Below are 472,895 nucleotides of genomic sequence, written 5' to 3'. Positions count from 1 at the left end.
ATAATTTTTCTTTCATACGTGGCAACATTTTTACGTGTTTGAATCAACAATTCACTTAGCTTCTAATTTATGGATATATGTTGTTAATTCAAGCACATTTTAATATATAAAACGTTCATTGTCAATTTAAACATAGTTCAATTGATTGTATAAACTTTTAGTTAAAAAGTAAAAAATTGGGAACATAAATCAACGGTCAAGTTTGACTTTTACGATCTAAATTGATTTTTAAATTTTTTTTCTCAATCATTAAATGGAATCTAAATAGCTTTCGATACAAGGCATTTAAAATTGTTGCCGAAAAGGAACAAACAACCTTCAAATGATTGAGTTGTTTAGCTTTAGTAATAAGTGATGTCTTTGTAAGAATGTTGGATTATGATTCATTTAATTATAAGAGTCGACTTCCTAAAAACTCGATAAATTTATAAAAATTTTATTTTTTTATTTTTATTTTTTTAAAATTTAATAGTATCCGGTTCGAACTTGAAATATATTTGATAAAAATATGTCTTGATTAATCTAATTAAATTAATAGAATGAATTGAACTATGTTCCGGTTGACTTTTTAGTGCATAAATTTCCATATATGAGGGAACCAAGGCATGCAAGGCACGTGCCATCTCCTACTTTATGAATCTCGGAATGCGTCAAGTAATAACATAAGGAAAAGAAATCCAAAACCCTATAGAAAACATTTTCTTCCTTTTTTAACAAAAATAAATTAAAGAGACAATTTTTGTTCCCATGATTCTCTCTAAAACTCAACATTGGTGAACTTGCACACGTGGCGTTCAATTACTGGTTGTATTTCCTCTAAGTCCTGTATCTACTTTCCACGTTTGAGAGAAACACCTTATTACTGTGTTCCGAATACACCTGATTGGTCGTCCTTAAAGTACAGTGGGGAGCCTATTAAAACGCACCACGTGTAAATTGATTTTGAAGCCAGATCGTGGGGCTGCGATATGATACATTACCATATACAGAGCCTTCAAATATGGTATACAGTATCAGGCTCGATTTCCCGTACGAATTTTACCAGAACGTACGTAAGCCTTATGAAATGGAGAGCCATTCGGTTCTGCTGTACACGTGTACGGTAGATTACAAGGTTGTAAAGTGATATAGTAGAACCGCGTCGTATAGGATCATTCGCTATAGTAAAAATACCAAAGCTCAGATTCTGTCGCTATCCAGTAGTCCCTCGGAAGTCCCTTTCTATTTCTTCTCACCCAGAGGAACATCGCGTGTTCCAACCTCCCCGGCAATTTCTCCGGCGAAGGTCAGCTCACTGAGAATCTATGATAGTTGTGAAATTTCGGAGGTTTCAGTCTCTCATTGTTGGTTTCTTTGATTTTGATCGGTATTGAATTGCTTGTGCATTTCTGAATCTTCTTTTGTGTTTTTCGGAATTTATTTTGATCGTGATTAGCTCTGATCGGCGTTCGATTTTCGGTTGCTCTATGAGTTTTGATTTTTGGTTGTTTGTGTGCAGATTGATTTTCGAAATCTTTGAGGTTTGCGCTTTCCGTGGTTCTTTGTTGTGTTTTTCATCGGTAACTTGAGTTGTGTCGTCTTCTAAATCTGACACTGGGCGTGGAGTTGGGTTCGAGTGTGTGTGGCGTGGAAGGAGTTGGCGTTATCGCGCGGAGGTTGAGTTTCAGAGCTTGGAGAAGCGAATTTGAAGTTTTGGGGTTTTTGCTTGGAAAAAAATGGTACGTTTGAATCGGGAATTTTGCATACTCTTCCACCTATGAATGTTGCTTTGTGTAAACTTATTATTGTAAAAGGTTAATTTTCCCTTTCTACTTGATAATCGGTGCTTGCTAATACTGATTTCTTGCTACCATTTCTTTTTTCTCAAAATGCGGGCATCGAAATTTGTTAATCTGTGCTTGCATACTCAGATCATCATATTTGCCTCTAGTTAAAGTATTTCCTTATGGTGATCCCAAACGTTGGTTAATTTACCCTGTGTCAATCATTGCGAGTACGAGGATAGAAGCCTCGGATTATGCGTTGGATGCTTTCAGTTCTCATGACTTTAAGCTTTTGTTTCGACTAGTAGTGGAATTGAAGAACACCTGATTGGAAAATATGTTCTACCCTTCAGATTAATTCCCCTTGTTTCAAAGAATTCTGATTCATTCAATATTTAGCCGGTGTAAGAAGTTGTTTGATTGATTTTAGGCATTGGTTGATTGAAATCAAGGGCTCTCAAACAACTTTCCTGCAAGGCCAATCCTCGACAAACTTCAAAGCCCTTACTAAAAAACTTACCAGGAAGTTTTAATGGTTCCATTAGTTTGAAAGATGTATGAATGTCGGTTTCGTTTATTGATTTTGGATGAATCGATGGCTACAATATTTTATTCAAAAGTGATGATGACAACTTTCAATATGTTATATTGTTTGAAGTGTATTTAGATGGAGATGTTAGTTAACAGAATCTTGACGGGGATGTCGACTTGTTTAGTAGTTGTATGGATATGCAAGAGAGATTAAACAGTTATGCAAGGAAGCTTAAACTTTCATAATGCTCGATCCAATACTATTTCGCCAAGATATCAAGTAAGAGGTTTATTTGTGAATGCGATAGCTGGACAAGATTTTAAACTCGAGGAAATGACATTTAGTGAGGGAAGTAAATGATTGTACACTTTATTGATCACAATTTTTTTAGCATGACATTGGATTTTGTAATCAGACCTGATAAGCTTGTAGCGTACCTTTAAATTTGTTTCTGATTATTACATTATTTTCTGCTTGTGTAAGATACAACTTTAAGCCAGAGTTTTTATTGGTTCTGATCAAATGTACTTTATGTTTTTCATTTAGTTTTCAGTTCTCATGATTTGGAATCTTTCTGAAAATGGGTTCATGAAAAGAAGCTCATGAGTGTTTATGTTCACATGCCTCATTGTTCTGGAATATCATCTGGCTGATATAATTGAGTTATTTTTAAATGCATGAATCATTTATGTGGTTCTGTAAGGCCTTTCTTTAAGCATTTTTCTTGTATCTTCTTTCTTTCTGTAATGCGAAGAGATTAAAGCCTAACTTAATTTATAAATGTGGTTGTATGTTGCAGAGCCAGAACGTCAGGTGCCCGAAAAAGGAAAAAAGAAATAACAACTGTGTTTCTAGTGTTTAGTCTTTTCCCTTATTGTTTTGAAGGCAAACTGTGAACTTACATATTATCTTTTGCACTTGTTTTTTTTAACTTCTCATTTGGGCTGTTTTGGGTTAAGTATTTGGGAAAGCCTCTCAAGTATTTGTTTTCTGGCAGTCTTTCCAGCATAAAAGCTTTTGGATACCAAGGGATGCTGGATGTTTAACTGATGGAGAGATGAACTATGATAGCTCCTCCAGAATCGAAGCCAAACGTGGCCATCAATGGTTCATGGATGGCAGTGCACCAGAGCTATTCAGTAGCAAGAAGCAAGCAATAGAAACTGTAAATACTAGACCTGTTCCAGGAGTTCCACACATGAATGTTTCTCCCTGGGAAAACACTTCAAGTTTTCAGTCAGTTCCTGGGCACTTCACTGATCGTCTTTTCGGCTCTGAGCCAGTACGAACTGTCAACTTGGTCGATAGAGGCATCACTGTTGGAAATGCAAATATGGACATGGGAAGAAAGGAGTATGAGAATCATTTTGCAAACAACCCATCCGTTGGCTTGTCCATGTCCCAATCCATTGAGGATTCCTCATCATGCCTCAATTTTGGTGGAATTAGAAAAGTTAAAGTCAATCAAGTCAGGGATCCTGACATTGGCATGTCTGCCTCTTTGGGACATGCCTATAGTAGGGGTGATAATGGTACAATTTCAATGGGTACAACATTTAACAAAAACCACGAGCACGCCATTTCATTGGGCCATACATATAATAGTCGAGATGAGAATGCCATCTCGGTTGGCCCTGCATATCACAAGACAGACGACAGTTTCATTTCCATGGGTCATGCTTTCAGCAAGGGTGATGAGAATTTTATTACAATTGGTCCTAACTATAGCAAGGGAGATAATAGCATCCTATCGATGAGCCAGCCTTTTGACAAAGGGGATGACTCTTTTATTTCAATGGGTCAATCTTATGAGAAGGCAGAAGGTAATATCATTTCTTTTGGTGCCTCCTACAATAAAGGGCATGAAAATTTTATCTCAATGGGGCCAACCTATAGTAAGGCAGGTGATACTTTCATTTCAATGGCGCCCTCCTATAATAAGGGAAATGATGATAACTTGTCCATGGGTCCAACCTTTGACAAGGTAAACTCGGACGTTGTACATGTCGGTCCTAAATTTGACAAAGCCGATTCTGGTTCGGTGTCAATGACTCACAACTATCATAAAGGTGAGACTAATACCATATCTTTTGGAGGCTTTGATGATGAGAATGGGACAGGTAATCTTTCTGGTGGGATCATTAGCAGTTATGACTTGTTAATGGCGAATCAGGCTTCTGCCCAAGCATCAGAAGTATCAACCATGAGAGATTCAGTTCATCCCAATGTGGAAGTGAACATTAACAATGTCATAAAAGTTGATGCTAAAATCGACACAAGTTCCAAGATTAGAGAGCCGAGGACGACTAAGAAGGTGTCACCCAATAGCTTCCCTTCAAATGTTAAAAGCTTGCTCTCAACTGGTATGCTTGATGGGGTTCCTGTGAAATATGTTTCTTGGTCACGGGAGGTATAATTATTCTTTTCTTATACATAATTTTCATTTTAATTTGAAAATCTGGAGAATGCTATGAAACTAATTAGTCTTTTCTGCCACCTGTTTCAAATATTTATACTGGGAAGAAAAATCTGAAAGGAACAATAAAAGGAACTGGATACTTGTGCAGCTGTGACAACTGCAGTCATTCAAAGGTAATTTGTGAAGTTCAAGATTCTATTTTTTTTTTTTTTTTGTAAAAGTCAACGAAGGAACATACAGCTCTAATTATATTATTAAGGTTGCTAAGTGAGTTTGAGTTGCATTGCACAGGCTCTCAATGCTTATGAGTTTGAGAGGCACGCTGGCTGCAAAACCAAACATCCAAATAACCACATTTACTTTGAGAATGGTAAAACTATCTATGCTGTTGTTCAAGAGCTAAAGAACACCCCTCAGGAGATGTTATTTGATGCAATTCACAATGTGACTGGCTCTCCCATTAATCAGAAGAACTTTCGTATTTGGAAAGGTGATTCGTATCATTCCACAAAATATTTACGTGAGTACATCAGTAAAAATATGAAGGATTTATGTTGAATTTTCTCACTTTTTCTTTCATTCATACTACACAGCATCTTATCAAGCTGCCACTCTTGAACTCCAGCGTATTTATGGAAAAGATGAAGTAACAATGCCTTCTTGAGATGGGGATTTACCTTTTTAAATTTTGAGGTAGGTTGTGCTTAGCATTGTTCAGATTTGACCTAGGATAAATGATATCAAGTGCGAAACATCTCGTGGACTTGTCGCTCCAAGGTTTGATGTGTATGCTGGTGGTGTTCCATCTATTCATGATATGTCTTCCCATACTTGTTTTATTTTGTTTATTTATTAATTTATTTTGCTGATACGTGTATTATACGACTTGTAGACCTCAAAGCTATACCCACCTGGTATCTAATCACATGATGGATTTTGTAAGCAAGCCAGTAGTTGCATGCAAAGATGATATGGATGAGTGGCGATTGGTGAAGGCACGATTCGGTCGAGTCAGCTACCTGCCGACTTATGAAGACATCATTCTGATCACAAGTGTACAATGCAATGCTGAGAATGCCTTCTGCTTTTGCTTTCATGTTGCATTTTGTTCCTTATATTATCCCTTCTTGGCAGATTTGTGTATTGAAACATTTTAGCACAATAGAATAGTATGCAACAACCATCTGGCCCTTTGAAGCTCAAAAACCAGTGTCAGAGCTTTGGTTCCGACAAAAACAGAAACTATTATTATATAGTTACAAATACATTTTGGGAAATGAAAATGCAGGGTACTTTAAACACATTCAATTGCTTCATATATTAACAGATACCAGGACTAGAAGTTGTCATCATTTTGTGTCCTCTTTGCCAACATCAAGCGCCGTGAACTCTTGACTCGATTGAACGGACTTCGAGCCCTCCTCACCTGTTGTTGCAGTCATTTGTTGCTTACCAGATGATATCTTATCAGATTCTGGTTTAACTAAAAGCTGATCCTTGCTTTTGCCCCACAAAACCAGGTACAACCCTGTGATTATCACCACTGCTCCAACAATCCTGCAAAAGAGTTGAAATGAATTCTCTTATATTGCATTGTTCTTTCAGTTTTGTTCAATGGAATTTTGGAATAATGAATTTTCTTCTTACCTTCCCAGGAACATGATCTCAGACAAGATGAAGGAGCTCAAGATTGCAACAAGAATCAAGCTCAGAGGATTGAATGCAGTGACAAAAACAGGCCCTTTTATTTTCATCACTACTCCTTGAATATAATAAGTTACCCCTGAACACATTACTCCCTGCATCAAAACATAACTTTTCATTCTCATTCCCATGGAATCAACAACAAACATAGATACTTACAGCATAAACCACTGCCAGAAGCTGTCTATCAAAGTGCACAGCCCAAGCAGAAGGGTTCCCCCTCTCCATGACCAAAGCCACCCCACAGCCACCAATGGTACCCACCAAGCAAATCAACGCTGTAAGAGACAGCTCGGCCGGGTACGATTTCAATGTAATCATCTAACACCATTCAACATCTGAGTTAGTAATTTCCATAACAAAATAAGAGTTTCTTTTTGAAGAACTCTAATTATTTACCTGAAGAATGATGAAAGCTGACCAGGAAATGTCACCAATGGCAATCATAAGGGAGCCCTTGATTGGGCTTTGGTGATTTGCAGAACCAGCTGAAGAAGAAGATGAAGAAGCAGAGGGGTGGTAGGGCTTTGTCCATGGCAGATTCAACATGGGTCCTGTTATGAAGGTCATAATCATGGCTCCTCCTACTGTCACCATGGTTCCTATGATTTTTGCTTGGCTTCCCCTTTTCAAAATATTCACTTTCTCAAGCCTGCCATTATAAACATTCATATCTCATTCATTCAATCAATCTTATGCATCATTTGTTCTTGATTCATGTTCATTAAACTCTTGCTCTGGAGTGCATCAATAACAGACCACAAAATTCTTTGTGGGTCGAATGTTTGAACCCCACCCTCATGATTCCAGTGCTATAATTTCAAAAAGGTAAAAGTTTGATGCTTTTCTTTCATGGAGTTAAGAGGTCTCTTGATGATGGGATCTTTAAAGCAACTACTAGGCTTGTTTGGTTCAATTCTCACAAATGATTTCTCTTCTTTTTAAAAAGTTATTTTGGACATGTCTGGGATTCGAACCCACTGAAAAAGATTTCCATTTTAAAGTCATATATTTGTGAAATGGTCCCTATCTTCTTTAGAACAAAGATTGAATTATGTAATTCAATCATATAATTTACATAAAATAGTTCCTATCCTATTAAAACTATGTATATTCATCATGTATTTATTAAAATTTATATAAAAATGTTAACCATATAACCTGACCAATAAGAAATTCTCAAGTCTGTATACTGGTGAGAGGAGAGATTTTCACATCCTTACAAATAATGTTTGGTTCCCTTTTCCAACCAATGTGGAATCTCACAATCTACCCTATTGGGGGCCAGCATCCTCGCTAGCACACAGCTCGATTTCTGACTTTGATACCATTTGTAACAGTCAAAGTCTACCGCTAGCGAATATTGTAATCTTTCGTTAGATGCACGAAACTGTTCTCATTATTGTTAAGTTGAGCATTGCTCAACTCATTAAGATATGTTACTCTCAGTTCAGAGGTTCGGAATTTGTTACATATTAAGCTCAAAAACGAAACGGGAAAAGATTTAAAGCCGTTTGAAAGTACCTGCAAGCCCAAGCCATGAGGAAAGCAAAAGCTGGTAGAACATTGCACATGGCGACTGCAAAGGTTGCTGTTGTGAACTTCATACCAGTAAAGTACAAGTTCAGATCAATCACCGGCCTAACATTCATAAACCCCTTATTCAGCTCGAGAGTATGAATAAAAGATTAAATTCTTTATAATTTTATTCTCAGATCGATTAATAACTTAAGCTTTTAAGATTAGTAGTAGTTTAATATTAAGGGCGATGAACGATGCGCGTTCTTACTCTAATAAACCGAGCATCACAATCTTGAAGAACAACGGAAGGGTCATCTTAGTCCTCACTTTCCTGCATGAAAAGAATAAAAACTTGAAAGTGGTTGACTTTTTATAACCATAACATTAAAACACAAAACCAACCAATAAGGTTAAGAGGAAGTTAAGGTATCAGTCAGAAACATTATGGTTTGAGACAGAACAAAAGGACCTGTCAAAGACAATGGCAAAAGGAGCAAAGACGATAGTAGCAACAGCCATTCGATAGAACACAAACACATATTGGCTCATCCCTTTGTTGAGAGCCGACTTCGCAATGATCGCCATTCCAGCCGACCCGAACTGCACAAAAACGACCCCTAAATATGGCTTTGCAGACACCAAAAGCCTCAAAAAACCCTCCATTGCTTTCTTTCCCCTCTCTCTCGTGTGCGTTGTTTGGGTAATTGATAACGTGGTTTTATAACCAAAGCTTGGGGACCAATTTGGCTTACACAAACTTGATGGTTACAAGAGAAGATGGTTTCCACGTATGTAAAGTGAAGTGCCACCAAATTGGATTTGTTTCATCTATACATTGTGAGTGGGATGAAGTTGAAGCGCAACAACAAGAGGGTTGCGTTTATATTATTCTTAAAAAGTTACTTAAGATAGTCTTAATCATCTACAAATATCTCAAACTAGTGTAGAAGTTGTGTTATCTTTGTAGCTCGAATACTTCGAGCTTCTAAATTTTGGAAATCGTAATGGAATCTCGTGAATGCTGAGATGACCTAGCAATAAGCTATATGACTGTGCCGTGACACAATTGCACTCTTGCTACAATAGGGCAACGATTGTGCGACACTTGTTCTAACCTAGTGAATAAGTTAGTCGTGAGAAATTCGGACTTTGGGGACAACGTTAGTGTATGCTTGAGTCTCAAGTCACGTTTGAGAGAAATGTTTTTGAAAAACGTCAGTGAGAAAATACATCATATGTGGGTAGGAAGCGATTAGATAACAACGATAGGTTTGACAATATATAACCTGGGTAGGAAGAAGTGAGGACTAGTCATATCTCCCTAAAGTACATTTTGGAGCATTTTAGTCGAGTGTAAACATGATTTTGGTAAGCAGTCGTACACTCCTGTATTGACACAACATGAAATAGTAAAGGTCTATTTAAGACAAAAACATGTAAAATGGATTTGGAACGGGTATGTGGCCATGGACAACACGTCTTGGACAAACATGATTGAGACATCTGCTATGTAGCCATAAACAACACGGTTTGGACAAACTTGATCATGACACGCGGCCGACAAGCATAAGATGCATAATAAAAGACTAAAAGAAAAAGGAGGCCCTTTTTTTTAAAAAAAAAAAAAAAAAAACTAAAAATGGGTATTAAAAACACATACGGGTGACCTAGTTGATTAATAAAATTTAGAAAGAATGGTATTGGATGCATAATAAAAGAATTTTGAATAATGAAAATTTAAAAGAAAAAGGATTTGACTAATAAAAATTTAAAAATAAAAAAGCAAAAATTCTAAAAATTCTAAAAATTCTAAAAATTAAATCTTTATTTTGTGTGACTGCGCATTTGTTATTTACTTGGAAATTTTTATTTCTTTATTTTATTTTATTTTATTTATTTATTTATTTGTGGAGTGCTTTAAAAAGTGTCTAAAGACTTATTATTATTATTTAAAAATTGTGTCTAAAGATAAACTCCATTAAAAAAAATTATTTTTCACCTTTAAATGTTTGAGAATAAATACCTTTAGTCCTACATTATTAAATAAATATGACCATTTTCTAAAAAATTGGACAAATTTGACCCTCTATCACAATGATAATTTATTTTTCACCTCTAAACGTTTAAGAATAAATACCTTTAGTCCTAAATTATTAAAAAAATACGACCATCTTCCAAAAAAATTGGACAAATTTGACCCTCTATGATATATATATATATATATATTATTTTTTCTCTCTCCTTTTTCTCCCTCTATATATATATATAGATATATACATATAGAGAGAGAAGAGAGAGAGGCAGCAAAGGAACGCCCTTTTAGTTATTTTCCTTTTCCTTTTTGAAAACCTGAAGAAAAAGGGAAAAGAAAAAAGAAGAAAGGGAAGGAGACCAAACACCAAGAAAAAATAAAGGCCGATGGGACGCCGGCGGCGGCGGCGGCGGCGGCGGCGGCGGATGGGAGGAGCCGGAAAGAAACACACACACAAAAAAAAAAAAAAAAAAAGATTACAATTTTAGTGATTAAATTTTGTATTTCAATACTTTATAATAATTTAGTTCATAAACTTTAACGTGTCATTCATTTTTTTTCCTATAATTTTGATTAAATTTTTATTATACATCAATTAAATTATTAAATATCAAGTTTATTTATTAATAATTATAAAATTAAAAGTATAAGTATGTTACAAATTAATTTGTTATTTTCATTGAAGGTGAGAGACCATAATAAAAAAAATAAGATAATTAAAAATATTTTTATTTTGAAATATCTTTTAAAAATACAAATTTTAATAATAAAAAAAATATCCTATTAGCTCTTAATTTAAAAGACTAAAATGCTGAATTTAAAAATTTGGAACTAAAATTGATGACATATAATTCTCTTCCTTCATAATTATAAAACTATATTTTAACAGTTTCTATTAAATATTTAATAGGGACTGACAATTTTTAAATAATAATAATAAATATTAAAAAAACCTAATTATAAAGAATTTTAATTTTAATTAATTAAAAAATAAAAGTATTTTTAACTCATAAAATATATGATTTTTAATATTTTTAGTATTTGAGTTTAAATTTTAGAAGTTTGCCAAGTACATGTCGCTTTCCATTAACTACTGACATAAAACGTCACACTTTATTTTCTTTATAAAAAGTTAATATTATAATTTTTAAACATTTTTTTTATTTGCTCTCGAAATCGATGGAGGAGAAAGAAAGTTTGACCAAGAAAAAAGTGTTTATTATTATTATTATTATTATTATTACATAAAATTAATTTTTATTTTATAATATTTTATGTTTATCTTTTAGATATTGTTTTATACCACATGTTTTTAATCAAACTTAAATGTTAAAAGTACAAATTTTTTCGAACAAAAAAGTTCGATGGTCAAAAAAAAATTTGAACGTTTATTATCGAAACCTGATTGTTTATAAAGAAAAATAAAAAGTTAGAAACTTTATGGGACATACATAATATTGGTCTCATCATAATTGAAAAAATCCAAAATTTGGAGTCGAATCATTTAAAGCATATACAGAAATATAAATATAAATATTCATCTTCCTTTTTCTTTTTCTTTTTCTTCTTCTTTTTTTCATTTTGGGATAACAAATCAATAATCCAATGTATGAAACTCTTCACAAATTCCGATCCTACACGCAACATTTCATTTTTTTTTGTAGTTAGAATCATTATACCTACTTTAATTCTCTTCAATTGCGTCGTGACACTTGTCTGTTTCAGCCTTTATGTAGCTAGATAGATGGCACTTAAGATAGTATGTAGCTAGATAGATGGCACTTGAAGATAGTCATCTTGTATGTCGGCTTGCTCACCTTTCTTAAACTAGTCATAGTCTTCGATCCAACAAAACCAATCATGAACTCCCAATCAAATACCAATCATCAACTTCAAAGAAATATGTTAAATTATTTTAAAACCATACCATAATTAAACCTTATATCAATGTTGTAACATTCTAATATTTATTGTGTATAGGAATATTTAAATTTTATAATGAGACTTTTCGGTTTAAGATAGCACACTTTAAGAGATGAAAGAGAATTGTCTGCTTTGGCTCGTTACAACCTAATCCCACTGCTAGCAGATATTGTCTGCTTTAGCTCGTTACGTATCGCCATCAGACTCACACTTTTAAAACGCGTCTACTAGAAAGAGGTTTTCACAAAATGCTTCATTTCCCTCTATAACTAACGTGGGATCTCACAATCCACCCCCTTGGGGGCCAGCGTTTTCATTGGCACACCGCCTAGTGTCTGGCTCTAATAGCATTTGTAACAGTCCAAACTCACCGCTAGTAGATATTGTCCACTTTTGCCCGTTACGTATCGGCGTCAATCTCACAGTTTTAAAACACATATGTTAGGAGGCGTTTTCACACTCATACAAGAAATGCTTCGTTCTACTCTTTAACCAACTTGGGATCGGACAGATATAGTATATATATATATATATATATATATATATATATATATAGTTTGAAATGGGGTGTAAGATTTCCTTTATTGTAAATATTTTAAAAGCTAAACTAGATGAGCAGCGTGCATTGGCAAGAAAGCCTTATGCTTTTCCTTCCATCTTACATTTTGGTTCCAACAAAAGACAGAAATGTAACAAAACCTCGTACAAATCCAACAGCCTTCATCAATTACTTCCCTCTTTGCCAACATCAATCCCCACGAACTCTTGACTTGATCCACCCATTTGTTGCTGCTCACAACATGTCATCTTAGCTGAAGCCTGATCTTTGGCTTTGCCCCACAAAACCATGTACAACCCAATCATTATGGCCACTGCTCCAATAATCCTGTCAAAATGTCACTAACCAGGTTACCCATATGGCTACTCAAATGGATAATTTTGGAACAATGGACTCTGTTCTTGCCTGCCCAGGAACATGATCTCACACAAGATGAAGGAGCTCATGATTGCTACAAGAATCAAGCTCAGAGGATTGAATGCGCTCACAAAAACAGGCCCTTTTGTTTGCATCACCACTCCTTGAATGTAATAAGCTATTCCTGAGCAAATTACTCCCTGCATCAAAAACACTTTTAAGCACTAATTTTAAGTGCACTTACAAACATACATTACATTACATTACTTTACTTTACTTTACTTTACTTTACTTTACTTTACTTACACCATAAACCACAGCCAGAAGCTGTGTGTCTAAGTGCAAAGCCCAAGCAGAAGGGCTCCCCCTCTCCATCACCAAAGCCACCCCTGTGTCTCCAATGCTGCCCACCAAGCATATCAATGCTGTAAGCGACAGCTCGGCTGGGTACCATTTCAATGTAATTGCTTGAAGAATGATGAAGGCTGACCAGCTAATGCAGCCAATGGCAATCATGAGGGAGCCCTTGATTGGGCTTTGGTGATTTGTAGAATCAGCTGAAGGAGAAGAAACAGAGGGCTGGTAGGGCTTTGTCCATGGCAGATTCAACATGGGTCCCGTTATGAAGGTCATAATCATGGCTCCTCCTACTGTCACTATGGTTCCTATGATTTTTGCTTGGCTTCCCCTTTTCAAAATGTTCACTTTCTCAAGCCTGCCATACAAATATTCATATGTCTTTCATTCAAACTCTTGGTTACCATCATTTTTTTTTCTTCATTCATTTTCTCTAACCTCGTGTTTGAGCTTTTTCCCTATTCATAACCGGCTAAGTCCACTGCAAATAGATATTGTCTTTTTTAAACTTGACCTTTCGAGCTTCCCCACAAGATTTTTAAAACACGTTTGCTAAGGAGGTTGAGCCCTGAAATGGGGTGGACACGAGGCGGTGCGCCAACAAGGACGTTAGGTCCCAAGGGGAGGTGGATTGAGGAGACCCACATCGATTGAAGAAGGGTACAAGTGCCAGTAAGGACGCTGAGCCCCGAAGGGGGTGGATGGTGAGATCCCACATCGGTTGAAGAGAACAACGAAACATTGTTTATAAGGGAGACGTATTTTAAAAACCTTGAAGGGAAGCTCGAAATGAAAAGTCCAAAGAAGACAATATCTACTAGCGGTATGCATGAGCTATTACACACATCAATCAAGAACGTCACAAATTTTTCTTGATTCATGTTCTATGTTTCTTTTTGTTGGGGGTTAAAAGGTGTGGGGGAACAAAGATTACAATTTGATGGAAGGTTTTAAAGCAACTACTAGGGTTGCTTGATTCTACTCAATCATTTCTTTTCCTTTTAAAAAGTTTTTTGTTTGATAGCCTTGGGATTTGAACCCACTATCAAATTTCATTCACTTTAAACATACATTTTTGTGTATATGAATGAATTGAAGGTACCTACCTGCAAGCCCAAGCCATGAGGAACGCAAAAGCTGGAAGAACATTGCACAACGCAGCTGCAAAGGTTGCTGTTGTGAGCTTCATACCAGCATAGAACAAGTTCTGATCCACTACCGGCCTACCATTAATCGTAGATTAAATTTTACGTTCCATATTTTGAATCAAAGATTGAATTAATATTAATCGTAACGAAATAAAATCGTCACATGTTTCTTACTCTAATAAACCGAGCATCACAATCTTGAAGAACAACGAAAACGTCATTTTTGTCCTCACTTTCCTGCATACAAAACTAAAAACTCAATTCAATATTGTTTTGTTGACTTTTTATGTCGATCCATACATTGAAAAATCATTTAAACAAACAAAAACCCTTTTAACCTGTCGAAATCAAGACAACAACAAAGACAATAATTATTCCACATTGTTGGTTCGTTGGTTTGTTCGATTAAACGTAGAAACTCGAGAGAAAGAAGGGATAAAAGAACCTGTCAAAGATGATAGCAAAAGGAACAAAGACAATGGTAGCAACAATTTGACGATAAGCCACAAAAACATATTGGCTCATCCCTTTGTCCAAAGCTGTCTTAGCAAGAATGGTCATTCCAGCATAGCCAAGCTGCACAAAAACCACTCCCAAATATGGCTTTGACTTTGAGGGATGCAAAAACCCTACAAACCTCTTCATTTCTCTTGTGAATAAACAATCCCATTGAGGCCTCAAATGTAATGTGGTTTTATAGAACCCTTTTTCATGCATGAACTCAACAGAGAAGAGATAGGGATTGGTTAATGCTTTCCCTCATAAACACAGCTTCAAAAGAAGATGGTCTCCATATGTGTAAAGTGAAGTGCCACCCATTTTGCCTTTTTCTTTCGTTTTTGTGCTTACCGAGGTGCATATCCGATCATGGACCTATTAGATATAAAATTGAGCATATTTGAACGAATTATAATACAAATTAGGGGAAAGAGGATCTCGTGACGTAAACTTTGAGAAGGCTTGACCTCTCCTTTTTGGGTCTTATTAGTGATGAAGGAAAACGAAACAATAGACATACCATATGATAAGCTCAACAAAATTTGGGATTGAACCCAAATGCTATAATAAAACCTCTCGATGAAAAATTATTTGACTTTGTCGTACGTCTTATTCGTAAACGTTCTTAAACTTGTTTTCTATCCACATAGCTTATCTCGCACCTCACCCCGAGGCTCGAGAGCTCATTTTTCAAATGTTGCCATCACTTCTATTTCTTCTTTGAAAAAAGAAAAAGTTGGAGCATTCATTATAACAAAACTCATATAATTGAATAAATCCAAAATTTTGAGTCAAATCCAATTTAAAGGAGATACACAATTGAACAAGCATTACAAATATTTTAATATTTTAAACAAAGGAATTTTATAAATACACGTTTTGAATTAAGGAAAAGATGTTAACATTTAATAACACCCTAAATCTATCACTATTAAATATTATCTGCTTTAGACTATTATATATAGTTGTCAATCTCACAATTTTAGAACGCGTCGTCTTCACCTTTATAATAAATATTTTGTTCCTCTCTCTAATCGATATGAAATCTCACACTTTTATTCATAATAAAAACGATAGTCTGAATAATCTAATTAAAATTTTAATTTTTATGAATACTTTGTAAAGCGAGACAAGATGAAAAGGAGAGAAAAGTTAAGATTACTTTAATATAGATTATGACACCTCCTTCGTATCATCATTTTAACTTTTTGGTTCAATAATTTGTTAGAGAAGCTTTATTTTGTAGCCTTAAAGTGGTTGTGAATAATTAAACCTATGGTTGTTCAAGATTAGTATACCAAAAACAAAAACAAAACAAAATTAATAATTCTATTTTTGTTCCCAAATGCTATCCATCTCACTAATCACAACCCTTCACCATTTTCAAAACTAATATCCAATTCTATTACGACACTTCATACTATACTATGTTATTACCCATTTGTTAATTTGCTTAAGAAATTGAAGATTTATACCAGTCTCTCAACTCTTTTAAAATATAATTATTTTGATTTTGACTAATACTTGTTGTTACCTAATGTCGGGTCAACCAGTGGTCACCTTAGTCGACTTGCTTTTGTGTAAATGATCCTATGTTTCTATTGGTTTCATTTGTATTCTATTTGGAAGCTTATATGCTCCTTGTGATCGAGTCGTTCATATATTTTGAATCTATAAGTCACGTTAAGAAATCTTAAAATAAAAAATAGATGGCAAAATTGGTAAATTAGGATTGAGTAATTGTTTGAAATTGAGTGGGCAGCTGAAGTGATGTGTCTCAGCATTACTTTTCAATAGATATTGTTGTGTATTCGAGGAGTTTCCTTTTAAAAGAAGGAGAAAAAAAAAAAACAGATTCTTATCTTAATAATTGGTTTTTCCACTATACCTGAAATCACCTTATTTAGAAAAGTGGTCAAACAATATCACTTAAAAAAACATAAGAAGATATATGAAGATGATGTTCGTCTTTTTTCCTCCAATCATGCATACGACTGCAAAATAATTTATTACTACACAGTCCATCCATCGACGACCTTTAACATGTCAATTCATTACTACACAGTCCATCGACCTTTAAGATGTCAATTCATGTCTTATTTATTTCTTTATACTTGAATTGACATTGTAAACGTCGATCCAAATATTAAAAGGAGGATGATACACGGGTTTAATAGCCACCGAATTCGCCTTGCCAAACATAGCAATTCAACGATCAACAAAGTAAATGAGAATAAGAAGAATTTCATTTCATAGACACAAGGCAATCAAATTAATATTTGAAAGACTTTGGAGATCAAGGTTTGAGATCATATCGTCCATGAGCTTGACTGCTCACAGATCTAAAATTATTGAACGCCGTATACATCAAACCACAAAAAACTATCATTGGCGTACCAATTATCAACATCAAAAAGAAAATCTCAGTTCAAAATTGGTCTTAGTGGATGACGCTCGCATCACATTGCATGCAAAAATTAAGGGGGTGCGTATTCAGACCACTTACGCTCTGTGAACCTCAGCCTCAGAAGACGTTCTTGATAACCTCAGGCTGCAATGCTTTCTTCACAAGCTCGGTTTGTTCCTTAACATGAACTGAATAGAATCCAGTAGCAGTAGAAGCTGATGGAGCCCGACCGACGTACTTAATATCTTCTGACGTGCCTCTTCCAAGAGCCCTCATGGCTGTGGCAAGACGAGGAGAAATGTAGGTGAATGCACCCATATTCATTGGTTCCTCCTGGCACCAAACGACCTCGGCATCTTGAAAAGCAAAAAGAACACGTTATTTCTGGTCTCAAAAGTAAAGGGAAAAGAAAAGAGAAGATTATGGGAAATTTTCTTATAAGAAGTTTTGGTAGAAGCCTAGAACAATGTGGTATCATGTTGTTACGAACATTTGAATAATTGAATTACATACTTGGATATCGCTTCAGCTCTCGCTGGATGAGGTCATAAGGAAAGGGGCAAAGTTGTTCCACCCTACATATTGCAACGTCCTTTCCGTCTGTCTTGGTTCGCTCATCATCAAGCTCATAGTAAATCTGGAAACAATGCAAGCATACAATATTTCAGCAATTAATAAAACCTTGGAAGTGAAACACAAACCCAATTTCTGGGGAATGAATGGAAAGATTACATAGACCAGTCAATAATGAATATGAAATATATAACCAAATTTGAACTACATAACAAAGGCAAACGGTAACTCATTTATCCAAGAAATTCCAGGAAGGAAAAAAATTATTCCAGGCTTCATGAATTTAGAGAAAATTGAGTACCAGAAAAGGAATAATGGATACTAACCTTTCCAGAGCAAAGAATTAGCCGTCTAATACCCTCTTCATGATCAGAGTGATTGTTCTGGTCCTTTATAAGGCGCTTAAATCTGGTTCCCTGCTTGTCAAAGCCTGGATGACCTTGGACATCATCAAACTCGGACAAATTAGATTTACAATCCTTGTGTCTAAGCAGATTCTTAGGGGCCATCACAACTAGGGGCTTACGGAACTCCCTGTGTATCTGCAGATAAAATAGATACAAGAGAAAAATAGGATATTAACGACGTTATAATTGATTGGAAAGCAGTTCCAAAATCAAATTACTTTGAGGGCTTGAGAATTGCAGATCTTACTGTAGAACCAAACTTACCTCAGTAACAAACAAGCGCTTGTTGAGTTTCTCCCATTATGATCCTCTTTGGTTTCTTTAATAAAAAATGTAGTTTTCACAATAAATGTTGAGACTCTTAAAGTTTTTCTCAAATATGATTTCCATTGTAGTCCTTGGAAACCTATCTCGAAAGATTTCATTTTTTTGTTTGAAAGTTTGTTAGATGGATCCAATTTTCATTTCTAGGAGGGTTCTTGACCTGGTCTGTCCGTAAGTCTCCAAACATTCAAAGAGAAGTGGGTCGGTACTTTCTTAATAAGGTCGTTTGGAAATGAAGTTTGGAGAACTCAAGTCAGAAGCTGTTTTCAGCTTGTGAATTTCTCTATTTTGGTAAATGGAAGGCCTAGGTAGAGGCTCTGGTCAAAGAATGTTAATCTTATGATTCTATTATCACTTCTGCTCCATATAGAATAGTGGGGAAGTTTATAATATTTTTTTTAGTTCAAGGATGCCTCCATCCGCCTCTTATTCTTCATCTTAAAATTTTCTTATTTTGTGTTAAAATAACAATAATAATAAAAGCAACTAAAATCATCAACCAAAAACGTGCACTGACCTGTCTCCGCAGAACATGGAAATAGTTGGCGGGAGTGGTAACATTCACAACTTGCAAGTTGCATTCCTGAATTTGCTTTCTAAGGGTAGAATCCATCTCCGGAATAACAAAAGGGTTGTCGTCACTCATCTGCCATAAATTATGAATATTTATATTATTCAAGAATCCCAACTGAATTCTACTACGTTACACCAGTACAAACATTCTCATCCAAGATTCCAACTATAGTTAATCATAGTTGAGCAAAACCAGCTACTGCAAGTATGAAGTTCCTGACATCCTGGCAGAAAAAGCTTAGAAGGGCGAAATACATACAGGCACATTTTTCTTCAATGGTAGTTTGTTAAGTTCTAATCCACAGCTAGCAAAATTAATTACACAAAGCAGTGTCACGTCAAGCTCCTCAAAACTATTTATTATACCCATGGAACTTTTTAAAATCTAAACAGGAATATAATTTCTTTACAAAAAACCTCACAATTTCAAGTTCATGTTGCCAAGTCTTAACTACTTAAAGATGAACCTCACTATTGTGAGCAGCGCCACTTTTTTTCCAAACGGAACTAAGAAACATTTATCTATACTATCTCCTACAAAATCTCTCATTTAAAATTTCCCATTATCTAATGACTTGTGATACTACAATTTCTCTTCAATAAATTAACTTTTGTACACTAACAAGAAAACCTTTGATTTTCTATGCACTTCACCCTTAAGCCCGAGATGGCACTGCGCTTGTTCTTTAAAAAATACTACACAATATATAACAAGATAGAAATAAAATGTTTCAACATTTCTCTAAACTAGCTTCTTGCAGTGAGAAATGATTTCTTTACAGAAAACCAATCAAGCAGGGAGAAATGACTGACTTAGACATTAAAAAAGAGAGCATCAGGCCAAGCCTTAGGAAAGACACTGAAAACAGGAGTAACAAAAAAAAAAAAAAAAATCTTCTTTTTTAACAAAAAAGGAGTAAGACGAAGAAGGTCGTCGACGGATACCTGAAGGAAACGCTCCATCCTTGCACTCGAGTGTTCAGGGCCCTGACCATCATAGCCATGGGGAAGCAGCAAAACAAGCCCTGTCTGCCGCAGCCACTTCGCTTCACCACTGCTCAAGAATTGATCAAAGATAACTTGAGCGCCATTTGAAAAATCACCAAATTGAGCTTCCCAGATTACCAATGAATTAGGATTTTCCATCGAGTAACCCAACTCAAATCCAAGAACTCCAAACTCTGAAAGAGAGCTGTTGGACAAGAAAAAAGAGAGCTTGTAAGAGAGACTACTTCAATAAAGTACGTTGTACAACTCAAAAAAGATGTTCAATACTCAGATTCCCTCGATTACAAAGCTCACATCAGAGTAAACAGGTGATACACTGACAAATTAACAACACCAGCACTGCGGCATGATATCAAGAGAGTCATCTGGATCAAACCCAAACTAATATGCTTCCACTATTCTTCATGCAGAACTTGAAGATGCAGATTACTCATCTCATTGGGTAACAACTCTAACATAGGCAGGTAGCCCTAATAACTATTCTATACAAACTACCAAAAGGAAACTTGTTGGAATACATAGGCAAAAAGGGATTATAATCAACTTTACCTGTTGCTTACAGTGAACATCTCCTCATTCTGATTCATGATAACATGGTCCAAAGGACAGTAGATAGCCCCTGTTTCTTGATCATGCACAACAGAATGCCGATGACTAAAGGTGCCTCTCTCAACATCTTGGCCACTCAATCTGACGTGATTGCCTTCCACAAGCAAAGTGGCAAAAGCAAGGGCTTCACCAAGTGCCCAGTCAATGCCTTCTCCTGTTTCAATCATCTGTGCTCTTTGTTCGTAAACTTTTTTGACTGCTCTGTGAGGCTTGAAATTATCTGGAAATACAGTAATAGCTTTTCCAACATTCTTTAGTATCTCTGGTTTAACTCTGCAGAATTGATCAAAGTATAAATTCCATTGCTAAAGTATCACATATGAAGTAGTAATAGAAGAAAAAATCAGATAATAAAATTTACCGTACCCAGTGTTCCGAACTCTTGAGAGCTGTTCGGGTGACTTGAAACCAGACCAATATGCTGAAAGCCAGTCTCTTCTTTTCGGGACGTAATCTTTGCTCGCCAAAAATTCTTCATTGAGGATTTTATTAACCTTATCACGTATTTGATTGATATCCTCCTGGCTCACCTGCCCAGATTCTAAAAGTTTTTTCTGGTAGATCTCAAGAGATGAAGGATGATTCCTTATAACCTGTTCTCAATCAGTTCAGTGGTCAGTAACAGATAATAAGAGTATATGAGCTAATAACATGAATACATGAACCAAGCATGATGAAACAAGTTGGAAAGAAACATCAATACAGTTTTGAGAATTAGTCCAACTAACTGAAGCTGGAGAAAGAAGAAAACTCCACAATATTCATATCCAAAAACATTATTAAAAAATGGAAGTACAAACCTGATACATTTTAGGTTGTGTGAAGGATGGCTCATCAATCTCATTGTGTCCAAACCGACGATAGCAAACCAAATCAACAACAACATCTGAATGAAAGGTTTGGCGCCACTCTGCAGCAAGCTCACAAACATGGACAACAGCTTCCATGTCATCACCATTTACATGGAAAATGGGGGCATCCAAAGCTTTGGCAACATCAGTGCAATATTGTGATGATCTTCCTGCCCTAGGATCGGTAGTAAAAGCAACTTGATTATTCACAACAATGTGGATCGTTCCTCCAGTGGTGTAGTTGGGAAGAGCACTAAGATGTAGAGTTTCATAAACTACACCTTGTCCAGCAAAGCTACCATCACCATGAATCAAAATGCCCATATTCTTGATCCTTTCAGTGTCATTGGAGTAATATTGCTTTGCTCTAGTTTTCCCAACGACAACTGGATCAACAGCTTCCAAGTGACTCGGATTTGCAACCAAAGAAAGATGAATATGTTTTCCACCTCTAGTTGGTCGATCATAGGAAGTACCCAGGTGATATTTGACATCACCAGTTCCTGTGTAAAGTCCAACTTCATCCACAGGCTTTGTACCACCACTAAACTCGCTAAAGATCTGCCTAAGAGGCTTCCGAACAACATTACCCAAAACATTTAGTCTTCCTCGGTGAGGCATTCCAATAACAATGCTCTCAACTCCAAGATCTGCAGCCCTATCAAACATCTCCTTCATCCCTGGAATCAAAGTCTCGCCACCTTCAAGCCCAAATCTTTTTGCTGTAGTCCACTTAGTGGCTAAGAAGTTTTCAAACTGTGTGCTCCATATAAGACGATCAAGAATCACCTCTCGGCGCTGTCGATTGTACTGCATTGGTGTTGGGGTCTCAATCTTGTCTCTCAACCAGTTACATTTATTACGATCTGCAATGTGCATATATTCATATCCCACACTCCCACAGTATGCTTGCTCAAGGCGGGTCAATATTGATCTGAGAGTCTGCACTGGACGATTTTCTGATAAAAAGCCAGCCATCCTCCACACGCCAAGGAAGAACTCCCTATCAAGATCAGCACCGGTAAATCCATAGAAGGCAGGGTCCAGATCATCTGGGATTTCTCTTTCTTCCAAATTCAATGGATCCAACTTGGCTTTCATATGACCATTAACCTGGTAAGCCCTGACAAGCAACAACAAACGCATGCTCTCTTGAATTGTCTGGCCTGAAATACCAGGAGACGTTGCAGCCTGACCCACGAAATTCCTAAAGAAATTATCCCAGGACTCATCAACACTGTTGGGATCAGCCTCCCAAGCCCTTTGAAGCTCCTCCAAATACACACTGCTCGTGCCATCAAGGAAGCTATCAGTTAGCTTCGAAAGAGGCACAGGGCGAGGCACTGGTGCAGATTGTGCCTTAGACTTAAAAACCGTAGTGTGAAAATATCGATTCTGAGAGGAAACAATACGTGATCTCGCAGCATATGATCCTCCCCCATGTGCCAAAGTTCTCCTAATGGCAATCTTTGCCAAGGCAGAACCAGCTCTAAACAATCCCATTCTTACCGATCAAAACTCCCAAAATCAAAGTAGGACAAAAAGAAAACTGTTCCAAGTCAATATTTCTCAGACTTTATACCCAATGACATACATCTGCAGCTTCCACAAGACAGATATGTAACAAATCAGATCGAGACAAAGAACGAAGAACAGAAACAATGATAAAATAAAAAATAAAAAATTATAAGATTAGAAATGGAGTTAATACAGAGCATGCACATACCGAAATGGCGAAGAAATTGGAAACCCTGAAATCGGCGAAAAGCGATACTGCGTTCGCTTCAGACCGAACGACCCAGCTGCGCCTTTTATTCCACTTTCTTTATTTTATTTTTGTTAATTTTATTTCACAATTTATTTTCTTCTCCGGCGTGCCGTTGAGTTATTTATTTATTTATTATTATTATTATTTATTAAAATTTTAGTCTTCTTCCATAATGCGTGGGTGTGGGTCCCACCTCCTATTTTCTGGCGGTGGCCGAATGTAAAATTTAGAAGATTTTCCTTTTTCTTTTTTCTTTTTTCTTTTACAATTCACCAATTATTTTAATAAAAAAAAAAATTGGATAATCTAATTACAAGGGGAGATTCATTGGTCATACTTTAATATATATTAATTATTAAATTGTTTTACTTACGTAGATATTCAAACTTAACCCTCATAATCCTTTTGAGTTACTATTTATTTCTAAAACTAAAAACTAAATAGTTATAGAAACTGTTTTTTAAATAATATTTTATTTTTTAAAATTGATTTTTAAAAAATCAAATAGAGAAAAACGAAACAATTATATTTTTGGTAATCCTAATTTTCAAATGGAAATAAGAGCAAGGGAAGGATTCGCCCTCAATTCAAATATAAATTAGGACAAATATTTGAATTTGGTAAGTTTGTTAATTTAAGGGACAAACTTTAATCATCTTTCCATTTTCAAATTTGTAGAATCCATAAGGAATTAACTACACACTATAATTTAATTTAATTTTAAGTATATATATATATATATATATATATATAAATATGTATGTATATGAGAAAAAAAAAAAAGAGAGAAAGGAGGTAATAAAATTTCATTCCATTCTCCTATCTCTTTCGACAACACCATTTAAATACATGAGATTCAAAAATAATTCTATTCTTCTTCTGAAGTTGCTATATTATTCAAATAAAAATGTGTTGAACAAAAATTGAGACACAAAATAGTGTAACAATCATCGGAACAAAAAAAAAAAAAAAAAAAACTAGAACATGAAAACATCTCTGACGTCTCTTGTCAAATGTAACCACATTGTCTCCACCAAACATAATGGAGTTAAATTGCTAGTGAAGAACAAATAGATGAATGAGAAGGGTGACAGTATCGTCGAGGATGCTAAATGAGATTAGATATATGAGGAAGAAGAAGAGCATTGACAATCCAGAAAAGTGGCAAGAGGTTTGGTGGCCTACCATAATAATTTTAAGCTTCAAATATGAGCAAACCAATTTGCCTGTCTAGAAAATCCGATCGCTAACAACATCATACAAAATACAACTTAAAACGGATAGTGGATACTAACTTCAGAGTAACAAATGTTAGATTTTAGAAACCATAGTTTCACATCATCTACCATGTCTTGGGGACGCATCGGCAGAGCGGGATCGAGACCCCGAAGGTGATCTTGATGGTCTATCAGGAGAAGGCCTCCAATTAGCTCGTGCATCCTCCCCTTCAAATGTAGGCTTGCTAAAGCAGAGAAAAGGGATTGACGAATAAATACGACACAACAGAACACATTTCTAAACAAGCTTAGTAAACAAAGATGATAAGCTTAAGATTAAACAAAATGAAAGAGAGGATTCTCAACCATAAGACTAACTTACTCATGATATCCATTTCCATTTCCATCGACATCAGGACCATCAGCATTATCATAACCTGGAGAATATACTTGTCGACTCCTCTCTCCATCTCGCTCACGAGCAGCACCTCTCGGCGATCTGGGGTAATCGGCATGCCTTCTACTAGGGGAAACAGAATAGTCGCCTCGCCATCTTGGAGCAGGAGAATAGGATCTGACAATTCCATATGGCATATTTACTACGCATATTTACTACTACCTAAAGCATTCACAAAACATGAGCCATGTGTTTTAAATAGATTACCTTGATCGGTGTCTACTTCTTGAACCTGAAGGATGACGGGGGGAGCGTGATCTGGACACTGAACGAGATCTAGAACGCCCTATATTGTCCAAAAAATTATTCAAGTGATCAATTACTGTCTGAAACCATGTTGAACATTGAATACAGTAGTCCAACATGGACTTATTTTGTCTAGTAAAACAGTTAATGATTGATTTGATTCCAAACTTTAGTATGTGCTTGAAATTTGGGAACAAATTGCAACCAATAATTCCACGAACACAAATGATCAGAGGAGGAACAAATTGAAACCCATTTAAGGGGATATTATAAGACCACTTAACTTAGGCTTAGAGCTATAATAAGCTAATTGAATTTGAATATAAGAGATATTCTTACTTTTTTTTGTTGGGGTTTTTACTTAACTATAAGATTATATAAAAGGTGCATAAAATTTGAAAAGAGATTACTTGTACCCATACCATAATAAGAACGGCGTCCACCATAGTCTGATGGTCCCCTACAAAAAGGAAAAAAAGAACAGTAAAACACATGTAACTTGCAACTAAATAGACATCATAAACGGCTGTTAGCCATTGAACACAGTGAATGGAAAGAGCAAGAGATTTCAATTGCCTTCCAACCCCTGATAAGGTAGATTGCTTGCTACCAGGTCAGTTACAATGCAGAAAAATGTGAGATTTGTTTTCCAGATGAACAAGAATCTATATACTTCAAGAAAACAAGCATGCAACTTAAACTTGGAAGTAGATACAAGGGAGTCTACATTGTAAATATGCAGTCCCTTGAAACCATTATGAAAGAGAGGAACAAGGGAACAAACAGACTACCTTCTACTCCTTTGGCGCATCTGTTCTGGCCTCTTCCTTGATTCTGCAGCAAGGACCACAGCAATCTCCCTACCAGCAAATTTCTTCCCATTCATATGGTACTGAGCTTCAGAAGCCTCGTAAGGATCAACAAACTCCACAAATGCAAATCCTCGAGGCTGACTACAAGGAATTCAAAAAAAAAAAGTGATCAAAGTACGAAACCCATTCTGGACAAAAATATTAGGTCACTAGATAGAATGTTACATTAATATACTTTATCAACGCCAAAAGGATTCGGGATGCCACAAACTAAATAGCTTTCTTTTCATTTCCAATATTAACTTCAGACTGGTTTCTTCAAAGCTGAGGCTGGAGTTATATAAAGCACAGCTAATGTCAAAGTTCAGTAGCTAACCTTATCTTTACAATCAAGCATGAAAGAGGCAAGTGACTTGAAAAATCTTCATATTCTTGTAACTATAAGCACTTCAATTCAATGTAACTTGACTTGAAAAATCTTCAAATTTCTTGATATAAGTAACCAACAATTCATGGGTTGAAGATTCTTCACATACTCGGAACACATGAAGCACTTGAACAAACATTTCACAACCTTAAACCTTCACCTTGTAGGCTTCAATTGCTCAATAGGCTACCTTCTTCCTCATCAAATTCACATTTCTTGATATAAGTACTTGAAACTACCAATTCATGAGTAGAAAATTCTTCAAACACTTGGAACATGAAGCACTTCAACAAACATTCCACAACCGTAAAACCTTCACCTTGTTGGCTTCAATTGCTCAAGAATCTACCATCCTCCTCATCAACTTCTATTGATGGGTGTCATAATCTAATATTTCCTCAGCGAGAGACACCCTCATTTCAATATTATACCTTACATTCTTGATGAGCTATATGTTAGGCAGAGAAAAGTAGTAGACCCTCATTTATAGGGGCTTGGGCTTGTTTTAACTTCAAAGTTCAAACCAAAATGCCCCCTGACAAAGCAGTTCAAATTTTAACACACTATGGAATGGGAATAAGATCTATCCAGAAAAAGTACGGTCCGGTGAAATTTCATTCGACATTTTTCATCCTCTTCAGCCCCTAACTATCAAACTCAACCGCACGTTCCATATGATCTAAATATTGTCTCTAACAAATTAGAACTCAGTGCACGAATATACACCCTCAAGAATTGATCGAGTTCAAAAATAGTTGGAAAAAAGTCGCCCGAAATTTGCTTAAGAGTTTATTTCATCTTACATATGTAGACACATAAAAAACCAAAGGAAGAAAAAAAAAGTTAGACATTGTTCGGAAAATAGAATCTTAAAATGAAAATAAGAAAAGCTTTACATGTGCTCTGTATATTTAGACTATGATCATGATTGGTCTAAATAAGAAGCTTAGCACACATGGCTGAGAGCATCAATCAAGAGAAAGAAATCGGGCTCAATTTCTGATGCAAAAGGCTTGGCTTAATGCTTAACCAGTAAACATCAAATTACCAGCCGAACCCTGTTTGAGGTCAACTTGATTAAATCCAAGAGTCCAGACAATAACCATATAAAGACATGTCATTATCAAACTAACTCACAAGAAATATAAAAGTAAACATTTAGGAAACAGGCTGAATAACAGCTTAATAAAACCAATCATATACCATGGTTGGAGTGGTGTGAAAAATAAATAAGAATAATAAGCACAAGACACTTACCCTGTGTAATAGTCCTTTGGAATATACACATCGCGAACAAGTCCAAACCTCTCAAATGGCGCTCTAAGCTCCTCTGGCCTAAAAGTACAAATACAACCAGAAGCCAAGTTCTTAAAATGCAGCGACAGAAAACAAAAAATCCATAAATTAGAATAGTAGAACTGAAACCTAAATTGGACAAAGCAATATGGAAGCTGAAAAAACGTGGCCAAATCCTGACCTGCAATCCATAGGAATATTTCTAACCAAAAGGCTACCATGAGGCTGTTCCCTTCGTCTTCCATACCCACCACCACCACCACCACCACCACCATAACCCCTTCCTGGGGGGCTTCTTCCACGACCACCATATCCTCTTCTTGGAGGGCTATGATATGGTGGACTGTATCTTCTCATGTTTCGACCTGGCCAAAACAATTATCAGGCGAGGACTGCAATTAAGATGCATATTGTCGAAACTTCCTATCTATTCAAACTAATTACTATCTAATAGAAAAATAATAAAACTAGAAATGGTAGTTAATCCAATTAACCCACACATCATCCTAAACTGAAAACGGGCTTCTGACTGATAAACCCTAAACTACACTTCACAGGCTTAGGATTCCCGATTCGACTGTTAAACCTCTCAAGTGCCCGTCCAGATGCATATTAATATGTTGAAGATCATAAACCCACACGAGAATAGGCAAAAGAAAGTAACCTAGTAAATTAAAAGGGAATCGAAAGGGTTCGACGAAAAGCCTCCTCTTCAGTTCTCCCAAATTTTTACTTGATGAAACGCAAACAGATAACTCAAACCAAGAGTAAAACTAAACAGCTAATTCCGAATGATCAAAACAAAGAGAGTGGCGATGAACAACTATAGGCAGACTTCGTGCGGGTTTGGATTCGATCGAGAAATAATCATAAGTTTTCATCAATACATCGATTACAAAAAAGTGAAACCAGAAATCGAAAGTGTAAAATTACCTGAAGAAAAGAGCGGGAAGACAAGAAAATGCGCAGAGAGAAATTTCCCTCGATCTGATTCCTGATACTCCTGAGCAAGAAAACTACTGCGGTAGGGTTTAGATTTTTATAACTGTATTTCGTTCAAATGCGAGTTTTTTACAATAAAGTTTTGTCCTAAAAAAATGTTATTGGTTGTATTAAAAATATATATATACATCCTTCAGCTTTTAAAAAAATATGTGTCAAATTTTTAGAACCTCATATTGAATTATTCAATATTTTTGGAAATTCATGAATTTAAAGTTTATAATTTTATTAACTTATTTTTTTAAAAAAAATTCAATAATCATAAATTTTAAATATATATTGACTGAACACATAATTGAAAGTAAAATTTCATTCATTTAAAAAAGAAAACTTAATAGGCATAAAATTCTAAATGTATATTTAGTTATCAATTAATTTTTAAATACTTTGAAGGTTAAATTATATATATATATATATATATATATATGAAAAACATAAATTTTGACATTTACTTAAAAATACTTATTTTGACAATATTTCAAAACTATCATTCATATTCTAAGCCAACGATAATATTACTTTTGAAAGAACGAGTATTTTTTTTTTTTTTTTTTTTGTTAAAACAAACAACAATGCTTGGGGGTTAAAATTTAGCCTACTTTCGATATGTCAAAACATAATAATCTCGTCATCATTCAGACATTGTAACGCTCGCTCGTTTTCTTGTTTCAGTTTCCAAAATGTAGCTATAAATAAATCATCCCAAGCTCAGTATCAGTCCATGGGAAAATAAAAACAACTCTAAATTGACATCTTATTGAACCAAAATATATTCTATGAATAAACAGGGAGTAAATAACAAGTTCAAAAAGGAAATATGCAATGAAATCATTTACCAAGCAGAATTCCAGGCAGTGGATAAGCAGGTAAACATGTGCCTCTTTCAGATTTGTCGCGCTCTTTCTTAGAGACTACTGATTTAGATTTAGAAGCCAAGCCACCATTGGTATTACCCCTAATAGATTACCTTCATAAGTGCACCATCCGGACCTGGATATGCTGCCTGCCTCCATTCTTCATATCCATCTCTATCAAGCTTCCTTGAGGTGCCTTCGCCCCACAAAAAAAATTGGTTCTTCCAGCCTTTAGGTGTATAGAGAAGGATCGGGTCGGGTGTATGCAACATAGCAAACGGCTGGGAACTTTTACATCAACATGCAACAGCTACAGCTGATTCAGACTGGCTACTGTCCGTGTCGGCGAGCAAAGGGTTCTTTTGAAATTGGTTTCTTAGCTGACCACAAGCTGCATTCGCATCCAAGCCTCGGGTTTGACGAACGCTTACAGTGATTTTGTGAGACTCTAGAGCAGCTACAAAAGCCATCACCTGAAAATAGAAGAAAAGAGTATGGATCAGTGAGGACATGAATATATACATTTTCTTATTGATATATGATGGAAAATAGCGCATTGGTCGAGAACATACTGCTTTCTTGTATGGACGCTGATACTCGGAGCCTTCTATGGGATTGAAAGGTATCAGGTTCACGTGATAGCCACCTCCCCATTCACGAAGAAGCTTTGCAAGTTCTACAGCATGCTCTACTGCATCATTGACTCCAGCTGTTCAAATGATAAGCAACCAAAAAATTGGGGGGAGACAATTTGTCAGATGTACACGATGCCAGAATCTACGATGAGGAACACAATGAACGAAGTGGTTCCAGTACCTAAAAGGGCATACTCGAAGGATACTCTCCGACTAGTTTGGACGAAATAATCACGACAATCTTTCATAATTGCTTCTAGAGGATATGCTTTTGCACTGGGCACAATAGTCTCCCGAAGCTTCTGGTTTGGTGCATGTAAGCTACAATGAAGAGTTAATCAAAGTAGAATTAAAACGAGAAACGAAGGACCTCGTCCTACAAATGCCCATGGATCATCTCTTCAAAGCAACCTAACACTTCGTGGATAAACACTATAAGCTAACCTTTGGAACTTATGGATTGGGAGGGGAAAGAACTTTGAGATGCTAGATAAAACTCTACAAGAACGGGCTGCCTAATATAATTTCTTAATGATTCTATAGCCGTTCTGTGGTTATAATTCATACCAATTGGAACAGCTTGAAGGGATGACAACGTATAACCAGCCAATAAAGATTGACTGGAGAAAAGAAAAAAAATCCTACACTTCTAAAACGTACATATTATTATCTATCACGAGTATATGCCATATGGAAACAGGCAAACTTTTCCCTTGGAAAATATCACTGGCAATAGTTCTCTCTTTAAAAAAAAAAAAACAAGAATACTTTTCCTGCAGAATATATGTTACCTGACGGCCAATGTTGACTGAAGTTTGTGAGACGCCAGCCTTTTAATTGTGTTAGGAACGCCCACAGTAGAAATTGTAATCATTCTTTGTCCAATTTGAACATCCTTGGAAAAATATAAAAAATTCATGAGAAATTGCACACTCAGCAACGTAAAAAATAGCATGTAATAAAGCTGGTGGAACTTTAAAGCCAGCCCTCCCAAGTTCCCACCCACAACAGTTGGATGTGATCAAATTTTATAATCAATAAAGAATATGGCATAAGAAACCTATAACTCAAAGTGGACATGCAGGACACTGATAGAGCCTCAAAACTCTAGGGGATTGCTTGGGAATGATTTAAGAGAAAGTATTATGCTTACGTGCACTAAACAAAAGGCTTTGGAAGTATGGATACAAAAGGTCGAGATAGGTTTACGCTTGGTCTCTCCTCCTGGGCAGTGAATAATTGGGATAAAAGCCAAGCTATGCCTCCTAATGTCTCCGGATGACTCAAATAGAATACATGTATCTTGCAATCCAATTGAATCTAAGAATTCTTCTTCAAAAAATCCATCCTTTTGTTGTGTCATCTAGCTCTTTCGATTGGTCGCTTCTAGATAAGTGAAGCACAAACACCCTTTCAAAAGAAAATTAAATATCCTGTGCTTCAATGCTATTAGAATTTTTTATGAGGCATTGGTTAGAAAGGAGTAAAAAACTGTTTCATGGGGTGCCAGGTGAATAAATTTTCAGGGAAGTTCTTGAAGAATGTTGTTTTTCTTCACCTCTAAAGTTCTCTCGTGAGGTTTCTCATAATTACATACGACTTTTACCAATTGAGAGGATTCTTGTAATGCAGTGTGCTCTAGAGATACTTCCCCTGAATATTTCACTCTCAATGAAAGTTTTTACTAGAGTGTGAAGACGCAGGCCTCCGAGTCCTCTCCAGCTTCCCAGATTTACTTCTCTTAATAGTCTGGACTATTAAAACAACCTAATCGAATTTTACCCTTCCAAGTCCTCTCTTGCAATATATGTAACGGGGTAAAGAGAAAATAAAGAAGAAAAGTTAAGGAAAAAATCAAATAGCAAACAAAAAATTATCCTAGAGTATTAGGACAAGATGAATCTAATAAAATAAACCTTGTTCAAGCATCGATGCGCTTCAAGCACTGATTTCATGTTCAACATCGGTTCGCCCATTCCCATGAATACTACATTTGTCACCCTATGGTTGAAAATTTCCTCAATTGCAAATACCTGTGCAGATAGGATGCAACTAATCACAAAGGGGAGGATTAATTATATGACATAAATGCATTTTTTTTTTCAAATTTCGGAAACAACAAGATATCAGAACAGTAACAGTTCGTAATGGGACATAAAGACAGCGTTTGAGAGAGACAAAATACCTGCTCGACAATTTCATGTCTTTGAAGATTCCTAGAAAATCCTCCTTTTCCAGTGGCACAAAAAGAACAGCGCAGTGGGCAGCCAACCTTAATGTTTGAGAGTCAGTAGAGAAAGACTACTTGCCCAAATTATAAAAGAAGATATGCTGACGAACATGTAAATCACAAAATTCATGTCTTTGAATGACCAGATATGAATATTACCTGTGATGAGATGCAAGCAGTAAGGCGAACTGACCCTTTACTGTTTTTGTCTTCCACAGGTATGCCGACTGTTTCAATCAGCCTGTTGTCATCCAACTTAAGCAATAACTGCAAAATTTTGAAAAAAATTTTATGCTTAAAGTCAGAAGAACATGCAATAAAAACATTCAACCATTACTTAACCTGATAAAATTTGAACAATTCAACAAGAATGCAATCAAAAAATTGTATATATCAAACTACCTTCACGGTCCCATCAGACGCAGTAACAGACTGGTAAACAGGCGAACGGCCGACTCTCCATCCAGCTTCCTGAAGACCATTCCTGAATGCCAGTGGCACTGCAATCAACCCGAATCACTATGATAAGATAATGAGCAAACCGGCGAAATCAAGCAAATAAGAAGAAAGAACACTGACAGTTGGTAAACTCTTCGACTTCCTTGACCTTCCTCTTGTAAATAAGCTGGTGGAGCTGCTTCCCTCTATACTTCTCCTAATCCATCTCAAACAGAAAATTTTAACGATACAAAGGAAAAAACCTCCATCAAATGCAAGCAATTCACAACAGGCGTTTAGAGTGTAACATAGTGAATTTTGTTTGTTACCTGGCCCAAGTCTACGGCCAGCTGTTGGAGCTGCTCCTCCGACAAGCCAATGAGCACCTTTGGAGATTCGGGAGAAGCTCGTGCGGGAGGGGATATGAAGGTGGAGGACTTCCGAGAGGGCACGGCAGCGACGCAGCGAGGGCGTAATGCACGTGCGACGGACGGCGAGCAGACTTGGTGAATGAGCGTCATTGAAATGGCGATCATCGTTGAGAAGAAGCTCTTGAGATTGCTTGGAGACCAGAGGCTAAAACCCTATCCGGAACTGTTCTTTTTTCCGGAGGGTTTTTTGTTTCTCACTTCAATTTGGCATTTGGTACTCTTTTTCTATCGGTTTTTAGGCTAAATTAATAAATAATAATAACAAAAATCCTTTTAACTTAAAATATTTGTTAATACCTTAAATTTAAAAATAATAATAATAATAATAACGTTAATTAATATCGGAATAATATTAAATTTTAGTTTTATTTTTCATTAAAATATTTTAGAAATTTGGAAAAAATAAAATTTTTTAAAAAAGTTTGTAAATATATTTAAAAATAATAATGTTATAAATTAGCAAGCAAATAAATAACAATCATGACTTTGACGGCGTATAACCCAAGAATTGACAACTAGTCACTTCCGAACCATATATTTTAAGGCATTTTAACATCAATAAATGTTATTTAATGCACCTCTAAATTCACATAACAAAAATATTAAATACCTAACAAACATGAAAACGAGTAAAAATGTTTTAAAACGAACGTGCAATCATAAATAGCACGTATCGAATAAATATGACCGTGACATCCAACACGCGACCACAAAGAACGAAAGGAATATTATCATTTTTTTTTAGTTCAATAGCAGGTGTGCATTACTAAATTAAAATAAAAAATAAATAAAAAGTTGTTCCTAAATTTTTTATTTTATTTTAATAATTAATGAATTAAAAAAATGTGATCCCACAAACACATAAAATGGTAGGATTTAACTTTACAATTTGACCTTAAAAATGTCGAAAACAGACAAAAAAAAAAAATCATTATCGTGAACCAATTTTTATTATCCGCAGCTTTTTAATCCTTCTAATCAAATCGTGACTTGTAGTTTACTTCAAGTATATTTTTATGGTAGTTTTTTAAGCATTATTCCCTAAATCTTCATGAAATTGTAGTTTCTATAAAAAATTTACGAGAATTAATTTAAAACTTATAAACACATTTAGTCTCTAAAAAATTAATTAATTGATAATATAAAAAAAATATTAATTAATAACGTTAAGAACGATAAATAAGATAAAAAATATATAATGTGGAAGATAATAAAACATCAGTTATTATTTAAAAAGAAAAGAAACAAAAAAGAAAAACCTGCCCTCCCGGTATCCTGTCGCTACGTATTTACGGCGCAACATGAGCTGTTATTTTTTTTCCCCCAATCCCACTACAGTCCAAAAAAAAACACGACGGTTCAATTCCCATTCACACACTAACTCACGCGTATAAGGAGGGGTAAATCCGTAAAACCAACTCATTCCTTCCGGGCCGCCGGGAAATTCCGGTTCAGCCTCTGCGTCCTGCCCACATTTTTTGACATTTCATCATTAAACTTATTTCTCCATCAAAATATATCATTAATAAATCGTTTATTATTTATGTAATAATTAATAATTACATTTATAATCTTTAAAATTAGTCGTAACCATTGTTGTTATAAATTAAAACTTTAATTAATTTCTATTGTCAAAGGCAAAACATGATTTACCTAAAATAATAATCAAGGCTAAAATTCCGCTCAGCCATGAGGAGGAAAGCCAAAAAGAAAAAGGTACGGCCGTTATCTTCGGATCTTACCCTCACCCGCGGTCATCTTTTTTTACTCAACACCATCAATTTTCCACCTCAGATTTAATGACCTGGCAATATCTCATTGGTCCGTCTTGTCAAGCCTGACAACCACTGGTTACCACCACCACCTTCGTAACGCTTTCTCTTTTTCCGTGTTCGTATCGCTGTATAAATATTCTCCACTTTCCGCTGTTTCAGAATCGGTCTCAGTAATCCTCTCTTCTCTCCACTCCCATTAATCCACCCTCGTCCCACCATGTCCGCCGCCGCATTCCACCGTCTCTTCGCGGCGCTTCTTATCCTTCTCCAAATCTCCACCGCCGCCGTCGCCATCGGTGTCAACTACGGCACTTTGGCAAACAACCTCCGGCCGCCGGCGGAGGTAGTGAACTTCATCAAAACAAAAACCAAAATCGACCGCGTGAAGATCTTCGATACGAATCCGGATATCCTGCGAGCCTTCGCCGGCTCCGGCATTCTGGTGACGGTGACAGTCGGAAACGGCGAGATCCCCGGCCTGACGGATCTGGCCACCGCTCGCCAGTGGGTCGCTGCCCATATTCGGCCGTTTCATCCTCAGACGCGGATTCATTACATTGCAGTGGGGAATGAAATCATCCACACTAACGACAAGCCCCTGATCGCTCGTCTTGTTCCCGCCATGAAATCGCTCCACCGAGCTCTGGTTCTCGCCGGAATTACGGACATTAAGGTAATAATGCTTATTTATTATACCTCATTTTCTTTTAAGCCGGTGAGAAAAAAAAATAAATAAATAAATAAAGCCGTTTTAAAGCTGTTAGGTTATGATTTTTTTTTTTTTTTTTTTTTGGTGATTTTAATTCTTAAATTAATTTTAACTATGGATTTTAAATGACTTTTTATTTTCTTTTGCGAATATTTAAAATTTTAATTACATTTCTTTCACATATTCCTAATTCTAAATTAGGCATGCTAACTCTAAAAATCGTAAGTAATCAGAGCATAAGTTAATAATTAACATACATTTCAAATTTGGTAGGTATTATAGACTTTTCACTTTTTTTTAAAATGCCATTACATTTGACTTGATTTTAATTATATTATTTTCTAAAATTATCAAAACTATTTAAAACTTTGATAAACAATTATTTTTTAAAAAAGTAATAACAATGATAAAGCAAGAATTGAAATAATTATATAAAAAAAACAAATGAAAATATTTAAAAGAGGTAAAGAAATATAAATGCGTTGTCAAATTATAAAACGGCGTCGTTTGGAACTTTTGTAGGTGACATCCCCACATTCGTTAGCCATCCTCTCAATCTCGGAGCCACCAAGCATGGGGCGGTTTAGGCGAGGGTACGACCGAGCCATCTTCGGACCAATGCTCCAATTCCTGCGAGAAACCAAGGCCCCATTCATGGTTAACCCATATCCCTACTTTGGCTACTCACCCAACATGGCTAATTACGCCTTATTCGGACCAAACCGTGGCGTTTACGACAAGTACACTAAAATCACCTACACCAACATGTTCGACGCCATGATGGACGCACTCTATTCCGCCATGAAGAACATCGGCTACTCCGACGTCGAGATGGTCATCGGTGAAACCGGGTGGCCTACCAATTGCGACTATGTTGCTTGCAGCACCAACAACGCTGCTACTTTCCACAGGAACTTGGTTTGGCATGTCAATTCCGGGAAAGGAACTCCGTTGATGCCCAACAGGAAATTCGAGACCTATTTGTTTGCTCTGTTCAATGAAAATCTTAAACCCGGTCCGACCGCTGAGCGGAATTGGGGTCTGTTTTACCCGGATTTTACTCCGGTTTATGATGTTCCCAACATCATGATCGGTGGACGGGTTAGTCTCTATACTTCCATTTCATTTTAAATTACAACATAACTACTACTAATCAGATCGGATTGTAAATTACAGAACCGTGGTGGTCGGGGAGGTGGACCCAAACCGGTGGCGCCGTCGGGGAAGAAATGGTGCGTCCCCAAATCCGACGCATCCGTCCAAGCCTTACAGAAGAACATCGACTACGTTTGCAGCTCGAACATCGACTGCCGTCCAATCCAAGCCGGCGGCGCGTGTTTTCTACCGAATGATATCCGATCCCACGCCTCTTTCGCCATGAATTCCTATTATCAGACCTCCGGTCGCAACGATTTCAACTGCGATTTCAGTCACACCGGCGTTATAACCACCGTCAATCCAAGTAACTGCGCTTCCTAATTTTCTTCCGATTACAGTTTCTAATCCAATTAACTGTGCTAACAGCGGTGGTTATCTGATGCAGGTCACGGCGGCTGTGTGTACATTTCTTGAGTGATCGAGCCCTAGAGGCGGACGAGGGGTTTCGGTTGCATACGGGGCGGACGTATGAGAGGAATCTATGAGACCACATAAAGTTGCATACACTTTTTTTTTTTTTCTTCTTCTTTATTTATTTTCTCTTTATTGTAATTAATTGTATTCTTATGAAAACTAAGTATCAATCTCGTTCTATGTGTTCATCTTAATATATTGTTGGATTCTAATCTTTAAATTTTTCGTCGAAGAATGTGATATGGTGAGCAAGAAAGAGAACAAAATTATAAAAAAAAAAAAAAAAAAAAAAAAAAAAAAAAAAAATTAAGAGCATCATTCAAAATAATAATTGATACGGAGTATATTGGTTAGTTAAACTATATTAAATGACTAACTCGAAAACAATTATATATACAAGTTATTAGATACTAAAAGATACCCATGATTTAAGCATATTGATTATATAATAATATCCAGTACATAAAAAAAAAATATATATATATATATATATTATTATTATTGCGAAATATAAATTTGTCCTAACATTTCAATTATTATTATTTTGTAAATATTTTTCTACTCCTGCTATTTTTAAATTTACCTATTTACTTTCAATTAAGTATTTAATTGAGTTTGAAGTTATTTTATCCTTTTATAATTAAAAATAATTTAAAAGTTAAAGATATATTTTAAAATCTATTTATTTGATATTATTATTATATAATTATCTGCAGACAGAGGCGGTTTTGTTTTGACCCCAAATATTGTAAACAAAAGAAAAGGCCTTAACCAAAACCAAAAGCCACCGACAAATCAAACGAAGAAAAAAGAAATGGAAGATCGAGAGAAGAAGAACAATAACAAGAAGCAAAAGCACCACCACCAACCCGGCGCCGCCACCGCCAATCCACCACTTTCAGATTTCTCCTTCAAGCCTTCCGCTGCCGTCAAAGGCCTCCGATTCGGCGGTCAATTCGTCGTTAAATCCTTCACAATCCGGCGAGCTTGGACTATAGAATTTCTCCAACTCCTCTCTCTACCACCGCACCACGACAGCAACCGTCTTCCATTCAATTCCACCGCCGCGTTCCTCCCGACGAATTTCACTATTTTAGCGCACCACGCTTGGCATACTCTGACTCTCGGCCTCGGCACCAAGAAATCGAAGGTGATTCTGTTCGTTTTCGCAACGGAGGCTCTAAAAGTCGCCGCTGGCCGTCTGTGGCCGGTGGAAATCCCACTTGGCGAGGCGAATCGGCGGCTGATTCGGGGTCTCAGCGGCTGCGAGATGGCTAGATTTAAATATAGAAAAGGATGCCTAACTTTTTATATCTATGCGGTCCGCGAAAAAGGCTGCTTCGGATTCTCCGCCGCCGATGATTTAAACACAATTTTGCAGGCGGTTACTGCGCTCAATGATTTCTTGGACCACACCGCTATGCTTGCCTTGCCGAATCAGAGAAACATTAGTTATGACGGCGGCGGCAGCGGCGGCGGCAGCAGCAACAACAACTTTACAACGCCGCCGGTGGCCGTTGTTCATTGAATTCCTCCAAAATTGATATTCTATTTAATTTTAAAGTTTAATTTCTTGTTTGAGATTCAATTCCTGCAACTTTCCCCCCTTCCTTTTGATGAATTAGATTGGATTCTAATCTTTTACCTGGAAAATGATACACTTAACAATGTTCGTAGTTATGATTTTCGTATCAATGGTCATTTTCCCGGGAAAGAATGCAATTAAATCATCAATTAAAGTGGAGTTTTCGTTCTTCCATTCGTTCACATTTTGATCGAAAATATACGTATAGTTATTTTATGTTTGAGTCAACGAGTTCATACTATTATCACGTCATTATATTTATTATATTTCTTAAGTGTGTTTATCCATTCTCATTTGATCAGGGCGGGGAGCAAGTAAAAATAGAAAAACTCACATTGAGTTGAGGGGTTAGAAATTCGAATCCCAAATATTCTATTTATCTATTAAATTTAAATTATTTAACCTAAATAAAGTTATTTAACCTAAATAAAAATCATATAAATAAAGTTATTTAACCTAAATAAAAATAAATTATTTTAGTGGTTATATTTGAATTTAATTTGGGTATGATTTTGGTAGTGTGTAAAAATTTGAACTTGGTGTATTTGAGAAATAGGCATTTATGTTGTGCCAATTATGTAAATACTTCTTTTTAAGGGGGGTAGACAGCAATAAATAAGCAAGATTTTAATTTTTAGGTATTTATTTATTTTGTTAAATTATGAGGAATCTCCAATTCCATATTAAAATAATAATAATAATAATAATAATAATAATAATAATAATAATAATAATAATAACTGAACAACTTTCAGAACATTGAGACAAATATTTTAAAATGTGTTTATAATTTCAAGGAAATCACTTTAATTTTGAGACCCGTGTTGCGCAGCTTCCAGTTTCTGTTTCTGTAAAATAAAATAAATTATTTATTTGTTTTGGAATAATCTCACATGGTTATTATTATTTAATTATTTACATTAATATTATATAACTATTTAAAAAATATCCCTTCCAATTATGGAAAATGATTTATTAAAAATAAAAAAATTTACAAAATTATCAGAATTTTACGTTTTTTTTTCATTGTCTTATAAGGATATGTTTGGTTGGCTGTAACAATAAAATTAATTGAGTTTGCATCATTGGATGTATCGATAGGATGATTATCTAATTGAGATATATATGTCGTTTGAGATTTAAGTCTCCACTTTCAAATATTGATCTAAAAAAATGTTAATATGAAAACAATTCAACTCGTTATTAATATCTTCAATTTATAAAAAGAATACTATTCATGACATTTTTTAGGGGTTTAAAAAATGCTAAAAATTATTAGAATTTTAAATGAAATTTGAATCCTTGAACATGTGTGGTGGTGACGTAGGATCGTGCGACAATGTTCGAGTCTCAATTTTTATTTAGGTCGTCATCTTATTTTAGGCTTCATTTTCATCCCAATGTTTTATAGATTCATATTACAACAAAAGTTTTAAAACATTTTGAACCTTAAAACTAAAAGTACCATTATAAAAGTTAGATTTTTTTTTTTTTTAATTTAGTTAATAAAATAACAAAACTACTATTATTATTATTCTTATTTTGTAAATAGAGGGATAAATAACAAAAATTTTAGTATAAATAGCAAAATAAAAAAGATAAAAATAATACGCCCACCGTGGGGCTCGAACCCATGACCACAAGGTTAAGAGCCTTGCGCTCTACCAACTGAGCTAGACGGGCTTTGTTGTTAACACTCTATGTTTTTTTATATTTAATATTTAAATTGTGCATATTATTCATTTAGCAACACGGTACCGGCAGGCACCAAACGACGCCTTTGGGAGGAGGGGAACTCTGAGAGCAACGATGGCGTCTCTGTGGTCTTTGATGGAGGTTCTCATCTATCTCTTTCTCGTTGCAGCTTGTGGATTACTCTCCGCTATTATTTTCGAAGCTAACAGAAGAAGGCTTAACCACTCGTACGTTCAATTTCCATTTCCTCATCCTTAAATCTCATCTGGTTTACGATTCCGCATTTTGATTTCTTTCTCCCGTTTCCTTGCATTCATCTGATCTTCCGTCGTTCAATTTCTTGGTTCTGTATCTGATTGGATTTTTCTCCATCGGAATCTTAATAGCCACGTTGAAGCTCCTGCGGTCTTTGAGGATCCCAATACGTCGACGCAGGTATTTCCAGTCTCTGATACCAATTATTAGTGATTCGATCGCATGTTTTGTTAACGTTCTGTATGTATCATTTGAGATCTACTGCAGGAAGTTGATAATGTATGCGATTTGTTATGTTGTCAGTCTGATTGAAATCCGGAATGAGGTATTCTGGAATTGATATTTCTGTTGTTTTATGTAGGTTTCTTGTCCTTCCATCTTTGATCCGGCTGAGAAGTATATATCTTTGGTTATTCCAGCATATAATGAAGAGCAGAGGCTTCCCGGTGCTCTGCAAGAAACCATTGAGTAAGTTGAATGGGAACTGTGTGTGAATTTCACCCCCTCCCCCTCGAGCATTAGCTGATTTATGCCATTTGGATCATATTCATGAACCTTTTTTTCAGAGACGATTATGACATATCAAAAGAACAATCTTGTTTACTTATCAAGGCATATTTGAATCTCTCGGATTTCTTTTGCTTTTAGTTGGAAAGTTTCAAAAAAATTCATCAAAACTTCAAATAATTGGAAGCTGCTTTACATTTTTAGTCTATACGTTGGCCATAATCGTCCGCACCAATATTGGTGCCTCAAATCTAGAAAGATTATTAACCATTTCTGAATAAAATTTATCTTCATAAATCAGTATCACATACTCGATCTCTTGTTGAATCTTCTTTAGACCTTAATCATATAATTTTTTAGCAGATAAGGTAGGCAATTTCTCAGAGAGGTGCACTTGGTTACTATTAGATTATTGTTCTTGAAGGACTTAAAAAAGGTTGCACAATTTATGCACAATATTATTGCCGTGTTTGTTTTGTAGTTATCTTCAAGAACGTGCAGCAAAGGATAAATCATTCTCATACGAGGTACAGATCATCTCTTAATCTTCTGCATTGATTTAATGTTGTGCATTGCTTCTTGAAGAATAAAATAATTGTTTGAATCTGAATCTTGTGGAACGTGTTGCTGATCTTATAAAACTATTAAAATTGTCTTTTCTAATTTTGTGCCTCGAGACATAGTCTTTCCCCTTCCAGTTTGGTGAGAGTCCTTGTCAGGAATTGGGAGTGAGCTTCTTTCTGTTAGGTAGTTCACGTTCATGGTACTGGAAATAATTTGTTTTCCATGACAAAAAATATTTCCCATTTTTAGAACTATGGTCTAGTGCCTTTCTTGATATGTATGGGAAAAAATAATTAAATAAGCTGTGGCTCATGTTAATGTCCTCTCTCCTGCCTGAATACCTTTCTCAAGTAAGAACAAACATCATGAGATCGATGTGTTTAATATGGCAGAATACATTTAACTTGTCTATCTATTAAGGCTTATTTCTTAGTATGTATTATCACATTGATGAAATTTTGATAGAACTCTCTGATCTTTCTTTAAAAAGGCTATTGCTAAATATGAAACAAATAGTATGCAAGTGACACTGAACCCTCCCCATCCAACTTCTTTAACAAATTGGCATTACTTTCCACTCCGGATCTCATTTTGGTTCAGTTAATTTCATCTCCACCCAATTCCCAAGGTGGCCAATGATGTCCTCTCACTCCTTCAGCAGTGCTTAGCTACCCGGTTCAATACCCAGTTGAATGTGGACCTCTCTTTTTTTTTTTTTCCTTCCCATCATTCAGCTCAGTTAACTGGTTTTATTGGCTTCTTTCTCCTATTATAGAAGAATACCGAGGATTTATCATGCTCTTTCTAACCTAATGACAGAGTCATTTCAGAATGTAGAATATATTTGGTCTACTCTCCGATTCTGTAATTTTGAAATTGATGAAAACTTGATCAGGTGGTCATTGTTGATGATGGAAGCATAGATGGGACAAAAAGAGTTGGTCGGGAATTTTCCAAGAAGTTCTCAGTTGACAATGTGAGGGTTATCCTTCTTGGAAGAAATCATGGAAAGGGAGAAGCGATTAGAAAAGTGAGTCCATTCTAAGCAGGTTATTTGTTATCAGTTTCTGATGTTACATTCTCTGGCAACAATCCATTGAAATCTCTAGTCTCTGCGGAAGCATTGTTAAACAGGGGATGTTGCATTCACGTGGTGAATTACTTTTAATGTTGGACGCTGATGGAGCAACCAAAGTTAATGACCTAGAAAAACTTGAAAATCAGGTTATCTTCATTCTTATTTTTAAGCTGTTGATATTTTACTGGACTGTTATTCTTAAAGTTTTGCCTTGGGCGCACAAGACTTCCAATATTAGCTATTGAGGACTACTTTATGACATTCCAGATTCATGCCTTTGCCAAAAAGGAATCTAGTGGTTCTAGTTTTAGAGTTTCTGATGTCCCGGTTGCTGCTTTTGGTTCTCGTGCTCATTTGGAGGAAAAGGCTCTAGCTACAGTTAAGTATTTTATTTAGGCCAAATCAAAGGAATAATTATTGTTCGTTGTACTGTTTCTCTTTCATTCATCTTAATGAAAACATGGTTTCTCATCCATATACGTACAGCATGTACATAATGTTATTATTTTGAATTTGCTTAGGATTGTCTAGGCTGAGACGGTGCATGTATATATAATGTTACTTTTTTGGGGTTCGCAAAGGATTGTCCAGGCTGAGCCATCTCATCATTCCTCCTTGCTTTAATCTGAACTATTTCCCATATTTTTCAGAGAAAGATGTACCGTAACTTCTTGATGAAAGGTTTCCATCTTGTGGTTCTTTTAACTGCCGGTCCTGGAATACGTGATACCCAGGTGATTTGTGCTTCCCTGCAGATATTAATCATTTACTGGTTCTAGTTTGACATGGATACCATATATTACAATAGATACTATTTTCTCAAGTGAAGATAATTGATTTTAGTTAGTGATCTTCTCGGTGATAACTGATTGATTCACGTTTTACAGTGTGGTTTCAAGATGTTTACAAGATCTGCAGCAAGAAAGCTTTTCACAAATATTCGTTTGAAAAGGTAGATGAATCCTGCACGACCTAATTTGTGTCCATGCTCCTCAATTTCAAAATCCAGATTCTAATAGCGCATTGCTGAACTGATATTGTTCTGATTTTGTGTCTGCTATTTATGATAACTTGGTAACTTTGAGATAGCATCCATCATTTCAGGGCTTTGTCTTCTCTCTCTTTTTGCGTTTTGTTATTTTGTTATTTTTTTTCCTTTTCGATGAGGAGGAGGTAAAGTGTTGTCCTTCTTGACTCTATTATTACAGAATCTTAGACCGTACATTTGAGCTTTGAAGGAAAAGACCTAAATGACGTAAAAATTTGGACGACAAAGCAAGCCATCACATTGACAGAAAAATAATGCTTATTTCTCCATTGCCCTTGCATACTAATTTATTGTGGTCTCTGTCTAGACTGGTGTCTATGATGAAACTTTGATGCTCATTTTTCCTCCACTTGTTTCATTACTGTATGTGGTCATTGAATACTGTTAAGAAGACAAATTCAAGTCATTTGTCTGTGCATGCTTTATATTTTGCATATCTTGTTCATGGAACTGACTTTGTTGTGCACTTTTTACAGATGGTGCTTCGATGTCGAGATTGTTTATCTCTGCAAACGATTTCACATTCCGATGGTTGAAATATCTGTGAACTGGTCCGAAATCCCTGGATCGAAGGTAAATCCATTGAGCATACCCAACATGCTTTGGGAGCTGGCTCTCATGTCTATGGGATATAGGACAGGTATGTGGAGAGTTCATACATAACCTTTTCGATTGTCCGATAAGGCAATAACCACAGTAATCTCGGTGATCAATGATTTCATTTAGGACCAAATACGAGCACACGAAATGTTAGTTGAGCAATATTTCATACTGTGTCAGCTTGCTTAGGCAAGCCACAGCCTGACCTTTTCATTTATGTAGAATTATTGGGATGTTAAAAACTTTTACTCATACTTTCATACAGGCTTATGAATCTGATGTCAAAGTTCTAAAGAAATATTGATTTAATTTCCCAAGTTGTCAAATCCAATTTTGTTTGCTATGTTTTATCTTTTTATAATCTTCAGAGCATGGGGAAACCCAAAAATCTTCCCTAAAATTTTTTACGATGGAAATAAGAAATCCCTTTTTAGAGTTTTTACTTCTTTATTTTAAAAATTAAAAAATGAAGAGTTTACTGAAGAACTGATATCAAGCAATGAATAATTGACGCCAAAAGTAACTGCAAGAATCAAAACCTTCTTTTTATTTGTTTAATTATTTATTATTAATATGTATATACATAAGAAGCCACAGAACTTACCATATGAAATATAGAATTGGAAATATACTATTCTAATAATTTTTGAGAAATTAATCTGTAGGCAATATTTAATTTTAGGGTTTTTTTTTTAATCTATGTCAAGAAAATAAATTTTAAATTTTTATTTAGATATTTGAAATTTAGCTATAAATTTAATTGTTTTTTAAAAATTAAAGTTAAATAGTAAAAAACTGTGAGAATAAGCCTAATTTTTTAAATTAAAAACTGAATTGTTGTTATTATTATTATTATTATTTTATGTCTAATAAATAAATAGGCTGAATGAATTTATTTCCGACTAGATTTTAAAATAAAGTTGGGCGGAGTGGATAAATTTCAATTAGCAAAAGGGTAAGTACGAAGAACATTAATACATGACCAAAAGAATCAACAAAGTCCATCAAGAGGTTCTTAAAGAATAAAAAATAAGTGTCATAAATAATATTTTATCAAGTACTACTCGATAAAATTATATATTACATACATAATTGGTTCAGAAAAAAATAAAATAAAAAGAAAATCATCATAAACTTCATATTTTGTAGACATTAAATCAGTAAAAACAAAACCCACATAAATCTAAAACCCCTCTAAAGCCCTATCCCTTCAAAGATTGAGAGATAAATCTTGAGGGAAAATAATTGTAAAAAAAAAAAAGTTGACAGAATTATTGAAAGAATTTGAAGTATTTTATGAATCAAAAGTGCAGGGCCTTCTCAAAATTTGAATAATTGAAGGAATAAACAACGCTAAAGCCAAAGAGAGGAGGGGCTAAAACAAGCTTCCTTTCCGTATCAGAACACACCTCTTCCACCAATGAATCTTCCTATTCTTCTTCCTTTAGAAGCATTTCCTGTGCACAATCGACGGTCCGGATTCATCGTACTCTGCCTTGGCAATCCACATCTGCAATCCAAAAGGGGTTAAAAAAAAATGTTTGTAGTTGGCAAGTTTGGCTTGTAAATGAGCATCATGCTTGAGTATAAAAAAACCAACCTGTTGGAAGGTGCTAAGGGATGCCAAGATGGATCCTCCAATCCAGACACTGTACTTCCTCTCCGGTGGCGCCACCACCTTTATTTTCATGCTGCTAGGGGCAAGGGCGGAGATTTCCTTGCTCATTCTATCTGCAATGCCCGTGAACATGGTGGAACCACCAGATAGGACAATGTTGCCATACAGGTCCTTCCTGATATCCACATCACACTTCATGATAGAGTTGTATGTTGTCTCATGTATGCCTGCTGCTTCCATCCCGATCATGGAGGGTTGGAAAAGAACTTCGGGACATCTGAATCTCTCTGCGCCGATGGTGATCACCTGTCCATCAGGCAGTTCATAGCTCTTTTCGACCGATGAGCTGGTCTTGGATGTCTCCATCTCCTGTTCATAATCAAGGGCAATATATGCCAGCTTTTCTTTCATATCTCTCACAATTTCCCGCTCTGCAGTTGTGGTGAAGGAGTACCCACGCTCAGTGAGGATTTTCATCAGGTTATCTGTGAGATCACGGCCTGCAAGGTCAAGACGAAGGATGGCGTGTGGGAGGGCATACCCTTCGTATATAGGAACAGTATGACTGACACCATCACCAGAGTCCATCACAATACCTTCAAAAACAAACGCAGGGACCCTGTTAGACCAAGATCACATGCATACAAATGACTCAAATGGGTACACTTCTTACCAGTTGTACGACCACTTGCATACAAGGACAGAACAGCTTGAATGGCAACATACATGGCCGGAGTATTGAATGTCTCAAACATGATTTGAGTCATCTTCTCACGATTGGCCTTCGGGTTAAGAGGAGCCTCGGTTAGGAGAACTGGGTGCTCCTCTGGGGCAACACGAAGCTCATTATAGAAAGTATGATGCCAAATCTTTTCCATGTCGTCCCAATTGCTAACAATACCATGCTCAATTGGATATTTCAAAGTCAAAATACCACGCTTGGATTGAGCCTCATCACCAACATAAGCATCTTTCTGGCCCATGCCAACCATCACCCCTGTATGGCGAGGACGGCCTACAATACTAGGAAACACAGCTCTTGGAGCATCATCTCCAGCAAACCCAGCCTAGAGAGTAGCACAAAAAACAGCATTGAGTTCACGGCCAATTAAAGAATGGCTGCAGATAATGTGTTAAGAAATGTATAATTTGTTACTCTGTACCTTAACCATTCCCGTTCCATTATCACATACGAGAGGCTGAATGTCCTCAGAATCTGCCATCTTCTAATACCTGCTAGAAGAAAATGCAAGTACCAATAATAAACTTAGAAAGGAAAATTAAAGATCAAATACATCCTTCATATGTATGTATATATGTATCCATGAGCATTTAGGCCAATTTGTGAAGACTTGCAACTATTCTTATAGGCCAACCACCGCTCGACATTTAACATTTGATTGCCAAGGTAACTCACTCAGAATTGTTGACTCCTACATTTATCTACTTAATTAAGCAAGTCGAGTTATCTAATTGGTTATACTTGGATATAAAAGATACCCTATCCCTTCAAATTGCAATAAAAAGAAACATCTGCATAAGACTATCCCATCCCATGGATCTTTTGTCAATACTCACGCAAACAGTAACATACATTCTAGAAGGGCTTAATAATATACATATTCCACTTGTTAGCGATTTTCAAGAGGATCAATGGACAAATGATCCGCCAGACGAACCATTACACAGAATTAATGTAAAGAAGACGATCAAGAGATCAAGGTGTCAATACGCTTGGACGATCAACCAAAATCTAAAAACACAGGCATCTTCAAGTCCAAAAACAGAAATAAATCAAAATCCCCCACATTGTCATTCCTCCTCCCATTTTCGTTCATTCTTCATCAGACGTGTACGAAACAAAACAAAATCATCAAAATGCACAACAAACAAACAAACAAACAAACAAAACAAGGCAACGGATAAAGAAGAACCGAACCTTCTGGGAATGCAATGCGAGAGAATGGAGAAATGAAGGGGGGGGGGGGGGGGGAAAGAAAGCGAGGGAAAGAGAGAAGCATTTAAAGAGGGAAACGGAGAAGACGGAATGGAAGAAGGAAAGGAGATTGAATGTGGACCGTTGGATCTTTAATGAAAGGCAACACAGACCGGTTCCACGAGAACGCGTCCCCTGTGCCTCTTGGCCACACCACCTTCCGGTTTTCTAGTCATCTTTCTTTAAATTGCCTTTTGCCCCCTCCACTATTTTTATTTTGCTTCATTTTCATGTCTCTTTTCACATATTACCATTTTCGTCCCTATTACTTCAAAATTACTAATTTCGCCTCCCACGAATCCGATATAACTCATATTCGTATATGGAGATAACTTACCTGATAATCCTCAATCAAAATATCAACTTTTTACTAATAATCCTTTCGTAATATTAACAAATGGAGAATTTCAAATACATTAGAGATAAAGTCGAAAACTTTACCAAACCCAACATTAAAAATTTGATTTTAAGATATTTCGAACGAGATATATAATATGTTTTTTTTTTTTTTTTGTCGTTTCTCCAAGTTACAAAGGAATGGTACCCAAAAAAAAAAAAAAAATGATAAAAATGAGGTAGAAAGGCATAGGGAAAAGCCTTATATTGTGTTGAATGATTCAAAATGGAAGTAAAGAGAGTGACAAAAACAAGACAAAGAATCAGACAGAATCCGAGGAATTTTTATGCTTTTTTACTCAGCTTTGACCATGTGCTCACCTCTCTCTCTCTCTCTCTCTCTCTCTCTCTCTCTCGTTTTACACTCCCACTTCAACTTCAACTTCAACTTCAACTTCAACTTCAACTTCAGTACTCTTTGCATGGTTTTGAGTGGAATTTTGTTGCCTTTTTCTTTTTTTTTGTCAATTTTCTTATAATTTCATAATCATTCATCTCTCTCCTTCTTTTCACCTCATACTTCATAACTCTTCTTATAAACTTCTAACACATCATCATCAATAATGGGTAAACCGTCAAATTTTGAATAGCTTCTCGGGTTTTTATTATTGAAGTTTCGTTTGATCGTCATTTGGTTTTTCAAAACGAAAGTTTATGAACATTGCATCTCACCAATAGTTTTCTTTGTTATGTTAGTACGAGTATTTTTCCAAAATGCACACTAATTGTTGAAAACTAGACAAAAAAAATATGCTTCGACGAAGACTCATAGGAAAGAAATCAAATAGTTACGAAATGGAGCCTAAACAAATAAGAAAATGTTTACTTTTGTCAACTGAGTATATGATTCAAATGATTTAGCTTCGATTAAGAAGCTCAAATTTGAATTCTCGAACTCCACGTGCTATTATTGTTGAACTCGAAAAAAGTTACCAACTTTATTCATTAGTGTAGCACATCAATTATGAGTATGTGGTCTCTTACTTAGAGCTTTTAACCAGAAAGAAAGTTTACCTTCATAAAGCAAAGGAATCTAAGTATGGGCACACAATCCAACACCTTTTAGTTTATACCATTCATATCACAAACTCCCTCCCCCATAATCTCTATAATACAATACTACACTTTATTTAGAACGAACGATTTGAACCTCTAACCTTATGATCACGAACATATACCATTAATCAGCTAAGCTATGTCCAAATTGGTAATTAGAGAACACATACGGACAATATGAAGCATAAAATCAAAAACTCATACCACCAATTCAAGTACAATAACCATAACCCTAATGTTATAACATTAAACATGATAATATGTAAATATATATATAGGTCATTGTTGTAAATATACTGTCACCCCTAACTTACAAAAGACTACCTTCCCAATGATATACATATAAGAGAAACCTATAGTAATTAATAAACCACACCATCCAAATTCTAAAATTGAAAAAGAAAGAGAACCCTTTAGAAAGCCTGAAACCCTAGACTGGTCCATCAATATTTTCTCTTTTTTTCTTTTTGATCATCACTTTCTTTGGTCTCTTTTGAGTCACATTTCAGCATTGGAAACCCTTTAATGTGATATCATTGGTTTCAATTCTTTCCTTTTCTTGTTCATAGTGAGAATTTTAATGAAAAAAAAAAACAAGAATTTGGAAAGGATTGAGAAAATTTACTGTCTCAATGAGGTGAAGCCATGAAGATCGCCACCGCCGCCGCCTCCGCCACCGCTGCCACTCCATGCACTAACATCGCTACCACCGCCGCCACCACCGACCCAGAACTGAAAATTCTTCCCCAAGTTCATCCCTTTACTCTCCTCCACCTTCACCGCCTCGGCTTCTGTTGTCATTCCGATGTCGTTTTCGATCCCTAATCTTGAGAACAAGCCGAGATTATAGCGAGTTGCGGTGGCTTCTGGTGGCTCGAAAGTGTAAAGCAAATTTGGTTGTTGATCATTAGGCAAGAGAGGGAATTGTTGTGGTTGTGGTGGTTGTAATCTCCAATGGTCAGCTTGGAATTCATGAACATCTGCTCCTCCGGTGGTGGAGCCACCACTTGTTGGAGGAGGTTGTGGCGGAATTATACCCAAATTAAGGCCGTAATTGGTGAAATTATGCAAAGAAGATAAAAAGGGCAAATGGGTTGGAGTTGAAAGTGAAACCCCAGCAGTGGAATTAGCTGATCCAGCTAATAATTGACGTTCACCACCCGCCGGAGACTTGGACCGATTCCGGGATTTGGTCCTCTTATTCCTCCGGCAACCACCACCAACCGGAACATTCCTCAGTGCACCACCACGTGTCCAGTACCGACGACAAGCCTTACAAAAGTGACGAGGCTGAGAAAGATTATAGTTATTGAAGTAACAAAACTTAGTGTTGGCAGATTCACATCTAGGGCATTTAAGGCCAGCCTCCGGCTGCGGTATCTTCGCCAACCGAGCTCGATCAGTCATCGAGACAGGTCTGATCGACCCAACACCACTTCCACCACCATCACCATCACCATCACCACCACCACCGCCGCCGCCGCCTGGAGGCGGTGGAGGTAACAAAACCTGGCTAGAATCGCGCGTAGTGTCATTTCCTCCCGGTTGTTGATTCGTCAACTAGAAACAAAAATCGAGAAAAAAGATTAAACACGAAGTATATTCAAGAAAAGATCGAAAAAGGGTCGGAATATTTTTCGAAAAAGAATTAAGAAAACGGAAGCTTTTTAATTTTCGGTTCGAATTGGGGCGCTTACCGGTTGCCAGTTGGGAGGATCCAAATAGGAAGGGAAAGAAGGAAAAACCATAGTGTTGTTATAATTGTTGTGAAGAGGTTTCTCTTTTGTGCAAAAGTGTGTCGATGGTGGAGAATCACATCAACAGGAAACACTTTGCTCGGAGATGAGAGAAAGAAAGATGATAGGAAAAGAGATAAAGGGGAAGTAGGGTTTCTCTCTCTCTAACCCCATGCATGCCCAAACACAGTGTTAATGAAACTTCAAGATTAAGAAATTAGGAGAGAGAAAGAAGAGAGATAAGGAATATTTTATTTTATTTTATTTTATTTTATTATTTTAAAAAATGAATTAAAAAATAAAAAGAAGAAAAAGAAAAAGTTGATGGGTGGGGGAATACTGTGGGTGGAAGTGTCGCAATCGAATGTACCTTTGTTTCTGCGTCCTGTTTCCACTATTCCTATTGTTATTGTTTTGTTTTCTTCTTAATTATTTTCACCTATTTTCCCTTTTTCTTTTTTCTTATCATATTAATTACAGTGTCTCCAGATCAAAAATATTTCAGATCATCAACCATACTCAGACTTAGACACCATCTGAACTCCCATGTGGAGCCAGTAGTGAGGAATCTTAGACAATAGGCAAAAGCACGATTTAAGAATATCGCGTGAGTAAAGAAAGGTAATGCCGCTCGTATAGCTCTTTCGTCGAGTATGTGATCATGACATAATTCAAGGAAGAAGCTGAAGAAGCTATGGCTAATGTCGTTCAAATCGGTTATAATTTTAATTAATTTATGTATTAGGAAAGTCAAAAGATATTTATAATAATAATCCAATTACGTGAATAAACCTAAAGTGTAAAATGAATAAACAATTGTTAGTGGTAACAAATTCATTTTTTAATTATTGTTTGAAAAGTTAAATCTAAAAGCAACTATTAAACCAAATTAATACTAGGATTTAACTTTAATTAGTACGCCCGCTTTAAGGAAGTCTAACGCATTGCTTGTGTAACAAATATAATTATTCTCCTAATCAAGTTAGGTGAGCCTTCAATTTATCTAAATTCAAAATTAAAACAATTAATTATCTTTTACTTTTTTTTTTTTTTTTAATTCACACGTTGTATTAAAATTTATGGGTCAAGGTGGTGGTGGTGCGGCGGAGGCAGCCACCGTCGTGGCCAAGTGAGGGCGGAGATAAGGGGTGGGGCCGCTCACTTGAAACATTATTATACCAAGATTTTAGCCTCAAGTTTTAATCATTTAATTGTGAATGGTTGGTAATTGAATTAATCATTATAATCCAATTTAATTACCAACATCCACGCATTAATTCTCTCGATTATCATTTCATTTTTAGCCGTAGAAATTCCAACTTAATCATATTTTTAAAAGTTGAACTAATGTCCACAAATCATTTGGGTTTTTTTTTAGCTCGATTTCAGCCCATGGGCTTCATGGGTAATATTGACCTAATCACATAATTAAATAAATATATTATTTAAAATTTTAATTAATTAAATAATAGTAAAATATTGACTTTTTAATTGGGAATAATGAAATGGGAAAATTTGGTCATAGATAGTGATATGCATGGGGCCTCGTGACTCATGAGTGGATATCTCTAATTTAAATAGATGCTTTTAATTAAAGCTGAAATTTAGTCCAAATCAATTATTACATTCCTTCAATTTTTTTAAATAAATTTTTTATTTCATTGGTAATTATAAATATATTAAACCCGAGTCATTTTTAGATTATTCTTTAAAAAAAAAAATTGAAATAATCTATTTTTTAGTATTAAAATTCGAAAACAGAACAGTTACATTTATAAAAAAAACACGTATCAAGTTTGTTCATTGAATCAAAATTCGAAATTATTAGATTTGAAAAACATTTATCAAATTCATTGAACCAAATTAAAAAAATCGGACAAATATTTGTGTGAAATAAAACATGTTAATTGTCATTTATCAATGACTCCAATAGAATATATTGACTTTTTTTTAACTTCCCTTCACTTTCACGGCTGCACTGAAATGCATATATAATTCCAAATTATTAATTAACAAATTTTTATTTAATTAAATATTTTATTATTTTGTGGGTTTAATTTTTATTTTTTTTTATTATATGTTATTTGTTATTAATTAAAATATAAAATTGGGAATTGTTTTAGTATTATTATAAAAATAAAAGAAATAAAAAAATATATTCATACCTGTCAAAGAGGAGTTCTCCTTTGGGAAGCGAGAAAGAAGATAATGGAATCCAAATCTCGAATCAGATTCCACGTTGATTTTGAAGACGGAATATTTGTAACTTTTTTCTTATTAAATTATTCATAGCCAAATTACACTTTTACCCCTATCATTTATTTATTTATTTTTGGTAGCATTTTAATTATCCACATCAAATTTACTTTTCTTAAATATTACTGACACTTTATTTTTGTATATTTTAAAAAATTACTTATAAATACAATTTATGTAGTCTTTCACCCACATGTGTGTTAGGACCCACCGACCCATCAAATTGATCAAGTTGTCCAATAGACCCTGACTTGCCCTTCGACAACTTGATTGACCTTGATTTTTCTGTTTTAGCAGTCAAAGACCTACATTGACACGAGCTTATGGGCTAACACAGAGTCTTTTTTTATTTAGATTCGTAGGCACAACAGACTTGAAATGGATCTAACAATGAAAGATGGCATTAAAATTATTTATTTCATTTATTTTTACATGCCACTTGCAATATCAATTTTATTGAATTAAAATTGTTAACGTCATAATTATAAATACCATTTTTGTTTAGGCTATTAAATCACCCTATGAATGTTTATATTTTTTAGGGAAATCCAAATTGGGCCTTCTGAAATTTGGGCCTTCAACAGTTCACACACTCCATCAAACCTACACACGCTTCATCAAAGCACGCCACAAAGTAAAGATGGTAACCTTCAATAATTTATTATTATTATTATTATTTTTGATCAAATAATCATTCGGGCTTCATAAACTCCAACACCATATTAGATAAACATGAGGTTCCATCTCAAAATCACGAAGATCGTGAGGTTTTTCTATTTTTTTTTACAACTATAGACGATATTTTCGGTCTAACTTGACGGTGGATTTAAAATTTGGTTTAATAATCTATTTCATACACATCTTTATGAATTCATTTCACCTATTACATCAATTCCAATAATTCAATTCAAATCTAAATATATATATTAATTCAAATCTAAATATATATATATATATATATATATATTCTCCACCAATATGTGTTGTATTAAAAAATAATAATTAACAAAGAACATAGGAAACGTATGCTCTTAAATTATAATTTAAAAGTTGTTTCAATTAAACAACAAAGGGCATTTGGTCTAGTGGTATGATTCTCGCTTAGGGTGTGAGAGGTCCCGAGTTCAATTCTCGGAATGCCCCTTTTCCTTTTTAAAATATATGACTATTTTAGTTTCCATTTTTCTTTTATTTTATATAAACGCACTTTTTTTTCCCGCCGAAAAAAGAACTTTGGGCCCTACCTATAACGGTCGGACCAATAAAAAATCGTGGGCTTCCATTATTTTTGTCCATCTGAAATAGTATTAAAACTCTTATATTTTCAATTCTCACCATTTTTGGCTTTTTAAATAAGGATATTTATTTATATCGCGACTATGATTTATTATTATTATTATTATTATAGCGTTATAAAGTTGTAGAATATGATTATATCTCAAATTTAAAAATATTAAATTCATTATATATATATATATATATATATGTATGTATAGTTTTTTTTTTTTTTTTTTTAAACTTAAACGATCAACTTAATCGATTAGAATTTTGAATCTTTCGCATCAATTACAAAATTGTAACCTTTAGAATTTAGAACAAGAAAATGGTATTTACATCATCCTAAATAAAAAAAATTATCGATTGAAGCTTACCGCGAGAAAAAAATCAATTTAGATAGTTCTTTGTGGCTCCGCTGGCGATTAGATCAACGCGTTATGGCTTCAAAAGAAGCTCCTATCGAAATTCACTATGAATCTTTGGGTACCCATTATGGAGGAGAATAGTTAAAAAAAAAATTAAAAAATAAACTCCTATAATTAATTTTATAAGTAACACTTTAAACCATTTAAATTTGAGTTTGATATCAATTAATTTACAAATTTTATAAATTTATCATAAGTATATTAAATACTTTAAAAAACGGAGACACATACAAAACGCGTTTATTAAATTACTATTTAAGAAAATTCCAATTTATGATTCTCTCTCTTTTAATTTAATTGAAAATTTTCAACCAACATCCAAATTTTATTATTGTCGAATCGATCAAATTAAAATATATATAATGACAACATGACAAAAATTGAAATGCCGAAAAACATTGAAGATGTCGGCTACGTAATTATAATTACGGTTTATATTTTATGAACTTTCCTTCTTTTTTTTTCTTTAATTCGAATAGTTTATGTTGTAACTCATAGACAAAATGTATATCCATATTGATATTTCATTTTCAGATTTATTTTAGGGCCATTTTATGATTTCCATATGAATAAAAGTTTAAAATTCAAAATTATTACTAAATTAGGTAATGAAATTTTTTTTTGTAAAAAAAAAAAAGACTTAAAAGAGACAAAATTATGAACATTTTGTCTTATGTTTTTTAGGGCACTTTTCATGTTATATTGACTTTTGTGTTCAATATTTTATCATGTTGTTGACCAAATACACCCATCTACTCTTATTTCACACTTTTTAAATTTTATAATTTCACTATTTATTTTTTTAAAAAAGAAAACATAACTGTTGCAGTTAAACTTATAGATGTGATTAATTTGATGATAAGGTTTCAATTTTAAACTGTTAAACTTAGATAAATGTCGCACTTTTTTATCCTTTAATAAATTTTTGTTTTAAATTTGATATAAGAAAGTATACTTGTTTGTTATGATATAAAATTGTCATATTTCAAAGAAAAATTATAATAGAGCCAAACATTCAAATTATTCAACCAATAAATTATGTTTTTTGAAATTAATTTTTTGAAATGATAATTGATGTGTTATCTATGAGAATATATTTAGATCGTTAATAATTAGTTTGTGTGTTCATCCAAGATCGATATCCTCGATAGTATAATTTTAAAGATCTTTATATTATACATTTTATTAAAATCAGTAAATTAATTTTTACGAATTGTAGAGTCATGTAAAAATTGATAAACTCATCCATTTTAAAAATAATAATTAAATTGTTATAGACAATACCTCTAATCGAACGCGCTTCCTTGACTGTTAGCTTACTTTCTTTCCTTAACCATATCATGTTTAGCTTCCATTCACACATATTCATCCCCATAATTCAGCAATTATTTTGTGTTAATAATTTCAACCACTTAATTTGAGTGTGAAGAATATTTGTTAGGTGAGTTATAATCATTTGAAAAAAAAAGAGAGGCACTTTTGATTAAATCAATTAACATTTTTCTAAATATTATACTTTTTTTAAAAAATTAAATCAATCAAAAACTTCACCATGAAAATTTTTAGAAATGAAATATAACAGATCCTTCCGACACTAAAATAGAATTAAATTGGATATTACGGCGCTAAAAAAAGAAAGAGAAGTTATTTATTAGTACACAATTAATTTCTTTTATAAGATTAGAAAAAAAAAAAAAAAAAGAAAAAAAAGAAAAAAACTTATCCTAACGAAGGGAGGGGGCAGGCCAGAGAGAGAAGAAAACCCAAAAATTTAAAAGCAAATTTCTCCATCACTTTCCAGTACTCCATCACTGTCCTCAGAGCCCCTCTCTCTCTTCAGTTCTCTGTTAGCCGCTTTGAATAATTTCCCACTCATTTTTTCACACAAGCCTCTCTTCTAATGGAACCCTTGCCCTCGCCCGTGACTCCACCGCCACCTCCCATCTTACCTTCATCTCTCTAATCCAAAATCCTAATCCTCTGTTTTTCTCTCTCTTTTACAGCTCAAAAGGGAAAACAGGAAATCCAAACCTTACCTTATATTCCTCCTCTGTTTGCAACAATCAATTTCACCCCCATTTCATGTATGACCTACTACTCTACCTGTAGCAAACTGCGACGGCGACGGCGACCATGCGATCCCCTCAGTCACTCCGTAACGGCGGCGGCACACCATCGCCTCACGCTCGAATCCCTACTCCTCACCATCACTTTCACTCGACCGTCTCTGTTCAGAAACTGAAGCGCTTCAACTCTCTCATCCTCGTCTTCCGTTTGTCTACCTTCTGCTTCTCCCTTGCCTCTGCTGTTTTCATGATTACTAACTCTCGTGGCTCTGGATCCGATTCCCCTCGCTGGTACGATTTCGACGCCTTCAGGTACGCCGTTTGCCCTATTTTCCGATTCTTCGCATTCGAGGTATTTCTCCTGAAAATCAAATACAACAGACGAGATTTTCGAATTAGAATCACGAGTAGTTCCGCACACATGGAAACGCACATTTCCTTACTAAAAAACTCACTCTATTACCGAACTAACGCTTTCCTGACCAGGTACGTCTTCGCGGCAAACGCCATAGTTGCAGTGTACTCACTGTTCGAAATGATTGCCTCCGTGTGGGAAATCTCGAGAGAAGTGACGCTCTTCCCTGAGATTTTACAAGTCTGGTTCGACTTCGGCCATGACCAGGTCAAAACCCTAACCCTTTGCCTTTTTTCTCTTTTCTCTATCTTCTGGTCTAAATCGGAAATTAGGGCTCTGATTCCATAGGCGTTCGCGTACCTTCTTCTCTCTGCGGGCTCCGCAGGGACGGCTCTCTTGATAACTCTGAGGGGAACCGACACGTGTAGGGCTACCAGCGCCTTTTGTGTTCAATCCACGATCTCGATTGCATTGGGATTCGCCGGTTTCCTGTTTCTCGGGTTATCCTCGCTGCTTTCGGGTTTTCGGGTCGTCTGTTTCGTAATCAACGGCTCTCGTTTTCATTTATAACCCTTCCCTCCTTGAAGAGGACCTCCACCGCTGAATTTTTTGGTGCGTCATGTCGTTTGATTTGCCTAATTATATCTAATGGTCCTTCATCTTTTTCTTTTTCTCCATTTGGTCCTTAATTTATCTCAAATTAACAACTCTCAATTATATCTAATTAGTTTAAACATTAAATTAAATTTTAAATAATATATAATAACTACTAAATTTTTAAAATTTTAATTTTCTATGTAATTGTATTTGGTATTGAAATTTAAAAAAAAAAAAATTAATAAATTTTTAATTTTCAATTTTGTGGTCTATTTTTTTTTAAATTAATATAAATATAAATTTTATTATAATTAAATCTTAAATTTTCCATTGGTTTATTATATACAAAATAAAAATTTAGGCACATTTTTAGAACATGAAATTAAAAGTGTGTTTATTAAAATTATCAAGAGAAATTAAGAATTTTAAATATTTAAGGATCAAATTGGAAAAATTAGTTTGAAAAGATTTTGGACCATTTGATATGTTGCTTTGTTCTTGTTTTGTAAGGTGTATTATTGTGTTGTTCTTTACTCTCCCACGTCGACATGTCGGTAAGGTGTATTATTGTGTTGTTCTTTACTCTCCCACGTCGACATGTCGTCTCTGGCTTCATTTTTAATATTTGGGTAATTCTTTTTGTGTATAGTCAGTCATAGTATTGGTAGCTCCCCTATGTATGATTTTAATTCTTTTGTGGTTATATAGAATAAAGTTTTATTATTTATTGAAGGATTTTATTATTATGGAAAATTATGATTGTTAAAAGTATCCAGCTCTCCAGCCACTTTATTAATTATAATTAAATCATTTTATTATGGAAAATTATGATTGTTAAAATTATATGGCTGCTGGGATTCGAATCCCAAGTCTCCACGGCCACAACGTGGAGTTCTCACCACTAAACTACAACCACCTTGTCAATTATAATTATTAAATATAGATAAAAATTTTAAAAATATTAAAAAACTTGAAAATATAGACCTTAAAAAGATATTAAAAAACTTGAAAACATAGACCCGTGTTAAAAAAAAAAAAAAAAAATTAACTTACGATAATTCTTGTAATTTTAAGACCATATATAATTTAAAAATTTAAAAATAAGAGAAATAAATATCTTTGAGAATTAAAAAATAATAGTGGTTATTGAGATTTAAGCCGGGATCTCCACTCTTACGTGGAATTATCGCCAGTCAACTAATAAATTATATTTTAAGATTTTTTTTATTTTATAAAATTAGAAAAATAAATGTGACGGTTAGAATTTGAGTCTAGATCTTCATGCCACAATATGAAATTCTCATCCTTAAACAGCCGTAACATGATGTTAAATGGATCTATTATTAAACAAATTACCAAAATAAAGAAATTAAATCTCTTAAATTATTTTGCATGTTAATTTAATATATATATTTGTATTTACTATAATTTTATTGATTTCTATAATTAATTTTCAACATTTAATATTTAATAACTCTTAAAAATAAAATTTTAAACGTTTGAGAATTTATTTTTCGAAATAAATATTAAAATTAAGTTTAAACATAAAATTTTGAATCCACAATTGAAATAAACCCAACGTTTATTTCTCTTTCATTTTTTTTTTTATGGTTGAATCTATAATTTAATAAAAATTACTTGAAGAAAAAAATACAAAAATAACAAAATAGTTATTCACAAAAATTTTAACATGTAAATATTAAAAACATTATTATAAATTTCAAACCATGCATAGACTCGGAAGCTTGAGGGAAAGCATTACGTAGCAAAATCTTGATGTTTGATTGCCACATACAACATGGGATTGGTGAGATATTAGTGAGATTTGTGCTTATATCTTCGTTCACTTACTTCCGTGTCTATTCATTTAGATCTTTAAACTTTAAAAAGTGTTTGAAAAATACATATGAGTTAAAAAAATTCACTAATATATTCTATCTTTTAAAAAAAAAAATATATTCATAAAAAAAAAAAATTGATAATCATCTATATATAAATAAAAATTGTCTATATATATCTCATAGATTATCTTCTTCTTACCAGAGGTATTAACACAAAACTATTATAGATATTTATTAATTATCTCAATTGAATAATTAAAAGACAAAATGAAATGTAATAATTAATTAAACAACAGAGGAAACAAAATCGTGATTAAGAACAAATGGACAAATGCTCGATCAAGATTAATTCGACAAAATTTCGGTTTATTTTTAATAATGGGAGGACGGGTAAATATTATGTTTTTTTTTTGTTTTTAGATTCCAATTTTCAAAATTAAAAAGAATTATGTTATAAAAGGTACAATAATTACATTAAAAAGTAAGATAACATCAAACGTAATTATACATTTAGAAAAAGAAAAATATTATCGAACAAAAGTATGTATTATATAAAAGAAAAAGAAAACAAAAATACTTTAGAAAATAAAATTATTTATTTATATTTACTTACCGCAAAATCGAGTTTAGTCGATAAAATATAATTATTATTTTAAAATGTAATTTAGGGAAGCGCATGCTTGCCAGCTAATAGGCCTCATAAAATTCGCCAATATGGACAGCTAATTCCACTCTCGCGAATTTTAAGATTCTTTTTTTTTTTTTTTTTTTTTTTTTTTTTTTTTTTTAACTAGAAATTCTTTGGGATTTAATATTTATTTATTTATTTAATATATTCCAAATCCCATTTTTTATTTCTTTTTTAGAAAATGTTAATTTTCGTCTTCCTCCCTCCCATCCACTCTCTCCGTCTCTTGTCTGAAACTTTCTCACAGGCAGCGAGGCCTCAAGCAGTTTCCTTCTGATTCTGTATCAAATGTAGAAGAAAACACTTCCGACCACGAGCTCTCAAGAACTTCAATTCACTCCTTCAGCTTCTTCTTCTTCTTCTTCTTATTGTTTCGTTTTTTTTTTTTTTTTTTTTTTTTTTTTTGTGGGTGGAATTTTGTGGTCTTATGTCTTCTACCTTCAGTCCTTCTCGGAGTCCGGGGAGTTCTCGGCTCCAACTGTTGGGACCCCTGTCTGGAGTCTCTCGCTTGAGATCTTCATCGCTCAAGAAGCCTCCTGAACCGTTAAGAAGGGCCGTCGCTGATTGCCTCTCTTCCTCCGCTGCTTATTCGCATCATGGAGGTCCCTCTGCTTCCGTCCTCGTTGCCGAAGCTTCCAGGACCCTCCGGGTGAGTGATTACGGGGTTTTTGCTTTTCGTTCCGTTTGGATCTTGCAATTCTGCTTGGATTACTATAGAGTCTACATTTTTTGATTCGGTTATTTAGTTATTTTATTGGAACTTTTTGTTCGTTTGACTTGGGCTGCGTGGGTTGAGGGAATTTCGTCGGGTCTGAGCTTAATTTTTTGCCTGGTTGTGGGCTGGGATTTATAACCATGTCTCGCTTCTTATGCCCATGAATGTTTCTTTCGCTTTTGCGATTGAATTGTGCCGATATCAATCTGTCTTTTTTTTTTTTTTCTTTCGTTTTCTAATGTCGAATGTTTCGGAATTGGACATTGGAAGTGTCGTTTGTGCTTTTTGTAGCTTATCGGTGACATTACAGCGTCCAAGTGGAAGTATAATTATCGCAATTTACTTCTTTTAGGTGAATGCGTTCTCGTCAATCATTTTTTTTTTTTTTTAAAAAAAAATAAATCACAACTAAAGAAGACCGTTCAAATACTCATGTCCAATTGAACTATATGAAACTTGTGCTGATTTCTATTGGGGTACATTTGCATCATGGGATAATTCTCAGTGAATCGGTATTATCTTCATCCTCTTTAATTTACTATTTTTTTTTTGTTTAATTTATGCGTTTGTATATCTGCATAATGTTGTGCTTTCTGTTTAATGTCCACGTAAAATATAGAACTGTAATGAATATAGCGATGGTTTAATAGTACATAGCTGGCTACTCAACAAAGAAAAAATTTGCGTATCAAGGTTCTTGTTTGAATACTTATTAGCTGCAAGTTATCAGAAAATCGAACTGGTTGAGGCATGACTTCCATACCACAATTCTGATCTTCAAAAACACCTTTTAAAATTTGAAATTCTGTCACCATTGAATCACTGTGATAAGAGAAAGCTAGGTCTAGCTGGAACAAGGTTTTTTTAGGGGCATTGTCAACTCAATTGTCCCTCATCAATCAGTTATACAAAGCCTCCTATGTCGGAAAAGATAGCAATCCTTAAGGTTGTCTTCAAGTATTGCCCAACTAACACTCATCTTATGGCACAAAGTCATTACGAGTTGGAAGTTCCACAACGTTTCAAGTGGGTTGCAGATGGTAGGGCCAAAGAGCCTAATAAAAATCTCTGGAAAGCAATGACCTTTGGCTTCCCATCTTTTTCCTCGTTTGTTAAATTCTGTATTGGGAAGAGCTTGAGTTTTTATTTTTTGAAAAATTGGTGGGTGGGTAATAAACCTCTTCGTGAGTTGTTCCCACGTTGTCTCATCTTTCAAATGAGAAGTTTCATTTTGTGGCTTCTATGTTACTGGGGGTTTGATCCTTCGGCCTTTTTGTCGTTAGGTTTGTCATGTGATTCTTTTGGCAGAGGGACATTAGATTTTGCGGGTGTTCTTTCTATTCTTTAGGATCGACACATGTTTCAAGGGAGAAGGGAATCTAGGCTTTAGGATCTCGATTCTTCTAGGGGGTGCTCTTCCAGTGATTTCTTTCGTCTGTTGGTCGTCCATTCCCCTCCCCAATTTGCCTTTGCTGTCTCCTCCATCTGGAAGGTTAAAATCTCTACAAAGTTTAATTTTTTTGTATGGTAGATTTTACATGGGAAAGCCAACATGAAGGATCGTGTCGAGAGATGCTCTTCCATTGTGTTGTACTTGCAGTGGTTTGTTCTTTGTTGGTGTCAAACTGAGGGCTTGCATCACTTGTTGTGGGGTTGTTACTTGTTCAGTCTCTCAGGTTTTGTTGGTTGGTGCTTTTGACTTACGTTTGGTGTGGAATAGCGATGGTTACACTATTATTGAGGAGGTGCTCCTAGGCTTGCCTTTTTGGGAAAGACATCTATTGTGGCAAACTAGCTTATTTGCTATTTTGCAGGGAGTTTCGCTTGAGAGAACAATCGGATTTTTAGACAGGTGGAGTAATCATTTGATGGGTTTGGAAAGTGGTGAGGTTCAATGCCTCCTTGTGGACCTTGGTTACTAGGCCTTTTTGTTACTATGATCTTAGGTTGATTTTGTTGGATCAGATTCCCATTTAATGGTTGATCTGAGTCTCTCTTTCTTTTTGGACTTTTCTTTTTGTATGACCTTAAACAATTTTTCATTTCTCTAAACGGAAGCTTGATTTCTTGCACAAAAAAAAAAGAAAAAAAAAAAAAGAAAAAAAAAAACAGAAACAAAACACCAGTCTTATGTCTGCCTTGTCAAAAATACATATAAGAAAGTTTGGTCTCGGATCTAATTGAATCTTAGTCAAGTTATTTGTGATGCTTTTATTGAGCAAGTTCCATGGCTTACCTTTTCTTTGCAAAAACACACACAATTCAACATTTTTAATTGGTGCACTCAAATATTTGGGACCATGCTCCTGTGTTTTCTAATGTTGGATTTCACTTTTACATCTGCTTAGGTGATGATTGCCCAAAACTATCATGATTCAGTGCTCTTAAAAATAAGAGGCCTTCATCCATACAAAGTAAAAACATCTTGGATAACAGGTTTAACTTATCCCTTATTCAATGCTTTAGAAGATTGCTTGAAACGTTCAATATTGGTTTGAACCCAAATAGAGATGCACAACATGGAGAAGGTGGTTGTTTATCCTCCCTTTCAAAGCAATGGGTCTGATTCTTTAGCAGGCAGCTTTCTTAAGTACAGCTCCATTTTGGGTGACTCTTGAACTTCAAAACTCTCTTCAGTCTCTACTATCTTCTGCGAGATTGGAGTAGCTTGTTACCCTCAGTCTCATTTAATGAAATTGCATATTTTTTGCAAGCATGGGAATCTTAATAAGGAAGATTATTGGGAGCATGAAGTAGAGATAGACGCAAATTCTATGGTGAGTATGAACAGCGTTGACTTGGAGTCAACTTTCTAATCGTCTTGGAGCAATATTAAGATCTCATCTGAAGAGTCTATTGAAGGGGTCCTTCAAAGAGTTTGCTTGAAGATAGTCTCTTTTTCTTCCTTCATAAAGGGTTCTGGCCTCGAGGTTTATGGGATTAAGGCCTAGGATCCTTCCTCTGTTTGTGGCTTTCTTTGAAGGCTGGTTGAGTTCTGCTGGTTCTTTTGTGGCCGAAGTTCTTTTGTTGACTTTTCCTGCTTGCGTCCTTTTGGCTCAAAGTGTTTTCAGTCGTGAGGCAGCTCCTTTCTTCTTTTTGGGTCTGCTGAAAGCTTTTGGAATGGCTGGATTGTTGTTTTTGTCTGCTTTGCTCTGGCCGCTGGGGAGTAGTCACTGATGGTTATTTTCTTTTGGTTTCATCATATTGTTCATTTTCTTTGGTTCTTTGTTTTCGGTCTTAGGTCAGGTTCTTTTTTGTTGGTTAGTTTCTTTATTCTGTTGCGTTCTTAAAGGTGTTAGTCTTTCCTGGTGGCTCTCATTTTTGCCGTTTTGGTTGGGTAATTATTTGATTTGTTAGTTCTATATTTTCTCCTATTGGAAGGTTGTTTCCTTGAACTTTCAGAATCTTTTCATATATCAACGAAATGTTGTTTCTTGTTTAATAAAAAAGGCATATTTATTAATTATTACGAAGTAATCATTGCATTAGAATTTAACTCTAACGTCAAAAGTTTTATCAATATGATAGGACTATTTGGCCGCACCTGCAACAACAGACCTAGCATATTGTGTGATCTTGGAACACACAATTGCAGAGAGGGAACGAAGGTAACCAAACTTTTTAATGATGTTGGTTTAAATAGACTCAGGAACTATCTTTTTCGCTTAAGATGGTGAACCCTAATGTTTGCTTTTATTTTCACATTCTGCCAAAGAAGATGATTCTATTTTCATATCCTGTTAAGTTATCAGCAGATGTACATAGACATCAGGATATTTTTTCTAAAACTAGGTTTTGACAATTACAATTTTTTAATTACTTTGGTTCATAGAGTAACCAACTTTCAACTATTTCTTTGGGATGTCATTGGGTTCAACGGACAACGAATATTATTATACATGGATACATGTACGTTCAACATTTTTGTATGATCACATGTTAGAACCACAAAGAGTTCTTACTCAAAATGAGGGAGGGAGAGTTATTTGATAAGCTAAAGGAAAGAACCCCAAAGAATTGCCTCAACCTAGGTGAATCCTAGAGCCCCTGTATCTCTCTCGTTACAGCTGGCTGATACTGAGATCTTAGAGAAACTGGTTTAATTTAATGGTCGCTAGAGGCAGATCATTTGTATTTGGCTAAGTTGAACTACTGGGCAAATCATGTGTGGCCTCAATAGTGTGTCCTTTATGGTGACAGGAAGAGGAACTTACCATTTACTTTGAGATTGTGGTTTTGCCACCTCTTTATGGAACATGTTCTTTAGGACCTTTGAGTTTGTGCTTGCTGGTAACAGAGGTTGTGTTTGAGAAGGTTCTCTTGAATCTTCCTTTTCGTTTTTTTTTTTTGCTTTGTTTTGGGGCGTTCAACTTCAGAGAAATAGTAGAACTTTTTATGGAGTGGAGCCGTTTGAGGGGGATCTTTGGGATATGATTAGGTTTAATTCCACTTTATGGGCGTTTGTTAATACGGTTTTTTTCTTTTAATTATCAGTTTATCATTATTCTTTTGGATTGGTGGTCGTTTCTGTAATTGGGTGTGAAGGTTGTTTTGTGTACCTTTGTATATACTTTCATCTATTTCAGTGAAAGCTTGGTTTTTTACTTTAGAAAAATACTTAGAAATTAGAGAACTGAAATTTGTTTCTGTTTTATGCTTATGTTCTGAGAAAGAGCTATATCAATATCCTTCATACTTGTTTTGAATAATTGTAGGTGTTAAATGCTATCCTTGCTCATTTGACTAGTCTCACAAAACAATTGCATGACCCTATAATCTTGACATCAGAAATTGGTAACATATGACATGTTATTTAGGTTTCTACAAGGATTGAACCATAACCTGAAAACCATTTGGGTTGTAAATTCTCTTTGTTCATTCACCAATCCATTGACTATTATTATTCTATGTGCTTGGATACCCTCTAATAATTTATGGACAGAAAAAGTTATTTTTATTATGCACGCACAATTATGTTTAATTTTTCTTGTCTCCAGCTTTTTCTTTGAGCATATATATTCTTCATTTCCAGTGCTGCTGTTTTACAACTCATTTGGCTTTTTGTGCATCCAGCCCAGCTGTAGTTGCAAGGTCTGTGGCACTTTTGAAACGCTACCTTCTTAGGTATGTTAATCAAATCATCTTATATTTCAGTTATACCTCAATACTTGTTGAACTGGGTTGAATGTCCTCGTGAACCTTACATATATATACATAATTCTTTGACAAGAAACAAGATTCTCCATTCGGCAGAGTTCTTTTTTCCTGTTTTTTTTTCCACATTAAATGATTCTACTGCTCCTGAACTTTTCTTCATCCTCAAATGCCTTTCCCGACTGCACGTTCATCGGAGGAGCATCTCTGCTGTTCTTTGATACAAAATTGTGTTATCCTTTGTTTTTGCAGATACAAACCCTCTGAAGAAACACTAATGCAGATAGACCGGTTTTGCTTAAACACAATTCGTGAGTGTAGTTTTAGTCCAAACCGAAGGTCAGCACCATGGTCTCAATCTTTGACTCAACCATCTACTGCACCTACAACCTCTTCTACATTTTCTCATTTGCCCGTATCAAGTATTGCGTCTGGAGCACTTATAAAATCACTGAAATATGTTCGCTCCTTGGTGGGACAACATATACCAAGGAGATCATTTCAACCAGCTGCTTTTGCTGGTGCACCTTCTATGTCAAGACAGTCGCTACCTGCACTGTCATCTATGCTGAGTAGATCCTTCAATTCACAATTAAATGCTGCAAATAGTGGAGAGTCTTCAGAGCATAAAGAACCTACAGTTTTATCTATATCAAATTTATCTAATATTGAAGAAGTTGATGGTACGGTCAACCTTGAATACATTTCACTTGATGTCTTGAAATGGCGATGGCTTGGGGATCAACGGCCATCTCTTTTCCAAAGAGATAGGTAATTAGATTTTTAAATAACCTTCATTTTCTTTATGCCTTTTGTGCATGCTGTAGTATAAGTTAGTTTGCTTATTCTCCATCCGTTAAATTAAATGCTGGATCTGTTTTATGGTACAGTGATAATTTTGCTAATACTCAAGACTTGAGAACACGTAATCTTCTAGAAGTAGGTGCAGCAGCACTTTTAGTGGGAGGTACAGAAGCCAAAATGAAGGATCAACCTTGGAAATCTTTTGGAATAGCCGATATGCCATATTTTGATCAACTATCGCAGCCTTTGCCTGTAGCAACTATAACCAATTCTTCATCTGCCCGTCTCCACTTGAGGGCTATAACTGCATTAAAGCGCACAAAATCAGGCTTGCATCAGATCTGGTATAGGTTTTTTGTCTTAAGTTTATTCTTGCTTTCATTTATTATTACTTAGCTTCCTCATGCTTGCTAGTGTTTACTTAAAAGATACACTAGACATTGGTTAAACTGAACTTTTGGTCTCCCTACTACTACTAGAGGGTGTCAATGGTGTCTAAACTTTGTCTCTCTCCCCCTTTTTGATCTTTGTTCCCTTTCTAACTACTATTTTTTTGCATTTCGGTCCTTGCTGTTGTGTCCTTTGGCAACAAAAATTGTGGTATGTAGTAGAAATGACCTAGTTGTTGTGACTAAATGTTATACCAAGGATTTATTTAAATTGTTGGATGAAGAACTAATCGGGGACAAATTATGGTTATATGGTTAATCTGTATAATATGCTGTAGTTTAGGAACCTAAGTTATCATTAACTAAATTATTAAAACATGTTACCTTTTTCTCCTAGTGATAGGAGACTAGTAAATACGAAGAACCCTGGACAAGTGTTTTCATAAAAAAAATGTTCACAAACCAAACTTTGGTCTCTGTTGAGATGTAAGAATTGTATCTAGTAATCAAATGGTCAGGTGGGAAATATAATGCACTTCAACCAGAAGGATTTCCATTCTGTTGGTTCTAATTTCTGCTTTCTCCATATGAGGGGTGTTGGATAGAATACAATCTAACATAGCGAATTTGTTGGAAGGAATACAAACTAAAATAATTTAATTTAGATCCCACCCCTAACAAAACAAAGTGGTAGTAAAAAGTATATAGATGAGCTATCAATCTTCTTATTCTTATAAAAATGGCAGGGCTTAGGCTGCATTCATTATTAGGAGCTTGAAAAAAAAAAAGTCATTTTTATTAACTATAGATGTCCATAATAGATATCAACCGAATTATTTCTCCAAATACTAAAAGAAAGGTTAACTTTTTTAAATCTGCCTCCTGATGATCTTAATAATGTCATGTAGGGAAGATTTTCCTGGGAGTACATTTCGACCAAAGGCTCGACCACTCTTCCAATACCGTTACTACAGGTACAAATGGTAGATTTTGACATGAAACTCTGTAAGTTCAAAAGATATAGAAATTCATTACGCTAGTACTTATTCCAATTTGTGAAGCCACAGAGTGCCAATTGGAGAGTACTTTCCATTTAAAACCATGAAATTTATCATTACTTAAATGTATTTGCTTATGAATGTTGGTCTTGCTGTTATGAAAATTTGTGAAATTAGTGGTCTTGTCTTCATGCAATATTTGAAACTTACATGCATTGAATGTTTACATTAAGGTTTTCCCTTTCTGTTGAATCTGTCTTCTAGGCTTTTAATGCCTGATTGTATGATGTTATTGAAGAGGTAGGCTGGGTGTTATCATATCTTAGTTACCGTTTTATGCAATTATTGTTTTTTCTCTTTATCAAGGTTGAATTAATATGAGGGTCTGGCATGTAATATTGATTTAAGATATTTGTTAATATGAGCTCTTTAACATGGCCATGACTAGTTATGACATATGCCCTCGATTAAGAGGTTAGAGGTTTGAATCTCCTACTCTCACATGCTATTGAACTCTCTAACCTGGAAGTTTAAAAGAAAAAAACTAGAGAAATCTTTATTAATCACTGTTCGTAATATCTTGTGGTTGCATATGTACCTCACAAAATTCACTTCATGGCCATCAGTGAACAGCAGCCTCTGAGACTGAATCCTGCCGAGGTGTGCGAGGTTATTGCTGCAGTTTGCTCTGAAATGTCTTCACCCATCGCTAATCCTCTTACAGTAACATCTAGGTTAAGTACAAATAGTGGCAAGCCATCGATGGATGTGGCCGTGAGTGTTCTCGTAAAGCTCATTATTGACATGTATGTTTTTGTCCTTTTAGATGCTTTATTGCAGCTTTCATATACTATTCATTACTCCATTTGCTTCATCTTGCATGGTTGGAAGCTTTTCTTTTTGGTAACCTCTCTTTTTCTGTATGCCCTTATATTCTTTCATTTTTACTCAATGAAAGTGTGGTTGTTCATAAAAAAAATGTTTTTGGCACTATGTACCAAACCATCTTGTGTGTTGCAGATCTACCTAATAGTCATGTTCTATCAATTAGGATAAACACTCAATATGGTTTGCTTATGTTAGGAGGAAGAGGGAAGAGCCCTGTTTGTTTCATTGGAGTTGGTGTCCGCGTTTTGCCATGGATAAAAATTATCCATGTTTATTTCGTGGGTTTTGGAATTTTAGAACCAAGGTATTAATTGTTGGTGGTAAAAAATGTTCCTTGAATCATGAAATTTTTTTAGCCTTCTAAAAGATGAGACATTTTTCCATGAGATATTTTATAAGGAGAGTGAGTTAAAAAGTGGGCATGTATAGAGTAAAAAAACTTGATTTGATGCCTTTTATTCGATATGTTTACTATGTATATATTTTTTTTATTAGGAGAGAGAGTTAAAGAGTGGGCATGATATTTTTTATGGCTTTGGTATGTTTATAATGTAATTAAAATTTAAAAATATATTAAGATTTATTTGTTTATTTTACCTCTATCCCAAAAAGATAATTGTAAACTTCTATTAATAATTAAATGAAAAATATAGAGTGAAATTTATATGTTGATTTTAAATAGTTAGGTATAAGTTTAATGCTCATTGATAAAACCAAAAGGCAAGGATAAAAGAGGAAGAAAGTTAGGCAGAAAATTGGTACTCTTATTTTTAATTATGATTGAATTTAATACTTTTATTTGTACACGATGCAAGTAATGATGGTCTAATTTTTATTTTATTTGGTTAAAAAAAAAAAAACTTCCACTCAAATAAGATTTTGACACTCTAGCTATTTTTTTCTTTAAAATTTTGGTTAGCTTTTAAAACATGTAATGTCAAGTGTGGTTGTGCCCCAAAGTAAGTGATCGAGGACGATGGCTAGTTTAAGTGGGGGAGAATGTCACAACCTAGCCATGAAGAGAGTAGGTTGTGACCCTCACGTTGCGACAAGAGAAGCGGCGACCTTCAAGTGGCGCCCAGAATAGAACCTGCAAAACAAACACAGACATTTAATTCTTGGACATTAATTATCTTGCATATCGAAATACATACATCTATTATGACATTTTTGTGGGTCCATGGTCTTGCCAAATGAAATATCATGTATCTTGGCATCAATTTTTGTGGGATCTTCCTTTCCATGGAGTGAAAAAGACTTTCTGGCAGGCCATGATTGAGTTTTCTTCTAGTATGTTTAGTGTGATTGTATGCACGAATTTTTAGGGATACCTTTACAACCTTTGATTGTCTTTTAGATTTGATTTTATTTCATGCTTTCTATTGGTGTTAACATAAACACCCTTTTAGTGATTATAGTCTTTCTTCTATGATTTCCGATTGACGAGCTTTTTAGTAATTCATCTCTAGGTGTTGGGAGTCCTTTAAGCTCCATTTATTTCATTCATCGATTAAATCTATTTATCTTCTAAAAAAACATAAATTTTGATTTTCTTCTTCTTCTTCTTCTTCTTCTTTTTCTTCTCTCTCTTTCTCTTATATTTATTTTTAAGTTGTAATGATTCTTAGTGACTAGAAGGTTATTCTCTGTTAGTTTTACTGGGAGGGGGTTGCCTCTTTCCCTTGCCCTCTGGGTTGTTTCTACATTTTGTGTTCTTTATATATCTTTGGGTTTTTTATTAGAAAAAAATGTGTGCTGAGATATTGAAGCACATCTGAATCTATTTTCCGTCTTTATTCATGAATTATTTTCTTCATTTATTCGGATCTAATTTCTTTGGTATAGCAATGTGAACCATTCTCTTATATTGAGATGACCTTATTCAAGATATAAACAATCTGATAGATCAGATATCATCTATCTTTGAGGAATGTAATGATAACCTTAGTCCAAGTTTGTCTGTATTTCTTAAGTTCAAGGCTTCATAAATAATTTTTATTGAGCCCATTGATGTTTCAATATATTTGCCTTTTGTATATTTTTAGTTTTATACTTGTCAAGCATGAATGAAGTTATTCAATAATTTTTCTTACAGGTATGTTTTAGATTCTGGGATTGCTGCTCCTCTTACTTTATTCATGCTTGAGGTGATGTATCAGTTCTGGATTGATTTATCATTTTAAAGTTATTCAATTAGCTTACTTTCCACCGGTTAAGGTCTTTCTAACATTATCTTTATATTTTTTTCCTCAAAGGAAATGCTTAGTTCTCAAAGATCAACATGCAAAGTTCGTGCATTTGATTTAATCTTGAACCTTGGTGTTCATGCTCACCTATTGGAACCAATCATGCTCAATGACAACTCTACAATTGAAGAAGAGTATTCTCAGGAATCATATCTTGCAGAAGAAGCCCAATTTAATTCACAGGGGAAGACAAATCTTGATTCTCCTAGAAATATCAGTACAACTTCATCTATTAACAAATTCGAATGTTGGATTCTGAACATCTTGTATGAGACACTGCTTCTTCTTGTCCAGGTATGTATGATCTTTCACGCTTTTGCAAAAAAATTTACTTTTCTTCAATTAGGATAGCTCAGTCCAAAAGATTGATTTTGAGCATCAGCTTCTTTGAAACAGTTTGGTAAAGATTATTTCTGAATTTTGCAATGCTCAGGATTTCCAAGAAAAATGCCTAGGTGCTTTGTTAGATGCAATACTATCCGCTCTTTTGGGAAATTTAGCTTGAACGAAATAACAGAAGTTTCAATGGGAATGGGGAGGATAGGAGCGTATGGATTTTATGGGAGAAAATGCTTATTGATTCTTCTTGTTGGAGCTCTTTAATAAACTGAGTAAAAGACGGGAAATCCAAAGGAAATAACCTTCGAGGGATTTTTGATAAGGCCCTAGACCCACAATTTGCAACTCACTTAAGAGGATGAGGGTCATGCCTACTCACAATCACCCTATTCCACAGTGTGTCAGGCTTTATGAGGAAACCCCACCACCCTTTTTCCAGGAAAGTCTCATTATATAATCTCATGCTCTTAGTTACTACTTCTGGTTTCATGGTCTTCAACACCACCTCTTGCTTGACCAGGTGCGACCCTCGCCCTCATCAACCCGTTTCCACAACAAAATCTTCATCACTCCCTCAATAATCTTATTCACGGATATCTGAATTCTAAAAATCAACCAGAAGTAATTGGAAATCTCACTCCAGACTCACTGAATAAGACTGGCCTCTCCATTAAGAGAAAAATAAACTTTTACAGGTAGACAACTGACTTTTGAATCTTATACATGACATGATTCTAGGAAGCTTGACTCTTCCAATTATGTCCCTAACTGATTCCAAGCCCATCCACTCGACACATTGGTCTTCCCATAGTCTCCTAATAAAAGCGTGGCAATACTTATCTTGTTTAGTCTCCAAAAGAATGGAAATATCTAGACGCTCCCACAGTAACAACTCCTTGACTAACCTCCTTTTCCCCGTCCTCTTAGCCAACCAACACTTCCATTAGGAAGCCATATTTTCTCTTCCCCTTGTAGTTGACGGTACACTAAAGATTCCTCAAACTCTTCTTCATATTTTTTCTTCTTCCCATTCCCTTTAGTAGGCCCTCCCCCTCATCGGAAAGGGCTGGGACATTCCCATTGGCTCTATATGCATCCCCACATTTGCCTCCTTTTTTGTGGGGCTCTCTTTCTGCCTGCTCTTATATTCTTTCATCTCTTCTTTAGCAAGAAATCTAGCCAAACCACTCTCTCATCGACTTCTACTGAAAAGAACATTCCGAAGAACTAAACAATGGGGCTAGATTACCCACCAGCCCTCCCTGCTCACTGAAAGGACCCTGTCACAAAAGCCAACACTCAGCAGCAAAGGAAAAGCAGTATTCTCCAGCCCACTACCCCTATTTGAGAAGTTACGGTTGTAGTCAGCACTTGCTGAGCTTTGGCAATGACAGATCAAAGAGGTCTTTGTACTAGCGTAAGGGTATATTTAGTAGCAAACCACCCTGAGTTATCCCCTCTTATGACAAAACAACTCCTTTAAGGTGCAATAAGTGCAATGAGAATCTAGCCAAACGTTATGGTGCACCAAGATATTAGTGCAATTGACCAATTATGATTTTGATCACAATATCTACAACTTCTTAAGGAACAAAATGCCTAATTCTACCTCAATTACCTACAGTTCCATTTTTTTGAATTGTTAATCCCACGACTTCTCTTATTATACAAGTGATCCTGGATGTTGCACTACGCTCTTGGCATGGGAGATGCATATTTGTAGTTTCCTCAAATGGGCTAGAGCACAGCTTGAATGAGATTACAAATTTAGATGATGACTAGTCACAAGTAATTAAATCAATAACTTGAATGGACTTAAACGTCAACTCAGCGCATGACTTGATTGGAAGGGAATGCTTTGGGAAATTTGTGTGAAGGTTACTTCTTAGAAAGGACTGTGATTGTAAGAAGACCACAAATAAGGGCATGGCACAAAATTATGGTGGAAGATGTGTAACTAAAATAGCTCATATGGATGGCCATTATTTTGTAAATTTCTAAAACATCCATTTTGTGATTGCAGATTGAAGAAATGGAAGAATCTGTCTGGACGTCTGCTTTGAGCTGTTTACTCTATTTTGTTTGTGATCGAGGTAGACTCAGGAGAAGCCGATTAAAGGGCCTTGACATAAGGGTGAGTTGTTTGTTAACTTGCCTCAATGATAGTAAACAATAAACACGAGGGGGGGGGGGGGGGGGGGGGGGTTATATCTGAATTCCTGACTCACTTATTTGTCTGTTAAAGGACTCCTTTGCTCTAACAATGGAGAACGACTGTGCAGTCTGAATTTCAACCTTTGGGCTTCTTGTTATGCACAAAAAGACCCAAGGAATTACAATATAGCTCCTCCGTTCATTCTCTGAAATGTTTTGCCTCTCTTTCTTTAGGAAAAAAAAAATATTAATTTTATTTTTTCACAAGTTCTTTATTATTATTATTTTCCAGGGGGTTGGGAAGAATGATATCGATTTTCCTTTAGAATATATTGATTTTGATGAAACTATATTTTCTAAAGTATATATATTTGGTTCTTATGAAAAAGGCTTAGCAGATGTGTAAGCCATGTAGTTCTCGTGTAAATCATACCTTTTCCTGTGGCAAAGACATCGGGCCCTCCCTCTACTTTCTTGTGATCTTGAAATCAGTTATGCCCATTTGGCCTGTTGGCAATAGGGAAATATACATTGTAGTAAAGCTATTGTTCAACTAATTTTCTTATGCTATTTTTCGATTAGCTACTTTATTTATAATGGGGTATGATGCTTTATTTTCTTATTCTTTATTTCCTTTCAGGTTGTTAAAGCATTCCTACAGACTAGCAGAAGAAATTCTTGGGCTGAAATAGTTCATTGCAGGCTTATTTGCCTGTTAACAAATATGTTTTATGAAGTCCCGGAGGATTCCACAGAGGATGCTTCAAGCCCCATATTTCTTGTAGACCAGGTGGATCTGGTTGGAGGAACTAAGTTTATTTTCCTTGAGGTATGCTAATTTTTTTACAGTTCAACTGCACGGGTTAAGGAGACCGACCTGTTTCAGCCATTGTTAATTGCAAGAAATCTCATTACTACATCCATTTTTGTCCATGGGAATCTTATTATTTAGGGTTAATTGCACTTTTGGTTCCGAAGGTAAGGTTTTAGATTTATTTCAAATTAGTCCTTTCAAAATTGAACAATTAAGTCCCCAACATTTGAAAAATGTTTGATTTTGATCCCTAGTTAATTTTGTTAACTCCATGCTGATGTAGCAATGGTCAAGATTATAATAATAACTAAAATTACAATAATACTTGAAAAAAACAAATAAGTAATTTTTAAAAATATCTCTCCTCTCCACCCTTCCCCTTCCCCTTCACCCCTCCTCCGGCAAGCCACCATTGACAGTCCACCTTCACTATATTCTTCATTTTATTCAGTCATAAGAAGGTAAAAAAAAAAAAAAAAAAAAAAAACCACCTCCCCATCTTCTTCTTCAAAACCCACCCACTCTCCCACATCTCCTCCCTTCTTTCTCTCCCCTTCTCTGGCAGCTACCATCGTGCCATTTCTCCTCAAAATGGTCATCGGTGCCACCTCGCTCTCGATATGTCTGAAATGAAGCCGTTCTTAGATCTATATGTAAGTAGAGAGAGAGAGGGAGAGACCTTTATCTCTGAGTTTTTTTTCCCTTTCGGTTGTTGCTTACAACTTTTCTGGATCTGTAGTGGTTTGTTTTATTCGATCAACCGTGGAGGCCTTTTTTCTGAAAATTTTCGTGGGTCTTCTATGGGGTTTCGTAGGTCTTTTGAGCGGGGGGAGGGTAACTGGAAGGGGACGGAGGAAGGAAGCGGGATGGGTCTTCAATTTTTTTTTTTTTTTTTTTTTTTTTTTTTTTTTTTTTTTTTAAGTAATAGTGTTATGATTATGATTATTATTATTTTGTTTTAGTTAATATAATTTTAAACATTGTCATGTCAACATGGAGTTAACTGTTAATTGAGGGACCAAAATCAAGCATTTTTCAAATATTGGGGACTTGATTGTTCAGTTTCGGAATCTAGGGGACCAATTTGACACAAATCTCAAAGTTCGGGACCAAAGTGTAATTACCAATACCTAAGTGATTCTCCATGTGAAATCCTTAATTTTCTAGTTGTAACTTTGTGGCAAGTTGAATTGTTTGGCTTACATGTTGGCGGTCTAGTTTATTTAGAATTTTCTCAAGATTAAAAGTGACGTTCATTCCTTTCTTTGTCCGAGGAGAATTGATGATAACTGATAGAAAAATGACTTAAAACTATATCTAACTTTTCTAATATTTTAGTACTTTTCTAATGCAGTATTCTCTAGCAAACTCAAGAGAAGAACGGAGAAATCTCTTTCTGGTGCTTTTTGATTATGTTTTGCATCAAATAAATGAATCTTGCATCGCAACAGGAGTTATGGAATTTGGTGATGATGAGATACAACCCCTTGCAGCCCTATTCACTCTCGCCAATGCACCTGAGGCTTTTTACATCTCAGTTAAGCTTGGAGTGGAAGGTGTTGGGGAGATCTTGAGAGCGTCTATCTCATCAGCATTGTGTAGATATCCTAATAGTGAACGACTAAATACGGTATGGGCTCTTCTAAATTTGCCAATGTAGGGTGTCAACTTGCTTGGTCTAAAAAACAGTTTCTATTGAGATGGAGTAGTAAAATTTTCTGGAACCATAGTGGCAGCTTGGCATGCTTATCCTTGGGAACTTCTAGTGCCCCTCAAGTATCTCTTTCTACCCACAATTCTTTTAAATAGTTTTTACTAGATGAAAATATTATATTAAATGTTTATTCTAACCCTTTCATCCACTTCTTTTTACTTCTTTCTCCATCTGACAATCTCCATCACCCATTTATTGACATCAGCTCCCTCTCTTATTTCTCTTTCCTTGTCTCTCTGAAAGCAAGGAACCTTGTGCACTTTCTTAGTTAAGGAAGAAGGGAAGTCCAATAGGGGAAAAAGGGGAAGAGTTGGAAGATGGTGACCTGTTAGTTTGATATCTTGTAGTGTAAAGTGTCTAGATCTCAATGATTTGAGATGAGATGGATGAGGGAGGGACATTTTAGAAATGTCCCATCCTTATCTTAAATTAATTTTGTTAAAAATTATGAACAATTATGATGGGGACAGTAAAGAATAAAAAACCAAAGCAAATATTTATTAATCTTGTTTAGTAGTAACTATTTAGAAGGGCATATCTCATATGCAACATGGACGATTAAGCTAGAAACCTACTTAAGCATTTTTTTTATTATGTTAGGCCTCCTACTGTGAACATGTACTCTAGTATCGGTAAAATGGAAAGCAAGGTACTGAGAGTTAGTGGTGCGCGTTCCTTGTAATGTCAAAGGGGACAAAGGAAGGTATTGGTTATTTCGGAAGGAGTACCCTCTTGGGAGAGTTCTCAGCCCTCTCAAATTGACTCGAGGTCTTGTAGGGTGATCTTCACCCCTTACTCTTTTACTAAAAAAAAAAAAAAAAGAATTATACTATCCAGTACCTATGAGACCACTCTGTCATATTGTTGTTAACTTGTTAACTGGAAGCCTTGTTGCAAATTTCGTGGCTTTAAGGTTTACAAACTATTCTTGTAAGGCTGAGATCAAATGTATTTTTCTCTTAATTTTATCTAGAACTTGATACCAACATTTGATTGTTCATCTTCTTTTGCAGCTCTTGGAGAACGTAATGGAAAATTTTAATACAATAATCAAATCATTTACGCATTTGGACAATGAGTTCTCTTATATGATACAGATAACCAAATCTCTCAAACTTTTTGAAAGTATTCAAGGTTCTGGATTAAGAAATGGTGTTAGCATGAAATCCAAACTATCATGGGCCACTCTGCATTCTCTTCTTCATTCCGAGAGAATTGCTTATCGTCAAAATGGTCACGTTTGGCTGGGGGATCTTCTATTTGAAGAAATAACTGGTGAAAGGGATGAGAGTATGTGGACAAATGTGAAAAGATTACAGCAGAGAATTGCATACGCTGGTGTAAATGATTATTCAGCTGCTTCAGACGTACCCCTTTCCATCTGGCTAATGTGTGGACTTTTAAAGTCGAAACACAACATCATTAGATGGGGCTTTTTATTTGTAGTAGAAAGACTTCTTATGCGATGCAAATTTTTGTTGAATGAGAACGAAATGCGAAATTCTGGCAGCAATGATCTTGACCAGGCATCCAAAGATAGCCGTCTGGAGATAGCTAATGCAGTGATAGACATTATGTGCAGTTCTCTTTTCTTGGTCTTTCAGATCAACGAAACAGATCGCATCAATATTTTAAAGGTACTTAAGTGTCATCTACATATTGCTCTTTGTTCTACCTATTTGTTAAATCACCAATGAACCCAAAAGCTAATGGGTTACATTATATTTTAGACGTACTTAAATATCATCTACATATGCTCTGTGTTTTCCTGAACAGATGTGTGACATACTTTTCTCTCAATTATGCCTGAGAGTACCACAAGCTTCTGAACTACCAATTGGAGATGATATGCCCCACGGCAGAGTTTTAGATTACTCAGGTGCAAGTAAAACGACAGGGGCTATTGAATCTGAAGCTAAACTGGATGGTAATTACTTTGGAGAGCTAAAGGAGGAGAAAAGCAGATATAGTAAAACTTATAACAATCCTCTTGGTCATGATACAGCCTCCATGGCAGCATTACTGCTTCAAGGGCAGACTATTGTCCCCATGCAGTTGATTTCACATGTTCCTGCTGCTCTGTTCTACTGGCCATTGATTCAACTTGCTGGGGCAGCAACAGACAACATTGCTTTGGGTGTTGCTGTTGGAAGCCAAGCAAGAGGGAACCACCCAGGTGCCGCCTCTGACATACGGGCAGCGCTGCTCTTACTCCTAATTGCTAAGTGCAGTTCTGATTCATTGGCTTTCCAAGAAGTGGATGGGGAACAATTTTTCAGGTCCACTCATAGTTCCCCTTCTCCTTTCCTGAATTTTCCTTCTATGTGTGGATACGTTAAAAGTGTTGCTTTGTTGGGATTTTACAGAGAGCTTCTAGATGATACAGATTCAAGGGTGGCCTATTACTCTTCAGCGTTTCTTTTGAAGGCAAGAAAATTCCTTTCCACCATGAAATATATTTTTTATGAAATTTCAATTTTATTTTTCCTTTTGTAATGAATAAAATTTTTTGGTTTTCAGCGTATGATGACAGAGAAACCTGAAAAGTACCAATACATGCTTCAGAATCTTGTAATTAAAGCTCAGCAGGTGATGTTATCACGTTTGTTGTGAAGTACATATTCTGATTTGATTAATGTATCTGCAGAACTTTTTAAATTTATTTGTATTAGGCATTTACATTATCTCTACTAGTGTTACCGTGCACCAACAAAGTTTATTTTTCTTTTTTTGTTTCCTTTTGGGTAAAAAACTGAACTTTCATTGGAAAAGAATGAAAGGCTTACAAAAAGTCCAAAAACAAGGACCTCGACAAAAAAACAAAGCGCAAGAGGGAGCCCAAAAGGAATAAACAAAGTTTAGTTTGATTTACCAAATGAGTGAGGGGAAAAAGAAAAGAAAGAAGTCAGGGTTTTACACTAGAAATGCCCTTTAGTTAGCCCTTTTCTAATGAAAGCAAAAACATTCAAATAATTGTTGTATTTTGAAAAGTTAGGGTTCATAGACATTTTAAGTCAGCTTTCCTCGCACTGGACGTCACCTGGAGGCTGTGGGGCATTTGTAAAAGCAGATTCTATGATTTGACTGCTCGCTTCTTGTCTCTTTTCCATGTGCAGTCTTTATTTTTAAGGATAAGCAATACTTGTATTGAATTAGAAAGAGCTCATAAGAAAAGGGGGAGAGAAAGAAGAACTTAAATTTGTATGTAATAATTTTTTTATGAATTTAATTCAACTCTATTATTAATTAGTTTATAACAAATATAGCTTGATTTTAGATAATAAATGAATGGAAATCTACATCTCATGTTATAAAATTTATTCCCATATACTTTACATGTTTGTCTTACTCTTTGGTTTTACATCCCAATTCACGCATGTCAAAAACAGACCTTAAAGTCTCTCGCGGTATTGCTAGAATTAATTTAACCAAGATGTTCTCTTCGTTTGATAATTGAGCTGAAAGTGCTAACATGCTTGCTTGCTTTCTGCTCGCACCATGCAGAGCAATAATGAGAAGCTGTTGGAAAATCCATACCTTCAGATGCGTGGTATACTTAAACTGGCAAACGATATGGGCATCGAGTTGTGATTTACTCCGATTTTCTGGAAGCATTCTGTTTTTGACATGAATGCATCACATTCGGCCGTGTGCAGAAAAAGTTTTGATACACATGGTGTTCGTTCACTTACTTTATTTTCCATCTTTGGAGCATATGAAGAAATGCGCTTGACTAAGTGTACATGACAGAGCTCGTCTACTCATATGGAAACTTAATTTATATCACGCTAGGAGAATGACTATCCATTGAGAAAGGAATAGTGATACAACGGGATGATCTTGTTTATTCATAGTTATATCCTGCCACTGTACAGTTGGTTCTTTGCTAAGCACGCACGAAGATGGTGAGCTGATTTGATGACTGGCCCTGCAGATTAGCTATTGTAGAGATCCTTCCTTGGCTATGTCTATTAACTTTTCTTTTCAACATACGTCAAGGAGATAGTGACTAAGGCATTCGGGAAAGCCTATTGGATTACCCCCATCGATTGATTTGTCTGCCTGTTCTGCCACAAATCATTGGAAATGGAAATTTTTTGATACTTTCATCAGGTACTTCCCTATTATCTTCTCAAACTTGAAGTATAATCTCCATGCTTGACTTATTTTCTTTCCATTTCCCAGATGAATACTCTGTTCTTTTTGTGTTGCAACTTGGAATATTCTTTGAGAAACCTATAAGGCTATAACTTATTTTCAATAGTTGCACTGACACGTCTTCTTTGTCGTGGAAACAGCTGTATGTTGTTTATCATAATTTCGGGCGACTTGCAAGTGAAACTTAAGAAGATTCATTTCATTTGTACAGAAACCACATTACCTCCAAGCCTTCGTCTGTTTTTGTCATTCCTGAAGGCAGTCTTTTAACCATGTTCTTTATCTTCTTCGCTTGTGCAAGTCTGTAAAGTCAGCTTAACTGATGGAGAAAAATATCATCAAAATAATGTATCTCATTTTTCAGAGCATTGCAGGTGTCCGATATTTTTAGGACATTTAACTGCCTGCCTGCCTTGTATGGGTTTTTTTCTGGAAGCGTTCATTGTGTAATCATTACTATTTAATCTTCTTGTGCTCATTTTTCCCACAGCCACAGAGCATTTGGCAGTCTGAAGTGTCCATTTTGCTCTGTTTTTACTGTATTGATACCTGAAACTGTAGTGTTTTGCTTCTGAAAATTGTAAATTTGGGCGGTATCATATCAATCATATTAGTTAAAATTGCTCCGTTCGAGTACCATGTCTTTTGTTTCTTGAATTTGGTGAACAATTCAGATGCTTTCTTCATGAAAGATAAATGAAAACTGGCTCTTTTTTGCAAGTTTCTTTCTTTGTTAGTCTTCATTGTAAACAAGTCTTTCTTCCTTGACTCGCCCCTCTTTTAAATGTATTTTTCTCTCTAAAATGAAGTATTCGCCTTCTAACAGCGCTTCTTACAATTAAGGTTTAGGTATAGGCCATTGGCAGGGTTGGTCGATCATAACATTTTAAACATAAAATTAAAATCATTAGATCATTGTATTTAATAGTCGTTTTTTTATACTACTTCGACATTTGTAGAAGTATTTTTAAGTGTCATGGGAACCGATTAAACTTATGCACTTACTCTCTTGAGAAAATGTAACCAAACATTATTTTAATCTAAACGGTTATTTTCTTTAAAAAAAAATGTATTTTTGAAAAACTTTTTCACAAGTCATTTAAACGTACCCACAAATATAATTTACGGTGTTGGGGCATATTTTTCTCGGAATGCTATTACTTATATTTTAATAAACTAACAAATAAAAAATAAAGAAAAAACTAAAGTCAAATTATTGAAAAATTAGGACATATGCAAAAGAAATACAAAATCTTTAAAAATTGTTTTAAACCTTAAAGAGAAAAAAAAAATTAATTACTTGAATTTATTATTATTTATTATTATTATTATTATTTTGGAGTGACAAAGTTACGAATTGCAAAGTTTCTATGAACCTATGGGTAAATTTATTATTTAATTATAAGAGATGGAAGTGCTCATTTTTCGGTTTTTTTTTTTTTTTTTTTTTTTTGGCACTTAATTAATGTAAATGGAAATAAATAAATTAGAAAAAAAAAAAAAAGTAGGATCGAGTGTAGCCGAGTGTAGGATTGGAAACACTGAGCACATTTCCTAGAAGGAAAAAGCGCTTTTCGTATACACGCGTCTCGGCGCAGTCGTTCGGTCCCAATCGGCCAATCTCCGCGCGAAATCAGAGTATCTGTTTTCATTTCTCCCTCTCTCTCTCTCTCTCTCTCCACGCTCGATGTCGCCGACGACTTGCTAAGCTTCGTTAAGGTAATATCGCCTCTTCTCTCTCTGTGTTTGATCTTTTGACGGAGGTATCGGTTCGATTTCATTGAGTCGTTGTTTGTGTCCGCCCCCTTTTTCTGGGTCGCAGGTGGGAATAAAATTTCGTTGAAAGATACTGGAAACCGATGGCTGCACCACCGGCAAGGGCTCGTGCTGATTACGATTACCTCATTAAGCTTTTGCTTATTGGCGATAGCGGTATGTTCCCAAATCCTTGGTTTTGTTGCGAGTTTTAAGTTATTGTGTTTGCTTTTTTTTATGTTTGGGTACGAAGCAAATGATGGAAATGGGAGGTGCTCTTAGAGATCTAATGAATGGGTCATGTGTATTGTGGTGTGGGATTTGTTTTCATCAATGTGATTTCGGGTTTTCTCGTTTTGGTGGGAGTGAATTCGTTGCATGTTTTCGTTTTGTGTTTGGGCCTTTTGATTTGAAATGGTTGATTCTTGTTGATCTCTCCCTCTATTTGGGAACCTCTTTGGGGTCAAGTATGGCATTCTCGACATATTATTGTTTACATTTCATTCTCTTGTGGAATACGCCGTAGTTCTGTGTGCAACAACGACGTATACCTGGTAAAAGTGGCCGTGATCTTTTGACGCCCAACATGGAGAACGTGACCTTTTTGTGTTCGAGAATATTAATTTATGCTTAAATGTCTGTTGGAATCGAGGTGAAATTTCCTGTTAATTGACTGATGTTTTTGTTTGTGGTTCCGCATGTGCTTAGTATGATGCATTGTAGGTGTAACGTTTGGCCTCTCTGCCACTTACTAATTTAAGTGCTTTAATTGTTAGAGCTAGTTGGCCTCTAGCAAAAGGAAAGTTCATTTTTCATTAAAGAATAGTAAGTTTATTTATGGGAATCTCATGAAAATTTTGTGATAGACTTGTGAGCCTATCAGTTTCTCATACCAATAGTGTTCACTTAAGCTTTTTCGGTTTCAATTGTTTTACAGGTGTGGGAAAGAGTTGTCTGCTTCTGCGTTTTTCTGATGGTTCTTTTACAACCAGTTTTATCACCACAATTGGGTTTGTAGCCTGTGTACCCTTGAAGCTTGCATGTTGAAATGTTTTAGTACTGTTTCAATTCAAAAAAAAAAAAAAAAAAAAAAAAAAAATAAGAATCCAAAGGCTTCGTAATGGTCATAGACTCGTAGTTGGGACTATTAACTGAAATGAGGTAGTAGGTACTAAAGTGGTTTGAAACAATCATTTTATCAAATAGCTGGTTTTTACATTTTTTATGTACTGGTAATCTTGTGTATGATATTAATTGATCTGCATAAAAAATTCTATATGTTTTCTAAGTACGAGTAGCTTGGAAGCATCTCTTTAATATCAGCTAATATGCATCTCATGGCAGTATTGATTTTAAGATAAGAACCATTGAGCTTGATGGGAAGAGAATCAAATTGCAAATCTGGGATACAGCTGGTCAGGAGCGTTTCCGGACAATCACAACAGGCATGTATCTGATATCTAATATTATTTCTCCCAGATATTATTTAGGATAGATGCTTCCTCTAGGAAAGTGGGGCATTCATCTGTATGATCAAATTTTTGTACTATTTGAATGTAGATAGGAAATCAGGGATAATGCTGATCTTTAATGTATCTGGGTTGGCCCTCCAAAATTCTGACCATTCAACCTTGTCTGTTTTAGCCCATTGGAAAATGTTTTGGAATAAAGCTTGAAAGTGAAGGCTTGAGATTTCAAAAAACAGTTCGAGTCATTTAAGTTTATGAGCTTATTTTATTATTTAATTTGACATCGAACATTTCAATTCTTTTGATTTAGGAATGAAAAGAATTAGTCCTGAAGTATCAATGTCTGATTTGAGACCAAAGTGCTTCTAGTTCTTTTATTTTTATTTGTAGGAAACGGTAGAAATATGGAATAAGTTTATTTCATGAAATTGCCTCTAATTCCTGTCATGTGGCATGGAGAGAGAAGTGGTAATGAAGTAACTCCCTTCGTCAATTCCCTAAAACCCATTCTTATTCCAGTGATAGTGAAGTGAAAACTTTATTGTCTGTAATATGATGATTATAGTTTGAATGTTGGTGTAATTTTGTTTTTCACACTGTAGCTTACTATCGAGGAGCCATGGGAATTTTGCTGGTCTACGATGTCACTGACGAGTCATCTTTTAACAGTGAGTTATTTTATTGCCTCTTTTGGATGCACGGATTTGCGATTGCTACGCTTATCTTTTATAACGATTGCCTCTTTTGGATGCACTGACTTGATGGGCTCACGATTCATTCTGTCTACCATTTCATTCAAGATTTTTCTAACATGTGAAATTAGTTTATGTAACCATAAATTTTCATCAAGGTGGGAAAGTTCTACTCTTGTAGAGCTTTAGTTAGGGGTATAAGTGGGTTGGATTTTTTTGCCCCGATGTCAAATTAACCTATAGTGTTAAAAAATGACTCTTTGAACTAAAATGACCCATCACCAAATGGATTAAAATTAGGCTGAACCAACCACAACTGACCATCTATAATAACGGAACAAACCAACTGACCTTGTTTGTGTATCAAACTGAACTGATTGAAACATATTGTTACACCTGAAACCAAGTAAGAGTGTTTGGCTTAGCTACTCAAGTGATTTTGGATGACTAAAAGCATTTTTCTTAAATTTGTATAGTTTGGTAACAAATAAAATCATTTAAAAAAAATCTGATTGCTTTAAAACATTTAAAAAGAATTACCTTAACGTTCCAAAAAGGTTATAGTAATTGACTAAGGATCAATTTTTCAAATTACTTTTAGCTATTTAGTATTCGTACAGTCACCTTTTGGATGCAGTGACCAAACACACTTTTGATTTTATGTACTCTTAGGAAAATGTAACTAAACATATAAGTATTCTAATTAAAATCACTTTTATTAAAAGTGTTATATTTTTCTAAAAAAATGTTTAAACTAAAAAGTATGAGTCAAGCTCACCCTCCAACTCATGTTAGTGGGATATCTTGGGGGTATTTTTGGATTTTTGGGTTCAAATGGCTCCCCCTAACTTCGGTTTCTAATCGCTTCTACAATTTTCTTATTTCTTTCTGTTATGAAGTTTATTCTTTTCTTATTCAGACATTAGGAATTGGATTCGCAACATTGAACAGCATGCATCTGATAATGTGAACAAGATACTGGTAGGAAACAAAGCTGATATGGATGAAAGTAAAAGGGTAAGCATTTTGTATTGCTAGATTGCTCCCAACCTGTCTTTCTTATTGCTTGGCACCAAAGAATTACAGGTCCAAGAACTTAAAATGCAACTCCATTTTAAAGTTCATACTTGGCCTTCTAATGTAACAAAGTAGGAGTTAGTTTCAATATTTCGCAATTGATGTTTCCTTTGTTTACTCTGTATCTTTCTTTTTTAATCTTGTCACAGGCTGTGCCTACTTCTAAAGGTCAAGCTCTCGCTGATGAATATGGAATCAAATTCTTTGAAACGGTAAGTTAGAAATGCTTCAAGACCACGTAAAGTTAGAATATTTGTAGTAAATATTTATTTGTGCTTCTTTGTTCTTGCATTTAACATATTCTGCAGAGTGCAAAGACAAACCTGAATGTCGAGGAGGTTTTCTTTTCAATTGCTAGGGACATTAAGCAAAGGCTTGCAGACACTGATTCGAAGGCAGAGGTATGTACTTTGTTTTCAATCCTGGATTGCTTTGAATTTTCTTAAGGATTGTATGAAGAAATTGTTGTCACCAAGTAAAACCTTGATGTGAATGATATCCGTTTGTAATCCAGCCTCAAACAATCAAAATAAACAAGCCAGACGCAGCAGACGGGGGTGGTCAAGTGGCCCAAAAGTCATCTTGCTGCGGCACGTAAAATGGTACAAGAAGATCAAATCAATTGAAAGAGCGAAAAAAAACGCTCTTCTTGGTTGCGGTGGTGTGCCTTCTGGGAACGAAATCAAAGCCTGATGAGATTGTGGTGGGCTTGTTCCTCTATCCCGGTCGTGGCTTCTGTGAATCATCATCAGTTTGTGTTGAATGTTTCTGTTTTGTTCCTCTATTTTGGCAAAAGACAGTCTGATTTTCCCTTTTCTTCTTTCTTTTATATATTTGAGGTTGGGATTTAGGACTCTTCAATTATTCTCTCACATGTGTTGATGTAGATAGATTATCAGGATTATTAAAGCATGTTCTTCCATGAGGAGCAAGAAAGAATGGTCTCTGACTCTCTGCATCGGTTGCTTTGTAATTGGGATTATAAGACCTTAACACCCAACTCTAATTGGAATGATTGAATGTTAACTCTTGCAGCCATGGTGAAGCTCTGCAATTAATTTAGCTTGCTATGGCTTTTGTCGGACCATTCTACTTTCAGGGCGTGCTTGGTGATGTTTAGTATTAGAGTCATTTTGTTGTTACATTATGAGATGGGCAAAGTAAATGAAAGATTAATTTTGTTTGTGTTCGGTATTGCAATAGAGAAAGCTAAATCGGAAAGCTGACGCCAATTCTCTTTTCTTTGTTTAGTTTTTCATTCTTGAAATTACTTCTTGAAGTTTTGTTCTTTTTTCCTACATCAGGTTTTTCTAGTTTCTTTCTTGTTTCTATTTTTAATAACTACGATCTTCATTGGATTCACAGGGCGTCGCTCTATCTATCACCATCTTTTTATTGTTCTTGCTTGTATTTTAGCTAAGATCAAACATTCAAACCATCATGTCTGATCGACACTAAAGGCAAGAGAGAATACAAGAATCTATTCATTTTCATGTAGGTCCTATTTTTGAGAACTGGGTTTGTGTTCGTAGAGGTTTAAATTGATGTGTGAAAATCCTTGAAACATAAACTTAATCAACCGTGTAAATTAGTATATGAATGGAGTTTTCCTTTTGTTTATCATATAATGTTATGGATACTTCAACAGTTGCAAGAACTCGATGGTTAAAACGAACAGAGACCAAAAAAGTTTAAAGAACTAAATTACAAAGACTAGAATATATTTTAACCTTCCTTTTCTTTATGGTCCCTCCAAGAAAAAGTACCTCCAGAGTAGAAACCAAATGGGTCTGAAACCACACATGACAAAGTATGAAACCTTATTTTGGTCTGAACAACCATTAACATGAAGAAGTCTGGCTTTAATCAGACACAGTTGTAATTTCTGAAGAAATGTAAAGAAAAAGAACCAAATCATCCCAATAATTTAAACTGAGAGTTCAACAACAATGGCTATCCAAGCTATTCATAAAATTGCTCAGAAGCTCTTATATTATTGAAACATGAATAAGATAGAAATTATCACTCAGTCTCTAGACTGGACATTACATGTAGGTTACAAATTGCCCCTCGGATCAAAGACGACAAAGTATAATATGTTTTCAGAGCAAATTAAATAGTAAGATCAGTAAATGATAATAGGTAAACAAGTCTGCATTATCAATAATTGATACAGAACACATACAGTGACATGACTTATTGGCTCATAGTCCTCCATCTCCTGGTTATGTCTTCTAGTTGCAAGGAAGAGAACTTCATCTCCACGCCCATGTTTTGATTTTCTGTAAAGAAATATCAGATGACTCCATACGAGCATGCTGACCGAAAGAACGTGTTGCGTTTTATTTCAAGGCAATGTTGTTGGTTCAATCATCATGGCTGCTGCAGCAGTTCAATAAATCTAATGTTATTTACAGAATGATGCAAACCAGGAGCCAAGCAAATTACTTTCAGAAAACCAATGTAGGAGTAGCAATTGCTTGAAAAGGATTCAGGCTGACATAACGAGTTCTAATCTGCATTTTTGTTCTTATTTCCAGTCAAAAAAATCCAGTATATTTTAGCAACCACAAAATTGAATACCAACCTTCAGGGTGTTTCCCTTTTCTAGTTGTTTTTATTCAGCTTGTCCAGTAAGAATTTTACTCCCTCTCGCAACGTTGCTTTCCTTTCCTCTTGGTAGTTCCATAGCTCCGATATTATATACCGTCCACTGGGATTGTATTCGTTTATCTCCATTAAAGCCGACGCCACAGCCTTGTATACTTCCTCGCCATAATCCTTTTTCAGACCTTCCAGTTTCTCATCTTCATCATTCAAAATTTCAATTTCCTAAGACAGCATAATGACAAATGGTTAAACATAAACATCAAAAGGGCCTCTGCAGGTAAGGAGAATCTACGTAGCTCGAGAACGCCCACAAAGAAAAGAATGAAGAAAACTAGCATATTTGGTGATTTTCTTCTACACAGCATATTGAATCATACATGAGTATTGAATCGTCCAAGTGAACCAAAAATGAAAATACAAATTCAAGAATAACCTTATCTTTTCCTTCGGCGGTATCTTTCCCTTCGACCTTAATTACTTTGAAAGGATGCCAATCTGGGTCCTTGAGATATTCTGCCCACAATGAGCACAGCTCTGAAGCTCTCTCATCTGCTTCATCCTCGTTATATATTTTCTTCATTGCTTCATGGAATGGTTTTGTATCTAATTCACCCATTCTCTTGACACGCAAGTGAGAACGACCAGGCAAATCTTTAAAAGCCTACGAAATGAGAGAATTAAACTGTATTAGGAGTTCGAATTTTTAAATTTACAAACAGGAAAAACAGAAGTACCCATTTAGCAACATGAACAAAAAATTAGTTGACAAAATATTCTTACATTAATTATCTCTTTACGAGCTTCTTGGAGCTCGTCATTACTCTTGCGCTGCTTTACTATCAATGTTTGGTTAAGTTCATCAAGTTCTTCGAGTTCTCCTTCCTTTTCACTCAAATCTTTTAGAATTGACTCTGCCTTTTGGAGGACTTCCACATCCTCATCATCTTCCATGTGCTTCATAACATTCAATGTCCCACGAAGACGCTCAATTTCCAACTCTAGTGCTTGTTTGGCATCCAGTTGTTTTTCCAGTCGGATTATTCTATTGTGGAGGTCCTCTTTTTGTTTCTGAATCATTAGAAATAAATGTGAATCCCTGTTATGATCTAATTTGGACAAGGAAATATTCTGATGATTGATAGAGCACACCCGCCACAAACCTTTTGATCATCTGCCAGCTTCATAAAATCTTCATCAGCCTTCTGTTGCTCTAATTCAGCCAATTGAAGAGAACTATTTCTCACCTCATACTGAAAATAAAAAGAACATGAGTTTAATGGTCAAGAATCTCTCCATGCCCACAAGAAAAAAAAAAAAAAAAAACACGCGCATGCACACAACAAAAGCATGATACCAAATCACACGCTCACTAAGTCATAGACTGCAGCGTTCATATGTATCCCATGGATGTCGGTTCAGACATTACAGAAAGCAACAAATCAGAAAATCCTAATCAATAAGTAATATAAATCCGTTTCTGAACAAGACGGAAACCACCATGTTTGTCACACTAGCAAGTTGATATGTCAAAGGAAAACTGCACAATTCTGTGCCTTCTTTGTGTGTGTAGATATGCAGGGATGGATCTATAGGTAGAGTTGAAGAAGTCAAACATAAATTCAATAAGTTATCATAAAATAAATTTAATTAACAAATTAATAAATTGAGGAATGCAATGAAGTCTCCTAACATATGTCTGACATTCAGATTCGACTAACTTCTTGTCATAACTACCGGAAAAGATTGGTGAAAGATGACACCCAGTTTCCCCTTCACCTCTGCAAATCATGAACCCAAGAACAGTCGTCGAGAGAATCGACCACTATGAACGTACCTTCTCTTTTTGTAATTGGTTAACAATTTAATGCATAAATGATTTCCTGTGAACATTTTTTTTTCTTCCTAAATGTGTACCTTTTCAATTTCTTCAGCCAGATACTTGCTCTCATTTTCATTTTGTGCTTCACGCTTTTCCAGTTCTCTTCCTCTTAACTCGAACTCTTTTTTCTGAGAATCCAGTTGCAACTTTAGTTTTTCATGATCATTGAAGATCTTCTTAAGGTGATCTCTGGCACCCAGTTGGATTTTTTTGATCTCTGCAGATGTGACAAACATTACATGAGTTCAGTGATGCAACTTGGAATCTCCATGAAAGAAAAAGCAATATGTAAGAACATGGAATGAATGTCCTGCTTTGAAAATTTTAAAGATTTATATAAGAAACCTTCGTTATAGGCTTGAAGTAATGTCTCTCTCTCCCCCATTAAATTGTTAAGGGTGGTGGCAGTTTCACTACATCTTTTCTCCATCTCTTTCAAGTGTTTGTTCTTGAGCTCAATGATACTTGTAAGATTGGACACGAGCCTATCTTGCTTCCGTGCTTCCTCCTGAATAATTTCAGATATGGTTTTAAGGTCTCCAATCTTACGTAAATGTTCCCCAATTATATTATTTGCGTTGTAATCATCAGCACGGGCAACCCAAGCATAAAGTCCTAGTTTCTCAGTACCTTTAGCCAGCCAATCCTTTTTCCCATGATGATCTGCCTCGTAAGCCCTCTCGAACGAAATAGCATTGTGCAAACCAGGCCAATCTTTATTAAATTCCACAATAGCACAACCTGAGTGGCCCCGGTAATTCCACAATGGAATAACCCTTGTGGGATTAAATCCTCTTTCTTTCAACTCATCTCTAAACTTTGATCCACTTCCTCCCACATATCGTCCATCGTCTGTACGCCTAGTTGGAATGTTTACCACAATTCCTCTCCAAGGCCACACAAACTTTTCATCATGATTGCAATCCATAACAGGATCATTGTTGCTAGCAGGTTTTGATGGACCAACAGCATCAGCTAGATCTTTTTCCAAATATTTCAATAGAGCTAAATGATTAGCTTTCTCTTTGGCATTCCGTTTATTGGAAGAACTTTTGCCTACACCAGAAGCATGCTGCAGGAGATCCTTGTATAAGAAATCCCTCTTTCTCTTTCTCGTACAATAGGGGCAAGTAAATGTCTCGTGCGAGAGTTTCACGATGTGATTTCCATTTTTCAGTTCTTCATATGACCTGCTTTCCCGCTCTTCCAATTCAGATTCACTGATATCAGTGTCCACATCAGAATCATCTGTGGAACTTCCCATCCAACTTGATGAACAGCACCTAGAGAAAAAATCTCTCAAGTTAAATTCATATTTAAATATAATTTTGTCTGTGACATTTGAATCTAGTGGAATCAAAGACAGTAGATGACACAATGGATGCTTCAAAGATTATTAGGATAACATTGTCCAGTAGAGACAGACAGACACAGCGACAATTTTAATTGCTGACTCACATCGTTCAATCAAACATTGAGGTTTAACCATGTTATGCTTATCATAAAGTAAGGAAATTTTCTCTACAGAGCGTTCGGGACAACCACAAACCCCTAACCCATGAAAGACATCCTAAACCCCAAGATCATGTGTAAAATTAAAAAAAAAATAAAAAAATAAAGAAAGAGATCTAGAAAATGTTAGCTAAATCACACTTCCACGTGAAAGGAGGTAAAGGAACTCCATTAATGGCAGCTAAACCTGGACAGTAAAACCAGATCAGTAAATAAGAACAAGAAGGATGATCCAAACCAAATGTCGAACATAGGGATATGCAAGAATCTCAAATACCCAGCTCAAAGAGCAATACATCGCAATTTTATTCATAAAACAGAAGCAAATCCATGCATGAAATGGGCAAGGTAATTGTGAACTCCCTAATCCACCCCAATTCAGATAGAAGCATACACAAAATCCAGAAAAGTGAAAAGAGAACAAAATCTTCACAAAGCAGAAACAGAACATAGATCACCTGACGACAATCGGAGAATCGAGAGGCGTCTGGCGCAGAAAAACAAGCGAGTGGTGGTTCTCTGAGCTGGGAGAGAAAAGGGGAATTGAATTCGCGAATTGAGAGCGAATCCAAGAACTGGGGTTGGAGTGAGGACCGAGTTTGGACAGTAGAAAAAGCTGAGACACGGGGAAATGCGACAAAGTCGAACTGGGGCCTGCGCGGGGTCCGCGATTTGGTACGCTAAGGCTAAGAGCAAAAGATGATGAATATCGTACGCGCGCATGTGAGCGCGTTTAGGGAATCGTCACAGGCTCACACACACTCCAAAAGCGTCAATCTCCATGGCCGAGGCCGAATCCTGTTAGCTTTGACCAACAAAATTTTGCTTATTGACTTCTGAGCGTTCTGACGTGGCAGCATTTTACTGGATTTACGCCAGCGCCTACGAATATCGCGAAATTACTTTTGAGGGTTGCCCGCAATTTAATAACTACAATAATTGTCCTTATCTTAGGGTTTTATTTTATTTTATTTTATTTTATTTATTTATTTATATATTTAATCATACATATCTCTCAAAATAAATTTTAAAAATAAATGTCATATAAAAATGTAATTATTTTTTGTTAGTTAAACACATTTATTTTAAAAATAAAATTCTTATATTTTCAATTTTGCATCATTATACTAAAAAAATACTGAAATAATTTATTGCGTCAAATTTCACTCTTTTTTATTTTGTTTGAAAACTGTTCAATTTTTAATTAATCCCAAATTTATTATTATATATTTTAATTACTTACTTAATTTAGATTTGAATTTTAAAATAATTATATACCAAAAAAATTTGGAAGTTAACCAAATACGAATCAAATAATATTAATGATTTTTTATTTGAAACAAAAAACAGAAAAAACAGGATCAGCTGCCCTCCGTCTTACCTCTCCATTCGGCAAGCCGCTCAGTCTCTTCAATAAACACAGCGCAATGGCGCGGCAATAGAACTCGTTCTTCAATTCATCTCAACCCACCGGAATTTACTGCCATCACCGGCCAAAATCTCAATCGAGATTCTTGATCTTGAACCAGTTTCCGTTTCTCTTCGAAACTTCTTATTTCAGAAGCTGGAATCGAGTCTAGAATGTTCACTCAATTTGGATCAACCTCCGACACGCTGAGCAAGGCTTCCACCATGGTGTCTCGGATCGGCACAGACGCCCACCTCTACGACGATCCCGTGGACGTGAACATTGGTCCCTTGCTCGACAGCAGGTTTGACTCCGAAAAATGCGAGGCACTCAAGCGCTTACTTGCTCTCATTGCTCAGGGTTGTGACGTTTCCAACTTCTTCCCTCAGGTGATGTTTAATGAAGCACAAGTTTTTTTTTTTTTTCTCCTTGTAATTATTTGTTGTACTCACGCTCTATTGCTTGAAATTCGGCGTCATTTAATTCGTTGAGCTTTGGAGGTCTCAGTGGTTACATGTTCTGATTTTAATTTGAATGGAACTTCAGGTTGTTAAGAATGTTGCATCGCAGACGTTGGAGGTGAAGAAGCTTGTATACTTGTACCTGTTGCATTATGCTGAAAAGTATGGTATATTTCGCCTTTTAGTTTCTGGTCATAAATATCTTTCCTTGCTCTTTCATCTAGAGTAATGGTTGTGTTGTGGTTGATCGCGGCTTTAAATTCCGTAATCTTAGCGTCGTGACATCGGCTATGTTCGATCATCATGAGCTGCTCCTGAGTTATGGTTTGTTGTCCATTGGTGAATGTTTGAGGTGTGACAATGTATGTTACATTTATGGTATGTTTTGCACTTTAGGCGTCCAAATGAAGCATTGCTGTCTATCAATTGTTTCCAGAAGGATTTGGTGGATACGAATCCTCTTGTGAGGGCGTGGGCAATGCGGACCATGGCAGGAATTCGTCTGCATGACATTGCACCTCTCGCTCTTGTGGCAGCGAGGAAATGTGCCAGGGACCCGTCAGTGTATGTCAGAAAATGTGCAGCCAATGCTCTTCCAAAGCTTCATGATTTGCGACTGGAAGAAAATGCCACGGCTATTAAAGAGGTTTGCTTGATTCATGGCTTGACGAGTAAATGTGTCGTTACTAGACCATGGATGTTTATTGGAAGGTCAAAGAGAGGGGGAAATGTGTATTACGTTTAGTCTGTTGGCTCATTCTTTGCTTGCTCAACCCTTATATTCAGTGTTCCTACTCCATAGAAGGTCATTATGTTTGCTGAGTGCTACCGCACTTTTAATTAAGTTGGCAATATTTTGCAGATTATTCTGATACTGTTGGGCGATTCCTCCCCTGGTGTCATTGGTGCTGCCGCTGCTGCATTTGCTTCTATCTGTCCAAATGATCTGACTTTGATTGGAAGAAATTATCGAAGGTTATGTGAGGTCTTACCTGATGTTGAGGAATGGGGTCAAATAATCTTAATCGGAGTTATTTTACGCTATGTCGTAGCAAGTATTGGGCTTGTTAGGGAATCTATTATGCATTCTCTGCAATCTGTAGGGAATTCTGGTTCAGAAAAGAATGGCTTTGCAAACAATTTTACATCAGCCAGTGAAGAAAGTGAGATGAATGGATTTAATGATACCGCATTAACAAATATGATATCTAGATGTTATACTGAAGGACCAGATGAATATCTATCACGACTAAGTTATTCGAATGAAGTTTTCCCAAAATTGGATGATGGACATTTTGTGTCTAGTAAAGAGAATGATGATATCAGGATCTTATTGGAGTGTACGTCACCTTTGTTATGGAGCAACAACAGTGCAGTGGTTCTTGCTGCTGCCAGCGTACACTGGATTATGGCTCCAAGGGAGAACATAAAAAGAATTGTTAAACCATTAGTGTTTCTACTCGGATCATGTGATGCTACAAAATATGTGGTATTTTGCTTATTCTTGATATTTTTAATCTTATCGTATTTTTCAATTGGGAGGCCGCATATTATTAAATGCCTTCCTTACTTATTATAAATGGCTTCCACTAGGAGCAACTCAGACAATCCTCCAATAAGCGAGATCATTTTCATCTCAATTGACCATGCGAAAGGGATTTGGAAAGATAGTAGGGAGGCTTTTGCATATTTTAGCCTGACACACACATTGAATTTTTTTTTTTAAAGTTCAACAAGGTGTGGAGATGAAAATTTGAACCTGTGATTTCTTAGTCGAGGATATAACCCTTGATAAATTGAGTGCTCATGTTGGCTATTCTCTTATTGAGGTTTCAAGCTCAAGTTCGTCCAAGATTATACAATTTTTAAAATTTTCACTCTTGAAAGCTAAGAGGTGAACGGCTGTTAGTTGAGATTGTGTGCTTCTTAGCCCATCATAAGAATTTTGAACTTCTCACAGTTTAAAACTAAGAGTTGAAGTAATGCCCATATCTCTGCACACATGCATATATACATACTTTTTGTTTAATTGCTATTTTATCATCCAGCGGTTTTCTCTTGACAGATTGTAATAAATATCAATTGACCTCCACAGGTTCTCTGTAATATTCAAGTGTTTGCTAAGGCAATGCCTTCTCTATTTGCTCCACACTATGAAGACTTCTTCATCTGCTCTTCGGATTCGTATCAAGTTAAAGCATTGAAGCTTGAGATACTATCATCCATTGCTACTGGTTCATTTATTTTACCAATCCTTGATGAGTTTCAGGTAATATTTATGCATTTCCTACCTTTTTTACTCTCGATTTTATTTTGTGTTGTCATGTGGCGATTGTAAAATTAGTTTACTTCCTATACCTTCGTATGATATAAAGAAAAGAATACAGAGGACATATAAGAATCCACGTCCTCAATACCTCTAAGAAACAAAAAGGTCTCCATTTTGTTTGCATATAAGAAAATGAAATTTAAACCTCGTGAAAACACCACATAGAAGCTAGAAATAGAACAGGATGAAAATATCATCAGATATGAACGTAAATGTGGTTCCTCGGGCCTCTCACAAGTATATCACTGTTTTCAGATCTATCTGGGGGTAAATCCCTTGGTTAAGCCCTCTCTTTGAAAGGCACTTTGAGATGAAAAATACCCCAAAGAAAATGATTTTCTTATGGGAGCTCTTACTGGGAAGCTTAAATGCCGAAGATTAGTGATAGAGATGCATGACCTCCATATTACATATGTTAAGTTTGGCAAGCAATAATTAGTTGGGGGTTAGCGAAGTAAATCGGAATATCTTGTTAGTTTGTACCTCTTGAATGGGTAATATTCATTTTTCATCTTCTCTGCTTCATTATCATTGAACCTAATGATTTTTTAGTTGATTATATCGAATGCTATTTTTTTTTTGGTTGCATCAGACTTCAAGCCTTTGATGTTAGCAAACCTTTCCTTTTTGTTTCTAGGATTACATTAGAAACCCAAACAGAAGGTTTGCAGCTGATACGGTTGCTGCAATTGGCTTATGTGCAGGGCGGCTCCCAAAAATAGCCAAAATGTGTTTGGATAGGCTATTGTCTTTAATTAAACAGGGTATGCGCTTCGTGTTTTTTTTTTTTTTTTTTTTTTTTTTTTTTTTTTTTTTTTTTTTTTTTTGAAGTTTTTAATTTTTTAATTTTTGTTCAACTCTAAAATAAAAAATTGCAGAAACTTCCACTTGTGACAATGGGGCCATGGATGGAGAGGCAGCTGTACTGATTCAGGCAATTGCATCCATCAAGTTAATTGTAAAGGAAGATCCAGCCAGCCATGAGAAGGCATTCTTATCTATCTCTTTTGAGCTCTAACCTTTCCTCATCCCTGTCTTTATTTTAATCTTAGTAGCTATACCGCCTCATACTATGGAATTAAATTGTTGAGCTTATGCATGTTTCTTTTTTATATATAAAGGCTTTCATTTGTATGGTTTCCTCATAATAGTAATATCCATGATAGTCATATGCTGATATTTATGTTTTTTAAACCGTCTGCAAGTTAAAGATTGTGATTCTTGCAGCATGGATACTTTCTACGGAAACATGCAATAATGTAATGATCATTTTTGTTGGGTTGTGTTACTGTGAGAGTACTAGTAAGGGATATATTGGAAATATTAGTAGGATAGTAGTATGGGCATAGTGGTAATTAACTAGTGGTGCTTGGTTATAAATATTCATGGTTATCAATATTTTATCGATATCTCTGTAAAATTGAAATTCCTATATCGCTATCGACGTCAATATTTGAATCTTTGGTGGTAAGACATATTTACCTTCCTTGTAATGCATAATTATCATTCAAAATCTTGTTTTCAAGTTCTTCTTTACACTTTTTACAGGTAATTATTCAGTTGATTCGTGGCTTGGATTCGGTCAAGATTCCTGCAGCCCGTGCCATGATTATTTGGATGGTAGGGGAGTATAGCACTTTGGGGGATATTATTCCAAGGATGTTGGTTATCGTGGCTAAGTATCTTGCAAGATCGTTTATTTCAGAAGCACTGGAAACGAAGCTTCAGATACTGAATACAATGGTTAAGGTGTTTTGAAAAACTGCATTTAGCAATTCGGATCTGCCACTCCTTATATTTTGAGTTCATTTAATTCAAGTGGTGTGTGAGAATAAGATGAATGAAGTTGTTATATAACTATTTCTGGTCTACTGTTAATTAATCAATTTCAATTAGGTAATACTAATTACTCGATATCCTTTTTTTAATTGATTCTGCTTTTTCTGTAGGTCTTATTGCGAGCAAAAGAGGAAGATATGCTAACATGTAAAGTAATTTTAGGCTATATGCTCGAAGTGGGACAATGTGATTTAAATTATGACATTCGTGATCGTGCTTCCTTTATTCAGAAGCTCCTGTCATCCCATTTGGATATGGAAGTTCCTGAAGAGAGTCGATCCAAACCCAGAGATCGGTCATGGGAACTTGCAGATCGCATTTTTGGAGGACAACTAAAAGCAAAACAACCCGAACCTATCAATTATCGATTTTATCTTCCGGGATCTCTTTCACAAATAGTTTTTCATGCAGCGCCAGGTTATGAACCTCTTCCAAAACCATGCACCTTGGATGAAGCTGCAAGTACGTCAAGAGATGGAGCACTTGAGAGTGATTCATATGAGACAGATAATACAGAGTCATCATCAGGATCCTTGGATGAGGATAGTGCTTCAGGTTATAATTCTCAGCATTCTTTCAGTGGTTCTAGTGGCAGGGATGAAAGTAATGGGGCAAATCATCCGCAGGAAAATGATGGTGCTGATCCTTTGATCGAACTTTCTGATCATGCCAATTCTCACAACATTCAGAATGGAGCCTCTCCCTCTGGTTCTTCAGAGTTGGATGAATTGATGTCAAAGAACGCCCTAGAATCATGGCTGAATGAACAGCCAAATTTAGCAACTGTAAGTACCTCAGAGAAGGCTGAAGTTCGAAGTTCCTCTGCTAGAATATCTATAGGTGATCTTGGGAAACATGTGACACGCAAAAGCTATCAACTCCTGGATTCTGCTAAAGGAGATGGCTTGAAGGTGGAGTACTCATTTTCATCCCAGACTTCAAATATATCTCCTCTTCATGTTTGTATTGAAGCATCCTTCAAAAACTGTTCTACTGAGTCTATGACTGAAATTATGTTGACCCACGAGGAATCTGACGAAGTTGTAGATTCAAAAGACGAAGTTCGGGTCGGAAGTGAAAGGTGAGATTTAGTTTTGCACGTTCTTTGTTCATATCATCGAGCATGGATAGATCTAGACGTATATTAAGGTTTTCATGCATGCCTTATAGTGCCTAACTTCTTTAAAATTTGTTAATTCAGCTCCTCTACATCTATTAACACTGTAATGACGCCAGTTTCCATGGAAAAAATTACCTCTTTGGGACCTGATCAGACTATCAAGAGAACTCTTGAGGCTCAATTCAATCACCACCTCTTGCCTATGAAGTTAAATTTGTACTGTAATGGCAAGATGTATCCTGTTAAGCTGCACCCTGACATTGGATATTTTGTGAGGCCACTTCCGATGGACAATGAAGCCTTCACAGCTAAGGAGTCTCGGCTACCAGGAATGTTTGAGTACATGAGGAGGTTAGTAGATCCAACCACCGTTCTTTTCACTATAATTTAGTATGATATCCCAGGCTGGAGAGAGGAATAAAATATTCTTTATAAGGGTGTGGAAACCTTTCCCTAGCAGACACGTTTTAAAACCTTGAGGGGAAGCTTGGCTATTACATTTAGGATATTTAATTTTTGTACATATTATAAGTACGTGCATGAACAAATGATATCATCCTTCAGCTGGATTTTTTGGATCCATCTTTCCCCTTCTTGGCATAGTTTTTCCAAGAAAGCCCTTTTTCTTTTTATTTGTATACTTTTATGTTCTAGATTATTTCCCGTGCGCTTAAACTTCATACAACTTTGAATCCCCCACCCCGAAGAAGTATTCATGCATCCAATTAGACGTAGACGAAAGAACTTAAATCGGTAATTTAATTCTATAGCGAATGGAAGTTATCCAGAATGAGTAGACGATTTAGACGACAAAAAACTCCCTCATCTTTGCTGGTCTAACTCGGCTGTATTGTGTCCTTTAGATGCACATTCACTGACCACCTTGGGAAGCTTAACGATGAAAAGAGTGAGAGACCAATAGAAGAAGATAAATTTCTTCGCATATGCAAGAGCTTGGCATTGAAGATGCTCGGCAATGCAAACGTTTTCCTAGTATCCATGGAACTCCCAGTTGCTAACTTTCTCGACGACGCATCCGGTTTGTGCCTACGGTTCAGCGCCGAGATTCTGAGCAACTCATTCCCGTGCTTGGTTTCGCTGACTGTTGAAGGAAAATGCTTAGAACCCCTACATGTAACTGTGAAAGTAAACTGTGAAGAAACTGTATTTGGGTTGAATTTGTTGAACAGGATAGTGAAATTCTTAGGCAACCCCTCTGTCCCCAACAACAACCAGTAAAAGGTAACTGTCAGTTCTTTGTTTATCAAATTTTGTACTGTTTCATGTTCATGTTTCATGTTTTGATTCTTAGAAAGATAAATCTTTAGTCTTCATTCATTATTTGTAAAATTTTGTTAATATACATTGATTTTTAGAATTTTATAATGATATATGGGTTTGTATGCAAATTTCTTTCTTTTTCTTTTTTTAATTACAATTACTTATATTTCGTAATGTTTTTGTTGTGTATTTATTTAAATTAACAAAATTTAAAATATTTTTCTGTACCATTAAGATAAATCACTGTTTGAAATACAGCTTTGGATAAAAAAAAAAAAAAAAAAAAAAAACAACAACCCTTTAAAATACTACTTTTATGAAGAAATTAAAAGAAAAATTATGTTTTTGTTCAAATTTGTTTGACCATCTTTTCAAATTTTAAAATAAAAATGCATTTTTCTTTAAAAAATTATATAATTAATAATTTACTGTTATTATTATATTATTTTAATTTTCACAGTAAGCTAGACACATTATTATTGGTATTTATATTGATATTTAAGCGATGACTTTTTTTTATAAATATTTTTGGGTATTGTTCGATATATAAATGTATCAACATATCGATAAAATACTTTAATCTTTGTATATTAAACACTTCTTAAGAGAAATTTATTTTTTAAAAATTAAAATTTTATCAAAATTAATTTAGAATTTAAGAATAAATCAAACAAAACAAAGAGAGATGGACCTGTCGTTCAGCGATACCGTTAAAATAAGAACGAGTCCAATCCAAGTAGTTCGACATGTCGTCATATCATAAGTGAATCAAAAGAGAAGGAAGCCCTAGCACGAGCCCAAAACTCCCCTATTTAATCTCAGTTTCGCCGCTTCTCTAAACCTAAATCAGTTCCTCCATTGTGAAGCGCCAAAAATTTGACAGAGACCAGAAAGCATTCGATCTTCATCTCTTCTTCCCCCCTCGGAATCGCATTCTCCTATAATTTCATTCACTAATCGCCCAGTATTCGAGTTCACCTTCTCTCTTTGTTTTTAAAGGCGTGGGCTATGATCATAAAGAGAGAAGCTGGATTGGGATTCGAATTGTTAACTCTGATCTATTTCTTTCCGAGAAAAGGGATCGATAGAGGAAAAGATTGATTCAAGGTGCCGCCGTCTTCTAATGATGGCTCTGGTATCTTCTGAACTTTCTTCGATCTTCTTTCGCTCCTGTTTTCTTGCGATTTTTTTGGATTAGGGTTTTCTCTCACAGTGACGGGTTCTTCAGATGTTCTATGCACTTGATATGAGCGTTCAGCGTTCTGTGTTTGAATTCTTGGCATTCGTTGTGATTTATATGAGATAACGAGCTTTTCTTCGTGGGTTTTCTCATTGAACAACGGATGCTACAATGAAAGCCTGATCGCTCTCTCTCTCTCTCTTGATTTTCTCGGGGAAATAAATTTTTCCGGGAAAGGATAAGGGGTTTGGGCAATCAGGCAGCGGCCAGACAACCGTAGGGATGGTATCCACAGATTATGGGTTTATTTTATCCCATTTGTCTACTGATTCCATCTCATATTTCCCTCCCTCATTCATTTTGACGTTTTTCCCTCTTTTGTTGTGTGTATGGTTGAAATATTACTCTGAAATTTCATGACGGGAAAGATAAAAGAAGTTTTTTTTTTTTTAAAAAAAATCCCACTAAAATATTTGTTTTAGTGATTAACATGAATCTATTAAAAATTTAGGGACTAAGATGTGCCGTTTGAAGTTTTAAGAACTCAAAATTTTTGTGGGCTAGTTTAAGGAATAAGGAATCCATAATGCAAATGATGCCCTGATTATAAACTTCAACCCTACACCACCCCAAAATTAGAGAATTGGGCTAATTTAAGGAATAAGGAATGTTTCATGAGTATGTTTATGAATTTATAACGAAAAAATACTACCTAATTGATATGAGGCTTTTTGGGAAAGCTTAAAGTAGAGGAATGAGCTGTTGATACTTCTCTCTTTCAAAATTTCTCTATTTAGGTTATATATTGTGAGCGGTTGATACTTCTCTCTTTCAAAATTTCTCTTTTGAAATTTTTTTTCTGCCCTTGTTTTCAAACTTAATCTGAGGCCTACGTCGATCGGTGATGTAAGAACGAATTGACTTAGCTTACTTTCTGTTAGCTTACTTTCTGTCGTTGGATAGTGAATGTCTCACAATCACAAGTCCATTGTCATCAAGAGTGTGATTGTGAGACAATATTATGTCATTGTAGAGAGTTGTGGTCATCTAATAGAGAGCTTTCCATTTCTCTATCACATATTTCATTTCTCTATCACAGAATTTCGAAGTTCAAAAAGATTCATAGGTTTTCGATGAAGTGAAGTGTTATCTTCGTTTTGAAGATTCAACGTTGTTCCGAACAGAGTTTGAAGTGTCTCAAATGCTTACAATTATCCCTTAGTCAGAGGGCCAAGTTGATTTGCCAAGTGTGCAAGCTTAATTTGTTCCACAAATGATGCACTGTTTCCATGTCACCAAATACCAAAACTCCTCCGGTAACCTCTTCTTTTATTATTTTCAACAAACTATTAACATCTTTTTCATCTCTCATTTCTCTCTCCTTTATCAAACCCTATTAACTAACTTTAACTAATTTTCTCACATTTTACTCTTTTTGATATCTTTAATTCCTTATTTAATCACTAATAAAAAATGAAAATTTGTTGATCATAATAAATTTATTTTTTATTTTTAAAATTTTTAAAGGTTATTTTGAAATAAAACACTATATATGATAAAACAAACGTATATTTAAACTTAGTATTATGATGGGTATCTGAGTTCATAAGTCAACAATGTGTGGATCTAATTGTAATATATAAATTAAGGTTTAAAATAGACCGAGTCCATACCTTCCTCTTCTTTCATAAAAAATACCCCAACTCTTTTATTCTTCCTACAGTATCACTTGGTATCATTTCCATCTTCCCAAAACAAAAACTTCCCTCCCAAAACTACGCTCACTAACACAACCCTATTCCCCCATATTTGAATGAAAAGAATCAAATTCCATTGTCAAAATTAGACGCTGAAATTGTCACCGGAGAACGTCTGCCCAAACTGCCAGTTAGAGGGGACGACGTTCCAGGACGTGACGGTGTGACGGTCGCTGGTTGTGACTCTAAAGGACAGCGACTGACCAACCAAGACAGTGTCGGGTTGCCAGTTCTGGCCCCAGTTGCGTCTCATGCTCATCCATTTGGTGTTGCTGCTGCCTTTCACGCTCACCTCCACCACGTCCCCTGCGCCTCCCACGTTTGAGATGAGCACCAAGTTGAAGTACTGGAAGCCGTTCATACTGAATCTTATTCCTCCTTTTTTCACGCAACCCACCCTGTCCACCCACAAAATCAATGTTTCAGTGCTCACAAACACTACATATTTATAAATTCAAACGTACTAATAGAAGTTCCCAAGCTAATACCATTTCTAATTTTCTTTCCTATAATTGAGCTACGTTGTCATGGACCCATTGCCCCTTAGGTACAGTGAAACTATATATTTTAAGATTAATTTAGCTTGATTTAGCTCAATCTAGTTTTTCAAAACTAATAAACTAACATAATTCATGAAATTTTCATTTGTTTTAGGTCTAATTAAACTCTGGATTGATAGTAAATTAGTAATATATCCCAAGAGGAAAGAAAAGGGCGTTTTTGTTTTGACCTGCGATAAGTGACGGGAATAATTCCGGCTTTGTACTGGGCGAGCTTGAGGAACATAGGCATGGAGAGGTCGAAATGAGGACGGGGAGGGTTGCACCACCCTCCATTGTCGCTCGGAATCGCGAAGTTCGGAGGGCAAAAGTTCGTGGCCGTTATGATAATTGACGGATTCCCGGGATGGCACCACTGTGGATCGTCAACGCACTTAATCTCGAAACAAGCTCCGCAGCTCAAACCGTTGTTGAACAGAGCAGTGCTCAGCGCCGCCGTGTTCACACCGTAGCCATCGTCGAACAAGTTTCCATAACCGCAAGCACCTCCTGAATCAATCAATCGAGCACACAATTCTTTCTCACATCAATTCAACCGTTTGTTCATAATTAGGCAAACGCAAGATTTGAATCAAATACACAAATACTCTCGTAATCAATTCAATTCAAACGATCATTCTTCACATCTAGGTATCTCAGACAAAGTCCGATTGAAAAAATCAAACACACACAATTCTCGATTAACCAGCGATCATTCGCAGATTCAGAACTAGCTAGGTTTCTCGATAAAATTCCACTGAAGAGATATGAGAAGATTTTCCTTCCAATCAGAAATTCGAATCAACAATTCAATGCGGTAGATTAAAGACAAAGGAGTATGAAGGAAGAAGGTACCCATAGTTCCAGAGCCGTCACTGTCGCCGTAAAAAGTAGCATGAGCATTCTGCCACTGAGCGTCGGAGTAAGAAGGTCCGAGAGAAAGCAGGGAGAGGAGAAGAGCAAGAAGAGTAAACGCAAGGGCAGGCATTGTTGTGTGGTTATGGGAATTTGAATGTGAACATGAAGATTGTGAAGAACAGAGGGTCGGTATTTATGGAGGGAAAACACAGAGAGAGGAAGTGAAACGGACGAAATCATCACCGTTGATTCAGTTGCCGTTTGGTCTGCGCCCTTACATTACTCTCTCTACAATATCTTATCTTAATTATTTCTTTTTATTTCTTTTTATTTTTTAAATTGAATATTAAATATTTCAAAATTCACCAAATCAAACAAAATCTCAGAAATTAATATTACTTTCTGTAACTTTTTTTTTTTTTTTTTTTTAACTTGAATTTTATACCGAATTTATCCTCCCATTATTCTAAAATTGGAAATACTCACAAATAACAGTAAATTTTATTACTTTGCCTCATTAATCATTTAACAACATTTTATATGACACAACTACTACATTCGGAATGTATTGTGTTGCTCGGGTTAAAAGTTCGATCTCCCTTCTCTATCATAATAATTAGACAGTCTTTGGTGAAGTTGACATAATATAAGTAATAATTGGAAAGACTAAGAAACATATCTAATCTATTACATATTTATCCCATGAAGTTGATATACTCATGTAAGCACAATTTAGATATATCAGTGATGTCGTGATTATAACTCAACTGGTCTTTCTCCTTTTAAGGTTAAAAGATTCAAGTCTGCCACGACCGCATGTTCAACTGGTCTTTCTCCTTTTAAGGTTAAAAGATTCAAGTCTGCCACGACCGCATGTTGAGTTTAGATATGTTCACAGGGATCCGTGGGAAATTTCCTTTTCATTAATTTGTGGGAATTGCTTTTAAGGTTAAAAGATTCAAGTCTGCCACGACCTGAATTTAGAGATGTTCACAGGGATCCGTGGGAAATTTCCTTTTCATTAATTTGTGGGAATTGGGTTCCCACGTATAATTTTTCTCTGTTTATTATTTTTTCAAAAAAAAAATATATTGTTAGTCTAAAATTTTCATTGAAAACTTATAAAAAAATACATCCTAATAAATTGATATTTTCATATAAAAAAAACATATTATACCAACATAATTTTTAAAAATTTAAAATTTAATATTACTGTAATAATTAAAGAAAAACACACCATATAGTCTTAAATAAATGTTACCTGAATTTCAAAATTAACTCATTTTTTTAATATAACCAAAGAAGCACTCGTGTGTATTGAAAATATACTTATATTAAATGAAGCAGGGACGGAAAATATAATCCCGTCCCTTATTAGAGGATATTCCTTTTAATTTTCTCCCCTGGCACGTGGGGGAGGAGTTGTGCACCTCTTCTTAAATAAAAAATAAAAAAAAAAAGAAAATAATGATTAAATGAAGTATCTGAAATTGGGCCTTTTAAGTTAGTTAGTATAAAAAAGAGGAAATAAAAGAGTTTAAAATGATTGGGCCTACCCAACAAATTTGTGTTCCCTTCCATCCATATCCATTACAGCTGTGTGTACAAAGTTTAATTATCCTCTTAATATCCTCTTAATTACTATTAAAAACATAATTTGAATGAACTTTATACTAAATTAACCCATAATTAGGTGACATACTAAACTCATGTGAATTTTAAAATACTTACCAATTGTACTGACTACTGATTAGTTTTAATTAATTAATTAATTAATTAATTAACTTTACCAATTAAGTAAAGAAGTGGTTAACCAACTCAAATCCCAAAAACTAATCTATCTATATTCACATTGCAAATAGCTACTCATGCTTCTCCTTTCAAAATCAACTCATTCGGCGTTTTTTTTTTTTTTTTAAAGTCTTAGTACCCGATATTATTAAAAGTCTATTAACATTTTTTGTATAGCTATAGTAGAGTATGAAGGTATAGAATTCTATTGCGAGATCCTATAATAGTTGAAGAGAGGAACATAACATTTCTGCTTGTATATGTAACGGGTCAAAGCAAACAATATTTGCTTGTATTGGATTTTGGCTGTCATAATAATCGTGCGTTTAAATTTATTTAAGTTATTTGATGATGACGAAATGTATAAGAAAAGCGAGAAATTTGAGTGATGATGATGCAAGGAAGGTGTGGAAATGGGTTGAGTGTAAAAGGTGTTCTTTTGGTTATTGATTGTGGGGATGATCAAGTTGTTGAAGGGTTTTCTCTTTTTAATATATTCTCTTTGAAATATTTGATTTCTTTTAACACAAGTTAGGAAAACAAAATTCATGATATACTTTCCAATTCTCTATTCCACGTTAAAATGAGTATCGTTCAATATAAATCTAAGAACCGGTTAAATAGGATTGAATCATGTTGGACTTGTAAATATAGTTGCAGCTCGACTCGCACTTGTGTTTTCCAACAATGATTTCACAATTTTTGTACAACGTTTGCTTAGACAAACCAACGACGGTGGCTGCAATGAAAATTTCAAGGTGAAAGAGGCCACTAGAACATTGAAAGGAAATAAAGAGGAGGTTTTTTTTTTTATAATAATATTATCCTAGTTTTTTACTAACCTATGGTCGCTATCATATGCATGACGTAACATTTAATGTGGAAATATTTATATAAAATATGCATGTAGTTTTCTAGAAATTACAAATTATAAAGTTGGAAGTAGGTTGCTCAACCGCATCCATCTTAGCTTCAATTTAAAAATTTTAAATATTTTGTAATACACCTTTTGATAAAGTAATTAATTTTAGATTAAAAAGTAATGATTATGGACAATGGTAAGTGGTAATTTGTATAATTCTAAATATAAAATTCTCTCTGACTTTAATTAAAAAAATAATTATAATGATCAGTTTTAGGGTTTTTTTTTTTTTTAATATAAAATATATGCAACCGACAAATCTCATGGATGGATCTTGTAATTAATCATTAATTTATTTAATACTCGCACCACTCTTTTTTTAATCTTTTAATTTTCAAACAATTGCATCCCAACCGTCCATTCTGAAAGATCTTAATTTTATTCCTCAAACTTTTTTAAACTACAGTAAATTGATGCGATAATTAATAGATAAAAATAGATTATTTATATATTTTAAGATAAAATAAAGGGTAATAATAAGTCTGTCAATTTTTATAATTAAAGGGTAATTTTATAATTTGATTCCAATTACATACATGTTTAAATAGGTCATATAAGACAAGTTTGAAATAATAAAAGTTACCAAAAGGGATCCATAACTCAATAATTGTGATTTTTTTTTTTTTTTTTTTTTTTTTTTGGGGGAATTTGGTATTGTTTTGAGTTGGAGTATTGGACAGGCAACCACCCCACCTTTTTTTTTTTTTTTTTTTTTTGTGCAGCTGTTTTTAAAAATTTTAATTTATATAATTATAATTTTAAATAATAATAAAATAAAAATAAATAAAAAAAAAGGTTAGGTGTATAACTGTATTCACAAGCAATCACATGCACTTTAACCCCATCCATCTTCTTCCCCCTTTTTAAATATTTCTCTTTTTTTCCCCTTTGGATCTCTCTCATGTCTTTCACATCTCCATATTCCCATTTTCCCTTTTTATTTTTTCACATTCCCTCTTCCCCCTCTCTCTCCTCCTTTCTCTCTCTTTCAAGCAACCATGTGGAACAACATCATAGATGTTATCTCTATTTATCTGAGGTCTTTTCAAGAAACCAAAAATAAATCTACGAGAATTTATAAACACTTCATTTTGTTTTCGATCCCGTTATTCATTTCCTTCTTCTTTCATCCGATGGTCTTTTTAGCATAAAAAATAATACTGAATCAAAGCAGTCCAGAAACAAATTAGTCATGCAATCTTGTAAACTTGAATCTCCTACCTCATTTTTTTTTATTAAAGACAGAGATTTGTTTTGATATAACTACAATTACTGTAATGGGTTATGGGTTATGAATGTCTTAATCAGTTAAGTTATGCTCATGATAATATCAATAAAGTTAGTTCGTCGATATTTCTTTTGGTATTGAAAAATTATGGTCACGACATCAATATATTTATTTTGAAAATAATTATCGAACTAAATTTAAGTGGATTGTTGACACGTTGAAACTTAAATTAGTTTGAGGTTAAAAGTAACGTGATATTAATGGTTGTAACATAGTGTGTATATAGTTTGATATGACTTGTCAAAAATCAATAAGACAATTTGAAGATTTGTTGTTTTTATGTTGTTTTGACAACTAACGTTGTTGATGCTACCCCGTTTCTTTTTCTCGTGTTCTATCTTAATACATCTTGATTTTACTTATTTCAAAAAGAAATTATTTTAATTATTTATAAAATATTAATATTTTCAGATTTTCAATTTTATTCTAGATTTTTAACTTTTATAATTAAAATATTTTAAAATTTAGTCACGATCAAATTAAATTAAATTAAATTAAATTAAATTATTGTATTGCATTTAATAGATATCTTAGGTATTTCATACTAAAAACTAGATACATGTGGCTCAAACTAGAACTCCACATGCCATCTTTTTTTTATAATAATAATAATAAAAAAAAAAAAAAAAAAAAAAACTTTTTGTTAAATGTAGGGTTGAAATTAAATAATATACCTAAAATACCCTTTTTAAGCAAAATTCAAAGATTTTAATGTCATATTGGAGGGGTTGAAGCATACAAGTTTAAGGCTCTAAACAAATAATTAATAAGATACACTACAAAATATTTTTTAATACAAGATTCTTTACCCATTCAAATTCAATTATTGGGCCAATCATAGATCATAAGCCGTAACATGGTTTATCGGTAATGTTAAAGATTAAAATATTATTTTGATTCCTATATTTTTAAATTCATTTTATTTTATTTTATATGGTTTCAATTATTTCATTTTTATCTAATTTTAATTTATTCATTAAAGTTAATTTTTGTCAATAATAATAATTTTCATATAAAAAAGACACCCAATATAGTTATAAAATTTATATCAATCAAAATTAATTAATGAGATATTTAGAGTCCTATATTAATGAAAATGACCTAAAAGTACTACTCTATCATAAATACACACTTTTATCCATTATTTTTAAGTTTTTTTTAATAATTAATTTAACCTTTTAAATTCTAACCATGGTGATGTTAACTAAAATGTCAATGTCAATTTAAGAAACATTAATGTCATTCAATATTTATTGTCTTTTTTTAATTAAAAAAAGTAAGTTATATATAAGAAAAAAAGGGTAAAGTAAGCATTTGAAACTCTTTTTCAATAAATTTGAAGTGTTCACGTTATTAGAATTTTTCTTAAAACAAATATATAGTCATAAACAATTAAATATAAAATATTGTTGAATAAATGTATAAATTTTATATAATAATTATTATTTATGTGTTTCTACCTTTTTAGTATTTTTTTTTTTTAAAAATGAAAATATGAAACTTAAAAACGCAACCTTCAAAATTTTGACCCACAAAAAGAAGATAAGATTGAAAATATATTCCAAATTGTGTGGAAACCCGACCCGTATAATAACCGGGTGGATGAGAATTGCAGGTGGGGACCACAAGAACACGTGGAGAGAGACTAAGGGTGTAATCCAATAAAATAAGAATTGGCGTATAGTAAAGCGCGCTTTATCTATCCACCTGTCTGGACGAGACGTGTCCCACACGGATAATGCAAATTCCTTTTTTTTTTTTTTTTTTAATTTAATTTTTCAACCTTTATTTATTTATTTATTTATTTATTAAGTTTAAGAAAATTAATGGGATATCCGCAAACCACTTTGGTCCACTCGATTCTCCATACTCTTATGCCCTCTCCCTTCACCACATAATTTTCAAATTTTCTTAAATTATCTCTCTTTTTATTTTATTTTATTTATTCACTTATTCTAATTTTCCCCTAAAATAAAATTATGAACATAAATTATCATTTAAATATTAGGTCCACCAAATTCCACACTCAACCTTGAATGTGACAAGAGAATGCACATCTTCTAATCAATCTTATTATTTTCGTACGTAATCCCTCTAATTACTCGTACTTTGTTTCTTTAATTATATATTTAAAAACCCGATTAATATAACGAACAAAATTATCAAATTTAATTTTATCATGAAAAAAATTGGATTTTGATTGTAAAATATTTAAATGTTTAATTAATTATTTTGGTTGGGGAAAAGTTTTTTAAGGAAGTTGCGTATAGGGAAAGGAGGGTGCCACATGTCAAAAGGTAATTGGAGGAAGTGGGAGTTATTACGTTAAGAAGCAGCCTCACGGGGAAAAGAAAAGAATAGAAAAGAAAAGAAAAGGGTTTTGGTGGGTTTAACTGGATATAGCCGGTAAGGACGAGGGATGGGCACCGGATGTTCCGGTTTCGTGGTCAAACATTTGAGGATATATGCTGTAAGAGGTTTTAGAGAGAGTTTATGTTCCTGGTTTATTTTTTTTTATTTTTTATTTTGAACAATTAAGAAACGGGGTTTTGCTCCTCTACAATTTTTTTACCCGCTGAAATCATTTCTCGTTTTCATCTTTGAATTTTCTTCTTCGGAATTTCATGGATCTCTTTCCTTCTTCCCGCAATGGATTCTGGATCTCCTCTTTCAATTTCCTCTAATTTTGCTGCATTCTTCTTCTTACCTTCTTCTTACCTTCTTTTTTGAAATCTGAGCTCCAACTTGGATCTTGGGTTGGAATTAATTATTTGGATCCTCCTTCTACCGGTGAGTTTTTTTTTTTCTTTTCCGGTTTGCACAGAGAATTTTGGAGTTTAGATTTTGTTTTTTGGTTCGTGTTCTTCGGGTTGTTCGGTTCTCGCAAAATATGGGAACCTGTATGAATTCTGATATTTTTGTTGGATGGGTTTTGTTCTGTGTCATTTCTGTTGGATTTATGAACAATTGGTTCTTCAGAAATCGTCCGAAGTTGGGAAGCTATGATGGGTTTAAGATCGGATCCTGTGGATTTGACTTTCTTCTCGAAGTTGAATTCTTTGAAATTGGTTTAATTTGGGTTGATCCGATGCTCTCTGTTTGGTTTTATGTTGTTGAAGCAAGCAACTTATGAATCGGATGTTTTCATTTCGTGGTTTTGGAGTGGGTTTTGATTCCGAATTCTGAATTTTGCTTATTGGTTTCATTTCTTTAATCTCTGTTTGAAATTTCGATCTCTTTGCTCCAGATTTCCAGTTCTATAAGTTTGTGACATTGAAATTTTGAATGTTCTTTGATTTCTAAATCTGTTTTATTTTTTTCTTGCTGTCGTTATGAATTGAAGTGCAACATTTTCGTCCCAATCCGAAGTTTTTGCTGAATCTGGAATTTCAAATTTGAATGATTTTGGTCTGTTGTTTTGATGATTGACAGTGAAACTGGCGAATCTCTGTGTGTTTGATGAGTTTTTATCACAATGAATGCCTAAGACATGGTGATGAAGAAGAGACTGGATAACAGATTCAGTAGCTTTTCGGACTGGACCGTCCCGAGAGGTCCGAGATCTCTTAGGGTGAGTAAAATTGCATCTTCAGATCTCTTTCTATAACTCTCTGATTTGTTGAATTGTCACTTAAATCTTGTCCTCCTTGATTCTAGAAGAGGGTTCATCGAAAGAACGATTTCGAGGATGGCCAGATCTGCGCAATTGAACTGCTGGCTTCTTTAGCAGGGAAGCTTCTGCAGGATGGCGAGAGCACAGCATGTAGTAATACGTCTGATGGAGATCACTCGGTGATCGGCACAAACGTCGTCAAGGAAGAACAGTCGAACAAGGAGAGAGCTTTCAAGGTGGAATGCTGTGATGGTGGTAGCAGTCAAAGCTGTGATCTTGGTTTAGAAAACACTGATCAGAAACAAAATCTGAAGAAACTCCAATATGTAGATAATGATACTGTTTTGGATTGTACTTCAGTTGTCGTAAATTCTAATAGCTCAGACGAGGCCTGTGGCGATGTTAAGCCTGTGATTCGCAAGACGGAGTTCGAAGATTATCGCGCTAAACCAGAGGAAGGCTCCCCTGAGTTTGTAGAATCAACTGAAACTGGTATGAAGATTGTAAATGAAGAAGCACATGAGGCTAAGGGATTTGGAGTTGGGTTTCCAAATATGGCTGATTCCCACAATTCTAAGGATTTGAACAAGTCCCATAGGAAATCACCAACTACAGCCAATTCAAGCTTCAAAACTAAATTGCCCTTGTCGACCGATGCCATTCGTAGTTCGTTTTCCAGATATAGGAATTACTTTAAGTTAGCAAGTAGAGATGAAGATGAAAAATTTAGGTCCAATAAATCTAGCATCCACTCAAACTCGTTTAGACCTCCATCACGAATTGCAGGCCGACGAATAAGGAAATTACTGAATTCCAAACACTGGAAAGCAGCTCCAAAGCTGAAGGACTGTGAGGTTCCTAGATCTGGTGAGTTCATTTTCTGAGTTTTCGTCGTAGTTTGCTTGTTATGAAATCTGTTTGTAACTTTTGATTCGCTTTCGTATCAGAATCTATAGACGAAGAAGCACGAAACCCCTTTCGCAAGAGGAAGCTGTATTTCAACAGTGAGAGATACCAGGGTGATAGTCTTTACAAAAGGAGAAGATTTGTCTACCGAAGCTCCATAGTGAATTCTGATGGAGGAATGAGCAGTGAAAGCGTAACCAACTCTCCCGAAAAGAGCGTCAACGTCGATAAGTCTGGATTAGCTGCAATATTGCACGGAGGTCCATAGCTAACTTGTTGCTTGAATTTAGAGTCCATTTAGGACCAGTATAACTACATTTCTGTGCCCCAGTAATCTCAATAAATTTCCTCTACATGTGCAGCAAGTGTTTCAACACCATCAGGTCAACAAGCATCCTTCCACTCCAAAGATGCTCATGGTATGAACGATCCCTTGCATCTTAACATCATTTGGTAACTTGGTTTCTCATCATATGCTCTGCTTGATTGTTCAACAGTAAAATTTAGCATTAGATCATTCAAGGTGCCAGAGCTATTCATTGATATCCCAGAAAACGCAACTGTTGGGTCGCTGAAGGTAAAATAAAGTGCAGTTCACCTGATCTCTTTTGGACTTATAAACACAATGTAACAACTTTCTGCCAATGAAAGTGCCAAGAAGCCATCCATTTGTATATCAAACTAATATAAGTTCTGTAACTTTCTCCAGAAGATAGTACTTGAGGCAGTAACTGCTATTCTCAAGGATGGATTACGTGTTGGGGTTCTCGTTCACGGGAATAAGGTTAGAGATGACAACAGAACCCTGTTGCAGACAGGACTTTCTTGTAAAGATAACTTGGATACCGTTGGTTTCACTCTGGAGCCAAATCTTGTGCATAATATTACTCTGCCTTTGTGTTCTGAGGATCCCCCTCAGATATTAGCATGTGACATGACTGAACTTCTACCCAGGTATTACCATTACATTCAAACATACAACTAGGTTATTGTTTCGTTCCATCTTGAGATTTCGGAGTACCTAAAATTTTTCGTGCTGTGTCAATTTCTTTACAGCTCACCTGTAAATCCTTCGAGCTCGGGAATACTAGATGCCGCCTTACCTAATACTATATTGACCAACCCTCAAAACCAAGATGAAAATAGACATGGACTGATTACTACCAGCATTGACCAGTTACCTGACAATTCTTTACAAGATTGCAAAGCTTTGGTTCCTGTTCCAGACATGACTATGGAAGCATTAGCTGTAGTTCCCTTGAATCCAAAATCCAAGCGTTCAGAAGCTGTACAGCGTCGAACGAGGAGACCCTTCTCCGTTTCAGAAGTAGAAGCGCTGGTTCAGGCCATTGAGGAGCTAGGAACTGGAAGGTTTGCCAATGCTTTCTAACAACACAATCAACCTCACCGCAAGGCATGAGTTTAAACCAATTCAAACTGTGTTTCCTTTTTGCAGGTGGCGGGATGTTAAATTCCGAGCATTTGAAAATGCAGATCACCGAACTTACGTAGATTTGAAGGTGGGGTTCCATCTCCTAAACATGTGTTAGTGTGATCCATTACTACTGTTGAAATAAAATTTTAACCTGATGAGGATGTGTTGCAGGATAAATGGAAAACCTTGGTTCACACGGCAAAAATATCACCTCAGCAGAGAAGGGGCGAGCCTGTCCCACAAGAACTCCTGGATCGAGTGCTGGCTGCACATGCTTACTGGTCGCAACATCAGGCAAAGCAACACAGCGGCAAGCTTCATCAAGCTGGAGTCGTGAAGGCCATTGAGGGCTCCAGCAGTTAGGCTTGCCGTCTAAAAGAAATTTGCCATATAATGTAAAAAGGAATAGTAGCTACATTTGACACTTTGCTGTAATCAATCAAGGAAGACAAATTGTAAGCATGATTTTAATTTCTTGTATTTCACACTTTGATTCATTGTTTAGCTTTCCCATTTGGGAAGAGTTGTCATTTGTAAATATGATTCTTGTAATAATAAAATTCTAACAGAATTCTTTGTGTGTTTATTAGACATTCAATGTATTCAGTTTTATTGTAGTCTATCAGTATCATTAAATTCCTATACTTGAAGTTTTGTAGCTAAATATGAAAATGCTTTGATGAAGGGAGTTTAACTTGCACAATTAGTGAAGTACCAAGAGTGGAAAATGAAACGTTCACCTAAAAATTAAAAATAAATACACGGCTGATGGAAGTCCAGGTAATTTGCAAAGGATATGGATTGATTATCGACATTATATGCAAAGCATGTCAGATCATGGGGTAGGAAGTAGTATACATCTACTAAACATGGATTGTCAAGGATACAGCAGCCATCAACTTACTTAAACTTAACTAAAGTGAGTACCGTAATTGGTATCTGCGAAGCCAATCCTCGCCCTTCTCATAATAATCCATCCTACTGAAAGTCTGTGTTGTGAATTGTGAAGCAGCAGCATAAACAGAAGCCCCCCGCCATGCATCGAGAACTGGATCCAATGCTCTGACCACCCTAATAGGCGACCCGCATGGCCTGATCATCCGAATTCCAGCTTCTAAGCGTTCCCTCATGCCAGGAAAAAGGCAACTTCCTCCTGTAATAAGTACTGAATTGGTTAATCTTTCTGCAATATCATCACTGTACGATGGCAATCTCCGTAATGAGACACCAGTCATTTCATCTAATCCTGTCTGGTCAACTCCAATCCAGTTGGGATGAAATAGAATTTCAGGGCATCGAAACCTTTCAACCCCCATAACAATCTGGAAGTCTTCCTTGGTAAGTGGACGAAATTTTGGCACTTCAGTTGGTTGAACATCTGACTTCAGAACAAAAGTGGGATCTATGTCCTGATTACAGTAGAAAGGCATTAGACTTAATATCTCAGCAACTAAAGACCAAGGTCTTGAAATCAGTAAATAGGTAAAGCAGACTAAGTTGGGACTGACCTGGAGCCTAGAGGATAAACGAACCAATTCAGCTTCATCCTCATCTGGGCCTTCATCGTCATCATCATTGTTATCTTTGCTCATAAGTTTATAAAGCTGCCAGTCTTCATCTCTTGCACCAAAGGTGTCCTCGCCCTTCCCACGATCAAAGGCTGCTGTCGTTAAAAGTCGCATCCTCTCCCTCTGGGCAGCATTCAGTCTCTCACCACGTCCTACTCCTCCAGATAAATTATTCCCATTTGTAGGGCCTCCATTAGTCTTGATTCGTTTTCGCTGCTCCACTTTTTCAGACAGCTCCTTGTATTTGACATACAGTTCCTCTAAATAAAGCTCAGGGTTCTCCCTACAAAGGAAGAAATAGAAAGGGGAAAACAAGCATATTAAAAAATCAATTCATAGAAATCCAGTATAATGAACCATTCAAATGAACAATGGTAACTTCCACCCTTGTGCATTCTTTCATTTCTCTAATTTCTCTAAATAAAAGCTCAGTTTCATACAATATATATGTATATATATAATGGATAACTTCCAGCAAGCAAGGTAGGAAGAGATTGTGTGTATACATTCTTCTTTCTTCATCCAGCTGGCTTCTCCTTTCTCTTTCTAACTCTTCTTCATAACGTTTCTGCTTGGCGCGCTGCCGCCCTTCAGATGTGGTTTTGAGAAACAATTGCCTTCTTTTCTCTTTGATCTGCCAAGAAACTCAAACTGCATGAATTTCAATAATTATAAAAGAGAAGCATTTATGAAGAATGCACTAATATCATTTGGATCCTCGTAACGATCATATTTAGACAATGTATGGCAGCGCTGAACAACAAAAAAGAATCAATGTTTAAAACATTCAGGTGTTTATCATGCATATACAGCCTTATTTTACCTGTTCAGGTGACAACATGTCATCAGGGACATTGATAAGATGAAACTTTTCATTTGTAGCATCTGTATGATCCTCAGTTTCCGCTTGATCATCCTTGCGTTCACCCTTTGCTTTCCGCAAAGATTGTGTTGTTTTGGTCAGAGCAGATTCAATTTCCTGCTTAGAGACGTACCCAGTCTCTGACAAGAAGGATGGAATATCAACCTCGGACACTTGCACAAGCTGATGCAAAAGAAACTCCAAACCACGCACTTCATTTTCAAGCTCATTGATCCTTGAAGATCTTTTTGCTTCAGCCATTTCTCTCAATCGTTGACCTTGTTTCTCCTTAATTGCGGCCTTTCTTGCGATCTCCTCTTCTGAAGGAGGCTCTTCAGTAGGTGGTGGAATCCATGGGAGTTGCCAACACCTAGTTTTCTCTTCTACTTCCTTGGTCCCTTTCTGTTCATAGATATAGGATTCAAACTGAATGAAGGGACGGATACACACGATGATGATAACGATAATAATAAAGCCAAGAAGGCTACCTGAAACAATTGAGCCTCAGATGCATAATCTGAAGCTATATAGCAATGCTCCATCTTCAGATCTTCAACCTTCTCCCACGTGAACTGGGTCCTTTTGCATGAACTAAAATTATGAATTTTTTTCTTTTTTGCCAACTTCGCACACACTAAATATGTGAAATGAATTCTACTTACATGTGATGAGGATATTTGAGTGAAAGAAGTTGCTTCAGAGAATCAGTCACATGATATCCACCAATATTGGTTCTGCAGCATCCTTTATAAAGGGGCTCCCCATCGATGAACTGATAATAAAGATCACGTTTACAACTATCATAGACTCTCCATTAAAATCAAGTGTGCTAGATGCAGTTCACTCAATAGTCAATTATAAAATATATACATGAATAGTACAACTAGAAACATCAAAGTTTGGAGCTTCAAACACTCAACCTCAAATTGACAAAATTATAACAATGCATAAACGTTGAAGAAAAGAAAATTCAAAAAACAAAAAGCTTTATGAACACCAACTCAAACACTGATATAGACGGAAAGACCAACAGCAGTACACACTTGCATCATAAGCAAGAAAGTTCATATTTACTAAAAACGATATTGATACCAACTCAAACATTGATAAGTCAGAAAGATCAATAGCTTGATGCATCACAAGCAAGAGACCTCATACACAGTGACGGCCAACATATTTGACCCTTGTTGATCCTGAGGAGGGGGGTGCGGGTTAATTTACAAGAACAATACAACAATGAATTGATAAGCTCTATGAAATAGTAAGAGGATGAAAGACTAAAGCAAACCGGAATAACATGGCTAGCAGTAAATCCAGGGCAAATAGCAAGGCCATCTTTATCGCATATCCCAAGTTGTTGGTTGTACATATAGCTGAATGCCGCATCGACACCATATGCTGTAATAAAGTTACAAGGGGAAAGGAAAAAATAATGTCAAAGAAGTAGAACCAAACACTATAAGTAAATTAAATTATAGGTTATGTTTAGAGGTACAAGCCAAACATAAAATATAAGTCTTAATCTGTAACCCAGCGGAAAAGGACTGCCACAGAAAAGAGCTTGAAAACATTACTTCGGCAAAATTATGGTGACCGATCATTAGAGAACATAGTAAATTCAACAACATGAACAAGAACCATACCTATTGAAGGAACTCCATAGGTCTCAAACAAAAGCTCTGCCATTTTACTACGAGATTGAACTGGATTGCAGACACATTCTGTAATCAGGATAGGGTGATCAATCTGTTCTGCACTCAAAGGAACATAATTAAATTAAGAACTTTGTTTAACAAAAAGGTGGGGGGAAAGTAAAGTGGCATTATTTGAAACCGTATGAAAAAAAGTTCTTCAAATTAGAAAAAGAAAGGAAAAAAAAGATTTTGAGAGTTAAACAAGTAGTAACAAACAAGAATAACAGCTGTTCAATTATAAATACTACCAGCATCACCAAGTCTAAGTCGTATTCTACACTATCATTAATGTCTAAACTATACGTAATTATACATCCAAATAAGAATATGAATCACAACATTCATTCACCACATATGACATCTGAAGCTGCTATAAGGAGCCCCATTGTTGTTGGTAATTGCAAAAATAAATAATATAATTTCCGAAAGGAAATTTCGAATTATGCACCCAAAGAGAGGAGATATGCTAAACTACACCAAACCTCAAATCCCTTCCCACGAAGCAAGTCCTATCTAAACCCAACGTTTTTTCCTCTTTTTTTTCCAATCAAATATTCCAAAGCGCACAAAACCAATGTGCCGTAACAAACAGTCTTTTCCTGAAGCGGAGGACCCAGGATAGCTTACTCCATCATCATATATGTTCAAGGTAGGAACTGAAGATATGCCAAGAGTCTACCAAAATAGTAGGATTATGCGAGACAGCAAGCATTACAAACAAGAAACGGAGAGAGAAGGCAATGAGGAACGACAGAACAAGGTACCAAAAAAAGGTTGCAACTTAATGTTCGCACAATTACCTCTGGTCCAGTTGCTCCAAGCCGATCAAATCCAAAGTCAAGAACCTAATATATGCAAGGAATTATTAACAAGCTACAACTTTATATTCTCCAAGTTCGTATAAGTACACATAGGCATGCAGCGACACCTATATGCATTCTTCTAATATACATGCGTTACCTTTGTTGCCCACATATGATTATCTCCGAGTTTCAGTAAAATTAAGTTCAGACAATGTTTTTAGTTCACATGTGTAGGTCCAAATTGAAAGTGGCAAAAGATAAAACAATAATTCAACTTACGTATTCCATATTTTCAAACTGATAAACAACGTTGCCATCAAAAGCAGAGCGAGGACCTGAACGTGTGCAATCAAAATATTTCATCAAAGACGGATCGTGGTCTCCAACTATAGTAACCGTTTCACCTGAATTACAATAAGAAGAACAACAGATTACGCTTCAATTAATAATCTTACAAAGCATAAAGAACAAGATAATTTCCGCAGAAGCGGAGGGTCACAATTTTTCAGAGAACTCGAGTGGATGCAAAACTAAGCCACAATTGTTAATATCCATCAACAATTCTTTCTTTATTCTACTTCGCAAGTGTGAATTTTTCAAAGAAAGAAGCTACAACCAAAGAAACCAACAGATTAACTGACGAAAAGTAGGGATACCAGTGGCTTTGTGGCGAGGTCTCTGGACAATATTCCTGAAAATAACGCGAGGGTCGGACTCTCCTGCCCATCTGGAAGAATCAAACACAGCAAAGAGAACTAAATTCAAGGAAAAAACAGAACACAGTTTATATGAACGTAAAAATAAAAGAAAGTTCGTTCTCGTGCTGCTTATTCGAAGAGTTGAAGCCAGAAAAATGGAGATACCCAATGCGAAAAGAGGAGGCGCCATTGTCGATAACGATGGGAGTGGTGGAGGGAAAGTGATTGAAATCAGATTGTCGCTGTATTTCCGATACAAACGGCATGTCTACGAGTCCAGAAGCTGAAACAGAAAATACTGGGAGTGGGGGAAGCTTGCTTCTTCTTTGCCCTAACTTGCAGCGAGCTGGAGAAGAACACAGACGACGCTGAATGCTCTTTTGGTTGTTGGAAAGCAAGCTGAAGGCGCGGCAGCACGGGCAAGATGGAGTGGAAACGGGCAGTTTAGTTGAACCGGTCTGTTGAACCGGTCTGTTGAGCCGATATGAAAACTAAAAATTATGGAATCAATTATATTAACTTTCGCTAATTAATGGTTTAATTTGGTACAGTATCAAATTTGGACCGATATGAAGGCACTTATAAATCGCTTCCAAGCATAAATCACCTTTCGTGGGGAGTACTTTTAATCACGAGCAAATAGCTAAAAGGCCATTCACATTGGGCCATTTTGCTGGGCTTAAATATAAACTTCCCACCGGAAGAAGACAAGGCCCATTAAGGTTTTTTTGTTTTTTTGTTTTTTTGTTTTTTTTTTTTTAATAACACGTGGAATAATAAATAGGCGTGAAAATTTAAATATATGATTTTATAGTTGAGATTATTATGCCCTAAACTCCATTTAGAGTTAATTTTATTTTACAGACGTTAAATGTATTTGTATTGTATTATATTTTTAAAGATTATTTTAAAATGTACAGTAATCTTTTTTATTATTATTAAGTAAACAATATGCAGGTTAAGAGATTCGAATCGACATTTTCTTAGTCAAAATCGTGTCTTAACTAATGAACTCAAGGTGTTAAATTTTTATCGACATGTCAACATTTTCATCGATATTTTCACACATCTAATAGATTCGATAAGAACACTAGGGATGAATCGACATTTCTATTCTATTATTTAAAAAATTGAAAAAAATCAGTTGTTAGATGTTTATTTATTAATTTTATACAAAATTTCCAAAAAAAATATACATTTGCGTCTTATCCATATTTGTATCTACAAAAAAAAAAAAAAAAAAAAAAAAAAAAAAAAAAAAAAAAAACATGTAATCCAAATCCTTCGAATCGTTGTGGTTCTGTTTGTCGGAATTTGACTGAAATTTGGAAGTTTCCGGCGACGGTTGAAAGTCAAAAAAAAAACATAACGTGGCGAACCACATGGGAGCATGTGTGAGGAGAAAAACACAATCTTCACAGTTACCATTTCATTCCACCGCTCTCTCCTTTTCGAGCTCTATTACAATATGTTTGCCAATATTTGTATGTATAAAACATAAACGATGATCCATCATTTGATCACATTTTCCTTTCTAGTTTATTTATTTTTAATAATAATTAAATTGTTAATAATTAATCACAAATTCACATTCACCCATTATTAGAAGATATAGTTGTGATGGCTTCATTAGAATATATATATATATATATTTATTTATTTATTTATTTTGTCTGGTTTGATTTTGTCGAATTTGTTCATGTGTTTTTGTCTCAATGTTGTGAATGCTCAAAACTCAACATGAAAGAGTGAGAGAATGTGAGGACGTTATGGGCATCGGTTATTTTTTTATAATCCGTGTTTCAATTCAACCCTAAAATTATATTATTATTTTTCTTTTTTTCTTTTTCAATAATGTCAATACATATGGTCCTTCCATTTTTATTTTGATTCTATGTTTCCTTATCGAAATAATTTAAGAGAATCGCGGAACGAAAGTTAATATTTTACGATAACAATATTTGTTTTTGATAAGAAAGTATATTTGCTTCCTTCTTTTTGTGATGTATTATTATTATTATTATTGATTTGGTAAGCGGAGAATAAATCATAAAAAAATAATAATGAAATTAAATATAAAAAAAATACATATATATCAATACATCATTATACCAATTTTGATAAAAATTAACAATAATATTTAATTTTATTAAACTATTATTTTAATCAAACTATTATTAACAATACTATAAAAAAAAAAAAATCTTATTATCAATACTATAAAATTATATTTAAAAAACATAAAATTTTAGGCCCACAAACCCCTTTTCTCCATTGTTGCATGTCTTTATGGCCATCCATCAATCTTTTTTTAAAAAAATATTTTATGTCCAACTTGCATTATTGTCTCTGAAATAAAAACATGAAATAAATGAAAGAAAATAAAGCTGCACAACAAAGATAAACAAATATATAATGTTTTCATTCATTTGTTTTGAGAGCACTGTTGTTCCCCAACCTATGAACATGCCATAATCTGTGGATTTTTTTAGTTCATTTGTTATAAGACCTTATGAAAATTAATGAGTTTAATTAAATTATTATTTATTCCCCCATTAAAAAAAAAAAAAAAAAAAGACAAATCATTTGAATTTTCTTATGATAGTTGGTGAGATCATCATTAATGCATGATTGAATTTGAGTCCTTTATTTTTTTCAAAACTTCTTAAAAAGATTATCATAATCTTTACAAATCTTTTTTTATTTATTTTTCTTATATATATATATATTTATAGATTAATTAATTGGTCATATTGTATTTAGTTAGATAGATAAAGTTTATCCCAAAGATTTTAAATAATCTATATCTATATCTTTTAGATTAAATTGCGTTTTCTAAATATATAATTGAAAATTATTATCGTTCGATTTAATTTTATATCTAATAAATCAATAAATTTTAAAGGGATTAAGGGGAGAGAGTGATTTGTATAATGATAATTAGGGAGAGAGGAATAATTAGGAGATGAATGCTGTTAGAATGAGACATAATTTTGGGCGGCACTCAAAATCTTCTTTCGGGATATTCTTGTGTTTTTTTTTTTTTTTTTTTTTTTTTTTAATAAATTAATTAAGTTTTTTTAAATTATAGAATCTGCCCTCAAGAGAAAGCAACCGAAAAAACAACCGAAAAAGCAAGTACTTTTCATCACGTAGTCATAGTCAAACGGCTTAATAAATTTGAAAATTACTTTTTAAACAAAATAAATCAATTTAGCGCTTTGTTTCTGCAATATTTTTTTTTTTTAAAATTAATGAATTTTTTAAATTATTTTTATATTATTTTCGAAGTTTATTCACTCATGCATGAACGGTGTATACTTAAAAAAAATGGAAAGCAGGTTCCACCAATCATAAAACATGTTGTACGTAATTGTTTTAATGGCTCCATTTATGAATGATTTTGACACTTGATGATGCCATGAAATAAAGTTACCGTAGATAGCTTTCCTGCTTTTACAACGTTAAGGTAGTTTAACTGCACAACAACGTTTGAACTTCGATAGTAAACAGTAAATGTTTTTCTTTTTATATCTTAATGATTGTATGGTAATTTAGTAACACAATCACCTTTATAAACTTTGATAGAGAGTAATTTTCTTTCTTATTTCAATAATCTTTTTACCAAATTTGCAAAGTTTAGGAAGATTTAAGTCCATATAAATTTTTAAGATGAAATGTTTTAAATATTTTTTTTCGTATATAATAGTTATAACATGAACGTCAAACAATTTTTTTTTTAAAAAAAAAGTAAGGTTGGTACAGTAAAGTTGGTACAGTGTCAAATATAACAAATAAAGTGAACATAACTTAACTGTAATTGATACGAACTATCTCTTATCTCTTCCTTGAATTAGAGGTTGGATTTTTTTTTTTTTTTTTTTTTTTTTTTTTTTTTTTTTTAACGGTATAAAAGTGTATTTAAGAAATTAAAAAGGGCTAAACTGAAATGAAGCAATTATTGAGAGTCGAAAAAAATTAGAATTTAGACTTCAGGCCTAAATATTTCACGAACCCGAACTCCACAAATTTCTCTGGCTCGGACCGCAGTGATGTTCTTAAGTTTGTTTGGAATTCTAATTAGGTAAGCGAAGGACCAAGAGAATCATGAGATGAGGGGAAGTGGGATTCATGCATCTGAATTCAACGAACAATTTGGGCATTGGTTAAGGGCTGTGTTGCTACTTACACTTTCAGTGCTTTCGTTTCTCCGTTCATTGAAGAAGGGCAGTAGTTCGGGATTTGAGGTTTGAGCAGGAAGAAACATGTCTTTTTGGGGGAAAGTGAAAGCTTGGAGGCCCAAGTAACCGACCATTGTTTTAATTAGGAATCCACGATTCGGGTCCTCGAACAATGATCAGAATCAATCATTTGCGGGGGTCAAACAGAAGGTGTCCTCAAGGTGTTCGATGAAATGCCTATAAGACAATCGAAGGGACAACAATATCTTCTGCTTGTTGGGGAAGTTGTCTGGTGAGGTTAGTAGTACCAAACAACTCCTTTTTAAACCTTTTCTTTTTTGTTTTTCCATTCAACCATCGTTTATGGCTAAAATGTTTGGATAATATTTGTTTGTCGACTATATGCATTTAACCCAAGATGAACCCAGAAAACTAGTAAATTACACATGTTTTGAGATTGAGAAACCCCATGGAAATGGGAACTGTTGGGAATTTGATTACTCTGTTTTAGTACATTGGTTTGCTCTGTATTAAACCCATCTCATTAGTTTCTTTTAGCTTTGTTTCTTAGCTCTGATGGGGTGAAGTTGATGGCCTTTTAGCTGATTTCGTTTCTACCCGAGAATCTTGTGTTCTGAGATTGTGACCAATTTTTCCCTGCTTATGTCAGTGGGATTTCTGAAATTAGTTGGGTTGGTAATCTTGTAGATCAATTTAAGGTTTAGATTAAATTTACATACACACATGGGATCATGTGCTCTTGCTTTTGGCAGCCAGAGAGAGAAAGGTTTGACTTGACCCCATGGGGAATAAAATCCTTGTTTCTATAATCTGAACTTAAATTAAAATCCTAACATTTTCTCATTAAAATTATTGTTGGCCATGCATGCATATGCAAAATGTACTAATTTAGTTATTTTATTCTTATTAACATTCATGTAATGTACAGAGAAAAGTGTTAGGTATCAGTTATGGTGTATAATGAATTGGGTCACTAAAACGAGGACTTTTTTTTTTTTTTAATAAGTATCACATTTTTTTAGAAGTTTGTTGGATTGAATTAAAGTAATATGACAATTGCTATATGAATCCTCTGGTGTTTACAATGTTTGCTATGTCTAAATCTCTCACATCTGAAGTCCTAAATGAAACCAAAACATTTTGTTTGCAAGGATTGCGAAATTAAACAAACCCAATTAGCTCTAACCTTCAATAACCTCCTAATAATTGCTCTTTCAATTCTTTAATTATTTAGTTGCTTTTAACTCTTCATGCAGAGAATGAGCCAGAAGTATACGTTTTTTTCTCTCTCTCTCTCTCTTTCTGCTAGAAGTTGCAAGCGTTTCTTTTTGCAGCTGGAAATGCTTCAAATGGTTAGTCAAAGATTCCTTGTTTATCCAATGAGCAAAAGAGGGGAACAGAAAGCAAAGAGAGACTACTGATCATTTTCATGCTTATCCCCTTTTCTTATATTTTAATCATATACTCAAAATCTCTGTTTTTCTGTCATAATGTAAGAAATTAATGTCAGCCATTCTCGTGACATGTATATTCGTGTCTTAATATATAGTTTCTTCAAAGTCTAATTATCTTTTAGTTGTCAATTGTTTTGAAGAGGACATTTTCATTTTGATAAAAAAGATTTCCACTATTATGAAGTATACTCTACTTTCATTTTTCATTTTTTCATTTTTCTTATGCAATTTTCAATACATTGCCAACACGTGAACTATCCCTCAGTCAAATAATAGGCACTCACACTCACACTCACACTCCTCCATCATGGCCGCATGGACATGAAAGAGACTTGGATACAAAATTCAATACATCCCGATAAGCTTGAACATTTTTTTTTTTTTCCAACTATTCCCTTGATCAAGTTCAACATTCTCTAAGATTTATCTAGTTCACGTGAATGAGAAGTCTTTAACTTTTTTATCTTGAGATTGCAAAGTTCTAAAATTTTGAAATCTTTGCTTGGATTTAGGATGAGGTTAGAAGTATGAGTTCATCAAACTTAGCTTATGTTTAGTTATAGATTTATGGTTTGTGTGAACTGGTGTTTGGTTTACCTTCGAACAAGAAGTCTAACTTACAGAGAGATAAAATGTGGGAAGGTATCAAAGTGGATAGAGAAGAAGAATGAGAATGAGGGGGTAGCAGAGAGATTGGGAATGGGAAGATGTTGCGTAGGATGGACCAAAGAGACTTGACATATCACATCAGGGGTTGTTGTGTTTGATGAATATGTGCATAGGCAAAGGCATGATAGAGAAAAAAAAAAAAAAGAGAAAGAAGTGAAAAATCATGATGGTGAATCCTCAGGCTCATTACCCCCTCCTCTCTGGTTCTGTGGTTCTCCACTTGTACAGAAAAAGCTCAAAATGCCAAATCTTTTTCGATTCATCATTCGAACCTCTGATATGTCACTCTTCATCAATTCCCCCTCTTTACTTTTCTTATTCTGATTGATCAGCCCCCACCACCATGCCTGTCTGACCCCACCAGCCCCTCTCTGACCTCCCTCTCTTACTTACTGGACTCAAACACCACCCTTTTCATTTCAGTTTCTCTCCTAAAAATTTCACTTGGGATTGCCATAAGATTGATCTTATGGACATCTTTCAAATCTCTGTGTTGAAATGTATTAGCTAATTTGGGTCTTTGGATTTGAGGGAAGAGGAAATATTATAATCAAAGAATATTATAATGGCGTATCTCTGGTTGGGGAAGGGAAAGAAAACCAGGTGTGATACCCACTGCCACGCCCCCCCTTCTTTTAACCTGTTTTGTGGCCCCTTCCCCTTATAAATACCGCTGCAGCCTCTCCTTCAACTAAATAAATCCACTTTCTTTCTTCAAACCGCTCTTATTCTCCCTCTACAACCTTCCATTTTTGCGAAGCTCAAACCTTTCCTTAACCCCACTTCACACTTCACTGAAAAATGGCTTCTATTTCCTCATCTGCTGCCGCCGCCGTTCCGCCGCCGTTTTACATGGAGGAGAAATGGAAGCTGCCCAAGAAGGGAGCTCCGGCGAGAAGCCGATCTTCTTCCTCCTCGTGTCCTCTGATGAGAAATTCTTCTGAAAGGAGATGTTCTTTTACAAGAAAATGTGCAAAATTGGTGAAGGAACAGAGGGCTCGATTTTACATCATGAGGCGCTGTGTTACCATGCTCATTTGTTGGCATAACTACAGCGATTCCTGATACCATCGGGAGTTTTCTGTTTCCCTTTTTAAGAGAAAGATCAGAATCAGAATCAAAACCAGAACCAGAACGCGGATCAGATCAAATCATTTGGGTCCTTTTTTTTTTTTTTTTTTTTGGAGAAAAGTGCAATGTTCTATCTCCTCTGTGTTTTGGGACCTGAAAATGGGGCCGTTGTGGCCAAAACCCAGATGGGGTTTTCCAGAAACATTGCAAATCCGGATCTTAGTGAGAGAAAGAGAGATTAGTGAGGGATCTTCATATACTTGTAAATAGTTACATGATGTAGTATCGAAATCTCTGAGGTTCTTTTTTCTTTTGGAATTTAAATTTTGTTCCTTGTTTCAATCTGATGGGTAATCTTACTGGGTTCTTTCTGACAAGCATTAATCTTTGTAACTACTTCCATTATTTTTCTCTAATCAAATGCAATTTCTTTATCATCATCTTCTTCTTCATCCTTCATATCTCTCTGGATCTTATGGTTTTCTTCACCTTTTGCTCTGTTTTTGGTTCTGGGTCATTCTCAGAGTTCTTCTCTCTATGATTCTAGAGACAGAGAGAGAGATTGTGTTGGTTGAATCACACAAAAACAGGGCCAGCTTAGGCAGCTGAAGCTGAAGAGGGATCTGTTTCTGGGTTTCATTCTAAAAACTCGAATTTAGAGAGAAAAAAAAAAAAAAAAGGAAGTATTGAAATTCGTCAAATTTGACAAAGTTCAAGGCAAAGGAAAAACAGGCTCTGCATTAATTAAAGTTGTATAAGAAATTCATTAGTCCCAATTTCTTAAAACAAGTTACCCCAAAATCATTTGGATTAGATCAAACGCAAATATTGCTGAAAAAAAGAAAAGAAAAAAGAAAGTAAAAGGTGGGCTTTAATTGAGATTGACCAAATAAATGGCTGGAGAAATAAATAAAGGGTGGAGAACATGAATTGGATTCCATTGTATCTCTCCTAATCCCCTATATGCCTCTAAAACCCTCCTCTATACACCACATTTTCACCTCTTCCTTCTGCACCTATAATGCTCAAAAACACTCACCCAAACCCAAAAATGAGCATTTTTCACTTTTCTGGTTATAAATTTAAATTTGGTATGTATTTAGAAATTATGTGGTTGGGTTACCTTAGAATTCCATATAACGTCTAGAATCATCTCCCTTTTTAAATATATTTCAACACGTCAACGTGATCACCTAATAGTATAGTTTAGTGCGTCAAACAATATAGTTAAATAAGAGAATTTATTGGATACAATTAAAAGTTCTATAACCTTTCTACAACTTATATGGATTAAATAGATAAGTTTGGTAAGTTTAAATACTAAATTTTAAACTAAATGGACTAAATTTGCAAGTTTTTTTTTAGAAAAAAAATCAATTTTTACTCTAAACTTTCAGTTTCATTAATTTATATCTTAAGTTTATGCGTAGCAATCGCAGTCTTAAACTTATTAAAACTTATTAGAAGTGATAGAATTTTTATGATTGAATTGATCTTGTTCGCTTGCTCGGGATTGATTGAAAGAACAAAAGAAATCAAATGATTTCAAATAAATCGAATATATGACCATCGGGTAAAAATCTCATGTCTAGTTTTATCGAGAGTGACTTATTTGTTAAATTTTTCATCACCACCTTAAAGAAACTAAACCCTACATTAATCTAATGAACATATTCAATCAATAATCAACCAATGTATTTGATGTCACTGATGTCAATATTGATTTTGTCAGAGATGATAGGCTATATTATTAAAAAAAAAAAATGCTCCTATAACGAGTATGATGATGACGTGGAGTAGTGTGGTGATATTCAGGTCCTAATTTATGTTTTCATTGTCTAGAAATCCTTCCAAGATCTAATTTTGTCCAAAATCCTTCTTGCAACTTTTATTTTAAAGAATAAAGATATTTTTTAAACAAAATGGAATGTTCCGTGATAATTTTATAATTAACTATATGATAAATAACAATAGACTATTTTATTTATTTTATAAATTTGAGTTGAGGTGTGAATTAATTACTCAAATATATGTATTTACTTTTAGTTCGAAAAGTAAATTTTAATTACTTTTCTAGCATATGCTCTAAATACTACCAAGACTTTTCTAGCCTATAAAATCATGACCACTAATTTTCTATATAGGTTTAGAAAGGGAATATTTACCAACATTTGTAGTAATGGGTAAATTCATATTAAGAATTATTTGTTAAAAAAAGACAATAAATTATTCGATTATTATAAATGAGGAAACATTACGATGATTTGATTAGGTTTCCTCAAAAGTCAATCGATACATAATTAAAAAAAAAAAAAAAAAACATAAATGCATTATTATCATTGAAAGCAAAAGATTTCTAACGAATCCAACTAGTCAATTTCATTTCCAATGTTTTTTAAAAAAACTAAAAAGAAATTTCATAAAATCTTTAGTTTTTCAAAAGTCAAGTAAAAATCTACCTTTATTAGACATGATGGATCATCTTTATCTCTCAATCTAAAAAAAAAAAAAAAAAAAAAAAAAAAAAAAATTGAGCAAATAATTAAAAACTCTAAAGTGGTATAAATAATTGGAAAATCTCCTTGGCATGCTTAAGTAGGACCGATCTCAAAAAAAGAAAAAAGGAACTGTTGATGCATGATTTTAGAGTGTGCTTGACTGAATGATTGAAGAAGACAAACGTTTAATTATATATATATATATATAGCCTACAAATCCCTAAACCTCCTTTTGCATTCCCATTTTGTTTTCACATTTTACATCAATCCCACCTTTCATTCCTTTATTTCTCTACTCACATCTTACCCAATTTGGAGATTTTAAGGCTTCTAACTCTTCCCTTTTTTCTTTTTACTCTCTTATATTTCCAGAAACTAACTAAATTATGAACATCTAAATTTTATTTGTTGTTGTGAACATAATTGAGAATCTAATATTACATAAAAGGAGTAATAATTCTTGGGTTGTTCAACTTCATGGATCCAGCTAAGCCCAAACAAATTAACCTTCCTTATCATTAAAATTCCAGGGCCCCACACTTTCTTTTTCTTTACAAAACAAATACAACATTTCCATTCACATCAGCCCTATCAAATCTAATCCTAATAAACCCCATATGGGCTTTTTCCCCCTACCACTGGCCCATTATGGGCCCATCTCGGAACTTGAACCACCAATTTTTTGTAACGCCGTTTTCCCAATTGCCTACTGCGCCTCCAAATCGTTGACTCCAACACATCGCGTGGCAGAACCTGGTTGGACTCTCAGATTTTCCGTTCCTGAACTCTATTGTTTCTAATTGGACCCCGCCGTTCCGGGTTTTGGCGTTGTTTGACACGTGGAATCCACTGGTAGAGTTGCTGGTTCTCCAGATTTTGGAAGGTTCCATTTTTTATGAAAATACCAATCAATATTGATGTCTGAGTACGTTTGAAAAAATATTTAAAATATCATGAAATTATGGTTCACTTGAATCTATCGTGATGGAAGTCGACTAATTTTGAGATTGAGTCACTCCCATTGGTTCCACGGATTGTTTTGATAACAATGTAAGTCTTTTCTGTATTACTCTCTCTATATCTAAATCAAAACCAAAAACATTCATATATTCATTCAAATCACCAATGGGGAATGTGCATGACAATATGGATAAAAACATTGATGTATTCGTTCTATTTATCGGAACAACTTGTGGAAATGGAATGAATACAAAATGTTACAAAAAATTTCAAAATCCCAGTTTCTGCTATTTCTCTTGCACATTCATGTTTTGCAGCATGATTTCAATGTCAATCCACAATCAAAATATGATGCAAATCCCTGTACTCAGAAAAGCGCATAAAAGAGTGATGGGCACTGCTTAACAGCAAGCTGAACACAAACGCCAATGAAGCAGCAGCAAAATTTATTTCTAGAGATAAAACATATCATTACAAGCAAAGATGTGCAGAACAATAGTGACGCAATTAACTAAGCCGATGCAGTATTCATCCCATGCCTCCAAACTGTTCACATATTCTTTCAAATTATGGAATCATATCAAGAAAAAAAACTGAGCCTAACAACATATTTAAGTAGTTTACCCTTGGAACTTGCAGCTGCTCTGCCTCCACCGCTTTCTAACAGACTATATTATTAACGGGATCCTGCACCTTGCTCTACAAAACAACCTTACCTTCAAGCTTTTAAACGTAGTAAACCTTATATTTTCCATCATTTTCTAATATGCAGTAGGAGCTACCTTCTTTTTTTCTTTTTTTCTGCGAAGGAAAAGACTGCATTTATTTCCCAGATTTCTTGCAATATCCCTTATCCAATTAACCCAAAAAGAGAGGGGAAAAAGAAAACTCTTGCCTTAGCTCGAGAAACCTTCTTACTTTTATGAATATAAAGCTCGGATAACCGCCCCATTCCCACCTGAAATTCAAATTGTGCTATTTACAGCAATTAATAAGCCTGTCCCATATATAACTTCTTCACGCAATTAGCCTTGCTAACAACCACCACATCCCCAAATCACCAGCTGATTGTCCCACTGTTAACCTCCATAGACCATGTGCGCCGTCGCCTTGGCTCGGTAGTGAAATGTGGGAGTGGTCTACTACTCCTTGAAGAACTAGAATCGATGGTGGAATTTGAAGTAGACGAAATAGACCTCATTGATCCCCTGAAGCAAGCAAACATACTGCGAATAATTCGGCTCCATCCGCCTCTTTCCCTTCCTCTGCCTCTTGAAGCAAATGATATCCTTCTAGGGATGCCACCATTGGTGAAACCACCATCCACCTCAGTGTAAACAACCGGGAGTTCTCTCTCCCCACCTCTCCTGCCCCCATTAAACCGCCCTACCGCAAACCCCCCGCCAGGTAACCTCCAAATGGTTAAGCCCACATTCTCTTCACCATTTGAGGCCACCGACCCCTCATTTTCACCACTTTCTGCAGCATCCGGAGAGTTCTGATTATCCGAAGGCAATTCGTGACGACATACTGGACAAGAGTTTCGAATCGAAAGCCAAGGTAGAATGCAATCGTAATGGTAAATATGCTTACAGGGCATCTCCCGTGCTTCGGTCCCCAATTCGAATGCTTCTTTGCAAACAGCACAGTGTGACTCAGTTTCCAAATGATTTTCACAGATCTCAATCGTGGGCATTGACTCAATTGCAGCCTTGGACGCCGGTGGGCTCTCAAACCGCCCAATACCGTTCATTTCAATCTGAGAAAGTTGCTCCAGAAGCCTATCAAACCCAGACCCCAACAAAAACTCGGACATGCTCGGTGGCAGCGGTCTCAGGCCAGAACCACCGCCATCATCGTAATAAAGCTCAAACCGACGACTTTCTCCACCTTCACTCCCATCAGACGGCCCCCGAAGAACAATCACAGGATTAAAGGGCGAGCGATCCCCACCATTCCTCCGAGGTCTCCGAATCCCAGATCCCAAATTCTGTCCCGAATTCGACCGGTGGCCAATCATATACATTGCCGCAGCCGGAAACCTCCTCCGCGGAGCCGATTCCACGTCCACCAACCGCGAAGGATGCTCGATCTGTTCGATAAACCCACTATTACAATCGGGGCACACAACAGAGTCTTGATTGAAAACCCTAACAAAGCGACTGCATCGGTAGCACCAGTAGGAAGACGCCGCCGCCATCGACGACATCAACGAAGCTTAATCCAATCAATCACCAAACCCCCCCTAATTGAAGAACCCCACAAAATTTCAATCCTCCCAAGACCAGAAAACAACACAAACGATCAAACCCAGAAACAAAAAACTAAAAAACAAAATCCCCCACGATCAAAATGTCGGCTTCGAACCTAAAAAACTAAAAAAAAAAAGAAAAAAACAAAAGCAACGAAAAAGAAAAAAGGTGGGATCAATCAGGGGAGTGCAATTTGGGAAATGGGGGATTGAATTAAAGAACCCTAGAAACCGAGGGGCCGACGAAATTAGGATTTGATTTAGGGAATTTTGTAGAGAAAAGAGGAAATAGAATGAACTGATTACAAGGGGGGAAAAAAGGCTTTAAACGGTAAAACCGCGTCGTCTCCGTTAGCGTCTTACCAACGCCTTTCCAGTTTGGGACAAGTGGTTCCATCCTGTTCGTTCAACTTTAACAGCGTTAAGATGTGCAGATGCTGTGTACTTTGCCGACTGACGTGTCGTTTGCCGCTTCTAAATTTTAACGTTTCCACGCGTGGAGGAGAGGAATTGAATATTGCTGAAATTTATAAAAAATAATTTTGTTATTTAAAAAAAATATATCTCAAATTACATAATTAGCCCTTAAACATATAGTTTTAAATTTATTAGACAAACAAATATTTAAAATATTCATTACCATAAAATAAAATTCTCTTACGGTTTAATTTGCTCTAATTTATTCAATCATTTTAACGAAAAAGTAATGCAAAAATCTTCATAAACTCTCTCATTTCAAATCAAAATTTAATTAACCATTGAATACCTTTATCAAGTTTTTAATAGAAATTTAGTTCTAAACATGTTTTTCTTTCAAATTTTATCCATTTTGTTAAATATATATATATATATATATATATATATATATATATATATATATATATATATTACAATTTACACATATGAGAATACTTTTAAAATTTTTAAATTTAATGTTCAAATTACAACATTTTAAATGCAGTTGAAAGTGGAATGGGAAAACTGATCAAGTTTATGGTTGCTATATTAGTTTCATGGTTTTATTTTATTTTATAATTTTTGGATTCCAGACTTATTATTTATTGGATATTAATAGAAACAGTGCATTTTTGCAACATTTTCTATTTTTAATTTATATCCTAATTTTCCATATTTTTAGTTTATCCCCATCCTACAAGAATGGTACATAAATGGGAAAAAAATAGAAAATAATATATAGGATGATTTGGAAGCTTTTCTTTATTTGGAGGTATTAAAAAAAACACTATAAATATAATTCAATATAATTAAAAAAAAATTATAATCTTTAAAAATATTGAACTAAAATGAATATAAGGAAGTTAGTAGCATAGAGGTGTAGAAAATAATAATAAAAAAAAAAAAAAAAAAAAAAGTAAGATGCAAAATTATATTATGTTATTATTTATTCTTACATTTCAACAAAATTGAAAACAAATTAATCCAAATTCCATTTAAAAAAAGAGAGAAACAAATTTGCAATAAAACCACTAAAACTAATTAAGAAACTAAAGCAGAGCAAAGCAATCTGAACCCTGGGTTGCTAAATGAGGTGAATAAAGGGCTTGAATTTGGCGACCAGCTTCTTGAGCTGATCAACCAAGGAGACATACGACACCGTTCCGTCGTTCCCAGCCAACACTCTATACTTATCCTTCCTCGTAAAATTGGTGCATTCAAACCCCAAACTCGCCGCCAAAATCCTCTGCACGTGATTTGCCACCTCGTGCGGGTTTTTCCCGGCCGAGCAGGTCGCCTCCACCGGCAACTGGTTCAGAAACGTTACCTCGTAAACCGGCCGCGGGTTCATGAAGAAGAACACCGGGTCCAGTCCTTTCCAACCCCGAGCCGTAGTCGCATGAAAAAAACCAACCCGGTAATTCATCGCCACCGGTACAATCCTGTCTGTCAGTTCCGCGAACAGCGCGCTGAATCTCAGGAGAAACGGCTCCCGACATGTCGTCCCTTCAGGGCACACCACCAAGTCGCCTTTGGATAACTCTCGTTTGATTTTCTCCGCGTCGACATGTCGGATTCGGGTTAATCGCACGGTGGGGATTGGGGACAGGATTTCAGTTAGGCGGGAGATGGAGTAGGTGACGGCGGGGACTTTCCGGCGAAGTACGGTGGCGAGAACGACTGGGTCCATTAAGGTGCGGTGTGTGCACACGAAGAGTACTCCAGAGGTAGCCGCGTTGGGGCCGCTAGAGAGCGGCGGCGGGGGGTGGCCTCTGACGATGACTTTCCCGCCGAAGAGGCGGGTGGCGTAGGGGATGGCCCACATGGGTAAAATTAAGCCGATGGAGATTCGGAGGAGGGCGAGGATTATACCGATTGGGACCCATAGAAGGATTATAAGAGCGGTGGCTGGTGTTGGGCGGTTGACGAGCCGGCCGTCGTGGAAAATGACCGGTGATGGTCGAAGATTTTGGTGGGGTGGAATGTGATCTTGGATTTGAGCGGCGGTTAATGGTGGGTGCATTTGTTCCTGAAACATTAATCACGACGAAATCTCGAAATAAGGTTATTTTTAAAAAATTGAAAAAAAAAAAAAAAAAAACATGAAAATGTAAAATAACTTACCTCACAAAGACCTAAAAAGGAAGAGCTAGATGAAGGTCGCCCCATGCCCATAGTAGGCCTTCTACCACCATTACCCAATTCAAAAAGCCGAGAAATCTCTTCAACAACAGAACCCAATCCTCCCTTCACGAGCCCGGTTGCGAACCCGAATCGATTAAACCCGAGTTCACACCCGACGACCTCATCCGCTCGTAAATGCTCCTTTACAAACATCTCTACCATAACCCTAGGCATCTTAGTCACCACCACTCGTCTCCTAAACCTACTTGTCACTCTCCAAACATCCATATTCAAATCATCCATAAAAAACTTGGGCAAAACCGCCCTTGAAACCGACTCGATCTCGGCCTTTCGAACTCCAAACGTGGCCACAAACGTGGCCAGCTTCAGCCCCAGCTCCGCCATCCCGGCTGCATCGAGGAGGCGTACGAGTGGCCATGAGAAGAGCAAGAGGGTGAAGCGGATCAAACCGGAGGCCTCGAAGGCCATCAACATGAAGTAGGAGAACACATCGGAGCTCTTCAACAGGGTGCCTTCTAGCTCTGCAATGACAGATTCCATTTTTCCTGAATTGGGTTGTTGGGGATTGGAAGTGAAAGAAGAAGGGGTTATAATAAAATGGGATAGGCGTGTTGTGTTTGACTGGTTTGTTCTTATTTTTGTTGCCAGTGGGAATTTTGGCAGTTTATCAGTTCTACAACTACCAACTCTCCTTTTTATGCTATTTCTTTACCAATCCCACCAATATTTCTCTTCTCTTTTTTTTTTTTTTTTCTTTCTTTCTTTCTCCAACCAAAAGTTATTCAAATTCCACAAAATAATTTAAAAAATTATCTTAAAATCCTATAGCATAAATGGTGAGCCACCATGGAATACTTTATAATTTCCGATATTTAGAACAAACAAAATGACAATACGCCACGGAAAATATACATAATTAACGTTGGATCACTAAACCCCAACAACCTGGACGAGTTGGATTGTACAGATTTTTGTTGTCCACGTGTAAGCATGTAAATGGATGAGCTGGCGTGAGACTCTAGGTTTACTTAACTACGGATTACCGGAACCCCAGATACGTAGGTATACGTGGAAATTGTGTCGAAACCCACCATGTCTTATCTATTTATTTATTTATGGACAAATTGAATGTTTCAAATGTTATGAAAAAAAAAATGTCCTTTTTATTCCACGAAAGTTGTTCATCTAGCCACAATATTTTTGTTCTTTTGACCTTTTCCTTTGACTGTTTGATAATGAAATTAGAGTATTCTACAAGTGTTTTTTTTTTTTTTTTTTTGGTTAGCTAATTTTTACTTTATGAGAAAGAAACAAATTTTCTCCATCCCGACTTATCAGAGAGACAAGTTTTTGAGACGTGTAAAGTACATTACATGTCATTAACTATATCAAATGTGCTAGTTGATTTAATAAGCCTACCATTTTGAAGTCTTTATCAATCAGCAAAATGAGAGTTTAAGTTCAAGTTCATAAAATTCATTTATTTTTATTTACAAAAAAATATCAAGTGTCAAAAATATAACAATCTTTTAAAAGATATGGTATTAGCCATCGCTCATTTTTATCGTTGTTTACACGAAACTTTCATCGAAGATTTTTGCAAGATGAAAAGTCAAAATTTTTATAATTTTTTTTTTAATATCCAATAAGAAATAACATTTCACTGGGATCGTAAAATGTAATTGCAAATGAAAATGACACAACCAAAGTCAAAAGCTGTATCCAACTTTCATGGAAAGTGGAAGAATTATATATATATATATATACATACAAAATTGACCATTGAATAACTACTAGCATAGTTTTTGTTTGGATCTTATCCATTTTTTTGGTTCTAAATATATACTTTATAATTCATTGAATGTAAACGAGACAATTTTTTTTAAACGGTTTCTCAGACGAAAGGGTTTGGCATTGTAAAAAAATTTTAAAGTCTAAATTGCTATACGATTTTGGTATGAAACCCTCTGAAAATAAAAATAAAATTCAGGATGTTATGATGGTTAATAATGAAACCATGGTTGATTGTGAAAGGTAGGTGGATAATTTGAGAAACTTGCAAGAAACCCACACCATTAAAGATTTGAATAGCTTTTACTAATTTTCTTGGTTATATATATATATATATATATATATATATATATATATATATATATATATATATATATATTACATTATATGAAAGCTTGAAAGGTTTCCCTAAATTAGGTGAAGTTGTTAGACAAAACCAAGCTATCTCTTATTTTCCCTATCATCTTATCTTCATCTTCCTAACAATTGTTGGGCCAAGCTCACTAAATCATGCAAAACCCGATAGCTTATTTGGGGCGGTCTAAGCCCATTTGTACTCCAACAATTTAAATATTTTATTTTATGGAATATGGCACACATGGACTTATTAAAATCTAATACCTACAACTAAAATCAATTATTTATGAAAAATTGAAGATAATATTACAAATTTGAAAGGGATAAAAATGAGGGCAGTAGGGGGAGAGTGGGGACCCAAAGGGTAAGTGAGGAGTAGGTTGGAGAATTGGCATTAAAATCTGTGGAAACAAATTATTAATTATTATTATTATTAACTCATTTTAAAAAATTTAATTAAATGTGTAGGGTTTTTCTATAATTCACACCCACCAATTCCTTCACATTTTTAGGCTTTTTCTTTTATTCCAATTTATAATATTTAGCTCATAATTTAAAATTGGATTTCAAATACAATAAAAGTATTACTATAAAAACAAAATTCATAAAAACATTTTGAGGAAAATAAAAGCATTACCAAATAAACCGTAATTAGAAAGTAAGAGGAAAATTCAGAAAAATAAATAAAAAAAAGAAAAGGATAAATTAGAGGAGAGAGAAGTGAGGGGAGGTGAAACCCAGAAGTTCACATGGGTGAATAATGGGTGTCATCCTGAATGCCACCAAAATTTAAAAAGTCAATGCATGATCATAAATGAAGATAGCTATGCGTGTTCGTGTGCATAATAAACTATTATTTCTCATTTTATATATTTCATATTTTCTTCTTTTAAAACCTTCCATTCTCTTTATATTTGTTTTAAATTTATAATTCATATCATCGTTTTATAAAATTTTAAATAACTTTAATCTAAATTTCTTGCTTAAATTTTTAGTATATTAATACCACCGTTGACTGTGATATAATTTATAAAAGTTTAAGTTCATTGCTAATAAATATTGTTTGTGTTTGTCCGTTACGTATCATCATTAGCCTCACAGTTTTAAAACTCATTTTTTAGAGATAAATTTTTACAGGTTTGTACAAAATGTTTCATTACCCTCCAAGTTAAAAGAAAGTACGACAAAAAACTATAAGAAAAAACGAGTCAAATATCCCAACATTAAAAAAATTGTGTGCTAAATTATTAAAAAAAATGTTTTTTTTTTTTTTTGGAAGTTTACATTATTATTTGACCTTTTTGTTTTAAACATGAATTTTGTTGTTTTTACGTCTAGTCAATATCATATTTACAAAACAATAAATGATATTATTGACTTTTATAAATACTACCCTAAATTTTAACTATGCCCATAAATGGAACTTGTTTTTTTTTTTTTTTTTTTTTTTTTAATATCGAGGCAAGTATATTTTATTACCAAGTTAGGTTAAATATTCTAAAAGATGCATTGTTTAGATAGTAAAATTTGATTTAAAAATATCTGTGACCTATTTTCAAATGGGATTACCATTTTTTTTTTTTTTTGTTGAAATTAACCGATAAAATTTGATAAGAGGCATGAGGATATGGAAGTTCATTCATAGCCAGATCACGTCTCACATTATCATGAACGATTTGGTAGTAAGAGAATAATTGAGCTATTAATTAGATTATCTAAACCCTAATAAATCTAATCATCGTGAAATACTCAAATGAACTAGATTCCATTACATCAATAATTTACGGATGCTTAAAAGAGCTAGGCAAGGTAACCCATTGAGTTAAGTTATGTGAATCTAAGGATTGAGATAAGTTAAGAGACACTAGAAGGCGTAAAATTATCTATTGGGTTAGGTCTTATGACACCAATGAGTAAGAGAAGCTCAAAGGGGACATATGTTATGTATACGGAGTGTGTAACCCTAATTTGTGCGCAAGAGAGCTTAGCGAGAATAGGTGTAAGATACTAAGCTCTGAGGAGTTGAACGAGTCTTAACTTTATCATGCGCACTAGATTATCGTGTAGCTAGCCTATGAGAGAATTAAGTTAGTATGCGCGTTAGGTTGGATAAAATTGTTTGATGCATGAATAACACATACCATATGACCCTTATTTGTGTGTAATTATTTATGTCATGATTTTTAAATGAATTATGTGATGCATGTACTTTCTTTTATGTTTGATTATGACCATGTTTATGCCTTACAAGACACCATAACGTACCCTTACAAGACACCATAATATACCATGTATGAGAAACATGAATGAAATACCATGAATATGGATGCACATCTCTTAAGAAATTTATATATCGGTAAGTATGAAAGTGTCATGTGCACCATCTCATTAAATAATGTTTTTTTTTAATTCTAGACCTCATGCAAGTTGTGTATGATCATGGATTATTTCTCCGACATGTTATGCATGAACGTGTACACTATAATATTTTATGATTTTTTTTTTCTTCAATAGTGTGAGCATGCACTAGCTAATCCAAATCTATGGGGGTACATTTACAAGCTCGCAGTGCCTACGTGAATCATATAGAGAATGATTATGCATCTAACTTTACCGGAGCGCAATAATAAAAATTATGCATTATATATAAATACATTTTTAAATACTTATCCTATTATTAATACCTAAAAAAATGACCCATCTATAGATGACAACCTCTATTGAACTAATCCATAGACCGTTTATTTTGCATTTTAATAAATTCATAGACAATTTATTTTACATTTTAGTCATGTTTTCATCGTTGAGGTAGTATAATAATTTTTTTTTTTTAGTTTTGAACTATTTTAAATATTAATTTTCGGTCTCTAAATAATTAAATCTCTGACAAATTTTTGAGACAAAATGTTCACAAATAGTAAAAAAAAAAAAAAGAATTGTTCAAATATATTTTACATATTTAAGTTACAAGAGGTATTATACAAATTAGTTATTGATATAATTGAAAAAAATGGGATGCCATAAATAACATGTTATTTTTATTATTTTATTTTGATAATTAACTTTGTATTACCATTATTTTTTCAATAAAATAAAAAAAAGAAAACTTTCCAAAAAATAATTTCTCCAATAAAAGTGATGCAGCATCCATGATTACTTGCCTCACATTTTCACAGCCCACTTGCTCGGATGCTATATGCTCCATAATCAAATTGATATTTTGTTTAAAAAAAAAAACAAAAGTTAAAAAGTAAATATAATCAATATTATATTTTTTTGAAATTTAATTTTCAATCATTTAAAAACATTTATTTTAATTCATGAATTAAAATCATTCATTTTGATCATTATTTAAATACCATTCCTTAATATTCAGTGTTACCAAATTCTTCACTTCAGTTTAGGTAACTTTGATACATTTTAGTGAGACAATTAATATAAAGTAATATTGAAAATCAAAACAATTAGTTTTATTTTTTTAAAAATATTTGAACATTTTAAAATAAAACATAAATATGTTAAAATTTTATAGAATTAGAAATTAAAATAAAACAATTCTAGAATTTGAATAAAACAAATTGTAAGAAAAATATTTTCAGTTTTTACTTCACTGCCCTTCTGTTAGCGGTCCAAAAAGCGTGAACATGGGGCCCACTTCCATTTTTTCAGTTTTAAAAAACTTTGGTTCCCTCCGCACTGGATTACTCCCCTTTAACGTAACACTTGGCGCTATTACAGTGGATGTCCCCTCAAACTCGGATCTGCTTTTGTTCTCGTGCTGACGTGGGATTTTTTTTTCATTTAAAAAAAAAGAAAATTCTTTTTCCTAAAAAAATCCTGTCTATAGATATTTTTCATTTCATAAATCTTTATTAAAAAAAAAAAAAAAAAACAAGTAAAACTCATATAATTATTCTTTTTTTTTTTTTAAAAAAATGTTTATTTGTTTGAATTACATTTTTTTTTGTTACTTGTGGTTCTTTTTTGATTTTTTAATTTTATTATTTCATAGTATTGAATTAAAAAAAAGGAAGTAAAAATTTGATGAATTTTAGAAATTTAGATTATGATATTTTAAAGATTTTAGAAACAAAAAATAAAAATAAATTCCAAATTTAGAAAATGGAAAAAATCCTATTTTCTCAAATGTAATAAATATAAACAAATTCCAAGAAATTCTAACAAATTAGACATATTCGGCAATTTTCTCTCCTTCCATCTAATTCGTATCATTTATGTCCAAAATTTCCATTTTCTTTTCCCTAAAAAAAAGAAGAATTCCAAAACTGGTAAAATATTTTATATTAATCGCTCAAATAAAACCCTAAAAAAAAGTATATCTGGTAAGAACATATCTACTAGAATCCATCCTCACCCTCCATTTGTCTCTTCAACGGCCCAGATCTTTCCACCACTCGTGCTTATCATACCCCTTCCTTACTCTACTGTCTCCTTTCTCTTTGCATTCTTCTTCTCTGAGAAAAGAGAGCAAAAAAAATGGCTAAGCCCTTCTTCTTTCATCATCTTTTCGTTTTACACACAATCTGGTGCTCATAATCTAAACACTAATCAATAACTAAAGGAAACCCCAAGTTTTGACGAACAGAGCTATTTCGTTTTTTTTTCCAGTTTTTTCTTCCTCTCCGTTTGGATTCTTGTTTTGATATTATGGGGTTGTAATTTTTTGGGCTGGAAATTGGTTGTTTGAGACCTTTAAACGAAAACCCACTTGTATTGTTTCGATTTTGAGCTGGTTTTTAGCTCAAAGTTGGGAGCTTTTTTACGCAGTTCTGTCTTTTTTTTTTTTTTTTTTTTTTTTCATTATCATTTTTTTTTGATTTTGGGGGTAGTTATGGTTACCGATGCTTATTCGAAATTTGGGACTGATATTTCACTGCGATCGGCGCTGAAAAGTGGCGATTATGGTGAGGATTTGGGGATGTTGATACGGCAACAGAGGCAACAGCACGAAGCTGTGAATGACAGAGAGAAGGAACTCAGCCTTTGTCGGAGTGGCTCTGCGCCGCCGACCGTCGACGGCTCTTTAACCGCCGTCGGAGGTATGTTTAATGCTTCCGACTTATTGGGATTCAACAAAACTGCTGGAAAAGGTTTCATTTCTGATGAAGAGCTTCGTTCTGATCCCACTTATGTTAACTATTATTATTCCAATGTGAATCTGAACCCTCGCCTTCCGCCACCGCTTCTCTCTAAGGAGGATTGGCGGTTTGCACAGCGGTTGCACGGCGGAGGCGCCGTGGGTTTGGGGGGAATTGGAGATAGGAGGGAAGGTTGTAGAGGCGGTGATGAAGGGGTAAATGGGAATGGATCACTTTTCATGTTGCAGCCTGGAGTTGGAGCCAACGAGGATTCCGGTATCGAATCGAGGCGGGTCGCTGGAGATTGGGCCGGCGATGGCCTTATCGGGCTGCCGGGGTTGGGAGTCGGCAGTAGGAAGAAAAGCATTGCAGAGATCCTTCAGGTGATGATGCTTCTGGTAGTTTAATATGAGGCTCTGGTTTTGTTTGTGTATTGTTTTCTTCATACAATCCTTGAACTTGATAAAGTTTTGACTTTCTTTTCTCTGTGCCACAACTCTGAAGATCCAAACATACCCAATTATAATTCTTTTTGGATTAAGTTTCATTCTTACGATTACTGTTACTAAAAGATGTATTTTTCTAACCTGTAAGGAAGAATCACATGAATGTTCTTAAAAGATGTTTTTTTTTTCTTTTAATAAGAATTTTCTTCTGTTGAGTTACTGTTACATAGGTTGCCTTGTTTTTCCCCATGACAGGATGATTTAAGCAACGGAATAACTATCTCCCGACATCCTTCTCGTCCGACTAGCCGCAATGCATTTGACGAAACTCTGGAAGCTTCAGAAAGCCAATTTGCTTACTTACATCAAGATATGGCAACAATTGGTGGGAACAAACAGGGGATATCTGCAGTCCAAGGAGCTGGTGCCTCTACCCCTCATACATATGCATCAGCTGTAGGAGCCTCTTTGTCGAGAACTGCGACTCCCGACCCTCAAATCATAGCGAGAGCTCCGAGTCCTCGTATTCCTCAAGTTGGTGGGAGGGTATCTAGCACTGTGGATAAAAGAAGTGCTTGTGGTCCAAATTCTTTCAATGGGGTTTTGCTGCAGCCGAGTGATTCTGCAGACCTGGTGTCTTCGTTTTCTGGCATGAATTTGTCAACAAATGGTATTCTAGATGACGAGTGCCACTTGCGGTCGGATATTCAGCAGGAGATCGATGATCGTCATAACTTTTTCAATCTGCAAAGTGATCAAAATGATATGAAAATGTTTCTTAGTTTAAAGAACTCAGAGTCTGGGAAGTTTCATCTGCATTCATCTCCTCATTCAGCTAGAGGATCTCATCAAATTAATTCTCTTGCAACAGGAATTGATCAAGCAGACTTCAACAAACAAGCTGTTTCTTCCCCTACTTCATATATGAAGGGGCCATATAAACAAACGCTTAATAATGCACGAGGTTCACCATCTCGCAATCAGAATCTTGAAAATGCGAATTCTTCGTTCTTGAATTATGGATTCAGTGGCTATACATCTAATCCTCCAGTTTCGTCCATCGTTGGGACTCATCTCGGCACTGGTAATTTACCACCGCTGTATGAGAATGCTGCTGCTGCATCAGCAATGGGAATGAATGGCATGAATAATAGAACATTCAATGGATTAGCTTTAGGATCAAGCATGTTGGAAACATCAGGCGAATTTCAAAATAACAACAGGTCGGAAAATCATAGTGCAATGAGCGCTATGCAGTTACCTGCATTGGACCCGTCTTACATTCAATATTTGGGGTCAAATGAATACGCTGCTGCACAGGTGAACGGCGTTAATGACCCTCCGTTGGATGGCGAAAGTTTGATGGGTAATGGATATATGGATTTATTGGGAGTCCAGAAAGCCTACCTGGGAGCATTGCTTTCACCTCAAAACTCACAATTTGTTCTACCTTACTTTGGTAAATCTGGTAGTCTAAATCATAATTACTATGGCAATCCAGGCTATGGTCTCGGAATGTCGTATCCTGGAAGTCCATTAGCTGGATCCCTTCTTCCTGGCTCTCCTGCTGGGTCGGGTAATGGCATCAACCACACCAGTAAGCCCGTGCGCTTCTCGTCGGGAATGAGAAATTTTACTGGAGGTGGCATTGGAGGTTGGCATTCTGAAGCTGGTGGCAATATGAATGGAAGTTTTGTGTCTTCTTTGCTGGATGAGTTCAAAAGCAATAAAAGCAAATGTTTTGAACTTTCAGAAATCGCTGGCCATGTTTTCGAGTTCAGGTATTTTCCGTTGGACGACTTGTACTTCTATGCTGATACTAAATGCATCCTTCCCTGAATGTAAATGTTTCTTCCTTCTTAACAGCTCTGATCAATACGGAAGTCGTTTCATTCAGCAGAAACTCGAAAATGCCTCTTTTGAAGAGAAAGACATGGTTTTCCATGAAATTATGCCACAAGCTCTTTCCTTAATGACCGATGTTTTTGGTAATTATGTTGTTCAGAAGGTATTGTTTTACATTTAACTTCTGTTTGGACTTGCTTTTCTATAAGTAAACGAGATCATACTAATAATTTGTTTTGGATTTAATTACGAGCATCGAGTTTGTTAACGTCTTTTGGAATTCAGTTTTTTGAGCACGGAACTGCATCTCAAATAAGGGAACTAGCTGATCAACTCAACGGACATGTCCTAGCACTCAGTCTTCAAATGTACGGCTGCCGAGTGATTCAGAAGGTCTGTGTTGCCTGTGTGTCTTCCTTTTGGAAAATCTCCATATTCCTTTGATACTCAATTCCCTTTTCGTCTTTGACGAATCACTGCCTGTTTTCTTTTCACTGTGACTGAAACTTCATGGTCTCTGAAACATCATTTCAGGCAATTGAAATGGTTGATGTCGACCAGCAAACTAACATGGTTAAAGAATTAGATGGTCATATCATGCGTTGTGTACGTGACCAAAACGGGAACCACGTTGTACAGAAGTGCATTGAGTGCATTCCTGAGGATGCGATTCAGTTCATTGTTTCGACATTTTATGATCAAGTGGTTACACTGTCCACTCATCCTTATGGCTGTCGTGTTATACAGGTAAAGGAAAACGCAGCGTATAATGATGGATGAAATTTGTGTTATTATATGAAGCTTACTATATAGTGATTACATTTATTGGTTGGAATGATAAAATCATATAACAATTTTCTCTCAGCGAGTCCTTGAGCACTGCCATAGCCTGAAAACGCAGCATATAATGATGGATGAAATTTTGCAGTCTGTCTGCACTTTGGCTCAAGATCAGTATGGAAATTATGTTGTACAGGTTTGTCGCTGCTCGAGGCACTCTTTCTAATTAGCTTTTGTTGCTAAAGCACGTTCATGTACTAATTTAACCTTGCTCTTACAGCATGTATTGGAACACGGGAAGCCACACGAACGTTCTGCTATCATAAAGAAACTAACTGGGCAGATAGTTCAAATGAGTCAACAGAAGTTCGCCTCCAATGTCATCGAGAAATGTCTAACTTTTGGAAGTTCTTCTGAACGCCAGGCCTTGGTGAACGAGATGCTCGGTACCACTGATGAAAATGAACCCCTTCAGGTGCTTGTCGACATTCCACCTGCATTTTTTTCCCTCAATAATAGGATCAAGAAGTTTTCCCACCAAAAAATGAAAGCTAATAATAGGAAAAAATCTCTACTGCATGATTTTGTTCAGAGCATGAAATTTTATTGTCTTTGGATCTGTAGTTGTTGTCCTATAGATCCCAATCCTTCCTAGAAAATGGGAATTTTCAACTTTAGAAACTTCTTTCAATGGAACTTGTTGTTCCCATGGATATGATTCATATAAATGTATCTTCATTTTCTTCGCCTACGTTTCGAATGGTTGAATGGAGTATTTTCTTATCAGAAAAGAGGAAAACCTGACAAATATCATAACTTTCTTTACTCTGTTGTTGAATCCAGGTTATGATGAAGGATCAGTTTGCAAACTACGTTGTACAGAAAGTGCTGGAAACTTGTGATGACCAGCAACTTGAACTAATTCTTAATAGGATAAAAGTTCATCTAAATGCTCTCAAGAAGTACACCTATGGTAAGCACATAGTCGCTCGTGTGGAGAAACTCGTCGCTGCTGGAGGTATGATCTCTCCATTGAACAATTATTTTGCCGTTTCGTTTTTGTTTACTATCCCTTAGAGCTTCAATCTATTCAAAAAACTTTGCTGCACAATGATGTTCCTTAGAATCACAAATGAGAATAAAAGAGGATAGGTAGTAAAGCTAGTGAGTTTGTTTGTTTTTTCGATACAGCTGAATCTTGATTGATACTATACCATTTTTCAACGTGAGGTATCTAAAATGAACTTAAACTGTATGACAGAGAGGAGGATAAGCATTTTGACTCCGAAGCCAGCACAGATGGTTGGTTAGGGAAACAGGGAAGAAAGTTGTACAGCTAGCCGAGGATAGCACAAAGCGCGGTGTCTCTTTCCGCTTCCGTTTAAGATCTGTCTAGTAAGTAATAGCTGCTGTATTTATAATGATGATTCAGATAGAAGCTGACTTGAAATAAGAAAAAAAAGTACAAAAAAGTAAAAAAAAAAAAGAAAAAAGAAAAAAAAAAGAAAAAAAAGAAGGAACTGTTGGCTGTACATTTTATAATCTGAGAGAGTATAGAGAAAGTGAAGAAGGTAGATGAAGAGATTGAGGGACAGATGAACAAAGCTGATGGCTCTGCCCCTAAAGAGAAAGAGATAAGAAAGTTTAGTATTTGAGTTTTGTTTTAAGGCTGTAAAAAGTGGGGAGGAGAAGAGCAGGTAGACACTGTTTAATGGGTTGATGATGATGAATTATCAGATCATGGTTTGTACAAATATTAGCTGGTGGAGTTGTTTTTTTTGTTTTTTTTTTTTTTTTTTTTGTTTTTTGTTTTTAGGTTTTGTTTCTTCTGATGATGTATGAGATTTTGGTTCATCTTTGTTATTTCATCAACTTTTTTCGTTCTTGAAGTTTGAGCTGGCTGCTGGTTATAGTTGATAACGATTTCATTTTTAGTTATGTTTTTATACGATGATTTGGATTCATTAAGAAAGTAGAACTAGAACTGATTGAAGGAAGGTAAGAGTGATTGGAAGCATAAAGTTCAGAAGCAAAACATAGATTTTGCCCATTGAATGACTTAAGGACAAAGCAAATTGATACACAAAGTCACTGAATGAGAAACAATTTTGATATGAGATTTTGGTTCCACAAATGAAGAAAGAACAAAAAGGCCTGCAATTATAGAGTAGATCAGGCAAATCCCATAATCAGCACTGCCTTCCCCACGAACAAAAGCTTAGTTTAGAAAGCTCCTCTGGTAATGGCATCTTCATTGGCATTGCCAAGAGCAGCTTCATTCAAATACTTGTCAGCCAATTGCACCCTCTTCACATTCTCTTGTTCTTGAACCAACATGTTACCATACTCCAGCAGCTTTTCCAGTGTCATTGCTGGCTGCTCGAACTTTGGCGGTGGGTCTTTCGAGTTCACCAGCTTCTTCCCTACGTCCTGGACTCCAACTCCAATGATCCACTTCCTTACTTCGTCATCGTACACTCTCGCCCTCAGTGCCCCGAAGAAATCTGTCCAACAAAACAGGAAAATGGGTTAAGTATGCCTACTTGTAGTTGAGCTTTGTATTTTTAAGTTTAGAAACTGACCGATGGATTGGCCTGGGAAGGTGTCGACCAACTTGACAATGTCCTCATCGGCGACTTTGTCGGTGCGGAAGATACCTTTGCAGACACCGATACGGTCCTCTCTAGTAGGAGCCCAGTAGAATTTCTCCATACGACCATCACGAATGAGAGGAGCGTAGAGAGTGGAGAAATCGTTACCAGTGACGATGATTGGGACTCGAGGGTTATCCTCCTTGTTGTACATTCCAGGGAGCTGGACGTTGGTTGGGTTGTCAGCGATGTTCATGAGGGTGGCGTTAACCATCTGATTGTTGACAGTGTACTGAGTGGTGCCACCAAGACGACCTGCACCAGCGTCCAGATCATTGATGAAGAGGCAAGACATTTTTCCCTTCTTGATTATGTCAGCCGCCTCACGGTACCTTTGACGGATCAACTTAGCCGGCTCTCCGGCGTTGCCACTTTCCAGCTCTCCGGCGCTCATCATGATTGGGCTGTGGCAACAAAATAACGAGCAAGTCTTCGAAAAGCAGACCAATTTTATATATAAAACTGTGAAACTTGGAGTTCTAAATACGATTTTGGACTCACTTGATTCCCATCTTGTTGAATACAAGCTCACATTGGAAGGATTTTCCTTGTCCTTTGCCTCCCCACAGTCCCAGAATCAGAGGAACCTGCACCCAGAAATCTTGAGCTTATAATCTTTCAATTTTCAACATTTTAGGAGCAAAAATTAGAACTTTCTTATTCAATTTGGAATGACTTTTAAAAGGGTATAGATTCATATAATTAAACTTTGAAAACCTTGATGTTTGGAAGGGACAAGAAGTTCTTGGTGATGTGAACAACCAACTTGTCCATGAAAGCAGGAGCAATGTACAAACCATCCAATACGTTGTCCAATCCCTCGTACCTACGAATAATTCAACACCAAAACAGAAATACTCATAAGTCCCACAAAAAAAAAAAAAAGAACAAGACCAGCTAAAAAATACACAAATTTTGAACTGTCTCTTACGATTTAAGTCCTGTACTGAGATACTCATAAGAGCTCATAACAGCGTAATGGGTTCCAGATTGCATGGGGGCTTGGAACAGAGTGTCCACCAGTCCCTTTCCTCTTGTGATGTCCTGTTGGTCATCGGATATGTCATAGGCAAGCCCTCTCCACCTGTCTTTTGATGTCTGCTTGTCGAGATCCTCGTCGGTGTTCGATGCCGCCTTGTCGGAGTCTGATGCCATCACCTTGAAGCTGCTTGACGACACCTTGGGGTAGGCGATCCTCGAGTTCACCACTTTCTTCAAACTGCTCCCGAAGAGCATCGATCTCGAAGCTGAAGTTGGTGAACTAGAGCCATTCAAACTCAGCTGAAATTTAATGTAATTCGTCAGCTTATAGTATAAAACTTAACTTTTTAGCATAATTCAACATGGTATGAAAGCAAAGAAATCTAATGATGTGATATCATCTTAAAGAGTTAAAAATATACGCACCGGTGCACGGTTGACGACTCCGACAGAGGCAGCAGAGGCAGCCATCGGAACTGGAGAGTAAAGGATCGACAGAGGAAGCTAAACTTGGGGGGAAGTATGGAGGATAAACAGCAGTGGGCAGTGAGGAGGACTATATAGAAGCAAGGATGGAGCTTTTGAGTCCATTCAAAAACGATATCCTAACCATAAGTTTCAGGATTCCTCAACGACCACAAAGTTAAGATTAGCTGAGAGGACACGTGGCAGAAGGACAAGGCTTGTGTATTGATCCTCGAAGACCTTAGTGGTTGGCTTTAAAGGAGCCTTCTTATCCATTAAATGTTTGGCCAACCACAAGAACCTAAGTTAATTCAAGCTCACCCATTGCTCCATTTCTCCTCCCAAACAAAGTAACACAATTCCTTGGTGGGTCATATTCTAAACCGCCTTAAGTCCACCGCTAGCGGATGTTGTTCGCTTTAGCCCGTTACATATCATCGTCAATCTCACGATTTTAAAACATATATGTTAGGCAAAGGTTTCCACACCTTATAAGAAATGTCTCGTTTTTCTTTTCAACAGACGTGGGATCTCACAATTCACTCCCCTTGGGAGATCTAGTATCTTGGCTGCCATATATAATAGTCCAATTACAAAAGAGCTATCAATTCCCATTGTCCGCTCTCCCTTGAGCTCAATACAAATTCAAGCCTGAAGATTGGACTCGTACGAACAAATTATAGCTACTAATTTAGCTCTAAAAAGCATAAGCAAGAGGATTAAGTAGGAAAAATTAATGCTTAAATAAGTAGTAAACATAAAGTAGGGTTTATTTGTGTTAACTTAAAGTGGAATTTGGATCACAAGTTGATGGGAGGCCCATTTGTGCATCTACCTTTTTCAACCAAATGAGAGGTGAAGAAGGAAGGATAAGGATAGGTTCATTTTCAGCCTTTCTTCTTCTTCTTCATAACCATACCCCCATTCCATCTCATTTCCTTCCTACTATCTACTATTTTGTATTGTTTGGGTCCCATGATGGGGTCCATCAATCACACCAGCTACACCCGACTTTTATCTATTATAAAAATAAATATGTTAGTGTATTAATTTATCATTAACGTCTTTTAATCTCGTAAGTAATATACATTGTTTAATCTAATGTCAATCTATCTATGGTATAAAATAGAAATTTGTTAGCTTCTCATTCAAACTGGGTTGATGTATAAATGATTAGCCAGAGGTTTCAAATTGAATGGTATGAGTGAGAGAAAATTAAGACATGTGAGAGTAGAGATGAACATTTAACGTGCACAAAATCTTTGTTTAAAATAAAAATGGAAGAGAACATAGAGAGATTTCTTCTCAATAACTAAATGGAAACGAGGATAATGATTATATTCTCCATTTCAGTCCTCACCCAAATTCGCGCCTCACCCCATATATCTTTATTTCTTTATTTACTTGTTAGTAAATTTACATATATTATGTTTCAACATAAGATTAAAATTTAAATTTCGAAAAATTATATTTTTATTTATAAAATATTTTACCCATAAATATTATTATTATTATTATTTACCAATTAAAACCCTAATATACATATTAACCTTAACATAACGAGCTATAATCCACTCTAATCTTTCACATTTTTCTTGTCTCTTTCAACATGTTTGAAGAAAATTGTTAACATACTCACTGGAACATTCCGATACAAATATTTTAAAACTAGAAAGATTAAATCGATCCTAGCTAATTATGTATTCAAATAGTAGTTAACTTGAATATAATTTTTTAATTGAGATATTATCATTAAAGTTGTTTATGAATGGAATTGGGTTGGATTAAAATATTTTTTAGACCTAACTCCATCGTTGAAGTTGTAATCTTTTTAACTTTAACGGTATATATTAAGTGATTAACACAACCCAACACAAAGTATTTAGGTTAGACCGATTCATATTGTTAATGCCATTTAATCAAAATTTAATTTTTTTTAATATATAATTGGATGTCACAATATTATTTGGATAAAATCAAGAGTTGCTAGTATGTGTTACTTGTGTTGATCAACAGCCTACATTTGAAATATAATTAGAAAGAATATAGAGCAGTATGGACCCGTTGCTAAATGTGGCCGCCTGACCAAACATATCCATTAATAATTAAAAAGTAATTTCATCGTTAAACTCGAAGACCCAATACGCCAATCTCCACCGCCCTCTAAATATTTCTCATATAACTTTAATTTTTTAATTTAAAGTTTATATTTTATTCATCTTTTGTTTATAATCAATCAATTTTTTTTTTTAATTTTATTAATCTTACTTACACTAGAATATAAAATTTAGGGTTTTTTTAATAGAGTAATTATTTTTTAAAAAAATTTAAATTTGTGAGAGACTTACTAAAAAAATTTATTAGATACAATAGAAGGAATCTCGAGTTTAGACACACACCCTGATGACGTAATTCTCGATATGCATGTTTCTAGAAAGAAAAAGTTGATGATTTTATAGGAAGTGGTGTAATTAGTAGAAGAAAGTAAGTGGTTTATTTAAGGGAAAATAATGTAGTTTTACCGGTAACACCAATAATAATAATGATGAAGTGGGCAACAGCCAAACCCCATTAGTTTTTTTAGATTAAAATATGAAACCATAATGTATATAGCTTAATTATAAAAGTGTAATAATTAAGGATAATAATAGAGAATTAAGTAAAACATGCAGACAAATAACTACCCATGACTCATGCAAATCTATGTCCAAACCCTACGCATGTTTTATTCATTTATTTACTTTTTGCACAAAAAAACGATACAATTTGTCTTCTCATCTTTTATTTTTATTATTATTTTTTAGCCGAAATGCATCTACCCATCTCTTCATTTTCACACAAGAGCATTATAATAACTACATGGGGCTTCTCAATTTTAATTTTTGCAGAAAGGGGCTTCTTTTTTAATGTATTTATTCTAATGGCTACAATCAACCATGAAAATATAATTCTATTTCAAAATTTGAAAATATATAAAAATATTTTTTTTCTTCAAAATTTAGTCCAGCAAATACATTGGGAAAAATCATACTTTGAAGCTGAGTTGGAATGAGAATATTTGTCCCTATTACTTGACCTCAACCACTAACCTTTAATTTTATTTTTCATTTTCACATGAAAATATATTTTTAAATTATTATATTAATTTATTCCAAGCAAATCATGAAATTGGATTATCACATAAGAATGATTCTTATAATCGAAATATGTTGTTGTAAAAAAGAGCACACATCTTATGAGTATTTGCAGCGAGCGGGGAGAAAAGAGGAAGAATGTTTTGAAAAAATAGGGTGTTTGAAGGCACAAAATGGGAAAGCCCTTACCCCGATGTGAGGGTGACAGTGTAGCCCACAAAGGAGACCCTAAAAAGGAAAGCACATACTCATAACTTTAGCTCAAAAAAGATGGTATGCCTTTTGGATAGAACAAAAAGAAGGGTACTACAGGAGAATGGGGCAAAAAATAATAATGCAAATGATGGGTTATAAAGACCTCAAACTTGTTCATTCTTTTGTACTTAAAACTCATCATATTGTTGACCCAATGACTGTACTTAACTCTTATGATTCTTCTTCTTCTTCTTCTTCTTCTTCCTCTTCCTCTTCCTCTTCCTCTTCCTCTTCTTGTGGCGCCTGCAAGTTTCTAAGGCGAAAATGCAGCGATCAATGTGTATTTGCTCCTTTGTTCAGCTATGATGAAGCCACTTCCCATTTTGCAGCTGTTCATAAAGTGTTTGGAGCTAGTAATGTGTCCAAGCTTCTGTTGCATCTCCCCATGCATGTGCGCAGCCAGGCTGCTATTACCGTCACTTATGAAGCTCTTGAGCGCATGCGAGATCCCGCCAATGGCTGCGTCTTGCATATCTTCGCGTTGCAGCAAGAGGTTGTTTTCGATCCTCTAAACATTTAGACACCTCATGGGTTTTTAAAAATGTTTTTAAATGTTTCTGTTGCAGGTGGCCAGCTTGCAGGAGGAGATACAAATTCTGGGGACCCAAATAGCCAACTTCCTCACCACCGGCGCTGCCATTTCAGCAGTGGAGAATCCATTTATAGAGATGAATAATTATGATTTTGGGATGAACTCAAACCATTCTCAAAATCAGCTGCTTCCCTACCAAACTTCTGATGGTGTCCAAAAGGATGATCAAATGATATCTCCATTGCTTTGTTTGTTGGAAAGAGGGATAGTGAAAGAGATAGGAATAGATGAGAATAGATAGAAGCTGCAGTGCTTTATTAATGTCTACTGACTTGATGCTTAGAGGGTTACACAATTCCCGTATTTATAGCTAATACAGTGGACCAGAAATAGTAAATCATAGAAATCTAGATAAACTCAAATCTAATAACAATCTCCTAAAATCTTGTTAGTTTGAATATTTGAATCATATCTAACTACTCTAAATCATATCTTGATTTTGAATACTTTGAATCATATCTCAACACTCCCCCATGATTCAAAGTTGCAGATGTAAGTACAGAGCTTTTCTTCTGACAAGACCTTCGTAAGTATGTCTGCTTTAACCCGTACATTGTCTGTCTCAGCTTGTATACCTTTGTTTCTTTGTCTTCCTTTATGAATCCCTCTGGCGGTCTTACATAAACCTCTTCTTGTAAATCTCCATAAAACTTTTCGTTTGGTAGGTAAACCATATCCCATGTTTCATCTTTCTTAAAGGACTGCATCTCTACTGTCATGGCTTTCTTCCCGTCTTCAGTTGCTTCTTCATAATTCATAGGGTCTGAAACAGTAAGAGCAAATTGACATGATGCATATATGTCAGCTAAAGATTTATACTTCCTTGGAGGTGTCTCATCTGAAAGTTCTTCAAGAGAGGAATTGCTGTTAAGTGATTCTGAAGATGATGAATTTGACACACTTTGTGTTGCAGTGGATGCACTGGGAGATGCACTGGAGTTGACCCTTGTCTCTTCATTTGGGGAAACTTCAACTGTAATCTTTTGCTGCTCCTGTTCTTTACTCCAATCCCAACTCACGTTTTCATTAAATATTACATCCCTTCTAACTAAAATCTTTTCACTAACGGGGTTGTATAGTTTATATGCCTTTGATTGAGTACAATAGCCAATGAAAATGCATTTTTCAGATTTTTCATCAAGCTTTTGACGAGTTTGAGGATGTTTCAAAGCATAAGCAACACAACCAAAGATTCGTAAATGACTTACAGATGGTTTCCTTCCATGCCATGCTTCATAAGGAGTTCGATTCATAACCGCCTTTGTTGGTGAGATGTTTAATAGATAAACAGATGTTGCTACGGCTTCGGCCCAAAATTGGTTTGGAAGTCTCCTTGCTTGTAACATACTTCTTGCCATCTCCACAATAGTTCGATTTTTTCGTTCAGCGATTCCATTCTGTTCTGGAGTGTAGGGAGCTGTTAATTCCCTTTGGATGCCCTCTTCTTCACAAAAGAGATTGAAATCTTTAGATACGAACTCGCCACCTCTGTCTGTGCGAAGAACTTTAATGTGACAGCCACTTTGGTTCTCTACCATAGCTTTAAAAATCTGGAACTTCTGAAAAGTTTCTGACTTATGTTGTAGGAAGTAAACCCAGCTCATGCGACTATAGTCATCAACGAATAGTAAAAAGTATATACTTCCACCCAAGGACTTCGTTTGCATTGGCCCACATAAATCAGCATGAATTAGTTCTAGATAATGTGAAGCTCTTTTAGCTTTTCCAACAGGAAAGAACTTCCTAGTCTGCTTGCCATAAATGCATCCTTCACATAAATTAGTTGAGTCAATTCTTGGTAATCCGAAAACCATACCTTTATCCCTGAGTATTTTCAGGCCGTTCATATGAAGATGTCCATATCTGAGATGCCATAATGTTGAATCATCTTTCATGCTAGCAGTAAGAGCAAAATCCTCCATGTTAGAAACATCAAGTGGAAACATCTTATTTGAAGTCATGGCAATTTCAACTTTATGGCCTGATTTCTTATCTGTGATGACACATGTGTTATCATCAAATAGAACTGAGTGTCCTCTGGTCATCAATTGTCCAACACTCAATAAATTGTACCCTAAATCAGGTACAAATTGAACATTATCTAATTGTTTTATCTTACCGTGACTGGTTTCGACTTTCACTGTACCTTTTCCTTCAACTTGCATCTCTTTTGTATTTCCAAGTTGCACCTTAATCTTTTGCGTCTCATCAAGCTCTTTGAATAAGGATTTGGTGCCTGTCATATGGTTCGAGCATCCGCTATCAACAAACCATAAGTTACCTTTTTCTGGATTAGTATCCATGCACGCCACAAACAACTTTTCTTCTTCTTCTTCATTCTCTGCTGCAAAATTCATTCGTTGATTTTTATACCAACAATCAGATTTTGTGTGACCATACCTTCTACAATGGTAACATTGTATGACATTCCTTTGTTCATTAAATTGTCTCTGTCCATCACTTCTCCACCTGTTATCACGACCACCATGGAAGTTGCGAAATCCTCCTCTTCCACGACTTCTACCTGCTAAATGAATATTTTCTCTTTCATTATTGGTTGTCTCCTTCACTTGTAGTGCCTTTTCTTCGTTTCTTTCTGATGCTCTATTGATTCTTGCCTCATGAGCCTGAAGCGAGCCCATCAGTTCATCAACGGAGAGTATGGATAGATCCTTAGCTTCTTCTATGGCGGCCACCACATGGTCAAACTTTGGAGTCAAGCTTCTCAACACCTTTGCAACAATTGTTTCGTTTGAAATTTTCTCTCCATAGGTACGCATCTGACTGACTATTGCCATTGATCTTGACAAAAAATCAGCAATTGATTCGCCATTCGTCATGAGTAGAGTTTCAAAATCACGTCTTAGAGATTGCAATTTCACTGTCATGACCTTTGAGTCTCCTAGAAACTCCTTCTGTAGAATTGACCATGCCTGCTTTGATGTGGTTGCTGCTGCAATTCGTGAAAAAATAGTCTCATGAACTGCTTGCTGAATAATGAATAGAGCCTTGACATCGTTTTTCTTGGTTTCTCTTAGTCTCTCCTTTTCTTCTATTGTGGGTTCTAATACATCAGCAAACCCGTGCTCCACCAAGTCCCATAGCTCCTGCGATCTGAGCAAGGTCTTCATCTTGATGCTCCACCACTCGTATTTCTCACCATTAAATATTGGTAACAACGGTGCAGAGGAAGAAAAACCAGCTACTGCCATTTTTGTTTTGTGAAAGAAAATAATCACTCGCCCTCGTGTCGAACGAACCTGGCTCTGATACCAAAATTGTTGGAAAGAGGGATAGTGAAAGAGATAGGAATAGATGAGAATAGATAGAAGCTGCAGTGCTTTATTAATGTCTACTGACTTGATGCTTAGAGGGTTACACAATTCCCGTATTTATAGCTAATACAGTGGACCAGAAATAGTAAATCATAGAAATCTAGATAAACTCAAATCTAATAACAATCTCCTAAAATCTTGTTAGTTTGAATATTTGAATCATATCTAACTACTCTAAATCATATCTTGATTTTGAATACTTTGAATCATATCTCAACATTGTTTAGGGGAAAAAGATGGAGGCTTTGGGTTCTGCCACTCGAATCATGTTGTTCAGAGATCAGGCTTTGATGTTTCAGTTCAGGAGAATTTTGGTGGCTATCCATGGATACTTGGATGATGATGATGATGATGAAGTTTTGTAGTTGCCCTTTTGCATGGAATAATAATATTCGTCTTTCTTTTCAAAATAATTATGTCAATTTTTTTTTTTTTTTTTTTTTTTTTTTTTTTTTTTTTTTTTATATCTATCTTGTTTGATTTTGAGCAATGTTTAGTTCACAAAGGTTTATGAAGTTAAATATCTATCCACCGTTGACGTCCATAATTTTTTTTTTTTTGTAAAAACCTAGACTCACCATTAATAGATATTGTTCGCTTTATCCCGTTACGAATCATCATCGTAATTTCAAAACGCGTTCGAGAGGTTTCTACACTCTTATAAGGAATGTTTAGTTTCTTTTTCCAACCGTTGTGAGATCTCACAATTTATACCCCTTGGAAGTTTGGCATCTTCGTTGACACGTGGCCCGTTGTCTAACTCTATTACCATTTGTAAAAACTAAGCCCACTGCTAGCAAATATTGTCCATTTTAGCTTCACTATTAGCCTCACAATTTTAAAACTCACTCATACGCTCCCAATTTAAATTTCTTAACACTTGGTTATAATTAAATAGACACCAAATCTTTGACAGCTAAGTTTAGATGGGCTTATTTAGCATGATGATCAGCGCTATGATGAAGGCCCACCTCCCATTCCAAGGGGATAAGAAAGAGCATGCACCCATTTTCCCACAAAGCCAGCATGTGTCAATCAGTGGCTCTCCCTTTGATTTATTTATTGCTCAAAAGGGCTCCACTGCAAGTTACTTGACTTCATAAACCCTCTTGCCTTTCCCTTACCACTCCCATAGGAAAGCTTCTATTTTATAAGTTCTGATGCCTTTTTCACCCACTATTTTGATCTTCTGCTGCCATTTCATACTTTGTAGTATCGTATACAAACATAGCTAAATGCTACTAGATGCAACTATTGATTGATAATACTGCTAGCAGCGTCGAAAGAATTATTCCAAAGTTGATTCGAGTAGGAAGAAAAATAGGACAAAACTCCTCCATGACAGCTCCATAGCCTCACCTACACGTCTAAGGACCTCGATATTACGAACCCTTTTCCTGTTCGGGTTTAAAAGCTCGATGGTTACGTAAGTTTTTTGTTTCCAGTTTATGATCGAAGATGAACAGCTTCCCAAACTTGAGCAATGGTTGGTGCAAGAACTCATCAATTACAAAGTACACATTTTTAATAGAGCTCTATCAAAATCGTTCGCCTAATCTCGACTTCAAATCATGTCACTTTTAACATTCCACAACGTTCTATATAGTGAAAATTCAATTAGTTTGAAACACCAAAATTAGAATTAGAACTAGGCTCAATCAATCCATCCAGTTAAGGCAACCATTGTAAAGTAAATCTCTATGGGTTTTGTTGAATTCAAAGTTCATCACCGCAAGAAACGTCTAAAATTTCAAGTCAAAAGATAACTTCAACGGCAAAAAAGAAAAAATTATAGCCATCTATGGTCATACTTTTCAGCCCTAGAACCATCTAAGAACTTATTCCTAGCACGGATGCCAACCTCCATTGACTAACAGCAATTTCAAAAAGAAATGCAAACATTGACAAACATGCAATTTTAAGATGATAAAATGAATTTAAACTGTTAAATGTCACAAGATGATTCGACACACCGCATCGTCTACGAAACAAACACCGAATCAAAAGAAAATGTAAAAATCTCGACACGTCGCCAAAGAGAGAACTCACTGATTATGCATATTAAGATTCCATGTTAGACTAAGTCTGCTTGAAATATATCTATTTTTGTACATAAACTATTGTGTCATAGCTAGAGTATACACATACCGTTTTAATCGTTTTATACGACGCTAAAGATTCTTCTTATTAACGTTGACAAAGCATTCAATCAGACACCAAATCAACCATAGGAAGTGTTCATCAACAAGGGAGAGATACTTTAAGCAAACAAAAGGGTAGAAAGGCATAGGATTATCAACAGTGATTAAACAGTAGGAGTGACTAACTAATGAGTTAAACAGCGATTTAAAGAGATCAGCACAAAGAATTATGTTTAAGCAAGTGGGTGATAGTGGTTGAAAAAAAAAATTCAACACTCATCTGGATAACCCATCATAGATAACCAAATCAAACCAATCAATTTGGTCACTTTCCAGACATGTTTTACCTAAAACTCTTATCAACTTTACCATTAAAACCGAACGATGACCCAAAGCTCGGCGAGGCTTCCTTTGTCTATTGGGGGCGTTTGTTTCACAAGTTCTTAATGGTTAGACGTGTATAAACGATGTGTCTATGTCGATGAAGATATCCTAACAATGCAGCATATTTCAATGGCATAAAAACATACTCATCAACTATAGTGTTCAAACTAGCAAGACAAACGCCCCTCAAGGGATTTTGATAAATGTTGCTCAAAACTGTCATAATATGCATATTGGAAAAGGAATGATCATAGAAATAGTTGTGAAAGGGAGACAAGCATGTACCTGATCGATGGATATTGGGGCTCCGAACTCATACTTCCACTTGTTCACCTACAACGCTATAGATTCACTGATTCTGACAAAGATGAGAATTAGAAAGAAGAATCCTCATATGATAATACTTAATTCCACCACATAACACAACATTACAAAATAGAAATGAGTTTCAACAAGAAAAGAAGGGAAAAGCAAAATATAAACAAACAAAATCCTACCAGCTCAACTTGATCAAGTTCTCAAAGTTCAAACAAAACTAGCACCTACTTGTCTCTCTCACTCTATTATATCTCTCTTAAAATGGTGGTGGGGCTCTAGGAGGACTCCAAAACACATCATGTGAAGAAACCTGACCATTTGGCACCAAATTTGAAGCCATATTGTAAACGCCCATTGAAGGCTGCTGTTGATCCCCCATGCTCTGAGAAGTTGAATTGTTCTGGCTTGTTCCAGATTTGTCTCCAGCAGCTGCCTCCTCCTCCTCGAGTGGTAGCCGTTCGAATGTAGCGTTGGTGAAAGTGGCAGCGATAACGATGACTGGACCTGTTGCAACGAGGGCACCGACAACAATGCCACCAACAACTTGCCCCTGCCCGCCAGCCAAGTAGACAGTTAACCCAGTAGCTCCCGGTGGAGCTGGGGCAGGCAAAAATGCACCAGAGAGCGACAGTATGTCGAATCGTCCCTGTAGCGTAATAACACCGCTAGGGGCTGCCGGATGCCGGAGAGTGACATTGGCGACGACCCCATTTCCACTGAGAACCGAAACTCCTCGCTGCCGGCGTTGGGCGAAGTTTGAGATGCTTTCGACGATATCGCTGCCGCTGCCGATTTCTAAAACGTGGCTCCGGAGAGCATCGGGGCTCTCTTTCGTGACCACCACTGGCGGCTTCGGCTTGTTTTTGGATCCCGGTGGCCGACCACGTGGACGGCGCGTGCTAGAGCTGGTGCCTGGTTCGGCTCTCTCATGGCTGCCGGAGTTATTCTCTTCATCGACAGCTTCTATGCTTTGCTTTAATGGAGTCGAATAAGGGTTGCTGGTGCTGCTGTCCGTGGTGGTGGGTATGTTTTCAGCCCACCATCGATTAGCCATTTCTTCTTCTATATTTCCTCCTCTTCAAGATTATTAAACACTCTAAAAGAAAACCCAATACAAATTTATACACCGAGGGAATCCAATGGTGGCAAAAGAAGTTTCTATCTTTTTTTCCCCTTTATTCCCCCTTCCCCCACATACACACACACACTCTCTCTCTCTCTCTCTAAATGAATAACGACAAGAGAAAAAACTAGGTAACCCCTTAACGCTGCCTCAGCTTCTTTCTTCTTTCCAACTTGAACAGAACAAAACCCAGATCGGTAACTGCAATAAAATGACCTAGAATCACAACCACTTTACTCGAAGAAACCCTAATCAGATCCAACAGTCGCAAAAAGTAAAGAGACAAAAAACATAAAAACAGAGAGAAGCCCAAATCGGTGAGGGGGGGAAATCAGAGCAGGAAATGGAGAAATTGAAGGGGTGTTGGAAAAGGCATGTTTGTTTTAAGAAGAAGAAGAAGAAGAAGAAGAAAAGGCATCATTTTCAGGATTCAAATGAGGGGGTGCAGACAAAAGGAAAGAAAGCGGGGGGGGTGGGTCTGGAATAAGGGTATAAATACAAAAGAGGGGTGGCCCAGAAATTGTACCTATCTTTAATGTACTCAAAAGGGTCAGAAAAAAATAGTACAAAGATCCCAGGAGGTTCCACTTCTGCTCTCTCAGTGCTGCGGCCGAAGAAGAAGAGGAGGAAGACGAGCGATGGCGTGAGAAGGAGGGGGAGGGGGAGGGGGAGGGGGGGCCGGGTGGGTTTATTGAAGCTTTCAACTTGTACGATAAGATTTTTGACAGAAGTCACTGTTGAATCAGTGCCTGTGAAAGCGGTTTAGCAGAGATGGTTTTTTCCTGTCTCCCACTTGCTGCTGCACTGCTCTGCTCTCCTTACACTCAAGTTGGTTGAATGAAACTAAGGGGCACTCTGTTTCATTTGCTTTTGGGTTTGTGGTTCAGTTCTTGGGCGGCAAGTTAATGGGGGATGGATCTAGGGAGGTAAAGGGTACGTGTAGGGCTGTGATTTGGAGCAGAAGGGGAGGAGGAGGAAGAGGAGGAGGAGGAGGGGGTTGCTTAGGGGAAGCGTGGGCATCGAGGAGCTTACACAGTGTGAGCGTACCGACAAAGGTATTGAAAGAGGCAAAAGGCTCAAGTTTTGGATTGGGGATTGGGGATTATTGGTAAGGGAAGATCACCGCCAAAGACCACAGCTTTTTAACCCGAACAGTCCCCCACCATCACCACCACCACCACCATTCCCCCCTTCCCTCATTTTCGGCCATTTGCCTCTTTCTGGAATGTTTCAGGTTCCACATCATCATCATCATATCTTCTGCGAGACAGAATCTAGGGAATACTTCCCTTCAATTACAAGTATGCCCCCCCCCCCCCCCCCCCCCCCCCCCCCCCCTTCTTGGATAGGATATAGTTTTTATGATTTTATTAGGGGATTCAATTTCTTTTTTCCTTTTTTGTTCTTTGTGTTCTAAGAAATTCAATTGGATACCTATACAAAAAACATGAGAGAGAGAGAAAATTGTAAAATAATTAATAAAAAAATTGTCGATATGGAAAGAAAATTGTTAAAGGTTAAGATAGAGTATAAGGATAATTAGAAGTACAAGAACTGGAATTACTGACCCCACCATCCATTTATGTGGGACTAATTGTTGGGTCAAAACTTTTCTTACTCCTATCAATGGTGTCATCGACCCCATGAAGCATGCTGTTAACAATTTAATTATGGAGAGGATGGAAAAGGGCCAGAAATTACATGTAACCTTCCAAAACCTCACTCATCTTAGACTCAACTCTCTTGAAAGACAGACAAAAGCTTACTTCAACTTCCCGGCGAGATCGGAAATCGGAAGTTGCAGAGGCTGAGCCAAATCATGATGGACGGGAAACGGATGAGAAATCGTTGGGTAAAGTGCAGTCACCAGAATTCTCCCCGTGGTGGCTAAAGTAATTGCCGACGACGACAGTATGCCCCGCTTAATTCTTCATGTTTTTCTTAAGGGAAAATTGGGGGGAAATGAAGAACATCAATTTATCTACTTTCTTGTGATAGGTCATTTTTCCACCCACGTTAATGAATCTCTATTTTAAAAAAAGATAATGCCATTATTTTATAAACTTGGTTCCTATGATTGCTAAGGGAGAGCCGTATTTTGCATTAATATATTTGTCTAATCATATGCATGTGAAAAAAATTGATATGTTTTTTTTTTCTAGTTACAAATGTAACGATGATAATGTTGAGGGAGACAATAAAGAGGTACAATGTCTATTCTCGACTAGTTTATATAGATACATCCACTAGATTCTATTTATCATATATAATTGATGTTAATAACCATTATCTTATCTCAAACAATACTTTTACAACTAAAAGAATGTTCAATGCTCATAGTTTCATTTAATAAGTTAAAGAATGTTTCAAGATAACCGTGGAAGATAGTTACTGCACAAGATATTAAATATTGACTAATCAAATAATTTAACAATTCTTTTATCAATCGTTAGCAAGATATTAAATATTGACTAATCAAAAATTTATATAGTTTTCGAACGTGAAGATTTCATTTTAAACAATTCTAGTGTTAATATTTAATAGAATCAAGTATGATCTACCAATTCAACTAATTTGCAAAATAATTCAGCATATTTGGATGCTGATGCATTCCCGTAGCTTAGGAATGTGAAATTCCAACAAAATGGAAGATGTAATATGGAAATCTGAATTCCTACCTCCTTGATGAACAAGGTTGGATAAAAATAAACCCGAACTTATTCTAACGCCATAAAAATAAAATGTTGACGAAAACGTTCTTTTACCCCACAATTTAAAGTGACAATATCGATGGATAAAAATACGATTTTCTACTCAAAACTTTTTGTTTTTGCTAAGTTATCATCTCTTTTTTTGTTTTTGCTAAGTTATCATCTCTTTGTCCTCCAATGCTGCAAACTTCATCATGCCAAACATAAAACACAATGATCTGATAAAGAAAGTCAATAATGAATAATGATGGTTCCTCCTCATCCATCATATTTTCCTCCTCAATACAACTTATGCCATTTGAAAAAATACCTGAAGTAGCATACTATGTATAACATACCAAGTGGGTACTACTAGCAAACATTTTAATTCTGTACATTACTCAGCAAGGTAATACAAAACATAATAAGTACATGATTCATTCGAGGATGAATGATGATAATACGCCTCCAGAATTCGGAATGTCGACGAAAGAAAAGACAGAAGATTGAAACTTATGGCTATGGTACGTATAACAACACTAACAAACAGCATGGTTTAGAAATGAGCCAATTTAACTCTGGGAACCCTCGATCAGGAATTGCAAAGAGAAGAAACGCCTTTCCAAAAAAGAAGAAAGCCTGGAAGCTGGAAGCTGGAAGTTCATTAAGCGTACCTGGAGGATCTGGAACACGCATTCACTTCATAACCTGCCTCTGATTACAAAGCAAGCTCCAAGTATAGATATGAAGTGAGTGCCCTATCATCCGCTCTGTAAATTTAAGATTATCTGGGTGGATATAGACTAATTCTAGACAAAATTTTTAATCCTGACGGTCAAGTATATGCACAGCGACATCACTTGCAGAAAGAAGCTGAGATTTCCAACTGAACAAACCTACCCTCCAGTTCCAGCACTGTCCGCTGCTACCTTCTCAGCTGAAGAAACAGAGTTTGCTTCACTGGAAGTTGGGCCACCTTTTTCACCCTGACCAAGTAAGCGGTTGGAATCTTGATCGGGGAAAACTTCCGATTGCAACGAGGGAGAAATGTTATTTACATGCAGCCATGTGAGTTCCCACAAGCTATCTCCACCTAGCGCACTCCTCTGAACTAGCACTCCCTTAGTTTTCATAACAAGCACTGTGTTCTTCAGGAGTTCAGGCACTAGCTCCTGAAGCTTCTCGCTTCTTTTTCCCTTGACTTTAGCTTTTGCATACTTTTCCATTCGGCTAAGAACACCAAGCCATAGTTTGCAGAAGGTTGTTAACTGAGAAAGATCCTGGAGCAATAGTAAAAACACTTTGGACAAGAGTTTCATGGCAAGGATCAGCGTCCCTTCCATGTTTCTGTAATCTTTCTGAGAGTGTCCTTGTGCAATTTCCAATAAATCATCAAGCATTGTGAAGATCACAAGATCGAAACACTGTAACCACAAGCCATGTGGAAGGTGGATTTCATCAACGCCTGTCAAGCACTTTTGCAATGACAGCAGAGCCTGGTTTCTAACCTCCTCCCTCTGATCCAAGCAAACTTTTCTCAACCCTTGCACAAGCCTCAGCCACATGTCTCCAATATCTTGCGACATTTTAATGACTTCCTCCTCCCTTGCAGCTTCCTTTCCCTCCCTAGCCCACCGTGCTAAACAATCAACAGATCCAGCCATGAGATCCAATGCACGCAAAGAACGTTCAGCTTGTCCAACACGAGACTCGGAAAATTGCCTTGAAGCATCAATGCAGAGGGTATAATTTGCTGGCAACAGGTGGGCACCGTCAGACACAATGAATAGTAGAGCATCAAATCCTGCCTCAGAGGCCTCTGGATGGCGAGCTGTAATGGAAAGTAGGGATGTTATTGTTCGCCATCCCGATGGAGATCTAATATGAGAAGCATTTGCTTTTACTAGACGGCTGACTTCCTGTGTAATTTGCTCACAGTATGCATCGGCTACCCGAGCATCTAGCTTCAAGACAAGTTGCAGAGACCTCAAAAGTTCATCAGCAAGGTTCTCTTTATAAGGCAGCAAGCGCTGGCAGATCCGGAGAAGTCCAAAAACAGCTTTCTCCACCAGGGCACAAGGCATGACAGTTGACTGCACAATGTTAGATATATGATCATAAACACCCGGCCAAAGAAGCACAATTCTATCTCGGTTATTTAGGGTAATGGCAATCAACAATTCCAGACAGAAGACTGCTGTATCTTCATCCTCTGGAGAACTGTTTCCTTTCTGAGGCCGTCCTGCTGCCCATATGAGTGCTTGTGCCAGCTGTAATAAAGATTCAGCCTGAAGAAACTTGCTCTCCGTAAAAATGCTGTCAATATTGCACTTTTGAATAGTCTGAAGGGTGCGCTGATGAGCAGCAAGCTGTTGTTCGGTAGGCTGTGACCTTGGCTCCTCATTGTCAAGAGATAAGAGCTGACTGAACCGGCCCATCAATCCAGAGGATCTCTTGGGAGTACCAACTGACTGAATATGAGCAGCAGATAAAGAACTTGTAAGAGGCTTTCCATGTCCAGTGTCAGAAGAAAGTTCTGATTCATCAGCTGCATCACTCGCCACACGAGCTGGCAAAAGACCAAGCTTGTGCAATCGTAAGATGCAATCAAGGATATTTCTCCAGCCTGAACGAATGAAGTCACCATACATGTTGGCGATGTTGAAAACTGTCATGGTAGCCATCCTAGCCTTTGTATCATCACCAAAGGCCAGCACAGGCTCCTCAACAGATGATGGGTTCATGAGGGTTGTGAACTTGCAGAGGGACACAACAAGATCGTCAAGTACATCTTCAAGGTGATGACATGCGGAGATTTTTGCAACTGCTAAGAATCCATCAATACATTTTTGATAGACTTCTTCATGTTCTGCATGATCAAATACCACAGATATAGCCGCAATTGTTGACCCTGACATTATAGCAAACATATCACGGTCAAGGTAGGCTTTAGAATCAGACACGATGAATGGAGAGGATTTCTTGGATTTATTCATCAAATCGATCCATCGGCTTGGGGTCATTTCAGGAAAACCATTGCCTTGCTCCGGAATAGTACGAATCTCATTCTTACAGATTGAGTGATACAACTCGGAGAGGAAATCTCTTGGAAGATCATTGCCTCCATTTATGTGCCTGCTGTTCCGAATGAAATCTTCTTCCGTCATCTTCTTTTTCACTTGAACATTGTGCTGATCTGTATTCAGCATTATAAGTGAATAAGAAAGTAGAAGAGCAGCATCCTTATTCACAAGAATTTGAGGTGACTGTTCATAATATCTCTCAGAGAACGCCTCAAGCACCCTTTGTATCTTCTGTGATTCTCCCGGGAGTCTGAAAGTTTCCAAAAATAGCCGCAATGCAGTATCCAAATTCATGTCCTGAAAATCAAAAGTCCCAGCAAATTCATGAAGAACCTGGACGCAAAACTCATCATGATTTCCAAGGAAGTCCCCAACCAGATTTTTATCCAAACCAGCAGTGAACCTGAAAAAGCAGGCTACACTTTTGGGATCAAGTTTATCAGGCAAGAGGTGGGTTCCTTGAAGAAACTCCAGTCCTTTCTTGGGATCACGGTTAAAGTGATCAGCTCCAATCATCAAACGTCTCTTGATGTACTTTTTCCTTCTCACAAATGGAACCCATTGATTAGGATCATTATAGTTTTCACACTTTACCATCCAGAAAGGAGTATATTCCTCAAGGTTCACAGGAGTATTTTCTATGCCAGTTCCATGACCTATCCTCTCTGCCATTCCCTGAATAACGGCAATAAGACCATCCAAAGCAAGGATATGCATTGAAGACAAAGGACAATTAACTGGAAAAGCACTCTTAGACAGAAGATTAGCAAGATCTTCAAAGACATTACTGCAAGTTATGTCACAATCTAAGTTCACATACATCTCCACCATAAATGTTTTCTGCCTGCAGAAATCTACAAGAGCCTCCATGGCAACCTCCTGCTGCTGGTATGAAGCCCCATACCTGGTTTGGACAAGTCTCAAAATCACACATGAAAAGAAGGCCTCAATCTGCAACTTCAGCTCAGTTCGCAGATGGTGGTATAGATTGAGAACAATGCTACAGACCATTGAAAGGATTAGCGAGCTTGTTGACAAACCAAATTGCATAAGGTTTTGAAACAATTCATCTTGGATTAAACTCAATAACCTAGGGTGATGGCGGAAGGACGGGCCACCTAGCTCTATTGCTGAGTTTAGCAATCCCAAGGCAAAAAGAGGAACATCTTCATCAAAAGCCATGGTATTTGATCTACCTCCCAACTCCATATGCTCAACTAGATTTAGCAATGAACAGAGGAAACGAAAAATTTCTACCATGCAGGGGACCCCATAAGGTTCATTCATAAGATGAAGGTCAAATGGAACCGTATCCTTCACATTACCATCCTCAAGTAAATTTTCATCCATCCCAGTTGCCAACGGAGCTGATGAAGAATTAGAGTCAAAATTGTTGGATGACGATTGACCATCAAATTCATGGCCCAAGTTTCCATTCTCCAACAGTCTGCTTCCAAGCACATAGTCATCATTAGACCCCCTACCAGCCTGAACAAGAGAACATGTTTCATGAATCAATTTAACAATTTTGTGCGAATTTTTGCCGAAGAGCAACTTAACAATTTCAATATAACATAATATGAAAACCAATATATATAAACACACAAACGTGTTTGAAAACATGTTTTAAAAGGCTAAAGGTGCTGTCCAGGCTTTATATCTAAAAGAAGTGATCAGCCTCATTCTAAACATAAAATATATTAATAAAAACATAAAAAAAGATGCAAAACCATGTATTGTGGACAAAATGATGATTGTTATATCAACTAAAAAAAAAAAAAAAAAAAAAAAATATGTATCCATCAACTTTCACTTCTTAGACTAAAATTCTAAGGCTCATTCTCCACAAGCATCATCATCAGTGTGACTAATAGGATTAACATACTCTTTAACATTTGCCTCCAATGTTTTTTAGTTACAGTGACAGGTGGAGTTTCTATTTTGAAGAATAGGCAATAGACTGATTTTATTGTTCTACATATTCCATGAGGTATAAGCACTTTAAACCTTAGTGTGTTCTCATGGAGGTATAAGCCGATTGGATACTTGAGCTGAGATAAAAAAAAATTGAGCTTGATTGTGAACCAAGAAATACAGAAGAAATGTAGCTATCAAAAAATACAGAGAAGAAATTAGTACCTCCTGCTTGCTGGAACTATTGCCATTGACCAATGCGTGTTCTGTGGTACTGATTTCTGACAGATGTGAAAAGGTACACCTGACAAGCTCATAAACTGTGTGGCGAGCTATCCGCTGCAATAGCTCACCCTTTGTGGCTGCCTGATGCACTATGCGGAAACAAGTATTAACAATGGTGCAGACATGCTGATTGCTCAACATAATGGATGCCTTATTTTTCATACAAGCAAGAAGAACCTGAAGTATTTTCATCAGGACCATTTCTTCTGATGCAGGATCTGTTAACTCAAATCTACAACAGCTAACAGCATCAACTATCAAGTGAACAGAATCTCCAGCGTTAACAGTATTTTGATCAATCATGTCAAGAGTTAAAATCTTGTACACAGAAGATAAAGCAACCCCAGTAATAGGTGCTCCAGTTTCATCCGATCGAATTACATCTAAAAATGGTTGAAGATACACAGCAGGGTTGATTGTATGCCATGGATGCTGCCATGTATATATCTGCTTTCTTAGTGACTTCAGTGATTGAATTAAGGAGTGTTCCAATTGATCATCACCTGACATATATCGACCTCCCCATCTTACATTTCTTCTCATAACTGCCAATACAGCACCAATTTCAGAATTAATCATGCAAGCTAAAGCAGTTTTATTCGTATACGTGACATCACACTCCTCAGGTTCTTCCTCGATTGCATTGATTCCAGTTTGCAGCTTCAGGCGCCCCATCTTTGGAAACGTTCCCTTCACAGTACTAACGTTTACTAAGTACTGTGAGAAGATTGAACAGAAACCTTGCTAATGTGCACAATCACTGCTTACATGGAGAAGAGAAACATATTTATTAGCAATTGTAAATTCAATGAGCTCGACGGCTAAAAGTTGGCATGAGAATTCTAGCTAAAACTTTACCAAAAAGAAAGGTGCACTAGCACAGTTCCAAATAGAAAATTTCCCTAATCAATTTTAATAATGAAAAAAAAAGCTAGATAACCCTCCAACGGTAAATTCTAGGTTCCACTAATTGAATGAATAATAGATACCGTGGATTTTGTAAGTTCATTATAATGAGGAATTCATCCCGCAAACCACATCCCACGAAGACTCATGGGAGCAATCATGCTAGGGGACAGCTCATTCCAAGGAAGTAGTTGTCTAAAACTGTTTTTTGTTGTTTATATCAGGAATTTCATTATTTTACCTATTTTTTTAGGTAAAAAACTGAGCTTTCATTGAGAGAAATGAAAGAATTTACAAAGGAACTAAACAAAAAGCCTGCAAAAGGAATTCTCAACTAGTTACAAGAACGAACTCTAATCCAAAAGAATTATACCAAGCTTATAATTTTACAAGAAGACCAGCTAACAGATGCCATAAAGACGCTCTAAACCTCACAACCTCACACACCTCCTCTCGAGACCTCTCCAAATCTCTAAAAATTCTACTATTCCTCTCAAGCCACATGCCCCATAAAATAGCTAAAGATATATTGCAGGAAAGGTTCAAAGCATGAAGGAATATTCTGGCCCCAATTTTTTTTTTTTTTTTTTTCTAGGAATAAGAGAAGGTATAAAAGCATTGAAAATGCCTTGCCCATCAACTTATCAGTGGATTAGCAAGCTCCACACACCTGAAGACATTGTAGAAGTAATATATTTACATAGGCCATCCAAACTATTTAATAAGGAATATTTCTCTCTGTGTGCCATTCGTGGAGATTGAAGCAAGCAAGGGGATGAGCCAGAGTGGGGATGAGAAGATTGCAAAGAAATGTTACTAAAGAAATAGGCAACAAAAGCTACTTATTTCATCGGAAACTTCACTGAAAAAATTATCATTTACACTAGTACAAAGTGCATTGGTTCCAATAACTGCTACACTGTCGTTTACCGTAATTGTAGTCCTCTAGTCCATGGCTGGATAAAACTTTGAAATACGAACCTTCGTTTTCGCTCTCCAATATTCATATTTCAAATTCAGAACGGGAACAGTTTATAGAGTACGAATCTCGTTTCTACAACGAGGAAAAGGGTACTCAATCTTGTATTTGGATCCAAATTCCCCACAATTTCGAGAAACCCAACAAATGCTACCTAAAGCGCACTGAATTATATCTCGTCAAAGAGAAAACATCAAATTACATCCGCGTCGATTGGGGGCGGGGCGTAGTTCTAAATAAAATACAGTACGTTATAGTAACTTCCTAATCAACCAAACAAACGGTATAAGGGAAAAAATGTAAATCCAACTCGTTCACTCTAGGGACATAGATATGCAAGAAAATGCGTATATACAAATGAAACACAAAAATGGTGGCCGAAGATCTAAAAAGCAATGAATTACCTGAGATGCGAAGAGGAGCAAAGCCGGTCAACATAGGCAGGAGCAAAACCAGAGATCTAGGGAGAGATTAAAGAGCTTCATTTTTTGGGAGTGCGCACTCGATCTGCCATCCATGGCCTTGGTGCAAATCACAACGAAAAATGCCTAGTAAACAAGAAATCTTGCATAAACTACGAATCATCAAACTGAAAACGGATCCACGGGAAACTAGAATTACCTAGATCAGAACAAATTCGAAAACAAAATGATAAAGAGGCGGCGTCGGAATAGGCAGGGCCAGAACGGCGGTCCGTTTTAGCGCCTACGACAGTGCAACTGGAGGAGGGAGGGGGAATTGTGAAGAAGGAAAGAGAGATTTTGAGAGAGAAAGGAAAGTGTAGTACTTGGAATATGAATTTACATTTTATTTTTATTTTTGCATTGAATTTACTCCTTCAATATTTTTAAAAGTCTTTATTATATATTATTATTATAACTTGTAACTAGGTAAAAATAAATAAATAAATAAAATAGTTCATCCTATTATCAATTTTTTTATGCAATAAAAATTTATTGACGGAATTCTCCTTGTAATGGTTTTAAATAGTTTTAACATTTTTTATCTTATTTTATTTTGTTTCCTTCCAATTTCTATACGGTAGTTTTTCATATTTTTTAAATACGAGTTTTTAATTAAATTCTAAAAATAAAAATAATGGTAACAAAACAAAAAAAATTTATGGTTGGGAGTAATGTATTAACTTAATTTTCAATATTCTAAAATTTCAACTAATTTAATAATACTTAGTAGACGATTGAGTTGTGATGATTGATGGCATGCATAGTCGAGTCTCCAAATTAAATTATTGGTAATTTTGAGGTGTGGTTTTCACTTATTTATTTTAATATTTTTTAAGATTCAAGCAAGTATAATTAAGTCAGTGATTCAAACGAAATTATAGAGTATTTGTATCTCACAAGTCATAAAAAATGAATATTGTAATAAAGCAGATCGAGAGGATATTATCTAGACTGTCTCAATATTCAAAATCGTACCACCAAAGCTGAAAATCGTACAACCAAAGCTGAGTATCCAAAGGAACGTCTATCACATTATTGTTTGGATGTATAGAACTATCTTTGAATGAATTATTTTATATTAGTGTTTTGTGATTTTTAGTTTAAATTTCTTAAAATAAGGTGTGAATTAAATTATATATGATTTGGGTTGAGTTTATTTTTAATTTTATATTTTTTAAACCTATGCTCCCACAAAGGAAAAGAAAGCGAAGAATATGTTCCTGAAAATCAATACAGCATTGACAAATAAATGGGAGATAAATTCGTCTTGGGATTTACAATTTGTGATTGGAAACAGCAAGATTTAGAGCTAATCCAAATTCAAAGATGGCGGAGGCAGGCGTCAGTTCCGGAAATGCCCGATGGTCTCTCAAGGGCTTCACAGCGCTCGTCACCGGCGGCACTCGTGGAATCGGGTCTGCTAAATTTCTAACTCTATTTCCTCTGAAATCCTCTTTCTGAGTTTGAATTTGGATTCTCTTCTGCTCTGTGTGCGATTTTGTGTGTGTTTTATAGTCGCGCTGTGGTGGAGGAACTAGCCGGTTTAGGCGCGTCGGTCCACACCTGTTCCCGGAACGAACTGGAGCTCAACCAGTGCTTGAAGGAATGGGAGGGCAAAGGCTTTGTGGTCAGTGGTTCGGTTTGCGATGCTTCTTCGAGAACGCAGAGAGAGAGGCTCGTACAGGAAGTGGCGTCTGCTTTCAATGGCACCCTCAATATTCTGGTCAGTAATAGTATGCTTCTGCCCATTTTGATTTTAGAGAAGCCATTTGCTAACAGTGTTGAAATTGGGTGTTGTTTGGTGCATGGCTTTGGGTTGGGAATTGAAGCCCTTATATCACTTACATTTTTACATTTCAATGCCATTCTAATTCTGCATGTACGTTAGTTTGGACGCTATGAAAGAAAACACAGATCTAATATATTAATATGTTGATGGCTTGAACTCCATGAAAGATAACAAAAATGGCAGCAAAGTGAGACAAACTTTAGACCTTGACCGAAATGATGAATTGAAACCACTGAAAAGTGATATAAAGTAAGTCATTATAGGCAGGTGCTATAATTTTTCCATACTTGACGTCCACGAAATATTCAGTGCATTGCAATCAAACAATTGAAACTAGGAACAAGAAAGCCTTCTATTGACCTCAAGTGATTCAAACCCTCCATTTTGAAAGCAAGAACATCTCGTTGTTGGCTCCACAATGAAAAACATAATTCTAAGGAAGTTGCCTTCCAGGAATTCTAAACCTACTAGATATTGTTCTCTTTGGACTTTCCTTTTTAGATTTCGCTTCAAGGTTTTTAAAACGCATATGCTAGGGAGAGGTTTCCACACCCTTATAAAGAATGTTTTGTTCTCCTTTCCAACCGACGGGGGATCTTACCGTATTTTAGTGTAGGTAAATAATGTGGGAACAAACATCAGGAAGCCAAGTATTGAGTACAGTCTGGAAGAATTTTCGACATTGATGACTACGAACTTTGAATCAGTATTTCATCTATCCCAACTTGCTCATCCTCTTTTAAAAGCTTCTGGAAATGGAAGTATTGTGTTTGTTTCTTCGGTTGGTGGTCTCGTGAGCATTGGAAGTGGATCCATCTATGCAGCCTCTAAATGTGAGTTGCTATTGTAGAATTGTAGCTTATTTTCCTTCGTACGTTCTGAGAAGCTCAAAACTGTTCTTCTTTTTTATTTTCTACTCTCAGCTGCAATGAATCAACTGACCAAAAATCTTGCTTGTGAATGGGCCAAGGACAATATCAGGAGCAACACTGTTGCACCCTGGTATACCAATACCCCCCTTGTAGAAAAGGTAATATTTTCAACAACTCCTGCCAGATAATTCACTCATATTAGTTTATTTTTTGCTCTCGTATCCTCTTTCTGTCTCCTCGTTTGATTCCTTCTTGTCATTAGACTGACTGACCAAGGCATGAGGCGCTCTGTCATTAATCTCAGTATCTGGGATGCTTTTAATCTGATGCATCTTTCTGTGAAATCTCTATGAATGTCAAATTGATTAATTGAGTCACCTCGGCAAAATATGACTTGGTAACTGTTGTTCAAGCTTGAAAACATATGGTTAATTAATGGCATTATTCTTTCTGTCTTTCTTGTTTATCACGCTTCTGTTTTTGTGCCTTTTTTTTTCCTGATTGAAGGCTGCCCATGTAAAAAAAAAAAAAAAAACATGCCCTTTCGAGCGGGTATGAGGATATGAATCTTAGTGTGCACAAACACGCAATTCCATATTTTTAATAGTGTACATTTTGATCCTCAAATTTATTTGTACCAACATCTAGTGACGTAACATTTTGCAATTCTATATCTTTGAGTCCAACATCTTTCCATCTTTAGAACTGAAGAACACTGTTGTACAATCTATAGAACAAATTCTGTTCAAATAACCTGGTCTGAGATTGTCCATCTTTGTTGCATGTTTTTGTTTTTTCAGTTCAACCCCAAAACCTGTTGAATGTTAACTAATAACAATGGTTATTATCATTGTAGTTGCTTGATAATAAGACGTTCGTGGACAAGGTAGTCTCTCGAACTCCACTTGGGCGAATAGGGGAATCAAATGAAGTGTCCTCGTTGGTGGCATTCCTTTGCATGCCTGCTGCATCTTACATCACTGGACAGATTATTTCTGTTGATGGAGGGTTCACTGCCAATGGATTTGAGTCTGGTATGAGACTAGACAGCTTGTGAAACATGCTTCTGCTTCTTACATCACTGGGCAGACTAATTCCATAATAATCTTTTATGCTTATCATGTTTTTCTCAACTCTTTCAAGTTTTATGTAAACTCTATGTAATAATTCTAAATAATTTAATGTGCACAATATTGAACTAAAAAAATAATTTTAAAAGTTTTATTTTAGGGTCTTATGCACCATGTAAATATACTCTAAAAATTTATTGAGAAAATGTTAATACATGCTATATATATATATATTTTTTTTTTTATAAAAAATTAACAATAAACAATCGATAGGGACTTAAGATTTGATATAATTACAAATACTAAAATTTGATATTTTAAAGTACAAAAAGTACACAAGAACGGACTAAATTGACATTTTAACCTAAACAAATTATAACGGGAAAACATGAGAAATGTACTACAAAAAAAATTATTAAAAAAGATTGAATGAGGATTGAATGTGTTTCTGATGCTTGACTTGGTGTATGATCAATTGTTTACAATCTATAGTTCGTTCTCCAATTTGCAGTCAAGCTGCAGTGATGCTATGCCATCTACCTTCTTCTAAACTTCAAAAACAACCCACTATGGCACCAAATCTACGCTTTCATATGCTGTACCATCTGACGGCGCCAACCAAATGAAGACCAGCGGTTGTGTGCCAAAGCATACATTAATTTGATGCTTTCTTCATCTCTGTAGGTGGGAAATTAGCCTGTGTTTACTCTCCACTTGCTTCTCATTTTCAGTAATGAGCTAAAGGACTTGTACTTAACTCAGCACATCCTGCAATTTTCGCGTACGAATCGGGCGTTTTTCACCAACCAGTATCCTATAGCTCGCATGAGGCCCCTCAGATGTATGACGCAGGGCAACATGCCAACCCATTGCCTTTCCGATGGCTTGAAGCTCATCCATGACAGCAATAGTATCACGAATGTATACATGGCCCCCAGGCCTTAAGATCCGTTCCATCTCGAGCATGATTGTTGACATATTGCATCTGATATCAGTAATTAAAGAGAGAAGGAAGTAAGCAACAGAGTATAAAATGCGAGGAATCACGTCGGCTATGGCACCGATCTATACCCATAAGGTGTACCTTTTCATTTCGGATGAAAAAAGACCAGCTGCATGCAATAGATCATATGTTCTTGGGTATGTATCGAAAGGTTCGCACCTGATAGATACATCACAGAGAAGCTGTCAAACAGCTTGCATTCATTTTCCTATCTATATCTCGGATTAACATACAGGAAGATTTATGTAATTCATTTATCTAAATTGACTTGACCATCAAACTACCACTCTGTTAATGTAGTTTGAGAGTCTCCTATGGTAAATATATAGAATATTGTTTGAGCAGTTTTACCAATCATGAAGAACTCCGAGAAGTCCACGGTCATATATAACGGGTAAGGTGTTCGGTCCACTCACGGGGACGACATTCATCACCCACGAATCCAGTTTATTATCAATTAAAGCTGCAGCAAACCTGCCAAATGACAAAAATAAAGAGTAAATAATGGGAAGATAGAAGGATCCAGCTAGATGTTTGTATACTAACCCTCCAAATCCAGCTCTCATGTCCATTACATTCCTTAGTCTTATCTTCTTCCAATGTAATACACGCACATAGCTTTCTATAATTTCATTCCAATATTTAGATTCGGCCCTGAAGAGCTCATTTCTAGAAATATAGGCATCATATTGAATGCTCTGAAGCCTATCTGGAGGAGAATGTAAGCGTGCAGGCCATGTCGTGACGTTTCTTCCAAAACCATTTTCTGGCAGTCTGGTAATGCAAGGCTTCAGATCCACATACCTTAACATGACCAAATGTAGAAAATCCAACAATTAGAAACAAAGTTGTAAGAAAAGTCTTGAACTGTTCTTTTACCCGCTTGTTCAGAACTTACTTGACATACAATATAAATTAAGCATACAAGTGCACTGAGAACTGATCATTTGAGACTTTTTTATGGGTTTGTTTCAAACAAAACGCAACGTTTCTCGAAAAAGAAGTATACAGTTTGAAAAGAAAGCAGCAAACTGGATTTCTAATAAACTGGGCTGCACTTTCTATTTAGTGAAGAAAAATAAATGTATATTCACCCACGCAACTACCGTATCATCAAAACAAATGAGAATAAAGTATGCATACCAAACTTTATCTGGATCATCATCTACATCACAAAGTGGAGGCTTAACTCCTGAATCACGGCTAAGATAGCAGCTGTTATTCATTGGCTTTTTCCATATTGCTATATACCCATCCTTTTTCACAAACTCCCAGCAGAGACGAGTGGTGAGGTTAATCATCTCTGGTAAGATAAAAAATGAGAGTTGTATTTAATATGGAAAGTTTTGAAGACAAAATCATAAGACCTATAATACTTATAGACCAGAATATGATAGCCATTAAATAGATGGTGGAACAGAGATGTCAAATATAACTACCCAAGCGAACTGCTAGCAAATATTGTCATCTTTGGGTTTTCCCTCAATGTTTTTAAAATGCATCTGCTAAGGAGAGGTTTCCACACCCTTATAAGAAATGTTTCGTTATCCTCTCGAATCCAACCAATGTGGGATCTCACAATCTACCCCCTTGGGGCCAGCGTCCTCGCTAACACACCACCCGATCTCTGGCTCTAATACTATTTATAACAGTCCAAACCCACTGCTAGCAAATATTGTCCTCTTTGGGCTTTCTCTTCTCGACTTCCCCTCAAGATTTTTAAAACGTGTCTGCTAGAGAGAGGTATCCACACCCTTAAGAGAGGTATCCACACCCTTATAAAGAATGCTTCGTTCTCCTCTCCAACCAATGTGGGATCTCACATCAAATCACCTTACCAACTATCTATATTTCTTATATTGTCATACCAATTTTCTGGAGTTCAGTAGATAGAAACACAAAACAATAATTGAGAGCCAGATTAAACAAACTAGCCAATTACTTTGATGAAGACGAACGGAAAGAGATAAATCGGCTGCAAACGAGGATATAAAAAGACTTCACAAAGTCATTGCAGAACTTGACGACTCTGACTAACCAAAGGCATTAAGTTGGAAGAAATAGCCAACGGATACTAAAGAGCCATAGACAGACCTTCCCACTGCCGCTCCAAGGCTTCTTCATGCTTGTAAACAGGCTGTGCTGCCCAAGCAAAGTATCCTCCCGCCCTTAGCATTCTGTCAACCTCCAGCAACAGAACTCCATCTTAAAGCCAGAAGATTTAAAGAAAAGTTGACAATCAGAAGACCTTACAAACAAGAATTCTTCATTGAAAGATGTAACTATACTATTTAATAGATTGGATCAATAAATCTTCAATAGAAAACATAACATGAATAAACAGACGTTGATAAAGAGGAGTGATGAGAGGATCATACCATCACGAGTCCAATTAATTCTACATCTAGAGCAATGTATCAAGTCAAAAGCTTGACTTGGATACAGTAAACGGCGAGTAGAAAATGCTGCAACCATTGCAGGAACACCACGTTCAAGAGCAAATTGAATCTGGTTCTCATGAACATCTTTGGGAGCAATGGACATTGTTACTACATTCCGTGATAGCAGGTAGGCACCAAAACTCGCAACACCGCACCCAATATCCAAAACCACTCGTGTATGGCTACCAAAAGCAACATCAGGAACAATCTATACAACAGACAAGAAGTTAATCATTAGAAAAGAAAAATAACCCAAGAGCTACGTTCAAAGTGCAGCAATTGTCTATTGATTTACCTTAGAGATATGATCCAAGTACTCAGTTGCCCCATGAATGAATTGTGTACCACCTCCAGGGAACCTAAATTTATCTTTGTCCCGGGAAATCCAGTTTTGACCGCCTTTGTCTTCAACCAAACGGGTATGAGGAACATTGCGGAACCACACCTACAACATAGTAAGTTCCAGCTATTAAAACCTTGGGAGACAGTACTATTAAAAGTGACTTGAAATCTTCTACTCTCCACTTCAAGAAAAAAAGAAGTGAAACATAGAATCTGGGTATCAAAGAAACTGTGCAAAAATGAAAATTATAAACTCAAGGTTCTTTAAACAAACCAGTCAACGTTTATGAGCATAAACTATTAAAACTGATGGAAGATCATAAAATAAAATAATATAGCAATTAATAGGAAGCATGAAATACAGCCTGCAGGGATACCAGAACATCATTTTTAATAATATAACAGCAGAGCAGCTTACCAATTCAACTAGAATAATGTCGCTCAATGACACAAGTCATTTTAATATGAGAATAAGCTTCAAGTTATAATACAGATTAGATGAAATCTATGTACTGCACAAAACAATACCTCATCACGACTCCTGGGCCAGGGAATGGGTGTCCGGTATCCTTTCGGTGCTGGAACTAAGCAGTTCAATCCCTCACCAACACCAGGGCAATGGCGCTCGAACTTTTCCCCCTTTTCCGTCGACTTCAGCTTCTTAATGGCAGCCACATTATCCAAGCAAGGTATGTACTCCCCCATGTTCTGCGGGCAAAAAGCAAACTTCTTGATCGTAATCTTGATAGGGCCACTATTATCCGTCCCATTCTCGATCTCATTCTCCCAATTCTCCGTAAACTCGAGATCTAAATTTCCCACCTCAAACTCGTCAGCCATAGTTCCATTCTCGTTCACGATACCAAATCTGTGCAATGAATTAGATGGCCGAGGTGGCGGAGGTGGCGGAGAAGGAAGCGGCGGCGGAGGAGGAGGGGATGAACTGAGAATCGGAGATGGGGTCGGGGCCGGGGCCGGGGCAGAAGAAAGGGCTTTCTCCGGAGCTGCACGGGTTAGATTCTGCTCGATCAGAGAAGAAACATTGAAGGGGTTGTCGTGATTAGGCGACATTGACACTGAAGGAGGAGAATATCGAGTTTCAGTGAAGAAGATGAGCTGTGGGTACCCATCAGACCAATGCTTGCCCAGATAAAAGAAAGAGAGCGATAATAGAATGAAGGCAGAGATCTTGAAGATCGATGGGTTCTTCAGTGAATCGAAATTAGAGAAAGGATTCATTCTCGTTCACACACCCAAATGGGCAAACGAGAACGTGAACGGAAAACAGAAAACTGAAGAGATGGGGTTCTCCTTATTCACTGAAACAACCGGAATTACAGAGCTACAGACTCTCCTTTCACCGGCCAACAGTTGCAAGCTTCCGACCGGCAAGGCTTTCGCGGAAAGAAAGAAAGGGCGCTGAGAATTACCCGCCACAACTCTGAGGGTTGCAAAGAAATTGAAGATGGTTAGAAGAAAAAGCTTCAAGAGTGAAAACGGCGACTTTGGCCGATCGTGACTCGGATCCCAACCGTGTTTTATTCAGCTATCTCAGTAGGTAATTGACAGAAATAGCACAAAATATTTGATTTTATATAAAGATCACATTTTTAAGAAATTTGTTCTCATAAATTCTAAAATATTTTGTACAATTCCTTACCAATTGTCCCATCCCAATGCCCTTCCTTTTCCTTTTTCTCTTTCTATTTTTTAATACTCAACTAAGAAAAAGTTTTTGATCATTGAATTACATATAAAATAATTAAAATTTTATATTTTTCTTTTCGTTTCTTTTTAAAAATTTTAACTTAAATTATAAAATTTGTTTAGAAGTTTAAGCAATGCATATTGGTTGCCTTCATACTCACTTCAAAATATTTTCATCCAACATCCAAATATTATCAACAAGTGATAATTATATGGTACAACATCAAGGTTCTTCAAGTCACCGGTTGAAGTTATCTATCACTTTTGAACAGAAATACACCATTTTTAAGAGCCTAAAACAGTTGAATCCTAGAGAAAGTGGAGCTCTTTCTTCTAGTTCTAAATTATGAACAGATATCAGTATTTATAGTATAGGATTTCTTCCTAATACCCTCCAACCATTAAAGAATGAATGAGTAGATACATGAATGTACATGCATATGGATGAAAGCTATTGTCTATGCATTTACAAATGAACCTACCATTTTGAAAGGAGCAGCAGCAGCAGCTAAATAACAAAATTTAGCAGAGGCCACGAATTTATGTGGGCGATTCAGCCAAAAGAAGGGTGTGCCACCATCCACAGGAAACGTTTTTCGGAGTGCAATTCTCCATCGGGACTTCAACGGGAATGTTACGGTCGATTACGTCGCCCAAACCTAGCTGCATTGTGTAAATGGAGACTTCTAAGATCCTCAATACCAGATCTGATCTTGGCGAACAACTTATAAACATGCATTTAGACAGAAACCACAAAATATACCTGGCCATACTTGTTCCATCCCCAGCAGAACACTTTCCCATCCTCTAGAGATTGGAGAAACAAGAATGTCGGAACGAATATCGCATAAAAATGTGTATCAACCAATCAAATGTATTCAATATAGTGCACAAAGTTGAGGACAGTCCAAATATATCATATTTCTTTAGTAGTTCTTGGCCAATGAAAAAGCAAATATCGTACTCTTTGGGTTTCCCTGTTGGGCTTCCATTCAAGATTTTAAAACACGTTTGCTAAGAAGAGATTTCCACACCCTTATAAACAATGTTTAGTTCCCCTCTCCAATAGACGTGGGACCCCCCCAATCCACCTCCTTTAGGGTTCAGCCTCCTCGCTGGCATGTCGCCCGGTGTCTGGCTCTGATACCATTTGTAACAGCCCAAGCTCACCGCTAGCAAATATTGTCCTCTTTAGACTTTCCCTTTCGGGCTTCCCCTTAAGGTTTTCAGAACGTGTCTGCTAGGGAGAGATTTTCACACCCTTATAAAAAATGCTTACCCTCTCCAACCCCAACCGATGTGGGATCTCACATATATTTTCCTTTTTTTACCTTTCTTTTTACTAGAATATTTGTCGATGACCACTTTTTAGTTTTCGTCTCGGCCTAAATCTTAGCTTTGAACTCTGATACCATCATTCTTCATGATTTGTCTCATTTATACTTAAGAGTACAGACAATTGAACTTTTTCATCTCTGTAAATTGAAGGCTGGATCTTGTGAATCAGAAAAATGGAAGCCATGTGTAAGAAGATAATGAAGTACCTGATACTATAGCACTATGACGAGCCCCACATGATACAACCTTTGCATTTACATTTTCCACACTTGGTGCGTCTACAAGTCTTGGAAGTGTCTGCATATATGATTGAAAACATCAATTACTTTTTTCTACTTAAGATCGCATACTATCGTAGTACTATAATCAATTATGATATGGCATGTTAAGGCAAGCATCGACTACGAAAGCATATACCTCAGATTGACCACCACCCGTTCCTAACTGCCCGAATTGATTACCGCCAAATGAATATACATCACCGTTGGAGGATATACAGACCGTATGCCACAGTCCAGCAGCGACACTCTTGATCTGGATACCGAGTAATGAGGATACACATGTTGGACTTAACTCATCATCTGTACATCCTTGCCCACACTGTAAGACATAGATTAAGCCAAGAATATAGCAGCAGCACAAGAAATAGAGATAAAGTATGGGAAAAGGAACAGAAAGATTTATCTCTTTTTGATTGAACTTGATCTTGATCTACATCTACATATCTTTTTCTCCACCATTTTCTACTTTACCTACAGATTGGTTCTGAAGATTGGTCAATTGTCAATATAGTAACTTCAAATCATGTTGGGTTGTAGGAAGGATCAAACTGTTTAACTCAAATTTGTTGGCCTCACATCATACATACAACGAAGCAATAGGAGCTTTCAGTTAAATGGATTATCTTCCAACCAATTTGTTCTAAATCAAACGTTCCAATATCACAGGAATGCATGTTTCGTCATTCAACGGGGTTAATCAGAAGAGGGGGAAGAATAAGATGACACAAAAAGCATTTAGATGGAAAAGGAAAAATATTCCAAGAATATATTCATTGAGGTCCACCATCACTTGAAAACGATTGGATGGTGAACAACCAGCACAAGAAAGATGCCCAAGTGTTGACTAATTGCAGATTCCTGGTGAAAACCATTAACAAACGAATGCAATAAAAGGTATGCAAAAAATGATAACAAGTAAGAAAATGGAATGTGTTAGAACGTTGGGGAAGAGATACTTAGAATGAACGAAAATGAAGCACGTGTTAAAATGACACGATAAATTCACCTGTCCGTACAGTCCCCAACCAAATGTTAGCAGTGCCCCCGCATCTGTGTCGTAAAAGATGAGAGGAATATCAAATATGTGAAGTCTATAACTTCAAGTGGACACAACATGAAAAACACAGAGGTATAGACTAATCAAACACCAATATTTCATTACAATACGGAAATTGATGCATAAAACATGATCTCTGAGGTCTAGAAAAACATTATCTCAATGTTCTAAAGGTGCAAGTTCTTGCAGTCGAAATTACAAGTACAGATTAAAGTTTATGCACCCACTATTATATTAGGAGAACAAACATCACAAACCTGTAACTGCTGCACTATGACGCCCTCCACAAGCAATTCCCTTCACATAGCTTCCAGGAATTCTACTACCCTGACCCTCTAAGCTTGCACTTCCTCGAGCGAGAGCTGTAGGTCTATCTTTGCCAAAAGAAGACGACTCAATGCAAGGTATAGGATGTGGAGAGGAAACCATACGTATGTGGGAGCCCAAACCTAGCTGTCCTTCTCCACCATAGCCCCACCCCCAGACTTGTCCCATATCTGAAACTTTGAAGACATTAGGGTGCATTATATGTTATATCAAACTGACCAGCCAAGTCTTGCAAAGGCAATAGGCTAGAAATCTCAAAATTGGGAACAAGTGGGCAATATCAATACTTTATATATCAGAATTACCTGACAATGCGAGTGTATGACGGCCTCCTGCAGAAACAGAGGCTATTCTTACACCAGGATTAAGAGTTACCAGACAGGGAAGTGCAGAGAGAGTGTCATCACTTGCTGACGAACTTTCATCTGCAAGTTTTGCTGATGAAACCCTTCTCCTCTTTGAACTTTCTGTGCCACCACCTCTAGCTTCAATATTGGAAAAAACAGCACCAGTAGATCGTGAAGCTTGTAAGTGAGAGCTCACTGACACAAAGAACATGAAAAGTCAGAGAGAAAAACTTTGAAAACCCTCTTATCATATTTAAATTCGTGCAGTACATTGATCTATCACGGACGCTGACTGCCTCTCTAATACATCCCTTTCATAGCCAATCCCAACAGACAGATCACCAAAGATCTTCCCAGAAGGAACACATTCTTTCCATCCCCATGTGAAGACTTCTCCTCTGTCTGCACATAAACCAGATTAATTGGCATTACAATATTCCTAGTGTATCTCACTCTTCAAAAATCTCTGATTAAGCAAAAAGACTCAAAAGAGAAGAAATGGTTTACCTGTAATGGCAGCACAATGGGCCCAACCTGCGGCTGCTTTTACTATAGAAGTTTCGGTTGGAAGAGGAAAAGGCTCTGGAGTTTCCTTGAGAAGAAAATTGAAATATGGCGACAGGTGAGTTCATTAAGAAATGAAAGTAAAATCATTGTAATTCAATGAACATTGTGTATGGCTTATACCCCATGCTTCCCAGACGTCACATAGCTTTGACCAAGATCATCTGTTGAGCCCCATGTTATGAGTTTTCCAGATGCTGGGTAAATGAGGAAAACATAAGACTAAATATCAAATAAAAGAAAGAATTGCATTGGAGAAACTATATAATCCAATATCAGCAATCATTGAAGACAATAAACATTAGGATCATTAGTTAAATGAAATGTTGAGTAAATAATAAAACCCAAAATGTAATCAATAGAACTAAAAAGATCAAGTACTGAAAAGACATTCAGAGGTACGGTTTTCAAACTTTTTTTTATTTAAAGAAAAAAAACCTCCCTAGAACTAACATCCACTTCCTCGCTCCATTAAACAAATTTTCAGCCAGAAAAAAAGCACACCCCATAACATAATAGACTTGCATTCACCAAATCAACAAAATCCAGTTATGCAAGAATTCAAGAACCCACAAACTTCCAACTGAAAACATCAAAACCAGGATACAAACCCAGAAGAAGAGCAAAAAACAAACCCATAAAAGAATCACAAAACAAGTTCCAAAGAAAAATCACCAGAAATGGCCACGGCGAACCCGCAACCTCCACCGCAAACATCCTTCCAAGCGTGCCCATCAGTGCCATCCTTACCTGGAAGCCGAACTGCCACAGGAGACAGCAACGGAGACCTCTGCGGCAAAGCTCCAGGAAGATACCCCCACATATACACAAGCTTCTGCTCCTTGACATCCTCTTCCATTTGCACGATCTCTTCTTCGCCTCTGTTCCCCTCGCCATTCATATCGATTTACCGTCCAAAGAAGGAAAATTTAAAAAGACCCACCAAAGAACAGGCGCTAATTTCTTTCGGAGTCTCAGATTTTCGTGCGGTTTCTATGCAAACAGAGATTAATTCCAACTAGTGTTTGGTGGACTTGGGAAGTGATACGGAAGAAGGGAAAAAAAATGCCCTAAGGTTCAGACATTAAAAAAAGGGCAACGTATCATTTTCAGGGGAATGGGGAGTGCCACGTTGGATGCTTACGTGACACTTTGACATGTGGCAATATCTGAGCCATCAGATCCCTGGACGATTTCTAGCCAGGAGTTACCAGGAAGTTTCTGGAAGGACGACGTTTTAAAGCCCCTTTCTTTTTTCTCCAACTTTCATAGGCTACGTTTTGGGCTGTGACGTGGCAGGTTCTCACCCTTCCACGTGTTGAAAATGTGCTCGAAGTCCAATCATTAAACCAGACCCCTTTTGAGTACCTACACACGTCATCTGTGGTCCCCTGCCCGTCAGCCTGAGTTGGTTGCCATGTGGGGTCCTGTCTATTTGTAACAATTGCTGAGACTGTAAATGTCACAATATTAATTTTAAATTTTAAAAAAGTTATTGTGATGTTTACGAGTTTTCATTTGAAAATTGATTAAAGCAGTATTTTTTTAAATTGGAAAATTAGTTAGTATGAAATTGAAAGTGCATCTTTCTATTAAGTGAATTGAATAATTTATGAAATCCAAACTAGTACGTGGACTCGAAACCTAGTGGAAGCTATGAACCTCAATATCACATCACTCCTTATCAACATCCTCCATTTTGATTTCACAAAATCATAAATATCAAAACACACCTTGCAATCAATAATTTAAGGGTGACGTCAAAGTATGCAACCAACTATATAATTTTGAATTATTTTATATATAATGAGAAAATTCATTAACTGTATTAATATAACTATCTTTTCTTTAAATTTCGTTTAAAATCAACTCAAAATTATCTAGATAAAAGTATTTTATTCTATTCAATAAACTCATTCTTATATTTATCAAGTTAGTTTTTATTTTCAAAGAAAAAATTCGTATGAACAAAAAGCTCCTTATATTGTATAGTTGAAAGAGTCGTATAAGTCGTATAGACTACAACAGTTTTACTTCATACTTCATACACTTTTATAAAGACTATTTTAGATAAACCAATATGTTTTTGTTAAATAATATTTATTAAAAAAATTTAAAAGTTTAAGCATCCAAAAATATTGTGGAGTTAAAATCTTCAGTTTCGTATTTTATATTTAATTAAAAGGAAAGAAAGAGGCTTGAACGTGGCAGAAGACCAAAAAGAAAAGAATTCCATAACAACGTAGGATGGAATCTCAGCCGATAAAATTAGTGGTATTTTAAAAATCGAGAAAAAAAAAAGGAAATAAAGTTAGTGGTGAATTAATGGATAGGGCTTGTAAAGCCACGAGTTTCGGGCTGTAGACGCTCCTCAATTATGGGCCTCAAATTATGGGCCAGCTCAATAAAAAAAATTGGGCCCTATTTTTAATGATTAATCAATCAAATGATTAGGTAAGGTCGGTCCCAGAGGAAGATCGGATAGGCATTCAATCATTCCCGTACGGACATTAATCGAGTGGTAGCATAAGCCTCGACGAATGCTCAACTCTTGAGCGGCTGAGATTCGCTTGCACGAAAAACACGCGGTAGGCCGAATGTACAGGACCCTGGCCCCATCTAAATTATTATACCGTCATAAGATCCTGGCTCCATCTGGCTAATAATTGTAGATTATTTTTTGAAAAAATAATTAAGAATCTTCTTTTAGTTTAACTATGACACTGAGATGAAAAAAATAATTAAGAATCTTCTTTTAGTTTAACTATGACACTGAGATGAAATCTTTAAATAGTAAGTATTCTTGATAACAATTTAAATTGAGGAAATTGAAAAAAATAAGTGAAAACCAAAAAAAGTATACATATGTCTGAGCCCGGGTTCGAACCGGGGACATCTAGTGTGTGAGACTAGCGTGATAACCAACTACACCACCCAGACCTACATATTACAATGATTTTATTATTTTTATAAGTACAGATTATATATATTATTTTTTCGTTGTTTTTGGTGTTTTTTTTTTTAAATATATAAACTGAAATAAAAGAATTTGAAAACAATAATCAAATTTTGAATGGTGCATGAATTCAAATATAAGAATTTAATAACACATTTTTTTTTATTATATATATATATTAAAAAAAGTTTTCTTTCCTTCGCCCGGTGAAACGCTTTTTCTACCAATCGCATCTCAGCAGCCACTACGCTACTCACAATCCCACGAGGCCCACTTGTTCTTCATCCCCTTCTTACCCCATCTCTCTGCGCGCCCTCTTGCGCGTTTGATCCGCACTCTCCGTGCCCAACTCCTTATTCCTCACCAGGGTATTACGTTACCGCCGGTTCTTGGTTGGCTTCCGACGCCGGCAAGTGAGTCGACGGAGAGAGAGTGTGTGTTGGGTTTTATCGGGTATGGGTGGGTGTGGGGTCTGTCTTTGATGAAGGAGTTGATTGAGAATCCTGAATTTCTGATAGAGTCGGAGCCGCCGTCGAGTTACGAGGAGAGGCTGGTGACAAAACTTCTGTTTGTTCGAATACGCGGCGGCGGCGGTGATGTTTCAGGGATTGGGGAGGCTTTGAGGCTTAGGTGTGTGCCGATAATAATTTCGGACCGTCCGATTCAGGACCTGCCATTGATAGACACATTACGGTGGCAGGTGATGGCGGTGTTCGTCAACGGCGGTGGCGGAATTGAAGGTGTAAAGGAGGCATTGAGGCGCGTGGATGGGGAGGATCAGCAAACATTCTCAAATAGAGATCTTGTAAAATTTGTAGAACCATATAAACCAAATTCAATATTTAACATAATTTCTTAAAATATAATACCAAAATCTATTTCCTATCTTTAAAAGCAAACATTCTCAAATACAAATCCTGTAAAACCACCCCTCATCAAAATATTATCAACATCCAAATCTGGAGCAACTTCGGAAAGTTATTGGGAGCGTTCGCTACACCTTTAGATCATAGTAGATCTAACGTTTTATTTTTTCTCTCATGCATCCAACGGTTATGAATAAAAGTGAGAACCACAAATACCAACAACATTCAATTTCTCGAATTGAAGTGTAGAGTCATAGCTCGAAAAGAAAATCAGAAGTAGGGAGCAATATAGAGTGAGTGATCAATAAACCAAGAGAACTCTAAGGTTTCTTAGATAGATGAAAAATCTTAGTGCTATATTCTACAATCATACTCCAGATATAGACAGACATAAAAGAAAAATATGAAACGATAAAATGAAACAGAAGAATTTGATCCATCCAAAGCATTTGGCCTGTCCCCTTCACTCATAAACATCTTTGTCCAATTTCAGGATAGGCCCCAACTCTCAGCATACATATATCTATCCTCCTTGAATTGCAGAAAGTTTAGAAGCTGAGCAACTTTATTTGCAGTCAGTTCCCTCAGTTGAACAGGTAAGGTAAAGAGGCCTGCGTGTAAACTTCATGCATTATATCTTTCAAGTTCCCAAGCTGCTTACACAGACAGCTCAAACAACCAGCTTAATTCAATACGTCCAGCAAACCAAACAAAAGGGCCAACAAAAATGTGCAGAGCAGAGCCTTCACCAAACCAAACAAGAAAGCCCTCCCATCCAAACCAGAATAATGCAAAGCACGAGGAAAAAAAATGATAGAATATACTTGGATTACGCCTATTGTGTTCTTAAATGGCATAGATTCAGATAGAAAATTCTGGCATGCACACGTACGCAAAGACGTGTATGTAAAAATTCATTGATGCCTGTAAAGTAATATACCAGTACATGATATGGAGTACCCAAGGAAGTTATCAAATGAAACAATAGGAAAAGTTTACCTTAGTTAAGACCAGGACAAAATGCATTCTGCCATCACGTTCTTGCAGGCATTATGATTTTATTACCCTTTTTCTCAGATGGTTTAAGAATCTGGAAAGAGCACATCAATTCTTCATCAACACTCATTAGTGCACCGGCATTATCGAATTCACCACAGTAGTTGGGGGCCGAAAATATCGTGACAAGTTGTCTTTCGTTAAAGAATTCATATCCATCCTCCACAACCTAAGCCAACAAGAAATTTATCTCAGAACATAGAGAAGAGAAATCAATGAGAAACATGAGAGGTGGGAAAAAAAAAAAAAAAATGTTAGCTTATTCTACCTGATGGGCACGACAGATAAGATCCAAGTCATGTGTTGCTAAGAACTCTTGCAACTTATCAGGGCCAAAGGTGTATGAGACTCCTCTATCATTCATTCCCCAACCTTTGACCTCTTTACTGGGATCTGACCAAAGCAAATCACAAAGCAGGCCAGTGTCGGGAATGACTGTCGGACGAGACAAGTTTCTTATTTGATCCAAGTTTGTCAAATCAGGGGAGAGACCACCATGCATACATAATATTTTGTCATCAATTAGAGCAGCTACAGGGAGGCAGTTAAAGCAGTCAGTAAATGCCTTCCATAGTCTCACATTAAAGCGCCGCTTACATTCATCATAAAACCCATAAATCCTATTGATAGAAGCACATTCGTGATTTCCTCTGAGAAGGAAAAAGTTTTCAGGATACTTGATCTTGTAGGCAAGCAAAAGACATATGGTTTCTAGACTCTGCTTGCCACGATCAACATAGTCTCCAAGGAACAAATAATTGGCACTAGGTGGAAACCCCCCGTATTCAAAAAGCCTTAATAAATCGGTGAACTGGCCATGAATATCACCTGAAAATGCAAAAGAAAAATGAAAGGCATATAGTCAGAAAGGCTAATCCACATGCCTCAGGCCATTACAAATTGAATATCACCCATTCTTTATGCAAGAAAATAAAATTCAGCCATGATATGAATCCTCATGCTATTCATTGCATTCTGACGTCCTCAGGAGTCGGTTGGGACCAAATTGATATTGGGGTTTTCGAGTTAATATTGTGAGGGTCTGAATATCAAAATAGCTTTCAAGTTTATTCGTGGAGGCTTCATATCAACAATGCTCGTCAAGGAGGCTGGCCAATCGAAAGTTTCGTCATCTTATATACGACATCACAGAACATTCAGAAAGAAAACAAATACGTATCCCAATTCTCCCTTCATCGTCTAGTCAAAGATTCGAACTTTAAACCGGCATCCAGAACAATTAAGAAAAAAGAAACAACAAAGAAAAAGAAAAGGAAAAATCATACGACCCATGAAACATATCTCATATTTCACACGACTAAATAATCGTTCCAAGACCAAATCTCCGGTAAATTAGATAAGAAATCGAACACATTAATCCAACTGCTCCTAAAAAACAAAAGGGTCAGAGACATTATGCAATGCAACGAAGAATCAATTCTTGGATGGGAAGAAAAACAAAAAAAAAAAACAGAAGGGGGAGATTAGAGCGCACCGCAAATCTTAATGGGTGCTTCCAGCTCGAGCAAATTGGGTTGTTGGACGAAAATCTCTCTGGAGGAAGCACAGAGAAGCTTGATCTCGTTCTCGGAAAGCTGGACCTGTTTACCTGGCCTCGCTAATCGGACCTCGGTGAGGCGTCTGATAATGTCGTCCAATAAAGCAGGGTCCATTCCTCCCTGCCCTTGCGAGGCCATTCTATTCAATCTACGAATTCGAACCTTTTCTGTTCTCTTTTTCCCCTTTGTTCCACAGTCAGAGCTTCAAAGGAAAACCTAGAAATCTTATTGAATTCAAGGAAGGGGGCTTTTTTTTCCTTTTTTTCTGTTTTCTTTTTTTTGATATTTTTATTCTATTTCTTAATAAAGCCTATAAATGACCCAACTTATCGATTCAAATTTTGAAAATAGCTCGTCATTGTGTTATAATTGTTTATAACTTTTGAATTTTGACCCTTTCCCCCGAAAAAAGACAAAAATATCCTTAAATTTTTGTTAAAAAATAAAAATATCGAAGGGGCAAGAATTGAAACTACTAATATCTATTAGAAAAAATTTATTGCAAGAATTGAAACTACTAATATCTATTAGAAAAAATTTATAATGAATATCACTTATAGACATTAATGATATCACGAAACTTGTTCATTTAATAAATACTTCTATTTGTCTCATTAAACTATTCTCCTCGAATAAGATTGCATTAAAATCTCCTTCAATAATCTAAGATAGGAGATAATGGTTACTTTATCTTTTAAGAATCGTTTGTGATTCCAATCCTTTTTCACGTCAGTTACCATAACATTTTGTATACCTCCATACATCTTTAAGCTTTTAATGATAACATGGACCTACCAAACAAAATAAGTACTATTTTAAGAATGATGGGAGATCAAACAAAAAAAAAATATTACAAAAAAAAAAAAATGAAAATTTTCTCTATCTTGACCCATTCAAATATAGACTTTGTGCTAACAAATATTTGTATAAGGTGACTGCAACTTTTATTTGGATTTAAAAATATAGAAAACATGTAAATATGTTTTAAAACATATATTTTTATTCCCTAATTATTATTATTTTTACATCAGGCTTTATATATTAACATCCATTTGGAATTTATTCTAGCACCATATATTCCTTCTATATATATTCAACTAGTTTTTATCGTCCACCCATAATCCACGATTCTTGTTTCGTTTTTTATAACCACTCGTTAATTTATTATATTTTTTAATCACATTATTAAAAATAAATTTTGTAAGCTATACTTTTTACTTGTCGAAATCGAGCTGGATGATCTCAAACTTTGTTTTTGTTTAGTGCGATGGACTACTACGTATTCAAATATTCATCTTATATTAAAAATATAATGAAAAATTATAAAGGTATATATTAGGGAATATTTAATATAAAGTTTTAATAAATAAATATATATATATATATATATATATATATATATATATATATATATATGAATTAAAACAATATTCACATTTTTTCTTGCCCTAAAATTGAAGTCACCAGTTACTTTTATTTCCGACCACATTCCTAAACTAATTAAATTTCTAAATTATTAAAATCGGGAGGGATTAAATCAAAACTTAATTTCAATCCAATATCTAAATAATTTGAGTTATATTCAAGTAAATAATTTGTAATAGGTATCTTAATTAACCTTTTAGTTTTGAATATATGCATCGAATTAGGTTCGAGATGACAATAGTATATTATTTTTTTTTCTTTGTGTTTTTTGTGGTGGATATCTTGACTAACCTCTTGATTCCGAATATACGTATAAATCATTTTAGTTATGTTTGAGTTGACGATAATATATTATTTAATTATTTTTGTGGTGGATATCTTAAGATATACATAAATCACTATATATATTATTTGACTTTAATTTGATCGGAAGAAAATATATTTACACAAACTAAAAATGCAAATTAAATGGTTTGGATTGAGTTCTATAAAATACTTTTTAATTTTAAAATTAGAAAAGTTTTAGTTTTTGAAATTTATTCTAGAAAACACTATTCATATTGGAAATTAATGTAGGGAGCAATATGTTAAAAATTAAAAAATATTCCTGATGTGATAATTAATGTGTAAAAAATAGTTACATAAATATTAACTAATCTGGTAAATAATAATAAAAAAAAAATCAACATCTCATCTAGACAGTTAGCACATTAATTTCTGTATAATTTTTTAACATTTTTTTTTTTGGAATAATTTCAAAATTCAATTGTATTTTTTGAAAGAATTTTTTTTTAAGAGTATTTAAAACATGTCTTTCAAAACGGCTAGATACTTTTTTTCACCGGCCTATTAATCTCATAAGAAATAAAAATAAAACCCAAAAGCACTAGAATCAAATATCAAATGCTTTTTTTTTTTTTTTTTTTTTCTTTGACCAAGTTTCACTTTTATCCTGTCTTTTATAATGTTTTTTATGATAAAATAATTGTATTTTTTTTTTTTTTTTTAATTTCTTAGTATTCGTCATGTTTGCCATTCATTTTTTTTAAAGTTTGTTCGACATTGATTTCTTGCAATTAAACACTGGCCCGTTAATTATGTTATAATACTAATTTTAACTATAAAAAAATTAATTAAAGATGTATTTTGGATAAAAAAAAAAACTATTTACAATTAACTTGAAAGTTGGGAAACCCGTCCAATATAAACAAAGTATATCTCTCTCTTTTTCTTTGTATCAGATAAATTGGATTAAATAAGGTAAAAATGTACAAAAGAAGAATAGATGCATGTGGTGAAGCATATAATTATAATTTTAAATAATTTGATGATTAAAGTGGATTCTCTGTGTTGTTTATGTTAGAGGGAATACTGCCATATACATAAATAGATATCCTAGTCTGTAAAGTCATTGGAAATAAAGCATAATTTTTTGGGATTGTTTTTTAAAATTAGAACAATTCTATGTTAGATGATTTTGCATAATTTTTTTAGTGAAAATAAAACATCCTAAAATTACTCGCATTGGTTTAATAAGCACCCTATCCTAAATAAGCACGAGAATGTCGAAGTTATTAAGTGTCAAGTATGAATCGTGAACCCCGTTATAAGGTGACTTCAAAAAATGGTTTTGATTTGTTTTTATTAGGGCTTAGAGAAAGTGTTTATTGATTTTTTTTTTTACTATAGCTATATTCCCCAGAGTTTTTTTTGAAAAAAAAAAAAAAAAAAACCCTTTATCTAAAATATAGGCTCTAAATTTATTAAATAAACCACTTTGGATAGAGACTTTCAAGCTGTTGCCGACCAATAAATTGGAACTTGAACCCTTAAACCATGAGACAAATTAAAAGACACAGCTTTATAACTAACTTTTTATTTTATTTATGTGTTAATTGTTCAGCTTTTTTGATTGTTCACCAGAATTAAGCAAACCCATTTGTTTGTTTAATCAAAGTTTCCATCTTTTTTTGCTTTTTCTCGAGAATTTGAGAGAGAAAAAAGGTATGTTTGTTTGAATGTGGCAGATGCCAGATGGGGATGCAGAGACAAAGCAAAAAAAAGATGGTTTTTAGGGTTCCTAGAAGTACCAATTCCTGAATATTGTGCCTGAAAGTGACACAGAAGCTTCTTTACATGCCATGCAAATCTTATAATTTTTTTTGTTTTTTTGTTTATTGATAATTATATGTTTCCTATCAAATAAATAAACATTTCCAATTCATTGCTTGTCCTGGAAAAGACATTTTAGAAAGAAAGAAAAAAAAAAAAATCAATATTTTTAGTATTTTTTGAGGTGAGTTTTTTTTTCAAAATATATTTATTCATGGTTTGTGGTTTAAAAAGAAAAACACGTTTAAGAATGTTGTAAAACTTGTAAAATAAAAAATACATCACTTGATTATGTATCAAACGTTGAAAAGGAAGTATGCGTCTTCATTGTATCTTGTTTAAAAGATAATATTTCTTTATTTTTTTTTTTTTGAAAGAAAAAGAGATTACTTTTAAACCATTGACAAAACAATACACTTTTGAAATAGATCACAAAGAAAACGGTTGGATTGGACGCTATATTCATTATATAGCACACATTTTATTTTATTTTGTTTTTCAAAATAAGCATTTGAACAGTTTTGAGAGCGTGGGATTAGAAAGATGAAGAGTTTAAGTATTTTTTGACAATTTAACCGAAAAAGAAAAGAAAAGGAAAAAAAAAAAATGGAGGAATATCCTGATAGCATGTCAACGAGTTCCCTGTGCTCACGGCGGGAGTTTTAGTTTAGGCCATTGTAAAACACAAATCAATTGAAGCTGTTTAAGGGAAACAGGGAATGGAAGGAAGAAATGGGATGGGAAAAAACTTGGGCTCTTTCTGTAAAAAACTTAGCCTCCGACACTTCCTAAAAGATGGCTTTTATGCTCATTTGATGATTCTGAGCCCTTCTTCCACCGTTGCTTTATTGATCTCCGCCTCAGCAGATTCCCTTCCTACTTTTCTCTTCATTGCTTTCCCAAGCCAAGAATCTCTCATCACTTCCTTTCCCTCTTACAGATTCTCTTCTTTCCCTCCCTCCCTCTTTCTCTCTACTGCTTTTAACGATGCCCAATTCATTGTTCTTCAACCCCTTTTCTTCCAACCCCTTCTTTCCCCTTCTCTCTTTCTGCCTCCTTTTGGACTTCACATCCCCTTATCGTCCGGGCCATATTCCACCGATTGATATACGATCCAAATTTCTTTATCGGTTTCCATGCCTCCCTCTGGTGTCAATCATCTGTCTCAGCCTTGCATTTCTGGTATCTCTACCCTTGTCCTCGTTTTTCTTTATCAACTAATTACAATCTCCCTTACCCTTCGTTTTGATTTTCCGTTTGTGCTAAAATGAATCCGCAGCATTTGGGGATGTTGGGTTCTTTTTCTTCTGTTCGGATTTTTCCTTATCGACTTCTTCTTCTTCTTCTTCTTCTTCTTGGGTGTCGTCTTTGTTGACGAACAGGGGATTCTTCTTCCTCTTACGCAGACAAAAAATCCGGGTGGATGAAATGGTTGAGCAAAATTTTCCGGTCAGGAGGCAACAGGGGAGGCAGCGGCGGGGGCAGCCGTCATCCACATCAGCATCTTGGTGATCAAGAGAACGTGCTCTGGCGAGCTCCGGCGAGATCATCGGTGAACTTCTGTTTTCCTTTTCCCCCTTCTTCAGTTTGATCTTCTTTGGTTAGCTTATCTTTTAACTATTCAACTTTTGTAATGAGGGTTGATGTAACAGGTTGATGTTAGTTGACTTTTTCACTCTTCTGAGTGGTTTGGGATAATAGTTCGTTTGCTCTTTACTCATATAGCTTATTGGAAGTACTTGAAACCCCCTTTTTCTTTTTTCCTTTTTGGAGAGAATTAAAGTTATTGTAGTTGATTATGTCGGTTCAATAATGTTTTATTTGGTTTGTACGGACTTGAACACAAACCAAGTTGATTATTGATCAATCAGTGGTATGTTCATTCAGTTTCTAAACCACTTGGTACTTTAACTATCTTTGAACACTGATTTTCCTTCTGTGATTGTATTGTAAATAGCCAAGGGAGCATGTTTAAGCAAGCCCATCATGGTGTAAAACAGGGCTAATAAGCAAATGTTTTCATTTGAATGATGTTGGGGAAGAATTTATTTCATTCAATACGGTCTTTTTTATTGAATTGTTATTTAAACAGGAAGATCCTTCCAAAGCTCATAAGGAGAAAGAAGAACTAGACCGTGCAATTGCACTCTCTTTAGCTGAAGATTTGAAAAGACGAAATCGTATGATCTCCTAAACTGCACTTGGATTTTAAATGTTTCACTCTATCACTCTTCTCTCTAAAAGAACTCATTAAGATTGATTTGTTCTTCTTTTCGTTCATCAGGGCATCGTTGGCGTACAGAAAATGATGAAGCAATTGCTAGAGAAATGCAGGACAAGATGAATTTATCTCCATATCCTTCTGTTGCACCTCCTCAGTTCCATCCCGGTGACATTAGGTATAATGTTATGTTAGACTTCAACTTAACTACTCAACAAATTCCCTTTCAAGCATCGGATTCTGGGATTAGTTCATAAAAATGGTTTAATCGATATATGCGTAATCATGTCTCGAAGTCGCAGATATTGTGGTGGCTGCAAGCGTGCAATCAGCTATGGCAATTATTTGGGATGCATGGGCACCTACTTCCATCCTGGGTGCTTTTGTTGTCGTTCTTGCGGTTATCCCATTACCGAGCATGAGGTATTCTAATATCCCTACCCTTCCTTTGATCACAAGATCCTAGCTGTGATTTTTCTTCTCCTGGTTATGCTTCCCACTCTGTTTCCTTTTCCCACTCATTCAAGTTCTCTTTTCTGTGGATTCAAGTTTTCGTTGTCAGGGAAAGATCCATATCACAAGTCTTGTTTCAAAGAGTTGACACATCCAAAGTGTGAAGTCTGCCACCAATTTGTAAGAATTTCATTGTTGTCTTCATCGGACATTACTTCCTATTATCATGTTATGTTACTGGTGGATTGTGAGGAACATCAACACATTTGTTAGACCTCATTGGTATCTCTCATTAGCTAGTATGAAGAATTTGATTCTTCCATTCTCAAATTTCAGATCCCTACAAATCGAGCCGGTTTGATCGAGTATAGATGTCATCCTTTTTGGTCTCAGAAGTATTGTCCATCCCATGAACATGACAACACAGCCCGTTGTTGTAGCTGTGAACGTTTGGAGGTATCAATGAAAACAATTGAGCTTGCATGAGGTTGAGGCTTCTCCCTCTACTGCTAACTACAATTCCACATGGTTTTACAGTCTTGGAATGCAAGATACATTTCTTTGGGAGATGGACGGAGCCTATGCCTAGAATGCATGGAGTCTGCTATCATGGACACGGGAGACTGCCAACCACTCTACCACTCCATTCGAGACTATTACGAAGGGATGAACATGAGAATAGATCAGCAAATTCCCATGCTTCTGGTTGAAAGACAGGCACTCAATGAAGCTATTGTTGGGGAGAAGCATGTAATAAACTATCTTTTATGCCTTCCTTCTGACCTGTGTAGAAATTCCTCTGATCAGCACCTTTTCTTTACAGGGCTTCCATCACATGCCTGAGACTCGAGGTTTATGTCTTTCTGAAGAGCAGACTGTCACCAGTGTATGTTTTCTTAGAGTTGTTTTTTTTTTTTCCAAAATTGTAGAGTAGCGATCAGGGTTTTTATAGGTATTGAACTTGTTCTCGTTAATCATGTTCAGATTCTCAAGAGGCCAAGAATCGGAGGGCATCGACTCATCGGAATGAGAACTCAACTGCAGAAGCTGACTCGTAGATGCGAAGTTACAGCCATTCTTGTTCTTTATGGTCTTCCAAGGTAGGCATTCTTGATTTTATACTTTCAAATTTATTGAAGATTCTAAGGTTTGTATGATTATGTCTAAAATGGAAACAAATGGAAGTTGGAACTACTTTTAAACTTCATGGTGTTTGAGCTTTCTAAGAAGATCAATGGTTAAATGATTATATTTTCTAATACTCGAGCATATCTCGCTCTTCTGTAACACAATCTTCTGTCGAGTTTACATCGTCCACCATTTTTATACTTTTAGCTTTCACAGATTACTAACAGGGGCTATTCTTGCTCATGAGTTGATGCACGGCTGGTTACGGCTAAAAGGTAAAGCTCCATCTTCTTCCCTTTCCACTTTTTTCGGATCTTGATCCGTGTGCTTACCTCGAAAACTGATACTACTTGAAATTATGGTAGGATATCGCAACCTTAACCCGGAGGTAGAAGAAGGTATCTGTCAAGTGCTTTCCTACATGTGGCTTGAATCCGAAGTAATGCCGGGGTCTAAATCGGGACCTTCGACATCCACTGCATCCTCATCTTCTTCTTCTTCCTCGTCCTACTACTCTTCATCATCAAAGAAAGGCGGTAAATCTTCGGCCGAAAACAAACTGGGTGAATTTTTCATGCACCAAATAGCGAACGATGCCTCGGCAGCTTATGGGGAAGGTTTCAGAGCTGCTAATGCAGCTGTGAATAAATATGGGCTGCGTCGGACACTGGACCATATTAGCATGACAGGAAGTTTCCCAGTGTAATAAAAAACATGTGTTTGTGGTTAGTTTGATGTGGGGAGACATTGTTTTTGTTACCAGATTGATGTGGAACTGCAGCTTCTTTTGGCTCTGGTTTAAGACAGCATCAGGTCAGGTTCAAAAGGAGTCTCATTTGGAATAACATGTATTTCTTCTTCTTCCTAACTTTCCTTTTCTTTTGTTGCCTGCTTTCCCTCCCCCTTCTTGCCTTCTTTGCTCAACAATGTAGCTGCTGTTCTTCCTACTGTTTCTCTCATCTTTGGGAAAACAAAACAAATAACCAAAAGGAGCAAAAGTAATGGAGATGAACGAAGGAAACCCAAAACCTGAAACATATGAATATCTATATATTTGGTTTAAATATGGATATCGATTAAAACTTTATTCAGGAACTAATTTGCATTTTTTTTTTTTTAAATTTAAGAACTAAATCAACATGTTCAATATTTATGGGAAGGCTTATATGAATTTTTCTTTATATTATTATTTTTAATGTCATATTAGATGTGAGGGTTCATATGTAATCGAGTTAATGTGATTAAAAGTAAGTTTTTCGCCTTTGGAATACTTTAGACGTTTTTAACTTTGATGGGTATAGAAGTAATTGTAGCTGAATATTTTTGTTTTGATTCTATTTTACCATTTAAATGCTTTTGGAATTTTTAAAATTTTATTTTAATAAAAAAAAAACAACTATTTTAGTCAACTTCTGTACTTATTATTCTAATTATAAAAAAAGCTTAAAACTTTAAATACAGCTTCCATTTGTTTATTTTAATACTTTTACTTTTTCACTTATCCTTTTATAAAAGCAATAGGTCACTAGTACAAATCAAGAGATTAAAAACTTACTAGTGACCTTTTAAACATTAATGACCAAATAAATATAAATCTGAATGACTGAACAAGATAAATCTTTCCTGCAAGCAAACACATGGGTATTCACTACCCAGTCAGGTAAAGCACAGTAAATGAGAGAAAGAAATGGTCAATCCAAATAATTTGCTCATCTTCAAGGTCAAAACTACCTCCCCTCCCATTGTGCCAATGCCTGGATTTTTCAAACAAAAAGGAAAAAGGAAAAACCCTGTTATATCTATACATGGAAAAATGTTATATCTTACAATCCCAAGTACAAAACTATTGAGGGTTCCCTCCATCCAACAAATTCGCCTTTTCTTTCTTATTTGCCACAAAATTCCATTTCCATCCACAACTCCTCTTCATAATCTGGCATTTGTATCTGCTAATAGGCTCTTCAGCGTCTCGTACGTCATGAAGCAAATGCCCACTCCAGGTACAACCTTATAGTATTCAGGTAGAATCCCTCGGTAGAAACCGCTGAACCCTTCTGTCCTCAATATGTGCTTGAATACACCCAGAAGCCCTGTGGTATATACCCGAGCTCGCCCACCAGCTCCTTCCAACTGCTTTCGCCTCCTCACCAGATCCAAGGGGAAGGTCGCTGCAAATTGTAGCAGGTAACATAATATAAACTGAGCTGTACAGTTAATCAGATAGAGACGACCTTCCATTTCACTTCACATGAAAGGATTAGACATCAGTAGGGGCAAACTGCTTCTTCACCAAATATCACACGACAGAGAAAAGCAGCTGGAAAGCACATTGGGGTATGCAAACATGAAAGCCACAGGTACTTAGAAATTCCCCAAGTTGTTGAAGGAACTACAATTCTAACTCACCCATCTTTAAACGTTTTAATACAAAACAAAAGGTTGAAAACTATTTTAATCTCTGTAGCTCAGTAGTTTTATCGTTTCGATATGCTCAATTTTAATTTTTATACTTCAAACAAACAGTCCTATGCACAGAGCACTAAACAAGAGTCAACCACGTTGGTTTAAATAGAAATCAAGCAAAATGCACAATGATGCTGCACGTTTGCATCAGCACTAAGTTTCCACAAGATAACTCAAGCACAGTCAGAACTGGTCTAGCCTCATACACATACTAATAGACCATGACAAAGTCCTCAAAGAGACACACGATGAACTACTGAGACTTCAAGGATTGACAGATCCATTTAACAAATGTAAAAGGGAGCCCAAGTGAGAAGCATACCTCAGATGGGGCACCTCTCACACCTGAAAATGATATTCTAGTATATGTATATGATTAATCGTGCCAAGCTCCATTAATCCCCACCACAATGCTTGGGGAGACTGCTTCTAAAACCAATCTTACGCAACATTTTTATGAGTGATAAAACAAAATTAAGTTGGTAATATGAATTTTTTTAATCAACTTCCTTACTAAAATTTTCATAATGCGAAACAAAATATAACTCCAGTCTGGTCTCTGTCTCTAGGGTCAGTCTGGTTAAATACTTTGGTGCAGAACCTGCACCACAGCCTGTTTCTCTGCATCAAAAGCATGGCAGACAGTGCTATGTATTAACCTCTTTTTTGCACTGACATTTTCACCAACAAAACAATGAAAGCGGTTGAATTAAAACTTAATTAGTTCCAGAGTTATGACTAGCATCACAATTGTAGGTTAGTTGATGGTAATGCAGCACGTAAAAAGAAATATTAAAAATGAAGGGCAGGGATTTCCAGCGAGAAAAATTTTCAGATTCAAGAAACCACTTATATCCGTGAAATACTAAGATAGATACAAAGCATATTTGAACCCCATAGAAATAGAATCTCTCTGAAAATTAACCCATCAGAGATCACTCACCTGTAGAGGATGCAATGCCTGATAGACTGCCACAGGTCAGGCTAACCAAAATCGTAGAATCATGAGGCCTGAAATATATTTAATACAGTTTTTAGGACTACATGAGGAAGCACATGTAGACAACTCCAAACAGTTTGCATCAAATCCAAAATTTATTCGATGAACTCATTTGAAAATCCTTACCTACGAGACTGCCAGAAAGACCTCAAGCTTTCATAAACTGAAAAACTGATAGCTATGTTGGGACCAACACCCTGCTCCGAAAGACAGAAATGGTGAGCTATATTTTCAAAACATGGTTTGTGCTCCTAATATAACAACTCGGAAAGTAATAAAATGCATACCAGTATTGTCGCTCCAAGTCCCTTGTAAAGACCTAGAAAACCCTCATCTCTACAAATTGTTCCCAGAGTATGCCAAATACCTTTGTAATAGACCACTTTTGTCTACAAACCATAAATCTATAAAGTTAATGCAAAAACAAGTGCCAATGCTAACCATGGTTCAAAATTGTGTCAACCAACTGAAAAGACGCTTTAATAAAAGATGAATAAATCAAGAAAAACCAGAAAGGAATATACAAAGACCACCAATGCTATCCCAACTGAGCCTATCTAGTGTCTAATAAGACGAAATGGAAAGACCACTCACTGCCAAGCCTATGAATTTTAAGATCAGTCTAATAACCATCAAAATCACTTCCCAAGGTTAACCACCGAGGAAGTCAAGTTTTTTCCAATTTTTTGGATGAGAAAACAAGCTATAAAGCATAAATTAAAAGAATACAAAGAACCCATGGGCATACAGAAAACAGCCCACACCCAAGGAGCTAAACAACTAACATACAAGGCAGTCAAGTTAAGTGAACAGTCAACTGTTTACAAGAAGTTGGCAACAACAAGATCTCACCTGAGCAGCAAGGCGAGTCCTTACAAGATCTAATGGATATGTAGTTGATGCTGCTGTAATTCCTGCCAAGCCACCACCCAGGAAGTGAACTAAAAGGTCTGCACTCATGCGATCCCTACGATGTTCAAGACCTGGGACCATGTGAAGTAACTACATAACATACAAGCAATCAATTAAGATCAAGGCAACTAAAAGTAAGAAATACAAAAATAAATTATCCCCAGATATAAAACTCTACGATGGTGTTTATTCATAAAATTAAAAAAAAAAATACAAAACCTTTTTGAAGTGTTCATATGCATAGAAATTAATAGAGGAATAAGGCAGACGATGAGCAATTGTAACAAGATTTCCTTTCCAGAAAGCTCTTATTCCTTCCTCATGAACAATTCGTGAAGCCTCATGCCATATACTGGCTTTCTTCAGCAATGCAGCATCAGAGTGCATCCCTTGCACCTGTGATGATAACAAGAAACATGACAGTTATAAATCCATCAATAACGAATGATATAGCAAAGGTCATACAAACTCATTATACATCACACAGGAAGTCTTCAGCCCAAAATACCAACAGAGACATGGAACATAGCAAAATTGACAGGCCAAATACCATTTTTTAAGAAATCAGGGCACAGGCACAATTAAGGACATGTTACTACAACATCCTGCCTTTTTATGTTTTTAATTATGATATTTGCATTAAAAAAATATTCTCATTTTCTTTTCTTAACATATCATTTCTTTAATAGTCTGAAATGTGTTGAAAGAGAAAAACTTTATAAAATATTTGACATTCTTTAAGAAAATGAAAAGAGACTAATGCTCAAAGATACAAACTTCATTGAGGAGTGAAGCGAATAGGAAAGCAATCAAAAGAGATAAAGCATGCAATTAAGGCACATATCCTGTACAGACAATTCAGCAAAAGTTTTTGAGAGACAACACCAAGAAGATGACTTTATATGTGCTGATTCATATCTGTCAAACCAAGAAAGATGTTGGCTTATGTAACCGCCCAAGCCCACCCCTAGCAAATGTTGTCCTCTCTTTGAGTCTCCCTTCAAGGGCTTCCCCTCAAGGTTTTAAAAATGCGTCAGTTAGGGAAAGCTTTCCACACCTTTATAAGGAATGTTTTGTTCTCTTTCCAACCAATGTAGGATCTCACAATGGTAAGAAAAATTCCTTATAAGGGTGTGGAAACCTCTCGCTAGTAGACACGTTTTAAAATCTTGAGGGGAATCCCTTGAAGGAAAAACCCAAAGAGGGCAATATCGGTTAGCGGTGAGGCTTGGGCTGTTATAGCTTACTCCTCTCCAACCACAATTCTGAATAGCTTTAACAGCATTAACCCATAAGAGATTTGCCTTTGGATTCAATAAAGGGACCAATAAGTATTTGAGAAACATTTTCCTTTTGAAAACCCACCGGATGTTGAATATCAGAAAAATAAAAATAATAAAAAAAAAAACCCGAAAACATGATCCTTGATCTCCTAATAAGAATCAAATTAAAATACTACAGCTTCTCAATCAACTTCCTGAATGGTGCCAAAGAAGAAGGAAATAATAAAGCATAAACTAAAGCACCTAAATAGATAAAGAATTTGAAAATCAGATAGAAAACGGTCGATAATTCATATGCAAAAGAATTCAATAAATGCATTCAATTGTAATCATACATTCCTATTCACATCATAAAACATCATTGCTTGGAAATGAAATCTTCGACCTGTGTTACCAAAGTATATATTTCTCACCTTACTTGGTTATAATGCAAAAGTCGTCAATATTACTCCAGTATAGAACCCAAAAACTGTATTCCGAAGCTATCTAGCTTCAGGAAAACGTTTTGCGAAAGAGGGAAAAACTGGAGAGGGATAAAAAGAGAACAGTGATTATCCAGAATTTCCATTTCCAAAAGCCTAACTTCAAACCGAAAGTAACCCACGTTACAAAAAAAGAGAACAGAGCGAACCAAGCCTACAACTAAAGCGTCGATAGGATAGCAATTAGGAAATTAAGTTCATCACTGACATTCACGAAGCAAAAGCAGCAAGATTAGTAGATAGAAAACAAAGTAAAGGAACCTGAAAGAGAATTGTAAGTCGTGCGAGTGGTGCTGTGCAGGTCTTACTAAAAGCACCAGCAACGCCTCCAGAGAGAAGCTGCGACACCGTCCCAATCTGCGATTGCTGAAGCGACTGTTGCTTTTTGGGAGCGAAATTTCTGGCACCTCCCTCGACAGAAACCACTCCTCCATGACCAGAGCTGAGAGCTCTCTGCCCTCCTTCCATCATCACACTAACCCTCGCCTCCGTTTGCATGTCAAATTAAACCTATCCTTCTTTACCCCTCTCCTCTCTTAACAAAAATCTCAAATCCGGTTAAGATCGTCAAAAGCAGAGAACAGGATTTGTAATCAAAGAACAGAAGAGAGAAAGATCAGAGTACTTGAACCACTACCAACAACTGGAAGTCGCAGACAGCGAATAAGACAAAAAAAAAAAAAAAAAAAAAAAACCTCCCCCTTGTTTGTTCTAGGCTTTGAACCTCATTGCTTAAAAACTCTGCGTTAAATAAATTGAAAGAAGAATCTACAGAGAAAGGAAGAAGATGAAGAAGGCGGTAGATACGACGTCGTTTATGTCCAGAATGAGAGTCCCAAAACGAAATTGTTTTGGTCACCGACCTCATGATTCATTGAATTCCCCAATCCACTTTATTATTTCTGGTTGTAATAGTGTTAAAATACAATCGGGTGCAGTCGATATATGCTCTGCTTGGAATATGTGATTCGTTTGTTTTGGAATATTCTTGTAGGTGGTAACGGTGAGAAAGATAGCGTACGGGTGGAGCTCCATTAATTTTGTGTTCATCACATTAATAATTAAATAAACGAATTTCAATTTTCTTTGATTTCTTTTTAAATAAAATGCCTAAGTTATCTTTCTCTTAATTTAAAAAAAAAAAAGAAAAAAAAAAAAAAAAAGAAAACCATTTGAAACTAGAAAGGATATAAAATGTTTTATTCTTCCACTTTCTATTTTTTTTTAATATCTTTTATCATTAGAATACAAGCTCAAAAAAGGCAACACAGAGTATAATCTCTCTCTTAATTAATTCCCATGCTATTTTATTTTCCACCCATAAAAACAATCTATTATACTCTTAATTTCTTTTTAATATATAATAAACGTTCCATGAAATGAAAAAAAAAAAAAAAAAATTGAGACCGACCACTTTACCTAATTGTTTTAAAGTATTTCTAAGAGCGAATATCATCCTCACAACTAACATGATTATTTAACTATGTTTTGTCCTTACTTACATTTTTTCTATAAAATTTTTTAGGAGATCACCTAATATAAGATTGTTTCAAATTAACCACGCTTAACTTGAGAGTTATTATAATTAAAAAATTGAAAAGAAATTTTTTTTTTTGTTTTTTTTTTATAGAAATAGTAACTATCAAATTTTAAACCTTTTTTAACTATTATACTTTCATTCAAAGATCTCATTTTTCATTCATATAGTTCAAGTTATCACATAATAATAATATAAATAGCCACATATATATATATATATATATATATATATATATATATATATATATATATATATATTAATTTGATTCATAATAATGATCTCGATTATGGATCTATGGTAATACAACTTGCATTAATTAAATTTAATTAAGGGGTCAACTCCCCAAAATAATAAATAATATTCAATCCGTAAATAATTAATGAATTAAATAACCAAGTTTTGGATTTTGAATCCATCGTGTTTTATTTATTTATTTTATTATTTTTTTTTTCTTCTCTCTTTATGTTTTTTAATCCCTTCACGAGCTACGTGCTTAATAAATTATTATTAAGCTATCAACTTTGTAATAAAAAAAAAGAAACCAAAGTTTGTATAAGAGGGCCTTTAATATCTTAGCCTAAGCTATCATATATATTTGTTTCTTTTAATATGGCAATGGCAAGAAGAAAGTCTTCTCTAGTCTTCAACTTCATCTTCCTTAATCTTTTCAGTTGTCTGCTGGTTTCTAGCTCTCATTCGGACAGTGATGGTCGGAAGGTAAGACATATTCAGTTTGTTTTCGACTCCTTGAGATATATTTTTGTTTTGTTTTCTTGTGTGTTCTTTTTAATTTTATTGTTTGTGTAGACTTATATTGTGTACATGGGGAGCAAACCAGAAGATATCAGCTCTACTTCTTTGCATCATAGGACAATGTTGGAACAAGTTGTTGGTAGGTTCGTATTAAGTCTGTATCTAAAATTTCAAAATTACAAACATTAGATCGATAGTGTAATGTATTAATAAGTTGAACTAGATTACTTAAGTTTTGATATGCTGTTTTTTTAGCTCCTTCTCCCCGAAACATTTGCTCTATAGCTACAAGAGAAGCTTCAATGGATTTGCAGTAAGACTCACTAAAGAAGAAGCTCAGAAGATTGCTCGTATGTAATATTCAACTCAACGCATTTTAATTCGTCCTAGCTAGAGTATCATTATGAGTGATTTTATCTATTAGAAGATGTTTTAAAATAATTTTAGTTGTCAAACGTTATTTTCCAAATTACTAAGATTATTATTTTAGTGGAGGAGGGTGTGGTCTCTGTGTTTCCAAATGAAAAGAAACATGTCCATACAACAAGATCATGGGATTTCATGGGTTTTACACAAAGGGTTCCTCGGGTAAACCAAGTTGAAAGCAACATAGTTGTTGGAGTACTAGACACCGGAATTTGGCCGGAGTCCCCCAGTTTCAATGACGAAGGTGTCGACCCTCCACCAAAAGAATGGAAGGGCACATGCCAGATCTCACCTGACTTTCAATGCAACAGGTGAATACCCAATTGAATTATAATATGAACTAATAATTGTATGAATTGAAAATTATTAATTTTGAATTTTAATGGTTTTGGAACATCAAAGCATAGATATTTTTTTGTAGTCATTTTGTGATTTAGCCAAAGGGTAATTAGAGAATGGTTGTATGTATTTTGTGATTTAGCGAAAGGGTAATTAGAAAATGGTTGTATGTAATAGAAAAATCATTGGAGCTCGAGCATATCGTAGCGAGAACCTTCCCAAAGGAGAAGTTGTAAACCCAAGAGATTCAAAAGGCCATGGCACACACACAGCGTCCATAGTGGCCGGCGGTCTCGTGAGAAAGGCAAGTCTATACGGTCTAGGCTTTGGCACGGCGAGGGGCGGGGTTCCTTCTGCGCGCATTGCTGTGTATAAGATATGTTGGTCTGATGGGTGCTACGACGCCGATATTCTTGCGGCATTCGACGATGCAATCGCAGACGGTGTCGATATCATATCTCTTTCAGTTGGAGGGAGTAAACCCAAATCTTACTTCAATGATTCAATTGCCATTGGAGCTTTCCACGCCATGAAACATGGAATATTGACCTCCAATTCAGCCGGAAACAGAGGTCCCAATTACTTCACCACCTCAAACGTCTCTCCATGGTCTCTCTCTGTGGCTGCAAGCACTATGGATAGAAAGTTCGTGTCAAATGTGCAATTTGGAAATGGAACTCTCCATCAGGGAGTTGCAATCAATACATTCGATCTTCTAGAAAAACAATATCCTATGATCCATGGTGGAGATGCTCCCAACAAAGCCAGAGGTTTCAATGCCTCCACCTCCAGGTAATTACCCTCATTTTATTCCCTTTTATTAGCATAATATAATCACTTCATAAATCATTAATTTTTTCATTGAAACAACAGATTTTGCGTCGAAAACTCTGTAGACCTCAGCTTGGTGAGGGGAAAAATCCTTGTTTGCGACTCCCTATTGAGGGCTGCAACAATGCCATCCTTCACAGGCGCAGTGGGGATTATAATGCAAGGCACCCGCGAGAAGGATTACGCTAGCTCTTATCCCTTACCTGCTACCTGTGTTGAGATGTGATTCAAAATGAAGATATGATTCAAAATGAATATATGATTCAGAGCAGTAGAGATATGATTCAAATATTCAAACTATGAGATTTTTAGGAGATTGTTAGTAGATTTAAATTCTTTCTAGATTTCGATGATTTACTATTTCTGGTCCAGTGTATAAGCTATAAATACTTGAATTGTGTAAGCCTCTAAGCATTGAGTCAGTAGACAATAATAAGGCATGGCAGCATTCATCTATTTTTATCTCTTTCACTATCCCTCTTTCCAACACTACCTATCTCCGCATTGCAGCCGCCAATGACATTCAACTCTCTTCACCTACGTATGTTCAATGCACATTCTCTTCAACTAAAATCAAACCTTCAAATAATAATGAAGCCATTTAATTATTTTAGATCACTGACTTAAAAAATTAAATCTTTTGATCCACAGAGAATCGACTGCAACCATTTTACAGAGTAACGCAGTGAAGGATGCCTCTGCTCCTTCTGTTGTCTCCTTCTCCTCCAGGGGGCCCAATCTTGTAACCCTCGACATCCTCAAGGTTAAATTTAGCTTGCTAATTTGTTGTTGAATGAAAATTTCTGGGGTTGGTTGTTAAAATCATTATACGTTTCGATGCAGCCAGATCTGACTGCACCGGGAGTTGAAATTCTAGCAGCATGGTCTCCAATCGCCCCTGTTTCTGGAGTTGTAGGGGATTCGAGGAGTGTGGTTTATAACATAATCTCAGGAACGTCGATGTCTTGTCCACATGCCACAGCAATGGCTGTGTACGTGAAAACATTTCATCCTACGTGGTCTCCTGCGGCCATAAAATCAGCTCTCATGACAACAGGTAAAATAACAAATGATTCATGTGATGAAATTCCAAAACTTTTCACTCACTCCTAATGATTCAATAATCTGCAGCTTTTACCATGAATTCCAAACTCAATACACAAGCAGAGTTTGCATATGGTGCAGGCCATGTCAACCCACTCAAGGCAATAAATCCAGGGTTGGTTTACAATGCAAGTGAAAGCGACTACATTGATATGTTGTGTGGCCAAGGTTACACCACTGCCATGGTTCGACTTATTACCCACGACAGCAGTGCTTGTACATCCACCAACACTGGAAGAGTTTGGGATCTAAACTATCCTTCTTTTGCACTTTCCACAACTCCTTCAGAATCCATCATTCAATTCTTTACTAGAACTCTCACAAACGTTGAACTAAGAGCATCCATATATACTGCTACGGTTTTTGCCCCACCAAGCTTGAGGATCACAGTGGATCCTGCCGTTCTTTCATTCAATGGAATTGGAGAGACCAAATCTTTCAGGTTAACCGTTCAAGGAACGGTGAGCCAAGCCATAGTGTCGGCTTCTCTGGTTTGGAGTGATGGTATGCATGATGTAAGAAGTCCTATTATAGTCTATGTTATTAACAAACCTTAGATCAATTGAACCTTGAGAAGAGATGTTTCTAAAGTTCAAATGAATTTTTAAAATCGGGTATGAAATGAAACATATTATTACTTGTTAGAGAAACACGACTCTCCACAATGGTATGATATTGTCCAGTTTGAGCATAAGTTCGCATGGCTTTGTTTTGTGTTTCCCAAAAGGCCTCGAACCAATGAAGTTAGTATTACTCACTTATGAACACATGATCATTCCCTAAATTAGCGGATGCGGACGTGGGACTTCATCATCCAACCTTAGTAACCATGGAATTAATTCAATGATTATTTAGAACTCAAAAGCATGGTAGTCTTAAAATTAAGACTTGGGTGCTAGTTCCTGCGTCTAGCTTTTGTAGCCCCATTGACCCAATAATATGGTGCCACTTGTCCACTTGTCCTTTTTTCCCTTTCCATTTAAACAATAACATTTTACACGTTTATATTCTAAAATTACCTACTTTTTTCTATTTTTTTTTTTAAACATAATCTTTGATATTATCACTTCGAGATATTTTTCTCCCATCATTATTTTAAATTCTCAATTTTAAATGGATTAGTTGAAAATAAATGAATTTAATTATACGAAAATATATATTATAAAATAAAAAAAAATTATTAAATAAAAGAAAAGTTAGGTATTTTAAATTATGAAATGTATTTCTGAACTTATCATCTATAATTAAACAGTATTGTGAGGATGAAAATAAAAAATAAATTAATTGTGAAACGGCCCTTTTTAAGTGTGAAACATTCTCACATTATAATTTTAAACTTTTAATTTAATTAAAAAATAGTAGGTTAAAATTGAAAATTGTGACACGTAGGATTAGCCACCACGTGAATGGATTCCAATCAATAATGGAAGTTTTGTCCTATTAGAGAAGTAATTTTAAGACATACAATCCTCATTTTAAATTTAAAATTTATGTTAAAAAAAAAAAAAAAACAATATAATTTTAAAATAAGTGGTGGGATTAATTCCGTGTAGCTTTTGGTGACACAGTACGATGTCGTGTGTTTCTTAAACAACTATTTCTCTGTAAAAACGTTTTTTAAATTCTGAATTTTTAGTTGGTTTGTCTTTTATCAAACAATACTCATCTTTTCAAATTTGGAAACACAAAAAGCCAAAATATCGTTTTAATTATAAGACTTCTACAAATGAAAAAAAAAAAAAAAAGAAAAGAAAAAAGAGCAATTTAAAATTTTGGAAATAATTTTGTATGAAACCATTAGAAATTTTCATAGACAAATATAATTTAAAGAGAGATGTCGTGGGGAAAAAAAAGTAGGGATTTTTAAATTTTTTATTTACAGTTGAAAAAAATATTACAAAAGTTTTAAAACTAAAAGTTGAATATGTGATGAAACAACCCTCCGTGTATTCTTCCCAAGAACACTCACAAACGTTGAAGCTACAGTGTCCACATACAGAGCTACGGTTTATTCTCCTCCAGGACTCAACGTCCAATTCAAAGTGGATCCTCCTGCTTTGACATTCCATGGCATTGGAGATACCAAATCATTCACGCTGGGTGTCCAAGGATGGCTGTCCGCAACCGATCCCACAACAGTTTCTGCATCTTTGGTGTGGAGCAATGGTGTTCGTGAAGTTAGGAGCCCTATAGTATTGTTTTAATTCACCCAATAATAATCTTAAACCTTAGTTTGGGCCCCTGTTTATTTAAAGCTTGAATAAAGGAAATGAAAGTGTGGGGAGCTGGGAGACTGTTCTTTGCTTCCCATCACTTTCATTTTGGATTGTCTGTCATCGTCCTCTAAATTGTGTTCATCTCTAAATAAAATTGAATGTTAGCAACTGCTATTCAAGTGAACTACAACACTTAATCCATGGAATATCTCTAGAAAGAGTTCGGGACAGGCACCTCTCGCACCTTCTTCTCGTTTCCAGGTTGCTTCTTTATAACGTTTGTTACACAATGACACTTTTACCAAGGGAATCACTTGGTTGTCCAAGTGCCTAGTGTCACTACCTAAAATTTTGACAGGTTTCTTCTCGTAAGTCAAATCTTTCAAAAGAAAAATGTTTCATGTCCTATCGCATGAGTAGAGTCTGGCGTGTACTTTCAACATGGATATGTGAAACACATTGTGCACAACAGCAAAGTCCGGTGGTAAGCTATACTATAACTTGCCCTTATTCCCAAATCTTAACATCCCTTTAATAGGTGCCACTTTCAAGAAAAACATGACCCCACTTGGAACTCAAGGTCTCTACTATGCGAATATGCATAGCTCTTCTATTGGTGCGAATATGCATAGCTCTTCTATTGGTTATGTGCGGTGAGTAGTTTCAGTCATTGTTGCGTGCCTATCTCTCCCCAAAATAACAGCGTCTGGCACCTATGCTCATAAAATGTCTCAAATTGGGCCATTTGAATGGTTGCCTATGTTGTTGCCGACAAATTCTAAGAGGTAGATGTTGGTCCAGCAACCAGAGAAATCCATGACATAGGCTTGCAACATATCATTTAGGATCTTATTCAATCTTTCAGTCTGTCCATTTGTCTGGAGGTGGAAAGATGTGGAAATCTTAGTCGCTTTTCCAGCGCCTTTTTGAAGACTTTAAAATTGCGAGGTGAACCTGGTGTTCCAAACTGACACAGTACGAACTAACGCTCCATGCAGGTATACTATCTCTCTGGCATATAACTGCGTCCATCAATCTACTCGATATGTGGTCTCCCCGAAATGGAGTGAGCTATCTTGGTTGGTCTATCCCTAACTACCCCGTTCACGTTAAAACCTTGCTTGGTCTCTGGCAAACTCGATATAAAATCCATACATGTTGCCTCCCATTTTCACTTAGGAACATTCAAGCACGGTAGCAATCCTATTGGGTGTTGTTTAAGGGTATTCACCTGCTCGCAGTCAAACATCGGCTTACGAAATTCGCTATGTCTCTCTTCTTCTCTGGCTACCAACAACATGCTTTCAGATCCTGATACATGTTGCCTCACATGTTTGATAAAGTCTAGAGATATGTGGTTAGAGTGACAACTCAATAAGTATAGACCTAACTTTTCTCTAAGAGCTTAAAAAACTACCACGGCACACGAACCACCTCTAGAGTACCCTTAGACTACTTGTGTGTGTGAATGGTGTTATAGCTTCGTGGGGGACCAGCGAGTTCCTGATCAGGACTCGACTGCTCGATAGCCGTTTTAGTATGGAAAGAGGGAGACCCACCCACGCTGTAACTGATCATTTAGCTGGATGGGATAGGGGAGGTAGTAGAAGGGGGCTACCATGGGACTTGAGGCTCTTATGTGAATACTTGCATTAATGTAGCCGCGTTTTCAAGGCAAACACGGTCGCAGCTAAGAAATGGAACTCTCTATCACGGAGATGCTCCCAACAAAGCCGGAGGTTTCATTGCCTTCACCTCCAGGTAATTACTCTCATTTTATTCCCTTTTATTAGCATAATATAATCACTTCATAAATCATTAATTTTTTGATTGAAACAACAGATTTTGCGTCGAAGACTCGGTAGATCTGAGCTTGGTGAGGGGAAAGACCCTATTGAGGGCTGCAACAATGGCATCCTTCACAGGCGCAGTGGGGATTATAATGCAAGGCACCCTTGCCTGCTACCTATCTCCACATTGCAGCCGCCAATGCCATAATTAACAGTTCAAGGAACGGTAAGCCAAACCCTAGTCTCGGCTTCTCTGGTTTGGAGTGATGGTATGCATTATGAAATGAAACATATTATTACTAACCATGGAATTAATTCAATGATTATTTAGAACTCAAAAGCATGTTAGTCTTAGAGTGAGACTTGGGTGCTAGTTCCTGCGTCTAGCTTTTGTAGCCCCATTGACCCAATAGTATGGTGCCACTTGTCCTCTCTTTTTTCTATTTTTATCCTTTCCCTTTCTTCCCTTTCCATTTAAACAATAACATTTTACACGTTTATATTCTAAAATTACCTACTTTTTTCTATTTTTTTAAAAAACAGAATCTTTGACATTATCACTTTGAAATTTTTTTCTCCCATCATTTTTAAAAATGGATTAGTTGAATAATAAATGAATTTTGGTAGACGAAAAGAATTATATTATAAAATAAAAAATAAATTGATATTCTAAAAAAACTTAGGTATTTTAAATTATGACATGTATTTCTGAACTTATCATCTTTAATTAATTAAATAGTATTGTGTGGATGAGAAAAGAAATTAAAAGGATACATAAAAATTATGAAATAAAAAATAAAATGAATTATGAAACCCTTCTCACATTGTAATTTAATTAAAAAGCAAATAGTATATTAAAATTAAAAATTGTGACACGTACAATTAATCAAGTGAATGAACTCTAATCAATAATGGAAATTTTGTCCCGTTAGAGAAATGTAATTTTAATACATAGCATCCTCATTTTAAATAATTTTAAAATTTATCTTAAAACAATATAATTTAAAAATAAGTAGTGGGATTAATTCCGTGTAGCTTTCGATGACATATAGTGAAGTGCCGTGTGTTTCTTAAACAATTGGTTTCTCTGTAAAAATGTTTTTTAAATTTTAAATATTAAATTGATTTGTTTTATCAAACAATCCTTTATCTTTTGAAATTTGGAAACAAAAAAACAAGAACATCTTTTTTTATTATAAAACTTCTACAAATGAAAAAAAAAAAGAGCAATTTAAAATTCTGGAAATAATCTTGTAATAAGAAAAAAGAATTGAAAACATTAGAAATTTTTCATAGATAAATTTAATTTAAAGAGAGCATAAATTGTATACATAAAAAAAGTTTGTTTTATTTTATTAAAGGCTACCCATGATGTCATTTAATTTTTATAGCATTTTGGTTAAAAGGTGGAGACTAAAATGTAATTATAAAATCTAGAACTAATTTAACTTTATAATGCATTAATTTTTTTTTGTTAAATGTATAAATTTAATCCTTCATTTGAACACATCTGTCTATTTTGCTGTCTTAAAAAAAAAAAATTTAACATTTTTTTTTTGGCAGAAAATAATGCTTTCACAATTACGAATAAATTATTTAAGGTTGAATTAATACAAAGGAATTAAAAAGAAAAAAAAAAGTGTTTATTATTAGTATAGGAATGAAAATCATATGTTTATACCACATCACATCCTCCATTTTCTCACTTCAATTATAATTTATAATGTTATACTTTTACATTTTTTCATATTTTTACTCTCTTTTCAATATGCCCTTTTAATCTCCTTGTTCCATTCTTTAATCCTTAAAAATTAAACAAAAGAGTTGAATTGCACGAAAATTGGAGAAGAGAAAATAGACATTTCACATTAAACTTGTCTTGACTATGAATATTTTGGTGTAGGGTAAGGTCAGTTCTCCCAATGCCCATAATGATCGTCGAGAGTTGCTCTTCTCCGGATGATTTTTCAATGTTGGGAGATGTGGATATTAGGATAAACATAATTTATTATACCAATAGTTTTAGCCATTGAATTATAGGCGAGGGGAATAAATGCAAATTGACGAAAAAGGATGAAAAATAAAATAAAATGAAAGCGTTAAGCCGTAAATTGATGTCGAAGTGAGATAAAAAATGGAAAAGGGAGATGATTAAGTGTAGATAAATGATTTTTATCTATAATATTAACTATTCAAATGATAAAAGAGTATTTCTTATTATGGGGAAGTTTGAAGCATTATTAAAACAAAGCATAAATTTATGTATATTTTCTATTAATTGAAGAATAAAAACAATTAGAATGAAGGAAAATAAAAATTGAGAGAGATTAAAACTAAAAGTTGAATATGTAATGAAACAACCTTATTTCTAAAATAAAAAATAAAAAATAAAAATGGTTTATCTTTTCAAACATCCTAATTATTTTATTTATAAGTACAATTTTTTTTTTTCTCAAAATTTAACTATTACAAACCAAACCTTTGACCTTATAAATAATAATTGATACTTCTGTTGATTACAAATAATAATTGATACTTCTATTCAACTATGGTTTCAATTAGTCGAGTAAGATATTAATTTTTAAGAGCTTAAGCTCAATGCTACCGTATCCTACCATTTTGGATAAATTTTTAACACTTTAAATTTTAAAAATCAATTTAAAAATACTCTAAACAATTGGATTTGAATTAGATTTAAATAAAAATTATTAATAGTTTGAACTCTGAAGTAAAATTAATTTTTATTAAGATGTATTTGATAATCATTTGTCTTTTTAATTTTAAAAAAATTAAATTTAGAAACAAGATTACACCCACTTATTAGTTGTTGTATCTGGAATTGGAGAGGGTTATTTTGAAAATTCAAACAAAAATTTTAAAGTTAAAATAATAGTTCCGGAAAATTTAGATTTTATTTTTGAAACCTACTAAAAGGATAAGAAAAAAATTAAAAAAAATGTGAGAAAAAAAAAACCAGTTGAAAAAAAAAAAAATCATCCTACAATATTTATTGTTAAAAAAAAAAAAATAATAATAAAAACTTTGTAGATGATCCCACGGTAGGTGGTCTCTATAAAAGGGCGTTCATGGTGTGGTTCTGAGAACAACATCACAAACAGCATCATGTGTTGTTTAGCTTTGAGGGTCGTGTTTCTCAACCTCGTTTGCACTTTGCTCATCTCTGCCTCTGCTTCCAATGGCGATGGTAGAAAGGTATTAGAACCAGTTTTGTTTTTCTTTTTTGTTTGTTGAAATACAAAACTGACATTTTGTTTCTTCTTCTAAATCCTGGTAGATTTACATCGTGTACATGGGGAGCAAGCCAAAGGACTCATCTCAACCTCATTTGCACCATCGGGCAATGTTGGAAGAAGTGGTTGGAAGGTGGATATTTATATTTTATTATGCATGCTGAATGCACAAAGCATTGTTATTAATTATATGTTTACCTTTTTTTGTTTGTGTTTTTGGGATCAGTGCTTTCTCTGCAGAATCTATAGTGTACAGTTACAAAAGAAGTTTCAACGGATTCGCAGTGAAACTCACAGAAGAAGAAGCTCAAAGGATGGCTGGTACGTAGTACCAATATAATGAACACCCTTTTCATTATTATTATTTATTATTATTTGTTTGAAACTGATTGGGACATGTGATTTCAGATAAGGAAGGTGTGGTGTCTGTGTTTCCAAGTAAAAATTACAAACTGCAAACCACAAGATCATGGGATTTCATAAATTTTCCGCGAGATGTTCCTCGATTACCTCTACAGGAAAGCAACATCATCGTCGGAGTTCTTGACACCGGAATTTGGCCGGACAGTTTAAGCTTCGACGACCAAGGTCTTGGTCCTCCACCGCCCAAATGGAAGGGTATTTGTGAAGCCTCCGCCAACTTCCGTTGCAACAGGTAAACTTTATATAAATATGCATATAAAAAAACAAATAATGCTGTTTGATTGAAAAAGAGTTGGAATGATTTAGAAAAATCATCGGAGCTCGAGCATACCGAGCAGAGGGCCCTCCGCCCCCTACTCAGGCTTGGGGACCCATCGATACAAGCGGGCATGGGACGCACGTTGCATCGACGGTGGCTGGTAGTCTGGTCGATAATGCAAGCTTATACGGGTTTGGGGTGGGGTTGGCGAGAGGAGGGGTTCCCTCTGCCCGCATTGCTGTGTACAAAGTATGCTGGGAAAGAGGGTGCAGTGACGCTAATATTCTTGCGGCATTCGACGATGCAATAGCCGACGGTGTTGATATTTTATCCATTTCAATTGGCGGCGGTCGAGTGAGGCCTTTCTTTGAGAATGGCATTGCCATTGGAGCTTTCCAGGCCATGAGAAATGGAATACTGGTTTCCAACTCCGCCGGCAATAGCGGTCCCAATTGGTCTACCACTGGAAGTTTGGCCCCATGGATGCTCTCTGTCGCTGCTAACACCATTGACAGGAACTTCGCAGCACATGTACAACTGGGAAATGGAAATGTGTACCAGGTCCTCTCACCTTCATTTCTTAATTACATTTAAATTTCGTTTTTACTCTGTTTTTTTCACTTTTCCATCAAGTTTATTATTATTATTTATATGGAAATGTGCAGGGAGTTGCAATCAACTTATTTGATCTTGGGGGAAAGCAATATCCGTTAGTTTATGCTGGAGATGTGCCCAATATCGCTGGAGGATTCAATAGCAGCATCTCCAGGTAATCCCGAACTCACTATTTTCAGTTAGGTGAAGAAACAGATTTTGAGAGAGTGACTGTATGAAACAGATTATGTGGTGTGAACTCGGTGGATCGGAATTTGGTTAGGGGAAAAATTGTTTTGTGTGATTCTTCGGCTGTAAGTTTCCCTTCTCTAAATGGCGCAGTGGGCGTGGTGATGGAAAGCACCGCATCCTGGCATTTGATTGGAACCTTTCCCTTGCCTGCTTCCCACTTCAACCCACCAAGCGCCAACCCGATTAGGCTCTATATCACTTCAAACCCGTACGTAATTTCAAGTTTCGCCAAACTATTGCTATTTGTATTTCTAATTTTAGTGTATTAAGTTCTAATGATTGATCTGTTGAGTTCCGTAGAGCTCCCACTGCCACCATTTTCAGGAGTGTGAATGTGAACGACACGAATGCTCCTGTTGCAGCTGACTTCTCCTCTAGGGGACCCAATGCCATATCCCCCAACATTCTCAAGGTCACTTAATTTGTGTTTCTATCGTCTTTTCTTCAACACTTCCTTAATTAACATCATCTTATGTACTACTGTATGCAGCCGGATTTGAGTGCTCCTGGAGTTAATATTCTAGCTGCATGGCCTCAAAATGTGCCCATCTCTCATGGACATCCATTGTCGTCGCCTTATAATTTTTTGTCAGGCACATCCATGTCTTGTCCTCACGCTACTGCAATTGCTGTATATGTAAAAACTTTCAGTCCCTGGTGGTCACCAGCTGCCATAAAGTCAGCTCTAATGACAACCGGTAATGCTAATACCTAAACTCTAAACAAAAAATGGAAGATTGCAACCAAATATTGGTGTTTAAGCTTTGATAAATTCAATTCATTTTGTACAGCTTCTCCCATGGATGCCAAAGTCAATACACAAGCAGAGTTTTCATATGGTTCAGGCCAAATCAACCCACTCAAGGCAGTAAATCCAGGGTTGGTCTACAATGCAAGTGAAAGCGACTACGTGGAATACTTGTGTGGGATACCGGGCATCACCCGCGCCCAGCTCCGACTGATCACTGGTGAAGATATTATTTGTACTGATATCAACACTGGACGTGACGTGGATCTAAACTATCCTTCTTTTGCTCTGTTCATGGGGCGTGGTCAATCCCTCCGTGTATTCTTCCCAAGAACACTCACAAACGTTGAAGCTACAGTGTCCACATACAGAGCTACGGTTTATTCTCCTCCAGGACTCAACGTCCAATTCAAAGTGGATCCTCCTGCTTTGACATTCCATGGCATTGGAGATACCAAATCATTCACGCTGGGTGTCCAAGGATGGCTGTCCGCAACCGATCCCACAACAGTTTCTGCATCTTTGGTGTGGAGCAATGGTGTTCGTGAAGTTAGGAGCCCTATAGTACTGTTTTAATTCACCCAATAATAATAATAATAATAATAATAATTGTAATAATCTTAAACCTTAGTGTGGGCTCCTGTTTGTTTTAAGTTTGAATAAAGAAAATGAAAAGTGTGGGGAGGTGGGACACTGTTCTTTGCTTCCTATCACTTTCATTTTGGCTTGTCTCTCATCCTCCTCTAAATTGGGCTTCCCTCTAAATAAAATGCATTATTAAATAGTGAAAGGCAAATGTCTCATATATATATGGATGAGGACGTGAATTGAGGAGGAGTCATAGAATCTAGTCGTATTAGCTAGTTCTTCTGCGTTTGAGTTGTAGACTCTTATGTTATGATAGAATAATAGCAATTAATTCTACAACTTTGTTAGGAGACATGATGTTTCGAATTTTATGCACATTTAAATCCAAGTAAAATGTTTTGGATGATTTCTCACACATAGTAGTAGTCTTGGTAGTTGAGTGAAGGAAGAGAACATCATTTATTCATATTTGGGATAGAACACACCATATTACCTTACTTCATAGGCCCTCACCACCTTAACTAGACCTCAACGGGAAGTGGAGATTGTAATAGGGCTTCGGACGGAATGAACACCATCACTCCACACCAAAGAAGCAGAGACTAACCTACGACTCACTGTTCCACCAACTGTCAAATTGAAGGATTTCCTTTCCCCAATGCGATTAAATGATAGAACAGAGGGATTGACTGTGATGCGAAGGCCTTTTGGGGCAGAAATGGCAGCTCTATATGTGGATCCACTGGATGCCACATTTGTGAGAGTTCTAGTGAAGTACTGATTGAGGGCTTTCGAACCGGCCGCTACCGAAAGTGCAAAAGAAGGAAGGTTTAGATCCCATACTCTTCCAATGTTGCCAGAAGTGCAAGCAGTATTATCGGCAGTGATACGTCGAACCATGGCCGTGTCGTAACCTTGACCACACAAGAATTTCACATACTCATTTTCATCTGCATCGTACACCAACCCTGGATTTACAGCCTTCAGTGGGTTGACATGGCCTGCGCCATACGCAAACTCCGCCTGTGAGTGGAGGCTAGCATTCATGGGCGAAGCTGTAGAAAGAGAGAGGAGTGAGTGAAAAGCACACAAAATTTAGAAAAACAGAGCAGTTAGTAATAATTACCGGTTGTCATGAGTGCTGATTTTATAGCAGCGGGAGACAAGGTTGGATTTAATGTTTTAACATACACTGCGACTCCCGTGATATGTGAGCAAGACATGGAGGTCCCTGAGATTATATTGTAAAGCGAACTCCTGGAGTCTTTAACTTCAGCTATTGGCATCTTGTCGGCTGACGAGGGCAGCAGGCAGGGGATTGGAACTTGCATTATCCCTTGTACCAGATTGCATTATGACGCCATTTATGGCACCCAACGAAGAGAATAGAGAAGGAGGAACTATAGCTTCACAAACAAGTACCTTCCCCCTCACCTTCTCCGCTTCTCCGGATTCACTGAATTTTTCCGACAGTATCTGTTTCAACAAAGTTCATAACAAATCAAACAAATTTATACAACTCACATTTAACTTAGATTAGTTTAATTTTAGATTTTAACCTAATGTTGTAACTAAAATAAAATAGTTATTAAATGAGACATTAATTACCTAGAGATAGAGCGTTTGAAACCTCGATTGGGGACGTCACCACCATAAACTAAGGGATATTGATAAACCATAAACTCCCTGCACTTTCATCAAAACATTACAATTTTATATGTTATATATATAATAACATATATAAAACCAGTCATAGCATATCAGGGGACAAAAAAAATAATAATAATAATGTTACCTGGAAGAATCTTCCATCGCCAAGCCTTACTCGAGTGACAAATTTTCTGTCCATGGTGGTTGCAGCGACCGAAAGAAGCCATGGAGACAAGCTTGTGGTGGTGGAGTCCTTGGGACCTTCATTTCCGGCGGAATTGGAGGTCAATATTCCTTTCTTGATTGCATGGAAAGATCCAATAGCAATGGGATCGCTGAAATAAGGGCGCGGTTTACTGGAGCCAATATATATCTTGGGAATGGGAGGTGGATGCTACCACACTGCAGAACAAGGCAAGGAAGAGGAGATTAAGGAGCAGAGGAGAACTCATATCACTGCCTTTTCTTATCATTGGGATATGATTTCAGAAAGGAACGCTCATATCTGCATTATATAGCAACAACTTGGTACATACTTCCCAACTTTTTCTTAATTTTGAAGTAAAATTTAATAAATTGTTAGATTAAAAGTAAACCCTCTTCCACTGTGGAGAGTCGAGAGTCGTGTTCACCTAACATGCACAACAACCAAACCCTCTTCCACCATGATCATGGATGTAAGTAAAAAATAAACCACATACTTTTGTCTTGAGCTTAAAAAAAAGTGTCATTGAAAATTGAACTTTTTCTATTAACATTTTATATTACAAAATGGCGAAGAAAATGATATTTTGTGAAGTTACTTTTTTCAATAATTTGAACAAATATATAATTTTTTTTTATAAAGGTAATGGACTCTTGTATTATCTACTCTAAACATAAAAGTAGAGAAAATAAAAATGTGGGTGCGTCTCCATGGGTTTGAAGACGGGATGGCTGACTTGGAAATGTCGCAGAAAATAGCATCTGCTCAGTTTTCAACCCTAACTGCAAGTGTGGATGCGCGTCCAAGCAAATTGACTTGTGTCAAGCGGCTGGCACACTACTCTATCTGAAGGCACGTGAGCCCACACATAGCACGGGCGAGATAGGTGCGTGGCGGTGGGATTTTGCTTTTTGTTTGACTATTTTTTGTCCAGATTTTAATACACAACTCATTGTAACTGGATAGTTCAAACCTAAAAATTTCAAAGTTTTCATGGCACCTAATAAGTGGACAAACAATTTCAAAAAACAGCACACATAGCTAACCACTGGAGCATACTAACATGCGAGCATTAACTACTACTTTAGATAGTTAATTTAAATAAGAAAACTATATATCTAAATCTTTGTATAACTATTCAACTCAGTGCATAAGAGTTGTATTAGGAGGACGTGTGTGCTACATTTGATTTTGTGCGATTACTCATTTGTTTACATGCAAATTGTACTGATAGCTTTGTGTTCTATTTTTTTTTTTATACCATTCGTTTGTGTGTGAGAATTGTACTAATAGCTCATATATGTGATGAAAATTGTTCTACTACTAAAAATGTTTTTGGGTCTTTAAATTTCTAATATGCTTTTGTTCTATATATTTATGCATATCTAACCTTGATAAGTTCGAAAAGTCAAATTGTTACATTGACTACCAAAGTCTAATTTGGATTCGATTTGTTACGGTGGTTACTAGATTATACTAAACTTTCATTTGTATTGTATGATGTGGTTACGATATATTTGACTCGTCTGTGTAAAAAATGTAAAGAGGATGTTGGGGCATTAATTTTTAGATATGATTAACTAAGGTGGTCAATCTACTGGAGGTGTCGTGACCTAGGTCATCGTCTAGCCAACCTAACTGTAACATGGGAGGCTCTACAATTAATATGTAGAATACAACACACCGTTGACTTATTTCATAGGCCTTCACCATCTTAACAGAATAGTGAAGGAGGAGGAGGAGGAGGAGGAGAGAATACTACTTCCCTCACAACTTTCATTATTTCTTTATTATTCACCTTTTTATTTCACACCCACAAACTAATTAAGCTATACTTTTAGTGAGAGCAACCACAGTGATCGGGCTTCTCACGGAGTGAACACCATCACTCCACTCCAAAGAAGCAGAGGATATGGACTGACTCACTGTTCCTCCAACTGTGAGCCTGAACGATTTCCTATCTCCAATTCCATTGAATGATAGAGCAGTAGGATTCACTGTGATGGAAAGCCCTTGTGGGGCAGAAATCTTGGCTCTATATGTGGATCCTCCCCGCGCAACGTTTGTGAGAGTTCTTGTGAAGTACTGATTCACGGTTCGCGTACCGCTTATCGAAACAGCAAAAGAAGGATAGTTTAGATCCCATACTCTTCCGATGTTGCCAGAAGTGCAAGCGCTATTATCGCCGGTGATGCGTCGAACCATGGAGGTGCTGTAACCTTGACCGCACAAGAAGCTCACGTAGTCGCTTTCATTCGCATCGTACACCAACCCAGGATTTATAGCCTTTAGTGGGTTGACATGCCCTGCGCCATACGCGAACTCCGCCTGTGAATGTTGCCTAGCACTCATGGGCGAAGCTGTAGAAACAGAGGAGTGAGTGAAAAGCACACAAAATTTACAAAAACAGAGCAGTTACTAATAATTACCAGTTGTCATGAGTGCTGATTTTATAGCAGCAGGAGACAAGGTTGGATTGAATGTTTTGACGTAGACTGCAACTCCAGTGAGATGTGGACAGGACATTGAGGTCCCTGAGATTATGTTGTAAAGCGAACTCCTAGAATCTTTAACTCCAGCTATTGGCGCAACTGGAGGCCATGCTGCTAGAATTTCAACCCCTGGACCACTCAAATCTGGCTGCATTTGTGCATATTCATGAAACTAATGAATAATTGAACCTTTATTTTATTTTTTTTTTTTATAATTTGGATTGAATAAAATTTAACCTTGAGAATGTCGTTGGTTAGAGCATTGGGTCCACGAGATGAGAAGGAAACTACAAGAGGAGCGGATGAATCTTGTCCAGCGACACTCTTGAAGATGGTTGCAGTGGGAATGCTGTGGATCAAAATATTAAAGTATTGAATGATGGTTCCATGACGGAATTGGAAGGGTAATTTTAATTGAAAAAAGTGAAACATACATTGTTGAGCGAATGTAACGATAAACGGCAATGCCATCATTTGGATGGAGGACGGCGGCAGGTGCGGGATAGGATCTTGCATTATCCCTCGTATAGGCTTGCATTAGGATGCCGGCTATGGCACCGAAGGAAGAGAATATAGAAGAAGGAATTACAGAATCACAAAGAAGGATCTTCCCTGCCGCCAAACTCGGATTCACTGAATTTTTTTCACAGTATCTACAATAAAGTAGAACAGGTTTTACATAAGTTTACTTTTTCAAAAATTAAAATAAAATACTTATTAAACTCACACATTAATTAAATTACCTAGAGGTGGAGCCATTGAAACCTAGGTTGGGTATATCACCAGCATAAACTAAGGGATATTGTAAATTCATATCAAATGTGTTGATGGAAATTCCTTGCACTTTCATCAAAATATTATATCATAATCATACTATATACATGCATCAGATTAAAGTTGGAAACTTTAATATCTTATCCAATTAAACTAGGTATTAAAAAAAAAAAAAAAAAAAAAAAAAAAAAAAAAAAAAATCGAAGCTTGCTATTAATTATATCTAAAAAGAAATTTTGGGTAATGGAAAAAATAACTCTTTGGGATAATTTCAAAATCAAAGCTGAAATTTTTGAGAGAGAAGAAAAATAATGTTACCTCATAGATATTTCCATTGCCAAGCTGTACTCGGGTGACAAATTTTCTATCCATGCCGCTTGCAGCGACAGAAAGAAGCCATGGAGACAAGCTTGTGGTGGTGAAGTCCTTGGGACCTTCATTTCCAGCCGAATTGGAGGTTAATATTCCATTTTTGATTGCATGGAAAGATCCAATAGCTATGGGATCGTTGAAATAAGGCCGGGGTTCACTCGACCCAACCGAAAGAGATACGATATCGACCCCATCAGCAATTGCATCGTCGAATGCTGCAAGAATGTCGGCGTCCGAGCACCCGTCTTTCCAACATACTTTGTAGGCAGCAATCCGCGCAGAGGGAACCCCTCCTCTTGCGGTGCCAATGCCGAGACCATACAGACTTGCCTGGCTCACGAGACCGCCAGCCACCGTGGATGCAGTGTGCGTGCCATGGCCGTCGGTATCTCTTGGACTACCAACATCGCCGGGGAGAATGGGTCTGCCGATGCGATAGGCTCGACCTCCGATAAGTTTTCTAACAAAGTTCCAAGGATTTGCATGTTTAATTAGTAATTAGCAAGGGAGAAAGGAAAGGAGGGTAGGTTTTAAGAAGTAATGCCAAAGTAAGTTAGTTAATTTGAATCCTAGAAGCTGTGGTTTGTTAATTTGGAGTTCTCTGATGATCATTTCTTAAATTAGTGGAGGCGGGACTTTGATTCAAAATGGTTTACCTATTGCAACGGAAATTGGAGACTTGGCAACTGCCCCTCCACTTGGATGGTGGAGAACCAAAACCGTCATCGTTGAAACTGGGAGACTCGGGCCAGATTCCGCTGTCCAAAACTCCAACAACTATGTTGCTTTCCAGTTGTGGTACGCGACCAACATTTTGTGGAAACCCCAAAAAATCCCATGATCTTGTGGTGTGGAGATGGTTGTTTTGATTGAGGAACACGGAGACCACACCCTCCTTACCTGAAAAACATTTCAAATTTTATACTCAATTTAAAAAATAACTCATTAAATAAAAATAAAAGATATACTTACTGGCAATCTCTTGAGCTTCTTCTTCAGTGAGTCTCACCACGAATCCGTTGAAACTTCTAGTGTAGGTGTATAACACAGATTGTGGATCAAAAGTGCTGAAACAACATACAAAAAAAAATTTCAAATAATTGTTCAAATAATTTGTTCAAATAATTTGTTCAAATAATTGTTGATGAAGAGTGTGTATATATAAACCTGCCAACCACTTGCTCCAACATTGCTCGGTGATGTAAATGAGCGGAAGAAGGGTCCTCTAGCTTGCTCCCCATGTACACAATATATATCTTCCTATCATCGCCGTGGGAATGGGAGGTGGATGCCAGCACACTGCGAAAGAGGGCAAGGAAGAGGAGATTAAAGAGCAGAGAAGAACACATAGTAATGCCTTTTCTTGTCATCACCTAGATTATCTTAGGATATGTGATTTGAGAAAGGAAGAATAATATGTGCATTTTATAGGAACAACTTACCACATACTTCCAAACTTCCATCGTAACTCACATTCCATTATAAGCTTAAAACACTAAAATTAAAAGAAAAGTATTCATTTTTTTAAAACTCCCCTCGTTTTTTCAAAAATTGCAATTTTACTATCCATTTTTTTCTTAAATATTTTAATTTTTTTTTTTTTATATAAAATTTATTAGATTGTTGGTTCTAAAAAATAGTTATAAAATAATTAATTCAGTTTTAACCCTTTTATTTAAGAATATTTTTTTCCTTCTAAATGTAAATCCGAAACCCTAAACGAAAAGGAGGTAATGGAAGCCGATAAAGAATTGATGTAAAGTACGTATTCTCACTATTTGCGCCTGCTTTTGTATGGCAATCCATTGTTTTGTAGTTGATTGTTGTGTGTGTTGTTTAAGACAATTCATTGTTGTTTACTTATTTTTCACTACGTTTCCTAATATTTATCTAAAAATATTTGATTTCTATTTTATTTTGATTGTTGTTTAATTAATACAATTTGCTGCTATGTGGCCACCATTACTAAACTAAACTTGAAGGGGTTACCACTATCACTACAAATCGACCATGTGCAACAACAAAATACGCCTCTGCAAATATTGAGACTCCCAAATGCATATTCTACACACAACTCAAACCCGACCAGCCATTCTTGCCATGGCAACGGCAGAAACAAAGCATTCGGTCACAGCTACGATCGAACCGATCATACAAAGAGGAAATGAAATCAAGGAACGAATTGTTAGGAATCACGACTCTCCACAATTGTATGATATTGTCTACTTTGAGCATAAGCTCTCATGGCTTTGCTTTGGCTTTCCCAAAAAGAACTCATTACAATGGAGATAGTATTCCTCGTTTATAAACCCATGATTTTCCACTAAATTAACCAATGTGGGACTCACTCCCAATAATCCTCAACACGAATGAGATTGAAAGTCGAGGAAGGAGATCGAGTGTAACAGTTAAAGCCTACCACCAGTAGATATTGTCCGCTGTAGTCTGTTACGTATCGTCGTCATCCTCACGGTTTTAATAAGCGTATATTAGGGAGAGGTTTCCACATGTTTATAAAGAATGCTCCGTTTCCCTCTCCGACCAATGTGAGGTCGAGAATTAAAAACATATTATTTTAAAGAATTATTCCTTGGTTGAACCGCTTTCTTCTGTTATCACAATTATTGTACTGTCCTCTTAGGTTGGATTGAAGCTTTGGAGGTTAAAATACAAAAAGGAGAGAATTGAAGCCGATAATTAGATGTTGAGAAGGAAGACAAGAATTAATGTTCACTGTATTTCCTCACTATTTTTGCCTGCTTTTTTATGACCAGCCATTGTCTTTTAGTTGAATTGTCGTGTGTCTTTTGTATAGCAATTCATTGTTATGTAGTTCTTTTTCACCATGTTTCCTAATATTATCTTCACCTTAACGTTCATTTGTCGTTAAACTAAAAAATTCTTGATTTGTCGTTTATTTCAATTTTTTTTTTCTCTCTCAACCAAGTAGAAATCTTAAACCCTAATATTTTGTCGATTGCTTAAATTTTGAATTACAAACCAATATTTCAATCAAGTGATTCAATTGAATGTGTTGAATGAATTTTTATCTTTAAATTTGATATGAAATTTAATAGTCAATGGCAGGGGATGATAGCATACGAGTATGGTGTAATATATGTTAGTTGGTGAACCCTACCCAGAGGACCATCTAGTCACCCGAGGTTGGGGGAGTGATCCCCTATGCTTGTTAGCTACTACGGTTACACGCGTAATCCTATGCCCTCTCTCAAGACAAATCTGCTATGCAAAGTAGTCCATCTAAACTACCGATCACACTACCCTAACCGGCATGTGCCTAGTTCGATGGTATTGATATCGAAGTGTTAAAAATCATCACTAGCTAATTAGATTTAGCTCAATAATTGTACGAGTCAATTGTCTATATATTTTAGGAAAATGATTTAGGAATTTTAGAAACAAAGAGATTCAAATATCTTAGGAAAATGATCGAAGTGTTCTAGGAATAAATTGTTTAACATCTACTATAAATACCCTTCAATTCTACAACAGAGTGTAGTAGTTTCAACCTAGTGTCTTGTAATCTCGTTTTTATTAGTTTTAATAAAGAGTACGAAGAGGTCTTTTGCAGTAAAAGAAAGATGGTCTCTTTTCTCAAAAAAGAGCAACAGTCAAGGGGAATCTCGAGCCTGCTCTAACAAAATAGTGTAGCAAAGAGGTTAAACCAAACCAATATGGACTGAGGTTGGTGCCTACTTTCAAATGCGTTGCTGCCGGAGAGATTTTGGGTTAAGGCTGCATCATTCACAGTGTACACTATCAATAGATGCCCCCATTTTTCAACTAATGTTCATCTACCCCTTAATTCATTTAATAACCCCAAAATGACTTCAAGCATGTGATCATACACTTACTTTTACGACTATTTGAACACAAATACTAATGAAAATATACTCAACTTATCAAGAAAAGAAAAGAAAAGAAAAGAAAAGAAAAGGTATATATGTTTGGATTAACATAAAGATTTAAGTAATGATGGGAGAAAACAATGTTAAAGCGCTTGGTTGCACATAAAACAAAGACACTGTTCTGATACTTCAAGGTCTTATTTTGACAACTTCCATGTATAATATATATGTTTGGTGTTGGAGTTGACCAAATTACATTGTTGTTCTGCCGGCCGCCCAAAGTGGCTGTAATTTGATGAGTTTGAGAAACCCCAAGTAATCAATTAGTTTGTTTGTATGTATATATATATAAAACCAAAACCCTCAACAGTAATATCATCACAGATTAGGGCTCTCAGCTTTTAAACAATGGAACAATTGCATGGATTCTCTTTCAATGGCAGGCTTTTGCTAGTGGCTTTTGCCGCCACTTTGCTTCTCACCTCCCTAGCAGCTGATGATAGAAAGGCATTTCATTCTCAAATTTTCATTTCCCAATTTCATTTTTATTTTATTTTTATTTTTCTGTTTTTAAAATCACTTTAGTAACGTGTGTATCAACTCCATAACCCTAAGTAACATTATTTATATACATATAGTATGGGTAATTAATATCTACATTTTTAAAATTCAAGAGGTATGATTAGAAAGATTATATTTTGGAGAGGTTGATGAAGTTTGCGTTTGAATGAGCATGCAGGTGTATATTGTGTACATGGGCAAACCATCTGAAGGAGGTTTCTCAGCTGTGTCTCAACGACACACCAACATGCTTCAACAAGTTCTTACCGATAGGTTATGTTTTTTTTTTTAATTGGTTCAATTAAAAATAATATCTCTAAACTTTTTCAAATATTTCAATCATATTCTTAAACTACTTTCAACCCTACTCTTGAATTTTTTAGAGGGTTTCAAAAATACCACTCGACTATAAAAAAAATTCATTAATACCCTCTAATTCTTTTAAAAAGTTCAAAAATACTTTTATCCATAGTTACATGGTTAAAAAATATCCATAAAATTTTAAAAATAACATTAACACATTTTAGGGTTATAAAAAAATATTTGAAAAATCGTCTGTCCACCCATCATGGCTTATCTACAACCCTTTTAATGTTATTTTAGAAAGCTCTTATAATTTTTGAAATATAGGTAAAAGTATTTTTGAACTTTTTTTAAAAAAAATTAAAAGTTGAAAGATATTTTTGAAAAGTTTAGAAATATTATTAAAAAATTTGGTAGATGTATTTTTGGGATAAAAGTATAAATTTTAAAAAGTGTTTTTATTAATTTAGCACTTATTTTAATTTAACAATTGTAAGATTGTGAGCTCTTACGTGTTATTGGTTGAGTTATAGTTGGATTTAATACACATTTGGATTTATTTCTCTAACCATTCTTGAAGCTAAAGAATTTGCCATATTTTTGTAATTAAATAGAAACAACTTTGAATCTTCTAGGGTTTAACTTTTCAAACTAACTATGATCTCAGTGATGCATCAAAATCTCTGGTATATAGCTACCACCGGAGCTTCAACGGCTTTGCAGCCTGGCTCAACCAGGAGGAGGCTCGAAAATTCGCCAGTGGGTTCTTCTCTAAACACAAAAAGAAACAGTTTTGTTTGTTTAGGGTTTTCTGAATTTTGATGGGATTTTGGTTTTTCAGAGATGGATGAAGTTGTTTCCGTGTTTCCGAGTGAAAAGAAACAGCTTCATACGACAAGATCATGGGATTTTATGGGTTTCTTCCAACAAGCTCGAAGATCGAGCTTGGAGACCGATTTGGTCATCGGAATGTTGGATACTGGGATTTGGCCGGAATCTGAAAGCTTTTCCGATGAAGGGTTTGGTCCACCGCCGCCAAAATGGAAAGGCGAATGCCAACCCGCTTCTAACTTCACCTGCAACAAGTAACGCTATTTTCACCTTCATTTAAGGGTTTCTTTAATTTTAGCTATAGATTAAATAAGTAATTCCATTATAATTTAGTTTTTTTTTTTTTTTTCTATTTGAATTTAAATAATTCTACATTTTTTCTAGGGAAGAAAAATAGTATAATCTATTATTATTCAATGTTTTTAAATCCATAGATTAAACGAGTGTCAACTGTTTTTCCCTAAACCCTAAAGATGTGATTGAAAATTTTTGAAGTAAAATAATCGGAGCTCGATTCTTCCGGAGCGAGCCTCTCGGCGAAGGCGATATTCTTTCTCCCAGGGATACAGAAGGCCATGGAACCCACACCTCATCTACTGCCGGCGGCAATTTGGTCTCCGGCGCCAGCCTCTTCGGCCTTGGTCTCGGCACCGCACGGGGTGGCACTCCCTCTGCCCGCATCGCCGTCTACAAGATCTGCTGGTCCGATGGTTGCTTCGACGCCGATATCCTCGCGGCTTTCGACAATGCAATCGCCGATGGCGTGGATATCATCTCTCTTTCCGTCGGAGGCTTTATTGCCAAGGATTACTTCAACGATTCAATTGCGATTGGGGCTTTTCACGCCATGAAGAATGGGATTCTGACTTCAAATTCCGGTGGGAACTCTGGCCCTAGCCTTGGCAGTATCACGAATGTTTCTCCATGGTCGCTATCGGTGGCTGCTAGTACCATCGATAGGAAGTTTGTGACCAATGTGAAATTGGGTAATGGAGAATCTTCTCAGGTGAGCCCTGAATTGCTTTATCCTTTCATGAACGTGTTCTGTTCTGCAACGTTCGAGCCCTTCATTATTTTGCGCGCCATCTATTTGTCAGGGGATCTCTGTGAACACCTTCCAACTTGGAGATAAGTTGATTCCACTTATATATGCTGGTGATGCTCCTAATACAACTGCCGGTTTCAATGAATCATTATCAAGGTAATTGAAGCTACAAGATTGCTAATTTTATGATAAATCTAAACGTACGTGCTCTGTTTTTGCCAAGTTGAAGACAAGTGTTGGGTTTAGAGGAATTGAATTTGGATGTAAAAATGCAGGTTCTGCTTCCCAGGGTCTTTGGACGTGAACCAAGTTGAGGGAAAGATTGTTCTTTGCGATGAGATTGGTGATGGGGAGGGAGCTCTGAGTAGCGGTGCGGTTGGTACAATAATGCAAGATGGTGGTCTCCAAGATGCCGCCTTTCTTTTTCCCCTGCCCGCTTCCGTGTTAGACTTGAACGCTGGAAACAATGTTTTCCAGTACCTGAGATCAACCAGGTAATAATAATGGCACATACCTCAATGCTTACCTAATATTTGGACGTTTAGAATCCAAAACATTCATGTTTTTACTTTGATAGCAATCCGGAAGCCACCATAGAAAAGAGTACCACGATTGAGGATATGTCAGCTCCATCTGTTGTTTCCTTCTCATCAAGGGGTCCTAACCTAATTACACTAGACATTCTCAAGGTATTAATTCATCTTACTTACTTTCCTAATCACTTGATGAAGCCAAGTCCTCACTGAATTTTATCTTGTAGCCTGATTTGGCAGCACCAGGAGTAGATATAGTAGCATCTTGGTCTGAAGGTACAACAATTGGAGGATTAGAAGGGGATAACCGAGTATCTCCATTTAACATAATCTCTGGCACATCCATGGCTTGCCCACATGCGACAGGAGCCGCTGCCTATGTCAAATCATTCCACCCAACTTGGTCTCCAGCTGCTATTAAGTCTGCACTTATGACAACAGGTAATAGTTTGAGCTTAATTGTTTAGTACCACTAGTTTAGCCTAACCTTAATCTTTAATCTCTTACAGCTTTTCCCATGGCTCCAAAGTTAAACACGGATGCTGAGTTTGCATATGGAGCAGGTCACATAAACCCAGTGAATGCCATAAACCCCGGTTTAGTGTATGATGCAGAGGAGATTGATTACATAAAGTTCTTATGTGGGCAAGGATATAGTACTCAAAATCTTCGCCTTGTTACCGGAGACGAAAGCAACTGCTCAGATGTTACAAAAACAGCTGCATCAGATCTAAATTATCCGTCTTTTGGACTATTAATGAAGTCCCAAAAATTGAATACTCGTGTCTACCACAGGACTGTCACAAACGTGGGGGTGCCAGTGTCGACATATAAAGCAGTTATTCGAGCTCCGCCTGGGCTGGAAGTTACAGTACGTCCTGCTACTCTTTCTTTCCGTTCTCTTGGACAAAAGATGTCGTTCACTGTGAGGGTTAAAGCAAAGACTGGTGGGAATATTCTTTCTGGTAGCTTAAGCTGGGAGGATGGAGTGCATCTGGTGAGGAGCCCCATTGTTGCATTTGCTATTCCATCATGAGACCTTCATGTGCTTATTTACTATTGTTGGGAAAGCCCCTTAATTTCCTTCTGCTTTAGGTGCTTTGATGATTCCATCAATAAAAAATGTTCATTATGTTTTCAATGAATTTGCAAATAGGCCTGCATAGCTGCTTTCACAAAAGAGGCCTCCATAGTGGGCGTAGAAATTTGAAATTTTTTATACCAATTGTATTAAAGTTGTCCTTTATTGTTATTTTCTTTTCGTTTTTATTACTTTATTTACTTTATAAAAAGAAGAAATTAATAAAAAGTGATTCTCAATTATAGTTTCCAATCTCGATATTTGAGAATAGAGAATGCATAATTCTTGTGTTTTGTTTGAATTTTAGCTTTCCATGTATCAATATTGGGCTTTATTATTTGTTTTCAACTATGACGCTTTTAAATGAATGAGACTGATTCTAAAGATAAGACTAGTCGAGGCTTGTTTGCGTGGATGCTTCTCCGACAAGTTTCAGCAATAGCATTGAGAGGAAAATGGAGGTTTAAGGTGGCGCTTTCTCCTCACTTGAACCCACTGTTGTTCTGCAGTTTTAGATGCCTTATTGAGCAAGATCCTTGCTGCGTTTCAGATTAGGATTCAAAGGCTTTAAAGGTTCTGTCTCGTCACTTTATTTCTGTGTGTTGTCTCTTTCTTTGAAACTGCTCCATTTCCAAGCACCATCAACACTCCCTTTGAAAACACCACCAATTGGAGGGATCCAAGACAAGTGTCCCTCCATCTTTTAAAGTTGCATTATTATTTGTAGATCAAATTTTGGGCTTTGAACTAAATTCTTTTTTTTTTTTTCCTTTCTTTTTAATCAAATAATCAATTAAAAGGGAATGATATGAACTAAAACAGGTTCTTAATACAAAAATATTGTTCGACATCTATCATATACTAGGACATATACTTACCAATAATGACATTGAATTCCATTACCACTTTTGAACAATAGCGTAGGACACCCTCCTAAACTTTAATCAAAGAAGGAGAATAATGTAAAAACTTGAACCCATACAATAATATGCATACTTTGATGGGTGAGTGGTATCAAAAATAGGGAAGTGGTGATCTAGGCACATGGGCGAGGATTGTTATGTCTATGAATTATTAGGCAAAATTTGTTGAAATCAACACCAGAAAATATGTCCATAGAGGGAGGCAAGTGGGAAGCAAAGAGATGCATATTGGGGTTTGTTTTGAAGGGGGTGTTTTTGATGCCTCCCGTTTTCGGCCACTGGGGGAAGACACAAATTGCAAGAAGAACAAATGAGGAACCAACCAACCTCCCATTCATTAAGATTATGTGGAATATTTTTTAGGTTGGGAACCCATTTTGAGTGGCTATCATCTTTTTAGGGGCATTTCCCATATATATATATATATATATATATATATATATATATATATATATATATATATATATATATATATATATATATATATATATATATATATATATATTTTTTTTTTTTTTTTTTTTTTTTTTTTGGTATTTTGCTCAACTTGTGTAACCCATCATTCCCAATAAATATATATATACATATCACTCGATGTTGGGCATGTGAGACTTTTGTAGTGGGTATACAATTCCATCAAAATCTGCAAAAATAGCCTCTTTTTTGGAACTATGATCAAACATGTCCCTTCTTAAACCCTACCCCATGTTTAGGGTTTATCATGTGTATTCTGTGGAAAATAACACTTGGTTAGTGAGTGAGTATGTTTATAGCTTAAGTTTGAAATCAAATAAATGTTTATCGTTTTTCATTAATATAAGACATTTCGATAAATAAGACAGTCATTTGTTAGGAAAGTACTCGACGGTAGTATTGTTTTATTGAGAGAAAATGTAACCTATAAAAAATATATATATATATATATATATTTTCTCCGTCCCGCTAGTTTAGCTATTAGAAATAAATTTTTTTACGCTCTACTTGTCAAACCATAGATTGGGTCTCCAATCAAGAAACTTTTTTAATAAATAGAATTTTAAATATTAAAAATTAGTTTAAATTTTTTGAAAATATAAGATAAGGACAAAAAAAAATAATAAGAAAAAACACGAGTGTAAAATCCTCAAAGAATACAGTTGAATTATTGGGATTTGTAAAAGCAACCGAAACCACAGCTTGCGGATTAGATCCGAATGTCATTCAACTCTGAAACTATAATATTAAAACATTTTTCTTTTTAAATTCCATTTTAATATATTCTCTTCAATTTGTTTTCATTTCATGTGCTACTATAATTTAATTTTCCCTTATATTCAAATTCTAATAATACAAAATTGTGGGGGTTTTTTTTTTTTTTTTTAAATAATACTTTTTTAATAGAATTTGAAATTATTATTTGAATTTTGAAGGATAGGTCACTTTTCAATTAAAATTAAAAGTTAAAATTTAATATTGGAAACTCATAATTTCACAGGATCTGGACATTGATCTGATGATTAATAAGCTGGTTGGAGGGTCCCCACAGTTTCGTTTTCGCTTTAAAGTTGAATTTCGGAACATCATATGAATTTTGAAACTACACTCAAGATTCAAAGCCAATATCATCTCCGTTGCAACTCGTACGCAATCAACGGCTGTGATTTCTCATCTGTTATGGGTCCCACAGGATCACTTTATAGCCAAAAAAAAAAAAAAAAAAACGACTCTGGAATGATAAAATATACACGTTGGATTACAAATTTACTCTCCACCCTTGTATTTAATTATGAATGAGGTTTTGGTTGCCGGTAGTTGATTAATATGTTTTATTAAAGTGAAAAGAAAGTGGTGTGTGGTTGTGGAAAGGGGGAAGAATTGGATGTTGTGGGTCTTACAAAATAAGACTGTGTTTTTGTGTTGAATTTAAATGTAAATGTTAGATTGAATTTGGAATGGAATTTTAATATAGAATTTGTAAAATTGATCCAATTATGGGTACATTCAAGCATGAAAGTATTTAGAGGAATTTAATCAAAAACAATCCCATTGATTTGATGCTAATTCCAAAGTGATTGAATATAATTCAAAATAACCAACTTGGATTCCATAAATATTATTTTCTTTACTAATTTCAGCCGTGATTTGCAATTTGGCCACCCACCAATCTTGACTTTTGATTTTTCCTTTTTTATTAGTGGATTTATTTATTTATTATAATTATTATTTTGTACATTTAAATATTAGTTTGAATTGTGATTAAATAAAGAAGTGGGAAAATTATAAATAAATAAATAAATAATTGGTTTAAAGTGTAGGGGAATGTGTTGTGAGAGACCCTTAAGACACGGTACCAAATAAATAAACAAAAGAGGAGAAAATAAAATCGTGATTGCACGCGCACGTAAACCCAAGCATTTCTTTTTCCTCTGTTACAAAATTAAAATATTTATTTTATTTTAAAATAGCGTTTAAAATTATAAACGTAATCAATTTTAACCATAAGTTGTGGTTAATTCTCGTCTTAATTTCTACACTATTTCAATGGAAAAAAAAAAAAAAAGCACTATTTTCTTGAACAAATTTTAAAATTAAAGATAAAAAAAAATAAAATTTAAACTTTTTTTTATTTATTGTTAAAGTAATGGTAGATGTTTTAATATTTGATTTAATTAATAAAACAAAAATTGTGGTGGGGGGAACAGATGAACACAGGTCGCCATTTGGAGCTTCTTTTTGAGCTATGTGTCTTCATTAATTTCCAAAAATACCAAATTTATTCTGTTCTGTTCTCTGACATGAACATTAATTTCTGTATTTAAATAATGTTTTGTTTTTTCATCCTGTTGGCGGGAAACTTATTATCTGTAATTAATAGAATGATTGAAGTCCGGGCAATGAAGGGGGAAAGTAATAGAGACGGCGTCTAGTAGTTGATGACAGTTAAGCTACCGAATCTGTACGGTGGAGATTCTGTTCTGTCTGAGACGGAAACATTAACTGCGCTCTCAAACATTTCACGGGTTTTCTGTGACGCCTACATCCTCTGCTTTTAAAAACCTCCACTCTTTTTTCTTTCTTCTATTTTTTAAACAATAAATTATTTTTAGTATATTATATATATATCCACAATTATTGTGTAAGTTTCTATGTTTCTTTTTTTAATTTTATATTTAAATTGATTCCTGCTTACTTTCATTTTATATTTTTTTAAATATTTTTAGTTGACTTTTGAATTTCCTATTTGTTAATTTGGTTTTATAGGTTTTGACCATCTGTCCCGTGATTAGGAATAAAATTATAGATCATCTAGTCTGTGATCGTGAATGTATAAATAACTCATATCACTTAGTACATGCAAGAGGTTCAACCAGATTGTAGAGCAAATACATGTATATATATCTAACAATATAAAAAATTATCCAATTAAAAGTTTTCTTACCTTAATCCAACTAGAGATGAACAATCTGCTTCATTCCAAATTCCATTTTAGCTAGATACTTAGTCAACTCCTAATACAACCTAAATGAGTTGTATGTAAAGTAAGTTTAGCTTAATCTAATCTTAAAATCAAACCAATAAGGGGAAAATGGATTGAAAATAAAAATTATTAAATAAAGTGTTGGCTATGGCTACACCAACCATGAGGGGGAAGAAATGGGATTGATATAGATTCAGATCATATTCCCACGATAAATAACCCAAATTTATTCGTGGAGTGGATAAGGAGATGATTTCGGCCAAATCATTTCTAATTATTAAACTTAATCATTCTTATATGTGTTTTCTTTATTAATAAAATAATTCTTAACAGGAAAAAATAAATTATCATGTGGCAAAAAAGATGTGTAAGAGAGAGAGAGAATTAAAATGATTGTGTCTATAACTTTAATTAGTGACACAAAGATGAATAATTAAAGGCTAGGTTCCCTCAACATTTGACCCTAATTAAAGTTTTGGATTTCACTGCCCAATCTCATACAAATATAAACATAATATTTTCACTTTTTTTTTTTTAAATTTTTATACTCTATATAATATAAACTTTGATACTAGTATAATAAAAATTTAAGAAAATATTCATTATTTTTAAACATTTAATCTCGAAAGAAAGAGTATATGTATTTGTAACAATTACATGTCAATCATCACAAGCATTATTATTACACTAGTGTCTCCTCATTAATCAAAGTAAGGGGTGGATAGAAGTACTAATATCACGTTTAAAAAAAGAGATGGGAAAACAGAGAAATGGCAGATAAGTTTGATGAAAAGACAAATATTTGAGGTTAGGAGCGTTGAATGATTCGAGTTGTTTGGAATTGGAATTGGAATTGGAATTGGAATTGGAGAGTGGAAATCCTGTGTTCTCTTCATTTCTCCCTCATGGTTTGAACTGTCTCAAAGTAACCCTGAAACCTTAAACAAAAAGCAAACACTGTCATCAACATTCTCTTTCCCTCTCTTCTTTTGTTGGGTCCCTCTTCTCCTTCTTCTTCTTCTCCTTCTTCTTCTTCTCCTCCTTCAAATCCCAATTATTAAATCCCCCCCCTCCCCTTCTTCTTCACTCCAAAATTCCCAATTCCCCGTTTCTCCCTTTCTCTCTCCAACCATGGCCTCTGCTTCCAACTTCTCCCTCCCTCCCCACTTTTTATCCGACCACCATAACCTCCCCACCGACTTCCCTTATCACTTCAACTCCTCCCCTGTTCATTCCCCCCTCGGATCTGTTCTTGGCGATGACGACAACGACGACGACGGCGACTTTCTTGCTGCGTTGACGCACCGCCTTACTCACACCACTCTTCGTGATTCCCTGAAACCTGCTTCTGTCCACAAACCCCAAGTACCCATCTTTTGATTTTTCTTTAATTCACTCGATTTTTGACTCTTCAATGGGTTTTTCATTTACCGGCGACTCTGTTTTTTTTTTTTTTTTTTCTTCAGGCTAAGACGGCCATGGCTAGTTCTCCTCAGTCTACTCTTAGTGGGTTTGGGAGTTGGTCGGCTTGGAGCTCGGTGTCGAGCGACGGAAGCCCAAACGGGCCGTCTCAGGCGCCGTCTCCTCCGACCACTCCCTTCGGCGGCGATGAAGACACTTGGGATCTTATCTATGCTGCTGCAGGGCAAGTTGCGAGACTCAAAATGAACACTCAAAGAGATGGGATTATTGGTCCTTCTCAAAGTTCTTCAAAGCTTGCTTCTTCCATGAGAAACGCTGGATTTTACTCCCACCCTTCACAGGTGAAGTTAAATTAGCCTCGTTTTTTCACTCCCTCGTTCTCTGTTTTTGATCTGTAATCGTTTAACTCTGTTTTCTCCTCTGTTTTCTTCTCTGTTTTCAGTTCGGAACAGAGTCTCCGATTAATAAACAGGAAAGCTGTTTAAACTGGGGGAGACAAGTGACGGTTGAAAATCAACAGATCTATTGCCGAAGGGGAGATGTTCACCATGAACATGGGAATTTTGTTCGTGCTGTGGATTTTCCTCAATCCGCTTGGCCTTCTCTGCATCCCCATCACCGGAGAAACCCTTCTCAGCCTAGTACTCCCGCTGTATCTGCCGCCTACCACGGCAGCGGATCGGCCCCCAAAAAGGAGTGCACAGGTACTGGCGTCTTCTTGCCTCGCCGATACGACAACAACCCACCACAATCTCGCAAAAGAGCAGGTACTTTTGTTTCTTCTTTTACCAAATTGGAAATCTCGGATTCTCGAATTTGAACTTGATTCTTAACTTTTGCTCTGTTTCTTCAGACTGTGGCTCGATTGCTCTGCTTCCAGGGAAGAACGTTCAGGACTTCAACCGATCTGTTCCCCAGATGACGTCAAATCGCCGCCTTCCACCGAGCTACGGTGAGTATGTTGAAACAATTCAAACATCTTGAGATCTGTTAAATAGTAATATGCTAATGAGCTTTTTTTATTTTTATTTTTATTTTCTTCAGAAGCTTTAATGGCTCAAAGAAACGCCATTTTCGCGCAGCAGAGGCTGAGTTATTCCCGGCCGGCAGAAAGAGGCCAAAGCCATGAGTTTCTTCTTCCTCAGGAGTGGACATACTAAAGCAAACAAAACTACTGGAAGTTGAAAAAAAAAAGTGCTTTTTCATTGGGAAGATTGAAGTGTTCTTTCTTTTAGAATAGGGAACAATAAAGATATGAATTAAGGGTTGTAACTTAAAGATGGAAAAAGGATTTGTTTGCAGGTTTGTAGTTACCAGTTAGGTTTCATTAGATGGAGAACAGAGTAAAAATGCAGCGTTCATTCATCAGAAAGGGGGGAAACAGAGAAAAAGAGAGTAATTTATAGGAAAGTGGGGACTTGGGGACAGAGAGATATTGTAATAATTTTTGTGGGTTTCTTAATTGAAACATATAGCTATAGTATATAGCTATAGACCCTTCTAATATAAATAAACTATTTGTTGATTTATGTGTAGAAGCAAGAGCTTCTTATTTGTTGATAAACATTGGTTAGTATTAAAGTTTGAATCTTTAACTTTGTGATTTAATATATGTTCTTTTTCCCTCCAAAAAAAATAGACAATCTTATTGGGAGCATGGCCATTCCCATGCCATGCGACCACGCCGACCGTACGTTTCTATGAATAGTTTTATGTTGGAGCAATGGGGCTGTCCTCTGTACTCGACATGAATGGCATCCACTTCAATCTGGATCTTGGATTTTGTTTCAACTTTGTTAGCATAGATCTAAATTAATCAATAACTAACATTCATTATAATAATGGCTTCAGATTATTCAACAAACATCAAATCCACATTATAGAAACAAGACATTATCACATGTTAGCATTATATTATCTTATCTTCTGCTGCTGCTGCTCTTGATAGAGGCTCCACTCTAACTGGTGCAGCAACTCAACCAAAAGTGTGAAATTCTTGCATTTCATGTTCAAATCCATCTTATCTAACTACAGTCCACTTTTCTTTATGCATAATTCTAGCAGTGATTTGATCAAAAGCTTGTCCAGTCTTGATGCTTCAGAATGAAGATTTAAAGCTTGATGTGAAATTTACTCAACCTTCACTCTACCTTTTCTACTGTTTTCATAAGTAGGCAAAAGCAAAAGATGTGCAAATTTTATGTGATTTGATAAACGGGTCGTTTAAGTATAAAAGAGAAATCTTACTCATATCTTACAGTGTTTGTGTTATGTCTGTTTGTAGTGTTCTAAGATCTTCAAAGAGAGCAGGGGAGGAAAAATTAGACTGCGATGCCACGGGGAACTCTTCTGATGCTATCTTCATCTGGGTTTGCGCCTATTGTGTTATGACCCTTGCTTACCATCCACTTTGCCACCCTCGTCAAGCCAAGCCACTACAATTCATGAAAGTGATATCAATAGGTGAAAGAAAAGGCCTCAAGCTATCAGTTTTCTTGTGGATGGGAAAAAAAGGCAACTATCCATTATTGTATACAGAAACGATCATAAGCATTCATAATCCCAAGCCTCACAACTGAAAAGGAAGGACTTGAAGCAATTGACTTTGATCTAACTTTTCTTGTTAGTCAGAGAGGATCTTTGCACACGTCAAAACTTGAAGTAACTTGCACGTCCAACACTGAGGCTTCCAACGCCATAAAGCAATTTGGTGTTCTTGTTCGAGATACATTTTTCTCGAAGACAAGAGCTCACTGTTGTGTTCATCATTCACAATTCTGGAACCAACAACCATCAGTTCTCTGTCCAGAAGATTCCAGAAAAGGTTTAAGACTTGAGGTTTCTTTGTGGGCCTTGAATTATGAACGGAAAAAACAAGACAGTGATTTTGTGGTAATAATTAAAGCCTGAATTGTAGGAATGATTGAGAAATGAACCAATACAATAGGCTAAGCTAGATTTCAGAAAAGATTCAAGCTGGAAGCATTTTAAGTCTATTTGTGTGGGGTTTGGTTAGGATATTAGGTGTGGAATTTGTTAAGCGATCACCAACCATCCCATAGTCATATCATCCTTCAAAATACCTAATTCTAAGTCTACCATCACTACAAACACTTTTGCCGTGCCACCTTTCGCCAGTCATGTCTAATTCCAATAATGAGGTCCAACTCATGCTTGACTAAACAGAACTTTCTTCTCCCAAAGATTAAGACTAATGACTTTGCTCCTACTTTGAAGAATGTAATGGAGGATCATGTGTCCATTAAAGATGGTGGACAAATGTAGGAGACGACCAAAACAGGTTTGCCTAACACATGGCTACTTGGGTTACATTCCAATTGCATTCTCAATAGAAAAGAAACAAAAAATATGCTAAGCGGGTGGAAATGACCTCTTTATGCGTCTCCTCCAAAGCAATCGAATATCGTTGATCATTCGCTCCAAATCACGGAAGGACGATCCACCTTCTTCCACGCTTGTCTTAGCCAATTTTGCAGTCTCAATAACAGAACCCATCAATTCATTTCTCCTGTTTTCCATCACATCATTCACCATCTGAGCCACTATCTCTCTGTCGCAAACATCCTTCATGTCCACCCCAATTCTCCAAACCTCGCTCACGTATCGGCTGTTCGTCAGCTGGTCTGCAAATTGAGGCCAACAGATCATTGGCACGCTGCCCACTATTCCCTCTAATGTCGAATTCCACCCACAGTGAGTCAGAAACCCTCCAATGGCTTCATGTCGCAACACTTCCTCTTGCGGAGCCCAACCCACCATACACCCCCTTTCCTTCGTCCCTTCCACCAACTCCGCTGGAATCCCATTATCCCCATCTTTTCCGCCCACCAAATTGGGCCGCACAACCCACAGAAACCGCCTCCCACTATCCACCAATCCGTGCCAAAACTCCCTAAATTGGCGATCCCCCATGACCGTAACGCTTCCAAAGCTAACGTAGACGACAGATTTCGAAGGCTGAGCGTCGAGCCATGCCAGGCAGCTCCGATCCACCTCCCAATAGCCGTTCGAAGACTCCGGTTCCGGCCGAGTTATTTCACCGGAAAGTCTTGATTTCAGGTGGGCATGAAGAGGTCCGATTGCGTAGACATTTGGGCATCGGCTCCGTAGACGAGATAGAATGGGGCCTTCCAAGTCCTCAAATGTGTTCAATATCAGAGAGTGAGCTTTAGAGCTTTGTATGGTTTGGTTCACGCTGTATTGAAGGATCGGATCCGTGCGGTCCCCCACTCGGCTGAAGCTTGGAAGATCTCTGCATCGGAGAATATTTTCCATTCCAGCCACGCCTACGATCATTCTGTCCATGTCCTCTTCCCCTGCATTTCAATGGAAATCCATTAAGTCGATCAACAGCAAGCAGAATGGGAAAATTGGAAAATCGATTGTCGATTGATTACCTTTCACAGGCAGCTGACCATCTTCGATGAGACTGGGAATGGATGAATAAGCCCAAAAAGAACAAGCACTGACAGTACGAAAACAGAAAACGGGGATTTTAGGCTCAGCGTCAACATCAACCATGAAACTGAAAAACCCATCAAGAATTATGCAGGTCGGAATGGGACCCAGTTGACTAGAGACCAGCATCTGTCTGAGAAGGGGCTTGGTTACGGCTTCCATGCTGTGAGTCAATTCAGAGAGCTTGGTCAAGCCGCCGGTGTAGTTAGGGGGAAGGCCGTCGGTGATGGTTTGGAATCTGAATTTGGGAAAGCGAGAGAAACGAGATTGGAGGTTTGTGTGAAGAACGAGGGTTTGGTGGATACGGTGGATGTTGAGGAAGGTGATTCGGAGGCCGGAGAGGGAAAGGAGTTGGGCGAGTTTGAGCATTGGGTTGACATGCCCCAAGGCTGGAAAGGGAAACATCAGAATATGGGGCTCTGCTTCTTCCTGCTCCATGCTTAATTCTGTGTCTGCAGCTTCCTCCGCGACCGGCTTCTCCTTCTGGTTTGCTTGTTTTTTGTGGTGTGTGTGTGTGTGTGTGTGAATGTATGCGTTTTTCTTCTTGATAAGAATCTTGACAAGAATCTAGAAGCTTGATTATTGGTTGATAGTTTCCGTGCAATACTCGGTTCTTTCTTCAAAGTAAAACCCTGTTTTAGTGAGTGCCAACTCAAAGGCTAGCCAATTCACTCAACCCTCTACATATATAATAACATTCAACAAAAACATAAATATTTTTTTAGTGAGAAAAAAGCTATTTTTCTTTAAAATAAATATTAGATAAAACATTGTGACAATTCATAATTTGTAACATAAATATTAGATAAAACATTGTGACAATTCATAATTTGTAACATAAATATTAGATAAAACATTGTGACAATTCATAATTTGTAACATAAATATTAGACATATTGCATCTTTAATATAAATTGGGGTCTGAATTCATACATAAAAAGTTCATGAAGTAGATTATTTTAAAAATCCAACTCCACAATCTAACTAAAATTTCAAAATAAAACAAATCACACAGACAATCAAACAAACTACAAAGCTGTAATTGCCCATTTGTTGAAAGTGTAGGGTAAATTTGAAGTTATGGAATTGAAAGTGGTTTAAATTGGTAAAAATTCAAAGTCTTCCACTTTTCCAAAACCCAAGTAATGGCTTATTTAAGAAATGTGAGCTATAAATTGAGTTGATGGGGAGGGAAATAGCGCAGTAGACCTTAAGTAGAAACCCATGGAGCAAGAAGGAGAAGTGCCTCACGTTTTGATCTTCCCCTTCCCGGCTCAAGGCCATGTCAACTCCATGCTCAAACTCGCCGAGCTTCTTTCCCTCTCCGGCCTCCGTATCACCTTCCTTAACATACACCGTATTCACCAAAAACTTACCCTTCACTCTGACATCCTATCTCGTTTCTCTCGCTTTCCCAATTTCCAATTTCGAACCATAACCGACGGCCTAACACCCCAAAATCGCACCCTCGGCATGTTCGCCGACTTGATCCGTCGTTTGAATTCCATCACCAAGCCACTTCTCACCCAGATGCTGCTTTCCGGTGAACTGGGTCCGAACCCCACCTGCATAATTCTTGACGGCCTTTTCAATTTCATCGTTGACGTTGACGCTGAACCTAAGATCCCGGTATTTAGTTTTCGGACCATTAGCGCTTGTTCTTTCTGGGCTTATTCATTTGTTCCCATGCTCATTGAAGATGGTCAGCTTCCAATTAAAGGTGATCGACCATCCATTTTCCACTTCCCCCCAATTTGTTTGCTGTTACGTGAATTGATTGATTGATTTCCCTTGAAATTCAGGAGAAGAAGACATGGATAGAATGATCGACGGCGTGACTGGAATGGAAAACGTTCTCCGATGCAGAGATCTCCCAAGCTTCTGCCGACTCAAAGACCCATCTGATCCAGCTCTTCAACACGGCGTCACCCAAACCATACAGAGCTTAAAGGCCCACTCTCTGATATTCAACACGTTTGAGGACTTGGAAGGACCCATTTTGTCATGTCTTCGAAGGCGGTGCCCAAATGTCTACGCGATCGGACCTCTCCACAGTCTCCTAAAATCCAGGCTTTCCGGTGAAGAATCTCCATTGGGATCGGAGTCTTTCAACAACCTTTGGGAGGTGGATCGGAGCTGCCTGGCGTGGCTGGACGCTCAACCTCCGAAATCTGTCATCTACGTTAGCTTTGGTAGCGTTGTAGTCATGGGGGATGGTCAATTCAGAGAGTTTTGGCACGGATTGGTGAATAGCGGTAGACGGTTTCTGTGGGTTGTGCGGCCCAATTTGGTGGCCGGAGAAGATGGGGAAAACGGGATTCCGGAGGAATTGGAGAAGGGGACGAAGGAGAGGGGTTGTATGGTGGAGTGGGCGCCGCAAGAGGAAGTGCTGGCCCATGAAGCCATTGGAGGGTTTTTGACTCACTGTGGATGGAATTCGACTTTAGAGAGCATAGTCGCCGGTGTGCCAATGATCTGTTGGCCTCAGTTTGCGGACCAGCAGACGAACAGCCGATACGTGAGCGAGGTTTGGAGGATTGGAGTGGACATGAAGGATGTTTGCGACAGAGAGATAGTGACTCAGATGGTGAATGATGTGATGGAAAACAAGAGAAATGAATTGATGGGTTCTGTTATTGAGACTGCAAAATTGGCTAATACAAGTGTGGAAGAAGGTGGATCATCCTTCCGCGATTTGGAGCGGATGATTACCGATATTCGATTGCTTTACCGACGACAGAGAGAAGCCATTCACTGAGCATTTCATTTTCATGTATGTTGTAAGCTTTGAATAATATTGTGACCCAAATTAGCTATGCAACCACAATTAATAAAAGAGCTTTCTTTTCGTTACATGAGTGGGAGAAGGGGGAAACCCAAGTCGAGTTTCCAGACACATTGAACAAAACTTATAAACAAACACAGAACTGAGCAATAAATAAAGTTAAGCAGAGATTTCAATGGACTTGATTTCAGGCTTCTTCGCTTCCACTTTCGGTACTGTCACAGTAAGAACTCCGTTCTCCATTCTGGCCTTCACCTCCTCAACTTTGGCATCTTCTGGGAGCCTAAATCTCCTCATGAACTTCCCACTGCTCCGCTCAATTCTATGCCATTTCTCATTCTTCTCCACCTGTTCTTTGCTTCTCTCTCCACTGATCTGCAAAACTCTGCCTTCTTCAACCTCAACTTTGAGTTGGTCTTTGTTGATCCCAGGGAGATCGGCTGTGAAGATATGGGCTTGCGGGGTCTCCTTCCAGTCGATGCGAGTGTTGGCAAAAGCAGAGGTCTCCCGGGCGGAGGAAGGCACGTTAGCCAGTGAGCTTGAAAATGGGAAGCCTTGAAAAGGATCGCAAGCGTCCAATGAAAAGGGGTCGAAGATGTTGCTCCGGCGGCCACCGAAAATGCTTGGAATCAGAGCCATGGTCTTGTTGATATTGATAGCTTTGTGAAAAGAGTGCTAAAGATGTGGATGTTTGAATGAGTTTATACTTGAAACAGACTTCTACAAAACGTAGAAAATGTAGAAACTTCCGGAATCTTCTCCAACCTTCACGATCTATTTGGAATTGGAATTGGAATTGGAATTGGGATTTCCATTTTTATTTTTTGTTTATCGATTTTTCTGATTACATATTTATGGTTAAATTCAATTACTTGATTGTACTTCTTGTACGATGACGGATTGGGCCTCAAGTATTGCGCAGAATGGGTCCAAATCCATGGAGAAAGTTGTAGAAGCTTATGGAAACCAGAAAAGCTGAAGGGGATAATGCGAGAAAGCCCACGAAAGCTCTCACATCTTCTGCTGCATCCTATTTAAATGGCTGAAGCCCAAGGGCGGAAGAGCACATCGAAAGCAGTGATACAAAGTTTCCAAGTCTACCACTCTGCGTTTCGAAAATCATCATCCATGGCTCTGATTCCAAGCATTTTTGGTGGCCGCCGAAGCAACATCTTCGACCCCTTTTCATTGGATGTTTGGGATCCTTTTGAAGGCTTCCCATTTTCAACCTCATTGGCCAACGCCCCTTCCTCTGCCAGGGAGACCTCTGCTTTTGCCAACACTCGCCTCGACTGGAAAGAGACCCCAGAAGCCCACATCTTCAAGGCAGATCTTCCGGGGATCAAGAAGGAGGAAGTAAAAGTAGAAGTGGAAGAAGGCAGAGTTCTGCAGATCAGTGGAGAAAGGAGCAAAGAGCAGGAGGAGAAGAATGATAAATGGCATAGAGTGGAACGAAGCAGTGGGAAGTTCATGAGAAGATTCAGGCTGCCTGAGAACGCGAAGGTTGAGGAGGTGAAGGCGAGCATGGAGAACGGGGTTCTAACAGTGAGAGTGCCAAAGATGGAAGAGAAGAAGCCAGAAGTTAAGTCGATTGACATCTCTGGGTAGACGATCTTCATCCTGACAGGCTGCCCATGTTAGGATCAATTCGTATATGGATGAAGTTCAATAAATTATTCATCTATCTTGTGTTCTGCAATGTGCATTGGCTTTGTAATCGAACATGAAAAAGGTTTGTTTGGGTGTGTCCGATGAAAATGAAAATAATGTAAGTTGTTTGTAGGTCTTGTTTGGTAAGTAGAGGCAACTAAAAGCTTGAACTTTCCGTTCTCCTCTTCATTTTCGCTTCCAATGAATTCTAGTTGGCCTCAAAATGCTCCCTTAATTGGTCTCAAAATTAACACGTAAAACCTAACTCCACAATATACATTGTAGCTAGTAACCTAAATCCACAACAATATACATTATAACATTCAATTATGTTGTAGCGAGTAACCTAAATCCACAATATACATTATAAAAATCACATTATAAAAAAGTATTGAATTATACATGAATGATACATAATGTATGAAGTTATTATTCCTCAAAAAAAGTATTGAATTGAATTATACATGAATGATACATAATGTATGAAGTTATTGTTTTATCTTCAACTATTTTTACAGCAAGAGCTTTAGAAATTCTTATCAAAATTAAATGGAGCTTTAGAAATTCTTATCAAAATTAAATGGAACTTCAAAAATTCTTAGAACTCCATTTTACTTCTTCAATGTTGTTCAATGTTGAAATGGAAAAGAACATTGAAGAAGTAAAATGTACTTTACTAAGAAAGTGAAATATTGAAATGGAAAAGAAAGACATATATTGGTGTTGGATGAACCATATTCACCGATTCAAAATTTCCACACTTGTTTTAACACACTTTCAAAGTATAAATAAACATAAACATGATTACATTCCATTACTTAGATGATTACATCCATCATTTTTCATCTTTTCACACTCGCAAAATACATAAAAACTCAATTTTGACGATTTATTTAACAACATTCATACAAACTCCTCACCAACATGGGCAGATGCACAACACTCGCCCTCCTTCTAACCAGAGATTTCAATGCTCTTCATTTCTGGCTTCTTCACCTCCATTTTCGGCACTGTCACCGTCAGCACTCCATTCTCCATGTTGGCCTTCACCTCTTCTACTTTCGCATTCTCAGGCAGCCTGAATCTCCTCATGAACTTCCCACTGCTTCGTTCAATTCTATGCCACTTGTCGTTCTTCTCCTCCTGCTCTTTGCTTCTCTCTCCGCTGATCTGCAGAACTCCCCCTTCCTCAATTTCAACCTTCACTTCCTCCTTTTTGATCCCTGGAAGATCCGCCTTGAACACGTGGGCTTCTGGGGTCTCCTTCCAGTCGATGCGGGTGTTGGCAAAAGCAGAGGCCTCGCGAGCAGAGGAGGAAACGTTGGCCAGAGAGCTTGAAAATGGGAAGCCTTCGAAAGGATCCCAAACGTCTAAGGAGAAGGGATCGAAGACATTGCTCCGGCGCCCACCAAAAATGCTTGGAATCAACGCCATCGTCGTTGTTGGTGAATTAGATAGTAGAATTGCTGAAACTGATACCTGAGATTGATAGAATTGGAATTTCGTTTGCTGTGTTTGTCGATGCTCTTCCACCGCCGGGATCAAGGCATTTAAATAGGAAGCAACAGAGCATGCGAGTGGTGTCGTGGCTTTTCTAGTATCTTCTCCCCTCTTCCTTTCCTGGATTGTCCACAAGCTTCTACCATGTTCTCGATGGATTTGGACCAACTCTGCACAGTAATTCCGATCCAATCCATAGTTTCATTGGGCCTCAACTATGGGCTTATTTGCTCGTTCAAAATTATGGGCTTCTTTTGTTCCAAAATTTAGTTCTTAATCCAATTACCAATTGGTCCCGAAGAGCATGGAGTTTTGTACGGCTTCCGTTGGAGCACCAATTTTGAACCAAAAGTCAAAAAAAGAAAAAAGAAATGGCTCCTCCTTCGGTCATGATACATGGAACAACGATGATAGCTACAATGACGAACGAAGGGTCATCGATGTTAATGCGATACATCAACAGGACACTCTCTTCCTCGCGACTCTGAAATGAGCGGTGTATCTCGACTGAAGTGACCAGACGAGTTACGGAAATTCCAGGAGAAGCGTGGTTGGCTACCAGCAACGATCATGGTTTTGATCAGTGTCCACAATAGCCTTCAAACGACATTTTGAGGCCCGTTTGGCATCAGTAGCAACCCGGTTAACTCTGACCTCGAATGCCCACTCTGTTCCGACATTGGACCCACAAGATTTAGCAAATTTTGTCACTGCCCTATATAGATAATCAAGCTCACGAGGTGAGTTCGTTTCATGTGAAGGATTCATAATGTTCTCCATGGTTCTTGGAGTTTTTTAATTACAGAATTGAACCCCTTTGGAGTAAAGACTCATTCTTATCATTTTATAACTCATTTAAAGTGTTGTAAATTGGAGTGTGGCCTATCAAATTTTGTTATGCTTAGATTTGAATTCTGGTTAGAGGTTTAGACGCTATTTCAGGCTAAATAACAACTTATAAATTATTTAAAGCTTTTAGAGTAAATTTAGTCATAAATATTAGTATTATTTAAATGAATAATAAATATTTTTTGAACTTTTTTAATTTATTAGATATCGATACATGTTATTGATATGTGAATTTATGTTGATGTGCATTACTAAAACATACTTTAAAATTGTGATGAGACCTACCTGTTTATGAATCTCTGCCAATATAATTAGTCACAAAGGTTATCAAAAAAGTCACACATAAGGTATGCCAGTGGGATCGGAGTTTTAATTTTGGTCATAATGTGACTATATGGCAGGAGATGTAGATGTAGAGATTAGGAGTCGAATTCAAATCTCAAATCATAGTTTAAACTGTAAGCATAAGACAGAGTGTTCTAGCTTGATTATGTTTGTTTTTTTCTAACCTCTTCTCCCAATAGAATGCAATTCTAAAGAACTTTTGAGTGCCCATAAAAATTCACCATCATATTAAGAATAATTTGATAGAGTTAGTGTATGAAGTATTGGTTGTAAGAACTCCTACTATTCCAAAACAAAAACAAGAAGCATAAGGTGAAGTGTATTGTAGCAAAAAGAGGGTATAGAATTCGAAAGTAAGGTGGTGATAGTGAATAGTAGAGGGTGTGTGAGTGTGCTACAAATGTTGTCCATATGTCCTTCCACTGTCCATCACCAACCCACCCAACATCCCATCTTTTCGTCTTGTCTTCGAATTAAAGTTCATTTGGAATGACTAAATTTACAAATATGAAAGAAAGTTTTGTAATAATAAGGGGCAGAATGATGGGGAAATGGGGCCTCCCATGCTCCTCCTCACTAAAGGGACACACTTTGCTCCTCCCAGAAACATTATCAATTCCAGTCTAACTAACACCCACACATGCACCAAATTAATTGGTCACACCCACACTATCAACTATCAATTAATAATAATAATTTTGAACATATTCTCATGATCATAACAGGGTTGGATATAATTAAAGAACCACGACACAATGAGATTAACGGTCAACAATTTGTATACTTTTTTCCAGAGGTGAAATGAATATGTTTTGGAAGCTTTTAATCATCAAAATCTTCTTTACTTTAAACTAAATTGTTTTGGAAGATTTGATTTCATTTCCAAAGTTACAAGCCTTCCATCATGCTGTCCATGAACATCATCAATACCATAATCTTTCTTCCTTTCTTTACCCACAAAAAATAATAATTAAATAAGCCCAACATGTTATGTAACCCTAAAGATAAAGGAAATCTAAAAAGAATTTTAGTCAAATTCAACAAGTTTGTAAAACTCTTTTTTTAAGTCCAATTTTAGTTTAGTTTATAAAATTATCGAAAAAAGGTGAATAACAAAGCAAAGAAAGAGTACCAACACTTCCTTAGAAAAATTACAAAAATATTTCAAAATGGATATTCATATATGGTATAGCTAAACCTAATATTTATAATGGGCAAATATAAATAAAAATTAAAAAAAAAAAAAATAATTTTCCTTTTTTCCTATAATTTAACATTTGGTGGAGAGATCAGATCTAGAGGTGTAAGAAAAAAGTGTGTTCATCCAATTAAAACCGAACAAAACAAATGCATAAAGTGGTCGTAATTGAGTAGTTTAAAGGGGAAAACGTACTTGAGATGCAGAAGCCTTGCCGGAAAGTTTGAGATGGGGAGCGGCGGAGGGGGGCGGAGGAGTGGAGGGATTAGTAGCTAAAGGAGGCATCCGAAGGGATAGCATGATCCAAAATTACGTAGAAGAAATTTAAGGATATAGATAAGTTGGGATCAATGCGATCCCTTTGGATGCTTCCTGTAGTTCCACACAATAGCCTTTCTTCATCTTCATCCTCTAACTCGGTTCCTAGGGGAACACTTCAATATAAAAAGACCCACTTTAGTGCTTAACCTTCCCTCCCCCCTTTTTTCATTTTTTTTTTTTTATTCTCTCCCTTTTAATTATAATAAATGTTCCCAAAAAAAAAAAAAAATAATTAATTTTCACTCTAAACTTATTCTAACCACAAATTTCCAATTTCATTACCTTTAATAAGTTTAAAAAATAAATATATTCAATAGTTAATTTGTGCCTCGGTTAAAATTATCACCATACTAAACTATATTTTATTAATTTTAACTACCTTTAAAGATTTTTATTAGTGTGCATGTTAGTGAAAATTAAGTCAGAGGGTAAAAATTACTCGCACTTATTTAAGATTTATCTAAGTTGATATAATTTTTTTAAATTAATTTTTGCTAATAAAAATTATATATAAATTTTATCCTTAAACTTGGTTTGTCATGCGTACTTTTGTTCTAATACGGTAAATTTTAAATTTAATTTTAAAATATTCTCTTTTAGTCACTAAACTTTTTTATTGACATTAATTTTATATACATCATTTAATAAAAAACCAGAAGTGACAGATTTAAAGACTTAACTAAAAATATATAATAAACCAGAAGTGACATATTTAAAGACTTAACTAAAAATATATAATGCCAAGTCAGAAATTATATAATAATCTTAAAAAAAAAAAAAAAAAAAAAAAAAGAAAGAAAAGAAGTTAATTGTAATGAGAATATATTTTGAGGTTTCCCCGTTTTTGTGTACAAGTTGTTGGTGGAATTTAATGGGTTTGAAAAACATTCCAATTTTGGGAAAATTAAGTTTGGTTATTCCCAATGCTTTATTTTAGTTTGGGATGTTTGTTATTGTGTTTAAAATCCATGTGATTATGTTTGATTTATTTTAGTATCATCTGGAACACACATAGTTGTAAGTCTCATCATTGTTAACAAATGAATGTTTTGTTTGTGTGTTGCAGGGCATTCAGATGGGCATAAATAGTGGAATTTATTTAGAGAACTTTTGAGTAGAGAAAAGAAAGTGACAAAAATGGTGGTGTGATGGGCTTTTGAAAACTTCCTCCATAATGCACAATGGTGGGTACCTTATAAATGGTGCACATGGAAAGGTAAGACTCTCATCCCCTCCCCTCCCCTCCCCTTATTGCATCTTAATTTAATCTCAGAAACACTCTATTTTTAATGACACATAACTAACACCTTCTTTCTTCTTCTTCTTCTTCTTCTAATTTGTTATTCCACTTGGGTTTCAGTTTCTGTTTTCTCTTATTCATAGATCATCATGTATGGTGCTAGATTTTGTCCACACTACTGAAGCACAATGGACCACCAACCCAGAGTGCAGGCTTTTGCTTACAAATGGGTGCTATCAAGACCCCACACCCACCATACTAATAATAATAATAATAATAATAATAATAATAATAATAATAATAATAATAATAATAATAATAATAATAATAATAATAATAATAATAATAATAATGCATCAAAACAAGAAAGGAAAGAAGAAAACCAACCCTTTTCTGCCTGCCTTATACTGCCTGCTCTCATGACACAAATCAAAGCTAGCCTTTGCTTTCTGCTCTCATTATTGCTCCATTCATGTTCCTCATTTTTCGGACATAATTCTTATTTCTTCTCAGGCCTTGTAACCCAGTTGGTGGTGCATAAAGGACCATCAATATTTCAACCTCCCACTGCTTTTTTTTTTCTTTTTATTTTTTTTTTTCCTTTCTTTCATTTTATCTTTTATTTAAAATCATATCACAGAATTCCTAGCCATCTGTGCATACTAGTTACCATTTCAAAGATTGATAAACCCAATACCCTCACTCGAGTTGAAGTCAAATATGGATAAACGTATGATTAAGTGATTGAATAATTGACGATTTAGTGGTCCAATGTAATGTACAAAGATAAAGGCAATGAATTGAATTCCACTGGTAAGCCCTTTAATATTTGGAAGTAAGACATCTGGACCACAAATTATATTGGTTGGAGGCATCCTCTTGAACATTTCTTGGAGTTTGTTAATATAGATTTCTTGGTAAGCTACGATGCCCCAAAATTCATAACTTTCAGTCAGACCCATTGTCCTATTTTGTTGCTGCAACTCTAGGAAAGGCAACCCAGTTTTGGTTGTCTTTTACATCATTACAAACAACAGACGCTATTAATTGCATTAAACTATGAAACATTTTAAGCGTCCCCTGATGTAATTTTACTAGAAGGATGATCCCAAGACCTGGTAGATAAGTGAACTTTCCCCCATAACATTTCACATATTGAATTGAGTAATTATAGGGTATGATTTGAGTTGATAGCTAAATGTGTATTTCCATAATCAATGGGTAGAATTCAATCCTCTCACAAAAAGGGTTTGTTTTGGTATGGTATATATTAGAAAAAATGATATGATCATTTGAAATCCTTATAACCAAATCATATAATTTAATTTAGAGAAACCCATCAAGAATATATGCGGATCCGAGTCATCTGAAAATTGGAGATCTGTTTTGATGGGCATCAAGAAAGCGTAAGCGGGACATTTGGTGGCAGCCCTGTTACTCAAAAGTCTCCATTATTGTCCCTCTCAGGTTATCTCCACCAACTTTGATATGGTGCTCCTTATTTAGGGTTGCAGACACTCAAAAGGAAAAGGAAAGAAGAAAACAAAAACACGAAAGGTTGTCCATAAACTTTGGCTGCTTGGAAAGCTTGCAAATTTCCTTTTGGTGCTGTCATCCCCATATCTCTTAAACACAAAACCTGACATTGTCTTCCCCATTTCGGCCTAGTTTTGATGATGAATTATAGTTCAGTTATGGAAGGATGAAAATTTATTAGCTCAAGTTCCTAGATTCGTCCATGCTTCACCATATGTAATATGGTATTACAACAAGAAATCTTACCAAATTATTTTCATTAAAATCTTAAAATATAAACCTTTTTAGTTATAAACGTGCTTAAGTCCTTTCAAGGGAGCTAATTCGACCCTTGCTTTTCCAGACAACCAAATATTCTCTGTTTTTTGTTGGGTTAGTTTAGATTATATTATATGAAAAAGGGCACGACACTATCTTTATTAATTAGAATAAAAAGTATAAGCACGTGCATATGTGCACGGCCCCGCCAGGGGACTAGCCAATTCGGAATGCTCTGAGATCCAAAAAAGAAAGCCCAAATAATTGGACTGGATTTAAAGCCCACGTAGGGAAGCCCACCTCATTACATGAACTGGGTCAGTTGCCTCACCTTCGAGCTTTGAACCTCGACATTCATTTAGTCGATAATATCACTCATAACAATAATTTAAAAGGAGTTCAAGCCAATTGCTTTTATGTTTAACATCCTTTTCTTTATAGCACGGGTCAGACACATGAACACAAAAACAATCGAAGGGTTGAAACACAAGATGTATGTATATTAGTAGGCTGATACTATTGTTCGCTTATTTGCTTATATTACATTTTACACTAATTTTCATACACGCACCCAACAACTTCAAACCTTAACATTAACACATCGCAGTACTTAAGACACAAACAAAGGCCAACACAAACAAATGTCTACCCTGAGATTTCAATGGATCTCATTTCAGGCTTCTTCTCTTTCGTCTTGGGCACCCTCACAGTGAGAACTCCATTTTCGATGCTGGCCTTCACCTCTTCAACTTTAGCATTCTCCGGCAGCCTGAATCTCCTCACGAACTTCCCGCTGCTTCGTTCAACTCTATGCCATTTATCATTCTTCTCCTCCTTCTCTTTGCTTCTTTCTCCACTGATCTGCAGGACTCTGTCTTCTTCTACTTCTACTTTCACTTCCTCCTTCTTCATCCCCGGAAGATCGGCCTTGAAGATGTGGCCTTCTGGGGTCTCCTTCCAGTCGATGCGGGTGTTGGCCATAGCAGATGTCTCCCGATCAAATGGATCCCAAACATCCAATGACAATAACATGGGGTCCGAGTTGTTGCTCCCACGCCCACCAAAAAATCTTGGAATTAGCGACGTCATTTCTCACTTCTGCTTACTTCAAAGCTTCTAAAAGACTACAAAGAACTCTGCGTTGAGATATTTTTATTTTTCTTTTCTTGTTGGTGATGCCGAAATTAAGGCGCACTTCGGGGTTTAAATAGGACGTGGCATACAAATTTTGAGATATTTCGTGGGTCTTCTGGTGTCTTCGTTTCCCTTTTTGACTTTTGGTTCAAAATTGATGCGTACAAAATTCCAAAATCTTCTGGACCAATTGGGTAAGTTCATTGTTCTGTTTTTTTGAACGAGCAAATAAGCCCATAGTTGAGGCCCAATGAAACTATGGATTGGATCGGAATTACTGTGCAGAGTTGGTCCAAATCCATCGAGAACATGGTAGAAGCTTGTGGACAATCCAGGAAAGGAAGAGGGGAGAAGATACTAGAAAAGCCACGACACCACTCGCATGCTCTGTTGCTTCCTATTTAAATGCCTTGATCCCGGCGGTGGAAGAGCATCGACAAACACAGCAAACGAAATTCCAATTCTATCAATCTCAAGTATCAGTTTCAGCAATTCTACTATCTAATTCACCAACAACGACGATGGCGTTGATTCCAAGCATTTTTGGTGGGCGCCGGAGCAACGTCTTCGATCCCTTCTCCTTAGACGTTTGGGATCCTTTCGAAGGCTTCCCATTTTCAAGCTCTCTGGCCAACGTCCCCTCCTCTGCTCGCGAGACCTCTGCTTTTGCCAACACCCGCATCGACTGGAAGGAGACCCCAGAAGCCCACGTGTTCAAGGCGGATCTTCCGGGGATAAAAAAGGAGGAAGTGAAGGTTGAAATTGAAGAAGGGGGAGTTCTGCAGATCAGCGGAGAGAGAAGCAAAGAGCAGGAGGAGAAGAACGACAAGTGGCATAGAATTGAAAGAAGCAGTGGGAAGTTCATGAGGAGATTCAGGCTGCCTGAGAATGCGAAAGTAGAAGAGGTGAAGGCCAACATGGAGAATGGAGTGCTGACGGTGACGGTGCCCAAAATGGAAGTGAAGAAGCCAGAAGTCAAGAGCATTGACATCTCTGGTTAAACACGGTTGGTTCTTCTGCTCCTTCCTGATCTGCCCATGTGTTGATCACACATGGGCAAAAGTAAGTTGTTGAAATGGTGGGTTTCTGATTTTGGTGTTTTCTACAATGTTTTTGAATGTGAAAAAGATGAAGAAGAGGGTTTGTAATTTCCGGTCTCTTTGTGGGCTGTTTGGGTTTTGTTTATGATCTATGAAAAAGAAAGCGTGAAAGGAGATATGTGTAAAAGAAAATATATGGTAATTAAATAAATCTGTTTGGTACTAGACAATTTATAGTATCTTTGATAATTTGATGTGTTTTTTAATTTTAAAATTTACTTCGTTTAACGTTGTTTTTATTTTTGATAAGTGAGATCATTGAAAATTATTAATTTAGCTTTAACGGGTGGATCTAGGATTTGAGTTTATTTATAAAATATAGGATTTGAGTTTATTTATAAAATATAGTATAATATGGGTGAATTAATTATATTAATTTAGTAACTATATAATTGAAAAAAAAAAGATGAAAGCTTAAAATAATAATAATAATAATAATAATAATATGCTATTGAGAAAATTTTAAAAATCGACAATAAATAAATAAAAACCCATAAAACTGGAAAAAGACGGAAAATCGGGAAAAAAAAACTAGAAGGAACAAATAATACAAAATAGAAATAACAATAAAATAAAAAAAATCATATGTAAACAAACAACGAAGAGAACGAAGATAAATAAAAGAAGAAGAAAATAATATAATAAAATAAAATAAGAATTAAAAATGAAAGAAAATAACAAAAAATTAAAAACGAAAGAAAATTAAAAAAAAAATTAAAAAAGAAATAAAATAGAGAAAAATAAATTATTGGAGGAAGAAATAATATAAAATAACGAAAAATTCTTTCTTCAAATGTGTTTACAAAATCCTCCATTTTTTTTCTTCTTCTTCTTTCGTGAGACTTGAGACTTAAGACTTTAAGAATAGATTCTTAAATACTAGCTCTTTAATTATGTTTCTAATTGTGCTGGAAATCAAGAATTATATTCCATTATACTTCGATGCTCTTAAATTCTTCAATCATAAATTCTTCAACCATATTAAAAGAATTGGTCTCTAATTGTGCTGGAAATCAAGAATTATATTCCATTATACTTCGATGCTCTTAAATTCTTCAATCATAAATTCTTCAACCATATTAAAAGAATTGGTCTGATCACTTCTTCTTATCAGTCAAGTGGGCTCTAATGAATTCGTATTCACTGGTATGGTGTGAATCCGATTCAAGCCGGATCTTGGTTTATATTGAAACTACTTACGGTGGGATAACTTGCATTGTTTTCATTTTCAAACAAACCTTTTTCATGTTTGATTACGAAGTCGATGCACATTGCAAACACAATGTGCATCACAATTCTTTGCTTTATTATGTAATACCACTTAAAAATTCATTTTGCACATTACAAAAGCGGGAATAAATTATGTATAACATCCTATTTATAAAGCCTTGGAGGTGTACAACCAGTTATCAAGAAACAAACTATAAACTCCTTCTTTACCACTCTTCTCTTACGTCTGATGATTTAGAGATTCAATTTTCTCAAATAGAAGTGAATAAATAAAATAAAGAAATTTCTTATGTCTTGATGAATTAAATTAAGATCAAAATTTTAGATGTCCAATTCAATTTTTTTTGTCGTTTTTTATTAGAGACGAAGAGAACTGGATATTCATATCTTATACATCAACGACTAAATATGAGATACTGTGTCTAGTACACGACCAGACCGACCAGACCGACCAGACTCCTTTTCGACTTTCCAATGTAACAAACTACTACTAAATTACATGTTTTTATTTAACCCTTCACTCATCACAATAACCAAAACACAACATCAGCCAGAGATGTCAATGGTCTTGATTTCCGGCTTCTTCACTTCCATCTTAGGCACTGTCACCGTCAGCACTCCATTCTCCATGCTCGCCTTCACCTCTCCTGCTTTTGCGTTCTCCGGCAGCCTGAACCTCCTCAGGAACTTCCCACTGCTTCGTTCAATTCTATGCCATTTGTCGTTCTTCTCCTCCTGCTCTTTGCTTCTCTCTCCACTGATCTGCAGCACTCCCCCCTCTTCAACTTCAACTTTCACCTCCTCCTTTTTGATCCCTGGAAGATCAGCCTTGAAGATGTGGGCTTCCGGGGTCTCCTTCCAGTCGATGCGGGTGTTGGCAAAAGCAGAGGTCTCACGAGCAGAGGAGGGGACGTTGGCCAGCGAGCTTGAAAATGGGAAGCCTTCGAAAGGATCCCAAACGTCTAAGGAGAAGGGATCGAAGACGTTGCTCCGGCGCCCACCAAAAATGCTTGGAATCAACGCCATCGTCGTTGTTGGTGAATTAGATAGTAGAATTGCTAAAACTGATAGTTGAGAATGATAGAATTGGAATTTTGTTTGCTGTGTTTGTCGATGCTCTTCCACCGCTGGGATCAAGGCATTTAAATAGGAAGCAACAGAGCATGCGAGTGGTGTCGTGGCTTTTCTAGTATCTTCTCCCCTCTTCCTTTCCTGGATTGTCCACAAGCTTCTACCATGTTCTCGATGGATTTGGATCAACTCTGCACAGTAATTCCGATCCAATCCATAGTTTCATTGGGCCTCAACTATGGGCTTATTTGCTTGTTCAAAAAACAGAACAATGAACTTACCCGATTGGTCCAGAAGATTTTGGAATTTTGTACGCATCAATTTTGAACCAAAAGTCAAAAAGGGAAACGAAAACACCAGAACACCCACGAAATATCTCAAAATTTGTATGCCACGTCCTATTTAAACCCCGAAGTGCGCCTCGATTTCGGCATCAGCAACAAACAAGAAGATATTCAGATTATTGCACTCTTTAAGAAAGCTTTGAAGTAAGCAGAAGTGAGAAATGACGTCGCTGATTCCAAGCATTTTCGGTGGGCGTAGGAGCAACAACTCGGACCCCATGTCATTGTCTTTGTCATTGGATGTTTGGGATCCATTTGGTGGGGAGACCTCTGCTATGGCCAACACTCGCATCGACTGGAAAGAGACCCCAGAAGCCCACATCTTCAAGGCCGATCTTCCGGGGATGAAGAAGGAGGAAGTGAAAGTAGAAGTGGAAGAAGGCAGAGTTCTGCAGATCAGTGGAGAAAGGAGCAAAGAAAAGGAGGAGAAGAATGATAAATGGCACAGAGTTGAACGAAGCAGTGGGAAGTTCATGAGGAGATTTAGGCTGCCGGAGAACGCTAAAGTTGAAGAGGTGAAGGCCAGCATCGAAAATGGAGTTCTCACTGTGAGGGTGCCTAAGACGAAAGGGAAGAAGCCTGAAATCAGATCCATTGAAATCTCAGGCTAAACATTTGTTTCTGTTGGTCTTTGTTTGTGTGCAAGTGCTGCAATGTGTGTGTGTGAGTCTTCAGGTTTGAAATTGTTGGGTGTGTGTATGAAAATTGGTGTAAAATGGAATATAAGTAAATAAGAAAACAATAATATCAGGATACTAATGTACATATATTTTGAGTTCCAACCCTTTGGCTATAAAGAAAAGGAGGGTAAATATAAAAGCAATTGCCTTCGTGACAGAAATTATCAACTAAACCAATGTCTCAAATCTATAAGAGATTTAAAGCTGAAGGGTTTAAAGTTCATGTAATGACCCAAGAAATTAAATGGGAGAACGATGAGTTGCACATCTAGGAAAATCAGATAACGGTGAAGCTTACCTATGAGGATAGCTGTTAAAGTCGAAGTGGCTAATCCCATAGAGGTTAGCTGTGAGTTACCTTTGATCCTGAAGGGGTAGTCAAAGCTGAGTGATGACTCCATGGAGACCAAACGAGGTTGAAGTGTTGTACCCCATTTGAGGTAACTTAGGCCCAAGTTGTGTCAGTTTAGAAATTGTTTCTTTTGAACGAGAAGCGCCAAAGAGCAAGAGAAGAAGAAGGACAAATGGCGTAGAATTGAGCAGAGCATGCGCCTGAAATCAAGTCCATCGACATTTCTGGTTAAAGTTCAATAATGTCGAAGAGAGTAACACTTAAAAATTTAGTGAGGGTAAGGTGTGATCTTCCTGTTGCAACAAGCAAAGCAGCGAGCGATTCTTGAGAGCCTCAATGAGTGCTATGATATAACCAAAGAAGACGATGTGTCATCAATACACTACACAAAATGGCATTGAAGAGAAGTTGAGGCAAGCAAGATAGGGACCTTGAGTAGTTTGGAAAGTCACATATAGGCTTGTTGAAGAGTGAGTAGGGCCTCGTATCTTAACTTTGAAAGTCGAGATTTCAAGGAAATTTTTACACCCGGTTCTGAAATCGAGTCAGTCCATGTGAAATATGAAAGCTTGCCAAATTTGGTGTCAACTGGACACTAGATGGGCTCTCTACGACACCACATGTCAGCCAAAGCTATGTTTAAATGTACCTTATAGAAAGACATGGTGTTGTCTCTCCACCACCTTTGGTTCTTGTGGCCTAATCGAACTACCATGTAGCACATACATGTGTCATAGCGAGAGTGAGCATTGCGAGACGAGTGCTTCAAGCGACTTCCTATAAAATGGGTTTTTCAAGGATAGTACAGGGTGGCACGAGTGTGTCGATATTGCACCCCAACCCATATGTCGGAGGTTGGATCATACACCCACTATCCCGTACGAAGCTATAAATGACACGACATGGGCATGAGAGGATCCAATGCCTCAATAGAACCTAGATGGAAGGATGTTCGAGATATTTCAATATTATAAATCAACTGGGGCATGTTCTCAAGATCGAGTAAGTTGTGATGGCCGACGAAACCCTATAACTTGGGATGAAATCTAGGCCATGTTAATTGGGAATCAAGATAATGGTATGTGCCGTTGCATTAAAGACCTCGGCACCAAATAAGAACTAGGTAAAGTTGAATGAACTTGGTCTAGTGTAAAGGTAACTTGATTGTATCGCAGACGAATGAACATGCACGTATAGATAGTGGTCACAAACTTGAATGTTATATAAGTGATGTTTAATAATAGATAGTGGTCACAAACTTGAATGTTATATAAGTGATGTTTAATAATCTCACCTAAAGTTGGATGAAGGTACAAGTGGAACACATAGAGCTCAAATTTCTTTTCTTCCAAAATTGATAGCAAACGTGACAGGCCGCACCATTAAAAGAAGTATATGATCTTTTAACACACCACAAATATTCATTGTACAAAGATTTTTATCAAACAAAGAAGTCAGTTTGAGATTCATTGTGATCTCAAAATTAGAAGCTAGTTCTTAACAATTTGAGATAAAAGGTGAGTTAAGACACTATCTTGAAGAAGAGCGAGTTGAGTTGCATGCTTAATCACTTTCTAGACTGAGTTGAAACAGATACAGTTTAACCTAGGCTGTGGAGTAAGTTGTTTGGAGTTGGTTTTCATTCAGGTGCGTTTGGACACTTTATGAGAAGTTGTTTTAGATCTTTCTTGTTTTAGATCTTTCTTTATTGTTTTAGATTTTTCTTTATTGTTTTAGATTTTTCTTTAGCAGGCACCACTTTTTAAGCTGGTTTGAGCAACATGTACTTCACATACACCGTAATGACATTGCTATCAGCTTACTGAATTACATTGGTTAACTGTACTACAAAACAATTACTATTCACTAACTCAAGAGACTTCGCTACTTAAAAACCTTCTTTTTATTCCATCATTTCAACTTAAAAACCTTCTTTTTATTCCATCATTTCAACATTCACAAACAACATTCACAAACAACATTCACAAACAACATTCACAAACACTGTAGAAGACACCAAAACAGATACCCACTTAATCCAACAACTTACTTAACACCATGCCTACAATCCGATCAAAACATGGGCAGATCAGGCGGAAGAACCGACACTGTCTAACCAGAGATGTCGATGGCCTTGATTTCTGGCTTCTTCACTTCCATCTTGGGCACCGTCACCGTCAGCACCCCATTCTCCATGTTGGCCTTCACCTCTTCTACTTTCGCATTCTCAGGCAGCCTGAATCTCCTCATGAACTTCCCACTGCTTCGTTCAATTCTATGCCACTTGTCGTTCTTCTCCTCCTGTTCTTTGCTTCTCTCTCCGCTGATCTGCAGAACTCCCCCTTCTTCAATTTCAACCTTCACTTCCTCCTTTTTGATCCCCGGAAGATCCGCCTTGAACACGTGGGCTTCTGGGGTCTCCTTCCAGTCGATTCGAGTGTTGGCAAAAGCAGAGGTCTCACGAGCAGAGGAAGGGGCGTTGGCCAGTGAGCTTGAAAATGGGAAGCCCTCGAAAGGATCCCAGACGTCCAAGGAGAAGGGATCGTAGACGTTGCTCCGGCGCCCACCGAAAATGCTTGGAATCAGCGACATTGATGTTGGTGAATTAGAGAGTAGAATTGTTGAAACTGCGAAATAATACTGATAGAATTGGAATTTTGTTTGCTGTGTTTATCGATGCCCTTCCACAGTTGGCATCAAAGCGTTTAAATAGGAAGCAACAGAACATGCAAGTGGTTTCGTGGCTTTTCTGGTATCTTCTCTTCTCTCCTCTTCCTTTCCCGGCTTTTCCATAAGCTTCTACCACCTTCTCCACGGATTTGGACCAACTCTGCACAATAATTTCTGCCCAATCCATAGTTTGTTGGGCCTCTACTATGGGGTCGAGATGATACGTTGATTTGGGCCTAGCCTACCGGTCCGCCATTGATGGGTCGGAGTTAAAAGGCTTAAAGCCCAACAATATAGTATGGCCCATCAACAAAGCCCACAAACGCGGTGCTATAAATTTTGAGAATTAGGGTTTTAGTAGGGAGTGAAACGCAGTTCGCCGGCCGTCCGAACCCTGTAGCTGAAGGATAAACCAGACGCCGAAGATGGTGAAAGGAAGCCAAGGAGAGAGAGTCAGGTCTGTAATCTCAACCTAGCGAAGATCTCCTTTAGAAGTCCTCTTTCGATGATTCTAACCCTAAAATTGTTTCATTTGTCGTTCGCTTATGTTTCTTGTTGGAATCAGACTTTACACCCGGGGAACAATTCTCGGCTACAAGAGGTAATCAAGCACTACTGCCTATTAACTCTGGCATTCGCATTTTCTCGCTTTCTGTAAAATCGACAAAGTAATATTAAAGTTGTGTGTTTCTCGACTGTGTTTTATTATTTTTTCCTCGACTTTATTGTAAAATTAAACTATATCACTTGTTTACTACCCAAATTGTTATTGGGGAATAGTTTGTCATTTGTTCGAAAGCTAAAGATGGTTGGTATATTGGTCAGGTCGAAGTCGAACCAGTACCCAAACACTTCTTTACTTCAGATTGAGGGTGTTAATTCCAAGGATGAGGTTTCCTGGTACCAAGGAAAGCGATTGGCATATATCTACAAGGCTAAAGTGAAGAAGAACGGATCCCACTATCGTTGCATTTGGGGCAAGGTCGCAAGGCCTCATGGTAACAGTGGCATCGTTAGAGCGAAGTTCAAGTCTAATCTGCCACCGAAGTCCATGGTATAGAGTTACAGTAAAAAAAGACTACCTTTTGTGTTTAAGGCCTCTCTTTGTTTTGGTTTTAACGACTGTATCTTGAAATTCACTGCAGGGTGACAGGGTCAGAGTATTCATGTACCCCAGCAACATTTGAGGTGACTAGTTTCTCAATGTGCTGGAAATTTCTAGATTTTGATAATTTTCTCTTTATTTTTTGTCCTTTGTATGCTTAGATGCTGCTCATTATTGCTTGGCTTGTCTTTGGCCTCAAAGTGCACTAGTTTTGTTTGCTAACTTTGTACGTAGTGGGTAATTGAGCTGCAATGTTCATTCATAACCATATTGTTCACCAATGTGGGATGACTGTATTTCTTCTCCGATATGCATTTTCAGTAGGAGGCCTGCTTGTATTCAATTGATATATTTCTATACAAGTCTGGGTTTAGAGATTTTGATGCAGTAGACTGTTTGTTTGAACCAAGTTGAAGAATGTAGCTTTTGTTGAGTAGTTGATGGAATTTGACAGAAGATATTTGGATTGACAGCCTGTTTCCTGTGCTTTCGATATGCATAGTGTATTAATGTTTTGGCCAATTCATCAATTTTAACTTGTCGCCTCGGTATGGGCAATTCCATAATTTTAGAAAGACAGATTTTAAATTTACTCAATCGAGATAGTGGCAAGTTAATTTGTGGGTGAAGTGCAAACATTTAAAAGGATGTGGGAATTTGTTCACCACATCACACGTGGACCTTACTATGATGGCCTATTTTTTTGTTTCACTGTTGCTTATTAGATATCTTAGTTTCTGTTTATTTACCGTTGCTTTCTGTCCTTGCAGTCATGGAGAACCTTGATGAAACGAGTGGTTGTTACATGAAGGGATTTATATTTTTATCATGTTTTGTGAGCTAAGGTAGAATCATTTTCTGTTTCTGTACTGGGTCATTTTTGCTGTCTAGGCCAAGTAGTTGAACAAAATTATAGAACCACTTGTCTTGAGCATTTTTCATGCGATGTAGTTGCACTTTTCTCAAGTGGTTTTCCCGTATACGAAGCCTTTACATACTTGCGCTTTCAGCTATAATATGAACGTGGATTGCACATCTTTTCGTTGATTCTCTTTATTCCCGTTTCCCTCCACTTTATTACTTAATAATCGGGTGTCAAAACATATACATTGTTAATACATCAACCGGGTTGATATATTTGTGGATTAGTTTGAACGAGTTATAAAAATGGCTCAAATTAGAGTCATGAGTCACAGGCTGTTTACGTAATTATTGGGTATTGATAAATTTGGGAACTATTTTGTTTTAATGTATTGAAAAGTTGAGTCTCACATTGTGTGTGCAACTGAATAGAATGGATGAATGTTTGACACTAAAAAGTCTAACATAGGTAGGTTCATTAGATAGTTATCTTTATTTAATTTGACTAGAGGTGATATACTTTTAGATCTAAGCAGCTTGATGAATTTGTGTTGCAGTAAAGGTTCCACATGTGCAACCATTCTTGTTGATTGAGTTTTGAAAATGAAATTACAGGGATACTTCCTATTTCTATCAATTCTAACAAGGAGAGTTGGCAATTTGAATGCATCTCCAACATTCTTCTTTTTGTTTGGGTTCGTTAGTGTTATCCTCAAAGCCATTTGGTTGATAAGGAACTTGCTATGCTTCTAATAAGGCAATCTTCTAATACAATTTTTGGAAGGAAATACAGTTTTGTGCGTTTCAACGCTATGTGCAAGAGAAATTATTGCATTAATGACAATTCTAAATGCACGGACGAAAGTTAGGCCTAAAGAGTGGATCCCATGCCTTCCTTTGAATTAGTCTAAGAAGCTCAATTATCGGAGAAAACTAGAGGAGTTTGACCAAATGCCTCTCCAAAATGCTTTAGCAAATCAGCTGCACATCTGGCGCGAATTCAATTTGAGTAACAAAGACATTAAATAAACCGCAAAATAAGGTATCTCCATGGTTGGAGACCCACTTTCATTTGCAAATAATCAATAACTTTATAGCATCTATAAATCTGTGCCTCTTCTTTAATGGATTTTAAAAAATAATTAAATGTATTAAGATTGGGTAAGAAAATATAAAGGGAGGGCAGAGCGTTTATCTTTTACAAATACCTAAAAAAGGAATCAGCCGGAATTGCCGTACAAAGCCTTGAGATTGAAATTCCGGTGGAATCAGCCGGCAACCGACGCAAAGCCGTCCGGTCCGCGTAGGACGTGGGTCCCACTTCCTCCATTTCATTCTCCAACTTCCACTTTTTTCTCTCTTTCTTTTAAATATATATTTTAAAAGCTGTTTTCTTTTGAAAATAATAATATAATTAATAATGTCTTAAAATGAGGCGCGTTTGGACTCCGTAGTTTCCTAACGCGTTGAAAAATTCTCTTCGGTGGCTCAGTTCCCGATTCAACACGTTGGTTTAGATATTTATTTTTTAGTTATTATTATTATTTAAATTAAATGTGCTTGAGATTTTCTTTACCTAAAAAGAAAATTAATCAAGATTTCATTTAAGTTTTTTTTTTTTTTTACAAAAATACTTTGCTTAAAAGCTATAGGCCCCAATATTAATTCAAATACCATGAAAGGTGAAAAATAATTTATAATGTATTAAATATCAACGACGAAATGAAATTTCATAAAAAAAATAAATTAAATTTTGTTTCCTAATTCAAATCTTAATAAAGAATTATCAAAATTTTAACATTGAACTAAATTGAAATGTCTTTGGTGCTGTAGATATTATTTAATTAACAGGATTCCTTACTACCACTCATCTACTTGTAAACCATGAATTATTCATGAATTTTGGTCAAATTTTAGTTTTAAAAAACATTTCTATTTTTTAAAATTCCACAACACTTTTTTATATTCTCAAAATTGTTAATTTAACTTTCAAAGAGCCTTAGAAAACAATGTCTTAAAAATAAAATAAATTCAAGTCACGACTTCAAAATGTTGTTTAAAAAATATGTATTTGAGTTAATTGAAAAATAAAAACTAAAAAATATTTGGAAAGAGAATAAAATAATAATAATAATAATAATAATAATAATAATATTGATAAATGGAAGAAATGAAGGTGGAGGAATCGTTCCTCCTTGTGCGTTTACCACCTCCTCTGCTTCAAATCTCTCTCTCATCTATCTCTCTTTTCATCAGACCCAATTTGTCGTCGGTCATCCTCAAAACTCGACGCTCTTCCCATTTGACGAAGACCCATTTCTTCAAATTTTCTCTTTTTTCCTTTCTCTTTCAACTCTCTACTCGTTTCCCTCGCTTCAATTTTCTTGCACGCCCAATTCCTCCCATGGACTTCTGTTCTCAGATCCATGGAAACCCCACCTTCATTCCTCTGTAATGTGTATGTTTCTTGCTTCATTCTTGTAGATTTTACTTGCAGATCCATGTGCTAGTGTCCCCAATCGGAGCTCCAACCGACGCCTTTGAGAAATCGCCGCCCTCGATCCAGACCGACAGCCGAAATGAAGGGTTCCAGTCGTTTTTTCACGATCGGGCTTGTGACTTCCTGGTATTCCTCCAACATTGGTGTCCTTTTGTTGAACAAATATTTGCTGAGCAACTATGGGTTCAAGTACCCGATCTTCTTGACCATGTGCCACATGACTGCTTGCTCTCTGCTTAGCTACGTTGCGATTGCTTGGTTGAAGATGGTTCCGATGCAGGCGATTCGATCTCGGATTCAATTTATGAAGATTTCGGCGCTTAGCTTTGTGTTCTGTATTTCTGTTGTCTTTGGTAACATTTCTCTTAGGTATTTGCCGGTCTCGTTCAACCAGGCTGTTGGGGCCACCACACCTTTCTTTACGGCGGTGTTTGCTTACCTTATGACGCTGAAGAGGGAAGCTTGGCTCACTTACATTACTCTCGTCCCCGTTGTTACTGGGGTCATTATTGCCAGTGGGGTAAGAAGAACCAACACCTTCTACTTTTTTCCAATCCTAATTGCTGTGATCTTTGAGAAGGTTATTTACTTGATTCCTGTAGTTGCTTGGTAATTCGGATTGGAATGCCACGTGTTTTGGTATTTGCTAATTGTTTGAGCAACTTTTTCAGCGAATTTTGTCATTTTAGTTTTAGTTTCCTTTTTTGCCATGATTGAACAGAATTCGCTTATGTAAGTGCCTGATCTAAGGTCAGAAAGTTCGTAGAATATTTCTGACTAGATGACCAATATGGTTTGAGGCATTGTGATTCTGTTAGATGTTCTTTGGGAGTATTCCCATTGACTAGTACCTTGATGCTTTTTAGAATAAAAATCCTGCAAAAAAAACAAGCGTTTTCTTTTTGCTTATTTTCACTTGTTCTCTGTTTTCGAAATGAAGTTATTTTCCTTCTTATAACCATGAAATTATGAACAGTCATTTTAAGTATACGTCAACTTTACCTATAGAAAACTTGTTCTAGAGTGCATCCCGGACAGCCCACATAAGTTTTTTTCTTCACATCTTTTCAAATGTGTAGTTTGTACATATTTTAAAACTTGTATAAGACTGAGGAAGGCAAGCCCGTCTCTACTGGCTTGACTGTGGATGGCTTCCAAATATTCCGTGAAAATTTGGAGGCAATTATGACCAACCTAACTGTTGTTGTAAACTGCAAAGATCTTTTCTCATATCCTTTCTTTCATTTGGTGTTGGGGGGAGGATGAGTAGATAATTGAGGTAGACAATAATTGTTGCCTTTGGAAAATTGTTTGTCATAATAAATGCTGTTTCTCTACTTTCCATCTTTGTGTTGCTGATTCTTTGTTGTGTGAATTGACATCAGGGTGAACCGAGTTTCCATCTGTTTGGATTTATAATATGTGTTGCAGCTACGGCTGCAAGGGCACTCAAATCAGTCCTGCAAGGAATTTTGCTTTCTTCTGAAGGGTAAGGGGCTTGTTGTTGTTCTTTACTAGTGATTTAGTCTTCATTCGGAGAATAATGAACAATTTTAATTGATTTTAAACTGCAAATGAGAGCTCCGACACTTATCTTTCTCAGAGAGAAGCTGAATTCCATGAATCTTCTTCTGTACATGGCTCCTATAGCCGTTGTCTTTCTGCTGCCTGCATCACTTTTCATGGAAGAAAATGTGGTCGGTATCACTCTGGCTCTTGCTCGAGATGATAAAAAGATCATCTGGTATCTGCTATTCAACTCTGCACTTGCGTATTTTGTAAACCTGACGAATTTTTTGGTTACCAAACACACCAGTGCATTGACACTTCAGGTATGCCTACTTTCTTCATTGATGCTTATGTTTGTCCTCTTTTTATAACCACGTTTTGTTTTTCTGTTTCTGTTTGAACGTTCAAAAAGATTACTATTAACATGATCATCACACACCCTTGGAAGAGTTATATAATCCATGTATACTTTCTACAACCCAAGTTTTGGTTGTTATCTTTTCTTTTGAAGCGCCCCAACAAATATTTGTTTTTTGAGGGTTGAAACATTGGCATAAACAAATTGGTATTGTTATTCGAGGATTTGTTGAAAATTCTAATAATATTTGACCACGGACTCGCTCCCTTTCTATACATCTCCAAGACCAATGCACAAACACACTTTCATAATGTTGGCTACATATTACTTCAAAAAAACTACTGCATTCTGTGTCTTTAGTACGAGGAGTTTCTTTGTTGCTTCTGTGCTTAGGAATCATGCATCATCTTCTCTCTTAAAGCCCAAAGTCTGTCAGATAATTCATGAGCTATGGCTTCTTTCAGGTGCTCGGCAATGCCAAGGGTGCTGTTGCTGTGGTGATTTCAATTTTAATCTTCAGAAATCCAGTCTCAGTCACTGGAATGCTTGGTTACGCGCTCACAGTTATTGGGGTTATCCTCTACAGTGAATCCAAGAAAAGAAGCAAATGAGAACAATTTAAGTGAAGCGCATTTTCCTACTTTCGTTTTTTGCATGGTGGCAGCAGTCGTCAAATACTGGAGGCAGCAGGTGTAGACCGGCCTGTTATAACTGCTCTTAACTATATAGCCTTCAAATTCTTTTTCCCCTCGAAAAGCTTTATTAGCTTAGGCATTGGTTTATATTTGTATCATCCTCACAAGATCTGTCACAAAATAGGAATTTAATAAGGAAGAATTATGGGGTAAAGTTTTACTTCTTTAGAAAGGATTAATAGAATTGTTTATTACATAAAGGTCGGCTGTTATAGACACTCCTTGATCATCAATTAAGGGGGAAAAAACAACCTTATCTTTTAACATTTTGGCACACTATTTTGTTAATTCCGAGTTACTCTGAACTTTGTTGGAGGGTAATATTTCTTGTTTGGAAGAAAATATAGAAACAGATAAATTTGTCATTTGAATTTCTCCTTCCATGCTCAGGATTTGTATGGAATGGAACCAATCCCGACTCTTCAATCTTTACTACTGATTTAGGTTCTGCTTTTGTTGTATGCTTGTTGGGGGCTCAGGTCTGCTAATCGCTTCTGGTGCAGCTTCATCTTCTTCGATCTTAGGAGTCGAGTAGTATCCTATATAACCCATCTCTTCAGTTCTGTGTTCAACCACCATAGGAAGATCTTAAGACAATGCTAATCGTCACCTGGTTTGCTAGAGGGTTGCCTTGTAAGAGTTGAGGTACACCTCATGGCAAAGGTTAAGCTAACTGGTCCTTCCACCCCTATTATAACAGCTTCTTCAGGCTGTAACCTTTCAAGAAGCCATTAAAAACTTTTTTTTTATTTAAATTATTAAAAACTTAGCTTATAATTTGCAATTACAATCTCAAAGAATGATGGTTCAATCTCCACACTACCATTGTTGAACTAAAAATACAAAAAATGAACGATTGGTTTTGTTAATGGCTTCCCATATGTAGATTGATCGAAGAAAAAATAATTGGTTTTTACCATTCTTCATGGAGCAAGGTAGCTCAGTCCTCCAGTATTCACATCGACGCCCAGAAGAACATCTAAAAGATAGTAATGAAGCCTACGATTTGTGTCATTTCCAACTGATATCAAGATGAAAGAAAGTGAAACTCTTTTCTAGACCAATTGAAGTACTGGTCAACATGAAACTAAGAATAATTCAGCAGGTTACAGAATGACTCCATATCTATTTTGTACTAACCCAAAACTAACAGTTGCAAAATGCTTTCATAAAGTTTAGGCAAATCATTACCACTTTCAAATGCGAAGTTCCATGAATCAAGCAAATAAACAATTTGGCTCAGCATGACGAGCTGGAGACCCATGCAAGTTTCTCTTTTGTTTCCCATCACGAAACCGTGAGGAACAAAGTAGAACACACTGGGTGGGGAAGGGGGAAAGCAGAGGGAAAATGGACTCAACAAAACCACAAATTGGAAGTTTACAACTCGACCATTGAAGTGTCTGGATCAGAGGTTGCTACTTGCGGCTTCATCAATGCAGATTTGATCAGATGGTTATAGCTTCCCTTTTCCTTGAAAAGCTGTGAAAAGTGGTGTTTGCAGTACAAAATTCCATCAAGTGCAGCATAGTTTGATGGAGATAAAGAACAGCCACCATGGGAGCATTTAAAACACGACTTATGATAGGCTTGACTCTCAACTGTCACCTGCAAACAAGCAATGCCCGGCAGATAAAATAACAGCAGCACTGATGCATACAAAGTGCCAATACCAACAAAAGTACTTCAAAATTGAGATGGAACCATTTCTACGTCAGCAGGAATTACTATAGATAAACAAAACTAAGAACATGTAACTTCCACAGTTCCTCAAAGCTTATATATCATCAGTTCTCTAATTGGCTCAAACAAGAGCCACATTCAAGCCATTCAGAAAACCAACTCATTTAGATGCAGTAGCTTTAAAGAATATCCCTTTCTTATAGAGGTCGATATGTTCATGTTGAAACAATGGTATGCAAAACAAATTCAAACGACTGCAAGAAGATAATTCGGTTCATCATATATATGCACAGACAGTTCAAATAGAGAGTGAAAATTGACTATTGATGTGATTAAGAGGGTTTTAAATATTTGAATATCTTTTTAATGTCTTTTAAACTAACCTTCTCCAGTGGATATGCAGTTTTTCCACATGTAGCACACTTTTCTTGTGTCCCAGAAAACATGCTGGCCGCTTTGCTTGGTGTCCTAGTCTGGAACCAACAAGAGGCTACGGTATGAGCAGGCTGTTTATAAATTCAATCACTATTAATTGCAGCATTGGGTTTAAATTTACCAGCTCTGGAGTTGGCTTCTCGGAGGACTTTGCAGCTGTAGAAAAAGAGAAGTACAGAAAATGTTAGTAGAAAGCGATAGCTACAAGATCCATGATGTAGAGTGTCTTCTAAATTCGACAAAGTTCGGAACATACTAGATAGAAAGTTCTTGCTGAAGTTCCCAGCTTCCTTAAAGAGCTGCTCAAAATGAGGCTTACAGTACAGAACACCTTCCATTGAAGAATAATTACTCAGCTGAAAGCATTTAACAAATCATTTTAGAAAAGTTCTCACATTCTGACCCATAAAAGTGCTCAGTAATCATGTACATCGAAGCTTAAGTGACGTACCTTAAGTGTTCCATTGCAGTGGCTACATTTGAAACATGACTTGTGGAAAGCAACCCCATCAGCAGATAACTGATCTACAGGGTACACAGTCTTCTCACAAGCTTTGCATTTCTGTTGGGTGCCAATAAACGACATGGCTAAAAGCCTTAAGAGTAGATCCGACTATTCTCAACCAACCAGAATCTCCTCCAATTCAAAGCCACCAAGCTATCCCAATCCAACAACCTCCTTTCTCCTGATGTCATTTCATCAAACACAACCAATACGCAAAAACCCAGATCAAATTCAGAAGACAAAACAAGAAGCTGCAGGCAAATAATCTGAGAATCTCAGAAAATTAAATCGATGAGCTTAAACTAAAACACTTGAAAATCTAGTGGAGAATAGGATCAAACCCAAAATGCTGAACGAAGAAGATCTTGATCAGAGTTGACATGCAATCGAAACTGAAGATGGGTGCCTCAAATGATAGAAGGAACAAAATGCAGAGAATGTATTTGGTTACAGCAAGTGGAGCGGAGAAGAAAAAGATAATGAAGTGAAAGATAAAGCGAAAGCCAGAAACAAATAATTTATGATACATTATTCACAGCGTCGATTCTTTATAGAGAGAGAGAGAAAAAGTGAAAATATCTTTGCCGGAAAGACACACATTGCTTGCTTCAACTTTACTCCGTCCCGGTGCTACTTTCTTCTTCAACTTTTTCAGTACTACTGAAACTCCACCGTCGGCATCCTGCAGAGTAACGACGTGTCGTTTTGTCTCTTTGTATTTCTAATTTAGCCTTCACCCTTCTCTCGTCTAGGCATGGATCGTATTTGGATGATTTTGTATAAACTCTCAATTAGTTCATAATTATGGTGACAAACTCTTCAGTTAAACACAAAATTAAATTCAAGAACATATCATACCAATTTGAACACAAATTTTTTAGGATTGTAATTTAAATCGAATAATTATTTTGAGACTAAACATGAAATGAACATAAATCAGACACCTAATAAATAGTCAGTATCTCTATTTTTTTGAATAAAAAATTAAATATATAGATTTGAATTACTGAATTTAAAAAGGTGATTTTAAGTTGGATTAAACTAAATATGAAAATGAGAAGTGTGTACCGGCGAGGATTTTCTGTGGAAGTAGCTCGCTGTGAACAGTTAATTTCAGGCTAGGAGGAGCCGATTCCAACTGGAAACAAAGATGTCAGACTCGCTTCAAGTTATCCGCGATCTCTGCATTCAGTAAGTCCCTCTTGTGCACTTTCTGTCGAACTTCTTGAATGTAATTTGATCTTTTTGGTGATTTTAGGTTTTCTGAACCAATCATCCAATCTCTTCCGAAATTCTGCGATGAACCTTCAGAGGGGTCGAATGTCTCTGTTAAAGCCATTCTCGAATCCCTTCTGCCTCGAAAAACCTCACTCCCAATCACTCCTACTGAGGAGGATATTTACTCCTCCATCAAAGACTTCGCACTAGCATGTGCTTTAATATCGTCTTCCCGTTCCTCGACCTTTGACCTTCTTTCATGGATCCCCGAAGACCTCTCACTTGCTGCCGAGTCAGCGTTTCGAATGCTCTCTAAGGCATATGTCTCTGCTTTCTGCGATGGGTTTTCGAAGGACATTGAGGAGCTGGGTTTAGATTTTAGTTTGATACCGGAGGAGAAAAGATTGGTGGTGGAAATTATTCCTAAGGTGCTACCGTTGTTGAAGGAGAATATTAAGGAGAGCTCGATAGATAAATCTGACGAGGTTGACGAGGTCTCCGCTGCATCAGCCAGAGTGCCTGTGGGGTTTGCTATTGTTGCGGCTCATCAACTTGCATGGTTCATTACCCAGGTCTGAGGTTTTGTTCTTGTTCAATATACTGCAGTTCTGTCTGTGTTGCCTGGTATTTTGGTTTGATATGGGGTTTGTTTTCCTATAAATTCTTGCAGATTGATTATCCACATTTGGGGAAGTTGTGTAATTTGGTGATTCCTTGTGCACTGACTGCCCTTGATCACTGGTCACCGGAAGTGAAAGTAAGCATTCTGATTTCCTGTTTTCAATCTCTGATACTTGCCAACTCTGTTGGATATCATCATGCTTTTTCATGCTGAAAATGGAACTTAGTATTTTGATTAAAATTTATGCTGTGTGAACGAGAAGCTTATCTCTTGATTTCATTGTTCGCACTTGTTTATGATACTGAATAAAAGGCCTTACTTTCTTTGCCTACTTTCAGGGGCAGGGCATGGTTAGCTTTATACATCTTGTAAAAAATGTCAATGCTGCAGAGCTAGGTTGGTATGAAGATGTGATTCTTGATGCGTGCTGCTCAAATGTCCCTTCAAGTGATGAGATATGGCCTTATGTTGTTGAAATGTCGGTTCTTCTTGTAACTAGCATTCACAAAATGAATCCTCGTAGCTCATGGTAAACTTTTTGTTGTAATGCATTCTCTCTTTTTCAACATTTGGTTATAAGAGGTAACAATGCTAGAATTTATTCTTATCTGACCTAACTTGTCCTTGGTTTCTTGTCAAATATATATGCTTTTCCATTTATATACTTGCATAGGATTGAAAGGATGGTTAATGAGATGTTGGGTCACTTGGAGCGACAGCCAAGGAACAAGGAACGCCGTATTGCATGGCTTCAACACATTGAGCCTCTTTTCAACTGTATGGGTCTGGTGCTGCTGGCTCATACAAGGCGCATATTTCCACTTTTCTTCCAGTGGATGAATGCTGAAGATGATGAGACCACTTTACTAGTAAGAGATATATGATTTGTCATTTAAAATATACTGGATAATGCTTTATGATGAATAATACTTCCTGATCACTTATATTGATTGCCATATATTTTTGACAACTAGAAGAGAAGAATGGAGAAGAGGAGTGCGAGAAGAGAGATCTTTATTTTTTTTTTTATTTCAAAACAATAAATAATTGTTAAATTTTTTATGGTGTTTAGTAGGTAGATAAAATATTATCCATATTATATCTATTCTCTGAATTCTTTAGACGTTAAGACTCTTCTATTTCTGTTAGGAAGAAAACGTTCTTGTTTGAGAATCAGAGGATTTTAAAGTTAACATTCTTGTGTGGATTCCTATAAAAATAAATAAATAAATAAATAAAATAAAAAATCTTGTGTCGACTTCCTGATTCAGTCCTTCAGTTCAAGCATCAAAGGAATACATTTTGTTTAGACTATAACTTCATTTTGAAATGCAAGGGCAGGGACCTTAAATTTCTTACAAATGTTCTCGTTAGGAAAGAACAGTCCAATTTCTCCTTCGACCTTCTATTTTCTGTATTTTTACAGGTATTTGGTTGGGATCCATATCGACTATACTTTTAAACGGTAAATATTCAAAGAAACGTTCATGTTTATCTTGAATTTTTGTGAACTCACCTTTTCTCTGTCAGAGAAGAGATTACTTCGTCGACCCCTAAACAGTGTAACTCTCAACTGAAAACTAATTTCCTGATCAAACAAGTTTTCGAGTCTTGACACTGCTCTGCGTTTGAATTCTATAATAAATCTTTTTGTAACATGCCCACTGGTTTTGCTGTGATTATAACAACTTGTCTTGGTGTCGTTTCTTGAAAGTGAGAGCTTTTTGGTTTAATGATGTTTGTCAGCATCTACTTGTAAAAATAAATTATATTTGTGATTTAAGTCCCTCGGCAGTTGGGCTGATGAGCATCGGGGTTTCACACATTGGCAAGAGTTTCACAGTGTCCACTTCTGAAGACATCTCTCAATGTGAACTTGTTGCCTTTTTCTGCCGAACACGATTGCATCAGTTCAGTCCATTTTGTGTGTACTACCTGGATTTATTAATTATACTAATCTTATTACCATTGGGCAGGTTCTACAGAGAATACAAACAGTTGTGAGGTTAACATGGATAAGGAAGACGCCATATGTTGAAAGGTTATTTAAGTTTTATGTTTCACGTTTCTTAAATTTGATGATATCTCAATTTTTTTCTCGTACAACTTATTTGTCTGCAACATAGTTTGTGTTGGTAATTTTCGCAATTTCATTCCCTTCAGATTCTATTGTGCTTTCACACTTACTTTCACCCGTTTTCAAGTGCTTAATCAAGCTATCCTAGTTCGAATTAAGCAATTGTTCTGATAGACCAACTCCACCTGCTTGATCCTATAGTGCCAAATGTAATAGGATGAAGCAGTAGTTCTATAGGATTAGTCCCATACCCATGTTTATTTAAGAAGAGAATATAGGAGAAGATGTGTGTGGGGATATAGGCAAATGCCATGGGGACCTCAGTTATTAAAACTAGTTAGCACACAGGAAAGAGACCAGAAAGTGGTAGGGAATAAAGGAAGTCAGATTGTACAGAGCCCCATATCTGAATTCGAAAAGTATTGGAAAGGACTGGAGGCCTCCCACATTTTCTGCTTTCCAATTGTTTGATGAAGTTCAACTTAACCACAGAGTTCTTCCAGGATCATTATACAGTTACTGTCACTCTGCATTACTGTTGTGCCATGATATTTAGACGGATTAGTTTCTAGTGTCCATGACTCTCTCCACAAACAACGAGATATAGCTATCAACAATAATAACAGAACAGTACTAACTTCTCACACCATTTTAATGGCCATCTTCGTATTTGTGCAACTCAAATGGTTGTATATTGGTGGCAGATTGGTGGATGAGCTTGCACTGTTATACGAAAAGGCTGCATCAAGAAGTTCTCGTGATGCAATCAGAAAGCATGTTGTTGATGCACTTATCCTTCTCCAGGAGTAAGAATTTCTTATCATTTCTGCTGTGCTGATTGAATCTTGAGGTTCTGATTTTGGTTATTTTCAGGAGCAAAGGTCAGCAGTTTAAAGCAGCATGGAACAAGCACAAGGATGATCAAAACTTGGTTTGGCTTACTACATCTTTAACTGGAATGAACATCAACAGTTAAGTGTTAGCTTATTAGAGCTAACAATGTAACTGGGAAGTGGAACTCGATAATCTGAAGACTGATTGCAAATTCTTCGCATAAATCCAGAGCTGGTCGATCTGCTTCGCCACCAATTTGTTTGTATATAAACTCGTACAGAGAGAAGACCTGCGGTATTTATTCATTAATTTTAAGCTAAATGTATCAAATTAGTGCTTAAAGTTTGATACTTTGCATTGGGTTATCAACTTTTGAGTTTTGTGTCTACTTTTTCTTTTAACCTTTTAAAAACTCCTGTTAGATCCTTCAACCTTCTAAAATTTTAAACTTTTAATTTGAATCTGTTGCTTTGAATTTTTAATTTTGTATATTGAATAATTTTTTTGAATTTTATGTCTAATTTAGAAGTCATGTATTAAAAAAGTTGAATATACTAAATTGTGTATTTTTTTTTTTAATTTTTCATTTGGTGTTTGTTCTTTTAAAATTTTCAATTTTCAATATATTAATAATTCTTAAATAGATTATCTCATTAAAAAAATTGTTAATATATATATATATATATATATATATATAATTCATAAGTCATAATTTAATTAGTTAAAATATTATAAAGAAAAAAAAAAGAATATTAGAGGATTAAAATTGAAAATATTAAAGAAAAAATGACTAAATTAATAATAATAAAATTATTTCGGGTTGTAAAAATTATGGGAGGAGTCTGTAAGTTGCAACGGAAATTCCCGCCGAATCTCACTCACTCACAGTAACAGTGAAGCACTGCACACTGCACACATTCTCCAATCTTTAACTGCCAAACCGCCGCCGAACTGATCTCTCTCCGGCCATCTTCAGCCATGTTGCCCCGGTCAATATTCCTCACCATTTCCCTCTCTCTCTTCTTTCTCTTACTTCCCCATCCATCTAACTCCCTTACTACCATCGGCGTCACCTTCTCCGCCTCCACTGCCAACTCCAGCCCCCACCCCCAGCCACTCGACTCAGTGGCCAAAGCCATAGGTTCCCTCAAACTCACTGCCGTGAGACTCGAAGATGCCGATCCCAACATAGTCCGAGCCTTCGCCTACACCAACATCACCCTCATCCTCACAGTCCCTAATTTCATGGTCGCCCCCATCGCCTCCAATCGCTCCGTAGCTCTCCAGTGGCTCTACGCCCACGTCATCCCTTTCTACCCTCGGTCGATCATCACCACCATCTCCGTCGGCAACAACTTTCTCGAAGCTTCCCCTGAATTCGCGACGGTTCTTTTGCCCGCAATCAGAAATGTATACACGGCGCTTCGAAATTTGGGGATTCGTCAAATTTCAGTTTCCACTACGTTTTCGTTCATCAGTATAATGGCGAATCCGTTCCCTCCTTCGGCGGCTAGGTTTCAAGATCCCGTTTCCGAAACTGTGATTGGGCCTTTGCTTCAGTTTCTAAGAGACACCAATTCGTCGTTCTTGATCAATATTTACCCTTACAATTTGTACCGAATGAACTCCGAAATCCCAATAGGGTATGCTCTGTTTCAGAAGCACCCTTTCAATTTCAGGGATGATGTGACTACCGGTGTCCGGTACCGGAATCTTTTTGACTCCATGGTAGATGCGGTGATTTGTGCAATGGCAGTGGCTGGACATGCGAATATTCCGGTGATTGTGACGGAGACTGGGTGGCCAAGCTTTGGCACGGACTCTGGCGAGGTCGAAGCAAATCAAGCTTACGCCGAAATGTACCTCAAGGGACTGGTTGCACACCTGAAATCAGATTTCGGAACACCATTGAGGAGGGAAGGGGTGACAGAAACTTACATATATCAGCTGTTTGATGGGGAAGAAGTTCAGGGAGCTCGACCTGTGCGAAAATGGGGGCTTCTGTATCCCAATATGACTAAGAAGTATGATGTGGTCTTCTCCAAGTCCGCCGGAAATGCAGAGCAACGAGCTTTTCTGACTATTGCAGCCTGGTATTTTGGGATTTTTGTTCTGACGAAGTTGTGGTAGCATCTTACATATTTCGTTTTCATAATCTTCATTTAGGTTCTGAATTAGCTTCCGTGCTAATTCCTGGTGAGTTCAACCTGCGTTTTGTGAAGAATTATTCTCTTACTGAGATTGTTGAGCTTTCTGTTGCTGGTTCTTGTTATGGCAGCTTCCCTCCTTAGCAGAGATTGCGTTTATCGTTTGTTTAGATGTTAATGGCTGCAGATTTCCATTTCTGAATTTGTGTTCAGATGGGTTAGAATCTTACATAGAATATCAAATGAAGTTTGATTCTTGTTTTCCACAGAGATTGCCTCTTCTTGTTTATAGTTTTTGATGAATCATCTGGGTACGTTGTTTGATAATTGGTAGTAAGTTGGCTAACTCATCTTTAACATTGTTATAAAGTATTTCATATGGATTAGGAATCGTAGATGCATATTATTATTTTCCATTCTTGAGAGAAATAGTAGATGAACAGATGCATATTATTGAATTTATAATTGAAAGAAAACAAAAGTGAAACGCAGGTCTTGAGAGAAAGAGCACTCAGGAAAGGAAAAAAACAAAAGGTGTCAAACAAAGGCCTTCAATTTGAATAACAGAAAAGGTCAATCAAAGAAATTGTTGAAATGGTATGAACATGGAGAAGAAGAGGAAAAAATATAGCACATAATGTTGTACAGTTGCTGCTGCTGCTGGATGTTGAGCTCAGATGAAGAGCTGCTGGCGCCTGCACGTCGGTGTTGATGCTGAGAAATGTAGGATCGGAATGAAATGTGTTACTTGCAATGTCTCTCCCATCATTGTGATTGAATGGCATGAACATGATAATCCATAGCAACTTCTCCCACTGTATGAGCTTTCTCTTCACTATTTTACACAAGATAACTTGTGAGAACCTCAACCAGCTGTAGAGATCACTATCTAAATTTGTGTTTACTCAATTTTTTATGGTTGATGTTGAAACTTATGGGGTTTGGAAGCTTATAAATACGAGTTCCTACGGATGGCACTGATAAGGCATCCATGTAGCTGCTCATCACCCCTACAATGCGGAATCCCTCGTTCCGCAGTGCTGCTTGTTGCTGACTGAAATATTCCCGATGACTGATCTGCATTTTGCCATCCATTCTGCAAGATTTTTCTAACAAAATGTTCTTAAATATGCATAATTGCCAGAGGACAGAAGGATTTCAATAACATCCTATCAGAAGGTATACTACTTTTATTGTAAGGCATCCCAATCAAATGGAAATATAGAAGATACCTCATAATCAAGTGGAGCCAACCTTCATAGCCGGCAGAAGTAAGATGTTGAATAGTGGCATTCCTATGAACTTCTGACTTTCTTGATATTAAGGTTACAGGCCATCTGCAAGATCTGAGTTTCTTGTACAGTTTTAGAAGAAAGTTTTGCTTCAATCTCTTCGCCTCATCCACACAACTACTGCACCCATAATTAAATTCATAATTATCCATGGCAGAGCACTAAGAAGAACACTACATAGATATCAGGGAACCACCTGGATATTAACAGATCGTCGTAATCATGGTTAGCGAAAAGAAGGTCGTCTAAGTCCATCAGCACGATTTCTCGATGGTTGTCTACTTTGGCAGCACTACAGAAATAATTGTGGACCAGCTGCAGTGTAGAATCCAAATCTCTTTCATATTGACCATGTCTAATGTATTGAATGGCAAAGTCCTTGCAAAATGAAGGTATCCCATCTGTTTCCAAGCTGTTTAGCTCCAAATGCATAGATAGAGCTTTGCAATAGTCATAATCAAAACTTAGTTTCTGAATCTCAACAACTCCTCCACTTCTGTTTTGACAATATTGCAACATTACAGTCAATGAGACCAGTAAAGTGATAAGTAACACTCCGACAGTAACTAGAGCACCAATGAAAATTGCCGCTGTCAAAGGTGTCATGTAGAATCCCGAATCTATGATATAGTTGCTTCCCATATCTGCCTCATTAAAAGGATAACAACAATCACTCTGAGTTGAAATGAATCGAAAAAGTGAAATACCATATACTTTGTGCTTATCAACTCTCTTTCAGTAAACTGATTCATCATCATAAAAGAAGATCATAAGGGAAAGAGAAGGATCAAGGATGTATTGAATTCCACACCTGAATTGTCTGAACTTCCTCCAGTAGAATGACTCGGAGTAGAAAACTGGTGCTCCATTTCATTCCCATAAGCAGACATTGTTCAAACAAATTCCAATTGTTACCACTGTCTCAGAAGAAGAAAAAAATTCAGTCAAAAATCAGTTTCGAAAACCTAGAAAACAAAAATATATCAGGATTCAGAAGCAATTTCTAAGCAAAGGGGAAGTTCCAAGAAAAGTATGAACATCCCTGAATTTTTTATTTCTTCAAATTGCATAAGTAAGCTTTACATTTCTAGATTACTCAGCGGCAGAAACCTCTTCGATCAATCTGTGAAACGAAACCCATCTACGATTAGAGCAGAAGTAAGCAGATAGCAAAGGATTCATGATTGAATATGAACATCAAGCCAATAATTTTGGTCAATAAGCAAACAGATACCAACTTGAACATAGTTTTGATGGTGGGTCACAAGCTATCAATTGCTGGGCTAAGAGACGAGTCTTTCTTTTTTATGGGTTTTGTCCCCGAGGTGGAAAAGCTCCAAAAACATGAGAAAAGTAATGCCAAAATGAAAGCGAAAGGGAAATTATATGTCCTGTTTCCGCGGACTGGGTGTCTCTGCAAGATTCCGAGAATGATCAAGAAATCAGGAGAATGGGCATACTGATTTTCTTCGACCTTCCTGGGTAACATAAATCAACAAAAAGCAGGGATAAGATTAAACTACGAAGCTATTATTATTATTATTATTCGACCATTGCACCATCAAACTAGGGAAAATTGTACGAATTGCTGTTTGATTCACTTAGGTGAAATTATCGAATTGGAATCTCTACCTCCTTTCTCATCAATTTAAATTATGTTTATGTATATTTAATTAAATTCTAATATTATTCTTGAAAATTTTTCATTCACTTTTTATGTAGCTTTAAAACATTGTTATCATACACTTCCATTGGTATTCAAAGATTGGTTGCATGAAATTCACTAACGTGAAAGTTGTCAGTAAAACTCGAATGAAAGTCGAGAGCCAGTGCCAAGAGGAAGTATAAGTATTAGTAGCACGGACAATAAACTTGAGCAAGAGTCAAGAACTAGTAGTAGAAACGTCTATTGGCAGCACAAGCTAAATAATTTAGCTAGAATCAAAATGAGGAGCGTGAGAGAATGAAGCAAGAGCGATGAGAATAACATTTCTCCTGTTGAACTTATTTTTTTTACTCTTGTTCAAGGATGGACAGTAAATATTTATTCATTTGATATGGTGGTATGAGATGACAATGAGGAGGTATTATAGCGGAGGTCGATTGAAAGAGATTGTCACATCACACACGTTGAACGCAGAGTGAACTCCGAACGACCTGGAAAGGGTTCAGGTCATGTTCAATTTCTCCTTGTTCATGAAGATTATCAAAAGAAACTGTACGATAGATGTTCAATTTCCCCTCACAAACTTCATGCATTTATTAAGTCGCACAAATTTTATCTGGAATGTTTCTCAACAAATGTTCTACATTTGTGACACTGAAATTTGTAAATACTTCAAAAATGTTACCTTGTCAAATCAATGCCCTCTTCGAGTTTAAAAAGTGCTCTTCTCCGTTCACAAGATTCAAGGCCATGTCTATATCCCTGGCCAGTTCAACCGCTGCTCCAACATAGCTATGAGGAGTTAGATTCAACAGATTTTTCTTAGCTTCATTAGGCAATTCCAACCCTTCAATAAATCTCCTTATACTTTCCTTAGTAACTGATTTTCCTCTGGTTAATTCCTTTAGCTTCTCATAAGGCTCCGGAACACCATATCGTCGCATGACCTTCAAGAAATAGAGAATAGATGATTACACAAATATATGCCAGTTGTTGACAATCGATATGAAAGTTCGTTAACCAAATAGATCTCTCTATCTTATCCAATCTGACTACTACCGTGCTAATGAACTAAACAAAGTGATACTAAATGGGGGCGATGTAATCAAATGACCACCAATCTTAGGAGAGTTCATATAATGACATTTGCAGGGGAGGAGAAATGAAAGAAAATGCTTAGCAAGATATATACCGTCTGTATTGGTTCAGCAAGGACCTCCCATGATTGATCCAAATCGTCGAAGATGCGAGTTTCATTCACCTACAATGCAATAATAAAAGTTTAAGAAATGCTCCGAATACAATATAAGGGCAGGATAAAACATGAGGAAGAAACTCCTTAAAACAAATAAAAGTTAAGCAGAGAAGAAATAGTAGTAGCCCAGTATTTTATAAATCACCCAGAACCAAGATGGAGACGATTATTTGTGCTTTCGAGTAGCCAGTATTTATAAGCCTCTTCAGAAAATCTGTAGTCATTCTTTCATTTGGATAAGTTAATTACAGACTTCAAGTTTCATTCGTACCAATCAATAGATGAAAATTAGGAGTTATCTTAACCACAATCGAGTGTCAAAATTCTATTGAATCTCTCTCTCTCTCTCTCTCTCTCTCTCTCTCTCTCTCTCTCTCTCTCTCTCTCTCTCTCTCTCTCTCATTACTGTTGAACGTTCATCACTATTTTTTTTTTCCCCTCATTAACTTTGTTCTCCTATTACCCACCAGCAAACTTGAGTGGTCATGAATGATAACCCACCCAAAAAGAGGAAGATGCCTATATTTACATGCCATCAGACAGAACTCCGATCTTTCACAAAAAGGTAATGATGATTAATGATTATGATGATCTAAGTACCTGGAGCTTCGCTATCCCCTGAAGTGTGCTTTTGTAAGCAAGAAGAGAGTGTCCAAGTCCAACTCCCATATTCCTTAAAACAGTTGAATCAGTCAAGTCACGCTGCAAAAGAGAATAAGTTTTCTCATCAAAATCCTCCAAGTTAAATATAATCACTGAAGTAACCTACATGAAATGAAAACTTTGGTGATTTGGTGTAAGATGTTCCACTGAGACTAACGAATACAGTTTTACATTATGAAATAGATTTTTGTGTTATTTAGCGAACTGTATGAAAAATAAAATACCTTGGCCCAAAAACTTTAGAAAACATGATTATGTAAACATTATAGCCTATAATCACATTGTCACATCTCACACATCAATTACCAAGTACCAACTCAAAGAATTGAAGAAATTATCAAATGTTGCGGTGTACCTGCCACCGAGATATGGGTAACTTCTCACTTAATTGGGCCAATGCTCCATTAGCCACACCAAGATTACCTTCGCTATTTTCAAAATCAATAGGATTTACTTTGTGAGGCATTGTTGAAGAACCAATTTCACCTGCCTTTGTTATCTGCCCAAAATAGTAAACAATCATATAATCTATCTTTTCTTTCATAAATAATAATGATGAGATACACTAAAATGCTCACCTGTTTAAAATAGCCCAAAGATATATAACCCCAAATATCTCTGTCGAAATCAATCAAGATATTATTGTATCGTACAACGATAAAAAAGAGTTTTGCCATGTAGTCATGAGTTTCAATCTGAAAAAAGTAGAATTATACAGTTAGCAAATTAGGATAATAATCAAATCATTCTATTTGTGATTCTGAAAGCTTATTCATCTAACGTCCAATATATGTCTCTAAGATAGCCTTGGAAGACAAGCATCACACCCTTGTATACTATAACAAATTTACATGCTTATCCTTCAAAGTCGAGGAAAACTCACAAACAACATCCTATATTAGCTAATATACATTTAGCCACGAAGGAAGAGCAAAGAATGAAACATCAAAGGAAAAACTGTACATTAAATTACAATAAATAGTTGAATAAATGTCCAAACTTAGGCAAATTAATAATCTAAACAAAAATTTTCATCGAAAGTAAGTCAAAGACCAATATAAAAACAATACCTGAGTTACGTAGGGATTGAAACTCAAACCCAAGGAGTTAACAAACTCTTCAGCCACTTTAGGCCAGTTAACATTTGGATATGCAACAAGATGTGCATTATAATTTCCAACTGCACCAGCAAACTTTCCCATTATCTTGACCTTGGAAACTTCCAGCCTTTCTCTACTTAGTCTGACTGCAAAAATTGCCATTTCCTTCCCCAGGGTTGAAGGTGATGCTGGCTACAAAAATAAGAAGAAAAAAAAGGTTTTTCTCATAAGAGAAACAAAATTTTAAGTCACTGAAAATCACAAAACAGTTTAGGGTCTAAACAGTCAAAAAGACGAATTCATCATATATCTTGTCAGCCTAAAACCTGTCCATGGGTGCGGCAAAGCATTGGAATGTGAGCGTTATCTTTAGCCATGGTGCTTATTGAATTTATCAGCTTGTCCATAGAAGGAAGCATAACATCTTCCAATGATTCTTTCAGCATGAGTGCATGGGCAAGATTGTTAATGTCCTCGGATGTGCAAGAGAAATGAAAAAACTCGAGCACCTGAAATGCAAAAGAGAATAGTTAAATGATCCTTTAGTGTTCTACTAACATAAGAAAAACAATTTTTTAACAAACGGGAAAGTGCAAGGTAAATTCCACCTTAGAAATCTCAGGATGTGATTGACACCTCTGTTTTAAGAAATATTCAACAGCTTTCACATCGTGATTCGTCACTTTCTCAATGTTTTTGATCTCCAAAGCATCATCCTCACAGAAATTGTCAACAAGTCCTTGTAAAAAAGAAGAAGCATCTTCACTGAATCTTGGGACTTCTATGATTTCAGGTATTTCCGATAGCTTCAACAGCCATTTGATCTAAAGCAGAGTAGAATATAATCAAAATAAAACTTAACTTTAAGAAACACGAACACCTTTCCTTCGCTGCAAGGAGAGGATCAAATTTATATAAGAACTAGAATTTACTTGAGCAATCAACGAAATTCAAAAAATACCTCAACCAAAACCCTGAAGAAGATTAACCCATATTCGCTCAGATAGGGGGCCAAGTCCTTGACCTTACCCCAATAACGACCATCTAAGGGGGACAGAGCCACCAAACTTGAAAGCTCGTGTGCAACACTGATTTTCTTCTGAGTAAAAGAAAAATAAAACAAAATCACAAACCAACATAAAAGAAACAGAAACAATTCATCTACCGTCCAAACATCCAAAGAAAAAGAACTAAAACACAACCCTAAAATTAATAAAAACCATAAAGTTCAGCTTAATGAGCAAAGAACGACAACCTTTTCCATCGGTACTTGGAGATTGTTGTGAACGGCTTTGAAATCGAAATTTCGGAGGGGCTTATAGAAGGAACCATGTCGAAAAACACTCGAGGGTTCTTTAGGATTTTGAAAACCCTTAGCTGCGCAAAAGATTCGGGGCTGGCCCAAAACTCTACTGTATGCTCCGACCTCCATGGACGCAGAAGAGTAGTGAGCTAAAACCCTTAATTCTCCCCGCCTTTTTTCACCCGTGGGTCGACCCTTCACCCTTCAGGAGAAGGCGAACAAAATGGACCCGCGCACGTGTGCAGCCACGTGATTGTTTGGTTTTTTCTTTTATTTTATTTTCTCAATTTGTTGGTTTTCTAATTGGCAACGGTTCGGTTTTCTGAGGTTAACATGGTTAGAGTATTCCAAAACTTTGAATTATTTATAAATTGTGGATGAAATCTATATAAATTGAATTTGAGTTCTGTGTTGTCGTGTTGTGGTGTTACATTTACTTGCTAGTAATTCATCCAATCTTAACAAATAATTGTCAAGAAAACAACGTAAGTTACTTGGATTAAATTCCCTCATCAGAAAGCCGCAAGTGAAAATTTCGGCGCGGCTGTAAGAAAAGGAAGTGCCGCCACGTGCCAATCGCAATCCAAACGTTGAACTCTACGAAAAAAGTTCAAAGGCAATTCACGAGTGACGGACCATATCTGTTTTCAGGACAATCGGAGAGCCACAAATGAACGAGTGATCCAAATTAGCTTCACCCCATGTCCACCCACTACTTGATCATCCTTTCAAGTAACCATAACCCACGCGGCATAAACTCTATCACCCCCTTATCCACTCTCTTCCCTGCAACTCTGCACCTCCATTTCCACCTTCCATGTCCAATTAGCAGCAGGTTGAGAGAATCACAGTCCTCTACTTGGGTCGCCTATGGAGACTGGAATTGCTTGCTGCGCCCGCGGGGCTCTTCTTCCCAACCTTTCTTCTAACCATTCAACTGCTCTCCTGTCTCCTTCTTTCGCCTCCAAGGTATGTACAAACCAAACCCATCTCTCTGTTTTACAAGATTTTGGAAATGTGTAGCTGAAGTTTGATCGAATTGCATTATAGAATCTGAAAACGAGCTCCCTATTTGGGGAGTCATTAAGGCAAGTTCCCAAGTCATCAGTGAAGCTGGTGACGTCAAGGTCAAAGACCATTCCCCTCAAAACCAGATGTGAGATTGGGGATAGTTTGGTGAGTGTTTTTGTGTGATATTGCCTGCAAGGTATTTGTGAAATTGCTTGTTTGAAATTGAAAAGGAGTTTGTGATTGTAGGAAGAGTTTCTCACCAAAGCAACCCCTGATAAGGGATTGATCAGACTGCTGACATGCATGGGAGAAGCTTTGAGGACCATTTCCTTCAAAGTCAGGACGGCTTCTTGTGGAGGAACTGCATGTGTCAACTCCTTTGGAGACGAACAGCTTGCTGTCGATATGCTTGCTGACAAGCTTCTATTCGAGGTCGGCCTTCGATTAGTCTTGAATGATATTTTCTAATGAACTGTGGAAGAAAAAGTGTAGCTGATTTATGTTGAATCAGCACATGTTTGCATATAGAGTTTTGATTCGGATAATGGTCTCTAAGGAGATCGTTCTAACAACTATAGTTTATCTGAATCTATTTCTCAAAACCTGCTCTTAAGATAGTGTACTAATTTTGGTTTTTGATGAATAGGCCTTGAGATACTCACACTTCTGCAAATATGCTTGCTCTGAAGAAGTGCCAGAGCTTCAAGACATGGGAGGCCCTGTTGAAGGTCACACTTTTCAAATTATAAGCAAACAACTCGATGGTAATTCTTTGATTGCTAACACATTTTATTAAAATATAAGCAGGAGGATTCAGTGTTGCATTCGACCCGCTCGATGGTTCAAGTATTGTGGACACAAACTTCAGTGTCGGCACCATCTTTGGAGTGTGGCCAGGTGATAAGTTGACTGGAGTGAAGGGAAGTGATCAAGCTGCCGCTGCCATGGGAGTTTACGGTCCCCGCACGACATATGTTCTTGCTCTGAAAGACTTCCCTGGCACTCATGAGTTCCTTCTTCTTGACGAAGGTCACTCTTGATAACTAAACTGAATTAAAAGCTTTTTCTTATTGAGAAAATGGCTGGAAGATCTCAATCCAAAACCTTATTTCTGTGCTTTACTGATAGGAAAATGGCAACATGTTAAAGAGACAACAGAGATTGGGGAAGGAAAACTGTTCTCTCCTGGAAATTTGAGGGCCACATTTGATAATCCTGACTATGATAAGGTTTCTTTCTATTCTTGAGAAGAGTATTAGCATTCCTTTTCATATACCTCATCACAGTAAAACGTAAAGCCTTCGCTTACTACTTTTTTGTGTGTTTCAATTCAACAGCTGATCAACTACTATGTGAAGGAAAAATACACATTGAGATACACCGGTGGAATGGTTCCTGATGTCAACCAGGTTTATTACCTTTCTGATAATTTTTCAATGGAATTGGTTCATTAAAATGATTGAAAAGTAGGAATACCTTTCTGAAAAGATGGTTTTGTTTAAATCCATAGATTATTGTGAAAGAGAAGGGGATTTTCACAAACGTGATATCTCCCTCAACCAAAGCTAAGCTGAGGCTGTTATTTGAGGTAGCTCCCTTAGGATTCTTAGTGGAGAAAGCAGGAGGTTACAGCAGCGATGGCCGTCAGTCTGTGCTTGACAAGGTGATCGAGAATCTCGATGAAAGAACCCAAGTTGCTTATGGATCTAAAGAAGAGATCATTCGTTTTGAAGAAACTCTCTATGGATCGTCCAGGCTTAACTCAGGGGTGCCTGTTGGTGCTGCAGCTTAAGCAGTGAAACAACATTTCCCCGCATTTTTTTCTTACCTTTGCTTGTTCTAAACATAATTTCATCTGTCAGTAGAAGCTTGTATGACTTGTATGATAGAAATGAATATGTTCAAGCTATTTTGAAGCTTTGCACCATAAAATTTTCTTATAAACACCTACCAATAATGAAGCATGGTGAGATTTGTGGCTGTCATATCCCTCAAGGAACGTATATTTGATAAAGAACAGAATCTTTTGGCTCTTTCTGCAAATACAAAAGTATTGTAAATCTCAAAGATGGTGACCTTGGATTTATCTCCTGTAAGGCTCCTGCCTCTCTTGTTCAATTACCTGCCAAAATTAGCTTTATGCTTTCTATGATTTGTACCAAGAAATTATAGTTTCTGATGAGCTCCTCTATAACATTTCTGCTTGTACATGATCGGTTTGCTATCTGAGATAATTTGGAGGACAAGCACAGGCATGAACATGGTGAGTTGAAAACTTCTTTGTTTATATTTTCCCCTTGAAACTTTGGTTTTGGGTTTGTTTGTATTTTGCAAGTGCTGCTGATGCAGGCATATCAGGGAAAGAATGGGAAATGGGAAGGATCAGTAGGGGGTTTAGTTGATGCTCCTGTGGACAAAGTATGGCCCTTGGTCACTCAATCCAAAAGGCTGCAGGAGTGGATGCCAATGGTCGAGAGATGCACCGACATAACCGGAGACGAAGGCATCCCAGGCTACGTACGGGTCGTGTCGGGTTTCATGTTCCCACAGAAAGACGGAGAAAGATCATGGATCAAAGAGAAGTTGCTTTCCATGGACTCATCAGCTCATAGTTACAGTTACAAAATGGAAGCAAGCAATGTGGGATTAGATGGATCCATCAACACATTAAAGCTTGTGGACTATGGAGAAGATTCAACATTGATTGAATGGAAGTTTGAGATAAATCCTTTGGAAGGTGTTTGTGAAGAGAGCATCATTGATTATCTGGGATTTCTCTACAAATCTTGCATCAACAGAATTGAAGGTGCGATTGAAGTAGCTGCACATTCTAAAAAAGTTTGATATCAACTTTGCTTTGTGATGACTTATGAATGCATTTTAAAAACAATGCTGGATAGCATTTTAGCCATGGTTGATACCTCATTAATATATTCTACACATTTTTAAATTTTATAATTTAAATAAACAAAATTTTAGAAGTTCAAACACATTAAACCGTTTTTAAATTCATCAACCAAATAACACAAATCTAACCTGAAAGTATGGATTTAGTTCTTATACTTTTGATCTTATAACAATTTAATCTCTTTGACTTTAAATATAACACTTTCGTCTCTCTACATTCAAATAATGTGTGTCGTAGATTTAATGAAACTTTTATATAGCACACTAAATATTGTTTATAAATCACGAATACTAAGTTATTACTAACAAAAATTAAAACTCAATTTTGATAAACTTTTGACGATAGACTACATTGTTATAAATCTTTAGGTACGAAACTAAATTGATACAAATTTATTAATATAAATATTAAATTGTTACATATAGTTGAAGAATTAAATTGTTAATTACAGTCAAAGTGATGAGATTTTTCACGGATTAGATCATTAGAATAGATGAGATATCTTTAATGAATAACGAATGTTTAAAATAACCGTAAATAAAAAAGAAATAAAACAAAAACAAAATAACGCGCCAGGTAGGGGTCGAACCTACGACTTTCTGCTTAGGAAACAGACGCTCTATCCACTGAGCTACAGGCGCTTTTTTGTTTAATAGGTGACATAATTTTAAAAATTAACTCTAATGATTTATTAAATACTTTTAAAATTAATTAGAGACTAACTTTATTTATAAATGAAGAACAATATATGGCTAATAATAAAAGCCAACTCTTACTACTTCAATTATCCTACTTTTTTTTCTTTTAAAATAAAACTGTTATTTCACGAGCAAGCAAAAATTATCTAAAGTTTCATTTTAACTTAACCGACGTTATTGTAGATAGGTCATTTACCTTTGTCCGGAGAAAATGATAAACATAGGATAAGTATTTAAAAATACTTAGTAAGTGATACACGGTTACAGTCGAAAAATGCATATACATAAAATATATATCATGACTAATTTCATGATTGTTTCTCATACTCTTTTTTTTTTTTTTTTTTTTCGCGTAGAGTTGGACGCATAATATTTCTCCACACACAATTCACGGACGTGCACATGAATCTACTAGGCAGACTTATTAACGTACTTTCTAGGTTTGACTATAGGCTAGCGCATACTCACATTGCCGAAAACCAATGAAAATGAAAGGAACACAAATAATATTGTGGTGTATATGTTTATACACAACATATTAGAGAAGTAATCCATGGTCATATGACATATAACATGCATAAAGTCCCAAATTAAAATCATGATTTAGTGAGGTGATGCACATAAAACGTTTCTAATTATCATGACTTAACAAAACATAAACATAATCATATCAATATAGCATCATAATTGAATGTAAATGAAGTTACATCACATAATTCATTCGAATAACATCACATTAATGAACACGCATAAAAGTTTTATATCATATAACAAAAAAATCATTCATGATTTAGTCAGATGATTGCACATAATACTTTGCTAATTATCGTGACTTAATTTCCACGTCTATATTCATCATATTTCATTCATGGTTATCATACATGGTACATCATGGTGTACCACAGAACATGATCGTATCAACATAGCATCATAATCAAACATAAAAGAGGTTACATCACATAATTCATTCGAGTCACAATAAACCCACATAAAAAAAATAAAAAAAAAAAAACAAGAGGAAAGTATCGCGCCAGGTAGGGGTCGAACCTACGACTTTCTGCTTAGGAAACAAACGCTCTATCCATTGAGCTACAAGCGCTTGGTGGCAAGGGCTGAATGCTTTAAACTTCATAGAGTATTTAATGTTCATAAACCAAATGAAAATTTATAAACGATTTTTAAATTATATACTAAATAGTTCTAAATGTCTTTTAATTTTGTAATAATTTAATTTCTATATAAATATGTAACGATTTAGATGTAATGAAACTTAATTATTACTAATAAAAAACTAAAGACATAATATATTTAAATACCTAGAAGATTAAGTGATTACTACAAAAATTTAAGAACCCTATAAATATTAAATTGTTATTAAAGCTTTAAGAGACTGATATTAAAGCTTTAAGAGACTGATGAATAGCTATATTTTATAATATAATTTTGGAGGTCGAAGAATAATAGCATTCTTAAAACAATATAAGTTTAAGAAAATATAAGTGAGAGATGGGGTGGATAGGTTGAGCCAATATTTTTTCAAATAAACATATAAATAAGTAAATAGTAAGGTTGTTTTTTTAGTCAAATAAATGAGATATCGTCATTAATAATGAATTTTAAAATAAAACGTAAATATAAACAGAGAAAACGCGCCAGGTAGGGGTCGAACCTACGACTTTCTGCTTAGGAAACAGACGCTCTATCCACTGAGCTACAGGCGCCTTTTGTTTAGTAGTTAAATATAAATAGTATATGTTAACAAAATTTATAACAATTTGTTAAAATGTGTAACGCTCAAGTTCATATTATTAAGATTTAATAAAAGTTACATGCAAACCAATATATTGATTGAAGTCTAAATAAGTTCATAAGCCTCTCATTAATTTTGATAAATTACTCACGATATAGATTACATTGGTACATGTTTTAATGTACGAAACTAAATTGTTATTGTAACGACTCTTTTTTCGTTAAAAATATATAATCATTACTACGTACGTGTCCCGATGAGTTCAAGTAGAAAATATCTAAAAAATATATATTTTTTTTACTTGAAAATTATCATATATTTTAATATTCATATATAATGTAAACACGATAAAAATATAGTAAAAAAATAAGGTTTAACAATCTCCAAAGCATAATCTAAAAGCTAAAACATAATAATGTTATCCTATGAGTAGAAATGTATTAAATGAAATTATCTATCGTTGTTTGTTTTAAGGAGTAGTTTTGTGGGTAATGTGTGGTGTTGAAGACTCCATTTCTATAATCTTCTCTGCTCCAGAATAGACCCTTTAGTTTTACTTGAAAAAAAAAAGCATTAAATATAAAATGAATATTTAAAAATATTTAGTTAGTGACTCCCTTATTGGGGTCGACAAATACTCACTTACAATATGTATTATGACGGGTGAAACATAATTTTTATGATTGTTCCTTGAGATCTATTTTATTTTTTGGGTAGAATTGGCTGTATAATACTTCTCTACACATAGTTTACATATGTGTGACAAGCTCTTTGAAGTCCCCTATACTTGACTATGGACTAGCGTATACTCACTTTATTGAAAATCAATAAAAAGGAAATGAACATGAACAATACTGTTGTATACGTGTTCATACGCAACACAATGAAGAATTAATCCATGATCATCTGATATATATCATGCATGAGGTTTCGCATTAAAAATTATGGTTCAGTGAGTTGATGTACATAATACTTTTCTAATTATGATGATTTAACTTTCTTACCTGACGCGCATCCATATTCATGGTATTTCATATGGAATTTCATTTATGCTTTATTATATATGTACATCACGATGTCTTGCACATCACATGATTATATTAACATAGCATCATAATCAAACGTAAAGGTACCTACACCACATAACTCATTCAAATAACATATTCAAATAACATGCATTACACAATATCAATTTGGTGTCATAAAAAAATGGATAAATTCACATTAACATCACATTAATAGTCATTTTAAATAAAACAAGAAAATGTAAAAATAAATAAATGAAATACGACGTCATACTAAAATAGATAAGGATAAAAATAAGAAAACGCGCCAGGTAGGGGTCGAACCTACGACTTTCTGCTTAGGAAACAGACGCTCTATCCACTGAGCTACAGGCGCCTTTCGTTTAGCAAGTGAATAAAATTAGTATTTTCTATTTTTTTATCAACTTCAGTATATATGAAGATATGAGAGCGCGCTAATCTTACACTTAATTACCAAGTTGGTCAATTTCTCCTCGAAAATATCATGGTCCTTCCATTTAATTATTTTTATTTTTGTCGTTATTATGTCTGGAATGATTTATTTTGAAAATGTAAATTAATATACCAACAACAACATATATGTTATTGAAACAAGACAACATGCATTAGGTATAGGGCAGGTATTGAGTTGTACATATGACGTTGATTGTTTCTTAAAAAAAAAAAATATCTAATGTAATAAAACAAGTTTAATGTTTATAGTCGTATAATTTATGCAAAATATATATCTATATAAAAGAGATCTCGACTCTTTTATCTACTCGTCTAAAATATATCTTCTTCAAAATTTTCTTCGTTTTAAAAGAAATAATAATGATACTCTGAACTCTTGAGTAAAGGTTTGTAAGCTTTATAATACAAAGGTTTATAATAAACGATGGGTAGAACCTTGACTTATGAGAACCTCTACTTCCATAATACTAGAGCCTCAAGATCAAACCCTTATACTTCTTTTATTGTGTCTATGGATCTCTGATTTGTATGCTCTATTTTGTTCTCGATTTTAAGCAAAGACTTGTTTCTTAATCTTCTTGTTAGATATCGTAGATGTATCTATATCGTATCAAGTCTTTGTTTGAGATTCTAGTTAACTTAGAGCACTTTGTGGAGGCTCCTTGGCCCACAAGATAAAACTCGTGTTCTTCAATGTTCATCACTGTTCCCAAATTTGCACCATGAGAGCAAAGCAGAAGTTGTTTTAGCTCACCTTTCGGCTCCCAACTTGGCTTCTCCCCTACAAAAAAAGCAGAAGCAAATGAACAGTAACCGAATTATTTCCTGCCTTTTCATCACCCCCCTTCGATATTCTCGAACTCCTTCGTCATCTTCTTCCACTCTTTCGGCCACTGCATTTTTGTATTCACTTTCTTGCTCTCAATTTGGTTGGTGGGTTTCAATCTCTGAGTTGAAATCACCCCCAATGCACTCTTGATTTCCACTGAACAAACCAGGGGAAAACAAAAGGATTAGTTTTTTCTCCATAATTCTTTTCGATTCCCAAAAGTCGGTTGCTCTCCTTTTTTAAGATTCTTTACCCATTTGTGAAAGCAAATTCTTGATTCCCTCGTAATGATTCCGATTTAAACGCACCCTTTTGAAAATCATCCAAAAAGCTTCAATGTCTCTTGGACTCTACCCTCTGTATTCCTCCTATTCTCCCCCTTCCCCTTTCCCCTTTATTTTTAACTTCCATCAAAACCCTTTTTCGAAATGGACTACTTATAAATCAGCTTCTGAGCTGCACGCCTCACCAAAATTAGCTCCTCACTGCCACAGCAATGAAAACTCTGTATCCATCTTCACACCTTTCCAGCTCTGCCTGGTTCCTGCTTCATAATCCAACCACAAAGTGGACTAAGGAAGAGAACAAGAGGTTTGAGAGTGCCCTCGCTATATTTGATAAGGAAACGCCTGACCGATGGTTCAAAGTGGCCGCTATGATTCCTGGAAAGACCGTGGATGATGTGATTAAGCAATATAGGGAGCTTGAAGAAGATGTTTATGAAATAGAAGCTGGGAGATTCCCAATCCCAGGTTATGATCTCGCCTCTTCTTTTTCGTTTCAGTTCGTTGATGGTCGAAGGAAATCTTCCGTTGGTAGGGGCTCTGATCATGAAAGGAAGAAGGGGGTTCCTTGGACAGAGGAAGAACACATGTGAGTTTTCATTTGGGGACTTTTTTCTGATATCATACTTTACTGTTTGGATTAAGTTTTGGTTGATGGGTATGTTTGGTTTTGAAGCTAAAACATTTCTACCTGTTCTGTTGTTTTATTGTCGTGTTGGTTGATGTTTAGGGTGCTATTGTATTGAATTGAATTGAATTGAATTGAATTGAAATTTATGTATAGGAAATTTCTGAGGGGACTACTGAAGTATGGAAAAGGGGATTGGAGAAACATCTCAAGAAACTTTGTGAACTCCAAGACTCCTACTCAAGTGGCAAGCCATGCCCAAAAGTACTTCATGAGGCAGCTTTCAGGGGGGAAAGACAAAAGAAGGCCAAGCATCCATGACATCACTACTCTCAACCTCACAGACGCCACAGCATCAGAGAATCAGAACTTGTCTTCTTCAATGGATCAGCTTTCCAACCTTCCTTCACTGCAGAGGTCACCCTGCTATCAAAATCTTCTGTTCGATTGGAACCAATCGACCGATACGGAGCTGCTCGGTTTAGGACCTAACTATGGCGATCCTCTCGTGTCGTTCTCATCTGGGATTGCTGCAAATGGAATAAAGAATGACCAAGATCGAGAACTGAGCAGTGCATATTATGGAACTTACTCCACCCCTCACAAATCCATATTTCAATTTGAATCCTCAAGACGTCAAGTTTTTGGATGAGGAGGATGGATGTTGGTGTACATTGCTGGGTTGTTTAAAACGCCAAGGCGAATAAGGTTCAATAGACACTCTTGAATGGCAATACTTTTTACTTAGTGATGTTGTGTTTATGAAGATCTAAAGGTTCATATACCTGTTCTTGATCATCAAAGACATGTGTGCCATATGAAATGAAAAGAAAAAAAAAAAAAAAAAAAAACTCTTCCTGATTAAAACTCAAAACACTTTTACAACCATAGATTACATCAACTATACGACGATCGCAAAATCCCTCCCGAACACGACATTGTTTGTTGACGATTTGGGTTATGCATTACTCTTGGTTGATGCTCACTTGATGATGCAGACTGCATCATAAACTGCCGGTTTGAGATCTGCAGAAAGAGAGTGATGATGAGTTTGAAGAATGTTGATGAGTAGATATTTGATTTAATTGCTGTTTTTACTTTAGGTGCATACCAGAGGCCATGTCAGGAAGTGATGTGGCTAAACTTGCTGACTCATGAAGCACTTTTGACATTCCACAGAGGAGCAGCCATTTTTGTTTGCTTCTTAAAATCTTTATATATATATATATATATATATGTATGTATGGGCAAGTTGACTGAGGCTGATCAAATCACTTAGTTGGAGCTGAGTTTGAACCCACTTGATTTTAGGGCATAATAGGCTGCATCGTGGCCACCAATCATATTATAAGTTTATTCCATTATGAATTAGCCTTCCAAGTTCGTTCATAAAATATCTCATACGTCTTCCAATTTATAATTTTGTTCCAACTTATGGTTGAACTTGCCAAGCTACACTCGGACAAAGATACCATCGCTAGCACTCTACCACGAATCTTGATTATACCTACACCTCCAAGACTCACGAAGACACGTTTGAGACTCACATGAGAATTTTATTGACATGACTCTGATACCACTTATATAACAACAACGAACCTCCATAATCATATTATATTGTCTACTTTAAGAATAAATTCTCACGGTCTTGTTTTTTGGTTATCCAAAAGTTCTCGTGTTAATGAAGATAGTGTCTCCCACTTATATCTCTGGACCTCTTAATTGGCGAAAGTGGGACTCCAACACTTGTACGTTGTTGTTTATTTATTTATTTATTTACTATGTCAATAACACCCTAAACATGATTTCAATATATTGTCTCTAAAAAAACTATTAAATGCAAAAGAAACCGTACAATATTAATTATGAAATGCAAGAGGGGGGGATAAAGATGAAACACTATATGATAAAGAAACTTAGAGCAAATCCACAAAATGTCAAATGAAATAAAGTAATCATACAATATTAATTATAATATATGGTGTTTAATTTGATGCTTACAAAAGCTTTTGGACCCATATGTCACACCATTGAACATTTTGTTTTATTTTTCAACCACATACAAAGCATTTCTTTTTTTTTTTCTTTTTGTTCCTCCAAAGTTGAATGAGCAGCATGAATATTCTTTTTTACTTTTTGGGTGGTAAATGAAATAATTATCAACTTTTAAATTCCTTGGCCTTTTTCTTATTGTATTATTATTTTTGTGTGATTTCTAGGTGATTAGATACCAAATGATATTGATTCTTATAAGATAAGGTGAGTTTTGAAGATAAATATTCATCTTTGGAGGTTGAAATTAAGTCCAACCGAATTAATCATTTAGGTAACGTAATACAACAATTAGTAATTAATTATATTGCATTCACCAAAAAAAATTATTATGAAACCATGGGATTGTGGCAAAAATATTAGAAGATAGGACAATTTTGTATCATAAAGGTTTATAATATACCAAAATAATTATAAATAAAAAATTAATTCGACTTTAATATGATTTATCATCCACTTTCTAGACTCTTCAATATTGTTCAATTTTAAATAATAATTAAGAGAATATAGATCAGTGTAGAAAAAGCAAAGGCTAGAATAGGTATATCTGATAAAGTTTAGAGAAATAGTAAAAAGGTGGGAAATTAACTATTTTTGTGAATAATTTAGAAAAAAAAAGTTTAAATATTCTTAAAACTTGCTGAGTTATATATATATATATATATAAATTAATGTTGCCGACAGCTTGTGTCAAAATAATGGAATTTAAACCCGTTTCTTTTGATATAAAAAAAGAGACCCCTTGGCTCAATCCTCCCCTTAAAAGCTACTTCCTGTGAGTGTGACAATGATCCTGAACCAATGAGAAACACTTAGTAGCCTTCCATTAAAGAACGTGAAATTTGTATGAGCGAAGCTGCCTGTGCTGCTAATGGTATAAACTTCAGTGAAACACTTTCAATTTGTAACTCCCACATGATATGGAAAGTGTTTGAAGATTTGTGAAGGTAAAAGGCTCTTTCATTTATTCACAACTGATACAACAAACCATTCTCCAACTGACGTTTTTTAGGAAGGATTCGACTCAGAAACAACAAAAAAAGAAACACAGCCTTCTTCTTCGAAATGGGCGAAAGGAAAAGGGAAAAGTCTGCGCATAAACTGTTTTAAGAACAAAAAACACAGCCTTATTATTACAACACTAAAACCGTCTTTCTCTGTCTTCTCTGTCTGTCTGTCTGTCTGTCTGTCTTTCTTTCTTTCTTTCTTTCTTGCCAATATAATACAACCACCCACAACAAAATGACATTACAAACACATTCCTAACCGCAATTTGTAACGTATTAACAGGACGTGGAAAAATGAAGAAAGGAGAGATTATCGTTGTCGATGTTGATGTTGATGTTGATGATGTTGACGTTGTTGTTGTATGTACAACAGCCCATATGCTCTACGCAGCGATTAAGGACGACGAATCCAACGGCACAACGCTGTCTGGAAAATCAGTTCTTGGTCCTGCTAGGGAATAGTATGCAAGTATATGTGCAGGGTGATCAGCGACCACCATATCCCCAACTTCATCGGACACCACAACTTGTCTCAACGGAATCAATTCGATGTTCCAGAACGGGCGTGCCATTGCCAGAAGATCGCGGCCTGAGGAGGACCTTCTGTAGCCTTGAACCCACAGATACCTGAGGGAAGTGAGTTGCATGACGGAGGCTGCCAATGCATGCTCGCTAAAGCAACACCCTCTCATCTCAAGCTTCTGCAGGCTGGGGCAGCCGCGAGAGAATTCCAACAGCCCAGCATCAGACTCCCCCACATAACCGAGAAGCATCCATCTCACATTTGGGCTGTACCTCCCTATGTAACCAAGACCAACGTCCGTCAATCCACCAGGCCGAAGATACAAAGCAAATCTTTTCAGCTTCTCAGAACACCCTCTCAACAGAGCTTGAACTCCATTGTCAAGTGGCAGATCCGTTATGCTCACTTCTCGATCCAGCAGGACCAGGCGAAAATCGCAGAGATTTTTCGAGTAAGTGCCAATGCACTCGAGAGAGGAATTCGTGATATCGGAAACATACACAGCTAAGTATTCCAGTTCCAGACAGCCCTGAGCCAAAGCAATCAATCCTCTTTGTGAAACAAGACCTTCCTCGTCCTCCAATCCCTGCTCATCCGCACCTCGCTCAATTCTAAGCCTTTTCAGCTTCTTGCAATGACCAGCAAGTACTTCTAATCCTCTATCCCCAATCACGTTTCTAGTCTGCTCAGCCAAACACAATACAATATTAACCATGAACATCTTTCCTAAGTAAGCAAAACTTGGGTTTGAAAGATGAATTGAATAGTTTTCAAATGAATTTTGAAAGCACTCCTTTAACAATATGGAAAATGAATGAATTTGATAAGCAAACCTCAAGCACTTCTAAGTTGGGGCATCTCTGAATCAAAGTGCAATGGTCTTCCGTACGAAGCAGGGCATACAAGAGGTCCAACTTCTTGAGCATGTTTGCAAAAGGGAAAACTATTGGCATTTCATTCCTTCCCATGTATGTAAGACCCAAACTGCGGAGATTCTGGGGCAAGGCTACAGCGGCATACCTCTCTGGTTGATCATTGAAGGAACCTCCGCAAAATTCCTCCAAAACACCAGCAGCTCGAAAGAAGCCCACCAGATCCAGGATTTCACAATCACTAATTTTAACAGAAATTAAGGAACGGCAGTTTCTGGCTATGAGCTCAAGATCTTGAAATCTGACTTGGGCAAGATCTGTCATGTAAAAATTTAACGTCTCAAGGACGGTGTTGTTCGTAGCAAGTTCATGTAGCCATTCCCCGTCGTTCTCTGTAATTAAGCTCTCCTCCAAAAACAACGTTCTTAAATTCCTGAAACACCACAATAAAAACAACAACGAGAGTGATGAGAATATCCCGGAGGAAATCAGAATTTAATCAAAAAATTAACCAACCAACATATTCAGAACTCACTTTTCATTAATTCAACTTAATTTCTACACGGGAAACATGCTATTATTAGTTCAAGGATGTACTCGAATGCAATCTGACATCATTGCTGAATTTGCACTATCAATCCAAATTAAGGTTCATTTAAGATGAGTTAGAACAGTTGCCTTCTTTACCCACCAGCTCCCCCAAAATGTCTTTCTTCAACAAGCTTGTAAGGCATCAAAATATCATATGAACGACCCAGAAAAAGTAAAAACTAGAAACCTAATAAAACTCCCAAAAATGACAATAATGATAAAAGAAATAACAATAGTAAGTAACCCAGAAAATGGAAAACCAAAACATTAATAGAAAGGATCGGGGGGGGGGGGGGGGGGGGGGGTTTCAGCTTTCATTCGTCATCGCTCATCGGGAACAAACAATTAATAGAAAGGATCCTCTGAATCTCACAAGTTTCCGATGGCCAGAAATTTCAGCTTTTTAAGCAAAACAACGACAAAACCTCAAAAGACCAATCCAAGTAGGTAGAAAAATATGAAAGAAAATCTCCTTAGCACAGTGAAATCTCGATTTAAAAAAAAAAAAAAAAAAAAAAAAAAAAAACAATATAGTTTTGAAATCAGATACCGGCAAGAGCGTCCGATATGGAATAGCCCATCGGTAGAGAATCCAGAACATTTATCGAGTTTGAGCGACTGAAGAACACGGCCCCGTGCACGCGCGAGAAGCTCCAGATCCGAATCCACGACAATCATACGCCGGAAGTGGAGAGACCTCAAGCAATTGAAAGAATCAGCAATCTCCCTTACCCAGGGGGTTACGTACCCTCCCCAATCCTCGGGTATCAAATTAAACATCGCGGCTCTGGGTTTGCCCTTCAATTTCAGGGATTCGAGATGAATAAACCGCCGCCGTAGCCGTTCCGGCGTGGTGGTGTAGCAAAGAGCGATGGTAATGTGCTTGCGAGTGAGCGCATCGAGCTCGTACCATCTCCTGCAAACCTGAGAGACAGCGTCGCGATCTTTCGGGTCATGAATATAGGGCATTACACAGCCAAGAACCTCATCTGACATCCCCATATTAATTCTACTAGCGTCCCGTTCTTCCATAACTCGGATTAAACTCGAACAACACAATGTTCCAGTCCCAATCTTCACTTTCCGAACTCCAACTCCAAGTCGAATCACAAATCCAAAACCGCCAAGCTCTTACTCAATTAAACATCCATCTCAAACTTAAATTCTCACAAAAGTCGGTCGGATAAATAGCTCTTCAACACACAATAAAATGCCCCTCCCAAAAAAAAAGAGAACAAGCTACGTGTAAAACAGAACTCCCTAAATCGACAGTTACGAACACAAGACAGTTGAAATTCGTTAGGAACTAAATCAATCTAGAAAACTCCCAGGTCAATCGAGCCCGAGATGCAAAGAACTGCAACGAACACGATCCGCGACCGATAATTCAAGGAATCAGAGAAGTCCAGGAAGAAGGAGGGGGTCATCGGATCGAGGAAGAATCAGCGAACCAAGGAATCGGGAAGCGACGGATCATGGAGGCGGCGGGGGCGGCGTAGGGTCTAAACTTAGAGAGAGGGCGGCGAAGAAGATGGAAAGAGTTGCGGAAGGTGAAAGGGACGGCGGCTAAGGACAGTGGGAAGCATCGAGTACGGAGAGAAATGGAGAATTTTGTGGAGTGGGGGATTGGATCAAACCTAGAAGCTAAAACTCGTAGACTTAACTAATATGCGCCTCAGAAATTAAAAAGAAAAAAAAAATGTAGGAAAGAAGAAGAAGGAAGAAAAAGAAAAAGAAAAAAAAAAAAAAAAAAAAGGAGAATGGTCACGACAAGATAATACAGACCAATAAGATTTCAGCGTTGGAAAGCTGAGGATGGGTTAGATGCCGATCACTGGCTCTTTCCTTATGACGTGGCAGATTCCCATTGTTTGTTTACTGTACCCCTCTCTGCACCTAATTATTGCCCTTACTACTACTTCTTCTGCTGCCTGTTTTGTTAAAAACAAGAATTTATTATTCTTTTTCTCTCTCTCTCTCCTTTTTTTTTTTTAATTATGATATCATGCTACATTTATTTATTTATATAATATAATTTATTATGTTAGTAAAATTTTAATTTATTTATTTCTTATTTTTCTACTTTTTAAAATATATGTTAGTGAGTTTATCGAAATTAGTTGATGATAAATTTATTACACATGTTAGGTGAAATTTGAGAATTTAAGAAAAGAAAATATTTCTATTATTTAAAAAAAAAAAACATATGATTTGTTGCCCTATTTTAATTGTCTAATCTTTCATCTAAATTTTTAGTACTTTAGTAAACAATTGCGAAAAAAAATATACATATAATTACAAATATTGAAATATACCCTTTATTTAAAATTTTAAAAAATTGAAAGATTTAGTTACTATTAGAATGGATTTCCCTAGATCTCTTATTCCTTCAAATTGGAAGTATTGATCCAATTCAATAAAATTATGTTTAGTAATTTCATAATCCAATTTTTTTAATTTCAAACTTTTTTTTTTTATACAGATAAGGAGAATTTATATTTTTTTTCTCGAATCTTTCATCAAAAAGAAAGGATTAAATGCTTTTAAGAAAAAAGTTTTTTATCGGAATATTAATAATCCCGAAGAATCCCTTAGTTATTAAGGATTAGTTGAACGTATAGAACCTTTTACCACTAAACTTAGACAACTATGTATGAAAATTAAAATAGAATCAAACTGATAGTCCCACCAACCAAACCAATATCTTAATCTTTCAAAATAAATAATGATACGAAATTTTTAATCTTTTGTTTCTATTTCATTATTTCATTCAAAGTTAATATTTGTATTTGTTTTTCAATTACAAAACAACTCAACCGGTTCGGTTCAAATCAAAAGGAAAAACCAAAAGAAATTTGGTCCAGCTCTAATAACTCCAATAAAGTGACTTCAAACCTTACTACATTCTTCTTATTATTATATAATATTATATATATTTCCAAGTGTGAACCATACGTTCTAACTTTAAAAGTTAGTTTTTAAACCTAGGAAAAACAAATGATAATTTTTGTGGAATAAGAATTGAAATATTTTTCCATCTCCATCTATCCATTTACTTTTGTGACGTCTGTAATTTAAATATTTTGTTTGTTTCTCTAAGTTTCTTTAAATGAATTTATATGAATATAACTAAACCATCAAAAATATGCAAATTTGTTATTAATGAAAATGTGTTGATTTTTTTCTTACAATATATTGAAACTTCATCTCTTATGTCGAGGTAGAACTTATATACATGTGAACATATTTAACAAAATATATATATATATATAATATAATAAGTTTAGTTGATAAAGTCTCGAGTTTCTATTTATTTATGCCATGAATTTTAAAATTCATCACGTATTATTTCATTTTTAATGTATTTAATAGGTCACTCAATTATTAAACGTATTTTAAAATTTATAAATATTATTAAACGTTTTTTGATAGGCATAATATGTAATTTTAAAGTTAATTTTTAAAAAATTAAAAAAAAAAGGAAAAAATTGGAGAAAAGTTATAAAAAAAAATGGAGATTTATCAGTAAATTTATAAATTTATAATTTTTAATTTATAGAGATAGACAGTATATGTTATTTCCTTATATAATGAATTTATAAAAACAATTAAATTTGGATAAATATTTGATTGGGATGGTGACAACATGTGAATTTTGGAAATAGATCCACATGGATTAGAGATCTGTGATTGTAGTTAAGCCACGTAATGTACATATATTTGAAACATATGTACAAACCAACGAAACGCATGGTACCACACGATCTTCCTTTAATTTTTCTTTCGTTTGAATATGGATGTCAATAAAAATTTGTAAAAAAAAAAACAAAAATATATTTAAATAAAAAAACATTTCACCTTTTCCAAATAAGTTTACATTTTTAAGAATGGATATTAGATTAATGATTACTTTACTATATTTCTTCGATTTATTTTATAATATAATAAAACATTTCTTATATTCACGCCAAATTCATAGATATATCAAAATATTGACGTGTTGACAAACATTTAAAATTTTAAGTCATTAAAGTTAAAACTTAAATGTATAATAAAAGAGAAAAAATCACGGTAAAGAATTAATTAAAAAAAGAAATACCATTTTTAAAAAGAAAATATAAAAAATGAAATAGTTTGCAAAATGGTCCCCAAATAAATTTGCAAAGTTTGCAAAATGGTCCCGAGAGCAATTACAAAGTGTACCTTATATTAGGTTGCAAAGGGGTCCCCCAAAGCAATTACAAATTGTACCACTTAGGAATATGACAAATCCTTATAAATTTTTGTCATTATAATTTGGAGTGTAGCATGTGACTACAAATAAACCAATAACCCTAACATACCATTATTGAAATTAATTCACTCACAATGGGGTTCTTTAAAATTTTAATTATTATTATTTCTTTCTATATATATACACACAAAATAAACCAAGCTTGTCTTTTTTTTTTAATTATTAAATTTATTGGAGATAATTATTAAGATTTGTTACTCAATAGATTAAAAAACTTAAAATTTAATTAATTAACATTATTTTAATAATTTTACTTCATAAAAATAAAAGAGTTAACTCACTGTTAATTATCTAAAATTAAATAACATAATAAATTTTATAAAGTGTATGGATTTTCAGACATTTTTTTTATATCAAATATTATAAACAAAACCTTAATCGAAATGGCATTTACATGCATAAAGTTTTATTCCGGGTAAGAAAAATAGATTATACGTTGTTGTTGTTTTTTTTTTTTGTCCTTAAAAAGTTATTATTTTATCTATCTACTTTTACATACTTTATTTAAAGTTTTTAATTTTTCTAAATATAAAGAAAAGTTGATGCGACTTTGTTAAATGGGACAATTTTGATATGAGAATTTCTTATAGAGAAAATATATAAACCACATACCCTTAATTAAAATTACTATGTAGGTTGTAATAAAATCATAAACATTCATCTTCTTAGTATGTTGTAATTTTTTTAAAATAAATATATACGTCACAAACTTATTTATTACACATAGAATTAAAGGTTATAGAACTTTTCCTCTTTATTTTCAGGTGTCCGTAATCTGTTGGTTGAAGTGGAAGAGAGTTCGACGGTTCTGTGGTCACAGAAAAAGTCCGAACTTTATCTTTGTGTTTGAGTCTTTTGCATTTCATTTTGCAATTATATCTCAAATCCAATTTTTTTCCTTTTTGTAATAAATTCAAACAATCTCCTCTTATATTTAGATTCTATTTTATATTTAATTTTGTCTTCCTCTCTTTAGTTACGATCCCATATTTAAAGTATCAAAAATATTAATATCATGTTATACATAAAATTGTAAAGATGAAATAAACACAAAATTAAATACTTTTAGTTAAATATGTTTTAAAAAATGAATTGAGAGGCAGAAAATGAAATTGAGATTCTCAAAGAATCAATTCTTTCTCGCCTTTAATCGTGTCTCTTGGGATCCAGTAAAGTATAATTTAATAAAAGGCACCAGGAATATAAATTAACTATTTTATTTTATTTTTTTAGCACACCAGAAATATTAATTAATTAATATTTTAAGAAAGATTAATTATTTAAAGTACTGTGTTATTTTAATTTCATTTTTTTTATCTACATTTTTAGAAATTCAATCATGTATATAGAATATATTTTTCATCAATAACTAAATTTTATTATTTAAATTTTATTATCTCAACATATTTCTAAAAAGAATTATAATAAATAGATAATAAAAATATAAAATCTCTCTCTCCCTCCCTTCCTTTTCATTCTCTTTTATCTAATATACCATTTTTCTCATATTTATCAATTAAATAAACATGGAATTGAAAAAAAAAATTAAAACGCTATAATAAATTTTCTGCTTTTATTTTACAATTTTGATTTAATGTTATTGCATTTTTTTCTTTTAAAAATTGGGATAACATGTAGTGTTTTATAGATAAAAACATATATATATTTTAAACTCGTTTAATCTAAATTATCAAGATCGAACGTTGTTCGAACAAATTAGATTCATCATGTTATTAAGAGTCTGGAATGAAGTAATTGTAGAAAAGAATTGATTTGAAATGAAGTGGAGATAAATTGCATATTGCCAACCTGCCGAAAGTGCCCGATGATTAATTTATACGCATTCCAAAAGTAATGTTCTCTTTTGGACTTTTAGCCGAGGGTGAGACCATTTTCTTATAAGAGTGCTAACATGCATTATTAGTCATTACTACATTACCTATTTGTTATGAATTAATTCTAAGAGCAAAAACTATTCTTACAAACCAACCCGGGTTATTTCGACATGTTTTGTCTTTATGCACATGCTTATTACAAAAATTTTAAAATTTCTGCAATTGAGACACGGAAAAGAAATAAGCATATTGTTGGTATAGGTAAAAAAATATTCCTCTAAAAGTATATACCGCTAAGAACAAGGGGCCCAACAAAACGATGTTCTTTTGTGTGGAAAACCATATTTATGATTACTCAAAAAATTATTGGAAATCTGTGTGTCGTTTTCATCTAATAGTTATGCTAATTATTAGTTTCTATAAATACAAATGAATTGTTCATATCATTTTTCAAAAGTTCATATGATTTGAACCATTTTGTCTGAAACTTCTTGTTTGTTTCGCCAAAGTCTTCAGATGCTAATACTTTTGCATCCAAAATATAAGTTTGTTTGGTATTGGTGGGGTTCTTTTCTTTTCTTCTGTACTCAAAAATTGATTTTTAAACAAAGACTAAGACACTCGTGTTGCAACGCCCACCGCATTTAGATTTAAAAATAGAAATGAGATTCTCGACATAAGCATAAGCATATTTGAAAAAATATGACCAATCAAATATTGTTTGACCCTATTTCAAAAATCCCATTTTCTGTTCCAATTTCTGATTTTATAACAAACATATTTGCGTGATAATTCTTGTTTTTTATTTCTAAAATAATTGAAACTTTGGAAGAAAATGAAGCAGGAAAGAGACGACGCATCGCTATCAGCATCATTTACATCATTTATGAGCAAGTGACGATAGAAGAGTGTTCATGTGAAGTGATTCTGTGGATGAACAGAACACACTTTCACATGCCTCTGGTGGCTGGAATACAACAATGTTCTAAAAGGTTCATCAATATCAAACCCTATGATATGATAACATACTATATCGTTCAAGCAGTACGAAGATTTGAACCTCTAATCCCGGACGAAAACAACACAGTATGTGTCAATTGATTCTGTTCTAAAACTATACAAAAAGAGATGTTCAGAGACAGTGTTCAAACTTTGGAAAGGCTATACTACTAATGAAGGAAAATATAATTGAGTGTGCTAGAAATGAAAATTGAAAGACCCCCAGAAGAAATCAGCTGCTCTTCTTCGGTCCTCTTGAATAATCATCGATCAAAGCTTCGACATCTTTCCAGAAGAACCCCTCAACCAAAACTCCATCCTTAGTAAACCTGGAAGAGGGTATAATTTTCAGAAAAGAGTAATTGGATTCCAGAATGCAGTGGAGAGAAAGAAAGAGACCAGCGAGTGACACTCTTGGTAAGTTGAACTGATTCATTAGCGCAGATTGATTTGGGTTCTGAACTAGATATGGTTAGAGTATAGAGATGAGAGAATCTGGGAAATTTTGAACACACTACCAATCCAGTGCTGCTCAAGGAGCCCTGTACATACAACAATTCAATTACAATCATATATATAATCATGATGATAATGCTTTCTTTAATCATCATAACCAACATATATGACTGTAACAATCTTACTGCAGGAGGATGGGTGCAAAAAATTGTGTTCTTCTCCTTGGTGTAAACAATAAGCAGCAAGATCCCAATAAAGACTATATACTTGCCAGAGTCAAAGAAAACAGCAAATGATTTGCATTAATTTCATTAAAGAAACCAGGGGGTCTGGTGAACGAAGAAAATGGCGGAACATTCGGAGTATCCAATCTCTCGACTAAAGATCTAAAAGAAAGAACGCAAATGAAAGAAAAAGGATATAAAATAACGCAGGCGGCCAAGAAATCGCGATTCTCAGGGAACTTATTTTTGTAAAACTGAGCCACCAAAGCTATGAATATGATGATATACCCCATAACCAATTTAAAAGTATTCAAACTCACGTCTGGGATATACCCGCGACTCATCACAACCTGCAACCAAACGCACAAACAACGGAAGATTTTAGAGAGAAACAAACAAACCTAGACTCATAAATTGAAGAAAGAAACATAGATTCAATAACCTCAAAAACAGATTCATCGATAAGGTGTCCGACGGAGACATGATTCAACAGATTCGCCTTTTTGCCATTTTCTGTCGCCATTTTTTTTTATATCTTTTGGTTTCACTTCCCTCCGCCGTCCCTCAACTGGAAATTGGGTTCGTCTGAAAGAGAGAGGACACCGACTCTTCGATCTTTCTTCTTCAATCTTTCTTTTTCGAGAAGATTTTTTATTTATTTATTTATTTATTTATTTATTTTATTTTTTTTTAGTTTTAAAAGCATTTAAAAACAAAAAGGTTTTATATTTTCAAAATTCTTTAAATTATGCGACTAAATTGTCACATATTAAAATAATGTCGGAGTTTCGTATCAAAACCTATATTTCACATATGTCTAACTTTTGTTTCAGCTCTAGCTTGACTCAAGGGACGAGACTGTTTCAACAGTGAAGTTCAACTCGAGGGAAAAAAAGTAGTGTTCAAATAGATTATATGAGTAAGATCAAATTAGAAACAAAACTGTAACTATTTTTATATTTATTCCTTAAAAAAAAGTTCGAATTTGGGGTATATAATGAAAGGGTTATTATCCATCAATTGAGTTATACTCGAATGATTAAAGCATTGGAATCATACACATATTAATATGAGAGTAACTGTATAATAATATGTAAAGACAATAAAATCTTACATGTGCCGTTCCAGTTTATGACTATGAATTGAGTGTTCCTGCTGTTATATTTTAAACAACAATTTCCAGCACAAATCTTATGCCTATTTTTCTAGGACACAAATTTCCTATTAATTTCTTCAAATAAGAATACTACAGTAGGATGATGATGAATAATAATTAAAATTATAGACATAAATTGAGGCTTGGATAACTTCTTATTAACCTGTAATGGAGTGAGTCACTGAGGCTTTGGTTTTACTCTGCCAACGGCACTCTTGGTGAGAAGGAATCGAGCACTCCGGACAAGTTCTTCCTTAACCATGAACAACACAGCAGCAGCCAGAACACTCTGCACGATCTTCGTGCCCATTCCTTTGTAAAACCCGTATACTCCTTCGTATCGGATCATTTTGATGATGGCATCAAATGTGCCTGGATCAAAAATGAATGAACATCGGTGATGGTGGAATATACTATGATCATAAAAACTTGGATTTTTCCTAAGAATCCGAACCTTTATACTGATGTCTTTTGTCCCCAGCTACGACTTGTTTTGCTTGAAGCCTAGACTGCAATGAAAATAACTTGGATGAGATAGTTTACACTAATGCATCCTAGAAAAATAAACAAGAGCTCAGAAACAACATTTGTAAGAATGGAGCAAACGCATATAAACTTTTTTTTTTTCAGGAAAGTAAAGAAATCCCATTTTCTTCATAAAGCTTTTGTTTCTACGAGGTTATAAATTTTACCTTCACAACTAGAAGGGGATAGGTTACTACAGTAGCTCCAAGTTTTGCCAATGCACCAAGAAAAAATATCTGCACAAGTAGCCAAATGTGTTAGCTTGTCATGGAACGCTAAAAAAACAAATTATGAGTGGACAAATAAATCTGGACATGGTCAAAATGTGGTCACTTTGAGAATTATACGGTCCGGGTAAAGATTACCTCTAGTGCAGTAACTCCATTGCCATTTTTCCGTAAGGCACGTCGTTTCTTCAATTTGTTCAACATTGTTTCATACAGCATGTACTGTATAGAAGGGTTGCTAACCTGTGATAAGAAAGGAATATCTTATCTAGTAGTGTTTCATCATGTATCAACTCGAAAGTTTCTTTCCCACACGTACCATGATCATCGTTGGGATTACCCCTTTCCAGAAACCCCTGATTCCAGCTTCCTCATAAAGTTCCTGAATCTGAAGATTGAACCACGTTTTCCAAACAAAAATCTTAGTCAAATATCAAGAGTGAGATCTGTTAATCATGATGAAAGGAAAAGAGGGCTTCAATGGGAGAAAAAACATATGTAAACTAATACGATAGAGCTGAAAGATATAAAAGTAAAAAATGGGATAACTGGCTGACTAAATTTCTTAATATCCATACTTCTTTTGTGACATTCTTTCCCAAATCAGACCAAACAAAGATAAAACGAGTACTGCTTTAGGTTTGGGCTCTTATCTGTCAGTCCCTTCAATCTTGAGCAATCGGTTTACTTCATAAGGACAACTGCTATACGTTCTTATTTTTCAGCCATTCTGAGCGAACCATTAAGATGTCAGTAAAAAATTGTTCGCTAAATGTAGAAAAGAGAACTCAAATGAAATGTAAACTATAGATTTTATATAACTGCCCGGTACGGCAAAGGGGGGAGTTGTATGTTCTTTTAAATATTAGTTTTTATAAGCTAACTACGAAGACTGATTAACCAAGGTGGATAATAGAGACAGACTATGGATCTCCAGATCCAAATCCAATTCTGGCAGACTGAACACGAGAAAAGATAATCTAATTACCAAGAAATCGTTGAAACTAAGAAATTGTGGCAGCAGTCCAGAAAAAACATGTCTGCCTTCATTCATGCAACAAAGAGTTCATGGCTACTACGGGAACTAGTACATGGGCGTTTGTTACTTACAGCATGAGTGGTTCCGTATGAAGGAGGACCGACTGCTGTGGGAATTGTTTCATCTAGTGGAGTCAATGGTGCTCCACCGGGAAGAGACGGCTTTGAGACTTTTCTATGTGTCTGGAAAATGATAACACAAATCTTGTCATTTAAAAATTTTCAAATTCCATGAAATCATTTACAACATGAAACTGCTTCCTACTGGAGTTTAGTTTACAGTGCTCTTTAAGGAAAGTCAACATCAATAAGTGTTAAATAAAGTAAATAGCTCCTGAATTCTGGATATACACAGATAAAAAGGAAAGGCTTTAAGATTGTTAGGAGAAAAAATGTTTAGACCCCCAAGAGAGAGATAAAATTCTCTCTTCCATCTTTTTCTTTAAACCAGATTTCATTAAATAAATCATAGAACCTGAATGACTAAGACATCAAAAAACGCGAACGCAAAAGCAGGGACTAAAAGAAGAAGAAAAAGAAGCAGAATAAAAACCAATTTTTGGAAATAAAAAGAAAATAAAGGCAAGGCTATCATCAAGTCACTGAGTTGAATCCAAAAATGCTTAGATATTATGCTCAACCCTTAAGGGTGACATCCTAAAATAATCTCCTTGTACACTGGTTTAATTAAATTTAATTATTTTAAATGAAGCATAAATAAAACAATAAAAGTTCCGTGATATATTATTACCTGCATCCGAGTAACAACCACCCATATGGGATTTGTCAACAGTACATTGACACACCTAAAGAATGAAAATATTTTTTAGATAAATTAGAGGGGAAATAATAAAGAACTGAATAATGCAGATGGTTTGGCAGTAGCTCTGATAAGTGATCTATTTTAATTGCATATGAAAAAGATTAAACTGTCTGAAGTAGATATTTAAACAAAATAGAAATAATGCATTGGACGCAAGACCTGCATGCATAGGATGCAACCCAACATATCCATGTTTAATCTCAAGAAAAGAAACGAAATGATGAGAACTCTTTCGTATTTTTGTTTGAATTTTTTAAAACTAAACGTTTACTCTATGCCAATCCTTTTGGAGAAAAAAGGATAGAATTAAAGCCCTTCCTCCACTTTCTTGTAACCCTTATCCCTTTTCATTTGTTTGAAATGAAGGAATTTCTTATGAAAATGCAAATAATAAGAAACTAAAATAAAAAAAACAATCTGCAAACAAACCCAGATATAGCAGCCACCAGAAGCGAGGAAAGCATCCCAACGGACCCGTCTCCAATCCCTGCCTTCATCTGTTCAAGAGCAGCAGCTTCAGCCTTGCTCCTGAATATTTGGTAGAAATAATAGTAAACACCCTGTACCAAGAACGAAATTTTGTTCAAATGTAAGATACCATGAATCTATATTTTTTAAAAAAACATACAAACTTATGCAGAATAAAGTGGAGACATTAGAAAATCTAAACTGATCCACAGGAAAACGGTTTCTTTTTATTTTTTGAAAAGAATGAAGTGGAGACATTAGAAAATCTAAACATATATCACTTTCGTTTTACCTTGCTAGAATCAGTAACAAGCCACGAAAGTTGACGTTCTGCCATTTCTATGTAACTCATAACTACCAATGGACTATTGAGGATCCCATGAAGAGACCTCACAATCATTACAAGATACATGGATACTCCTCTTGTCGCTAATTGGTTTTAAGATGGAACCTCATGTTTATCTAATATAGATCAAAACCCACAAAGCCGAAACCAGTATTCAGTCCAAGAAATTGGGATCTGACCTAAGAATGGTGGACCCAAAGAGGCACCATTTTGAGGGGACATGTTGAGGATCCCAGGTCAGAAAGATGAAGAGATTTCATAATCTCTATAAGATCATGGGTTACTCCTCTCATTGTCAATTGGATGTGTTTACTTCCGTTATTACCTTCTATATATATACAAACCAGATTGTAAGTTCTCTTTCTCTAATTCTTTATCCTTGAGCTCAGATACTTTCTATATACATATCTAGTGAAAGGAAGAAAGCGAATTGCATTTTCTAATTTTAACAAAGATCAGATATTAACCAGCCTCACTCTCGCAGTAACACCGAAGCTAAGACAAATTTGACATCGAAATTTGAAAGCGTGATATAATAATATCAACTAAACCGAGTTCAAATGGGGGTCTCACCTGAGATGCAGCCGTACCAACCAGAGACGGCCCCAAGCCACCGTAGAGCCGGTCCCATCCTTCATGTTTTACAACCTATTCACGAATCAACCAAAGAGGTCATTTCCCTATCCATCAGGCAAACATTTAATTTCGGAAATAAGCCGCGCAAAGTTTTCCAACAAGAACAGAATCCCAAAAATTGTAGGAAATTAGGTTTTGAAGAACAAAATTGAGAGCACCTGACACATCTGTTGAAACGTTCCAGGTTTCCTATTTTCCTTCTTCACGCCGCGCTCTGTTTGCTGACGAGTATTCACCTGCAGAACAAACCAAACACCTCTCGAATTGAAGAAACTCAGCGAATTTCAGCACAATAAACCCGGAAATTCAGTCGAAGAATTTACAGTCTAAAGAGGGTATGTGATGAGCTGAGCAATGATTCCTCCTCCAGCTCCGGCCAATCCATTGATCAACGCGTCCGACATACTTTCCCACTAAAACCCAAAAAGAGAAATTGAAGTTAGAAATTGAAGCAAAAGCCCTGTTAGTTTGCCGGGAAACTGCACCGGAGCATCGAACCCAAATGATACATTTCGATGACGTTCGCTATCTGGAAAACCCTGACGACTTGAAGAGTGAGAAATTACGCAACATTTTCTACAAATTTTAGTTCATGTAATTTTATTTTCCTAATTCTATTTTTATTTCTATACAATAGCACCTATGAAATTTTGTTATTAAAAAAAAAAAATTAATCTCAATAATAAATCAATTCAACCTATTAAAACATTATATTGTGAGTCTCATTTGCACGTGTTGAGATCAAAGATAAAAAGATAAATTCATTTGATTGTTCATAGCAGAATTCTTAATTTGTTATTGTAAAATGTAATTTAGATATTAAAATAGTATTTAGAAAATGGGGATTTTACACGAAGACTTGAGGGTATATAAGTAAATAAGAAATTAACAATTTTTTTTCTTTTTATATGTTTAATACATCGTTGTTTAAGTCTCGAGGCCAAAGAAAAAGAGAAATATAATATTTTAAAGTTTGGTTTTGATCATAAATAAAATACGAGATAAAATTAATTAAATTATTATTCCTTTCTATTTTTTATTTTAAAATTAATCACAATATTGCACAACAATATCCTATTTGCCACCCTTCTATCGATAGAGATGGAAGGAAGTGGGGTTGACAACCAAGGCTCTAGAATTGTTTTTCACACAATGAATATTCATCATTTTTGTATGATTTATTTGTTTGTTAAATAAGGAGATATTTTATTTATATTCCAAGCTCAATCCAATACCATTAAAAACTTAGCTTAAAATTATCTAATTAAATCAATATTCTTATTATGGATATTTAAAACCCAATTATTTTGTGATTTAAAAAACAAGTTCCAATTCTATTTTTGTAATATAATTAGGTCGGGAAGTTAATATTTATTTTATGCATTAGATGGAGAAATTAGAATTAACTTTTTCTACTCCTTAAAATTTCCAAAATTTTAAATAATTTAGTTTATATCTTTTAAATTTATAACAATTTAATATCAACTATACTTATTTTATATTTAAAAATATAAAAAATAAAATTTAGATATTAAAGTTGAAGGATTAAATGGTAATATTAAAATAAGAAACAAAATGTTTTTTTTTTTTTTTTTTTAAAGCATTTAGTTTATCCGTGAAAAAATATTTGATAAAAGGAACGGGAATAGAAGATTCTACATATTAAAGCGACAGAATAAGATTTCAAAATACAAAATTCGAAAATTACAATACAAAAGCCAAAAGGGAAAACAGCCAAATATATAAAGATGCGAATTTTGTTTCGGGCATCGGACGGCTGTGATTGATTTATCATGATTTGATGAGATTTCACTTGGACTTGAAGGGGATGGCTCGGATCACAACTTGGTGGTACAGAGCAGCTAGAGCAGCGCCAATGAATGGTCCCACCCAGAAAATCCACTGCAATTAACCAAACAATCAGGTTAAGGATTAAGATTAAGACTAAGATTATGAAATTAAGATTAACAAACTCACGTGGTCATCCCAGGCTTTCTCGTTGTTGTAGATGATGGCGGCTCCCAAACTCCGGGCAGGGTTAATGCCGGTGCCGGTGATCGGAATGGTGGCCAAGTGGACTAGGAACACTGCGAACCCAATTGGTAGGGGTGCCAAAATCTGTTCATAAACATTTCGGTTTAGTTCTTATAAATGGTTAAGAACAGAGTGTTTTAATTTTGTTCACTTACTGGAACATGAGAGTCTCTGGCGCTTCGTTTGGCGTCAGTGGCGGAGAAGACGGTGTAAACAAGGATAAATGTGCCCACAATCTCAGCGCCAAGGCCGTCGCCTTTGGTGTACCCCTTGCTCACCATGTTAGCTCCGCCGCCGACCCTGTTGTAGGGATTGGGTTGGAATCCCTTCACCACACCGGCCCCGCAGATGGCGCCTAGACACTGCATCACCATGTAGAAAATCGCTCTTGTCAACGACAGCTTCCTTGCCAGAAACAGCCCGAAAGTCACCGCCGGGTTAATGTGCCCACCGGAGATTCCAGCGGTACAGTAAACCAGAGCAAAAATCATACCGCCGAAAGCCCAAGCGATCCCCTGGATCCCGACGGTCTTACAAGTGTTGCCGTTGGCTTCATTGGACCGGACGACACCCATGACGGTCAAAACAGTGATGTAGAGGAAGAGGAAAGTGGCGAAAAACTCGGCGATTCCGGCTCTGTAAAAGGACCATGAAGTGAGCTCGTCCGGCTCGAAAAGCGGCGCCGGCGGTGGCTCTTGGTAGTCCTTGGCGTCGTCTTGACTCTGTGCCGCGGTTCCGATCGGCTGTCTCTCGTTGAACTTGTTGGCTCCAAGTCTTACATCTTCTTCCTTCCCTTCCATTTCAGTAAACTCCTCTGTTTCTCACGGCGGCGGACAGCGGAGGACAGTGGCTCTTTTTAAGTTAATGATAGTAGACATAAATGAGGAGCTAGTTTATATAGCAACGAAAGTGAATTTAGTGAGAAATTAAATGGGACCCACCCAGTTTTAAAAAAAAAATAAAAGTTATTATTATTATTATTATTAAAAATGAATAGAATTGTTATTTTCACAACCGACCATTTTCTGTAAAATAGGTGGAAAATGATAGAAGGAGTGGTTGGTCGGTTTGGCAGATAAGGATTGGTCCACGTGGCAAAAGATCAGCCACAAGGAGCCATAGAGTGGAGAATTGGGCATAAGACGGCCACATGTGATGCAATGATATGATAAGGTCATGATTGTAATTCGGCATGCTTGATGGGGACAATTGTGGAAATTGAGGGGTTGGAGACCCACGTGGAGGTTACGTGATAGGTTTGGCTGAAGCTAATTGTGGACAAAATAATGTCGAGCCCGTGGTTGGAAATTAAAGGAATTTTGATGCATTAATGTTTACTTTCAGGGCTACGAAAATTGGAAAACAAGATGATTCTAGACAACCATTGGTAGTTTCATTATTTAATTTCATGTCAGTTTGACTTTATTCTGAAAAAATCGTTTCAAGCTCATCACATAAATGTGACCTATACATCGCCTAAGATAATATTGGCTCTAAGTCCATTTAATGAACGCTCAATAATATTTACTTACACATTCATGACTAATTAAGTTTGAATTTGTCTCTATATCTCTTTGAATTTTCGATTTAAGTTTTTAATAACATGGTGTGTTTTTACTTTCTTTTCTTGTTTTTAAAATATTTTGATACATTACTCTCTGAATGTCGAACCATTTTTACTCATACAAATTTTTTTAACCCTACTATACAAAAAGAGTTTTAACCCAATTCCTCATACAAAAGATAAGTGATTTTAACTATTTTCAAATGATATCCTTTGTATGGACATCGTAATCACCCGAGGTATTTCAATTTCTTGTGCCGCCCAAGTCCCCACCATGAACGGTCGGTCACCGGAAGCCGCATTATTGTCTATAGACTGCACGTACAGAAAGAGACCCCAGTCCTGTTGTATAAAATTAACGTCATTAATTTTTTTTGCCACGTGGAAGAATCCTATTTCCCCGCCCAAACCGACCTGGACCCATTATTTTAACCTCCACGTTTTATAAAATCCCCAAAACATTTAGTCGGCGACAAATTATAAAACAAAATAGTAAATAATTAAACCCCTTGGGTATATAACTTCGCGCTCGCTTCTCTGTAATTACCATCTTCGGTTTTCAAATTGCATTAGAAACAGAGAGTTTAAAGAAGTAATCTCAATAATAATGGAGGGAAAGGAGGAAGATGTCCGATTGGGAGCCAACAGGTTCACTGAGAGGCAGCCGATTGGGACAGCAGCACAGAGCCAAGACGACGGCAAGGACTACCAAGAGCCTCCACCGGCGCCTCTGTTCGAGCCGGACGAGCTCACTTCATGGTCCTTCTATAGAACCGGAATTGCCGAGTTTTTTGCTACTTTCCTCTTCCTTTACATCACTGTTTTGACCGTCATGGGCGTCGTCCGCTCCAACGAAATCAACGGCAATACCTGTAAGACTGTCGGGATTCAGGGGATTGCTTGGGCTTTTGGTGGTATGATATTTGCTCTGGTTTACTGTACTGCTGGAATCTCCGGTGGCCACATTAACCCGGCGGTGACTTTCGGGCTGTTTCTGGCGAGGAAGCTATCCTTGACCAGGGCGATTTTCTACATGGTGATGCAGTGTCTAGGCGCCATCTGCGGTGCCGGCGTGGTAAAGGGGTTCCAACCCAAGCCGTACGACAGGCTCGGCGGTGGAGCTAACGTGGTGAGCAAGGGTTATACCAAAGGGGACGGCCTTGGCGCTGAGATTGTGGGCACGTTTATCCTTGTTTACACCGTCTTCTCCGCCACTGACGCCAAACGTAGCGCCAGAGACTCTCATGTTCCAGTAAGTGAACAAAATTAAAACACTCTGTACTTCACCATTTATATGAACTAAACCGAAATGTTTATGAACAGATTTTGGCGCCGCTACCAATTGGGTTCGCAGTGTTCCTAGTCCACTTGGCCACCATCCCGATCACCGGCACCGGCATCAACCCAGCCCGGAGTTTGGGAGCCGCCATCATCTACAACAACGAGAAAGCCTGGGATGACCACGTGAGTCTTTTTTTTTTAATAAATCTTTTTAACTCCATTTTGAATCAGCTAATTTTATGGTAACTAATCTGAATCTGTAATTGGTGGTTGGTGTTACAGTGGATTTTCTGGGTGGGACCCTTCATCGGAGCAGCATTGGCAGCTTTATACCATCAAGTGGTGATCAGAGCCATTCCCTTCAAATCCAAGTGAACATCTTCACACTATAATTAATGCTCGTGTTCTATTCAGTATTCATCGTGAGAAAAAACAAAATTCAAATCCCTATTATCCAATTTCATATCCGACCAACAGTTCCAATCTTAAATATGCCTACCTCTCTACGCTCTCATTATATTGTTGCCTCTTTTGTATCAAATTAAGTGTTAATGTAATGAATTAAGTGTCCATACATTTATATGTGATGGGCGATGTAAAAATTTTCATCCAAGAAATGGATTTTTTTTCTCCCTCTTTTATAACGATAGATTATAAACATGTTAAACAGAAGTATAAAAGGAAAAAAATAAAAAACAAAACAAAACAATTTGATGGTTAATAATTTCATGCCACATCCATGGCTGCAATTAGGTTGTCTCCCATTCTTGTCTCCGCCCCTTTGTTGGGAGAGGTGATCGTGTGTGCTAGGGGTTTCGGAGGCCCACAACTTACGCTTTTGTGTGACGTTGGCCTAAGGTCGTCTTTCGCTGTGGAAAATTCCTTTGTCTCATCATTTGCCTAGCATCTGCTAGATAGTTCCTCTATGATAACTCTTGAGATGACATCTCAATTGTGCCTCAATGCCATGAAACACTCTTGATACAAGTTGTGGGCATAACCAATTAAGGATTGGGTTTCTCACCGACGGTTTATGCTACGATATCTATACAATATAACGTATCAACATAATTATAAAAAAGAAAATTAATATTACAACATTTTCCTAAAGAAAAAAAAAATAGTCTACAATTCTTTAGGGTGTAATATAATAAATGATAATATTTATAAGAAATCTCAAATTTCATTTTTTTCACTTATGAGCAAAATATTTATATATATATAATGAATTGAAACCAAACAATATTATTTGTAAAAAGTGATGAAAATATAATTGTAAGACAAAACAAAATTTAAAAAGTTGATTTATATTTATTTTCATTATTATATGAAACTAAGTGGGGATGGGGTGGAAAATTGGCGGGGATAGAGATGGGGACGAGAATAGAGAGGTAGGCATTAAATATATTATTTTTAATATTGATAGCTCACAACCTACTTCAAAATAATAATAATAATAAAATATTGCATGTAATTAATTAATTAATTAATTAACTATGAATATTAATAATAAAGACGCCACTACCCCATCACCTTGATTATTATACTAAATGCGTTGCTTGTGGTGGATAACATAAGTTATCATCGGCCGACCATCCTGTTTTATAATCAAACACAATTCAAGTAATCCTCTTTCAACAAATAAAAAAAAAAAATAAAAAAAAAACCGATTTATGTTGAACTACCCATTTTCTTTATGATTTTAAAGCCAATATTTAATTTATCTTATTCTCCAATATTTAAAGGATCATAAATCTTGTTGTGCATCTATTAATGGCTTCACAAATAACCCAAACAGATAAAAGTCTAGAATTCGGTAGAACATCATGCTTTATCCGTTATTAAACAACCATTAAATTTTGAAAAAATAATTAGAAGAATAGACTAATTCTTAAAATAAAATTATATAAAAAAAATTACTGCCGCTGTAGGCAATAATTGCAGGTTTTTAATATTTTTGCAGTATTTATTAGGAAAAAAAAGGGAGTAAAAAGAAAAAAGGTCATAACTTGGCCCTTTTTTTGGTGCCTTCTTATTGTTGTTTTATAGTTCTGTTCATCATGTATACTATCATCATCATAAAACAGAAATAAAAAGGAAAAGACAACCCATTTTATTAAAGATCGAAGAAATTTATACATCACCCATCTAAAAAAACAAACTACGAACACTCACTCCATTGAATTAACACTTGATTTCATACAAATGATGCATACAGATTCATCAAATTCAAACATTGGATTCCAAATTATTGGATGTTCACTTGGACTTGAAGGGAATGGCCCTGATCACCACTTGATGGTATAAAGCTGCCAATGCTGCTCCGATGAAGGGTCCCACCCAGAAAATCCACTGTAACACCAACCACCAATTACAGATTCAGATTAGTTACCATAAAATTAGCTGATTCAAAATGGAGTTAAAAAGATTTATTAAAAAAAAAAAAGACTCACGTGGTCATCCCAGGCTTTCTCGTTGTTGTAGATGATGGCGGCTCCCAAACTCCGAGCTGGGTTGATGCCGGTGCCGGTGATCGGGATGGTGGCCAAGTGGACTAGGAACACTGCGAACCCAATTGGTAGCGGCGCCAAAATCTGTTCATAAACATTTCGGTTTAGTTCATATAAATGGTTAAGAACAGAGTGTTTTAAGTTTGTTCACTTACTGGAACATGAGAGTCTCTGGCGCTTCGTTTGGCGTCAGTGGCGGAGAAGACGGTGTAAACAAGGATAAATGTGCCCACAATCTCAGCGCCAAGCCCGTCCCCTTTGGTGTACCCCTTGCTCACCATGTTAGCTCCACCGCCGAGCCTGTCGTACGGCTTGGGTTGGAACCCCTTTACCACGCCGGCACCGCAGATGGCGCCGAGACACTGCATCACTATGTAGAAAATCGCCCTGGTCAAGGATAGCTTCCTCGCCAGAAACAGCCCGAAAGTCACCGCCGGGTTAATGTGGCCACCAGAGATTCCAGCGGTACAGTAAACCAGAGCAAAAATCATACCACCAAAAGCCCAAGCAATCCCCTGAATCCCGACAGTCTTACAGGTATTGCCGTTGATTTCGTTGGAGCGGACGACGCCCATGACGGTCAAAACAGTGATGTAGAGGAAGAGGAAAGTGGCGAAAAACTCGGCGATTCCGGCTCTGTAGAAGGACCATGAAGTGAGCTCCCCTGGCTCAAACAGAGGTGCCGGCGGAGGCTCCTTATAGTCCTTGCCGTCGTCTTGGCTCTGCGCCGCTGTCCCAATCGGCTGCCTCTCAGTGAACTTGTTTGCTCCCAATCGGACATCCTCCTCCTTTCCCTCCATTTCAACTCCTTCTTCTCTTACGTCTCTGTTTCTTCTGCGATTGAAGACGATGGTACAGATCGGGGAGGGGTGGGGCTATATATATAGAGTGCAATGTAAATTATTTGGTTTCTGAAAACGGTAGCTGGAAATGGGAAGAATATGGTGGGGCCGAGGAGGGGTTTTTTAGTAATCTCGATTATATTTAGCCATTTATAAAATGTGGAAGGTTAAAAAAAACATAAAAATAAATCATGGGCGGTTTGGGCGGGAAGAAGGATTGGGACACGTGGCAGGATGATATAAGCCAGTAGTACTGGGGACTGTAAAGTTTATAATGCCGCTTCCGGTGACCGACCGTTTTTGGTGGGGGAGGCGGATGAAATCCCTCCTTTGATTTTCATGTCTGTTGACAATGACAAAGAAGCTTGGAGAAACACAAACTTCGTCAACTCATAATTATCTCTTAAATACATATTTACTTTCAATTACAAATTTAATTCCTCGTGCATACAAATAACACACGTCACTCTAATAAATTTCCACTAAAATAAAAATCATCTCATAATACGAGCTTCCTGACATCTCCAATTTAACACGTTTACTATTGACTATTGTAACTAAAATCCACCACAGAAATAAATTTTAAATTAAAATAAACAATAAAATATAATGTCACCTATATTTATTTTAAAAAGAAATACAGTATTTTGAGCGCAATGCATGATTGCAATCTACTTCGGAAAAAAAAAAAACAGCCCGTAATTTTGGTGTGATGCGCTGGCCGTGGTATAGCCACCTGTCGGAATATACGCATGTCTACGCACCATTCGGACTCTTCTTTAAATTATTATTGACAACTGTGCCCTCAAATTTCCTCGTCAGCTTCTGCATCCCTACTCTTCTCAAAATTCAATCATGGATGCAGTTAATTCAATTTTAAATTTTAGAAACTAAACCTATATTTTATAGTATTAAATACCTTGTAAGCAACAAATTTTTCTGAATTTTTTAATTAATTCTCTAATAATGCATCAAAAAATAAAGAAAAAGAACAATTGTTTATGGATTAGTGAATGATTGGATAAGTTAGATTAATTAATATATATTAAAGAAATAGTGAATTCGTTACAAAATCATTTTCAAGTGATTAAAATTAAAACAATAGTTTAGAGATAAAAGATTCGAAATTCAGTATGCGACAACCTTACTTTTTTACGTTCCAACCGCCTCTCTTCTTTCAGCCATGTATTTGATTAAAAGATTACCTGGCAATCACATGATGGTGGGACCTGTGGGTCCCATCCATGGTCCCACCATCCTTTCTTAAATCACATTATCATTCGGTACATAGGAAGTCTATTTAAATATTTTCTTTTCAGTATTTGGATAAATTAGTGAGCTTATTAGAGAACAATATTACATTTTAATATTCAGTCGTGTCTTTTAATTATCATAATTTTTAAAAATTAAATATTTTGATAGTGTGCCCCTCGTGTATTAAACTAGCACTATGTAGAAAGCAGAGTACGCATGAGATTACCTGGTTAGAAGTGAGTTTATTTTTAAAATAACTGTTTTTTACGACTAAAATGTAAGATGTACATAAATTGGGTTGGGTTGAGTTGGATTAACATGTTTTTTTTTTTAACCAAGCCAAAAGTTCAGGTTAGTTGAATGGGTAATCCAACCCAACCTTCTATTTTTTTTTGTTAGGTTCGAATTGTTCTAAAAAAAATATATTTTATTTTCACATCTTTTGCATGTTAAAACAGACGACTATTCAATGCAGAAGGAATACCTTTTGGTTGGACAGACTTCATATCATTTTCATTGGTAACAATAATAACACTAACTAAATTCTATATATAAAATCACATTTTATGAATGGGGTATTTATTTATTTTAATCATTTATTAATTATATTTTAATATTAAAAATTACTTTTTGCTATTTTAAAAAATGCAACATTAAATTTTCTCGTCAACCCAAACCAATTTCGGTTTGTTTGTAGGAAGATTTGTATCTGATTTGGAGGCCCAAATTAAAGCCCAAATTAAAGCCCAATAAAACTGCGCGGTGTTAGAATTTGGGCCGACATTCCACTTCTAAATCTATTTTTTTTTCACAAATATTGCACTTTCTAATTTTTTTTCTTTTAATTTTATATTTGCTTACCAATTACTCTCCAGAAAAATAAATATTTGGCAAGCCAGTCATAAGTGTTTTAAAAAGTCTCAAAAAATAAAATGATAATGGAATATAGATTAAATTACATAATTTTTTCTATAAAAATGCAATGATTAATAAACTAATAATAATAATATCAATCGGAGTTTATCCACCCTATTTAACATAATTTAAAATCTAGAATATAAATAAATAATTTGTCATCTCAAAAAGAGAATAAAAAAATAAAATGAAAATATTAATATTAGAATATTTGAATTAATGTTAAAAAGGGATCGAATATTTGTATTATATAATCTTCCACCATTATACCGTAGCAATTGCAATTACAATTACAATTACATTTTACGTCCACTTTTTCATTTCCGCAATACAATTCCACACTCGCTCTTCATTCAGTTTCGCCTCATCGGATTTTCGATCGAAATCGGCGAACGGCTGCCGGAACGCCGGAAGTATCGGAGTTGAGTTTCGCCGGAATGAGAGGGAGCTCTTTACGACGTCCGGTTATGATCCAGTGGCTCCGGCAAATCGCCGTCACGATCAAGATCAAGCATCTTCTGTGTTGTTGCATTGTACTCGCTTTTGTCCTCTTCGCCACTCGCGCCTCCAATCTCATGGGATGGACCTCCGACGACGGCGCTACGGCGCTCCGTTACTCTACGCCGCGGTTTGAATTTTCTTATTTTTGTTTTTTCTTTCTCCCGCCATTTTAATTATGTTCATTTTTCGGTCATGAATTTTTTGCCTCTTTGTTATGTCGTTACGTGAAGTAGTTATGATTTCTTGATCTTGGTGCGTTTGTGTATGTTTGTATGAAAATCAAGATTCTCAAAATCAAATTAGTTGTCGGTTACGGTAATCCTCTAGATTTTTAAAATTGTTCTTGTTTTCAGTCAACTTTTTTCAAAGATTTTTGTTCCTTTTAGTGTTATTTATGGAGCATACTTAAAACTTATTATTAAAATGATTAAATGATTCCAAGATCCTTTTAATTTTCAGAGACATTTGAAAAGATTTAAAATAAATTTAATGTTTCATTTCATACTAGTCGCTATTTTATATCAATGAAATTAATTTACTAACGATTGAAGGCATATTGAATCCAACAAAAATGAAATTTACTCTCTAAACATACCTTAAATTGGAACTATGGTTCTCCATACAAATTTAATGTTTGATTGTGTAGTGTTGAACAATTTGTAGACATGGATTTGCAATGAGTTATTGTGTGAACATGGAATTGTAGGAAACGTTATGCGATTTTAATGAACACATGGAAGCGGCATGATCTTCTGAAGCAGTCCATATCTCACTACACGACTTGTATGGGAGTTGAGTCGATACATATTGTATGGAGTGAACCCGATCCTCCTCCTGATTCCTTAGTAGCGTTTCTGCAGAGGACGGTGAAGGAGAATTCTCGAAACGATCGAGAGATTGAGTTGAGATTTGAAATGAATAAAGAGGACAGCCTGAACAATAGGTTTAAGGAAATAAAGGATTTAAACACAGACGCCATTTTTTCTGTGGATGATGATGTTATATTTGCTTGTTCTACTCTGGAGTTTGCCTTTACTGTTTGGCAAAGCGCGTCTGAGACTATGGTCGGCTTTGTGCCCCGCATGCATTGGATTGATCAGGCGGTATGTTAATTCCATCTTGCTGCATCATGTTCTTGATGTTTTTAGGTGTAAATGTTGGTGGGTAAAGCGAATGAAGTATGCAGAAATAATTAATAAGTATGAAACAGGATTAAAAAGTTGAAATGTTTTGGTTAATGTTGTTGATTGGTAATGCAGCAGGAAGAAGTGGGGAAATACATATATGGGGGATGGTGGTCAGTATGGTGGACTGGTACATACAGTATGGTGCTTTCAAAAGCTGCCTTTTTCCACTCGAAGTATTTGGGTATTTACACTCACCACATGCCTGCTTCAATCAGAAATTATGTTACCAAAAACAGGTTCCTTTTCCTCTATTCCTTTAAATGCATTTTCCACTTTCTTTTGTCAAAATTGTCATTCACAGGCTTGAATTTGTATGTTGCAGGAACTGTGAAGACATTGCAATGTCTTTTGTTGTTGCTAATGTGAGTGGCGCACCTCCTGTATGGGTCAAAGGTATGAATGAAATCATCACATTTTAATTAATATAGTCGCAGGTTTTGTGATTTTATTGGGTGGATCTGGCTGCAGGCAGGATTTATGAAATAGGTTCGGGTGGAATTAGTAGCTTAGGAGGTCATACTGAAAGAAGAAGCAAATGCGTGAACACGTTTGTTGAAGAATATGGAGGAATGATGCCTTTGGTACCTTCAACTGTCAAGGCTGTTGATAGTCGTCACCTTTGGTTTTGGTAAAATCATCCATCCCTCCCAATATGCAATTCATAACATACGTCTACTTCGTAATTCGATTCTAGTAGTTTTAATCCATCTCATTTTTTGGCAATAATATAGCTCCACTGATACCCAAAGGCAATAATATAGCTCCTACCTTCTCTTCAACGGACAATTTTATCATTTTGTGTCATCAACTCAACGACATATTTCATTAATTTTAGGTTTCGATATAGTTCTAGTTAAATTAATAAATATAAATCATCGACAAATTGAAACGTCTAATATCAACATAAGAAAGGGATAAGAAAAATAATAATAATAAAGAACGAAAACCATAAAAAATCTCAAAATTTAAGCAAATCCATTGACGAAAACCTAAAATAATTCAGCTGAAAAATACAACTCCGAAGAACATAATGGAAACTCGAATCTGTGAGTCTAAGAGATGCAAAACACAAAAGCTACTATATCTCTAACGTACAGATTAATCAAACAAGCTGAAACCCATGTCATCATCAGACTCTTCTGCTGGCTCGTCCTTCTTCTCCTCCACAGCTGCAGCAGCAGCAGCAGGGGCAGCGCCAGAATCAGCAGCAGACACGGCCACAGCGACAGCAAACTTACTAGGATCCTGTACAAGTACAAAGAATAGCAATTGGTGATTTTGTCATTTGCATTTTAAACCAAACCAAAAGAGTAGTGATTTTGTCATTTGCATTTTTAACATACCTCGAGATACTCTTTAACTTTCTCAGCCTGAGGGAAGGAGTAGTCAGTAGCAACTGCAACAGCAAGAAGATTTTTGTATGCATTGATGAGCATGTGTGGTGCAGCAGCCAGAGTTGGGTATGAAACGGCCAATGACAACGATGTGACCATGGAAACACCCATTGCAAACTTCTCAAGGAGATCATCCTCAGTCAGATCAAGCACCTCAGGGCTGAATACTGATCCGTTGTCATAAACAGAGAGCACAACAAGACCGTACGAGAATGGCCTAATTCCGAGCTTGGCAAGGAGAGCAGCCTCAGAAGATCCAACCTTCTCACCCTTCTTAATAAGCTCCACAGGAGTGATAATTTCAACAGTACCCTTGTTAATCTTAGTTGGGATATTAAGAACCTGCAAGGAGAAGAACTCAAAATCTCAGAGTCCATTCAAAGAAAAAGATTACTAAGTAATCAAATTCACAAACCTGGAAGAAAGAGGTCTGAGATGGATCAAGCCCTGTGTTGCCTGGTGGGACGATGACATCAATGGGAGCAACCAAACCAACACGAGCAGGGGCTCCAACCTGCACAAGTACAGAAAACATAAGAATGAAAAACCCCAATACTGGAAACAAGATTACCATTCCTAGATCATTGAAGATAAAAAAAAATGCAAGCTGATGACAATCGTTGGTCTATGAAATGTTAGTACAAACCGGAACCTAAAACATTACAAGAAAGATATCTCCAATACAAAAACTGCAACTTCTGCTACACTAACAACCTAATAAAACGACACAAGACAGAAGAATGACAGTAAACTTCAAAAATAGAATATGTTCGCAACTACCAAATTCATAATTCCGACATGTCATTGTTTACAAAACAACGAAGCATGAATATAAACATGAACGCTCACAAACAGGGTAACATGTCATTGTTTTAAAACTGCGATATGGACAGGACAAGAACACATATGTCAAATATAAATTTTTTTTAACAATATATACTATTTTCAAACCATATAGACATTAAAAATAAATAAGGCAAGGATTTATAAAGATAAAAAGATCAAGTTCGATGTATTTTACGCTTAAAATATGTATCATTTGACAGAAAGAGCATGAAAGTGCGAACAAAATTCATAACAAAACTGATAATCGATGAACTCATGATAGGAAACATTCATTATGTTAGATTTTCATACAACAGTTAAAAAAAAAATGATACTCAAAATCTCAGAACTAAATTTTTGTTCTAGTAGACTACAGACCTTGTATTTGGCAACCTCTTCACTGACTTCCTTCAAATCACCCTTGGTGAAGATCAAACCAACGTTTCCCTATTACAACAAACAAAGGTACTATGTCAAAAGCTTCATTTGCGAAGATAATTAGCAGGCAGGGCCTAGAGCAAAACGATAACAACAAAGTATTGGAAACTCAGACCACAATATAATACCCATTGCAACACTTACCACAAGAAGAGGAAGAAGATTGAGGTAAGCCTTGTTTCCAGTGTTCTCAGCGTGGATCCTCACAGAACGCTTCATCATGGTATTTTTTCCCATGAGCACAACAGAGTCACCACGAAGACCCTTCCTAATGTTCTGGAGCTGGTTAGATCCAACATTGTCAGCGGCCACAATCAAGACCTGACTGTACTCGTCGAGGAGCTGGCAAAGCTTGGAGTCGTAAGCGACCTTCTTTTCAGCCTTGGTGGGTTTCACAGCCATTGAAATGGGTTTGTGATGAAAATCTAAGATACAACAAAAAGGTCTATAAAAGAAAGAAGAGAAGCAAAACCGAGGGCCAAGAAGAAGCTAGTGGCTCTGTCAAGGCGGACAGCGAAGCTATGCCGTCTCTTTAACCTCTGTAGTGCTTAGAAGTATTTCTAGGGTTTTGGACAACTCCTGGGGAGCTTAGCAGGCTGATGGAAGATGGATGTGGGCGCTGGTTCGCTTTATATACGTGAATTGGAGGTTAGGGTTTTGATTTAACCTAGATCCGACGGTCAATGTTTATTGTTGGAGGCTTTAATGTTTTGGGTCGCGACGCTTAATGGGCTTCTTCATTTTGTACAAAAGCCCACTAAAAGTGGCTTATACTTAAAAGCCCATTAGTAGTGTTATACCTTGAAGGTTGTCGGCGGAAGATTCATTTGGGCTTTGTACAAAAAGGTTTAGGTTTTAGAGATCGGCCCAAGCCCATTACATTCACCCACCGTCGTCGTTGGCCAGCGAATGTCCAAAGCAGCACCGATCAAGGTGTGTGATGCGTTGCGACAGGTATGTCTAACTAAAGAACGTTCATCAATTTCAATCCCATGCCTTGATTTTCCAGTAGCACTGGCAACGGCGACGGCATCGGCAAATGGCTTCCGTATATCGTGATCGGACGTCGGAGTTTCGGTCACTGTCGGAGACGCTGAAGAAGATCGGCGGAGCCACAGCCGCCGTCAATTTAGCTCAAAATGAACCATCGGTGTCCACGCCCTCCAGATCGCCGGCTATTTTACGATCGGAATTCAGCAAGAAGGCCTCGCGTATTGGATTGGGAATCCAAGAAACCTCTCAGAAGATTGTGAGGCTTGCTCAGTGTATGCATTTTTCGTTACCCCTTTCGAACTACGATTATAATTACCACCCTTTGCTGCGAGTATCTTTTCCAGATCTGTTTGGTTCCTGGAATATTTATTAAATGGTTCAGGTATTGATGGTTTTCGGGTTGAATTTTTTGTTACTTAGCAATTGGGTACTTTGTATTGATCCTCCATAAGTGGTGAAATATTTTCGATACGTTTGTTAGTCTGAAATCTTGCTGTCTATATAATGAACATTTAAACTCGAGTACTTTGTATTGATCAAATTATTGTTTTCGCCGAATTTCATTTTTGTTTTGTGAGCAATATCCTCAATTACACTGATTTTCTCTTTTGCCTCTTTTCATGTGATCTTATTTAGCTGTAGAGTGAATACTGGTTGAATTAATAAGTGGTTCTTACGACTAATGATGGCCCTTTTTTTATCACTCTGAACTTTGCAGTGGCAAAAAGATCATCAATGTTTGATGATCCAATCAGGGAAATTCAGGAAATGACTGCTTTGATTAAGAATGATATTACATCCTTGAATGTAGCTATCACAGATTTGCAAACAATCCAGAACATGGAGATAGCAGAGGGGAATTATTCAGAGGATAGAGTTGTTCATTCAACAGCTGTCTGTGATGACCTGAAGAGCAGACTTATGGGAGCTACAAAACGGCTTCAAGATGTGCTAACTACAAGAACAGAGGTCTGTCTGAAACAAATCGATATAACATGTCCCATGCATGCTCAACTTTAGCTTCCTAAATATTTAAGTTTATAATGCTAAGTTCTAATTACAATTTTTTTAAATTACAGAATATCAAGGCCAATGAGAGCCGGAGACAAATATTTTCTGCAAATGCAACCAGAGAAAGTCCTTTTCAAAATCAAGCCAAAACTGTAACGCAACCTCCACCTTGGTTAAGTAACACATCTGGAAGTGCCCAATCATCTTTGTGAGTATTCATTGAAGTGACATGCAAATATTGCTTCTAATTCAAGAGACGGAATAATTTTTTCTTTTTCTGTTTTCTGATACCTTAGGTTCTTGTGCTTTGTTTTCTTATCAGAATATCATCAAATGGAGCTCAAGCTGGGGGTCAATTGAGGTTTGTTTCATTGCCACTAAGCATGCCCTGTGTTTTTCTTGTTCTTGACGAGCTGGAAAGTCACATACATGGTTGAAATTAGTATTTCAGTCATATATCCATGCAGTTGGTGTTCTTTTTATCTATACATTTGATGCGTAGTAATGATTGGTAAGAAAGTCGCAGGGTTACCACCTTCACCAATATAATACATGCGAGGGATTTTGTCATATTGCTGTACCCAAATATGTTTGCCATCTTAACCTGTATACCAATCATAGACATGATCTTCAAATGGTTTCTTATTGCACGTCTTTTTAACTTTTTGCAATTTGTTTATCCTGATGTTGGTTTCCTTTTTGAAAACTGGATCTGGTTGCTTGGTTAATTTTAATTGAAACAGTACAGTAGGTGCAGTGCAGTAGATTAATCTGCTTGTCCATAACTATTTGTATTGTGCCTTGTTAAGTCAGACGAAGGTTAGCTGTTGAGAACACCCCATCACAGCAAATGGAGTTGTCAATGTTACAGCAGGTGGTTCCTAGGCAGGAAAATTATTCCCAAAGTCGTGCCGTTGCTCTCCATAATGTGGAATCCACCATTTCAGAACTCAGTGGAATTTTTACACATCTTGCCACAATGGTAGCACATCAAGGAGAACTTGCTATCAGGTATTATGTCCTTGCTTAGCTGTTTCTTGTGGGGAAAACAAAAACCGAATGTTTCTCTGCTTGCTTGGGTATCCGATCTTCACGCCATCGATTACTTCTCATTTAATTGCTAGTCTTCAATCTTGTGCATGTGAAGCCTAACTGAAATTTCCATACTCTGAATTAAGTTTGGTTGTTGGTTCATCATCAGGATTGATGACAATATGGATGAATCATTGGCAAACGTAGAAGGTGCTCGGAGTGCTCTTTTAAGGCATCTTAACCAGATATCATCAAATAGATGGCTTCTTATAAAACTATTTGCCATTTTGATAATCTTCTTGATGCTCTTTATTTTCTTGGCATAAAACATCAGCTCCAAAACCCTACTTCTAACACTTTTGCTGACGGTATTGCGTGGCTTTCTCCATCTCCATCTAAGTATACGCTTATCATGAGTTTGATTGTGCTATTAGTTGGCCCCCATCTTCTGTAGATTCAAGGCCATTCCTTTTCTTTATGGGGTTCTATAAAGTTGACCGTGTACAAGAACGCAGCAATTTGTTTATATTTTCACACAAAGAAACATATATACTGTATCGTGAGAGCTTGGATTTGGCATGGTATATCAAATTACTGCTTGGGATTATAAACTCAATCTCTTTGGCCTTATTTTGGATTTGTTTGTGCACATATCAGAATCTAAATTCATAACACCTGGATTCTCCTGAGCCTGATATCTTGAGAAACATAACACTGGGCATGCCTATTCTAAAGCAATGTAAGCTCTTCTTAAATGCTGAACAATGGGAAGCATATGATGAGCAGTAGTGATGCTCTTCTAACTATATGTTACATATCCTTGAAAGGATAAATTAAATTTAACTTCTTTTTAGAACTTTTAAATTTTGTGATTCAAACAGGAAAAATTCTAATAACAGAATTTTTATGCTTGGAAACTGAAATTTCAAATTGCACAGCTATAAAAACATTTTTTTTTTTAGTAAACGTATTTCATTTTTGTCAAAATTAAAATATGTATAACATGATATATATTATATATCATATAATATTGTAAATATTAATGGTTTACCAAATGCAACCAAATATTTAGCTTCGAAAACTACAAATACCTTTACTACTTATAAATATAATATCAACTGCATTTTGAAACACTTGGGAAGCAGAAGATTGTGTTTTCAAACTTCGATCTGTTTTTATTTTTTATTTTTTACTAAAATTTAAAAATAAAATAAAAAGAAATTTTGTAAGTTTATGCAAACAATTTCTGGAAATACTCCATGGCCAAGAGAGCAAAATAAAGAAAAGTGTCCACGGCGAAAACAAAAAGAAAAACGAATTTTCAAAAAAAGGGCCCAACCGGGTTCGAACCGGTGACCTCTTGATCTGCAGTCAAATGCTCTACCACTGAGCTATGGACCCATTTTTGATATGAAACTTAAATATTAACTATATATTTTAAATAAAACTACAAATACCACTTTATTTAACAATGGTCTTTTCCAACTCGAGTACTAAGCGTGGTATGATAACACGTATTTAATAATGTTACTATTAATAACATTGGAATGACATGTTCAAATGTCTAAATACGTTATAAAAATAATTTAATGATAAATAATTTTTTATGTATAAGGATAAAGTTGAAAACTTTTAAAGATTCAAGCTAAATTTAAGAATCGAATAAAGGATCATCAGGCATCAACGAGAAAATTTTAAAAAATAATAATAATAATGTTAAAACATGTAGAACATCCTTTGTAGTATTGTGTTCATAGTGTATTAATATTACAACACAACTTATTTTAGGAGACACAATTTATTCAATAAATCTCAGCCCAGCATGAACACACAAGCATCATCATCATCATCATCATTAGAATTCAAGTTCAAAACCAAAACCAGAAGGTTTTTAGGGTTTGCAGAAGTTACAATTGGGTATATACATATACAGAAATCAAACATCTTCGCCCTCCTCGCTTCCACCTGCATCTGCTTCATGGCTCACCCACAACCTGCTTTCATCAGCTCCCACAACCTTGACCCTGTTCAAACTATAATTATGTCTCAAATTCCTAAAAGAAAGTGCCAAATGAATTCTCTGGGTACTCACCTCTCAAGTACAAATTTCCCCTCCTTGTATTTCTGGCTCTTTTCATGGGCAGTCTCCTGAAAGAAAGCATAGGAATGAATGAATGAGTGAATAGATGAGAAGTAAGAAGCAAAAACAGTTTGATGTTCTTACATATTTCCATCCCACTATTGATCCACACCCCACACAGAATAGATCAGCTACTGTATGCATCCCTGTCATCATCAATCTCTCTTCTATCTTCCCCAACCACACATTTACCCTGCCATAAACTTTCACAATCACAACCTAGTCTTGTCACAATTGGGGAAGGATTCATTCATTGATATAGTTTTTGTAATTACAGAATGGATGGAATTCCAGTAAAACCACTTTCCTAAGTAATCCCATGGAACCCATGAGTTCTGTTATGAAACATTAACCTCTGTATGCAACATAGATAAAGCCCGTGGATCAATGACAGAAGCAGTAATACAGACACCCCTCTTAGAAATCAAATGTTTGGTAACCAGAGCTATGAGTTTGCTACCCCCCTTATAAAATTCTGATCAATCCAATCCAATCCAAGCATATGAAAAGTACCTTTTGTATTATTATATACTGAGTTTTACATGTTATAAACCTACAACCCAGACATGGGGTACACAAAGGCAGTTGGGGGAGGGGATTTGTTAATCACTTCCAATCTCTAAAATGAAGAAGGACTTACACCTTGTTGAAGAGGTAAGCTTTCCCATGCCTGCAGTGGAAGGACTGAATAGAACAACATAAACAGTACATGAAGTCAGAATAGCAAAATATCCGAATCCAGAAGAACAAGTAATAGAAACTTAAATGTAAGCTCAAAACAAATCAAGGCAGGTAAAAAGAACACAGGTAAACCTTGGAAATGATATCGTGGTAAAGAGCAAGATGGGTCCGGCAATACTTGCAGCTATAGATCTGCCCTTCCAGATTCACCACAAACAATCTCCCCATAGCTCTAAAGCCTAAGCTTCCCACAGATTATGTGGGAAAGCAATCAAAGCAGAACCCAGAATGAGAAATCGAAAAAGATTAAGCAGAAGGGTCACCAGAGGACTGAAGAATCAATGGTAGCTTCTGGATCTTCTTTCTGGGTTTTGTGTTCTTGTGTACTCGATTCCAATGGAAAAGGGGGTTTCGTGGATTGTGAAGAAGGAGATGATTTTGTAACACTATATTCCAAAAACATCCAATCCTATCACTATAAATAACCTATTTTGGAATATATATACACATATATATATATTTATTTATGTTTTATCATATAAATTCAATCTAGTGTTAAAAATATAAAGCTTTTTTGAATGTGTATTAGCAAGAATAATGAATGTGAATGTTTTCAAAAAAATGTTGGTTTTAGAAAATATAAATGGGCCACAATTTGATTGGGCTTGTTGGGCTAAATAAAAGAACAGTGATTAAATTTTATTATTTAAATTATTTGCACATATATTATTACAAATATCAAATACATCGCTATTATTGAAACATAGAGAAAGAGAGAGAGGGATGGATGATTGGGAAAAGTTATATAAATAAAATTAAAAATTAAAAATAAATTTAAAAAAGGTGAAAACCCCATCATGTCCACATGTTTCCATCTCAATCCCTTTGTCCTCTTAAAGACAGAAAGTGATGGTCATGTGGCTTCCAACATCACATATTATATTATATTATATTATATTATAGTATATATATATACATATATATTTGATTAATCTTCCATTTCCTCCCAACTTCCCCCTTAATCCCAACATAATCCCCTTTCTAATTCCCCTTTTATATCTCTCTCCAAATCTTAAATTATGTTTTATGTTTTCTGTTCACAAACCAATCCAAACATCCATTATATTACACAATATTAGATTAGGGTTTTTGTGTGTCTGCTTAACCCGCTAATTAATCAAAATTTGTCGACCAACTTTAAATCTCATCATTTTCTATTTGTTTAAACATGTTAAATTTATTTCAATGATCTTTCACATCGTGTTGTGTTAGTTTACATTGTACATTCAACTTCAAAACACACGTTATATGAAAATGAATGATTTTGTCAATAATGTTGGGAAGAAAAAGAGTGGTGTGCAGTTTATGACATGATTTTTTTTTCATTAAACATTTGAGGCGATATTAGTGATGTATTATTTTTTGATAAAATAAAGAAAAGAAGGTAAAATATAGGATGTGGATGACGTAAGAAATAAAGAATTAAAAGCGGAAGAAAATAAAAAAAGATAAAAATAAAAGGGGAGTGGGGGGAGGGGGCACACGTGCAGTGCAGGTGTGACAGGAGTGAAGAAAGAGGGGAGGGCATTGGAAAGTGTTAAATACGAAAGGAAAGACATAAACATACGCATGTTGGTAAAATATTGAATGACGTTGATGTGTATCGCTGAAACCTTATTCAGTTACACACGTGTGCTTCACACCTCCTGTCTCCTACCCTCTCCACTTTTATTATTATTATTATTATTATTATTATTATTCTATTTAAAATAGAATTTAATTACATAATTACCTAAAATGGAAGAAGGGGTGTGTGATAATAATAAATTAGATGGGAAAGAATAAATAATTTTGGTCCCATTTACAGAGGGAATAAATGTTTTTGCCACAAGATTTTATGAAAGATTTTGTGGTCCTTTTTTATTTATTTATTTATTTATTTATTTATTTATTTATTTTGTTTATCAATTCTACCTTTACACCACACACTACAACTTCTAACCATCTCTAACTCCATAAATTCCATTTTTTCCTTTTAGCCACCATTTTTACTTTAAATTTTTATTTATTGTACTAAAAAACGAAAAAAATAATAAAATTAAAATAATTATTAAGTGTATTAAAACGAGAATATTTTTGTGTCGGCAAGATGTAACATACAATTGAATTATGAGTGTCCCACGTGAGCGAAAGGAAAGGTAGTGTAAGAGCTACCTATCTAATTGTCCTCCTACTTTATATTATAATTTTGATATCAAGTTCATCATTTTAATCATCTTATTTTTGGGTTCAATTTTTGTTATTTATTTATGTATTTATTTTTATAACAATAATAATACAAACAAACAAAATGTTTGGAAATTTCTCAAATTTATGAAAACGTTGAGTATTAGCTTATGGAGAGAGATAGTTTTGGGTGAACTAATATTTCTGAAATAATTGTATTGCAAAATCAAATATTTATATATTTATATATTTATCATATTCCCAACCACCTTAGCTAATCTTTTGAGATTGACCCTACTTCATTATTGTTATATTTTTTTTTTAGTTGGGAATAATTAAATGATGAATATCTAGGAATATGCAAACAAATAGTTCTAAAATAAAACCTATAATTTCCACCTACTTATATACATAAAAAAAAAAAAAAAAGCTTCTAAATCAGGATATGCATAATTTAATCCTATTTTTTCTTCAAATTATTCTACTAAAAAAATTAAAAATTAAATGAGGATAAAAGGGTACTTTTATTATTATTATTTATATAAAATTCTTTAATTTAAAAATTAAATGAGGAAAAATAGATGAAAAACTTCAAAAAAATTAATTTTTATATGCGCCTACAATTCATCCGTTGACTTGGAAACTCACCGCAAGATATTCGAGTTGGTAGAGGGACTTTGATATTAGAATGTGAAAATTTTAAAAGGATGACAACTATCTTGTTCGATCATGAACAAAACTTTTTTTTTTCTTGGAAGAATGGTAGAATTTAAGGAGGTAATTTATATTGACTTTGGAATATTAAAAAAAAAAAAAAAAAAAATATATATATATATATATATATATATATATATCTTTGAGAGAGAGAGAGACGGTAGGGCATGTACCCTAAGGTAGAAGACAATGTGACTCCCATAAGAGCACGGACCCGTACCAACCAATATATTGGTAAGGATTGGTGGGTCAATTTTTATGGGGTTTTCGTTTTAATGCCTCAAACTTTTTTTTATGTCAATTTGATGAATTATTGAATATGGTTGCAGTTCACTATCAATGTATATGTCACCATACCAAACCCTTTACCAATTTAACCATCTTTTTTAACCTCTAATAAATTTAAACACAATAACTTACCATTCACTACTAGGCCGTAAGTAATTCTAGTCTTATCAAAATAACATCATCAACATAATGGACCAACCTAGTACCTATTGTCAAAATCGTTGGCCGAACCTATTTAATTACTTAATTCATTTTTCTTTTTAATAATAAACCCTTTATTCCTTTATCAATTTGAGGCATTCTTCACATATATAATATTGCCTTCAATTTTGCATTCGTTTTCATTCAAAAATTCAAAAGATGTAAAGTAAAAATGTGGGAATAATTTTCACTCTTATAAACAAAAAGTAAGTAATGTGATCATGTCGTAAGGGATATAAAGAAATGTCGGAGCACACTGATGTTGAATTCGAATTCTAAATCTTAGACCTAAGTCGTTACGGTCTCATACTCTTCTGCTGTGAAGGCAAAACAAAATTTGGTGAGTAAAATAAGTGGATGGAAATGCATTGAATATGTATGGAGAGAGTATTTTGAAAGGCGATAATGATGATGAAGAAGAAACGAAGAATGCCAAAAGAATGCTCCAATGGAGGTATAACAGAGGGCAGAGAGAGGATATAAGGTCTGTCAAAATGGAGCAGAATCTGTATTGATGAAGTTTGTTTGTAGGCTTCACAATAGGCTTCCCCCATTAGGCCTGCACATTCCTCTAAACCATACAAACAGAATTACAATAAACAAGGATGATCCTCAAAAGAAGTGTTTGAATACAGAGCATCACCTACCACTAAATACATGCATAAACATGTGATCATAATAAATTAATCAACCCTTTCATTCCTTCATTTATTTATTTCTTTCTTTCTTTCTTTTGTTTGGGTGAGAAGAAAGAAAGTTTGATGTTTCTCCAATTGGGGGAAACCATGTGATTGAACATGACATAAATCAACCTCTATCATTGCATCCCACTCCTCTTCTTCTAACTTTTTCTTTTCATCTTCAAACTTCACCCAAATCCCATTAATCAACTCGAAGATAGCCCAATTGATTAATGAAATTAGACAAGAGAATAAAAGAAATAAAAAAAAAAAAGTAGACAAAAGGGTGTCAGATAAAAAAGAAAATCCGACATTCATTTTCTCTCTGGAAGGAAAAAAAAAGAAGCTTTTTTTGCTTTCTCTCTTCTTTTTCTTCCTTATTTCTTACTCCTCTGTTTATCAGTAATACCACCCGTGTGCCTCTGTCTCATCCCCCATTTCCCCCCCCCCCCCCCCTTTGAAAACAACAATTCTCTCTCTTCCCTCTTTCTCTCTCTAAAAAGCCCCCTTTTTTATTTATACCCCTCCATGTCTCCCAATTTCCTCTAAACCCCATTTCCCCCAATTCTATTTCAGTTCAGTCCCCATGGCCTTTTTCTTTTTTCTCCTCTTCTTTTCCTCTGTTTTCGCCTCTTCTCTCTTTCTCTTTCTCTTTCTCCGCCCGGCGAGATTCCGGCGTGTCAGGCTGCCACCGGGGACACTCGGCCTCCCCTTCATCGGTGAGTCTCTTCAACTCATCTCCGCTTACAAGACCGAGAACCCCGAACCCTTCATCGACGAGCGTGTCCGACGATTCGGACCGGTTTTTACAACCCACGTGTTTGGAGAGCCGACGGTTTTCTCCGCGGATTGGGAGACGAACCGGTTCATTCTCCAGAATGAGGAGAAGCTTTTCGAGTGCAGCTACCCGGGTTCGATTTCCAACCTGCTTGGGAAGCACTCTTTGTTGGTGATGAAAGGAAGTTTACATAAGAGAATGCATTCTTTGACTATGAGCTTCGGGAATTCTTCCATTATTAGGGATCATCTTTTGGTCGATGTGGACCGGTTGATTCGCCTCAATTTGGAGTCTTGGACCGGCCGGATCTTCCTCATGGAGGAGGCTAAGAAGGTACCCACAAAACCACTTCACTCTCTCAAATTCCATTTTTTTATTTTATTAAAAAAAAAAGAAAAAAAAAATTATGGTTATTAAAACGAGAACCAACTCCAAAACATAACAGGTCAGTTCACGTTAGCAGATTCATTCCTTTGGTCTGCTCATTCGTCGGGGGCCTCCCAAGAAATTCCATGGCGCACGTTAGCAACAAACACAAAAAAGAAAAAGAAATAAAAATAAAATTTTGCAGTACAGATCATGCAAACTTTTTTAATTATTGTTTCGGCCGTTGTTTTAATTATTATGTTTTTGTTGTTGTAAATTAAAAATAATATATTTTATTTTATTTTATTTTATTTTTTAAAAATTCAGATAACGTTTGAGTTAGCAGTGAAGCAATTGATGAGCTTTGATCGGTGTGAATGGACTCAAAATCTGATGAAAGAATACCTTCTTGTCATCGAAGGCTTTTTTACCGTCCCTTTCCCTCTCTTCTCCTCTACTTACCGTCGAGCCATCCAGGTAAATCTTTTTCACCTTTTTCAAATTTACCCACTCTTTTAACTAAATAAATAAATAAATAATGTAAAACTTACAAAATTTGGAGGGTTAGGCACGTGAGAAAGTGGCGGAGCAATTGGGGACGGTGGTGCGGCAGCGGAGGAAAGAGACCAAGGAGGGAGAGAGGAAGAAGGACATGCTTGGAGCGCTCCTCGCCGGAGAAGACGCCCTCTCCGACGACCAAATAGTCGATTTCTTATTGGCTCTACTGGTCGCTGGATATGAAACCACGTCAACCACCATGACCCTCGCCGTCAAGTTTCTCACGGAGACGCCGCTGGCTTTGGCCCAATTACAGGTACTTTCCGGCCACCATTTTTTTTTTTTTTTTAATTTTCGTTTCGTTTCTTTAGGAAAAGTAATAATCCGATTGTGGGGCTGAAAACTGCAAAATCAATCGTTTTTTTTTTTTCTTTTCTTTCTCTCACTCTCAACCTCATATCCATTATCGCAAATTCCCATCTTTTTTCTTTTTTTTTTTTTTTTTTTTTTAAAATTAGTATATGTTTAATAATTTATATTAATTTTATAGAAAAAAATAATGAATTTATAAACCCATCTACTCATAATTTAATTTTTAATATTTATATATATGTAATAAGTTAAATTGACACGTATGAAAAGATAATTAATAGTTTTAATTACTTAATTTGATTGGTAGTTTTGTAAATGAGAAAATAAGCATTAAAAAGAATAGGAATATATTAAAATAAATAGAAGTCTAGATTCCACCCTAACTCCATAAAATTCTCAAACCCTAGATCCTACTTGGATATTTAATTATTATTTAGTTTCTCTCTCTTCTTTTTATTTTTAATTAAAAAAGCAAAATTCTGAATTTTATAATTTACCTTGTCCCTCTCCTGCTTTCTACTTCTAAAATCTTTGAACACTTCTCAGATTTCAAAAATAGGAAATAAAAAATTGAAATTTCATGCTTTTAATAGAAGGATACATTTGTTTATTATATTTTTTAAAATATTTATTTACAATATTCAAAAAATATGCTGCCACCCATTCATATCTTTTATTTTCTTTTCTTATGAAAATAAAAAACAAGTCTTGAATGGAAATTTGAAGAGTAATTTTTGAGGAGTAAAAAAATAAAAATAAAAAAACTTAACTTTTAGTGGGTTTTGACTTTTTCTAAAAGAAGTAATTTTGTAGCAATGCTTTTGAAAGAGAAAGAGGAGGAGGAGTTTTAATTAATTTTATTATTTATTTTTTAAAAAAAAAAAAAAAAAAAAAAAAAAGGTGAAAAAGTGAAAGTGAAGATAAGGGAAGGTAAGTACATTACATTACATTACAATACATTACTTTACTTTGCATTACATAAAGAGTAAAAAAGCTTACACACTCCCCTTCTCCCCTTTTTATCCATTGGACATTGTTATTCCCTCATTTTTTTTTTTTTTTTTATAAAAAAAATACTTTTATTATTTTAAAACTACATTTCACAAACCTTCCAAACTAAAAATTTATTAAAATACAATACAAAAGCAAATGAAATGATGTATCTGAATTTAGAAAAATAAATAAAAATAAAAATAAAAAGAAAAATAAAAAGAAAAGCCAAGAGAGGAGGCACAGCCAGCTCTGTGCTGTTTTTCTTCTTTTTCTCTGAGCACGCTTTGAAGTTTGACCACTCTGTTCTGTCTGTCGAAATCACCAAAATACCCTTCCTTTACGTGGGGATGATCCTATCACTCTTGGTGGTGTGGCCTCCTCCCTACAACAAGCTCTACACACCACACAACGTGGAACTGGATCAGACCGTCCAAAATCATACCTAGGATTGCCATCTCGCTTTCCCTGTCTCTGCGCCTCACGTGGCCTTTTTACTTCTTTAACCCTTTTCCTCTTTACTACTTAAAACTATGTTATGGTGGACAGGAAGAGCACCACCAAATCAAAGCAAGGAACAAGCAATCACACCAACACCTTCAATGGAATGATTACAAGTCCATGCCTTTCACCCAATGTGTGAGTCTCTACCCATACCTTTTTCAAATCCTTCTTTTCTCTTTCTTTCATGCCTTTCATTCATGCCTTCCTCTTTTTTCTTCTACTAAAAGGTTGTCAATGAAACATTACGAGTTGCCAACATCATCAGTGGCGTGTTTAGGAGGGCAATCACCGACGTAAATATCAAAGGTAACTAACTACTTGCTTACTTCTACCTTATTCATTCAAATTTTTAATATTTTAGTCGACCATCTAAACTAAATAAATATTGATCCAGGGTACACAATTCCAAAGGGATGGAAGGTTTTTGCATCATTTCGTGCAGTACATTTGGACCATGATCACTTCAAAGATGCTCGCTCTTTTAACCCATGGAGATGGCAAAAGGTACAATCTACAATCTAATCAACAACAGCATCTCTCCTTCCTCCTCTCAATACTCAAAAATCCTAACTTCTTCTATGCAACCCAACCCAATCTAACCTAACCCAACAGACTACCTCCGGCTCCACCACGCTTAATGCTTTTACGCCCTTCGGAGGAGGTCCCAGACTATGCCCTGGTTATGAGCTTGCCAGAGTTGAGCTCTCTGTTTTCCTTCATCATCTCGTCACTCAATTCAGGTAATATTCATCTCTTCCTGCCTTCAAAATACACTTATCAATATGCAAATCTACTAACTAATAATCAATCCGTATTTCAGTTGGGTTCCGGCAGAGGATGATAAGTTGGTATTTTTCCCAACAACAAGAACACAGAAGCGCTATCCAATCTATGTGACGCGGAAGAAAGACACTACACACTCATCCAATCTATATGGCGAGGCGAGTCGAGTCGAGTCAGGTTTCAATATGTAGAGGGGAGTCTAATGTTTCTGTTCATCTTGTATGAATAAGATTATATGCTAAATTAATAAGTTTTAATTAAATACACACAATATGGAGCTACTCAAGTAGTACAGCCAATGAATTGCCAATACAAAAATTATATATATTATATATCACTTCTCTCGGCCCCCTCTCCAAGAGTACCAATTTTTGTAGCCAATCAAACACTGGCTTCTTCTACCCACATATCTTCTGCCCAGAGGTTCTCCAGGCTTCAAAATTCAGATGATTTGACTTGAGTCTGCAGTTTTTGGGGTCTGACACAGTCTTCTTTCCAGCAATAGTCAGAGACGTCAATTGCCACACCATTTACACATTCAAATACAGAGAAAAGATGTATGAGTATCAGTATCCGTTCCTCTCCTTGCTTTTTATGGCAGATTCAACTAGCTTAACCTTTTTAGTGTTCTCAGCGTTGAGGAGGGAGAGTTTCTCAAGCGATGATTTGAGTTGGGAGATCTGAGAGCCTTGAACATATGTGCTTCTTCTGTACATTTTCTGTTGTTGATTCACTCCATTGTTGTTGTTCTTTGAAGAATTTTTAAACCTCCTTAGTCTTGCACTTACTGTATCCATTGAAATACGCAAAGCGTCCAACTCAACGCCTGTAAAGTGGTCTGGAGGCAACAAAGAATATCTATCACTTTGTTTAAAACTAAAAAGCAATTATCATGTGAAAATTTTCAACCCTTCACCCTCAACATAGTTCAGCTGCCTATATCTTTTTGATTAGTCAAAGTACACCAGGACTAAGAACGGTGATATGTGACAGCGTTGCACTATCAAAAGGAGAGCAACAAGTCAATTTCCAACTGAACAGAACTGCATTAATTTGCCTCTGCCCCAACTAAAACTATGCGTGTCTAGAAGAAGAACTAGTTACATATTTCTCTAAAAAGTAAAATGTTCAACTACGTAACCAACCCGTTTGAAAACATCGAAAAGTTTTTTTAATTGGCTTAAAACTACTTTTCTTTGTTCCAAAATTCATATCAAATCACTTTATTTAGTCTAAGAAATCAACCAATCAAACAAATTAAAGTACTGAAGTGAGAATTTATTACCAAGTGTAGATTTGAACTCTCTTTCTGCTTTGGACAACGGCTTTTTGTGAGCTCCTGGCAAGTTCTTCAACCGATGTATCCGCTCTTCCAGAACATTGTGCAGTTTGATAACACTTTCTATCCTGTCGTCCAATACTTGCTGTTTCCCCTCTACTTTTAAGAGCTTTTGTTGTGCCTCTCTTAAACGAGTTTGCTGATCGTCATTTAACCTCTTCAACCTGGGCCCATGCTGCTTGAGCTCATAGTACACCTACATGTGGGGAGTAGAAGAGAGGAAGGATGGGGGAAGTTTAGATGCTACACATAAGGAGCGCTAAACTAACTAAATTATCTACAGTAGTTGATAAATACTTCATAGTTCTGCAGTAAATTGCAATTACCGAGTGTGCATACTCCACATAATTTTCATGGAAGAGCTTGAAATACTGATGAAGCATGGACCGACCTTCAATGGAATCGGCAGTCACAGAACGCATATTAGATGATGACTGAGGAAGGAGAACTACCTTAGGTCCGCCAAGAAGATCTTTGCTTATAATTTCAGATCTTTCGCTTTCACTTTTCTCCCCTGTCACTGCTGCAGCTGATTGTCCCTCATTTAGGAAATTGCTAGCCTGAACTGGGACTAGAAGGTTCCAAGTCTTCATCTCTAGGACAATGCATTCTTGAGAAAAGGTGACTCCCACAATCCAAGAGTATCCAAATGAATCAGATAACGAGGCAAAACCACAAAGTGGAAATGGGTTGGAGGTGTCTCCCTGGCAGCAGGTATTCAGAACAGGATGCACAGAGGGAGTTCTCATATTCGGGTCCTGTCCTCTGCTTTGACTTGTGAATGGAAGAAAATGCAATATAATCGAGTCTATACCTCCATTGTGAAGAGCAAAAATTCTTTGATCCATAAGTTTATCAACAAACATCGTTATAAGAGAATCTCTCTCCATTTTTTTTGGAAGGGCCAGATCTACAATAGCCAGTCTCAGCAAAGGGGGTGGAAGCCCCAACCAAACTGTATGATCAAGTGGTTGATCAAGCTTCACCTTTGAGAGCTTCCCTGTAATCAATTCGCATATCATACCAAGACCAAGAATATTGTCATTCGGATCAACACGTACACGTGGAGGACTACCAACGTTCCAGACAGGTTGAACTTCATCTGCAAGGGCATCTATCTGCAGTTGCCCACCACTCCATGCTGTCACGAGAACTGAGTCTTTACTGATTAGATTATATAGCAAACTTACTGCACCTCCTTCACATTCTGCACCTTTAATTGATATATCTTCTTCATTTCCATTATCACATGCTCTCCACAAAGGCCCCTGGAAGAACATGTGATATGAAGATTAAGGATTCCAAGACCCAATACTGAGGGTATACTGCAACCCATGCACATGCCATACAACTAAAATTTTGATAATGACACATTCTCTACATATAGTGGCCCAACTACCAACTGCATGCATTGAAAATGTCTCATAATTCATACCTGCAATGCAATTGACGCATCAAATAAAGCACAAGGATGGGCAACTATCACTGACATATCTCCTCCATCTGGTGCTCGAACTAAATTTGGAAAAGTTTCTTCCAACCAAGAAATTGCAAGACTAGAATTACTGACAGCCGTTGGATTGGCTGATTTTAGCCCAGAAGACTGAGCATCATTGTAAATCTCCAATATAGATTCCCACACGTAAACACTGTTGAGGACAAAACAATCCCTTAGAGATAATAACGTATATAGTTCTATAAGAAACTAGAAGGCGCTAATCAGAACTTTTAGTAGGCTGCAGTTGGGGAGATTTTCTTGGTGCATTCCACCCATTATTTATGACTCCATATTGGGAAAAATGTCCTCTCTGAATCTCACCTCGACCCACTTTCAAACGACAAAATATTTGAAGAATGAAAACCAAAGAAATAAGTCTGTCTCTGATAATTCTAATTGAATATTCATGATCCAAAAGCCGATACCTTTTAAATGGAACAACTGGGCAGAGGATGTAAATTGAACCATCACTGAATAAAACAAACACCTGCAGATATAGTGTGTAAGCTTTTTTATAATCATAATGTTGATCCTTGGGCTGTTTCACAGAGGAATCTTAGCCACCCACCAAGTTGTAAAAAAGAAAGCAAGAGTTTTTCATGCATTGAGAAGTAGTACTAACATCACGACCTTACTTGAACAGGATAAGTTGTACAATTGTGTCATTGAATTCTACGTAGTATTACATCAGATTTCAGATCCTACACATTAGGGTCACTCAAATATTCTTAATGCCTACAAGTCAATACATAGCAAGATATAAAAATGTAATCTGGCTTGAGATTACTGATTCTTAAAGCACAGTGGAGCACCAAACGGACAGCACAGAAAGTTATATGTGGATATTCCTAAAGCGTCACAAAAAATAGGTTTGATCTTTTAGGTCATGTTTTTTTCTTGGTAGAAGAACTTTTAATTTATGTGAAACCACAACATGGAAGAAATCATCGAAAAATTAGAACGCTCAAATTAAATATCTGGGCAAGAAAAAAAGGGAAAGATACTAAGATAAGTTTTCATCACTATAAAGAGAAAACATTCTATCATCGAAATTTCAAATTTCCAATTAATGAACTTACACTGAACTTGTCCCACAAGTGATCTCCCCCAAATGAAAAATCAACCGGACAGATTGAAGTGGCATTGTTAGATTGACCAGGTTCCACTGGCTGTAGATAATATTCTTGCTCTGGTTGCACAATATCCGAAGACAGATTGAAAAGCCTGAAAGGAAAAGACGTTTAACAAAAAAACACCCAGATCAGATGTTGAGGAAAGGAATTTTTTTGAAGGAACTGGATTGTTTTGGTTAATCAACCAGCACGTTGGAGCAAACCTAGACGAATTACTAATCTGTGTGAGGGGAAGATAAGCAGCATCCATCTCTCTTTCTCATTATTGAACCGTTCATAAGCCTCAAGAAAAAACAATTATGAACAAAATTCTACTTTCTTTCCTAGTTGACTAGCAGCAACAAGATTTTGTAAACGCTCATGGTGACCATGAAATAAAAACAAGATTAGCCAAAAGAAATCAGCATAACACTAAAAAGAAATCAAATGTTTTTTTCTATAAGCTAGCCCACAAGAAATCAAGGGTGCATATAACTACTTTATTCAGGAAACGTAATAACCTGAAAACAGAATCAGATGAAAGGATTCCAAGGTGGAAGTTACTATATGGGTGCCAAGAAACTTGTAGCGTGCGTATAACATCATGACCACCATGGTAGATTTGCGGACCAACTCTAACAGTCCTGTAAGAAAATTAGAAGACTCTTTCAGGAAGAACAAGGTGGAAAACATGTTATGACATCTTTTTTACATAAAAATGGAAAACAAACGAATAAAACGTATGAATATTTTGCAATTTAACATAAACAAAAGCTACAATTGATGGAAATCAAACTTGAATCATTAATTCAGCTGTTAGCTCTTCCTCACCTACAGATGACAGTGTTGTTATCTCTGGTAGAACTGTGACCATAGAGGTGCATTATGCACAACCCACCAGGACCCACAAGGGCCAATGCCGATCCATTCTTATTGATAGAAATCTTATGCACCACAAAGTCGAGCTGTACATCGGGTTGCAGCACCTATTCAAAGCAATTGAGATTATGAAGAAAGACTAGAAAAATGGGAGAAAACATGATAAAGAACCTTTCAGCACAAAAGGGTTTGCTCTACAAATTCTCAAGTCTGCTCTCTTTCTAACACTTGTTACAGAACTATAACATATCTCTTCACAAAGAGGAAAGTAGAACTGACTTTAGAGGGGGAAGCGGCGAGGACGGAGGTGGGTTCGGGTTCTCCGAGGCGGATGGAAATCCGGTGCAAGCAGAGTTTGGTGGAGTCCCAGAAATAGAGACGAGAGGCACCATCCCAGACCAGAAGGTTTCTGAGAGGCGGAGCAGCAGAACCGCCATAGTCGACGGCGGAGGGAGTGAAAACGGGGTGAGTCGTGAGAGGAACCCAATCGACGTCTAGTTTAGGGATTAGAGATCGACGCGGATCAGAATCAGCTTCGTTCAGGTCGAAATTGTACCTCATTGTCGTTTGGGAATGTTAATACCGCCAATTTTGCTTTCGATTCCGGCGACTGCTCTGTTCGTCTCAGTAACCTCTATTTTTCGTTCTGGAGGGGTGTCTGTTTTAAACGTCGTCGTTCTGTTTAATGTACTTTCAAAATATTAACATTAGTTATGAAGAAAAATTGGAACTCGACACTACGGGTACTTTCCAGTCCCAAGTAATAATACAATTTTTCAAAATATCATTAAAAACTCATAAAATATCTTTTTATTTGCTTATTTATATCTCATTAAAATTTCATATATATTTTTTTTTTTTAACTAAGCTAATATATTATTTCTTTTACTATTTAACCATATATAATTAATTAATTAAAATTGTTAATAAATTAAGTTCCATACATTAGCATTAAATCACTCGACTATAGTAGTAGTGTTTTACTCTTATGCAATATAGGATAAAGCATGTCCATGAATGTAACCACGAGTTATTCGTAATCACATTCAAGTCAAACTCCGTTCTATCTTGATAATTACATCTTATAATTTAAGGACTATTGATTATCTAATGAATAATTTGTTTATGATACCGTTACAAGTTAAGTTCTTCTCGGACTAATAAGAGAGTAGGCCTCACAATTCAAGTTCCAAAATTAGCTTTCGAGAGGATTATTTATTTACTTTTTTTTACACCAGAAATAATAAATTATATTTTGTGAAACTTATATCTTCACTCGTATAATGTATAATGTTAGGATTATTGAATTGGGTATTCATACGGCTCTAAACTGTTTTATATAATAAATAATCTAATATTAAAAATAAAAAAGAATTATTATTAAGTAATAAATTTGAAGTTGCATAAATCCCAACCAAGAAACACAAGTCTATCTTATATTTGATTAATTGCCTTCAAACAGAACTAACATCTTTAATTGGATTCAAACTTGTATCCAGTTTCTTTCCGACCAAAAAAAATGCAGAGATCAAACTGAAATATTCAACATAGTACAAAAGATCATAATAGTATGTAGCGAGATGATAGCGAAAGAATCGAGAGAAGGTCAGACTCGGAAGCTGAATATCATAAGATCACAAGGCTCTTTACCATTTTTATTTGTACTGATCCAAACTATACCTTTTACATCAGATAAATTGGAGGGCTAAATATGAGGCAAAATTGTATGTTTCTATAGTGTATATTCATAGCAACACAACCAAATAATTTACAGATGTTACTTAGCTTTGCACCACCTCCTGAATCTCCAAATCCAACCAAGAAATCTGTATCACAAAGAAATAGGCGGAAATCAGATCTCAATCAGAGTGACTAACATTCTTGACAAATGCAGACTGTGTTTTCATATGATGGAAGAAGAATTTTGATATCCTCACCTGAAACCTGAAGACCGGGGCGAAACAAGTTCAATGGAAACAAGTTCTGATGAACTGTGATGGTGTTTTACTTCACCCATTCCTTTTGAAGAATCTTTTGGTGCCTGGGGAAACCACTCTTGCAAGCAGAAACCTGCAACGGAAAAAAAAAAAAAAAAAAAAAAAAAAAAAATCAGGAATAAAATAAAGATTTGGTAGACAATTTGAATTGAAGGAGAAACCAAAGAAAAAAAGTCAGAATATGGTATCGATATTTCATTGACTTAGTCAAGAAGTTGAAATCCACCATTTCTTGTTAATAAAGTATTAGGTAAATATGAAGTGAAGTTATTGACTTTCTAGAATACGTTTATCAAACTCGATTTCTCTTCTAAAATCAAGAAGCTTCCTTGTTCATTCCTGGAAGATTCCATGGTTTCTGACTTTCCTAAACAGCCATCGCTATTTTGACGAAAGGAAATTGGTTGATCATCACTTTGTTCTTGAAAATTCAATGGTTCTAAGAGACAGACATTGAATAATTTTGTGATAGATGAAAATCTACTATGAAAGGAAACAAGAAATAACTTTGGTAGTGTGCAAAAGGATTGATATTGAGCTAGAATTGTTCTCAGAGGCAAAACATCGAACACTTACCGCTTCAATATCAATCTTGTAAACCAGGAGCTTTCTCCTCTCTCTGCAACTCGTCCTATACGCCACAGCAACATGGGCAACAGCCAAAAGCAGAGAGCACATAAACAAAGCCACCTCCATGCCTCGACCAACATCCAACAAGCCACTACCAAACACAAACCAAGCCTTGAACGAGACAAACACCAAGGAAATCACAGAACAAAACGTGGTGATCCCCAAATACGGCCCTCGCGAGAGCCTCGGCCCATCGCAAAAGCTATAAACACCTACACACCCAAACACACAGAACAATCAAATCAAAGTCCACCAGGCAGATGAGTGATCTAAAGTAGAACTTACAGAAAATGATGGCGGATCTTAGGAGGGAAATGAGAGGGATATCGACAAGGGAGGATCTAAAATCGTAGTTTGTGAGATGAGAAGGAAGGGATTTGAGGGAAAAGGAGTAAGGGTAAAGAGAAGCAGAGAGAAGAGCAGAGGGAAGAAGGGCATCGGCGATGACGAGAAGAACAGGGGCGGACAATAGGAGAAGGGAAATCAACATGGTGATTAAGAAGAAAAGGGTTTTGATTCCTCTCCATAAACGCTTGGATTTCTCTTCTTTTGAGAAACCCATTTTGAGTGAACTGGGATTCATTGGATTCCTAGTGCTCTGGCGTGCTCTGTTCTTGTTGTTGTTGTGGTGGATTATGAGGAGTTGCCCATTTTTAAGCTCATCAAACGAGAAGGGCCGCAAATGATTTTGTTGACTCAAAGTCTGCGCACTATGAGGTGAGGGCCATCACAAAACCCTCTCTCTCTTCTCTCTAACCTAACGACAATACCTAAATACCTCGGCTCACATTTTTAACTTCCCTTATTAATTAATTGAATAAATAACAAAATAAATTCAATTTAAATGGAATGAAAACTTCAAATTGTTTGTGGTTAAAATTATATTTAAAAAAAAAAAAAAAAAAAAAAACATGAATATGAGTAGATGGCGGGACCGACTTGATTTTGAGGCATGTGATCACATGGAGCAATTTTTGTCATTGGGTATTTTAATAATTTAATTTATTTTTAATACTATATTTCAGGTTGGGGCATTGGTTGGATTCCTTTTTCTGGTTGGATTAATAAATAATTTTAATTAATCTAAAATTAAATACCTTCTACCATCCTCATTATTTATTTATTTATTTTTGAGAGCTTTAATTTTCTTTATGTTGTTTCAAATATTCCCTCCTAACAATTTCTCTATTTGGTTGTATTTATTATTAATTTGGACATTGTTTAATTAAATCTATAGGGTTTGAAGAAAAAAAAGTGGTATAATTTTCACATTAAATTTACTCGTTAATTTAAATAAACATTAAATTTACTAGTTAGTTTAAATCAACAATGATAACACACAAAAATTTGATATGTTTTGAAATTCAACCACTACATTTTGTCTATCGCTTAGTAATTAATTATAAAAAGAATAAAAGACTTACTCATATTTATTTTAAGGGTTCTTTCTTAAATTATAAAATTTAATATATGAATGGTGATATTTTTAAAAATTCAGAATCTACCGTATACAAAATTACAATTTTAAGATTCCGTTAAGTTTAAATTTGATTTAAATATAATTTTATAATTTTAAAAGTTCAAAAAAAAAAAAAAAAAAAAAAAATAGAACATTGATTGAAGTCCGTGAATGAGGTGAATCTATATTTTATTTTTTAGTTTTAGAATAAAGATCCGAATTTTGATTTTGACCATATGTTGATGGTCCATAGTTTTAGGACATTGTATGGCTAGAGCCTCTATGTGTCGGTTAGGTCGAGTTACATGATCTTGATTTAAGAAAGGTTATGAGCGAGTGACCCACTTAAAAAAAGATTGGTCTCTTGATTTTTTATATTTTACTCTACGTAAGCGTATGTAATTCGATAGGAGAAGTTTCTCGGTGAATATTTTAAATACTCACCATTAAAAAAAAAACAGGTAAGTGCAAAAGTGTGATGCAAGATGGATAGAAAGGGTTGTTAGTTGATCTATGGGTCGACTTTTAAACTTTATGACATCGAAGTTGTAGATCCATCATGCTTTTGAATGTTTTGTTTATATCTTGTAGTTTAATCTTTTAAAAGGAGAACTCCAAACGGTCTTAGCTTGAAAATATTTTACTATATTAATTTTGAAAGTGTTGATTTTAAATATTATCCTAAGAGGAGGGTGTTATGGCATAATTTAAATGAATTAAAGCCCTTAAAAGCTTTATGAAAAAAAAGTAGCAAAAACATAAAAAAGATAAAAGGGAGACAACATTGGTAAGACAGGTGATATTTGTTGGGAGTAGGAGAGTGGTTGGCTGGGTTAGGTACTATGATCCATTTTAAAGCATTTCAATTATGGTTTATATTCTTATCTAAACCAATCCAATCACATACACATTATACCAAATGGAAATCTCAGTCCTAAAAGATTCCACATATTTAACTACTTTTACTATTAACTAATTAAAAAAAAAAAAAAAACATCAAAATTTACTATTAATATATATATATATATCCATTTATATACGTCACTTAGGCATATTGACACAAATCCACCTCATCCCCATTCATTTTTTTTTTTTTTATTTATTAAATTAAACTAAACAAGTTCCCATCGTCAGCATCAATATTATAAAAACTACAAATCAGTAAGGATTTTTAAGTTTATTTAATTAAAAAATGAGTTTTGAATTATTATGAATTTAAAATTATTAAATATCTTCAAATGAGTTCGATCATTGCGTTTGTCATCAAATTTGAGGAATTAAGATTGATAATATCTTTCATAAACAAAGCCCACAATGTTTTTTAGCCTTTAAATTTGAAAAAAAAAAAAAAAAAAATCATAATTATTATTTCTATATTTCTTTATATTTTTTAAAAGCAAAATGGGATGGTAAAGAAAAACTAGGGGGTTTGACCAATATTTTGGCAGTCAAAGAAGAACGCATGAAGCTTGCAACACATGATAGCAGCCCTTTTTTGGTTTTGAATTTCAAGGTCGAGTTATTTTAAATTAATGATAAGAAATAAATAAAAGATGAAATGAGAATAATTGATTTGGAAAATGTGACGTGTCATGAAGGTACAATAACCACATGCCACATGGAAATTAAATCACCCTATAAGTTAGCTGATAGGTTCATTTAATAAAGAACAAAATAAAACCAAAGCCAAAAACATATCCACGTGGCTTGCCCATGACAACATGAAGCCCTAGCTTCGCTCACAAGGTAGGGGACTTTATCATATGGTCACACACGTATATAAAAGATTCATCCTCCTTTTCCCTTTCACATCTTTACGTGTATCTTCATTTCTAGCCTTCTTTTTGCTTAAAATCCTTCCCACTTTCTACAACACCAAACCATATCTCTAATACACGTTTTGTCCTTTTCAAATTTTAATGGTTTTTTCTTTGTAAGATTACGATGGAAATAAATCCTTCCCGTTCTACTTAGCTCATTTTTTTATTGCTCGAGTGTCGTGTCTAAATTTCAATTGTCTCTGTATCTGATTCGTTACTCCTAGTTTAGTTTTTTTGTCGTGCTGGTATAAATGACAATTTTCATCATTCTTCTATAACATTTGGATATACGATCCACTTTAAGCCTAAACTTTTTTTAATTTCATACCCTACTTTGTATACCAATAAAGATGAGTTTCTCAACCTTTCAAATTTCTTTAAAATTAACAAAAACAAATTTTCCATTCTAATTTTAATTTATTTTTTTTCATATAACAAATGGTTGGAACCAAAATGAGCCCAACTACTGTGATTAAAGGCCCAATCATAAATCCGGCCCAAGGTTCAAGCCCACCCTATGCTGATCCATTGGGCTGCGGATTCTTCTAGTGGGTAGTTTCCAGCTCCCGTTGAAGAATTAGGGGGTCAACGAGATCAATTATAATTAATTGTGCATTTTAGTTACTGAAAAATGGAAATACGTAATATTTCAATATTTTATAAATTAATAAAATAACAACGTAAACTAATAAAATTACGACGTAATAACATAAGAGATAATCGGAGAAATTATAAGATTGTGTACTTTAAAATAACTTAAACTAGAGAAAAAAATCACTAAAAAGATTAGTATCTCGATATGTATAAACATAATAATATCAACATATCCATTATAATCGAACAAAAAGAAATACATGCATTTATTCAGATAAAATAACATAAATAATAATAGTAAATAAGGCTACAAAGTACGTGTTATTACATCTAACATAGCTCGTAGGCGTTTCAATATTAAGTTTATCTAATAGCTATACTAACCTTCTCTAATCTTGACAACGTTCGAGCGATTTTGAGATAGCGAGCCAATTGATATTAAACCGACAAACCGACAAAGAAAATCGACCATATTTGTTCCGTTCAATTTGATTATAACAATGGTTTTGAAGAGAAAAAAAAAAATAATAATAATAATGGTGAGACCCATCAAAACTTTATTTGATTTGATGGATGAAGTTTATGAATGGGGCCTCACACTTAAGCAAGCAAAACATTAGTTTCATATATTGAAAGCATAAAAACTTTTATAAATGCATATACATTCCAAAAGCACAAAACTCTCATCTCATTTAATGACAAATTAGGGTTTGGTTGCTTGGTTATATAGATAGGTGAGGTGCTTTTAATGCATGTCCAACCCTTTCACAATCAAATCACCTCCCAACCATACCTATCCAAATTTGCTTTAATTGGGACGCATATATCTAAAGAAAAAGATGTTTTTAGTCATTTACTAAATGTTTAGTTGCCGGAAGAGCTATAAATTGCGTTCTTTGAAATATATAGCAACAATTGACTATTATCATCTCAATCACAATTCTAAATAAATGTGTTACGGTATATTCATATATATAATGTTGCTAGTGGATGAATTTTTTTAATGGGTATATGACCCTACAAAAAAAAAAAATTCTAAAAAATAATATGCAAATTTAATTTTTTGGGTTGTGAAAGTAAAACATGACACGATGCCTATACTATACGTCGCCCCCACAAAACACCACCATCAATTGCCCCCTAGCTAGGGAGTACCTACCCTGGCCAATGTTGTTTGTGGGGGCATTCTTTGCGAGTAGTAGGTGGAGAGTTAATTATAACTATTAATTAACATGGGAAGCATGACCTTAAGGTCAAAGGACGCTCGCATAGTTTAAATGAAGTCTAGAAAAATGCTAATCATGTACACTTAGTCTAGGATTATAAACAGAAAATTATGACATGAAAATTAGGTATGATAAACGGTTCGTTGAGACTCAGCGTGAGAAAGGTAACGATTGCATATAAAACTTTATTTTATCTTGAAAACACAATTTAACAAATTGTTTTGGGGGGAATATAGAAATGTTGAGTGGAGGCAGGTAAGATACAGCGTAGCTCAAACAAAATCAGCGGTTTATAATAAAATAGAGGGAAATGAATGCTGTAGAGATGCAACCCATTGTCAAATTTCGCTTTCAATTTGTTCATCCTTTTCTCTCTCGTGACCTTAACAACTTCATCCGAGCAAGAGGGAGTAAAATCGGCGGTTCGTCCTTTTTTCCCTCCCTTCTCCCTTTTGATGTATCTGTTTGATTGAGTGCACGGACATGGTAGGACCTTCGAGACCTCAGTTCGTTCTTTTTGGATCTTCCATTACTCAGTTCAGCTTCTCCAATGGCGGTTGGGGTGCTATACTCTCCGATGTTTATGCCCGCAAAGTAACCCATCTTTCTCTTTCGCTTTTCTCTGCTTTCCTTTTCTGCTTTTTTCTTGTTGAAAATGTTTGACCCATCTGCCCATCTTTGAATGCCCTCAACGGAAATTCCTTTTCGTTTTACCTGAAATGAATGGGATTGTGCATGGAAGTTCTTTTGTTAAATTTGGATTTGATAGCTCTCCGGTGAAGCCTGAAGACAGAATTTGTTTTTTGTTTAGTTATTTATTTATCTTACAGTTTAGTTGTTGGGTTGGTATAGTGACTAGAGCCAACAGAAATATAAACAGCTCTTAGAGTAAATGAGTTCAAATCAGGTTAGCCTTTGAGAATCTTAAGGATTCATTTTTAAGTTTTGTTGCTTTCTAACTTCATAGAGGTTGGATTTTCTCAACCTGCAGAATAGTTGTTTGGTTTAATCTTTATACTGAAAAGTGTTTTGTGCAAGTCTTGATCAATATGGATGTAAAGGGAAACTGAGATTTGAACCTTTAGATCTCTTGATCAAGAATCTAATGTCTTAACTAGTTGAGTTGATCAAGAATCTATGTCTTAACTAGTTGAGTTAGGGTCAAGTTGACGACGTAAATCATCAAAGTTAAATACCACATTCATCAAAGCGGTATGGCCATCTCTTTTAGGTTGCACCCCACTTTAGATGGTTATATTTGTGCTTGAAAAGACTACTCAACTTGTGCTTGAAAAGACTCCATCAGGCTGCTGGGTTAGGCTTCATTCTGTTAAGGCTTGTTTTTAAGCCCATATAGCTTGAGATTTGATGTAAACCTATTGTGTTGGGTCTTTATAGAAAGGGAAGCCTTTTCCTGTCAATTATATACCATTTTGACTAAATATTTACAAATCTACTGTCTTACATGATTTTTTAAATTTATTTCATATTTTCTTTCCCTTATGTCCATGGTATGATCGTATTTTTATTTTTGAAATATGATTGGATTCTTCCCTAATGTGACATATTTCGCGAATCAGAATGTTTTCTTATTTTCCACTATAAAAAAATAAAAAATCTTTCTGTATCGAAGCAAATATTGTCGTCGCACTCAAAAGTATTCTCACCAAAGAACCATTTTTATTCCCCTGCACTAATTCCTTCCTTTTTCTAGAGTGGCATTTTCTGTTCTGCATAAATTAGTTAAATAATATATTTTCCCTACAATTTTTTCTTATTTATTTTCTGCCTCTATATAAAAAATTGCATTTCAAGATTCTCTTATTACACTACTTTCCAGAGACCCCACCCCCGTTTTCAGACTGAAATCAGATTGCTGCTATTTTTTAGTTGAATTTGTTTTTAAGTTTGAATTCTATACGTGCCTTATTGTATGCTTTGTGACAATTTTATCTTGAGCCCATTTCCTTTCAGGCAGATATATTTCTACGAGGTTACTTAAGTTGGAATTCTCGGCGCGCTGTACAGGTTCTTGATCAGGTTTTTCCAAAGGTATTGTGTCAAGTTTTGTAGAATTTGGAGGTGTCTGATTATTTTATTTGTTTGCTAGAATTATATGGTTGTTTAGCTATTTCCTCATGTGTAAATCACACAAATTTGTCACTTATATGTTTGACATTAAAATTCTTTTTATCTGATAGGAATGTTTCAAAAGCAGAACCACTTTTCTATGCCGAATAAACTATAGGGTATAGGAATGGATGTATATGAAAACGTTGCCCAGTTTAGATATACACATATACACAGAGCAAGAGCATTTCATTAAAATATGAAGGGATATATAAAAAGTATAAGAAGGAAAAAAGGAAAGAGGGGTGAGGAGAGGCATCTACCCTAGACCAAAGAGATTGCAAAAAGGCTCTCAAATTGTACAAAAGTGAACAGAGAGAATAGTTGCAAAAAACTTTGGATCAGACACTAACTAAAGTGAAAATCGACTACATGTAAAGAGAAGTCAAAATTCCTTCCCTTGTTTTGGAAAATTCCTTTATTCATCTCCGTCAATAGTTCCCATTGCACAGAAAAAGATAGGGTTAATCCATGAAACTGAAGTGATGTTTACTCTCTTCCTTGCTCTCTTTTATAAAGGACACTCCAAGAAAAGGGATAGAGAACAAATGAAATTCATTTGCTGGATTTTTTGAATGTTACCTTTAGTTGCTTTCTCGAACTATAAATATTTGTGACAGGTTACACGCACCTCGTGTAATCTCACCAGACAACTATTTGAAATTACATTTGGTTGTATAAAAAGTGATAGGATTTTAATAGACCAGGTAGATCGTCATGTGGGAGTTCATACTTATTGCATTCTCAGAAATGCTATTAGTAGCTAATTCTATCTTCATGTGTGGAAGGGACAAAAGAGGACGGGCCCCAATAGTATCACAACTATATCTCCTAATCAAAGTTCCTAGCTTCATTAGCTGGATGGAAGTACCAAAATCTAGCACACTTCCATTAGGGATGGAATTTTGCAATCATTTCTTACACTTGTGAATGATTTCCTTGTGCTGCCATTGCATATAAATAATTCAATGGGCAGAGTTCTGCAAGTATTATCAGTTGGAACTGTAAATAATCTGTAGAAGTTCTCAGACTGATAGAACTTGATATTATTTATCAACGAAGAGAGTACAAACACGGGGAATTAGAAAGCTCCCCCTTCTCTTCTAGACCTGATTACTTCAGTTCATTAGGGCATAATACCTTCTTCCTTACTTGCATCCTCCAAATACCTCTCAAGTCACACGACTTGGTTATACTAAGTGACGACTTAGTTTCATTTCTGATTAAGGAATTTGAATTATTTAGGTTCGGGGCGATCTGTGTAAACCAGCAATGTTAATTTGATATCAATATCTGTATGATTAGTAGGTTTTTCACACAACATTATTTTCATTCTCACCCCTACTTGTTCCTCTTTTCTTCTTTGTGCGATCTACGTTGTCATTATTATCATTGCTTCTGCCATATTATTTATTTATTTATTTACTTGAATCTCAGGATGCTGCTGTGCAGCCTTCTTTGGTAATAGTTTATTTTGGTGGTAATGATTCAATGGGTCCCCATGCATCTGGCCTTGGCCCTCATGTGCCACTTCCTGAATACATTGATAACATGAGAAAAATTGCAACTCATATCCAGGTATTCCAAAAACAAACTTGATATTAACATCAGCCTACTAAATTGATCCTCAAAAGACTATTGAACGCGAGATTAGTAGGTAAAAGCATTACTTGTAGCTAACAAGCTTACCGGTCGCTGAAAGAATAAATTCAATCATACTCTTCGTTTTCTTATGTTAACTGCTGTGGATGCATATTCTAATATAAATCCTTAAAAAATCAGAGTCTTTCAGATAAAACGCGCCTTATCTTTTTAACATGCCCTCCGGTGAATGAAACCAAAGTTCGTGAAAGTTCAAGGTGGCTTATGCAATTTAATGCATTGTTTCCAACGTCCTTGTTTGTTTTGTATTTTTATTCTAAGATAGTTCATTTGTTTTATTAAATTATGCAGCAAGTTTCTCAGTGAACTGGTGAGAACAAATGAGTTGTGCAAGGCGTATGCCCAAGCGTGTGTAAAGCTGTGCCAAGAAATGGGTGTAAAAGTTGTTGATCTTTTTAGTGCCTTCCAAAAAAGAGATGATTGGATGAACGTTTGCCTCACGTAAGTTCGTTTTCATCATCATTTTGAATATTGATTGTAATTCATATTTCTTCAATCTGATTGAGAAATACAAACTTCCATTTTCTTGTTTGTAAGATGCTACGAGTTTTAGGAAACTGAAAAACGTTGGGCATCATCTTTTCGGTTGGTTTTTGGTTTAGTTTGAAGCGATTCTGTTTCCTGTTTCCCCATTTTGCAGAGATGGGATTCATTTATCAGCTGAAGGAAGCAAAGTAGTGGTGGAGGAGATCATGAAAGTTCTCAAGGAAGCTGAATGGAAGCCATCTCTATTCTGGAAGTCCCTTCCAACTGAGTTTGCAGAAGACTCACCTTACGATCTTGTTGCAGCCGATGGCTCAAAAACTCTCAACGGGTCCGATTGGATCATTCACCGAGATATCATGTGGGATTAGTTTTGTTCTCAACCTCCCTTGCATTGCCCCCTCCCCATTGCAGCCATCTAACATATATCAGTTGCTCAACAATGGCCAGACATGCAAGAACTCCATAGAAGGCAGAAGGGAATGTAAGAGAAGTATGCAGCACTTGATCTTTCATTGTTGCAATTACAAGCAGCAGAAAATTTTAGGATTGAGTGGATAGAATGTTGTATTATAAATTAGTAATAAGTTTGTCATAAGCTTCTTGGAAATTAATAATATCATATGTGCTGCTTTATTTCTGTACTGAACATCACACAGAGACAGCAGGCAAGCTCAGCTGATGTAGCCAAAAGTAGAATATTTGTACCTCAGTAGTCCCTTTATAATTATTTTTCAATTTATATTACATAGAGATGGAGTAAATGGCTTTGATTTGAATCATCCAGAGTGATATTAATTATGGAAAAGGTTGTGAAAAATGTTTGTGTTTCACTATTGTTTAGAATCAAAGCCAGCAAAGAGTTTGTAGGCATTTCTTTTTGATAGCTCAATCATGAGAACTTTATTGTCCGACGTGTTTTATTTAGACATGTTGGATGGTCTTTTGAAATTTTTTCTGTGATATGAGCAAGTTTCCAACTCGTATGTCGTGTTGGTGTTACTAGATTCTTTCATCACTATATTTTCTCAACGGTCATATTTTATTCTCTTTTATGTACACTTTTTCTAACTTGTCTCTTTCAAGTTTTCAACACTATTTTCTCTCTTTTTATGAATTATTTTCATTTCAGTAATTCGTTAATTCCAATCTAATCAAGTCAAAGTCATTTATGTTACATTAATAAAGTGCTTTTTTCTTGGTATTACTCTCTCAAATCATAACTATTAAACAAACTTTAATATGATTTGACCAATACCCACGTTGATTTTAGGGTTTAGGGTTCTTTTACGACAACTAATTAATGTCAATAAATGAAGAAAAAAAGAATTATTCAATAATTTCCTTCTTTTTTTTCCTTTTTGTATTTATTGTATTAATGAAAAATGAAAATCTAAACTTCTAGTTTAAGCAATAATCTGTTCTACAATTTTATATTTTTTTTAAAACTTAAATTAACTGAATAAGGGAATATGATTGAAATATCCTAAGGAATGGGAGATAAAATTATTCCATGCCATCTGTAATAAATTAAGAAAGAGTTAAAAGATATTTATATTACTTAATTAGTAAATTTACAAAAAGAAAAAAAGGAAATTTCTATTGGTTTTTTAATAACAATATAGTGAGGAGATATTTGTGAAGATATTTAAGATAGATGCTTAAAGGTCTTGGGGCGGGACCCACTCGGTGTTGCGTGGAACCCTTTTTCTACTCTTTTCTATTTATTAATTCTCTTTCTCTCTTTTTTTTAGATTCACTTTTGGATATTTTCTCGATCAATCTATCCCACTCGCGCTCTTTAGCGCGTGTTCACATTCTCCTTTTGGATATTTTCTTTTTTGCACGTTTTTTTACCGGGATGGTAATAATGAGATGTGACTACTCACACCACTGTCAAATCATTTTTCTCTAATTTCCTTTTATTTTTAAGTATAATTAATTAATTTTCCATATGTATAAGAGAAAAAATAAAAATAAAAATAATTAATCTTAATGTTTTTTTTTTTTTTTTTTTTTTTTTTTTTTTTTTATTTCCGTCTTTAATAGATTAATAGGTTGTAATAAGTCAAAGATTTAAATTTTTACTTTTGTTGAACTAAAATGAAGTTTGATGATTTCACAAGCAACTAGCTCGGTTAAAGCATCTACTCCTTTACGATTAAAGTATTTTTCGAGTTCATTCGTGGGAATTAAAATTCAAAACTCTAACCTTTTTGTTTAAGGTTTTTTTTTTTTTTTTTTTTTTTTTTTTTTAAATCAACTAATTTAAACTATAATTTTATGATGTTTATCTATTTAAAAATTTAAATTCTCGTTCAAACAAACAAACATCATCGAATGGAGCAAAACTTAGGATGCTAAATATCACCCAACTTTTGCAGTGCAACCATGTGGCTGAACTTTTTGGTGTCAAATGTCATATTACTTTTTTGGTTACTTTATTTTATTTGTTATATTTTCATTTATCGAATATCATTTTATTTGTCTATATTAAAAAATAACATCTTTTTTCGTTTTTTTCCAAAAATATTTGACAATATCAATTTCAAACATATTTTTCTATATTGTTATCTTACACTCTCAATTTTTAAAAAGTAATAAAAAAAACTGAAAAAAAAAATATATATATATATATATATATTTTTTAAAATGCTTGAAACGTGGCACCACAATATTATGCCACGTGGGTAGTTTGCAACCTGAGTGTAGCCCAGCTAGCACCCAAGTTTTGGTCTGCTCCAAGCACCTTTTTGCCTTCTAAACATCTTCTTTCCACGCGCTGTTCGCTTCGCGTGGGCCCTTCTAAAAGTCTCTCAGCTCCACGTTCCAAAGCTACACCGATAATGGATCCTCCCAGCAGTATTTAGTCATCACTAACTCCATTTTTTTTCCTTCAACCTTGGCTTGCCTTCTTCCCCTCCTCCTCCTCTACAACCTCCCACTCCCCTTCCACTTCCACTTCCAACCATGGCCGATATCAACCCCCGCCGCAAATCCAAAACCAAGCCTTCAGCCACCACCACCACCACCACCACAACCACCACCAGTGACGACGGCCGACACGACGGCTTCCCTGACGAATGCGACGCCCAGGTGTGGGCCTCCTTCGACCAGACCTTCCGCCAGGTTCAGTCAGTGCTGGACCGTAACAGAGTGCTGATTCAACAGGTGAACGAGAACCACCAGTCTCGAATTCCCAGCAACATGGTGGACAACGTGGCTCTCATCCAAGAACTCAATGGGAACATCTCTAAAGTTGTCTCCATGTACTCCGATTTCTCCTCTGACTTCTCCTCTGGGTTCAATAACAACAAATCCAGAAATGGCAAAAGAGGAAGCAGCAACCCAGATGCTTGACGAAGAATTCAAGCCACAGAAACAAAGAACAAAGAAAAAAAAAAAAAAAAAAAAAAAAAAAACAAGAACATCCGGTCATCTTCACTTCAGCGCATTGTTTTCTTTCTGTTTCATCAGCATCATTTATCATCATCATCGGCTAGAATAAAAGGTGGGCAGTGGGTGGTTTGGAAATGCGAGAATGAAGAACTTCTCGCAGGTGGTGCGTGTATGTGTATGCTTTGTGGTGGTGTTTTTTTCTCATTAAAAATGTGTTTCCTCTTTCAAATGTAACAGTTAATGCATGCTTCCATCATCATCGTGATTGTCAGAGTTCATTGTCTTCTTCTTCTTTACTTACCTTCTCCCAAAAGATGGGAAACTTTTCTTATCAGCAGCGGAGGATAAAACAGAACATCATATGGGAAACAAAAGTGCTTTAGTTTTTTATATATAAATCCAGACGCTTTTGAGTTTTCAGGCCACAGAAGGAAAACTACAAAAAATATAAATTCTATATTCTAAATCTTTTCAGAACTACTACCTTTTTCCATGTCTTTCTATATATTGTCATATAACAAACAACAGCTACTGAGATTGATCATATAAGTTATACAAGACACAAAAGGGTGCTGCCGTGCTGTTCTTTACCCAAAATACATGAACGATCAAACAGTAGAAAGGTGAGGATATTTTAGAAAAAAAAAATCTTTCTTTTACTAAATATCTACTTATTAACACAAATCATGGTATTAAGTAGATATGGTAAGTGAGATATTTGAAGATATCATTCAATCAAATCTGTTGATTCTGCAGTCGGTACCTGTTTCAATAAAAGTTGTTCTAAATTCGGAATCCACAAAAGAAGATGATGTGCTTATTTTGAAAACTTTTCTGAATATGGAATCTCTAAAAGAAGATGAAGTGTGTTTGTGCTTCTTGTGTTCATGGAAGATGCTAAAACTTCAACACCAATCTACCACTTTTAGAAGGAAAATCTTGACATTTTACAAAGATAACAATCCAATGTATAGAAATGATAAATAGTGTGAATGAGAACACTAAATGTCATTGGAATGATCAATTCTAATGTGAAGCTGATGCCTACATCTCACTAGAGAGAAAGTTGTAGGGAGAGAGGACCTTTGTTATCAACATTCTCTGTTTCCAGAACTATACTGGAAGTTCTCCACTTTCTGAAATGTAAACTTCAGTCTTTGGTTTTCCATCCCCCTGACTTCCTTCGGCTTCCATCTTGAACACAACATCCATGCCCGAAAGCACTTTTCCAAACACAACATGGTGCCCATCCAACCTATGATATAAGCAAACAGATTTTAAAAAATTCATTCCACAAGGAACTGCGTCAACCTTTCAAACGAAACATTTACCAGCTAGTTTTAACAGTTGTAATAAAGAACTGTGATCCGTTTGTGTCCTCCCCAGAGTTTGCCATTGACACAAAACCTGATAAAAAGCCAAACCATTCATTCAAGACAGGAATAGGTTCCAAAAGTAAGTTCAAATCAAATATTAGAGTCCTCAAATTCCAGTGTTCATGTTCAATCAACTTGCTCTTGAAACATTTAAGTAGTCAAGATTACCTGGACCATCATGTTTCAATTGGAAATTTTCATCTGCAAACTTTTCGCCATATATTGACTCTCCACCTCGGCCATCTCCACGAGTAAAATCACCTCCCTGTATCATAAAACTGGGAATAATCCTATGGAATTTGCTTCCTTTGTAATGTAGAGGCTTCCCGCTCCTCCCCATTCCTTTCTCTCCTAGAACAATATTAAACGAATTATTTATAAATGTTCAAAACATAACAATATTTTAGCAGAAAACTAAATAAATGTGTGCTGCTTCAATCAATATGAAGAGAAACCTAACTATTGAAGAGCAAAATCTACTTGGCTACCCGTGCAAAGAGCGCGAAAATTCTCTGCAGAACACACATATAGAAGTAGAATAATCAGAGCCTTCTATAGGAATACAAAAACAGTCATCAAAGAATCATTGAACTAGCTCCTTACCTGCGGTTTTAGGGACTGTTTCTCCAAATAGGCCAATAACAACTCGTCCTGTGAGAAAGAAATTTGTTATGGAAGATCTTCAAATGAGTTGCCACTTTTGAATAAATATATGTTTCTGGTTCAAAATATAAAACAGAAGCAAATCTTAGCCATGTTTTTCTTCCTTCTTTAGGCTTGCAAGATTTCCTGACTACCCAATGTTCCTCGAGATATGAAATTTTATTGAGATCGATCTTTGTAGGAGTCATCACTCTTCACCCAACTTTTGCATTTGCCCCTAATACTCTTTTGCAGGTTTCTAATTCCTCCATTAACACTGATATGGATTCTAGCAAGTAGTTCATTAGACAGGATGAATCATTAAGTTTGACAATGAAATTCCATTAAGAAAACAAAATGATCTAATTTCACCCATAATTCCCCCACTCTAATCTGAGTTTTGACTAGAATTCATTACAAGGACACAGCAAAGCTCATCAAAACACATGCCCAGTCTCATACTCTCCTACTTGATCACTCTCATTCCACTCGAGAAACTAATGATTAACCTGACCTTACATTAGGTTTCTTAAACAAAACCCACCTCCCTAGGCAAAATTGGATCGAAAATTTTCGAACTAGTTCGACAGTGAGAAAGTAAAAAGAAATGGGCCATACCAGAGGGCTTTCCGCCGATTTCGATATCAAAGTATACTCTGTGAGTCACCGTCGCAGGATTCTTCCCCAATTTGATTTCCTATAATCAATTACAAAAGTGAGTTCTGTTTGATTGAAGAGATACACGAAGAGTGAAGAAACAGTAACTCGCTTCATCGACAACCTTTTGTTCGGATGAGACACCACTATCATTTAATTGGTTCTGCGAAAAGCAAGAAAAAATCATAACGAAGAAGAACAAAGACATTTTAGAAATTGAAATTGGGAGCTCTGATCTTCTCCATTCAAGATAAATGGAAGATGGAGACGGAAAATCATACCAGAATCAAGACAATTGTAGCAATCAGAAACAAGATCCATAAACAGACCGCTGAGAATAACCTCTTCATTGTGGGCATCTCTTCTAATTTTTGCTCCAAGATCGTCTCGACTTTCAGGAAACCTCCTCAGTGAAAAATTTGAAATTAAAACAGTGCTGACTTTTTTTTTTTCCTTTTTTTAGGTGAAAACAATGCTGAATTGATAATTGTTCTAAAAAAAAAAAAAAAAAAAAAAAAAAAGCTAAATTACCAAATAAATAAATAATATCCCTTAACCTTGTTAATTAATCCTAAATTTAATCTGTTTATTTTTTTTTTTAAAGTATTTATGTAAAAAAAAAAAAAATCATCTAACTTCGGCTAGTCAAAGTAATTAAAAAGTGATTATATGGATAAGAATAATATCAAACTCAAATCCTAAAATGTCAAATATTTAGACTATTCAAAAGAATAGATTAAAAAAAATGTAATTTTCTTTTTCGATATTATTTGTTGTCCATTTTTTATAAATGAGTTATTTAATGAATATTTATAGTTAATATAAGTATCAAAAAGTATATAATTTATATATAAAAAAACTAATCTTTTTTATTAAATGAAAGAAAATTCTATGAAAGTTAAGTGCGACGATGAATTTGATTTATGTCACTATGATAGGAAGGGAGAAAACTATTAAATCTTATGAAATAAAACCAAAATTAATCAATAAAACAATTAAAATCAGACACAACATTGGGCCGACATAGTTAAATAAAAATCAAAGAAAAAAACATGTTCTGTGGGAAACAGAGAAGCAGTTAAGGTTGGGACTGGATTTTTTTTTTTCTTTTGTAATAAATGCTTCCTAACATTATTTATTCATATTCATTACACCGCAACATAAAATAGTCTCTCTCTAATAATTATTTTCACTTTTAATTTTTTTAAGAAATTAATGGATGTCTTTTATCAGCCTGTCACCTTTAGTACTCTAAATTAGAGAGAAAAAAAAAATAATAATAATAACTTAAATATGGATATCTTTATCAGTGAGTCACATTTAGCAATATAAATTAGGGAAAAAAAATAATAATGAAGACTTTAAACATGCTGATATGGCAGGGAGAGAGGCAATTAGACCCCTGTATTATCGGGTAATAAGGTGATAAATATGATTAATAAACGAAAAATTAATAAAAAATAGGTATCAACATAATTACAGATAAGAACAAAGACGTATAATGTAATTGACGATATCTATAATGGACATGTGTTATATATTGGTTAAAAATGAGATGTATTAAATTCAAATTTAAATTTTTTAAATTTTTATTATTTATAGAGTAATTTCAATTAATTATTATTTTAAAAATTTTAAAGCGTATATTTTAATTATAAAATTTTAATTAAGTGTAGCTTAAAATTAAAAGGTCCAACGAATTATAATTGCTGAGAAATGTGGGCCATAATCTTCTCTACCATTACTCTCTTTTGGTTTCATCTTCTTCCAATTCCGTTCTCTGTGGATTTTTCCCTTCTTCTTCTTCACAGAGCTTTCTTTCTCACTGTTTCTCTCTCTAAATCCCCCCGTATCCCTCTAATTCTTCTCCTCCATGTCGAAGCAGACCTACAGAGTGTGCTTCTGCTTCCGCCGGCGTTTCAGGATGACCGCCAGCGAAGCCCCCAAAGAGATCAAGAACCTCTTCGACCAGTACTCCGAGAATGGGATCATGGACGCTGATCATCTGCAGAGATTCTTGATCGACGTTCAGAAGGAGGTCAAGACGACGAGGGACGACGCTCAGAACATGATTGAGCGCTGTACTAACGAGCTTAAGCATTTGAATATCTTCCATCGGAAGGCCCTCAATCTTGAAGCCTTCTTTAAGTACCTCTTCAGCGATCTCAACCCTCCTCTCGAGTCTCGTGGGGTAATTTTTTTGCCTTTCTTTTCACTCTGCTCACTCTTCATAATTGCTTTCGATTTTTGAATTGTTTAGTTTCTTTCTGTATGTTTTGGCTCGTTTATTTTGCTGTGGATGACTGGGGTTACTGTTAATTATGTGTAGAAATTAATTCATTACTGAGCCCCTCTTATGTTCTTCCTTGTTTGAAAGAGATTCCGGATCTCTCTCTCTCTCTCTCTCTCTCTCTCTCTCTCTCTCTTTGTGCGTGTCGGTGTGTGTTTTATACATCAAATTTAATGTTTGTTTTCAGCTTTTCATGGGGTAAAGCATCTTGTTACTTTTCTGGTGGTACGAGGACAAGTTCGGTATTATGACTGAACATGGAATGGCGTATATTCTGATTTTTCAGGTGCACCAAGATATGAGTGCTCCTTTGTCGCACTATTACATATATACAGGTCACAACTCGTACTTGACTGGGAATCAGCTCAGCAGTGATTGCAGTGATGTTCCCATCATACAAGCCCTGCAGAGAGGAGTTAGAGTTATTGAATTGGATATATGGCCGAATTCGTCAAAGGATGATATAGATGTTCTTCATGGCAGGTGTTGTTTGTATCTCCTTGCTTTTCTTTCAGTAATGGGATCTTCTGTTTTATGTGGAATCTTTGTTTTTATTGATCATTCCTAATTCGGAGATTGTTTTTCAGGACACTTACTACCCCTGTGGAGCTTATTAAATGTTTGAAATCTATTAAAGAGCATGCCTTTGTTGCATCAGAATATCCAGTTGTAATAACATTGGAAGATCATCTTCCGCCTAATCTTCAAGCTAAAGTGGCTGAGGTGCAGCAGTTTAGGTCCCCCCTCTTTTGTTTTTGTGTATGTCTAATATTAAGACCTTATAATTTTCTGAACTGTTGTAGATGGTTACAAGTACATTTCAAGACATCCTGTTCTCTCCTGGCTCTGAATGCTTGAAGGAATTTCCTTCTCCCGAATCACTGAAGAAAAGGATTATTATATCAACTAAACCACCTAAGGAGTACCTTAAGACCAAAGATGTTCCTAAGGAGGGTGAGCCACAGAAGGAAAAGACTTCTGGGGAAAATAAAGAAACACCAGCATGGGGAAGGGAAGTGTCAAGCTTGAAAGATGGTACTGTGACTGACTACAAGGTCTGTAATGTTCCCCAAGAATTTTCTCATCCTTATGCTTTTTAAACAGGTTTTGGTCTAATGCTTGGTTATACGTAGCAGCAAGATTTGGATGAAGATAGTAACGACGAGGAAGATCCTGAGGATGGAGATCCCAAGTCTGCAGACTGTACACAGTATATTGCACCTGAATATAAAAATTTGATCGCTATTCATGCGGGAAAGCCCAAAGGGGGTATTGATGCATGCCTCAAAGTGGATCCTGAGAAAGTTAGACGTTTGAGCTTGAGTGAGCAACAACTAGAAAAGGCAGTACTTACTCATGGAAAACAGATAGTAAGGTAAGAACAAAATTTGTTCAGTCAATGACAATAGTAAATGGGCTAAGTGAACATACATTTTAATGGGCTTACATTTAGGTTGTCCAAATTCTTTTGAAGTTCTTGTGTTTATTAGAAAAGGCAGAGACAGGGTGCATAAAGCCATACACTTTTTGTTGATTGTGGAATGGAAACTCTTTGGAGTTTAAATGCCCCAAAGTTCAGTGATTGTATAATTATATGGATGGATGTGTAGGGGTTAGGATGGGGGAGAAGTTTGGTATTTAACGTGATCTACGATAATGGAAAATAATCATTTCCCCATTTTTCCTTTTCCTTATAGAAGTAACATTGTATGGAGTTCATGTCTTCATGTAGTTCATATGTTCTCTCAGGGGTTGCTCATTCTTGGGGAAAATTTTGTTATTTTTCTTGAGTTTTCTCTTCTTACTTGCTGTAGGTTTACTCAGAGGAACATTTTGAGAATCTATCCAAAGGGGACCAGGTTTGACTCATCCAATTATAACCCAATGATTGGGTGGACTCATGGTGCTCAAATGGTTGCGCTGAACATGCAGGTCATTTCATCTTCGTCTATATTGAATCAAAGATTTAGATATAGATTGTTTAATTACAAAATTTCTTGATTCATTCTTTCCCATTCTGATCTTGTTTGTCAGAAGAAGAATGTTTGAGCTCTAGCAGGTTGAGATGGAAGATTGGATAGTATCCGACTTCTTGCTAACCTTGATAGATTAGTATCTTATGAAACTTAGAATCCCCTTCCTAAGCATTTGGCTGCTAACTGAAATGGGGCCGTGTTTCATTTTTCTCTAGTTAACTTATCCAATGACTTCCAATTCTCTAAATCCCATCATTTTGTTGATTAGTTTATGTTTGTTTCTCCAATTTTCCGAACATTGAAAATTGGATGATCTGTGAATTATAACAGGGTTATGGAAGGTCCCTATGGTTGATGCATGGGATGTTCAGGGCTAATGGTGGATGTGGTTATGTAAAAAAACCAGATTTTATACTGAACCCTGGTTCAGATGAAGAGATCTTTGATCCTAGAGCTAGTTTGCCTGTGAAAACAACTTTGAAAGTAAGTGCTCGCAACTTCTTTTTTCCCTCCTTCGTTTGACTGTGCTTCAGTTTCCTGTAGCCAATGTTCAAGTGTAAATGTACATTCGCTTATTTTATTTGACCGTACTGACAATGTTGGTTCTATTATCTGTTGAAAAGGTGACTGTTTATATGGGGGAAGGATGGTATTATGATTTTCACCACACCCACTTTGATGTTTACTCCCCACCAGACTTTTACACCAGGGTATGTCAATGAAGTTTACAATATTTTGATTGAATGTAGCCAAAACCTTTTGTCAATGGAAGTTAGTTTTCAGATTAAAAAAGTATAGCTGCTAAAACCTGTTGCTGCACTTGGGATCGTTTGGTTATTGTTGTGTATACAGGTGGGAATTGCTGGAGTTCCAGCTGATACCATAATGAAGAAAACAAAAACATTAGAGGATAACTGGGTGCCTGCTTGGAACGAGGAGTTTGAGTTTCCATTATCTGTTCCAGAACTCGCTTTACTTCGAATCGAAGTTCACGAGTACGACATGTCTGAAAAGGATGATTTCGGGGGACAGACATGCCTACCTGTTGCAGAACTAAGAAGAGGGATTCGATCAGTTCCACTCCACAACGTGAAGGGAGAGAAGTACAAATCTGTGAAGCTTCTGATGGGGTTTGAATTTGTTTAACAATGAAGGAAAGGGAAGTTCCACAACGTCATATAATTATGTACAGCTTCAAAATTAGTAAGCAGCTTTTGTTCCTCTTCTCCCCCTTTAATTCTATCATTAATTATTGGTGTCATTTAGTTTTCCATTTTGTGAGAGGATCTATAAAAAGCTGAGTTGAATCTATATATTGTATGTAATGCTGTAATGATTTTGATATGGAAGAAGGCTATGTTTCTGTCAAATAATGTTTGTATTTTATTTTATTTTTTTGGTTGGAATCGAGTGTTCAACAGATGTCCGTCCAAAGCTGTTCCAGTGACACCGCACAAATTTGTCTATTGAGATTTTAGATCATAAAAAGTTCCTTGGATTTTATTTCTGACAGATTGTATCATTATTATTGTTCAACTTTATTGTCAATTATCTTCTCCTTTTCTTTTGGATAAGGTAGCTCAGTTTTCCACCACTCAGCAGCCAAATATTTTAGAATTATTTTTATTTTGGCTCTGCTAACCTCCAAAGGTTGTTTAAATGATTGGAAGTTCTTGAAAAATATAAAATGTTACATCACCAGTTTATTTAAAAAAAAAATGAAGAGTTTAAATTATTTAATAATTAAGAGAGTTTAAAGTTAATATTGATGCTAATATTTATCACATAAAATATGATTAAAGGTTGAGCGAATCCACAAATTTGATTAGGACAAAATCTTGAATTTCACGAAATAATCAAACATCCTCACCACTTGTTGTTACTTTTTGTTATTTTCCTAATTATTAAGTTATATAAATCATGTTTAATTATTAAATTAATATAATAGATATTAATTTTAAGTAATGGTATATTATTGATACAAAACTTATATTAAATTTTAAAAGTTTCAAACTAAATTTTTAGTGTATGATCAAATAAATATTTAATTTCACATTAAAGCGTCAATAAAATAAAGATTAAACAACGTACAATTCAAAATGCAACCATAATATAAATCGTTTTAAACTTTATGAACTTTTTGAAAGCACGTTGATAACACCTTAATATATTTTATAAATCTTAGAGTATTTGAATTAAATACAAACATATTATTGGAATTGGGTGCCAAAATTTTCAAAATATTGGACCCTCTAATGCCTCCCTTTGAATTTCTTAGAGAAAAGGTTGTTCACCTGCCCTCAACAATGACCCTTTTTAATATCTTTTTTTCTATTCCTCTACTCTTCATTTACTATGCACCCTATTCAATATCCACCGTCTGATTTAATGACTTTTATGAGCCTTAATATCTCAACAGTTAACTCCCATGGAAAATCTCCAATACCCAATCTCAGTTCACATTCTATTTCTTCTCTTAAATTTAATTTTTGTTGATTGATCAACGTGTTCATGATCGTCTCGTAATCTCGAACCGCTGGTTCGGTCATGATCGAGTGTACTGAACAAAGATGCACAAACATAGTGATGTTATAGATGAAAAAACTCTACCTTTTTACATCACTGAAGAATGATCAAGAACAAATAAACAATGAAGAACAGCTCAAAATTTTCTTGTGTTTGTTTGAAGAACTTTTTTTCACTCTGAAACAATGGAAATTCCACCACTAGAGATGCTACCAGGGCTATCATCACAGAGATTCAAAGCTCGTTCCAAATTAGCGACAACGTCGGTCATCGTTGGCCGATCTTTCCCTTCCAAATGCACGCAGTGCATCGCTGTGTAAGCCACCAGCTCCACAGCCTCTGCTTCGTTGATATGCGGTGGCCCGACTCTCCGATCCAAAATCTTCGCCAGTTCTCCAACCATAATGACAGGCACTGCATAATCGACCACGCTCACCGGTGTCCCGCCTTGTTCATCGTCTTTGAATATAGCTCTCTTCCCTGTCAAAAGCTCCAACAACACCACACCAAGCCCATACACATCACTCTTAGCAGTTAAAACATTGAGTCCATAGTATTCAGGATCAATGTAACCAACCGTCCCAGCTGCCTTGGTTGGTTGGTAGTCACAGCCTGACCCGGGACTCATTAACGACAACCCGAAATCCGACACTCTTGCTGTCCAATTCGAGTCGAGGAGAATGTTGGATGATTTGATATCTCTATGGATTATGGGAGGAACTGCGTAGTTATGAAGATATTCAATACCTCTAGCTGCATCTAAACCAATTTTGATCCTCATTTTCCAAGAGTTTATAACACTGCTCCCTTTCTCAGTGTTGTTCTTGTCATGAACATGATTGTAAAGTGCACCATTTTTCATATACTCATAAACCAACAGCCGCTCATCTTTCTCCTCACAATACCCAACAAGCCTAACCAAATGCTTGTGATGAAGCCTAGACAAGAATGCCACTTCTGAATCAAAAGCACTCTCCTTCTCCTGAAACTTCTTAGTTTTCGACCCCGTTTCGCCTCTCTTTATGGCAACGTCCCGACCGTCGAACAGTTTCCCCCGGTACACCACGCCGAAGCTTCCCTGCCCGATCTTGTTATCAGGGGAAAACTCATTGGTAGCCTTAGCAAGCTCAGATAGAGTGAATTCTTCTGCTTTATCCGCGTGCTTCGACGAAGTCCCACTCCTCTGTCTCCGCATTATCCGGGACCCCTGTCGCCGAATTGTCGACGACCTCGACACCGGGCTGATGTTCGTGTTCGATGTTGTCGAGCTAGCAGCTCTAGTGATGGTGGGCTGAACAGAGTTATGTATCTTCTTATGCTTGAAACAAACACCAGTCCATAAACAGTAAAGAACAGTACAAATCCCAGCAAATGCCCCAACAGAGCCCACAATAGCAAATGCCAACAAACCCCTTTTCAAACCCGCCGAAGGAGGTGATGGGGCCGCCACCGTTGGCGGCGGCGGTGGAGGCGACGTCAGCGGCGTTGAAACATTAAACAAACAGCGACCACAGACATTCCCAGAACCAGAACAGAGCGTTTGAGACAGAGGATAAACCCCACAATCACTACAAGAAGATTGAACACAAGGACCAGGAAGAATCTTAGGAAGAGAAAGTGAAGAATCATTGGACCAACCAGGCCCCCAACAAAGAACAGAGAAATTGCTCGTCGTTAAACCACAAACAAAATCCGATCCAGAAGAAATTAACTCAAAAGAAGTTTCTCGAATCGAATCAACAGAGAATCTCAAATCACCACTCCAACAGACCACCGATCGATTCGAGACCAAAATCCCACAGCTATGGCGTTCACCGAGTGCCAATTCAGAGAATTCCATGGCTAAACTTGAAGGAAAATCCAGCTGCCCAAATTCGTTGTTCCCTTTACAAACCAACCCACCAGAGATATTCAATCCACAAGCATGAGACCCGCCGGCGACGATGGTCGCCATTGAAATATTTCTAAACCCATTTTCGATTACGTTTGCAATCGACGAATTTCGACCCCAACATCGTACGAATCGATTATTACCCTTCAAAATTCCGCAAGAAAATCCATACCCAGAAGAGATTGAATCGAATTGAAGAGAAGAAAATCCAACTTTAGCTTTGTTACCTTCTCGCCAGCAAGTTACATTGCCGGCGCCGACAGCCGTGGCACAGATTTGGTCGTCGCCGACCGCGAGATTCTCGAGAAAAATGGAGGTATTGTTATAGATTCTTCTCCAGGGAAACGCAGCGGTGGTTGAGTCGAACTCCCAGCAAATGAGGATGTCGCCGCTAGACCTTAAACCGCAGAAGATATTCCAACCGCCGGAGACGGCAGAAAAGGAGAAATGAGGTTCAATAAAAATAGTTTGACCGTCACGGAAGCACAAAATCCTTTGGGTCAGCTGCTCGGCGACGATGCCACAAACGGTTCTGGAGCCGTAACTGACGGCAAGGGTGGAGGCTGAACCAAGAGCTTGAATCGCCGGGAACAGCGGGAAAACGACGGCGATGAGGGTGAAGACGGCGGCGACAGTCGGAGAGGGTAATTTCGTCATTTAAAAGAGGAGAGAGAGAGAAAAGGGAGGTTTTGTTGGGGTGTGGTCTGCTGTACTTCATTGGGAGTTGCAGCCATGAACAGAGGAGAGAGAAAAGGAAAGATCCAAGTTAAGAGAGAGAGAGAGATGAGGGAATCAAGAGGAAGAGAGAGAGAGAGATGAGGGAATCAAGAGGGTCTGTGTTTATAGTGAGAAAAGACCAAAAAAGAATGAAATTTCAGAGAAAGAAAGAGAGAGGAGAGAGAAAGAAGGAGAGAGAAAGAATTTCTGGTTTTTCTCCATTCTCACCGGAGACGGAAGCTCTTAAACACCGTGTTTGGCAGCCGTTTTACTTTAATACGTTTTACATTTCTCTTTTCTTTTTTTAAATCATTTTTTTATTTTCCTTTTTTTAATTAATTTATTTTATATTATTATTATTATTATTTATTAGGCTACAAAAATTTTATGGATTTTTTAACTTAAAGTTCCATCTCATCCATGTTATTAAAACATATAAAATTCTTTATTATAAAGAAAAGAAAAAAAAAAAAAAAAAAAAAAAACATCACATGGTCTGAATTTATTGCATTCTTTTTAATTATATGCACTAATAACATATTTATAGGCATCCAATTTTTTTCTCTTAATTGCATTGACATTAGATCGTACAGATAATTTAAAATATTAAAAAAATACTTAAAATTATTTTTTAGTACAAAAAAAAAAAACAAAATAAACTTAATTACGCCAGCTACGCATTAAATTAAAAATCAATACTCGATATTAAATTAATACGCTTTAAATTCTTCATAATTACAATTACTTATAACGCATAATTTCTTTTGCGAATTTATTGTATTCATTCAATTAATTTTTTTTTTTAAAAAACAAATAATATATATCTTTGAATTAAAACTTTAAAATAATAATTATATAATTAGAATTTTTTTCTAAATGAATCAATTTTGCTTCTGGACCTTAATCTAATTTTTTTTTTTAAACCATTCATTCATTTTATTTTTATTTAATTAAACTTTTTAAATGTTTTAAGTTAAATTTACCATATAAAATATTATATAAAATTTAATGGATAATAATATATTAAATTAAGTAGTAATTCAACTGCAATAAATTAGTAATAGTTACAATTTATAAGAATATATTTGTTGAAAATATTAATTAATTTATATTAAGTTTAAATTATTCAATAATCACAATTGACCGTTGAATTCAATTAAAATTGTTCATATGTTACGTATTACTAATTAATCGGTATTTTTAGTACATTAATTAAATTATTGTACCATTTATGCCATCAAACTTTTCATTCATTTTTTCTAAATTTTCTTGTAACGTGAGAAATTGGTGTTCATCAATAAAATATATCTAAGTCTAATTTGAAAATCAATACTTTCTCGGTCTAGGTTGGTTCATTATCAATCTACATCAATGTATTAATATACAAAAACGATCGAAACAAATAACGTCGATGGCTAAAAAACTATATAAAAATATACGGTATTTAATATAAACTAAAAAAAACAACGATATTTAGATATTTGGTTGAATTGAGTTAAGTTGTAGATCGGATTTAGATCATTATCAACTTAATCAACTCCGAATTAAGAGGAAACAAAATTAAAACATGGAACCCACAAGGTGTGAAGTGGTCAAAAGAATTAAGTAGGATGAGAAATGGAGGGGCAGGCATGTTGTTTGGAAAGCAAGAAAATGGAAAAGAAAGCTAAAGAAAATGATTTTGTTTGGAGTGTTTGAATTGTAAGATGAAGACTTGGTCCAATTTCTTCATTTCTCATATCTAAATTAACTTATCATTTCCTCCAATTTTCACTCAACTTTTCTTTCTCATAAAATTTAATTTTTATTTTCAATTCTTTTTAAAAAAAATAAAAATAAATAATAAATATCAAAATTTTATGAACCCCGAAAGTATTATGTAATTTTAATATTTATATTTTAAAAATAAAGAGTGAAAATTTTAAAAACATATATTTTTAGAGAGAAAAAAACAAAACAAAAAAAAGAACTCGCGGGTTAGACTTATCCATACCAAATAAAAACAGCGTAACATGGTTAATAAATTAATAATTTTTTTAATTAAAATCCGAGCAACAAATAGCTTGGATTTGATGGGAAAAAGAAATATTTTGAATATTTTGGTTAGAAATAATAAATAAATTAATTAAATGTTGTGAGGACAATCATGGCTGTTTGGGAAGAGGAGAACATTATCTATACATTCCAACTATAATTATTTAGGTTAATTAATTCTTCACCAACCCATTACCTTTTTGTCTTGGATTTAGATATCATTTTCTTAATTAAAAAAAAAATACCTATTTTATTTTTATTTAATTTATTTGTGATCACCATATTTATTTTATAAATATTTACCTTTTTTTTTTTTTTTTGTCTGTTGAACTACATAGATTGATCGATGCTCAAATTGAGGATTTGTGTTCAAACGATTTTCTTATCTAAAATATTACTAGTGAGTTTATTCACATGTTGTACATATCAATTAGCAAAGAAATATTTTCGTGTAAAAAAAAAAAAAAATCATATTTAAGATAAACAATTATGTAAAGTCGATGGTCTATCTCTCCACTATTTAATATTTTTCATTTTTTATTTTTAAAAATTAAGTATATAAACACTACTTTATGCCTATAAATTAACTACGAATTCAAATATATTTTTTAGTAAATATAAAAAATATAATCCAAATTTTGAAAAGAAATGAGTATAAATGGTTGTCAAATGATTAAAAGTGGAATTAAGTAATTAGAAATGAGAAGAGAGAAAGATGAAGGAGACCAAAACAAAACAATGTTGGAAATTGGTGTGTGAATGATGGGTTTAGAGGACAGACAAAGTTGTAAAGGGGTGAAGTTGGCGAAGTTCCCTAAACTCTAAAATATTGGACCAAAAGTATTGCATTCAACATGGTGTGTCCCTTTGTTTCGACTTTGCTTTGCCTAATTCCTCACTTTTTGTTGTTCCAAACTCAATGCCTTCACACCACTTTCTTTTTCTTTATACTTTGTTTCAAATTCAGATTCCTTGTCTTCTTTTGTTTCATCTCTTGTCTTTGTTTTCTCCTTTTACTTTAAAGTGAGTAATGGATTGATGGAACTATCACCTTTATGACGATGTAATGTTACCATTTTGTCAAAATCTAAACTTCTAAACAAGAAAAAATGAATCTCGGTTATTTTGGATAAATTTGTATTATTTATTTATTAATTTTGTATGTCGACAACTACACAACCTCTTTCCATCATGGAATGTAACATCTCAAAACCAAGTCAACCCAATGAAGCATCCAAGTTGAAAGAATTGAATGGGTCTTTGTAGGTCAAGTCCTATCCTTTTATTTTAGTCATTCATTGACTCATCCTATCAATGTTAAGAAAAAAGAGAGTAGAATTGGTCATTGAAACCTTTTGTTTTTGTTGGGAGGGAGTTTTGGATTGAAAATTCAAATCTTTGGACTTTTCAATTATAACCACTAGGGACTACCCAAGTCTCTTCTTACTATATAAATAGACTATAACCAAAAATCCTCCAAATCAACCAATAGGGTTGGGACGCAAATTCAAGAAATAGGGTTTAATCACCAATAACATCAGAGACAATCTCAAGAGTATACTTTTGCCTTTCACCCAACATATATATATATACACAAATATCATCGTATGAGATTATGACATTGCTAGAGAATCTCGGAGTTTGTGTTGTGGGTAGTCAAAACAACTTCCAAGAGCCTAATCTCATACAATGATATATCTATATCATCGTATGAAATTATGACATTGCTAGAGAACAAAACAACTTCCAAGAGCCTCCAAGAAACTCTTAAAGTAGTTCTTGAGCTATTCTAACTTTAACAAGCAGCTTAAAAATTAAAATGGTTCTCAAGCTATAGATCAAAACAACTTCCAAGAAACCCTTCTAGCCAATAATTGATATCCACTAAATATTTTTGAAGAAACCATAACAGTTAAAAGCAACCGAATGAGGAGAAACTCCTGGTGTTTATTGGTAAAAGTAAAAAGAAAATTCCTACAAACATATCCAACAACATTGCATGGATAAATTACAAATCAGAATTCCTACAAATTTACATTTTAATACTATATACTAATTTCAAACATTTTGGATGAAACTTTATCTATGATGTACAAAATAAAGCTATACAAAAGCTCAAGAATCAAAATCTGACTCATGAAGGTGCTGCCCTTAGAACAAGCTAACTGTGCTAACTGTTGACATGGTGCAGAGAATAATATACCTTTTTTCTTGCACAAATCTTCATTTAACTTAGGTTGGAATTCCATGCTTCTGAAACCATTCAGGCATATGAAATCTTTCATACAGCACCGGCCTGACGTCGTTCTGCAGCGAGAGGTGCTTTAGAAGTGGAAGAATGACATCTAGGAGCTGTATATGGAGAACAAGCAACAGAAAAAAATTGGTCACAATTTGAAATATTTTCAAGATGCACTACTGTTGCTGGAAGATCCAGAATTTCAAGATTTCCCACCTGTGAATCGCGTGGTTGCCCTGCAGAAAATGAAATGCAAGGAATTCCATTCAGAGGTTGCAATAAAAAACTGAAAGGATTGTTGTCAACGATGACTATTCTTCTTAGATCCTTTGATAGGCCGGAGAGATCCTTCACGTGATCTCCGTATTCCCTGTAGATTATATAGCGAACACAGATTTTACGGGGAGAAAATAATTAATGGTTTAAACTTTTTTTAGAAGGTTTGTCAGGTTTCATCCATCCAATATTTGAAATCCTTTCCAGAAATGAGTAGGTTAACATTATCCAGAACAAAATTATGACACTTGAAACATTCAAACTGAAATATGGACTCAAGTAGAATTCCATCAAAGTGGGTTTGGGAGTGATTTTGAAAGAATTAAAATCACTTTTGACCTGTTTTAAATTACTCTAAAGCATGTTTTTAATCATTCAAAATCAATTAAGATGATATAAAAATTATGTTTATAAGTGTAAAATCAAACCAAAATCATAGCCTGCAGCATCAATAAATAATGAAATTTGGGATAAAAAAACAAGTAGTTAATAAGTTCTACTCAAACTCCTGAATGATTCAAACTTGTTTTTGGAAAGGGCAAGTTCGATTCCTTGAGATTCGATAACTCTAGTAGTATTATATCTTTATTGACTAGAAGCTTAATGACTGAAACTCTGCCGGACCCAAATAGTAATTAAAGTAGAACAAAATAGCAGAAACAGTACTTACGTGCTAATAGTTGAAGGCCTATACAGCCGAAGACTAAATAGATTTTCTTCATCTATCCTATCAACAAGAGGCCTTGCATACCCTGAGGCATATACATAAATGGAATCCTTCAGATTCGATGACTTTTTCCGTTCATGGGTAATAGACGGTCATTATTTGATAATATGATGGATAGTAGAGTGTACAAACCTTCAAGACCAGCTGTGAAGAGTACAAGATTTGCGAATACACTTAGTTGGTTTAAGAAATCGTGCAGACCCGGACGCTCAAAGACAGTAACATAGTTGACCTTAGGCTTCCCTTCACAGTCCTAAAAATAGGAGAATAACCAGGAAAGATAGTTAAACTAAAACTCAGTAAAATGAAACAGTACAAGGCTCCTGAAAAGGAAAATACCTCGTCTGAAGAAAAGCACTCGAGTTCAAAAAACTTCAGTCCAGCTTCGATAGCTTGATTGCGAATAACAGCAGGCAAAGTAGATGTCTCGTATGAACATACGAGAGTTTCATCCAAGTCAAGAACTATCTGTAATTGTCCAATGTCAGACGTGGAATCTAGAAAGGAAGGCACAATGGGGACAAAAGAATAAGAGGAATTCCAGTAAACATGAATGATTCCCGCCCCACCCAATAGAGAAAAAAAGCACAATCCTTCGTGCGCCTTTATGGAAATGAATGTAAATTTTTTAACCATTTGAACTTCACACAGAATCTCCACAAACTTCTAACATAATAAGTTCTACAGAGCACTGGAAAACATTTTAAGAGAAATCATTATTCATAACGTTCTGTTCTAAAATGAAGGAACATAGTTCCTTCAAATTGAGATAAGCATTCACAGAAAGTTCCAGGGCTAGATTCTTTCATCTAATAAATGAATCGTCAGCATGCAAGACAGCAGAACCATAGGCAATGAAGTTGAAGCTTTCCTCTCCCTATTTTAATCAAGAAACAGCACGTCTCCGCTTCACCAAAATGTTATCAATCAATCTTCTCACGCAGACAAAGGCCAGGCCTGGTTAAATACTACTCCAAATTTCAGAAAGATTAATCAAACTTATACATATATCGAAACCATTGAGATAAACTCATAGAAGAAGGAGAATGCAAGACCCAATGATCACAAAATTGCGCAAACCCAAGCAGCACAATCATACCACAGTCTCAAGAAAAATCGAACACAAATTGAAACCAAACACAAACACGTCGCAGAACACTAGATTTTCAGCAAACAATTTCGGTGGGAAAACCACAATCATAACGAGTAATCAACAAGAAAAATAACAATACCGTCAGTTTCTCCCTAAGCCCAACGGACTCCTTCTCGCCTTCAACGGAGTCGATATCAACGGTGGAGTCGGCGAGCAACTCCTGGTCAGGAAGTTCAACAACCGGCAAAGGCTTAAAAGACGGAGACGAAGAATCAGAAGAAAGAAGCCGAAGGTGTTCAAAAGCTCTGAGGATTCGAACAAAGATCTGAAAGAAGAACGCCAACCAGTTCAACAACGTCTTCCACACCTGCAGAGCCGTGGGCCAATAGACCTCCGGTTGAGTCAACTCAGCCATAGGTTGTCGGAGCCGCCTCTCCAACTTCCAAAAGGCACCGGAAGAGCTGTCCCCCTGCGATGGACAATAAAACCAATCGGCTTCCGAGTATTCCTCTCTATGACTGTGTACAGAAAACGGCTCCGGCAGCGGCGGCGGAGGAGGAGGAAAGTGGAAGCACGGTGAGGAAGAGAGTTGGAGAGTTCTAAAAAGGAGGTAAAAGTGAGCGCGTGTTAAGAACAATGGAAAGTGAAAGAATGCGCCAATAAGGAAAGACAATTCTGGCGCTCTTTTAAAACCATGTCATTGCTAGTTATTGATGATAACAGAGATTTAATTCGGTACTTCCGATACCACTTGAAACCGATAAATTTAGTAATTATAAACTCATTTTGTTAATTATTTGCAATACTTTTGTTAGAGTTCTACAATCTATCCTTCCCACCAAGTTCTAATAAACAAAATAACAGCCGATTTAAATATATTTAGTCGGCTCCTAAAATATTATGATTCATTATGGGTGGAACTATATACTGTCTCACAGTGCTTAGCGAATAAGCTATGTTAGGTCATGTTATTATGAGACCAAAATACCTAAAAATCTACTGTGTTGTTGTGTATATTAGAATGGAATTAATTTCACTTAAATTTTAATTTTATAATGTATATAAAATAAAATAAAAATAGAAATTTTTATATAAAAATATTAATTAATTTTTAAAATTGGTTAGGTTACAAAAATTTCATATAATTAAAAAAATGTATGGAGGTTGGGAAAGATGAAGCATTATTAATAGCATGTCGGAGAGGAAAATCTGCGTTAATTGGAGATTAGAGAGTTAAAGAGTGGATTACAAATTATAAATAGCGTGGGATCAAGCCAAACCCAAAAGCCGTACAAAAGGTTTGCACAAAAAGGTTCCAAGTTTATCGATGCTGGTCACTGGGCAGTGATCACTACGATCTCTTCGACTTCTGCAATTTACTCGATCAATTAAATGGCGTCAATCTCTTCCAGCCTTCGCACCGTCGAAGATATCTTCAAGGATTACAACGCTCGACGCACAGGCCTTGTGCGAGCCCTCACTTATGGTGATATTTTCATTCTCGATCGATCTTTCTCTTGCTTCTCACCATAAGCTTTTGATGGGTCCTTTTTTGTGAATGTGTTTGATGAATTGGGTCTTGATTTTGATCTCCCATTTGCTTCTTTTCTTACAGATGTTGATATGTTCTACTCGCTTTGCGATCCTGGTGAGTGTTCGGTTCTTTTGATCTTGATTTTGGTTTTTTTTTTTTTTTTTTTTTTTTTTCGGTTGACCGGAGAATCGAGGGGGAATGATAGTCTCGTTACGGGGAGGATCTTGTTTTGCTTTTGTAGAAATAGTTATTTATCTTTTCATTTTGTTCTGCTATGCTTTTTTGACGAGCGTTTGATGGGGGCATTACTCAAAATTAGTGAGAGAAACTTGCGGTTTTGTGCGCCTTTTGACCTAATTTTGGGGTTTGTTCTTTATGGTGATTTTTGTTTTTTTTTTTTTTTTTTTTTTTTTTTGTTCTTCGCTTTCAGAGAAGGAGAATCTGTGTTTGTATGGACATCCGGATGAGTCTTGGGAGGTGACTTTGCCTGCCGAGGAAGTTCCATCCGAGCTCCCAGAGCCCGCGTTGGGGATCAATTTTGCAAGAGATGGGATGAAGCGCAGAGACTGGCTTTCGCTGGTGGCTGTGCACAGCGATTGTTGGTTGCTTTCAGTGGCGTTCTATTTTGGTGCTCGACTCAACCGCAATGAGCGGTAAGTTATATAACTTCCAGAATGTAGGAATATCTACTGGATCTTGAATTCACGATGAAGCATGTGGGATTGTTTGGTTTACCACTTGTGACCTCAATAATCTCTTGTTTAAAAAAATTCTCTCTCACATCCTTCTGCACTGGTACAATGTGTATAGCACTCATGCATTCCAATTAAATGCACCTTCTTGGGTATGTTTGTTATCCTAGTTTGTTTGATGACTAGGGCCCATCTACTTGGATTTGATCTCTTATTCTGTTGTGGTATACTGTCAGTTAGGAAAGTGGAGAAGATCATGTTCTTCTCGCCACTGTAATGAAAAATCTCTTATATGGTTGCATTATGCGTATAGTTAAGAATTTGGCCACAGAATCACCTGTGTTAACTGTTACAAACATGCAGTCTTTCCTTCCAATTTGCTTCACTTCTTCTACCTTGCTTTCACTCTGAGTGTGTATGCAGCTGTCTCTAACATTCATAAATCATAGCTGAAACTTTCTTTTGTAGGTCACGAAAAAGTGCTATTTGAATGTGTATTTGGTAGGGTATTGGTGTTTTTGTTGACCTTATAATCACAAGCTGTAAAATGCTCTTCATAATAACAAGCTATAACATGCTCTTCAAAATAGATGTTTCTTCTATTTTAATTTTTTTTAATAAGAAATAGTGGATCATTTTTTGCGGATGGTATGCTTTTTGGGCTCATGACTTCACACTTGTAGCTTCCCTACCGAGTGTTCTATTTGCCTTGTGGCTAGTTATTTTTGGGTTCACGAAGGCTTCATACTTGTGGCTAGTTACTTTAGGGCTCATGAATACATACTTGTGGATAGTTATTTTTGGGCTGGATGCATGCGTCTCTCATTGCCAACGACCTCAGTAAGAGGAGAAAGGGTGTTGCAACCAAGGTTAATCTTTAAATAGTTGGATTGAGATGTCCTAGGTTCGATTCCTTTTGCGAAGAGCTTTGAACATTGTTGGAGAAAATGATTGGGGAATGAATCATTGGTATAAATTATTTTATTGTCGTCAACAACAAACCTAGAGACAAAATGCTTTTAGGGCCTTAAGACAGGCTGGCCCACTCTCCCCTCATCCCTAGTCACTCAGAATTTACTTACTAAGATTCTGGTTCAGAAAGAGAGTTTCTCGAGATTGGTTGTCATTGGCTGACTTCACAGAGAAGTCTTCTCAGTATTGTTATGGGTCCAAAATTTTTCTTCCTTGACTTCACAGAGAAGAGTAATTATAGAATAGGTTGAAGAGGTTTAGGGTATGCAAGGAATTAACTAAAATGGTGGAGTTATCCAACTGTCTTCCCAGAAATGAATCTTACTTCCATTATCCACATTTGAAGTTAATAGTCGAGGAGGGCTTCTTTGTCCTTGAGTATCCCCTCCACAACTATTAGCCTTCACCAACTTTTTTTTTTTTTTTTTTCTGAAAACTGCCAGCTATTCGTTGGGACCAAGCCATAAATAATAAGGATTACATTTCTCCGTAAGGCATATTCTTCTTGTGAATTTTCCTTCCATTATCGAGAACCATTTCATAAGGAGTGCTCTTTTTCTATGCAAGAGCACCCCCCACTCTGAGTCCTATCTCACTTCATTTAACCAGATGCCTACACAACTTATATATATCTCCCTTCCAATGAACCCTCTAATCATCTTCTCCATGCTAAAGATAATCTTTGCGGGAGCTCTTGAGAGGTAGAATTAGTATATAGGACAGTTGTTCAACAATAATTGACCCAGAATTTTGGGAACCAGGCATAAGAAGAGTTTATAAGAGGCTTGCATCTTGGAAGAAAAGTTTTTCCTCAAAACGTGGTAGACATACTCTCTTTCCATCAGTCTTGAGCAACATCTTGATCTATTTTATGTCTCTATTTAGAGTTCTTTGTGCGGTAAGCGAAGTCTTAGAGATTCTTATAAGGGATTTCTTGTGGTAGGGTATTGATGTGGGGAAAGTTCTCCTCTTGTGAGGTGGTGTATGCCGTTGGACCTTGGTGGATTAGCAAGAAACTCATGGAAAGATATTTCTGTTGAGCATCTTGTACTTTCTCAATTTGTTTCTTTGGAAGGATAACTGGTGAGGGAAAGACCCTTTACCCTACCATTCCCTTTCTTCGTCCAAGAACTCTCTCTTCTTTGTTGGGGATTCACTTTCCTTTGTTCAATCAGTAAACTGCAGATGTTTTGGCTTTCTCATATTAGATTGGAGAGGTTTTTTTTAGCCCTAGGAAGAGGGATGTTCGCCTTTGGAGTCCTTGTTTGCCTAAGGCTTTTTCTGCACTTCCTTCTTTCACTGTTTGGTTAGTCTCTCTTTGTCAAGGGTTTCTAATTATTCTCAAGTGTGGAAGGTGAGAATTCTCAAGAAGGTTAAGTTCTTTGTGTTGTACGTTATACATAAAACAATTTACACCTTGGATTAGATTTTGGGTAAGGTGTTCAATTTGGGAGGTTGCTTTGTTGTGTTGTGTGCAAGAGAGCGGCCGAGCAACTCAATCATATTTTTTAGAGATGTGATTTCAAAGGAGCAATCTGGAGTTACGTTTTCATAGATTATCAAGGAGTTTCTTCTCCACCCCCTGGTGATAAAGGATCATGTTTCTGCTGTGTTGGGGATTGTGCTATTTTGTGGGTGTCTTTTGGGTGTGAGGAATAATAGAATCTTCGTAGAGTTGGAGACATTGCTAGGTTTTGTTTAATTCCTTGTTAGATTTCATGTTACTCTTTGGGCTTTGATTACAAACTTATTTTGTAATTATTGTTTAAGTCTTATTTCTCTAGATTGGAGTTCCTTCTTATTATTAGGCTCCTTTTTGTGGGGTCCTTTTTTGTGTTCCCTTGTTTTCTTCTAGTTTTTCCAAATGAATGTTTGGTTTATCATTAAAAAAGGGTGGATCGTCTTTTCTAATTTAACTTGAAACCTGTCCTACAAAGGTTCCCAGAAGTTGCTGGAGAGTGCACCTTGTAGAAGCAAAGGTTTCCCAGTCCCATAAGCCCGTGAAGGTGGGGTCTTCAAAACCTTGAAAACTATTTGGTTCCTCTTAAACCAAATCCTCCCTGAAGTCCTTATTCTGGATTGATCCATACAACTAAGGCTCGCCCCTCGAAAGGAGAACCATCCAGGTGCTGGAGCACCGCATCTTGTAGCCAAAAGTGAAAGACCAACATAAACTGAAAGTGAGCCCCATCCGTTCTAACCAACATCACATTTTTTACACTCAATCACTCCCTTTGCACACTTCTTACATACACTAGTTGTTGGTGGTGGTCCTGGACTCCCGAGCCTCTTTCCTTGGAGAGTTTAAAACCTCTGCTCCAAAAAGTTTTTTTGTTTCCTTCCATCTTCACCTCCTGAAAATGGCAATAATTCCCTTAACCAACAAAACATCTCTCGTCTTTAGCATCTAAAAACATAATGTTTGCAAGATGGTTTCCTTAAATTTATATGGCCAAATGAAGCTTACTCTAAGCAGGCAACCTTCTTGTGAACTGGCACTATGAAAATAAATGAGGGGCTGATTCTAATTCCACCTTACAGAACACATGCCCGTTGGAAATGAAACTTTCTTCTTTGAAAGAGATTGCTTGTTTCCATCTCTTGTAGGACATTTACAATAATGAAATCATTTCTCAGTAGCTTTGATCTCCAAATCAACATAAGAGAACCAGACTTTCCACTAGATGTCTCTATCCAACAAACTTGGTACAAACTTCTGACACCGAAAAACCTTGTCTGATGTGAACCATGTAGTGAAATTTTAAGTCTCCGTGCCTTGATCATCATGGTCACGTTGATGACCCTGACTTAATGTAGTCAAGGACTAGTGGGTAAGGCTAATGAAGAAGAAAACATGAAACATCATCATGTATAACATAATTATGATAATAGTATTTCGTTGTCCCTTAATACTTATTTTCGATAATAAAACTTTGCCTACGTGTCCATCAATGTCTTATTCACTTTACCTTGTGTCAAAGCTTCAAGAAACATAAATATTTTGCTCTTACTATTGACTTTCTACCTAGTTGCCTGCCTTTTCCTGGGCTCTCCCTGTATTTCCTACAACATATAATGCAAGGAAATGTCTGCCTGAAGTTTGTTTTTATTTAAATTATTCTTTTTCTGTTTTCGATGGATAATTGCTATTCTAAATTTTTTTATTACTGTTAATTATAGGAACTTTATTTGTTAAGTGGATATTAAGTGTAGCAATCGATAGGACCTTTCCTACAATGTTGTATTTCTTTCATGTACATAGATTGGGTCTATCTTGATTAAGTTTAACTATCTCTCATTTTTTGGGTGGTCATATTGAGCTTCTGGTAAAAGTGAAGGGTGAAAGCTGTAGTTGACAGAAAAAGCTTTTGTTTGTCTGAGAGGACATATATTTTGTGATGTCCGTGGTCTGCAGTTTCGTGGTCATCGAATACGAAACATTTCATTATAGAAAAGGGGAGATGCCTCTCTTGTTAAATGAAATATAAAACAATCCAGGATGAGTGGACAATAATTATGTTTTTAATATGTAATCATTTATGTTTCAAAAGATTTTCCTTATGAAATCAATAAATTCCAAGTCCTTTCTAAGGAGAAAAAAAGAAAAGTTGTACTATGCCTAGACCTGCATTTGTGCTTCACTAACGGTTTAGAAAAAGATGTATAATTAATGCATTCTCAGGTGAGGCAAATAACACATTGTTTCTAATAGGCAAGGTGAATCTCAACAGTAAGAAGTGTGAATGTATAGGGCACGTTTATGATGAGAGTAGACATGTAAATAAGAAAGGGGAATAGGGGGTGTGTGTCCGTGAGCTTTTTAGCAAGTGCTGTTAGTAAGAGTTTGTGAGGCATGGGCCGACCATTTTGTAGTACCGTGAGGAGTTACAGAGGAGAAAAAGAGGAGTGAGAATGGCAAGAAAATAGTCGACTGTTTTGGGGAGGAAGTGAACCTCTTGAAAATTTTGATAGTTTGTGATTTTGGTTCCTTCTGTATTTGCTTTGATATTTCATGCAAGAATTCTATCAGTTTAAACTGTCGCTATGTGTATGAGAGAATGTTCATTTTTCTTTTAGCTCAAGCTCATGTAAGAGCATAGATTTTAGGCTAGTGTTCTAGCACATTTGTGGTTTGCCCTGTTTTACAATTTTGTACTATAGTAGTTCAACAGCGATATTCGAACTCACGCTCTGATTCATTGTGTTCTCTCTCATTGCGGTGATTGTTTCCATTTCATTGAAGTTTAACTACCAATCTTTGGTGCTCTTTATTTTTGTGGATAAAATATTTTATTTCATTGAACCAACTAAATATTTGTCTGTAAACGAGTGTAGAGCATTGCATATTTCCAGGCAATTTAACACAACCTTGATCTACGTGACTTTTTAGCAGAAGAGAGCATGAACTTCATTGTTACTTTCTTTTGTCGTCGATGTGACCAGCACAGAACAATTTCTTTGATCTAATAGTATAAAAAATTGTGGTCTCATCTTTCCACAGGAAGCGGCTGTTTAGTATGATTAATGATCTACCCACTCTATTTGAAGTTGCGTCTGGAAGGAAAGCTGTTAAAGACAAACCCAGTATGGACAGTGGAAGTAAATCCAGAAACAGCACAAAGGTGAAGTGCTGCGATATTTATTTTATGCCTTTTCCTTTGACTGAGAAGTTTAGGATAGATAGCAACCAATTTTTCTCTTGCAGAGATCACTGGACGGGTCGATTAGAAACAGCAATCCAAAGCTACTGGATGAGAGTTATGGAGAGGAGGAAGACGAGCATGGTGATACTCTGTGTGGGAGCTGTGGAGGGAACTACAACGCAGATGAATTTTGGATTGGATGTGACATATGCGAGAGGTGGTTCCATGGAAAATGTGTGAGGATAACACCAGCCAAGGCAGACAATATCAAGCAATACAAATGCCCCTCTTGCAGCACAAAGAGAGGAAGACAGTAGCGCGCCGAGACAGACACCATCATGTAAAGCACACATTTTGTGGGAGTTAACCTTTATGTCTTGGAAAAAAACTGTTGGTAGGGGATTTACTTGTGATGAGGGTTTATAGGGGTGGGTTATAAAGTTAACACTCTAACGGATACGTAAGCATGAGTTGAAGCTAGTTTTCTTTTCGTTTGCGTTCGTTCGTTTTTTTATTCATACATGTTCCTCCTCGTATAGTTTGGTGCTTGAAGATTGATTGATCTTTCCTCGTTATAATGATATGAATGATATGAATGAAATGATCTGATCATTCATGTTAGGCTTTTGGTTTTGATCATTCATGTTAGGCTTTTGGTTTTAGCCTTTGGGACTTCATCATATTATTATCATTATCGAGTTTTTATTTGAGTTTTTTTAAGAAAAAAAAAAATAATAATAATAATAAATAAAGGGTATTATCTTATCCTAATTTTAGTAGGTAGAAAGCTAAGGCTACAAATTTTGAGGCATTCTAGATTTGGAGTGATCATTTTAACAAATTCTAAATTTAGGATGTGGACATACAGAATAGGCCAAACCCCAATTATTCATTTTTGTTCACATGCTGAATAAAAATGTAGCCCTTGTTTATGAATATCTATTTTATTTCGATACCGAAAAAAATGTGTTTGATTATACCTCGGTAAAGTTCATCGAGAAACTCCCAATTATCGGTTGAGGTTTTTTTTTTTTGTCAAATCACATCAAGTGAAGCAAAGTTGGTGTAAAAATTTAAAAAATGTTACTGAATTCTCTCACATTGTGATTGAAGTAGTTTTTTAAGTGGACAACAAAAAGCCTCGATGAGGAAACATGGTTACTATTGAACCTTTTAGGGTTTGTCACCATTTGTTGAAACTCCAATTGTTGTCCTTTCAATTTGAATCAGTATTTTCCTTTTTTTGTTGGCTTATATCAGTTTTGGGTGTATTATTGGGATACCTTTGGGTAGAACCCAAATGTGAAAAACATTACAAAAACAAAGATGCTTTCTTGTTTGGTACCATTAAAACTGACATGCCATGCCTTCTCCTCCCCTCAAATACTGAAATATCGTCCTTCCTTTCCTCTTTTATGTTCAACGTCAACACCCAAAATAAGCAGGGTTATAACACTTAACGTCTACATATTTGAGTTTCGCTCAATGAATAAGACACCAATTACTTGTTTCAGAGATTTATGATGGTTCCATCCTAAAATTAACTATAAAGAGACAACATTTTATTGTTCTTTGCGTTGAGGTATTGATATAGATTAGAATTTTTAAATTGAATTTTTAAATAAGACATGTAATGTACCTTCACAACTTAGTGAACCATGGTTAAGTTGCCTTTTAGTATTTTCATAGTCGAATGCTAACACACATGTCGTGACAAACAACTCTATAGATTAAAATTCATATATGTCCTTAGAACAGTAGTTTAAAGTTGTCCAAAATCTCCATTACATATTACCGTCAGCCTCACGATTTTAAAATCTATATACTAAGAAAAGATTTACACATCCTTAGAAGTACATACTTCGTTTCCCTCTTTAATCAATATGAGATTTCACACTCTTTACGTCATTTTAAAAGTTTAGAGACTTATTAAATATTTAATTAAAAGATTAAAAAGAGAGAAAAAGAAAAAGGTGCAGAAGCTTCATGAAAAAAAAGCAGAAAAAGACAGAAATGTACAGAAGGGGCGTGGGATTGAAAAGTACAAAGCAAAGGCAAGTGGGGATTGGAAGGGAAATTCCATTCAAATTTAATCCAAACAAAACAAAACACACCACACATTCATTTCTTAACTTTCTCCTTACATTTTATAAACGTGCTCTTTCTTTCTTTCTTTCTTTCTTTCTTTCTTTCTTTCTTTCTTTCTTTTTTTCCCTATCATGTCTTATGGCTTTCGACCATAACTTTCCATTATCTTCCTCCTCATCTAACCTATTCAATTATAAACTTTTAAAATACGTTTCGTTTACCTTTTAAAATCTTCAAATTTATTTCAAAAGACACGTTCTAAAAGCTTTTCGATTCGTTAGAATCCGTGACTAAAAGTAACATAGCATAACAGCTCATGCTTAAAAATTGAAAACGTGTCTCTATTCGTTCTATACACTTTATTTTAAGTTAGTCTCTATACGTTCTTTTCTAAATATTGAAAAATATCTAATAATTTTGTTTTCTTTATTTATAGGAGTGAATGGTTGAATATTAAAAAATTTAAAGTTAAAAAATTGAAAATAAATAGATATAAATTTTAAATAATGTGTATTTGAGAAAGATTATGTATTTAATTTCAATTTATTGACGAACATATTTTTATACATTTTCTCCCTTTATGAAAAGGGAAAATACACAAAAATGGACCCAAAAATCATATATATGATTTTTTTTTTTTTTTTTTTTTGTAGTAATTATATATATAATTTATAATTTTTTAAATTTAAAGACTAAATTAATTAATTTTATTAAAAATGCATGCTTGTTTATGGTTTTTAATGAAAACTTAATGTTGATGATATTTTATATTTGGAGGGTTAATTAGGTTAATTAATTAGGATTAGTATTTAAATGAAATTAGGACAAGAAAAGATATCTTATTGTGAAGAGAAAGCAAGAAGAGCACAAAAATGGGGTTTTTCACGAAATGGAATTTCTTTACACCAAAAAACAAAAATCCCCACCAACAACAAATTCAACCAAAGGTTAAATTCTATAAATATTTTTTTAACCTTTTTATTATTTTTTTTAATATTCTAAAAACAATTTATTATCTTAGTAGGTTACTGTGGTCCTAAGATATACAGTTCACTGTAAGAATTGTATAAACCAAATGAAGAAATGTGTCCAAAGAATGAAAGGTATGCTATTAATTTAATTCAATGACTAAAAAGTTGAATTATATATGCACCGTAAAACATGTCGGTTAGTCAGAGATTTTTACCGCCAAAATGTTTTGTTTTCCTCTCCAATCGAGGTGTGATCTCACTATCCACCATATTTCGGAGTCAGCGTCTTCGCTAGCACTCATTTCTTTCTCCAATCGATGTGGGACCCCAATTCATTATTTTTTGGGGCGAGCATCCTTGTTGGCACACCGCTTCTTGTCCACCTCCCTATGAAGCTCAATCGTTCGGTGTCTAATTCTGATACCATTTATAACGATCCTAATATATATTATTCTCTTTAAATTTTTTACATACGAATTTTTTAGAACGTGTCAGCTAGAAAGAGATCGTTAAATTTAATGCTTAATTCTCCTCCTCAACTGATTGTTAAATTTAATGCTTAATTCTCCTCCCCAACTGATGTTGTTTGAAGGGGTTGAAAGCGCAGAAGTTGACGAGGAGAACCCTGAGCTGATAACAGTAAAGGGAGTGTTTGAAGTGCAAAAGCTTGTGGCCCACGTCCGAAGAGGAGTCGATAAAATTGTCACCGTTATCAAAGAAGAAAACGCCGCCGGAGGAGGCAGCGGTGGCAGGGAAGAAAAAATAGAAGCTGCCGGCAACACCGCTGCCGGAGGAGGCAGCCAACAAAAAATAGAAGCTGCTGCTGCCGGAGATGGCAGGGAACAAAAGATAGAAATTGCCGCTGCCGGAGGTGGCAAGGAACAAAAGATAGAAATTGCCGCTGCCGGAGGTGGCAGGGAAGAAAAAATAGAAGTTGCCGCTGCCGGAGGTGGCAGGGAACAACAAATAGAAGTTGTCGGAGGAGCCGATGAGATCGAAGAAGTGGAAACATATTTTGATGCTTTGTAATCTAATAATCATAAAAATATATTAATGCTTAATTTATTTCTAATTTTCTTTCTTTAATCCTTATTTGTGATTTTCTTTTTTACCCCATTACAATATATATATAAAAATTAATTTTAGCTTACATTTCTATCCTTTATTAAAAATAAAATTAAAAAATATATATAAACTCCAAAAAAATACATCTCTATTGTTACGAGACCTTCTAAAAGCTCAAAACAAAGCTATGAGAGTAAGTGCGGTGGAGAGTCACAATTTTATGCATAATTTTATAAAACTAAAAATCAAACAAATTACTTAATATTTAAAAATTTGAAAGGTAGAACTTAAAACCCCTTATTCTATTATGTGAAAATGCTCCATCACCTAAAATGTGGAAATATTTTATTTAAGTTTCTTTTATTATTAGGTGGGGATATTTAAATTATTAAGTGGCACAAATAAGTCAATTTAAGCTAGTTAGTTGTTTAGAGAGTTCAATGTATGTACGCAAACAAGAATTGGACAAAAAAAAAAAAAAAAAAAAGTTTAAATAACGGATAAATCAATAAAATAATTTTTTTTTGTTTTTTTTTTTTTTGTTGCTTTTATAAATTTGGAAGTTCTAATTCAAATTTTCTACTTTTTAAGTGTGAAACGAAAATTTCAAAGAAAATTCAATCTGATTTATCATCTTATTATATATATTTTTATAATATTAATTAAGAATGTCGATTCGATTTTGTTTAATTCTTATTAATAAAAAATAAATTTGAAGCATATTTTCAACCCACATCTTAAACGTTTGAACTTAATTTAATGTATGAAAATAGAGAAATAAAATAGACGATTTGAGTCAATTAGTCACATTGTCCGTTCAATAATTCAACAAATAAAACAGTTATTTTTTAAATTTAAAATCGGAGATTTCAACATCTTCAATATCTTAATTAGTTATTGAAATTGACAAACTCAAATGATCAAATGAGGATGACGTGTATTATATTATTTTTAATAAAGAAAATTAAAAAAAAATAATAATTATTGAGATATAATTTATTAATATCCATCTAAAAATGATTGTGGGAGAAATGGTCTAAATCTAACTTTATTTAATATCTATCTCAATAATGGCATACTGAAGCATATTTGTTTGGGCACTAAAACTGTAAGGGGGCACTTTTCTGTTTTTGATTGGATTGGATTGAATTGAATGGAGATGGTTAAATTTGGTGGGATATTACTTGTTCATATCCATCACATATTTCAAATATAATTTTTAATATATGCTCATTCTTTTCTCAACAATTTCTTCCACTTCAATCTCCACCATACAAAGTGTGTTCTTATCAATCATTTATGTGCCACTTCAAATCAATATATTCAAAAATTTATTAAAATTCTCATATAATTGTGATAAATAGTAGGATACGATTGCCTAGGTTATATCATAAATATCAAAACTATTTTAAAAGTTAATTATCACTCAAAGTAACTAGACTTATCCCACCACTTTCAACTAGTGGATTTATAGTCATTTCTTCTTTGTCGGTCATTTTTCTAGTAGTGATGGTCGCCGACATTATCTAATGGTTAAATGAAGCAAAAGACATGTGAGATCTCACATCGATTTAAGAGAGGAAAAATTTTGATTGTAAAAACTTGAAAAGAGATTGATTGTAAAAACTTTGAGGGAAAACCCGAACTGTTAACACTGGACTTGTACCCTTACAAGACATGATAGTTGTGAATAAGAATCAATGATAAGAATAAGGTAATTGTCACAAATGAAGGCGTTCGGGTTTGCTAAGTAACCTTGTTTGGATCATTACATCCCAAACTTTATCTTTAATGTTTAGAATAATTTTTTTTTAATTTTTTTCCAAATAAATTTAGGATTTATATTTTAAATGTTTTATAATTGGTGAGAGAAAAATAATTTTTATTTGAAGATTAAATTTAACCATTTTTTAAAATAATTTAGGATTAATATTACGCCAAATTTATTGATATTAAAATTTTAGAGTTGAAATTAGACAGTAAATGATTTTTTTTTCTTTATATTAAATATAAAATGGTACGAAATTTCAAACCGACTAAACTGTCTCACGAGTCGTGATGGAACCTGAAAAACAGTATTTTATATTTGGGTCATTTTCCACAAAGGACAAAATTATTGCCTAATTATAATTTAAGGGAAAAAAATATTATATATAATTAAAAAAACACCCAAAACGACATAAAGCACGTGTTAAAATTATTTATTTTATTATATAGTTTTTGGATTTGACAATAACTAATATTATTTAAAATTTGAGCAGCTTTCACAACAACATGATTAGTACAAGAAAGTCAACATATATGATTTATGCTTCTAGCTCCATTAACCTTATCCCAACAATTGGTATTAGGTGAACGAATCTTTCTCCTTTAAACTAATCTTAATGTCTGGATATATTCGGGTCCAGGTAATCTACTAATGTTTTTTTACCATTCAGCCGTTAATGATTCAAATCATGGCAAGATGAGATACGACTTTCAGTACTGTTCTTAGTTGGCTACTCTCTAGTAGTCTCCATATAGTCATAATGTAAAAAGCGACCACATATCGGTCAACTATTTCGATATTATGTGGACTTCTACCCCTACAAGTTTATACACCCCAGGGCACCACTCTGTTAACCTAGCGATGCATCATAGCATATACATCTAGAGCACCACTCTATATCATATGCCTCAATAGCAAGGCTCAGAAACATAGATCATCGACGGTAATATAAATTACACAACTAAATAACCTAATATGCATTCTCTATCCGAAGATTCATTATATACAAAAAAAAAAAAAATAAAGTTTAGAATTAAAATGGACCAAATTTGAACGATCAAATAACTTTAATTTTATTAAACATACATTAATTAATTAGGTTAAACATTATGAACCAAAGATGTACATTTATCTAGAAGGAGCAATGGGATTTTTTTATTTTTTATTTTTTTTTAATGAATTTACAAGTAAACAAAATTGAAAGGAAAAGCATAGGGAATGGTGGGTTATCTCGGGGACTTTAATGACTCTACTTGGGATTTACCCTGAGGACCTCTCATCCTAATGAAAAGTCTGTATTCGTCGAAAGTCATTGGAGAATAAAGCGCGGGTTTATCTTCTGTTATTAGCTCTTTTGCTGGCTCTATTGGAATGTTGCTCTTTGGATTGTAAAAGAAAGCCAATGAAACTCGTTCTTTCTTCGAATTTACAATCACTCTATGCTCCACACTTCTATATATTACATTACTTAGAACCTGTTAAAAGCAAAAAGGCAAATATCTTAATTTCATAGCTTTTTAGAGATTTGAACGTACAGAATCACATAGTATGTTGAATTAAAAGTTGAGTCAGTAATTGTCGACCATTTGGGCTCAAACAAAGGACCCTTTGATGAACCTAGCATACAAATTTGCTATCAGGTGGAGGTACTGCGTAAGGACAAAAAGGAACAATTTTGGTCCTTCCCATTCTAAAAGATGACCCAAATTTTCTAGAAAATGAAAAGAATGGTCCAACCAAACAAAGACCCCTCCATGTGCAGCTGACAATAACCACACCTCCACAAACATTTTTCTTTTTCAGGCCATATATTATTATTTTTTACCCCCAAAATAATAAAAATACCTTATTGGAATGTTTAATAATATCCCTAAATTAAAAAATAATAAAAATTTTAAAATATTGTTATACTAATTTTAAATAAAAACTATTAATAAAAATAGTTTTCAACTTTTCAAAAATACATTTTTATTCTTATTCTTACTGTAGTTGGATGAAACCGTTCTGACCACATTTCAAAAAAAAATTATTGAAAAGTAATATTAGTACTTTTAAACTTTTAGACAAAAGTTTTAAAAGATTCCGCAGTATCCTTAGAATTTTAAAAATAGATTATTTATGAGAAGAGGATAAACGAGTTTCTATTAATTTTTGTTTTTTATAAATGCTTTTAAATTTTGATGTGATATTTCTAAATATTTTTAAAAAGTTAAAAAGGCATTAATGAAATTTAATAAAGAAAATAGAATTTTAAAGATATTTTTATTAATTTATGGAATTTATTAAAAAAAAAATGATTTGTAAGAGTAAATGAATGGAAAAAACCTGAACTTGATCGCCCACATTGACTATAATAGCATGGGGAGCTGGTTTGACGGTGATCCATTTATGGCCGTTGCGAACTTGAAGTCCGGCGACTTGATCGTCGGGAAGTAGTAGCGTCAATCCGCCGGGGTCGGAGTGGGACGAGAGCCCCAAGGTCAGCTCCGGCTGGGGGCATTTTGGGTAGTAATTCACTCTCAAACAAGCTCCTACGTCTTCTCCTCCAAACGCATTCCGCAAATACCCTTCTTGAAGCCCCAAATTTAGCGATAAAAGCTTCAACAATCTTCCCCCTAGCTTCACTACTTCTTCCCCATACTCCTCTATCAATTCTCTGCATTTCAAAAATTTAAAAAAAAAAAAAAAAACTATAAATCCCTTCATAAATTTTAAATTAATTAAATGGGTCCGGTTGGATTGGATTGAATTACGTACCTCAGGCAAGGCGGGGCGGCGGGCCACTTATTGTGGTCTTTGAGGTGAGGAGGAAGATAGTGAAGAAAAAAGTAGTCACTCCAATCAAGAATAGCTCCTTTTTGAACACCAAGGCGGCTGCCGTACCCTTCATAAGTCCTAGGATTATTAGCATAGCCTTGTTTAATCTCCACCGGCAGCTGGAAAAAATCATGCCACCCTTGCCGGATGTTGTCCAGAAGCTCAGCCCTGATGCCGTGGTTGATGATTTGGAAGAACCCCCAATTGCGGCAGGCGTCCGAGACTTGCCTCAGAATGGTGTCTCGAAGTGCCTCGTCTTGGTCCAGACAGAAGCCGTGGACGTCGATGATTGGGATGTTGACGGCGTCGGAGGCGGCAGCGGAGGCAGTCGGACGGTCCGTCGGAGGCTTGATGTAACGGCTAGGGATGACGGGGCACCCACTCTCGGAGAGGGATTGGACACGGACTATGGGTTCGGGCCAGTCTTGGTCGAGGTTAGTCATCACGGCCAAGGAGGCTCTTGGAATTCCAAGGTTGATCTCTATTTATAAAAATTATAATCCTTACCGTATAGCTTTTTAAGCCCAACCACGTACGATGAATCACTATATATATATATATATATATATATATCTATACACACACAAAAAAAAAAAATACTTTTTTAAAAAATATATAAGAGAAGGGTAATCTGACTTTTTCTTTTTTAATATATTCTCCACGTTGCTAATTTATATGTTATAAAAGTTTATTTGATGTGGTAGGATTCAATTAATTAGAATATGTATATATCTGTATTCATTAATAAATAAATAAATAAATAAATAAAATCACACCCCGAATGACTTTATTTTTTTTTATTAATATATTCTTTTTTCGTTAGATTCGCACTTTGATAATTAAATCTTATAAAATTTATTTATTGTAGTATGATTCCTCATTGTTTAACGGATCGAATTGTGTCTTTTCCATACTTTTTTGTTCGAGTTGTGATATTCATGTAGAAAAAAAAAACTTTGTACGACTCTTTTTTAGATTTGTGTTAGTTGGTTTTTGATGTTGTATTAGATAAATCGAATTTGAAGTTATACCCACGTGGTTAATATAATATACGTTATATTTTACTATTTGCTACGCGTAGTTCTGTTATATATTCAAAATTAGAAGCTGAAATAATCAAAAACGTTTTTGGAGATTTTTTTTTTTTTGTTTTTTTTCTTCATGGAAGTCATACGGACACTCTGCACCATCGGTAAATGATGTGGTTCCGATTGAATTCGGACAACATAAGGAAAAAAACAAAGAAAGAAAAAGACATAAATGTAGGCGACAAGTAGTGGAAAGTAGGAGAAAAAGGGAGTTAATGAAAGGTCATAAAAGTAAAAACGTAGGGAAGGCGAGGGATGAGGCTTAGGTTTAGGTCGCGGTGAAAGAAGTGGGAAATGACTGGATTAAATTAAGAAACGTGAATATTATGGGGGCAATCTGTGGGCAAAAAAGGAAAGTCAGTTTTTTTTTTTTTTTTTTTTTTTTTTCTAAATGGAGGGTACTTTGGGGATTTTACAATTGTGGGTGGTTGATGGGGCAACGGAAATTGACATGGCCGACACGCAGAAATCAAAATTTCATATTCTTTAAATATTAATAAATACGGATATCATTTTGGATGGATTCGGTCTTTTATTATTATTTAATATATATATATTTGTCTTTCTTTTATAATTTATTCCATTAAACAAATCATTAAAATTATAATTTTAAAATGTTTTTGGACTCTGCAATAAAATTTGTTTATAAACAATATTATAAATGGTTGGACAAATACTTTATTATTTAAGTAATTTTAGACATTATTTTTTTAAAATCTTGATTTGAAAAATCTTTTCATGGTTCATATTTAAAAATAAATAGAATTTTCGGAATATAAAATAAGTTAGGCATGTATTTCAATGTTTTAATTTTTAATTCTAAAAAAAAAATATTTATTAATTTAGAGTTTTAACTTTTTGTTAAAAAAAATTAATTAATTAATTCTGTGAAATGATTAAAGCTTTAGTTATAAAGAAGTAGACAGAAGAAACAAAAATATCTTTAATTTTTTTATTAAAAAATTATTTGTTTCCCTCAAAAAAAAAAAAACAAATAATGTGAGTATTTCCAAATAAGATTTAAAGCATTCATAGAAGGCTATAGAAATAAGATGTAAAAATTGATTTAAGTTTTTCGAAATTATAAATTTTTTGTAATGAATTTTATTTACCTATATTATTTAAGAATTATGTCGTAGGTTGACATTCAGAAGGTTTAGGCATTTCTCGTGTATGAAATGTATTGGTTGAATTAAAAGGACCCTATTAAATGCAATTTAAACTTTCAATTGCTACAAATCCAAATTCAATCGTTCGGCTTTGGCTTGTTAGTATCATCGTTAATTTTACGGTTTCTAAAATTACGCAACGAAATCAGTACTATCTATATACTTAATCTTTTGACTTTTCTTTTCGGACTTCTCCTTAAGGTTTTTTCTTTTTCTCTGGTGGGCTTCCTCATCACAGTATCTTAATTTTTAATTTTTTTTTCTTTATAGATTCATACAAAAATCAATTTTTTAAAAAAAGTTAATTAAAGGGTTGAATATAAAATTAAATTTTATGTGGAATGGAATCTAAAATTTTCAATTTTGTATCTAAAGTATTTGTAAATGTACGGATTAAATTTTAAATTTTAAGTATTAAATTTATAATTTCGAGAGTTCATCAATTAAATAAACACAAATCTGAAAATTTAAAGACAAAATTTGTAATTTAACGTTTAATTTTTTTAATAAAGTTTTAACCATAATTGATCTATAAATTTTTTTTCTGTCAATTATAGATATAATCTATGATTTTTTTTTAATTTCTTAAATTAAATAAATAAAAATTTAAAATTTTGAACATGTAATTTAACATTTTTTTTTTTCAGAGAATAGAAGAGTTTTGTTTAAAATATAAAAAATAAATTTATTAATGGGAAATAATTGCATTGACTAATACAAAATAAGAAATAGAATTTTAATACGTAAACTAAAAAAAAGAGAGAGAATTAAAACATTTATAACTCGTGCTTTTGGACGCTACCGTCCACACATTGCGCCGTTTGGTTTGATTTTTAATTTAGAATTTAAAAAATTCCCACAAATATCCACACAAAATAAGTTTGTCAAAGGAATAATAATAATAAAACAAAAATGCAGACTTAAATTAATTAATTAATTAATTATAAACTTCAATGCCCGTCGACTTTAATTTGCAACTGGCGCAGTTAATTATTATTCCTCAATAAATAAATGAATAAACATGACATTACGAGTTTACCCTTACGGACTTTAAAGAATAGATTTCTCCATTTTTTATTTAAACATAAAGATCGATAAATGTCCAATAAATTAAAAATTTATGAATTCTGTTTATTATTATTATTGTTATTATTATTATTATAGCTTAAATTAATTTGTGAAAACAATAAATTTAAAGTATAATATCATTTTAAAATTTTATGTATAAATTATGCATTTTTCTAAGTAATATTATTTAGTTTTTAAAAAATTAAAAATAGATTATAATTACTAAAAGCATTTAAAAGGGAATATTAATTAGTCTAATCTTTGGGTTTAACAGAATATGTTGATTAATAAAAGTTAATAAAGGAAGAGTTAAACTTTACCCTAATTTAAATGAGATTAATTAAATATTATTCATAATAGAATAAATTCTCACAGCTTTGATTGAGTTGTAATTCTCTCTAAAAAGGAGAGAAATATATATTATAGAATAAAGAAACTTAAGCATTAAAATATCGATGGATATTTTTATAATAATTTTTTTTTTAAATATATTTAAAGTAATAACTAAGTTGTTTTTGCTTTCAAACTAAGTTACAGAAGATATATATATTTATATGTAAATTAGAATTATTATTTCATTTTTATAATTACTTATAAGACCCCAAATAATAAATAAATAAAAATATATATACACCTTTTTTTTTTATGAATATTACAATAAATGAAATAAATTAATCCTTGATTATAATACTATTTTTTTTCCAACTATCGTTTATTTGACAATGGATTGAATAGAAGAATTCTTAAAGTTTTTTCGATCAAAATAATAATAAGATGGGAGATTAGACCACAAGTATTATGTTTGAGCTATGTTTAAATTGATATTATTTTTTTATATTATATTCATAAAAAATGTCATTATAAAATCACGAAAAAGTATACCTAGATTATATTTATTCCTTATACAAAAAGAAAAAAAGTTAGAATAATTTTATAAGAATTGAATAAATTCCAAAAGAACTCGTTCGAAAACATAATTAATAATTAATTACAGGGTAAATATGGAGTTAAGATAGAAGGGTTGTTTGTAATAATTTTTAAATATTAAAAAAAAACTTTTAAACAAGTAAATGTCAGATTTATAATCTTGTTTTAAGAAACTAATCCACATATTTGTTTAAAATCAAAGTAATTTCAACTTTTTTTAAAAAAAGTTGTTCTAAGAAATTTATTAACTAATTAATTTATAAATATAAAAGCAATTATATTTGAGTTCATTACCATTAAATCATTTTAATTGAGTCATTAATACATTTTTTATATTTTTATATTTTTATGACGGTTGAGTCGACACCTACCCACCTTATCTAAGAATTACTTTTAAAGCGATTGACAAAATAATAATAATAAAAAATAATAATAATAATAAAATTGTGTGTAAAAATATTAAAATTTATTAAAATTACAACTAAACAAAATATTATTTTAAAAGTAAAGTATGAAATTAGATATTCAAATTTTTCGATATATATATTGGTCCTAAATTAATTTAAATTAGTTTAATGCTATTTGGGCTATTTGATTTTGTTTATATAGAGAAAACAATAGACGACCTAAGCAATGACATTAAATTGATCTCATCTTTTGATTACTTATTTTCAATTAAAATTATCCAATTAAAAAAAAAAAAAAAAAAAAAAAAAAAAACCCTATCTCTTTCAGCGCCCAATCAGTGTATTTACAATATATATTTTCTGATTAAATTATTATTTTTTTGAGATAAGTGATACCGCATAAGGGAAAAAAATCCCAATATTTAAAATTATCCATTTTTTTTTCAAAGATTTAACGACGACATGTTTTTTAATATAAAAAAATAAAATAAAATAGGGACAATGAATTCAAACTTGGTCTCATTCCAATAAATGGGCTTATTTGGGCCCAAGTACTATAATTAATGGGCTTAGTTGGGCCCAAGTACTATAATTAATGGGCCTTAGGCTGAAGGCAGGAAAAGACCGAAGAAAAGAAAAGAGGCCCAACATAAAAAGTAGACATGACCCAAATAAGTCTAGGCGTCACTAATTATTGGGCCAGTAATATCTATTGCATTACCTACCAGCCCATGGGCTAGCCTAAGTCCCGAGTAAAAGGGAGGTACATGAAATTAACCAAAACCAAAAAAAATTAATAGTTACTATTTATACCAACAATGTGTATCCTTATATTAGGCGATCTTATGGAAAAATTCAAAAGAAACCGGCTAAAAAGACATGTCTTACTCTAGTAGATAATCTAGTCGTGTACAAGTAATGTTAGGATCGTCACGTGTTGAACCTAGAATTTAAATCCTAGTTCGAACTTGAGATACAAGACATCAAAGTAAAACTTCGAATGTTGGGACCATCGTCGTTATCTTATTCAAAGAAATCGTAGATAATACAATATATTATAAAAAGATTGTCATTATCAAAAGCAACTAGGCATAAAATAAACACATAAATTATCATAGTCAAAGATAATGGTCTTATAATGTTATCTTTTCAACCACTTATTAAAATATATCACATTAATAATTATTTTTATATAAGACTACGTTTTTATTATTATGTTATTGTTCGTTTAAATTTTTCGTGAGTTAATTTATAATAATTACATAAAGTTTATACTAAATTATTAGTTTAAGAAAAAATGGGTAACACATAATTAGTTTACGATACAACTTTTGTCGATGATAATATTACAAAACTTTAATCGTTTTTTATTTTATTTTGTGGTTGCATACCAAACTATATAATAATCTTGCATTTTTCTATGTATTCATAATCATATTTCTTTGAAACATGTTTTTCAATCATGATGAGAATGTCTTGTAATACCACAAAATTGCTTGTGTATAAGTTTATTATTAAAAATGACAAAAATTTAATAAACTTTTGTTTTTCTATAAAATTATATATATATATATATATATATATATTTTTTTTTTTTTTTTGTAATAGGTTAAATTAGACTCAATGTCATACTGTTGATAATTATTAAAAATATATTATCCCATAAATTAAGTAATTATATACTAAATATTTTATGTGTTGCATCAATTTGATTATTTATATAATTCTGCCTTGTAGAATACTTTTTTTAATAAATAATTAAAACAATGTGTATCTTCCATCTTAACAAACAAGATATTTAATAATTGTACAATTAATTTAATATAATAATAATTATTCAATTTTTTAAAATGATACAATAATTATTTATTATTATATTTGTAAAGAAATAAAATTTCTTACTATTTTGTAATTATAGTAATGATTTTGCTACTTGTAAAATAACTCTTTTCTATCATTAAAAAAATAACAATTTTCTTTCTAATCTATAGTTTCAGTTAATTCATTTTATTATTAAATACAATATGTGACGTCTGAATAAGAGAAAAGTATATGAATAAAACGAAACCACATGTAAAAAAAATTGATAATTAGTACCTGCCCGAACTAAGCGTGCTTCCTTTTTCGGTGACTCTATTATAAGAACTAAAAAATAAAACATATTTGGTTGTGCACAATATCTGTTAGCAGAGGGCGTAAGCTTTTACAAAAAGAAAACAAAACATTCTTTATAAGAGTGTGGAACCTCTCCCTATCATACACGTTTTAAAATCGTGAAGCTAAAAACGATAAAGGTCGGATAATATTTGTTAGCAGTGGATTTGAGCTGTTACAAATTGTATTAGAACTAGACACCGGACGGTGTGCTTAGCAAGGGCCTTTAGACCCCTGGGGAAAGGGTGGACCGGAATAAGGTTGTAAAAAATTGATGAATAATATAATGAGGGATTTGAAAGTCGAGGGGCATAAGTGTCAATATGCCGAAAGGCTATGCCACTACTTGTGTCCTTCCCTTTTGACCTATGAGAAAAAGCGTTCTGGAAACTCCTCTCTTTATAATAAATCCTTTCCTGCCCTTTACTTCTTCTCTTCATCTTAATATATATATATATATTTATTTATTTATTTACTTTTTTGAAGTTATATTATACTTGTTATTTAAAGGGTTTTATTATATATATATATATATATATATATTTTTTAAATAAAGAAAGAAATGGAGCATTTGAAAGTCAAAGGGAGAAGATTGAAAATTGATCCATGGAAAGAACAAACTGTAATTAAAGATTTTAATTAGAGAGAATCAAAAGTTTTAAATTGATAATTAAAAGATGAGTGTTTGTCAACTTTATCAAAGAAAATCAATTTGAACATGACTCAATAAACAAGACAAGACAGTAATTATTGGTTGAATTTTTCACTCCAAAAAAAAAATCAATTTATACTTGTTACTTCAATTAACACCTCAAATTAATAATTGTATTAATTATATTTATAGATCCATTCAAATAGTTTGAAAGGAATAATTTAAAAGAAAAATATATAAAAAAATTATTGGTAAAATTTGATCCCACAAATTTTCTACTAAGAATCTCTGCCTCGATTCCACTAGAATAGGAGATTAGGAGATTGGAGAAGCCTTTTTGATCCGTGAACTTCTTTAGTGAGTCAATGTTAGTCTTCTCCACGAGGAAAATTAATTCTAAACCCAAAAAAAAAAAAAAAAAAAAAAAAAAAATTTTGATGGAAACAACTTTTAAAAAAAGTTATAATTAAAGGGAAAAAGAAATTGAAATTGAATTTAGAGAAGCAAAAAGACAAAATCCGATGAGTGGAAGACTGAGTCGGATAAATTCTGTCACCCACCCAAATGGCTGAACCACAACACTCTCGACGCGTCAACCATCGCTTTCATCACCCAAAATAATAATAATAATAAAAGATCATAATCATAAACCAATTCCAATTTCATCTTCATTTCGAATTTCATTTGGGTTTCATTTGAATTTCCGCGACTTGGGTCGAATTTGGATAGCCAAAGTGGGGCCTTTTTCTCTCCTTTGCCTTTCACTCTGCTTTGACTTTGACTGCTGAAGCCGCTGCGAAGAAAAGTCGCACCTTCTTCCCCCTTTCTTTCTCTCTTTACCCTCTCCCTCTTCTTAATCGCCTGAATAAAACCCCCACTTCTTCCATTCTTAGCATCTCAAACTCCCTCTCCAAATCGAGGCCTTCTCGATTCAACCATTCAACTTGTTTCTTCAATCTACTTCCAGGTACCAACATCTTCTGCTCCTCTTCAATCCAGCCCTTTTCTGCCTTCATCTTTGTGTTTTTCCACATGGGTTTTCCTTCAATCGATCTGGGTTTCTCTTAATTTTTTAGTTTATGCTTGCGGGTTTGCGTGGTTTGAGTGATTTTCATCTTTGTTCTTCTTTTGGGTTTCTCTAGAAGGAAGGAAGTTTAGAAATTCATGTCGGCGGATTAAACTGATTGCGTTTACAAAATGATTTTTGCTTACAACCCCATCTTTCAAACGTGTGATTTGTATACGTTTTCTGATTATTGCGGGTTAAAATCTTGCAGGAGCTGGATATGTGCAGTGGCTCAAAGAATAAAGTTGCTTTCTCGAATTCCGCCATGGAATCTAAGTTTCAGAAGCTTAGAGATGGAGCTTTATTCTCTGCGAATTCGATCTTGCTTGAACTATCAGCCTCTGATGATGTAGATGGGTTTAAGAGAGAGGTGGAAGAAAAGGATTTGGATGTTGATGAACCAAGCTGCTGGTATGGAAGAGGAATTGGGTCAAAGAAGATGGGTTTTGAAGAAAGAACTCCACTTATGATCGCTGCTATGTATGGAAGCTCTAAGGTTGTCAAATACTTAATTGAGACAGGCAAGGTTGATATCAACAGGGCTTGTGGATCAGATATGACCACTGCCCTTCACTGTGCCTCTGCTGGTGGCTCTGGTTCTTCCCTTGAAACCATCAAGCTCTTGCTCGACGGATCGGCTGACGTTGATTGCGTCGATGCGAACGGGAGAAAACCTGTTGATTTGATTGTTTCAGCTTGCAGGATGGTGTGTTATTCAGGAAGGAAAGCTATGGAGATGTTGTTGAGAGGAGATGGTATGGCTGGGGTAGGTGATCTGAGCCTTTTCCTAGAAGAAGACCAGCAGAAGATCTCAGCTTCCCTGTCTGCGAAAGAAGGAAGTGACAAGAAAGAGTATCCCGTTGATATATCGCTGCCCGACATCAACAGCGGGATATATGGCACTGATGATTTCAGGATGTATACTTTCAAAGTGAAGCCTTGTTCGAGGGCGTATTCGCACGATTGGACCGAGTGTCCTTTCGTTCATCCTGGCGAGAATGCTAGGCGTAGAGACCCCAAGAAGTACCCTTATAGTTGCGTCCCGTGCCCTGAATTCCGAAAGGGGGCTTGTCCTAAGGGAGATTCCTGTGAGTATGCACATGGTGTCTTTGAGTCTTGGCTCCACCCTGCTCAATACCGAACCCGGCTCTGCAAGGATGAGACTGGCTGCAGAAGGAAGGTCTGCTTCTTTGCTCACAGACCTGATGAGTTGCGCCCTGTATATGCATCGACTGGCTCAGGCATGCCTTCGCCTAGGTCTCTTTCAAGCAGTGCTGCAGATATGTCTACCATGAGCCCGTTGGCTCTTGGTTCATCGTCGTTGTCGTTGCCGACTGCTTCAACGCCTCCCATGTCTCCCTTAGCATCGGTGTCTTCCCCTAAAAATGGGAACTTGTGGCAGAACAAGATTAACCTTACTCCTCCTGCTCTGCAGCTCCCTGGTAGTCGGTTGAAGGCGACCTTGAGTGCAAGAGATTTGGATTTAGAGATGGAATTACTTGGATTAGAAAAGAACGTGAGCCAAATGCAACATCAACAACAGTTGATCGACGAGATATCCCGGCTCTCCGCTCCTTCTTACTGGAGTGCAGACATAAGCAGGAGCGCAGAGTTGAAGCCATCAAACCTTGATGACATGTTTGGATCATTAGATTCTTCCTTGTTGTCTCAGTTGCAGGGCTCGTCGCTAAAAACGCCAATCTCGGCTCAAGTTCAATCTCCAACCGGGCTGCAGATGCGCCAAAACATGAACCAACTCCGTGCGAGTTACCCAGCTAACTTATCATCCTCACCTGTAAAGAAACCCTCTTCATTTGGCTTTGATTCATCAAGTGCAGTGGCAGCTGCTGTGATGAACTCAAGGTCTGCAGCCTTTGCAAAACGAAGCCAGAGTTTCATCGATCGAGCTGCAGTGACCCGCCATCCTGGGCTTACTGGAGCTGCAAATTCTGCATCTACAATGTCTTCCCATCTCTCAGATTGGAACTCGCCCGATGGCAAACTAGACTGGGGAATGCACGGCAACGATCTCAACAAACTCAAGAAATCTGCCTCGTTCGGGATCCGAAACAACAGCATGGGAACCCCCACGTTCGCTTCACCAGTAGAGGAGCCTGATGTCTCTTGGGTTAACTCCTTGGTGAAAGATGTTCCCTCGGACAGGTTCGGAATGTTCGGTGCGGAGAAACGAGCATACAACCTCAAAAGAGACATCAACGAGATGCTCCCGTCCTGGATGGAGCAGCAGTTGTATGCAGAGCAGGAGCAGACAGTGGCATAAACAACAGCTGCTACGATTCCTCCTCTTCAATATGCTAACAGTATCAAGTTCTTCACATTTCATTCAATATTTGATTACGGAAACTAAAGTTTAAAGGTAGTCATAGTAGTAGTAGTAAAGAGCGAATTGTTGTAGAGGCAATTCTAGTAATGGGGTCTCGATGGATCTTCAAACAGATCAGTAACAATCTGATGTGATAATCAGATGAATAAGATACCTTTGTATTCTTTTCACTGTATTATATTATATTTGTTAATTTATTTTCTCCATTTTGGGGCTCATACAACGTGAATGTCTGTCTATCTTTACGATCTCGTAGCGTTCTAATTCATTCCTTTGGAGCTTTTCTTCAAAAAAATTTAAAACGAGTCCGCCAGTGAAATGTTTCTACTCCTGCTTTGTTCTCCTCCCCAATCGATTTTGGGTTCGTTTGAAGTTACAAACACAGATGGTCGAAACTCTTCTCTAGATGGAGCCTGAACCCGACCTTCCTACTTGAAACCATATGAGTTGAGGCTGAATGATTGACCCACAAGTTAGAAAAATGGAAGTAAAGAAAGAAGGAGAAGTGGAAATAGAGGGAAGATGTAATGGAGGGATGGGGAAGGAAGAGGGCAGGCAGAGGCAGGCAGGCACAGACAGAACCAGAAGAGTGACAGCAAGGTAAGCTGAAAGGGTTGGCTGTTATTATTAATATATTGTTTAGGATTAGGACAGCTTTGAGGTTGTCTGAAATGGGTGGTGGAGGGCCCATTGCTTCTTCACTTTCGTAACCTAATTTATTCCTTTTCATAGCCGCCCATCACATTTTTCTACTCCAAAATCTTTCAATGGGTACCAACACATTCACAAAACCAGATATTTTTCTCCAAAGTTTACTCTTTTTAACTTTCTGGCCCTTGGCTCAAAAATAACCATAAAACTATTAAATTGGTCCAAAACTATATATATATATATATATATTAGTAAATTAAAGGACGAAAATTGATATCACAATTAATTTTATTTTAGAAAGTATAATTAATTTCTATACACCAAATGTTACATCAATTTATGTGGATAATGTTGCTTATAATGTTACGTGTGCTTTTCAATTTTTACACCGTCTTTACTATTTTTCAATCTTATGAGTATTAATTTCTTGTCACAATTATATTTTAATTAAATTTGTCAATATTCTTATGGAAATACTTTAATTCAACTTAATTTATTTTTAAAATTTTAAAGTACAGTTGTGAGCTCGTTAAAAATATTTTTTTTTACGTCTAAGCAAATTCTACATTATTGGTAGTGATGCAGTTAACTGAATTATATTTACCTTTACCAGATTCTAAGTTATTTTCAGCAACATTGACATAAATTATACATGCGGTTTAAATTTTTTATTAATTTCTTAAGTATATATTATAAATTAATATTGTTTTAAGCCTTTATTTCTCTATTAATTAAAGGGTTTGGGCTAGTTTGTTTATATATTGCAACTTTTACTCTATTTTTAATATTTATTTAAACGTGATTATAATTCATCGATAATTAATAATTAACGTGTTATTTTTTTCGGTTGGTTCAAATTTTTGTACTATATTTAAAATAATAATAAAAAGAACTTAATAATGTCAATAAAAATCAAGCTTGGAATAAAATTAAAGACGATTAATCGAAAATATATAAATGTGAGCAATTTGAAATGAGGCGTCATCTGACCAAGAACACGAGAATAGCTGCAAAATGGCTTCGGCTTAAAATCAGGTAATTTTTTTCACTTCATCAAGAATCCAACTCATTAATTTTAACGAGGATTGTTGAAAATTCAATTGCCAATTTTGTTTTTCGGTTTACTCATTGAGGATAGTTCAATCGGAAAATCAGGTCAAGAATTATGAATAAACTTTGTTCCTCATTTGCATTGCTCTTCAATTGTGGAATTCAACTTCATCTGAAGCAAATTGTGATCAGAAATAAGAACCTGAAGAAAAGGGGGCAGAAAATGATTGCAGGTATAGTTTTACAATTTTGTTCGAGGCCTATTGAGATTTTCCCCTTCATTCACCTGCAATGCTTACTAACTGTTCGACGAATTGCCCAAATAATTTTCCCAGATAAACAAAAGCATGCTTGGTGGTGTTTTCTTTCTTTTTCTTTCAGCTATGTTAATTGTTTTTCGAAAGTAAGCAATTTGAATCTTTGATCGTGGGATTTCCCACCATTATCCCGTAAACAATTTTCTTTTCCTTGTAGTGTAAACCCCTGATATCATAATCTCTTTCTACGTTGCCAGGCTTAGCTAGTGGAATCTGCTTTCGGCCAAAAGTCGTAAATGTGCATAGAAGGCACCAATTTCGTGGTATGTTTTGCTCCATTTATCTTTCAGTAACTTAATGTCTGAACGTCACAGTTAAGATAAGCTCAATTTAGTACATTCATATCTGAGCCACTGTTCTGTCTTTTACTTGGTCTTCTCAACATTGTTTTATGGATGTGGAATAATGTTTTACTTTCGATCACAGCTTTCTTTCTTTGTAGGTTTGAATAGGGAGAGTTCATACATTGGGGGAAACTGGCCCTGCCAAAAGAAAAAGATTGCTTGTAGCAATTCTGAGTTAGAGAATGTATCTTCGAGCCTTGAACATCATAGAAAGGACAAGGTTCTTGTTAAGATGTGCGGTATTGCATCGGCGAAAGATGCAGCTTTGGCAGCAGAAGCTGGTGCTGATTTCATTGGGATGATTATTTGGCCAAACTCAAAGCGTTCTGTTTCACTCTCAGTTGCCAAGGAGATATCCAGAATCGCTAGACAAAATGGTGCACAGCCTGTTGGAGTGTTTGTTGATGATGATGTTGAAACAATATCACTGGCCGCTGATACATGTGAGCTTGAACTTGTGCAGGTACATCTTTTTGTTGGCCTCACCTCCTTGTGCACAAAAATAACATTCTTACTTAAAATGATTTGGTTTCTCACAGCTTCATGGAGACAGTTCGCGGGCAGCATTGCCACTTCTAGCCAAAGACTATAGAATTATTTATGTTTTGAATGCAAATGAAGATGGAAGTCTTCGCAATGAGATCTCAACTGAGGACTGTTCTTTGGTCGATTGGGTTCTTGTTGACAGTGCCAAAGGTGGCAGGTACATCACACTTCCCCCTCAAAGAAACATGTTCATTTATTAAGTTTCTGTTCTTTCTTTCGAGTTCAATAACGTGTGGGGTGATAATGTAAACCTTTGGTCGTTCAATTGAGCTATGAGCTATGTCTTAATCAATTGAGCTATATTTCTAGTTTACATGAATTTTCTGTACAAGTTTGAGACTGAGCTAAATTATGACATCTGAAGATACAAAAGCCAAACAAAATAAGCTATGAATGACCGAGACCAAAATAAACAGGATTGAGACTTTTATTTCCACAAACTAATCACATCAGCTGCTGAAATTATTTAATTCTACGTGTGTGTCATTGTATTAGCTAGAAATCAATTCCAAACCCGTCAAATTAATTGACAGAACGTGGAATTTTGACTAAAGTGGCAGCAGCCATTAAATTTTTCTTCCTGCATGTGATATGAGCCAACTTAATTATTTTTCTGTTGAATGCAGTGGGAAGGGATTCAATTGGGCCCAGTTTGAGGTACCAATAATTAGAAGCAAACATGGTTGGCTCTTGGCTGGAGGGATCAATCCAGAAAACGTGTCTCAAGCCCTATCCATTCTGAAGCCTCAAGGGGTTGATGTTAGCAGTGGAATTTGTGGATCAGATGGGATTCAGAAGGATCTTATTCGAATCAAATCCTTTTTGAAGGCTGTTCGTTCAGTAAAATATTGATCAACAAAGTTGAGTATCCAAATTTCTTACCTAATCTCAGATAACTACTGATTTTGTTTCTTATAAATGTGATTGGCAACTAATTTAGTACAATACATGTTTTCTTTCTTTTTCTTTCTGATTCTCAAAATTATGACCCAAGCCAAACTACTAGTATACAATATTGCCAAAACGTTTAAGTTCTAAGCGAATGATGGTTCTATTATTCTCTTTCTTCTTGCTATAGCCTATATATCCTAATCGAAAGCAGTAGTTTCAGAGACTAGGTAATGGAAGAAAAGTCAGTGATTATTGGAGAAGAGAGAAAATAAAGAGGAAAAATAAGAAAGTGTAAGGTCATGGATTAAAGTAGAGGAGAGAGAAGACAACGATATGTGGTAGATAAATAGTTTAGGTCCATATATTGCAAGCTTTAAAAGTTTAGATATATTTTATAATTAACGTCTTCTGTTCATATACTAACAAAAAGATATTCATTTCTCGATCGAATAAATCTCAACATTTGGTGCTTTCCTCAATCCCTAAGTCAATACGATACTTTCTGAGTTGTCCTTAAATCCCTCCTCTCTGAACTTATGATGTTAATATTCTTTAAAAAAAATTAGTGATTTTGTTCATTACTTTCTTCCTCATTTATAGTGTAATATTTTGAAAACAATGGCCACTTTTTTAACACTCCATTTAGTTGATTTTCTGCTTCTACTTCTCATGAAATGGTAGCATTTACTGGATATTTTTTAAAAGCAATCTCGGTGATTATGAAATTGTCCATCCATTTTATCAGAAACTATTGGAAGTTGAAGGAACCCAGATTTTAGAACATTTTATTTAGAAGTAAATGATTCATACCATATCATATCATATCATTTAACAGCACTGTAGTTTCTGTTTACAGCATCCATAAATCAAATATCCTAAAAGCATGAAGTCATCATGAACCAACAGCTTCTTCTCCTTCTTCTTCTTCTTCTTCTCCTTCTCTATACAAGTTCTTTTGGCAACTGATCATATTTCAAACTCCAATTGCTTTTGAATCGCGAAGAATTTTGATGTATTGGTTATGACAATATGCAGTGTCTCGGTCTTGTTGCTTCGATCAAGAAAGGTCGGGGTCGCTCTGATAATATACAATGTCCCCAGTATCGCTCACAAAGTGATCTCTTTTCATGCTTTTTACAAGAACTCCAAATAAGTGCAATGGGAGAGGCCAAGATTTCTCTGGTTCCCGGTAATACTTTCCGAGCACTGGTTTTGCTGCTTCGGTCTAGCACGATAAGATCGCAGTTGTTATCAATGAGAACTTTGAATATATTGAACAAAGATAGGTTTGAATTTCAGATGCAGGGTAGAGAAGGATACTCACTGCCTCTACCAAGTGATAGTGTGGGATCTGAGGGAAGAGATGGTGAATGACATGAGTTCCAATGTCGTGATGAATGTTGTTGATCCATCCATAATCGCGGTCGAGAGTGGTTAATCCTCCTCTTAAGTAACTCCATTCCTGTTAGATCATCAGATGTAGAGCCACAGAAGTTAAAAAAATGGTGTCAAGCACAACACTTTATGATGTGTTGTTCTTGGAAATTCCACACCAAACACTTGAAAACATTTGATCAGTATACCTCTCCACGATACCAAGGAAGTTTATCGTCGTGACCGTGGTGATGCAGGTATGTCACAATGTCCAGACACATGACGAAAATCTACATTTGGAGAACATTCAGGGCACACAAGAGAATGATGAGAAAACAAAAAAAACATGAACGATGATTGAGAGTAGAAGGCAAACGTCGTGATCGAAGCCGAACTCACCACATAGGGAATGCCATAGAGTTTGAGGACTTCAAGGGGACCCATCACTACAGTTAGACATCCAAGCAGAGCAACCATTGCAGTCCAACAGGCAGTGGATGTAAGGATATCGTTCCGCTCACTTGGTACAAACAAATCGCTGTTCGGGTGGAAATGAGAGCCTTTCTTTCCAGGACTTCTACTCCACTGGATTATCACCAACATTATGCATCAGAATTCATCAAAACGTTGGCCTAAGATTGAAGTTCATAAAGAAAGATGAAGAACAGAGTATACTAACCAGATAGAAAGGGTATGCAAGCATGGGGAAAGGCAAGGTGAACCTCAATGTTTTTGTTGCTTTATCCAAACTCCTATAAAGTTTCTCAGTCAACTGCAACACAGTTATGAACAACATATTGCTATTGAACCAGACTCAACAAAATAACCATTTCTTGTTCTAAAGAATTTAGAAGGGCTAGCTACAAAGAACTTACAGGATGCCATGATTCATCGTTTTCAACATGACCATGGTTCTGGTGATGAGTTCTGTGGCTTATTCTCCTGAGAGATCAAGAAGAAGATCAAATGAAACTACAATACAGAGAAGAATAATTGACCAAACAGGATCAGAAAGGCAATCAGAAACTAACCATCCATGATATGGAACTAAGATTGAAGAATGAAGAATATGGCCAACAACACTATTCAGTTTTGGGTCATTAGAGAAACTTCCATGGCCACTGCACAGTCACCAACCATTAGGAAAACACATAGCAATCAGGCAAATGAATCGTAAGACGAGAAGAAGGTGAAGTTACCAATCATGACCAATAACAAACAGAGCCCAGAACATGGTCCCTTGAGCAAGCCAGTAAAGAGGCCAAACAGCCCAATTGTTGAAGTAAGCAGCAGCAGCCGCCAATCCAACTACCACAACCACATCCCTCACAACGTAACTCATTGATTTCCAAGGATCCTTAACCCAACAATGGTTAGGAATGGCGGCCCGAATATCGGACAGCCGAAACGGCGGAGCAGCGCTTAGGTCAATACCACCCTCACCCTCACCCTCAACCCCATTAACCACATCAACTCTCTCCCTCTCATCAACCTCATCAACAGAAGCAACTCTCTCAGGAGCACTCACATTCAGCGCCCAATTCTTCCCTTTACATGAAGTGAAAAGCCCCAAAGAAGAGCGAAGAATGTGAGGTTTACAGGCCAACAATGGCGGCCTAATCTCAGAAACCATGTAAGTTCTGGAAGCAATCCCATTCCTAGATGGGTGATGATAGAACCCGGGAAGGGTCTTAACACCACATTCAGATAAAACCCACCTCGCCATTAACAGCTTAAGATGAAGAAAAGGAAAGATGGGCAACGAACAAATCCCTGAAATGAAAGGAAATCAGAAGCAGAAATAAGGTAACACCGCCAGAATTCTCCTCATTCACTCCCAAACATAAGACCCAACAACACTACTCTCTCACTCTGCTTATTTATATCCACCATTTATAACAACGACAGTTCTTCCGTAGACCCCGTAATATAAATATTTTTAAAATGGGATTTTCTAAATTCCACTTCCAAGTTCTATTCCAAGTTCTATATAAAAGCAAGATGGGAAAATTTTCTAAATTCCAATATAAGTTCTAACCGTCTATGATTTCAAGTTCCAATGAGTTTTATAATCTTCAAAGTTCCAATGCTTGTAATGTCTTGTTTATAAAAGAAATGCTAAACGAGAATAATTTTTTAAGATAAAGAACAGTGGAAGTCTGAGGACTAAAATTATATATTTAAAAATATAAAGATTAAAATAAAACATATCCTCTCCGAACTTTAGGGTTGAGTTTCCTAATTCGTTAGTGATTCTAACTTGCCTTATTTAATTTGAATCACTTGAAAGGGGGCAAGATGCAAAGCACCATAAACTGCACCGTTGGCAAAAATATGCCCCTAATCGGGACCACAGATCGAGATATTCTTTAAAGAAAGTTAGAATTCTTGAATTAGGGAGTTTTTGGTTTGTTTACCTTTTTTTGCAAATTATACCATATATGCATATTTATTGTTATTGGGGCATTTTGGATGTAATTAATATTTATGATATATTTAGGTAAATATTTTTTTTATTTAAAAATAATAATTAAGTATTATCTATTATACTTAAAAACAACCATTTATTCTCTATATTTCAATTTTTTTTAACAATTAACAATTTAATCTATATATTTGAAAACTTATACACTTTAATCCATATGTGACCATTTAAATGTAATTTTAATGATGTAATATTTAGTTTATAAATGCATTTTAGTTTCTAGTTAATTTATTAAGAAATTATTCCATTAAATTTTAATAACTTGATAAGAAAATTTTAATTTCTCAATATCTTCTAATTTTAATTATCATTTTTAGACCAATTTTCTTTTAAATGTTAGAAATGTCATGTTATATGTACATACACAACAAATCCCATATATGTCATATCATAGAACAAAACATAACAATAAATAAATAAATAAATAATAATAATAAACAAAAAAAAATTATAGAAATTAAAAATTATAATAAGGTCGAAAAGTCAAAACATGGAAATTAAATTTTGTGTTAATGAAGTCTCCCAGAAAGCCTCTTCATATTCCTCTTTCTCATCCTTTTTTAACAAACTCCCTAAAAAAACTCCCCCTCTTTAATTTTCCTTTTTATTTATTTATTTATTTATTATTATTATTATTTGTTTGTCCATTGTGCATGTAATTGCTCTTTTTTGTACCTATTCTTTATTTTGCTATAACAAATTCCCTAATTTATATATATATTTGTCTTTTAACTAAGGTAGATTAGACTTTTTTTTAGAGGGACAAATATAATATCTATATATATGTAAGCATTAAAAAAATTAGAACCACTTTTCATTTTTTAAAATCATACCAAATTTTTTAATGAACGAGATATTTGCACCTCAATCTAATTGTTCACGTATTTGTCCCATCTCAATGTTCAGATGGATGAATGTTGATGGGAGAGTGTAGAATAGACCCGCGCTTGAATTCTTGGATCATAGAGTTGATGCTTCCAGGAAACATGAGGTAGGAGAAAGAGAAGGGGTGTGGTTGGTGTGTCATTGGGTAGAACTTTTTTTATAATATAAAATGGCATGGCTACTTAATCTTTTGGCTTTCTAAGTAAGAAAGTCCTTTACAGGATCGAGCGTAATAAGTGTAACATGTTGAGATTACATGATTTATATCAATTGAGACATATTCATGTTGAGATCCATTATCAATGTCAATTGCTCAGACTCGTCGCATTGTTACCTTTAGTTGTTATTCTTAATTTTTTTTTTTTTTAAATGGCTATTTTTTTTTTAGTATTATTCATGTATTATTCAGCAACCACCATTAGGGATTATTTCGGTGTTTTGTCAAATTTAAACAAACCATTTACTTTTCTTCAATTATTATTAAAATAATACTAATCTTTTGAATTATTTACTTTCCTTGAAACATCATTTAAATAGCCCATTTAATAACTAATATTTTATAGAGTTTTAAATTTATATTACAAAATTACTATTTCATCCCCTCCCTCCCCCTTCCGTTTTTTACATTTCATATTTTTAAATTTGATTAGATTTTCATCCTCATTTTTTTTCTTCATATATTTATAGTTTCAACATTGACATAAACAGATAAATAGAAATCGGCAAAATAACAAAAATACTAATAAAATGTTTATTTCTTAATTTAAATATTTTATAATTTTTTTATTTTTATAAAGACCTTGAAATTTTGAAAAAAAAAAATAATAAGAAAAAGAACCATTGTTTTTTTTTTTTTTTTTTTTTTTCTTTCTATATATGTGGCCTAATAAATAGCGGGGTTTAGGTTAAATTATTACATTTTTGAGGGGTCAATGTGGAAGATGAGAAGGACCACTTAGCAATGTGCAAAATTACCATAATTATAAGCTTTCGTGTATTTTCCAAATGGTCCGTGATTACCTTTTAAGGTTGTGAAAATGAGATTGAGTTTTAAATATCTTTATTTGTTAGGATGGATTTTATTAAATTCTAAAATTCTATTTATTTGAGAATATTTATGATTACATCATTTTATTAAAATAATTTATTTGAGAATAATTATTAATATAAATGAATAAAAATTAAATTAAAATTTAAGACATCTTTTATTACTAAATTATTATAATAGAATAAAATTTATAAGTATATCTCGTTAGAAATTTGAATATTTAACTTTTTATTTAAAAATATAAGGTTGAGCCATGCTACAGTTGCCTGATAATTACAAAACAAAGATAGAGAACGATCTATGGAATAAAACTATCTCCGAAACAATCTCGAAGTTAAATAAATTTTATATTCCATTAATACTCAGAGAAAAGTATTGTACAGATTTGTTTTGATACAAACTGAAAGATAATTACATTTGTAGATCCAGAGGAGGGGGAAGCTTTGTTACAGTTCAGATGATGTTTGTTTAGCAGATGAATGACTATGATGCAGCTATGTTTCTATGAAAAATAACAAAAAAAGGGCCTCTGTTGCAGAAATTATGATTATGTACAGAAGACCTTTGAGCAAGTAAAATATAATATAATATACCAATTTGCACCTCACAGTTGCCACCATTTACGATTTTCCATTCTCTTTGCCAGTTCCTTCGCCATATCTGCAAAGCTCTCAGCTCCATTCTGCAGTTCTTCGGTTCTTTCCCTGAGTTTCTGGTGTCAATTGAACAGGACAAGTAAGAGGTTGCATTCATTGTGTGCCACATTCTTACTAAATTGATATTCAAATATAAAAGATGAAGAACTACAAGATATTTGAGGTGGATCTCATATTGGTTGGAGAGGGGAACGAAACATTTCTTATAAGGGTGTGAAAACTTCTTCCTAGTAAACGTGTTTTAAACCTTGAGGGGAAGCTCACAAGACGTGTTTTAAACCTTGAGGGGAAGCTCACAAGGAAAAGTCTAAAGAGGACAATATTTACTAGTGGTAGGCTTAGACCATTGCAAATGTATCAAAGCCAGACACTATGTAGTGTGCCAGCGAGAACGTTGGGCCCCAAAAGGGGTGGATTGGGAGATCCCACGTCGGTTGGAGAGGGGTACGAAGTATTCCTTCTAAGGGGTGTGTAAACCTCTCCCTAGTAGACGCGTTTTAAAACATTGAGGGAAAGCCCAAAGAAGACAATATCTACCGGCAATGGGCTTAGACGGTTACATGAACTCTCCCCCTCTTTGGCAATCTCACTCAAGTCTAAGCCAACTAATCTACCTTTTCCCCAAATAATTTAATACGATATGTTGATCGTCCAGAATCCCGCTCAAGCTGAACAGGAGACTATTTCATATATGGTTTTGACTAATCAAACAACGGACTATAGTTTACAACGAAGTAGTTCGATGGTGGTGATCATCCTAATGAGTTTTGCTGTTGGGTACAGCTACATTAAGTTGTTTCAGACATCCAAAATAGAGAATAATCATGGAGCAAATGTGAGGTCCCACACAGATTGGGGAGGAGAACGAAACATTCTTTATAAGGATGTGGAAACCTCTCCCTAACAGACACGTTTAAAAAACCTTAAGGGAAAGTCCAAAAAAGACAATATCTGATAGCGGGGGGCTTGGACGGCTATAGCAAATGTATTAGTTTGCTATAAGAATCTAAATCTCTCGAAGTTAAAGCTACGATATTTCCCTATTTGAAAGAGACACCTAACAGTTAATGATCCATACAGCATTTTATGGCATTCATATCTCATGAGCAACCAAAACCTATAATGTAAGATGTAAAAATAGAACAAGGCTATTAATTGAAAAACATACATCAAGCTTCTGCTGGCGTTCTAATAGCTTATTCCTGGCTTCTTCAGCTGCCGTAGAAGCACTCTGGAAACACTCTTAGCAGTCAGAGAAAATTCAAAGAAACGTAAAAACCATTCCAAATCATCATAACTAATACCTCAGCTTTTCTGTATTTGGCCTTAATTTCTTCAGCTGTCCTCATCTTAGGTTGTGAATCAGTACTACCACCTTCAAATAACTTTTCCTTCTCCGACCTCTTGCCTTCATCGACGTCCAAATGTAAGTGTAAAATGTAATACAAATCAAGAAAATACCAGCAGATGAGAGTACTAATACCTTCCTTTTCATTCTTGTTTTTCTTCGGTGAAAACCGCACGACTAAAGGTTCATCAATTTCAATGTCATCTGCATCAGAAACCAATGCAGATTCAGAAGAATAATAGAAAGGTATTAAAGGTGGTAAAGGAGTACAATATAAGCGCAAGAACACAACCTATGTCAAGCTCAATGACGCCTAGCTCATCTGTGACACCTTTGGAAGGCTTTAAAAATGGAGGATATGAGAACAAACTTTCCAGATGTGAATCATTCAGTTTACAAAGGCTTAAAGGGTCCACATTGTTTTCCACTTTACCGCCCTTGAAGCCCTTAACAACACTATCTAAAAACCCAGAAACAGTAGCATCCTTTGACAGTTGAAACGACACGAAATGAGACATTCGGATAGAAGACTTTTGAAAACAGCATTAGAAAATGGCATGAAAGTAGAGCAATATTACTTGTTTGTTCTGGCTTGGGTAAAAGTTGTTCGAGGCCTCTGTAGCAGCTGCAAGGACTTCGTCGTGGAGGGAAGGGAACGACTCGGGAATCCTAAAAATGAAGAATAACACCTCAAATTGATGAAAAGCTTGAAAGGAAGAAGACACACTGATCTCCTCATAACACGCACACACACACTATGATATTGGGAGAAAAACCTGAAAGCATTTTCGTAGATCAATAGAGACACTACAGCAAACTCAGTCCCATTTAACTGTAAAATCAAATCATAATACGAGTAAGTAAAACACTCATGATACAAAGCTATCAATCTAAATTAAGCTACTCATGATCATCGGTTTGATAGTAAGCCAAAACAAACTGCAGACAAATTGATGGTACATCTAGAAGCAACACGCGTAAGAAGATCGAGAAATCCAAATAAATGCAGTGCAAGAAATATGCATACTTGGGTTCACATACATATGTTAATTTTTCTTCCATGGTGTTTTTACAATTAAAAAACGAAAATTTGTTTGAATACTAAAGAGAATAGCACAAAGAAAGTAATATGATAAAGTGTGAATAAAAAGAAGATGGTGGAAATTCCACATAAAAGAGAGCAGGCAGTGAATAATAAGATTTTCATTGGTAATATAAACTGAGATAAAATATTTCGACTAGAGAATTAGGGGAGAGAGAACCAGCATGATTTGGCCATCATCAGAAGAACATATTGTTTTCTCCATGTTTGTCTTGAAGCTCCACCGTAGAATTGAGGTCAAGGAACTTTCCCACACCACTTGCTCAAGATTTTGGAAGGATCTGCTTAGAGATGGAAGCCTAACTATTAATACAACCAAGGTACCATTGCTTAAGCTAAAACAGGTAATATGCATGGTTTCCAAGTTAGGATATACCAATGTTATAAGAGAAAAAGAAAAAGAAAATGCAAAAGAAGACAATATAGAAACTTTGTTCCTCTCAATAGTTTAGAGAATAATTAAATCCAGTTCTCAAAATATTTTTTTTACCATAATTTCTCAGGAAAACTCGAGTTTCGATTCTTAATTCTTAAAAATTGGCACAAAAGATAGCACGCTCGGAACTTCACCTGATCTCAACCACACCATTTTGATAAAGAACAACCAAGCCAGACACTTTGCCGTCCTTCTTTAACATTGTAGTCCAACAACATGGCTTTGAAAGATTCACTTTCTGTAAAAACTTATTCTCACCCTATAATAAGGACGCTCAACATATTAGCAAAAACAGATTAGAAATGGAGGAAGCATGGTAAGAAAACCAGAGGGCACCTCATTCATAAGCTTCAATGGGTGCAGGTATAAAGCTGTCTCACAGCAAAGCAAAACGAACAAGTTAGCAATTCCACTGGAGGTATCGGCTCCAACTTCATGCAATGTACGTCCAGAGTGGGCATTGGCAGGTACAGAATAGCTTTCTCCAGTGATCTTTGGGGTGCTCGGTGCATGAGCTACACTGAGTGCTTCAGGTGATAAGTAATCACTCTCTGAACAAAAACTTGATGTGACTAAAACAAATTTAAGAGTAGCAAGAGTAGAGAAATGAAAAGAAACAGAAACGTTTTTTTTTTCTTCGTTCTAATGAAATACATACCAATAATATACATAGATATTGAACTCGACTCCTTTGCATATGTTGATTGAAAGCTGATGATTTCACCGTTGGTACTATCGAGGACAGCTAAATATGAATTTTTGGTCATTGCGAGCAAAATTCCCTTTTTAGGTGGAATAGACTCATCAGAACGAGCCTCCAAGTGATTTGTATCTGGAAATGATTTGATCGCCAAAGATATGACTGGAGATCTTGAGTTCGACACGTCATTTGTCAGATACAGCAGTGATAATGTGTTAGTATCAAACACTGCAACCTGTTATAAATATTCAAGAGTGATCCAGAATGTAATTGATAGGACTTCGTTTCAATTATCAACAATTTTGGCTAAGCAAGAGAGGACTAGAGAGCCTGTGAGCCTCACAAAAAGATACCAAAAGTATACCCCATTTCGATTGAACAATCCCTTAAAGACCCAAATACTCAGTGCTCTGCGACCTAACTAAGAATATTCATCAGAGCCCACAAAATCACCCAAGCACATGCCCCTACATAGTAGGAATAGTCAAAGACACGCCCTTACATATTACATGGCTCTCCCATTTTCACTTTCTTGTGCGTATAAAACTACGTGATTTGGGATCTATTGGTATTATGCTTATGCTTGAGAATACTCGGGGCAGTAGATAGATCAATGAATTTTGACACTTCAACAAATAAACATGATGTGCACGATAAACTCACCTGTCCACATTCAAATCCAACAGCAAGTACGGCTCCACAGTTCTCAAAACTTAGAGTGCTAACAGAAGAATTTACAACAGAAAACACAGCTGCGCATTGGATTCCTTCTCCACCATGCATATTATGAACTACAAGCACGTTAGAAATAAACAAATATAAATAAACAAATATCATTCATTGAAATACAGTAATAATCCATGTGTCATGCTACTTTGGGAGAAAGGAAAAATAAAAGTTCTTACGCTTAAAGGCCCAATTGTCTCCTACTTACACTCGACAACCAACTGGCTGCCTTCATTTTTTTTTTTAATAAGAAACAATTTCATTGATGATTGAAATTTACAAAAGAGATGTAATATCCATGGTGTTACAAAAGACTTTCCCAATTTGCAATGAGGGAAGTATAACTATAGGAAGTAAAAATATTAGACAGTTTACCAACTGGCTGCCTTCATTCACTCGGCCGCATCTTGTATGGCCTACTCTTACTAACAAACGGGGTGGGGGTGGGGGTGGGTTCAGATTCCTAACACTACTGCTGACTACTGCTGAGCTGAGCTGAGCTTTAGTTCAAAACTTGGCTGAGGTGGTAAAGAGCAGGCTGGGCTTTAGATTGGGTCCCTTTGCTAGTTTCAGTTATGATATGAAAAATTGGGTGTATCCCATCTACCTTCAAATGAGTGCCAACCTTCTCCATTCATTCCATTCCAGAGAAAGGGCCATAAAAGTTACGAAACCAACTTTTGCATTTGACTACAAAGAAGCATGGTTGATAAGGTAACCTTAGAAATACCAAGTCCCCTACTAGACATTCCACGTCTCTATGGTACTTTACAACATTAGCTTTCATGGCTTGTTGAGCTCATATGATTTGAAACTTGAGACCACCCAAAATGACAACCTCCTCTTTATATTTCTAATCAATTCCGTTGAAAATGATGCTCTAGTCATACCAATAAAGAAGGCACTGGGCCATACAACAGTTTGAACGAAGTATTTCTGGTGAAGACATGGTAAGAAGTGTTATCCTAGTATTCCATCCATGACGCTCATTTAGCCCAACTTTTGGCTTATCAAATGCAAAACATCATAGATAGACTCCAAACATTTGTTGATCACTCTTCACATGTCATCTGCGTAGTCATATACCATGCTATAATCCTATATGGAATGATTGTCATTTAAAGTTCGCACAGCTCTTGCCAAAGAACACTAGTAAACACGTGGGTAGGCTTTTAGTATGCCAGGTAGCCCCCACATCTCCTTAATGAATATTTGTTTCAAAGATCATACATTAACTAGCTAGCCTCTAGCCATTTTCTTCTAATCCAAAATACATCCGAGTACTAAGGATATTGCTGAAGGTAACTCTAGAAAACTATAGTTATCAATAGAGTGAATTTTAAGTACAAAAATATACCTTCGTTCTTAGTCTCTGTCACATAGTGTAAACTTGCCCCTTCCGAGCTCCCAATTAGTTTGTAAAGACGAACCTACAAACTCCCAAATGTAGATATAGTGACCTAATCATTTATTTCAACTCTCTGAAAAGAAGGGAACTTAAAAGAATAAATGACATTACCAGACCACATTCATTGCCCGCAGCTACGGATAGACTGACCGAGCAAAAGTCCAAAGCTGATATCGAAGCACTTAAACCAGCAATATTTAAACCAATTACCTGTACATGATGCATGCGATATTCAAAAGTGCTCTACAGATGAAACTCATGAATTTGCTCATAACCTAACATAAACAAAAGAGTTTATCTGCAGAATATAATATAATTGGAACTTGCAAGAAACCATAGCATGAAATACAAACCTCAGGCTCAAAAGAGAAAATACGTGAGAAGGATGGATATGTTGCATCCCATATTCGAATTGAGCCATCTTGGTAACCAGCTATATAAACTCTCTCAACCTGATAATCTTCAGCATCATGGAGTTGACATGGTATACCACCAGTCAAAGGCCACGTTGTATCCCTCGGAACCTGAGTACGATGTTTTGCGATTTTTAACTGTAAATTATTTTCTTTCACTATTAAATTAGGTTGACTAATCATATAAAAGTTAGAATACCTCATTCAGAGCCCTGAAGACCGTTTTCTCTCTATGAATGAAACCCAACTTCGCAACCATTACACGTGGTTCAATATTGGGTATTACCATAGGATATTGCAGGCCAGAACCAGAAGATATTTTCTTTTGCTGAGACATTATGCTAGACAAGTAAGCATTATCATAAGCATGCAGCTGTCCAGGATTGGCCAGTACAAATAGGAAAGTGCCTCTTTTCGTTTCACCAACGTTAGGTGATAAAACGATATCCGCAAAAGAACCATCAAGTGTTAGATCAACACGTTCCATGCATTTTAAGCTTTTCATTCCAGGAGACCAATCGAGGCTTAGAATCTGTAACAAGAACAATCATATTATGAATATGAAGCAATACATAGTAACAGAAAAAAGTAAGTTGACAAAAATATGCAAAGATTTAATGAAGAAACAAACTAAAGTTTTACTATGCATTGATTATAGGAGTCAAATTAGTGAAACATGAAGAATATGTTCGTTTTATTCTACATTCTATGTAAGTACATATTCAAGCAGAAGATTCTAGAGTGCTCCTATAATTTTGCGTTATAATGCCCCAACACATGATCGTGGGGCCTTCTAGATTTCCAACACATCACAAAGTAGTCCAATTTTCCATTAACAACATATATAACAGTCACCCAAAACATACAGAAAACATATACACAAGTTCGATCATAGCAAGTCACATTATATAAAAACAAGCTTATAATGCATATTGAAAGATTTCTAGACTAAGTTGTTCATCTCTTCTAACAAAGCTTCACTTGCAAGTCTTGCCTACAATTTTCTATGAAATCTTGTTAGTCTTTTCCTTTCTTATACAACATTGATTATTGGAATAAACAGCCAAATGGGGAACACCAAAGGGCAGGACCCGAAGCCTCTATAATAGAATTGGAAGAAACCCACAAAGCTACATTGATGTGTACAACATAGTAGCCTCACAAGCTTGTTAATTTGCATTCCAACTAACGATTATAAGTTTAAACTTGAAGCATCTTCTTTTCCACCTTTCTTAAATCACATACGAAATAGAAAACTATGCAACTATAATGGAGAGGTAGAAAGACTAAAATTTAGTGCACATCATACAGTAAGCACTTCCGGAGATCCGATTTCATCACCACCATATACAAAAAGCTCCCCCTTGTGATTTTGCAACTCACTTGGAGACCAACGCAAAAGAATCACAGGCAGTCTTCTATCGCCTGATGATAACTGAAGCTTGACAGCATTATTACGAGATTGATTAACTTGCTGATCTTTGGAAGAGGTAACATTTGAAAAATTCCAAAATAAGATATCTCCATCAACATAGCCAACAGCTAGGATCGACCCATCACTTGTTACCCAACAAAGAGAGCTTATTTCTTTCTCCAATTCAAGGTCTGATACATCTGTAGAGTGATTAGTTATGTTACTCTCCGTCAATTCAAGGTCCTTGTGACCTCTTACTAACACAGCTCGATCTTCAGAAGCATCCCAGAGAACAAGCAAGCCATTTTCATATGCAATCAGCACTCTGTAAAAGATGACATGCCATAAATTTTACATAGAACAAAATAAAATTTATTAAGTGCATTGAGCCAAGTTACATTCATGAAAATAAAAGCTTATTAGGTCTTCCCATGTGAACACATATACTAGAAATGTAAGAGGAGAGTATAAAAATATTGAACATGAAGAAATCTCTGTACATGGTCATTGAGTACTAGAGTCGAAGGAATCTAAGGGGTCTTTCGGGGGGTTTACCCCATGGGTTTAAATAAACCCGTCGAGTCCTAAAATGGCACATGTTTTCTCTCTCTCATGCACACCGTTTCAGTCCTCCCACCGTTCTCTCAAGATTTGCGTTTTTCTCTTTTTTCATCCATGTATGCCAACACAAACAGACAAACTTAATTAAATCTAGGACAAATTCTCAACCCATGCACCTCCACCCCCAACCCCACACTGAAAAGACTTCATAACTACATGGAAAAAGAAAAGGGGGAGGGGGGACTCAGTGTGTACTTCCGAGCTCCAGTCTCAGTAACTAGATGAAAAGAAACACTCACTTGGAAGCATCGGAGAAGATCTAAGCACTCTTTGGGTTAAATCATGATAAAGGAAAGGTATCAATTTTGAGGTCAAACAGAGACTAATCCAAGGTCACAATCAAAGCCTTAAAAGACTTAAGAGTTTATTACCCAAGGGCTTCCAAGCACTATGTGGCTATTAGAGTTTTCAACCCACAAGTACCTTCACAAAATCATCCTATATTCAAATAACAGCCCAACAAACTACTTCATAAATAGTGGGTAAAGGCTTTGAACGGGGAAACAAGAGGCAAAGTTAAAATATTTTCTTGCCTATTTCCAAGAGAACAAGGTTGAAGGAGAACTCCAACAACAGAAGTTTGATCAGGCAGTTCCACACCAGTTACCTCTGAGAAATCAAACATATAATACATGTCAGTATGATCTACAAATTCAGAGCTACTTTATCATCCCAACCTCATTTACAATAACAAAAAACAAAAGAACAAAAGAAATTTGAAGGTGAAATGAATCGAGTATTTTGACTGGCTCAAAGCTCAGAAGTCCTTTCCTCTAAAATGCACTGGCTCAAACTATTCTTTCTAATCCTAAATAAGAAGTCTTAAACTCATAAAATGTGTCCATTAAACATTCAGTAACAAGTTTAATCGTCATTTCATTACTAAGAAATTGTCCACAGCCTAATTTATGCAATACAAATGAACTGACCAGGTGGAACTCTTATTTTACCGAATTTGCAAACAACACATGCTACATTCTATTATTATCGATTTATATGTAAAGCAATTAAGATGGACAAGGAGTTATCCGATTATAAGATAACCACGTAACTACCATCGTAAAGCACATCAAAGGTATAAATGATAAAACCATTCATTACATGTTCTTTCTCCTCAACCATATAAACCCTCTTTGGTGCAGCTTTATATATATACACACGAGTGTTCGAATTTGCTTACATGCACCTCAACTTTTTTCATGACAATCGCTTGACCCTACTTGTAGGATATTAAACCCAGATAAGTAGCCACCAAGACTTTAATCCATTTCCGTCGAGCCTTTTACCATTTACCTTGGGTGTCCACTAGGGATGCAATTTAATATTTAAGATGACAACTATGGTTGAAACTAAGAATCTACATAATGTAGACAAGATCACATGAGATTTTAGAGATGCTTTAATCCACATAAAATGAAAATATTACCAGATATGACATTTGAAGTAAGATAGTAGGGTAATAGTTTGATTTTTCTTTCTTCAGCATCAAACTTTAAGACAGCCACCATAGCATATTCACTTCCTACATACCTGAATACAATGACAGGTCATCATTTTCATTTATTTTCAATTAATAAGTTCAAAACATTTTTTTTTTTTTAACAAAGAAAATAATTTATGCCGGTACCGTACATGTAGCAGGTGCCATAAAGTACAGAGAAGGCCGTTATATTGGACTCCCATCGTAAAGTAGAAACTAACTGCCTACGCTCCAATTCCCAAACCTAACATTACCATACACATTAGTAACTGGTGGAAAAGAAACTACAGAAAAAAAAAGAATGAAACAAGCTTACTCGACAAATATAGTACAGAAACTGCAAATGCCTCTAGGTAACTGATAAAAAGTTAATAATGTCGAGACTCTAACCTGGATTTCATTATCGTTCGATATGCTTACTAGAAAACCTTGATTGTGTAAGAACTGTAAAAATGAACAAAAGTAAACGTTAAAATGTTGTGATGTCGGAATATCAGCGATGTATATGGAAGTGCCAACCAGACGAGAAACTTACAGGCTAAAATGCATGCATTTGCTCAATCCAATAAACATAATATGTCATCCAAGCCATAAAATTCATTTAAAGTTTCGTAAACCATGCGAGACGTGAATGATATAACAAAACTAAGAAGAGATGAACGACGTTCATCCGATTGAAGAAAATGCTTAATGCTGTAGGCATGGGTAAAGGATAGACTTTTTTTTTTCTAAACCATAATTAGAGACCTCCAAATTTTTAAATGGCAATGGTTTAGTAGAAGTGAAAATAGCTTCAATGCTGTCACCACCAAGAACTTTTATTCGACCATCCCTGCAGCAAGAAAGACCAAGAATTAAAACAACAACTAAGAATGGTTGAACATATTTCCTTCCAGATAAGAATGGTTGGAATTCATTCCATTCCATTCCACTCTTCAAATGCTAAGACACTGAACCATCACTCAAGTCACTTTCCCACTTGCAAAAATTTCAACAAATTGGAATTAATGAAAATCTTAAAGGGGTTATGAATACATTATCCATAATAATTTGAAAGTAGAACAATAACTAATGATTAATGATAAATAATCAATGACCTTTAAAGCAATAACTAATGATTAGTGATGAATAATCTTCCAAAAGGTAGCAAGCTAACTTACAGTGTTCCCACAGCTAAAAGACTTTGTATGGGGTCATAAGCAAGAATAGATGCAGTAGGCGGGATCCCATAGTGAAGAGTGACCCGTGGGTCCAAATCAGCTGCACCCAATACTCCTTTCTGGGCCCTCTGCCATCAAAAGAACATTTAAGTGAAACTCTAATGGTGATTGTAAATTATAATATAGCTCAAAAACCATATGCTAGGCAGCTGGGCACGTGAAAATAAACCATTTCTATTGAGCCCCAAAGCACAAATTAATCATGCTCAACATAACTTTACAGGCCTAGCATTGAGTAACACACATAATAGAAACGGTGCAAAAGGAAATAATTGATCTCGAAATAAATTTTCCTCATGATTGCACCATAGTTCAAGCTGAATTCATGGATACCCATCAACGATTGTTGAGTTAAGCAAAAGAATGTTCAAATCCAAAAGGGTGCGGGAGAAAAATGCGAAGAACTTTCGAATTAACCTACCGGAGAATGAGCTGACGTCGATGAAGATTGTTGATCGACGGGTTTATGAAAGAATTTGGAAAACATGGCGGATTAACCAAAAACAGGGACTGAGTTCGGTTTGGCGTTGATCTTCTTCGAAATGTAACTTGATTCTTGATTCTCGTCGGCCTTCGGGTTATGGGTATTGTTTAAAAGATGAAGATAACGCATCGAATGAAGAAATCTCTTCTCAGAAAAACAATGGAATTGGATGGTAATACGGATGGGGTTCTTGGGGATGGTTGGAAGATGGCCAATTTTGCATAAACAGAGCTTGCTTGATCTCCCGGCAAAAAGAAAAGTTCGGACTCCTGAAATCTAAATTGCCTGGTCCACGCCGGGAAAAACTCTATTAGGACTTTGTTTTTTCTTCTACATATTCTTCATAATGTTTTTCAATTAACCATTTATCCATTTTATTTTATAAATCTTAAGCAATTCTTAACTGTTTCTTTTATGAACAGATATAGTATTGAAAATCTTTCCAATATTACTACAAATTTTCTCATCCATAGTTGAACAACTTAAAAAAATATATATATATATATATTACAAAAACAAATTGTAATTGGATTTGAAAAGTCAATAATACCCTTGAACGTTCAATAACCCATTAAATAGCAGAAGAATTTGACAAAGAAATATTGTAATCAATCTATCTTTCTTTTTGTATATTAAATTTGGACGTATTAACGTCCAATCTTCTTGAAATATTTAAGTCCCAACGTCTCTAGATGGTTTTATTATTATTATTTTTGCTACTTTATGCATGTGTATGGGTCATATGTAGAGAAATAATGCACATCTAATTGTATTTGGGAAAGAAGTGGATCCCAATGACACTCAGGTTTTACATTTCATTAGTCTTAATAATGATGGTCATATTGTATGCGTTTGCATTTCACGATTTCACTGATCCCAATGACACTCGGGTTTTACATTTCATTAGTCTTAATAATGATGGTCATATTGTATGCGTTTGTATTTCACGATTTCACTGATGATGTCGTTTGTTGAATCATTTTAAAATGTTCAACATGTTTTTTTTTTTTTTTTTTTTTTAATTTATGGTTGATAATAATAATATATTAATGAGTAAACTATTGTTATACTTGCATTTAAATGTATTTTCGAAAATAAGGTGGACTAATAATGAAAATAAAAGATTACTCAAAACTTGAACTACATAGGTGTATTAAAAACTAAAGTTAATGAAAAGGAAGTAAATTAAAAATAACAATAGAAAATATAACGTAATTTTGTATTTATTTTCAGTAAACTACCAATTTATGATTGGTTATGAATTGTTCGACTATTCTTTGTGGCGGAAAAATGATTAATCAATTATAAAATTAACCATCCACCTAGATATATAAATAGAGTATAAACTTAAAATATTTATAAAAATTAATATAGAATTATGTTATTTTAACGTAAATAAATTTTTAAGCTAAATTAATAAAAAAAAATACTATAAATTTTAGATTTGGTCTAAAAAAAATAATTTTAAACTCTCAAAAGTAAAAAAATGTAAAAAAAAAAAATACATTTAAATTTTAAAAAACAATAGAAATAAACCCTCTCAACTTTCAAAAGAGTTTAAAAATACTCTTCAATTTGTAAAATATTTAAAAAATAATTTTAAATTTTCAAAAGTTTCATCTATATCAAATTTTTATTAAAAAAAACTTTAAATATTAATAAAAAATTTAAAATATTATTTACCACGTTTAAAAAAATATTTATGGACTTTCAAAGTAATATTAAAAGTTTAGAATTTCTAAGAAAGTGGGTAAAAAAAAATCATTAAATTCACAGTGTTAAATGATTTTTTTTTTTAAATAAAAATTAAGTTGAAAATTATTGATGAATTTTTTTAATTTTTAAGATATTTTTGAAAAAAATTGAAAAGCATTATTAAAACTTATAAAAAATTAAATAGGAACAAATTGCAAAACTTATATAATTTTATGATTTAACCCTTTTTAAATAATAATTTACCGTTCAGTCGCCGTCTCCGTTCCCCACTTTCCGTCATCGTTCGCCGTCTCACAGTCGTCAAAGGAACAAGGGCTTAGTCCAGACCAATGGGTTCCATCGCCGTCACGAACGAACGCCTGCCGCATTAGACTTTTCCCTTTCCTTCGTCATTTCTCAATCCGCCGTCGTAATACAGAAGACTTTTCATAGCCATAGCCGATTTCACGATTTGCAGAAGACTTGTCTTAATTTTGGATAAAGCTTCAAGATTCAGTCACGTGCCCTCAGCTACCGCTTCCAAACAATTTTCCACTTCAGTCACGTGCTTCAATCCCACGTGGCCCACTTCGACTGACTAACACCCCTTCCAAACCAGTCGGCCTAATTGGACAGACTAATAACACCCACTGAGTCCATTGACACGTGGGTTAGAGTAATCCGTGGGTCTTATTAGCTCACTAACATCTGCCACGCATGTAACGATGTGTAGTCGACACGTGGAACAATACAAATCTGCCACGAGTGTAAGAGTATGGTTGCGGTATATTCGTTCTAAATGGAAAGGCTGAGAGCCGGCGTCCACGAATACAGACTGAGTCAAACAGCTCAGGGCCAGAAAATTTTAGACCAGTTTGACTATTGAATTTTTCTTATTTAATTAAAAAATAAAAGACCGTTTAATTAAAACTATTATTTTTAAATATATATATATATATAAATTCAAGATAAACCCCACCTAGAAGTCTCGACAATTTCTCAGGATTGGCTTCGAGAAGCACTCACGTGCACCGGCGCGTGTTGTGCAAGCATTGATCATCCATTGTATATTTTAAAACTATATGCTAAATTCATAAGCATCAACCTCCACAACAACTATATACAAATTCAATTAAGAGTTTAATTCAAAAATATTTTTATATTAATTTGGTCACTAATACTTTAAAATGTTTAATATCTCTGGTTTATTTATTTTTAAATAATTAATTTATGAAATATAAATTTAAAATTGATACGCTTAACTTTATGTCCAATTCATGAATTAAAAAAAAAATCTAATTATTTTAACTATTAAAAACAAAATTTAAAGTTATTTCTAATTTAGGATTTCAATTAATTTGATAAATATACGGTAAAAAGGAGAGATTATTCCATTTTTAAGAAAAGTCGTTGGCTGCACGGACCCGGTAAGAGCGTGAGGCCGGATCCTTTCAAATATTCATGCATGTTGCATTGTATTTGCATCACGCATCGAACCATTTCAAGAAGAAAGAAAAAAAAGTAATAAAATTAAAAAAAAAATATATATATATATATTGAGAGAACCACTATAAATACTACTTCCCCTTAGCACTTCCATTTCATTCAATTCATTTTTCCAAAATCAAATTGAAGCAAAAAAGGCAACAGTATGTGCGCAGTTGCAGTGCCGACGACAACCACGACGACGATGACTCCATTATTCTCACCTCCAAAAGTTGCTTCACCACTCTACAAGTCGTACTCTCTGAATTATTCTTCTCCTTCTCCTTCTTATTCTTCTTTGCCGAGATCCGTGTCCTGTCCGCCGTCTGCCTCGTCATTGCCTGATGTTGATACTGTTTTGAAGAGGAAGAGACCGGCGAGAATTGACGTGCCGACGATTGTGCCGTCCATCGGTTTTGGATTTGGAACTTTCGAGACGCCGGAGGTGATGGAGGAGGAAGGAGAAGGATATTCGGTTTATTGTAAAAGAGGAAGAAGACGGAGCGCCATGGAGGATCGATTCTCAGCCACAGTTGGAATTCAAGGAGATTCTCGGCAGGTACTTGAAATTTAGGTCTCAAACTGCAGCTTCTTCGTTCCGTTTGATTTCAAAATCAACACACCGAAGATTTTATTCAATTTGATATACTAAATGAACTTACAGGCTTTCTTCGGAATTTTCGATGGACACGGAGGAGCACAAGTGGCGGAGATCGCAGCGAAAAGAATGAGCGAGAATGTAATCGATCAAGTAACGAGAAGAACCGAATCGGAACTCGAGGAAGCAATCAAAGACGGCTATCTGGCGACCGATCGGGAAGTATCGGAGGAAGGAGTCAGCGGCGGCGCCTGTTCCGCCACCGCATTGATTCGGAACGGACATCTCGCAGTCTCGAACGTCGGCGATTGTCGCGCCGTGTTGAGTCGAAAGGGAAAAGCGGAAGCCCTAACCTCCGATCACCGAGCGTGTAGAGAAGACGAGAGAAATCGGATCGAAAAATCGGTAAGAAACGGAATCTCGTCATTCATGGATCTCGATCAAATCGAAGCGTTTGGTTTGGCAAATGATTAATTGGAAGAATTTGTTGCTAATATCTGCATATTTGTTCTATCCAGGGAGGTTATGTAGACTGTTGCCGTGGGGCATGGAGAGTTCAAGGAACACTGGCTGTATCTCGAGCCATTGGAGACAAGCATCTGAAACAGTGGGTGATATCAGAGCCGGAAACATAGTGAAGATCGAGGATGATTGCGATTACTTGATCCTTGCTTCTGATGGTCTTTGGGACAAGGTGAGTTTCGTTTCGTTTCAACAACTCTCATCCTCCTATACAATTTTTTTTTTTTAAAATGTAACAAATTATAGAAAGGATGTTGAATTTGGTTCATAATGTTTTCACAGATTACGAATCAGGAAGCAGTAGACGTAGTGGAGGCAGCGTGCGGCGTGGAGATCATGGAGAATAAAAAACCAAATCCGCTATTAATGTCAGCCTGCAAACAGTTGGCGGCCTTGTCAGCATCAAGAGGCTCAGTCGACGATAGCACTGTTATGATCATCAAATTAAATTGCCTTCATTTGAACTAATTAAGGAAAAGAAAAAAAAACAAGGGGGAAATAGTTTGATTTTTAAAAAATAAACAGATAATATATTAGTTGTGCAAATGGCCTTTTGTCTTCCTATCATATATCTGAAACATGATGTTGGCAGATTAATTAGTTGGGTCATCCCTTTAATTCATCATTCATTAATTCTTTCAAAAGAAACGTTTAATTTTCTTCTCTTCAAGAACCATGCGATACATTGTAATAGTGAATTTGACTGCACAATGATTCAATATTATTGATTCGATAGTAGTTTTCGTGCCAATTCAAATGATTTCGATGATAAAATATCAATTATCACTCTTACAATTAATGGTTTAATCTTTCACTAAAAAAATCATAAAAGAACAACAATAAAATAGGAGTGTGGTTTACATAAAACCATAAAATAGGAGTGTGGTTTACATATCTTTCACTCTATTTTTACTAGTGGAGTAGGGTTGACTTAATCCATAGGTTACACTTTTCGCTCAATGCTAGGATAGACCATTAAAGCATTTGAGATTACATTAATCGGGATCGACCATTAAAGCATTTGAGATTATATTAATCGGAATCGACCATTAAAGCATTTGAGATTACATTAATCGGAATCGACCATTAAAGCATTTGAGATTACATTAATCGGAAATTACTACAAAAGAAATTTTTTTATTTGAAAATTGCATCGCTAAGAAGCGTAGATTTTTTTTAATTATTGTTTTTTTTCTATCCTAAATATTGTGTCTTTCTATAAGAATATTATGAATGTTAGATTATTTTGTTTTTATAAACTTTAGATTCATTGTATTTTAATATCTGTGTTCTCATTTTATTTTTAAAATTTTGAAGGATAAGCTCTTCATCATTTGTAGCGTCAACTTCTTTCCTTATATTTTCATTTTAATAAATCCTAATTAACACAAAATTTACAAATTTAGTTGTATACCACATCTCTGTTCAAATGGAAGTTGAGCAGTTTACAAGTAAAATTTGAATGGGGAATGGAGGAGTAAGTGAAGAGACCAAAGATGATTAATATAATATGATGATTTTATTTCATTAGTCGTTTTTTTTTTTTTTTACAATTACAATTAAAAGTAAACTAAACTGTGTTACGATTTCCATGGAAATGGTTAATATGATATGATGATGATTTTATTTATTTAGTCGTTTTTTTTTTCCTAATTCTATTGGTTAGAGGCGTTAACAACCTGTGCTGCGGAGCCGCATCGATGAACAGGAAGGGCACCGAATCAAGCCGTTGATGTTGCAAGCATTGCACGTTCTGAATCCACATTTCTCGACGTAGATCTTATGGCTTCCATCGCATTCTTCGCAAACAATGAATCCAATCCCTCCGCATACCTCGCAAAACAACGAAACCGCTTCCGGAAGCCGTTCGATCAGTCTCTTCAACTCCCCGCTCTCATTCAGCAGCTTAATTTCCTCCACTCCGCCGATATATCGACCGCCAATGAAGACTCTAGGTAAACTGATATTCTTCCGTCCGATCGCGTCCTGCAACTCGTCGACGAATTTCGAGTCCATCGAGAGGTCGCGCTCGTCGATCGAGACGCGGAAGCCTCTGAGGATGGATCGGACGGTTCGGCAGTCCTCGAAGGTACGGCGGACGACGCGGAGAGAGGTGTGGTAAACGACGATTCGGTGCTCGGAGTCCGGAAGCTGTAGGCGACGGTGCGACCAGGAGCGGAGGACGGAGGTGTAGAGGCGGACGCGGTGGAAAATGGAAGGCTTCTTGGGAGTGTTGGGAGGAGAGTCGGTTCCGGAATCGGAATCGGAATCTTCACGGCAGAGGTCTTGAATATCTTTGAAGGAGGAGCAGGAGAAGTGGCCAGAACGAGATTTCGCCAGAGATTGGACTGTGGCCGGCGATCTCAGCCATTGAGACCACATGAGAGAGAAGTACAGAATAGCCCAGATGAGAGAGAAATACAGAGCAGAAGAAGAAGTACAGAACGGACAGCACGTTTCTAAGGGGGCAGTGAGTTTGGGGACAGAGTTTCAATATTTAAAGGAAATTTTTTCAAATTAGGAAAAAAGAAAAAACCCTAAATAAGCAATTTGGGAATTTTGACCTTTTATTTTATTTTATTTTATTTTTTGAGAATGATATAATTATGACTTTTAGGTCCAAAATTTCACCTTGCTAATTAAATCCCAACCTTTAAAAAGTATTACTTCTAATAAATATATAAATCAAGTAATAAAAATTTAAAAAATTAAAAAAATACTTAATTTTCAATTTTTTATTTGCTAAATCCCACAAAGCATAATTCACAAATATAACTACTTTCTAAAAAAATTACATTATAATTTTAAAAAATATATAAAAAAATATGGAGTTACCTTTTTAGTTATTAGGGTAACAAAAATGGTAAAATTTATTTTATGGAGCGGAATTTAAAGTGAAAATCTTGTGTGTAGATATATGCTAAATTTCGTATTGATTCGATTAAGATTAAAATACGTATCTATTTGTAATTAATAAAATAAATAAAAGATCACCTCAATCTACAGTTTTATAAATGAAGTAAAAATTATATTAAATTATAAAAAACAATATGATGCACTTAAAATGTGATCTCATTTCAGTTTACAGGTATATTATATAACTACTAAATTTGTAGAAATTGAAAGATTTATTTAAGATTGTTTTAATTTTAATTGGGTCGATATTATATTTTTATAATAGCAGTTCAATATGATGTTTATTATAATTATTTATGATTTATCGTTTGGATAACAAATTAGTTGTTGGGTTCAAGTGATTACCAAAATTGCTTATATAAGTATCAACGGTCTAGATAGAAAAATAAGAAAAATCATAGTGAAGAAATTAAATATAAGAATATAGTTATTAATATGTGGACAGGAATGAAATTAAACATTTGAATTTTCAAATCTAAATTGTCTCCACTATTCAAGTATTTGTTGCTAGAAAAATATAATAATACTTGTAATTCTAAACAAATACGTATTTGTTGTTAGAAAAATATAATAATAATACTTGCCATTCTAAACAAATAGAATCAAGAAAAAAAATAAGATTCCATAATTTAACCACAAAAATTATAAAGGTTACAAAAAGTAGTAGCATATACACGAATAAGTTATTACCATGATTATAGCCAATGAATATTCAATTACAACAATCAATATAATAATTACAAAAATTAAGAATTAAGACTGATTTTAATAATTTTCCTAAAATGTTATAGTCATATTTATTTTGAATTACAAAGTATAGATAAAACTATTAACTTTTAAGATAAAAATAGATGTTTAATTTACTAAAATTGTGCTCAATTGACATGGTTTAAGACTGATTTCAGTGAGCATTTTTTTTTTATAAAAAAAAAAAAAAAAAAAAAAAAAACAGTCATGAAAGAAAAAGAAAAAAAAAAAACCCTTCATGAATGTAAAAGTCAAATTTATGTTAAAAATGATTGGGCAAAAGATAAATAGGAAGACAGGGAGAGGTGAACTGGGAGTAACGAATATTTCCCTTTTACATAAGTTGGAACTAAATTGCAATAGAGATTTACTGTTCAACAGATTTGAATTTTTAGGAATTAGTTTATAAGGAAAGTAATTAGAACTCCGATAAATTAGTATTTATGGTGAAGTATGCATACATATGCACCTCATAATATGTCATCATTATCAAAAATAAAAATAAAAAATTAATAGAAGTGGAGAATAAAACGAGTTGTTAATTAGTTAGAAAGTATCCCAACCAAAATTTCTTCAATTTACTGCATAATTATGCACAAGTAACTTGGATCAATCAATTTGTATCAAGCAATAAACTCTAGTTTTTTAAAAATATTTAATTAAGAATATTATATTATATTTATTTCTTTTTTTTTTTCTTCCTTAAATAATAATATAAAATTATATTAATGAAATGAAAATTTGAACCTTTAACTTTTTAGTTCGATTGTCTTAATTAGATTAGATATACTCATACTTTCTTCTTTCTTATTTCGATTGTCTTAATTAGATTAGATATACTCGTACTTTCTTATTGTTCTAAATGAGGAATTAAATATTTAATTTCTTAGGACAATGTAAGTTTTAAATGCTAATCAGTGGTCCCCACTGTTTTTAGTGTTTTTTTCTTATAACAATGTAAGTTTTAAATGCTAATCAGTGGTTCCCATTGTTTTTAGTGTTTCAATGTTGAATAAAACTTTCTGTATATGAGGAGTTTATTGCTAATCAGTGGTTCCCACTGTTTTTAGTGTGAAATGTTGAATAAAACTCTGTATATGAAGTAACAAATTAAATTAATTAACAGTTAATTAACAATTTGAACTTCTAAAACTAAAAATCTAGAAAAACTGATCTGTTGCCGATCAGGGTTGAGATGCATATAACTCCGAAAATACCATACCTTATAATCTAAGTAGAACGGAGTAATGTAAAATAGAATTAATGTGACATTAATCTAATCTATTGAGATGCATCCTAGACTTGGCAGTAAGAAAGAAATTAAAGCAATGGCAGTAGATTTCATTGCACTAGCTAGGAAAGGATAATCTACTTCTGCAATTCTCAAATTTAAGGCTATAAATCCAACAATTCTTTGTTCTAAAGATGGAAAACAAGATGGCTATTCTAGTAAAAATTATATTGGCAGAACGTGTGTGTGATGGTGGTTCTAGTAAGTTTAAGATACTGACCTCATTCATGTCACATTTTTGTTCCTTTCGAGATGAAAATGTCCCCAAAAGGAACTTGTTGATTGACTTTTAAGTAATCACTTGAAGCTAGAACTGTATAAGAAAGGATAAAAGGATAAAAGGATAAGTCATTTTAGATTAATTTCTTATTGTTATACCAGGTAAATAGTATTAAATTATCATTTTTTTTTTAGTTCATGCTCTTAAAAAATTAATTTTCTAATTATATATTGAACTTACAAAAACTGTTCAGAAATTTGTTAAAATTTGGCAACCATAGAGACATTTTAAGAGATTTAACGTAATCCGTGAGACCAAATTGATGATTTAACCCAACGAGAAAAAAGACTTGGGACCTTATACAAATAACAAGAGCAGCACAAAGCAAAACTGGAGGAATTTTGTGAATGAAAAGATACCGCAAGTCTGGTAGAAGAGCATAGCAGCTGCTTTGGGGTTCATTCCAGCGGCCAAGTTGTTTAAAGATTCTGCTGGCGGGGCTCCTGGCGTATCAAAATGTGCCTTCATTTGCCTTAGCAGTCAAATGGGCAAGAAGGAAAAGAAGGATTTTGTTATCATTTAGCAATCAATGATGAAACAGCTAAAACACACACTTCAGAGCAAAAAAATAAAAAAATAAAAAAATAAAAAGAGGATTTACATGCGAATGGAATTTGTTATCTTGTCAGCAGGAGGATGCTTGATGGCGGGTTGAGTAACTTGAGTTTGTGTCGGTGCAGTTTCTACCAATAAATCTGTGAAAGCAACTTATAAATTCTAGTGCGTAGATTTCAACTAGATAGAGAAATGAGCCCACGGAGATTGTGTAGGCTATAGATAGATTAGCGTTTTACTTACCTGGATCATTTTCAGACAACCTCGCTAACTTGAAGTTTGGATCAGAGTGATGCCATGGATTCTCCTCAGCTACAGGTTCGAGGCCTCCGCTACTTTGTCTTGATGAAGAATAAGGCCTTTTCTTGTTGGATCTATTGATCGTTAATACTTCAGTCATAGTGTTATTGTCCTAAACACAAAACAAACTCTTGTTTTGGGTTCAAAAGGGAAAATCTGTAAGCATTTATACTACTAACCGTACAGAATTGGTCTCTGGATTAGATACAAACACACCATGTTCAGATGCTGAGCTGGAAACTGACCTCACTCCAATTCCTATTTATTCAGATGGACAACAATTATTTGAACAACTTATAGCCATCTCAGAGTCCTTACCATGGAGATGGAATGAAGTGACTGATTTAGCTTAGATGAGGAAAACGGACCGGAATTTCCAGGTGTAACCACTTGATTTCTTTCAGCCATCCCCATAACATTGTTCATGAAATCCGGTCTGAGTTCTTCCAGAAGGATCTCGGCGTGAATATCATCGTTGACTGGTTTGGTCCTTAGCTTCTCTATGGAAGCTCCAAATGACTGGGAACCAACTCCACTGTAATGATTTTCATAAGCCTTCATAATTCGCATCAAGACTTTGTAAGAGAAAAGATTGTATTCGTCCAACACTTGAAATAAATCTGTTGAAGTTGGTTAACGGCTTACAAAATCCATGTGATCTGGAAAGTTAACTCTCTCTGGCAGTGAAGACAGTGATGGTTCAGGAGGTAAGGGTGCAGAGTTCCTCACTGCAGAAAATAAATGATCAAATTTCCTTTTCCCCAAATCTATACTTTTAATGGAAATGTCGAGTTACGGATAATACTAACCAGAAGGTGAGTCAGGGGGGTCTCGGATACTTTTCATCCATAACTCTAGCAGAGGAGCTGGATAATAGACTTCTCTACTTCCATCTGTGAATAAGCGACCACTTAACACCACAGGAGGAAGATCCATGAGAGTGGCTATCTTCATAGAGGACATTGCACCTGTCCGCTGTTACAAAAGAACATGAAGCTCTCTTAATTATTAACTTGTTTGTAGTTTTTGTTATTTTGTGGAAAATCAATCTTATCACAGACATCACTCTGTCGGATCAAAATAAGTACCTAAGATATACCTTGTAGTCAATATTCACGCGCACTTTTACTTGCGCGCAAAATTTGCTTGATAATAAATGATTAGTGTTCAGGAGTGTACTCATTATCTAAATCAAGTAACATAGAAAATTAGGTAAATTGAGAACTGCATGTTGGAGACTAAGAACCTTTCTCTTTTTTCCCCTTCTAGAGATAAGATCCGAAACATCTTTCAGCCAAGATTGGTATATGTGTCCAGGAATGATGGTCTTTTCATAGTCCATCAGAAAGGCTGCTGTTCTTTTTGTTTTCCTTTTTATTGCCACCTGCTCCACCTGGTGTTAAATGGATACACTTCATTGTCTAGTTAAGCCTGAATTGTGTAATTAATCTATTCTTTATTGATCATACTCGAAGAATACCTGTCTGAGCTCCTTGGATTCGTAGGCTTGCTGAATGACATCGCGTTCAAGATGTTGGTCCTGGACTTCAGCATCAGGAGGCCCTAAGAAAATGCATAAAAACATGAAACTTCTTCGAAAGTTGACATTCAAAGATGAAAGTTATTTTGGAATGCAATAGCAAGTTAAATCGAGTTGTGAGTTGTTAGGAACAATGAGCCTCGCAGTGGTATGACATTGTCCAATTCGAGTACAAGTTCTAATGATTTTACTTTTGGTTTCCCAAAAGACCTCAATATCAATGGACATAGTTTGAGCTCCGCAATAGTATAAGTTAAGAGCATGACTTTGATATTATTGAAGAAACAATAACCTCCACAATATATGATATTTATCATCTACTTTGAGCGTAAGTTCCCAAGATTTTGTTTTTAGTTTCCCAAAAGATCTCATACCAATAGAGATAGTGTCCATCCGATAATCTTCTTCTCCCTTCTGAGAATGAGAAAAAAAAAATCAATGGAGTAGTCTGTTTTAGCAAGAGGCTACTAAGCACCAAGTTTCCATCGACCAGTCTGATCTATTTTTCATCAAGTGAAAATATAGTACTCTGCTTTGCAGAAGATATTCCTTGTAGAAGGAAGAAGAAGATACTTCATGGAAAAAAGAGAAGAGTGGAGGCTATTTATAATTTTCTTTCCCTCAAGCCATGAGTTTGGAACAGCTGCTCATTTCTAGGATGTAGTGAAAAAAAAAAAAACAAGTAGATGAAGCGTTCACATGGTCATATTTATTTCACTCCTCCCAAAGTCAATAAATACTTTGGAATGCACGAACTCAAAAATAGAGAACCCATAAATGATGGGGACGAGAAGATTGAACTTAAAACTGCATTTTCTTATAATTTATGAATTATGAATATGGTATTACATATATGATGCAGTTGATGACGTATTAAGTACCAAATCATGATAATGTATCTTACCTTCTTGATGCTTGTCTTGAGGAGGGGAAGGTCCAAAAGTATCTGGAATTTTTGTTTGATCTACAGAAGCAAAATTCGGCTGTGTATCCTCATCATCTTCAATATCAAATCTACAAATCCAGCACAAAAAATTGATGTTGTTGCTTCCTTTTTTACCATTTCAGCTCAGAGGGATTTCAAATAGCGATTTGAATTATCACTACGGCAAGTGAAGCATCACAATTTGGGAATAGCGTGTGTGTTTTCGAGCTCCAATAAACACAAAAGCTTGCCGGCTCAATTTTTTGAGAAAGAGAAGATAGAAAAGAAATTGTATAGATAACGCAAAGTTCTGTCCATGCAAGTTAAGAATTCACCTTTCAAACCGATTGAATGTATTTGTATTTGATTGATACATATCAAAACGCTCGAGTAAGGTTATGTTTTCAGCATCAGCTGAGCAAGAGAACAACCAAGATCATTAGTAGTTAGAACGCATCATGAATTTATAGTTATGCAGAAATTAAGTGAGAGAGTTCAAGGGACAGATTAAGACTTTGATGGAAGTTATGTGACGCATCATCTTCCACTGTTTTCTCGTGGATATATGGTTCATCCACACTGTCAAGCCGCTGCAAACGTAGAAAAACCTACCAATCAATAATTGGTAATTGAAAAACAAAAAGTTAACCCCCAAAAGAAAAGCTACCAAACTTCCATAATTTGTTTCAAAGAACATAAAAATAGTATGATATTACCAAAATAAATCAGTTCCCTTCGAAACCCGTATCCAGTGTTCTTCTATACGCGTCTATCTGATAGATCAATCTTCGATAACCTTTTGGGATTCTACTCTCCCAAGTCCATTTTTACAGTGCTCGGGACTGGCATGGAACATATATCTAGATGGGAACTACTGAATTTCTATAAACTGTTGAACCCAAGAAAAGGGCATTCTCTTCTACGGCTTACCATAGTAAAAAATGCGGTTTGTTGGAACTTCATTGGAGAGGTGTTGTAGGAGAAGTTAACGGACCGTGCCTCATGATCTCCCACGTCTTTCGGATCCTTTTTAGGCCGAGTAACAGCCTCCTTCCTGAGTACATGTGGACATACATAAATCGTAACCAAATAATTCAGAATCAATATCGCCTTCTTAACCGGCCATATATATGGACATATGATAATATAATCAAACAAATCCAGAGCCAAATCACCATCTTAACTCACAAATCGTCTTACTTTTAACTGTGAACATATGAAAATCATCACCAAATAAATTCAGACTCAAAATCACATTCTTAGCCTTCCCGAATCTCATCTTACATTTTGGGCAGTGAACGTATGAAGCACAAAATAAGAAAAATTACAAAAACGACTTGATTATTTTGGACTGTGGACGCATGAAAATCATACACAGACAAATTCAAGGTCGAAATCACCTCCTTAACCCGCCCCTAGCTCATCATACTTTGGGACTATGGACACGTAAAAATCATAACATTACAAATTCCGAGTCAAAATCACCATCTTAATCCGCACAGGATCCATCTTATTTTGGACCCGGAAGCAACCCGGTCCATTATTCAAGTTATTCATATTCTCTAGTGCACACGCATTCTTTTTCGAAGTAAATGAATAATTAGATGATTATGCATTTCTATTAGGAGAAGGAGAGTAGTGACGTACTTGGCCACAGATTTTCCTTTGGGAATGACGGTGGGCTCTGGAGCTGCTTTCACCTTCCACGCTTCGTTTATCTCAACCTGAGAAAATCCATTTCGGAAAACGAAGCCAATCAACATGTTCATTAAAATAAGAAAACGAAAAGGCAAACGTTACTCTATTGATAGAACTCAGACTTGAGTAATTACCAGAAGCCGAGTTACATCCTCTGTGATTAAAAAAGAAAAAAAGTACGCAGTCCTTCAGAGACAGCATTTAAACCTTAAATCAATATATTCCTTTATAAAAAAGTGATTATAAGATTACCGTAAAGAATTTTAACTTTTCGTTCATAGACAATGACAACACCGCCTGAGAAAAATGAAGCAGAGAGACACTACTCTGTTACTAAGATGAAAAACAGAGCGTTAAAATTCTGAGAAAATCGAAGATATTGAAGGACGATTACCCATGAGAATCCCCGAGAGTCTGAGAGCCATTGGAACCGAAGGATTCAAAATCTCCTCACTGCAAAATACCGCATAAAAATCAAAACTAAACAAACACTAACAAATTGAAGAAACCTACCTCCATTTGTTTTTCCATTACCAAATTTTGATTATGTTCAGCTTATCGAGCTTTCTCCTATTGATCTTTGCGTGCATTGTTGCAGCCATCCTTAGTAAGTTAGATACACGAAATGACAGAAACATCAAAACACACAAAATACAATTCGTCTGATCAACAATTCAGGAAGCGGACTGTGAAAGCAGGATATATCAACAACATCCACATCTCCTCCAAAGTAACTTAAATAACAAGAAACAAAGAACGAAATGGATAGTTTCACAAACAAACAGCCATTGATAAACTTATTCAGATTCAGAAACGCATTGAAAGTCGTCTTACCAAATTTGGCCGAGAGGAGCCTTGCGAGCCAGAAGCTGATGCGAGTAAAACATTGTCGATCAACTCCTCTTCGCTGCTGTTGGAACTCGAAACTCATCAACCAGAAGATCGGAGGAAGAAGATGAAGAAGAAGCAATGTGTAGTTTCGTTTGGGTTCGGCCAATAACAAACTAAATGTACCCGCCATGGCTACTAAGCTACATGCACGGACGACGCCAAGGGCGATAAACTTACCTGGAAGGCATGAGAATTTCCGTGCTACGGAAATTAAAACAATGGTAGTTTGAAATGTTGAAAAACGAAGTTTACGTGAAACTATGGGTGAGATTACCACTACTAGATGCTTCCGTTGTTTTTTCTTAACCTGGAATTTATAATAATCGAACAATATATAAAATAATTGCCCCAAAATTTTAACATTTAAGTTATATGATCCATTTCTAAAGATCGATTTTAAAAATATATATTTTTTTTTAAGAACTTAAAATTATATCAATTAAAACTCTAAAGTAATAATTTTACCAATTTCTATTTTAAATTATTTGTTGACAATTTATAGCTATTATTTTTTATCTCTTTTGAAACTAGTAGAAAATCACCCAAATATAATTATTATTCTCCTAATATCTCATCAAAATAAAAAATAAAAAAATCGCTTAACTCCTTATGCATATATATTAGAGAAAAATACAAGTAAAAGGGTGAAAAATTATAGTTTGAGGTTTAATGTTGTAGCTATCTATTAAATATGTATAAAAAATTAAACACGGAATATAAGTTCGAGTAGACCACCGTATTCAAATATTTTCTCTCATCATACAAAATTCAACTCGAACAACATAACCATTCAACTTTTTTTTTTATTCATTTTGAGCATGGCGAATCCGAACAAAGAGCCTCTTAGAAAAATAGAGATACCCTTTTGAGCGATAGCTTCATCATTCCAACCAACGCCCGGCTACGTTGTTACATACTCCAACTCCAAGATATGAACCTCAGATACAATTATATATCTCTCATGTTTGTTCTATGTATTTTCTTTTACAATTGAAAAGGAGTGAAGTATGTAAACAAAGACAAAACAAAACTATGCAAAAGAATTAAATTTATCAAACCAACTGTTTCTCACTTGGTATGAGGGGCTGTTGGCCGCCAAAATCCCTTCTTTCCAACAAGAAACTGATCATCATAAACAGCAACGGACAAGTGAAGTGAATAAAAGATAGGACCAAGCTCCTTTATTACCTCCATGCTGTCCTGAATCAAAACATATCCGCCTGGCCTCAATATTCTATCCATCTCCACGACCATAGCTACCACGTCGCATCTACAAACATAATACAAGTCGTCGTAACTTAGAAACGCAGGATCATGTTCATCCTAACCTATAAGCTTAAGCTTTTGAATATAATGTCATTTAACATGGTACTAAAGCAAGAAATTCTAAGTTCTAACATCTACAAAGTTGCATCTAGAAACATAATACAGGTCGTAGTTACTTAGAAACGCAAGATCATGTTCATCCTAACCTATTAGCTTAAGCATTTTGAATATAATGCCATTTAACATGATACTAAAGCAAGAGATATTAAGTTCGAACCTCTACAAAGCCATTTAACATTATCAAATATGCTATAACATTTCCGTTTAAGCTTGCATTAGATGATGTCTTACCTTCTCTTAAGAGATGTGAAGAGAAAGCTGGAATGTAGCAGATCGTAAGTTCGAGGGTAGGTGTTGAAGGACTCGCACCAGTCGTGGTAGAGACCGATCAATCCTCGGTCGAAAACAATGGACAAAGTATCAGGTACGTCTATGGGGACAACATTCATTACCCAAAGTGGTAGATCAATTAATGCAGCTGCAAACCTGAAATGAGGCAGTTTGTTAAAAGTTAAGTATGTAATTGAACTTAATAAAGAGAACACAACAAGAACAAACTGAAATGATGAGATTTGGACAGAGTTAAACAGCCTGATTGCTCCATCTTTTCTAATTGAACAGGGGTTCTTCCCACATTAGCATATCTTAAAAACAAAGAAGCAAAATCAGGATCATACTATAAAGAAGACTTGAAACAGCAAGTTAACCAAACTACTGATCAAATAAAGGAACTCAATGCTTATATTCATTAGTTGTATATGTTTTACCCTCCATAGCCAGCATTCATATCCAGCACATTTCGGATGCTCGACCAGTTTAGGCCGATGTTATCTCGATAAACATCCGACACAATAGTAGACCAATGTTTCGTATCCTCCAAGAACTTCTCCTCAGAATTTGGTTCAACCGACAAGCTAGGAGGCCTGCTAGTTAGTCTCTCCGGCCATGGCGAAGGCCAATTATAATAGTTGCCTTTGCTATCAACTGGAAGCTGGGAAATACATCTAGTCAGGGGCACATACCTATCCCAACAAAAAATGAGAAACAAAATAAACACGAATTCAACAACTTGAGCATCAAGATATCGAGGAGGGTAAAGACATTTGTGAGAAGAATTTCAAAGAAATACCAAGAACTATTTCTCTTGTTCTTTTCATGACATATAGGAGGGTCATTTTTGCTACGTTCTTCATAGCAAGATGTCAAGGTGGGCTTCTGATATATTACAAGGCCAACCCCAGATGAATCCATAGTCTTTTGCACTACCTTCCAGCACATTGACTTCGTTAGCAATACCATTGCTGTAAGTTATCAATTCAAACCATTTTAGCAATGTTGTCCACAAGTTACGTGAAACTAAAATATAGATATTGTAACAAAACACAAACCTTTCCAGACATTCTTGTCCCTTTCGTCGTCACGATAAACTGGTGTAGCAGACCATATGAAGTAACCTCCAGGTCTGAGAATCCTGTTGAGCTCCAATAATGGTTTTCCACCTATTGCCATATGAGGGTCAAGCTATCCACAAGAAACCAGCGATTACTATTGACAAATAAAACTCTATTTATCAAATATTACCATCTGCATCCCAATGGACCCTGCAACGTGCACAATGTATCAAATCATACGCATTGTCAGGAAATGTTAGCCTCTGAGTTCCAATGACTGTGAGAGTTGCGGGAATTCCTCGTTCTAAAGCAAATTGTATCTGTGCTTCATGTTCATCCTTCGGGGCAAATGACATGGTAAGAACATTTTTCTGCAGTAAATACCCACCAAAGCTAGCAACACCACAACCAACATCTAGAATAACTCTGATGTTTTCCCCCCATTTGATATCCGGTAAAGCCTGTTCCAAATTCAAACAAGTGATATAAAATCAAAGAGAGATTTATACAAAATTGTAGTGGCAGAGGAAGATGTACAAACTAGATAGATTATGGTACAAGTGCATATATAGAAGAACTCAACGAAGAGATAAGGGGGAAAAACACCTTCTGAATGAAGTAAATATAGTGATCAACTCCATCCTTGAACTGTGTCCCACCTCCAGGAAAGTTAAGATACTCGTCCAACTTAACAACCCAATGTTGGTCTTTCTTGTATTCAACAAGCTTCGGATGAGGAACATTATCGTACCAAATCTACAACAATAGGATTTCCGATATAATCAATGATCATCACCATTTTCCAATAAGACGAACAAAATACTCGCCAAGAAAATCCTAGTTCGGTCGACAAAGAAAGGGATAAACGGTAAAGTAAAGCCCTGAAGGTAAATGAACAGAACAGAACAGAACAGAAACTCCCAATTTCAAAAGAAAATAGAGAAAAAATCAGAGAAAACAAACCAACAAAATCCTCAAAAAAAAAAACAAGATCATCAACAAACCTTGGCAAAGAATCAAGCTCACCATGTCCCTACTCTTGGGCCAGGGAACCGGGACCTTATAACCAATGGGAAGCGGAATCAAACAGCGCGGACTGGGACTAGGGCAATGGCGTTCACGGTGCTCCATGTGCCTCCTCGACTTCAAAGCCTTAATCGCCTTGGAGTTATCCAAACAGGGAATGAAATCGACGGCCAGAGACCCACCACAGAGCTTCCAGCTGAAATTCGCCGCCGAAGAATTAGAAAAATCAAGGTCGTGAGAAAGAACAGAATCCGCAGAAGATGGTTTCAAATCAAGCCGAGAAGAAGGCCGAAAAGAAGAAGAAGAAGGAGCAGGAGGAGGAGGAGAAGAAGAAGAAGAAGAAGAGGGTGTTCCAAAGTGGGATCGAAGAGAGGAGTACTTTCGAACGAGAGGGTTGAGGGAAAGGGAATCGGTGAAGAAGAGAATCAGAAAGCAAATGAGGAGGAGTGAGAGAGTGAAGAGGAAAGGTGTTCTTCGTTCTTGGAAGAAGCTTTGGAGTGAAATCGCCATTGATGATCAATCGAGAGCGAGAGAGAGAGAGAGAGAGAATGAATTGGATCAGAGAGAGGGAAAAGTGCGATACAGAGAAGGACGCGGCAACTATTTAACGGATTCGAAATGTCGTTATAAAGTGACAATGGGAAGGAGCAAACATACGCTGCAATGCTCGTACCGATTTTGTCCGGAGTCCTTTTTATCTGGACGAATTAAAACACACCACGTCAGTAATGATTGGCGTGGACCCCGTTTTTATATTTATTTATTCAAGTTAAATAAATATTAAAATTGAGATTTATAATTTATATCAATTATTAGCTCACATTTCATAAATTTTGTTATCAATATATCGACAAATTTTGGGTTGTATAAATTAAAATAAATTCTATTTTAAATTTTGTAGTTCGTTAAGAATTAATAAAATTTCTTATATAAAATTTAATTTCTAGGAAAATTTTCCATATTTAAATTAAATAACTACAAATTTTAAAATAGAAAAATAGAGGCGCTAGCTTACTATAAATATATTAATAAACTAAAATTATAGAATAAATTGTTATGATGGCAATTTGAATCCTAAACTTAAATATAAGAATCACCAAATTTATTTAGAAAAAATATTAGGTTGTATATGATTTATATTACATTAATAATATAAGCTATGAATTCTTGATTCTTGTTCATTCATGTTCATATTGTATATTTAATTATCGGGAAAATGATATTAAATGTAGAAAAATAATTCAATTAATGGAATTGCAGCTGCGAGAAGAGAGACCACATAAATTTTAATTTAAATATTTAAGGATGTATTTTTAAAATTTTTAATTTAATTATTTTATTTTGTATTTTCTTTCCTATATTGTCATTTGTTTCCTATATTATAATCACATAATCTCTTATTCTATTTTATTTTTTAAAATTTAGAAGAAGAAAAAAGAAAAACAAGTAAAATAATATCTGAAACTAATGCTTCCCAATTTTCCCAATTGTAACAACTCAAGTATAGGCGTCTTACCTCAAAAAAGGGGTTTCCCAAAATTGTGTCAAGAATAGCTCTCGCAACTACAGACCTTCAGATTTTCAACTCTCAAGGGGGAAAGATTTACTATGAAAACCTTCTTCTTCTCTATATTCCTGCAACAATCTTTACTCGGTGATCCCGGAACCTGCATTCTCGACGTCAACTTCTCCCATCCCCGTGTCTTCCTCTTCCTCGCTATCCTCGTCTCCACTGATTTCTTCGTTGTCTTGTCGTAGCTTCGCCATGTGCTCGGCAAGCAATTTGTCATCTCTTTCACTCACCTATGGTAGTAATTGGACAAGATTGGATGTGAGCTGATAGAAAGGATGTAATTGTTGATATTAAAATGTGCACATATGTTGAGACTCACCGCTCTAGGTGCCTCCTTCACCACAAGCTTTCCCTTGTGATGCTCGATCGCCTCGGTGCAAGCAATGATCGCTTTCTCAAGAACAGTGATTCCTTGCTCCTATTCCACAAGAAATAACAAATGGAAAACCATAAACAAAGATGCCATTTGAAAAACATAAAACAAGTATTCCTAGAACTTCATTTTCACCCGTCTACTCCCGCTAATAATTTAGCACACTCTTTGCTGTTACTATGAGGCCTTGAAGCACAAGGAGATTCTATTTAGTGTCGGCAAACGGGGTCTGTGGGACTTTTGTTGCTCTTCACAGCACACTTTTGGACTAATACGTGTCAAGTGGCGAGATGTGTTATTCATCAGTATTCCAGATATCTGCTTCTTACCTAAAAATGCTTTCACTCTTACAGATTCAAGACCAATCAAGTCACTTTTTTTTTTCTCGTTCGATGTTTCTCTCATTACCAAGTTCATCCCGAAAGAAGAAAGGCGGAGGAGACCCTTTTGATTGGAGATGTAAGAAATTAAAAGGTAGAAAGGTAAACACTATACAAAAACTGAAGATGATTGGAGATGGAAAAAAATTAGAATTCACTAAATTGCAAAATATCCAAGCATAACAAACAATAGTCCATCACCTAAAGGGGAGGACTGCACTAACCTTGTCAAGTGTCTGGGTAGTAAGGACGTAGAGTGGAGGAGCAACCAATTTAATTTTAACAGGGCAATCATCGTTTCCAACAGCTTCAGCTTTCCGCATTGCTTCCTGCAACGTCGGATAGGTTCGTGTTTTACATTTCTTATGAAACAACTTCAGCTCAAGAAAAACAAATAAAAATCAGAAAAGGTGAAAGGAATCAGACAAACACCTTAATGTGAAGAACGCCATCAAACTGGAAGCACTTCATTTCAATATCAGCCCGAACCTTCAAGGGTTGGGGAGTCATTCTTCTTCTAATATTCTTTATTAGTGCATCTTTTACATCCTCAGACATTGCGGGAACTACCTTAGTTACCTAAAATACAGTATAAAATCAGAGTTCAATCAAAATTTGAGAGAACAACATCCCAATTTGCTTGGACCAAGGCTACCTCCTGTCCGTCGGGACCAGCTTCCTTGACTTCACGGGTAAGAGAATTCAACACCGAGTCAGGGTCAGTTACAATGATCTTGAATGCCTGCACAAAAGAAGGTTAAAGTCCCTAAATTTTTCAGAAGATAGCTTATTCTTTTAGGATGCAAAACAGAAACCATACCTCAAAACCGTGACCATATTTCCGGTACAAAGGCCAGCCAACATGGACATACAAGTCCTACAAGAAGAACAAAATCACCTTAGAATTATAATTTAGTATTTCCGACAACCTTTTTCCATTTCAAATTAATATAACAGAATATTAAGGTTCCATTTCTTGGAATTAAAAAATGTTTTCCTCCCTTTTCTTTTCTTTTTTCTTGGGGGGGTGGAATCTGAAAGGAACAAGCACAAGTCAAACTCAACAAGAAAAAACAAATGAGTAGTCCTTTCTAGAACAAAGCAATCTTAGCAATTAAAGGCCACACCTAAAAAGTCACTTCCTTTCACTGTTCCACACATCTCTTAAGTTTTCTTAATGTAGCTCAAAAAGATGCAATACATTAATATATATAAGTGAGACAATAAAGTATGCTTCCGAAGTGCAATATGCAAGATGCAGTCCAAAACGTTGAACCACTCAATAGCTTGGAGAGAAGAGAAACACATAAGCATCATTCAAGCAAATCTAAGAGCATTCGTTTAGCAAATTAGTAGTTAATATAGATCAATGACTGCAAAGAGAATTAAGACATAAATCAAGAAATATTAATACTAATAACCCAAAATGTAAAGTTTCTCAAACTTATTCTATCCAGTCAAAGAGAGAATTGGAAAAACAGATGCAAGAGAGAAACTTAAAAACATATTATTTTAACAGTTTTTGTGTTTCAAGTGTTGAAAAAAAAAGGTCCTAAGGCTTACACATTTTTTGATTCATAGGAGCTAACACCTTCATGAAAATGCACTCGAGAAAAGTCTTTGTTCCATGTGCCTCACACAATTCTAATATCAACTTAATGACTATTCTTAAAAAATAAAAGTCCAAATATGGATCTAAGATAAATACAACAAGGACAACGTTCACAGTTTGATGTCCACAGCTGATTTCTCAAAGAGGGTCAATTTTGTTCAAAGAAGGGCATTCGATTGCTGTTGAAAGAGAACAAAGAATATAGGGACTTGGATCAGAGAGAGTCTATCCAATGGTAGTTTGATAAATAATCTACAAGCCCCCTCTTTTTGCAGGAGGTGAACGAAACCTAATTTATATCAAGGGAACTAACCATGAGTGTCCTAGTTTAAACCCAAGAAAATGGCAATTGCCATGTCGTAATGATCACGGCATGCCTCTTTGCACAAGGAATGTGCACACTGCCCACCCTTCACCTATCACCGCATCCAATACCTGCCCCTTTGATCCAAACATTCTCAATATTGTTAACCCAAGAGAATTGAATCCAACTAAGTAGACAAATTTGCAACAAAGAAAGGGGGAAACTCCTATGTAAATTTAGGAATTTTTCTATGTAATGTACACACACCCAACTAATCAACAATATGAACCTCCAATATCTGTTTGTTGCCAAGACGCTCATAGAATTTTTAAATCAAAGGTGGCCAGCATAGAATTGAACCACACCCTAAAAGTACTTCACCTCTTTCCCTTTCCCAATAATCACAATGCCAATTCAGAGTGGATGTACGTAAAATCCCGGTAACTCAGACCAAGAAAATGCACGAAAACAACTTCAAACACCAAGCAAGAAGCTATAACTTCAAGAAACACCTAAAACAGCCATCAATAATTCTCAAAGTACCCATAAAAAGCCAGAGAAAAAAAAAGGATACCTCCAAATCAATGTTCATAGTCTCAGCAACATGGCGCATTATAGAGTGAACAAGCTTGCTCTTGTTATACCTCTCCTCACAGGCCTGAATATCCTCCTCAGACACCCTTCTCTTACTCAAATCAATATAGCCCTTCTCCTTGTCGACCCTGAGGACCATGACAGGCTCGATTCGTCCAACCTTAATTAAACTGCTAACACTACGAATACGACGGCGAGAGAGCTCGGAAAAGAGAATCATACCCTCGATGTTGTTGTACTCAAGGAGGGAGACGTAGGCGCCCATGTCGGCGATGTTCTTGACCTGGATCATGACGGCCATGTCTACCTCCGGGTACTTGGCTTCGTACATCCGACACTCAAGGTTAGGGGAATGGGAAGCCATGGTTGAGAGATAGGAAGGTCTGAGAGAGTAAGAAAGATTCCTGTGACAAAAAAGGGTTTAAGGAGAAGAAATGGGGTTTTCTTTTTGGCCAAATTTAGGGCTATGGTTAGAGAGAGAGAGAGAGAAGCTTGATTTGGCTCGAAGGAGTTAGAGATTCTGACAGGCGGAGAGAAGGGCAATCTTTTGGGGGCATAGTAACGGAAATTACAAGAATTTGAGGGGGTTTAGTGCAAAAATGAAAAACTAAAAGAATAAAAAAAAAAAAAAAAAAAAAAAGCGTCGACAGCAGGATTCGAACCTGCGCAGGCAAAGCCCAACAGATTTCGAGTCTGTCTCCTTAACCACTCGGACATATCGACGTTATTGGGACGTTTTGAAAATAAAAAAAATATATAATATATTTTCATGTCAAGAAATTTGATTTAAAAATACTTTATTAGCTTAGTGATCATTTTTTAATATAATATGTTTTTTCCTCTTAGATGCCATTATTTGTTTTGTAAATTTTTACGTATCATTTTCAGTGGCCGCATCTAAGCACTAAAAGACCAAAACATATATTTAAAAAATAATCACTAAGCTAATAAAATATTTTTTTAAAATCACGTCTTAAATTTGATTTATTAAATTATAAATTTAGTTTCCGAATTTTCGAGTGAGTATTGTTACAAGCAATAAATAAAGGTTATTCTTTATGGGCGGAGACAAATTTGTTCATCTTTTAAATATTACTCGAAGACTCATATCATATTAGCAATTAGTTCAAATTTTAGTCAATGATATCCAAGCATACCAAAGGAGAGGCTCATATCATTTCAGCAATTAGTTCAAATATTTGTGAATGATATTCGAGTGATTTCATTTTTAGTCCAAAGAACAATTACTCTCTTACTCACTCGAAATGTGATGTAAAGAAGACCAAACATTTCACATGGTTGGATTGAAAGAACACCCTCTTTAGAAACCCTCTTTAGATATACTGCCCCTTTGATTATTTGTTTTCATTACTATTTATTTGAGAAAGAAAATAACTTTGGACAAGTTGTATATGCAGTAGATCTCTTAATTTAAAAAGGTCATTAAATCCTTAAACAACTGACTTTAAATTAAATTTCAATACAGTTAATCATACTTTTAATAGGATCAATCACTAATTTAGTAACGATGGCCCGTGATCACTTTAGTTTCATCTTAACGATTTCTAAAGTTTCAATTTTGCCTTATTTAACAAAATATTTTATGGTAACCACGAACATAGATATTATAAAGGGGTTGGACAAGAATGGTAAAAGGATGAACAAGCTCAATCATTTTCCTCATATATATATATACATACAAGAATGAATATCGTAAAGAAGTAAAACCTAAAGTTTGTATAATTTTGTAGTACAAAAATTGAAGCACTTGCCTTTGGCGGTATAACAAAATACAAAATGGCATCAGTCTAAATCTTTGAATCAAAGCCATGCGAAACAGATGGAAGCTCAAGCTCAACGAGACCCGAAATTAGCACATAAAGTGAGTTAACTCTTCCCTACAACTCAGATCTGAGTCTAGCGTCTGCGTCTGCGGAAAACAATGTCAAGGACAAAGATGTTGTACAGTTAGTAAGCAACATTTGTTACAATTCAACTTTTAGAGGTCATTTATTGTCATTGCGCAACCAGAAGAGCCAATGGAACAGTGATAGCTTACTTGATTCAGGCTCCAGCACAGGTTCTTCCCCATCCACAGTGCACAATGTGTCAAAATCATGTTCAAGATGAGGAGCCACAATGTTTTCCTGCAAAGAGATGACAGCTTTAATAATATCATTCGGTGGTAACAAAATACTTGCGTATTTCAAAAGGGAGGTGGAAATTGTACCATGAACACTTTGAAGGAACAAAAATCTGAATTGTCACAACCCTATTCATCCAAATAAAAAAGATTCATAAGGACTGTAACGCGAAGAAGCTAAAAGGTCAGCAAGAAAAGTGAACAATGGAAAACTTTGTGTGAGACCCCACATTGGTTGGGGAGGAGAACGCTTTTAAGGGTGTGAGACCTCTCCCTAGGAGGCCTTTTAAAACTTTAGGGAGAATCCCGAAAGAAAAAGTCCAAAGAGAACAATAAGGGTGTGAGACCTCTCCCAAGGAGAGGCCTTTTAAAACTTTAGGGAGAAGTCCGAAAGGAAAAGTCCAAAGAGAACAATATTTGTTAGCGGTGGGCTTAGGCTGTTACGTGAGATGAAAATTGGATGAATATAGTTCATTCAGTAATAATATATAACATGAAGTTTTATTGGAGTTCAAACGTGAGCTAAAAAAAAATAAAAGAATAGGAAAGCGTGCTAACCGGCATTGTTATGGGTTCTTCATTATGCAAAACTCGCACAAAGTACTTATCAGACAAGTTAGCAGGGCAGCTATAGAGAACCAGCATGTTATTCCCAGCAAAAGGTGCAACGGTGCTTCCCTTCCATATTCTAGTAGCTGGAGGCTGTGGAGGAAGTTGCAAAGGCTGCTCCCTTAGTGTTTGTCCAACATCTGTGATATTCAGATAGCAAAAATCCAAAGATAAGAGAGGAGCTGCATAAGTTTACGAGTGGTTTGGTCATACAAAAAATAAGGGGGAAAACTCGAAGATTATTAAACGCACTTACCAGGTCCTTCAAGGAAAAGCCCGAGCAAACATGTGAATGGAACTACAGTTTCAGCATGAGCAAAACGAAGTCTTGCCTTCTCATAGCTGCCAAGAACTAGCTTTTCTACCAAGAACAGAATGAGAAAAACACAGTTAGACGGATAAGAAACTCTACTAAATAACTTCCAGCTTTGGCCATTCAAAAACTCCATTGGGAAAATAAATAGGAATAAAATGAATGATATTCTTTTGTTGGGGGGTGAAAACCGAAACTTTTATTGAGATAAAATGAAGAAATACAAAACGCCATACAAAAAACTGGCCACCGAAAAAGTCAAACACTAGCTATACAAAAAAGGTCTGATTACAGAAGTCCTTAGAAACCACCATCCAAACTACCCAAAATGAGGCATCAAGCCTAACCCTCAGACAACACCTCCCCCAAAGATGTCTTAAGGAAACTCAGTGATTCGACACAAAAAAACTTCTGCTAAAAGCAAAAGTAAGAACAAAGGTATGACCTATTCGGCGAGTAAACAAGAAAATGTAAACAGCAGATGTGTGCATATATATATATACCTTCTTTGGCCTTGATGGCTTGCTTCATGGATTGAACAACATCTTCCAACAAAGGAATTCCCATTTTATAGTTTAATGAATTACCATAACCCTTCAATATAAACAACTCCACATCATCCGTCCACTCCAACAAAGCAACCTAAGCACATAGGACAAAGATTGCAAAGCTGAGAACCAACAAATGCAGAACTACCAAATGAGGTCAAATTGATTCTTTCTTTCAATTCCTTGCATGGTAGGCTATTTTCAAACTCAAATGAGGTCAAATTGATTCTATAAACAATTTTGTTTAGGCAAGATTTTGGTCTTATCTTTCAAATTTTGAATTAAAGTAAAAATTGCAAGATTTTTACTTTTCTTAATTGTGTACAGTTTTCCTAATTTGATCGATTTGACTCTTGAGTTGGACTTTTATTCTGAAAACCTCGTAAGAAAAACTTCACTTCGGCAAGTTTTCACATTCCAAGTCAACTGGAGCATAAATCTTGCAACAATAACTATTGCAGTGTGCTATTACAACCACGATTCTTTTCCTGCTTGTCAAACTGAACCCATCATGCATTTTGACATTTGTATCAGATCTTATACGACTCCTATTCTCCTTGAAATAGGGACACAACCTAGCACTCTGACAGCAATACTTTCAAGCTACCTAAGCTTTCTTTTAGCTTCTCTCTAATGTTGGGATTTATTTAAATGTAGTCTTGGGAGAAGATTACACAGTCCAAAGGAATTCTGGATTCAGTAGATGGACACACAAGGAGAGATTGTTCATGGAAGCAATCAACCAAAAGAAAGAAAAATTACGGCTGAAACAGAAAGGAGTTCTTTTATTTGTAAACCTAAACCAAACATTTAACTACGTTTCGAGTAATTGAGTGAATTTTCATTTCTTGGTGGCCCATGGATGTAGGTTTTACAGGAACTGAGCTACGTTAAAAGGAAAAAAAAAATATATATATACACACACATAGCAAATCAGTGTCCATCTCTTTTGTCTCAACCTTCTAATTTTTAACTAATTGTAGCTTGATTTCCCATCTTTACTCTTTCATATTTGTAAGAAGGCAACTATACTAAATACATAGCCACATTTTCTGTTCCTTCTAATAAACCTTAATTAAGGTATATTTGCTCCACGAAGTATAAGGATTTTTTAAATACATTTGAAACCAAATCCTACCACTAGCATGCCAGTAAGTAATAATCTTCGGTAAGACTGATAATCCAAGTACCTCGGAAGGGCTGAAAAGTCCACAAGCTTGATTTGTTATGTTCAATAAGGATGCCTCCTGCAAATGAAGGGCAAGAGGTCGTCTTAGAATCATAAACATTTTTCAAAAAAAGCCCATCTCAAAAACAGAGAGGGGGGAGGTGGGGACTGAAGATCGATATTTCTTCTCCCACCATCAATTAAATTGTTTGTTCCGGGAAAAAAAAAAAAAAAAGAAGAAGAAAAAGAAGACATTTCCTCACCGTTAATTAAAAGATTTTTTTGTGACTTTCAATATCAACGTTAACAAAGCACCAAGATCATCAAGAATTATAAGATCTTTTTGTTACTTTCCAAGTACATATGGCAAGATAAAAAAATGACCCTTTTGCTGCTAGGAATGGCCGTAAAATTTCAAAATACATATTCAATATTCTTGACGTGGATATTTTACGGGGGATTTTGACTTCCTGTATTCAGATATGAATGAAGAATCACCTGCTTACAGAGAAACCAAAGTGATGAAATGTGCAGCCGGGTAAAATTTAGCCCATAACGTTCAGTGAGTGACTTAGTTATATCATCAAGTACAGGTTCCTTGAGTTTATCAACGGCAGGTTCCTGATTCTTCCTATAATCCTGCATTGAAAATTGATAGTGATGAATGACAGAAACCAGCCAACCACTAAAAATCTATTTAATAATGGAGGATTTAAGGCTTGAGAATAATTTAGGCATATGTAGAGTAATTAACGTTGACCTACTGAAGATTTAAACAGCCAGAAATAAATCGGTAAAAGTTCCGGACAGTGTGAAAGTCAGAAAATTCTAGAATAATGATGAACATGGGAAAGATGTCATGAATGTACACAACAAATTCATATTTTTAATACTTGAACAAAAAAAATCGACTCTTTTTTTTTTTTTTTTTAGAGTTCTGGAGACGAACTTTTGGTCGAGTGTATACACTCAATTGATCTATACTCACTTCAGTAGAAACGCCTCTTGTTGCACGTGAGATTTAAATTCCTTCATTAGTTCTGAGACTAATATATCTCAAAGAACCATGGGAGACTATTACAAAAATACGACAACCTCATACATGACACATTTTCATGCATGCACATTGCAAAATAATAATAATAAAACTAGTCACACTGATTGTCACAGGACTCTGGCCCTCTTATTAATGTGAAAATTCTCCCTCAAATCCACCAATTTCTTATTAATATGAAAATTCTCCCTCGAATCCACCAGTTTCTTATAAGCCAGTTATTTGATTAGTTCCAATAAACTAAATTATTTTTACTCCTAAATTCCTGCTCCTACCTCACTGGGAAAAAAATATATAGCGAAATAGAGAGTGTTGAACATCACAATTTTAAAGCTGAGGGAGGTAGAAGATAGAAAATAATCATATGACAAACTCCCCCACAAAGAAGAAGAAAAGAGGGAAATGGAAAAATGCAGAATCAAATGTTACAAGAAAATAGCGAGCTAGAGAGTGTTAACACTACAATTTTAAAGCGTGGGGAGGTAGAAGATATAAAATAAATCATATGAAAAACTTCTCCACAAAGAAAAAGAGACAACATGTAGACAACATGTAGAAGACTGGTTTATTATTATTATTTTTTTACCGTCCATCATCAAATGATCAAGTTTTAAACACCTGCAACAAATAGACACATGTAGAAGACTACTGAAAAATTACATTTGCATACATGTTCAAGAGGGTATGAGTGCTAGATTCATCATGCACGAGCTAACACATAACAACAACAAAAGTGCAAACAGTAAACAAAAATATGATTGTAATGAAAATAGAAATATCCAATCAATCTTTGGCAACTATAAACTATAGAAATCAGAAGATAATTAAGAATTTATGATTACCTCATATTTCTGACAACAATCAAAAAACCTAAGCATCGTATCACTGGCACGACTCTCACTGATGACAGAAAAAGCTCGACGACGATCTGATCCAAGGCTTCCTCTCCCACTAAATAGCCCCATACCAAATGCCACAGCACTAGCTGATGCCCGAGGAACCTAATTATTCATGGAGGAACAAACATAAGCATACATATTATGATTCTAACAAACAAATGAGACTCTAAGTCTATATCCTCCCAATCCAATACTAAAAAATAAGAGGTACACAACACAAACAATGCCAAAAGAGGAAATAACCTGAGTTGCTTTAATTGTATATACTTCTGAGCTATAATCATCACTAAACAAGTCAGAAAACAATTTTCTTGTTCGGATCCCAAGATAATACAATTCTTCCTCTCCTTCAGGAATTAATTCTCCACCCTTCACTTTTCCTCTCCAAGGAGATTTCCATCCCTTAAACCAGGAAGGAACTTTGCGCAGAGACGAGTCATTTCCTGCAGCTCTTATAAGCATGTCTAATTGACTTTCCAAGTTGTTTAACTCTCTGATCCGTTTTTTGGTTGGATCACGAGTTCCGTGCCTAGCCTGAGAAAAAATAAACCATTAAATCTAATCAAGTCTTGTTATTAGAAAGCAGGAACACATTTAAGTCTAATCTATTCATTAATTTGGAATTTATAGCTTTCAAAGAATTCCAGACAAGTCTGATCAAGTATTGTTATTTGAAAGCAAGAACAAAAATATCAACTGCACCGTGCAAAAAGATCTGGTATGTAATGAAATATTGATACATTCACTTACGCACAAAAGTACATATACTCTGCTAGAAACCGTGGCAGGAAATCAATCTTGCATACCTCCCCTTCTATTGGGGATTATTGAGGTACCATTTGACATTTAAGTTCATACAAGCAACCTAATACATATCGACCAAAGAGAAAACTGTGGAGTCAAGTGATATGGAACAGAGAAGGAAAATCAATCTTAAGTTGGGCATACATGATGCACCCTAAATATTCATAGTTTATCAATAAAATTCTGAAATATACTCTTTTATTTCCACCCAATGCTTTTATGCTCGTAGAACACAATAATTCCCTATCAAAAAGCATCATGAAAGGTAATTAACCAAACTGTTATTGGAAACCAACAAATTTGGAATATAAATTACCACAAGATTTAAATGAATTGGAACACATCCATCAGGAGCGGGAGCAATGTTACTATTACGACCATCATTTGCAGCACTATATCTGTCCAGAAAGATCAATATTAGAAATTCTATTTTTTACTGTGACATTGTACTTCATGATTATTGAAAACATACTTTTTTCTTCTACAAGAAAGAATAAGTTTTTATTGATATTTGAAAAGTAACAGGAACAATAGAGACGAAAACCGCTCTAGGCTGCACACAAATTCCTTACAGCCTAAGAATACAAAAAGACAGACAGCTTCCTGAATATCAAACTAGTAAACCCCTCAAGACAACTCAAACTTGAAGTCTAATTACAGGAAAGCTTTCCATTACAAATAATCTCATTGATTGAATAATCTTGTACATCTGGAAGAAACTAAACATGACTTTCCAATTACAAACATAGGACATCATCGCCAAAAGGCGATCACAATTGCATATAGTGGTGATCTAGAATCAAGCTGTGGAGATCTGTAATCGCTTCCAAAATCCAGCAAGTAAGTTCCACTATTAAAATCGTGACGTTAAAAAAAAAAAAAAAAAAAAAAAACTGGGTGATCAATCCATCCGCTGACTTTCTTGTCAATTTCTCTCGTGCATTCGAGGATGGAAATGAAGACAAATTTTAAAACACAGGAATTCTAAGTTTCCATTTCAATCGTCCAATCAGAAACGTTAACGTTTAAAACAGCTATAAACAAGCACACCGAGTTTCAGAGATGTTTCCTATGAATTAAATCATCAATCATTCGCGCGAAAAACTAAATGTACACTAAACAAAAAAAAAAAAAAAAAACACGAAGATAGATTGAAAAACAACGAACTGGACAGCAGAAAACGCGCGAAATAGATGAGAATGGTAATGGAGAGAACCTGGTAACAGTAGACAGATGTTGCTTTATACTGAACGGTGGTTGTTCGGCTCTCGAACTAATGAACAAGAACAATAAAACTAGAAGAAAAATCGGCATTACAATTTGCTTCGTTCCTGCCATTCATCCCTGCAGAGAGAACGCATGAATATAAATAATACAAGAAAGCACCGAGAAACTCTCTCTGGTGAGAAAATTACAGAAAAAGAAGGAAGAAGATCTCTGCAAAACTTAATTCATTTAAACCAATGATCGAACCGAAAATCCGTTATAGACCGGTTTTACATTCATTCCTTTTTATATATATATAAAAAAAAAAAAAAAAAAGGATATTAGTATAAAATAGTCGATTTAATTATCTCAGAAAGCCCAGCCCAAATCTTGCTACGAGAACCACTAGGCCCAAAAGGCTTTACCCTAATTTCAGTACTATCCCTTCATACTTGAACCTTTCATATAAATGAAACCGCCGTCGAACCTAATTTCTTGTTCGCCTCTGCAGAAGCTCCAGCTCTCTATCCGCAGGCGCCGGCGGCAATCTCACTGAAGGGTTTTTCTCCGTCGAACATCGTTTCGACAATATGGTCAGTGGATCTATCTAGTAGTTCGTTTTCTCTGTTGGTTCATATTTCCTTTGATTATCTCCTTTAAGATGTTCTTTCTAGTTGTTTCCAGTTTTATTTTGGTTCTGCCTGTATTTTGTGATTTGTTAGGTTGAGGTTTTTTTTGATGAGTTTTATATAAGAGTGATCCTTCTTGCAAGCTCTTTAACCTGTAAAGTGACCACAGCGAAGGGCTCGGCTTATTGGTTCATACATGATTCAAAAACTCTCCCACTCAACTGGTTTACCCTAGGTTTTTACGTGTTTACATTATTTAGGGTTTTCGTTGGTCCTCTTTTGGACGAGATTGTTTTTTCATATAGGAATTATAAGCTTTATGTTGAGTACAAATGTCTTCCTACGGTCTACTCGAGTTATTTTTCCTGATGAATGTGTTATAGAGTTTGTAGATGATTTTGGTTATGCTACCGATCCATCATGAAATTTAAGTTGGCTATTTGGTTTTGTTGTGTAAGAGTCTGTGTTGGAAGGAGGCGTGGAGGGTGTTTACTAAAGAACACAATTAGTTTGGTCGTCCTGCACTCCCAGAAATATGCATATTATGATGGTTTCAGCAAGATGTTTTCCTCATATTTTTGTTTACTAAAATTAATGTATATGGCTTTGACAGGCAAGAGGATTGAAGAAACATTTGAAGAGGCTCAATGCTCCAAAGCATTGGATGCTCGACAAACTTGGTGGTGCATTTGTGAGTGAAAGTTCTAGTCTTCGTTTCAGTTTACATTTTATTTTTACCTACGCATTAAACTTATTTCTGACATTTGATTCTACCTTTTAAATCCCTTTGTAGGCCCCCAAACCTTCATCAGGACCTCATAAATCAAGGGAATGTCTCCCACTTGTCCTCATATTGCGAAACCGATTGAAATATGCTCTCACATACCGTGAGGTAATTTCAATTTTGATGCAACGACATATTTTAGTTGATGGGAAGGTGAGGACTGACAAGACCTATCCGGCTGGCTTTATGGGTATGCGGATCTCCAACTTATATTTATTCTCTTGTTTCAGTTTCAATATTTACTGACCAGAAGATCTTTCAATCAATTCTTCTACCATAAAAAGTATTGGCCGATCCTAACTGCTGAAGAATAGGGATGCATCTTTAACTTTATCAGCAAAGTTACTGTTTGCAAGCATGATACTAACAGTCACCTGTTATGTAACGTGTTTCAATATTTTGATTGTCAACTTGTTTGGAAGTTGTTCTTTTGAAACATGTCACTGCTTGGAACTGATGTGTCTTTTAGCTGTATAATGTGTTCTGTTTATTGTATTTTTAATGCGTTACACTTATTTTTGTTGTAGATGTTGTGTCCATCCCCAAGACAAATGAGAATTTCCGGCTTCTGTATGACACTAAAGGGCGTTTCCGCCTTCACTCTGTCAGGGATGAAGAGGCTAAGGTTTGTTATTCGACCTGTCATTTGTTGCAAGCATCCCTGTTGTATAGAATTTAGGGTGCTCAGGATACAGAAAATAAATGCAATTGCAAACAGAGTTTTTTAACCATTGTCCAAACAGAAGATTACACTTTAATACCAATCTGCATTTTTTTCTATATGATTCCTGTAAGTAAACTGTTTTCTTTCCTTGGTTAAGATTTTTGATCTTCATGTAGGGACATTTTTTTCTATGTGATAATCTTAATGGGATGATTCATGATGACTGTGATATTGTCTTTGCAGTTCAAGCTCTGTAAGGTTCGCTCTGTGCAGTTTGGGCAGAAGGGAATTCCTTATCTGAACACGTACGATGGGCGTACCATCCGTTATCCCGACCCCCTGATCAAGGCAAATGACACCATCAAGTTGGATCTTGAGTCGAACAAGATTGCTGATTTCATAAAGTTTGATGTAGGAAATGTTGTCATGGTGACTGGTGGACGAAACAGAGGTCGAGTGGGAGTACTTAAAAACAGAGAGAAGCACAAGGGAAGCTTCGAGACAGTCCATATTCAGGATGCAACTGGGCACGAATTTGCGACTCGTCTAGGCAACGTGTTCACACTTGGGAAGGGAACCAAGCCATGGGTTTCCCTCCCCAAGGGCAAGGGTATAAAACTGTCCATCATTGAAGAAGCTAGGAAGAGGCTTGCAAGCCAGGCAGCAGTTACTGCTTAAGAGTTTTTGTTGTTGTAGTCATGGATTTTCAATGGTCTTGATTTGGCACATCTGTTTCTTGAATTTTGCTTTCTTAACTATTTATGGGTAAGTTGAGAACTTTTGAGACAATTTGTTTCTACTAGAAATTTGTGGAGGCTGTTGCTTCTCTATCCTGATTTTGTGGTTCAAAAGTACTTACAGTGGACTGAGGTCGAGGTAGCTGATTTATATTCTGTTGTGACTGCTCTACCCTCAATTTTTATTTCAACACCGGTTGTCTTCTGGCACGTCAAAATTCTTAACATCTTTTTTTAAGATAAAAAACGATAAATGAGGACTTATTTTTCAAACGTTGATGGAATGTTTTAATTATTTTAATTGAATAATTGACTAAAGTTTTTTTTTGTTTTTTTTTTTTGAGTTACATTGGACAGAAAATCTAATTAGCCGATTGTTGGAATTTGAGAGATTAATATTTGCATTAAATACATTAAATTCTATACAAACAAATCATTAATTGCTGTTTGAAAAAAAAACATAAAAGTTAAAATATAAAAGTTTTTAGGCAGGCCTTTAAGACGTCAAATTGGATCAAAAGTGTATCACATGAGAATCCATTATTTATATATATTTATATGATTCTTTGATAAAGATTAATGAGAAAAAATGGTATGTTGCCATTTTGAAACGATTAAAGATGAATGTCTGCACCCAATTAAAGGCAAGGATAAAATATCTCCTCCACAAGTAAAAATCAAAATCTTTTTCAATTGTCTTAAATAACTAAACTAGATCGGAATGATAAATAATTAATTCCATGCAAGAAAAAATTTAACCTATCTCATCTTTCTAAACTACAGATTTGAATTCTTTACCAAATTCCTCTAAAAGAAAAAAAAAAAAAAAAAAAAACAGAAGTGTTTTTAAAGTACTTTTTACCTTGTTTAATTTTTTCTACATTTTTCATAACCTGGTTTGATTTTTAAAAAGTGTCCTAAATAATAGATAGGTAATGTTTATAAATTAATTTTCAATAACTAAGATAATAATTAAAAAGAAACTCAATAGACTTGGAAATTGATGAATTAAAATTTGTTGATGGATCTAGGAGAGGGGGAGAATATCTAATATTTAATCCACCAAAAAATAAAAAAGTCTTTCGTCTATTAAATTAAAAAAAAATATATATCAATTGTGGAAGGATCTAATTAAGAATTTGAATATGAAAAGTAAAATAGAATTTAAAAGAAATTAAAACCAAATTAAAATTTGACAATTTAGCAAGACCGATTGTCTTAAATTGTCACAAGCGCCAAGTCAAAGTGGTAGAAAAATAGGATAATGATAATAATAAAAAGAGTGAATCTCCAATTACAACGTCAAAACAAACCTTTGGAAACCAAAGCAAAACAAACATAAACATGTTAACCAGAGGAAATTCTAACACAAATCTACCCCTAATCATCTCCCTATTAAAACTACTAAGAACCATCACAAGCCAACCATACCCAAAGCACAGCCCAGAGCTGAACCATTTTATTTTCATATTTCACTGCACTTTAACTCTATGCAGCAGCAGACCCCATTCCATTGTTTATGCTCCCTCATGAAGCAACATCTGATCAAAGTGCCAAACTCCTGAAAATGTTTTCAAATGGGTTCAGAAAAAATATCGTTAGCAGACCAGGGCATTCTATTACAAACAATATAGAACGAGAGAAGTAGGGCGGGGCAGGGTGAGGCAGGGCGAGATGGGTGTAGTCTTACCGTGTCCCTTGCCCACTCTTCTTAGCTGAGCAACATACTCTGAGATTTTCTTGATTGCTTCAACCTACAATGGTGATGTTTGAAGAATTGAGAATAGTTGTGCTTATATGAGAACAAGATATGATCAATCACGTCTTATTTATGGGTTATATTACCTGTTCCCCCAAATATTCGCTTTCGATAAATTCAGTCAGCTGCACATCGCCATTCTCTTCAGCCACCTAAAAAAGAGAAGGCAAGTTATAAGCATAATTCAAAGACTTCCAAACTAAATGTGAAAGCTACAAAAGCTCTACCTTATGCAAGTGAAGCAACTTCTCATTGGTTAGCTTCTCAAGGGACAAAGCAAGCTCCATTGCTTAGAAATTAAACGAGAGACTTCATTTAGTGTCACAATCAACAACATGTAGATATTTTCATAAACCAAAGTCTTCATCATTAATGTTGGAAGGTCAATATCATTGAAATATAAACAGTCAACTAACCATATAAGGCATCTCCCTTTTGCTCATTTTCATACTCACACAAGGGCTTAATCATACTCTCCAACGTCACTCTCCCACCTCGTTTGTTCTACAAAATAATTCCAACATCAATAAATAATCTAAGACCAAAATCAACTTTTTGTCTTAACTCAACTACCTGATATTCCATCAATTTCTCAGCATGATCCCTCTCTTCTTCACTTGATTCCTTGAAAAACCTATGAATAACACCATTTCAGTTGTGGGAATTACAGAAAATAGAGACTTAACAATTGAGGGCCGTTTGATAACCATTTTCTTTACTAGCATTTAGAAAATTAAGCTTTAAAAACACTACTTCCACCTAAGAATTGTGAGGTAATGAACATAATTTTCGAAAACAGGAACAGAAAAACAAAATGGTTATCAAACATGCTAAAAACAAGGTTAGATAGTCTATACTCACTTGGCCAAACCCTTGAGTGCTACGTTGTCTCTATCAAAGTAGGCAAACATGGAATGGTATACATATGATACATTGTATTCAACACTGTTATGAAATCCAATTGTTAGCTTTCCATATAAAAAGCTCATATCCAGAAATGTAACCCCAAACTAAATAATTTCCATATAATGAATCAAATTCATATTTAAATAGCAGTACGGAAACACCAAACAAGATATGTACGTTTCACAAAAACCAACAAGTTATTTCCATATAAAGAATCGTATTCATATTTAAATACCAGATATTAAACATCGAACCAAATACATACGCTTCAGAGTAAAATAATTTCCATATAACAAGAATTAAAACACCATACCAAATATACGAAGCAGATAACAAAAAATGAAAAGAATCGAGCAGAGAATTATAAAACCAAGAAACAAAACATTTCAAAAGATGATCACCACATACAGATCTTCCCAAAACAGAACACAAACTACAAAAAAAAAAAAAAAAAATCAATCAAATAACTCAAAAGAAGATCCGCAAGAGAAAACGCACATACAATACCTCCCAAATAAAAAAACCAATAAGAAAACTCACTTAATCTGCTCATTAATCGCAGCCTCACAGGCATCGCTATACTTCTGACGAGCAAGCGAGACTTGAGGAGCAGTGGGAATAAGACTGAGCTCCTTCTTGACCTCCTCAAAGGGCTCAAAAACCACCCCCGTCAATGGGCGAGTGTTGGCGCCCTTGGAGGCTGAAACGATCAAACCACCACCATTTCTAACCGGAGAAAGTCTGAGAATCGAAGACGACGAGGACGACGAAGCAGAAAAGAGAGGAACCAAATTCTCCCCTCGAGAGTTAGCGACAGAGATGGCGGCCGAAGGAGCACGAAGAAGCATGATTGAGAAATTGAAGAGGATGAGAAATGGATTTTTGAGGGTTTTGAGAGACTGCGTGTGTGGTAGAAGGGGATGAGGATGGAAGTGGAGGGGATGACGAGAGTTGAGGGAAATATAAAAGGATGGGAGAATGAAAGATAAGCCGTTGGATGAAGATACACGTGAACGGTGGAGATTGAGAATCGGAGTTGAGCGCGTGTCAAGCTCGTGCCCGATTGTGAGATGGATGTGGTTGGTTTCATTTAAGCCGTAAATATCTCCAAGACTTTTCAATGCAATTCCACTCCACTCAATTTTCTTCCATTTTTTTTTATAAATAAATAAATAATATATATATATATATTAATTTATTGGATAAATTTGAGTTTTTATACGAAATTAAAATTAAAATTAAAATCTAAAAATAGAATTTGAGTCGCAATTTTCTTCTTGGTGGAAGAGTCAATAAAAATGACAAAATATAATGAACTATATTGATGGTGGGCCTTTCCAGCCTCAAGCTCTTTGCTTGAAATGGGCCTTGGCCCAAATATAATGAACTTTTGATGGTGGGCCTTTCCAGCCTCAAGCTCTTTGCTTGAAATGGGCCTTAGCCCAAATATAATGAACTTTTGATGGTGGGCCTTTCCAGCCTCAAGCTCTTTGCTTGGAA

General features: G+C 35.5%; 90 protein-coding genes, 2 long non-coding RNA genes, 10 other non-coding genes and 2 pseudogenes across 159 annotated transcripts; 43 read left to right on the top strand and 61 right to left on the bottom strand.

Moving 5' to 3' along the window:
* The first annotated feature begins 1,130 nt into the window (after window positions 1–1,130).
* LOC111804766 (uncharacterized) lies at window positions 1,131–6,015 on the top strand. 4 transcript variants are annotated; one of them, XM_023689567.2, is made up of 7 exons: window positions 1,131–1,285; window positions 1,499–1,718; window positions 3,293–4,705; window positions 4,819–4,887; window positions 5,006–5,204; window positions 5,308–5,407; window positions 5,607–6,015. In XM_023689567.2, the coding sequence occupies exons 2-6, from the start codon at window positions 1,716–1,718 to the stop codon at window positions 5,376–5,378; spliced, it is 1,755 nt and encodes a 584-aa protein (XP_023545335.2). In that variant the 5' UTR covers window positions 1,131–1,285; window positions 1,499–1,715; the 3' UTR covers window positions 5,379–5,407; window positions 5,607–6,015. The 4 variants fall into 4 exon arrangements, 3 of the variants coding, with proteins under 3 accessions (XP_023545335.2, XP_086983383.1, XP_023545327.2); XM_087127257.1 differs by having other exon boundaries at window positions 1,185–1,327; XR_015422535.1 differs by having other exon boundaries at window positions 1,199–1,366; window positions 5,308–5,491.
* Window positions 5,934–8,711, bottom strand: LOC111804781 (WAT1-related protein At2g39510). Its single transcript, XM_023689578.2, has 7 exons — window positions 8,409–8,711; window positions 8,208–8,270; window positions 7,943–8,059; window positions 6,818–7,070; window positions 6,578–6,739; window positions 6,362–6,513; window positions 5,934–6,271 (listed from the first exon to the last, which is right to left on the bottom strand). Exons 1-7 carry the CDS (start codon window positions 8,600–8,602, stop codon window positions 6,064–6,066), a joined length of 1,149 nt encoding a protein of 382 aa, XP_023545346.1. The 5' UTR covers window positions 8,603–8,711; the 3' UTR covers window positions 5,934–6,063.
* A 3,746-nt stretch (window positions 8,712–12,457) lies between these two features.
* Window positions 12,458–15,105, bottom strand: LOC111804754 (WAT1-related protein At2g39510). 2 transcript variants are annotated; one of them, XM_023689541.2, is made up of 6 exons: window positions 14,761–15,105; window positions 14,490–14,564; window positions 14,274–14,390; window positions 13,117–13,525; window positions 12,859–13,010; window positions 12,458–12,780 (listed from the first exon to the last, which is right to left on the bottom strand). In XM_023689541.2, the coding sequence occupies exons 1-6, from the start codon at window positions 15,030–15,032 to the stop codon at window positions 12,618–12,620; spliced, it is 1,188 nt and encodes a 395-aa protein (XP_023545309.2). In that variant the 5' UTR covers window positions 15,033–15,105; the 3' UTR covers window positions 12,458–12,617. The 2 variants fall into 2 exon arrangements, with proteins under 2 accessions (XP_023545309.2, XP_023545317.2); XM_023689549.2 differs by having other exon boundaries at window positions 14,490–14,552; window positions 14,761–15,098.
* A 1,936-nt stretch (window positions 15,106–17,041) lies between these two features.
* LOC111804741 (2-oxoglutarate dehydrogenase, E1 component) lies at window positions 17,042–23,427 on the bottom strand. 2 transcript variants are annotated; one of them, XM_023689519.2, is made up of 9 exons: window positions 23,292–23,427; window positions 21,515–23,161; window positions 21,081–21,307; window positions 20,655–20,987; window positions 20,043–20,289; window positions 19,042–19,170; window positions 18,120–18,335; window positions 17,734–17,857; window positions 17,042–17,576 (listed from the first exon to the last, which is right to left on the bottom strand). In XM_023689519.2, exons 2-9 carry the CDS (start codon window positions 23,066–23,068, stop codon window positions 17,338–17,340), a joined length of 3,069 nt encoding a protein of 1,022 aa, XP_023545287.1. In that variant the 5' UTR covers window positions 23,069–23,161; window positions 23,292–23,427; the 3' UTR covers window positions 17,042–17,337. The 2 variants fall into 2 exon arrangements, with proteins under 2 accessions (XP_023545287.1, XP_023545296.1); XM_023689528.2 differs by having other exon boundaries at window positions 21,515–23,167; window positions 23,292–23,415.
* A 1,010-nt stretch (window positions 23,428–24,437) lies between these two features.
* On the bottom strand, window positions 24,438–28,878 carry SCL30 (SC35-like splicing factor 30). Of its 2 annotated transcripts, none has more exons than XM_023693670.2 (8): window positions 28,722–28,878; window positions 27,970–28,153; window positions 27,750–27,827; window positions 26,045–26,206; window positions 25,676–25,713; window positions 25,215–25,293; window positions 24,933–25,124; window positions 24,438–24,795 (listed from the first exon to the last, which is right to left on the bottom strand). In XM_023693670.2, the coding sequence occupies exons 2-8, from the start codon at window positions 28,143–28,145 to the stop codon at window positions 24,672–24,674; spliced, it is 849 nt and encodes a 282-aa protein (XP_023549438.2). In that variant the 5' UTR covers window positions 28,146–28,153; window positions 28,722–28,878; the 3' UTR covers window positions 24,438–24,671. The 2 variants fall into 2 exon arrangements, with proteins under 2 accessions (XP_023549438.2, XP_023549446.2); XM_023693678.2 differs by lacking the exon at window positions 28,722–28,878 and adding an exon at window positions 28,453–28,632.
* Window positions 28,879–29,516: 638 nt separating this feature from the next.
* Window positions 29,517–33,589, bottom strand: LOC111779193 (Radical SAM superfamily protein). Its single transcript, XM_023659289.2, has 10 exons — window positions 33,277–33,589; window positions 33,089–33,164; window positions 32,912–33,009; window positions 32,669–32,776; window positions 32,465–32,551; window positions 32,196–32,312; window positions 31,071–31,174; window positions 30,461–30,600; window positions 30,217–30,353; window positions 29,517–30,117 (listed from the first exon to the last, which is right to left on the bottom strand). The coding sequence occupies exons 1-10, from the start codon at window positions 33,481–33,483 to the stop codon at window positions 29,941–29,943; spliced, it is 1,251 nt and encodes a 416-aa protein (XP_023515057.2). The 5' UTR covers window positions 33,484–33,589; the 3' UTR covers window positions 29,517–29,940.
* A 1,723-nt stretch (window positions 33,590–35,312) lies between these two features.
* Window positions 35,313–37,654, top strand: LOC111790320 (O-Glycosyl hydrolases family 17 protein). Its single transcript, XM_023671182.2, has 4 exons — window positions 35,313–35,826; window positions 36,385–36,963; window positions 37,039–37,324; window positions 37,406–37,654. The coding sequence occupies exons 1-4, from the start codon at window positions 35,371–35,373 to the stop codon at window positions 37,432–37,434; spliced, it is 1,350 nt and encodes a 449-aa protein (XP_023526950.2). The 5' UTR covers window positions 35,313–35,370; the 3' UTR covers window positions 37,435–37,654.
* Window positions 37,655–38,136: 482 nt separating this feature from the next.
* LOC111807888 (uncharacterized) lies at window positions 38,137–39,195 on the top strand. Its single transcript, XM_023693723.2, has one exon. It carries the CDS (start codon window positions 38,249–38,251, stop codon window positions 38,960–38,962), a length of 714 nt encoding a protein of 237 aa, XP_023549491.2. The 5' UTR covers window positions 38,137–38,248; the 3' UTR covers window positions 38,963–39,195.
* A 1,434-nt stretch (window positions 39,196–40,629) lies between these two features.
* On the bottom strand, window positions 40,630–40,702 carry TRNAK-CUU (transfer RNA lysine (anticodon CUU)). Its single transcript has one exon. It is a non-coding gene; the product is annotated as a tRNA-Lys (tRNA).
* A 77-nt stretch (window positions 40,703–40,779) lies between these two features.
* On the top strand, window positions 40,780–45,075 carry LOC111781841 (uncharacterized). The gene is made up of 10 exons (XM_023662558.2): window positions 40,780–40,941; window positions 41,101–41,149; window positions 41,331–41,437; window positions 41,958–42,003; window positions 42,936–43,070; window positions 43,175–43,264; window positions 43,386–43,496; window positions 43,769–43,852; window positions 44,006–44,070; window positions 44,643–45,075. Exons 1-10 carry the CDS (start codon window positions 40,829–40,831, stop codon window positions 44,827–44,829), a joined length of 987 nt encoding a protein of 328 aa, XP_023518326.2. The 5' UTR covers window positions 40,780–40,828; the 3' UTR covers window positions 44,830–45,075.
* A 711-nt stretch (window positions 45,076–45,786) lies between these two features.
* On the bottom strand, window positions 45,787–48,374 carry LOC111779268 (actin-97). Of its 2 annotated transcripts, XM_023659389.2 has the most exons (5): window positions 48,324–48,374; window positions 47,548–47,617; window positions 47,058–47,451; window positions 46,367–46,980; window positions 45,787–46,276 (listed from the first exon to the last, which is right to left on the bottom strand). In XM_023659389.2, the coding sequence occupies exons 2-5, from the start codon at window positions 47,605–47,607 to the stop codon at window positions 46,211–46,213; spliced, it is 1,134 nt and encodes a 377-aa protein (XP_023515157.2). In that variant the 5' UTR covers window positions 47,608–47,617; window positions 48,324–48,374; the 3' UTR covers window positions 45,787–46,210. The 2 variants fall into 2 exon arrangements, with proteins under 2 accessions (XP_023515157.2, XP_086982274.1); XM_087126148.1 differs by having other exon boundaries at window positions 45,787–46,980.
* Window positions 48,375–50,090: 1,716 nt separating this feature from the next.
* LOC111809140 (dof zinc finger protein DOF3.6) lies at window positions 50,091–51,757 on the bottom strand. Its single transcript, XM_023695543.2, has 2 exons — window positions 51,530–51,757; window positions 50,091–51,392 (listed from the first exon to the last, which is right to left on the bottom strand). The coding sequence occupies exons 1-2, from the start codon at window positions 51,578–51,580 to the stop codon at window positions 50,454–50,456; spliced, it is 990 nt and encodes a 329-aa protein (XP_023551311.2). The 5' UTR covers window positions 51,581–51,757; the 3' UTR covers window positions 50,091–50,453.
* A 3,138-nt stretch (window positions 51,758–54,895) lies between these two features.
* TRNAP-AGG (transfer RNA proline (anticodon AGG)) lies at window positions 54,896–54,967 on the top strand. Its single transcript has one exon. It is a non-coding gene; the product is annotated as a tRNA-Pro (tRNA).
* A 2,190-nt stretch (window positions 54,968–57,157) lies between these two features.
* Window positions 57,158–58,189, bottom strand: LOC147793806 (uncharacterized). The gene is made up of 2 exons (XR_015420315.1): window positions 58,049–58,189; window positions 57,158–57,954 (listed from the first exon to the last, which is right to left on the bottom strand). It is a non-coding gene; the product is annotated as an uncharacterized LOC147793806 (long non-coding RNA).
* On the top strand, window positions 57,365–59,277 carry LOC111788663 (CASP-like protein 4C1). Its single transcript, XM_087122286.1, has 4 exons — window positions 57,365–57,905; window positions 58,080–58,215; window positions 58,297–59,055; window positions 59,105–59,277. Exons 1-3 carry the CDS (start codon window positions 57,661–57,663, stop codon window positions 58,516–58,518), a joined length of 603 nt encoding a protein of 200 aa, XP_086978412.1. The 5' UTR covers window positions 57,365–57,660; the 3' UTR covers window positions 58,519–59,055; window positions 59,105–59,277.
* Window positions 59,278–61,240: 1,963 nt separating this feature from the next.
* On the top strand, window positions 61,241–82,086 carry LOC111797341 (uncharacterized). 5 transcript variants are annotated; one of them, XM_087118422.1, is made up of 20 exons: window positions 61,241–61,723; window positions 64,138–64,225; window positions 65,318–65,397; window positions 66,822–66,913; window positions 67,196–67,714; window positions 67,834–68,091; window positions 69,045–69,110; window positions 69,761–69,940; window positions 72,118–72,169; window positions 72,278–72,562; window positions 74,631–74,741; window positions 75,402–75,590; window positions 76,930–77,205; window positions 78,303–78,926; window positions 79,066–79,216; window positions 79,295–79,568; window positions 79,656–79,716; window positions 79,810–79,878; window positions 80,794–81,402; window positions 81,588–82,086. In XM_087118422.1, exons 1-19 carry the CDS (start codon window positions 61,502–61,504, stop codon window positions 80,878–80,880), a joined length of 3,684 nt encoding a protein of 1,227 aa, XP_086974548.1. In that variant the 5' UTR covers window positions 61,241–61,501; the 3' UTR covers window positions 80,881–81,402; window positions 81,588–82,086. The 5 variants fall into 5 exon arrangements, with proteins under 5 accessions (XP_086974548.1, XP_086974547.1, XP_023536094.2 ...); XM_087118421.1 differs by having other exon boundaries at window positions 61,242–61,723; window positions 79,066–79,568; XM_023680334.2 differs by having other exon boundaries at window positions 61,684–61,723; window positions 64,138–64,566; window positions 66,863–66,913; window positions 79,066–79,568.
* Window positions 82,087–83,014: 928 nt separating this feature from the next.
* LOC111777140 (ras-related protein RABE1c) lies at window positions 83,015–87,624 on the top strand. Its single transcript, XM_023656605.2, has 9 exons — window positions 83,015–83,166; window positions 83,270–83,379; window positions 84,140–84,212; window positions 84,547–84,647; window positions 85,274–85,339; window positions 86,283–86,380; window positions 86,590–86,652; window positions 86,749–86,841; window positions 86,955–87,624. Exons 2-9 carry the CDS (start codon window positions 83,307–83,309, stop codon window positions 87,036–87,038), a joined length of 651 nt encoding a protein of 216 aa, XP_023512373.2. The 5' UTR covers window positions 83,015–83,166; window positions 83,270–83,306; the 3' UTR covers window positions 87,039–87,624.
* A 712-nt stretch (window positions 87,625–88,336) lies between these two features.
* Window positions 88,337–93,059, bottom strand: LOC111797869 (protein INVOLVED IN DE NOVO 2). Of its 2 annotated transcripts, none has more exons than XM_023680880.2 (8): window positions 92,900–93,059; window positions 91,275–92,212; window positions 90,965–91,146; window positions 90,211–90,300; window positions 89,831–90,118; window positions 89,484–89,711; window positions 89,028–89,272; window positions 88,337–88,822 (listed from the first exon to the last, which is right to left on the bottom strand). In XM_023680880.2, the coding sequence occupies exons 2-7, from the start codon at window positions 92,191–92,193 to the stop codon at window positions 89,048–89,050; spliced, it is 1,932 nt and encodes a 643-aa protein (XP_023536648.1). In that variant the 5' UTR covers window positions 92,194–92,212; window positions 92,900–93,059; the 3' UTR covers window positions 88,337–88,822; window positions 89,028–89,047. The 2 variants fall into 2 exon arrangements, with proteins under 2 accessions (XP_023536648.1, XP_023536649.1); XM_023680881.2 differs by having other exon boundaries at window positions 88,337–88,819.
* Window positions 93,060–93,796: 737 nt separating this feature from the next.
* Window positions 93,797–100,989, top strand: PAT2 (protein affected trafficking 2). 5 transcript variants are annotated; one of them, XM_023694518.2, is made up of 11 exons: window positions 93,797–94,238; window positions 94,396–94,472; window positions 94,707–94,956; window positions 95,173–95,799; window positions 96,406–96,579; window positions 97,277–97,403; window positions 97,518–97,627; window positions 98,188–98,388; window positions 98,589–99,559; window positions 99,680–99,949; window positions 100,462–100,989. In XM_023694518.2, exons 1-11 carry the CDS (start codon window positions 94,023–94,025, stop codon window positions 100,835–100,837), a joined length of 3,399 nt encoding a protein of 1,132 aa, XP_023550286.2. In that variant the 5' UTR covers window positions 93,797–94,022; the 3' UTR covers window positions 100,838–100,989. The 5 variants fall into 5 exon arrangements, with proteins under 5 accessions (XP_023550286.2, XP_086977235.1, XP_023550306.2 ...); XM_087121109.1 differs by having other exon boundaries at window positions 94,172–94,238; window positions 94,396–94,662; window positions 94,747–94,956; XM_023694538.2 differs by having other exon boundaries at window positions 94,207–94,238; window positions 94,396–94,477.
* A 1,267-nt stretch (window positions 100,990–102,256) lies between these two features.
* On the top strand, window positions 102,257–102,403 carry LOC111783092 (small nucleolar RNA snoR143). Its single transcript, XR_002813279.2, has one exon. It is a non-coding gene; the product is annotated as a small nucleolar RNA snoR143 (small nucleolar RNA).
* A 951-nt stretch (window positions 102,404–103,354) lies between these two features.
* On the bottom strand, window positions 103,355–105,477 carry LOC111788448 (expansin-A4-like). The gene is made up of 3 exons (XM_023668785.2): window positions 105,211–105,477; window positions 104,547–104,865; window positions 103,355–104,214 (listed from the first exon to the last, which is right to left on the bottom strand). The coding sequence occupies exons 1-3, from the start codon at window positions 105,341–105,343 to the stop codon at window positions 103,902–103,904; spliced, it is 765 nt and encodes a 254-aa protein (XP_023524553.2). The 5' UTR covers window positions 105,344–105,477; the 3' UTR covers window positions 103,355–103,901.
* Window positions 105,478–111,546: 6,069 nt separating this feature from the next.
* LOC111792712 (telomere repeat-binding protein 4) lies at window positions 111,547–115,785 on the top strand. Of its 3 annotated transcripts, none has more exons than XM_087125793.1 (10): window positions 111,547–111,684; window positions 112,647–112,785; window positions 112,872–113,694; window positions 113,775–113,993; window positions 114,096–114,152; window positions 114,231–114,310; window positions 114,443–114,687; window positions 114,790–115,104; window positions 115,190–115,253; window positions 115,340–115,785. In XM_087125793.1, the coding sequence occupies exons 2-10, from the start codon at window positions 112,705–112,707 to the stop codon at window positions 115,529–115,531; spliced, it is 2,076 nt and encodes a 691-aa protein (XP_086981919.1). In that variant the 5' UTR covers window positions 111,547–111,684; window positions 112,647–112,704; the 3' UTR covers window positions 115,532–115,785. The 3 variants fall into 3 exon arrangements, with proteins under 3 accessions (XP_086981919.1, XP_023530048.2, XP_023530044.2); XM_023674280.2 differs by lacking the exon at window positions 111,547–111,684 and adding an exon at window positions 111,710–112,004 and having other exon boundaries at window positions 112,875–113,694; XM_023674276.2 differs by lacking the exon at window positions 111,547–111,684 and adding an exon at window positions 111,710–112,004.
* Window positions 115,786–115,949: 164 nt separating this feature from the next.
* Window positions 115,950–121,252, bottom strand: ARP5 (actin-related protein 5). Of its 2 annotated transcripts, XM_023674261.2 has the most exons (12): window positions 120,959–121,252; window positions 120,752–120,822; window positions 120,375–120,499; window positions 120,093–120,137; window positions 119,242–119,344; window positions 118,887–118,996; window positions 118,261–118,370; window positions 118,087–118,177; window positions 117,560–118,000; window positions 117,243–117,370; window positions 116,677–117,019; window positions 115,950–116,577 (listed from the first exon to the last, which is right to left on the bottom strand). In XM_023674261.2, exons 1-12 carry the CDS (start codon window positions 121,057–121,059, stop codon window positions 116,083–116,085), a joined length of 2,163 nt encoding a protein of 720 aa, XP_023530029.1. In that variant the 5' UTR covers window positions 121,060–121,252; the 3' UTR covers window positions 115,950–116,082. The 2 variants fall into 2 exon arrangements, with proteins under 2 accessions (XP_023530029.1, XP_023530037.1); XM_023674269.2 differs by lacking the exons at window positions 120,752–120,822; window positions 120,959–121,252 and having other exon boundaries at window positions 119,242–119,349; window positions 120,375–120,470.
* Window positions 121,253–127,317: 6,065 nt separating this feature from the next.
* LOC147793805 (small polypeptide DEVIL 11-like) lies at window positions 127,318–128,531 on the top strand. Its single transcript, XM_087126808.1, has one exon. The coding sequence runs from the start codon at window positions 127,920–127,922 to the stop codon at window positions 128,181–128,183; it is 264 nt and encodes an 87-aa protein (XP_086982934.1). The 5' UTR covers window positions 127,318–127,919; the 3' UTR covers window positions 128,184–128,531.
* Window positions 128,532–132,060: 3,529 nt separating this feature from the next.
* On the bottom strand, window positions 132,061–134,197 carry LOC111805047 (putative E3 ubiquitin-protein ligase RHC2A pseudogene; annotated as a pseudogene).
* Window positions 134,198–135,276: 1,079 nt separating this feature from the next.
* GPAT5 (glycerol-3-phosphate acyltransferase 5) lies at window positions 135,277–137,162 on the bottom strand. Its single transcript, XM_023689203.2, has 2 exons — window positions 136,479–137,162; window positions 135,277–136,383 (listed from the first exon to the last, which is right to left on the bottom strand). The coding sequence occupies exons 1-2, from the start codon at window positions 137,037–137,039 to the stop codon at window positions 135,439–135,441; spliced, it is 1,506 nt and encodes a 501-aa protein (XP_023544971.2). The 5' UTR covers window positions 137,040–137,162; the 3' UTR covers window positions 135,277–135,438.
* Window positions 137,163–143,096: 5,934 nt separating this feature from the next.
* LOC111798284 (pumilio homolog 1) lies at window positions 143,097–148,706 on the top strand. Its single transcript, XM_023681342.2, has 9 exons — window positions 143,097–144,129; window positions 144,448–145,973; window positions 146,059–146,200; window positions 146,323–146,430; window positions 146,572–146,784; window positions 146,903–147,013; window positions 147,098–147,292; window positions 147,661–147,835; window positions 148,079–148,706. Exons 1-9 carry the CDS (start codon window positions 143,500–143,502, stop codon window positions 148,126–148,128), a joined length of 3,150 nt encoding a protein of 1,049 aa, XP_023537110.2. The 5' UTR covers window positions 143,097–143,499; the 3' UTR covers window positions 148,129–148,706.
* A 133-nt stretch (window positions 148,707–148,839) lies between these two features.
* Window positions 148,840–151,034, bottom strand: LOC111798291 (ribulose bisphosphate carboxylase/oxygenase activase 2, chloroplastic). Its single transcript, XM_023681354.2, has 6 exons — window positions 150,876–151,034; window positions 150,400–150,749; window positions 150,186–150,294; window positions 149,970–150,055; window positions 149,400–149,872; window positions 148,840–149,321 (listed from the first exon to the last, which is right to left on the bottom strand). The coding sequence occupies exons 1-6, from the start codon at window positions 150,918–150,920 to the stop codon at window positions 149,041–149,043; spliced, it is 1,344 nt and encodes a 447-aa protein (XP_023537122.2). The 5' UTR covers window positions 150,921–151,034; the 3' UTR covers window positions 148,840–149,040.
* Window positions 151,035–154,324: 3,290 nt separating this feature from the next.
* Window positions 154,325–155,295, top strand: LOC111806934 (LOB domain-containing protein 17-like). The gene is made up of 2 exons (XM_023692476.2): window positions 154,325–154,796; window positions 154,870–155,295. Exons 1-2 carry the CDS (start codon window positions 154,365–154,367, stop codon window positions 155,134–155,136), a joined length of 699 nt encoding a protein of 232 aa, XP_023548244.2. The 5' UTR covers window positions 154,325–154,364; the 3' UTR covers window positions 155,137–155,295.
* A 5,834-nt stretch (window positions 155,296–161,129) lies between these two features.
* Window positions 161,130–163,503, bottom strand: LOC111798270 (AT-hook motif nuclear-localized protein 15-like). The gene is made up of 2 exons (XM_023681322.2): window positions 162,723–163,503; window positions 161,130–162,397 (listed from the first exon to the last, which is right to left on the bottom strand). Exon 2 carries the CDS (start codon window positions 162,125–162,127, stop codon window positions 161,330–161,332), a length of 798 nt encoding a protein of 265 aa, XP_023537090.1. The 5' UTR covers window positions 162,128–162,397; window positions 162,723–163,503; the 3' UTR covers window positions 161,130–161,329.
* Window positions 163,504–165,126: 1,623 nt separating this feature from the next.
* Window positions 165,127–172,834, bottom strand: GN (sec7 domain-containing protein). 3 transcript variants are annotated; one of them, XM_023681302.2, is made up of 4 exons: window positions 172,675–172,834; window positions 172,458–172,601; window positions 170,109–170,928; window positions 165,127–169,457 (listed from the first exon to the last, which is right to left on the bottom strand). In XM_023681302.2, exons 3-4 carry the CDS (start codon window positions 170,841–170,843, stop codon window positions 165,783–165,785), a joined length of 4,410 nt encoding a protein of 1,469 aa, XP_023537070.2. In that variant the 5' UTR covers window positions 170,844–170,928; window positions 172,458–172,601; window positions 172,675–172,834; the 3' UTR covers window positions 165,127–165,782. The 3 variants fall into 3 exon arrangements, with proteins under 3 accessions (XP_023537070.2, XP_086983474.1, XP_023537080.2); XM_087127348.1 differs by having other exon boundaries at window positions 170,109–170,868; XM_023681312.2 differs by having other exon boundaries at window positions 172,458–172,574.
* A 914-nt stretch (window positions 172,835–173,748) lies between these two features.
* Window positions 173,749–176,413, top strand: LOC111806075 (NAD(P)-binding Rossmann-fold superfamily protein). Its single transcript, XM_023691427.2, has 5 exons — window positions 173,749–173,932; window positions 174,033–174,240; window positions 174,923–175,139; window positions 175,230–175,336; window positions 176,035–176,413. Exons 1-5 carry the CDS (start codon window positions 173,844–173,846, stop codon window positions 176,233–176,235), a joined length of 822 nt encoding a protein of 273 aa, XP_023547195.2. The 5' UTR covers window positions 173,749–173,843; the 3' UTR covers window positions 176,236–176,413.
* A 109-nt stretch (window positions 176,414–176,522) lies between these two features.
* On the bottom strand, window positions 176,523–181,274 carry LOC111806034 (putative methyltransferase PMT11). The gene is made up of 9 exons (XM_023691371.2): window positions 180,563–181,274; window positions 179,988–180,137; window positions 179,630–179,900; window positions 179,346–179,456; window positions 178,395–178,554; window positions 177,798–178,055; window positions 177,603–177,725; window positions 177,333–177,410; window positions 176,523–177,233 (listed from the first exon to the last, which is right to left on the bottom strand). Exons 1-9 carry the CDS (start codon window positions 181,271–181,273, stop codon window positions 177,002–177,004), a joined length of 2,094 nt encoding a protein of 697 aa, XP_023547139.2. The 5' UTR covers window position 181,274; the 3' UTR covers window positions 176,523–177,001.
* A 62-nt stretch (window positions 181,275–181,336) lies between these two features.
* LOC111806041 (ultraviolet-B receptor UVR8) lies at window positions 181,337–186,740 on the bottom strand. Of its 3 annotated transcripts, none has more exons than XM_023691382.2 (12): window positions 186,331–186,739; window positions 185,779–185,852; window positions 185,599–185,683; window positions 185,362–185,493; window positions 185,050–185,286; window positions 184,675–184,920; window positions 184,367–184,410; window positions 183,497–183,679; window positions 183,286–183,376; window positions 182,505–182,548; window positions 182,224–182,404; window positions 181,337–181,475 (listed from the first exon to the last, which is right to left on the bottom strand). In XM_023691382.2, the coding sequence occupies exons 1-11, from the start codon at window positions 186,554–186,556 to the stop codon at window positions 182,282–182,284; spliced, it is 1,485 nt and encodes a 494-aa protein (XP_023547150.2). In that variant the 5' UTR covers window positions 186,557–186,739; the 3' UTR covers window positions 181,337–181,475; window positions 182,224–182,281. The 3 variants fall into 3 exon arrangements, with proteins under 3 accessions (XP_023547150.2, XP_023547166.2, XP_086983999.1); XM_023691398.2 differs by having other exon boundaries at window positions 184,675–184,914; window positions 186,331–186,738; XM_087127873.1 differs by lacking the exons at window positions 181,337–181,475; window positions 182,505–182,548 and having other exon boundaries at window positions 181,903–182,404; window positions 186,331–186,740.
* Window positions 186,741–188,521: 1,781 nt separating this feature from the next.
* TRNAV-CAC (transfer RNA valine (anticodon CAC)) lies at window positions 188,522–188,595 on the bottom strand. The gene has a single exon. It is a non-coding gene; the product is annotated as a tRNA-Val (tRNA).
* A 1,187-nt stretch (window positions 188,596–189,782) lies between these two features.
* LOC111806059 (serine/threonine-protein phosphatase PP1 isozyme 4) lies at window positions 189,783–192,356 on the bottom strand. 2 transcript variants are annotated; one of them, XM_023691410.2, is made up of 4 exons: window positions 192,029–192,355; window positions 190,802–191,361; window positions 190,477–190,702; window positions 189,783–190,088 (listed from the first exon to the last, which is right to left on the bottom strand). In XM_023691410.2, the coding sequence occupies exons 1-3, from the start codon at window positions 192,228–192,230 to the stop codon at window positions 190,511–190,513; spliced, it is 954 nt and encodes a 317-aa protein (XP_023547178.1). In that variant the 5' UTR covers window positions 192,231–192,355; the 3' UTR covers window positions 189,783–190,088; window positions 190,477–190,510. The 2 variants fall into 2 exon arrangements, with proteins under 2 accessions (XP_023547178.1, XP_023547185.1); XM_023691417.2 differs by lacking the exon at window positions 189,783–190,088 and adding an exon at window positions 190,280–190,401 and having other exon boundaries at window positions 192,029–192,356.
* A 4,010-nt stretch (window positions 192,357–196,366) lies between these two features.
* On the top strand, window positions 196,367–200,299 carry LOC111807389 (protein DA1-related 2). Of its 4 annotated transcripts, none has more exons than XM_023693139.2 (12): window positions 196,367–196,811; window positions 197,012–197,181; window positions 197,722–197,809; window positions 197,914–198,028; window positions 198,147–198,273; window positions 198,400–198,483; window positions 198,640–198,759; window positions 198,841–199,053; window positions 199,127–199,189; window positions 199,288–199,403; window positions 199,639–199,706; window positions 199,797–200,299. In XM_023693139.2, the coding sequence occupies exons 1-12, from the start codon at window positions 196,766–196,768 to the stop codon at window positions 200,135–200,137; spliced, it is 1,551 nt and encodes a 516-aa protein (XP_023548907.1). In that variant the 5' UTR covers window positions 196,367–196,765; the 3' UTR covers window positions 200,138–200,299. The 4 variants fall into 4 exon arrangements, with proteins under 4 accessions (XP_023548907.1, XP_023549295.1, XP_023549138.1 ...); XM_023693527.2 differs by having other exon boundaries at window positions 196,369–196,811; window positions 197,036–197,181; window positions 198,153–198,273; window positions 199,648–199,706; XM_023693370.2 differs by having other exon boundaries at window positions 196,371–196,811; window positions 198,153–198,273; window positions 199,648–199,706.
* An 820-nt stretch (window positions 200,300–201,119) lies between these two features.
* Window positions 201,120–206,443, bottom strand: LOC111800029 (uncharacterized). Of its 6 annotated transcripts, XR_015421028.1 has the most exons (9): window positions 205,833–206,443; window positions 204,026–204,202; window positions 203,747–203,896; window positions 203,182–203,283; window positions 203,021–203,091; window positions 202,838–202,905; window positions 202,409–202,515; window positions 202,217–202,323; window positions 201,381–201,599 (listed from the first exon to the last, which is right to left on the bottom strand). XR_015421028.1 is itself a non-coding variant. In XM_023683607.2 (7 exons), exons 1-7 carry the CDS (start codon window positions 206,067–206,069, stop codon window positions 201,358–201,360), a joined length of 1,047 nt encoding a protein of 348 aa, XP_023539375.1. In that variant the 5' UTR covers window positions 206,070–206,443; the 3' UTR covers window positions 201,120–201,357. The 6 variants fall into 6 exon arrangements, 2 of the variants coding, with proteins under 2 accessions (XP_023539375.1, XP_023539382.1); XR_002815952.2 differs by having other exon boundaries at window positions 202,217–202,515; XR_002815955.2 differs by having other exon boundaries at window positions 201,381–202,323.
* A 1,475-nt stretch (window positions 206,444–207,918) lies between these two features.
* On the top strand, window positions 207,919–211,126 carry LOC111806866 (cucumisin-like). The gene is made up of 9 exons (XM_087123762.1): window positions 207,919–208,007; window positions 208,120–208,214; window positions 208,355–208,601; window positions 208,807–209,421; window positions 209,503–209,679; window positions 209,963–210,001; window positions 210,112–210,223; window positions 210,304–210,517; window positions 210,592–211,126. The coding sequence occupies exons 1-9, from the start codon at window positions 207,934–207,936 to the stop codon at window positions 211,119–211,121; spliced, it is 2,103 nt and encodes a 700-aa protein (XP_086979888.1). The 5' UTR covers window positions 207,919–207,933; the 3' UTR covers window positions 211,122–211,126.
* Window positions 211,127–217,666: 6,540 nt separating this feature from the next.
* Window positions 217,667–220,824, top strand: LOC111806765 (cucumisin-like). Its single transcript, XM_087126005.1, has 10 exons — window positions 217,667–217,783; window positions 217,866–217,954; window positions 218,048–218,142; window positions 218,230–218,476; window positions 218,551–219,064; window positions 219,169–219,272; window positions 219,342–219,557; window positions 219,650–219,761; window positions 219,840–220,047; window positions 220,141–220,824. Exons 1-10 carry the CDS (start codon window positions 217,694–217,696, stop codon window positions 220,671–220,673), a joined length of 2,208 nt encoding a protein of 735 aa, XP_086982131.1. The 5' UTR covers window positions 217,667–217,693; the 3' UTR covers window positions 220,674–220,824.
* A 150-nt stretch (window positions 220,825–220,974) lies between these two features.
* Window positions 220,975–222,837, bottom strand: LOC111806648 (subtilisin-like serine protease-like protein). Its single transcript, XM_087126007.1, has 4 exons — window positions 222,481–222,837; window positions 222,294–222,371; window positions 221,812–222,161; window positions 220,975–221,740 (listed from the first exon to the last, which is right to left on the bottom strand). The coding sequence occupies exons 3-4, from the start codon at window positions 222,014–222,016 to the stop codon at window positions 221,214–221,216; spliced, it is 732 nt and encodes a 243-aa protein (XP_086982133.1). The 5' UTR covers window positions 222,017–222,161; window positions 222,294–222,371; window positions 222,481–222,837; the 3' UTR covers window positions 220,975–221,213.
* Window positions 222,838–224,207: 1,370 nt separating this feature from the next.
* LOC111790444 (cucumisin) lies at window positions 224,208–227,559 on the bottom strand. Its single transcript, XM_087126010.1, has 9 exons — window positions 227,346–227,559; window positions 227,151–227,245; window positions 226,835–227,078; window positions 226,128–226,638; window positions 225,776–225,873; window positions 225,467–225,685; window positions 225,270–225,381; window positions 224,970–225,180; window positions 224,208–224,900 (listed from the first exon to the last, which is right to left on the bottom strand). Exons 1-9 carry the CDS (start codon window positions 227,546–227,548, stop codon window positions 224,365–224,367), a joined length of 2,229 nt encoding a protein of 742 aa, XP_086982136.1. The 5' UTR covers window positions 227,549–227,559; the 3' UTR covers window positions 224,208–224,364.
* A 2,896-nt stretch (window positions 227,560–230,455) lies between these two features.
* LOC111789678 (cucumisin) lies at window positions 230,456–234,556 on the top strand. The gene is made up of 9 exons (XM_087127458.1): window positions 230,456–230,554; window positions 231,547–231,670; window positions 231,753–231,996; window positions 232,238–232,748; window positions 232,840–232,943; window positions 233,063–233,281; window positions 233,365–233,476; window positions 233,548–233,761; window positions 233,830–234,556. Exons 1-9 carry the CDS (start codon window positions 230,456–230,458, stop codon window positions 234,354–234,356), a joined length of 2,154 nt encoding a protein of 717 aa, XP_086983584.1. The 3' UTR covers window positions 234,357–234,556.
* A 5,059-nt stretch (window positions 234,557–239,615) lies between these two features.
* Window positions 239,616–241,732, top strand: LOC111796750 (uncharacterized). Its single transcript, XM_087127954.1, has 5 exons — window positions 239,616–240,146; window positions 240,248–240,544; window positions 240,646–240,970; window positions 241,057–241,155; window positions 241,248–241,732. Exons 1-5 carry the CDS (start codon window positions 239,913–239,915, stop codon window positions 241,361–241,363), a joined length of 1,071 nt encoding a protein of 356 aa, XP_086984080.1. The 5' UTR covers window positions 239,616–239,912; the 3' UTR covers window positions 241,364–241,732.
* Window positions 241,733–242,015: 283 nt separating this feature from the next.
* LOC111796742 (7-deoxyloganetic acid glucosyltransferase) lies at window positions 242,016–245,183 on the bottom strand. 2 transcript variants are annotated; one of them, XR_002815413.2, is made up of 4 exons: window positions 244,622–245,164; window positions 243,595–244,540; window positions 242,462–242,638; window positions 242,016–242,361 (listed from the first exon to the last, which is right to left on the bottom strand). XR_002815413.2 is itself a non-coding variant. In XM_023679489.2 (3 exons), exons 1-3 carry the CDS (start codon window positions 245,118–245,120, stop codon window positions 242,626–242,628), a joined length of 1,458 nt encoding a protein of 485 aa, XP_023535257.2. In that variant the 5' UTR covers window positions 245,121–245,183; the 3' UTR covers window positions 242,392–242,625. The 2 variants fall into 2 exon arrangements, 1 of the variants encoding a protein (XP_023535257.2); XM_023679489.2 differs by lacking the exon at window positions 242,016–242,361 and having other exon boundaries at window positions 242,392–242,638; window positions 244,622–245,183.
* A 721-nt stretch (window positions 245,184–245,904) lies between these two features.
* Window positions 245,905–247,535, top strand: LOC111792633 (7-deoxyloganetic acid glucosyltransferase-like). The gene is made up of 2 exons (XM_023674173.2): window positions 245,905–246,402; window positions 246,485–247,535. Exons 1-2 carry the CDS (start codon window positions 245,907–245,909, stop codon window positions 247,438–247,440), a joined length of 1,452 nt encoding a protein of 483 aa, XP_023529941.2. The 5' UTR covers window positions 245,905–245,906; the 3' UTR covers window positions 247,441–247,535.
* LOC111792666 (17.8 kDa class I heat shock protein-like) lies at window positions 247,497–248,106 on the bottom strand. The gene has a single exon (XM_023674220.2). It carries the CDS (start codon window positions 248,104–248,106, stop codon window positions 247,627–247,629), a length of 480 nt encoding a protein of 159 aa, XP_023529988.2. The 3' UTR covers window positions 247,497–247,626.
* Window positions 248,107–248,580: 474 nt separating this feature from the next.
* On the top strand, window positions 248,581–249,249 carry LOC111792675 (18.1 kDa class I heat shock protein). The gene has a single exon (XM_023674230.2). It carries the CDS (start codon window positions 248,596–248,598, stop codon window positions 249,073–249,075), a length of 480 nt encoding a protein of 159 aa, XP_023529998.2. The 5' UTR covers window positions 248,581–248,595; the 3' UTR covers window positions 249,076–249,249.
* A 651-nt stretch (window positions 249,250–249,900) lies between these two features.
* Window positions 249,901–250,661, bottom strand: LOC111792640 (17.8 kDa class I heat shock protein). The gene has a single exon (XM_023674184.2). It carries the CDS (start codon window positions 250,549–250,551, stop codon window positions 250,072–250,074), a length of 480 nt encoding a protein of 159 aa, XP_023529952.2. The 5' UTR covers window positions 250,552–250,661; the 3' UTR covers window positions 249,901–250,071.
* A 6,182-nt stretch (window positions 250,662–256,843) lies between these two features.
* LOC111792695 (18.2 kDa class I heat shock protein) lies at window positions 256,844–257,538 on the bottom strand. Its single transcript, XM_023674252.2, has one exon. It carries the CDS (start codon window positions 257,451–257,453, stop codon window positions 257,010–257,012), a length of 444 nt encoding a protein of 147 aa, XP_023530020.2. The 5' UTR covers window positions 257,454–257,538; the 3' UTR covers window positions 256,844–257,009.
* Window positions 257,539–257,917: 379 nt separating this feature from the next.
* LOC111792649 (17.8 kDa class I heat shock protein) lies at window positions 257,918–258,732 on the top strand. The gene has a single exon (XM_023674196.2). The coding sequence runs from the start codon at window positions 258,020–258,022 to the stop codon at window positions 258,497–258,499; it is 480 nt and encodes a 159-aa protein (XP_023529964.2). The 5' UTR covers window positions 257,918–258,019; the 3' UTR covers window positions 258,500–258,732.
* A 1,470-nt stretch (window positions 258,733–260,202) lies between these two features.
* LOC147793804 (17.8 kDa class I heat shock protein-like) lies at window positions 260,203–260,957 on the bottom strand. The gene has a single exon (XM_087117395.1). It carries the CDS (start codon window positions 260,852–260,854, stop codon window positions 260,375–260,377), a length of 480 nt encoding a protein of 159 aa, XP_086973521.1. The 5' UTR covers window positions 260,855–260,957; the 3' UTR covers window positions 260,203–260,374.
* A 372-nt stretch (window positions 260,958–261,329) lies between these two features.
* On the top strand, window positions 261,330–262,002 carry LOC111792687 (17.8 kDa class I heat shock protein). Its single transcript, XM_023674241.2, has one exon. The coding sequence runs from the start codon at window positions 261,405–261,407 to the stop codon at window positions 261,852–261,854; it is 450 nt and encodes a 149-aa protein (XP_023530009.1). The 5' UTR covers window positions 261,330–261,404; the 3' UTR covers window positions 261,855–262,002.
* Window positions 262,003–264,059: 2,057 nt separating this feature from the next.
* Window positions 264,060–264,970, bottom strand: LOC111792622 (17.8 kDa class I heat shock protein). The gene is made up of 2 exons (XM_087117392.1): window positions 264,205–264,970; window positions 264,060–264,171 (listed from the first exon to the last, which is right to left on the bottom strand). Exon 1 carries the CDS (start codon window positions 264,865–264,867, stop codon window positions 264,388–264,390), a length of 480 nt encoding a protein of 159 aa, XP_086973518.1. The 5' UTR covers window positions 264,868–264,970; the 3' UTR covers window positions 264,060–264,171; window positions 264,205–264,387.
* A 292-nt stretch (window positions 264,971–265,262) lies between these two features.
* LOC111792627 (large ribosomal subunit protein eL33w) lies at window positions 265,263–267,097 on the top strand. Its single transcript, XM_023674162.2, has 5 exons — window positions 265,263–265,402; window positions 265,511–265,546; window positions 265,771–265,999; window positions 266,091–266,133; window positions 266,821–267,097. Exons 1-4 carry the CDS (start codon window positions 265,371–265,373, stop codon window positions 266,130–266,132), a joined length of 339 nt encoding a protein of 112 aa, XP_023529930.1. The 5' UTR covers window positions 265,263–265,370; the 3' UTR covers window position 266,133; window positions 266,821–267,097.
* Window positions 267,098–269,093: 1,996 nt separating this feature from the next.
* LOC111792614 (putative sugar phosphate/phosphate translocator At3g11320) lies at window positions 269,094–272,344 on the top strand. The gene is made up of 4 exons (XM_023674136.2): window positions 269,094–269,931; window positions 270,797–270,900; window positions 271,015–271,243; window positions 271,743–272,344. Exons 1-4 carry the CDS (start codon window positions 269,491–269,493, stop codon window positions 271,887–271,889), a joined length of 921 nt encoding a protein of 306 aa, XP_023529904.2. The 5' UTR covers window positions 269,094–269,490; the 3' UTR covers window positions 271,890–272,344.
* Window positions 272,345–273,120: 776 nt separating this feature from the next.
* On the bottom strand, window positions 273,121–275,467 carry WLIM2A (GATA type zinc finger transcription factor family protein). 2 transcript variants are annotated; one of them, XM_023693535.2, is made up of 6 exons: window positions 275,195–275,467; window positions 274,543–274,777; window positions 274,348–274,447; window positions 274,213–274,247; window positions 274,040–274,129; window positions 273,121–273,581 (listed from the first exon to the last, which is right to left on the bottom strand). In XM_023693535.2, the coding sequence occupies exons 2-6, from the start codon at window positions 274,675–274,677 to the stop codon at window positions 273,354–273,356; spliced, it is 588 nt and encodes a 195-aa protein (XP_023549303.2). In that variant the 5' UTR covers window positions 274,678–274,777; window positions 275,195–275,467; the 3' UTR covers window positions 273,121–273,353. The 2 variants fall into 2 exon arrangements, with proteins under 2 accessions (XP_023549303.2, XP_086973511.1); XM_087117385.1 differs by lacking the exon at window positions 275,195–275,467 and adding an exon at window positions 274,938–275,174.
* Window positions 275,468–275,604: 137 nt separating this feature from the next.
* Window positions 275,605–279,735, top strand: LOC111807687 (ARM repeat superfamily protein). The gene is made up of 8 exons (XM_023693515.2): window positions 275,605–275,787; window positions 275,855–276,386; window positions 276,485–276,571; window positions 276,775–276,965; window positions 277,110–277,305; window positions 278,413–278,477; window positions 279,218–279,319; window positions 279,387–279,735. Exons 1-8 carry the CDS (start codon window positions 275,747–275,749, stop codon window positions 279,487–279,489), a joined length of 1,317 nt encoding a protein of 438 aa, XP_023549283.2. The 5' UTR covers window positions 275,605–275,746; the 3' UTR covers window positions 279,490–279,735.
* A 458-nt stretch (window positions 279,736–280,193) lies between these two features.
* On the top strand, window positions 280,194–281,762 carry LOC111778353 (Glycosyl hydrolase superfamily protein). The gene has a single exon (XM_023658130.2). The coding sequence runs from the start codon at window positions 280,326–280,328 to the stop codon at window positions 281,475–281,477; it is 1,152 nt and encodes a 383-aa protein (XP_023513898.2). The 5' UTR covers window positions 280,194–280,325; the 3' UTR covers window positions 281,478–281,762.
* Window positions 281,763–282,029: 267 nt separating this feature from the next.
* LOC111799222 (HAD superfamily, subfamily IIIB acid phosphatase) lies at window positions 282,030–284,303 on the bottom strand. 4 transcript variants are annotated; one of them, XM_023682687.2, is made up of 6 exons: window positions 284,025–284,303; window positions 283,870–283,909; window positions 283,598–283,703; window positions 282,983–283,430; window positions 282,727–282,906; window positions 282,030–282,590 (listed from the first exon to the last, which is right to left on the bottom strand). In XM_023682687.2, exons 3-6 carry the CDS (start codon window positions 283,674–283,676, stop codon window positions 282,380–282,382), a joined length of 918 nt encoding a protein of 305 aa, XP_023538455.2. In that variant the 5' UTR covers window positions 283,677–283,703; window positions 283,870–283,909; window positions 284,025–284,303; the 3' UTR covers window positions 282,030–282,379. The 4 variants fall into 4 exon arrangements, with proteins under 4 accessions (XP_023538455.2, XP_086973507.1, XP_086973499.1 ...); XM_087117381.1 differs by lacking the exon at window positions 284,025–284,303 and having other exon boundaries at window positions 282,030–282,603; window positions 283,870–284,018; XM_087117373.1 differs by lacking the exon at window positions 284,025–284,303 and having other exon boundaries at window positions 283,870–284,018.
* A 718-nt stretch (window positions 284,304–285,021) lies between these two features.
* Window positions 285,022–288,977, bottom strand: LOC111799209 (uncharacterized). Of its 2 annotated transcripts, none has more exons than XM_087117362.1 (10): window positions 288,726–288,977; window positions 288,432–288,566; window positions 288,079–288,294; window positions 287,797–287,979; window positions 287,441–287,662; window positions 286,949–287,065; window positions 286,726–286,869; window positions 286,308–286,409; window positions 285,645–285,713; window positions 285,022–285,399 (listed from the first exon to the last, which is right to left on the bottom strand). In XM_087117362.1, the coding sequence occupies exons 1-10, from the start codon at window positions 288,900–288,902 to the stop codon at window positions 285,142–285,144; spliced, it is 1,623 nt and encodes a 540-aa protein (XP_086973488.1). In that variant the 5' UTR covers window positions 288,903–288,977; the 3' UTR covers window positions 285,022–285,141. The 2 variants fall into 2 exon arrangements, with proteins under 2 accessions (XP_086973488.1, XP_023538426.2); XM_023682658.2 differs by having other exon boundaries at window positions 288,432–288,569; window positions 288,726–288,976.
* Window positions 288,978–289,490: 513 nt separating this feature from the next.
* On the top strand, window positions 289,491–291,769 carry SBPASE (sedoheptulose-bisphosphatase). Its single transcript, XM_023656859.2, has 8 exons — window positions 289,491–289,742; window positions 289,824–289,949; window positions 290,031–290,216; window positions 290,431–290,512; window positions 290,592–290,813; window positions 290,913–291,013; window positions 291,122–291,193; window positions 291,295–291,769. The coding sequence occupies exons 1-8, from the start codon at window positions 289,644–289,646 to the stop codon at window positions 291,574–291,576; spliced, it is 1,170 nt and encodes a 389-aa protein (XP_023512627.2). The 5' UTR covers window positions 289,491–289,643; the 3' UTR covers window positions 291,577–291,769.
* A 137-nt stretch (window positions 291,770–291,906) lies between these two features.
* LOC111777326 (lachrymatory-factor synthase-like) lies at window positions 291,907–292,695 on the top strand. The gene is made up of 2 exons (XM_023656870.2): window positions 291,907–292,047; window positions 292,134–292,695. Exons 1-2 carry the CDS (start codon window positions 291,994–291,996, stop codon window positions 292,626–292,628), a joined length of 549 nt encoding a protein of 182 aa, XP_023512638.2. The 5' UTR covers window positions 291,907–291,993; the 3' UTR covers window positions 292,629–292,695.
* Window positions 292,696–293,260: 565 nt separating this feature from the next.
* On the bottom strand, window positions 293,261–293,333 carry TRNAR-CCU (transfer RNA arginine (anticodon CCU)). Its single transcript has one exon. It is a non-coding gene; the product is annotated as a tRNA-Arg (tRNA).
* Window positions 293,334–294,416: 1,083 nt separating this feature from the next.
* TRNAR-CCU (transfer RNA arginine (anticodon CCU)) lies at window positions 294,417–294,489 on the bottom strand. The gene has a single exon. It is a non-coding gene; the product is annotated as a tRNA-Arg (tRNA).
* Window positions 294,490–295,038: 549 nt separating this feature from the next.
* Window positions 295,039–295,111, bottom strand: TRNAR-CCU (transfer RNA arginine (anticodon CCU)). Its single transcript has one exon. It is a non-coding gene; the product is annotated as a tRNA-Arg (tRNA).
* Window positions 295,112–296,468: 1,357 nt separating this feature from the next.
* Window positions 296,469–296,541, bottom strand: TRNAR-CCU (transfer RNA arginine (anticodon CCU)). The gene has a single exon. It is a non-coding gene; the product is annotated as a tRNA-Arg (tRNA).
* Window positions 296,542–297,824: 1,283 nt separating this feature from the next.
* Window positions 297,825–299,127, top strand: LOC111789190 (transcription factor DIVARICATA). Its single transcript, XM_023669878.2, has 2 exons — window positions 297,825–298,341; window positions 298,537–299,127. The coding sequence occupies exons 1-2, from the start codon at window positions 297,965–297,967 to the stop codon at window positions 299,030–299,032; spliced, it is 873 nt and encodes a 290-aa protein (XP_023525646.1). The 5' UTR covers window positions 297,825–297,964; the 3' UTR covers window positions 299,033–299,127.
* A 79-nt stretch (window positions 299,128–299,206) lies between these two features.
* On the bottom strand, window positions 299,207–299,962 carry LOC147793802 (uncharacterized). The gene is made up of 2 exons (XR_015419870.1): window positions 299,492–299,962; window positions 299,207–299,406 (listed from the first exon to the last, which is right to left on the bottom strand). It is a non-coding gene; the product is annotated as an uncharacterized LOC147793802 (long non-coding RNA).
* A 1,499-nt stretch (window positions 299,963–301,461) lies between these two features.
* Window positions 301,462–305,139, bottom strand: COI1 (RNI-like superfamily protein). Its single transcript, XM_023681888.2, has 3 exons — window positions 303,976–305,139; window positions 302,796–303,267; window positions 301,462–302,644 (listed from the first exon to the last, which is right to left on the bottom strand). Exons 1-3 carry the CDS (start codon window positions 304,455–304,457, stop codon window positions 301,823–301,825), a joined length of 1,776 nt encoding a protein of 591 aa, XP_023537656.1. The 5' UTR covers window positions 304,458–305,139; the 3' UTR covers window positions 301,462–301,822.
* A 5,398-nt stretch (window positions 305,140–310,537) lies between these two features.
* On the bottom strand, window positions 310,538–311,899 carry LOC111804814 (Microsomal signal peptidase 25 kDa subunit (SPC25)). Of its 2 annotated transcripts, XM_023689614.2 has the most exons (5): window positions 311,676–311,896; window positions 311,432–311,583; window positions 311,195–311,276; window positions 310,953–311,095; window positions 310,538–310,882 (listed from the first exon to the last, which is right to left on the bottom strand). In XM_023689614.2, exons 1-5 carry the CDS (start codon window positions 311,754–311,756, stop codon window positions 310,786–310,788), a joined length of 555 nt encoding a protein of 184 aa, XP_023545382.2. In that variant the 5' UTR covers window positions 311,757–311,896; the 3' UTR covers window positions 310,538–310,785. The 2 variants fall into 2 exon arrangements, with proteins under 2 accessions (XP_023545382.2, XP_086984741.1); XM_087128615.1 differs by lacking the exon at window positions 311,195–311,276 and having other exon boundaries at window positions 311,554–311,583; window positions 311,676–311,899.
* Window positions 311,900–312,303: 404 nt separating this feature from the next.
* Window positions 312,304–317,041, bottom strand: PXN (Mitochondrial substrate carrier family protein). The gene is made up of 11 exons (XM_023697586.2): window positions 316,776–317,041; window positions 316,611–316,688; window positions 316,390–316,464; window positions 315,432–315,562; window positions 314,931–314,985; window positions 314,252–314,362; window positions 313,461–313,529; window positions 313,280–313,384; window positions 313,082–313,150; window positions 312,844–312,898; window positions 312,304–312,761 (listed from the first exon to the last, which is right to left on the bottom strand). Exons 2-11 carry the CDS (start codon window positions 316,617–316,619, stop codon window positions 312,568–312,570), a joined length of 873 nt encoding a protein of 290 aa, XP_023553354.2. The 5' UTR covers window positions 316,620–316,688; window positions 316,776–317,041; the 3' UTR covers window positions 312,304–312,567.
* A 1,071-nt stretch (window positions 317,042–318,112) lies between these two features.
* LOC111776443 (aquaporin PIP1-2) lies at window positions 318,113–319,362 on the bottom strand. The gene is made up of 3 exons (XM_023655880.2): window positions 318,642–319,362; window positions 318,430–318,570; window positions 318,113–318,354 (listed from the first exon to the last, which is right to left on the bottom strand). The coding sequence occupies exons 1-3, from the start codon at window positions 319,284–319,286 to the stop codon at window positions 318,262–318,264; spliced, it is 879 nt and encodes a 292-aa protein (XP_023511648.2). The 5' UTR covers window positions 319,287–319,362; the 3' UTR covers window positions 318,113–318,261.
* A 1,190-nt stretch (window positions 319,363–320,552) lies between these two features.
* Window positions 320,553–321,975, top strand: LOC111806595 (aquaporin PIP1-2-like). The gene is made up of 3 exons (XM_087117606.1): window positions 320,553–321,302; window positions 321,374–321,514; window positions 321,614–321,975. The coding sequence occupies exons 1-3, from the start codon at window positions 320,658–320,660 to the stop codon at window positions 321,704–321,706; spliced, it is 879 nt and encodes a 292-aa protein (XP_086973732.1). The 5' UTR covers window positions 320,553–320,657; the 3' UTR covers window positions 321,707–321,975.
* A 1,446-nt stretch (window positions 321,976–323,421) lies between these two features.
* LOC111807435 (aquaporin PIP1-2) lies at window positions 323,422–324,699 on the bottom strand. Its single transcript, XM_023693172.2, has 3 exons — window positions 323,997–324,699; window positions 323,785–323,925; window positions 323,422–323,683 (listed from the first exon to the last, which is right to left on the bottom strand). The coding sequence occupies exons 1-3, from the start codon at window positions 324,639–324,641 to the stop codon at window positions 323,591–323,593; spliced, it is 879 nt and encodes a 292-aa protein (XP_023548940.2). The 5' UTR covers window positions 324,642–324,699; the 3' UTR covers window positions 323,422–323,590.
* A 2,472-nt stretch (window positions 324,700–327,171) lies between these two features.
* EPC1 (Nucleotide-diphospho-sugar transferases superfamily protein) lies at window positions 327,172–329,614 on the top strand. 2 transcript variants are annotated; one of them, XM_087117595.1, is made up of 5 exons: window positions 327,172–327,480; window positions 328,060–328,456; window positions 328,616–328,776; window positions 328,863–328,933; window positions 329,009–329,614. In XM_087117595.1, exons 1-5 carry the CDS (start codon window positions 327,290–327,292, stop codon window positions 329,170–329,172), a joined length of 984 nt encoding a protein of 327 aa, XP_086973721.1. In that variant the 5' UTR covers window positions 327,172–327,289; the 3' UTR covers window positions 329,173–329,614. The 2 variants fall into 2 exon arrangements, with proteins under 2 accessions (XP_086973721.1, XP_023548928.2); XM_023693160.2 differs by having other exon boundaries at window positions 328,613–328,776.
* On the bottom strand, window positions 329,495–331,814 carry LOC111796439 (large ribosomal subunit protein uL10). The gene is made up of 5 exons (XM_023679044.2): window positions 331,342–331,814; window positions 331,138–331,206; window positions 330,350–330,448; window positions 329,884–330,276; window positions 329,495–329,785 (listed from the first exon to the last, which is right to left on the bottom strand). Exons 1-5 carry the CDS (start codon window positions 331,597–331,599, stop codon window positions 329,639–329,641), a joined length of 966 nt encoding a protein of 321 aa, XP_023534812.2. The 5' UTR covers window positions 331,600–331,814; the 3' UTR covers window positions 329,495–329,638.
* A 290-nt stretch (window positions 331,815–332,104) lies between these two features.
* Window positions 332,105–334,849, top strand: LOC111796423 (syntaxin-31). Its single transcript, XM_023679040.2, has 6 exons — window positions 332,105–332,462; window positions 332,909–333,159; window positions 333,270–333,409; window positions 333,524–333,562; window positions 334,015–334,212; window positions 334,403–334,849. Exons 1-6 carry the CDS (start codon window positions 332,237–332,239, stop codon window positions 334,557–334,559), a joined length of 1,011 nt encoding a protein of 336 aa, XP_023534808.2. The 5' UTR covers window positions 332,105–332,236; the 3' UTR covers window positions 334,560–334,849.
* A 713-nt stretch (window positions 334,850–335,562) lies between these two features.
* TRNAC-GCA (transfer RNA cysteine (anticodon GCA)) lies at window positions 335,563–335,634 on the bottom strand. The gene has a single exon. It is a non-coding gene; the product is annotated as a tRNA-Cys (tRNA).
* Window positions 335,635–336,058: 424 nt separating this feature from the next.
* On the bottom strand, window positions 336,059–337,530 carry LOC111779505 (protein yippee-like). The gene is made up of 5 exons (XM_023659599.2): window positions 337,187–337,530; window positions 337,014–337,057; window positions 336,458–336,566; window positions 336,326–336,381; window positions 336,059–336,257 (listed from the first exon to the last, which is right to left on the bottom strand). The coding sequence occupies exons 1-5, from the start codon at window positions 337,280–337,282 to the stop codon at window positions 336,170–336,172; spliced, it is 393 nt and encodes a 130-aa protein (XP_023515367.1). The 5' UTR covers window positions 337,283–337,530; the 3' UTR covers window positions 336,059–336,169.
* Window positions 337,531–341,623: 4,093 nt separating this feature from the next.
* LOC111796648 (3beta,22alpha-dihydroxysteroid 3-dehydrogenase-like) lies at window positions 341,624–345,791 on the top strand. Its single transcript, XM_023679366.2, has 8 exons — window positions 341,624–342,274; window positions 342,635–342,784; window positions 342,876–343,121; window positions 344,717–344,806; window positions 344,899–344,977; window positions 345,066–345,175; window positions 345,284–345,411; window positions 345,492–345,791. Exons 1-8 carry the CDS (start codon window positions 341,750–341,752, stop codon window positions 345,643–345,645), a joined length of 1,482 nt encoding a protein of 493 aa, XP_023535134.2. The 5' UTR covers window positions 341,624–341,749; the 3' UTR covers window positions 345,646–345,791.
* Window positions 345,672–350,965, bottom strand: LOC111796637 (nuclear pore complex protein NUP88). Of its 2 annotated transcripts, XM_023679356.2 has the most exons (9): window positions 350,562–350,965; window positions 350,235–350,389; window positions 349,925–350,047; window positions 349,371–349,515; window positions 348,717–348,778; window positions 348,229–348,442; window positions 347,120–348,061; window positions 346,740–346,989; window positions 345,672–346,292 (listed from the first exon to the last, which is right to left on the bottom strand). In XM_023679356.2, exons 1-9 carry the CDS (start codon window positions 350,841–350,843, stop codon window positions 346,021–346,023), a joined length of 2,445 nt encoding a protein of 814 aa, XP_023535124.2. In that variant the 5' UTR covers window positions 350,844–350,965; the 3' UTR covers window positions 345,672–346,020. The 2 variants fall into 2 exon arrangements, with proteins under 2 accessions (XP_023535124.2, XP_086982072.1); XM_087125946.1 differs by lacking the exon at window positions 348,717–348,778 and having other exon boundaries at window positions 350,562–350,702.
* A 937-nt stretch (window positions 350,966–351,902) lies between these two features.
* On the bottom strand, window positions 351,903–353,648 carry LOC111790433 (uncharacterized). The gene is made up of 4 exons (XM_023671324.2): window positions 353,195–353,648; window positions 352,856–353,121; window positions 352,220–352,352; window positions 351,903–352,108 (listed from the first exon to the last, which is right to left on the bottom strand). Exons 1-3 carry the CDS (start codon window positions 353,490–353,492, stop codon window positions 352,287–352,289), a joined length of 630 nt encoding a protein of 209 aa, XP_023527092.2. The 5' UTR covers window positions 353,493–353,648; the 3' UTR covers window positions 351,903–352,108; window positions 352,220–352,286.
* A 4,635-nt stretch (window positions 353,649–358,283) lies between these two features.
* LOC111787805 (GDSL esterase/lipase CPRD49) lies at window positions 358,284–362,787 on the top strand. The gene is made up of 6 exons (XM_023667864.2): window positions 358,284–358,602; window positions 359,983–360,060; window positions 361,576–361,716; window positions 361,921–361,997; window positions 362,092–362,241; window positions 362,441–362,787. The coding sequence occupies exons 1-6, from the start codon at window positions 358,492–358,494 to the stop codon at window positions 362,652–362,654; spliced, it is 771 nt and encodes a 256-aa protein (XP_023523632.1). The 5' UTR covers window positions 358,284–358,491; the 3' UTR covers window positions 362,655–362,787.
* Window positions 362,788–365,235: 2,448 nt separating this feature from the next.
* Window positions 365,236–365,711, top strand: LOC111796115 (protein EARLY FLOWERING 4). Its single transcript, XM_023678809.2, has one exon. It carries the CDS (start codon window positions 365,254–365,256, stop codon window positions 365,641–365,643), a length of 390 nt encoding a protein of 129 aa, XP_023534577.1. The 5' UTR covers window positions 365,236–365,253; the 3' UTR covers window positions 365,644–365,711.
* Window positions 365,712–366,580: 869 nt separating this feature from the next.
* On the bottom strand, window positions 366,581–368,801 carry LOC111796100 (peptidyl-prolyl cis-trans isomerase CYP19-4). Of its 2 annotated transcripts, none has more exons than XM_023678803.2 (8): window positions 368,639–368,801; window positions 368,482–368,520; window positions 368,319–368,397; window positions 367,662–367,709; window positions 367,547–367,570; window positions 367,227–367,409; window positions 367,014–367,089; window positions 366,581–366,937 (listed from the first exon to the last, which is right to left on the bottom strand). In XM_023678803.2, the coding sequence occupies exons 1-8, from the start codon at window positions 368,714–368,716 to the stop codon at window positions 366,796–366,798; spliced, it is 669 nt and encodes a 222-aa protein (XP_023534571.2). In that variant the 5' UTR covers window positions 368,717–368,801; the 3' UTR covers window positions 366,581–366,795. The 2 variants fall into 2 exon arrangements, with proteins under 2 accessions (XP_023534571.2, XP_023534563.2); XM_023678795.2 differs by having other exon boundaries at window positions 368,470–368,520; window positions 368,639–368,799.
* A 1,277-nt stretch (window positions 368,802–370,078) lies between these two features.
* LOC111796085 (phosphoinositide phospholipase C 2) lies at window positions 370,079–374,159 on the top strand. Of its 2 annotated transcripts, none has more exons than XM_023678776.2 (9): window positions 370,079–370,548; window positions 370,934–371,130; window positions 371,235–371,370; window positions 371,451–371,702; window positions 371,781–372,022; window positions 372,462–372,579; window positions 372,954–373,106; window positions 373,247–373,333; window positions 373,476–374,159. In XM_023678776.2, the coding sequence occupies exons 1-9, from the start codon at window positions 370,231–370,233 to the stop codon at window positions 373,767–373,769; spliced, it is 1,797 nt and encodes a 598-aa protein (XP_023534544.2). In that variant the 5' UTR covers window positions 370,079–370,230; the 3' UTR covers window positions 373,770–374,159. The 2 variants fall into 2 exon arrangements, with proteins under 2 accessions (XP_023534544.2, XP_023534552.2); XM_023678784.2 differs by having other exon boundaries at window positions 370,081–370,548; window positions 371,784–372,022.
* A 1,035-nt stretch (window positions 374,160–375,194) lies between these two features.
* Window positions 375,195–377,995, bottom strand: LOC111788218 (putative serine/threonine-protein kinase-like protein CCR3). The gene has a single exon (XM_023668501.2). The coding sequence runs from the start codon at window positions 377,695–377,697 to the stop codon at window positions 375,322–375,324; it is 2,376 nt and encodes a 791-aa protein (XP_023524269.2). The 5' UTR covers window positions 377,698–377,995; the 3' UTR covers window positions 375,195–375,321.
* Window positions 377,996–381,718: 3,723 nt separating this feature from the next.
* LOC111790585 (uncharacterized) lies at window positions 381,719–384,799 on the bottom strand. The gene is made up of 6 exons (XM_023671549.2): window positions 384,266–384,799; window positions 383,373–383,501; window positions 383,166–383,286; window positions 382,977–383,058; window positions 382,247–382,400; window positions 381,719–382,143 (listed from the first exon to the last, which is right to left on the bottom strand). The coding sequence occupies exons 1-6, from the start codon at window positions 384,539–384,541 to the stop codon at window positions 382,024–382,026; spliced, it is 882 nt and encodes a 293-aa protein (XP_023527317.2). The 5' UTR covers window positions 384,542–384,799; the 3' UTR covers window positions 381,719–382,023.
* Window positions 384,800–385,357: 558 nt separating this feature from the next.
* On the top strand, window positions 385,358–392,601 carry LOC111780970 (PHD finger protein ALFIN-LIKE 2). The gene is made up of 5 exons (XM_087127430.1): window positions 385,358–385,612; window positions 385,742–385,774; window positions 386,091–386,313; window positions 391,826–391,946; window positions 392,030–392,601. Exons 1-5 carry the CDS (start codon window positions 385,519–385,521, stop codon window positions 392,282–392,284), a joined length of 726 nt encoding a protein of 241 aa, XP_086983556.1. The 5' UTR covers window positions 385,358–385,518; the 3' UTR covers window positions 392,285–392,601.
* Window positions 392,602–398,914: 6,313 nt separating this feature from the next.
* On the bottom strand, window positions 398,915–401,197 carry LOC111792586 (jasmonate-induced oxygenase 2-like). The gene is made up of 3 exons (XM_023674099.2): window positions 400,617–401,197; window positions 400,185–400,515; window positions 398,915–399,334 (listed from the first exon to the last, which is right to left on the bottom strand). Exons 1-3 carry the CDS (start codon window positions 401,117–401,119, stop codon window positions 399,086–399,088), a joined length of 1,083 nt encoding a protein of 360 aa, XP_023529867.2. The 5' UTR covers window positions 401,120–401,197; the 3' UTR covers window positions 398,915–399,085.
* Window positions 401,198–408,948: 7,751 nt separating this feature from the next.
* Window positions 408,949–411,757, top strand: LOC111799814 (zinc finger CCCH domain-containing protein 29-like). The gene is made up of 2 exons (XM_023683296.2): window positions 408,949–409,108; window positions 409,419–411,757. Exon 2 carries the CDS (start codon window positions 409,428–409,430, stop codon window positions 411,486–411,488), a length of 2,061 nt encoding a protein of 686 aa, XP_023539064.2. The 5' UTR covers window positions 408,949–409,108; window positions 409,419–409,427; the 3' UTR covers window positions 411,489–411,757.
* A 1,333-nt stretch (window positions 411,758–413,090) lies between these two features.
* Window positions 413,091–418,784, top strand: LOC111778669 (N-(5'-phosphoribosyl)anthranilate isomerase 1, chloroplastic). 4 transcript variants are annotated; one of them, XM_023658634.2, is made up of 7 exons: window positions 413,091–413,237; window positions 413,358–413,485; window positions 413,767–413,832; window positions 414,012–414,376; window positions 414,453–414,616; window positions 415,086–415,319; window positions 416,386–418,784. In XM_023658634.2, exons 1-6 carry the CDS (start codon window positions 413,176–413,178, stop codon window positions 415,309–415,311), a joined length of 1,011 nt encoding a protein of 336 aa, XP_023514402.2. In that variant the 5' UTR covers window positions 413,091–413,175; the 3' UTR covers window positions 415,312–415,319; window positions 416,386–418,784. The 4 variants fall into 4 exon arrangements, with proteins under 4 accessions (XP_023514402.2, XP_086981949.1, XP_086981950.1 ...); XM_087125823.1 differs by lacking the exon at window positions 416,386–418,784 and having other exon boundaries at window positions 413,150–413,237; window positions 413,431–413,485; window positions 415,086–415,425; XM_087125824.1 differs by lacking the exon at window positions 416,386–418,784 and having other exon boundaries at window positions 413,152–413,237; window positions 413,431–413,485; window positions 413,996–414,376; window positions 415,086–415,425.
* LOC111778662 (omega-3 fatty acid desaturase, chloroplastic) lies at window positions 416,109–418,450 on the bottom strand. The gene is made up of 8 exons (XM_023658618.2): window positions 417,924–418,450; window positions 417,756–417,845; window positions 417,600–417,666; window positions 417,404–417,496; window positions 417,124–417,309; window positions 416,934–417,014; window positions 416,675–416,812; window positions 416,109–416,575 (listed from the first exon to the last, which is right to left on the bottom strand). The coding sequence occupies exons 1-8, from the start codon at window positions 418,448–418,450 to the stop codon at window positions 416,408–416,410; spliced, it is 1,350 nt and encodes a 449-aa protein (XP_023514386.2). The 3' UTR covers window positions 416,109–416,407.
* Window positions 418,785–421,476: 2,692 nt separating the features above from the next.
* Window positions 421,477–433,490, bottom strand: LOC111801749 (transducin family protein / WD-40 repeat family protein). Of its 6 annotated transcripts, none has more exons than XM_087126787.1 (24): window positions 433,088–433,488; window positions 432,607–432,734; window positions 432,194–432,278; window positions 431,837–431,890; window positions 431,599–431,690; window positions 431,393–431,496; window positions 430,500–430,575; window positions 429,241–429,670; window positions 428,131–428,463; window positions 427,872–428,042; window positions 427,630–427,728; window positions 427,468–427,540; window positions 426,048–426,175; window positions 425,343–425,619; window positions 425,021–425,235; window positions 424,819–424,943; window positions 424,409–424,529; window positions 423,923–423,978; window positions 423,725–423,815; window positions 423,439–423,487; window positions 423,282–423,350; window positions 423,103–423,206; window positions 422,967–423,029; window positions 421,477–421,854 (listed from the first exon to the last, which is right to left on the bottom strand). In XM_087126787.1, exons 1-24 carry the CDS (start codon window positions 433,151–433,153, stop codon window positions 421,747–421,749), a joined length of 3,117 nt encoding a protein of 1,038 aa, XP_086982913.1. In that variant the 5' UTR covers window positions 433,154–433,488; the 3' UTR covers window positions 421,477–421,746. The 6 variants fall into 6 exon arrangements, 5 of the variants coding, with proteins under 5 accessions (XP_086982913.1, XP_023541659.2, XP_086982916.1 ...); XM_023685891.2 differs by having other exon boundaries at window positions 423,439–423,631; window positions 433,088–433,487; XM_087126790.1 differs by lacking the exons at window positions 423,439–423,487; window positions 423,923–423,978.
* Window positions 433,491–436,455: 2,965 nt separating this feature from the next.
* LOC111806529 (putative protein phosphatase 2C 2) lies at window positions 436,456–438,188 on the top strand (annotated as a pseudogene). The gene is made up of 4 exons (XR_015423259.1): window positions 436,456–436,889; window positions 436,995–437,333; window positions 437,447–437,622; window positions 437,733–438,188. The product of XR_015423259.1 is annotated as a putative protein phosphatase 2C 2 (transcript).
* A 574-nt stretch (window positions 438,189–438,762) lies between these two features.
* On the bottom strand, window positions 438,763–439,946 carry LOC111777052 (uncharacterized protein At5g39865). Its single transcript, XM_023656497.2, has one exon. The coding sequence runs from the start codon at window positions 439,830–439,832 to the stop codon at window positions 439,122–439,124; it is 711 nt and encodes a 236-aa protein (XP_023512265.2). The 5' UTR covers window positions 439,833–439,946; the 3' UTR covers window positions 438,763–439,121.
* Window positions 439,947–442,501: 2,555 nt separating this feature from the next.
* LOC111809990 (sister chromatid cohesion 1 protein 1) lies at window positions 442,502–448,704 on the bottom strand. Its single transcript, XM_023696519.2, has 20 exons — window positions 448,537–448,704; window positions 448,237–448,305; window positions 448,097–448,155; window positions 447,955–447,999; window positions 447,837–447,856; window positions 447,652–447,728; window positions 446,935–447,058; window positions 446,519–446,594; window positions 446,340–446,418; window positions 445,984–446,093; window positions 445,020–445,102; window positions 444,786–444,932; window positions 444,349–444,514; window positions 444,185–444,267; window positions 443,908–444,094; window positions 443,719–443,797; window positions 443,483–443,613; window positions 443,286–443,379; window positions 443,044–443,156; window positions 442,502–442,717 (listed from the first exon to the last, which is right to left on the bottom strand). The coding sequence occupies exons 1-20, from the start codon at window positions 448,587–448,589 to the stop codon at window positions 442,635–442,637; spliced, it is 1,878 nt and encodes a 625-aa protein (XP_023552287.2). The 5' UTR covers window positions 448,590–448,704; the 3' UTR covers window positions 442,502–442,634.
* A 606-nt stretch (window positions 448,705–449,310) lies between these two features.
* Window positions 449,311–453,127, bottom strand: LOC111799353 (putative methyltransferase PMT23). Of its 4 annotated transcripts, XM_087118749.1 has the most exons (9): window positions 452,994–453,127; window positions 452,337–452,532; window positions 451,917–452,066; window positions 451,501–451,771; window positions 451,308–451,418; window positions 451,049–451,220; window positions 450,687–450,941; window positions 450,211–450,405; window positions 449,311–449,863 (listed from the first exon to the last, which is right to left on the bottom strand). In XM_087118749.1, exons 2-9 carry the CDS (start codon window positions 452,439–452,441, stop codon window positions 449,662–449,664), a joined length of 1,461 nt encoding a protein of 486 aa, XP_086974875.1. In that variant the 5' UTR covers window positions 452,442–452,532; window positions 452,994–453,127; the 3' UTR covers window positions 449,311–449,661. The 4 variants fall into 4 exon arrangements, with proteins under 4 accessions (XP_086974875.1, XP_023538628.2, XP_086974867.1 ...); XM_023682860.2 differs by lacking the exon at window positions 452,994–453,127 and having other exon boundaries at window positions 452,337–452,968; XM_087118741.1 differs by lacking the exons at window positions 449,311–449,863; window positions 452,994–453,127 and having other exon boundaries at window positions 450,207–450,405; window positions 452,337–452,972.
* Window positions 453,128–453,783: 656 nt separating this feature from the next.
* LOC111799379 (Eukaryotic translation initiation factor 2 subunit 1) lies at window positions 453,784–457,720 on the bottom strand. 2 transcript variants are annotated; one of them, XM_087121678.1, is made up of 8 exons: window positions 457,395–457,535; window positions 457,153–457,300; window positions 455,483–455,539; window positions 455,318–455,404; window positions 455,095–455,241; window positions 454,887–454,991; window positions 454,229–454,327; window positions 453,784–454,139 (listed from the first exon to the last, which is right to left on the bottom strand). In XM_087121678.1, the coding sequence occupies exons 2-8, from the start codon at window positions 457,189–457,191 to the stop codon at window positions 453,984–453,986; spliced, it is 690 nt and encodes a 229-aa protein (XP_086977804.1). In that variant the 5' UTR covers window positions 457,192–457,300; window positions 457,395–457,535; the 3' UTR covers window positions 453,784–453,983. The 2 variants fall into 2 exon arrangements, with proteins under 2 accessions (XP_086977804.1, XP_023538629.1); XM_023682861.2 differs by having other exon boundaries at window positions 457,153–457,720.
* Window positions 457,721–457,813: 93 nt separating this feature from the next.
* On the bottom strand, window positions 457,814–457,895 carry TRNAS-CGA (transfer RNA serine (anticodon CGA)). The gene has a single exon. It is a non-coding gene; the product is annotated as a tRNA-Ser (tRNA).
* A 913-nt stretch (window positions 457,896–458,808) lies between these two features.
* On the bottom strand, window positions 458,809–466,177 carry LOC111810208 (uncharacterized). 2 transcript variants are annotated; one of them, XM_023696846.2, is made up of 12 exons: window positions 465,927–466,177; window positions 465,027–465,108; window positions 464,150–464,440; window positions 463,850–464,008; window positions 462,452–462,592; window positions 461,976–462,032; window positions 460,741–460,879; window positions 460,181–460,285; window positions 459,874–460,064; window positions 459,403–459,444; window positions 459,232–459,319; window positions 458,809–459,102 (listed from the first exon to the last, which is right to left on the bottom strand). In XM_023696846.2, exons 1-12 carry the CDS (start codon window positions 466,046–466,048, stop codon window positions 459,071–459,073), a joined length of 1,449 nt encoding a protein of 482 aa, XP_023552614.2. In that variant the 5' UTR covers window positions 466,049–466,177; the 3' UTR covers window positions 458,809–459,070. The 2 variants fall into 2 exon arrangements, with proteins under 2 accessions (XP_023552614.2, XP_023552605.2); XM_023696837.2 differs by lacking the exon at window positions 458,809–459,102 and having other exon boundaries at window positions 459,179–459,319.
* A 175-nt stretch (window positions 466,178–466,352) lies between these two features.
* Window positions 466,353–468,782, top strand: LOC111805458 (small ribosomal subunit protein eS4x). The gene is made up of 5 exons (XM_023690569.2): window positions 466,353–466,509; window positions 467,159–467,236; window positions 467,339–467,519; window positions 467,857–467,954; window positions 468,237–468,782. The coding sequence occupies exons 1-5, from the start codon at window positions 466,507–466,509 to the stop codon at window positions 468,669–468,671; spliced, it is 795 nt and encodes a 264-aa protein (XP_023546337.1). The 5' UTR covers window positions 466,353–466,506; the 3' UTR covers window positions 468,672–468,782.
* A 1,197-nt stretch (window positions 468,783–469,979) lies between these two features.
* On the bottom strand, window positions 469,980–472,339 carry LOC111797586 (ferritin-3, chloroplastic). Its single transcript, XM_023680639.2, has 8 exons — window positions 471,936–472,339; window positions 471,351–471,434; window positions 471,063–471,123; window positions 470,906–470,993; window positions 470,717–470,778; window positions 470,576–470,641; window positions 470,421–470,484; window positions 469,980–470,291 (listed from the first exon to the last, which is right to left on the bottom strand). Exons 1-8 carry the CDS (start codon window positions 472,241–472,243, stop codon window positions 470,248–470,250), a joined length of 777 nt encoding a protein of 258 aa, XP_023536407.2. The 5' UTR covers window positions 472,244–472,339; the 3' UTR covers window positions 469,980–470,247.
* Window positions 472,340–472,895: the final 556 nt, after the last annotated feature.

This window comes from Cucurbita pepo, chromosome 1 (assembly GCF_057944985.1).
Source record: "Cucurbita pepo subsp. pepo isolate OVF chromosome 1, ASM5794498v1, whole genome shotgun sequence".
In the NCBI taxonomy this organism is placed as follows: Eukaryota; Viridiplantae; Streptophyta; class Magnoliopsida; order Cucurbitales; family Cucurbitaceae; genus Cucurbita; species Cucurbita pepo.
This window is presented reverse-complemented; position numbering and strand designations above follow the sequence as displayed.

What these genes read in the sequence shown, in the direction of transcription:
- LOC111804766 (XM_023689567.2), top strand. An exon ending in ATGTTTCTTGGTCACGGGAG is followed by an intron (nt 4,706 to 4,818) that starts GTATAATTATTC and finishes TATACTGGGAAG; the next exon opens with AAAAATCTGAAAGGAACAAT. An exon ending in GAACTTTCGTATTTGGAAAG is followed by an intron (nt 5,205 to 5,307) that starts GTGATTCGTATC and finishes CATACTACACAG; the next exon opens with CATCTTATCAAGCTGCCACT.
- LOC111804781 (XM_023689578.2), bottom strand. Translation starts at nt 8,602, where the DNA reads ATGGAGGGTTTTTTGAGGCTTTTGGTGTCTGCAAAGCCATATTTAGGG. An exon ending in TTCTGGCAGTGGTTTATGCT is followed by an intron (nt 6,514 to 6,577) that starts GTAAGTATCTAT and finishes GTTTTGATGCAG; the next exon opens with GGAGTAATGTGTTCAGGGGT. An exon ending in GAGATCATGTTCCTGGGAAG is followed by an intron (nt 6,272 to 6,361) that starts GTAAGAAGAAAA and finishes ACTCTTTTGCAG; the next exon opens with GATTGTTGGAGCAGTGGTGA.
- LOC111804754 (XM_023689541.2), bottom strand. Translation starts at nt 15,032, where the DNA reads ATGCATGAAAAAGGGTTCTATAAAACCACATTACATTTGAGGCCTCAA. An exon ending in TTTGCTATCATCTTTGACAG is followed by an intron (nt 14,565 to 14,760) that starts GTTCTTTTATCC and finishes TTGAGTTTTTAG; the next exon opens with TTTTGTATGCAGGAAAGTGA. An exon ending in GTGATGCTCGGTTTATTAGA is followed by an intron (nt 14,391 to 14,489) that starts GTAAGAAACATG and finishes GATTAATGGTAG; the next exon opens with GCCGGTAGTGGATCAGAACT.
- LOC111804741 (XM_023689519.2), bottom strand. Translation starts at nt 23,068, where the DNA reads ATGGGATTGTTTAGAGCTGGTTCTGCCTTGGCAAAGATTGCCATTAGG. An exon ending in TCCATGTTCTGCGGAGACAG is followed by an intron (nt 18,336 to 19,041) that starts GTCAGTGCACGT and finishes TTTTATCTGCAG; the next exon opens with ATACACAGGGAGTTCCGTAA. An exon ending in AGAGCTGAAGCGATATCCAA is followed by an intron (nt 17,577 to 17,733) that starts GTATGTAATTCA and finishes TTGCTTTTCAAG; the next exon opens with ATGCCGAGGTCGTTTGGTGC.
- SCL30 (XM_023693670.2), bottom strand. Translation starts at nt 28,145, where the DNA reads ATGAGAAGATACAGTCCACCATATCATAGCCCTCCAAGAAGAGGATAT. An exon ending in AATATTCCTATGGATTGCAG is followed by an intron (nt 27,828 to 27,969) that starts GTCAGGATTTGG and finishes TTGTACTTTTAG; the next exon opens with GCCAGAGGAGCTTAGAGCGC. An exon ending in TGGACGCCGTTCTTATTATG is followed by an intron (nt 25,294 to 25,675) that starts GTATGGGTACAA and finishes TGGACAATATAG; the next exon opens with GGCGTTCTAGATCTCGTTCA.
- LOC111779193 (XM_023659289.2), bottom strand. Translation starts at nt 33,483, where the DNA reads ATGATCGCCATTTCAATGACGCTCATTCACCAAGTCTGCTCGCCGTCC. An exon ending in TGGCCGTAGACTTGGGCCAG is followed by an intron (nt 33,165 to 33,276) that starts GTAACAAACAAA and finishes GAGATGGATTAG; the next exon opens with GAGAAGTATAGAGGGAAGCA. An exon ending in CGCATCGATGCTTGAACAAG is followed by an intron (nt 31,175 to 32,195) that starts GTTTATTTTATT and finishes TATTTTTCCAAG; the next exon opens with GATGTTCAAATTGGACAAAG.
- LOC111790320 (XM_023671182.2), top strand. Translation starts at nt 35,371, where the DNA reads ATGTCCGCCGCCGCATTCCACCGTCTCTTCGCGGCGCTTCTTATCCTT. An exon ending in ACATCATGATCGGTGGACGG is followed by an intron (nt 36,964 to 37,038) that starts GTTAGTCTCTAT and finishes TGTAAATTACAG; the next exon opens with AACCGTGGTGGTCGGGGAGG. An exon ending in TATAACCACCGTCAATCCAA is followed by an intron (nt 37,325 to 37,405) that starts GTAACTGCGCTT and finishes TATCTGATGCAG; the next exon opens with GTCACGGCGGCTGTGTGTAC.
- LOC111807888 (XM_023693723.2), top strand. Translation starts at nt 38,249, where the DNA reads ATGGAAGATCGAGAGAAGAAGAACAATAACAAGAAGCAAAAGCACCAC.
- LOC111781841 (XM_023662558.2), top strand. Translation starts at nt 40,829, where the DNA reads ATGGCGTCTCTGTGGTCTTTGATGGAGGTTCTCATCTATCTCTTTCTC. An exon ending in GCTCTGCAAGAAACCATTGA is followed by an intron (nt 41,438 to 41,957) that starts GTAAGTTGAATG and finishes TTTGTTTTGTAG; the next exon opens with TTATCTTCAAGAACGTGCAG. An exon ending in CTGGAATACGTGATACCCAG is followed by an intron (nt 43,853 to 44,005) that starts GTGATTTGTGCT and finishes CACGTTTTACAG; the next exon opens with TGTGGTTTCAAGATGTTTAC.
- LOC111779268 (XM_087126148.1), bottom strand. Translation starts at nt 47,607, where the DNA reads ATGGCAGATTCTGAGGACATTCAGCCTCTCGTATGTGATAATGGAACG. An exon ending in ATGGAACGGGAATGGTTAAG is followed by an intron (nt 47,452 to 47,547) that starts GTACAGAGTAAC and finishes GCTACTCTCTAG; the next exon opens with GCTGGGTTTGCTGGAGATGA. An exon ending in TGCAAGTGGTCGTACAACTG is followed by an intron (nt 46,981 to 47,057) that starts GTAAGAAGTGTA and finishes TTGTTTTTGAAG; the next exon opens with GTATTGTGATGGACTCTGGT.
- LOC111809140 (XM_023695543.2), bottom strand. Translation starts at nt 51,580, where the DNA reads ATGGTTTTTCCTTCTTTCCCTTCCTATTTGGATCCTCCCAACTGGCAA. An exon ending in ATCCTCCCAACTGGCAACCG is followed by an intron (nt 51,393 to 51,529) that starts GTAAGCGCCCCA and finishes TTTTGTTTCTAG; the next exon opens with TTGACGAATCAACAACCGGG.
- LOC111788663 (XM_087122286.1), top strand. Translation starts at nt 57,661, where the DNA reads ATGCGATCCCCTCAGTCACTCCGTAACGGCGGCGGCACACCATCGCCT. An exon ending in TACGATTTCGACGCCTTCAG is followed by an intron (nt 57,906 to 58,079) that starts GTACGCCGTTTG and finishes TTTCCTGACCAG; the next exon opens with GTACGTCTTCGCGGCAAACG. An exon ending in TCGACTTCGGCCATGACCAG is followed by an intron (nt 58,216 to 58,296) that starts GTCAAAACCCTA and finishes CTGATTCCATAG; the next exon opens with GCGTTCGCGTACCTTCTTCT.
- LOC111797341 (XM_087118421.1), top strand. Translation starts at nt 61,502, where the DNA reads ATGTCTTCTACCTTCAGTCCTTCTCGGAGTCCGGGGAGTTCTCGGCTC. An exon ending in TAAAGGGCCTTGACATAAGG is followed by an intron (nt 74,742 to 75,401) that starts GTGAGTTGTTTG and finishes ATTTCCTTTCAG; the next exon opens with GTTGTTAAAGCATTCCTACA. An exon ending in GATGGGGAACAATTTTTCAG is followed by an intron (nt 79,569 to 79,655) that starts GTCCACTCATAG and finishes GGGATTTTACAG; the next exon opens with AGAGCTTCTAGATGATACAG.
- LOC111777140 (XM_023656605.2), top strand. Translation starts at nt 83,307, where the DNA reads ATGGCTGCACCACCGGCAAGGGCTCGTGCTGATTACGATTACCTCATT. An exon ending in GAATCAAATTCTTTGAAACG is followed by an intron (nt 86,653 to 86,748) that starts GTAAGTTAGAAA and finishes CATATTCTGCAG; the next exon opens with AGTGCAAAGACAAACCTGAA. An exon ending in ACACTGATTCGAAGGCAGAG is followed by an intron (nt 86,842 to 86,954) that starts GTATGTACTTTG and finishes TTTGTAATCCAG; the next exon opens with CCTCAAACAATCAAAATAAA.
- LOC111797869 (XM_023680880.2), bottom strand. Translation starts at nt 92,193, where the DNA reads ATGGGAAGTTCCACAGATGATTCTGATGTGGACACTGATATCAGTGAA. An exon ending in TGGCTGAAGAAATTGAAAAG is followed by an intron (nt 90,301 to 90,964) that starts GTACACATTTAG and finishes TTTTATTTTCAG; the next exon opens with TATGAGGTGAGAAATAGTTC. An exon ending in CCGCCGAAGGAAAAGATAAG is followed by an intron (nt 89,273 to 89,483) that starts GTTATTCTTGAA and finishes ATGCTGTCTTAG; the next exon opens with GAAATTGAAATTTTGAATGA.
- PAT2 (XM_023694518.2), top strand. Translation starts at nt 94,023, where the DNA reads ATGTTCACTCAATTTGGATCAACCTCCGACACGCTGAGCAAGGCTTCC. An exon ending in GTGATGCTACAAAATATGTG is followed by an intron (nt 95,800 to 96,405) that starts GTATTTTGCTTA and finishes TGACCTCCACAG; the next exon opens with GTTCTCTGTAATATTCAAGT. An exon ending in GTTCGGGTCGGAAGTGAAAG is followed by an intron (nt 99,560 to 99,679) that starts GTGAGATTTAGT and finishes TTGTTAATTCAG; the next exon opens with CTCCTCTACATCTATTAACA.
- LOC111788448 (XM_023668785.2), bottom strand. Translation starts at nt 105,343, where the DNA reads ATGCCTGCCCTTGCGTTTACTCTTCTTGCTCTTCTCCTCTCCCTGCTT. An exon ending in TGACGGCTCTGGAACTATGG is followed by an intron (nt 104,866 to 105,210) that starts GTACCTTCTTCC and finishes TGATTGATTCAG; the next exon opens with GAGGTGCTTGCGGTTATGGA. An exon ending in ATTCCCGTCACTTATCGCAG is followed by an intron (nt 104,215 to 104,546) that starts GTCAAAACAAAA and finishes GTGGGTGGACAG; the next exon opens with GGTGGGTTGCGTGAAAAAAG.
- LOC111792712 (XM_087125793.1), top strand. Translation starts at nt 112,705, where the DNA reads ATGGTGATGAAGAAGAGACTGGATAACAGATTCAGTAGCTTTTCGGAC. An exon ending in GAGGAGCTAGGAACTGGAAG is followed by an intron (nt 115,105 to 115,189) that starts GTTTGCCAATGC and finishes TCCTTTTTGCAG; the next exon opens with GTGGCGGGATGTTAAATTCC. An exon ending in GAACTTACGTAGATTTGAAG is followed by an intron (nt 115,254 to 115,339) that starts GTGGGGTTCCAT and finishes GATGTGTTGCAG; the next exon opens with GATAAATGGAAAACCTTGGT.
- ARP5 (XM_023674261.2), bottom strand. Translation starts at nt 121,059, where the DNA reads ATGCCGTTTGTATCGGAAATACAGCGACAATCTGATTTCAATCACTTT. An exon ending in GCCTCCTCTTTTCGCATTGG is followed by an intron (nt 120,823 to 120,958) that starts GTATCTCCATTT and finishes TGATTCTTCCAG; the next exon opens with ATGGGCAGGAGAGTCCGACC. An exon ending in ACATGTTGTCACCTGAACAG is followed by an intron (nt 117,371 to 117,559) that starts GTAAAATAAGGC and finishes GTTTCTTGGCAG; the next exon opens with ATCAAAGAGAAAAGAAGGCA.
- LOC147793805 (XM_087126808.1), top strand. Translation starts at nt 127,920, where the DNA reads ATGGCTTCTATTTCCTCATCTGCTGCCGCCGCCGTTCCGCCGCCGTTT.
- GPAT5 (XM_023689203.2), bottom strand. Translation starts at nt 137,039, where the DNA reads ATGGAATCTGTCATTGCAGAGCTAGAAGGCACCCTGTTGAAGAGCTCC. An exon ending in CCTTTTTAGGTCTTTGTGAG is followed by an intron (nt 136,384 to 136,478) that starts GTAAGTTATTTT and finishes TTAATGTTTCAG; the next exon opens with GAACAAATGCACCCACCATT.
- LOC111798284 (XM_023681342.2), top strand. Translation starts at nt 143,500, where the DNA reads ATGGTTACCGATGCTTATTCGAAATTTGGGACTGATATTTCACTGCGA. An exon ending in ATGGCTGTCGTGTTATACAG is followed by an intron (nt 146,785 to 146,902) that starts GTAAAGGAAAAC and finishes ATTTTCTCTCAG; the next exon opens with CGAGTCCTTGAGCACTGCCA. An exon ending in ATGGAAATTATGTTGTACAG is followed by an intron (nt 147,014 to 147,097) that starts GTTTGTCGCTGC and finishes TTGCTCTTACAG; the next exon opens with CATGTATTGGAACACGGGAA.
- LOC111798291 (XM_023681354.2), bottom strand. Translation starts at nt 150,920, where the DNA reads ATGGCTGCCTCTGCTGCCTCTGTCGGAGTCGTCAACCGTGCACCG. An exon ending in TTCAACAAGATGGGAATCAA is followed by an intron (nt 149,873 to 149,969) that starts GTGAGTCCAAAA and finishes TTGTTGCCACAG; the next exon opens with CCCAATCATGATGAGCGCCG. An exon ending in CTTCCCAGGCCAATCCATCG is followed by an intron (nt 149,322 to 149,399) that starts GTCAGTTTCTAA and finishes TTTGTTGGACAG; the next exon opens with ATTTCTTCGGGGCACTGAGG.
- LOC111806934 (XM_023692476.2), top strand. Translation starts at nt 154,365, where the DNA reads ATGGGGCAAAAAATAATAATGCAAATGATGGGTTATAAAGACCTCAAA. An exon ending in TCTTCGCGTTGCAGCAAGAG is followed by an intron (nt 154,797 to 154,869) that starts GTTGTTTTCGAT and finishes TTTCTGTTGCAG; the next exon opens with GTGGCCAGCTTGCAGGAGGA.
- LOC111798270 (XM_023681322.2), bottom strand. Translation starts at nt 162,127, where the DNA reads ATGGCTAATCGATGGTGGGCTGAAAACATACCCACCACCACGGACAGC.
- GN (XM_023681302.2), bottom strand. Translation starts at nt 170,843, where the DNA reads ATGGGGCGCCTGAAGCTGCAAACTGGAATCAATGCAATCGAGGAAGAA. An exon ending in ATAGTTCCAGCAAGCAGGAG is followed by an intron (nt 169,458 to 170,108) that starts GTACTAATTTCT and finishes TCTCTTGTTCAG; the next exon opens with GCTGGTAGGGGGTCTAATGA.
- LOC111806075 (XM_023691427.2), top strand. Translation starts at nt 173,844, where the DNA reads ATGGCGGAGGCAGGCGTCAGTTCCGGAAATGCCCGATGGTCTCTCAAG. An exon ending in ATGGCACCCTCAATATTCTG is followed by an intron (nt 174,241 to 174,922) that starts GTCAGTAATAGT and finishes ATTTTAGTGTAG; the next exon opens with GTAAATAATGTGGGAACAAA. An exon ending in CATCTATGCAGCCTCTAAAT is followed by an intron (nt 175,140 to 175,229) that starts GTGAGTTGCTAT and finishes TTCTACTCTCAG; the next exon opens with CTGCAATGAATCAACTGACC.
- LOC111806034 (XM_023691371.2), bottom strand. Translation starts at nt 181,273, where the DNA reads ATGAATCCTTTCTCTAATTTCGATTCACTGAAGAACCCATCGATCTTC. An exon ending in AATTAATTGGACTCGTGATG is followed by an intron (nt 179,457 to 179,629) that starts GTATGATCCTCT and finishes TCTGGCTTTAAG; the next exon opens with ATGGAGTTCTGTTGCTGGAG. An exon ending in TTTTCATCCGAAATGAAAAG is followed by an intron (nt 177,234 to 177,332) that starts GTACACCTTATG and finishes TACTGATATCAG; the next exon opens with ATGCAATATGTCAACAATCA.
- LOC111806041 (XM_023691382.2), bottom strand. Translation starts at nt 186,556, where the DNA reads ATGAATGGCGAGGGGAACAGAGGCGAAGAAGAGATCGTGCAAATGGAA. An exon ending in AGCGTCCGTGATAGATCAAT is followed by an intron (nt 185,287 to 185,361) that starts GTACTGCACGAA and finishes TCTTTGTGTCAG; the next exon opens with TGAGCTCTCACTTACAAGCT. An exon ending in TCATAGTGCTATAGTATCAG is followed by an intron (nt 182,549 to 183,285) that starts GTACTTCATTAT and finishes TCCAATCTCTAG; the next exon opens with AGGATGGGAAAGTGTTCTGC.
- LOC111806059 (XM_023691417.2), bottom strand. Translation starts at nt 192,230, where the DNA reads ATGGCCTCGCAAGGGCAGGGAGGAATGGACCCTGCTTTATTGGACGAC. An exon ending in AGCACCCATTAAGATTTGCG is followed by an intron (nt 191,362 to 192,028) that starts GTGCGCTCTAAT and finishes TTGCATTTTCAG; the next exon opens with GTGATATTCATGGCCAGTTC. An exon ending in TTATCTGTCGTGCCCATCAG is followed by an intron (nt 190,703 to 190,801) that starts GTAGAATAAGCT and finishes TTGTTGGCTTAG; the next exon opens with GTTGTGGAGGATGGATATGA.
- LOC111807389 (XM_023693139.2), top strand. Translation starts at nt 196,766, where the DNA reads ATGCCTCCCTCTGGTGTCAATCATCTGTCTCAGCCTTGCATTTCTG. An exon ending in GTGAAGTCTGCCACCAATTT is followed by an intron (nt 198,484 to 198,639) that starts GTAAGAATTTCA and finishes CTCAAATTTCAG; the next exon opens with ATCCCTACAAATCGAGCCGG. An exon ending in AAGAGCAGACTGTCACCAGT is followed by an intron (nt 199,190 to 199,287) that starts GTATGTTTTCTT and finishes AATCATGTTCAG; the next exon opens with ATTCTCAAGAGGCCAAGAAT.
- LOC111800029 (XM_023683607.2), bottom strand. Translation starts at nt 206,069, where the DNA reads ATGCAAACGGAGGCGAGGGTTAGTGTGATGATGGAAGGAGGGCAGAGA. An exon ending in GACTTACAATTCTCTTTCAG is followed by an intron (nt 204,203 to 205,832) that starts GTTCCTTTACTT and finishes TTATCATCACAG; the next exon opens with GTGCAAGGGATGCACTCTGA. An exon ending in TCTTTCTGGCAGTCTCGTAG is followed by an intron (nt 202,906 to 203,020) that starts GTAAGGATTTTC and finishes AATATATTTCAG; the next exon opens with GCCTCATGATTCTACGATTT.
- LOC111806866 (XM_087123762.1), top strand. Translation starts at nt 207,934, where the DNA reads ATGGGGAGCAAACCAGAAGATATCAGCTCTACTTCTTTGCATCATAGG. An exon ending in TTGGAACAAGTTGTTGGTAG is followed by an intron (nt 208,008 to 208,119) that starts GTTCGTATTAAG and finishes CTGTTTTTTTAG; the next exon opens with CTCCTTCTCCCCGAAACATT. An exon ending in CCTGACTTTCAATGCAACAG is followed by an intron (nt 208,602 to 208,806) that starts GTGAATACCCAA and finishes TGTATGTAATAG; the next exon opens with AAAAATCATTGGAGCTCGAG.
- LOC111806765 (XM_087126005.1), top strand. Translation starts at nt 217,694, where the DNA reads ATGTGTTGTTTAGCTTTGAGGGTCGTGTTTCTCAACCTCGTTTGCACT. An exon ending in CCAATGGCGATGGTAGAAAG is followed by an intron (nt 217,784 to 217,865) that starts GTATTAGAACCA and finishes AAATCCTGGTAG; the next exon opens with ATTTACATCGTGTACATGGG. An exon ending in GTCAGCTCTAATGACAACCG is followed by an intron (nt 220,048 to 220,140) that starts GTAATGCTAATA and finishes CATTTTGTACAG; the next exon opens with CTTCTCCCATGGATGCCAAA.
- LOC111806648 (XM_087126007.1), bottom strand. Translation starts at nt 222,016, where the DNA reads ATGCAAGTTCCAATCCCCTGCCTGCTGCCCTCGTCAGCCGACAAGATG. An exon ending in ATCAGCACTCATGACAACCG is followed by an intron (nt 221,741 to 221,811) that starts GTAATTATTACT and finishes CTCTTTCTACAG; the next exon opens with CTTCGCCCATGAATGCTAGC.
- LOC111790444 (XM_087126010.1), bottom strand. Translation starts at nt 227,548, where the DNA reads ATGACAAGAAAAGGCATTACTATGTGTTCTTCTCTGCTCTTTAATCTC. An exon ending in TCCAATTTCCGTTGCAATAG is followed by an intron (nt 226,639 to 226,834) that starts GTAAACCATTTT and finishes GAACTTTGTTAG; the next exon opens with AAAACTTATCGGAGGTCGAG. An exon ending in CGTTACATTCGCTCAACAAT is followed by an intron (nt 225,382 to 225,466) that starts GTATGTTTCACT and finishes TTTGATCCACAG; the next exon opens with CATTCCCACTGCAACCATCT.
- LOC111789678 (XM_087127458.1), top strand. Translation starts at nt 230,456, where the DNA reads ATGGAACAATTGCATGGATTCTCTTTCAATGGCAGGCTTTTGCTAGTG. An exon ending in GTAATGGAGAATCTTCTCAG is followed by an intron (nt 232,749 to 232,839) that starts GTGAGCCCTGAA and finishes TCTATTTGTCAG; the next exon opens with GGGATCTCTGTGAACACCTT. An exon ending in TTACACTAGACATTCTCAAG is followed by an intron (nt 233,477 to 233,547) that starts GTATTAATTCAT and finishes TTTATCTTGTAG; the next exon opens with CCTGATTTGGCAGCACCAGG.
- LOC111796750 (XM_087127954.1), top strand. Translation starts at nt 239,913, where the DNA reads ATGGCCTCTGCTTCCAACTTCTCCCTCCCTCCCCACTTTTTATCCGAC. An exon ending in TTTACTCCCACCCTTCACAG is followed by an intron (nt 240,545 to 240,645) that starts GTGAAGTTAAAT and finishes CTCTGTTTTCAG; the next exon opens with TTCGGAACAGAGTCTCCGAT. An exon ending in CCGCCTTCCACCGAGCTACG is followed by an intron (nt 241,156 to 241,247) that starts GTGAGTATGTTG and finishes TATTTTCTTCAG; the next exon opens with AAGCTTTAATGGCTCAAAGA.
- LOC111796742 (XM_023679489.2), bottom strand. Translation starts at nt 245,120, where the DNA reads ATGGAGCAGGAAGAAGCAGAGCCCCATATTCTGATGTTTCCCTTTCCA. An exon ending in TGGTCAGCTGCCTGTGAAAG is followed by an intron (nt 244,541 to 244,621) that starts GTAATCAATCGA and finishes ATTGAAATGCAG; the next exon opens with GGGAAGAGGACATGGACAGA.
- LOC111792633 (XM_023674173.2), top strand. Translation starts at nt 245,907, where the DNA reads ATGGAGCAAGAAGGAGAAGTGCCTCACGTTTTGATCTTCCCCTTCCCG. An exon ending in TGGTCAGCTTCCAATTAAAG is followed by an intron (nt 246,403 to 246,484) that starts GTGATCGACCAT and finishes CTTGAAATTCAG; the next exon opens with GAGAAGAAGACATGGATAGA.
- LOC111792666 (XM_023674220.2), bottom strand. Translation starts at nt 248,106, where the DNA reads ATGGCTCTGATTCCAAGCATTTTCGGTGGCCGCCGGAGCAACATCTTC.
- LOC111792675 (XM_023674230.2), top strand. Translation starts at nt 248,596, where the DNA reads ATGGCTCTGATTCCAAGCATTTTTGGTGGCCGCCGAAGCAACATCTTC.
- LOC111792640 (XM_023674184.2), bottom strand. Translation starts at nt 250,551, where the DNA reads ATGGCGTTGATTCCAAGCATTTTTGGTGGGCGCCGGAGCAATGTCTTC.
- LOC111792695 (XM_023674252.2), bottom strand. Translation starts at nt 257,453, where the DNA reads ATGACGTCGCTAATTCCAAGATTTTTTGGTGGGCGTGGGAGCAACAAC.
- LOC111792649 (XM_023674196.2), top strand. Translation starts at nt 258,020, where the DNA reads ATGGCGTTGATTCCAAGCATTTTTGGTGGGCGCCGGAGCAACGTCTTC.
- LOC147793804 (XM_087117395.1), bottom strand. Translation starts at nt 260,854, where the DNA reads ATGGCGTTGATTCCAAGCATTTTTGGTGGGCGCCGGAGCAACGTCTTC.
- LOC111792687 (XM_023674241.2), top strand. Translation starts at nt 261,405, where the DNA reads ATGACGTCGCTGATTCCAAGCATTTTCGGTGGGCGTAGGAGCAACAAC.
- LOC111792622 (XM_087117392.1), bottom strand. Translation starts at nt 264,867, where the DNA reads ATGTCGCTGATTCCAAGCATTTTCGGTGGGCGCCGGAGCAACGTCTAC.
- LOC111792627 (XM_023674162.2), top strand. Translation starts at nt 265,371, where the DNA reads ATGGTGAAAGGAAGCCAAGGAGAGAGAGTCAG. An exon ending in ACAATTCTCGGCTACAAGAG is followed by an intron (nt 265,547 to 265,770) that starts GTAATCAAGCAC and finishes TATATTGGTCAG; the next exon opens with GTCGAAGTCGAACCAGTACC. An exon ending in ATCTGCCACCGAAGTCCATG is followed by an intron (nt 266,000 to 266,090) that starts GTATAGAGTTAC and finishes AATTCACTGCAG; the next exon opens with GGTGACAGGGTCAGAGTATT.
- LOC111792614 (XM_023674136.2), top strand. Translation starts at nt 269,491, where the DNA reads ATGAAGGGTTCCAGTCGTTTTTTCACGATCGGGCTTGTGACTTCCTGG. An exon ending in GGGTCATTATTGCCAGTGGG is followed by an intron (nt 269,932 to 270,796) that starts GTAAGAAGAACC and finishes AATTGACATCAG; the next exon opens with GGTGAACCGAGTTTCCATCT. An exon ending in CCAGTGCATTGACACTTCAG is followed by an intron (nt 271,244 to 271,742) that starts GTATGCCTACTT and finishes GGCTTCTTTCAG; the next exon opens with GTGCTCGGCAATGCCAAGGG.
- WLIM2A (XM_023693535.2), bottom strand. Translation starts at nt 274,677, where the DNA reads ATGTCGTTTATTGGCACCCAACAGAAATGCAAAGCTTGTGAGAAGACT. An exon ending in CAGCAAGAACTTTCTATCTA is followed by an intron (nt 274,248 to 274,347) that starts GTATGTTCCGAA and finishes CTTTTTCTACAG; the next exon opens with CTGCAAAGTCCTCCGAGAAG. An exon ending in AGAAGCCAACTCCAGAGCTG is followed by an intron (nt 274,130 to 274,212) that starts GTAAATTTAAAC and finishes TGTTGGTTCCAG; the next exon opens with ACTAGGACACCAAGCAAAGC.
- LOC111807687 (XM_023693515.2), top strand. Translation starts at nt 275,747, where the DNA reads ATGTCAGACTCGCTTCAAGTTATCCGCGATCTCTGCATTCA. An exon ending in ACTGGTCACCGGAAGTGAAA is followed by an intron (nt 276,572 to 276,774) that starts GTAAGCATTCTG and finishes GCCTACTTTCAG; the next exon opens with GGGCAGGGCATGGTTAGCTT. An exon ending in ATGATGAGACCACTTTACTA is followed by an intron (nt 277,306 to 278,412) that starts GTAAGAGATATA and finishes ACCATTGGGCAG; the next exon opens with GTTCTACAGAGAATACAAAC.
- LOC111778353 (XM_023658130.2), top strand. Translation starts at nt 280,326, where the DNA reads ATGTTGCCCCGGTCAATATTCCTCACCATTTCCCTCTCTCTCTTCTTT.
- LOC111799222 (XM_023682687.2), bottom strand. Translation starts at nt 283,676, where the DNA reads ATGTCTGCTTATGGGAATGAAATGGAGCACCAGTTTTCTACTCCGAGT. An exon ending in AGGAAGTTCAGACAATTCAG is followed by an intron (nt 283,431 to 283,597) that starts GTGTGGAATTCA and finishes TTAATGAGGCAG; the next exon opens with ATATGGGAAGCAACTATATC. An exon ending in TGGCTCCACTTGATTATGAG is followed by an intron (nt 282,591 to 282,726) that starts GTATCTTCTATA and finishes AAAATCTTGCAG; the next exon opens with AATGGATGGCAAAATGCAGA.
- LOC111799209 (XM_023682658.2), bottom strand. Translation starts at nt 288,902, where the DNA reads ATGGAGGTCGGAGCATACAGTAGAGTTTTGGGCCAGCCCCGAATCTTT. An exon ending in TCCAAGTACCGATGGAAAAG is followed by an intron (nt 288,570 to 288,725) that starts GTTGTCGTTCTT and finishes TCTTTTACTCAG; the next exon opens with AAGAAAATCAGTGTTGCACA. An exon ending in CACATCCTGAGATTTCTAAG is followed by an intron (nt 287,980 to 288,078) that starts GTGGAATTTACC and finishes TTTGCATTTCAG; the next exon opens with GTGCTCGAGTTTTTTCATTT.
- SBPASE (XM_023656859.2), top strand. Translation starts at nt 289,644, where the DNA reads ATGGAGACTGGAATTGCTTGCTGCGCCCGCGGGGCTCTTCTTCCCAAC. An exon ending in CTGACAAGCTTCTATTCGAG is followed by an intron (nt 290,217 to 290,430) that starts GTCGGCCTTCGA and finishes TTTGATGAATAG; the next exon opens with GCCTTGAGATACTCACACTT. An exon ending in GTTCCTTCTTCTTGACGAAG is followed by an intron (nt 290,814 to 290,912) that starts GTCACTCTTGAT and finishes CTTTACTGATAG; the next exon opens with GAAAATGGCAACATGTTAAA.
- LOC111777326 (XM_023656870.2), top strand. Translation starts at nt 291,994, where the DNA reads ATGATCGGTTTGCTATCTGAGATAATTTGGAGGACAAGCACAGGCATG. An exon ending in CAAGCACAGGCATGAACATG is followed by an intron (nt 292,048 to 292,133) that starts GTGAGTTGAAAA and finishes CTGCTGATGCAG; the next exon opens with GCATATCAGGGAAAGAATGG.
- LOC111789190 (XM_023669878.2), top strand. Translation starts at nt 297,965, where the DNA reads ATGAAAACTCTGTATCCATCTTCACACCTTTCCAGCTCTGCCTGGTTC. An exon ending in TGGACAGAGGAAGAACACAT is followed by an intron (nt 298,342 to 298,536) that starts GTGAGTTTTCAT and finishes ATTTATGTATAG; the next exon opens with GAAATTTCTGAGGGGACTAC.
- COI1 (XM_023681888.2), bottom strand. Translation starts at nt 304,457, where the DNA reads ATGGAAGAACGGGACGCTAGTAGAATTAATATGGGGATGTCAGATGAG. An exon ending in CATATCGGACGCTCTTGCCG is followed by an intron (nt 303,268 to 303,975) that starts GTATCTGATTTC and finishes GTGGTGTTTCAG; the next exon opens with GAATTTAAGAACGTTGTTTT. An exon ending in CCAACTTAGAAGTGCTTGAG is followed by an intron (nt 302,645 to 302,795) that starts GTTTGCTTATCA and finishes TTGGCTGAGCAG; the next exon opens with ACTAGAAACGTGATTGGGGA.
- LOC111804814 (XM_023689614.2), bottom strand. Translation starts at nt 311,756, where the DNA reads ATGGCGACAGAAAATGGCAAAAAGGCGAATCTGTTGAATCATGTCTCC. An exon ending in TCGATGAATCTGTTTTTGAG is followed by an intron (nt 311,584 to 311,675) that starts GTTATTGAATCT and finishes GTTTGGTTGCAG; the next exon opens with GTTGTGATGAGTCGCGGGTA. An exon ending in TTGGCCGCCTGCGTTATTTT is followed by an intron (nt 311,277 to 311,431) that starts ATATCCTTTTTC and finishes TGACTCTGGCAA; the next exon opens with GTATATAGTCTTTATTGGGA.
- PXN (XM_023697586.2), bottom strand. An exon ending in TGGTTGTTACTCGGATGCAG is followed by an intron (nt 314,363 to 314,930) that starts GTAATAATATAT and finishes ATCATTTTCCAG; the next exon opens with ACACATAGAAAAGTCTCAAA. An exon ending in CATACGGAACCACTCATGCT is followed by an intron (nt 313,530 to 314,251) that starts GTAAGTAACAAA and finishes TTCAATCTTCAG; the next exon opens with ATTCAGGAACTTTATGAGGA.
- LOC111776443 (XM_023655880.2), bottom strand. Translation starts at nt 319,286, where the DNA reads ATGGAAGGGAAGGAAGAAGATGTAAGACTTGGAGCCAACAAGTTCAAC. An exon ending in CCAGAGACTCTCATGTTCCA is followed by an intron (nt 318,571 to 318,641) that starts GTAAGTGAACAA and finishes GTTTATGAACAG; the next exon opens with ATTTTGGCACCCCTACCAAT. An exon ending in AGAAAGCCTGGGATGACCAC is followed by an intron (nt 318,355 to 318,429) that starts GTGAGTTTGTTA and finishes GGTTAATTGCAG; the next exon opens with TGGATTTTCTGGGTGGGACC.
- LOC111806595 (XM_087117606.1), top strand. Translation starts at nt 320,658, where the DNA reads ATGGAGGGAAAGGAGGAAGATGTCCGATTGGGAGCCAACAGGTTCACT. An exon ending in CCAGAGACTCTCATGTTCCA is followed by an intron (nt 321,303 to 321,373) that starts GTAAGTGAACAA and finishes GTTTATGAACAG; the next exon opens with ATTTTGGCGCCGCTACCAAT. An exon ending in AGAAAGCCTGGGATGACCAC is followed by an intron (nt 321,515 to 321,613) that starts GTGAGTCTTTTT and finishes TTGGTGTTACAG; the next exon opens with TGGATTTTCTGGGTGGGACC.
- LOC111807435 (XM_023693172.2), bottom strand. Translation starts at nt 324,641, where the DNA reads ATGGAGGGAAAGGAGGAGGATGTCCGATTGGGAGCAAACAAGTTCACT. An exon ending in CCAGAGACTCTCATGTTCCA is followed by an intron (nt 323,926 to 323,996) that starts GTAAGTGAACAA and finishes GTTTATGAACAG; the next exon opens with ATTTTGGCGCCGCTACCAAT. An exon ending in AGAAAGCCTGGGATGACCAC is followed by an intron (nt 323,684 to 323,784) that starts GTGAGTCTTTTT and finishes TTGGTGTTACAG; the next exon opens with TGGATTTTCTGGGTGGGACC.
- EPC1 (XM_023693160.2), top strand. Translation starts at nt 327,290, where the DNA reads ATGAGAGGGAGCTCTTTACGACGTCCGGTTATGATCCAGTGGCTCCGG. An exon ending in CTCCGTTACTCTACGCCGCG is followed by an intron (nt 327,481 to 328,059) that starts GTTTGAATTTTC and finishes ATGGAATTGTAG; the next exon opens with GAAACGTTATGCGATTTTAA. An exon ending in AATTATGTTACCAAAAACAG is followed by an intron (nt 328,777 to 328,862) that starts GTTCCTTTTCCT and finishes TGTATGTTGCAG; the next exon opens with GAACTGTGAAGACATTGCAA.
- LOC111796439 (XM_023679044.2), bottom strand. Translation starts at nt 331,599, where the DNA reads ATGGCTGTGAAACCCACCAAGGCTGAAAAGAAGGTCGCTTACGACTCC. An exon ending in CTCAGACCTCTTTCTTCCAG is followed by an intron (nt 330,277 to 330,349) that starts GTTTGTGAATTT and finishes TTCTCCTTGCAG; the next exon opens with GTTCTTAATATCCCAACTAA. An exon ending in AAGTTAAAGAGTATCTCGAG is followed by an intron (nt 329,786 to 329,883) that starts GTATGTTAAAAA and finishes GTACTTGTACAG; the next exon opens with GATCCTAGTAAGTTTGCTGT.
- LOC111796423 (XM_023679040.2), top strand. Translation starts at nt 332,237, where the DNA reads ATGGCTTCCGTATATCGTGATCGGACGTCGGAGTTTCGGTCACTGTCG. An exon ending in CAAGCTGGGGGTCAATTGAG is followed by an intron (nt 333,563 to 334,014) that starts GTTTGTTTCATT and finishes TTGTTAAGTCAG; the next exon opens with ACGAAGGTTAGCTGTTGAGA. An exon ending in CAAGGAGAACTTGCTATCAG is followed by an intron (nt 334,213 to 334,402) that starts GTATTATGTCCT and finishes GTTCATCATCAG; the next exon opens with GATTGATGACAATATGGATG.
- LOC111779505 (XM_023659599.2), bottom strand. Translation starts at nt 337,282, where the DNA reads ATGGGGAGATTGTTTGTGGTGAATCTGGAAGGGCAGATCTATAGCTGC. An exon ending in GCTTACCTCTTCAACAAGGT is followed by an intron (nt 336,567 to 337,013) that starts GTAAGTCCTTCT and finishes AGTTTATGGCAG; the next exon opens with GGTAAATGTGTGGTTGGGGA. An exon ending in CAATAGTGGGATGGAAATAT is followed by an intron (nt 336,382 to 336,457) that starts GTAAGAACATCA and finishes GCTTTCTTTCAG; the next exon opens with GAGACTGCCCATGAAAAGAG.
- LOC111796648 (XM_023679366.2), top strand. Translation starts at nt 341,750, where the DNA reads ATGGCCTTTTTCTTTTTTCTCCTCTTCTTTTCCTCTGTTTTCGCCTCT. An exon ending in TGGCTTTGGCCCAATTACAG is followed by an intron (nt 343,122 to 344,716) that starts GTACTTTCCGGC and finishes TATGGTGGACAG; the next exon opens with GAAGAGCACCACCAAATCAA. An exon ending in CCATGCCTTTCACCCAATGT is followed by an intron (nt 344,807 to 344,898) that starts GTGAGTCTCTAC and finishes TTCTACTAAAAG; the next exon opens with GTTGTCAATGAAACATTACG.
- LOC111796637 (XM_023679356.2), bottom strand. Translation starts at nt 350,843, where the DNA reads ATGAGGTACAATTTCGACCTGAACGAAGCTGATTCTGATCCGCGTCGA. An exon ending in AACAACACTGTCATCTGTAG is followed by an intron (nt 350,048 to 350,234) that starts GTGAGGAAGAGC and finishes ATTTTCTTACAG; the next exon opens with GACTGTTAGAGTTGGTCCGC. An exon ending in ATGCGTCAATTGCATTGCAG is followed by an intron (nt 348,062 to 348,228) that starts GTATGAATTATG and finishes ATGTTCTTCCAG; the next exon opens with GGGCCTTTGTGGAGAGCATG.
- LOC111790433 (XM_023671324.2), bottom strand. Translation starts at nt 353,492, where the DNA reads ATGAATCCCAGTTCACTCAAAATGGGTTTCTCAAAAGAAGAGAAATCC. An exon ending in AAGATCCGCCATCATTTTCT is followed by an intron (nt 353,122 to 353,194) that starts GTAAGTTCTACT and finishes TTGGGTGTGTAG; the next exon opens with GTGTTTATAGCTTTTGCGAT. An exon ending in ACAAGATTGATATTGAAGCG is followed by an intron (nt 352,353 to 352,855) that starts GTAAGTGTTCGA and finishes TTTCCGTTGCAG; the next exon opens with GTTTCTGCTTGCAAGAGTGG.
- LOC111787805 (XM_023667864.2), top strand. Translation starts at nt 358,492, where the DNA reads ATGGTAGGACCTTCGAGACCTCAGTTCGTTCTTTTTGGATCTTCCATT. An exon ending in AAATTGCAACTCATATCCAG is followed by an intron (nt 361,717 to 361,920) that starts GTATTCCAAAAA and finishes TTAAAAAATCAG; the next exon opens with AGTCTTTCAGATAAAACGCG. An exon ending in TGGATGAACGTTTGCCTCAC is followed by an intron (nt 362,242 to 362,440) that starts GTAAGTTCGTTT and finishes CCCATTTTGCAG; the next exon opens with AGATGGGATTCATTTATCAG.
- LOC111796115 (XM_023678809.2), top strand. Translation starts at nt 365,254, where the DNA reads ATGGCCGATATCAACCCCCGCCGCAAATCCAAAACCAAGCCTTCAGCC.
- LOC111796100 (XM_023678795.2), bottom strand. Translation starts at nt 368,716, where the DNA reads ATGCCCACAATGAAGAGGTTATTCTCAGCGGTCTGTTTATGGATCTTG. An exon ending in AACAAAAGGTTGTCGATGAA is followed by an intron (nt 368,398 to 368,469) that starts GCGAGTTACTGT and finishes AATTGATTATAG; the next exon opens with GAAATCAAATTGGGGAAGAA. An exon ending in ATTGAAACATGATGGTCCAG is followed by an intron (nt 367,090 to 367,226) that starts GTAATCTTGACT and finishes GCTTTTTATCAG; the next exon opens with GTTTTGTGTCAATGGCAAAC.
- LOC111796085 (XM_023678776.2), top strand. Translation starts at nt 370,231, where the DNA reads ATGTCGAAGCAGACCTACAGAGTGTGCTTCTGCTTCCGCCGGCGTTTC. An exon ending in TTCAAGCTAAAGTGGCTGAG is followed by an intron (nt 371,371 to 371,450) that starts GTGCAGCAGTTT and finishes GAACTGTTGTAG; the next exon opens with ATGGTTACAAGTACATTTCA. An exon ending in CTGTGAAAACAACTTTGAAA is followed by an intron (nt 373,107 to 373,246) that starts GTAAGTGCTCGC and finishes TCTGTTGAAAAG; the next exon opens with GTGACTGTTTATATGGGGGA.
- LOC111788218 (XM_023668501.2), bottom strand. Translation starts at nt 377,697, where the DNA reads ATGACGAAATTACCCTCTCCGACTGTCGCCGCCGTCTTCACCCTCATC.
- LOC111790585 (XM_023671549.2), bottom strand. Translation starts at nt 384,541, where the DNA reads ATGGCTGAGTTGACTCAACCGGAGGTCTATTGGCCCACGGCTCTGCAG. An exon ending in AGTGCTTTTCTTCAGACGAG is followed by an intron (nt 383,287 to 383,372) that starts GTATTTTCCTTT and finishes TCCTATTTTTAG; the next exon opens with GACTGTGAAGGGAAGCCTAA. An exon ending in CTTCACAGCTGGTCTTGAAG is followed by an intron (nt 383,059 to 383,165) that starts GTTTGTACACTC and finishes TATATGCCTCAG; the next exon opens with GGTATGCAAGGCCTCTTGTT.
- LOC111780970 (XM_087127430.1), top strand. Translation starts at nt 385,519, where the DNA reads ATGGCGTCAATCTCTTCCAGCCTTCGCACCGTCGAAGATATCTTCAAG. An exon ending in TGTGCGAGCCCTCACTTATG is followed by an intron (nt 385,613 to 385,741) that starts GTGATATTTTCA and finishes CTTTTCTTACAG; the next exon opens with ATGTTGATATGTTCTACTCG. An exon ending in CTACTCGCTTTGCGATCCTG is followed by an intron (nt 385,775 to 386,090) that starts GTGAGTGTTCGG and finishes CTTCGCTTTCAG; the next exon opens with AGAAGGAGAATCTGTGTTTG.
- LOC111792586 (XM_023674099.2), bottom strand. Translation starts at nt 401,119, where the DNA reads ATGACTAACCTCGACCAAGACTGGCCCGAACCCATAGTCCGTGTCCAA. An exon ending in GCCGCCCCGCCTTGCCTGAG is followed by an intron (nt 400,516 to 400,616) that starts GTACGTAATTCA and finishes TTTGAAATGCAG; the next exon opens with AGAATTGATAGAGGAGTATG. An exon ending in ATGTGGGCGATCAAGTTCAG is followed by an intron (nt 399,335 to 400,184) that starts GTTTTTTCCATT and finishes TGCTTTTAACAG; the next exon opens with GTTCTAAGTAATGTAATATA.
- LOC111799814 (XM_023683296.2), top strand. Translation starts at nt 409,428, where the DNA reads ATGTGCAGTGGCTCAAAGAATAAAGTTGCTTTCTCGAATTCCGCCATG.
- LOC111778669 (XM_023658634.2), top strand. Translation starts at nt 413,176, where the DNA reads ATGAGGCGTCATCTGACCAAGAACACGAGAATAGCTGCAAAATGGCTT. An exon ending in GTGAGCTTGAACTTGTGCAG is followed by an intron (nt 414,377 to 414,452) that starts GTACATCTTTTT and finishes GGTTTCTCACAG; the next exon opens with CTTCATGGAGACAGTTCGCG. An exon ending in GACAGTGCCAAAGGTGGCAG is followed by an intron (nt 414,617 to 415,085) that starts GTACATCACACT and finishes TGTTGAATGCAG; the next exon opens with TGGGAAGGGATTCAATTGGG.
- LOC111778662 (XM_023658618.2), bottom strand. Translation starts at nt 418,450, where the DNA reads ATGGCGAGGTGGGTTTTATCTGAATGTGGTGTTAAGACCCTTCCCGGG. An exon ending in TTAGTTCCATATCATGGATG is followed by an intron (nt 417,667 to 417,755) that starts GTTAGTTTCTGA and finishes TTGATCTCTCAG; the next exon opens with GAGAATAAGCCACAGAACTC. An exon ending in TTGCATACCCTTTCTATCTG is followed by an intron (nt 417,310 to 417,403) that starts GTTAGTATACTC and finishes GTGATAATCCAG; the next exon opens with TGGAGTAGAAGTCCTGGAAA.
- LOC111801749 (XM_023685891.2), bottom strand. Translation starts at nt 433,153, where the DNA reads ATGTTTTCCAAATTCTTTCATAAACCCGTCGATCAACAATCTTCATCG. An exon ending in CTTTATGGCACCTGCTACAT is followed by an intron (nt 431,497 to 431,598) that starts GTACGGTACCGG and finishes CATTGTATTCAG; the next exon opens with GTATGTAGGAAGTGAATATG. An exon ending in GACAGAGACTAAGAACGAAG is followed by an intron (nt 426,176 to 427,467) that starts GTATATTTTTGT and finishes ACGTGCTTGTAG; the next exon opens with TTCATAATATGCATGGTGGA.
- LOC111777052 (XM_023656497.2), bottom strand. Translation starts at nt 439,832, where the DNA reads ATGTGGTCTCAATGGCTGAGATCGCCGGCCACAGTCCAATCTCTGGCG.
- LOC111809990 (XM_023696519.2), bottom strand. Translation starts at nt 448,589, where the DNA reads ATGTTTTACTCGCATCAGCTTCTGGCTCGCAAGGCTCCTCTCGGCCAA. An exon ending in AAAAGTTAAAATTCTTTACG is followed by an intron (nt 447,857 to 447,954) that starts GTAATCTTATAA and finishes TTTTAATCACAG; the next exon opens with AGGATGTAACTCGGCTTCTG. An exon ending in TCAAGACAAGCATCAAGAAG is followed by an intron (nt 445,103 to 445,983) that starts GTAAGATACATT and finishes GCATTTTCTTAG; the next exon opens with GGCCTCCTGATGCTGAAGTC.
- LOC111799353 (XM_023682860.2), bottom strand. Translation starts at nt 452,846, where the DNA reads ATGGCGATTTCACTCCAAAGCTTCTTCCAAGAACGAAGAACACCTTTC. An exon ending in ATGAATGCTGGCTATGGAGG is followed by an intron (nt 450,406 to 450,686) that starts GTAAAACATATA and finishes GCCTCATTTCAG; the next exon opens with GTTTGCAGCTGCATTAATTG. An exon ending in TTCACATCTCTTAAGAGAAG is followed by an intron (nt 449,864 to 450,210) that starts GTAAGACATCAT and finishes TTATGTTTGTAG; the next exon opens with ATGCGACGTGGTAGCTATGG.
- LOC111799379 (XM_023682861.2), bottom strand. Translation starts at nt 457,536, where the DNA reads ATGGCTTCCCATTCCCCTAACCTTGAGTGTCGGATGTACGAAGCCAAG. An exon ending in CTGGTCCCGACGGACAGGAG is followed by an intron (nt 455,242 to 455,317) that starts GTAGCCTTGGTC and finishes ACTGTATTTTAG; the next exon opens with GTAACTAAGGTAGTTCCCGC. An exon ending in TGAAGGAGGCACCTAGAGCG is followed by an intron (nt 454,140 to 454,228) that starts GTGAGTCTCAAC and finishes TTACTACCATAG; the next exon opens with GTGAGTGAAAGAGATGACAA.
- LOC111810208 (XM_023696837.2), bottom strand. Translation starts at nt 466,048, where the DNA reads ATGGCAGGAACGAAGCAAATTGTAATGCCGATTTTTCTTCTAGTTTTA. An exon ending in CATCTGTCTACTGTTACCAG is followed by an intron (nt 465,109 to 465,926) that starts GTTCTCTCCATT and finishes CTTTCTGGACAG; the next exon opens with ATATAGTGCTGCAAATGATG. An exon ending in GACTTTTCAGCCCTTCCGAG is followed by an intron (nt 460,880 to 461,975) that starts GTACTTGGATTA and finishes CTATGTGCTTAG; the next exon opens with GTTGCTTTGTTGGAGTGGAC.
- LOC111805458 (XM_023690569.2), top strand. An exon ending in ACAAACTTGGTGGTGCATTT is followed by an intron (nt 467,237 to 467,338) that starts GTGAGTGAAAGT and finishes ATCCCTTTGTAG; the next exon opens with GCCCCCAAACCTTCATCAGG. An exon ending in TCAGGGATGAAGAGGCTAAG is followed by an intron (nt 467,955 to 468,236) that starts GTTTGTTATTCG and finishes TTGTCTTTGCAG; the next exon opens with TTCAAGCTCTGTAAGGTTCG.
- LOC111797586 (XM_023680639.2), bottom strand. Translation starts at nt 472,243, where the DNA reads ATGCTTCTTCGTGCTCCTTCGGCCGCCATCTCTGTCGCTAACTCTCGA. An exon ending in GCACTCAAGGGTTTGGCCAA is followed by an intron (nt 471,124 to 471,350) that starts GTGAGTATAGAC and finishes TGTTATTCATAG; the next exon opens with GTTTTTCAAGGAATCAAGTG. An exon ending in AAGAGTGGGCAAGGGACACG is followed by an intron (nt 470,292 to 470,420) that starts GTAAGACTACAC and finishes AAACATTTTCAG; the next exon opens with GAGTTTGGCACTTTGATCAG.